At 38.3% G+C, this 576716-nt stretch overlaps 2 protein-coding genes across 2 annotated transcripts; both read right to left on the reverse strand.

Moving 5' to 3' along the window:
* Positions 1-65188: 65188 nt before the first annotated feature.
* Positions 65189-65480, reverse strand: LOC118858753 (40S ribosomal protein S21-like). Its single transcript, XM_036769367.1, has one exon. It carries the CDS (start codon positions 65438-65440, stop codon positions 65189-65191), a length of 252 nt encoding a protein of 83 aa, XP_036625262.1. The 5' UTR covers positions 65441-65480.
* A 30934-nt stretch (positions 65481-96414) lies between these two features.
* On the reverse strand, positions 96415-457806 carry PRIM2 (DNA primase subunit 2). The gene is made up of 14 exons (XM_036767629.1): positions 457701-457806; positions 455616-455778; positions 453828-453931; positions 449436-449515; positions 445860-445980; positions 395752-395847; positions 389588-389725; positions 247599-247666; positions 213528-213600; positions 211479-211664; positions 134639-134765; positions 128536-128618; positions 113208-113276; positions 96415-96875 (listed from the first exon to the last, which is right to left on the reverse strand). Exons 2-14 carry the CDS (start codon positions 455767-455769, stop codon positions 96648-96650), a joined length of 1527 nt encoding a protein of 508 aa, XP_036623524.1. The 5' UTR covers positions 455770-455778; positions 457701-457806; the 3' UTR covers positions 96415-96647.
* Between the last annotated feature and the right edge of the window lie 118910 nt (positions 457807-576716).

The following is a 576716-nucleotide window of genomic DNA, read 5'->3' on the forward strand; positions in this document are numbered from 1 at the left end:
GTGGCTCAGAGCTCTGAGAGAGAACGCTAATTTCTGAGCTTATATATCCTGTTCAGGGCCCCAAATGCCCCCACCTTACCCAGGCTGGGCGTGGAAAAGTTACCCACCTCCAATATCACATCAATACAAATCAATGACTCCCAATTGTTTCAGTGCTGAGAAATACAAAAACATCCTACTTTATCTGCCCCATCCAAACAAAGGCCAGAATCATTAAAAGTCAACAGCAAAAAGTCCCACCTTAATTACTATTACACTCTCTCCTCTGGGTTCTTGTGGTGACCCTAATCTCTCTCTCTCTCTCTCTCTCTCTCTCTCTCTCTCTCTCTCTCTCTCTTTCTCTCTCTCTCTCTCTCACACACACACACACACACACACACACACACACACACACACATATCCCTTCTCACCGTTCATATTCTTACCGCTCCTTCTCACTTTTCTTGGCTGGATCATCTTCCATGTCCTGTACCCCAAAGTTCTATCTTGAGTCCTTTTTCTCTATATATGTAAACTCTCTAGTGACCTCATCAGCTCCCGTGGGTTTAATAATCTCTATGCAGATGAATTAGGGATAACATATTCTCTTTCCTGGGCTTCTGGGCTGTATCACCATCTATATTCTACATTCCCAAATGAATTTTCCATAGCCACCTCAGACTCAACATGTTTAAGAATCCATTATCTTTCCCCTGAAACCCATCAGTCTTCTAACTTTCCTATTTTTGTCAAGAGCACCACCACCTTTCTAGTCACCCATCTTTACAATCTAAGCATCAATCTTGATTCTTCTTTATCTTTTATTCCCAATATCCATCAGTTGTCAATTCATGTAATTTCTATCTCCAAAACACCTTTAGCATCCATCCCCTTCTCACCACTTACATAACCACCAGCCCAATTCAGGTCCTCATCACCTCTCACCCAAAATATTACAATAGCCTCCTAACTGGGTTCTCTGACTTCTAACAAAGGCATTCTCAGGACTTTGCTAAATTGATCCCCTGATGACAAAACACAGGCTATTCCAGGCCCGTCCATATTCAAGGCTATTCCAATTTCATAGGATCTGCCAGCGTTTGTGATCCATCGGCACACTCTGAGAGTCCAGAGTCGTGTGTTCACTGGGATGAATAGTTAAAAGAGAACTTCCATGGACGTTGTAGGTAAATGTCTATAGCATTCAGCAATTGCATTTTATTTTTATAAGTTTCTTGAAGGCCTACTTTGTGCAACCCTCAGGGCTAGGTACTAGAGGATATAAGATTTTATTAAGATTTTGTCCCTGCTTTACTGATTAATAAGATAACAAGAAACATCATAGATGAATCTTATAAACAATAACACATAAATATGTGTTACATGAGATCGTTACTGACCAGGGTAATGAAAGAGGTAAGGCTAATTGATGGCAATATGGGAAAAGGGGCAGTTAGTTGGTGCAGTGGGTAGATTGCCAGGATGGGAGCCAGAAAATTCTTCCTCCTGAGTTTAAATGTGGCCTCAGACTCTTACTAACTGTATGACCCTGGGCAAGTCACTTAACTCTGTTTGTCTCAGTTTTCTCATCTGTAAAATGAACTGGAGAAGGAAATGGCAAACCACGTTGGTATCTTTGCCAAGAAAAACTGAGAAGAGTCATACTACTGAACAACAACATGGAATGGTAAAACAAAACAATAATAACAACAAAAAACCAAGATTTGGAGTCAGAGTAATTGGGTTCAAATCATCACTTGATCAGCAAGTCACCAAACTTCAGTAGGCCTCATTTTCCTTATTTATCAAATGAAAGGTTTGGATTATATGATCTCAGAGGTCTATCTCTAGGACTCTCAATATCTAAACTGAATTCTTTCTATTGAAAGAATAGAAGACAGAGAAGAGGTAGCATTTGAGTCAAACTCTAAAGAATGGATGAGAACCAAGCAGGAAAAGAAAGGTAGGACATTCTAGGTCCTGGAAATATCATAAGCAATGCCATACAAATAGAAAAGCAGGGTGTGTTGAGGGAAGACTAGCACCTCTGGTGCGATGGCTGCCAAGCCCTTTTCAGGGCTGCTTTCCACCTTTGGTGTCCACCTGTTTCACCCAACTCTCATCTGTGGCTCCAAGAAGCGTGTGTAGTAGCCACACTCCCATAAACCTTTTTGGCAGATGTTACCAGGTTGAGGGTAACCAAGGGATCTCAAACCCTTTGAGAAAAGCATAAGTAGTAGTCAAAAGACAAAGTCAGCTAGTGTGCCTAGAATGTCGAGTGTGTAGAGGAGACTAATATAAGACTGAAAAGGTGGAGTGATGTCACCTGGTAACTACCATCTCTTGGGCTGAAGAAGTCCACCCTAAGGGACTCTAGTCTCTATCCTGTGCTTAGTAGCTGTGGGCAAGAACATCTAACTGCCATGGGGTCCTACCCCAAGACTGTCATTATAGGTTTGAGAATCTCCTTTCTAATAATAGACTCATGATGCAGAATGAAACATATATTTTTGGATTTAGCTAATGCAGGAAGTGCTTTTTAGGAACTTATTAAATTTAAATAATACAAGGTAGAATGTGATAAATAAAAGTCATGCAAACGATATGCAGAGATGATGTTTAGATAGATCATCAAAGAAGGCCTCACAGAAACAACGACATATGGCACAGGTCCTCGTGGAATGAGTAGAATTTCTCCAGGGAGAGATGAAGAATAAGGAAGCACTTCAAGAAAGACCCAGAAGTGGGAAAAGCAGAAACTGTCTTAAAGACCAGCCAGTAGAGTTTGGTTTGCCTGGACCATAGGATACTTATAGGATACGGTTAAGAATAGGCACCAGATCTATAACGTAGGAACTCCCAGGTTAAAAGATACCATTTACCAATGCAGGTTGGCACCTTCTCTGCAATTTATAGTCTTAGAAAGCTTCCAAGAATACTAAGAGTTAGTTAAGTGACTTGCCCAGGGTCACACAGTCAGTATGGGTCAGAGGCAAGACTTAAACCCATGTTTTCCTGACTCCAAGAATAACAATCTACCGCGACTAGAGGTATCACGCAAGCAGCCTACCCACAACACTCCTTAACATGTGGTTTTCTAAGTTAATGTATAGCCCATAGGGATCTTCATGCATGATTTAGTGGACACCACCCCCTCATTTCTATTTGACTTTGACACCACAGCTCTGTACCATGATTCCTCTCAAGGCCAATGGTTGGATATAGACCTCGTCACGGAGTAGCTCACCTAGACTTCAATCACTAAGGGGGAAAAAGGTTCTTTTGGGTCTAGGAAAGCACTGCCTCTCTAAGGTACTTGAAGGGAAATATAAATGGGAAACTTAGACACTTTTTGCCTAAGCTTTTATGCTCAAAGGACCCTAGTACATAATGGAGATTACTTTCACTTCTCTTGGCTCATTTGCTCTTATCCAAAAAACTTGGAAAATTCCTAACATTAGGAGCCTGACTCCCTACAAGTAAGCCTTCAGCCCACATAAGGATTTTTTAAATGAGGAAAACAAAACTGAAACCCAAAAATCACCCAAAGTTCTATGAAAATATCAAATATGAAGCTTCCTCTTCTAATGTAGCTCCCAACACATGGTTTTGGGTGTTGCTTGCTGACTTGCTCTCTGTTACCTACCTCCTATTTTCTCTAGTGCCTTGCACTGTTTGGTTCCTCCCTCTGTAGGTACTGGTTGCTCCCATTAGAGGGCCACACTAGGGATTTCTCCATTTTGCTGAAATTAAATCAACTCAACAAGCATTTATTAAGCACCTACTGTGTACCAAGCATTGTGTACATGTATTTCTTTGTGCCAGTCTTTTGTCACCAAAGAAAAACATACTTAAGCATTCTCTTGTCTGGCAGGAGACACAGTCCTTTAGCAATGTGACACAGCTCTAGTGATACAGAGCCAGACTGAGGACATCCTTTCACAGAAGCAATTCCCTTTTACCACCACTCTTTTTAGCCCCTATCCACCCAACACCTCACCCAGGAATAGGGTCACAGAGCCGAAGAATCCTAGATCTAGTGCTAGAAGGTAGCTCAGATGTCCTCTAGTCCAACCCCATCATTTCATAGATGTGAAAATTGAGGCCTAGGAAGGTGGTGATGGTTACACAAGTCATAAGCACCAAAGGCAGGATCCAAACCCAAGTCCTGGAACTCTAGAGTGTTCTTTCTACAGTGTTAAAGGGTCTTCTCATTGTCCAGCTTCAGCAGAATTCTCATTAAAAATTCCCAGTTCAGCTCCAGGGACTATAAATCTTGAAATTCTCTCCCCTCCCAATACTTGGAAAGGGGTGACATCCACCCAAGGGAGTACTCTCCACTAATTCAGGAGCTGACAAAATACCCTGTTACCTCCATCTTCCTTCCCACTTGAACAGGGCTATTCAAATCCTCCAAATATGTCAACAACCTCCCTTAATAACCAGCCCATGCTAAGGAGGGGATGACTCTTCCAGTACTCAGCATCATGCAACAGAAAGTCTGCTGAACTTCTATTTGGAGACCTGGGTTCCAATTCAGCCTCTGTCACTTACTACTTGTGTGACCATGCATAAGTTGCTTAGCTTCAGTCACTTCATCTGTGAAATAAGAGGTTGAAACTAGATAGCTGCTTCTAGCTCCAATCCTTATCCCATGATTCTTGGGCATGCATGCATTCAAAGAAACACCATTCTGCTGAGGAGTTCAGTAGGAGATAGGGTAGGGAAAAGATGTCAGCACCTACTACATCCAGAGTAATTTCTGCTTCCAACAGGGTTAATGGGACCACAAAGCTGCCTCTGAAGTAAGTGGACAAATAAGCAAGGTCAGATGTGCTCTGGGGCCTGCCTGCATGATAAGAAAAGCAGGCCCAGGTGTGCAGATAGCAAATTCAGTTTTTGCCTGTCTCTCCACCTGACCATCACTGCTCCTCACTTTGCCAGCTAGAATACTGTGACACAATGAAAAACCCAGCCTTGGGTAGAATTGCTGGCTCTGCAATTTAAAAAACGGTAATGTGGCAAACTTCCCAGATGTTCTCTCCTCACATGTGCCTCAAGAGACAGGGCTGAGGCCAAAGGCATGGGTATGATTAAGCCACATAATGGGAGTTTTTCTGGGAAACAACCTCAGGGATCCTGTCGACATCTAGCTGTGCATTACCAAGGTACCTATCACTGCTTTTATTGAGATACTCAGATAGAGATATTATCTCAGAATGAGGTCAAGAGGAGAAAAAAAATATCTGGACAGAGAATAAAAAAAATGACTTACCTCTGCCATTATAAATAAAAAACAGAAACATAAAATATAATGTCTCAGTTCTGGATTTGTCCAGCTGGATTTGGAACTTGGCAAAGATATCATATGTTAAGCGCATGTCTTGGAGTGAAATATTTTTTAAAAGAGACATCCCAAAGAAATTTCGGTTAATAGAAACCTACGTCTACTTGTTATCAGTCTTATGAGGGAGTATCTCTCTACTTAATTATTCTTTTGTGATTAAAAAATGTATAATGGTTACTAGTAGTCCCACATTCAAAAGCAATGCAATAGTAAATATACACGAGAGCCAAAAGGAACAAGGTCTGCATCCCATCCCAGGAATAGCCTTTCAAAAAGAATGTTCCTTGTGGCTTTACAGACAACAGGAAAGGGAGGAAGGGAGATAGTGCCTGACATCATTCCGTTTTCAATAGACATTCTTCATCACCATGAGGGAAACAGTAGAAGATACACAAAATGTGCACCCAAATTAACTTTTTAATACAAATTAAAAGTTTTTGAGTAGCCAGAAATACTCCAAGGGATCGGGAGGGAGGGGAAGAGCAAGATTCCAAGATACTGTGAAGATCACAGTGTCACAGATTTCAATTTGGTAGAGACCTTAAAGGTCAAGTCCATGTTCCTCATTTTGCAGATGTGGAAACCGAGGCCCAGAGAGATTAAGTGATTTGCTCAAAGTTATAAAGGTGAAAAGGGCCTGAGGCAAGATTCAAACTCAGGTTGTTCTGACTCCAAGCCTTCTATTCAATTTACCAAGCTGCATCTCAAGGCCAGTGGGTGAGCAAAGGCCAGGCCAGAAAGATTTTATGTAGAGTGAAATCACTGTAGGAAGAATTTGCCATGTGGTAGCTTACTATTTTAACTAATTATTCTTTCTAACTAGGTACTAAACTAAGTTGCTTTTAGCTATTTCTGACTATGAGTACTGTCAGGGCTCTTAAAATTTCAGCTCCCTGGGGCCAGGTCTCTGTCACCACACCCCAGCCAAGGATCCCCTGCCTGGAGAACTTAATTGAAAGTGTTTTAATAGTACCCAAGAATCTGTGAATTACAGAAACATTGAGAATAAATAGAAATTCCTCAGGAGAGCTCAAGGTCCCTTACAAATCTCAAGTTTCACCTAACATTAACTAAGGCTCCTAGTGCTCCAAGAGTTGAAATTAACTTAAATTAATTATAAACATACGAATAATTTATTCAGTAAAATGACATTACATGCCTTCTTTTACTAGTATCAAAATTAATCCATGCTAGATTATGGGAAGAGGGCTAGGAATATCAGGCCAACAGAGAAGAGAAAACATTTGCTGTATATCCTCTCTCCTTCCTAGTCATGGTGATGAAGATAGTATAGGCCACTACAGCTAGGGTCTCTGATAACACACTCTAGAGGAAGATAGATATAATAATATGGAGGCTACCCATTAAATGCAGGCTATTCTTTTGATATGGTTCATCCAGGTCCCCTGAAGGTCTGGAACCTCCTAGTACCAGAAACCCTATTTGTCCAACCACACAGTGAGAGTCTCTGATTGCTTAAAAGTTAGACCATTTACAGGGAATTGAAGAAGTCAATGAGGTATGGCTGAGATTTGTTATTGTTCAATTGTTTCAGTCATTTCTGACTCTCCATGACCCCATTTGGGGGTTTTCTTGGCAAAGATACTGAAGTAGTTTCCCATTTCTTTCTCCAGCTCACTTTACAGATGAGGAACTGAGGCAAACAGGGTTAAGAAACTTGCCCAGGATCACACAGCTAGTAGGTTTTGGAGGCTGGATTTGAATTCTTGAAGATGAGTCTTCCTGAGATAAAAGGCTGCAGAAAAAGCCCAGGCAAATATGAAAATAACATTTGCCAGTCTGCACCTTTCTTGTAGATGCCATAGCTCCTATAACATTCCTTTGCCTTTCAACCATTTTCCCTGACTTCTTAAATGTCATTGACCTGTTCTATACCTCATCATTTCTTGATGCCCTAGACACAGCCTCGAGCCTCAATACAGGATCTATCTACTCCTTCTCTCGGCAATTCCTGTATGGACTAACAAGTCTTTTGCTTCTGTTCCTCTGGTACAGCTAATAAACTCTCCTTAAGGCTGGCTCTTCTGCTATGAATTATGGCAGCCCCTGTGGCACGGCCACGAAGCCAGGTGGCTCAGGGCAAGGGCAAACTGGAGCTGCAACTGTTTGATTACAAGCAGCTGCCATCAAGGAACAAAGTGTCCGAGAAACTTGATTGATCAAGAGTAGAAAGGGAATAACACAAGGCAAGAAACAAAGAAAAATAGACAAAAAGCAATGAAGACAATGAGACAGAATGAAAAAAGGGAACAAACTAGAAGGAGATAAGCCAGGGAATCTGTTCAGAACACTGTGGACATACATTGAATGAAGGAAATGATGAGCCAGACTCATACTGTTAATGCTGGTGTTCAGGATTAAAAATGACTTAGGAAAAAGGATTAAAAATCAAATAAAAGTTTCAAGTGGAAAAACACATCTTTTCTTAAGGGTGTAGAATATATAAAACTAATAGAAGATCTTTGGAGCCAAAGGACTTAGATTCAAATCCCAGCTCAATTATTAGTATTTGTGCAACCTTGGGCAAATCATTTAATCTTTCCAAGTTTCATTTTTTTTATCTGTAAAATGAGGGAGATGCTCTCTAAGAACCTTCTGAACTGGAAGGTTCTACAATCTTTTAGAAATAAATAATAATGAACATTGATAGAGTGTTCAGAGTTTACATATTTCCCTTGTGACAACCCAGTGACATTGGCATTGCAAGTGTTATCATACAAGTGGAAACTGAAGTTCACAAAGGCTAAGTGTTTTGCCTATATCACATAGCTCATATCAGAAGCAGGATTTGCACCCAGCTTTCTGACAATATGAACTTTGACTCTCTTTCCCATATACTACATTACCATATAAAATCATGCAAATGTACATATGTGTGTATTTAGTAGATGTTTGAGTTGATAGCTGAAAGAAATTGTTCTCAGACATGTAAGATTTGGCCTTGAGGGGAGCAGAGCCAAGATGGTGACTGGAAGACAGGGACTCACTTAAGGTCTTCCCCAATTCCCTCCAAACACCTGTGAAGAATGGCTCTGAACAAGTTCTAGAGCTACAGAACCCATGAAATAACAGAAGGAAACAAGTCTCCAGCCCGAGACAGCCGAGGTGGTCACTGGGAGGGGTCTATCACATGGTACTGGGAGCACAGCAGAGCCCAGTATGGTTCACACCAGGACCAACCATACTGGGAGTCAGGCAGAGGAGGCCTTATGGTCCTGAATCACTGAGCTGTGGCAGTTACCAGACGTCTCAACCCACAAACACCAAAGACAATGGAGCAGGTTAATGGGAAAACTTCTGGATCTGGGTGAGAGAAGTATGTGGTCTGGCCCTAGCCCCAGGAGTGGTGGAGGTGGTGTGGTAGCAGCAGCAGAAAGCTCCTGCAGCTGCTTCCAGAGCTTCAGCATCAGCTGCTTCCAGAGTCCCTGGCCCACACAATGGGAGGAATCAAGTGGCGAATCAGAGTGGGAGTGCAGGAAGCACTTTGCTAACCCAGAGGCAGGGTTCTCGTGCTTTGCCCTGCTTGGATCTGGGTCATGGTCCCGGCTGGTGCTGGTGTGGCAGAGCTTGCAGCAACTGTGCAGTAGAAGTACCTCTGAAAATAGCAGCACAAGGCCCCTAAAGCTTGGGATAAAGTACTCTCTACTCTACAAGCAGTCATACCCTAACAAAAAGTTCAAGGGTCAAGTAGTTGACTGGGAACATGGCCAGGCAGTGTAAAAGGACTCATACTATAGAATCTTTTTTTGGTGACAAAGAAAATCAAAACATACAGCTAGAAGAAGTCAACAAAGTCAAATATCCTACATCAAAAGTCTCCAAGAAAAATATGAATTAGTCTCCGGCCATGGAAGAGCTCAAAAAGAATTTGGAAAAGCAAGTAAGAGAAGTAGAGAAAAAATTGGGAAGAGAAATGAGAGTTATGCAAGAAAATCATGAAAAACAAGTCAATGACTTGCTAAAGGAGACCCAAAAAAATACTGAAGAAAATAACACCTTAAAAAATAGACTAACTCAAATGGCAAAAGAGCTCCAAAAAGCCAATGAGGAGAAGAATGCCTTGAAAGGCAGAATTAACCAAACGGAAAAGGAGGTCCAAAAGACCACTGAAGAAAATACCACCTTAAAAATTAGATTGGAGCAAGTGGAAGCTAGTGACTTTATGAGAAATCAAGAAATTATAAAACAGAACCAAAAGAATGAAAAAATGGAAGACAATGTGAAATATCTCATTGGAAAAACCACTGACTTGGAAAATAGATCCAGAAGAGATAATTTTAAAATTATTGGACTACCTGAAAGCCATGATCAAAAAAAGAACCTAGACATCATCTTTTAAGAAATTATCAAGGAAAACTGCCCTGATATTCTAGAACCAGAGGGTAAAAATAGAAATTGAAAGAATTTGAAAGAATCCACAGATCATTTTTTGAAAAAGATCTCGAAAAGAAAACTCCTAGGAATATTGTCGCCAAATTCCAGAGTTCCCAGGTCACAGAGAAAATACTGCAAGCAGCCAGAAAGAAACAATTTGAGTATTGTGGAAACACAATTAAGGGATCGAAGGGATTGGAATATGATATTCTGGAGGCCAAAGGGGCTAGGATTAAAACCAAGAATCACCTACCCAACAAAACTGAGTATAATACTCTAAGTCAAAATATGGATTTTCAATGAAATGGAGGACTTTCAAGCTTTCTCGATGAAAAGACCAGAGCTGAATAGAAAATCTGACTTTCAAATACAAGAATCAAGAGAGGTATGAAAAGGTAAACAAGAAAGAGAAATCATAAGGAACTTACTAAATTTGAACCACTTTGTTTACATTCCCACATGGAAAGATGATATTTGTAATTCACGGGACCTTTCTCAGTATTAGGGTAGTTGAAGGGAATATGCATATATGTAGACAGAGGGCACAGGTTGAGTTGAATATGAAGAGAGGATATTTTTTAAAAATAATAAAATTAAGGAGTGAGAGAGGAATATATTGGGAGAAGGAGAAAAGGAGAGATAAAATGGGGTGAATTATCTCATATAAAAGTTGCAAGAAAAAGAAGTTCTATTGAAAGGGAAGAGGGGGCAGGTGAGGGGGGAATGAGTGAATCTTGCTCTCATAGGATTTGACTTAAGGAGGCAATAATATATACACTCAGTTGGGTATCTTACCCCACAGGAAAGTAGGGGGAAGGGGATAAGAGAGGGTGATGATAGAAGGGAGGGCAGATTGGAGGAGGAGGTAATAAAAAAAAATTTGGCTTTATTCATTTCACCACTGCTAGAAAATTATCTAATGTAACTTTAATAATATGAGATGTGTATAGAATCACTCAACCTTTGAGCTTATTCAGAAATATTCTTTATATGTAGTGAACTTGCCTCCACCACTTCCAATGACAGGAAACTCACTACCACAAGGTGTCAATTAACAAACAAAATAAATTGAACTGGGCCCACGTGCTAATGGAAGATACTTCTTGGTAGCATTCAACAATATCTATACCAACTCTCTCATTTCACCTTCACTGACACACTAATGACTATATTTTTGGAAGTTTCAAACCAAGAGGTGACCATGGAACCATCAAAAAAAGGTTACATTGACAAAGAGGAGATAAAATTGTTCCAACTTACTAACAACATAATGGTTTACTTAGAAAAATCCAACCAACTGAGTTAAAGAATTAGGGACTTCAGTAAAGTAGCAAGAAATAAAAGAAAGCCATAAAAATCAACCACATTTGTATACGGCAGTAATAATATCCAAGAGGAAATAATAGAAATGGATATCCCATTCAAAATAATTATAAAATACATTAAATATCTGTGAGTCAACCTAGCAAGGCATACTCAAGACTTAAATGTATACAATTGCAAAATCCTTTTAAAATAAAGACAAATAATTGGAGATACATTCATTGCTTAAGGTTGGGCTATAGCAATATGACAAAAGTGACAATGTTACCTAAAACAGTTAATTTTTTTAATTATACCACTCTATTTACCAAAAGAGATTCTTTGCAGAGTTAAGTAGAAAAAAATCATTCAGAGGAACAGAAGGTTTAGAATTTTAAGGGAAATATTTTTTAAGGAGAGTTAAAGGGAAGTAGTACCTATAGATGACTTATAAATTAGTAATCATTACATGCTGATTTAAAAAACGGAGAAGTGGATCCATGGAACAGACTAAATACAGAAAGATAAGTAATAACTGAACTCAATAATCTAATGTTAGACAAACCAAAAACATGAATAACCTGGGGGGGAAAGTCCTTATTTGATAACTACTGGGACAAATGAAAAGGACTTTGGAATAAAATAGACTTATGTGTATACCAACAACTTAGATCACATGTCACAATAATGTCAAAGTAGATATTCCCGTTGAATATTAAAGATCAAGCCGTTTTTAAAAAATAGAAAATAACCATCAGGTATCTTTTTGAGCTATGGATAAAGGAAAACTCTTAGCCATTCTTAATGATGTTGATTGCTTGAAATTTAAAAGAATCCAAAAACAAAATCAATACAAGTAGGATGAAAATACAAATCATTGAATAGGAGAAAAAATCTTTGCATTCAATACCACAGATAAGGATTTGATATTGACAATATATATTGCTTACACAAAAAATAAAACAACAAAAGTCACCCCCCAATAAATAAGTGGTCAAGGGATATGAATAAACAATATTGTTTTAATGAAAAAGCATTTATTCATTGCTTACAATGTGCCAAATACTTGGGATAGAAACACAAAAGCAAAGACAAGCCCTATTAACCTCCAAACTATGAGAAATGTAAAGGTTTCAAAATATTAGGGACCTATCAGAAGAAATCAGCTCCTTATGGGAACAGGAAGAAGTATCCATTATCTATATAATCTGGTTTGTTGTTGGAGTTATTTTGAAGATACTTTCAGTAGGTCACTCCATAGACATTTATTAAGCACCTACTATGCTCTAGGTACTATGGCCAAAAGAAAACTATACCTATGTCCTAACCCTTTCATTGAATTATACAATTGATTATTTCATCCACCTGGAAATAGTGTCTTTAATTATTTATTTATTTTTAGTTTTCAACATTCATTTGCACAAGATTTTGAGTTAGAAATTTTATCCCCATCTCTACCCTCCCCCCACCCCAAGATGGCATCTATTCTGATTGCCCCTTTCCCCAGTCTGCTCTCCCATCTATCACCTCACTCCCTCCCCCATCCCTTTTCCCCTTATTTTACTGTAGGGCAAGATAGACTTCTATACCCCATTGTCTGTATATCTTATTTCCCAGTTGCATGTAAAAACAGTTTTTAACATTTGTTTTTAAAACTTTGAGTTCCAAATTCTCTCCCTTCGTCCCTCCCCACCTACCCTCCTTGAGAAGGCAAGCAATCCAATATAGGTTATACATGTATCATTATGCAAAATACTTCCATAATAGCCATGTTATGAAAGACTAACTATATTTCCCTCCATTCTATCCTTTCCCCCATTTATTCAATTTTCTCCTTTGACCCTGTCCCTTTTCAAAAGCGTTTGCTTCCAACTACCCCCTCCTCCAATCTGTCCTCCATTCTATCATCCCCCCCAACCCCTTCCCCCCTACTTTCCCGTAAGGTAGGATACCCAATTGAGTGTGTATGTTATTCCCTCCTTAAGCCAAATCCAATGAAAGCAAGATTAACTCATTCCCTTTCATCTCTCCCTTCTTCCCTTCCATTATAACAGCTTTCTCTTGCCTCTTTTATGTGAGATAATTTATCCCATTCTATCTCCCCCTTTCTCCTTCTCCCAATATATTCCTCTCACCTCTTAATTTTATTTTTTAGACATCATCACTTCATATTCATCTCACCCTGTGCCCTCTGTCTATATAGATGTATATTCCCTTCAACTACCCTAATACTGAGAAAGTTCTCATGAGTTACAAATATCATCCTTCTAGTTACAAATATCATCACAAATATCATCATGAATGTAAACAGTTCAACTTTAATAAGTCCCTTATGATTTCTCTTTCCTGTTTACCTCTCTGTGCTTCTCTTGATTCTTGTATTTGAAAGTCAAATTTTCTATTCAGTTCTGGTCTTTTCATCAGGAATGCTTGAAAGTCCTCTATTTAATTGAAAATTCATTTTTCCCCTGAAGAATTATACTCAGTTTTGTTGGATAGGTGATTCTTGGTTTTAATCCTAGCTCCTTTGACCTTTGGAATATCATATTCCATGCCCTTTGATGCCTTAATGTAAAAGCTGCTAGATCTTGTATTATCCTGATTATGTTTCCATAATATTCAAATTGTTTCTTTCTGACTGCTTGCAATATTTTCTCCTTGACCTGGGAACTCTGGAATTTGGCTATAATATTTCTAGGAGTTTTCTTTTTCAGATCTTTTTCAAGAGGCAATCATTGGATTATTTCCATTTCTATTTTACCCTCTGGTTCTAGAATATCAAGGCAATTTTCCCTGAAAATTTCTTAAAAGATGATGTCTAGGCTCTTTTTATGATCATGGCTTTCAGGTAGTCCAATAATTTTTAAATTATCTCTCCTGTATCTATTTTCCAGATCAGTGGTTTTTCCAATGAGACATTTCACATTGTCTGCTATTTTTTTCATTCTTTTGATTCTGTTTTATAATTTCTTGATTTCTCATAAAGTCATTAGCTTCCATTTACTCCATTTTAATTTTTAAGGAATTATTTTCTTCAGTGAGCTTTTGGATCTCCTTTTCCATTTGTCCAATTCTGTTTTTTAATGCATTCTTCTCCTCATTGGCTTTTTGGAGCTCTTTTACCATTTGACTTAGTCTATTTTTCAAGGTGATATTTTCTTCAGTTTTTTTTGGGGGGGGTCTCCTTTAGCAAGCTGTTGACTCATTTTTCATGATTTTCTTGCATCCCTCTTATTTCTTTTCTCATTTTTTCCTCTACTTCTCTTACTTGATTTTCAAAATCCTTTATGAGCTCTTCCACAGCCTGTGACCAATTCATATTTTTCCTGGAGGCTTTTGATGTAGGATCTTTGACTTTGTTATCTTCTTCTGGCTGTATGTTTTGATCTTCTTTGTCACCAAAGTAATATTCTATAGTCTGAGTCCTTTTATATTGTCTGCTCATTTTCCCAGCCAATTACTTGACTTTTGAGCTCTTTGTCAAGGTATGACTGCTTCCAGAGTGGAGTGTGCTCTGTCCCACACTTCAGGTGTATTGTGCTGCTGTTTTCCAAGCTACTTGTAGGCACCTGTAAATTTTCAGTTCTTCTGAGGTGGTATGATCCAAGTAGAGATGTTTCCTCCTTTCCTGGACTCTCTTCTGCCTTGGAACTTCTAGGAAGACTCCCTCTCCACAGCCACCACAAGCTCTGCTACACCAGCAATACTCCTCACCCCAGGACCACCACCCAGATCCAAGCAGGGCAAAGCAAGAGAATCCTGACTCAGCTCCAGCAAAGAGTTCCCTGCACTCCCACTCTGATCAGCCACTTGATTCCCCCCACCATCTGTGGGTTTGGAGCTCTGGAAGTAGCCACTGCAGCCACCTTTGCCACCCTGGGCCTGGAACTGGACCGTGCCCTTCTCTCAACCAGGTCCAATAGTTTCCCACTGACCTGCCAAGTTGTCTTTGGCATTTGTGGGTTGAGAAGTATGGAAACAGCCACAGCTCAGTGATTCAGTGCCTTTGTGATTCATTGCTCTGCCCAGTCTGCTCAGGCCTGGTCTGCCCTGAAGTGGCTCAGGCTGGACTGTGCTCGGCTCCCAGCACAGTGCGATAGACCCTTCCCAGCAACCATCCAGGCTGCTGGGCTGGGCTGGAGACTTATTTTACTCTGTCATTTTGTGAGTTCTGTAGCTCTAGAATTTCTTTAGTCATTTTTTACAGGTGTTTGGAGGGATTTAGGGGAAAGCTCAAGCAAGTCCCTGCTTTTACTCCGCAATCTTGGCTTTGCCCCCCAAACAAACAGTATTTAAAAGAAAAATTATAGAGTATTAGGAACCCTGTGACAGATTGCTTTAAGTCACTAATATTTAGAAAAATGCAAATTAAAATAATTCTGAGGTTTCACTTTACATCCAACAAAAAGGCAAAGGGAGAGGATGAAAAAAGGCAGATCTCTAATATATTATATGTAGAGTTGTAAATTGGTCTGACCATTATGGAAAACAATTTTGAATTATGCTTTTTAAGAAGTAACTAAAATAGAGAGATCCTCTGGGAAATAGGTATTTATTTCAAGAATGCTAAATAAGAAAGAAAGGTCCTAAATGCACCAAAATATTCATAGAAACCCTTTTGGTCAAAGAACTAGAAACAAAGGAGATTTATTGGAGAACTACTAAATAAATTGTGGTACAAGAATGTAATGGAATATTACTGTGTTTCAAGAAATGATGAATATGAAGGTTTCAGACATGCATGGCAAATCTTGTATAAACTAATACAAAGTGAAGCAAGCAGAGCAGGAAAACAGTATATATGACTACGAAACAATGGAAATGAAAATAACCACAACAAAAAAGACTCCACTGGTCCTAGAGAGGAATTGAGTAAATGTATCTCTCTTCTTTGAAGAGGTGCGAGGCTATAGGTATGGAATGTTGCATATATAGTATCAAACATGATTGATAGGTTAGTTGGTTTTGCTGAGCTATTTATTTTCTTTTTTTTTTTATTCTTTGATACAAGAAATGGCTTCCTGTGTAGAGGGTAGTTAAAGTTAAATTTTAAATGAAGGTGATATAAAAGAAAAGGTATCAATAAAATGTTTTAAAAGCAAATTAGAAAAGAAAAACAAGTCAGAACAATTCAGATTGTATCTCTAAAGGTTGCTCTCCATTTGGCCTATGTACCTTAAGCTTATTTATGTCAGGAATTGTGCCTTATTTTTCTTTGTATTGTTGTTCAGTAATTTTCAATCTTATCCAACTCTTCATGCCTCCATTTGGGGTTTTCTTGGCAAAGATATTGGAGTGGTTTTCCATTTTCTTCTCCAGCTTATTTTACACATGAAGAAACTGAGGCAAACAAGATCACACAGTAAGTGTCTGAGGCCAGATTTGAATTCAGGAGGATGACTCTCCCTGACTTCAGGCCCAGCCCTCTATCCACTGCACCACCTTTGTTCTTTTTATACTCCTACAAATATGTATAGTAGGCACTACTTGACAAATGTTGGCAGAATTAATGACTGAATTAGTTTATAAGGAAGCCAAGAGAATAAAAAAAGATAAAAGAAGGGTTGTGAGTTGTTACATAGACAATATGCCTGTCTCATGAGGTGAATTTCTCATTTTGAAAGATATTTAGGGAATTTTGATGTCTAGTAAATGTACATATAACAGAAATAAACAGTTAGCTCTAATATTATCTAAAAGTCGAACAGATTATGTTGTGCAGTAGTGGATTATCCCTCCATGCAGAGTCAAGGAAAGGGATAGAGGGTGAGGGCTGTCAGGTTCTACATAGAGGCTAGATGTACACTTTTTTGAAATATTGTAAAGGGAATTCTTGGTCAAGTATAGGTTGGACTAAATGGCCTTTGAGGGCCTATCTCTCAAATTCTATGACTCTGGCACTGCAGAAAGTATTCAGGACATAAAGTTTTAGCTGGACATGGGGACTAGGGTATTGTTGGTTATAAGAGAGTCAATAAGGGCGTGCATGAATTGATGAGTAAAAGTATTGTGTTTAGGTTATAAATAACATGTGGCAGTTTTCATTTCCTGTGCACTTCTACTTATTAACACATTAATAATTTTTGTGACATTTCCATGAGATAAGTAGATAAAAAAATAGAGGTGAAAAGTATAATTAACTTGCCTAAAGCCATAAAGGGAATTCCTGAACACAGGGCAGTAATCGGACTATGGTAACCCTTTCTTACTACAGTAAACACATGTTATACCAGGTGAAGTAATTCTTCTCACCTAGTAAAAGCAAAATACCAAGTACCTAGAAATGTACCCTTGCCCACATGAGGAATACAGAAGCACACCAAAGGAGGCGTGGATCACTACATTCTTAAATTAAATGCCTATTACTTGACCAGGTAAATCCATTCATGCACACAAAAACACAATCTCAATCTGGCAGCGTTAGATTACAAATATTGTGATTTTTATTGCATATCAATTGATTAAATAATTTACCTTTCTACATGATAAATTATATTCCAGATGCTACTGTATATAGTATGATGACACTGTAAAGGAAAATAATTTGGATAATCTAAAAATTGTCCCTCAATTAATGTGGCTGATATTTCAAAAAAAAATCCAGATAAAGATTTAAGGGAGAAAAGTCATCAAAGGTAATATATATGCACATATATATAATATAAATACATAAACGTGCTATATAAATAAAAGGGAAAATATAAATACTGTATGTTAAGACATATGACATGTACAACATATAAATAAGGAGGAGAGGACTCACCAAATTTTACATATGTATTTTTGTTGTTGATTCATTTCAGTAGCGTCCAACTCTCCATGACCTCATTTGGAATTTTCTTAGCAAAGATACTGGAGTGGTTTGCCATTTCCTTCTCCAGTTCATTTTATAGATGACAAAACTGAGGCAAACAGAGTTAAGTGACTAGCCACAAAGCTAGTTAGTATCTTAGACCAGATTTGAATGCAAATTTGACCCCATACCTGTCATTCTATCTACTGTACTACTTAACTACCCTTACATACATGTAGAGAGCTTAGTCTACATTAGTGAACATTCCATATTGGAAGTAAAAGAATGTGGAACATCCCACATACCTACACTTAATACAGAAAAGATACACCCTGGTGAATTTCCTTCCATGCCCATGTTTAAGCAAGTGCTTTTTTTCCATTTCTGGGTCATTGAAATCATGTGGCCACAGGATATACTCTGTGACATAATAGTGTAAAAAAGGGACAAATATGCTACCTTTTACATCAATCCTATACATTCTATCAAGTGACATTTTTCCATGTACAAATATTTTGACAGGTTACCAGATGGCTTTCAGCAGAGCTCTAAATGTACAAAAATTTTAAAATAACTGCTACTTGAAGTGCCAGCTCTTCACTTGTCATTCACTAACCTTCATATTCAAATGTGTTAAGTGTGTTGTGCCTTGCCCTGGGATTCCTGCCATTGTCAGGACTCTCCTTTGTGTTGCTCAGAGCACTGTTGACTTGACTGACCACCTTTTCAAAGCATTCCAATTTTTTATCAGTAAAAACCAATTTGCCTACAAGTCCAAGAAGAGAAAAAGCTGAAGTCACATCTTCTTGACAAGGCCCCAGAAATTCCTGCCAGCCACTTCAGCTACACTTTGAAATTAGCCATTCACCAATAGTGAACACTTTCTCATCCTCAGCCCCTCTCCAAAATTCCTCCTCTATTTTTTTTTCTTTTTCTCATTTCCTTTCTTTATATGTTGGCTTCTAAGAGGAAGCCCTTATCATTACCCTAAGTTTTTCCTTTAACATTGAGACCAGATAAATCCTACAAATTCCACAGTAAACACTTTAAGTGCCAAAGAATGCTCCTCTTCAAGAAGAGGTTGAAATACCTTGCCATTTTTTCCTAATATACTCATCTGTGTACCAGTCTAATTTTTTAAGTCTAACTAAATCCAAATTATCTCCCTCTATCCCACCCCCATCCCACCCATTGAAAAGGCAAGTAATATGATATTGATTATACATGTGAAGTCATGCAAAATACATTTCCATATTAGCCATGTTACCAAAGAAAACATACACACACACACACGGAAACCAAGATGAAGTTTTAAAAATATACCATTCTAACTTAACAGCCCACACCTTTAATCTCTAGATATCCTCTCAGCTCCTGGATTACTTTCAGGTAGCAAAATTTCTATGGAAGATAGGAGTGAAGCTGTTCATACTAGAATTTATTTCTTGGAGTCCAGTCCTCTTTTCAGGGGTAGAGGGCTAGAATTAAATCAGGAAGATCTCTCCTACCCCTGCCCCACAATTACTGTGTGTAGAACTAATCCATATCTCCAGAAGGATATTTAGGGTTAACTCGGTCAGAAAAGCACACCAAGGATAGGTTACAGATCGGTTTAGTATTTTCTTTGCATCTTTCTCATGGCATTTTTCACATTCTACTTTCTATTAGAACCATAAAGTGTGTACATCCCTTCTCTTCTCTGCCATATAAACCATAAGCTCTGAGAGGGCATTGAACATCTCTGAATTCCCTATAGCATTTAGCAGAGATCTATGAGTATAAAAACTCAATAAATGTTTTTTGAATGAATTGATGGATAAATGAAGAGTATATCACTGCAGTGGTTAGATGACTAAATGTTTATAATACTTGAAGTCAATTGAAAGCCCAGGTGTGCTGACCAACCTCAATGTGTTCCTGGGAACATAATACATCTGTATCTATCTATTAGGCTTATGATATGCCACTGAAAATAAGCCCTTGTTTTTAGTGCCCTTTTACCCATGACTCTTTGATGCAGTACCAGTAAACACTGAACCAGAGCATACTGACAAGGGATCTGGTCCTCTCTCATACCATTGTGGCAATCAGGGGATTATAGTTAAACATTAAATCAATTTAGTTAATTAATTATTAAACATTAAACATCTGTGATAAGAGTCCCTGACACATACTGGCTACGTGACCCTGAAAAAGTGTTTAATCTCCCTTTTGGTCCTAGACAACTCCCTAAAGCTATAAATTGCTGAGTCAGTGCCAATCTGCATTGGTAAAGGAAGTTTTCTCTATACCAATGAAATTACAGGTGTAGTCCAAATGGAGGTATATTTGATGCTACCCAAATACATTTTTATTATGCACACATATAGGACAGCTAGGTGGCACAGTAGGTAGAGCGCCAGACCTGGACTTAGGAAGACTCTTCCTGAGTTCAAATCTGGCCTCAGATACTTACTAGCTATGTGACCCTGGGCAAGTCACTTAACCCTCTTTGCATCAGTTTCCTCACCTATAAAATGAGCTAAAGAATAAAATGGCAAACCACTCCAGCACATTTGCCAAGAAACCCCCAAATGGGTCCACAAAGAATCAGACTCAACTGAAATGACTGAACAACAATAAAAACATATATATGTGTGTGTGTGTGTGTGTGTGTATACATACATATGTATTTATGTGCATAATGGGATATAGGATATACATAGACCCCATCAGCTTGCTTTGCTGATACATTCTCACCAAGTGGAGCACACTACAGATCTTCCACAAGAATTGTGATGATGTGGAAGGGAAATGCCTTGGAGAGACTGTGGAGTATGTTCAGACATTCTATAACTGGTTCCAGTTGGCTGTGAATTAAAGGCTCTTCATCTATAGAGCATTTTAAAAGGTCTTAGCTTAAATTACCCTCTTTGGCATCTTTCTGTTTCATTTGGTGACTCTTTCACTCACAACGTCCAGTAAGAAATTATGCTATAAGGGGGAAAAGCCTTAGGGACTTCCCTCCCTCTGGGGCCATATGCACCCCCTCCCCAGAAAGTAAGCTTGGTCATTGGCATTTTCGTTTGTTGTTTTCCATTCTACATAAAGGGAATGGAATTTCTGACCTTGGGTATTTTAGAGGTTGGTAGAGAGAACTTCAGGAATTAGAGAGTTGGAATCCAGGCCAGGTTTTGCAACTAGCATAGCATCAGTGCCCCAAGAAGCAAGGAGCCATCTTCAAGGAGAGACATTACCATAAATGAGAGTACCCTAGAATACCGAGGGGAGGTGTAGCAGCCTGACTCTGGGAAAGACAGCAAGGTATCTTGCTACATAAATATGATTCTATGCTAAACTGTCTTATCACACTCTGACAGTAGAGGAGTGATGATAGAGAGATATATGTATCTATTCTATCATATATAATTATATATCTATGAGTTTGTGTGTGTTTATTGCTTTCATAGCTTCCATAGAAAAATAGATAAATGTTTTAAATTATAGGTGATAAAAATCCTACAAAAGGATAATTTGTGGTAGAAGAGTAGGATTTTTTCCCATAAGCTTTCAGTTGTTTATAGTTTCTCTGCATTATGGAATACTATGATTCAGGCTACACTAGTTGGGGAAAAAGTAGGAAAAAGTACTCATTTTCATGCCAGTGGAGATGACTTAGATTATGAATCAATCACCATTTTGAAATGCTTCTAAAGGTAAATCAATAAAGACATTATTCCCATTTTACAGATTTCAATGCTGAAATAGTAACTGTCTAAGTGATTTTACCAGGGTGACTCAGAGAGTTAGTGAAGAAATGGAATTACAACTGGAAGGCCTCTAAATCCTAGTTGATTTCTTAGCCCACTGATCCATGTTCCTTTCCTCTTATAAGAGCTATGCATTCTGAAACCATCTCTTGAAGATCCATCAGAGGTTAATGCCTTAGAAAAACCTATCAAACTTAATGACTTTGAGAGAAACCATTTCACATTACTTTCATCAATTTCTTTTTTCTTGGTTCATGCTCTCAAAAATGTCTAACTTTTCCTAATGTCAATGTTCCCCCTGATTCCTAGCTTCATACTATTGGCAAAGATATAAACTGATATTTTACAAGCCCAAAGGAAACCCTTTGACATCTCAAACTCAACATGCTCTAAACTGAATTTATTTTTATCCCTCTTCAAACTTTTTCATCTTCCCAACCTCCTTTTTTACTGTCAAAAGCACTACCATCCTCCTAATCACCCAGGCTCACAATCTCTATGTTATTCTTCTCCCCCAAATTACATGTCCAATCTGTTGCCAAATCTTGCTGGTTTCACCTTCACAACATCTCTCACACAGTCCTGTCTTTCCACTCACACAACCAACAGCCTGGGGCAGGTCTTCACCACCTCACACCAGAATTATTGCAAATACCCTGATGATTTTTCTTCCCACCTCAAGTCTCTCCCCACTCTAGTCCACCCTCCATTCAGCTACCAAAATGATTTTCTTAAAGTGTAGGCCTGATCATGTCACTACACTATCATAAAATTTCAATGGTTCCCTATTACTTCCAGGACAAAATGCAAATGGTCTTTTTGGCTTTTAAAGCCTTTCATAACCTGGCCCCTTCCCACTTTTCCAATCTTCTTACTTTCTACTCACCCCTACTTCTATAATCAAAGCTATACTAGCCTACTTAACTCTTCCTCACACATGACAATCCTTATCCTGACCCTGTACTTTTGAGCTGGCTGGTCCCCCATTCCTACAATGTTATTCCCACCTAACCTCTACTTTGTGGCTTCCCATCTCATTCCTTCCCATCTCAACTCCAATCCCACCTTCTGCAGAGGGTCTTTCAAGGTCTGCCGAACTGCTAATATCTTCGCTCTCTCATTATCACCCTCCATTTCCAATATGTGTGTATACACACAGCTTTTTACACATTGTTTCTCTCATTAAGATCTGAGTTCCTTGATGATAGGGATCATGCTGTGGCTTTTCTTTGTATGCCCACTGCTGGGAACAGTGGCCACAATATATTAAATGCTTAATAAATGTTGCTTGATTGATGGACTATAGTACCCTGCTACTACAGGAGAGGTAAGAAATATATAATTATACCACCCACTCTCTACTCTCACCTGATTACCATTAACTACCACCTGTATTGCATCTAATAAATTTGCTATGACTGCCAGTTGTGTGACTCCCAATATCAGAAGCAACAGTGAATTCCTTAGAGAACTATTGCCTAAAATTAGTATGGTTTCTGGGGTGATTATAGCAAGTTGCCCTAGAATCTTGGGATATGAAACTGGGAAAATTCCCAAAACCATGGTGACCTCAAAGCTGTAAGTTTATGACTATTCCTGGTAGAAGCAATGGTTTACTACAGCCAAAAACTCCAGGTCATTTCCTAAAGGAAAGTTGTCATTAGAAGTGATCCGAGTTGGCAAGAGAAAGAGACATTCACTGTCTTTGGACTTCTTCAAGTTGTCTTTGAGTCTTTTTGGAGTTTTCTTCAAGAATCAAGTTACTTTGTATCCTTCAGTCCCTTCAGACTCTTCTAGCTTCCAGCTTCAAGAGGGAATATGGAAGATGCCAACACCACTTCAGGCTGCTAAAGGAAAAGACTGTAGGAAGAAATGCAAGAACTGGCAGACTCCATCACATCCCTATCCCTAGCTGGCAATATAAAGACTTTGGGGAACTTCTCATTGGATGAAATCTAAGACAATCTCTCTCGGTTGAGCCGAGTTACCTCACTCCTTCACTCTTTATTATCTGGTCTATGTTCTCCTGTGAACACCTTCTTTTATTTCTGTTTTACTACTGATTTGGATAAAGGGGTTTCTTTACTATTCTCTATGTGGGTTCATTGTGGAACTGGTGTTTGGTGAAAAGGGTTCAACCCTTGGATGTAGAGCTTGGGGATCTTCCTTCCCCCCAATAATAAAACAGTGATGAGAAATTAGCTTAAACTTCATCACATCCCCTATACTAAAAAAATACTTAAGGGATTGAATAGACATAACTCTAGCCTGGTAACCCCCTCTCTTTGAGCAGAGCAGAGTGACCTCTAGCCCCAACTTCCTGCTTCCCTTCCTGGCAGAAATTAAAGTCACCTTAGGAGAAGGGTAGAGGGAGAAGAGGTTAGGGATATCAGCTTTTCCTCCCTTCAAGTCACACAAAGGCACCTCCATGCTATATGTAGGAGGACAGACCCTTACAACGCATGGGCCTCACTACATGTAGGGCCTTCTCTATACTAATATTACACAACAAAACAAAACACAGCATATTTTAGAGTTGGAAAAAACTTAAAAATGCCCTGAGAGGGATAGAATATCTCCTCAAATATCCGCGACATCAAAGATAGAGCCTGCCCCGTCTTGAGAATGCCTTATCGTTGCAGTCACCTGGAACTGAAGTCTGATCTCCCAGACAACAGAAAGCTAACAAGTTGTGGCTATTCAAATACTAACAGGGTCCCCTGCTAGGCAGACTAGAAGATTTCTTTTCCTTAACATGCATTGAAACTGTCCCCAAGATTAAATTGGCTCAGGGGACAAAAGGCTCTGGCCACTGGTATAGCTTCTTAGTCTCTTTAGTACAAAAGAACCTGGGTGTGAAGAGCTTGGGTTTCTCCCTTAGGCTTCTAAATGGCAGGCCAGCATCATGATTAACACTGACAGAGAAGCTCTCCTTAGCGAATCAATGCTGTTTCTGTTGAATATCCTTCCCCTACTACTTCTAAGGAAACCTCCTTCTTGTGAACTGTTATACAGCCTATGAAGGTCTCATTTCATTCTAATCTTAAACCTCAAATCCATTTCAGTCTCAGCTAGGCCTTTTCTGTGACCCAAGTCTAGCCACACAATCCTAGCTGCCCAAGGAAGGGGTGAACACAGATATAAAACATGACTGCCTGGCTGACTTTCTACAAGTGAGGATGGAAGCACTGTGGGGAGAACAAAGAAATGTTCACATCAAGGAGGGATCCTGGGCATCCCGAACAATGCAGGAATGTTCTTCCCAAACCATAGAGGCTTACCAGGTCTGGGACTCTTCATAAGCAACCATATTTGCCCAAAAGATTCCACAACAAAACTAAATCTATGAACTACCAGCAATATGCTCTGCTTTTCCTCCTTTCTAAATCTCTTCCACTATATACTAGCCCCAGCCCCATGACCCTGAAATGGAATTTAGCATTGGCAGTTCAGTTCTTTGCCATGCTTTGCTCTCATCTTTTGTGCTAACCCTATCCATGGTGCTGATACGTAGTGTGCTAGAAAAGAATTCTGATATCATTATTGTGCTTTGAGGAGGGCAGGCTGCTGAGAATGATTTAAAGGGAAGAATTTTAGAGTCAAAATGTATCACAAAGAACATTGAGTCCAACATCCTCATTTTCTAGATAAAGAAATCAAAGCTTAGAGAAATAAAGTAACTTGTCCAAGGTCATATAGCTAGTTAGCAACAGAACCATGTTTAAGATCTAAATTACCTGATTCTCAATTCAGTGCTCTATTGTATTGTGCTATCCTCTTATCTGAAAGCCAGTAAATTCATTGCACTTTCTTGAAAGGCAGAGGTTATAAAAATTCCCACTCACAAGTCACAGTGCTTAGGGAGATATATATCACGATCTGAATTCCAAAATTCTACATCAAAGTATTGAAATACCATAATGCTCTTGTAATTTTCCATCCTTTTAGCAAATACTTTATTACTTACCATGGGGAAAGGAAGGGGAGAGATATAATTATACAAGTTAAGTTGTTCTTGGCTGCTGCTACTGACAGAGTAAACCAAAAATCAAAATCTTCTTTGGTTGAACCTCTGAAGGCTTGGTTAGAGCAGCTGATTGTTGTTAACATCACAGAGTACTCTTTGTTTTTATTTTATTAAAAATAGATGTACCCATGCCTCTCCAACTGCTTTGGCCAAACAAAAGTGGTTCTTATTATTGTTGCTGACAACCAAACCAGTCTGCTTAGGGGAAAGGGAAATAAGAAATAAAATAGAAGTGAACTTGTTATATTTTTGTCTTAAAATTGTGGAGCTAAAATAAATCCAGAAGGAAAACTGTGTAAGTAAATATGTTGATTAAAAAAATCACAATGCTCTTGAGAAAAAAAGTGGATTAAGAAGAGCTTCATGGTATTACAGAATTTTAGCAGACATATTTGAAAACCTCATGTTGTCATCTTATCACAAAACACTTCCAATGATAATTTTAATTTTTTGTGTTTGAGTTGCTTATTCATCACTTAATATTAAGGGTGACAATATTCTTAGGAGTCTTCTTTTTGGGATCTTTTTCAAGAGGCAATCATTGGATTCTTTCAATTTCTATTTTACCCTCTGGTTCTAGAATATCAAGGAAGTTTTCCTTTATAATTTCTTTTTGATCATGGCTTTCAGGTAGTCCAATAATTTAAAAATGATCTCTCTTGGATCTATTCTCCAGGGAGTCTACAGCTCTGTCATTCTGAACTACTATAGCATTCCCCATTGCATTGCTGATAATGTCTGAATCCAGTAGCCTGCTAAAAGTCCAAATGAGGTGAGCTTACAGGCCTGTTAATAAGACCTAAAACAGAACAGAAACTTACAGAGTTCAGACTGGGGAGGCAGTGTGTGGGACGAGTGAAGACCTCTCATAAAAGGGAACAAATTAAATAAATAGAAATAAGTAGAATAGACTTAGATATTTTCCTTTCCACAAGCTTAGCTAGTGACCGTAAGGCCCCCCCCCCCGAGGTTAAGAACAGGTCCTGTGTATTTACCTAATGGCAAGAGGCCTGGAAGAAAGAAGGGTTGAGGTGAATAAGTCAGCAACCATAAAATTCTCTGAGGATAAGCATAAGACACAGGATACTCACCCCTGTACATTGACCCCAAGATAAGAGAACCTCTGTTTGGGGAATAATGGATGGAAAGCCGAAAAGCCAGGTGCAATATAGATGTGCAGGATTAGGTAACTAACAACTAATTCCTGCCTGTCACCGATAACCGAACTGTTTGTTTAATCGTCATTGTCATTTAAGACAGATTTACTACCTTGAAATTGATAGTAGAATGAAGTAAGGATGGTGGGAGGTTTATGACTGTGGCCTGCTTGTAAAAATAACTATACTGTTTGCCCCTGGGTAGATTTATCGCGTCTAGATTGTACCCTCAAAGCTTACGTCTGCAAGCTGAGAGGAAGAAGGTTGGGAGGGGGAATTGCGATTAGGGACCTATATAAACACCCCAATTTTCTGTGTCCAGTGCGCTCTGACACTGAGAGGACCCCCAAGTCCTCTCGATGTCCGGGTGGCCCTTTCCTGCAGGATCGTAATAAATTTTCCTTTCTACTTTCACCTTGAGCCTCTGTTGTTAATTTTTGGATTCGTAAAATCCATCCCACACAGTTGGAGGTCCCACCGAGATTTAGTCCTCGCCTGGGAGGAAGCTGTCCCGCTGCGACCCCTGGGGGCAGGGTACCCACTCCGTTTTTCCGGAGGCCCTGGGGTTTCGCTGGGGGAGAGCTCTTCCTGGCAGGACAAAAGATCTCGAAGAGAGGAACTCGGAGAAAGTAGAGACGAAATAGAACGGAGCTCCTGATTGTGCTAGCGAAGATTGCAGAGACTGCAGAGACAGCTGAGGAAGCTGGGTTGCTGATCGGTCCGTAAGTGGTGTGCACACGGCCCAGGGCAATGGGGCCTTGGGTGACCGGGAGGGGACGAGAGAGGGAGAGACTAGACAATTGGTGTCTGTAGAGTTCCCTGTCCCCTGGAGTGGGGTGGACGAGAGAGGGAGAAACTAGACAGTTGGTGTCTATAGGGTCCCTGTCCCCCCGGATAAGACTTTGGGAAGTCTTGAGAAAGGAACAGTGTAAGACAGCTAATATCCCTGAAGGTAGCTCTCTGGGAGTAGGCTTAGAGATGCTGGGATAGAAAAAGAGAAAAGAAAGGAATCTGGGGATGTCTGGCAATCCCCCCTGAGCTTTTGGATTCTTTCTGTGGATTTCTCTCTGTATCTGTCTGTGTTTCTGTGTGAAGAGAGTGTGTTATCTCTAAGAGTGCAGCCCTTTCTTTCCCCTTCCTCTCTGACTGTGGCAGCAGGCAGCATCAGAGAGCGGGAGGGGGAGAAAGAGAGAGAAAAGTATTTTTAGGTGGAAAAGGGAAGTTGAAAAGGAAGTAATTAACAAAAGAAAGGTCCCTGGAAGGCTGGGGAGAAAAGGAAACAGGTTGAGAGACTGAACAGTCACTCATTAAAGAGAGTAAGAGAAGTGTCAGGAAGATATAATCTATTTGCATGGACAGTGTGAATAGAGGTTTTGAGAGTAAAAGTTTTGGAAACTTTTGGGAAGTTGTAGGAAAAGTGCTCTTTCTTTTTCCCTCTATTCCAAGTTCTGGCCAAATTTGGGGTGGAGAGAAATAAGAGAGAGTGGGAAACTTTTCCCTCAGATTTAAGGGAAATGTGTTATTCCTGATTGGATAAAGAAAGTTTTTAAGGAGTGAACACAGGAGTGAAATTCACCCAGGTGAAAGTTAGTTGTCCTGTCTCTGACCGAGCCAGGGCTGCGATAAAAGTTAGAGCAGCTAAAACCTTTTAGCAGATTCCCATCCTGGATCAGATAAGGGAAGAAAGTAATGGTAAGGAATTTGAGATTATCCTCCTCTGATTGGGAAAAAGGGGGGAGGCAAGCAGAGGAACCTCTCCTCTCAAGCCCCCAAGTTCTTGCCGCCACACAAAGGGACGTGGCCACACCTCTCTCAAATTCATGGGGCATTTTAATTTGGCTAAAGCTAATATTTAAGGTATTGATGTATTAATGTATGTATTTATATATATTAATGTATTAATATATATAAATACCAGAAGTAATTGGATTAATAATTTCTATATGTGATAATCTGAAAACGTAATTGAAGTCATCTTATTTCTAAATTGTATTTTTATAGTTCTCTTAAGCTGTAAATTTGAGAAACCCTTGTGAGGTCTAAATTTTGTCATGCATATGAATTGGTCTTTAAAAAGGGTATGATAAAAATGTGATAGTTTGAAACTGTTATATCTGGTTATGAGCAAGTAATATTACTTTTAATCTCCATGTGTTGGTAATGAGATTGATGTTTCTATAATCTGAAATTTGTTAGAATTGTATTAGGTTAAGAAGTTGGACAATTGCTATAACCTAAGAAATCCAAGTTTTGTCTTTATCTAAAAGGAAGTTCAGTTAAAATTGTTTTTTTCTATAGATCAAGTATTTATACAGGCCCTGTTTAAACAAGAATCTCCTCTTGCAATTTCAGTCAATTCAGGATACATTATAAACTGTTAAGAAATGTGATTTTATAATCTTTACAATGACTAAGAGTATTGGGCCTTAGAAATTAAAATGTTAACACTAGTGATTATGACTCCAGATTTGATTTGACCTATGTTGTTAGAAAAAAAAAAAACAATTCCTCTTATAATCTGGATGTTGTTATATTAAGAATTGAAATTGAGGTTTAACTGAAACAAAGATAAGGCTAATTTAATTGGGTATGTTCTTAACTTAAGAAACTAAGTGTCCTCCACATTGCAACATCTTTTTAACTAAGGAACTTTATAATATCTAGGAATTCTGTATAAATATTTGAGAATGAGGACATCTTCCACCAACTTAGTTAATGAATTCTAATGTTTAAGGGTTAATTTGCTTTAAGGAAAGAAAAAAAGAGATGTTATCATTTTAAAAGTTTCCAAATAATTTTCTTCAGAAAAGTTTAGTGAGTATTCTTTTTAACATCAGGATGAAAAGTATTTTTGTGATTTTAAGCAAGTTAGAGCTTACCAGTGTGTATAAGATTTAATTCCTAAAAGTGTCCCTTTCCTCCAGAATGAGTAAGCAGGGACATAAATCCATCAGCCTGTGAGGTTGGTCATTAACCTCTTTGTTTTGTATAGGAAGCTGGAATGGGATTCTAGTATAGACAGTTACGTCAGTAAGAAGTACTAATTTATGAGCTATTTTGTCTTATGGTTGAAACATAAAGGAAAGCTGAATAATGGGTTTGAGAGATTTGGAAAAGATAAATAAAGGTTTGATTGGAAATACAAAAGGCATATAAGAAGGTCTGGGGACAAATGGGAGTTATTCAAGCCCTTCCTGTCCCCTACATAGTTGTTATGTTGAGAAAATATGAGGAAGTATTTTAGAAGACAGAAAAGATATGTACATTGATTTGATAATTATTAGCTCAATGAAATTTGGGACAGTACTATCTGAAGGACATTCATTTGCTATTTAAGATTCTATGGGACTTCGATTTACTATTATTTTAAGCTCTGGTTACAGGGATAGGTGCCATAAAGCCAATAGTAGAATGACATGCACTACAGGTTGAGAACTACTCCTAAGCCCTGCTTTCAGCATCTAGTGCCTTCTGTTAAGATATATGACATTGTCCCTCTTTTCTTCCATAGCAAATTTATGTTGTCAAGAAGTTTTGTAAACAATGCTATATCTGTTAGATAATAGATAGATACTGGAATATCTCTGAGTCACTACAATGGGATGCAAGAATGAATAGCTTACAATTTTGACCTATATTTCCCCAAATAAATATCATATAGAGATAACATCCTACAAAAGGAGGAAATGATTAGACAAAGATGTAATGTGATAGATGTCTAATTAAATAGGAAAGCAAAATTTGAGAAAATTAACAGGATCAGATTGATTTCTCTAAGAATTATATACAGATGTATATTATTGGTTTATGCTTTGATAAATAGATTTTAAATTTAGATTTTTGCACAAATTGTATAAGATAATGGTAAAAGCAAGATTATTTCTCCTTTATTAAGGTATTTGTCTGATAGTTTAAAAAGGATAGATGAGCTCATTTCTAAAGATTCTTATACCAGGTACAAGGTTTAGGTAGGGATAGAAAACAACAGATGATATATATATAAACTGAAATTCTCTGAAGTTTCAAAAATGGAAAACCAAATTTGAGTGACTGTACTAAGTTATATTAAGTAAGAATTATCCAGTAATTTCAAATGATTGGGTAAATTGGTGCTCTTGTATAGTCATATGAAAGATAATATTCTTTGAAAATATTAATGGGAATAATTTAGAAGTTTGTAAAATAAAGATACAAATGTAAGGTTGAATCATTATCCCATAGATTAAGGCTGGGATTTAAAGTTACTCTGTATCTATGTGGAGTAAGGCCCTTAAATGTTTTAAGGTCATGTAAGAGCAATTGGGTATTAAGACAAATGGTGTAATTAATTACTGGAATTAAATCAGAGACATTTCCAGTTTGGGAGAAAGAATTTCAATGAGTAAGTCTCTTTAAGAGAATATTTTTGCATTGATGAATAAGTTAAATGTGGTTGTTTGAATTTGAATTCATTCCATGGTCCAAAATGTAAAGATGAAGTTAATATTTGAACCTATCATATTTATATGATTCAGTTCTTGAAGAATATCTCATTCTTTCAGATCAGGCACAGTTAGAGGAGAATAGAAGAGTCTGGGAAACTGATGCAAATGTGTTAGAACAATAACTTATAATCTTAATGGGAAGATTTTAGGAACAAGGGAGAAAATGCATGCAAGCTACTTAAGGCTCACTTTAAAGATGTTCCTTAAGAAACTGATTTTTGAAACTTGCCATTCAGAGACTTAATGGGATTGTTAACTGACTGTTTTTCTGAGTCTAACTCCAGGTGTGAATATCAAGGAAGGCTGTCTGAGCCACTGATCTATGATGCAGCAGCAGCCCTGTGAAGGACAGGCGTGGACTGCAGGTATGATTTCATGGTAAAGTTAAGAGGGCAACTGTTCAGCCTATGCTGAGGTGGGACCCTCTTGACTTGATCCCTTAGCTGAAGCTTGGCAGACTTTGAGCCTGGCTCAATGCAGCTTGCAGTTTGACGTAACTTCTACCTGGAGTTGACAGGAAACTAGACTATAAGTTCCTAATCTCTTGGTGGCAAATTTCTATAATCAGAAAGTTTTGTAAGTATAGTAACAGATTTATTAAAATAATTGATTAAGGAACATCTTAGGTTACTATAGGACTGGGACTAGTGTTCCTGTGTGTGGTCCCATATAAATTAAGGGTAGTTTATAAGGGCCTTGTATAAGGTCTTGTAGAAGTTAGGGTCTTTTAATTCTTGGAAGAAAGAAGGAGTAGATCAAGTGCTTGTGAGAATATTATTTGGTTAACATCAAGCTTGTCTAAAGTTTTGTTACAATTAGTCATGTTAAAGGAATGGTTTGTGGTTTATTTTGTAAATGTCATCAAGGAAACATGGCATGACTAAAAGGTTATAGAAATGATAACTCAAAGTTGTGTTGAGGTAACTTTTGTAGATGAATGGAAGAAGCTGGTTCCTACAAGAAGACAAGAAGAAGAAGAAGATGCTGACAGGAGACGGGTGGAACAAATACCAAGGGCCAGAGGACTTCATTGATGATGCCAGACAGCTGTATAGGAAAAGACTTTTTGAATCTTAAAGGGACAATTGCATCATTATTTTCTTTTGGGTGTCTGTATCTGTATTGATAAAGGGGACTGCCCCTTTGATTTATCAATGTGTCAATCAGTCCTTCTCGTACTTACTTAAAGGGGTAATGAGTGAACCCCAGAAAGGATCATTCAAACTTATAGACCAGCTACTTGGGCTCAAGATGGGAGCCGAGGGTGTAGAACCCCAATTTATATCCTCAATAGGCTAATTAGACTCAAGGAGAAAATACATCAAGATTAGTGTGAGAGGTCTTCATTGAGCAAATAAAAGAGGAGGGTCTGTGTGGGACGAGTGAAGACCTCTCATAAAAGGGAACAAATTAAATAAATAGAAATAAGTAGAATAGACTTAGATATTTTCCTTTCCACAAGCTTAGCTAGTGACCGTAAGGCCCCCCCCCCGAGGTTAAGAACAGGTCCTGTGTATTTACCTAATGGCAAGAGGCCTGGAAGAAAGAAGGGTTGAGGTGAATAAGTCAGCAACCATAAAATTCTCTGAGGATAAGCATAAGACACAGGATACTCACCCCTGTACATTGACCCCAAGATAAGAGAACCTCTGTTTGGGGAATAATGGATGGAAAGCCGAAAAGCCAGGTGCAATATAGATGTGCAGGATTAGGTAACTAACAACTAATTCCTGCCTGTCACCGATAACCGAACTGTTTGTTTAATCGTCATTGTCATTTAAGACAGATTTACTACCTTGAAATTGATAGTAGAATGAAGTAAGGATGGTGGGAGGTTTATGACTGTGGCCTGCTTGTAAAAATAACTATACTGTTTGCCCCTGGGTAGATTTATCGCGTCTAGATTGTACCCTCAAAGCTTACGTCTGCAAGCTGAGAGGAAGAAGGTTGGGAGGGGGAATTGCGATTAGGGACCTATATAAACACCCCAATTTTCTGTGTCCAGTGCGCTCTGACACTGAGAGGACCCCCAAGTCCTCTCGATGTCCGGGTGGCCCTTTCCTGCAGGATCGTAATAAATTTTCCTTTCTACTTTCACCTTGAGCCTCTGTTGTTAATTTTTGGATTCGTAAAATCCATCCCACACAGCAGCAAGCAGTCTTTTCCCTGGGTCAGACTACTTTAGGACCACTGAAAGCTTGCAGCTCAACAGCTGGAGCTATTCCTGAGATTGTGGAATAATCCCAGAATAAAAAAGCTAATCTCGGTGGTGGAGGGGCGGAGCCAAGATGGCGGCTGGTAAGCACGGACTAGAGTGAGCTCCGTACCCGAGTCCCTCCAAAAACCTATTAAAAATGGCTCTGAACCAATTCTAGAACGGCAGAACCCACAGAACAGCAGAGGGAAGCAGGGCTCTAGCCCAGGACAGCCTGGATGATCTCTGGGTGAGGTCTATTCCACACGGAGGTGGGAGCTGGGAGCTGGGAACGGAGTGGAGCAGAGCCCAGCCTAAGTGACGTGAACCATCCAGAACAGAAGCTGGGCGGAGGGGGCCCTAGCGCCCTGATTCAGTGAGCTGCGGCAGTTACCAGACCCCTCGACCCACAAACACCAAAGACTGCGGAGAAGGTTAGTGGGAAAAGCTGTGGGAGTGGAAGGAGTTCGTGGTTCGGCTTCCAGCCCCGGGGGCAGCGGAGGTGGGGCAGCTACAGCTGTTGTTACTTCCGGCTCCAGGCCCACCTAGTGGGAGGAATTAAGTGGCGGATCAGAGCAGGAGTGCACAGCCTGCCAGAGATCTAAGCCCAGTCTGGACTGGGGGTTCTTGGGGAAGGAGGAGTGCGGGTCTGACAGAGCTGGCACCTCCTCCCCAAAAGTGGAACATAGAACTCGTTAGTCTACAAGCAGTCATGCCCCACTGAAAAACTCAAGGGTCAAGTTAGTTGGTTGGGAATATGGCCAGGCAGCAAAAACGTGCCCAGATTCAGTCTCAGATTTTGGATTCTTTCTTTGGTGACAAAGAAGACCAAAACATACAGCCTGAAGAAGACAACAAAGTCATAGAGCCTACAACAAAAGCCTCCAAGAAAAACATGAACTGGCCCCAGGCCATAGAAGAACTCAAAAAGGATTTGGAAAAGCAAGTTAGAGAAGTAGAGGAAAAATTGGGAAGAGAAATGAGAAGGATGCGAGAAAACCATGAAAAACAAGTCAATGACTTGCTAAAGGAGACCCAAAAAAATACTGAAAAATACACTGAAGAAAACAACACCTTAAAAAACAGACTAACTCAAATGGCAAAAGAGCTCCAAAAAGCCAATGAGGAGAAGAATGCCTTGAAAGGCAGAATTAGCCAAATGGAAAAGGAGGTCCAAAAGACCACTGAAGAAAATACTACCTTAAAAATTAGATTGGAGCAAGTGGAAGCTAGTGACTTTATGAGAAATCAGGATATTATAAAACAGAACCAAAGGAATGAAAAAATGGAAGACAATGTGAAATATCTCCTTGGAAAAACCACTGACCTGGAAAATAGATCCAGGAGAGATAATTTAAAAATTATTGGACTACCTGAAAGCCATGATCAAAAAAAGAGCCTAGATACCATCTTTCAAGAAATTATCAAGGAGAACTGCCCTGATATTCTAGAGCCACAGGGCAAAATAGAAATTGAAAGAATCCATCGATCGCCTCCTCAAATAGATCCCAAAAAGAAATCTCCTAGGAATATTGTTGCCAAATTCCAGAGCTCCCAGATCAAGGAGAAAATACTGCAAGCTGCCAGAAAGAAACAATTTGAGTATTGTGGAAACCCAATCAGAATAACCCAAGATCTGGCAGCTTCTACATTAAGAGATCGAAGGGCCTGGAATGCGATATTCCGGAGGTCAATGGAGCTAGGATTAAAACCTCGAATCACCTACCCAGCAAAACTGAGTATCATGTTCCAAGGCAAAATATGGATTTTCAATAAAATAGTGGACTTTCAAGCTTTCTCAGTGAAAAGACCAGAACTGAATAGAAAATTTGACTTTCAAACACAAGAATCAAGAGAAGCATGAAAAGGTAATCAAGAAACGGAAATTGCAAGGGACTTACTAAAGTTGAACTGTTTTATTTACATTCCTACATGGAAAGATGATGTGTATGATTCATGAGACCTCAGTATTAGGGTAGTTGAAGGGAATATGCATATATATATATATATATATATATATATATATATATATATATATATATATATATATGTTTATGTATATATATAAGTGAATGTGTATGTACGTATATATCTATGTGTATATGTATGTATGTCTATGTATGTGTATATATATATATGTGTTTATATATATATATATATGTAAAAGAGAGAGAGCAGACACAGGGTGAGTTGAAGATGAAGGGAAGATATCTAAAAGAAATAAAATGAAATAAAGGGATGAGAGAGCAACATACTGAGAGAGGGAGATAGGGAGAGATAGAATGGGGTGGATTATCTCGCATAAAGGTGGCAAGAGGAAGCAGTTCTATGGGAGGAGGGGAGAGGGCAGGTGAGGGGGGAACGATTGAACCTTGCTCTCATCAGATTTGGCCTGAGGGGGAATACCATACATACTCAGTTGGGTATCTTACCCCACAGGAAAGAAGAGGGAGGAAGATAAAAAAAAAATAAAAGGCAGGGGGATGATGGAGGGGAGGGCAGATGGGAGTGGAGGTAATCAAAACAAACACTTTGGAAAGGGGACAGGGTCAAGGGAGAAAATTCAATAAAGCGGGATGGGTTGGGAAGGAGCAAAATGTAGTTAGCCTTTCACAACATGAGTATTGTGGAAGGGTTATACATAATAATACATGTGTGGCCTAGGTTGAATTGCTTGGCTTCTTAGGGAGGGTGGGTGGGAAGGGAAGAGGGGAGAGAATTTGGAACTCAAAGTTTTAAAATCAGATGTTCAAAGACAAAAAAAGTTTTTGTATGCAACTAAAAAATAAGATACACAGGCAATGGGGCGTAGAAATTTATCTTGCCCTACAAGAAACGAAGGGAAAAGGGGATGAGAGGGGAGGGGGGTGATAGAGGGGAGGGCTGACTGGGGAACAGGGCAACCAGAATATAAGCCATCTTGGAGTGGGGGGGAGGGTAGAAATGGGGAGAAAATTTGTAATTCAAACTGTTGTGAAAATCAATGCTGAAAACCAAATATGTTAAATAAATAAATTTAAATTAAAAAAAAAAGCTAATCTCTTGACAGGGACACTCAAAACACAATCCTAGAATAAGAGAATTAAGCCAAAACATATCTACAAGTACAGCCTCAAAAATACAACTTGGACATAAATTTAACTGAAATTCCTGGAAGACATGAAGCAAGTGGGTTTTTTTAAAGAGTAAAAAAAATTTATCATTGAAATGAGAGCATTAGAAGTAAAAACTTGGGGGAAATGAGAGCTATAAAAAATGAATTGGAAAAGGAATTAACATCTTGGCACAAGAATCTTGCCTTAGCAACCCAATTCCTGAACATTAGAATGGGCTAAATTAGAAGTTAATGACCCAATAAATCAAGAAAAAAATTGAAATAAAATCCATAAACTGGAAAAAAACTAAGAAAATGCAAAGTATATATCTCATATCAAAAACAACTGAACTGGAAAAACAAATGAAGGAGAAAACATTTAAGAATAACTGGACTACCTGAAAGCTATGACCAAAATTAAAGAGCCTAGGCATTTTATTTCAAAAACTAATAAAGGAAAACTGCCCAGATCTCTTAACACCAGAAGATAAAGTGGAAATAGAAATAATCCACCAGAAATGAAAACTCCCAGAAATACTAGAGTCACCAGGACAAAGAAAAAAAATTAGAAAAAAAGAATTCAAAAACCAAAGAATCACAGTTGGTATCATACTCAATTTAACAGCTACCACTATAAAAACGTGGAAAGTTTGAAATACAGTACTTCAGAGAGCAAATTATATAGGTTGACAACCAAGAATAACTTATAGTATACTCCTGTAAAGGAAAAAATAGACCTTTAATGAAATAGAAGCATTCCAAATATTCCTGATGAAAAGACCAGAGCTGGGTAGAAATTCTGAAATGCAAATACAGGAATCAAGAGAAACATAAAAAGGGAAACATGAATGAACAATCATAAGGGACTAAACAAGGATAAACTGCTTACATTCTGTAAGTTTTGCCTATGAACCCTATCACCATCAGATCTCATAAAGGGAGTTTAATTAAACAGAAAGCCTAAGAGTGGTTCTGTTACATCTTGATGATTTTAAAAGATGAATGGAAAGAAAGTGGAAGATAAATGCACTAGTTGGAGAACAGGAGTGGAAGATTATGGAAACATGTCATATAAATGGTGCATGAATAGAAGTCTATAAAAACAAGGAGGAGAGAATAGAGGAAGTAGCTGACATTTGAACTTCATTCTCATCTGAATAGGTCAGAGGACAGAAGAATATAAAGTTGGGTTGAAAAATACATTTCACTCAATGTGAAATAAGAGGCTGGGTAGATAAAAGGAAGGATTAGTCCTGAGTAAAATAGATGCTAACTAGGGATGTGCAAAAGTATTTATGACTCATTTCGAGGTGAAAAAGAATGGCAAACTGAGAGAGTCTTCATCCACTGGGAAACAGCTAAGCAAGTTATACTCTATGGGTGCAGTAGAATACAATTGTGTTCTAAGAAATGAAGGGGATGGTTTCAAAAAAGCCCTGGAGATTTGCATTACCTGGCATAGAGTGAAGTGAACAGAAGCAGGAAAATTATTTGTACAATGACAACAATATTATGAAGTCAATTTTTAAAAACTTGGGAACCCTGATCAAGGTAACAACCCCACAATTCCAAAGGACTTAGGAATAAACAAGCTACACACTTACTGATAGATAGATAATGGACTCAGCATGAAGCTCAAAAAATATTTTGTTTAGACATGGCCAGTGTGGGAATTGTTTTAATTGAGTATACAAGTTTGAAGTACCCTTCCTATCTTTCAAATTTTCTTACACTTTTCTTTTCTCCCCTCCCTCTAGGATTTAGCTGTACTAACCTACTTGGTGTTCCTCACAAATGACACTCTCACTCCCACCTGTGTGCATTTGCTCTGGCTGTGCCCCATACCTGATTGCTCCCCATCTTCTCTTCTGCCTTTTAGAATCCTAATATCCTTCAGGACTCAGATAAATGGCCACTTTGTCCTCTTTTTAATTTTTTTCTAATTAACAAAAATCTATTTTCTCTACCTCCTACATTCCTCTTCCCTTTGTGGGAAAAAGCCATCATAAAAGTATGCATAGTCAACGAAACCAAATTCCTATATTAGCCATGGCCAAAAATATGTCTCATTCTTCGTCATATTTTTCACCATCTCTCCGGCAAAGGGTGATAGTACACTTCATCATCAGCCCTTGGAAATCCTGGTTAGTCATTGCATTCATCTGAGTTCTTGAGTCTTTCAAAGTGATTTGTTTTTCACAATGTTGTTATATAAATTTTCTCCTAGTTCTGCTCGTTTCACTCTGCAAACATCTTCTCAGGTTTCACTGAAACCATTTCTTTTTCATTATTATTTCTAATGATACAACAGTATTTCATTACATTTATATGCCATAATTCACTCAGCTATTCCCAGTTAATGGGAATCCTTTAGGTTCTAGTTCTTTACCATTACAAAAAGAGCTGCTATAAATATTTTAGTACATGTGGGTAAGTTTCTTCTTTCTTTGAGCTCATCAGTGGCCACTTTCTTCAAGTGGCCTTTCCTGGTATGCTTCTAGAGCCTTCCCCTGTAAGTTACATTCCATCTACTCTGTAGGTATCTTTTACATCTTGTCTGCCCCATCAGGATGTATTACTCTTTGGCACCATTTTGGCACCATTAGCTCTTTGAGGGGAAGTCTATGTTTTTGTCTTTTTTTTTATTCAACACTTAGTGTAATGCCTAGTATGCAGGGAGTAGTTAACAAATGCTTTTTGATTGGTTGATTTCCAGGCACAATGCTAGACAATAAAGATACAAAGAAAACAAATGAGACTATACCTGCCCTTAAGGAGGTTGCATTCTTTTTGAAAAAGAATTTACCTCCCTAAAGTCCCAAAGGTTCTACTTTCCTATAGATACAAAAGCAATGACAAATTCATGTCTTGCTTCTTAATTACTTGAACTCAATAGTGAGTCAAAGACTTCAAAATACATTTTAAAAAATCTTTGATTCGTAAGTATAGGCAGACCCTCTACCAACACAAATTATGTCCATTCTACAGCTTAGCAGATGGTTGATTTTCAAGAGTTGATATGGGCAAAAAATCATCATCTTTTGGTTAAACTGCTACTGAACCTCTCTGAGCTTAGCTCATGTCATTCTTCAATATAACACCATTTCTCAGTGGGACCATACTCAAAAATGTTTTGAAACTATCAGAGTCTGCCAAGAGTTTTTGCTCAACCAACATGACCTTTTGGAAACCAGGGTCACCTCCTAACACAATGAATGGCCAGAGTAGTATTTTCCAGGAATGTGTAGTCAAAGATACCATAAGTTTGAATTAGAAGCAAAGAAATAATAAGTGTGTAAAATAAGCATGCACATGCACACTTGCAGTGCCAGTAGTGGCCACAAAGGAATATGGTTAAAAAGTCAGAAATAATTTCTTAAGGGAATAACAGAAACTATGTAACATGGGAGTAGGAAGTCTACATTTAACAGGGATTTATCTGGAATGCTCTAGATAAAATCATCCTTTGTGGAGATTAGGAAGACAGCCATGGCTCAGTGATTACTCTCTTCTTCAAGAAATGTATAGAACTGGAATTACATGTATCTATCATACATCAAATATATCAATCTAGGAATACAATTGGGGACAGGGCAATCAAGATAAAAATCATTTTTGCCTGATTGTTCCAGGAGGAAGTAGTTCTGCCTGGGACCTTGGAGGAAATAATCATACTGAATCTTGGCCAGTGTGGCTCCCTCTCCTCGTCACACACAAAAGATAATCACATATAGCAAACAAATATAATTACCAAAGCAAGCAAGATAGTAATAGGGGAAACCATATAGATTCATTTAGGCAGTAGAATACACAAAAGTTAGAGGGACCTGCAACTAGGAGCCAGATGAAAACTCAGCTAAGTGACACAGAGAGAGAGAGAGAGAGAGAGAGAGACAGAGAGAGAGAGAGACAGAGAGAGAGAGAGACAGAGAGAGAGAGAGAGAGAGAGAGAGAGAGAGAGAGAGAGAGAGAGAGCAATCTTGCCCTATGAGTCTGCCCTTAGCAATCTCTAGGGCTGCTGAGTACAAAGGAACATATTGTAGTGCTAGCTCCTCCCCACATCCCTGCAGCTACAGAAGCCTCTGGGTTTCCATTTCAAGTTCATGCCTTCCCTTTTCTCTCCCCATCCCTTTCTCCTACTCTGCCTCTCTATCATAGAAGCCTCTCAGCCAATCAAGAATTGGGTCACCCTACACACATGCAGGGCTGTCTTTCAGAGAGAACACCAAACCTATGTGGTGATAGGGCTATAACCGTATTCATCATTTTTTAAATTTAATTAAAAAGAAACAATGTTCTTAGGTAAAGGCAGATTCCAACTGACAGTTCTATTTCTAACCTTTTAAAAAGAATTTACTCAAATCTTTCTCTGTAAATTCCCCTTGTAATAAAAGTCATTTTGATGATTGTTCTCTTTTTTTCTATTTCCAAAGTCATTAGCACCATTGTTTACCCTGAGGAGAGCAGGATACAACATGAGTGACAGCCTTATTTACTGGTTACAATACAGAACTTGGCAAACAACTCCAAGATAGCCAAAGGAGATAAAGAATGCTGTTAAGAAACATTATCAAATAGTCTGGCTACGGCATGCTTGCCCTCACAGGCTGTCAACATGTGACTGAGAACTTCGGAATAACTGCATCATAATATATGGGAATGGTGTGGGGTAGAAGAAGACACAGAGGCTATTGAAGTTGGGAGGTGAAGGGACAGGGAAAAGCACTGCATAAACTCCCAGTTCACCTTTATACGCATTTCAGAATCATCAGAATCTCAGAAATCCTAGTTCATTTTTTTAAATGCCAAGTAACCATGATTTTTAAAGAGACAAATGGACTGTTGTAGTTTTCAGTGTCATTTTGACTCGTGGAAGATCTGATTTCTAACAGCACTAATAGAGATAGATGTTCATGGCATTAAAAATCATCATTGAAAGAAATTTTTATATAGCACTAGGAAGCGCCTGCGCAGTAAGTAAGCCAGGATCCTTTCACTAACACTCCCTCCGTGCTCATCTAGCTACTCTGATCTGTAAAACAGAGATAATAATAGCACCTATTATCATCCAGTCACAGGATGGTAGTGAGGATCAATGAGACAATGTATGGAAGGCATTTTGCAAACCTGAAAGTCCCATGTAAACAAGAGCTATTATTATCATCTAAGCATTTTTTTAACCACCAAATTATTGCTTTTTTTCCCCTTTAAAGTAAACATGTTGAATCAGTTCTCAAAACTCTATATTTAGCAAGCACACAACACTTTACACTTATAAGGTCATTTACAAGCATTTAGTTTCATTTTTCAGCCCTTAGATTTTTCCTGCTCAATATTCGTTCCATTGATGAACTCCTACACCACCATGCTCCAGCTCTCACCTCTATGCTGGTGTCTCCTAAATTTATATTTCTATTTTGACATCTCATTTGTACCAGTATTGTACTTTTTTTTAAATCTTTTTTTTCTTAGCAGAACTGTGAATTCATCCATATATGGAGTCTCGGATAAGGCACTCCCTCTATCAAGAACAGATAAGCATCTACTCTACAAATTATAGTTTTAAAAAATTGCTTGGAGCACTGTGAGGTTACATGATTTGCCCAGGGTCACATGTTTAAACTGTCAGGGGCAAGACTTGAACTCAGTTCCTCCTGCAACTCTATCCAACATGTCATATTCTCTCTCCAGAATTTTAATTTAATCTCTTTTTCTTGGGAGGCAGGCGTATCTTTTGTTTTCATATTACATTCACTTTGAAATACATTCCTTACCCCTACCCAACAAGCTAACCCTGCTAACAAAGATGAAAAATTTCTAGAGAAAAAGAAAAAAGCAATTCAGCAAACTAACCAAACCATTGGCCATATCTGAGAACATATATATTCCATGCCTTTAGGCACTCTCCTTTATAATTATATTTTCAGTTGTCCACGTGATACTTCCATACGGATGTTGACTTCATCTCCAGCTCATCTTGTCCAAAATGCATTGCCGTCATCTTCTCCCTACTTCCTTCACCTTAACTTAGCTTTTTGTCCATGGTACCACTGTTTTACCAGTGATAGTCAGCACTGACACTTCTTTCTTCGAGTCATATTAAACCTGTCATTTTTTTCCTTTGAAATGTCTCTCACCCTTACTGTTTATTCTCATTTCTGGAATTCTAGTCTAGACCCTTAGCTTCTCAAACTTGGGTTTTTAACAAACTTGGATTTATTTAATGCAAATATGAATTATTAGTAATTTAATAATTATTTTAATTTAATTATTTAAATTTAATAAATTTTAACATTTTCTATATGATTCTCCCCTACCCACCATCTGCATTTTGCCTAATTTCATCAGATTATTCTTTCTCACACACAACTACTTTATTACAATATTTCATAATAAGTAACCTATTGCCTATTGTGTCAAGTCTAACAGACTCTAGAGTAGCTCAGTTGAAAAAAATAATAGACTCAGAATCAGAGGATGTGGGTTTGATGCCTGGCTCTGCTACTTCATCATTATCAACAACAACCACAATAAACATTTATTAAGCACCTACTATTTTTCAGGCACTATGCTAATTAGGATACAAAAGAAAGGCAAAAACCTGCCCTCAAAGAGCTCAGATTCTAATAAGGGAGACCACACATAACTATGCACATACAAAATAAATAAATGGGAAGCAATCACAGGGGCAAGGCATTAGCAGTGGGGAACAGAGAGGGGAAGAGGAAAGAATCAGAAAGGCTTCTTGCAAAAGGTAGGATTTGAGCTAAGTCTTGAAAGAAGCAAGGGAAGCCAAGAAACAGACATGAAGAGAGAGAATATTCCAGGCATGTGGGACATTGGGTTTAAAAGCACATTATCAGAAAATGGAACATCTTGTATGAAGGACAGCAAGGAGACAATTGTCACTGCATTGTAGATCATAGAAAGGAAAGGAAAGTGTAAGAAGATTGGAAACGGTAGAAAAGAAGTTGGGACGAGCTTTAAAAGCCAAACAGAGGTTTTATAGTTGATCCTGGAGGTAATTGGAAGCCACTATAACTCATTGGGTGACAATATTTCATCTCTGTGTGACTTCAGTTAAGTCACATAATCTCTGCAAGCTTCACTTTCTTCAACTGTAACACTTGGACTTGAATACTTCCAAGTTTCCTTCCAGCCCTAAATCTAAGATCCAATAATCCTAGATTGTATTAGAAAAACTGTAATGAATTTTCTTTTTTTCTAATTCAATAGTTGAACTGTAATGAATTTTCAACGATCCCAAGCTATTTGCTGTTACAAACGCCCATTTTTAGCACTAATATTCTCCTACTGATGCTATATGGCTACAAATTATGTTATGCTATTACCTCAAAAGAATAAAAAACCACGATCACCCAATAATGTAAAGTCACATGGTATGTTTAAGTAGGCCACAGCATATTTTCATTTATGACGTGTACATGAAAAGTGGTATAAAAGATACAATCAAGGCCATTAATGACCTTATGACCTATAAGGAAGTAGGCTTGTCATATTGTGAGAGAAAAAAACAGAAATGGACAGTATGAGAGACACGCTGATATAATAATAATAATAGCATTTATATAATGTCTACTATGTGCCAGGCACTATGCTAAGCACTAACACATATTATTATTATTTTTATCCTTACAACAATTCTGAGAAGTAGGTGGTATTATTATCCTAATTTTACAATTGAGGAAACTGAGGCAAATAGAGATTAAGTGACTTGCCCATGGTCCCACAGTTAGTAAATACCTTAGTCTAGATCTGAACTCAGTCTTCCTAACCCTAATGCCCTAGCCATGAAATTTTTTTAAAAGAAAGAGAGGAAAAAAGGAAGGAAGGAAGGAAGGAAGGAAGGAAGGAAGGAAGGAAGGAAGGAAGGAAGGAAGGGAGAGAGGGAGGGAGGGAAGGAGAGAGGGAGAGAAGGAAGCAAAGTAGGAAGGAAGGTTTCTATGTATTATATTGGATATATGCTTTAGAGATGATTTATGAAAAAACAGTGAAGACTTGCAAAGGATGAGAAGACCCAGAGAACTTGAGGAGCAGCAATTTGAATTGGTGGAGAAAGACCTCACAATCTAAGGGACAGACAAGTAAGTCAAGTCAGCCACATTTATTAAGCACCCGCTATATGACAAGTACTATCCTAAGTGCAGGGGACACAAAGAAAGTCAAATATAGATAGATAGATTATAGATAGATAGATAGATAGATAGATAGATAGATAGATAGATAGATAGATAGATAGTGTGTGTCTGTGTGTGTGTGTGTGTGTGGAGCCCTGCTCTCAAGTTCACAATCTAATGGGACTATGTCTCAAGAGTTTGTGAATCAGAAAGTAGCTGGGTGTGTGGGGTGGTGGCTGGGCCTATTATTAAGGCCAGTGTCTTGGCTTTCAGCCCCATCTGCCTATTGACTGTTGACACCAATTTCTCCACAACCCCTAGCTGAGATTACCCAGAGCCCCTCTTTCTCCTTATGCAAATAACTCCACATGTACAAAATAGATACAGTGTAAATTGAAAGTAATCTCAAAGGGAAGGTACTAGCAATATAGTAACAATATTAAATGGTTGTTATGTGGTTTTGTTTACAGGAATATCTTTAATAGAGATTCAAGACCAGATCGTCACACCAGAAATTACAAAGAGGTTATCCTTAAGAAGCTAAACTTCTTGATAAAAATATATCATGCAAGGAACCAGTAGAAATTATTCAACATATCACTACAAATTACAAAAAATTGGCACCCACTAAACACCTAGCAACATAACCAAGTGGCCAGAATTATGTATCAAAAGCTAACTGACTTTCATAAGTTAATAGATGATGTCTCTAAACTATGAATACATACCTCAAAATATTCCTGAAAATTCAGCAAATAAACATACTGGAACCAGAGAATCATCAGACAAAACTGTTGCCTATAACTGCCTATATATAACATCGATCCACAACAAAATTTAAGAAGCATGTAAAGTAGTGAATAGAGAGCCATCCTTGAAGCCAGAAAGACCTGGGTTTCAATCCCACCCCTGATGCATACTGTGTTTGACCCTGGACAAGTCACTTGGAACATAAGACCTTAAGTTGCAGAGAAAGTGCTGACCTGCATTGTAGAGGAAATTTCCTCCTCTGGGAGTTCCCTATAACAATGAAATCATGGGTTCAGTCCCAACATCCTATCCCCTATTTTTAATAGATGTCACCATACCAAATATTCATAATATCTAAGCTACATGAAATGGAAAGCATTCAAAATATAGAGAACTTGAAGAAATTTAAACCACAGACACAGGATAACATACATAGCATACCCATCATCCTGTCTGTGGTTCAAGTTGTCCCAAAGATACTTCCGACATACCTTCAAAAGATGAGATTATATCCCAATACTTTTAATTCACATATAACAAAGCAGTCACTACACCCCCACTCCCATTCAGTAGTGTACAGCACAGAAAACACAAAAGAATAATACCAGGATAGCAAATTGTCCTGGAATGGTCTCTATTTGAACTCCATTGAACCAGACAAGAACAATATAATTATAATATTTCTACCCAAATTCCACTGAATAGATGAGGTTGCTGCTTGCTGTTGAAAGAAAGAAGGAAGCATTTGTTGAGCGCTTACTATGTCTAAAGAACTGTGCTAAGAGCTAGGGATACAATTAGAAGAGTTCCTGCCCTCTTCATATGATGGGGAGAATTCATAAGAAACAATTGAGCTATAAGTGAAAAGGAAAGTCTGGATGGTGCTTAGGATGCAGAAGAAAAGCAGAGAGTAATGTCTCTTTTTAAATGTTATTTTCACTGATACAATCCCATCAGTTTCTGATGTTGAAGTATTTGACAATGCCAAGGTCTTGGGTGGCAAGAATTTTCTTTTCTAGGTCTTCCACAGACGAAGCTGTGATACCTCCAGGAACAGTTGCAAGGCTTCAACTTCACAGTGGTAGCCTCCCAATTATGGCGGCAGACAGCTGGTTGGCAGGATTGCTATTTCCAAGGCATTTATGTTTAAGGTCCTGAGCCATCTTTATCACAGTCTGAGGGAAGATGGAGATCAAGGTGATGGCTTGACCTTTCTGGAAAATGCTGTCTCCTCTACCTTCCTCAGGTTACCTTGATGCTTCCACTATACTGGGATGCCTTCCTATGAGTGGCAGATGGTTGGCTCTTGATGGGGATGGCCAATGCCCTGTCTGTAAAGAGCTGCTTCCTTGGATGATGGCTGTGAGGGCTTGGGCTACAAGCAAGGTTGATGGTCTCACAGTCTCAGTTATTCTCTCTCTGCTTTCCTATAAAAACGGTCTTCTCAGATTATTTTATGTAAATAAATAAAGGGAGAGCAATAACATCTATAATAAAATAATTATGAATTTATGTTTCAAAAACTTGATGCAATGTGATTAATTAACAAACATTTGTTAAGTACCTACTAAGGGCCAAACACTGTGCCAAGAGCTGAGGATACAAATATCAATTTGAAATGGTCTCTGCTCTTGAAGAGTTTATACTCTAAGTGGGGAGGAATTACAACCTAAAATTTTTGAGAACGGGGACCATACTGCCTGCTAACTTTCGTATTATGTAAAAGTTTTGTTTATGTCATTCTCGTACCTATGGATAGAGAGATAGGGACAAATCCTATGATTTTCATGGTATAGGGAACTCCCAAATGAGGAAATTTCCTCTACTAATGCAGGTCAATTTATGGTCATAGAAAGCTGCCTGATAAAGAACTAGAAGGTTGAGTAAGTGATTTGCCCAAAGTCACATAGACAGTTTGTATCAGAGGCAAACCCTGAACCCAAGACTTCCTGCCTTTAAGGCTAGCTCTCGTATCCACTGTGCCATAATGCCTCACATAATATAAACCTAATAAATACATGGTATTTTGGGTACAAAGTGCACTAACAGCTAGTTTACCAGGAAAGGATTAATTCAGAAGCCTTTAAAAAGATTAAACTGAATGAAAATACTATGTTAGATGCTAATAAATCTTTTTGTGCTGTCTTAGGGAAACAAATATGCAGTTCCTAACTCATGGTAATAGGACATGCATTGCTTTTAGCCATTGCTTCAAATAACTAGCAGTACGTACTTATCTGGGGCAAGGAGTCTGTGGAACACTCAGAAGCTAATTAGTCTTTGGTGTATTAAACCTGAGACTTTGGTCTCCTTAGTACCATTCTCTTGCTACCCAAGCATACAGGCTACAGACTCTCTGGTACAATAATGTAGAAAAGAAAAGGTATGTTTCTTCTTGTCAAGTTGCACCTTTTTGCTGGGTTACATGAAGGCAGGTGTTAAAACAACATTTCTTTTTCAAGCCTAACACTCCCAGGGAATAGAAGTAACATCAGCCTTAGTTTCTATACTACAAGGGAATCGTTGCCACTTTTCTATTAAATATAACTTTTCCTTCAAACTATTCAAGAAGTAGTCAAAAGAATAAGGAAGACATTAAAGACAGTCTTCATTTCAATCACATCTTTGAAAATGTGCGTTAAATCAACCTTGAAAAAAAAAACAACAAAAAATTACAGAACTATCTTAAAAGATGTAAGTGTTCTGTCAATAGCCACATAGCAAAAACAAATCTCACTGTAAGGGATTCAACATTCTTTTCTAAATCGCTAAGTAGATATGGGTGACCTTAACATAAATCTATTATCAATAATATCAATATCAGAAATAAAACCAGCTTATTTTTTTACATTTTTCTTTTTTTATGGATAACTATAGTTTTAATAGAAAGCCATTTCTCACACACACACACACACACACACACACACACACACACACACTGAATCCTCTCTGCTAACAGTGAAAACAAATAAGCAAAACCAATTGATACAGAGACCACATTTGATGACATAGACCACATTCATTCTACCCGCATAAACCCCCATATCTCTACTGAGATGAGAAAAATATGTTTCAACATCTGTTCTTCCAGATGGAGATTCACCATCACAATTAATCAAAATTTAGCTGCCTTTTAGTGTTGTTTTCATTTACATTCATGGCACCTGGGGCACTCTCATACATAGGTTAGTCCTTCCCAAAAGGCACCCCACACATTCAAGGTATTTTATAGGTCCATGTCCACTCAAGACTATAGTTTACAAGACTAAGCTTACATAGAGTACAGGTATAGCATACCTAACCTGTAGTCTTTTACTAGTCTGCTGGGTGATACATCTAGGTAAAGGTAAAACCATTTAATGAAATAGCATTGTAAAAAAGTAGCTATGGAATATTCCCTCCACAAAGGTAGAAAACATTTTCCCATAGTTCTGTATTTCACAAGAGGAAGAAATGGGCATACAAAGAGATTCTGCCAGGGGGTCACACTCAGAGAGAACAAAATCCAGGGAAAGTGTCCCTCAACTAAGATTAAGTCTTTTATTTCAACTTAATTTCTCCTGCTGTAAAGTGAAAGTCTATGTCCCTATCCTCTACCTGACTTAGGATAAGAAAATCCATGGAATTCCCATTTATGTTCTCATGGGGATCCTGTGCCTCAACAATTCATTTCAGTGGGTTCTTTCAAAGAAATTCCACAGGAGCTATGCAAGTCTTAGACATCTTGGTTTCTCTTAGCCCTCAAAATCTTTTGTTCAATAACTGGATTTGGAAACTAATTTTCCCACAAACTTACTGCCCTGGTGTCTATTACTATTTTTCTTTGATATACCACAATAAATTATTGTCCTCCATCATTACCAAGCTATAACTGGAGAGGAGCTTCTATTGATAGACTAGTACCAGCTCCATATCAGAATCTTAGACATCAATCTTCTCACCTTCATAACCCATCCAGGAATAGAGCCTCAGTTATCAGGCTAGGACCTATCCCAGAAACAAATTCTCAGACACCAGGCCTTTCACTTTCAGGACCAAACCTTAGATACTAGGCTTTCAATTCCTGGTCCATGCCCAGCACCAGGACCTCAAATATCATGCATCAGCATCTACCTCATTTATCCATGTTCTGCTAATAGCTCCCAGATCATTCTGCCTGTTTTCTATAGGAGTTCAGCATGTGGCTCATAGTTGGAGGTGCGCATTTAGGGTTAGCCCTGGAGCCATTCAGGGTTAGAGTCGGAGACATTTAGGGTTAGAGTCAAAGGGTTAGAGTTGGAGGAATACTTGGAAACTTCAAAATATATGTCAATTTTAAGTTCATTAACTTCCACAATTCCCATGACCTGTACTTTTACTCCAACTCCTTCAGGGTTGGTCACTTCATGAATCTTACCATCACCCATGCTCCATGCATGATCCATTCTATCTAACCACAACCTCTTATCCTTACCAATTCCCACCCCCAATCTCTTACTCCTTCTAAACCTCCTTTGTCCTCACCATGACCTCATCACTCTACCCACCTTTTTCTATCATCCATGCTTCATCTCTTTTTGCTCCCTTCAAAATTTTAAGTCTATAGTTAATCAGCTCAAGTAAATACTATTCTAGCTAAAATCTGGTTTTGAAACTGCAGCACCAATTTTGACTTCCCACTCCCTCAATTCACTCCTGTATCTAATCAGTTGTCCTAATTTGTCATAATTCTATCTCCACAGCTTCTCTTGCTTCTATCCCCTTCTCTCCACTCACACAGCCTTTTTCCTAGGTCAGATTCTTATCATCTGAAGTCTTGACTATTGCAACAGATCTTAATTGGTCTATGCATTTCCAATCTCTTCTCTCTCCACAGAACTTCATTAAAAGTCTTCTATTAGTCTAATTCTAATAGTCTAATTCTTACCATATTCTTACCCTTCTCAAAAACTTTCAGAAGATGCTATTTGCCTCTAGTATAAAATACATATTCCTGAGCTTGGTATTTAAAAACCTTTAAGAGAAGGTTCTAACCTGCTTTTCCCAGCTTATTTTGCATTTTAGTTCATTCTCTTTCATGCATTCTACATTCCAAACAAACTGGACTATTTGTTGTTCCATCTTCCATCTTTGTACCCTTGTGCAGACTACAATAGAATGCTCTCCTCACCACCTCTGAAAATACCCAGCTTCCTTTAAGGCTCAACTCATGTGCCACCTCCAACAGGAAGCCTTTCTTGATCCACCTGATTCATCTGGTAGTTAGTGCTCTCTCTCCTATTTCTCCTTTTAAACACCTATCTACTTATCTGCTTGCATGCTTTCCCCCCAGTACAAGGCAAGCTCCTTGAGGGCATGGAGCATTTTCATTTTGTCTTTGTATTCCCCTACCTAAAAAAAATGCCTTCAACACAGCAAACATTTAATGGATGCTCATCAAATTGGCTTAGTTTGTTCTTCATTTGTCTCTCCGAATTTCTCATGTTTGTTGTTTCTTAGAACACAAGAATATTCCATTATATTTATACCATAATTTATTTAACCAGTCAGTCAAACAATCTTTATTAAGGACTTACTATGTACCAGGCTCTGTGCTAAGTACTAGAGATACAAAGAATGAAAAACACAGTCCCTGCCCTCAAACTAATGTTTGAATAGGAGAGACTAGAAATACATTAGATATGTACAGAGTAGGGAAGTTAGGTGGCACAGTGGATGGAGTGCTGGGCCTGAAGTCAGGAAAACTCATGCTGAGTTCAAATCTGATCTTAGACACTTACTAACTGTGTGACCCTGGGCAAGTCACTTAACCCTGTTTGCCTCAGTTTCCTCATCTGTAAAATGAGCTAGAGAAGAAAATAGCAAACCACTCCACTTTGCCAAGTAAAACCCAAATGGGGTCACAGAGAGTAAAACATGACTGAAAATAACTGAATAACAACAACAAAAGAGAAAGGTAATCTTAGAGAGGAAGGCATTAGTAGCTGGAGTGACCAGGAAAGACTTGATGCAAAAAGTGACACTTGAGCTGTATCTTAAATGAAGCCAGGGAAACTAAAAAGCAGAGGTGAGGTCAGGAGACAGTGATCTAGGCATGGGGAATAACCAGTGGGTGTGAAGACAAGAGATGAGTAGAGTATCGCATTTGAGGAACTGGTTGGAGGGAAATAATAGGTCTCAGGCACTAGCTATGTGACCTCGGGCAAGTCACTTAACCTCTGACTTAGTTTACTTATTTGTAAAATGTGGACAATAAAAGCACCTACCTCCCAGGGTTGCTGTGAGGGTGAAATGCAATATTTTGTAAAGCATCTGCAAACCCTAAAATATGGTATAAATGCTAAATGTGTATAGCAATAGAGCTAAATATAAATATATGCAGCTGGTGAGCATTGCAAGGCCTCACTAGGATAAAATTGGGCCCTTTGTATTTGCCAAGAACCCTTGGAAAAATTCTCCTTCGAGTCATTATTGGATCCTCTTGTTTTGGGGATCCACTGGTCAAAAATTAGGAAATTTTTTTCTCTATTTTAGGCTATAATTGCACAATCTCTTTTCCTCTCTTATAAGTCAGACCAGATGATTTCGGTTTATTTGTGCAGACTTTTGCATTTGTTGATTTGTTAAGCATTTATGTATTGATACTTGCTGTCATATGGAGGCCTAATATGAGAAGTATAGATTTTGTATTGCTAAAATGTTGGTGCCTAGCTGATAAATGGCCATATTTTAAATTTTGCATTTAACCTACATAGTCCTAGATTGCCTGTTTTTATCATGAAATCCTCAAAGACTGTAGAAGAAGGGGTCTGCTGGGCTAGAAACTCTGAGTTACCAACCTTACATGCTTAATCTTTTACCTAGGGAACCTCAATCTTGTTCTGAGTTTATTGGATCTTGTTTTCTTTTGTCTCCGCTTAAGTTTACTGGTAGTCTAATTTGTTGAATCTGGAATTCCAGTAGGACTTCAATGGATTTTATGTATGGTATAGAAATTTTGATGCACCTTGAGTAAAAAGAGACAGCTAGAAAATTTTGTCCAGATACCAGGAGGACGGCCATATGATTTGAGGGAATTATGGAAGTATTTTCACCCAGGGCATTTTGATTTCTCACTGGAAGGTGAGGGAATGACTTCCAGTTAGCCAAAGTTTTCTCATGCCTTTAGGAGAGTCCCACCAGGCTCTGGAATCACTGTAGGGATTCAGTTCTCTGAGATAGGAAACCTGATTTTCTTTTCCTTTCAGAGTTACTCCTTAATTAAATCTGCTCTGTGAATATAAGTCCAGAGCAGAAGATTCCTTAGCAGAAGAGGGAGAGGGCAAAATGTCTCAGTTCTGCACCCCATCCCCATCTTCATCCAGATCCTGTTTGCAAAGCCTAAGCCAGATCAATTTGGTTTCCTACCCCAGAGTGAGAGGGTGACTTCCAGTTAATCCAAGGTTCTAATTCTCTTTGAGGAGAGTTCTTTGTGGGACTCTGAGGGGACTTTACTTTCTGAGACAGGAAGCTGTTTTTCTTTATTATCTTCTTTATTGCCTTTGGGATAGGGAAAGGCATTTTGAGAAACAACACAGCACTTGTTAAATATTAAGCAAGCAGTAGTTTTTATAAGTTTTATAAAATTTTCTAAATTGAATCTGCATGACTAAATTTAGGGATGATTATAATTCTCACTTGGACCTGTGAGACTGTATTAGACCATGTTATATAGACGTTTTGAGGCTCTTTACTGTACTAGGGAAGCAAGTGAATGAACGCTGCTTATACCTCTCCCAGCACCCCAGAAAACTACACTGGGATGTGGTCATTGTGTTCAAAACACAACCCAGATGATCCGCCAGGAAAAGTAATTTTTTAAACCAGTGGAGAGAGCATAAACCACAGCAGCAGGGCTCTTCTATTGCACATAATCATGCCTTTCTGGAAGCAGGTCTCTTTCACTGAGGGACCGTACCAGCTGAGCATGATACACATGCTCACAAGCCCATCATTACAGTAAGAAACCTCAGAAGATGGGAAAGTGCTATCTAATGAAGAACTTTAAGTGCCAGAGGAATTTATATTTCATCCTGAAGGTAACAGGAAACCACTGGAGTTCAGTGATGATGAGGTTGGGGGTTGTGGGTAGAAAGAGGTGTTACATAGACAGATCTACACTTTAGAAAAATCACCTTGACAGCTGGAAGATGATTTGAAATAGAGAGCTAGCTGAGTCAGGGAGGCCAATGGATACCATGTTCTGTTTAGCTTACTGCCATAAAAATAAAAGTATTGCTGTGAATATTTTGGTATATATGGTATTATTCTTTCTGTCTTTGATCTTCTTGGGATAAATGACCTAAGATCACTCAATGAAAAGTAATAAACAACTCAGTGATTTTTCTCATGTAACTCCAAATTATTCTCTAAAACAGTTGGACTAATCTGCAGCTGCAACAACTACATGTAGATGTGCCTGTTTTCTCAAGACCACTCCAACACTATTTCTAAATTTCATCATCTTTGTCACATTAAAAGGCAACTTCAGATCAATGCCATCTTAACCAAAGGCAGTCAGCTTCCGAAGTAGAAAGGACTACAGGCGTTCACAAACACATTGGGCTGGAGGAGGGCATTATTTTTTAAGTATACAGCTTTCAAATAGATGTTTCTTCAGTGCTGATGAAATATCATGAACAACAGCATCTAAACTAATAACCATGCTTCCTTTTTTGTTAGATAGAATAGAGAAAAGTTCATTTTTAAAATAAACCTAAAACTTTTTACCTTTCAGTTGTGTATAAAAGTTGTAGCATTAATCTTCTGTAATCAAATTCCAAGTTTTAAAATATAGAAATTACAAGGGGTCTTAAGCATAAAAAAGCTAAGTAGAACGTCAGAAAGAGAGAAAAGTATTGGTTTGGGAGTTAGAACAACAGGATTTAAGGTCTGGTTCCAGCATTTACTCCACACAAGTCCTGGGAACATCCATGCTGTCTTTTGGCACTATAATTGAGGGTATTGGAGCTTTGCCCAAAGGCAGGAAATTTAGAGGGTACCCCCAGCACCATTCTGGATTAGGCTTCCTCAACTTCCTAGCCCCACCTCTGAGGCAACAGCAACCTCGTCACTATGCCAGGACTGATTCTTTCATTTTCATCAGTTAAAAATCTTATGGTGTCTTAAGAAGCATTTTTACTATCACATTATCATTCGCTGGAAGCATATCCTTTTATTAAAGGGATTTGTTTTGTGAAGTTTGGATTTAGTCAAAGGGTTGCACTTAAGGACCTAGAGGGTCACATGTGGCCTTGAGGCCATGTCCCACCCCTGGTATAGGGTATTCAGAAAGGACTAGCATCTCTGGTATGAGGGCTTGCTGAGCCCTTTTCAGGGCTGTTCATTCACCTTTGGTGTCCACTTGTCACCCAGCTCTCATCCATGACTCCAGGAAGCTGTAGCATGCACAGAGGTCAAACCCTGGTAAAACTGTCTCAGCAGATGGACTAAACTAGGTTGAGGGTGGTAACTGACAGGCCACAAACACATCGGTGAGTTAGGGGGGTGTCTACCACTAGCATGCAAATGAAGACTTCCACAAGTGGAATGGGTATATGAGAAAAATTCCAACAGGCACGAAGGCAGCTGAAGCAGGTGCTGTGGAGAGCTCTTAGAGTTTGGTCAGACATCAAAGATGTCAAGGTCATCCACTGCACCCAGGCTCTTGTTTGGCCACTGGACTTTGATGACTCTGGAAGAGAGAGTGAGGCTTTATGCAACTTTGCCTCACTTAAATCCAATTCATAGCAAGTCAACACATCACCCCATGATGTCACTGGCCCTCTTCGAAATGAAGAACAAAACAACAATCCTCTGCTGATATCTATATTAGGGTCACATCTTCCTTTTCATTCTCATAATCATCATCATCATCATTTGAGACTGGATATCTCCGTCTCACTCAGGTTGGAAATGAAGCAGCAGCTCACAGTCTGATCTCACTGCTGATAAGCACAGAGGTCTTGACCTGGTCCGTTCCCAACCTGGGCTGGTTCATCCCCTTCCCCACCCAGAGGCTTACCATATTAGCTGGACTTAGTGCAGACACTTGAACAGTTTAGTCTACTGCAGCTCAGAGCTCCTAAATTCAGGAGGTCCACCAGCCTGTTTCCCCAGTAGGAAGGACTGTGGGCATTCACCACCACATTGAGCTAGAGGAAGGCATATTTTTTTAAATAGATGCTTCTTCAGTTTTGATGATGTGTCATGAACAATAGCATCTATATTAATAAGCAGATGACTTTTTTAAAGTTCTTCAGTCCAAAAAATGCTTAGCTTTCAGACAAGCCAACAATTGCTGTCCTCTTTATTTTTTCCTTTCCACATCATCTTTATCCTTTGTTGGAGTTTTGTTTTGTTTTTAATCCCAGGGTCAGAAAAATCAAGGCTGAGATTCAATCAAAAGCCCAATCATTGTTAGAAAGCACAGCTGAGAGAAGGAGGTGCAGCCCAGTGAAAGAAGCTGAACACAGCAAAACAGCCTGAAAGCCCAGACCAGTACTATGTAATTTTCTTTTATAGTTTTCCCTATTTTATGTCCATATTTGTTGCAGAAAAAGTAATAATACATCCACCAGAGAACCATTTGCCTACCAAGTTTAGTACTACAGTTTCCTTACCACCTCTCCTCTCTTCTGAAAAGCCAAGAATGTTGTTTGTTTTTTGAAATAATAATAATTAACATTTACATATCACTTATTCAGTTTGCAGAATGCTTTTCCCTACAAGCCTGTAAGGTCATCAGTGCAAGTATTCTCTCCATTTTCTAGTTGAGGTTGTTGTTTGTCCTTTGCCCTGGAAAAGGACCATGACATCAGGGAGGTGATGCAGGACTTGCAAGCAAATTGGATTTAAATGAGGGAGGGTTATACAAAGTCACCATCAGCCTCACTTTCTCCTCCAGAGCCATCTGGGTCCAGTGACAAGCTATAGATCAGCACAACTGGAGACTGCCCCCTCGAATTGAGGAAACCAAGGCTGGAAGAGGGCATAGAACTTGTAAGCAGCAGAAGTAGCATTCCAACTCGGGCCCTCTGACTCGAAACCCAGTTCCCAGTCTACTTTGTAGCCATTAGGTGTCTCAACAAATCAAGTTCTGGGCCTGTAGTCAAGAAGTCCTGAGTTTAAATACGTTCTCAGGCACTTAATAGCTTTGTGACCCTGGGTGAGTCACTTAACCCTGCTTGCCTCTGTTTTCTCATCTGTAAAATTTGAATAATAATAACATTCACCTCCCATCATTGTAATAAGGTTCAAATGAAACAATATTTGTAAAAAGCTTAGCACATTACCTAGCACATTGTAAGTGGAATATTAAATTTTAGCTATTATTATTAATTAATATTACTATAGCAAATGGTCCCTAAATTGTGCTGTAGAACAGTGTAGCTTTCAGAAGATTACAGATTTAGAGTGAAAGAGACCCTTTAAATCTTAGAGGATCATAGACCTCTAGAACCAGAAGAGACCTGTAAGTCCATCTAGTCCAAGAGTTCTTAGCCTGGGTTCCACAAACTTTGAAAGATGATAACTATGATAGATAGATAGACAGATACATAGGTAGATAGATAAATACATAGATAGACAGACGGATAGATAGACGGATGGATGGATGGATAGATAGATACATAGATACATAGATGGATGGACAGACGAACAGACAGAGAGACAGATAGATACATAGATACATAGCAGATACATAGATAGACAGATAATTGTATTTCAATTTATTTTATTTCCTCTGTAATCCTGTGTATTTTATTTTATGCATTTAGAAACATTCTGAAAAGGGGTTCACCAACTTCACTAGATTGACAAGGGAGTCCATGATACACACAAAAAAAGCTAAGGATTGCTAATCTAATCTAACTTCCTTATTTTATAAAAGAGGAAACAGGCACAAACGATAAGTGACTTTCCCAAAATCAAATCAGAGATGAGATTTGACACCGAGGCCTCTGACTCCAGGATCAATATTCCTTCCTAGACTGTGGTCTAGGTCCCTCAGATTCCTCAGTTGAGGAAACTGAGGCCCAAAGAGGTTAAGCCACTTTCCCAAGGTTGCACAATTTGAACCCTTTGACTTCAAGCCCAGGAACCACTGCACGTGCTGCTTCTCTTGACTTTGGTAGTTTGGTGAGAATACGAAGCAGGTGCCTGTTCTGTCCTGAAAGCAGGATGCTGAGTTGCTACTGTATCCTCAGGAGTGACCATCCTAACTCACACTGGGGAATCTGGGTCCCCAGAGTATAGCTACTGCATCCCCTCAGGGCTCCAGGGGTAGCCCTAAGAGTTTGAGGGTGTTTTTTTCTAGTGCTACAGACTTGAGCTCTCATTCCAACATGTTCTCTTCAATAACAATTGTCATTTACAGTTAGTATCTCCTTTAAATCATTGATACCCTCCAGTGATTAGTGGCCCAGTTTCATTTGATCCAGTAATAATTAATTAGTTATTACTTAATAAAGAAGATAGAGAAAAAAATAAAAGTACAAACATTCTCCCTAATACCCAAAGTAGCTACTACAAAGCTTTCTTCCCAAATATGGCATAGTTGATGAACAAACTTGTTCCCTTGATCATAGGACCTGGTATTTCAGCTTCAGGGTCAGTCCACTCTTGGGCTAGGTCCAGGTAGCTCTTCTGGGCTGTGCTGGTTGACTAGGCTTGGTTATCTGCAAACACTGGCATGGACTTTAACTCCAGAACCTCACAAGATTGCCACCTAGTGTGTTAAATCTCTAATAGTCCTTCACATAAAGCAGGAAAGAACAGACACAACAGGGATTGAAGCAACCACAGGTTCATATGACCATGACTTCACATCACTGGTGCCACACTCAGCAACAGTAGGGACACACTGCCCTGAGGACATAGCAGGTTGTCTTCTTCACTGGGCACTAGGGAAGGAAAAGGGGTCAAGTTCTCCTTATGGGAATCTTTTAAACACATCCCAGATCCACTTGGCAACCACTCAAAAGTCAGTTTTTTCAGCACATGGTTAGGTAACTGGGAACAATTATAGAATAACTGTGAATTCTCTGAAGTCAGATGCAGAGCCCTCAACTAGTCATGTAATGACTTCATTTCTCATCATTTCCCAAACCTTCCTGCAAAATTTGACCCACAAGCAGAACACACTTAGCATGTTCTGGGGATGGAGTTCCCAGTCCCCCATTACATTAATTTCTATTGACATCATCGGAGTTTGAATCATCTCTGCTGAAGGAACCAGGCTGGTAAGAGAGGGTGGAGCAACAGAGAACCAAAGGTAGTCCCCATGGAATTGACATTCAAATATGTAGCAACCAACCAATATCGATCACTATTTATTGTTTAATTCAATACACAAGACTCTGTGAAAGATCAGACATAATTCTACCCCCAAGGGGTTTTCAGCAAATTGGAGAAAATGAATTAAATACATAGAAAGAAATCTAGGAATATACGGCAGTATGCATTAAGTGCCATGTAAAGGGTACAAATGATTAGTATTATAACACACGAAGGCATGAAGAGTTCCTTATAAGTTGCAATGGTCAGGAGAGTTACACTCATAATTTATACAGCGTTTTACAAAACTCTTCCCAATAATAATCGGAGGTTGTTAGTGAATGTATTTACATTTACAGATGAGGAAAAAGGAAAGTCAGAGAAGTGACTTCCCCACAGTCATATAGCTAGTATGTTGGAGCCAGGATTCAAATTCATGTTTCATAAATCTAAGACCTGCATTTGTGAGCTGAGTGAGTCTTGAACCATTGTTCAAGGGTAGGGTTTTAGGGATTGTAGGGTTTAGGCAGAGTAAGGAGGAAAGGAAAATCCCTTTCCTATGCTCTGGAAGCCCAAAACACCTTTTCCTGTATGTTCTAGGTTTCTGTTTACCTCTGACTCTTTTCTCACCTCCAAAGCTGTCCTTCTCTTCTAGCTTCTTGGGTTGTAAATAGCAATCCTCTTAAGTTTAATTTCTTCCCACAAATAGTTTGACAGCCCTAGACTCATATACTGTTAGAGTCATCTAGTCGGGGGCAGAGCCAAGATGGCGACTAGAAAGCAGGGACTTGCGTGAGCTTCCCCCAGGTTCCTCCAAACACTTATAAAAATGGCTCTGAACAACTTCTAGAACTGCAGAACCCACAAAATAGCAGTGAAGCAGGGCTCCAGCCCAGGACAGCCTGGATGGTCGCTGGGTAAGGCCTATCGCACTGTGCTAGGAGCAGAGTGGAGCAGAGCCCAGCATGAACTGAGCCTGGACCAACCAGACAGGAAGCTGGGCAGAACAGGCCCTAGTGCCCTGAATCAGTGACCTGTGGCAGTTACCAGACTTCTCAACCCACAAACACCAAAGACAACAGAGAAGGATAGTGGGAAAAACTGCGGGGGACAGAGTGAAAGGAGTTCCCAGGTTCGGCCACCGCCCCAGGGGCAATGGAGGTGATGCAGCTCTGAGGCTGCTTACAGAGCTACAGCTGCAGTTGCTTCTGGCCCCAGGCCCACCTGGTGGGAGGAATTAAGTGGTGGATCACAGTAGGAGTGCAGAGGCTGCTCAGATCTGAGTCGTGGTCCAGGTTGGCAGTTCTTGGAGGAGGTGGAGCTCTGGCGTGGTAGAGATTGCTATGTAGAAATAGCTCTGAAAACAACAGCACAGCCCCTCAAGCTTGGGACAAAGTACTCTCTACTCTACAAGCAGTCATACCCCAATGAAAAACTCAAGGGTCAAGTACTTGGCTGGGAACATGGCCAGGCAGCAAAATGGACGCAGATTCAGACTCAGACTTTGGAATCTTTTTTTGGTGACAAAGAAGACCAAAACATACAGCCAGAAGAAGGCACCAAAGTCAAATATCCTACATCAAAACCTCCAAGAAAATCATGAACTGGTCTCAGGACATAGAAGAGCTCAAAAAGGATTTGGAAGAGCAAGTTAGAGAAGTAGAGGAAAAATTGGGAAGAGAAATGAGAGTGATGTGAGAAAACCATGAAAAACAAGTCAATGACTTGCTAAAGGAGACCCAAAAAAATACTGAAGAAAATAACACCTTAAAAAATAGACTAACTCTTCCCCAATTGAGAAATGGTCAAAGGATATGAACAGGCAGTTTTCAGAGGAAGAAATTAAAGCTATCTACAGGCATATGGAAAAATGCTCTGGATCGCTGCTGATTAGAGAAATGCAAATCAAAACAACTCTTAGATACCACATCTCTCTTGTCAGATTGGCTAAAATAACAAATCAGGAGAATGATAAATGCTGGAAAGGATGTGGGGAAATTGGAACATTGTTGCATTGCTGGTGGAGTTGTGAGCTGATCCAGCCATTTTGGAGGGCGGTTTGGAACTATGCCCAAAGGGCTATAGAAATGTTCATACCCTTTGACCCAGCAATACCACTTCTAGGGTTGTATCCCAAAGAAATCACGCAAGCGGGAAAAGGACCCATATGTACAAGAATATTTATAGCGGCTCTCTTTGTGGTAGCCAAGAATTGGAAATCAAAGGGATGCCCATCAATTGGGGAATGGCTGAACAAACTGTGGTACATGAAGGTAATGGAATACTATTGTGCCATAAGAAATGGGGATGATGCAGTCTTCATAACAACCTGGAAAAACCTACACGACATAATGCTGAGTGAGCGGAGCAGAGACAGGAGAACGTTGTGCACAGCCACAGATATATGGATTCCGTGAGGACCAACCCTGACAAACTGCACTTTTCTCAGCAACCTAAGGGGCAAGGACAACTCCAGGGGACTCACGATGGAGAATGCTATCTTCATCGAGACAAAGAACTGCGAAGTTTGAATACAGACTGAGGCATACTACATGCTCGCCTTTTCTGCTTCTATTTTGTTTTTGTTTCTGGGTTTTTTTTTTTTTTGGTTCTGTTTCTTCTTTCTCATGATTCATTCCATTGGTCAAAATTCTTCTCCACGACTTGACTAGTGCATAAATTAATTCAATGCGAAGTTATACATGACAGTTATATGAGACTTCATGCCGTCTTGGGGAGGGAGGGGGGAGGGAGGGGAGAAAAACAGGAACTCAAAACTATGTAGAACCGTGCGTGGTAAACTAAAAATAAATAAAGAAATTTATAAAAAAAAATAGACTAACTCAAATGGCAAAAGAGCTCCAAAAAGCCAATGAGGAGAAGAATGCCTCAAAAGGCAGAATTAGCCAAGTGGAAAAGGAGGTCAAAAAGACCACTGAAGAAAATACTACCTTAAAAATTATATTGGAGCAAGTGGAAGCTAGTGACTTTATGAGAAATCAAGATATTATAAAACAGAACCAAAGGAATGAAAAAGTGGATAACAACGTGAAATATCTCATTGGAAAAACCACTGACCTGGAAAATAGATCCAGGAGAGATAATTCAAAAATTATTGGACTACCTGAAAGCCATGATCAAAAAGAGAGCCTAGATATCATCTTTCAAGAAATTGTCAAGGAGAATTGCCCTGATATTCTAGGTCCAGAGGGTAAAATAGAAATTGAAAGAATCCACAGATCACCTCCTGAAAAAGATCCCAAAAAGAAAACTCCTAGGAATATTGTCATCAAATTCCAGAGCTCCCAGATCAAGGAGAAAATACTGCAAGCAGCCAGAAAGAAACAATTTGAGTGTTGTGGAAACACAATCAGGATATCACAAGATCTAGCAGCTTCTACATTAAGGGATCGAAGGGCTTGGAGTATGATATTCTGGAGGTCAATGGAGCTAGGATTAAAACGAAGACTCACCTACCCAGCAAAACTGAGTATCATGCTCCAAGGCAAAATATGGATTTTCAAGAAAATAGAGGACTTTCAAGCTTTCTCAGTGAAAAGAGCAGAGCTGAATAGAAAATTTGACTTTCAAACACAAGAATCAAGAGAAGCATGAAAAGGTAAACAAGAAAGAGAAATCATAAGGGACTTACTAAAGTTAAACTGTTTTGTTTACATTCCTACATGGAAAGATGATGTGTATAATTCTTGAAACCTCAATATTAGAGTAGCTGAAGGGAACATTATATATATATATATATATATATATATATATATATATATATATATATATATATATATATATATATATATATATATATATATATATATACACACATGGACAGAGGGCACAGGGTGAGTTGAATATGAAGGCATGATATCTAAAAAAAATCAAATTAAGGGATAAGAGAGGAATATATTGAGAGAGGGAGAAAGGGAGAGATAGAATGGGGTAAATTATCTTGCGTAAAAGTGGCAAGAAAAAGCGGTTCTGTAGGAAGGGAAAAGGGGGCAGGTGAGGAGGAATGAGTAAATCTTGGTCTCATTGGATTTGACCTGAGGAGGGAATGCCATATACACTCAATTGGGTATCTTACTCCACAGGGAAGAAGGAGGAAGAAGATAAAAAAGTGGGGACGATAGAAGGGAGGGCAGACAGGGGGGAGGAGGTAATCAAAAACAAACACTTTCGAAAAGGGACAGGGTCAAGGGAGAAAATTCAATAAAGGGGGATAGGTTAGGAAGGAGCAAAACACAGTCTTTCATAACATGAGTATTATGGAAGGGTTTTATATAATGATACACTTGTGGCCTATGTTGAATTGCTTGCCTTCTTAGGGAGGGTTTGTGGGGAGGGAAGAGGGGAGAGAAGAGGGGAGAGAATTTGGAAATCAAAGTTTTAAAAGCAGATGTTCAAAAAAAAAGTTTTTGCATGCAACTAGGAAATAAGATATACAGGCAATGGGGCATGAAAATCTATCTTGCCCTACAAGAAAGTAAGGGAAAAAGGGATGAGGGGGAGTTGGGTGACAGAAGAGAGGGCTGACTGGGGAACGGGGCAATCAGAATATATGCCATCTTGGAGTGGGGGGTAGGGTAGAAATGGGGAAAAAATTGTAATTCCAACTCTTGTGAAAATCAGTGCTAAAAACTAAAAATATTAAATAAATAATAATTAAAAATTAAATTAAAATAAAATAAAAAGGAATCCTATTTGACTTCTGGAATGGTCACAGAGGCAACCATATAGTGAGGTCCGAAACATTTCTAGAAGATTCTACTCTGACCCCAAACTTCTAAATAAGCTATTTTGCCTTGAACAGACAAATTGAGAATTGTCATTCATCATGAATATGCTAGGTTATCAACCCAGGACCTTGTGGAGACATAGCAGACATGTTTCTCTGTATTAATATACAAGAGAGATGGACTGCATACATTGACCTTTCAAAATAATTTTTATTTTGTGAACAGAAGGTGACATCCATCCCCTAAAGAGCAAAAGCCAATAGTGGCTGCAAAAAAAAATGTCGGACAATTGCAATTAAATGTGTTTGAGATGCAGAAAGTGAAAGAACACTAATAAAGAAGGCTGGTATCCTCAAGGCTAGCAACAAACTAAAAGAAGGACTTGGAGGTCCCCAGGAATAATGTATTCACTGACAAATTTTATTTCAAAATGGCCAAGCAGCGGATCAGAATTAATGCCCTGTGTAACTCATGACTGTGCATTGAATTCCAGCAGGTTACCAAGACTTATGGGCCTTTCCCACAACCTGGTTGACTCTGGCACTCTTTATAGTATACCTGACTAACAGAATACAAATTTGATTTTCTGACCCTTGAGAAAAATACAAAGCAGTCACTTTGAGGCACTGCTCCAAATTATAGCTGGGGTTCAGCTAAGTTTCCTGTTTGGAGTGTAAAACTTGCTGACTAAGGCTATAAGAGTTGATTTATCATTACCTTTTAATGGTGTTTATCAGAATAAAATTGGTCTCTGGCTTCAACTTGGAATCTATCTGACTTTGTACAGTACCTGGCTTGGGACATTTATTCTGAATCTTATTGATACTAGCAAAAACTGACCTGGCTAATTAATGGGAGGCACACAAGTATGAATACAGCATTGATGAAAGATTACTGGGATGCAATTCACAGTCCTATCCCCCTCTGGGCAGATGTATACACACACACTTTTTCTCTCATATATACATACATGAACATACCATACCATGTTGAAAATTTAAAGCAAGAGTAGAAGACAAGGTCATAGTACAAAGGATAATAGAATATAGAGGTGGAAAGGACCTTAGAGGTCATCTTGCCCAGCCTTTTCATTTTACAAATGGGGAAACTGAGGCAATTGACTTGGCATCAGGAAGACTCCGGTTTAGATTCTGCCTCAGACATGTAGTAGCTTTTAGTGGACCATAAACTCGATGTGAGAGAGCAGTGTAGTGTGGCAGCCAGAAAAACTAATAGCACCACAGTCTTCATTGAGTGGCATAGCTTACAAAAATAAAGAGGTCGTAGTCTCACTCTGTTCTACTTTTGTCAGACCTCTTCTGGAGTGTTGTGCTCAGTTGTAGGCACCGTAGTTAATAAGATGTTGATAAAACATAGATAGTCCAAAGGAGGGCAACCAGGATGACAAAAGGTCTTTAGTTCATTTCATTTCATAGGAGGATCATGGTTACCTTGGAAAAGAAAAGTCTAACGGGGGTGCAGCTACATGGTGTAGTGAGTAGAGCACCGGCCATGGAGTCAGGAGAACCTGAGTTCAAATCTGGCCTCAAACCCTTGACACACTTACTAGGTGTGTGACCTTGGGCAAGTCACTTAACCCCAATTGCCCTGCCTTCCCCTCTCCAAAAAAAAAAAAGTCTAAGGGTGTATGTTATTTTTAAAATGAATTTTATTAATATCTTTGCTTTTTTTTCTGTTTTTCTGATTTATTAAGACATTTTTCACAAGATTTCTTCAATTAGAAGTTTTTTGAAACAATACCATCATTTTTTGCCAGTCGGAGAATAGAGTCATCAGATTCCCCCATTCTACGAATTGCTCCACAAATTGCATAGGTTTTAAACTGGCCATTGAATCTGCCTGTAACCTTGTCAACCTCGGCCACGTTCATCTGGGTGGACGCGTGGTCCTTGGCCCCGATGATCCTGTTGCTCGCAGAGCATTTCCGCAGCACGTACAGATCCACGAACTCTCCGGCGTCGTTCTGCATGTCGGAGGCTGTGGTACCGAGTGCAAACGCGAAAGCGGCGGAAGAGAAAAGGGAGGTATCTTTGCTTTTTGCAACAGCTACAATTCTGAATGTTTCCTTCTCCCCTTCTCCTCCCAGAAAACCATCTCTTATGACAAAGAAAAGACTAGGGACAGGGGAATGTAGAGGTGGAGGAACGGTTCACTAAAACTAACTAACATATCAACATTCTGACATAGTATGCAGCGTTCCAAAAGGAAGCCAGGAAGTAGGGAGAGGCGCTTTTCCATTTCTTTACTTTGGGACCAACCTGGTTATGCGCTTCTTACAGTCCTCAGTTTTGCTTGTTTTATCGTTGTTCTTTCCATCTATATCACTGCAGTCATCATGTATATTTTTCCCCTAGTTCTAATTGCGTTACTTATATTACCCCTCTCTGTCTCTGTCTCTCTCCTCTGTCTTCTCTGTTTCTGTCTCTCCCCTATCTCTGCCTCTCTGGGTCTGTCTCTCCCTGTCTTCTCTGTCTGTCTGTCTGTCTCTCTCCAACCACTCAGATTACCTTATATATTTACTTTTAGCTTTGTATGTTCTGTCTACTCCCTGTCATCCCCTCCCCACCCCGAGTAAGTTCTCTGAGGGCAGGGACTGGTATATTTCTGAATTATACTCCCAACATATACCCAGTGCCATTTATACCATAGTAGGTATTTAATGAATGTTGAATTGGATTGGCTTTTCAGGGCCCTTGTAGCAGGGGAGCAATACAAAATAAGAATGATTTCAGTCCTCCTTAAGCATACAAAGAAAGCAAAGGAACACTCAGCAGCCACCCTAAAAAAAACAATGACTTAATTAAGGGACACCTGAACCTCCATTTGGTGGTTGTAGATGGTAATCCTCAGGTAAATAAAAACCCAAGTTGCAGCCAGTCACATAATCCTAGAATTTCAGAACTGGGAAGAATCTTTGGGGATCACAGAGTCTACCCCTTGCCTGTCGTTCAGCCACTCAGTCCTTTTCATGATCCCATGGAAGCCAGTGGTGCTCTTAGCGTTTCTGGCTGCCACATTACACGGCTAGCTCCCATCAGGTCCTTCTGCCCTCTGCCATCTCTTGAAATCTGTCCACGCTCATTTTCGTTGCTTCCACGACACTATCTATCTCATCTTCTGCTGGCCCTTTCTCTTTTTGCCTTCAATATTTTTCAACATCAGAGTTTTTTCCAATGAGTTCCATTTTCTCATTATGCCTACAGGAGAAAGAAATAAAATTAATACATTGGATTTATTTAGTACTTCTCCTGGGTTATTTTTCAAGTCATTTTTCAAGTTAAATTTTGGGGCCAGAGGCTTGGTTCTCATTCCCTTTTTACCAATGGGATTGACCATCAGGATTTTCTGGGCGAAATGCAGTGCTCCAGCCTCGCCTCCCCCTCACTCCCGCACCAAGACAAATCGTACAACGGAAAATTACTGACTATAGTCATGGGAACTGGCTTTAAATTCTTCCTGTTGCTGGTACCTACTACTTATGTGTCCCTGGGCAAATTGTTTAACATCCTGGGGCCTGAGTTTCCTTAACTATAAAATGAGGCAGTTAGATTAAGTGGTCCCTTCTAGTTTCTAGATCTGGTGGTACAGTGAATAGAGTGCTGGGCCTGGAGTCAGCAAGACCTGAGTTCAAATCCAGGCCCAGATACTTACTAGTTGTGTGACCCTGAGCAAGTCGCTTAACCTCAGTTTCTATATACATAAAATGAGCTGGAGAAGGAAACAGCCAACCGTTCCCATATCTTCACCAAGAAAACCCCAAATGGGGTCACAAAGATTTGGACGTGACTGAAACGATTGAACAAGAACAAAAGCCTATATCATATGTCATATACTTGTTGGTATAATCTTAATAGCTTGGGCTTTAAGAACCCTACATGGTATATAATACAAAAAAGAGAGGGAGCTTGACATAGCAGATAGTTTGCTGAACTTGAGAGTCAAGAATACCTGGGTTCCCGTCCCTGTGTGGGGCTAGTCACTTAACTTTTAGCGTTCTTCTCTGTAAAATGAACAATTCGTACTATATGGTTTTTAAGATCCCTTCCAGTTCTAGACCTATGTTCCTAATATTACTCCATTTTCCAGATGTAGGAAACAGACACAGAGCACAGAAGTGACTTACCCAAGGTCACACAACCAGCGAATGCCGTAGCTGGGTCTGATTTCAAATCTGCTGCTCCCTTCCACTCTGAGCTAGTCTTCTTATTCCTTTAGTGAATAATCTGCACTTGAATAGTCACAGTGAGATAGTTAATTAGGCACAAGCTTGTAGATTAGCTATCAGAATGATTCTGTATTCCTCAAATGGCTTTTTCCCCGTGGAATTAAACAATACTGTCCTACTATTAACTTCTGGTACCACACAACATCCCTGAGCATATCTGTATGTACCTCTGCAAAAGGAAGTCCAATACATTGCTTAGAAACTGCGGTCCCATTTCCAGTTAACTACTGCTACATAGAGTGTCTGAAGTGTGCGTATGGGTGTCTGGTGCCAACCCAAACAACACCTTTACTTGATTCAAATCCAAATGCAGCATTTCTCTGTTCTGGGACACCTCTTGTTATCAAAGTGCCAGATACTATTGTCTTCATTTTGTAGAATGGGAACCCACAGCAAAAACGGCCTCATTGATTTCTCAAGGTCACAGAGCAATTTGGGAGACCCAGGACTGGGGCTACGATTAAAACTTGTCTCAAGGACCGTACCCACTCAATTCCATCTCTTACATGTGATAGTAATTCAAAAGCCTTGGGGTGAGGGAGGACAAGGATAGTGTAATCCTGAGAGAGAGAGAGAGAGAGAGAGAGAGAGAGAGAGAGAGAGAGAGACAGTTTTGAAATACTCAGAGTAAGTAATAACACCTTGGCTTCCTAAACCACCCCCCTTTCCGAACCCCCCATGCCTTGGGATTTAACAATGCTCTCCAAAAGTAAAATTAATTAAGGCTATCCTTGTAAAGGAGGCAGCATTATTATTCTCATTTCTCACACTGACAAAACAAGGTAGAGAAAGGTTTTCCATTCCCTGCCCAAGGTCAATAACAGAGGCAAAGCCAGAAACAGAACTCAGCTCTGTGCTCTTAACTATTATTAGACAGCTCTGTACTTTAAAAATAAAGCTAAAGTTTCTTGCCTAGAACCAGAGTAAATTCCATTTTCAGAAAGAGAATCAGAACGAAGATTAGGATATTTCTTTCTCTCTCTCTCTCTCTCTCTCTCTCTCTCTCTCTCTCTCTCTCTCTCTGTCTTTCTCATCTCACTGAGCTCCTTCTGACCTTCTCAGGTAGGATATTGTTTGCTGATTGCTAACGCAATAGATTAATATAGCACATTCCAAACTATGTTAGCTTTACCAGCACTACCTGAAAGAATCAGCCTCATAAATAAATTTGACCTACTCTTTAATACATAGGTGAGAGGAGGAGGAAGAGGATAACCTTTGAAGGATGATAACTAGGGAGAGAAAATTAGGGAGCTAAAAATGAAAAAGGAGAAAGTGAATAAAAAAGACAAGGATCTGAGCCATATATAGCCCAGAGTAAAATTCAACAGGCAAAATAAAGTACCTGGATATTCAGTAATGTACTCTGAATCCAATGTGGAGATTATTGATATCAAAGTATTTCAGAATATATAAAAACGCTACAAAAATTCCCATTAGTTTTGTTTATGCTTTTGTTGGTGTTGGGTTTTTTTTTTACATCACATTCAATTCCTTATATTACATACATCCTAAAGAGCCCTCCATCACAATGAAGAAAAACAGTTAAATAAAACCAACGAACATAATGATGACATGTTACACATGCACATTTGGCACCCATAGTCCCTCACTTAATCTGTAGAGAAGAGGAAGATAGATTTTAACATCTGTCTCTTGAAATTAATATTGGCCTCCAATAATATTTAGTATGGGAAAATTTTATAAGGTAGACAAATGTGTGGATGTTTATAAAATGCTGAATTATTTAATATTGTAAATAGAATAAACAGATCTAAAATACATTTTTAGGTTGAAAGATACTACTGCTCACTTTTTAAAAATACACAGAGGAACACTATATTGAGAAATGGCTGTTGGGAAAGGAAGATTCAAATGATAATGAAATCAGTTCTTAGGGAACAATTCATTTCTGATAGCAAGACGTGTCCTTAGTTAAATTTGGGAGTCCAAGAATGTATAGAAATATATTTAAGAAGCAATAGTCTGTAAATTATATATACACACTAGGGTAGGTATAATTTGATATCATCGAACCATGTAAGCCATGGTCAAGAAAGAAAAATGGCTGAGAATTTTAAGGGCTAAGCTATAATTTTTACCAAAAATTAAAGTAAAATTAAGCAAAATGATGAATAATGCTATTGGGCTTTGCAAATATTAATGATGACTTACCAAATTAAGTTCAGTCAGAATTGAGGCTACCAGTGGTACATGGAGATTACTAGGGTCTTTAGCACAGAGTAGACACTTAATAAATGTTTACTGAATTGAATTGAATTCCTGGGTTTGACCACAAAGAGCTGGAAATTGGATCAAGAAAAAATTAGGTATTCATTCAAAGGCCAAACTATGCTTTCCTATAAGCACCTGCCAAAAAAGATATTGTCGCTTTCTACGCCTTTAAATGCTGTCTCAACATGAAATATCATAATTTATCACCATCCTTGACCATCAATACCACCATTACCATCCTCCTCCTCATCATCGTCATTAAATTGCCAGTCTTAGCCAGGTCAATTAACATCAGAACCCTGTGTGATGCCTACATTTAAAGGGCAGGATTTGGAAGAAGATCCAGTTTTGGGGAAGGAATGGTAAGATAGTTAGGAAGAAAACCAGGAGAGAGTGAATGGTGTCCTGAGAATCTAGGGAGAAACGAATATAAAGGAGGAAAGTGTGATCAACAGTATCAAAGGCTGCAAAGAGGTCAAGGAGAATGAAATTGAGGGAAAAAAGGCCACTAGATTTAGTGATTAAGAGATCATTGGTAACTTTGGAGAAAATTATTTTGGTGGAATGGTACAGTCAGAAGCTGAATTGTAAGGGGTAAAGAGGAGAATGATAGGAGATAAAAATGGAAGTACCTATTGTAGACAGCCTTTTCAAGGAGTTTAACCAAAAGGTGAGAAGCGATATAGGACAATCATTAACAGATGGAAAGATCAAATGAGGTGTTTTTTTTTTTCAGGATGGGGGAGACATGAGCATGTTTGTAGGCAGTAGGGAATGAGCCAATAGATGACAGGTAGAAAGAAAGGTTAGCTTTGGTAAGGAATAAGCCCATCTCATCACGTGAGACATGATGAAGAAAGGAAGAAATAATGGCAAAAGGCATATATGAATGATAGGAGATGAAGAAGAGGAGAGAAGAGGGAACTTGGGGCAAATGGCCTAATTTTTTTTGGTAAAATATGAGGCAAAATTCTCAGCTAGGAGGAGAGGGGAGAGCTAAGGGAGATTGGAAGAGAGGGAAAATGGTTTGGAAGAGCTTCTTGGAGAGTGGGAGAGTGAGCTGATAACACAGGTACAGAAGGATTGCCTAGCAGCAGTGAGGGCCCAGTTGAAATTAAGTAGCATAAGTTCGAAGTGGATCGAGTCAGAATAGTTGTGTGATTTTGTTCACCTTTATTCAGTAGCACATGTCTAATATCAGTTAGAGTCGAACTCTACCTGCTGAGGGGAGAGAGTTTCATTTTTTAAATCTTTATATCTCCAACACCTGAGTAAATACTTAGTAAATGCTTATTGATTTTGCTGTTGTCTTTTTTACATGGGTATGTCTAGTTTGCCTGACTAAATCATAAATTAATTGAGGGAAGAGGACACAGTGTCTACCTCTTTTAACACCCTACAGTATATAGCACAGTGCTTGGTATAAAATAGCCATTGAATACTTGTTGAATGAATAAAACTCAGCATTGACCAGCATCTGTCTCTCCCATATTCCTCTGCTTCTCCTACTCTCTTCCTCAGTAGCCATCTGCATATCTTGCTATTCTTCATTCACCATAAACATCTACTGAATTAAATTGTGTTTGCCCATCATCGAATAGCAGGAGCTTTATGAAAATCTTTGTCAGTTTGTAAGCTTCCTTGGTTCTGTCAGCATGTAACATTCTTGGGTACATAACCTCTTCTGTCAGCTTCATCATCAGTCCCTCAGTATTGTACTGACTCTGCAAAGTGCCTCGTAATCATTTACATGTGTGCCTTGACAGGATGGCCATTAGCATAAAGCAACTCTATTGTGACTTTCTCAAGGACTTATCAAATGGTTCCCAGCCTGCAGAATCTGATGTGTCTCCACAGGCCTAAACGCATTCTAACTCAAGTTTCTAGGTCCTTTGTTTTGTTTTGAAGCATAGTGTAAAACAGACCTGCTCCTGTTCCATCCTTTTCATGAAGGAGAAGTAGGTAGAATGGGAAACCTGCCATTATATCATGGAGTCTCTTGGTGAACTTTTCCAATATTACTCGGAAGGTGAGAAACTCAGGTAAAGTTATACCACCTAAATAAAACAGAGGAGACATTTTTTACTTCACTTTTAATATTTGAATTTTCTCTTAATATTTGAAGGATCACAATGTAAAAGAGGGATGAGTCTGTTTTGTATCTTCCAAGGGGCAGAATCAAGGCCAAAGGGTGGATATTACAGGGAAGATTTCATTTCAGTATTAGAATATCACAACCAGAGCTGCATAATCACATCCTACTCCCTAGCCATCTTCTTAAGAGAACCAAAGATCATCTCTTGGAGAATTTAACCCCTATTTCAGGTGGTCATGGTTCATTTTACTCCCTGCTTCCAGGTAATCTCTCCAGTTGCCTTGCTATGGTCATCTCCTAACCCATCCCAACCCTGTTTTCAAGTTCTGGAACCATAATCAAGTCAACTTGACCATTATTCTAGTAGAAGGTGTATCATTCTATTCCTGTATAATAACATTCCTATAATTTCCCAAATCAAAATAACCCTTCCTCTATTAAAATATAAGCTCCTTGAGAGGAAATGATGTCTTGGCTTTTTAATTTATACCCAACCAGGGCTTATAAATACTTTTTTATTCATTCATCATGGAATAGGTTGCCTTAATAGGTACCGAGCTCCCCATCACTGGAGATATTTAAACAGAGAATATTATTTTTCAAAGATGACGTAGATACGTTCTTGTATTGGGTGAAGTGTTGGACTAGATAATATTTAAGATTCTCTGATACTACAGTAAAATTGTTTTAGGATTTACATCCAGCAGCACCATGGTACAATAAAAAGAGGTCTACATTTAGAATCAGAGAAACTCAGTTTTACATCTTGGCCCTGATCCTTACAATCTGTCTGATCTTGGACAAGACATTTCATTGCTCTGAGTCACATTTTCTACATGGCTAAAATGAGGGGGTTGGACTAGATGAATTCTAAGGTCACGTCTAGCTCCTAAATCTATGATCCTATCAACATATTGACCAAAGCACCTGAAAACAAGGTATACCAGCCAACAAATTAATAAGCATTTATTAAGCGCTTATGATGTACCAGGAACTAGGGATACAAATAAGAACACAAACTGTCCTTGTCCTCCAGGAACTCAGACAATACACAAATAACTACATGTAATTGAGATATACAAAGGATAAATTGGAGGCAATCTCAGAGGAAAGGTGCATTAAAATAGACTAGGAAAGGCTTCTTGTAGAAGGTAGGATTTTAGGGGAGAGAAGACTTTTATTTAGTAAAAATGTATGACCTTCAAAACCAGATTAGAGGAAATATCACATTCTATGAGATATTCTAATAAGAATTTGTTATCTAAACACAGCTAAACATTATAGTATATTTAGAATTTTTTTTGGAAGGTCTAATGGGTGAAATATTAAATATATTATACTAAATATGTTATATTTAACATAAAAACTGAGGGGTGACAATTTGGCATAATCCATAGAGTTTAGATCTCTTAGAGTCAGGATGATTAGGTGGTGCAATCAATAAAACACTGGACCAGGAATCAGGAAGACCTGAGTTTGAATCCTGCCTCAGACGCTTACTAGCTCTATGACCCTGGGCAAGTCATTTTATCTCTGCCTATGTCCATTTCCTCATCTGTATAATTGGGAGGTTGGACTCAGCAGTCTCTAAAGTATCTTCCAGCTCATCTATAAAATGAGGATAATAAGAGCACTGACCTCCAAGAATAACATTTATTAAGATAAAATAAGATTGTATTTGTAAAGAGCTTTACAGACTTCAAGTACTAGATATTTTTACCGGCTGTGTGACCCTGGACAAACCACTTACTATCTCAGTGTCCCAGACGACTAAGACTATAACTTGCAGAGAAGGTGCCCTTCTGCACTGATAGAGAGAGTTTCCTCACCAGGAATTCCCTATATCAGTGAAATTACAGGTCTAGACTTCCCCTTCCTCACCCCAAAATATTATTGAGTGAGTAAATGAATTTGTTTAACAAATGCTATATTGAAATAATACTATGTTAATGACCATCTGATCCAACCCCTTATATGGCAGGAAAGGAAAGTGAGCCTTGGGGAGGGGAAATGGTCATTCTTCAGGTTTCCAAATATCACATAAGTGGATAACTTAAGCAAGTTCCCTGGAGCAGCCAAGAGTGCTGAAACATGCTTAAGGGGTCCAATATTTATGTCAATTCTGCATACAAAGCAAAGGAAGAAAAATGAGGGTGGAAACATGGATGTGCAACAGTCCCTCACAAAATTTAATATCAGGGTTCACATAACTGGAAACAGTGTGTTGATTTATTCCCGTTGTTCTAAACCCCAGTGACCTCAGGGTTTTATTTTGTTATTCAAAGGCAGATACCACCCAAATAGTTCCTGAAAAGGGTCAGTGCTCTGGGACAGGCATGCGGAAGGAAATATTTTTTGTTCTTTTTCCATCTTCCCCAAACAATTCCCCTGCAAGGTACTGAAATAAACCTGGAGTGTTCTGTGTTTTCTCATACTTTGTGTCCTAGGGTGTTCTCAATATTTGTACCACATTCATCTTTTTTAAATGGGAGGCTTCAGGGGTAAGCAGTGACATGTTGGCTTTTTGTCCCTGTAACTCATTCTATTTCTTGCAAAATCACATAAGAAAGAGATGGAGGGGCCCTAATAGGCAATACAGGCAATACTCATAAGTAGACAAGAAGCAATTGTGCCACCCTTAGCTTCCTGAACACTCAGAGAAAGTACATCAGCCCCTCCTCCTGGCTCAAAATAGCAAAGATTGTGGAAAATGGAAACTTGGGGACAACACAAAGTCAGACTCAATTTTTATTTTATTTTTAATTCATGGAATAAAGCAAGCATTTCCATAATATGGTAAAATAAAAAAAAAAGATGATTGTACATGAAACTGCAAATCTTCTATGAACAACTTGCTATTCCTTTCAAATATACAACAAAATTATCATGTAAATTTCTTTTTTTTCTTCCCTCCCCTTCTCTCCCCCCCACCTCTCCACCCCCACCCTAGAGAAGGCTACCATTAGACACAAATAGATATGTATATATGTATTCTATACATACTTCTATTTATCAGTTCTTTCTCTGGATGCAGATAGCATCTTTCTTTACACACCATTTATAGTTAATTTGGGTATTTGTAATAAGCAAAATAACTTATTCACTCAAAGTTATTCTTAAAACAATATTGCTGTTACTGTATACAGTGTTCTCTTGGTTCTGCTCATTTCACTCTTCATCATTTGATGCAAGTCTTTCCATGTCTTTTGTAAAACCATTGAGCTCATCATTTCTTACAGCATGGTAGTATTTCATCACAATCATATACCACAACTTGTTCGGCCATTCCCCCAATTGATGGTTTTTTTTTCATTTTTCAAAGACTGTTGGGTTGTTTTTTGTGACGCGGGCAAAACATCTCAAGGAAGCTTGCCAAGCATGCATCCAAATGTCGTCCTTTATATATTAAGATGATGACAATAATAGCGACTTTATATAGAAGTTAAAGGTTTACAAAATGCTGTACATATGTTATTTCATTTGATATTCAAAACAATCATGCAAGATAGGAGCCTTTTATCTTGTTTTTATAGATGAGGAAACTAAGACTGAAAGGTTAAGCAACTCAAACAAAGTCACACACCTAAGTGCTCCAGGCAGAATTTGAATTTGGGTTTTCCTGATTCTATGTCCAACACTCTCTGTTGCATCACCTGGATGCTACCATAGGATCTTGGAGATGAAATTAAGAATAATATTAGTAATAATAACTAGCATTTACATATTGCTTTAAAGTTCACAAAGAACTTTACATACGTTGTCTCATTTGATTGTCACAACAACACTATGAGGTATGTGCAATTATTATCCTCATTTCGCAAATGAGGAAACTGAGGTTGAGAGACTTGCCCAATCTCTTGCCCAGGATCACAGCTAGTAAGTGTCTGAGACAGGATTCCAACTCAAGTGTTCTTGACTCCAAGTCCTGAGCTCTATCCACTGTACCACCCAGGTGTACTTGTTAGTGACTGATCTGTTGGCAGAGGCTGGGCTTTGAGTATTTTGTTGAGGTTTCACCCTGTGCGCCCACTCCATCCCCATAGGTGATGAAACATCTTGCTCTCTGTTTTCCTGCTGATCAATGATAGTGTTTACACAAAGACCATCTAGAAAGAAGTGGACAGTCTGGGACACAAAGCAGAGAAAAGCAAGCTAGGACAAGGGAGCCCATTGAGGAAAAGAGTAAAAACAGAGGGAAAGAACACTGGCTACGGAGCCAAAGGACATGGGTTCAGATCCTAGCTTGGATTCTTACTACCTATGTGACTTCCTCCATAAAATGAGGGGTTAGACTAAATGACATATGAGATCCTTTCCAATGCTCAGTCTGCCATATTGTGCTATAGAAATCAGGTTGTCATAATAATATGCCATTTTCATAAATGCAGTACACTTCATTTTAGATTAATAAGAAGTCAGATTGACATCGTACCTTTCCTCTTAATAGCTCAGAGATTAGTTCTGGTATATGTACACCATGGGACAAATGTAAAGTTAATCCTACTTTCTTAAATAAGAAGTCTGGGCTAGTTAGATGTGCACGGGGTGGGAGGTCAGAAGTTCTAGATGAGTCACCATAATGTGGGACTTTGGGCATGTGATTTGACTTCTTGATGCTTCATGGGAATAATCACTATTTCTTCCTACTCCCCAAAACACCATAAGGATAAATTAGGTAATGTCCTAGAATAAGAATTCGCATTTACATAAAATGCTTTTTGTAGAGCATTAGACTTGGAAGGAATTTCTTATCTAACCTAAATTCTGGAAAGGGGAAGTGATTTGTCCAAGGTCACACAGTTGGTTAGTGGCAAAATCTGCGCTTGAACCAGATCTTCTGATCCCCAGCGTGGTTCCATTATATCACTCATACAGGAATGTACTTCACTGGCTTGAGTCATTTGATCTTAGTGACCTTCAGTGACCTAGATGACATCTAAAGTACCTCCCAAATCTAAAATCCTATGATCTAAGATATGTTCCAAGCATCTAAGAGTTCAAAGCATCATTTTAATTTGCTTAGTCATCTTTGTATGCAAAGATACCAGAATGTTTTGCCGTTTCTTTCTCCAGCTCCTTTTATACATGAGGAAACTGAGGCAAACAGGGTTAAGTGACTTGTCCAAGGTCACATACCTAGCACATGTCTGAGGCTAGATTTGAACTCAGGTCTTCCTGATTGCAGACCTCACACTCCATCCACTGAGCCACCTAGCTGTCAATCATTATAATTAACTACTAATAAATCTGCAGCTGAAACATCATAAACCCAGATAAAAATATGTATATATATATATATATGTAATATACACAGATACACATTCACATACATCCACAGGAATTTCAATTACACAGGTTATAGACCCATCAATGAATAATAAAGCACTTGTTCAATGTTGTTTATCTGTTTCAGTTATGTTCAAGTCTTCATGACCTCATCTGGATTTTCTAGGCAAAGACACTGGAATAGTTTGCCGTTTCCTTCTCCATCTGATTTTACAGATGACGAAACTGAGACAAAAAAGGTTCAGTGAAGTGACTTGCCCAGGATTACACAGCTAGTAAGTGTCTGAGGCCAGATTTGAATTCAGGTCCTCATGATTCCACAGGCCCTGTGCTCTATCAACTGTGTACCTAGGGGCCCATAAAGCACTTATTCAATGCCTACCATGTGCAAAGCACTTTGCTAAGCACTGGAGATAGAAATATAAAATCAGTGATAATTTTAGCCCTCAATAACTTATATTCTGATGAGGAAAACAGCACACGTATGAGAGGTAGTCATGAGGAGGCACTTTGATCTCCAAAGTTACAGGAATAGTAAGGCCATAGAGGAATAGATTGATACACTCCATCCAGGAACAATGGCTGAGTTGATTATTGGTTTAAGAATTGGGAATGGGGGCACTGCAGGGAGGGGAAGGGGGAGATAAGGAAGGAGAGTTCAAAGGCAGTGGTGGAGGCCATTGGTGAAGACACTATGAAAGAGGTAGCCAAGAAGAAGAATAAAATGAAATATGACTGGGGTTTTCTGAAATAGCGTTCCCCTTAGGAGGCAGTTATCCATCAAGAGAGTGGGGACTCAGTTTGGAAGTTGCCCTGATGCCAACAGGTTGACAACAGGGATATGGAGGAAATTGCCAGAGAGTGATTGATTGTGATTTACAAATCTTCCGTAAAAGTGCATCAGAGGGCCTTGGAGAAAAGTGACCAAGATGAAAATATTGGAGATGTGAAGAATGGAGCCAAGGCTAAAGCAGAGCTCTTCTACTTCTAACTTAATAAATGCTTAATAAATGGATTTTTTTTTCCCTTTCACTTAGTCATTTTCCACACAGAATGTTAGAGATAGAAGGAATCTTAAAGACAAAATGAGAAAATTTAAGGACTCCTGACTGTTCCATAAACAAGACACTCCACCTCTCAGGTCCGGCATTCTCTCTGGCTGTGCCCCATCCTTGGAATGATCACCCTACTCTGCTCTGACTACTGACCTCCCTGGCTTCCTTTTAGTCCCAACTAAAACCCCACCTTCTTACAGGAAGCCTTCCCCAATTCCTTTTAATCCCAATGCCTTCCCTCTGTTAGTTTCTATTTATTCTGTATATAGCTTGCTTTGTATATTTTTGTTTGCACATTATCTCCCTCATTAGATTGTAAACTCCTTGAGGGCAGGGACTGTCTTTTACCTTCTTTGTACACCCAGTACTTGGCCCATTGCCTGCACATAGTAAGCACTGAAAAACTGTGTATTGATTGACATTAAACCAGATTAAAATTATATCTCATTTTGTCTACTTTCTTTCCCTATTAGGGTAAATAATTTAAGCCATGTTATTCTTTCAGCAATTTCATCTTGAGAGAAATATTAGATATGAAAGACTGGTTTTTTTAATATTTTCTGAGCACCCACTGCTATCCAGGAAGCCAATAGCCCAGGCAGCTAGTGGTACAGAACCATCATCTGTAACTCCCTTTCATTATTTACCTTCATTCACTCTACAATCTGGCCACGGTGAGTTTCTACACATATTATAATATGTAATGTAACATGTTATAAACATGCTAAACACATGCACGGTGTAACACATGCATACCAACATGCACAATACCTAACCTTATGCTCATGTTATAATATGCAATTATGTTACATGTTGTGTGTACACGTGTTAACATACAACATATAACACACCCATTAGAACATAAGCTTCTTGAGGGCAGAGACCATTTTTTTTTCTTTGTTTCCCTAACACTTAGCACAGTGCCTGGCAGGTAGGAAGTACTTAATAAATGGTTGCTGGTTGATCGATTGTCACAGGTATGTGAAAATGCACAATATGTTATGTTACATGTTAACATGTGCAGCACAGGTATTGTATTGTATTATACATGTTGACATATATGGGTTGCCGCATTTAATATGCCAACACATATATCTAACATTATGTCCATATATGTTGCCATACATAACACACATATAACATTCTGGGCAGAGCCAAGATGGTGGAGTAAAAGCAAGGACTCACCAGAGCTCTCCCCTAAACCCCTCCAAATGCCTGTAAAAATGACTCTAAAGAAATTCTAGAGCTACAGAACCCACAAAAAGACAGAGTGGAACAAATCTCTAGCCTAGGACAACTTGGAAGGTCAACAGGAAAGGTCAGTTGCACCAGGCTGAGAGATAAGCACAGTCCAGTACAGGCTGCACCATCACAGACTGGGCCCCAATAAACCCAGGGAAGGCCTCAGGGGACTGAATCACTGGCAGCTGTGGCAATTTCCAGATTTCTCAACCCACAAACGCCAAAGAAAACTTAGAAGGTCAGTAGAAAAGGGCTGTCCAATCTGGGTGATATAGGAGCACAGTCCTGCCCTGGCCACAGCACAGCCCTGGCCCCAGCAAGCAAGGAGTAGGCTTTGGGAGTGACTGAATCAGCAGTGGCAGGTGCTCTCAGCCCACAGACAATAAGGAGATAGAACAACTGGTCAGAGGAGATTACAGGGGTCTCTTTGCTGGCACTGAGGCAGGACTCTTGCTTTGCCCATACTTGGCTCTGGGTGGCAGTCCTGGGGCCAGAAGGAGCCCTGGCATAGCAGAGCTTGTGGCAGCAGTGGAGATGGAACTCTCCTCACAGCTCCAGGGCAAAAAAGAGTGCTTGTGGTCACTCATAGACCAGAGCACGGGACAGGAGAGGAATAAATACCTCTCCTTAGATCATACCACCTTGGAAAAACTGAAAAGTTACAGGTCCCTAGAAGTGTCTCTGAAAACAGCTGAACAAAACCCCTAAAGCTTAGAACAGTACATCCTCAATACTGGAAGCAGAGCCCTACCAAAAAGTTAAAGAGTCCTACCAAAGAGTTAAAAGGTCAAGAAATAGGCTAGGAAAATGAACAAACACTGGAAAAAAAAACAAACAATTCAGACTATAGAATCTCACTTTGATGACAAGGAAGATCAAAATACACACTCAGAAGAAGACAACAAAGTCAAAGCTCCTACATCCAAAGCCTCCAAGAAAAATATAAATTGGTTGCAGGCCATGGAAGAACTCAAAAAGGATTTAGAAAATCAAGTAAGAGAAGTAGAGGAAAAATTGGGAGGAGAAATGAAGTGATGCAAGAAAATCATGAAAAATGAGTCAACAGCTTGTAAAGGATATGCCCCCCGCCCCCCCCCAAAAAACTGAAGAAAATAACACCTTTAAAAATAGACTAGATAAAATATCAAAAGAGGTCAAAAAAATCAATAAGAAGAATGCCTTAAAAAACAGAAGTGGCCAGATGGAAAAGGAGGTCCAAAAGCTCATTGAAGAAAATCATTCCTTAAAAATTAGAATAGAGTAAATGGAAGCTAATGACTTTATGAGAAATCAAGAAATTGAAAAACAGAACCAAAAGAATGAAAAAATAGAAGATACCACTGACTTGGAAAATAGATCCAGGAGAGATAATTTAAAAACTATTGGACTATCTGAAGGCCATGATCAAAAAAGAGCCTAGACATCATCTTTCAAGAAAACTGCTCTGATATTTCAGAACCAGAGGGTAAAGTAGAAATTGAAAGCATGTACCAATCACTTCCTGAAAGAGATCCCCAAAAGAAAACTCCTAGGAATATTATAGACAAATTTCAGAGTTTCCAGGTCAAGGAGAAAATATTGCAAGCAGCCAGAAATAAACAATTCACGTATTGTGGAACCACAATGAGGATAACACAAGATTTAGCAGCTTCTACATTAAAGGATTAGAGGGAGAGTTAGAAACCCCGAGCAGTCTGAGTGGGGCAAATTTCCAAGCCGAGAGAGTCTGAAAGGCCAAAGGCACGAATCTGTAGGCTTGGAGAGTGCTCGGCATGCGGAGCTGCTCCAGACCAAAGCGGAAGCGGCTGGCCGGGAAACCCACGTGGGAGACAGGCTGGGAGAAAGCTGGGCGCCCGAAACCGGTGGAGATCCCCAGGCCTTCCAACGCAGGACAGCAGTCTGTGGAAGTGACAGGAGGCAGCCCAATGCCACTGGACAGGAAACATCAACTCCTGAGGCTTGCAGCCCAAAGGTATGAACTTCCAGGAGACATAATGGCCAGGTGAACGGCTCTAATCCCTCCCCCCCTCACCCAGAGAATTCCTTGGAAAAAAAAAAGAACGCTGCAACAGAGGAGATAGAAGTGGGGCTTCAGTGGCCAAATAGTAGAAGCTCATTAATCCCAGAGGGACACAGCCGGCAGGAGTCAACACCAGGAGCCCAAACATAATCTTGCTCCCCTAGGGGAAGTGCCCACACCAGCTCAAACAATAAAGAGCTGAGACCATTGCTGAAGAGCAACAGGGCTGGAGAGCACCCCTAGGGAAAGAGACATCAGGGAGCCAGACCCCAACCCCACACCTCAGGAAACTGAAGGCTATAATTCACAAAGACAACAACTAGACTCAAAATCCCCAGAATAAGAAAGCTGGAACAGAGAGCCCTGAGCCCCAAAGGCAGAAATTTGTTGTAAAGCCAGGAAAAGGCTAAGCAACATGAAGAACACAAAAAAACCAAGGACCATTGATTCTTTTTATGGAGACAGGCATGATGAAAATACAAATTTGGAAGAGGTCAGCAATGACACTATAGATACATCTGATACCTCAAAAGGTAGTGTGAACAGGTCTCCAGCCCAAAAAGCATTGCTGGAAGAGCTAAAGGAGGATTTTTAAAACCAAATTAGGGAGCTAAAAGAAAATATGGAAAAAAAATCCACTGATGAAATCAAGGACCTAAAGAATAAGATTGGTGAAATGGCTATGGAGATTCAGAATCTAAAGAGAGAAAATGACACCCTGAGAGGTAAAATCAACCAATTGGAAAAGGAGACTCAAAAGCAAAGTGAAAACACTAACTCATTAAAAATTAGACTTGAGCAAGTGGAAGCTAATGAATCTAGGAGGCACCAAGAAGAAGTAAAACAAAATGTAAAGAATGAAAAAATAGAAAAAAAATGTGAAATATCTGATTGGGAAAACAACTGACCTCGAAAACAGATCCAGGAGAGACAATTTAAGAGTTATTGGTATACCGGAAATCCACGATGACAAAAAGAGCCTTGACAGTATCTTCCAAGAAATCATCAAAGACAACTGGCCAGAGGTCCTAGAACCAGAGGGCAAAATAGTCATTGAAAGAATTCACCAGTCACCCCCTGAAAGATATCCCAAACTGAAAACACCAAGAAATATTATAGCCAAATTAAAGAACTACAAAGTCAAGGAGAAAATACTGCAAGCAGCCAAAAAGAAGCAATTCAAATATCGTGGAACTACAGTCAGGATCACGCAGGATCTCTCAGCTTCCACATTAAAAGACAGGAGAAATTGGAATATGATATTCCAACGGGCAAAGGAGCTGGGATTACAACCAAGGATCAACTACCCAGTAAAACTAAGCATAATTTTTCAGGCAAGGAGATAGACATTCAACGAAATAAGGGAATTCCAGACCTTCCTGATGAAAAGGCCAGAACTCAATGGAAAATTTGATCTCCAAATACAAAACTCAAGAGAGACATAAAAAGGTAAACAGGGGGAAAAACCCCCGCAAACCTTATTAATCAATAAGGGCAAATTATTTGCATCTTTATATAGGATTATATCATCTTATGTATGTTTTATATATATACACATATATATGTCAGTCTTGAGAATAGTACAGCTATTATGACAATTGAAAGGGATACACATAGATTGTGAATGCCTGTATAAAATAACTGATATAAGGATAAAAAACATAATTAAGAGATGTAAAGGGAGGGCTATGAGAGAAGAGGTAAGGAGGTAGTAGAAAAGGGTAAATTACACCAAATGAAGAGGCACAAAAACATATTATAGTAGAGGGAAAGAAGGGAGGGAGAAGGGCAGTATTTGAGCTTTACATCATCTGATCAGGTTCAAGAAGGGAATAACATACCCTGATAAGTATAGAAATCTAACTTGTCCTACAGGAAGTAGGAGGGGAAGGGGGGAAAAAAAGGGAGGGGGTTGGTGAGAAGGGAGGGGAGAAGTAACAAGTGGGAAACGGTAAGGTAAGGGAGGGGAATAAAGAGGGAGGGTAAACTGAGGAAGGCGGCGTTCAAAAGCAAAACTTTTTTGAGGAGGAGAAGGGGAAAGGGAGAAATAAAAACATAAATGGGGAAATGGGATGAAGAAAAAGACACAGATAGAAATTATAACTGTGAACATGAATGGGATGAACTCTCCCATAAAACAGAAGCAGATAGCAGAATGGATTAAAGACCATAATCCTACAATATGCTTTTTACAAGAAACACATTTGAAACATGGGGATACACACAGGGTAAAGGTAAAAGGCTGGAGTAAAATATATTGTGCCTCAGCTAAAGTAAAAAAAGCAGGTCTAGCAATCCTAATCTCAGACAAAGCAAAAGTAAAGATAGATTTAATTAAAAGAGATAAGGAAGTACACTACATCCTGCTAAAAGGCACCATAAACAATGAAGCAATATCATTGTTTAGCATTTACGCACCAAGTGGTATGGCATGCAAATTCTTAGAGGAGAGGTTAAGGGAGTTACAGGAAGAAATAGACAGCAAAACTATAATATTGGGAGACCTCAACCTCCCCCTTTCTGAACTTGATAAATCTAACCTCAAAATAAATAAGAAAGAAGTTAAGGAGGTAAACAGAATTTTAGAAAAGGCAGATATGATAGACCTCTGGAGAAAACTGAATGGGGATAAAAAGGAATATACTTTCTTCTCAGTGGTACATGGCACATACTCAAAAATTGACCATGTACTAGGGCATAAAAACCTCACAATCCAGTGCAGAAAGGCAGAAGTAGTCAAAGCATACTTTTCAGATCATGATGCAATAAGAATTATTTGTAACAAAGAACCATGGAAAAATAAGCTAAAAATTGATTGGAAACTAAATAATCTAATTCTAAAGAATGAGTGGGCCAAAGAACAAATCAGAGAAACAATTAATAACTTCATTCAAGAGAATGACAATAATGAAACAACATACCAAAACTTATGGGATGCAGCAAAAGCAGTTCTTAGGGGAAGTTTTATATCCCTAAATGCTTACATGAATAAAATAGGGAAAAAGGAGATCAATGATCTGGGCATACAGCTGAAAAAGCTAGAAAAAGAGCAAATTGAAAACCCCCAATTAAATACCAAATTAGAAATACTGAAAATCAAAGGAGAGATTAATAAAATTGAAACCAAGAAAACTATGGAATTAATAAATAAAACAAAGAGCTGGTTTTATGAAAAAAACAATAAAATTGATAAACCTTTGGTCAATTTGATTTAAAAAAAGAAAGAAGAAAATCAAATTACCAGTATCAGAAAGGAAAAGGGTGAGTTCACCTCTAATGAAGAGGAAATCAAAACAATAATTAGGAATTATTTTGCCCAATTGTATGCCCATAAATTTGATAACCTTAGAGATATGGATGAATATCTACAAAAATATAAATTGCCCAGGTTAACAATAACCCCATCTCAGAAAAAGAAATCAAGCAAGCCATCAATGAACTCCCTAGGAAAAAATCTCCAGGGCCAGATGGTTATACATGTGAATTCTATCAAACATTTAAAGAACAACTAATTCCTATACTTTGTAGACTATTTGGGAAAATAGGTGAAGAAGGAGTCCTACCAAATTCTTTTTATGACACAAATATGGTATAAATACCCAAACCAGGTAGAGTCAAAACAGAGAAAGAAAATTATAGACCAATTTCCCTAATGAATATTGATGCAAAAAATTTAAATAAAATATTAGCAAAAAGATTGCAGCAACTTGTCACGAGAATAATACACTATGACCAGGTAGGATTTATTCCAGGAATGCAAGGTTGGTTCAATACTAGGAAAACGATTAGCATAATTGACCATATCAACAACAAAACTAGCAGAAGCCATATGATCATCTCAATAGATGCAGAAAAAGCCTTTGACAAAATACAACACCCATTCCTATTAAAAACACTAGAAAGCGTAGGAATAAATGGAGCCTTCCTTAAAATTATAAATAGCATCTACCTAAAACCATCAACAAGCATTATTTGTAATGGGGATAAGCTAGACGCATTCCCAATAAGATCAGCGGTGAAACAAGGGTGTCCATTATCACCCCTACTATTCAATTTGGTACTAGAAACGTTAGCTGTAGCAATAAGAGAAGAAAAAGAAATTGAAGGAATTAGAATAGGAAAAGAAGAAGCTAAATTATCACTTTTTGCAGCTGAGATGATGATTTACTTAGAGAATCCTAGAGAATCAAGTAAAAAACTACTGAAATAACAAACAACTTTAGCAAAGTTGCAGGATATAAAATAAACCCACATAAATCCTCAGCATTCCTAGACATTACTAACAAAGCCCAACAGCAAGAGACAGAAAGAGAAATTCCACTCAAAGTTACTGTAGACACTATAAAATATTTGGGAGTCTATCTGCCAAGACAAACCAAGGGCCTATATGAACATAATTATGAAACACTCTTCACACGAATAAAGTCAGATCTAAACAAATGGAAAAATATTAGTTGCTCATGGTTAGGCCGAGCAAATATAATAAAAATGACAATTTTACCTAAATTAATCTATCTATTCAGTGCCATACCAATTGAACTACCAAAAAATTATTTTACAGAGCTGGACAAAATAATAACACAATTCATCTGGAAGAACAAGAGGTCTAGAATATCTAAGGTATTGATGAAAAGAAATGCTAGAGAAGGTGGCCTAGCCATACCAGATATTAAACTGTACTACAGAGCAGCAGTCATCAAAACTACCTGGTTCTGGCTAAGAAACAGAGTTATGGATCAGTGGAATAGGATAGGAACACAAGATGGAGACGTCAACAACTATAGCAATCTACTCTTTGATAAACCCAAAGAGGCCAGCTTCAGGGCTAATAATTCACTGTTTCACAAAAACTGTTGGGAAAATTGGAAAATGGTAGGGCAGAAACTGGGCATAGACCAATATCTTATACCATATACCAAAATAAAGTCAAAACCGGTTCATGATTTAGGAGTAAAGGCTGATACTATAAGTAACTTGGGAGAGCAAGGAACAGTTTACTTATCAGATTTATGGAAAAGAAAAGAATTCATGACCCAACAAGTGATAGAGATCATTACAAAATGCAAAATGGATAATTTTGATTATGTTAAATTGAAATGTTTTTGTACAAAAAAAGCCAGTGCAACAAAAATTAGGAGGGAAGCAGAAAATTGGGAGAAAATCTTTACAACTAGTGTCTCTGATAAAGGCTTCATTTCTAAAATATACAGGGAACTGAGCCAAATATATAGGAATACAAGTTATTCCCCAATTGAGAAATGGTCAAAGGATATGAACAGGCAGTATTCAGAGGAAGAAATTAAAGATATCTATAGGCATATGAAAAATGCTCTAAATCACTACTGATTAGAGAAATGCAAATCAAAACAACTCTTAGATACCACATCTCTCCTGTCAGATTGGCTAAAATAACAAAACAGGAAAATGATAAATGCTGGAGAGGATGTGGGAAAATTGGAACATTGTTACATTGCTGGTGGAGTTGTGAGATGATCCAGCCATTTTGGACAGCAATTTGGAACTATGCCCAAAGGGCTATAAAAATGTTCATACCCTTTGACCTAGCGATACCACTTCTAGGGTTGTATCCCAAAGAAATCACACAAGTGGGAAAAGGACCCATATGTACAAAAATATTTATAGCGGCTCTCTTTGTGGTAGCTAAGAATTGGAAATCAAAGGGATGCCCATCAATTGGGGAATGGCTGAACAAGCTGTGGTATATGAAGGTAATGGAATACTATTGTGCTATAAGAAAAGGGGATGATACGGACTTCATAACAACCTGGAAAAACCTACACGACATAATGCTGAGTGAGCGGAGCAGAGGCAGGAGAACATTGTACACAACCACAGATATATGGATTCCGTGAGGACCAACTCTGACAGACTTCGCTCTTCTCAGCAACACAAGGTGCAAGGACAACTCCAAAGGACTCACGATGGAGAGTGCTATCTATATCCAGAGAACGAAATATGAAGTTTGAATGCAGATTGTGGCACACTTCATGCTAGCCTTCCTCCCCCTTTTTTTTTTCCTTTTCTCTCTTTTGTTTTTGTTTTTGAGTTGGTTTTTTCTTTGGTCCTGTCTTTTCTTTCTCATGATTCATTTCATTGATCACAGTTCTTTTCCATAACTTGACTAGTGTGCAAATTAATCCAATGCGAAGTTATACATGGAAGCTATATGGGATTCCATGCCATCTTGGGGAAGGAGGGTGGGGAGGGACGAAAATCTGGAACTCAAAATTATGTAGAACCGAATGTTGTAAACTAAAAATAAAAAAAAAATTTAAAAAATTTTAAAAAAAGGATTAGAGGGCTTGCAATATGTTTCAGAAGTGAAAGGAGCTAGGATTAAAACCAAGAATCACCTACCCAGCAAAACTGAGTGTAATCCACAAGGGGAAAAATTGATATTCAATGATGTAGAGGAATTTAATGCATTCTTGAGAAAAAATAGCTGAATAGAAAATTTGACTTTCACATATGTAACATTCTGTTGTATATTATTACATATTATAACATACATGTGCATTTTCAAATGACTGTGAAATCGATAAATCAGCAACCATTTATTATTTCCTATGTGCCAACCACTGTGCTAAGTGCTAGGGACACAAAGCAAAAACAAAAATGGGAGGGACAACATTCTAATGGGAGGGACAACATATATAAATCAGACCAAAAAAGAAATCCAGAGTAGAAGGAAGGTGGCTTTAGATGGGAAGGCACTAGCAGCTATAAGGACTAGGAAAGCCTCTTGGAGAAAGTGGTACTTGAGCCTATTTGGGGTTTCTAAGACTCAGAGGTAAAGAGGCAGAGCATCAAAGGAGGTGAACTGTGGGAATAATCCAGGTTTGGAGTTTGGCTAGATGTGAATTGCAATAGGATAAGGTGGCACAGGATTCAAGAGGATAATGGAGGAATAAAATGGGTTCAAGCCTGGGAAGGGAGTAGTCAGACTATGTTTTAATCCCTAGGATATTACTAAGAGATGGAGGAATTGGAAGTCATAGTGAAGATGAATAGTTGGTTTAGGAGGAGTTGGGCATAAGGAGAGATGAAAAGATTATGATTAGAAGTTCAGACTTTTCTAAAATGGAAGTGGAACTCTTGTTGTGATGGCAAGGTCAAGGGTGTGACAATCTCTGAGGTGGAGTAGTAGGTCCTGGGAGGTGAATAGATTGAGGAACCAGAGTATTTGTGAAATTAGAATATTTGTGAGAATGTCAACACATATGTTGAAGTCCCCTATCATGAGGGCAGGAGTTGTGGTAGAGAGGAAGATGGGAGCCAAGTACTACACCTATTGACAAAGGAGGAAGACTCTCCTGGGTGTCAGTAGATAACAGCTTACAGAATTTATATTGGGGGATAAACCTGGATGGAATAAATCTCAAAGGAGGCAAGGTTGCTGAGTGATGGCAGTAGAGGGAGTCTGGAAGAGGTTATGAGGAGCAAGCAGTATTTCATGTCCTGGCTCTGCTTATGACTCTAAACTTTGTCGTTATGCATAGTCTGCCTTTGTACTCTAGAACTTCCCTCAGATCCTACATCCGCCTTTTCCCATTGGTGTGTTCCTCCTGAAACTTCTATTTTGAGGAAGAGCCATTGCCAACCATCCTTCGTTCCCCTACTGACCATGCTTCTGACTCTTTAGATTTCACCTGACTCACATTTCACAAGGATAGAGAGACTAGAAGTGGGCAGGAAAATGTAAATACGTGGGGAAGGAGTCCAGGCACAGTAGCAGTGAGGTCCTCTGATGAAGGCAGATCATTAAAAGGTTCAAGGTCAACCCTCTAGATTTCAGCACTACCCAACCTACCTCCTCACTTGGTCCTTGGAGGCACGCAGGAATCCTGCCTGAAGACAGGCATGAGCAGCGGTGTTTCCATCTAGGAAGCTGCTGTGTCCCAAGCAAAGTTTGGGGACAGCTTGGCAGTGCTGTGGCCCTCAGCCCACAAAGTAGGAAGCTGTGTATCTTGTCCAGAAGTCTAGCAAGAAGACAAGAGATGATTTACCTAGTTTGTCTCACCTTGCCTTACTAGCCAGGAGAAGGGCCTGGCCAAGTTATGTTCTCCAACCACTTCTAAAACCTATCCATTTGGAAGGTACTTAGCTCCATTCTTGCCTCATCAACAGTGAGCAGGTCTGGCTCTTTTGTGCCTTTTACAGGTCCTCTATTAGAAGATAAACTCCTTGAAGGCAGGGACTATTTTGCTTCTTTGTATTTTCACTGGCTAGCCCAGTGTTTCCTCAAACATGTTAACATGCAATTGCTTGATTCCCACCTCATGGTTCTTAGGATCATAGGATTTCAATTTGAGAGACCCAAGAGATGATCCTTTCTAGCTCCTTCATTATTTTAGTTTTTCCAGTAACTAGGGACTTTTCTTCTACTACCATCATACAGTGTTGCTGATTTCTTTTTGGATGGTGATCATTTTTCAGCAGTGTCTGACTCTTGGTGATCCCATTTTGGGGTTTTCTTGGCAAAGATGATGGAGCAGCTTGCCATTTCCTTCTCCATCTAATTTTACAGATGAGGAAACTGAGGCAAAGAGTTAAGTGGCTTGCCCAGGGTCACACAGCTAGTAAGTGTCTGAGGCCACATTTGAACTGAGGTCTTCCTGACTTCAGGTCCAGCATCACTGTGCCTCCTAGATGCCCTAATCTCTACAACCAGCCCCTGCTTACTAAGAGGGCCACTAGTTGAGCACACATCAGGCTTTCTCTGTTTCAAGTATTAATAGACTTAATTTCTCTCTGGGGCAATTTAGTTCTATCATCTCCATAGATATAAAAAAGCTAAGGTAATAAACAGGGAATATTAAGATTACTGGGGAAACTAATCACACTTCTAGTTCTCTGCAGTCAAAGTGACGAAGGAACAGAAAAATATGACATCAAATGCAGTTGAAAGGATTGGATTTTGGGTCGGACAATTTGGAATCAAATTGTGTTTCTGCTATTAACCTGTATGACCTGGAGAAAATCATGTGATTTTCTGGGCCTGTGTCTTCGTCTGTATAATGATGGGGTCACACTAGATGATTTCTAAGGTCACTCCTAGCGCTAATAAGTCCTAAGAAAAGTTCTATGACAATTCCAATCCTGATGATCTTCATAGCCATGGTAGAAATTTAGTTTTCATTGCTTAAAGCTAAAGCAAGTGGTAAGGCTTGGAACATTTTTGTGACACTATTAGTTTTCTTACAACACTCAAAGAGAAAGCCAATACTTGTCCTCTGTCTTAAATTAAATGTAGCATCTGTTAAATTTATTTTGTTTCTATGCTTACAGTGCAAAAGCAGAAAACAAACGGCTTCCTAAAGAAGCTTCATGGTCCTATTGTTGGCAAACGAACACCTAAAAATGTTGAGCTGAACTGGAAAATCTGTCATGCATTTATTAGAGGTCTTGTTTCACTACCTTGTCATCGACGTCCAAAAACAGTCCTGCAATCGTAGACTCAAGGGAAATACTGGGGCTTTATATCCCTACGTATTCTTTAGCCTTTGCTAAGGTTCTGCAGTGATCATTCTTAGGAAAAATAAAACACCATGGAGGAATGGATAAAGACTGCTTGTGGGAGGGAGAGCCAATCCAATAAGAGGAAATAGTATCATTTTTGGCAGGGTCTGATGGAGTCGGGAGATAATTTCCTGTGGGACACAAGATTTCCATAGAGTCACAAGGCTAATTGCCTGCAAAGCCAATTACAATGGGAAACCTTAGACTGTAGCCATGGATTGCTTGTCAAAAGTGAAGCGGATCACAAAGAAGCCTGATTTTATGCGCAAATAAACTAACTTCCCAAGTACACAATAAGTACCCTTATTTAAATTTTTTTTATTGAAGATTTAAAAAAAAATAACATTGCTGTCATTTCCCATTATCCCCTCACATAGAACCCTTCCTTATAACAAAGTACAATTAAGTAAAACAAAAGACACATTGACCACTCCTGACCTCAAATGCTTTATTCAGCACCTGTAGCCCACCACCTCTTTTTTGTGGTAGGTTTCCTAATCAATTCTCTGAAGTTGACAGGTCATTGTAACAGCAATTTAGATTTGAAGATCTTTCCCACCCATTAATAAGCCGGGTGACCTGCTTATGTCACAGGAAGCCTAAGTCCCATGTGGTGGGAGGAGATTCCTGAGAAGAAAAGGAAGTTATGTCACAGGAAATGCTAAAAGAGAAAGCTGTTACGGATGTTAATGGCCGTTGTGATCGTTAAGGGATGAGGTAATGCTGAACAGACTGTGACAGCTGTACTGCGAGTTTGTTTTTGGGAAGACCCCAGCAGGGGGTCGGAGAGGTTTTGAGATGGTGAGGCTCCGTGTTGTGATACTATGTATCGAATGCTTGCTGTTGTAATGGACTGGGTAGATGGCTTATGGGATATGGCTCTCTGGTGTCTGAATAAATGGCTTACTTCTTCTGCCTTCCACGTGGAGAGTCTCGTATGCTTTGTGATACAAAACCACATAGGCATTTTGACAATTATCATCTACATTGTTATTACTGCCTTACTGATACAGTCATTGAATTGATCTGAATAGTGTAACACTTAAGAGCACAGAGTACTGCCTGGAGGTCCTTCCCGTTCCCGTAGCTTGAAGCCACACCAGTATCTAGTTTCTTCAAACTCACTGGTTCATTATTTATGTGATGCTGAGAGAAGTCAAAGGACCACAGATCATGGAAAGGGCCTTAGAGACCATGTGAGTCCAACCCTTCCCCCCATTTTACAGATGAAAAAGCTGAGGGAGAGAAGAGCTAAATGACTTGCCTACAGTCACACAGCTAGTATCTGCTGTAGGATTTTAATCCGGATCTTACTGACGATGAGGTCGGTGTCCTATCCACTACACCATCTGCTCAAAATCAGTTCCCTTCCTCATTGTCCTTCCCATACAACAGCTGGCCAAGCATTCTATCCTCACAGGGTTCACTGGATAGCATTCTAATAATAATCATAGCTAACATCTATAAATTGTTTTAAATTTTGCGAAGTCCTTTATGCATATCACTTTAATGGAGTTTCACAACCACTTGGTGAGGTAGGTACTATTACTACCATCCCCATTTCACAGATAAGGAAAACCGGGTCTAAGAGGTTGTGATTTTTGCTAAGGGTCACAGAGCTAGAGTCTGAGGTAGGATATAAACCCCACTGCTCCATCCACCATACCACACTGCCTCATTCTATCACATTTAGATTCTAGCCCCTCTCTCCCTCTATCCTCATTTCTCCTCCCCAGCATTGGAAAGGAAGGCTGGCAAATGGCACTAATTACTCCAGTGGTTTGAGGCTTCTCAACTTTTTTCCCCCTCCTAGCTGTAAAGATGTCCTCGGATTAAGCCTTGCATTCTGAGCTGCTGTCAAACTCTCCCTTTAATGGGCACTTAAATTTAATGTCAAGCTGATGCCTGTGGAAGACCTTGATTAAATTTGCAAACAGTACGCTCTCACCAAATCTGGAACTTTAGAGTTGTCTCATCTCGCCTTTCAAGTTGAAATCCCAGAAGTTTGCTTTTCTTCTTTGCAAGGAATAACAGAAGTTTGCTTGCAAAGTCATTGAGTATCAGTAAGACAGCAGACTGTAACAAGCAAAACACCCCGCGTGCTTTTAGACAGAGAAGAAATCCCTAGGCTTCTTAAAAATTCTATATGAATTAAAGATCCTTCCCTCGCTTGGTACATATCCCCATCTCATTTAAAATCTTTAACCATTTCTTTTTATGATGCTACAATATTGTAAGGGTTCTTAAAAGTTTACTTAAAAGCTCATCAGTGTTCTTTTATGTAGATTGCAATTAACCTTTTTTTTTTAACTGTTAAGGCACAGGGAGAAAAATGACTAGGCCACAACATGAAAGACAATATGACAGGTTCTGCACTAACAATGTCATTGCTTCTACCAGCTTTAAATGTCCAGTCTAGTTTTTCTCAATTATCACACAGCCTCTCCCCGCTTGAAGAGGTTACAAAAGCACAAAAAGTTAAAAGATGTGGAAGACTCATATTCTTTTTCTTTGGCAATTGTTTGAAAGAAAGCTTCTATTTTTTTATTTTTCTTTGGGGTTCTTCTTACCATCCAATTCAAACAGGTCGGCTCACTAGGAAAACGAATCAAAATTGTCAAGATCCTCGAAGCATGAAAAATAAATTGCCTTTGCCAGCTTGAAGAAAGCAATAGAAGAGCATTAGCTTCTGTCTTCTGATATAACCCCTCCTCCCCATTCCTATATCCACTAATCAACGTTTCTTAAGATTTTTTTTGGTAATCTCCCATATGTACATAAGTAACAGAAGATCACAGACTATTACAAAACAAGTGAGTGTGCAATGCTACTAATAATGATGTGTTTTAACTAGTATTGTTTGTGAACACCAACAGAAGGCCTGAGATATGCAAGAAACATGATCCCAACTAGGGGTTCACAGTTTAAAAATAACATTCTACCAAGATATAAAATATACTAAGAAATACACCAGGCTGCAGTTTCTCCCTTCTTTTGAAGACTAGAGAACCTTCCAAACAGTTAAGTTAGGAAGAAACTGTATGACTCTGAAAAGAGGGGGAAAAATGTAAGGTTAAAATGTGGGAACAGCAGAAAAAGGGAGCTTTGTTAAATGCTGCCAGCTATGAAACAATCCACAAAAAAAGATGCCATACTGAACTGGGGCAAGATGGGTATTCTTACTATTTCCTATCTTCTATCATAACATTAGAAACTTATCTGTGAATATAGTGTATTCCCCTAGTAGGATGTAAGCTCCTTTAAGGCAGAAACTGTCTCAGTTTTGTATTGGTATCCCCAGTGCCTAGCACAGTGCCTGGCACAAGGCAAATGCTTAATGGATGCCCATTGACTGATCTAAATTTCTCTTCGAACCTTCTCAAATGTAATCCTGGAGTGGGGTAGCCCCCATAAAATATACAAACAAAACAGTTCCAAGAGATTAAGTTTAAATAACTATTGGTATAATGACATAATTTGTCACTGGAGCAGCTGGGTCACGCAGTAGATAGAGCACTGAATCTGGAGTAAGGAAGACTTGAATTCAAATGATACCTCAAACACTTAGTAGCTGCCTCGGTTTCCTCATGTGTTAAGATGAGCTGGAAAAGGAAATGGCAAACTACCCTGATGTCTTTAACAAAGAAAACCCCAAATGGGGTCCCAAAGAGTTGGACACGACTGAAAACTACCGAACGATAACAACATAATTTGTCATTACCATGGCTAGCATTTGTACAGGGCTTTAATGTTTGCAAAACATTTAACATGGTTTCTCATTTGATCCTCGCAATAACCCTGTGATATAGGAGCCATTCTTAGTGCTATTTTATAGATGAGGAAAGTGAGACTAACAAAGGGTAAGTGGCTTGCCCAGGATCACACAGCTAGTATTTGTATGAGGCAGTATTAGAACTCAGGTCTTTCTGACTCCAAGGAAGGAATGAAATTGAAACTTGGGTTCATTCCTTTGGATATTGGTGAATGACAAGTAACTGGCACGGCCTGGCCTGAGGAATACAAAAAAAGGGCAAAAAACAGCTCCTGGAGGGCAGAGTTAATGTGCAAATATATACAAAGAAAATTATATACGGTCTAAATAAGAAATAATTAACAAAGGGAAGGCACTAGAATTAAGAGGGGTTGCGAAAGGTTTCCTGTAAAAGACAGGATTTTAGCTGAGACTTAAAGGAAGCCAAGGAAGTCAATCGGTAAATGGAACTGAGGAGAAAGAGTGTTCCAGGCATGGGGGGCAGCCAGAGAAAATGCCCAGAGCCGAGAGTTGGGGAGTCTTGGTTCATGGGATATCAAGAAGGCTTATGTCACTGAATTGAAGAATATGTGGCCAGGAGTGAGTTATAGGAAGCCTGGCAGTGTAGGAAGGGGCTAAGTTACGAAGGGCTTTGAATCCTAAAAGTGATAGGTCCCTACCAACTCTAGATCTAGGATCCCATAAATCATTTCACTTCTCTGGGGCTCAGAATCCTTCTCCATAAAATGGAGGATCGGGTGGGCAGGAGTGGACTTCAAAGGTCTCTTCCATCTCTAAATATAGGCATCTGAAGTCTCATACACTTTTCATACTATACTACTTTCCAAGAAGCTTATGATTACAGCAAAACCATGTAAGCCACCAAACTTATTTGATTTTACTTAACTGTCAACAGAAGCAGGAAGCACTGGAGTACTGAATTTTAAAGGACAGAAGATGAAATTAACTTATACAAGCATCCCTTATATCTCTCCCTTTACCAACTCTTGATTCTTAGCAAATCTTAGTGAATTCTTTATCAAAGAAGAAACTGAAAATTAAAGTTGGTAAGTTTAATTACTTTACATAATGAGGCCTCAAATGAAAATAAAACTAAACCGGATTATATACAAGGTCTTTCTTTGTTTCCCTTTACCCATTCATTTACAAGTCACAGATTTATGGTACACTTGAGAGATTTTGCTGCCAATCACAGCCACTAATTAAAAAAACATGACAATCCACTCAGCAAGAGGTTTCTCCTTTTATGAAAAAAAAAAATCAAAAAAAGAGGGGACTGCCCAGATGAGAAATAATTTTGTGGATTTGGTCTGCTGTTCTCTAACGATTTCCACCCCCTCTTTTCTTGGCATTGGGCAGCTAGCAGCATGTTGGGAAGTCCCTAGAATATATCACTTTTTAAAAATGTGGCAACATCCAATCCACTGTCTTTCCCTCAGGATATTTTTTCCCTCATACACATACACGTTTCCATTTACATTTCAGTATTTATTCTGTATTAGGATGGTAGAGTGAAAAAGGAATGGTGAAAAAAAAATAGGTTAAACTAAGAGGAATTAAAAGATACTACTTTCAGGTTGTAATATGAATGAAATAACTATATCTATCCTGGAAAATGACTCTCTCCTGTTACTAATTAGTTGAGGAAGGGGGAACCTGCTAAAAAGAAGAACTGAAAACCAGGGAAGAAGGGAGATAGTCAAGTGTTATTCACTGAAGTAACCCTCCAACCCTTCCATATCCATTTCCAGTGTAGAATCTAAACATGCTGGGAGAGAAGATGATGAGTTGGCAGTTTTCTGGACACTCTGCTTGGGCTGAGGAGCTTCTGGCTGGCTGGACTCCTTCCTGACTTCTCGGCCACCACCGAGAAGCTTCTGGCTCTCCAAAAAATACTGATTAGGATGATTCAAAGAAAACATACCATCTTCAACCTGTAAAACCAAACAAAGAAACATAGTGTTCATGGGCACCAAGAAAGCCTCCAAAACCATCCTGATTTTCACTAAAGCCAAGTCAGTACTTGAAACATACTGCACCATTTGCCAGGACACATTCAGTGAGGGTGCATACAGTAGGACTTTCCCACCATCTTATTTATCTATTTTTCATTTTTCCCCTTCTGGTTTTATGGACGCATTGTGTTTTTTACATCATAAACTTTTAGAGATTGCTCTTGCTTCACGACAGGTCTCTTGTAACAAAGTAAAACAATTAAATAAAACTAAAAATACAGTAACCTCATCAGAAAATTCACACATTATTTCTCATCTGTAACACTCTCCCACCTCTCTATTAAAAAAATTAACAGAAATCTCTTTTTTCTCCCACCCAATGAAGAAAAGAAAACAAGTTTATTTTAACAAATTTAAATATTCAAGCAAAAAAGTTTACCTAATGCGTATCCACAAAAAAGTATATCTGTATCTCATTCTGCACCCAAAATCCATCACCTCTTTGTCATTGATAGCCTGCTTCATCATCAGTCCTTTGAAATCATGAATGGTCATTGTATGTTCATAGTTCTCAAATCTTTCAAAATTATCTGCTCAGTACATTCTTCCTCAGTTTATATAAGTCCTCCAAATTGTTCAGTTTTATAATATTGATGCTACAGTATAAACTGTTTTTTCTATTCACTTCACCCTACATTATTAGTTCATAAGATGTCTTTCCTTGTCTTTTTCAAATCATTTTCCTCACTTCTTATAAGGACAATAGCACATCTTTATAAACAATGATTTATAAAATTATATTAAAGAAATAACCCAAATCCTATGGAGTGGTATTAAGGGAAAGCCCTGTTTTCATAATGCTCACCTACTGTGGGTCAGGCAACTCACTTTTATTTCTAAGGTTGGCAGGTGATACTGAGTTTTGACAAAGCAACCTATCTTCATGCGATGGATCATAACCTTCTTGTGCTATCTCTAGGTGACACTTTTTAAGTCATTTTTGTAAATCTCAATATGGTTCAAGATGATCACATCAATGAGTTTTTCTTTATGCCAATCTACTCCTCAAAAAAACCAAATCTTTGTCAAATTAATGTCAGTGAATGTGGAAATAAATCTTGTTTTGACTATGAACTCCAAAGAAAACACTATATCTTCAATTCTTGGGATTGTTTATATAATATGAACAGGCATTCTAGCTTTTGAATATTCAACAATGAGCATATTTCTTCCCTTTTGTAATCCAACCAATAGCTAGAAACATATAAACACTTAAGCAGATAGGTAGCACAACTGGTGGAGTGCTGGACCTGGAGTCAGGAAGATATAAGTTCAAAACCTGCCTCAAATACTTACTAGCTGTGCGACCAGGGCATGTCACTTAACTTTTGTCTCAGTTTCCTCAACTGTAAAATGGAATAATGATAGCACCTAATTCCCAGGGTTGTTGTGAGGACCAAATGAGATAATGATCATAAAGCACTCAGCACAGTGCTTGGCACAGATGTGAGATATTACTCTTTCTTCTTCTCCCCATTTTAATTCAATTAAATACCTATAAACACCTAGGAGCAGCTGACTGGCACAGTGGGTGGAGTATTGGACCTAGGGTCAGGAAGATAAAAGCATAAATCAGACATTTAATAGCTGTGTGACTAGCTGGGCACATCACTTATCTGTCTCAGTTTCTTCATCTATAAAATGGAATAATATGAGTACCAACCTTCACCTTCCATGGTTATAGTCAGGATAAAATGTTATAAGATTTGTAAAGTGCTTTCCAAATCTTAGTGCTATATAAACACTAGCTATTATAGCTATTAATAAAAATAACCTTTAAATATTACTCATACCATTTTAACAAAAATTTCTATTAGTCAGGCTAATTATAGCTATATGCAGTCCTTAAAAATTTAGATAGCTTTATTCATTGCAAGTCAATTCTACTGTAGAGTTAGTTGTACATGTGAGAAACAATCGTTACTTAAATTGAATCCACTTTTTCCAAATGAAACCATGAAGCAGATAGAGAAAATCCCAAAGAACCTGTCAGGTACTTGAATATTATTATTATTAATATTCCTTCCTTCCCCTAGCTAATTAAGCCCAACAAGGCTAATTTTTTATCACTATTTTGTGCTCTCTTCAGGATATTAAAGTCTTCTTGAAATTAACAAGTCCTATACTAGAATATATTCATAAGGGCTTAATCAGTTCTATGACAGGTCAAAAAAGATAAATCCTCTCTTCTGACACTACTTACTTAAGCACTCAATGATTCAATCATTCTTCTGCTGATAGGTGTAGGGTTATTTCTGAGTACCTCTATCAGTGTACAGCAGAATAGTTTGGTAAAGAATGAGTCTTCTTAACAGTTGTTACTTAAACCTCCTAGAGCAAAATTCCATCTGCTACTTTGCTGTGAAATTTCTAAATGTGTCCCTAAAGTTTCTATAACCCATCTATAATAAGATTCATGAACACTAGAGGCATCAGCAACTTTTTTCATCTAACTTTTTATATATTTATGCATTATCAACTGTCTACCAGATCCCTGGAATTAGATATCGTGTGAACATCTCAAACTCAACACGTCCAAAACAGATCTTACTATCTTTTCCTAAGCTAGCTTCCATATTACTGTTGAAGACAATGTCATCCTCCCAGTCCCCCAAGTTTACGATGTCAGAATCATCCTCACCCCATGTATCTAATCCACTGCTAAATATTGTCTTTTCTACCTTGAAAACACTTGTCCTATATGTCTCCTTCTTTCTACTCTCACAGCCACAACTCTGGTGTAAGCCCTTATCATTTTCTCATTTCAACTACTGGTCTACCTGCCTCAACTATATCACCCCACTCCAAATCATCTTCCATTCTGCGGTCAAGATGGTTTTATAGGTCTATGTCATTCACATGCTCACTGGGCTTCAGAGGCTCCCTGTTACCTCCAGGACCAAATACAAACTCTTCTGCTTGACATTTAAAGCTCTTCATAAGTTGATCCCCTCCTACCTTTCCAACCTACTTACACTGTAGACCCCTTCACACACATTACAACATAGCTATACCATCTTACTTTCAATTTATTGAACAAGATAGTTCTTTTCCCATTTTTTTCACAGCTGTGTCCCATGCCTGGAATGCTCCACCTCCAAACCTCTGCCTTTGAGACTCAGCTCTTTCTGCAGGAGGCTTTTCCTAGTTCTTCCCCCTTTCCTCCCTCTCTCCCACCTGCCAGCTCTGCTAATGCTTTCCCCTTTCAGATTACCTTCATAAATAGATTGACTGTACCTAAATACTTACATGTTATATTCCATATTAGAATGTAGACTCTTTGAGAACAGAGACTACGGTTTTTTTTTGTTTTTGTGGAGTGGGGGTGAGGGGGTGACTGGCCCCCAGACCTTCGGCAAGGTACCTGGCATACAGTAAGTGCCTAATAAATATTTGTGTACAGACTAACCTGATTTCTTTGAGTCTGGAATGTTCTGTTCTTTCAGCCCTCTTCCTTCAAAACTCAGCTCCTCTCACCTTCTACAGGAGACTTTACTTTCCCTCCCCTCCCTTTACCTACCCCCATCCCCAGCTGACAGTACTGGCACCTTCCTTACCTTTCATCTACTTTGTACATATTTTGCATGTACCTAGTTATTTAGATATTAATTTTCCCATTAGAATGTAAATTCCTTGATGGCAGGACTGATTTTTGCTTTTTTTTGTATCCAGAGCATTTGGCATAGTGCCTGACCTATAGTAGGAATGTAATGAATGCTAGATGACTGACAGACATGATTTCCAAATTATTGACAGGTGGAGGTTTCAATACAAACAACTGGAATGTACCCTAACTTCTTCCATTTTGAAAGGAAGAATTTCCTGACATGGAAAGAATACCAAACTAGAAATCAGAAGACCTGGGTTCTGATCCTGGTTCTTTGCCTTACAGGGTTATTATGAAGATCAAATAAGCCTAACAAGTGTAAATACTCTGAGAACTAAAAATTATATCACAAAAATTATAGATGTTTTGTTACTATTCTGGTATCAATAGCTTCATTTAGAAGATTCTATCCAGATCCAAGTAAATTAAAAGTTTAGGGATATCTTTGTATTTCATTAGAAATCAATCAATCCAGAAGAATTTCTCAAGTGCTTACTACTGTACTGGGTCCTGGAGATACAAAGAGAAACTAATAAACAATCCCTCCTCCCAAGGAGCTTATATTCAATCAGGAGAGACTGGAACCACAGCAGGTGTCCTCCTCTATGAAGCCTTCCTTGATCATACAGAAGTAAAAGTCTATTTTCCTTCTCCTGAAATTTTCCCAGAACATTCTTGGCCTTTCTATCTTATATCCATTTGTGCACCCTGCCTCTCCCTGACTTAGAGTATAAATTTCCTGAGGGCAGGGACTATCATTTATCACTCATGGATTCCTAATACCTAGTATAATGTTTTATCCATACTAAGGGCTTCAGTAAATACTTGTTGAAATGATATGAGACTAGTTATAATTATAAAAATTGCTTTGTTTTCCTCGTTTCTGGGAGGAATCACTTTGGGAAAATTCTCAAGATCTTTTAAGCTATTAAATACTTAGTTAAGTCAACCAATACAAAAATGATGGTGATTCTTTGGAATCTAATGGAGGTGGGATAGGGCAGGGAGTTAAGGAGAAATGGGGGGACAGCATGCATAAGTGAGAGCCAAGAACAGCACCACAAGAAATTTGACAGGAAAGAGATAATTTTCACCTATGTGACTCAGATGATAAAAATCAATACACAAAAGGCTAAATTTATAAAATAGATTAATCTGGGAATAATTCACATAAGAATTAATTATGTGTTACCTATAACACAGCTAAGAACCAGGAAATGAGCTTTTTTTTTTAAAGGCCTCAGAACAATCCAAAAGAGATGACATAAAATCTCTTGTATCAAGCTCAAGCACTTTACCTTATAGGCCCTCAATCAGAGCCTGTTTACTCTCTTGTTGCACACAATTTTTACAGACTTGGTGATGTAGCATCTGAGACCACAACTAATTAGAAACAGTAAATTAGAAGACAAGTTGAGGATGCCAGAGTCAGGCACATTAACAATAGTGAAAAGTCACAGAAAACAACTGGAAAGTAAAAAAGCTATAAAACACTATGGGGGAAAGGCAGCAAGAACTAAACACACACATAGTAGTCTGGGGTCATTTAGCACCAGTGTTAACATCCCTACGAATGTTAATAACTCCTTAGAGATAATAGCAAACACAAAAATGATGTTCAGAGTCATCAAGCAGATCAGAAATGTAAACATTTAATGTGCAGGCCACATGTGGCTCACGACACTTCTGAGTGAGGCTGAACCAGGTGGAAATATAATACATGTTAAAACTAAGTCAATAGACAGCCCACAGGGATCTTTATGTGTGGATTACTGGCCCCCATTTCTAGGTGGGTTTGATACCACTGCAGTAGACTCTAAGTTCTCTGAAGGCAAAAATGTGGATAGGAAATCGACCTGTGATTGCATCAGTACAGAGATCTCCCCCATGAGGAAACTCGTTTTACCAATGCAAGCTGACACATTCTCTGCAGTGTAGTCTTAGAAAGTTGCCCAGTCCACTGAGAGATGACAAAATTCACTGAGAGTTACAGAGTCAGCATGTATCAGAGTCTTCTTGGTTCCAAGGCCAACTCTCTATCTCCTATGCCCATGGATGTCAAACTGTGCCCTGCAGAGCAGCAGAGCCCTAGGTTGCCACAAAGATCTCACAGAGGCTCTGGGGGATACTTTAGATATTTGAAATTTTCAAGGGAAACCCACCAACACTTGACAGCTCTTAGACACCACGCAAACTACCAGTTCAAGGTAGTTCGGAGTTTCAACATTATATCATGCTATACTCCTTTTGGTGATGTCATTGTATCTGAATATTTGAGATGTGTTTTATTTACTTGTATTTTCAACTATGCCAACAACCTATTGAAGTTTCTTGTTTGCAATGATCTCCTATCTTTGAGAAGGGCTTTCAGCAGTTGCTGAGATAAAAAAAACAAGTACACCAATGTGGAAATGAGAGTGGCAGTGTCCAATCTGATTCCAGGATTTGTTGTACAATGCCCAATGGGTACCCTTATCCCAATAGTAAGCAACTGCAGTTATTAAAGAATGAAATAAAAATATTATTTTTCCTTCAATTTATGTCTGTTATTTTTTAAATGTTTACTAGGTCGTTAGGACATAAACACATTTAGTTTTTTGGGGGACCTAGCTACTTAATAAACTGAACCATTAGGCATTTCTTTTGGCCTAGGGGCACCATGAACAAATTACTGAGATACTTAAGAGAGCCTTGGACTGAGAAAGTTTGGGACCAGCTGAACAATGCCCTGTTGCTTCTCCAAGGAAGAGACTATTTCATTTTTGTCTTTGTACTCTCCAAAGCCTAGCCCATAATAGAAGCTTAATAAGCTTTTTTGAACTGAATCATGATGCTGAGTCAATAAGAAAAAGTTAAATCATTTTAACGGGGTGGGAAAGTATATAATATATTTTAGGAAGATTTCCATCCACCCATCCATTAAAATAATTTTTTAAAGATTGATACTTAAAAGAGATAAATCCTCAGCTGTCCAGAAAATTCTGCTATCCAGAATAATTTATTCCCTGAAATGTTTTGGTAAGCCAAGGTGCTATTCTATAATTATATTGGACTAAAATTAAAATAACAATTTGCACCAGCTCTCAGTTTTCATTTCCATTTGTAGCAAGCAAACAAGTAATAAATACTCTAAAATGAAAAAAAAAGTTTAAAATACTGCTCCCTCAGTACACAAGCAAATAGGCTTCCGACAGGCCAGTTTATTTCCTCTACCAAGTGATTATCTTGCCAACGTTTGCTTGGCATCAACATATTTTGCACAAGATGACCTTCACACAAACACAGGTCTCATATTTCTGCCATGGCAAATGTGGTTTTTGAAGGAATGGAAGCAATTCCGTTGTACCTATGGGATCTTTGGGTTTTAATCAAGAGATTTTGCAATGACAGCTGATAATGAGGCAGCTGGTATTACAAAAAAAGCCATATGGAACTATCATAGGGCTGCAGCAAATGGTATCAATTAACTGTGGTTCATTTTCAAAACTTCTATTGAAGGGACATTTGATCACAGAGCACTCAAGAAAATAAACTTAGGGTTGTTGGTAAGGGGGAGGGATCATAAATAATTAAGAGGGTAAAGACAATCTTTTTTAAAAAAACACAATAACTTAAGAAAAATAATTAAGAGGAATACATCTGAAAATCTGTAGTGGGCCAATAAGATGAATACTTACATGTAGAAAATTTTAATTTAAATATTTCTATCCATCTTTGAGGGAGGGGTTAAACATAGACCTTTTTAATGTTTTTATTAAATTAAGATTCGATTGGGGGGAGCAGGGCAATTGGGGTTAAGTGACTTGCCCAAGGTCACACAGCTAGTACATGTGTCAATTAAGATTAGATTTTTTAAAATCCTGGAAACGGGCAATATTTTTCTCTATCACATGCAGCAATATTGGTGTAGAAAAGTATTGGACTTAAACAAAATCCTAGCTGGGTCATTTACTACATGTGTGACCTCTGGCAAGTCAAAGAACCTCTCTGGGCCTTAGTTTCTTTAGATTCAGAGGATTGGATTAGATAATTTCTAAGGATCTTTTCTAGATTAAGATCCATAAAGTCCTGTGAGGATTTCATCTCTTGGTTAAAAAAAAATTAGATTTTTATTTTTAAAATGTATTTTTTCTAAAACTAAATATAAAACTAGATAGTTCAAATTTAGCTACAATGAAAAGGAGGTGGAATTTTTGTGTGTAAGTTCTTATTCTGGACCATGTCACATATATGTATACACATATATAAATATATATATATATATATATATACATATATATATATGTTGGAGCAAGGGTTTTAATGAAATATTTGAAGAATATATGCATGCATACATATATACATAAATGAACACATATGAATGTTATTAAAAGGTGACGCAATGAGAGACAACATGGTGTAGCCAACAGAGAGCTGGCCTTGGAGCTAGGAAGACCTGGATTCGAGGCCCGACACTGGTACACACCAGATATGTGACTGTGGGCAAGTCATTTAAGCTTCCATAACCCCCAGCACACCTCTAAATCTATAAAGTGCAATGAAAACACCAATGTAAGACACATGCATTGATAGAGGGACTCTCCTCATCTCGGAGTTCCCTATACCAATAAAATCACAGGCTCAATTCCTATCTCCTTTCTCCATCCTGATATATGTATTTATTCTGTAACTACAGAGAAAATAATATACAGCTAATATTCCCCACCCCTAATAATTGGGATGAAGAAAACACAATATATTCATATCCCACAAGGCTGCCCTTGTTTTGCCATAACACTGTTAATATCTTATAACCACCTGAGAGTCATAAACTCTTTGTAACACTGTTCTATGCTAACCGTATGCAACATTGTGCTTTTGTAACCTATAATAACTAGGTGTTGTCCATAATGTCTTGTCATATCAAATTGTGTTTTTGTGGAACCCAACTAGTGACCCCAGGCAGAGCAGACCCACACGATATCAAACACAATACAAAGGAAGCTTGACAGGAAAAGGTAGTTTTAGAATCACCTATTTTGTATGTGTGTATAAGGGATTTCAAAAATATGATTTTCAAGATAGTAGAAAAGGGGGTTCCAAATTCATGGTCAACAAGAGAAAGGCCACAAAACAAACATTACTTCATGTCACAGAAAATACAAAAGCTACCGAAAAATGCTTGTTCTGCCTGGCTTAGCAGTTGCTATAATAACATTTCCAAATAGTGGATAATGGGGCCTGGGAGTTTACTAATTAGGTAATTTAATGGTTTCATAGATTATAAAGAAAAGATATTTAAGCAGAAGCAAGTTTTTGGATGGTTATTGCATTGGACACTGAGTTAGTTTTCTGACAACATCATGGAAGAGAAACCATTAATTTTACAAAACAAGATTGTCCAATCAATGAAAAAAATAACTGGCCCAGGCTGCATAACTTCAGGAAGTGAATTGCTAAATTAAGAAAACAACAATAATCATATTTCTTTCTTATTATTGCTGGTGAAGGCATATGAGAGGGAGAAAGAGGAGGGGGAGATGTGTGTATGTGTATGTAGGAATGTGTAATACATTTGCCAACTTAACACAGAAAGGTCAAATGAAAAGTCACTGAAAAAAAAATCTAGCTGAGAAACAAACAAAAAAAGCAAATGATTGAAATATGTGGGATAAGAAGGCAGCCCTAAGAGGTCAGCTGAATTTCAGATATTTAGATGTATAAATAATACATATCACAGTCTCCAGTTAAAATTGACCATTTAAAAAAATGGATATGTTTGGAATCAGTCATTTCAGCTGTGGTTAATTGTCATCTGCTGCTCTTTTTATATTAACTTTTAATCTTAGCAAGCATGAACTGGGGGAGTGAGGGATGGGGAGTTAACCCTATTCCTATTAAGACATTCTAAAATACTTATGTGCAAACCTTAATTAATCTCTATATTAAATGTTGATTACCCTACCAGATTTGTAGATATTGAAAGCCATCTTGTACAGGAAGCCTTTCTTGATCTTCCTTAATTTCTAGTGCCCTTCTTCTGTAGATTATTTCCAATTTATCCAATGCATAGTTTGTATATAGTTGTTTGCATGTTGTCTATCTCATTAGACTATGAGATCCTTGAGAACGGAAACTATCTTTTGCCTTTCTTTGTATCCTCAACACTTAGCATGGTGCCTGGCACATAGCAAACACTTAATAAATGTCTGATTATCTACATAAACTAAACATTTAATTTTGAAAATCTTAATTTTAATTAAATTCTATACTTTTTCTCCCAATGCTCTAAACTTTAGTTTAATTTTCATTTAAATAGTTTGACTAGAAGTAAAAATTTATTGAAGAAATAAGCTAAATTAAATTTACCAACAATTTTAAATAATTTATATTATCCAAAGCAACATGTTACAGCAGAAAGGGTTTAGAATCAGATAACTTGAATTCAGATTCAGTTCAGTTGGTTACTATTAAAGTGACCTTTGTTAGGTCACTTACTCTTTCTGTGCCTCAGTTTCTTCATCTATAAATAAGGTGTTAGACTATTCGCCTTCTGGGGACTCATCAAGTTCTAAGTCAAATAATCAATCAATTAACATTTATTAAGAGCCCACCACGTTCCAGGCATTGTAACAAGTGCTGGGGATACAAAAAGAAGCAAAAGACAGACTCTGTCCTCAAGGAGCTCATAGTCTGATGAAGACCACACACACACACACACACACACATATACAGGTTGAATAGGAAATGATAAAAAGAGGGAAAGCACTGCAATTAAGAGGTTATGTATGTATGTATGTATGGTTACCTGTAGAATGTGGGCTTTTAATTTGGACTTAAAGAAAGCCAGGGAGGTCAGTAGTCTGAGTGGAGGAAGGAGAGCATTCCAGGCATGGGAGACAGCCAGAAAAAAATGCCCAGAGCTGAAATAAGGAGTGTCTTATTTATAAAATAGCTAGGAAGGAGACCAATGTTTCTGGATTAAAGAGTACATGTTGGGGAGTAAGGACTAAGAAGACCAGAAAGATAGGAGGGGACTAGGTTCTGAAGGCTTTTGACCACCATAGTATTTGCTCCTGGGAGCAACAAGAAGCCACCAGGGTTTACTGCAGAAAAGTGACATGACCAGACCTGTGTTTTGGAAAAATCACTTTAGTGACTGATTGGAGAATGGACTGGAGTGGGGAGAGCTTTGAGGCAGGCAGGCCCACCAGCTGTCTGCTGCACTAATTAAAGTGTGAGGTGATGAAAGCCTGTGCTAGAATGGTGCCTGAGTCAGAAAAGAGGAAGAGGCTTCTTCAGACATGTTACAAAGCTGAAATTGGGAGGCCTTGGCAAGAGCTTGAATACTGCAGAAGAGAGACAGTGAGGAATCCAGGATGACTCCTAGGTTGCACGCTTGAGGAATCTGGAGGATGGTGTTGGCCCTCTAGAGTAATAGGGAAGGTAGGAGGCCCACCAGTTTAGGAGGAAAGATAACAAATTCTGTTTTGGACATCTTAAGTTTAAGACATCTACTAAACACCCATTTCAAGACGTCTGAAAGACAGAGATGTCGGATGGGAAATTGGCAGAGGGACTGGGGCAGGAAAAGGTATATTTGAGAATCATCAGCTTAAAGACAGTAATTAAATCCACGGGAGCTGATGAGATCTCCAAGTAAAATAGTGTAGGGGAAGAAGAGAAGAGGGCACAAGACAGAACCCTGTGGGATATCTACAGTTAGAAGGTATGATCTGGAGGAAGATTCAGCAATGGAGACAGAGAAGGAGTGGTCAGCTAGGTAGGAGGAAAACCTGGAGAGAATGGTGTCCTGACAACCTAGAGAGAAGAGAGTATGAAGGAGAGAGAAGGAAGACCGAGAAAAGGCTATTGGATTTAGGAACTAAGAGCTAATAACTTGAGAGAGAGAGAGAGAGAGAGAGAGAGAGAGAGAGCAGTTTCAGTGAAATGATAAAGTAATAAGCAAAGTTGGGAAGAGTTAAGAATAGAGTAAGAGGAAAGAAAGTGGAGGCGCCTATTGTAGATGTCCTTTTCAAGGAGTTTATCTACAAAGGGCAAAAGAGATATAGGGCAATGGTTAGCAGGGATGGAAGGATCAAGTAAGGTGGTTTTAGGGTTGTTTTTTTTGGATAGGGGAGACAGGGGCATGTTTGTAGGCAGTAAGAAATGAGCCTGCAGAGACAGAGATTGAAAATAAGTGAAAGAGTGGAGATGACAGAGGGAGCAATCTGTTTGAGGAGACAGGATGGAATGGAATCACTTGTAAAAGCAGAGGGGTTATCCTTGGTAAGGAGTAAGGCCATTTCATTATGTGAGACAGGGATGAAGGAGGAGAAAGGGCAGAAGACATTTGAGTGATAAGAGATGAGGAAGAGGAAAGAAGAACAAGCTTATGGGAAATAGCCTCATTTCTTTCTGCAAAATATGAGGCAAGATTCTCAGCTGAGAAAGTGAGAGGAAGAAGAGACATGTGAGGTTTGAAGAGTGATGAAAAGCTTTGGAAGAGCTATTGCGGAGAGTGGGATAGTAAAATCATAAAGGAGGTATAGAAAGATTGCCTAGTAGCAGTAAGTGGCCAGTTGAGGTTGAGTAACATAGTAGTAGGCCCAATCAAAATGGTTGTGTGATTTTCCCCACCTTTGTTCAGCAGCACACATAGGCACAAAGGCAGTGAATGATGGGAGTGACTGAGGCTTGCCTGGGCATAATGGGAGACAGGATAAGAGGGCTAGGGATCAAGAAAGGAAGTGTGTAGAATTGAATCGTTTCACCAACGAGTCAAGATTAGGGAGAAGATAGCGACCAGTGCAGCAAAAATGGCCTAGGAGAGAACTGAAGGGTCAACTGAAGGCATTGGAGGTCACAGTGTAGATGAAGAGTAGGGTTATGTAAGGGAAGGCAGAAGGAAAAGTGAAAAACCGATAGATTATGGTCAGATTAGGGGATTTCAAGATTCTTAAATATCAAGGTGGTACGTCTATAGGTTATAGCAAGATCAAGAATATGAACATCGTTGTGTATAGCTGAGGAGGAGCTTATAGGAAGTGAGTGGGTTGAGGAACGGCATGGTGGGGCATTGGAAGGAGAATCAATATGTGCATTGAAGTCCCCTAGTATGAGAAGCCTAGGTCTCTGAACATATTCTTGTTCAGCTAGAATCTGTTATTCTGATAGAAAGAGAAAACTATCCATTTTCAGCAAAGTAAAGTCAAGTTCTCCCAACACTATAAATTTGTCAATGGCTTCCCTACACAGACTTATTGTGATCCACGGGCTGGAGAGTTTATCAAACTGATTTATATCTAAGTAGCTGTGTTTTAGGTCCAAGCTCCCAGCATCCCTACAAAATAGAAATGTTGTAATTTATCCAACAGGATAGCCACTAACTGCCTGTAATGACATCTAAAGTACAAACGGTAAAAGTTCCTTTTTTGGATGTACCTCTACACTGGTTGAATCATCTTGGGTAAGTCACTTAAATCTCTCTAAATCTCAGTTTCTTCATCTGTAAAATGTTAATATTGAATTCAGTAAGGTTTCTTCCAGCTCCTAAATTATATACCAGTCTACATTTTGCTAGGTGGCTGTACCCATAAAAAGGGGCTACACTATCTAGGGTCCATCTGTCTCATGAAAACCACAAAACCAAAAAATGCCGGTTAGAAAGGACCTTAAAGATTATTAAGTACAACTTTCCATTCAGTGTAGGACAGATGGTAGCCCTTCTACATTATCCCTGTCAGACTGCTCTCTAGTCTATTCTGGAACAGCAAACAGGAACTATTTTTTGAGGGAGGACATTTCTAGAGAGCATTAATTGTTAAGAAGTCCTTTTGTATGTTTGAAATCTTTTCTCATAAATTTTACTCTTGATCCAATTCTTCCTTCTGGAGACATGTAACCTATTCTCTCTTCCAAAGGTCAACCCTTCAAATAGTGAAAGACAGTTAACTTGTACCCAATTAAATTTTCTCTTTCCAGACCAAAAATTCTTTATATTATATATCCTATTCCTAATATGACATGGCTTCCAGATTCATAAGCATTCTAATTTGTCCTCTTCTAAAAACACTCCAATTTGTCAGTACCCCTTGTAAAACATGGTAGCAAGAACTAACCATAAACTCTAGGTGCAATCTGCATGGCACAGAGTAGAACAGAACTATTACTTCCTTCAAAGAAGGTATTCTACTTCCATTAATGCACCTTAATATTGCACGGGGGAGGGCAGCCATATCACATTATCGACTCATATTGAGTTTGCAGTAAAATCAAGCTCCTTGAGGGCGGGACTATCTTTGGTCTCTTTTTGTATCGCCAGCATTTAGCACAGAGCCTGGCACACAGCAGGTGCTTAATAAATGTTTACTGAATTGAATGAATGATAAAGCATTTGTTGGATGTTTCCTATGTGCCAAGCACTGAGCAAAACCCTGGGAATACAAAGATTATATTCCAGTGGAGGGTGACAACAAATAAAGGGGACCTATAAAAGGAGAGACAGAAGCTTACCACAGCATGGACTGGAAATGACTGGGAAGTGATTTAGAGGTCTGGTTGTAGGCAAGATAAGTAACAGTTCTTCTATCAGAGCCCAGTGCCAGGGGCCAGAATTTGCATGAGAGGGTGTTGAGGATCTCTTGTAACCTATACTTAAGCAACTTGCAGGACTTTTCATTTATTCCTAATTAAGCTTCCTCTTGTTCAGTGAGTCCACCACTCCAGCCTGATGTAACTTCCTGGAATTCTGATTCTGCAAGCTCTAATTCTGTACCATCCATGGACTTGACAAGTGTATCTTCTGTGTCTTCAACTGGGATAATAATATTTTTGCACAAGACAGATCCTAATCAAACTCCTTATATATACCACTGGAGACCTCCTTCCAGCACAACACTGACTGATTTCAACATTCTTTGGATACAACTAGTCAGTATCTATAAATCTACCCAACTGTACTATTATCTATGAAGGAAGAAAAGAATTTATTAAGCACTTACTATGTACCCAGTACCATGTTAATTACTTTACAAATATATATTATATTACAAATATTTGATCCTCACAATAATCCTGGCAGGTAGGTGCTATTAGCCCATTTTACAGTTGAGGAAACTGAGGCAGACAGAGATTAACTGACTTGCCCAGAGTCACATAGCTAGTAAACGAAGCCAAATTTGAACTCAGGTCTTCCTGACTTCAGGTGTAAGGTTCTATCACATTTCTCTATATTAGCCACAAGGATATCACAAAGGTGCTATTAAATTCACATATATGCCAAGCATGTCTTCACTTGTAATGGCATGATCTATCTTCAGGCGGTTGAATTTATAGCAAAAGGGGACATCTCCCCCTTCTTCCCCACCTCACCCCCCAACACACATACACACACAATTTCTGTTACTGGTACTTGTTATTTGGGGCTAAATGAAATTATTCCAGCTTTTTGGAACCCTAAATTTTACTGATTAGAAACTCACTATAGATATATAGGCACCTAAGCCACCTAGCCCCTCCTATACGCTAATTCTTCACTATTCTTAAGGAAGGACAATTTCCACATGAATCTTAAGCTATTGTCTCTGACAACCAGAGGGAGCCCTTTTTTTTTTTCAGAGGGAGCTCTTTAGGAAACTATGAAATACATTTTTAGACTTTGGTCATCATTTTCATCATCATTCCTTATCTGTTAGTTAATTTTGAGAGGAAATGTTTCTTTGTTGAAATAAGCATGGAGGAAGGGAAAACACCTTAGTTTGTAGACATATGGAGTTCTACTTAAAAGTTCAAAAAGAATTTAAAATGTAGATGAAATTACAACTCTCAAGCTGAATAAACAAATTCGAGAATGGGAGCATTTAGGAGCATAAGGCCAAATTAAATTGACATCAATAATACCCATTTGTTGTTTGAACCCAGTATGATTTAGCACGGTGCCTGAACACACAGTACATGCTTAGTAAATGTCTATTGATCAACTGATTTCTGTTCTAATAAAGATAATGAAATTTTGTTGTTGATGACTATTTTAATTATATTCGTCACTAATTCTAATGAGCTTTTAAAATATATTTGTACACAATTTATAAAAAATATTTTAAAAGATAAAAAAGATCACAAAACCACTCTAAACACTAAAGAACGAAGAATTTTTAGTATGATTGTCATATGAAATATTTAGTCCTAATAAGATGTTTAACAATTATATTACCAGAGCAAAAATATTACTTCACAGAAAAGTGAATACCAAACAAGTAGAAAAAATTTGTAGTTACTGTTGTTTTTGAATTAGACCTGTGATTTCCCTGGTGTATGAAACTCTCCATGAGGAAACCCCTTTTGCCAATGCAGATCAATACTTGTTCACAACTTACAGTCTCAGGAAAGGTCTCTGGGACACTAAGTGACTTACTTAAGTCACACAGTCATGATGTCAGAGGCAAGACTTAAACCTAGGCCTCCCTGACTGTGAATCAGGTTCTTTATCCACTATATCACAGTGCCTCTCAAAGTTTAATTAACTCATAAAAATCACTGCAGTACTATCATTGTCGATGAATGCAGTTAACTCAAGTCCAGGAGTTTCTAGGATTTCTTATAACGATATGTAACAATTTATATTATATTAATAAACGTCACATAAAATTTAAATGTGTACTTACATTATGCGTTAATTCAAAAAACTTCTGGCAGGCCAACTGGTAGTGAGTGCCTTTTACATAATCCAAAATCTTGAAAAAAAAAAGAGAGACCGAGGGAGAGAGACAGAAGAATTAAAAGTTTAATCCAAAAGATAGTGACTAAGTATCAATGGCCTTTTCTCATTTCTTTAGTCTAGGCAAAAATGCAATAAACCATACAGCATGACAAATTTTTGCAATTTATATACAACAATTCTAACAACATGACAGCATTACAGAAGGGCTATTTAGGTTAGCATTACCCCTGAGATGACAAGAGATAGAGATCTTTTGACCTATCAACTGTGAATTTCAATAACTTAAACAACAAGATGAAAATGCACCCTGGTATTATATTTTTGACAGTTATTGTCAGAACATCACATTGCAACATCTCTTCCATAATTGTAGATATAAATCTAGTAATCTGAGTGGTTTGAGCATGAAGCAATCAAATATAGTATTTAGATTTTTATTTTTCACATTACCAGTTTATATAGATACAGCATAAAAAACTGCTGTGCACCCATCAGGAAAATTTAATGTAAACCCTTTAGACAAGTATCTGTAGAGGAGGAATGTTTTTACCTTCAATCAGATTTGTCCTTTTTAGAAATGAAGTTATTTCTAGTAAAGCTCTGCAAAATATGAGCATGAATGGTCTTTTCTGAACACCTATTAGGAACATCGGCCTATCTTTTGTAAATACAATTTGTTCTCCCATTGTGCTTCATGTAATCTCTTCAGTACTGCACAAACTCCCACTCTTATCAGCAGAGTGCAATGCTAGTTGAAATTTTTTAAGTTACATCACCTTTTCCCCCTACCAAATAATCAAAATATATACTCTGCCTGCTTATCAAACATGGTAAATTGCTGGAATTAAGAGATAACCTCAGGAAGGGGGGAAATAAATTCTTGGGAAATGTTAATTTCTACCCCCTATTCAAAAGGCTGACCTTTCAGTGTCCAACTGTGGAATGAACGCACTCTTAAATCCCTGCCATGCTCATTATTGGATGTAGCCTTACAGGTATTGACAGATGTATAAATAAATTACATTTGCAGAACGGATCAAATCACAGGACCCAGCCAAGAACGTGCTTAAGTGCATTGTTTTTCTGTTATAGTCCCACAGATTAAATTTCCATGTTTTATGCCATTGACAGTTAAATCCCATATAAAAAAGATGGAGGCCCATGCCAGTAAGCCTCTGAACCCAAATATGGTCATTGTCTGCACATGTGACCTGTCTCTTTTCTTGAATTCTTATAGCAGAGAATCAATTAAGAAGAAATGAAGAGATACACGAACAATAATGAAGAAAAACACAGTTGCCAAACTTTTGCCAAGCAGTACAGGCACTTCTGAGCTCATAGTCTCATCAGTGCTGTTCCTCTTGCAAACACAATGTCAAATGAAATGGTACCATGGAGATGAACCTGTCAATTCCTCCTGGCAAGTATCAATGGTGACCATAAATTAGCAAGTAGGAATCAAATTGTGAAAATCTTTATCTGTACTTCCAAACTGGAAATCTAGAGAAGCCAAAAAGGTCAAACATAAATTGGCTGAAGTAAAACTAAAATTGCAAAGAAATAGATGTAAGACCTTAACTGTAAATATGGAATTCATTCCCTAAAGCGATAACATTTGAGAGCAAATCTGGCAATATAGTTCATGAGGTTTTCCTTGTCAAGAGGGGATGTCAATGACCATGAAGGAAGAGAGACGCAGCATGGTATAACTGACATACTGTTTGCCTTGGCCTCATTAAGACCTGGGTTTGAATCCAGTCTCAGCCATTTATTAGCTATATGACCACAGCCAAGTCACTAAAGATCTGTTTTCTTCTCTGAAAAATGAGGATGATAGCAATACCAACAGTACCTACTCACAAGGATTATTGTGAGACTCAAATGGGTTAACCTATAGAAAGGGGCTTGCAAGCCTTAATGTGCCACACACACACACACACACACACACACACTATTTCAAGATTCACGACTCCATCTGTGTAGGTATTCCTGTGTGCATATTTGGCCTGCCTAATCTCATTAATTTTTATAACAAAAATAAGTGAAAGTAAATTATTATAAATAGAAACAAGAATTCATTAAAATTTTGTCTTTCTACTCCCAAGTGCTTAGCATAGTGTCTGACATATAAGAGATACTTAATAAATACTTGTTTTTTAAATTAAATTTTATTTTTTAATCAGCAAAAAAATCTGCCTTCTCTCCCACTGAGAAATAAAAACAAAATCCATTACAAACATATATTGTGAATTATGTTCGATTTAGATATATAGTATACCCATTACAAACACATATAGTACATCCATTAAAACATATACTGTGAAATATATACTAACTTTGCTACCTGATTGATGGTAGAAGAAACGCTTGCCACACTTTTCCTAAGTAGTTCACCTCTGAGCTTAAACCCTTACAACTTTCTGATGATAAGTCTCTACAAATTTAGCTAGGCCAGTCTTCAGATGATTAAAAACATAATCTGCCACTCTAACCACAGGGTAGCTTCATTTATTAGAGGGGGAAAAAATCAAATCAACAAATATTTATATAGCATCTACTACAAGTCATGTGCTGGAGATAGATACAAGGACAAAGCAAAAGAATCCCTGTCCTTGAGGAGCTTGCAATCTGGTCAGGGGAGGGAGCATGTACATTTATAAGTATATACCAAATAAATGCAAGTTAACTTTGGGGCTAACTAAATTGAAACCTGAAGGAATCAGGAAAAGACTCCTCTACAGGGTGTCCCTAAAGTCTGGACACATAGGCAAAAATTTTCAACAACATTTTATTTATTTAATTGGAATATTAACAGACCTTATCCCCCTTAACTTCTTTTTCTGGGGTATGCTAAAGGAGAAGGTGTACTCAACAAAAATCACGGATGCAGCATGCTTGATTGAACACATAAAGAGTGAATGTGCTAAAATTGATGGCAATGTGGAGTCATTGCATCGGGTTCACGTGAATCTTGCAAAGCACATCAACCTTTGCATCACAAATGATGGAAATCATATTGAAGATGATTTGTTAATATTCCAATTAAATAAAATGTTGTTGAAAATTTCATTCATTTCATTTCTTGAAAATATACATTTTTGCCTATGTGTCCAGACTTTAGGCACACGCTGTAGAAGGCAGAATTTAAGCTGAGTTTTGAGGCAAGGCAGAGAAATTCAGAGGCCATCCAGGTGAGCATTCCAGGAGATGAGAGATGGAATGTTGTATTCAAAGAGCTGCAAATAGGCCAGAGTAACTGGACCATAGAGTGAGTAAAGAAGGGTAAATCATAAGAAGGCAAGAAAGGAAGGAAGGGGCCAGGAATGAAGGCCTTTAAATGCCAAACAGGACTTTATAGGATGGATCAGTATTAAAGAGGGAATAAGAGATGACAACTCTTCAGCATATTAGACTGGTCAGTTATCTCAGGTCTTCACATAATACAGAATCTTTTAAAAAATGAGTTGTTTTTTTTTTTAATCAAGACATTCTGCTTCTTATATCATCACGGTTATCCCAAGTATCCTTACCCACTAACTTTCCCAGAGGACAGATAGGTGCTTTAATGGATAGACTGCTCGGCCTGCAGTCAGGAAGACTTATCTTTCTGAGTTCAAATCTGGCCTCAGACATTTACTGTGTGACCCTGATCAAGTCATTTAACCCTCTTTGCCTCAGTTTCCTCATCTGTAAAATGAACAAGAGAAGGAAATGGCAAACCACCCCAGCATCTTTGCCAAGAAAACTCCAAATGAGATCGTGATGAGTCAGACACGATTGAAAATGACCGAACAACAATAACCTTTCCCAAAGAGCCATCCCAAATAACACTGAAAAAGTAAAAAAAAAAATATGCAGTGTAGACCACCTGTGGACCTCCCACCTCTGTGAAGGGGTAAATTGGGGGTGTCCTTTCATAACTCTTCATTTGAGTTCTGCTTGCTCTTTATAATTTTGTTATATTCACTTTTGATTGGGGGAGCAGTGTATTCTTTCCATTTACCATGTTACACTTATTGGGCCCAACTCATTCTCCATTTTTAGTCTCTGTCTCTATGTCTTCATATACACAGTCACACAGATACGTGACGGATGAATTCAAAAGGCTGCCCATCTGAATGCATGTGACAGTCTGAACAACAAGTATTCTTCATCCACTTAGTTTTTCTTCAGGACAGGGTGGTTAGGCTGCTTTCTTTTGAGTGACTATAAATTTCATTCAAGAAAATCTAAAGCTTGATGCAAATGGCGGTACGGAATCTGTATACAAGGATGACTGGAGGACCGCACCTCATAGCGAATCCCTCTTCAATCTGGATTTTGTGTTAAATCTCACCTGTGTCACCAGCAAATACCTTTGATCCTCCCAGCAATCCTAGTAGAAGGAGGTGATACTATGATCCTCATTTTTACAGAGGAGGAAACTGATGCAAACACTTGGTTACATGATTTGTCTTGGGTCACACAGCTATAATCAGAGGGTCACCGGATAAGATTATCTTTGTCTTTCAAGAAATCTTGTATAGTTCTGAAATGACATACATAGTGGGGGCAACTAAGTGACACAACAGAAAAATCATTGGGCCTAGAGTCAGGACGACTTGAATTCAAATCTGGCCTCAGACATTTACTAGCTGTGTGTCCCAGGGCAAAGAACTCAGCCTCTGTTTGCCTCAGTTTCCTCATAGTAAAAATGGAAGTGATAATAACACCCATCTCCCAGGGTTGTTTTAAGGATCAAGTAAGAGAACAATTGTAAAGCGCTTAGCATAGTGATGAGCACATAGTAAGCATTATAAAAACGTTAGCTACTACTACTCCTAGAAACCTTGTTGAAAGAAAAATAATGAGGGGGTATTTTGCTCTATCAAACCAATTTTTTTTCTTTTTAATGGTCAACTAACAATAAGTGGAGTAGAATCTCATATATTCTACATTTTTCTAACAGTTTTACAATAATGAGTATGTGGTATACGACGGAAAATTGAGGACCCACTTGATATACATACAAGTTATTCTTAAAAATTGTAAATAAATGGAAAAGTAGGCACATAGAGGAGTAGTCATCATTCTCTTGGTTAGTTTTGGTTTTGATATAAAGATTTTTTTCTCCCACACCTTTGCTATCTTCACCTTCTTCAGGCCCTTTGAAAACTGATTCCACAATTCCTTTACATTTTTATTGACTTTATCTGACCTAACCCTGCAGATTTTCCCTTCTACCTCCTCTAAATACCTATATAGAAGTGATCTAAAGTCAGACAGTCAAAAGGCATTTATTAAGCACTTACTATGTGCCAGGCCCTGTGCATCAGGGATACAAAGAAGGGCTAAGAGTCCCTGCCTTCAAGGAATTTACAAGTACAGTAACTCGACTGTCTTTGAAAGAGAGCAGATGGTTAGAAAAAAAATCATTGAAGAAAACTGGGGGGAAAAAAGTAGATGCCCATCTACTGGGGAATGGCTAAATAAATTATGATACGTGAATTTAATGAAATATGACTGTTATGTAAGAAATAATTAATATAAATGATAAAGACACATGAGAAGATTTTTATGAACTGATACAAAGTGAAGTAAGCTGATAAGAAAAACAACATAAACGATGATTAGAACAAAGTAAATGGAAATAATAAAAACTGAATACTGTGTAATTAAAATGACCAAACTTGGGGGCCCCAAATAGACATAAGAATGCATTTATCTTCCTTCTTTGCAGAGGTGAAGGACCAGGAGTGTAAAACACTGGATATAATGTTGAACTTCATCGATGTGTTGATTAGTTTTACTAAACTACTTTCTCCCCACTCTACCCCAGCTTTCCTTTTTTACTTATTATGAGGAATGGCTCTCTGTGTGGGAGAGGGAGAGATATAATGAGAAAGTTATCAGTAGAATTTTAAAAATTTAAATCTTCATAGATCTTTTCTACCTTTTTCTGTTTTTCTTTTTCAAGCAACATCCTAAAATGCCCTCAGAATGACTATGCTTAGTTAGATTTCAAGTCAAGAAATTTTTGAAGCTGGTTTTATCTTTCACTGTTTTTCTCTCTTTTATTAGACAATACTATTTATAATTTTTCATCATCCACGGCAATATTTTACAAATAAGTTTATATTCTAAACCAGTATGGCTCTTGGCTGTCATATCTCTCCACTAAAACAGTAAGAAATTTTTGCTGAACAGGTGCTCTTTTGGTCTGCCCATAAAAGCATATATAATTGTAATCAGCATCAACATCTTTTCTTTTGTACATACCCCATTTTTCAAGATCAGTAATGTATCTAAATAGGTCAGGCTGTAGTTGTTTAATTGCACATCAAACCATCCTCATTTTTATTCTTTCTTCTAGCTTTGTACGAATTTTGAACTTTGTTCTAACAAGTTTGACAGCTCATAGACTGCTAACTCATAAATTACTTTCACAAGCCATATATTTTCTGCTAAAATATAATCATGACCAGTGCATTTCTAGTCTTTTCTTGAAGAAAGTTTCATGATGTATAGGCATCAGGCTTCTATAAAGTCTATAAGTTTCTGGCCTCTTTCATTTCTTATTCCCAAGCCATATTTTCAAACATATTTTTCACTGTCCTCACCTATTCCACCTTTGCATTGAAGTCATCATTATATGATACATAAGCACTTATTATCCTATTTTTCTTGCATTAAAAAAAGATTAACCATTTAACTTTCTCCATATCTCAGTTTCTTGTCTCTGTAGTTGATACTAAAAGGTGGTACAACCTTGGAGCAGTACTGAAACTGAACCCAGAGAAAACTCACTTTAATCCCTTGTTGGAAATACAGCTAGATTTAGAGATCACATATTTAGAGTTAGATGATACCATGGAAATCATCTGGCTCAAGCCTCTAATTTTACAGATGAGGAAACTAACCAGAAAGGATGAGTGAATTCTCCAAGGATTCACAAGTAGGCAGTAGCAGAGTTGGTATTTGAACCCAGTTCCGATGCTTCTCTAACCATTGCTCATTCCATAATAACAGATGTCCTCTTTAGGTCCATAATTTCCACTGCAATATCCCTAAGGATAATAAACCTTTCATCTCACACTCATCCTGCTGTTATGCAGGATGAATAATTTAATTTTTTAAAAATCATGTAACTGTAGGTGATGAGTACTACTATTAATGATCTTTCCACTGGAAAATGTCAGATTATTTGAAAGTCGTTTTTTTTTTAAATCTTAAGTAAAACTTAAAGTTTAAAACTTAAGTAAAATCTCATTCATAGCTGGGGCTAGCTATGACATATACCATTTGATTTATGCAGCTGTTTTTCTTCCAACCTGCTTTATCAACATTGCTTCATTAATCTTTAAATCACTATTTATCTTCATTTTGCCAAGAAGGGAAAAGAGTCCCAGAGAAATTCTATCAGTTGTTCAATGACAGGCAAAGACTTTGTGACAAAGCAAAAAAAAAATAAGCCAGGCCTCTTGAGGTCAGTTCTAATACTAACCTTCCCAGCTCTTCCTTAATACCTTCTTGAGATTCATCAAGAACAATGTACACACTTTCAACTACAACACTAAAGAAAGGGAAAGTGAATGAAGCAATCAGAATGACTATTCCTATTCCTAGGAATCAGAGGAGATGTTCTATAGGATGAAACAGATAGGAGCTTTTCTTAAAAGCAGGCACTGGTCATGAGGTAATGGAAAGTGGGAATACTATCTCCCATTGATAAGGATGACCTACCAAAGAATATCATAGCAATGTGGGGTAGATGGGATTTATATGAACATTCGGTAGGTGTCACTTAGATTTATCTTTGCCATAAAGTCTCCTTGACATAGTGTTACTTTTAAGTCTTTTAAACTGTCCATTTTGAAAGATTTCATCATTAAAAAGCATTTACCAGTTTCAGATTTAATGCGGACAATAACTGCCTGAGGATTTTACGACAGTGAACAATAGTGTTTTAACCAGCCTCACAAGAAGTGGAAAGGGCGGGCAATTTTTCAGTTTCTGGCTATGATGTCACCGTTATAATTTCTTGAAAGTATCTATTGGATCTGCTTTCACTTTTTTAAAAAATCATTAAAAGGACCAGAAAGTCAAGGTCCTTTTTAAAAAAAATATATATATATATATATATGCTGCTTCCTTTCTTCTTATGGAAAATCTAAAGGGAGAGAAAAGAAATTTTTAGAAAATGGGGCTGCAACAAATATATTTGTTGAAGACCTACTAGGTGCAAGGCACTGTAGCTACAAATACAAAAGAGAGACAGTATCAGGCTACAGGGAGCTTGACATACACCCTGTCTCACCAGTTCTTTCAGAAACTACATTAAAGAGGCTGTATACCTTGCAATAAAACACAACAATATAAAAAAAAATCTGAAAAACAAATTTTAAAAGCTTTTTAACTGGTTCACTGCAAGAGACTATTTCACCACAAAAGGAAAATGGCCAGCTGGAAATAACAGCGAAGAATATTTCCAGAATTGACTACATAGATTAAAAGAAATGGGAATAACTAAGTGTAGATTCACAGGTTCTTTTATATAACTTTGGATACTGTCAAGATTTTATGGGCACAGTTCATGTCCCAGGGCAGAGAGCTGAATCACAATGCAGGAAGACTGGAGTTCCAATAGAACCTCTGACACGTCCTAGGAATATGACCAGGAGCAAGTCACTTAATCTCTTTGCGTTTCAGTGCCTTCTTCTCTAAAAGGGAAGAAATAGTTACCAGCAATGCCTATTTCATGTGATTTTTATAAGGTTCACCTGACGTGACGTAATGTAAACAGCTTTCCAAGCTTAAAGTGCTATATTTTTCAAGAAATCATATATAAATAAAGTAATAACAAGAAAATAAAGGGTTACTGGAAAGAGGCTAAAAATTAAAGTTTCCTAAATAAGGACGTAAATTAGATGTAAATTTTACAACAGGGCAATTCAATATTTGTTACTGTAAAGCACAATATACAGGTAAATTGTAATATGCTACACAAAGTCAATTTACTCATTTATTCATTCATTCTAACAATCTATTGAGAGGCTACTACATGGCAAGGCACCATGTTGTGATAGAGTAGATAGCACATTGGGTCTGGAGTCAGGAAGACCCGAGTTCAAATCCAAGCTCAGATACTTACTATTACTCCCTGGCACATAGGAGGCCCTTAAATGTTTCTCGAATGAATGAGCAGGCTACTTAACCTCTGATTGCCTCAGTTTCCTCAACTGTAACACGCGGATAATAATAGCAGGGCTGTTGTGAGAATCAAATGAGACGTTTGTTAGAAATGCTTAGCGCAGAAGCTGACCCATTGCAGGCACCTAATGCGCGCTTCTCCCCTTCCCTTACTCCTTCTCCTTCCCCATCTGTGATCTGTCTAATCTGCTGAGGAAGGTGATACGGAGGATCGTTATCCTCATTTTAGAGTTAGTAACACTGACGTATAGAGTTTAAGTGACTTGTCTAAAGGGAAGGCAGAACTGAAATAAGAAACTAGGACAGCTGAATGTCAGTGAACCATCCATATTCACCTTTTGAATATGGATGTGGGATTGGATACTACGATCATCTATCATTGGCCACAGGGCCCTATCGTGCTTTAACACTACATTAAATTATGCATGTGACTAAACCCAAATATATGAAAAATACCCGTTATTAAATGTTTTTTGTTTGAAGGGTCAATGAAGAATTCCCACTCAATGAACAAGAACCAAATGAACAGTGTGAAAATGTCCTACAGGTATAACACCATTTACTAAGGCTTCAACTTGTTAGGAATATGACGGTAGTTCAAGCACTCTTGCTATTACCCTAGGAAATAAGTATGCGGAGCTACTCCAAAGGCCCAGAATCAGGGCATGGCTCCCAACAAGAGATGCTAATTTCATTACAGCATATATTACAATGCACAACCAGCCCCTTGCACTTGTCTGTGGATGGCAATTATTGTTGTTTATTGATCAAACTCAGTCAGGGTTTAGATGTGTTATATGTGATTAAATTCTAATCAAACCCAGGGAGGTACAGAGTGAGACAACTTAGCTATTAAAATGGCAGGGCACACAGCAAAGCTGTTAGGGCTGCCAGCTGAGGAATTTCAATGTGAAAATTTCATGTATAAGCTCTTTTGACAAGTGTGAGGATAAAATATAACGCAGATAAATAAAAAAACCTGTAAGAAAAATCTCATTCAGCTAAAGTGTAAAAACAAGTTATAGATGATTATTTCCATAGAGATTCTTTTATTGCTAATCTCTATATCTCCAATTACCAATATCTCGACCCTATACACAGACATATATTTAAAGGAGATGGGGAGGGGAGATGGTTAAAACGCAAAGGACGGAGGTCTTCTGAAGGGTCCCAATCTTTAAAAGGCCTAAAATAGGCAGGTAGATATGGTAGATCACCATATACTGATAGATTTGATTAGCTGATCAAATTCTAAAGAGTACCAAAATGATTGTTACTTCAATAGAAAAATTCCACAGAAATATGAATCGAACTATAATAAGATGACATTGAAAAGCATACTATGATGTGTGGGTGGTTGAGTACACTAAAACATTTTCTTCATGAGTCTAAAACATTTTTATTCCTTTATTTGCCAGGAGAATGTGAGCTTTCTTAGGAAAGACACGGTTTCATTTTTGTCTTTATATCACCAGTGCCTAGCACAGTCATCTCTGCCATTTTAATAGGCAAGTTGTCTTACTTTGTACCTCACTGGGTTTGATTAGAATTTAATTGCATACAACACATATAAGCAGATAGTAAATACACGTTTGTTTGAATTGAAATTTTAAAGACAACAATAAAAAAAAACAACATATTAGGTTTATAAGGCATTGAGTAGCTGGTTGCATGGTCTTAAAGAAAATAAGCAATAAAGACTGGGGAAAATAGGTGAGAGAGCAGACATGGAGAAATACATCAAAGGAAAAACACAGGTGCTGGTAGAAATCTGAGAATGAAGAAGGCAGAGTTAAAAGAAAAAAACATTCATCAGGAGAGGTGCTGAAGGTACTATTACTAAGGTATGAAGAAAAAAATCAACCTATATATTTCTTAATAAGATAATAAAGGGACCAGAACGGTGAGAAGATTGGAGAACATGAAGGAACTATGGAGATTTTTAGCCTGGAAAGGAATAAATACAGAAAAGATATTATAACTGTTTTAAAATCTATAAGGAGCTACCATGTGAAAAAGGGATGTTTATTTCTCTTTTTTAGTAATCTTGTTTTTACTGATATTTTGTTTTTAAATCATCTTCATTTCTGAATATATCTCTTCCTACTCCCCTACCTAGCAAACTATCCCTTGTAATACCCCAACTCCTCCTTGAAGGGGGAAAAAAATGTTTGATTCTACTTGTCTAAAGGCAAAACAGGACCAACGGAGAAAAGACAAATTCAGGCTTGATATAAGGAAAAACAAGTGAAATGGGCTACTGCAGAATGTAATGGGGTGCCTGTCACCAGATATCTTTAAGACAAGGCTGAGTGACCACATGTCAGGGTTACTATTGAAGGAAATTTCAGTACAAGTATGGGTTACATTGGATGATCACTGATGGTCTATCTTTGAGATTCTGTGACACTGTGCACATCAACAAAAGGCACTGAAACTTTCATATTGTCTATGTAAAAGAGGTAGTGTGTTGTCATGGGAAAAGCACTGATATGGTTCAGATTCATATAGGTTCAAATCCTGGCTCTGTCACTTTTAGCTCTGTGAAGTTGGACAAGCCCCTTAGCCTTTCTGAGATTCAATTTCCACATCTGTATATGGAGATAATAATACTTAAAATACTAACTTTCTAAGAGTTGTGAGAAAAGCACTTTGTAAGGCACGGTATTATTGTGTGAAATAATACTGTAAAGCATTATACAAGTATCCCTGTATTAATATGTGCTATTTATTTATAGGTCATATTTGTCTGATGCCATTAAGGGTCCAAACTTTTTCTTTCCAAATCTAAAGCATTTTTCTTCACACAGAATGTAAACTCTTTGAAGGCAGGAAATGCTAGATTTGTGCCTTAATGTCTCCCAGGACCTAGCACAGTGGAGGGCACAAAATGTGTTGATTGCCTACAACAAGGCAACTTTGATTTGATTCAGGGGCTCGATCAGAAAAGTGTCTCTTAGGCAGAACATACAGGACATGGCATTATCATCCAGATCTCCTCTTTGGCATATTCTATGTCCTAGCTCTGGAATAGCACTAAGTGGACCATAGGCCCAACCCATGAGCTCTTTATTGCCATCCAGAAAGGAATGGGAAGGAAATCCCAGATTGCCTCTTAGAATCATGCCTGGCCATTGGTTTCTATATTCCCTACCTCTACAACTCTGACTTTCAAAAGATGGGCAACAGAATCAAAAAGAATCTCAGAGTTATATAATCATCTACTCAAGCTCCCATTTTTCCAAGCTATAAATTCTCCCAAGATATAAATGTTGTCTCTAAAACTTATGTGTGGTATATAACCCTAAATGCCTCTGTACCTATTGCTAATTAAGTTATTCAATTAATATTTACTAAGTATTCATCACACATGTAGGCTTGATTAGCCACTGGATAGAATAGGAAAGCTTTTCTTTTTTTAAAAAAATTTTAATGGACCATGATTTCTTGGAACTTACAATCTAATTGTAGAGTTAAGAGATAACTATAATACCCTTCAGATACTCCAATGGGCCTGTGATTTAATGGATTGGGGTGGTCCTTCTGAAAATGATGCAGATCAAAATTTACTCATTCCTGCCCATCCTGTGCAACTCTTGTCCACATCCTTCTATAAGTTCTTCAATGTAGTAGGGGTCTTCCACAATTCTCGATCATAAGAGAGTATGAACATATTGCCCAGGCAGTCCATCCAATGCTCTCTTCACATGACCAGTCCATCTTCTGTTTTTGTTCATACATTTCTTTGATATCATCCTTTACTATGCTTCTCCTTTATAATTCCCTATTTGTTCACACTCACCATGAAATTTTCTACTGGAATAAGACACAATGTAAACACCACATTTTCTTCAGACCAGTTCTCTACTTACACATTGGCTCCAGGAAGTAATCAGAGTGACCCTTGACTGGGCAAATGGAAAGGAAACCCTAGCTCTGTCTGGTGCTGTTGCCTTTGAACTCTCACCAAAAACACTTGACAAATTATTAAAAGGGATATAAAAGTTATGATTTGACATCACCATCAAGGGAGGCAAAGGTGAAAATAAAAGGGGCAAATGTGGTCATGGCCAGCATGATACCATGTGGATCAAATCCAACTTCCACTGTGGCCTTGCCTGTCTCAACATACCTTCTAAGATCAGGGTTCTGATTATTTGACATAGTTCCAGCTATTTCAAATAGATAAAGAAATCTTCACCAGGAGGTTCTGACCATAAAACATCAATAAATGGTTACAGTTTTACCTTGGAAGCATTTCAGTAGTGAATTTTTTATGACTTTTAGACAATAAAATATTTAAAAGCACTCATAATGGAAAGATCTAAATGCACCCTTGTCAAAATGCTTCTACATGGACCCTTCATTCACCAATATATTCCTCTTTAGAATAGACTACAGCAGCTACCATATTTCACCTTGCAGAGAGCCTTTCACTAAAGTACTCAACAAAAGCAAAAGTATCATTGACTGATTACCCAGGAACTACATACACATCCATGTTCATTTTAGAAACTCAATTAAAACCTAGGCCTAGAGGCATGATTGGAGCCACACGGTGGCACAGTGAACAGAGCGCTGGGCTTGGAATCTACAAGGCTCCTCTTCCTGAGTTCAAATCCAGCCTCAGATACTTACTAGCTGTATGACCCTGGGCAAGTTACTTAACCCTGTTTGTCTCAGTTTTCTCATCTATAAAACGAACTGGAGAAGGAAATGGCAAACCACTCCAGTATCTTTGCCAAAAAAAGTCTAAATGGGGTCACGAAGAGTCAGGCACAACTGAAACAACACAACAGCAACAAAAGAAGTATGGTGAATGAATTGCTAAGTCACCACAAACAGGTAAGAAATGTCAATTAATGAATAAATCAGTCATCAAGCATCTACTATGCATGTTCCAAGTACAGTTTCATGTTCTGGGGATACAAGATCAAAAATTAAATAGTCCCTGCCCTAGAGGAACTTATACTCTGTAGCTAAAGAAATGTGCCGGAAGCACAGAGAGAAGAAAGGAAGAGTAAGTGCACTCTGTCATTACTATTTGTGGAGTTATTAACAAGTGTTTATTAAGCACTGAAATGGCGGGGGGAGGGGGGGTGAATGGTACAGATATTAAACATCTACACTGATCAGCCAAGTAAGAATATAAGCAACGTCCAAACAAGAGGCTGGATAGGGAAAGATGAATTATCAACCATGGATGAAACTAAATCTGAGTTGTCACTATAAAAGGCAAAGGGTCTTCTTTGGTGATTAGAATTCTAAAATAAATCCAATCCGATAAAGATACATGATAGTTTTTGGACTCCAGCTCTGACATTCACTTTGTTTTACTCCAGATTAGACTGTTATCCAATTCCCTTGACACCTCAGTCAACACAACTGCATGGAAGACAGTCTACCACATTAGTGTATTCAGGATTATTTTTCTGACAAAACAGCTTTATTTTTTTTTTTAAGTACTAGAAGATATTCACAACACTGACTTTTGCATTTCTAGGCATTCTTTTCCCTGCAAGTGTTTGTAAAGCAAAGTGTTAGATCTAATGAACTATTAACAGAATTTTAGATTAAACAGTGTGACAAGTGATGCTTATCAAAATAGTCAGTCAGCACACCCCACATTATCCTGGGTTCTGCGATATCGACAACATTAAAAAAAATTTCCCCAAGATGAAAAATGTTGTCATTAATTTTCAGCTTCATTAGCAAGCTTTAATAGACTACTCAAAAATTATTTTTTTAAGGTGGCATCAGTTCTCAATATGAAAAAATGAAGAAACAAAGTGCAAATGTGGGCTTGCATGAACACGTGCACCTACGCACACACGTTTCCAAGCCTATTTCATCACCAAGCCAAAAGGGGGATAAATACCGCCCAGCAGACTAAAGAAACAAAATTTCCAACAAGGGATTAAAACCAGAAAAATTAGTGCTTTGGCTTAATTCATCTAAAAGATAGGCAATCTGGCATTCCGCCTGACAAGTTGCACGGAATACTACTGTGAGGATATTAAATGAAACTGAAAGGAAGAGTCTGACGCCTCATTACCAAGGTCTTGGAACAGAATCTGACCTACCTGGTTTATCCCGGTTTGAGAGATCTTGGATGACTGGAGCTTCTGCTTCAACAGCTCGGGATCACTGTGGCGGAATGGGCACCCTGACAGCCAAAAACACCAGCAAGCGCACAAATGAGGCTATTTACCCAGGAGTTAGCACAATAATACACTCGAGAGACTGACTAAGCTCTTCTTAATTGTCTAACAGCTTATTAATAAAAAAGTTAATTACCCGTGTGTGCAACTGCTTTCCTCTGTTACTTTATTTTTTTTTAAATAAAGACTCCAACTGTATGGTTATCAGGGCACTGCAGGCTCAAGAGTTACATAAAGCACTACAACCCAAGTAGGCTGAGATTCCCATTTCAGGAGAGGAAAACAGTTTTAATTAGATTCTTCATTAATAAGCAAAGAGATCATCACAATATAGCTATAATCATATCCTAAATTTCTAAATTCAACCAATTATTATTTCAAAAATTTACACCAAAATGTATGCTCTGCCCCACCCCCAAATATACCATCCATCTAGCTAATTGGGAGAAGCAAATATGAGAGGATTTATACTCAAACATTTTCTGCAAAGATTACATTTATTTCCTGTATATCCAAAGCTATAACAAAACTGAGAGTTGATAGGAAATTGCTAATCGGGAGGTAAACAAGGACTACTATTACTGGTATTAGTACTAATAAGTTATTAAATTTAGTAAACAGTTGCAAATTAAGAAAACTTTTAAAGTTCATACATAAAGGATCATAGGGATCTATATTATTTCATAGGAAAAAATAAGTAAATATTTATTACATAAAAAATAAAATTAAGGCAACATAGCAGTAATAGAAGTAATTGTAAAAGTTTCAAAACTTTTAATATAATCTAAAATGAGTAAAACACTTTTAAATTATTCTATACTCTGAAAAGTGAAAGGAAAACAATGAGTTTATAACAAAAAATACAACACAAAATCTAAAAACAAATCTAAAAATATATCAGATTAAAATATATTAGACCTACTTTTGTTCTTTTGAGCTACACAGGACAAGTCTAATTCCTCTTCTAAAAGACAACCCTCTAGGTAATTGAAAGCAGGTATTATGTTTCTGCTAGTTCCTCAGTTTCCTCATTTGTAAAATGAGCTGGAAAAGGCGTTGACAAACAACTCCAGTATCTTTGCCAAGAAAACCCCAAATGGGGTCATAAAGAATTGGACATGACTAGAATGACTACACGACAATAATTAAGTTCCCCATAATTTTATTTTTCTTTTCTCGACTAAATACTGCGAATTCCTGCGTGACATGATTTTCAGACCCTTTGGTGTGGTCCGAAGGTTGTTGCTGTTGTCTGTCCTTTGTTCTCAAAAAGGACCATGACATCTGAAGTATCATGTTTAGGTAAAGTCTCTCTTGAAATGTAGTACCTTGAATTGAACCCAACTCATTAGTTATAATGAAAATTATTAAACTGGTATCTAGTTCCATATTTTTATTTGGAAGAGAGAGAGAGAGAGGAAGGTGGTTATTGCTGAAAAAACAAATAGCCCAGGACGCCACTTGCTTTTCCAAATAATCTTAATTATAAATGAGCAAGTTCAGAATAAGACCATGGGGCCAAAGGAGCCTATGAGACATATGAAAGTTTATAGACTTCGTTCTTATATTTATCATCATCCTTTTACTATTCAGGCTGGGATTTTTAGTAAGAATTCTTCTGAAATAATCAGACTGCACACTCACAAATGGATCCAGCAGAAAACAGAGTGAGATATCTAAAATCAGGCAACTCCTCGATAAGGCCGGGTCTTTTTTTTAAGAGGAAACATGCAAATAAGTGGAACGATGCTCGTAGGATATGATCATAGATAGAAAGTTGGAAGAGATCCTAGAGGTCACTCATCTTACCCCTTCATTGTACAGAGAAATCTGAAGGCTAGAAAGGTTAGATGATTTCCTCAAGTTCAAAGAGACGGTAGGTGGCAGACTGTTGTTGTTCATTCACTTTTCTGTTGTGTCTGAATCTTTGAGACCCCATTTAAAGGTTTTCTTAGCAAAGATCCCGGAGTGGTTTGCCATTTCCTTCTCAGCTCATTTTACAGATGAGGAAACTGAGGCAAAAGGGGTAAGTGACTTGCCCCGGGTCACAGGGCTATTAAGTGTCTGAGGCCAGATTTTTACTCAGGAAAATGAGTCTTCCTGACTCTAGGGCCAGTCCTGCAACACCTAGCTGCCCCAGGCACATCTAAGATTTAAATACAGGTCCTCTGGGTCCAAACCCAACCTTCTTTCCACTACACTATGCTGCCTCCCTATGCTGTCAGGACAACTAAAGCCTAGAAATAGCAAGAGACTTTTTAAAAATGCTGCAGACATCAAAAGGGAGGTTTTTGTTTTTGTTTTTTAGTTATGTTCAGAAAATGAAAAAGAAAATGATAGCCTACCACTTGGTGCAAATGATGCTATCAGACAACAGTAATGGCAGATCTACTTAATTTCTGAGTTTGCCTTCATCGTGAACAATGGTGATTAAATTGGAAAGGATCACTCATTGCTACAAGAGACCTGAAGACTATGATTTTTGAGAAAGTAGGGGGGGTTATATTCACTTTCAATGACTTCAAATATTGAAGCCCATATAAGTTACACCCAAGGGCATTGAGAAATTTTACAGATATGGTCATATGACCAATACCTATCTCTTCCCACACCTCAATCACAGAGTATAGTGGTCCGATTGTCTCTGCTACCCTCAACTGTGTATTTCTATTAACGTAGCTAATTGCATGAACTTTATTAGCAACATTGCCACAGTGAGTTAACGATTATTGAGCTTATGGTCAAATAAAATTCCCTGTGTCTTTTTTTCACATAAACTCCTTTGTAAAGGAGAGGAAGGAGGAAATAGTAATTTATATAGTGCCTACTACTGGCCAGACATTCTGTTAAGCATTTTCCAAATTTATTGTCTCATTTAATTTTAAACTTTAGACTCTGTGGAAAGTCAGATTGGTGCTAGGCTACAGTCCTGGTTTTCCAAAAGGGAGAGCAGGAGAGAGATCCTTGAAACTATAGCTCAATTAGTCTGGAAACATTCCACAATCGATTATTAAACAAATGGAGTGATTTCCTGTAAACTTTTAGGAAAAAAAAAAACCAAGGATTATAGGGATCATAGATTCAGAGCTGGAAGATACCTTGGAGGTCTTCTGGTTTAACCCCCTCCTTTTCAGATGAGAAGACTGATCAACAAGCATCATTTGTTGAGTATGATGGGCAGTGGAAATATATACAATCAGCCATGACATTTGTCCCTGTCCTCAAGGGGCTTATAGCCTAGCTAGAAAGATGGGACATGTACATACAAAAATAAACAATATGAAGCAGTACAAGTTTTTAAAAATGGGAGCACCTGAAGAATCTCACCACTTATATGGGATCAATTTTCCATCTGAACTCTCCATAGAATATCTATATTCATGGAAAAGCAGAGGAACAGAGTGTGCTACATTGGATTTAGGAAATTATAAAGTACTTTTTCAACGATCCCATGCTAATTTGCTGCAAAATACCATCTTTTTTCTATAAATGTTCTCCTGGTCTTGCAGTGTGGTTTCTTTTCATGATTCCTAAAGGGTATCATGAGATTACAAATAAGCAGTGTCAGACCAACTTCATTTTGTTTTTCAGTAAGGGACATTAGACTGATATCTGGGAAAGGTTTTAGCTATAGTGTCTCTTCAATCAATCAATCAACATTTATTAAGCACCTACTATGTGCTAAGTACTATGATAAGAACTTCATCAAGATGTCTGAGAAAGATTCTCATTCTATTCTGGTGAGTAAAATAGAAAGACATGGGCTGGATGAAAACATAATCAGATAGATTAAATGCCAGCTGAACAACTGTATCCAAAATTTTTGAAAATTAGAAAACCATAGAGTTCTCTCATGTGGCATAAATACACAGCCCTTGGTCCTGTTCTATTCATCATTTTTTATAAATGATTTAAAGGCACAGAATGCATGCTTGTCAAAATTTGTACATGATACAAAGATGAAAGACATAGCTTGCATTCTGGATGAAAGAATCGATATTCAAACACATTTTTATAGGCTAGAGTTACGCAACAAAACAAGCAAGATGAAATTTAACAGGGATAAAAAGTAGAACCATGTGAGTTTAAAGTAACTACACAATTATAGGAGAGGGAAACAAAGAAGTTTATGTGCAAAAAAAAAGACACATGGAATTTTATTTGACCACAAGCCATGAACTCACTGTGGCAATGTTGCTAATAAAGTTCATGCAATTAGCTACATTAATAGAAATATACTGTTGAGGATAGCAGAGACAATAGGACCACTATACTCTGCACTAGTCAGATCACAACTAATATGCTGGGTTCAAATCAGGGTACTACATTTCAAGAAAGACTTTATTTAAATGAAATTACCTTCAGACCAGGATGGTGAAGGATCTGAAAATGATATCATATAAGGAGCAGCTGCAGGAATTGGCAAAATTTAGTCCAGAAAAGAAAAAGATTTATGGGGAACTTAATACCTGCTTTCAAATATCTGAAGTGCTGTCATGTGGGATTATTAGGCTTGTCCCTATGTAGTTCAAAAGAGCAAAACTAAGTCTAATATATGGAAATTAAAGAGATATGGATTTCTGCTCAGGTTCAGTAAGAATTTTGTAACAATTACAGTTGCCCATAAATAGAATGGGACATCCTATAAAGTGTCTAGCTTCCTATCTCATGAGAACGGTTCAAGTAGAGCCTGAATATTTCTGAGAAGAAGCCTACTTTGAGTGGGTGATTTGGTTAGAAGACCTCTAGGTTCCATTCAAACCATGATGAAGAAGTGTTGGGAGATGACCTGTAAGGTGCCTTCCATTTCTAACATTGTCACCTTATGATTTGATGAAAACAATGGAAGTCCAAAAAGTAGAATTATGCCATCTGTCTCATTATTATACCAATTATCAAGGAATGACAAGTATGGGAGGGAGAACTGAGAGTAAATCAAAAAGTCCTCTGGCCAGTCAAAATATACGTGCCCAAGGACCTATAATATCTCCTAGGTTTTACTTTGAAAGGCCATCAGGACCTCACTTGGGGACTTTTTATTCTGACTTTGGCTTTGTTATTTGGTTCTGCATCACACAGAAGAGCAGAAGCAGGAAAGAAGCAGAAACACTGACAGCAGCAAAACAGCTGTCAATGATCATACCTGTGGGCATCACTTGTAGAGTATGCAGTTAATATTCATAAGGATGACTATAAAGAAAGTTTAAATATGTTAGACTATCATTTAGACATATAAGACTATATAGACTGTAAGGAAAGTTTAGATTATACTCTGATTAATCAGATGGTGAGTAAATTTGTAACATGCTTTACAAAGATTTCCATCAAACATGGTCAGAATAAAACCACTTGGGGTCCATAAAGGGCTTTTCAGTGGAAAAATTCACTTATGTATGTAATACTTCATTATCCAAGAGTGGAAAGTAATTTTACTCATCTCTGTGAAAAATATTTGAAACTTAAGATTAGGAAAAAAAAATCATAGATCACAAAATCTATACATGAGAGTTTCTCTTTTAAAAATTAATTTGAGGTGACTTATATTAACATTTATAAATAGGAGCCACTTAAATTTCTCAATTAATCGAGTCTTGTTAATTAGATCGCAGTCATAAGAGTAAGATGCATATTATTCCTGAGGGATGAGTCTTTCGAAAATTAAACAGCAATGCTTTCCCCGACAGTTTTAAGGCAAAGCTTTGAAAAACTTTGGTATCTGTCTTTTGAGACATCCTAGCAGACTAAGAGGAAGAGACAAAACAGCTGGTGAATAGGGAAAGAGAGCACCAAAAAGCCTAATCCTGCACAGACAGAAATACAGCTGAATGACTTTCTCTTGCCTGACCTAGTTTGGTAATAGGACAAATCAACAGAAGAGTAACAGAGCCCTCGCTTGACACTGATGAGTAATAGAAGCTACAAACCAGTTCTTGCCAGTAATGCAGGAAGCCATTACACAGTTTCGGTTTCCTGGGGAGCCCTTGAGCTCCTGTCCATTACAAACATATCAGGTATAAGCACTCACCGTGATAATCCCCTTGGCTCGGTGGATTGGTTAGTATAATCTTCATGCAGCTGAATGGTGTATAGTCTGTCCTCTTGCCTTCCTTACCATAGCTATGGCGGATGTTGTAAGCATAGCCTTTGTCGAACTGAGTGGAGAAAATGAAAAGAAGACAGTGGAATGTAAGCAGATATTGTACTAGGGATATCAGCCTCAGGCTGGATAGACCACTAGAGCAAGAAGGAAGAAAATGTCAATTAGAATGATGAGTTAATGAACAAAATGAGATTACCCAGAGCAAACAAACAATATCAAAGGATAGGTACATATCCATTTTTCTCAAGCAAACCCATGACTTCATCAGTGTAGGGAGCACCTGGTAAAGAGCTCCCTCTAACCCTGCAGATGAACTCGTGTTCAGCCACTTGGAGCATTAGAGCTGCCAGGGGAACTGAAATGTTAAGTAATTTTCCCAGGGTCAAAAAGCATTTATGTGTCAAGGATGACACTCGGACCCAAGTGTCACTGAGATTCTGAGGCTAGTTGTCTATCCTCCATGTCACAGGTGTCAAACAGTGCTGCCTTAAAATATAATTAGGAAATGTTTAACAAAATAAATTAAAATACGATAGAACATAAATAATGTTGATATGTATCATTCCATGCAAATACGAAGCCCACAGGGAACTGGGTATGCAGCTTAGTGGTCCCTGTTTCTGTGTGAGTTTGCCACCGATGCTCTTGGCTGTACTGTCTCTCTACATGTCAGAAAACTCATCGGAGTATTATTGGCCACTTGTTAAAGAGGAAACATGATATAGAGGATGAAGCACTGGATTTGGAGTCAGAAAAACCTAATTTTTAGCTATGTAATCCTGGAAAAGTCGTCTAACCTCTCTAAGCCTCAGTTTCTTTACCTGTAAGATGAAAATAATAACAGCACGTAAATGACAGAGTCATTGGGAGCAGCAAATGAGACAACGTATGTAAAGAACTTTGTGCACCTTAAAGTATTATGTAAATGAAGGTTATTATCAGCAGTAATAATAATAATGACAGTAACAACAACCTTCACGGCATCTGGTCACTCCCTGAAGTCAAGAAATACGGCACAATAGATTGATTACATCAGCATAGTTATGGTAGGCTATAGCCTGGACTCTTCTCTTCTCTCTCTAAACTATTTTACTTGGGTATCTCATCAGTTCCCCTGGATTTAATTACCATCTTCATGTTGATGATTCTCAAATCTTTCTATCCTGCCCCAGACCTCCGATTCGCTTCTCTACCTGCCTTTCTCACTTCTCAAGCTAGATGTCTACTATTCATCTTAAACTTGACACATCTAAAAGTGAACTCATTATCTTTCCTCCTAAACCCTCCCTCGCTTCCTTATCATCGCTATTACTATAGAAGGTGATGCCATCCTCCCAGTCCCTAGGGCTCACAACCAAGAAGTCATCCTGGATTCCTCATCATCTCTCATTCTCCGTCCCATATCCAATCTTTTGACTAGGCCTGCTGATTTCACCTTTGCTACATCTCTTGAATAAGCCCCCTTCTCTTCTCTGATTCTGTCACCCCTCTCGTGCAGGTCCTCATCACCTCAAGCTTGTATTACTGCAATAGCCTGCTGGTGCGTCTGCCTGCCCCAAGTCTCTCTCCACCCTAATCCGTCCTTCATTCAGCTACTGACATGGTTTTCCTAAAGTGCAGAACTGATCATGTCACCCCACTACTTAAACTCCAGGGTCTCCATACAGCTTTCAGGATAAAATTCAAAATCCCCTGCTTCACAATCAAAGTCCTTCATATCCTAGCCCCCTCCTACCTTTCTAATCTTCTTACATCTCACTCCCCAATATGTATTCTTGGATCCAATGACAATGTCCTCCTGGTTGTCCCATGAACGAGACACCCCATCTCTCAGCTCTGGGGCATTTCCTCTGGCTGTCCCTCATCCCTAGAATGCTCTCCTCCTCCACTCTAAGTACTGACCTCTCTGGTGTTCTTTAAGTCCCAACAAAAAGCCCATCTTTTACTGGAAGATTTCCCAAATACCTTAATTCTGGTGCCCCCTCTGTCAATTATTTTCTATTTATCTTGTAGATAACTTGCTTTGTGAATGTGGTCTCCCCTATTAGACTGTAAGCCCCTTGGGGACAGGGACTTTTTTGCTTCTTTCTGTATCCCCAGAACTTAGCACAATGCCTAGAACTTTATAGGCATTTAATAAACTATATTGGTTGAGATATAGTAGGCTACCTTCACTCAAAAAATTAAACTTCTTGGATTTTTAAATTTGAGAAAGCAACTGTTACTTTAAAACATTTGTACCTTTTCATTTGCACGTATCAATAAAGACGTTTGTACTCTCTTAAGAAGTGCTTAGTTTAATTGCAAACGTGTTTGGCTTACAAACCATTTGGATCCTGGAAAAAGAGATAACCCCATTATTCTGCCTTTGTCTCACAGTTCCTCAAGTCTGAAAGGCAGTGCTAGTATCAGAAATATCCAAGAAGACAGAGCAAAGGGATGCTAACTATATCTTCTAACTGCTGGTACCATTCCATTTGGTTATAGCAGTCAATACCTCACACATCTTTCTACAGAAGTTTCTCCCAATGCCATACATTCAATGCTGGTAAAAATCCTGGAGGAAATGTTTCTTCAGTGGGGGCTAAAACCTGAACTACACAACAGATACCTGAATCTGGAGGGATGGGTACCCTATATCCAAGTCCCACATCCTCATGGCAACTTCAAAAGCAATCAGAAATATCAACTGAGGGACTGAAACTTTCCATCAAGGACAGGCTCATATCCTAGCTCTGAAACTTAGTACTAGTGTGACCTTACTACACAACCTCTCTGGGTCTCATTCTTCTCATTTCTAAAACAAACAGGGGGACTAGACAAGATGATCTATAAGATCTTTTCCAACTCTAAATCTATGGTCCTATCAGCCACGACACTAACAGCATAAGAGAAATAAATGGGAAAATAAGGTTAGTTGGGGCAGCTAAGTGGAGCAATAGATAGAGTGTTGGGCCTAGAATCAGAAAGATTCATCTTCCTAAGTTCGGACACTTAATGGCTGCGTGACCCTGGGCAAGTCACTTAACCCTTTTGCCTCAGTTTCCTCATCTGTAAAATGAGCTGGAGAAGGAAATGGCAAATCACTCTAGTATCTTTGCCAAGAAACCTCCAAATGGAGTCACAAACAGTCAAGCATGACTGAAAAATGAACAAAAAGATTAGTTGATGATTTCAAAACTGTTTATAAACTACCTTTCTGAAGCACACCTTTTTGTTATGGGAGGCATATTGGAATCGCCATTTTTTTTCACTCTATTTTTCATACTTCCATCATGGGCTCCTTGTTCTTCCTATGGATACCCTGTGATTTCTAATCCTTTCAACTGCAGAATCATTAGAAACTTAAGACCCGAATATGAGCTATGAACCGAATATGAGCTATGAAGGATCTCAAAAGATCCTAATCCACATTTTGTATGAGATTTTCCTAGGTGCTAAGGAGTCAGAAGAGTAAAGTAATAAAAATGTCCAAGGGCAAAAGCTTCAAGCTTTTGACTATAGCAGTGTGTGTGAAAAAAAGATAAGGAGTTACAATTATACAATTCTTCCACAGTCGCCTTTGTTTAACTTTGATAATGAAAGCTCTGGAGAGATAAGAAGCCTGTTTTTGTTATGTATTGCATCCAACAAAATGTTTGTAAATAATATTATCATTATGAATAATAAGTGTATACACCAGTGAGGCCAGTCCTAATTTTGACATGCAAACTTTGTATAATGAAAAGAGCCAGGTTTGGATTAAGAGAGACTTGGATGAAAAGCAACGGTGGAGTCAAGATGACAGAATAGCAGGAAGAAGCACTGCCAAGCTCTCATCAAGAACTCCTCCATATAGATCAAGAAAATGCACCAGACCAGGGGTGGGGAACCTGTGGCCTCGAGGCCACATGTGGCCCTCTAGGTCCTCAAGTGAAACCCTAGAAATCCCTTAGGGATTTGTTCTGCGAACTTTGGATTCAGTTAAAGGGCTGCACTTGAAGACCTAGAGGGCCACATGTGGTCTGAAGGCCACAGGTACCCTACCCCTGAAATCATAATGAGTTGCTTTTCAAGCCCAGGTCAGCAAAAGAAGAGAGGTAGAGAGATGTGTAGACACTGAACACAGGATTTGGCCAGGAATGGCCAGGAAGAGCATTCCAGTATAAATCTAACACAAATGGGGCATATACATCTGCCTGGTACAAGAATAGGTACCAACTGATTGTTTTCAGTTGTTTACTATGCAGTTCTGAGTCACAGATCCCAGGCTATTTGTCATTCAAAGCCTTTCATAACCTATTTCCTCTCCCTCTCCAGTCTTCTTATGCTCTACACCCTCACTCACCCCCTACCAGGTACTCTTGGATCCAATGACGCTGTCCTCCTTATTGTCCCATGAACAAGACACTGTGTCACCCCTAAATATTTTCTCTGGCTGTCCCCCATACCTGAAATGCTCTCCTTTCTCATCTCCACTTCTTGGCTCCCCTGACTGGCTTCCTTCAAATCTCAATAAAAATCCCATCGTCTATAGGAAGCTCTTCTCAATCCCTTTTAATTACAAAACCTTCCCTCCATAAATTATTACTTACTTATCCTGCACATAGCTTGTTTATACACACTTGTGCACATGTTGTTTCCTCCACTGACAATCATTTAATATCAATTTAGTAACTTCAACAAGGGCCAGAGCCTGAACTGACTAACCAGAGGAAGAGACTGAACTGATTAACCAGAAGAGTCTGAACCTAACCACCTCTTTGTTCTCTGAGTAAATGCAGAAAATGCCTCTTCCTATGCCAACAAGACCAGATCAGGCTGACTTAAGAATATTCTTTCCTCTATCTATTAGCCATTAAGGATGAGATCCTTAACCCGAGACACTATCTTTAATAATGTGACTTCTTCTTTTATGGGCATATACTATGTTATGGTAATGTTAATGGTAAATTAAACACAGAAATGCTGGGTTGTAGTTTCAAGTGACCCTTGTCAACTCTCTCATCTTATTGTATTTACAACCTATTCAATTTAGAAAGTCCTTTTCCTGTATCATGGTTGAACATACATGGAGATCATAAAATTGAGTAACACAGACATGCTGACTTGTGACTGTTCTAAAAATGTATTTAAATCTTCTCATTCTTCTGTTCAGGCAGTCAGATTTTGTCTGGCTCCATACATGTATGTGTCCACTAGCTTTAAGGAAATAAATATTATGAATTTATATATCACCTAGATTGTTTGCTCTTTTAACCAAACTTTCAGGTCAACACCATTCAATTGTGAGCTTCTTGAGGATAGGGCCTATCTTTTCCTTTCTTCGAATCCCCAATATGTAGCAGTAGTGTAGGCATTTAATAAATGCTTATGACCTGACCACTTTGGTCACATTGAAAGCCTGCAAGTTGGCTTCCAGGTCACAGGGCTGACAAGATGAAGGACAAGAATTTTCTTGGATTCTTATAACCTCTCAAACCTCTCCAAAGGAGAAATTATGCATAAGAGATAAAGCAATTTCAGCTATCTCCATGGTCTAGGATATCAAGAACCCAAACAAATTAAAAACCTAATGAATTAATAACAGAAATGACTCCCCAAGATCTAATGCATTCACTCCACACCTCCTCTCCTATCATCCACTATACTCCTGGTAGCAGGGTTGCAGAAGCTGACACACACACTTACAAAAAAACCTCAACTCTATCTAACGTCCCTCCCCCTTCTTTCAGTGCTATGGAGACTTAAAGGGTGCAAATTTGCTTGGGCTGTGAAAGCAGCATGGCAGCCATCAGTGTTGTCACAGAGCTCAGACAAAAAATGGAATAACAAAGGTAATGGGTACAGGATACATGTGAGTGTGGCTGTGTGTCACCTATGCTAAGCCAGAAGGAAAGAGCTCAGTATTTGGCTGCCCCTTAAAAAGCAGTTGGGGCAGAAACTGAGGTTGCTGAGATGAAAATTTTTTAATTTTGTGTGTGTGTGTGTGTGTATGGAGGCAAATGAGGTTAAGTGACTTGCCTAGGGTCACACATCTAGTATGTGTCTAAGGCCGAATTTGAACTCAGGTCCTCCTGACTCCAGGGCCAGACCTCTATCCACTGTGCCACCTAGTTGCCCTTGTTGAGCTGTAAATTGCCTAGCATGGGAGCGAGCTGAGATGCTTTGAGCTCCAGGCACCAAGGAAAACACTACCAAATAAGAAGGGAAAATGAGCAATAGGAGAAAAGGAGGAAAAAAGGCTGATGGTACCAATGATCTCAAGAGAAAGAAAATTCAATCAAAGACCTTAGACATAAAGAGATAAACCAATAGTGAAGTTATTCAAAGCTGAAGGAAATATGGTCTCCAGATCAGGTAATAGAGTTCAGGCCTCTATGAAGAAATTTTCCAAGTAAAAGGAAAATGAATCAACACCTTAATAGACAAAGGAGCTTGTGGACTCTCAAGAGACCATGGGACTACAACAGAATGTTTCTGAGTGGTTGAAAAGAGATATTAGATTTGTGAAAACATATTGTTGACTTGACTAAGCACCCACCATGTCCAAAGCACAATGCTTCACTTTGGGGTAACAGCCCCACTACTACTTATTAAAACTATCTGCAAAGTTGCTTCCAAAAAAGTAATCAGGACCATAGAACTAAAGAATAGGAATTTTGTCACCTTTTGACTATATGCAAAGGTATGTACTAGAAAGAGCCCTGGAAACCTGGGTTCCAGTCTGAGGTCTATTACTTAACTATATATCTGATCTTAGATCATTTTTCTTACTCTCAATTTTTTAATATGTCAAATGGTTATAGTAATTCTTGCCTAGCTTGTTTCACAAAATAGTGTCACCATGAAAACCAATGAAATCAATGTATATGAAAGCAATTGAAAGTTTTAAAGAGAAATAAAAGCATAAGGCACAAATGTCATCACCACATTGCCGTATACACTAATGGAAAGAAGTCAAGAAATGAGTATTATGGAACACTGGAAAATATTACAATTTATTTTTCAGAGTATGTATCTTTAATTTACATTTGAATATGATGTTCCAGGAGTTAACTGCAAGTAAACAAATGAAGCCATATTATAAAGATTCCACACAGGAACCTGTTCCATTTACTTATTCTAATCTATCCTGAACACCTCCAGGGCCAGGAATTAACAGCTCTCTCCAGAGTTCTAAGCACCAGCCTAAACAGAATTTCCTTTTCTTAAAATTTCCCTGGGCCATGATTATGCCTTCCCAGTTTCAAGAAATACTCTGTTGTATGTAAAGTAGAAGTAAGCAGAGCATGAGAGGTCAGCAAAACAAGTAATTAGTTACAATAGAAGGATTAAACTATCTCCCTAGTCCAAAAGACTAGTTAATCAATTAATCAATAAGTTCTGTTCCAAGTATTGTGTGCAGCGATGGGGATACAAACACAGAAGCTGAATATTCCCTGATCTCATATCCTCCCAACGTGACAGACAAGAACATGCACCTACAAAGCAGATCCAGGGCTTCCTTCTTAGGATCAAGACTTCTCTGGGTGCTGAGGATAAAACTGAAACCAAGTTGTGCATATGCAATACAACTGAGTAATCCATTCAGGATAATCCACAATTACAACTGTAATGAGTTTCTGGAAAATATTATTTTGACATTTGCCTGAATTATTTACTTGGCCTGAAATCTCAAGAAGATGGGCAGCACAGTTGAATAGAGTGCTGGGCCTGGAGTGAAGAAGACTTGAATTCAAATCTGGCTTCAGACACTTACTAGCTGTGTGACCCTGGGCAACTCACATAACCACTACGCCTCAGTTTTTTCAACTGTAAAATGGTGGTGATAACACTTACTTTAAACAGCTGTTGTGACAATCAAATGAAGTAACACTTATACACTGCTTAGCATCATGTTTGACGCATAGGAGTTGCTCCATAAATGTTTCCCTTCTTCCTAAAAGCTTTACACAAGCTAAAAATCTCAATAAAGTGGAAAAATTTAGTCACAGTATTTATGGGAAATGTTCTTAACAATCTTAACTAACAATTAACAAAGTGTATTAAGTGAATAACACTATAGGCTGTATTTAAAAGGAATGTCAGCCAAATGATATCACATTTACTATTAGGTTAATAACAAAACTTCTTCGGAGGGCGGAGCCAAGATTGCAGCTGGAAAGCAGGGACTTGCCTAGGGCTCTCCCCCAGGACCCTCCAAATACCTATAAAAATGGCTCTGAACAAATTCTAGAACTGCAGAACCCACAGAAGAGCAGAGGGAAGCAGGGCTCCAGCCCAGGACAGCCTGGATGGTCACTGGGTAAGGTAAATCTCACAGAGCTGGGAACAGAGGGGAGCAGAGCCCAGCATGGGCTGCACCCAGACCAACCAGACCAGGAGCCAGGCAAACTGGCCCAAGCGCCCTGAATCACTGAGCTGTGGCAGTTACCAGACTTGGTTCGGCCACTGCCCCAGGGGTAGCGGGGGAGGTGTAGCTACAGAACTACAGCTGCAGTTACTTCTGGCCCCAGGCCAACCTGCTGGGAGGAATTAAGTGGAGGATCCCAGCAGCAGTGCAGAGCCTGCTTAGATCTGAGTCTAGCCCGGGTTGGCAGTTCTTGGGGGAGGAAGAGCACTGGTGTGGCAGAGCTTGCTGTGCAGAAATAGCTCTGAAAACAACAGCGCAGCCCCTCAAGCTTGGGACAAAGTACTCTACTCTACAAGCAGTCATACCAACCAAAAGCTCAAGGGTCAAACAGTTGGCTGGGAACATGGCCAGGCAGCGAAAACAGACTCAGATTCAGACTCAGATTTTGGAATCTTTCCTTGGTGACAAAGAAGACCAAAACATACAGCCAGAAGAAGTCAACAAAGTCAAAGAGCCTACAGCAAAAGCCTCCAAGAAAAACTGGTCTCAACCCATGGAAGAGCTCAAAAAGGAACTGGAAAAGCAAGTTAGAGAAGTAGAGGAAAAACTGGGAAGAGAAATGAGAGTGATGAGGGAAAATCATGAAAAACAAGTCAATGACTTGCTAAAGGAGACCCAAAAAAATACTGAAGAAAATAACACCTTAAAAAATAGACTAACCCAAATGGCAAAAGAGCTCCAAAAAGTCAATGAGGAGAAGAATACTGAAGAAAATAACAACTGAAAAAATAGACTAACCCAAATGGCAAAAGAGCTCCAAAAAGCCAATGAGGAGAAAAAGGCCTTGAAAGGCAGAATTAGCCAAATGGAAAAGGAGGTCCAAAAGACCACTGAAGAAAATACTACCTTAAAAATTAGATTGGAGCAAGTGGAAGCTAGTGACTTTATGAGAAATCAAAATATTATAAAACAGAACCAAAGGAATGAAAAAATGGAAGACAACGTGAAATATCTCCTTGGAAAAACCACTGACCTGGAGAATAGATCCAGGAGAGATAATTTAAAAATTATTGGACTACCTAAAAGCCATGATCAAAAAAGGGTCTAGATATCATCTTTCAAGAAGGAGAACTGCCCTGATATTCTCGAGCCACAGGGTAAAATAGAAATGGAAAGAATGCACTGATCCCCTCCTTAAAAAATCCCAAAAAGAAAACCCCTAGGAATATTGTTGCCAAACTCCAGAGCTCCCAGATCAAGGAGAAAATACTTCAAGCAGCCAGAAAGAAACAACTTGAATATTGTGGAAACACAATCAGGATAACACAAGATCTAGCACCTTCTACATTAAGGGATCGAAGGGCTTGGAATGCAATATTCTGGAGGTCAATGGAGCTAGGATTAAAACCAAGAATCACCTACCCAGCAAAACTGAGTGTCATGCTCCAAGGCAAAATATGGACTTTCAATAAAATAGGGGACTTTCAAGCTTTCTCAGTGAAAAGACCAGAGCTGAATAGAAAATCTGACTTTCAAACACAAGAATCAAGAGAAGCATGAAAAGGTAAACAAGAATGAGAAATCATAAGGGTCTTACTAAAGTTGAACTGTTTTGTTTACCTTCCTATATGGAAAGATGATGTGTATAACTCATGAGACCTCAGTATTAGGGTAGCTGAAGGAAATGAACATATATGTGTGTGTGTCTATATATATAGACAGATGGCATAGGGTGAGTTGAATATGAAGGGATGATATCTAAAAAAATAAAATCAAATTAAAGGATGAGAAAGGAATATATTGAGAGGGAGAAAGGGAGAGATAGAATGGGGTAAATTATCTCACATAAAAGTGGCAAGAAAAAGCAGTTCTGTAGGAAGGGAAGAGGGGGCAGGTGAGGAGGAATGAGTGAATCTTGCTCTCATCGGATTTGACCTGAGGAGGGAATAACACACACACTCAAGTGGGTATCTTACCCCACAGGAAAGAAGTAGGAAGGAGATAAAAACGGGCGGATGATAGATGGGAGGGCAGATAGGGGAGGAGGTAATCAAAAGCAAATACTTTTGAAAAGGGACAGGGTCAAGGAAGAAAATTGAATAAAGGGGGATAGGATAGGAAGGAGCAAAATATGGTTAGTCTTTCACAACATGAGTATTGTGGAAGGGTTTTACATAATGATATACATGTGGCCTATGTTGAATTGCTTGCTTTCTTAGGGAAGGTGGGTGGGGAGTGAAGAGGGGAGAGAATTTGGAACTCAAAGTTTTAAAAGCAGATATTAAAAAAAAAGTTTTTGCATGCAACTAGGAAATCAGATATACAGGTAATGGGGCATAGAAATCTATCTTGCCCTACAAGAAAGTAAGGGAAAAGGGGATGGGGGGAGTGGGGTGACAGGAGTGAGGGCTGACTGGGGAACGGGGAGATCAGAATATATGCCATCTTGGAGTGAGGGGGAGGGTAGAAATGGGGAGAAAATTTGTAATTCAAACTCTAATGAAAATCAATGCTGAAAACTAAAAATATTAAATAAATAACAAAACTTCTTCATGAAACAAAAGTTCACATTTTAAATAATGTTCTTTTGATGATGATGCCATATGGATGAGAGTCATGGACATGTAATATCTCTTGGTTATATCTGAGGCCACATGTTCTTCCCCAAATCTACTGCTTCTGCCCCTACGTCTTCAAAATGTCTGAGGCTAAGTTTGAAGTCAGGTCTTCCTGACTCTAGACCCTGCACTTTACCCACTGTCCTCCATTTTAGACCTCCAATTTCTATAAAATGAAGTCAAGGCTTAATGACAGTTAAAGACATTTCCAGCTCTAAAATCTACAGGAAATGATCTAATAATTTCAGGTTTCACCAATGGCAGAACCAAGACTATAATTATCTTGTGTTCTCTTCCTCCATGAAAACTTATCCAATAAGCTAACTTAAATAAGGGTAGCTAGGTGGTTCAGAAGATAGAGTGCTTGGCCTGCAGTCAGGAAGATTCATCTCCCTGAATTCAAATCTGGCCTCAGACACTTACTAGCTCTGTGACACTGGGCTAGTCACTTAACCCAGTCTGCCTCAGTTTCCTCATCTGTAAAATTATGTGGAGAAGAAAATGGCAAATCACTCCATACCTATTTTTGCCAAGAAAACCTCTAATGGGATTGCAAAGAGTCAGACAGTACTGAAAACAACTGAACAACAATATAATAAAGTATTAATGAGAACTAACAGATTAATGGGCTGGGCTACCTCTTGCAAAAAAAAAAAAAATCAACATGCTTTTTCTTCTTGTCTGTCTTCTTGGCAATCTCATCTACAGCTTCAATTAAGTAGCTCCATTCAGATGACTATTCAGATGACTCCCAAAACTAGACATGCAGCTTTGATCTCCTCACCTTCATAGTCAAATTCCCAACTGCATGCTAGATGTATCCACCTAGATATGTCACTGACACCTCACACTCAGCACAGCCAAAACTAAACTCACCAACTTTCTCCAAAAGCTGCTCCTCCTCCTAATCTAAGTCTTAGAATTACATTTGATGCTTTCCTCTCCCTTGTGCCCTGTCCAGTCCTCCCCATAGCTAATCAAGCCTTTTCAATTCCATTACATGTTTTAGCTCTGTCTCCTCCTTTACAATCCAACTACCACTACTCTCCTTCAGGACTTCATTACCTAATAACTGTATTAATTCACTTCTAGTTGGTCTTCCTGCCTTCAGTCTTCTCCCAACTCATCCAATCCATCCTGATATTCCTAATAAACAAATCTAAGTCACTCTCCGTGTTCAAAAGCCATCAGCAGCTCCCTACTGCTTAATGAATAAAGTATAATCTCCTGATCATGGCATTAAAGGCCATTCAACCTGTGGTATAGTACAAAATGTCCTTGATCCTGAGTTGAGAAGCCTGGATTCAAATGCTGCCTCTGCTACTTTCTAACTCCCTGACCAAAAGTAGGTGGTCATGTAGACTCTCCGAGTCTTGCTTTTTAAATCTGTAAAATGGAGATAATCATTCCTTTAGCGCCTTCCTAACGTTGGTGTGAGATCATACTGTAAAGTACTTCTTGATTCCAGTGATACAAATGTTAGCATCCTTCTTGCTCTTTGATGTTCTAGCCACTCTGTGTTACTCCTTTTTCCATGCGTGAAGAGGGGCTTTTGCCCTTTCTGCTCATTTCTGTCATGGTATTCATCCCAGAGCCATGTCTTTTAAAATTCTTCCTTCCAAGGCCTGGTGCAGGTACCACTGATCTTATTAAGCTTTTTCTAATCTCCCAAACTAGATTTGTGGTTGTTGCTCATCGCCTATTTCAGTCGTGTCTGACTCTTCGTGACCCCATTTGGGGTTTTCTTGGCAAATATACTGGAATGCCTTGCCATTTCCTTCTGCAGCTCATTTTACAGATGAGGAAACTGAGGCAAACAGTGACTTGCCCAGACTCATACAGCTAGTAAGTATCTTAAGCCAGATTTGAACTGAGGTCTTTTTGACTCCAGGCCTGGTGCTCTATCCACTGTGCCCCCTAGCTGTCCCCCAAACTAGAAGTGATATCTTTTTAATTTCTCACACTAGTCTATCTGTACCTCTCTTATGCTTTAATCATATTAAAAACCTGAAATGTAGCTATCCATCTATTTGCGTTTTTCATTTTACTAGAATGCAGACCCTCTGAAGAGAGGAATTGTCTCCCTGTTTTCATCTTTGTACCTCCAACATCTAGCCCTGTGCAATGCACATAGTAAGAACTCACTAAATGTTTGCTCAATTATACTGAATTGAATCACTGTATATCCAACACCATGCCACTAATTTGCCAGTAGGCAACATATTTCCATTTTAACTTGGACCTTCAATGCCTTTCCCTGAAGGAGGGACTAATGGAAATTTCAGAAACTATATGCAGCAGGCTAGTCTTTTAGCAAATTCGGCTTTATTCACAGACATGAATGTTATATTCATTGACATGATAATGAAGCAAAATTTCCTGAAATTCCAAAAAGAATCTGCCAATTTCTGAAGTGGGAAATCAGCAGTCCTCCATTCATCACAGTGGAAGCAATTTACTGAATTATGTCGTACTAGACTGAAAGACTAAATGCAAACTTTACAAAGTAGGCCGTTTAAATCCCTCCTCACTGTTAGGAAAAGATCCAGCCTAACACAAAGATCACTGAGAGACAACAGGAGCAGATGGACTGGTGGGGGATGCTCTAATTTAAGATGAGTTGGCTCGCTCTGAACAAACAGGTCTTTTGACTTCCCATGAACAAAGGAGGCAAACTGAAACATCAACTATCATGGAAAATGGTGACTGCAGACATGCGATAAAAGACCATCCACCCACATAATTATCATTGCTGCAGGGACTGCCAACCTCATGGTGGGTTTTTTTTTCCCCAGCTTATTCACAGAGCTTAGAAAAAGCACATACAAAAACATCATTTTGAAATAAGAACAACAGATATTTGCTACAGTTGACTGTTAGATGTTTCACCTCATGTATTAATTTGGGTAGGCCAGAGTTTGGGTGTCATGTTTTTGAACATGTTATTTTCCTTTGTTTCCTTACCTGACCTTTTTACCCGACAACAGTTATTTGATAGTAGCAATAAAAAGCTCCTTTTAGGGTTTCCTCTTCTATGTAAATTTTGTATTGCCTGAGTTTTAGACACGGTAACAGTTCACCTAGATACTTTGGGCAATTTATAAACTAATAAATTAATAACATGAACTGAATTTAAAGCAACCTCAATCCAATTCTAGAAGGAAAAAAAAACAAACCTTACAAATGATTCAGGCTTTAAGAAGCAGCACTGGACAAGGGAAAGATCACTGGCTCCAGAGTCGGAGGAGCTGGATTCAAATGCTGCCCACTACCAATGTGACCTTGGAGAAGTCTCTTAAGGCCTTCATTTTCTCATCTGTAAAATGAATGGATTAGACTAGATGGCCTCTGAGGTCCCTTCAGTACTAGGTCTAGGAACCTGTGATAAGGAATTGGTAATTTTCTCCATTTTTTTTCTTTAATCTAATTTTCAATTTAACCTAGTTTTTCTTTAATTTTCTTTAATCTATCTAAGACTTCAAAATTTGCATTACAATGAGTAAGGCAGGTGATTTCTTTTATTATCCCTGTAAGGAAAAGGGAAGGGAATGGAGAGACTATGGAAGATGAGATCAAGAATGAAAAACATGTATAAATCTGTCCAAGTATACAAATAGTATTATTCCAGACAATTTAAAACAAACAGCAAATGGAAAAAGAAAAACAATTCTTTGTATTGCTTTCTCAAAATCTGTCTGGCAGGATCATGCTATGAAAATTTAAAGAATTCATTTCATGCATCACCCTTTTAAAAAGACAAGTCTTCATTCTTATAACCACTATACTATTTAGACTCTGTTTACACATACATACACACACACACACACACACACTACATGTATTAACTTGAGGAAACTCAACCATTCGGCACTATAAACGGACTGAAGACTTCTAACTAATTGGAGAAGTCTACTAATAAGTCAGATGCAAAATGAGCTATTCAAGTTGCTAGAATTTACAAAATGCACAAATTACGGCCCTATTCAGATCCCTCATCATGGTATAATTGACACAACCTTCTCAAAGCAATGTAAATAGGATGCTTCAAGTACAAGATTAAGATACAAGCTTAAAGACAGGATGTCTGTGTGTCTCTCTGTCTAGCTTTGTTTGAGTGGACAGAGGCTCATTAACAGAAAGCTGGTTATAATATGGGGTGATGAATTTCTTTGGAATTACATGGCAATGCATTGCCAGATTCTAATATCTTCCAGTGAGAGTACCCACATGGACAAAAATTTGGATTTCTTTTCTTAAGTACTGATGAATATTTGGGTACTTAACCAAAAGGATGGCTTGGGAAAACTACAATCAAATCCAAATGTTACTCATACTAAATAGATTATATCTCTAATCTGGCTCAATTAACAAGTCCATAAACCAGCTCCAGGGCAGAGATTTCAAATATGCAGTAAGAATTCCTGTTCTTTCTCTGAAATAAATGTTAGCAAAGGCCAAAGTGCCCTGGGAGGTAGTCTCATTTTTAAAAATATGAAATTAACTAAATGATAAATCTAACTTGAACCTAGTCTAAAGGGTTAGCTGATCTTTCCAAATCTCAACTCATTAGTGGAAGTAAAGGAAAAACAAATTAAATTTTCTGATTTTTCTTCAGGTGTTTTACTTAATAGGGAGAGAGCATGGTATAGGCAAAGAAATCCTCGATTTAGAGTCAGGAGACCCGGGTTCAAATCCCAGCTCTGGTACTCACTACGTGATACCAGACAAATTTTTTATGTTCTCTGGGACTCAGTTTCCTAGTTGTGTTGGGATTATATGATGTCTTTGTTGCCCTAACTGTATGGTTTTGTTAAAGTTGCCTCATAAATTCCCAGTCATTGGTACAGTAGGAAAATTTAATTTGGCTAACATAATCCAGAAAAAATTTACCTAGATGAAAAAAAAGTACCCCAACCTGACAAGGGAATCAAGTCTGATTCATTATAATAAACTAGACTATAGGTATCATAGTCATTCAGTTTAAAGTGTAATTGGGAAATGTTTAATAAAATAAATGAAAATACAATACAAAACAAATAATGTTCATTTGTCTTTTTCTAGGTCAATATTCAGGCCACAGGGATGTTTCTATTTGAATTTGACAATATTGACCTAGACCATTCCGTAACAAAACAATCAAGCAAAGATATAAGACATATAAGAATAAATCTGATATTATAGGTAAGGACTGTTATTTCTTTTCCAAAGGTTACCACCAATACCTTTCTGGAGTAAGAATTCCATAATATCCACAAATAAATAGCATTCTGTCAGGGGCTAATTAAAGATTATGCATTCAGTGATGGATCAATTTCTTTCCTCACTTTCTCCTCTTTTAAACAAGGAAGAATCAGAAAGTATAAATGTAAATGTGCATGTGTATCTATTTATCTAAAGAAGTTGGTCACTGCTGACCCTATGTTAAGTATTTAAGGAAACAGAAACTTTAGGACACTGAGCTTGATACAATCTAGAAATTATTTTCAATTTGCTTAGGAACAAAAGGTTATGTGTCCACGTGTGTGTATGTGTATCTTACATCTATAAATGATTTATTTTATATTTTAGAATAAGTCAACCTGATTCACTGTTACATAATGCAAATTTTGTAGCACTGTACTGCCACACTATTAGATCCTAATGAAGCTGCCTATTTGAAGTATAAAGTAATGAGTTGTCTTGAGATTTTGTGACAAAGTTGCTTTAAAAAAAAAAACCCAAATGAAACAAAATAAAATAAAACAAATCCCTACTAGATTGCCATTTTGGCCATGAAATCAAAAGAACAATTTTTAGCTTTAAGAAGTTTCTTCTTCCTCGTACTACTCACTTCTCATCTTGACTATATCCAATCGATCTTCCAAACAAATGCCAAATTGATTGTCACTCCTCTGCTCAAGCAGTTATAGGGGCTCCCTCTTACTATTTGATCAAATGTGAACTCTTTTGTTTGGCTTTAAAGACCTCGACAATCTGGCTCCAGTCTACTTTTCCAGACTTATTGCAAATTACTCTTCTTCACACACACTCTACATTCCAGCCAAACTGGTCAGCTTGCTGTCCCCTATAAATGACATTCCATTTCTGTGCCTTTTCAGAGGCTATATTCTACGCCTGGAATGTTCTTCTTCCTAACCCCTGCCTTGTTGAATCCATTTAACTCAAACACTGCCTCCTACAGGAAATGTATCCTGATTTCTCTGGTTGCCTTCCCACTGGAAATTCTTTTGTATATATTTTATTTATACAAAATATGCACATCACTTCCCTCCCTCACCCTAAAATCTGTAAAACATAAGCTACTTGAGGGCAGAGACTGTTTTGGTTGTCTACATATCATCAATGCCTTCCATAGTACTTAGCATACAGTAGGCACTTAATAAATGCTTGTTGCATGAATTCATGAACCCAGGTCATGATGAAACAAGTTCTATAGCCGAAGGCTAGATGCATCAAGTTTCAGTAATCACTAAGTAAAAGAATGGCTCTAATCCGATGGGGTACATAGTAACCCCCATAACGTGTTTCTCTCTTTTTTCCCCTCTCTCTTTTAAGGATAAAATACTTTCTATCAGGAATTTTCAATATTGCTTTTAAGAATGACTTTAAGAGAATAAATTATTTTTGTCTATTATAAAACCCAAATTAACTATAAAGGACATATAAAGATGCTATCTGCAACCAGAGAAAGAAATGATTAATAGAAGTATGTATAGAATAATCTTATACACACACACACACACACACACACACACACCCCTTCACCCACCCCCATTTGTGTCTAATAGTAACCATCTCTAGGGCAGGAGAGGGGAGAAGGAAAAAAAAAAGGAAAAAAAGAACTTTACATGATAATTTTGTTGTATATTTGAAAGGAATGGCAAGTTGTGCATAGTAGATTTGCAGTTTCATGTGCAATCATCTTTTTTATTGTACTGTTATGGAAATGCTTGTTTTATTCCATAAATTAAAAATAAAATAAATAGAAACTAAAAAAAATATGTAATAGAGAAAATCTGAAGTTAACTCAAGGTCAACTTTAATACATAAAAGTGATTCATATCAAATCTCAAAGTACTCTTACTACTTTGCTGGTAATATAAGGGAAAATTTTGATATCTGCCTTGCACTTTTCCTCTAATATTATTAGCACTTACCTATGTAATCACCACAAATGCATTAGTTGTTACAAAAGTGCCAACAGATAAATAGCCCTAAAAATATCAGAATAGTAATTAAATAGACTTGACAGCCTAGAAACATTCAACTGCCTATTTCTTTTTTTTCTTTTTAGTGCTACTGATGCTATTCAGACATCCTAGATAACTGTTTCACACCACTGATAGGTTGCTTCATCTTGTGAATTCTGATACAGGATAAGAACTAAAGCTTCAAAAGAAAAATGTTTGGCATGCCTAGAATTTTTTACACCAACTCTAAATGAATTAGATCATTGATCATGTTTCCAGTAATATAGGAAGTAGGGTATTTCAATAAAGTGACAGCTAACTTCATGGCTTCAGGTTAACTCATTCTTCTGAAATGCAGACTGATTCATGATCACTCCAAATAGACGTGGGTTCATTGTGCCACTGTGAACTACTGAGTCAAATATACATTGGGAACATGCTAATGGAGAAAATATCACAAGGTAACCCATTAAAAAGGCCCATTTTTTCCAAAGCCATCAATATCATCCTGAAGCGTCCCTGACATTATCAAATGCCAGAATCTATTCTAAACGGCATATATATGATCTTTTATTTTGTGCTGAAGAGATCTGTTGCTAATGTAGAAAATTCCAGTAAATTCATGCTACTATGCTCTTTTTTATATTTTTAATCCAATTATATGATAACAGCACATCGCTACTCGGTACTCCAATTTAAAGAAATTTCACTTATGACAATTTTGGTATCTAATCTAAAAAAAGAATGTATTGCTGTGAAAGTCAGGTGAGAACAATAGTCTTAGAGAATAATCTGCTCACTGAATAGAAATAATTTTGATTATTTACCTCTGTGGCAAAAAAAAAAATTCTCTGAGTCCACAGATAGTTATACTTAACTATGCAAAATAAAATAACACTGCAGAATGAATAAAACTGAAAATTAGATTCTTTACCTCTGTATAAAAGTCTTTTGATAAAGAACTCAAATCACTCTGTAATCATTATCTCATTTGTCATAATATTCTTCAGGTATGTATTATTATTTTATCATTTATAATACTATTATATGTTACGTGATGATATATTTTATGTTATGTGATAAAATTATCACATTCTATTTCATCACATTATCATATATCTACAGTGACATTTATATCATTTTTCATATTTAGTGGTAGAGAAACCAAACAATAAAGAAGAGAATTCCCCAATGTCAGTTGCCAAAGTGAAATTAGAATTTGAGTCTCCTAAACACCTACCGTCTCCTGTCACTAGGTCACAACAGTCCTCAACTGTTGATGCCAAAGAGCTTGTGTTAATATACGAGAAAGGGCAAACTCAGGATTACATGTGGTTGGCAATGGGGTTGGCTCTATATTTACTTCTGGTTCCATTTTTATTTTAACAGATAAAAGCACATTTAGATACCGAAAGGATTTGATAACATTTCCCAGGTCAACTAACAGCCATTCTGGTCTGGAGGCTGGATTCTACATTGATTTTATTGTTTACTAAGCATTACTCTCTAAGTAAAAATGGCTGCAGTGACATGTTCTGGAAAGTAGAAGACCCTGTGTAGAGACAGGACATTGGGGTGATCTGGGTTCTGGGGCTGGTACCCAGAACTTCCAGAATGACAGAATTTGAGAAGTGAAAGGGGCTTCAGTGGCCATCAGATATAACCCATACACCCAAAAGAATTCCCACTATGAAAACTTACAGCAAAAGGAAATTCATTACCTCCCCAAGACAGTTTATTCTACTTTTGGCTAACTTTAAATGTTACGTTTTCCCTTGTGTTAAGCCCCCACTTGCCCCTTTTGCAAGGTCCATTATCGTTCTGCATTTTGCTACCTAGAACCAAGAAGAGCAAGCTTTATACTACTTCTATAAGAGTACTTTTCAAACGCTTTAATTTACTATCATGTTCCCCAAGGCATTTCTTCTTTGTGCTTTTTCAACTGATTCTCATAAAGCACAGCCTTGAGGTTCTTTATTACTCTGGTTACCTTCCTCTGGACAACTCTCATCTTATCAATTTTCTTCCCAAACAGTGGCACCCAGAGCTGAACATATCCAAGATGTGGTCCAGCCAGGGCAGAGTATCACAGGGCTATCAACTCCTCTCTTCTTGAAAGTTTTGCCTTCTTTAATGCAGCCCAAGATTGCAGTAGCTTTTCTAGCTGACCTAATACACTGCTGACACCACTGAGCTTCCACTAAACCCCTTGGATCTTTTTCTTACATTAACTGTTGCCTAACTATCCCAACCCTACCTTGTACTTATGAAGCTGATTTTTAAAAAAAATCTGAGTATAAATCTTTATATTTCCCATTACATTTCATTTTACCAGGTTCAACATAATATTCTAGCTCTTCAAGACCTTTTCTGGATCCCAATTTAATTACTAAATGTATTAGTTAACCCTCCACTATTCCTTGCACAAGATGCTCCATCTATCAGCCTCAGGCATGTTCACTGGCACTGTCCCATGCCGGGAAGCTACTTTCTTCTCATCTCCTCATTCCCTGTCTTCTTTCAAGTCCCAGCTAAAATTCCATCTTCTATAAAAAGGCTTTCCTGACCACCACAATGCTAGCACCTTCCCTGTGCTAATTATCTTCAATTTATCCTGTATGTTTTTCTGCATAGTTACTTTCATGTGGTCTCCTCCATTAGACTGCAAGTTCCTTGAGGGCAGAGGCTGGTTATTTTAGCCCTTCTTTGTATGCTCAGCACTTAGCACAGTGCCTGGTACATAAAAGGTGCTTAATAAATACTTATTGACTAATATACAAAGCCTTGATTAAAGTACAGGCATAGAGAGTTGTCGGTTGTTTTACAGTAACCCTATTAATACACTATAAGCAAATACCGCTCTCTCCTGTTGTTCAAAATGCAATCTGGATGGTCATGCTATATAACAGAGTTCCAATTTATAAAGTAACCCCCATATCAGAAGACAAGATGCCATTAAATAATGAACACAGCATCCTTTCAGAATGAAGAATGAACCCAGCTGCATCAAGCTGGAGCCAAGGCTTCAAGAATGAGTGAAACCTGACATTGATGAACAGCTTACAAGGAAAGGGACCAGTTACACTTTGTCCTGGAACGGTCTTGCCTCTTGAAAATGACAACTTATAGTTACTAATATCGGTGACCAGAGGATAAGCTGATACATGCATCTCAAAACAAACAACACTGCAGATCACTATCATTGGTGCCAATGCGCCCATGATAACAAGTGCCAACAAAGGAGAAAATGCAAGGTGATTCAATAATCTCTTTAAGGCAGTATTTTCCATTTTCCCAACCAAATTCCCATTTTAAATGAAGTGTTTTATCATTGTTAATGTTGTGTCAGTTCTTCTGCTAGAGATGCTTTGGGATAGTTCAATAACCAACAATGTATGGGGGAAAAATAGAAAACCTAGAAGGAGCTTAGATCATTTACATACTAGAAAGCAAGTCTCAGAACACAGCCTGAGATTTCTATTATTAACCAAATGCTAATAGGTTGAAAATAATTCTGTAAAGTCTTTCTGGAATGCTCCAGTTCCCTATATTCTACTCTTCTCTCCAGTAATAGATTTTGTAATAGTAGAGTCCAGCTTATATTCACAGTCCCTGGTATAGTGCTGTGAATATAGTAAGCACTTCCTAGGTTCACAGATTTTGAGCTGTAAGGGATCCCAAAGGCCATCTAATCCAACCCCCTCATTTTACAGATGACGAAACTGAAATTCAGAGAGAGGTTAAGTGTCTTGCCCAAGACCCCTTAGGTAGTGGCAGAGGAAATATTTGAACCTGGTCTTCCCTGACTCTAAGTCCAGCATTCTTGTCATGACATCATGCCATCCCTTAAGTCTTCTGCTAGAAGATGCCTCTTTTTTAAGTTGTTTTTTTTTTTTTTGGAGGGAGGAAGACAGGACATTTGGGGTTAAGTGACTTGTCCGAGGTCACACAGTTAGTAAATGTGTCAAGTGTCTGAGGCCACACTTGAACTTGGGTCCTCCTCACTCCAGGGCTGGTGCTACTCACTGTGCCACCTAACTGCTCCTTAGAAGATGCTTTTGGGGAGTTAAATAAGCAAAAATATATGGAAAAAGAGATAGAAAACTTAGTAGGGGCTTAGATAATCTAAAACTGGAAAACATGTCTCTGAACAGAGTTTAAGATTCCTGTTACTAACAAAAATACTGATGGGTTTAAAATGATTCCACAAATTCCCGAGATCCTTGCATTCTGCAGCATTCAACTGAATTTAACCCCAGTAACACCTTGACTCCTATTTTATTCTGATAACCAACCACTGCTTTCTCAACAAAACCTCTCAGTATCATCTTATAGCTAAGAAAGCACATAGCATGGAACACTGCACATAGGAGATAATATAATATTTGTCGAATGGACAAAACTGAGTAAAAGGAGGATGACTTTCAGGATTATACAAGATCAACAGAACAGCAAGAGGTAACGCTTTTAATTTAGTGCTCTATTCACTAGGCCGGGTATTCAAAACTCACTGCTTGCCACTCCTGATATAATAGAGCTTTTTTGTCCCATTGGACAAATATCTGATCTGTCCAATTAAAAAGGCTCTATAAAGAAAATCAGAAATTTAAATAGCAGTAATGTATCAAGACTAGTGATGTGAGCCTAGATTTTTATTACTACCCTTTGTTTTAATTTCTCATTCATTTTGCTTCATATCCTTCCTTCCTGAGCTCCTCGCCAGTAAGCTAGCCTAAGTGATACAAACTTAGAAAAAAGCAAAAATGCAATTTGACAGCTCTGAATTAGATTTATTGTTTCATACCTCCCTTTTGATTTCATCTTTTCTATTATTTACAATTTAATTAAACGAATAGAAAATACAGAATTAAATATGTGCTTCCACTACTTTTCTTGTCCACAACCCTCTAAGAAGGCATTTGTACCTTATTAAGGGGAGTAAGTCCAGGACAGTGGAAAATGCACTGGAATTGGTCAGAACTATGCAGAAGCCCTAGTCCAGACTCTATCACTATTTGTGAGATCTTCAGGAAATCATGTTACCATGATGAGTCCCAATTTTTTCTTTGTTAAAACATGGATTATTTTAGAATAATATATTATTTATTATTATATTCATTTTATTATTATAAACTATTTATATAAATTTACTTGTAGCTTATATAGCCCACAGCACTGTTTAAGGAAAAATATTCTACAAATTTCAAAATGCTACATGAATATGAATTATTCTTATTCCATAATGCAAACAGACATTGACTGATACACATGTAATTTAGTATATGTATACCTAACCTAAAAAATGGATGCGGATTTCATTTTCTCTATATAGAGGGCAAGAATTCTTAATTTTTTGTGTGACATAGTCCCCTTCAACAGTCTGGTGAAGTTTGTAGAGCCCTTCTTAAAATGTTTTTAAATATGAAAAATAAAATGCACAGAATTATAAAGAAAACAAATTATATTGAAAATGAGCTATCGAGTTTAAAAAAAAGTTTATAGAACCCAGGTTAAGAACCCCTGGTACAGAGATATGAACATAATATTACACCCATATATATATACAGAGAGATTTAGACAAAGACCTATAATACATATTTGCATACACACAAGGAATTAAAGATTCCCTCTAGATTTAACTTTGACTTAACCAATGCAGCCTTTAAAGATTCCAAAGCTTCAGCTATTTCAAAAGGCCTCACTTGAATAAGTCACAAACAGAAGACCTTCCCCCTTCCTCCTAATGAAAATGCAAATTAAATCATTTTCTTTTTCCACCTTATGCTTTAATTTACCACGCACCTACCAAGATTTAACATTAGTGGTCACTTTCTTTCGCAGTTCATAATTTACATTTAGTATTTGTGGGAAATTTTTAAATCCCCCCCCCCCAACAGAGCACTGTTGTTCCTAGCTGAAATAAGGACTCTTATTATAAATTAGTTTAGACTCCTGAAAAATTGAAATGCAAGGCAATGACAAAAAGAAGATGTGGATCACTGTATAAAAGTTAAATGTGGCACTTCATTGGTGACAACTTAGCTTACGGGATCACAAGTCTACCAGCCACTTAATATGTAGATTAATTTTCCTTAAAATCTGAAAGCTGCCTCTAAGAGCCCCATATAGCATATAAATGAGCAGCCGGGTAATTTGAAGCACAACATCACTATGTAAAATTACTGGAATAATAATATTTTGATGTGCAGTTTTAAAAACCAATTTGTCGAACGTTAATGATTTCAGACCCGAGCCGATACATTACCTTACTTGCTTTTAAATACATGAAAGCATATCCATTTGGAAACTGAAGTAGAACCAAGTAATGAGAAACTTTTCACAAAATATCCACAAGGCTAAATGGGAGTTCTATAAATGCCGAAGTATAACATATATATGGAGAAGACGGCCCGGGGCAGAGCCTTGAAGGACACCGAAGGTTGACAGGCATGACCTGTACAAATATCCAGCAAAGGACACTGCGAAGAAGCAGTTCAACAGGTAGGAGGAGAATCAGTAGAGAACAGTGCCATGAAAACCTAGAGAAGAAAGTATCAAGAAGAAGGTGACTGACAATGTCAAATGCTGCAGAGAGATCGAGAAGGAAGGCCAAGCTGAGGAGCTTGACCTTTGTGCCACAAAGAGTATGGAGCCATTCAAGACGACATGATTTTTTTCTAGGACTGTGCATTAGATTTAATTACGTGCCTATGCTGAGACTCTCAAATCTACCTTTCCTGTTCCAGTCTCTATGCTGATCTCCATCTCATACCTCCAACCACCTCTTAGACATCTTGAACTAGATGGCCAGTGTACATCTTCAACTCAACACATCCAAAACTGAACTTATAATTTTTCCCCTAAAACCCCCCTTCCTCTTACCTCCCTCCTTCTTACCATCACAGAGGGCAATACCATCCTCCCAATTCCTCAGGCTTACAACCAAGGAGTCATCCTGGATTCCTCATTATATCTCTTCTACATCTCTTCTATTCCACTATATAGCTTCCCCATATCCAATCTTTTACCTTTGCAACATTTCTTATACATGCCCCCTTCTTTCCTCTGACACTGCCACCATTCTAGTGGAGGTCCTCATGACTTCATGTCTGAAGAAGCAGGCAATAGCCTGCTGGTGGGTCTGCTTACCTCCAGTCTCTCCCTATTCCAATCAACCCTCTTTTCCTAAAGTGCAGGTCTGATCATGTCACCCCTCATACTTGATAAACTCCACTGGCTTCAAATCAAATCAAATACAAAATGCTCCATTTGGCATTCAAAGCCTTTCATAACTTAGCTCCCTCCCACCTTTCTAGTCTTCTCAAATCTTACTCCCTCCCTGCCATGTATTCTTCAATCCAGCCCCCAGCCCCTTCCTGGTTGTTTCATGAACAAGACACTCCATCTCTCAGCTCTGGGCATTTTCTCTGGCTGTCCTCCATGCTTAGAATATTCTCCTTCCTCATCTTTGGCAATAATACTTACTGATTAATTGACCTTTTCCATTCTTCATCATGTTTCAGTGACCACTGAAGGTGGACCAGCAAGTTCACTATTACAGAACCTACCGCCTTGGATCTAAGGCAAAGGCGGTGAACCTACAGCCTCAAGGCCACATGTGGCCTTCTAGGTCCTCGGGTGTGGCCTTTTGACCTAGAGGGCCACATGTGGCCTAGAGGCCGCAGGTTCCTCATCCCTGGTCTCAGGTACACACACACACATACAGAATTGAACATGGAAATACAGAATACATAAAGAAACAGGCTGACTAATTAGCCTTCACAGTTTCATACTGAATGATTCATTTTGACCAATTAATTTCTCCTCCATGGTGTTGCTTATAGATGTATAATTGCTATAGGCTGTAACAAAACTTTATCTCTTTTATTTGTTTAACCCAATCCAGACTATAAACTCTGGGACTGAATATTAAAATGGTCATTCTGGCTCCCTGAGCTGATATTCCAACAAATCCTACAATGGGATCCAATTTGGGTCCAGACATTAATCCAACTTCTATGCAGGTAAAACATAAAGGCTTGTAGATCTCTATCTCAGGTCTAGTTGAACCACAAATTAGTCTTGGATGCTGGTGATACTCTTGACTCGATACTCCATCTTCTAGTAACTGGGTCTGGCCTTGATCTTATTACCAATCCCAATCTCTTGGACCCAAAAACAGTATCAGAGGTGGTACAGTGGAAAGAGTGATAGATATGAAGTCAAAGGACTTACATTCAAATCCTGGGTTGGTCATTTACTACTTGTGTGGCCTTATACAAGTCACTTAACCTCTGTAGACTTTAGTTTCCTCATCTGAAAAATGAGTGCTTTGGACCAAGTACGTCTGAAGGTCCCTTCTAGTTCTCAAATGATAACCCAATGATCTCGTCTAGTTCCAGTAACTGGGTTTCTGTCTTGTTCCTCCATATGCCTAATTCTGCTGTCTGGAATCCTGTCTAAGTGCCTAGAACCAGATCCTTCCTTATTCCTTCCAACTCTCAAAGGGGCTTGGGTCCTCACGCTGAACTCTAATCCTTGTAACTAGATCCCTGATAATCTCAGACTTTCTTAACCAACTACCTGCCTACCTAGCACTTAGCTACAAGCTTTACCTGATGCAATGCTCAACTCATCTGCTAAGATAGCAACCTACTATCTACCATGGGACATCCCTGATGGCAACTTAACTGATTATTTGGACCTAGAGCCTACAGATAAACCTCTCAGATGCAACATCCTACTGTCCACGTTTCTTTCTAGTGAACACTGTATGGACATTCTTCCCAGATTAACTGTCTTGCCCCACTATTGGTCTAATTTTCAGATCCTAGTTAACTCTAAATTGGCATATACCAATACCAATCAAACCTTGTCTAACAAGTAGCACGTCTTCTCTGTGGCTCAAAATACTTAGCCCCACTCTGGATAGTGTGCACCTGTGACATGCTTCAGGGGCTTTCAACAAATATGAACTGAACTCCGTTAGTATGTATACAATTTCACATAAATGTAGGAAAACTCTTAGGATTCAAAAGATGCTTATCCATTCTCCTGCCACAAAAATTATTCCATAGTAGCACTTCTTAAACTGTAGTTCCTGACTCATTGGCCAACAGTAAAGGGTTTCTGAGCACAACAAGTAAAATTAATTAAAAACCAAAGGCACAAGGTGTTTCTGGCAGTGCTTGCCCCTGTTGCATCACACAATTTCACTGCAGCCTTGGTTCTGAACACAAAGCCTAAACTCTTTGCACTGTGCATGCCCTCAGGCATCAAGAATGCTTTCCTGAGTGGAAAAAGTATCAGAAGCCCTGTTCTACAGAACCATAAAACTAAGTTGTTTCATCACCTTGGCAAATGTAAACAGCTATGAGCAGTTTATTCCTAAATCAAGGTGATAAAATCCAAAAAAGTCACCTTAAAACTCATAAGAAACATTTAAGAAGAAACCCAACCCCCATCAACTCAGCTAAGCTGAATTAAATCAGTGTTGAAATGAGTAATCTTAAAATCTCCCTTCAATAAGGAATTGAACAAAAGTAAAACAGAAAAGAGTTTTTTCTTTTTCTTTTTTCTAATTGTATGTGCCATGCTCCCAAGCACAACAATGTTGGTGTCTTGTCCATTAATTAAACTTTTTTTTTAGAGGGGATGGGAAGTGACTGAGAGGGAAGCGCCATATTGGGCATTAGAGGATGACAGAAAAGAAAGAGAAGACATGGGCCCTGGTCTCTAGAAACTTACACTCTAATTGCAAAGACAAAGCAGTCGTATAGGAGTAGGCAGAGAACTACGCATAGCAGTATCTTAGAGTACAAAATTAGATAGTACAATTTCAACATGCAAGGTGACATATGTATTAACATGTTGCATATTGGAGTCAATCAAGGAAGCATTCCTCTCATAGGATGAAGAAAGAAATAGATCACAAGATCACAGATTTAGAGCTGGAAGCGGCTATTATAAGCTATTGCTTCTTTAGAAGGTGAAGCTCAGATCCGGAAAGGATAGTGGCTTGCTCAGAGTTACACAGCCAGTAAGTATCTTTCTGCCTCCAAGTCAAGTACTCTTCTTATCTGCTACACCTTTATCTACTAGATAAAAGCTTTCACCAAAGTTCTCTATTTTCATTAATCAATTGACACACATACGTAATTCTGAATTCAAGTCCAAGGATCTGTGTTCTAAGTAAATTTTTTTAAAAAAATTTAAATAAAAAATATGATCCAGAGAACATCATCAAAACAGAAGAAAAAAAAAGTGGCATCTGCAAAAGCCAGGTATTCAGGTCTAAGCAAGAAAGGCTTTCCCACTTTGGTCAAAGAGAAAGAAGTGGAAATTTTTGTTGTCCGGTCTTGTGACTTCATAGGGGTAGGGAGTTTCCAGGTGAGCTTACTACTCTGCACCTTATAATCTTAGAGAATTGCCTGGAGGCACTGACCGATTAGATGACTTGTCCAGGGTCACAGAGCCAATATAAATCAGTTAGGGCCTGGACAGAAGCCAGATCTCTATCCATGCCATGCTGCCTCTCTAATGGATGTCATCGGTCAAACCCACTGTCATCACCGACAGACTAGCCATTTGTTTTATGAATTTGTTTTTTTAATTTCTAACATGAGAAAAGAAAGCTTTCAGTATTATATTTGCTTCATGCCTATTAATGGGGCAGTAAGACTAGAAGGAAAGATGATTATTTGAGGTACTTTCTAACATGCAACAAGAAAAATGGGCACCATTCCATTATGGTTATTCGTTTAAAATGGATACATCATTAGTAATCTGGCCATTTAAGAACTGAGAATAGCAATAAAGTAAAAATGCCACTTCAACAGAAATGCCCATTTACTAAAGGAAAATGACTTACTGCAAAGAAGATAAGGATGGTGTGTTTTATGTATTTTTAATTTAGTTTCTGGATATTTTAATTCATTTGATACAGAGGAAATGGAAGGACAATGGCATGTTTTCCGTCCCTCATTCTCTTCATTATTTCTCTTTCCTTTCTCTCTATGCTAGATTTTATTCTTTGATTCATGACCCTTACATTTATTTAGTCCTTCTTTAGTCTCTGTATTTCTGACAGAATTAAGGCTTCTACGGCACCTACCTTGGGTTCCTTTTAATAAATATTTTCTATCTTATTTTAAATCTTGTCCCTCATCCTCGCCCCCAGTCCCATTTTCTGCTATGTTCTGCTATATTTCTGCTATGCTGTCTTATAAATACTAATTCCTGAAGGTGGGAGAGAGGATTTTGCCCCATAGTAGGAATTTCCATATGTCCCTGATCATATAGTTCATTATTAACCTTTGCTCTCCTCACAGTCATTTTTTTTACCCCATCTCTCCCCCAAAATCTCCTCCATGGTTTGTGTTCTCCAACTTTTTTGAGTGTCAGTTGTCCCCAAGAGCTTTGATTCCTCTTCTCCTGAGGCAAGATGAGTATTACTTACTCTAGAAGTAACCAATCCCTTTAGAGTATACAATTTTAAGGTCCCAAGTTCCCTTTCAATAATAATTCCCTTCTCTCATGGGAGCATTCATTAGGGGGGATACCTTCCCACCAATGAAACAAGGTTTTTTCTCTTTCCTTCCCCCTTTTCAAATCCCTTCCTTTGCCTCCTTGCCAATTCTCCTATAGGTTCTCTTCCTCCGGGGAGAATACAGGAATTATTTTTCCTTCATTGTTAGCCTCTGAATCAGTTAGGGAACACTGCATATTCCCCTTCTCTTTTTTCTCCCTTCTCCCTTTTTCATGTGTCCTCCTATTCTGTAATTTATTCCTGCAAAACACACACACACACACACACACACTCATTCATACACAACACACACACACACTCGTAGACATGGTGTTGTGAGATTAAGTAGATAATGTTTCAGGCCTGTTTCTTTACCATCACTTCTATTTGACTTCTGCCTTCACCTCTGTCTCTTTGTATTTATTTAGAAAGAAACCTGCTAATGGTCTCTCTATTATTATTTTGTTGGTAGTGGTTTTCATTGTTGTATTTGCTTATCTTTCTTATATATATATATATATATATATATATATATATATATATTGTATGAGGTGTTTGAAAAGTAAATAACTTCTTCAGGTCCAGTATTCTTTCGAGGAATGTTTTGAATGTTTCTTTTTTGTTGAATGTTCATCTTTTTCTATTAATGTTTAGGTTCACATTTGAAGGGTAGGTCAGCTTGGTTTGTACCAGTCAGCCCTTTTCCTCTTCAGAAAACATTATTTAGTTCTCTACTGAAGTTTTTGGTGGGTGCAAAATAGTCATCTTATTTATAGTGTTTAGGCTTTTTGATTTGTTCTTCAGAAAAACATAATCTTTAAGTTGTCTCTATACATTCTATCTTTGAGATCAATAAGTTTTGCCTATGTATCAAACATTTTATTTTAGTATTTTTGCTTTTACTTCATTTATAGAATTTCCTTCACTTCTATGTATTTGCATTCTTATAATATCTGCCACCATGAATTCAAGTTTTTCTATCTGACAATTATTTCTTCTGTTCAACCCATAAATTCTCCTTTCACAGTTCTTATTTCTCTCTTGAACCAATTGGAAAAGCATCCTTGTGGTCCCATCTCTCTTGGGAATTTAGAGGATTCTAACTCTCATTAGGTATTGTTTAATTTTCCTTTTTCTTGCACTGTTTATTCAGAAATGTCTGAACTCTTTTCAAATCTGCAAGCTATATTCCCTGCAACTGATATCTTTCCTGTTGGTTTATCTGCTTGTGTTCAATGTTTTGAACTGAGTTTTCTTCCTTCTGAGATCTCAGGCAATTTCAGTCTTTTCCTCTTATTCCCCCCTATTACTCACTTTCTGACTCCTTCCCCTTTGAGTGTTTCCCTAAGGGCCATCTCGCCTCCTCCCACACCTACATTTCACAATTCACCAGTCTGAACATCTGCCCCAAGTGATTTCTGGGAGCACAGAACTGGTCCCAGTTTAATTCTGAGTTCTCTCCCTCAGGCTTGAAAGAGGGCCACATAGCCATACACATAGCAGTCCTGGAGTACTGCTCCAGTTCCCTCTGTTCCTCAGTTCTCTGGCTTAGCTTTGATGCAGCCAAGGTACTTCAATATTACTGTCCCAGCTTGAGCAAGCTTTGGTCTTTTGGATTTCTGAGGCCTTGGGGAAAGGGACAGAGTTGAGGGGTTTTTTGGCAATACAGGTTGGCTTGTATATTCCTACTCCTTGACAATAGTATATGGTGGGAAAAAGGGTGCTGAGAGAGCATATTAGGGGCTAACATTCTCTATTGTTAGTTCATTGGATTGTTACCTCATTTGGGTTCTTCCTAGATCATGGAATTGATTTATCTCTGGTGTATAAATTTCTATTTTAGAGATGTTTGAGACATCATGAAGATTGGAGAAAATGTCTAATCCACTATCTTGCTGCTCATGTGACCCAGAAGTTTGTTTTATCTCTCACTACTTAAACCAAATAATTTTTAAAAATAAAAATAAAACTTTTAGATAAACTATCAATTTTTCTGGGGAAAATAATTTCTGCATAAATGAAATCACTATGTTAATCATTTGATTGAAAATATACACTGGTTCTACAATCTCAGAATGATGAAACTTTATACATAGTAATACAGTTTGACACTGAAAAGTTTACCAACACTGGGACTCTTATTTTCTCTTCATTAATTAATAATACAATGACCCAAAAGCTTATTAAAAAGTAACTACTTGGAATTTATAATTCAATCTTTATTTTCTCCTTTTCTAATAATATCTGCTCAAGAAATAAAAGTTTACTTTATTGTTTACAATTTGCATATAATTGCTCTAACAAATCCATTTTTTTTTTACAAAATCTGCAAAGCAAAATTGAACCAGGGTATAAAATTTTCTCCACAATAGCCCTTTTCTGCTTATGCTTCCAGATTTTGCATCCTAGTAATTTATCTTTTCTAAATAATACAATTTTATTCTTCTGAAATGTAAATGATGCACAACACACAGAACTATGCCAAAACTTGTCTGTTTAGTCATAAGTTTAGATATATTATGCATATGCAGAAAGTCAACTCAATTTTGTTAGAAGAAACACTATTTGTCTATAGAATTCTCTGCTATATGTGTCACAGAGCTCCACATTTTAATGGAATAATAAGTTGCTACTGTGAATTACTGAATATGAAATATTGTCAAGGCATTTTTGGAATTTAGCTGTCACATAGGATGAGATATGACATTTCATTTTATTTTTAAACGGGAAAATTACTATAGGTTTTTCCCAAGGTAACATGATTACAGAGAAAATATGGAAATATAATGTAACAAGTCTAAACACATAATTAATTTTATATTAAAGTATCACTTATAAGAAAAATACAAATAAAAAAACTATAAGTTTTCAACTTACACCATGCAAATTGGCATATATGACCAAAATAGAACATAGTCAATGTTAGGGGAGCTGTGGGAAGATAGGTAGAAGTATATGCCATTGGTGGAATTGTTCATTGGTAGAACAGATTCAACTATTCAGAATATCAATTTGGAAATATGGAAGAAAGATGACTAAATTGCTCCATACCAATTGAACCAAGCAATCCTACTAAAAGTCATAAATCAGAGAAGTCAAAGATGAGAGGAAAAGTCCAATAAATACCAAAACATTCATAGTGATATCCTTTGTTATAGTAAAGAACTGGAAACGAAGTGACTTACCATAAACCTGGCAATGGCTAAAAAAAATCATGCTACCGATCAATCAATAAATATTTATTAAGCACCTACTAAGTGCCAAATAATGTGATAAGTGTTAGGGATATAAAAAAGAGGCAAAATTCAGTCCTTTCATTCTAGGAGCTTACAATCTAATGCATATAAAAGTGTGACCGATAATTGTGAAGTAAGAAGTTACAAATATGATGAATTCGGAGAAACATGGAGATATCTGTACAAACTGTTGCAGAATATAATAGGCAGAACCAAAATAACAACCTGTACATGAAAGGATCAAGAAATGAAAGGAAACCAAACTTGGATTAAAGGAAAAGCTAATTAAGGTACCAGAGAAGTGAAAAATACCTCCTTGGAGAAATGAAAGATACCTCCATCTTCACAACAAAGAGGAGAGAAAATGTCTTATGTGTTGTCGGGTGAGGTCACTGTATCAGTTATTTTTGCTTAGATGTTACTTTGTCACAAGGGAAGTTTAACCTGGATAAGGTCAATGCTACAGGAATATGCTCTCAACTCCCAGAAATAATTGATATAAAGACAAAATGCATCAGTAAAACTTTTTAAAAAGTAATAAACTAAGTGAATTGATTCATTTTTTCAATTTTAATAAAAAGACCACAGAGTTGAAATACATTGCTAGGGTACATCTAGTACATCCTAGAAAGGAATGCTTTTTTTCTTTTTCATTAAAATCCTCAGAAAAATAAATTTGACAATTTCTACTATTGTACAAGAATTTGATTAACCTTGCCATTAGAAAATTCATCATAATTATAGAAAAATACTTGGAGATCACCTTAAATGATCACATAACTTAGATAAAAATTTGTCAATTAAAATGGAAAATATGACAGAATATGATTAATGTGGCAAATTAAAGTCTTCCTATGTCAAAACAATCCTTAAGAAGAAATTAGAAAAATTTATAGTCGCTGTAAGTAGGTATTTTCTATGAAGCTATGCAAAACAACAGAAGAAAAACCTAAGAGTCAATGACAGTCAACTCCTTCACATTCAGTTAACTTAGATTCTTAACATTTTCTCTGGCAAGTGTTTCTATTACCTTTCTTAAAGATGTCACTAAGGCTGAGTGGCTGCTATGATGGGCTAATGAACTGCAAAAATTGTTTCTCACGCATGTGAACTTCATTACCACAAGAAAATACCAGGCAAGCACAGCTAGAAGGGTTAACCAAATACAGATGCTGGAGAAAAGAAAGCACATAGCTTACAAGTTCATTTCATGGAATTCATAGGAAAAATTTGAATATTATACATCAAGAAAGGCATTGTCCTCCTTCTACCTTCAACCATTATTTAGGGGACCTATCTTCAAAATCAACAGAAAGGAAAAATAAATTGAGGGAAAACTATAATAGAAGGTAGCATACTGGAGGTGGAAGTGTCAACATAAATGGACTGTGTAAGTTCAAAATTTCTATAGCGATGCCTTCTAATTCTCATCTTCACAGTCCTAATAAGAATATTCTTGATTTAAACCAGCTGTACTGTTTGTAAATTAATCCTGTCAACACAAAAAAGATTGTAGAAAATTACTGCCACACTTTTCAAAAACTCCTGATACTTTTTACAGTTAGAATTCTCTTATTCTACTCGCCTTTCATTTTTTCCCATCACCAAACACAAAAAAGAGGCAAAAAAAAAAAAAAGCTCTACATTAAAAGTACTAAAAAAACACATAAGCTTCATAGGTGCAGGGATTGTTTTTCTATTGTTGTACCCCCAGAGCTTAGCACAATGCCTTACACATAGTGGGCACTCAATAAATGTTATTAGAATTGTTGGTGCTGTGGGATGCAGGACAAGGAAACTAGAACTCAGTCACAAGTCAACGAGTATGTAATTAACTGCTACAAGGTGTGAGACATTGTGCTAAGCACTGGGAAAAGATGTAGACAAAGGCCCTCCTTCTAGCATTTACCAGCTGTAAAAACTCACATGAAGGTCAGAAGAAGCCATAAAGGATATTCTCAAGGTCTTTCTGAAGAACTTTGGGGAGACATTGTGTGAGAGGGGAGACATTGGCAAAAGACTGCCCAGCATAACAACATGCCCATATCAAAGAAGGCAATGCACTCCATAAGCAAAGCAGAATTGTAGTAGCTCAAAAGAAATGTGAAATGTGCAAAATTTAGAGACATCTCCACTTCAAATGTTCATAGGGTTTATTTGTGCCCAACCTTTGGTAGAACATTCTGAGCTCATATTGATCAGGTCAGCCACAGTTAGACACACTGTACCTTGACCCCAACATAGTGATGTCACTTTGGTCCTCTTTGAGCACAAAGGACAACAACCAACTGTAAAAAAAAATAATGGGCAAGTTGTTTACCTCCCTCAAATTCAGTGTCCTTATATGTTTGATGAGGCTAATAATACTTAAATTACCCTACTTAATAGGGTTGTTGTGAGTAATATAAGTGCTTTGTAATCATAAGGAGTTACCACAGTTATGATTCCAAATATTTCATGGTCCTAACACAGGAGACCCTTTTAAAATGAGCTAAATACGGGTGAGAAAAGATATAATTATACATTCAAAATAATACAGTTTATAGGCTGTGCTCATCAACATTCTGGAAGAAATGTGTGTCATATTCAAAGACATAAAGTGTTCATTTGGTTATCAATAATTACTGTCCTGTGTGTTGTGAGAAAGAAAAATCATCTCTAATTTTTTCTTTTTTAAAATTTTATAATCAGAGGACAGATCTTAAATCTCATATTTAGTTGTATAGATTTTGTATCTTTTGTTATGATTCATTTCTAAATATTATACTTTTTCAACTCAGTTGTGTTAAAAATAATACTGAAACGGCACATGTATACTCAAAGGATGCTTTCTTCAAAACGATACTATTATTACAGCTATAACAGGGAGAGGATCCTGTAGCACTAAACAACACCTCACTTTGGATGTAGAGGGGAGAAAAGAATGGAAAAAATGGAAGCAAGACACATTAATGACTGTGGATTAGAAGTGCAGGATAAATATCTGTGTTAACCTCTCCGGCTACCCTGATATTTACTGTTATTCATAAAATCATGACTGTAGAACAGGACAAAAAGAAGCTACTTCACATATGCTTTAATGTAACCAACTATGAAGTTAAAGACAGTAAACTTTTCAAATATTTAGTGTTGAGAGTGATGTATATAAAGAAAACATACCGTTGTAACACAACTATTTTTTTTTAGATCTGAATAGATACTTAGCAACTTAGAACAAATACGGTTTTAAAAAAATCTCTTATAACATTGTACAAAAAGCCAGAGGAGAAATTGCTATGAAAAGGAAAACTCTACAGATAGGAAGCTAAACATATGCATATCTTAGAACAAATCTTTGAAAACAAGGCTGCAAAATTAAAAAAAAAAAACCTCTGAGATTCTACCTCCTGCTTCTAAGATTGGCAAAGGCGACAAGAAAGTAAAATGACAAATGCTGGAGGTGCTGTGGGAAAACAGGTACACTAATGTGCTGTTTTTGAAACGATGAACTGGTCCAGACATTCTGGAAAGCAATTTGGAACTATGTCCAAAAAGCTATTAAATGTGCATACCCTTTAACCAAGTATTACTACTACCAGGTTTATAACTCCAAGAAATAAGACAAGAGAAGAAGGACCTATATGTACGAAAATATTTACAGCTTTTCTTTCACAGTGGCAGAGAACTGGAAACTGAGGGAAAGCCCATCGTTGGGGAATGGCTGAACAAGTCACGGTAACGAGTGTGACAAAATACTATTGTGCTGTAAGAAACGATTCAGAGAAACCTCGGAAGATTTATATGACCTGATACAGAGTGAAACGGAAAGTACTACCAGGGGAACAATTTAAACAATAACAATAATATTATAAAGACAATCAACTTGAAAGACTTAGAAACTCTGATAATCACAATGGCCAACCATGATTCTGGAAGACTTACCATGAAAAATGACACTCACTTCCTGTTAAAGAAGTAACGCACTCAGAGTACAGTGAGAGATAATGGGGGGAAAGGAAGGGCACATAATCAAGGTGGGAATTTGTTTTTCTTGACTATATGTTTTTAACAGGGGTTTTGTTTTTCTTGCTTTCTCATTTGGGGAAAGGGGGAGATGAAAGAGAGAGAAGGTAGATCTTCATTTGAAAAAAATAAATAAAAATAATTTATTTTTTGATTTAAAAAACAAGCTGTAGAAATTTAGATGGGCAGAGACACAATGCCAGAAAACATGTAGGAATAGTAGAAACAATAAGGTCATAAGCAGATTTCATTGTGTTTCCATTGAAAAAATGTGATTAAGAACTCTTAAAGAAACAAATACGGAAAGAAGTTTAAAGAAGGAGGGTTTTAAGTATCCCTCAAATGTCCCCATTAACACAACTGAGATATGATTAAATATCAGAATTTAAATGAAGCATTGTCATCTGTGACTCCAGTTGGAAAGGCAACAGACTACCAGAGGAGAAAGGCAGAGGGCATTTCTCTACTCCCACATATTATAAAATAAAATATTTCAAGTCTGGCTGAAAATTTGGCCATATAGTACCAGAATAGCAGTTTGACAGCTTTCCATGGTATAAATACTGAAAGCCTTTCGAAATGAAGTAAACAATTCTTGTCTCCAAGCAACTCATACATAAAAAAACCTAAAACTCATCAAAAAGCAATAACTCAGCCTACATATGTATTTGGAAACACTAGCTACCATTTCTATACATTTTTCCTATGTGTTCAAACACACAGACAACACATGGCAGTTAGGTGGTACAGTGGATACAGTGTTTTGTCTAGAGTCTGGAAGACCTGAGTTCAAATCCAGGCTCAGATACTAGTTATATGACCCTGGGCAAGTCACTTTAACCTCTGTTTATCTCAGTTTCCTCAACTGTAAAATAACATTGTGTGAGGTAAATAAATGAAATGTAAAGACTTCACAGGGGAGGAAGTGTATAATATTCATATTTATTCATATCTATATACAGGAGTGTTTAAAAATCAAGATATAGGGAAGGGGAAGATTCTGAGACCGTGAGAGTCTGATAGCTCAGCCTCTGGGAAAGTTTACCCTGAAACTTTTTGTTCTTTCCTCTGGTTCTGGTTTAACGATTTGATCAGTAAGTATAGGGTTACTGTGACCTGCTTTCCTTTACTGTAAAAGTACCGTAAAGAATGGAGAGGGTCTCCCCCTCCCCTTATCCTATTCTCCTTCTTTAGATTTATAGATGTCACCTCACTTGTAATCATTAACTAAGGGAATGGAAGTTGGAGTTTCTGTGCCTCAATTTCCCGGTTCTTTGTCTAGCTTTCGAGCTCAGATTGTAAGCCCACCTCCCAGCCAATGGTGAGAAGGGACAGAGATGGGCAGGAATTCTCTTGTGTTAGGTATAATTATGGGTCCTAGCCCCTTGTAAAGTACCTCCCTTGCTGGATTTGTTCTAGCGGGGATGCCCAGTTCTCGAGAATTGAATAAAATTTGTTTCTGTAGATGGTTCTGAGATGGCTCTGTATTAACTTTTAATGGGTGAGGGTCTTACATCCCACACAATGTCTCCCAGGATTATTTTGAGGGTCAAATGATATATCTGTGTCTAGCATATAGTAAGTGCTATATAAATGCTTATACCCTTTTGTTCCCTAAGAAGTACAAAATTCAATAGAATCTTCACTTATGCCTGGTATTTTTTTTTAAATGTTTCATTTACTTCTTTTATTCTAAGGTAAATTTTCATTCTATGACCTTTTGTATTCTAAGTTCCTACCTGATTCCACAACTATGGCCACACTACCACTGACTCATTAGCAGCTGGAAAAGCACCCTGAGTTATTCCCATAGTAGAAACACCTTATGCATTAATTTGCTCACTCTCTCTCATAAGTAATTGTAGGTGAAGACAAGGGTAGGTAAGATTAAGGGTAAGACGAAATCTTTCTTGCTTCAAAGATATCTGGCCACTGGACCCAGATGTCTCTGGAAGAGAAGGTGAGGCTGGTGACTTTGCACAGTCCTCCCTCACTTAAATCAAAGTCAATTGCAAGTCATGTCATCACCTCCCTGATGTCATGGTCCTCTTTGAGAACAAAGGACAAAACACACAAGCAATATAAAATGTACATAATTAAATTTGGTATTTTCAGACAAAACATCTGACTTACTTGGAATAAATCAAGCAAAAGGGGAGAGCAAAAAGAAGAATTGGTCTAAATTATGCATACACATGATAAACTCCAATAATAACTGTCACTTGTAAAGAATTGCCAACCTCTAAGAACCCATTTACTTCAAGTGATATAAAGTAGTCAATCTTCCAACTTTTGCAGTGGTAACGTTCTTAGAAAATGGTGCAAAAGTCAAAAATGTGAATGCTGATACACTGAACCTAAGGCAGATAGGGGTTTAAGTAACCTCGACCACTAAAAACTGTGATTTTTCTCTAGATATTGCTGAAAATATACTTTTCTGCATGTGATTCTTTATAACAAAATATTAACTCTGATAATGTATACTTTTCCTAACACAGCTAATAAATGCAGGAGAGAGGAGAGGCAAGGGGTGGGACTGGAGGGACAGGGACAGGGATGTCAGAAGAACCAGAAGTAAAAAAGGGAAAAGGGTTACTTGCCATGTCTAATCTCCATTTGGGCTCTGTAAAAAGCATATGCCTCAGGGTGAGTCCCTGGCTCCCTCCAAGCTTGGAACTCCAGCCCAGCAGGGCTCTCCACAGGCCAGAAGTGGCATGGACTGCAGGAGAGGCAGGATGCCATTCAGCTGTGTGAGTGCTGGAGAACACGGGGGTGACCATCCTCTTATTCACCAAACTAAGCAGTTTTTCCATTTGTTTTCAATTCCCCATCTGCCCTTGATAGGAAGTATCTATAGAGGATTCACAAACACTTTTATTAGTACTCTCCTCATTTTTGCCAACATAAACTTGAGCTCATTGTGCCTCTCACTTTTTTTCCTCTACTGCTGCATACTCAAGAATGTGCAGGTGCCAACTAAAAGTGAAAATGAGGTTACTAATAAAATCACACAAATGCTAGAAGTCACGAAAGTTAAATACATGAACATTTAGGATTGATTGTCCTAAGTTCTTGACTTAACCTCAAAGTTTTTCAGAACGGTTTCTTTTTCTTTCTTTTCTTTTTTTTTTCACCCACCTAGGAATTTTACCCTACAATTTGTTCTCCTTTAAAGGAAAATAAAAATGGGAAAAAATTCTGTCTCCCCTCATTTATCTTAACTAACAAATCAAAGAGTGAGATTCTAAATAGAATCCAGAGTGAGAAGCGACTTGAAGAACCATCAAGGACAACCCATATCTGATTAAGGGTCAACAAAGTGACCATTCAGTCTTTACTTGAAGACCTCCAGTTAGGAGAAAAACAGTACCTACCAAAGCCATTCACTCCAATCCAATTATGAGTATTTCTAATTGTTATATCAAGCCCAAATATATCTCCCTTAGGCCTCTAATGAAAAGTAAACAAAAGCATCAGAAGTAAAAAAAGAAAATTATAATTTCATATTATTATTATTTTACTTCAAGTTCACTGGGTTTAATGTAATAGCTCAAGGGAAATAGTATAATACATATTTTAACATATTACAACCAAAGGATATGCTTTTTTTTTTAATGTATATATTTTCCACATATTTCCTTCAAAGAACAATCTAAACCCCTAGGCCATTTTTGCCATACCATTAAATTGTATATATTTTAAATTAATAGTTTAAACACATTCTTTGGCACCATTCAACTTAGCTCACATAACCTTGGGGTACACCAATGAGCTGATTAGTAATTTAAGGCCTGAGAAAAGAAAAGTTTCAGAGGGAAATACACAGAGGCATGATTGAGCTTAATATGCAAGTACACTAGCTAAAGGGCATAATTAAAACTACATCACTCCTTTAAATCTACATAATTATGTCCCAAAGACATTCTCATTAGTATCTTTTACTTTGCCACCAAACCAGAAAAGGCTCCTGGTCCACGAGGTGGGGAAATAAATTTAAAATATAAAAGAGCATATATTTGTCAAATGAAATGGATGCAAAATTTAATAGATGAATTTCTTTCTGAGAAGCAGTTTTTAAAAAAGCATAAGTCATTCTCATCAATCACCAGATATTATCATGTCAGAAGACCTTATACTCGAAATTTTGTCGGCAATGTAAGGGACTTGTAAGAATAACTTATTTTTGCATCCTAATAGGATAGAACAGAAGAAAGTAAGCCGAATGCAAGGAAATCTAGGTTATCTGGCATCGTATCAAGTGAAAATCTCCATCCCAGGATTTTCTTAATTGTAATACCTGTTCCTGTTTATAATAATGACCATGAAGAACTAACTCTCAAGGCCCCAACATATATTCAGAATCATTAAAGAAAATGACATTATGTCTAGAGCAATTTCTAACAGAGTATTTATTTTTGTTTTATTCAAATTCCACAAAAACTAATAATATATATAAGGTGAATAGGGAAATTCTTTCATCAAATACTAGAATATTTTAAGGGTACATGGGCAGTCTCTTCGTGGTTGTACTATAGATCACAATTTCTCTGAATCTTATACTTAAAATCGCAAAACAGCGGGGGAGTTAGGAAAGCCTTTCCCTCCCCCAAATTGGAGAGATGGCCTAGTACAATGGAAAGATCACTGGATTTAGAAGTCAGGGGGTCTGGGTGGAAATCCCACCTCTGCCACTTGTTATTATCTGTATGACTTTGGGCAAGCCACTTAATCTCTCTCTAGACTTCAATTTCCTCATTTGAAAAATTTCACAGTTGGATTACATGACTTCTAAGGTCCCTTCCATTCCAAATCTATGATCCTGTGATCCTCAAATTACAGGTATACTATTACTATAATGGTATAAGCCTTTCCAACTTGATAGCACTCACCAAAGTTCCTACTCAGCTGTCATGGCTTTTGAGTACTCTCCTCCTTTTTGAGACTTTCCTCCTCTCCCAACCCTTCATTTTACCACTTAGGCTAGGATTAGGCATTGGAAGAGACCTTCAGCGCAAGAAGTATTATATTTACCAGTATATCTGATTAATTATAAAAGCCTATGCTTTAATTGCACCAGATAAAGGCAGGTTAGTTGAATATATCCATTTTTTGGCTAAAACAGGCATAACTATTTACTATAGGTCTAAGATTCTAAGAAGAAGTAATAAGCTATTACTTCCTAATTCCACCTGGCAGCTCCCTGTTGCTATACACTTCCCTCCTACGTCAGCCTCCAAACCCTTTATCACTAGAGAGGGGGAAAAGTCACGATGTACCTGAGCCAATGAATCACTAAAATGTGACCATCCCTTCCTTTGAGTGTTGTGTGTTAAATAAGGCAAAATAACACACATGTTAATTTTTTGCAAGTCATATTTCAAATTACTTTATAGGTTTGGGTCTGTAAGAACAGTACTTAAGAGGCTATTCATTTATTCATAGGTTCATTCCCTGCTATCCAGACAAGCTGCCAAAAGATTCACAGTAGTACCTTATTTATGATCTATTGGACTTAAAAGTCAAATTTCTCAGAAAGGTGGTTAACCAAAAGATGTTAGATCACTCAATTATGCTTTTTTTTAAACACAAAAAAATTCTTTATCAAAATAGTTACATAAAAAAATTGAAGAATGAAGCAATGTCAATGAGTAAGTCTTTAAAAACAACAAATATATAGGTGAAATTAAATATTTTTCTAATTAGTCAATCAACCAAACATGGTTGGCATGCTATAAGGAATGCAAAAACAACTGTATGGCATACTTCCTCCTTCTATAAAATTACAATCTACTGGACACCAGGGGATAAACTACATACACATTTTAAGGTAAATTTTAGTTATGATAAATTCCAGGATAGTGCTTTTAGGATTTTGGAGGAAGAAATGATCATTTCTGGCTGGGAAGTCCAGACAGGTAGACTTGGTTGTGGGAAGGAAATGTATAACTCCTTAATTTTTTAAAAACACTACTTAATCGAAACTGGTTTTATCCCTAGGCTTGAGTAGCTAATTTCTTTTTGGATTATTCTCAACCTTTGTTTCAGTCAGTACGTTCTTAATAACGTTTCTGGGACTTAAGGCTCAGCTGGCATCAAATGTTCCTGAAAAGCCTGTCCTCAACTTTCTGAAAGGACCTGATATTTTTGTTTCAAGTTTCTACTAGGATGACAGATCCAAATGAGACCATGTCCTTACCATTCATGCTAGCTCCTCTGTTTTTAGCTTTCCTATCTCTATTCCTATCTAATCCCCAAGAATTCTTCAAGAAATATTAGGTAGAAAACAAAACCAATGCAAACAAGATTAGAAGGAACACAGAAAGCTGGGAAACAATTTTTAAAGCTAGTATTTCTGATAAAAGCCCCATTTCTAAAACATATGGAGAACTGAGTCAAATTTATAAGAATACAAGTCATCCCCCAATTGATAAATGGTCAAGGGAGATGAACAGGCAGTTTTCAGAGGAAGAAATTATGCTCTAAATCACTCTTGATTAGAGAAATGCAAATTAAAACAACTCTGAGGTACCACCTCACACCTATCAGATTGGCTAATACGACAGAAAAGGAAAATGATAAATGTTGGAGAAGATGTTGGGAATTTGGAAAACTAAAGCATTGCTGGTGGAGTTGTGAACTGATCCAACCATTCTGGAGAGCAATTTGGAACTATGCCCAAAGGGCTATAAAATTGTGCATAACCTTTGATCCAGCAATACCACCACTAGCTCTGTATCCAAAAGGGATCATAAAAAGGGGAAAAGAATCCAAATCTACAAAAATATTTATAGCAGTTCTTTTTGTGGTGGCAAAAATTGGAAAGTGATGTTCATCAGTTGAGGAATGGCTGAACAAGTCATGGTATATGAATGCAATGAAATACTAATGTTCCATAAGAAATGATGAGCAAGCAGACTTCAGAAAAACCTGGAAAGACTTACATGAACTGATGCTGATGAAGTAAACAGAACCAGAACACTATACACAGTAACAGCAACATTGTGCGATGATCTACTATGACAGACTTAGGTCTTTGCAGCAATGCAGTGATCCAAGATAATTCCAAGGGACTCGTGATAGAAAATGCTAACCACATCCAGAGAAAGAACCGTGGAGTCTGAATGCAGATTGAAGCATATTATTTTCACATTTTTTGGTTTTTTTTCTGTCTCATGTTTTTTCCCTTTTGTTCTGAGCCTTCTTTCGCAACATGGCTAATATGAAAATATGTTTAACATGATTGCATATGTATAATCTATATTGGATTGCTTGCTGTCTTGGGGAACAGGGAGAGAACGGAGGGAGAGAGAAAAATTTGGAGCGCAAAATTTTATAAAGATGAATGTTAAAAACTACCTTTACATGCAATTCGGGAAAAAATACTATTAATGGAAAAAAAAAAGGAATATTAGGTGGAGTAATGCAACTAGGGGCAGCTAGGTGGCACAGAGGACAGAGTGCTGGGCCTGCAGTCAGGAAGGCTCTTCTTCCTGAGTTCAAATCCGATCTCAGATACTTTACTAGCTGTGTGACCGTAGGCAAGTCACTTAAGCCTGTTTGCCTCAGTTTCCTCATCTGTAAAATGACCTGGAAAAGGAAACAGCAAACCATTCCAGCATCTTGGCCAAGAAAACTCCAAAAGGGTTCATGAAGACTAAGACACGACTAAAATAACAAAATGCAACTAGTCTGTGTAAAAATTAAGACTGACTTCTCTCCATTTGGGAGTGATTTCCCCTCTGATGGGAGAGGATTTTTTGAAATCTATAGGTGTTTTGGAAGCTCTTCTCAAATGTCACCTTCTACACAAAGCCTTTCTTGATTTCTCCAGTTATACATGCCACTCCACATCCCCAATAATTACTTTTCATTTATTTTGTTTTTAGTTTTGTGCCTACGTGGTTTCCCTTAAGTAGAATGTAAGTTCCTTGAAAGGACTGTTTTGTTTGCTCTTTGTCTTTGACTCTCCGAACCCTAAGCATGCTGCCTAAGACATATCAAGAGTTTAATAAATACTATATGAATTGAATGAAATTCCATAATAGCCTCCATAGCAAGCATTGCAATGATTTGAGGACAGATGAGTATTATAAACAGCCTTCCGAAAGAGCTGAAAGTTGCAAACCATGTTTGTCAAGATGAAACTTTCAAACAGAATTTAAATAGAAAATAAGATTATTTTAAAAATTTGGATATTGCCATAATAATATCAGTTTAAAAAATTTAAATAACCTCAAACCATAAGAAATAAACTAAAGATAAAGAAGCATAAAAATGGCATCTCCTTGTAAAATTATATTATAATAATTTGTATGTTGTTATCTTATTACAAAAGACTCATTTCAATAAGTAGGTAAATCAAGTAAGTCATTTCTATAGAAATCATTCTTTCTCTAATTCCTTAACAGAAAAATTTTGGAAACTGTTTCCCAAGGTAGGGGTCTAAACCTATCATCTGAGGACCAAGCTAGCTAAGGGGAGTACATCTCATCATCAGATTGGCCAAAGGGAGATGAATTTATCAGTCATGGCAAATATCTACAAAGACTATTGACTTTTCATAGAAGAATTTCAATCTGTGTTGGAAAAGAGGGTATCTATGTCAACAAAAGCACAGATCCTTAAAATATTGCAAAAGAATATTTACTGAGAGCAATTGTATCGAAGTGTCAAAACAAAGGCCCATTCAAACTGCAACAAGGAGCAGATAGCCACACTGGTGCAACAGGGCACATAAGAGTCATACTGCCCTCACAACAATTGAAATAGGAGAGAAAACAAAACCTAAAGGGTAGGCAGTGAGATGTACCATTTCATGGTGAACTAGGTATCAACCAAGAAACAAGAAAGAAAGTAGGAAGAATAAAAGAATGACCATACTCTACAAGATATAGAGCAAAGAGATCTTCAAAAATTAGACCAGGAAATTTTAAAAAGGCAAAAACAAAACAAACAAAGAAATAAAAGCCTTTTCCTAATTACTATGAAGGAGATTTTTATTTTCCCCCTTTATTGTGTTTTGATAAATTTGTGACATAAGTTAATATTGATATTTTCCAAATATCTCTTACAAGGGGACAGTGTAATGATTCAAATGGAAAGCAATACACATGTAACTGTGACAAAGTTTATATTTGACCGAGTCAGATGTGGATTTTCTCCTCTACAGGAAGGCGGAATGTTAGTTCCCTGTTTTATTAAAAAAGAATCACTTTTCTAAGCAATATTTAGAACAGGAGATACTAGAGTGGATTAACATCCTCATCACTGTGCAGAAAAATCTGTGTACGAATTTACGGATGGAAGATATTTAAATGGCAAAATAAATTTGAAAGCAAACACCTTTTAAGGTTATACATGATTCTGGTTAAACAACACATTTTCTACTCTCCTAGCTTTTCTATTAAATACATACTAACCATATAACTTCACTTAATTACAACTTGGGCTAACAATAATTATGTATTTCCTCTTAAAATTGCTTTATGAATATTTATCAACTGTGATAACTTTTGCTTTCTACAGCACTAGGTCCTTATACTTCAATATTTCAGAGAAATATAATTTCATTAATGCAGGCAGTCCCACAGAGGCAATGTGTGGTACAGTGAAAAGGAACTGGCTTTGGAGTAGGAGAACCTGGGTTCAAATCCTATATCTTGTCACTTACTAAATCTGTGACATTAGGCAAGTCATTTAACCTTGCAAGGCCTTAGTTTCTTCATATGTAAAATGAGAGATTTTAACTTGGCCATTTGAAAAGGCCTGTAAAATCCTTTATAGCTCCCAGGAATAAATCTAGGAATATATGGCTTTCATGAAGAGTTGTAGCCAAAAAAAAAAAAAAAAGATCATTTGTTAGGTTAATGGGAAGATCCTTCCCATCCATTAATAGGCCTATGTGACCTGCTTTTAGCCCCTGAGTCACATAAGCCTGTGGTGGAAGGAGCTTGCCAAACAGGTGGAGCCAGAAGTGTGAGTGTGAAAGAGCTGAGAGAGAAAGAGAGAGAAAGAGAGAGAGAGAGAGAGAGAGAGGGAGAGAGAGAGAGAGAGAGACAGAGAGAGAGAGAGAGAGAGAGAGAGGGAGGAGGTAGAGAGAGCAGGCAGAGCAGCTAGAATCTAAGTGAGCTTGCTTGTGGGAAGGCCTGAGGGAGGGAAGGCTTGGGGATGGCGGTGCCCCCTGCATTGGTAACATGTAAAAACTTCTTTATTACTATGATGGATTTGGCTTTCTGGTGTTTGAATAAATGTCTTGGTTTCATCTTCAGTGAAGAGCATCTGTTATATTTTGCGATTCAAACCTTGGAATATTTCTGCATATTCATAGCAGCCACTGTGGGTATTGAGTTGGTGATATATTAAAAAAAATGATCATCTGCTGACCAACTTTCTGGCCAAGAGCCTTTTCACACTCATGCTCTAGAAAAAGGTCACTTCACCCCCTGAAGGCTAAAACCATTTGTGTCTATAGTAGTAAAAATTCAACTCACCAACAGTACTTCCATTTGCAAACACTAAGTACAGCCAAGTTATTGAGAACTTCCTTGGTACAGAAGGAGGCCAGTTATCTAGATTATAACAGGCAGTTTGGTGGACAACTTATGGCGCTTATCCACCAACATAAATATAATGAATAAACAGTGCAAATGGAGAAAGGAGTGTTTCAACAATCCGGCTAACAGCTGCTGTGGGAGTGAAAAACCAACAACAACCAGCTCACAGAACCCTGCAAGCCCAGGTTCTTTTGATCTGCTTTACTAAGGAAAGCAACGTTAAGGGGTTAACAATCTTACTTTAATCCAGCATACAAATATCATTCACTTAGTTCAGGGGAAAAAGGCAGCACCCCGAACTTTGGAGCAAATACAAAAAAATTACAAACATCAACAGACAGACCAAATACAATTCATAGTTACCAACATCTGAGTTCAGCCAGGAGCTCCACAAGGGCTGGCCCGGAGTCATGCAATACTCCTGCTGTGGGTCAGAGCTCCAAAAAAAGAAAGCCAATCCCTGGTTTTATATCTTTTTCAGGGTCAAGGGTGAGTCACACATACGACTCACCCACATGACCTAAAATCGTCACAAAGAAGCCACTTAAACCCATGTGGTCTAAAAGCCTCTGATGTCACAAACATGTCACTCAAACTGATGTAAACTAGGGTTTCCCTTGAGGCAAGGAGGTCATCAAGGACTCCTAATTTAATTAAGGAAGTAAAGGCCAAACTCTTCAAGGGCACTTGGTTGAATTAAGGGTTAAGAGCCCATTTTGATTACCAATACAATGAGTGGCGCACACAATTAAACAGGGAAGAGAGTATGTTGGATTATCTCTGGAAAACAGCAAAGACTTGAAATATCTAGAAACAAAGAACTATCTTTCTAATGCGAATATGCCACCGGTGGTATTACGAAGCTGCAATTCATAGAATGCTGCAGTTTCTGGAGAACTAAACATTCATATCACTCAAGTAAATGGAGAGGCCCAAGGTTTGGTAAGTAAGCAACAACTCAAAACATGATAGATATGCCTTTAACCAAAACTGCAATGAGCAAACTACATTACATTTTGTTTTTCAAGTTATACTTTGGAATTCACTCCAAAAGACAAGCAAAACATTATTTCCTATCATTTTTTTTTCAGAAACTAAGCAAATAGTGAATTTTAGATAACCATGAAATATCAGGCAAGCATCTTTTGGTGCTGCTCTATTTTTTTAATGTATAAAACATTAGCAGAGATTAAATGTTATCATTAAAAACTCATTTAGTAGGGAAGTAGCAAGAAGCAGGGGAAAGAGAAGTAAACTTGAAGTTAGAAGACTTATGTCTGAATCCTTTTATATGTGAGCTATGTGATCCTGGGCAATTCATCCTTTCTGGGCCTCAGTTCTCCCTTTTTTAAAATGAAATGAGAGGGGAAAGTAGGATGTGGATTAGATGAGTCTAAGTCCCTTCCAGTTCTAAAACCATGATCCTGAATATTTATTGAGCGCTTGCTAAATATAATACCTTGTCCTAAGTGCTATAGGGAATACAAAGAAACATAAGAAATGGTCGATTTTCTAAAAACTTGCAGTCTAGTTGGTGAGTCAAAAAAAAATCACTCAAAAATCTATGATAAAAAGTGTAAATAACCATTCAAGACAAGAGCTGAAGAAATATCACAAGGCACTGCATGATCACTCCTGAATGAACGGTACAGAAAATAATTCCCACTGGACTTTAAAGTTCAGAAGACAAAAAGGTCACTTCAGTCGGGGCAGGCAGAAAATTCAATTCAAGTCATTTGGGTTTTACGGGACAGATATTTCCTTTGCACACCTCCCTAGGAACAAAGGAACTACTTACAGTTAGTAGTGAGTTACAAATGTACACAGCCAAAATTGTAATTAACAGTAAACGAGCTCTCACAGAACTCCACTGAACAATATTTTCACCACCCAAAGATTCCTATTGACCAGTACCTCTCCCTGATAGGAAATTTTGCTCTCTATCCATTGTATCCTACCTAATAGCATTCCTGCCAGGGACACATACTAATCATACTGTCCCTTCTTGTCACTGTCACAGAATCACGAAACCTCAGAGTTGGAAAAAATGTTAAAGGTTAGCTTTTGTTGTTGTTCAGTGGTTTCATTCATGTCTGACTCTTCATGACCCCATTTAGGGTTTTCTTGGCAAAGATAATGGAGTGGTTTGCCATTTCCTTCTCCAGCTCATTTTACAGAAGAGGAAACTGAGGCAAACAGGCTTACGTGACTTGCCTAGGGTCACACAGCTAGTAAGTGTCTGAGGCCAGATTTGAACTAAGAAAGATAAATCTTCCTAACTCCAGTCCCTGCTTTCTATCTGTTGCGCCACCTAACTGCCAAAGGTTAGCTAGTCCAACCTGTATGCAAACAGGACAAGATCCCTGACAAAATCATTTGGCCTCAGTTCAAAGGCCTTCAGTGGGGAAATGGGAAGAGGGGTGTAAGAATCTTACTCAAGACAGCCTGTTCCAACTTTGGACAGTTCCAGCAATTGAGAAGTTTTCCTTTACATTAGACTAAAATCTTTCTCTCTTCTATGTGCATTCATTGTTCTTTGTTCTGCCCTCTGAAGTTGAGAATAACTTTCATTCCTCTTCTATGTGATAGATGAATAGCTAAAGATAGCTATTATGTCCCCCCTAAATCTTATCTTCTCCAAACAAAATAATCCCCATTTTATTCAAAGGATACTCAATGGACTATCTGGTTGTTGTCCTTTGTTCCCAAAGAGACCAAAATGACATCACTAACCTTGAGTCAAGTTTCAATGTGTCTGACTGTGGCTGATCAGACCAATACAAGCTCAGAATGTTCTACCACAGGTTAGGCACAAATAGTCCATGTGAACATTTGGGATGTGTAACAACAATGTTGCTAGCAGCTGTTGTGGAGGTATAAGACCAACAACACCATCACACAGGAGGGCTGCTAGCACAACTTCTTTGATCTGCTTTTCTAAGGAAAGCAACTTTAAGGGGTTTACATCTCAGTTTAACAAAACATACATATATGTTCTGGGGGAAAAGCCAGCACCCTGAACTTCAGAGCAAATACCAACAGAAAGCACAAACAGAGAAATAACACAAATCAACAGACAGGCTTTGTCTGATCAAGACATCACATACATAGTTACCAAAAATAGAAGCACCAACACCTGGGTTTTGAAAACTGGGGGGCTCTTAACAATGGCTAACCAGAGTCTCCTCTGGCCAAACCACATGACACTCTTCCAGTGAGTGAGAGCCCCAAAACAAAACACCAACCTCAGATCTTACATACCCTTCTCAGGGTCAGAGAGCATCATAACCACGCAACTCAAAACCATGTGAACTAGGCTTTCTTGTTTCTTAAGCAAGTCAAAGACTCTTGATTCAATCAAAGAAACAAAAGACACCAAAAAACCCACTTTGCTTGCCATTATATTTGAAAGGCAAGACTCATCAAAGGTACTTGATTACCTCAGCATTCCAAAAGTGAAAACAGTAAAAAAAAAATTCTACCCTAATTACCATAACAGGGTGGATTCTCTAAATTTGGGCTTCCTTCGTTTCCTTTGAGCTATTTCAATTGTGCTTTGCTCATAGAGCACAGCACCTTCTCTGATGTGGGAAAGCCATGCTGAGCTATCCTGTGCCAGTGTCTCCCATGTCACACAACCAATTCCAAGTTGTTGAGAGAGACCTTGGGAGTGTCCTTGTATTGCTTCTTCTGGCCACCATGTGAACACTTGCCCTGTATGAGTTCTCCATAAAAGTCTTTTTGGTAAGTGTACATTTTGCATTCAAATAGCATGGCCAGCCCGTCGGAGTTGCGCTGGACAGCTTATAGAAATACCCACAATGATGACACCACAATTCCACTGACATATAAAATTATGTGGGTTAAGAATAGAGGGAAGAGAGTTCCTTCACTTTGCAGCATTTCTAATGATTACTACCTATAAGAATATCATGAAAGGAAGGGAGTAGAAGACTGGTGCAATGGAAGCATTTAGTCAGATGACAGAGTTTTGGATATATGCTCTGCCCATGACCTTAGGCAAGATATTTAAATCCTGTTGGGTCTCAATTCCTTGTCTATAGAATGAGGCATTTTAAGGTTTCTTCAGGTTCTAAATTTAGTATCTTAGATTAGCAGCCATTATGTGTCAAAATCTGTCACAAAGAAAAATGAAATAGAAAAATTCTATCAAGAATTTGACAAAACCCTTCAAACTAAGTCAACAAAAATGGACATGAGGGAAGATGGTAGAAAATATACTGTAAAATATGATGCAGGATTAAGAAAGTGAAGAGGTCAAAGGCTTATAGACTACACAGACAAATCAATTCTATATATCATGAATAATTTAGTAAGAGATTTGAATGGTACTAGATATGGTGAATACTAAATAACACACACACACAAACCGAGAAGGATTACTGATGTAGGAGTCATTTGACTCAGATTGCGAAAGATCAAAATCAACAACAAACTTTAAGAACCAGGCAGAGACAATGATAAGAAATGTAGTTACAAAAACTCCAAGCTGACATATTCAAATAAGCTACTGAGGCTGAAAAAATTGGGAATGGATACTGTCACTTTGCTACAAAAGTTTAACCAATGTAATCGCCACAACAAGGAGACTCAAAGAGCCAAAAAAACCATTTCATCCAGGGAATACTTCACTTTCCTGACAGAATCACGACAGCCAAGAACAATACCTATTTAGAATATAGAGTCATCTTTTCCTTATGGAGGATAGTAGGAGATTATAAATGATATCACTTCATAAAACAGCAAGAAGCAAAGGAGCAGAAAAACAAGTCTGCAGGAAGCTCACTGAAACTCAATTAAGCCAGATGACTCCAAGAATGGAAGAAGAAGCCCCCTCAAAAGGGCAAAAAATGAAGGACATCTTTAAACATTTTTATTTTTTAAAGTGATGACATCGAAAACACTACAACTGGGGCCCTAACATCTAAGTCCCCAGAGTGCTATATGAGGAAGTGGAGAATGTCACTAAAAAAGATAATGAGAAGAAAAATACCTAGAAGAGGCCAAGAACAGACATTCATACTGGAAATTCATATTGGAAAAAATACAATTTTGAAGTACTGAAATACAAATGGACACATGACCCTTGTACAGTTGACAGCTTTCCAAAGAAAATGCTTAGGTACTACCATAAGAACATAACAGACATACATATAAATAATGTATATATTATAGGGCAATGTAATATACGTGTGCGTGTCCAAATTATATTCATAGTATGTATGAATTACCATTCATATATATGTGTGTATATATACATGTGTGTATATATATGAATTAAAACTATCAAGATGATTTACACATATATACATATACAAATATATATTCATATATTATACTGTCATACAGATATGCAAGCATTTGATGTTCTTATAGCAGGACCTTGGGATTTTCTTTGGAAAATTATCAACCATACAAGGTTCATATGCACTTCAAAATTATATTTTTTTCCCCACATAGATTTCCTCTGTCTATACTTAGGTCTGGTATTTTTCCTGTTGTTATCTTCTTTATTTGGTGGTTTTCATTCACACACACACACACACACACACACACACACACACACACACACACACACACTCTGAAAACTACCAAGGTGATCCATTATAGAACTTCTATGTTCTAAGTCACTAATCCACTGCCAAAACCTAGGCAATTCAGTGACAGTGTGTTAAAAGAGAATTTTATCAAATCCTAAAGAAAATGCTATATATACCCTTGTAGTGTTGCTTTTGCTTTAAAAACCTATATGTTAAGGGGGGAAGAAAAGTACAATTTTGCCCAATATTTGAAAAAGTTCTTTAGTATGACACTTAATAATCCAAATGGTGTCATGATAAAATGAAGTTTTATACTGGATGATTACCATTAAACTCTCACATATTATCTCATTTCCATAATTTAAGGATCGAAAAGCAATTGGAGTAGAACACCAAAAGTAATTAGTTCTACTGAAGTTAATTTTTAAAGTGAATAGTGGGGGGGAAATAAGTAATAACACCTGCTTTATTCTAATGATAGGCTTAACCCAATACATAATTTAATCGAAAACTTGACTGGCTGGTCCCTTGGCAATTCATGAAAGCAAGGGCAACCTGCTCCAGTCAAATGTTTAAATATTAATTTTTGTTCTGTGCTACCAAGGATTGTTCTTTCAGTTTTCATGGTTTGCATGGAGATGAGAATGGAGCCCTTAACATATGCACATCTTTTATTACATACTTGGAAATACAGAAAAGAGAAATGCAACTAAATTCTTATCACAAATAACTTTAACTTACTTTGTAAGTGTTGATGGTCCTTTTAATACTCGGGCACAAAAGTATATAACTAAAGTCCAAGGATTAGGCTACCTATTTCAGAACATTCTTATTTCTCTCCCTAACCTGTTAAATGAAGTTTCGTGCCTGTTTGAAGCATGAATGAAATGATATTAAGATATTTATTTTAAAAATCCTGAATTATCAGAGAAATAACTTATCAAAGCTTTTCACTGATTCCAAACTACATTTTACAAAATATATCATCCACAGAAAAAAAAAATTCACTCAGTGGCAGGAACTAGAAAGGGATAAGTGGTTTTAATGAGTATTATTTCCATATTTTCCTTTTCAGATTGTATAATGGCTAACTTCCATTAAAACTGACAAGTAAATATTAGCTTGAAACAGTGGCTTTAGATAATTCAAATAGGAAGCATTTAAAGCAGCTTTCACAGAATCATCAGATCTTGGGTGTAGTCCAAACTCCTCATTTTTCAGATGAGGAAACTCATCTCCAAAGAGAATAGAACACTTGCCCAATGTCAACACAGGTGATAAGGAGTAGAAGTGGGGTCTGAACTCAGAGTGTCAGACTCGAAATTCAGTACTTTTTCTACTGTTATCACACTGACTCCTTTCATTATATAAAATACATGGAAATGTATGCTAAGTATTATTTGGATTGAGTGGAGAAAGCACTGGTTTTAGAGGAAGAAGGTCTAATTTCAAGTCCTAGCTCTGATGAACTAATGAACTAGGCTTCATGTTCCACTTCTTCTAAGGAGGAGTTGGGACTGGAGAATCTTTAAAGTCCCTTCTATTATATCATCCCCCAAAAGTTAAACATTATAATTTGAAAACAAAAATTATCCTCGGTTAGCACTATGCCTTAAAAAAAACCCCAATTCTTATGTCTTTTAAATAAATTTTTATAAAACCAAACAACCGCTGTCTTTTTAAACTATCAGACCATCTCAACCTAAAAGCAGTAAGATGAATCACACCATCTCTTCAACCTGCCTAAATTTAAAAGATGGCCCCTTCCTGTTTCTACAACAGTGTTAAGTCACTGCAATTGATGTTAAGATTGTTAAATATATTATTAAATCGTTGCTCAGATATGTTCTACCCGACCTGAAATGTGGAGTAATTTACAGAAATGACCCAGTTCTAACAACCTGGATTAAAGGCAAGGGGGTGCTTCATTTCGTTTCAGTTGTATGATACTTGTTCACCAATGTATTTCAGGGTTCCATAGAAACTAACACTTCACCGTTCCATAAAAATGCAAGAAAGAGGCAGTACAGAGTAATAGAAAGATTGTAACAAAACAGAAAGGGTATGGGGAGGGTAGAGTGGGAAGAGAAGAGAGTTAGCAGGAAGTGAGGGATATACATAACACCAGGAAGGTAACAAGACATATAAGAATGGTTATGCTCAAGCAATCACAGGACGATGGGTGAATATTGGAACATCTACAATCTCATCTATTATACAATTTTCCTTGTGATTTAACTTTTAGAACTGGTGAGAATTCTACGAGAAGTTTTATTTGAAGATTTTCTTTAAGATAAATAAGCCTGAAATGCCAAAAAAAAAAGATTTCACCAGCAACATAAAACTAAGATAGAATAAAGTCGTCACATGAGATCTACCGTCTTCTACTCCCAAAACACCCCCGATGGGGGATGAGTTAATGGGGAAAGAACAGAGCTTCTGATATAGTGGAAAGAATTACAAATTTGGAGTCAAGATGACCCAGGTCTGAATTCCAAATTTACTACTTACTCCCTATAGGATCTTGGGCAAATAAATTAACTTCCCTTCTCTGGGTTTCAGTTTCCTCACCTATACAGTAAGTAAGTTGGAGCAGATGGTCTCTTCCAGCTCTAAATCACACAATTCTATAAACCCAGTTTCCCATCAACCTTAATGAATACATTATCTGTGTGGCTGCTCTGATACTTTTTGATTTTACCTTACCCTCCAGCTACTTCACTCATGTACCCACATTTACCTCAGCATCCTTCAACACTGTTCCATTTACAAAATGTCATATTTTGTGCGCTCACACCCTCTCTCTCTCTCTCTCTCGCGCGCACACACACACACACACACACACACAAAATATCTTACTTATTCATTATGTTCCTCATACATATTGAACTTGCCCTTCATCAGGGATGGTAATTGAATCCACGGGAGCTGATAAGATCATCAAGTGAAGCAATACAGAAGGAGAAGAGAAAAGGGCCCAGGACAGAACTCAGAGGGACACCTATGATTAGAGGGTATGATCTAGAGGAGGATCCAACAAAGGAGACAGAGAAGCATAGGCAGGAGAAGGTCAGATAGGTAGGAGCAAAACCAGGACAGAGTGGTGTCTCAAAAACCTAGAAGAGAGTATTAAGAAAAGGTAATGGTGTCAAATTGCCAAAGTCAAAGTCTGCAAAAGGTCAAGGAGAATGAAGATGGAGAAAAGGCCCTTGGATTTTGGCAACTAAAAGATCATTAGCAATTTTGGACAGAGTAGTTTCAGTGGAATGATAAGGTCAGAAGCTAAATTATATGGAATTAAGAGAAGAGTGAGAAAAGAAAATGGAGGCACGTCGTTTAGATGTTTTTTTAGAGGAGTTTTGTTACAAAGGACAGAAGAGATAAAGGGTAATAATCAGCAGGGATGGAAGGATCAAATGAGAGGTTTTTCAGGATAGAGGAGATAAGGGGATGTTTGCAATCAGTAAGAAATAAGCTAGTAAGGACAAAGACGGAAAGGTTCAGAAAAGCCACTGTGGAGAGTGAGATAATGAGTTGATAAGAAGGTATAGTAAGATTGCCTAGCAGTAGTGAGGGCCCAGTCAAAACAGTGGTGTGATTTTCTCCACCTTCGTGTGCAGGTATGAAGGCATCTAATATAAACTCCTGATTTGCTAAATTAAGATATTAAGGCCCAAATAGATTAAATGATTTGTCCAAGGTCACACAAGGGGTAGGTATCGGATTCAACTTTCAAATTCAGATCCCCTGACTCCAAACCTAGTAATCTTTTTACACTGCTGCTTCCCTGAAATCAGGCTTCTTCTTATACAACTCCACTAAAACTGCATTCTTCATGGTAGGAATTTTTAAATTTTCAAAACCAACAGCCTTTTCTCCATATCCTCAGCTACTCTAAAGCATCTGGCATCACTGCTGACCTGCTCATCTTTGATATCTCCTACTAAGCGTCCTTGACTACATTATACTGGTTTTCTTCCTACCTCTCTAAGAGTTTCCATGGTTCCTCTTCATCTCTCTACTCCAACAACAAAGATCTTCCAAGGTTTGATCTCCAACTTCTGTTGTTCTCTCCCTCTGATCTCTCAGTCAGTCTAATGCTCTAACTATCTCATCTCTATTTCAATGGCCCTCAAATCTCTAGCTCCAGGACTATCATCTCTTCCAGACTCCAGTATAGCATTTCTACCTATCCATTGGCCTTTTGCCCTTGACTATCCTGCTGTTTCCTCAAAGCAAATCCATCAAATTCCTTTAAAACTGGCTTCCACTCACAACTTTTCTTTAATTTTTCTTTTTTTTTAAATTCCTCTTAACTTCCCATCTCTCTCTGGCACCATCATCCACCTAGTTACTGTAAAGACCTGAGAGCTAATTTTTTTTTAATCTCTCCTTCCCCTTGGCCCCACCTCCCACATTTAATCAGGTACCAAGGCCCATCAACTCTGCCTTAAATCTATTCCTTCCTTTCCATTCCTACTACCATTTAAAATCTAGTTTCTTATCACCACATACTTAGACTATAAGTATACCTAAGTATACTTATACAACATATTTAAGTAACATCTTAAATGTCCTATATCTCCAGCTCACCACCTCCCATTCCAACCAATTCTTTGCTACAGTCTTTCTATAATTCTTTTTTTCATATCGTCCTTCTCCATAAAAATGTTCAGTGGTTGTCCACAGAATAAAGTCTAATTTCCCTAGTCAGTCACCAAATGTTTTCTACAACTCAGCTCCAAAATACTTCTCCAGTATCTTCTGCTTCTTCCCTCAAGAACCCTCAACCCTAGCCTGATAGGTCCACTCACTATCCTCCCAATCTCATTCTGTGTATTCCCAAATCTGGCCTTTCTTAAAGTCATTTTCCTCAACTGCAATCAGGGCTGTGCTTAGGCCAGATCTAATTACATCGTTAAATTTTCAGGGTGAGCATAGACAAAAGCTACAAATCTGACCTTCATTTATTTTATAGTAATTACCTAGACTTATGGTATTAATAATGCATTTTAAACTTAAAAGTTTATTATGGGTACGTTCTTTTCCCCCCAAGAGCTATTCACTACATACTCGTGATTCCAGTGCTCTCCGCCCTTACTTTTTATCTATTTCAATTCTACTTGTCCTTCAAGATCCAGTTCAGGTTCTATCACAGGGCTTCTTAACTTGGCCTCCATGAACTTGAGCTTTTCAAAAATATTTTAATAACTGTATTTCATTACACTTGCTTTCCTCTGTAATCCTGTATATTTCATTTCATGCATTTAAAAACATCATTCTGAGAAGGGATCCATAAGTGCCACTGGAGTGTCAATGGGGTCCATGACACACACAAACAGGTTAAGAACCTTTGTTCTATCTCCTCTAGGAAATCTCCCTTGATAACCACAGACCACAATATTCTTCGAACTCCACTGCTAGTGGCAATGTTGTTGTTGTTGTTATGGGTCGCTGTGTTTGTGATATCACAGGTGTAGGATATTCCCAATGCCTCCTTCCATCAATAACAGAAAGGCTACAGATATTAACAATACTAGCTAGTATTTACATATTGCTTTAAGGTTTGAGAAGTACTTTACATGTTTCCTCATTTGACCAGATTCATGGCTTTCAGTCACTAAGTACGTGAAGCACTCATCTGCCATTTATTACCTAACACTTCATGTTATATTCTCTAATGTGCATATATTCTCCCTAACTCCACTGGGAGCTCCTTGAGATCAGATGCTATCCTATTCTGTTACATCCCTGAAAACACCCAGCACAGTGTCTTGAGCCTAGCAGAAGTTCAATCCCTGTTGGTTTGTTGACTTGGTGAAACACAGCACATCATACTGAAATGGGAGCAGAAAAGAAGAGAAAATAAGAGCTAGCTCATATTGACAATTCCTGTTCTTTGGACAAGCCAATAACCAGTAAAGATTTATATAAAGTTGGTGTCTAACAAATTTCCTGGTGCCAAACATATGTGAATATATATCACCAATGTCAAATTTGTATTTCCTTGGCAGACAATTTTTTTTTTTAGTAGCATAAGCCCATCTTGAGTCATGGCAATAAGCTGGATTCTGCAGGACAAAAGATAAGCTTTTTAACATTGCTAAATGTGCGTTGGCCCAATTATAACATCATGTAGTCGACCTTAAGTGCACTATCATTGGGGACAGGCATTTCAGTTGTATAAAGGGGACATGATCTATTTTGTGTTTAATTTCCAATAAGGCCAGGTCAAAGCCATCCTGAACAACAAAGCTGCAAGCAATCTGACTGAGAGGACACATTGCTTTGAATTTATTAGAAGAATTATCCAGTTCAATTTAATTCTTAAAGAAGCTGGAGGCTGAAGTGATTTAATGTCTGAGTTCTGGGCTCAAGAATATTTTGGTGGAGTGTTTTTCCATTCCTTAAATAGAGGTTTGATTAATTTTATCTCTTCCACACAGGGTGAAGTTTTTCCAGTTAGGCAGGCATGTAAATTACAATTATAATGGAGGAAAAAAAAACTGCATACAACATAACCGTGATTAATTAAATACATTTTATTTGCATAAAGCATAGGTGTACTTCAGGAGCCCAATAAATAATGGCAAAGGAACAAAAGTCTCATATATTTTAAAGAATCATTCACTAATCCAAGTAATTCTTTTGGGTAACATGATCAATAGTCAAATGAATCCCAGGGCTTACTGAATTATATTAGACCTTTAAAATTTGGCTTATTCAAATATTCCTCCCCACAGAAACATATTCCTAGGAAATCTGGAATTTGGGGCAAGTTCAACCCCACAAGAGCTATACTTCTCCACCCTCAGAGCAATGTAATGTTTTCCTTAAAATAACTACTATTTTTCTGTCACGAGGTGAAGGAGTTCACAGTTAGACTTTGTTCTCATCCTGGCTCCTCCACTATTGGCTGTAGGGCTTTAGGAACAAGAAGGAACCTCACGAAGATTCTGTTGCTTATTTGTAAAATCGATGGAGAGATGATTTTCACAGGGTTATAAGACTCAAACAAGATCATGGACATGAAAACACTATGAAAACTGAAGAGCCTTTTAAAGATCAAATATGTTATTCAGTGAGATGAGCAAGGTAAAAATCTAAGGAGAGGTCTAAGGGCAGAGAAACAAATTTTCTCAACTGATACAAAAGTCTGAACGAGGGAAAAGAAAGTGGACACCATCAATGCCAGGCTTGCTTTTTCTCCCCTCGGTGCTTTTTTTCATGATGGGTAGCTGTCTCACTACTTCAGATAATCCCAGCATCCTTTACTTCCTTTAAAACTAGATCAAGTTTCATCTCCATGAAATTTCCCTAACTAATCCCACCTCACTGATTATTCCTCTATTGCATACACTTTTCAGCACTAGTGTGTACAATGCTGTTACCTCATCATACATGATTTATAATCATTTCCTATTTTGTTCATGCACCTTTTGTCTTCCCAACTAGACCGTAATTTACCAAGCTTCACTGATATCACCCCACAGTGTCAAGTAGTATTAGGCACAAAGGAATGCATTAAATAAAACCGATAAAATTAGTCGACTGAGAGAAATCATGCTGTTTTTCAAAAATCATTAAAATTAGTAAACCCTCACATATATTTAATCAACTGTGACAACAAGGTATGTAAATTTCATGGTCAATCAAAAGACTAGAGTCTTTTGTCATTATGGTGTAGTAGTTCAGAGTGCTCGACTTGGAGTCAGGAACACCTGGGTTCAATTTTTTCCTCTGACATTTGCATGTGACCTTTAATACATTATTTAACCTCTCTCAGTTTTCTCATTTGTAAGGCCTAGATGGTCTCTGAGGTCTCTTCCATCTACAAGTCTATGATTCTATAAACTAGAGTTCATTCTTTTCAAAAAGGGACACAAATACTAAAACAATATTCTTTTAAAGTTTTGTACAGAAGAAAGTCTCGGTGCTGTGATGAGCTTTTAGTTATATCTTCTATGTGGGGTATATCTTTTATAATTTTAGTGTTAAATTTAGTGTTAGATTCTAGTGTTAAAAAGGACCTCAGAAGCCAAATATCCAATCCCTTAATTTTGCAAATGAAGAAAATGAGGTCTAGGAATGTTAAATGATTTGTTCAACTTCACACAGACGATATGTGTGAGGTGAACTTTGAATCCAGGTCCTCTGACTCTAGACCCAATGATCTCTCTCCTCTCTTCTACACTTTACATGGCTCTCCCCTATGTTCATGATGGGACTGTAAATACACTGCTGTGACAAAGAAAGCAACTTTTAATTTTGAAATTGAACTGAGAATGTGAAGAGGAAAATAGGGAAAGAGATAAATCCTGAAGGAAATTTGACTTTTATAGAAAAACTATTAAACAATTTCTAGGAAGCAGATATAAGCCTCTCCCACCCATCAAAAAAAAATTCCTGTGAAATAGCAAGGTATCTCTCTTAGAAGGACTGGGCAGCAGTTAGTTTTGAGAATTAAAATGCTAGCTGAAGAAAGAAAAGATGGCACTGGAAAAATTGATATATCAAAAAAAGAACACAATGAATATTCTTAAATTTATAATGAGCTAGGAAGCCTATCTGAAGGGGCAAGGTATAATGCTATAAGGTAAGAGAGAGAAATTGGAAAAGAAAGCAGTACAAGATTTAAACTGTGAGTGGTTAATGAGAACAAAACAAAATCTAAACTTTAGAGGAGTGAATGAGAACTACTCCTTAGAAAATGAGTTCATCTCATTAGCAATACCATCCTTACATGATGCTTGTCACCTCCGTCACAGGGCCAAGATTTCATTTTTAACTGTATTTTTTAACTCCAAGGAGGATGTGGTATGTGTGTATGAATGTTAAATAGGGTTAGCATTTTTCTTCTTATCTTCCTTTTCCACTGCCATCTGTCTACCTTTAGCATATGGGTATTTTAAAGGTCAATATTTAAGCAGTAAATTCTGTATATACACGAAGTAAAGCAAAAGTTCTATACAAATATTACTACAACTCCTGATGCTAAAAATAGTAAATATGCTATAGACAAAGTGAAATCAAAGAATCACAGAATCTCAGTTAGGAGAGACATCAGAGGCCATCTAGTTCAAGCCACATCTAAAGAATTCTCTCTTGAGATATAGGTCAAGCAGCCACTGAAGCTTTTCTTGGAGGCCTCAAGTGATTCAAACCCATGACTTCCTAGGACAGCCCATTACACTTTTGAGTAGCTTTAATTTTTAGGAAGTTTTTCCTTACATCAACACATCAAACATTTATTAAGCTCCTATGATGTTCCTGGTACTCTATTAGGACATAGGAATACAATTCAAAAGTGAAAGTCTCTATACTCCAAGAGCTAACAGGGAGTTACAACATGTTAACTAAAAAGAAAGCACAAGGTCTTCACAAAATAAACACATAGGGATAGGGAAGGAGGCACTAATAAACTGGGGATTGAGGAAAGAACTCTTGAAGGAGGTGGCATCTGAGTTTGGCCTTGAAGGGAGCCAGCTATTCATGGAGGTCAGGAGGTAGAAGTTAGTGTCATTACAACTTATACCTGTTGACCTTATGACTTGTGGGCAAAGCAGAGCAGTCAAATCCTTCCTCTACCTCTCACATATCTGAAGATGACTACAATGTCCTTCTCCTCCCCCTCAAGTCTTTTCTTCTTCAAGCCTAAACATTTCTGGCCTTCTTAAACCACACTCCACTACATGAATTTTAAAATCCATTTCCATAGGCCTACTTTTTAAAGTTCATTAGACAAAACACTTCTGCCTCCTCACCTCCATCTGTTAGTTTCTCTGGCTTCCTTCATGATTCGGTTCAAACATATAGCGGGAGACGAAGGAGGAGGCCTTTTTGCCAGAGGCCCTCCTTGATCCTTCACCCACCCATCCCTTTTCAATTACTTTCATCTATCTATCACATGAAGCTAGATATTTACTTGTTGACTCCCATATTAGAATACATACTACTTGTGAGTAGGTGCTGTGTGGTTGTTGTTTTACTTTTTAATGTTATTAGGGTTTCTTTTGTGGTTGTTGTTCACTTTTTTTGTAGCCTTGGTACTTAGCACATTGCCCGACACAGAGTTAATGCTTCATTAATGCTTCACAACCCACTAACTGACTAAGCATCTTCCTATTCCTTCAGGAGATATTCCCATGGCATGACCTGAAAGCCCTTCGCCATCCTAATAGTCCTACACAGTACTGACCATACAAATCTATCCTTGGCTTATAAATTGTCTGGCTATATAACAAATAGTAGACCTAAAAGCAAAGACAGCTAGGCAAATGCCTATGTGTTATGATTTGAAGGAGGCCAAGAAGGCCCTTCTGCTCTGAATTCCACGCTTCCCCAGGTATCATGGTCAATCAGTCAAGAAGCATGTATGATGTACATGCCAGGTACTGTGGTAGGTGGAACAGGACATGAGCATACACAAAATGTTGCAAAATAAATACAATCACCTTTCATGGGAAAGGTGCTAGCAGCTGGGTGGAATCAGAAAAGGCCTGATGTAGGAGATACCATTTGACCTGCTTTAAAGGAAGAGAGAATTTTAAAAGGCAGAGTTGAAAAAGGAGCACACCTAGGCATGAAGGAATTCCGGTGCAAAGATCAGAGATGGAATGTCACATGTGAGGATTAGCAAGAAGGTCAATGTGGTTGAATGCATGAAGCAGGGAGTGATATAAAAGAAGCCGAAATGAAGTTGTAAAGGGCTTTATATCATACAGAGAAGTTTGTATTTGATCCAACAGGATAAAATATGGAGCCTAAAATTTCACCATTAGAGGTTAATCCCTTTGAGTTCCATCCTCTTCTAAAGTTTAACTATTCATGGAAGATGTAACTAATTCACTATTAAGTCAGTAAAGTCTTACAAGGAATTCACAGGTAAGGTAACTTTACAGAATCTGGGAAGAATCCTGAGCAGCCGTAAAGTACTGAGTACCTGGGGGGAAGGAAAAAGCAAGCGACAAAGACAAATTCAAGACTATTTTATCATTTCACCTGGGGAAATATCATTTCCTTTAATCATTACCCAAGGAAGGTAATACCTGCCAGGTTCAAAAGTGTACATTTAGTGTCCAACTAGAATAAATTATAATATTTTATTCTAACTCTGGGGCATGTGACAAAGACCTTTAGGAGACTTTTAATGTCTTTATAGCCCACAATGATGTCTTACTGCCCTGAAATCATAGCACTCATATACACTACTCATTTATCAACTGATCATGTATTATACTGGCACATGGGATTGACATGGGGTGACATATTTATTGTTGTCTCATGTTGTTACTGAACTTTTCATGTGTTTGTCTATCTCTCATCTCCCCAATTAAATTGCCCTCAAAGCAAGGGCAATATTTATAATTTTTAATATCCCCACATAGCACCAAGTACAAAGTCTTGCACATAGTATGTACTCAATAAATATTTGATTAATTTAAATTTCCTAATCAGAGCCCCAACTATTTAAATATTTGGCATTTTGAATCAACTTACAAGTGCCAGGCATTAATTAATGATGATGATGAGAGCAACTAATTACCTACCTCTTGCTTAACATATTTGAATATTATTCTAACCTGTATTTGACTTTGGAAATATAGTTATGTAAATATTAGAGGTCTACATTTTGGGAGTAAGTTCTGATAGATTTTCACCAGTTTGATGGTACAGTGAGACAATGTCATTGCCTAAGATCAATAGAATGTACCCTGTTTTGTCTCGGCCAGATGTCAATGCCACTTTCTTTTATTCAACAAACAGTTTTTAGATTTCACTATGTGAAAGAGACCATGTTAGGTGATGCATGTGCTAGAATATTCCAGATAATTTAGGATTCTTACTCTAGACCCTGATTTTTTTTTTACATTTTTCATTTCCATGTGCCATCAAGCTACCATATTGGCTATCATTACACTTTATCTACATCTTCAAAATGCCGTCGGCTTTAAGTCCAAAAATTGCTCTGTTATTAACCTAAGGCATTCAGAAATTTTTTGTGCTATATTGCATCTATCTATAAGGAGAACTACCTTTGTTTTTACTTTAAATAATATCAAATTTCATGAAAGGTTTGATGATCCACAAGCAGTGGTAGGATAAGTACCTGTCAGAAGTGGGATTCCTGCATTGGAGGGATGGGAAGAGAGGAACTAGAAGAATTAGGGTTAAGACCAGTTAGTCTCTAAGTCTATGCTTTAAGTAGATTTTACTGACTGGATTTAAGAGCCCATTCATGCCTACTGCATGTTGTTCATTAATTAGTAACGTTAATTTAATAATTGTTTAATGATCAAACCAATTACGTAAGTTAAAGTAAGTTTAAGTTAAATTATTGTTACTCACATGACCTCTTTTACAACCTGCTTTGCTGAGTTTGGTCACATCAACTCTCTGCACCTTGATTTCCTTATCTATCAAATGAGAACGTTGGTCTAGATGATCATTTAGGTCCTCCCAAGTTCTAACATACTATGATTTCTTTGCTCTTTTTTTCCTAAGGATGAATTTTTTTTTTTAAATAGGCCCACATGTATCATTCTTCATCATTCTGTTCCCATTTTTATCTCGATCAGAACTTCTTAATTCCAAACTTTATGACAGTTTGGCTCATTCAATTACATTTTTAACCACGTGCCTTTCAATGATACTTGGCCAAGCTCTCATTACATCTATCAAATGAATCATTTCCCTTTCACATTCCAGACTCTAATGGGTCTTTCCTTTTCTATGTTTAATTCAGCATGAAGTATACTATAGATAGATAGATAGATAGATAGATAGATAGATAGACAGATAGACAGATATACACATATATATGTTATATATAAAATCTCTTTTGTTATTTTAGGACACCTATGATTTCAGTAGTATTGGGAATGGGTAAGGAAATTCTCTCAGATACAGTTTAACAACCATTCTTCAACTTCCAGTCTTAAAGGCAATGAAAGGTTAAGAGATTTGCAGGAATTCAGGCCTTCCAACGAGCCAACTCTCTTAACACTGTCAGCCTGCCTCTCTACATGTTTACCAAATACCATCAACAAATATGTATCTCAAAAATTGCAGTATAGAGCTAAGTGATTTTATAGTTTCGTGTTGAGGTTTCTATAAGAAAACTTAGATTTTTTTTTTTTAAAAAAAGCAGTTGTTCCTCTTGCTATCCATTTGCTTATTTCTCTGGAGAATCAATCTTTGTGCAACTAATGATGCCTGGTGAGAGTGTGTTATTTCCAAAATGACTCAGTTACTGAAGATGTGGTGACTTTCTAAGTTAATAATATTCCAATTCCCAAACTGCAACTATCATTCTGAAGAACCGTCTAATAGGCAACGGCCACTTTTTACTCCATTACACAGCCTGTCGTGATTACTTGGTACTAGTCTGATGAATCAAATGACTGATAAAAGTCATTAATGTCACATACTTAAACAAGTAGTTGCCAAAAACATTATTACTATTTAGAAGCTGCTATAAGAGAAAATGGTCATTTCTTAGACTATAATAATAATTTTGCTTAACTTGACAGTAATCACAGTAATTGATGTCTAATGACAGGCTCCTGTGATACTTACACTTTGCATGATAGTCATATTAAGATAGAATTTTTGTATTCTTTTAGGGCCCCCAAAATATACCTTCCTCAAGAAAAAAATTAGCATAACCTCAGAAGACGATAAAAACAGTATAACCAGGAAGGAAAAAAATCAGGATGCATGAATTCAATAAACACAGGTAAAAGTAAGGAGAAAAGAGATTAAAAAAATGATTAAGCAACCCATTCAGGCAGCTAGGTAGGGATAGAGCACTGCACATGGCGTCAGGAAGACCCAAGATCAAATCTGGCCTTAGATACTTATTAGCTGTGTGCCCCTGAGCAAGTCACTTAACCCTGTTTACCTCAGTTTCCTCATCTATAAAACAAGCTGGAGAAGGAAATGGCAAACCACTCTAGTATCTTGGCCAAGAAAACCCCCAATTGGGTCACGGCAAGTTGGACACAACTGAAAAATGATACAACAACAACAACGCAGCTTATTCAGGAGGGGGGAAAAGATTGCCTTATGTGAGGAGTCTGAGAAAATGAATAATTTACTTCTAGTAGCAGGGAACTTAGGGAAGATGGTGGTAATTGGGTGGTAACCCAATACTAAAGCCAGACAGTGGTATTATAACCCAATGCACTGTCCCTGTTGATTTAGGAGAAAATAGCTATATATCCACAATAAGTATATAAATAACCAGTATCTATACCAGCATACCAAGTTACTGGGAAACATCATAGGAAAAAAAAAACCTGTTGAGTACAGAGCAGTGGAAAGCTGAAGCAATAAATTAGACCTTGGCCTGACCTGCCTATATACCTCATTTACCTTGCCCTATGAGAGTGGGGGAGGGGAAGGGGGAAAAGGAGGAAAGGAGAGAAGAGGAGGATGAGAAGGAGGAGGAGGGGAGAAGAAGAGGAAGAGGAGGAGGAGGAGAAGGAGGGACAAGATGCAGTTATTTTTGTTACTGGTTTTTTGTCTTCAGTTTTTTTTAAGGGATGGATGGTGGACCTTGAGGAAGAAACATAAGGACCTGTAAATTTGGAAGTGATAATTATGAAAATGTTATATTTGGAGTTGAAGACCTGGGGTCAATTCCAAGCAACAACATTTATAGTTGTTTGACTTTGGGCAAGAATTAACCTCTTCAAGCCTCAGTTTCTTCATCTGTAAAACACTTGTATTACTTCTCACAAGGCTGTCATGAGGAAAGCCCTCATGTCAATCTCTGACAGGCTGGCATGAGAAAAGCCCTTTGTAAATTATTATTATCCTTGTAAGGGAAAGGGCCCATGTCATGGTAAAATCTAGGCTAGGAATAGGAGAGAGAGACGCTAAAGATACTGGTTACCAGCAAGGGGTCTGATGAGGTATCCAAATTTGTTGTAAATAATATCCAAGTTAAATATAGGACACGGACCCAAGTATTCCAGGCTCTAAGGCCCTATCTCTCTATTCACCATGCCATGCCATCAGACCTGCATCTGATATAAACAAGTCATATGATCATGGATAAATCACTTAACCTCTCAGTACATTAGGTAATTCTAAGACTGTAATTTGTAGAAAAGGTACTAACCTGCATTACTAGAAGGAGTTTCCTAACTGAGGAAAAGTACACCAGTAAAATTACAGGTCCAGTTCCTATTCCTAATACCCAAGCAGTTGTGGTTATAGTTCATCCTGAATGTAGTTATCAGGCAGCAAACACCATACTGACTGTTCCCCAGCCCTTTCTGAAGCTACGCTGGCTCTCAGGTAGATGACCATCTTCCAAGTGAAGGATCAGCCTATTAAGGAGGTCTCTGGCAAGAGTCTTGACAGCAGTGACTAAGAGAGACCTCCCACCTCCCCACCTACCCCCACACCATGATTGTCACAGGACAATATATTTCCTTTTCCTTTATAGAAATGGATAATAGAGGCATCCTTGAACTCCTGGGAGATAACTTCCTCTTGCCACATAACCCAGAAGATTTCAGTCAGCATTTTGTATGAGCAGTGGACCAGCTGGAATAGAATCAGCACCAGGTGCTTTGCCACATAAGAAGAGCCTAATAGCATTCAAAACCTCTTCTTCAGCTGGAAGTTCAGCTAGGGAGGCATAGATTTTTAACCTGAAATATACAGTCAGTGGCTTCAGCATTGATGGATGATGGTCTGTTGAGAACACTATGGAAGTGTTCTTCATACCTCTCCAGGATTACATCTTTGTCATTAATCAATGAGGCTCCATCAGTGCTGAGTTGTTGAGATGGACCACAGGTCTCTGGCCATAAAAAGCCTTCAGGGCAGCCCTAAATTGTTACTATCAGTGTAAAACGGAATTTCATCTGCCTTCTTACTGAGCCAAGAATCCTGTATCTCCTTGAGCTTCACTTGCACTTTATTTTTGATGGAGGTAAATGCTGCCTCCTTAGAGAGGGACAAACTGTACCGCTGGTAAGCCCTGTGGAGTTCTCATTTTTCCTTTAGCAGCATTTCATTTAGTCAAGAGGTGGAGCGTCCATTTTGTGGAACAGCATGGAATGCAGTGTCAGTTGACTGCAAACTACATTGTGGGAGGTCAGGTATAAAAAGACTAGAAATGTAGGGTGGTGCTGGGTTATGAAGAGCTTTGAACAGAGGGTTTTGTATTTAATCCTGGAGGACAGAGGTGACGTTGTCAGACCTATGCTTCAGAAGAATCACTTTAGTGGCTGAATGGAGAATGGATTGAGATGGGGGAAAGCCAAGGCAGGCGGTCTATTGCAACAGTCCAGGCATGAGGTGCTGAGGGCCTGCATTAGAATGATGGTAGCATCAGAGGAGACAAGTGGGCTTTTTCCAAGAGATATTTCAAAGGAGAAATCAACAGGCCTTGGCAACAGATTGAATATCAGAAGTAAGAGACAGTGAGGAATCCAGGATTACTTGTTGGTTATAGAATGGTGTTGCCCTCTACAGTAACGGGGGAAGAGAGAATGGAAGGGTTGAGGAGGGAAGATGATACTGATTTTACAGATAAGGACGCTGAGGTGAAATGAGATCAAATCACTTGTCCATGGTCACATACCTACTAAGTGTTAAAGCTGATACTTAAAACCATGAGTACTATCTGCAACTGCAGTGCTCTTTCCTCTAAACCACTCAGACTCTTAAAATATGCATCAATTGGCTGATGCCACACAAATTTCTATAAGCGCCTAAATGATATATGGGGAGAGGTATATGTTTATAATTACAACAGTATTTTGTCTCATAGTTTAATTTTGTAAATGTAGCATAGATTTTCAAGTAGAAGAGTTGGAGGAAGAGAAGGGAAGGGGAGGGGAGGCAGATTTGTCTAAAGTGAGAGAGGGAAAGAAAGACCCAAATCTTTTGGCGATCCTATTGTCACTGGTGGAAACTTTATAAAAGAGATAAATATTCTAGTCCTCTGCAAATGATAGAATAATGTAATTTTATCAGTATAGAATTAATCAACAAAATCTATATATGCTTTAGAACAATAATGGTTAAGTTTATTAAAAATCAGCTGTGTCTCAAAACTTGGCAGGGTATCAGTAGCAGTCTTCACCTAATAAAGGAATATATAGTATTTAACTAAAATAAGCCCAAGTTCATTAATATTTCTCTTCAGCAGACAGTCTCTAAATTTTAAAAACACTATATAAATGTAAAGGACAACTAGGTGGTTAAGAGGATAGAGTGCTGGGCCTGGAGTCAGGAAAACTCATCTTCCTGAGTTCAAATCTGGCCTCAGACATTTTACTAAGCTGTGTGATTCTGGGCAAGTCACTTAACTCTGTTTGCCTCAGTTTTCTCATCTTTAAAATGAGGGGGAAAAGGAAATGGCAAACCACTCCAGTATCTATGCCAAGAAAACCCCAAATGGGGTTACATGAAGAGTCAGACATGACTGACAAACGACTAAAAAACAACAAATATAATGGCAAACTATCATTATTATCATTTCTATTAAGATTTCCTCATTTTGAAATGCAAATTAAAACAACTCTGAGGTACCACCTCAAACCAATCAGATTGGCTAATATGACAGAAAAGGAAAATGATAAATGTTGGAGAAGATGTAGGAAAATTGGAACACTAATGCATCGCTGGTGGAGTTGTGAACTGATACAACCATTCTGGAGAGCAATGTGGAACTGTACAGAAAGGGCAATAAAACTGTGTATTCCTTTTGATCCAGCAACACCACGACTAGGTCTGTATCCCAAAGAGATAAAAAAGGGGGGGGGGGGGGTAAAAGGATACACATGTACAAAAATATTTATAGTAGCTCTTTTTGTGGGGGCCAAGAATCGGAAAATTGAGGAGATGCCCATCATTTGAAGAATGGGTGAACAAACTATGGTATATAAATGTAATGGAATATTATTGTTCTATAAGAAATGCTGAGCAGGAGGATTTCAGAAAAGACTGGAAAGACTTACATGAACCACTAAGTGAAGTGAACAGAACCAGGAGAACATTGTACACAGTAACAGCAACATCATGCAACTAGCTCTTCTCAGCAATATAATGATCCTAGACCCCCATTCCAAAAGACTCATGATGGAAAAAGCTGACCACATCCAGAGAAAGAACTATGGAGTCTGAATGCAGAATGAGGCACACTATTTTCTCTTTTTTTGTTGTTTTTTGTTTTTTCTTTTCCCTTTTGTTTGTTATTTTCTCTTTTTTTGTTGTTTTTTGTTTTTTCTTTTCCCTTTTGTTTTGGTTTTTCTTTAGCAACATGACTAATGTGAAAATGTGTCTAACACGATTGCACATGTATAACCTCTATTAGATTGCTTACAGTCTTGGGGAGGGAAAAGAGAAGGGAGAGAGGGAGAAAAATTTGGAACTCAAAATCTTACGAAAATTAATGTTGAAAACTATGTTTACATGTAATTGGAAAAAAATAAAAATACTATTAAGGAAAAAAATCCTCAGTTTACTACTTAAAAGATAATGAAACCATTGAGTTTTACTGTGTAGAAGAGCTTCGTTAAATCTAGTCATTTCTACCTTCAAGACATCTCTCAATTAGTCCCTTTCTCTCCATTCACCATCCTACTTCTGGATCTCTTCGTTTCTTGGCTGGGCCGTTGCAATAACCTCCTAATTTGCCTGTCTGGCTCAAGATTCCCTCTATCTCAATCCATCCTCCACTCAGCCACCAAAGTGATTCTCCTGAAGGACAGGACTAACCACGTCGGACCTCCCCTCCCCCAATAAACTCCAATGGCTCCCTACTACCTTCAGGATCAACTATAAAGTCATTTGTGCGGCACATAGAGCACAGCATCTGGCCCTTTCCTACCCTTGCAGTCTTCTTACAGTGGACTCCTAAGACCCAACAACTCTAGTCTACCTGCATTTCCCTTATTCTCCACTCTATCTCCCATCTCCATGTCTTTGTACACATAGTTCCCCATGCTTGGAATTCTCTTTATCCTCAACTCTACCTCTTAGCGTCCTTCAAAATGCAGCTTAAATTCCACCTTCTACAGGAGGCAATGCTAATGCCTTTTCCACCGGCTCTCAACCTTTTATGTACCTAATTATTTATATATTGTTTCCCCCACTAGAATGGACAAAAGATTCGGGGTTTCTTTTTTTCTATCTTTGTATACCTATTACACACCTTTGTACGTCTATTGCCTCCTGGTACATTTGTTGTTCAGTCACTTTTCAGTCATGTACGTTTCATGGCCCCATTTGGCTTTTTCTTGGCAGAGATACTGGACTGGTTTGCCAATTCCTTCTCCAGCTCATTTTACAGAGAAGAAAACAGGGGCAAACAGGGTTAAGGGACTTGCCCAGGGTCACACAGCTAGTAAGTGTGTGAGGCCAGATTTTGAACTCAGCAAGATGAGTCTTCCTGACTTCAGGCTTTATCCACTGCACTACCTGGCTGTCTGTCCTGGTACATAGTAAGCATTTAGTGCTTTTTGGCTGACTGACTGCAATGCTGTGTGGGGTTGTGTAGGTATGTATGACATTACACACAGTCACCATCTTCAGCAGAGTTTTCAGTATCCTGTGGCTAGTTTTTAATGGGATGATTGCTATGTTAAATATCATCTATTAAAAATGAGCCATGGGTTACTGAGAGCTACAAAAAAGTTTCTAATAGACTGAATCTGCTATATAGAGCAATAAGTCTTTCTAAATGGCACTTCTTAGCCTGTCAATCCTCTGTACTAAGAGGATTATTTTTATATAGCGTGCATCATTTAGCATAGCTCTGTTTAACTGAACAGAATTTTCACAAACCAAGCTGCCCTTAAAATCATTTCTCTGCAAAGGACATCAGAAAAAAAGAGATAGCTAAGTCCATTCAAATAAGTACATACATCTCCCCACCCTAAAGGTGGATATAACAACAGGATACCAAACAGATGGAGAAGTAACATGAGGTCAGAGAGTAGGTCAGGATTATAGTCAGGAACACATGGATTCAAGCCCTATCTCAATACACCTGATCACCATCATCTTCACCAATATGATGACAAGTCATTTGTATATGGAGCATTAAGGCTAGCCAAATGCTTTACCTGCATTATTTCATTTGATTCTCAAACGCTACAGACAGGTGCTCTTATCATCTCCATGTTACAGAGGAAGAAATGGAGGCTGAAAGAGGTTAAGGGTCAAAGAGCTAGTAAGGTGTCTGAGGTAGGATTTGAACAGGAATCTTTCTGACAAGGAAGTCCAGTGCCCTATGCCCCACTACTTTACACACCAGCTGCCTGACCATGAGCAAAGCACTTAAACTCTCAGTCTCCCTGACAACTCTCTAAGAGGATGATAAGAATTTGAAAGAATATAAGTTCCTTGATGATAGAGATTATGCCATTTTTCTCTTCATGTCTCCAGAACCTAGAAGAGTACTGGATACATGGTAAGCATTTAATAAATTCTTTTTTGAATAAACGAATGAAGTGACACACTGTGGATATGCATAAATAGAAGGGAGTTGCTGACGCTGATGAACTAACTCACAGATCCAGACCAGGAAAAAAAAAAACCCAAAATATAAAAACAACTTAACTAGCCATAAGCTTCTCATGTACCGTGTAATTTATAATGCCTACAACCAAAATAACATACTTACTGTAATCAATAACAGACTAATGAAAATATGGGCCTCTTAGATATTTACTTAGAAAACTAAAAACACTCATTGATTTCCATTTTAAAATAACTTCAAAAGAAAATTACTTTCATATCACAAAACGAAAAAAAAAATCAAATATGACATTTTTGTTCACCAGTGAAAAAGTTTCTTACATTTGCATATTTTAAAAGGAAAATTTCAAAACTAAATGCATGACAGCATTCTCGTCTTGCCAGCAAATATCTGTTTCAGGCAGTAGCCACAGTCTGACAAGCTGTGACTATTTTTAACAAATAGGTACTTTCTCTTGCTTCGGACCCTGCTCACATAAATGTATCAGATCAAAAAAAAAAAAAAATTCACCCCCAGGAATCTAAGAAGCAATGCCCCAAATTGTTTTAAAGCAAATCCCTATTATATGAACCATTCTAATCTGAAATGATTCTATGGACAATTTTCAATGTATTCTGCCTTCAGTACACACCTGGAAAAATGTCCACTGTTTTTTACACTATAAAAGGATCTGGCCTTTTTCAACTGGGTACACAGCTGCAGACATAATAAAGTCTTGGCTGTATGATTTACTTGGTAAATGTCCCATGCTCTATAAATTATCTTTCCTTGGGGGAAAAAAAAAACTTGAATTTACTCCATGCTGCAGTGCATAGAAAGGAAGGAGGAGGATGAATATATTTTCTAATTAAAACCTAATATCTGGCATTAATGGAAAAAGTACTCCATGATTACTATAGATAGGCATATAAGGAATTACTCAAGTTTGTAAAACTTAGGGTAATCAGTCTTATATTGAAATTGCTTGGCTCCAAGCTAAAGTGTTTTCTATACTAGATTGGTGGGGGGAGGGGGGGGCCGGGAGGGAGGGAACCATTGCACTCTTATTTGCTATTTTAGTTCCTAGATGTCTCATCTCCTTCTATCATTGTTTCATAAAGAATATATCTCATAGGGGAAGCTAGGTGGCACAGTGAGTAGAGCACCAGCCCTGGAGTCAGGAGGACCTGAGCTCACATCCGACCTCAGACACTTGACACATGTACTAGCTGTGTGACCTTGGGCAAGTCACTTAACCCCAATTGTCCTGCCCCTCCAAAAAAAAAAAAGAATATATGTCATATAGAATGCTCAGAGGAAAATATAACTCCCCAAAGCCAACTAGAGAATTGTAATTCCTGCTATCAACATCAAATAGCTGGAGGGAGGGAAGGAGGGAGAACTACTTTGCACAGTTCTTTTTACTTTTCATTACCGTGTTGTTTCCAAAATACATAGAGGCCTTTGTAATTTTTTCAGATATGGTGCATTTATAAATACTGAGAGGTAGCATGGTGTATACAGGGCTACATAATAACAATAATTATCATTAGCATTATAATTATTAGCATTATCTACCTACTATCGGGTTTGAAGCATTTTTAATATACTATCTGATTTGAACTATTTCCTATCTCATGATGTAGCTGATATTTTATCACAACGACTCTATGAGGTAGTTAATGTCTCCATTTTACAGATGAGGAAAGTAAGGCTAATTCCATTATGTAACCTGCCAGTAAGTGCTGAAGGCCAAATTCAGACCCAAGGTTTCCTGACTCCTCTCCACTACCCATGTTGCCTTCCCTATGTGGCATAATGGCCAGCGTGCTAGACTTGGGAGTCAGGACGACTGGAGTTCAAACCTGACCTCTTGAATTAGCTGTGTGACCACAGATACGTCACGAAATCTTTTTCAGCTCCATTTTATAGATGACTATAATAACACCTATAAAATCTACCTTACGGGGTTTCTATAAAGCTCACATAAGCTAATATAAAGTACTTTTCAAATTTGAAAGTGCTATATGAATGTCAATGATTAATGAGCTTCTTTGAACCTGAACTATAAATCTGTTGATCAATCAACAAGTATTCATTAAGCACCTACTATGAACCAGACGCCACACAAGGTTCTGGGAATATAGAACAAGAAAGAAATAGTCTCTGCCCTCCAGGCACTTCCATTCTACTAGGACAGAGGTGGGCCTTGAGGCCACATGACCCTCCAGGTCCTCAAGTGCAGCCCTTTGAATGAATCCAAACTTCACTGAACAAATCCCCTTAAAAAAAGGACTGGTTCTGTAAAATTTGTACTCAGTCAAAAGGCTGCGCCCAAGTGTAATGGCAAGCAAAGTGGGACTTTTCCCTGTTTTTTTCTTTTGGAGTGCTTCTCAGCACTAAGGCAATCAGGTGCCTTTGACTGAGTCTTGCCTTTGTTTCAACAAAAGAGTCTTTGATTGAATCAAGTCTTTGATGACCTGCTTAAGTCACAAGGAAGCCTAAGTCACATGAGTTTCAGTCACATGGTTGTGACACCCTCTGACCCTGAAGAAGTGTATATATACTCTGAGGTTAGCATTTTGCTTTGGGGGCTCACTCATTGGAAGAGCGGTCCCTTGACTTGGCCAGATGAGACTCTGGGTAGCCGTTAAGGAGCTCCCCTCTCCCCCCAATTTGAAAAACCAGATGTTGGTGCTGCTCTCTCTCTCTGTCTCTCTCTCTCTCTCTTTCTCCCCTAACTATGTATGTATTGCTATGGACAGACAGAAGCTCTGTCTGTTGATTTATGTTATTTGCTCTGTTTACATAATTTCTGCTTGTAATTTCTGTTTGTGTTTTCTCTGAAGTTCAGGGTGCTTTCTCCCCTGAACTAAGTGAATGATATATGCATGTTTAACTAAAGTGAGATTGTAAACCCCTTAAAGTTGCTTTCGTTAGAAAAGCAGATCAAAGAAGCTGTGCTAGCAGCCCTCCTGCATGCTGGTATTACTGGCCTTATAACTCCACAGCGGCTGCAACCAGAAGGCCATATGTGGCCTCAAGGCCGCAGGTTCCCCACCCCTATACTAGAAGAAACAACATGTACTCATATAAGCAAAGCACAAAATATAAAGTAATTTCATAGGGCAAGGAGATTCAATTTCAGAGATGTGAAAGATACCACTCTGGGTTTTCAGAATAAATGAAAAAATATGAACCAGGCTAGTTAAAACTTAACAGGATAAGTAAATTTCTGATTTAAAAAAAAATTACCTTGTCTGTATCCACTTTTCCTTTGATAAATTCTAGCTTCCAGAACTGCAGAGCTTGCTCCAGTGTTAAGCCAATTCCCTTCAGGAAAAGACCGTATTGCATTCGGCCACCATGTCGAAGATGATGATGTTCTCGCAAAGCTTTATGCAACTGACGCATACAAAGTGGGAATGATTTCACAGCAAGCTGTAAGGAAAATAGTTTATGGCTATGAGGCAGATTAACTATTTGACTCACAGTATTTATCTAGTGAAATTATAAATTCATTCTACTTGGAAAAACTAAGAACTAAAGAGATACATTGAAGAATCACTATGATTGAAAGATAAACAGACAGATGGACAGATAGGTAGTCATGGTTTCTAATCACAGCCACATAGAACAAAAAAAAACACCTATTATACTAGAGTAAAAGAAAATACAAAGACAATGAACATAATAATGCAGGCCAATCTCACATCTGGAGCCACTATCACTAAGCACTGTCACTCTATGTCATACTGTCCTAGTTTCAACACTCAAATCTATGCCTTTCTAATAGAGAATACAGAATTGAACAAAAAAGCAAGACAAGGATGGCATTTTTCCTGCAAATTACAAAAAAAAAAGTCTCCTTGTTTGAGCATAAAACATACACAGTCAGAAGAGCTGTCAATAAAATTAATAAAGATCCAACTCTATTCCCTTACTTTAAAGGGTTATCTTTTCCTTTCAGAAAGCAACTAGAGATGAAGGCTCAGGTCATTCATCCAGCAATGCACAACAGGCACAGACCTCAGAAAGGTGTGAGACTGATGAAAGAGCTGTTTCAGAAGATTTAAGGATGGACAAGTTAGAACAAGTTCCAACTAACTTGTGTGAGGTTGCTAATCAATTCTATTCCTATTTCTGGGAATCTGAAAAGTAAGCACTTTATTACAGTATTTGAAGGCAAAAGGTTGGATGTGAACTCTGGTTCATTTCTACAAGCATTCATAATTTTCTCTTATGTGGTTTGCCTTATTATGATTCAATTTAACTTCCTTATCACTTAAAACTCAGTATATTTTTAATTAGTGTATATGACAGGATGATAAGTCCTAGTATATTTGTTTACTAATTAATCACTCTATTACTGAGATTTCTTTCTAGCTCTTTTTCCTTTCTTTTTTGTATGGTAAGGCTAGGGATAAGGGTGTAATTCGTGGTAGATGAATGGACTGCTGCCTAGGAATAGCAGATATCCTGGAAGATTCTTAAAAAACTCATTCATTCTACCAAGAAAACTTGCTTCCTCAGGTATGAGGTACACTGAGTTTCTGAGGTCCCTTCCAGCTTCGTAACTCTAAGAAATAGTTTATGTGTCTAGAGAACTACACAGTAGCTTAAAAAAAATGTATTCTCCATTACTATAGTTTCATTCCAAGGACACATGTCTATGATTGTGGAAATTTTAATTTCTTCTTATCCAAACGTATAAAATCTTTGTTTCCATATATGAATACCATTTACCTACCCTATCTTAAGGAAATTTCACTTAAGGAATACTACTTGAATTGCTCTTTTTAATTTCTTGGTTCAGATCCATGATTTTATTACTACAAGAGACTCCTAGTAAGGAAACTCCTACTACCAATGCAGATCAACAACTGTTTGGCAATCTATAATTTTATTAAGGCACTAGGAGTAAAAAGGACTTACACAGGGTCACAAAGAGATGTGTCAAAGATTGGGATTTGAACAGTAGTCTTCCTAACTCTAAAACTAGACCTCTATCTACTCCTCCTTCTTGTATGATTTCTGATTGCAAATAGTTTTTTCCCCTCACTCTAAGGTAAAAAAGGTTACTAGGTATAAGAAATTTAATTATCTTGAATACTTTTGGGAAAAGCTTTTCTTTCTGATAAATTATTCTAAACATGTTCTTATTAAAAACTAATCCTTTTCTTAAAGAATGCCTGTATATTTTCTATATTTCCAGAACGTAGCAGAGTGGCTAGCACATAGTAGACACTCAGCAAATGCTTATTGATTGATTTACATGAAAATTCTAAAGGACATGGTACTTACAGAATCAAGCTGATCCAGTGAAATTTTTCCCATATTTCTTTGTGCACTATAATCTTGACCAACGTAGGAATGACTAAGGTAAAAAAAAACACACATGAAAATATTAAGATTTTTATCTACACTATATAGGTCGCTTCATTTAAAAATTTAAAATTCTAATTCTATAAAGGTTAAATTCAAAATTATATGATATTTCACAAAAAAACCTCAGTCTTAATAATGGCAATTAATTCACAAACCTATAAATAGTACGTACCCTTTAACATAGTGTTATCATTACTAAGCTTATGCCCTACAGTGATTAAAGTGATTTAGGAGGTAAAGGACCCAAATGCACAAAAATGTTCATAAAGCAATTTTTCTCACTGACAATCACCAGAAACAAAGCAGACACCCACCAGTTAGGAAAGGCTGAGCGAACCAGATAATAATAAATGCAAAATGGTTGGATTAAGAAAAACCTACAAAAATTGTATGAACTGATACAGAGCAAAGTGAGTAGAATCACTGATTGTAATACTGTAAAGGACAAAAACTTTGGAAAAACTTAAGAACTCCAATGAATGCAATGACCAATCTTGACTCCAGAAGACCAATGATGAAAAGTAGTTCCCACTTCTTGGTAGAGAGGTGACAGACAACAGGTACAGAATGAGCCATATATTTTCAGAGATAGCCTATGTGTAAATTTGTTTTGCCTCACTATACTCATTTATTTATCTTAAGGGAAGCTATGTAGTGCAGTGGATAGAGTATCAGGCCTGAAGTCAGGAAGACACATCTTCCTGAGTTCAAATTTGGCCTCAGTCATTTACTAGCTGTGTGACCATGGGCAAGTCATTTAACCATTTGCCTCAGTTTCCTCATCTGTAAGATAAGCTGGAGAAGGAAATGGCAAATCACTCCAGTATCTCTGCCAAGAAAAAGCCAAATGGAGTAATAAAGATCTGGACATGATTGAAAAACAAATGAACCACAACACTAATTTATTTATAAGAGATGGCTTTATTGGTAGAGGAGAGAATGTTCTACGGGAAGGAGAGGAGGACAGGTAGTGATATAATTATGCAAAAAATAAGAAAAGGGAAAACAGTCAAGTACTACCACATTAAAGTTGATACAGTACTTGGTAATTGACTATCCCCATTTAACAAATGTGAAAACTGAGGCTTAGAGAGAATAAGTAGTTTATCTAAGGTTTTTCATCTAGTGCGTAGTGGTACTAAGAGGCAAACCCAAAGTTTTTATCAAAAGCTTCTGACAAGATTCTTTCCACAATGTTGAAAATAAGAAAAAAATATATATCATGCTTGCCCAAGAAATGTGATTATCCATCCTATACATTTTAACTGATTTTGTTTATAAGTCTATATGGTTTGTTTTAATGTTGGACCTGTTAAAATATTACTTTATAAAAATGCAATTGTTTGTAATGCTAGCAAATCCCAATGGCACTTATAACAAGGGTATTTATTTTGTGATCAATCAGGTCAGGTATGTTACTAAGAAGATTTAAAGCCTCCAGAGGGCAGTAGCACATACAAGGGATAAAATATCCAAAAGCGGGGAGCAATAATTCACAAACCAATTGCATAAATAAATACATTTGCTTTGACTACATTATAGGATAGTTAGATTCAAAAAGCAGGTTGAACAGTTCAACAAGTTTTGATTCATGGAAAACATTAAGCTGGAAGGAGACCTCAAGTAGTATGTGGTCTGATTTTTCCTCTGCCTTGCTTCATTTAATATTTTTAGCAAAGATTTAGATGAAGACAAAGATGGTACCCTCTCAAAATTATAGAGGACAAGAAGTTGGGCATGGTAGCCAACGTACTGAATAACAGAATTGGAATTCAAAAAAATGTTAACAGATAGGAATGATAGGCTGTATATAAGAAGGTGACATTTAAGAGGGATGAATATAAAGTCTTGTGTTTAAGTTCAAAAGAATTATCTGGAAAAGTATCAAGAAAGAGGACATTTGTAAATTAATGTGAGACAGGCCTAGAAAATTGGGAGTCAACTAGCATGCAACAGCCATCTAAAAAAATTACTGTAATCTTTGGCTGCACTAACAGAAATATATTAAACAACAGTATTCCTTTCAGGATGGCATATTTTTAGGAGTAGGAATCTAGTAGGACTGAATTTATGATTTCATTAACAGGGTACTCCTGGATAACGAAATGCCATCCACCAGGGAATCTTCTCTGCATATGGTCTCATAGTCACCAATCTGGTGCCTACCTGGAGGCCCAGGTGGGCACTATCAGATTAGTGAGAGTTCTCCATAAATATTTCAACCTAGACTCACCAGCTGGTACTCTCTGATCATTTTAATATTATTCCCCTCTTTTTTAACCCTTTCTTTCCACCTCTAGCTCTGGAAATAGTAGTCAAGTTAACATTACTATTCTTTGAAAGAACATGTCAATCAATTGCCCTATGGCCTCCACTCCCCACCCCTGTGACTTCCCAGTCCAAAACACCCATCTCCATCTTATATATGTTGTCTTACCTTATTAAAATATAAGTTCCTTGAGAGTAAGGACTGTTTTCTTTTATTGTTTGCATTCTCAGCCTTTACCACAGTTCCTAGCACACAGGAAGCACTAAATAAATGTTCCCCTTTCCACACAGCCCCCACCCCATTCATTCCCTTAGATTTTAAGTAATTTATTTACCTCAGGTCACCCAAACAGTACGTGTCAGAGTCAGGCCTTGGACCCAAGTCTTCCCAGCTCTGATCTGGAGGTTAGCTCTCTACCTACTACACTATACCACAAAGTAACACAGACAAATTCAAGCATGTTCACCATTGGCACCAAAACCACATCACATGAAGACTGGCTAAAGGAAATGTTCAACCTGGGGAAAGACAACTTAGGGAGATGTTTGGTGGTCTTTAAATATTTCAAAGGTTTTTACAATCAAGATTTAGTTTGTATTCTGGTTGGTTGCAGAGTAGAGAACCAGGACCTATGAGTGAAAATTATAAAAAAAGAAAATTGTGGCTTAATGTAAGGAAGCACTTCTTAAAAAGTAAAAGTTTGCTGAAAATGGGACTGTCTGCTTCCAGAAGTAATGAGCTCCTTATTCCTGGAAGTATTCAAGTAAAAGCTAATAAGCCATGTGGCACAGACTCCGTAGAGGAGATCCATGCCTCAAGTAGATGGACTAGATAAAATAACTTCTAAGGTCCCTCCAACTGTGAAATTCTATAAGCAGAGAAGGACTAACCAAGGTTAGATCATATGAATTTATAGTGTACTGAGTAAATTCAATTCTGGGATTTTCTTCAGTAAAACTCAGAAGCCCAGGCCAGACAAGTCCAAAAGCATTTATTAAATTGTCTATTGTGTGCCAGGCACTGTGCTAAGTCCTGAAGATACAAAGAAAGACCAAAAAAAAAAATCCCTGATCTCAAAGAGTTCACATTCTAATTGGAAGAAAATATACAAAAAACTATGTACAAACAAAAGATATAATATATTGGAAATAATCTCAGAGAAATAATCTCAGATTATAGAGGACTGAGAAAGACTTCTTGCAAAAGGCAGGATTTTAGAAGACTTGAAGAAAACCACAGAAGCCTGAGGCAGAGATAAGGAGGGAGAAGTTCCAGGCATGGAGGACAGCCAGGATAAATGCAATCATAAATTGGAGTGTCCAGTGCCACCAAGGAGGCTAATGTCACTGAATCATAAAGTATGTGGAAGGGAGTCAAGTATAAACACATAGCAGGAACTCCAGAACACTATAAAGTCAAGGAGACTGATTTAGATGGGAATATAAGTGTGGGAGTAGAGCAGGGGTTCTTAACCTTAATTGTCATGGACCACTTTGGAATTACGGTGATTCCTTTTCAGACTGAAGTTTTTAAATGCATAAAATAAAATGCATAGGACTACAAAGGAAACAAATTATGTTGAAATAAAGATGTAAATCCCCCTTCCCTCCATTCAAATTCAAGGTCAGTTAATTCTAGGTAGGAAGGATGAATTTATACACAGGACTGTAATACTGGATGACATAATTGGGGAAGCAGGAGGTTGGGAGGTAAGTCAGAAGGATATGCCAGTGCAAAAGATGGCAGAATTCAGTCAATGAAAAAGTTAATGGAATTAACCACTGATGAAATCCCACTGTGAATGTTGGTAAGATGGAATATTAATGCAGCATTGGATACTGCTGCAAACTCTGATCCCAACAGCTGTTTCTGGACTTGAATGTTGTTATTCTTCAGTTGTGTCCAACTCCTCATAATGCTATTTCAGGTTTTCTTGGCAAAGACACAGGACTGGTTTGCCATTTCCTTCTCCAGCTCATTTTTATGAATAAGGAAACTGAGGCAAATAGGGTTAAGCAACCCGCTCAGGGTCATACAGCTAGTAAGTATCTGGGGTCAGATTTGAACTGAGGAAGTGGAGTCTTCCTAACTTCAGGCCTGATACTCTATCCACTCTAGGGCTGGTACTCTATCTACTGTGCCATCTAGCTGTCCCTTTGGGCTTGACAGTGGCCAATATATAGCTTTGATAGAAAGATAGGACTGAAGGCTTTGGCCCCTTCCTACCTTCTTACAACTTACTCCCTTAAACATATACTGTGACCCAGTGACAAAGGCCTGCCTACACTTTCTCACACATGACATACCATTGCTCTCATCTCCCAGTGTTATGTTTTTGCACTGGCTGATCCTCATGCCTAGAATGCCCCACATACGCACTTCTGTCTCTTAGTTTCCCAGTCTTCCTTCAAAATTGAGCTCACTGACTTCTCTTTTCAGATTACTTTTATAAATGCTATATATTCCACTAGAATATAGTGCTCCTTGACAGCAGGGACTGGGTTTGTGTCTTTGTCTTTCCTTGTATCCCTTAGGCTTAGCACAATGCCTGGTATATACTAAATGCTTAACAAATACCTGTTGACTAACGCAATCCTACAAACCTCACTCCCAGGTTGTGACATTAATCAAAGACCATATTTCAAAAATACTTCTTAAACATAAAATAAGCATATGATTAAACATACAAACAACTTAAAACTTTTAGGAAGTAGAAATTACAAAATTCACAAGACCTCTCTTCTTTAGAATATAACATAGCACCTTTTGTCTACGATGCAAAGTACCATTAACATTAGTGTTTCAATTATATTTCCATTAACTAGCAAGGGTCATCAAAAATGGCAGATAATTACCACAACTAAATCAAGGTCCTTGATCTGTGCCTGTGGCATAGAAGAATCAAATCGATAATCCTGATGGGTGGTGCTTTTCTTAAGCAGCATGGAACAACACTAGACTATCCACAAATAATCTCCAAAGACAGGAATACAAGGTAGACAACTAGAAATTAATACTATATTTTCTTCATTGTCCTTTTAATTTTACAGTTGACTTAAAGGAGAATCAAGTATTATCTTCATTTTACAAATGAATAAATTGAGTTGAAAAGGAAAATGACTTGTCCAAAATAACAAAGCCATATCTTTTTCCAGAACTTCTAATGCCTCACGTATTACCCATGGCTGTCAAATCAAATAAAATAACTTGAGAGGAAAAAAAATCTGAAGGAAATGATGGCACTTGGCTTTAGGAAGACTGTGAGAAACAACACCTTTCCTAAATGTGCTACATAACAGGAAATCGACATATGAAGCATAGGTATATGGTAAGGGAAAAAACGACATGACCTCAAGTCAGTAATGTGCTAATCTTAAAAAAGTACGACTGCAACTGAACAAAGAGTATATTACATAAGAAACCAACAAGTAATATTCCCACTACCCTTTGGACAGGTTTCATGCTTTTTAGTTCTCTTTAGAAAATCACATCCTTTTAAAAAAATAGAATAGAACTACAAAGAAAAGAAATGAAAAAATATAGGAATGGGTACCATATAAAATTTAAAATTAAAAACAGGTAACAAAAAAAGGTTTAAATTTCATTTCTTCCATTAAGAAAAATGGGAAGAAATGGTATCTACTTTTTATATTTTAACACAAAAACAGAAAATGGAGTTTAGACAGTTAAATTAGATGCCAAATAACAATTCCATAGCAAAGAAGTGATCTGTGAGCATTCGGGTGGGTTTTCAGTTTTGTTTTTTTTTTTGCACTTTAATGCTTTTTCATTTTTTCTTTCTAATTATTATTTATTTAATATTTTTAGTTTTCAGCATTGATTTCCACAAGAGTTTGAATTACAAATTCTCTCCCCATTCCTACCCTCCCTCCCACTCCAAAATGGCATACATTCTGACTGACCCATTCCCCAGTCAGCCCTCCCTTCTGTCACCCCACTCCCCCCTCCCCATCCCCTTTTCCTTTACTTTCTTGGAGGGCAAGATAGAGTTCTAGACCCCATTGCCTGTATATCTTATTTCCTACTTGCATGCAAAAAGATTTTTTTGGAACATCTGCTTTTAAAACTTTGAGTTCCAAATTCTCTCCCCTTCTTCCCTCCCCACCCACCCTAAGAAGGCAAGCAATTCAACATAGGCCACATGTGTATCATTATGCAAAACCCTTCCACAATACTCATGTTGTGAAACACTAACTATATTTTGCTCCTTCCTATCCTATCCCCCTTTATTCAATTTTCTCCCTTGACCCTGTCGCTTTTTGAAAGTGTTTGCTTTTGATTACCTCCTCCCCCTATCTGCCCTCCCTTCCATTATCCCCCCTTTTTAATCTCCTTCCTCCTTCTTTCCTGTGGAGTAAGATACCCAATTGAGTGTGTATGTTATTCTCTCCTCAGGTCAAATCCGCTGAGAGCAAGATTCACTCATTCCCCCTCACCTGCTCCCTCTTCCCTTCCAACAGAACTGCTTTTTCTTGACACTTTTATGCGAGATAATTCACGCTATTCTATCTCTCTCTTTCTCCCTCTCTCAGTATATTCCTCTCTCATCCTTTAATTTGATTCTATTTTTTTAGATATCATGCCTTCATATTCAACTCACCCTGTGCCGTGTGTGTGTGTGTGTGTGTGTGTGTGTGTGTGTGTGTGTGTGTGTGTGAAATATATTCCCTTCAGCTACCCAAATACTGAGGTCTCATGAATTGTACACATCATCTTTCCATGTAGGAATGTAAACAAAACAGTTCAACTTTAGTAAGTCACTTATGATTTCTCTTTCTTGTTTGCCTTTTCAAGCTTCTGTTGATTCTTGTGTTTGAAAGTCAAATTTTCTATTCAGCTCTGGTCTTTTCACTGAGAAAGCTTGAAAGTCCTCTATTTTATTGAAAATCCATATTTTGCCTTCGAGCATTATACTTAGTTTTGCTGGGTAGGTGATTCTTGGTTTTAATCCTAGCTCCATTGACCTCCGGGATATCATATTCCAAGCCCTGCGATCCCTTAATGTAGAAGCTGCAGTTCTCCTTTATAATTTCTTGAAAGATGATATCTAGGCTCTTTTTTTGATCATGGCTTTCAGGTAGTCCAATAATTTTTAAATTATCTCTCCTGGATCTATTTTCCAGGTCAGTGGTTTTTCCAATGAGATAGTTCACATTGTCTTCCATTTTTTCATTCCTTTGGTTCTGTTTTATAATATCTTGATTTCTCATAAAGTCACTAGCTTCCACTTGCTCCAATCTAATTTTTAAGGTAGTATTTTCTTCAATTGTCTTTCAGACCTTTTCCATTTGGCTAATTCTGCCTTTCAAGGCATTCTTCTCCTCACTGACTTTTTGGAGCTCTTTTGCCATTTGAGTTAGTCTATTTTTTAAGGTGTTATTTTCTTCAGTATTTTTGGGGGTCTCCTTTAGCAAGTCATTGACTTGTTTTTCATGGTTTTCTCGCATCATTCTCATTTCTCTTCCCAATTTTTCCTCCACTTCTCTCACTTGCTTTTCCAAATCCTTTTTGAACTCTTCGATGGCCTGAGACCAGTTCATGTTTATCTTGGAGGCTTTTGATGTAGGCTCTTTGACTTTTTTGACATCTTCTGGCTGTGTGTTTTGGTCTTCTTTGTCACCAAAGAAAGATTCCAAAGTCTGAGTCTGAATCTGAGACTGTTTTCACTGCCTGGCCATGTTCCCAGCCAACTGCTTGACCCTTGAGCTTTTGGTCAGGGTATGACTGCTTGTAGAGTACAGAGTACTTTGTCCCAAGCTTGAGGGGTTGTGCTGCTGTTTTCACAGCCATTTCTACATATCAAGCTCTGCCACACCAGCACTCCTCCTCCCCCAAGAACCACCAACCCGGACAGGACTCAGATCTTAAGCAGGGGCTGCACTCCCACTCTCACCTGCCACTTAATTCCTCCCACCAGGTGGGCCTGGGGCCAGAAGCAACTGCAGCTGTACCTCTGGAAGCAGCCTCAGAGATGCACCACCTCCGCTGCCCCCGGGGCAGTGGCCAACCTGGAACTCCTTTCACTTTGTCCCCGCAGCTATTCCCACTAACCTTCTCTGTTGTCTTTGGTGTTTGTGGTTTGAGAAGTCTGGTAGCTGCTACAGCTCACTGATTCAGGGCACTACGGCCTGTTCCGCCCAACTCCCAGGTCTGGTAGGTCTGGCGTGGCCCACACTGGGCTCTACTCCACTCCCAGCACGGTGAGATAGACCTTACCCAGCAACCATCCAGGCTGTCCTGGGCTGAAGCCCTGCTTCCCTCTGCTATTTTGTGGGTTCTGCAGTTCTAGAATTTGTTCAGAGCCACTTTTAAAGATGTTTGGAGGGTCCTGGGGGAAAGCTTTAGGCAAGTCCCTGCTTTCCAGCTGCCATCTTGGCTCCGCCCCTTTTCCATTTTTTAATAAGGTCACAGGGGGGTGAAGCCGAGATGACAGAGTAAAAGCAGGGACTTGCTTGAGCTCTCCCCCAAATCCCTCCAAACACCTGTAAAAAAAACAACTCTAAACAAATTCTAGAGCTACAGAACCCATGAAATGACAGAGTGAAATAAGTCTCCAGCCCAAGACAGACTGGATGGTGGCTGGGAAAGGTCTATCACACTGGGCTGGGGGTAGAGCGCAGCCCAGTATGGCCCCACTGGCACAGACCAGGCCGGAGCAGACCAGGAAGAGCAAGCCTCAGGGCATGGAATCACTGAGCTGCAGTACTTTCTAGACTTCTCAACAGACAAATGGCAAAGACAACTTAGCAGGTCAGTGGGGAAAAATCTACTGGACCAGGGTGAGAGAAAGACGCAGTCAGGCCCCAGCCCAGGGTAGTGGAGGTGCCTGCAACAGCAGCAGCTTCTGCTTCCAGAGCTCCAGGCTCACAGATGGTGGGGGGAACCAAGGGATCTCTTTGCTGGCGTTGAGGCAGGATTCTCTTGTTTTGCCCTGCTTAGATCTGGGTTGGAGTCCTGGGTGGCGGTCCTGGGGTGAGAAGGAGTACTGCTGCAGCAAAGCTTGTGGTGGCTGTGGAGAGGGAGTGCTCCTGGCAGTTACACAGCAGAAAGGAGTGCTTGAGATCACTCACAGACCAGAGTACAGGGCAGGAGAGGAGTACCATACCACCTCAGAAAAGAAGTAGCTCTGAAAACAGCAGGGCAAAACCCTGAAGCTTGGGACAGAGCACTCTCTACTCTGGAAGCAGTCATACCCTGACAAAGTGCTCAAAACTCAAGTAACTAGCTTGGAAAATGAGCAGACAGTGTAAAAAACTCAGACTATAGAATCTTACTTTGGTGACAAAGAAGATCAAAACATATAGCCAGAAGAAGACAACAAAGTCAAAGAGCCTGTATCAAAAGCCTCCAAGAAAAATATGAATTGGTCACCAGCCATGGAAGAGTTCAAAAAGGATTTGGAAAATCAAATAAGAGAAGTAGAGGAAAATTTGGGAAAAGAAATGAGAGGGATACAAGAAAATCATGAAAAATGAGTCAGCTAAAGGAGACCCCAAAAATACTGAAGAAAATAATATCTTCAAAAATAGAGTAACCCAAATGGCAAAAGAGCTCCAAAAAACCAATAAGGAGAAGAATGCCTTAAAAAACAGAATTGGCCAAATGGAAAAGGAGGTCCAAAAGCTCACTGAAGAAAATAGTTCCTTAAAAATCAGAATGGAGCAAATGGAGGCTAATGACTTCATGAGAAATCAAGAAATTATAAAACAGAACCAAAAGAATGAAAAATGTGAAATATCCCATTGGAAAAAAACACTGACATGGAAAATAGATCCAGAAGAGATAATTTAAAAATTCTTAGATTACCTCAAAGTCATGATCAAAAAAAAAAAAGACCCTAGACATCATTTTTCAAGAAATTATCAAGGAAAACTGCCCTGATTTTCTAGAACCAGAAGGGAAAATGGAAATTGAAAGACTCCACTGATCACTTCTTGAAAAAGATCTCAAAAAGAAAACTCCTAGGAATATTGTAGCCAAATTCCAGAGTTCCCAGGTTAAGGAGAAAATATTGCAAGCAGCCAGAAAGAAACAATTTGAGTATTATGGAAACACAATCAGGATAATACATTAAGGGATCAAAGGGCATGGAATATGCTATTCCAGAGATGAAAGGAGGTAGGATTAAAACCAAGAATTACCTACCCAGCAAAACTGAGTATAATACTTCAGGGGGAAAAACAGACTTTCAATGAAATAGAGGACTTTCAAGCACTCTTCATGAAAAAACCAGAGCTGAATAGAAAATTTAACTTTCAAATGCCAGAATCAAGAGAAGCATGAAAAGGTAAACAGAAAGAGAAATCATAAGGGACTCATTAAAGTTGAATTGTTTACATTCCTACATGGAAAGATGATATTTGTCACTCATGAGACCTGAGAATAAGGGTAGTTGAAGGGAATATACATATACATGTATATGTGTGTGTGTGTGTGTGTGTGTGTGTGTATAATATATACATATATTACATATATATATATATGGCACAGTGTGAATTGAATATGAAGTGATGATGTCTAAAAAATCAAATTAAGGGGTGAGAAAGGAATATATCAGGAGAAGGAGAAAGGGAGAGATAGAAAGGGGTAAATTATCTCACATAAAAGAGGCAAGAAAAAGCTATTATAATGGAAGGGAAGAGGGGGTAGGTTAAAGGGAATGACTGAACCTTACTCTCACTGGATTTAGCTTAAGGAGGGAATAACATAGATACTGAATTGGGTATCTTCCCCTACAGGAAAGTTCGGGGGGAAGGGGGTAAGAGGGGGAGATGATAGAAGGGAGAACAGATTGGGGGAGGGGTAATCACAAGCAAACACTTTTGAAAAGGGACAGGATCAAAGGAGAAAATTGAATAAAGGGGGACAGGATAGGATGGAGGGAAATATAGTTAGTCTTTCACAACATGACTATTATAGAAGTGCTTTGCATAACAATCCATGTATAACCTATATTGAATTGCTTGCCTTCTCAAGGGGGTGGGGTAGGGGGAGGGAAGAAGAGAGAGAATTTGGAACTCAAAGTTCTAAAAAAAAGTTGTTTTTACATGCAATTGGGAATCTATCTTGCCCTACAAGAAAGTAAGGGGATAAGGGCGGGGGGGGGGGGGGGGGGAGTGTGAGATAACAGAAGGGAGGGCAGACTGGGGAAAGGGCCAATCAGAATACATGCCATCTTAGGATGGAGTAGGTAAAGATGGGGAGAAAATTTGTAACTCAAAATCTTGTGGAAATGAATGATGAAAACTCAAATTTAATCAATTAATTTAAAAAAAAGTCACAGGGTCCCAGTGAAGGATGTGGGACTATCACCACACTAATCCTGAACTCAATGCTTCTCTTCATACAATTTAAAATCACATTAGCTTCTCTGGCTGCAGTGTGGCACTGTTGATTCATAATGGTTTTTGCCACCCCCACCCCCAATCTTTTTCATACAAACTGCTATCTTAACCATACCTCCTCTTCCTTGTACCAATGAAAATGATTTTTGAGCCCAAAAGTAAGAGTTTACATTTATACATATTAAATTTCATCTTCTTAGACTCTCTGCCCAACATTGTTACATGAGAATGTCTTACTAGTCTGAACTCTGCCTCTGCTCCTAACTGTATGATCTAGGACATTTCACTTTCTCGCTTTAAGTTGCCTTATTTGTAAAATGAAAGTAGTAGACTAGATCTCAAAGCTCTAAATCATATGAGCTCATGATCTCATTATCTCCTTCCAAGTCCTAAAATCCCATTATATTACTGAACACATGTTTTACAAGAGGAAATCTATATAGTAAAACAAGGAAGATAAAGGCTTGTACTCAAAAACAAAATCTACAGATCAATCAGGATAACTTAATTTAAGGTAAGGCTATCAATTCTCTAAAATATTTAAAACACCCAAAGCACAAGGCTGGGAGGCAGGAGACCTGAGTACAAATCCTAGCTCCAGTCACTCAGCAGCTAACCTTGGATAAATCATTTAATCCCCAAGAGCAAAAGTATCTTTATCTACAAAATGGGAAAATGCTTAAACTAGACAATCCCTAAGCTCCACACTTCCTCTTATATTCTATGATTACCCATATCTACCAGTAAAAATAAGGTGCATTTTCTCATAACTCTGGGATGTTCAAAGAGCAGGAAATGAAGAAATGCAGAGGGAAAGGAACAAAGGGGAGCATCACAAAAGGATAGCAAGCTTTCAAGTAAGTTCACATTAGCCAATGAAATTGGACATTTGGCTTTCACCCAGCAGTGCCAAGAGAAGTTGCTAAAAGAGATTCATAATCATTATCTAGAAAAACAGAGACACTTTTCTAGCAAACCTTGGTGTCTGCTTTATATCACACTGCCTCCAAATGAATGCAGCTGCCAGGCTAATAAGCTGTCAAAATACATTCTTATTAAAATATCTTCACAATAAAATTATAGATCCACTCAATGAATGAAAGTATGCAAATTTTTAGTTGTCATTGAGAAACCTGCTAATGTTAGTTTTATGGAAGCATACTATCAAGGAACCTTTTCTGCAGAAAACACAATTCTTAATTACTTCATGATGTATCTATTAACTCAAACAAGTCCAATTAAAAAACACCTGTCAATTATAACTTGGGGGAAGGGGGAGGAGAGACTATTCATTGCCACTTGAATTGCCTCTATGCCAGAAATATAAAGAACTCTTTTTTTTTTAAGTGGGAGATATGACTCAATGTGAATGCATGGAGCCCTTCATATCCCATTCACTACCAAAATAAAAAGCTGGATTTGCCACCATTGCCATTATTTAAAATATAGCAAGCTGATAATTTTTAATAGAAAGAAAAACTACAGATTTGAAGTACTACTAAAAGCAGAGTAAACCAATACTGGAAAACTCTCATATTCAGTTTCCTGACAAGAGGAATTCAAAAACCAAAATTTTAGAGTCAACTTTCATTTTATTAAATACCTTACCACTGCTGTGAAGGACACATCTTTCAGTGCCTCAGTTTCTTTATCCATAAAAATGGGTATTGATAGTTACTAATCTGAAATATCTCCAACCTTAGCTAATCTTTTTCTCCCCTTCGGGGATTCTCAAATGAAAGGCAGTAAAAGACTGAAAAGTTAGATCATTTGCAGAAGCTACCAAAAATATCAGAAAAATACTGAAAATAATAGAGCTGTGGTTCAGTGAGCATTCAATTACATTACAATACTGGCAAAAGATACTGAGCTGTAAAATGATACAGCATATTTCTTGCAGAAATGAAACAATTGCTGTTCTATACAGACAAATAAACATGTTCCCTACTCAGACAGGACTACATAAATGCATAAAATACAGGAAGAATCTTATTCTAAGGAATAGCATTACAACAAGAATATTTCCGCGTCCCAGTAGATGACCCATAGTAATCATTTTTTGCTCATCTAGGTTATCTAAAATTCTAGTAAACAAGAAGAAAGATGCCTTTGTCAGTCAGTTCCTTTTGTTCATTCAAGTAACAAACTTCCAGTGAGCCTCTCCTAAGTGCAAGACATTCTAAGAAGACAAGAAGTCATGACTTGTTTCCTCAAGGAACTTACAAACTAAAGAGGAAAGCTGAAAAGACACGTACACAAATAATATTATGCTCTATGTTCCTTGAGGGAAAGGACATTACCTTATTTATAGTTCTATCTTCCCACAGCATAAGACATAGTGGGTACCTAATAGATATTTAAGAAACAGTAAAAGTTAGAATGTGAATGAATGTCCCGAGAGAGAGGACTCTGAGAGTTTGGGTTAAGGATGGGATGTGGAGAATGCTCACTTCTGGCTAAATAGAACAGAGACAGGTGTGATTTTAAAAGGTCCGCAATGAGGTGAAAAAAAGACATTCTAAGATGAAAAAATAGTATGGTCAAAGATAAGACAATAAAGGTCTCTAAGCTTGAGCCCACTTTCCTCTGGAATCTGTATGGACTAGTGGGAGAGTGTGCCACAGAAACTGAGGAGGGTAGTATTTAGAAACAAGATCACTACAGGCTGCCTATTGACTTTAAAAAACACAAATTAACATTATCTATGTTGTATTTTCTTTATTTTGTTAAACATTTCCCAATCACATTTTAATCTGGTTCAGTACTTGGGAGCTCTGCTGGCCAAAAGTTTGACACCTCTGATGTACAGGACAGACTGGAAGAACTAAATAGAGGAAGCATTAGAGTGTCTGGCAGCAGAGACCAGAGTTGTTCTGCTTAAGCCCCTTCCCCCAACCCCCCAAGGAACTGCCTGTGAGTGGGTGGGTGGATTAACCTTAACATTCTCTGCAAGGTTGGAGAATTTGGACTTCTTTTCACCTTCTTAGCAACATCCACAGGATAGTGACAGCTAGCAAAAGTGTCTGCACATTAGAAAATGAGGACAAATAAGACACACTGATGAAAAAGTGGTTTCAAGACTCCACAAAGATCTAAGGAAGAAGCTATACATACCATTCCTAAAGAGAACTTCATGAAAGGATAAAAAGCATTTCAAGGAGCCTTGCACTTTCCCTTTGTAACATGTACTCTCTAAGCTCATATCTACTTTCTCCTGTCATAGAGAGGGAGTTGTACCAGAGACTTTGGAGGGGAGAGATTTTTTTTTGTCAATTTTTTCTTATTATAATCACCTCAGTAAATAACCCTTTCTATAAGCTAATTAAGTCTGTCTGACCAATTGACATCAAATTATAAACAGGGAAAGGATACTGGTATGAGCCCTGGAGTTATAACATTAAGAACATGTCCCCCAACCCCTATGGATTCCCAAGAATGAGGACAGATGTAGCAGGCACCCTCTGGGGACCCAACCTGTCAGTTCAAGTGAGGGCTGGGAAGGTAGCTCCAGAGCCTGTGGCATACTTTTAAATGTCAGTGTTTACAGAAGATAGAATTGTTTTGTTTTGTTTTTTAAATTATTAGTTATATTTTATAGGGAGAAAGAAAGGGGATAGTGGAAAAGAACAGTTAAAATGGCTAGAGCCTGAGAAATGCAAATTAAAACAACACTGAGGATTCACATCACACCCATCAGATTGTCAAAGTCAAAAAAAAAAAGAGAGAAGAAAAATGACAAACACTGGAAGAGCTATGGGGAGAAAATTTTATTAATACACTGTTAATGGAGCTGTGAATTGGTCTAGCCATTCTGAAAAGCAATTTGGAATTATACCCCAAAAGCATGTGCATATTCATTGACCCAGCAATACTATTACTAGGTATATGCCCCAAAGAGATCAAAGAAAGAGGAAAAGAATATATACATACAAAATTTATATCAGCTCTTTTATGGTGGCAAACCTGAGGGAGTGCCCATAAATTGAGGAATGGCTCAACAAGTCATGGTATATGAATGTGAGGGAATACTTTTGTCCTATAAGAAGTGACGGTGGGAATGGTTTCAGAGAAACCTGGGAAGATTTTTATGAACTGATTCAAAGTGAATTGGGCAGAACTAGGAAGACAATTTATACAACACTATTTTAAAGACAAACAACTCTAAAAGACTTAGGAATTTTGGTCAACACAATGACCAACCACGCTTCCATAAGACTCAAGCTACCAACTTCTTGAAATAGATGAGATAAGACTCATAGCACAGATTGAAACATATCCTTTCTTTGGACATGGCCAATGTGGGAATTTGTTTTGTATGACGAAACATGTTTGTTGAACAGGGGCTGTGTTTTTCTTGCTTTCTCAATTGGGGGAGATGGAAGGGCGAGGGAGGAAGCAGGGAGAGGGAGATTTTGCAGATCTGAAAATAAAATTTTAATGGGGGCCAGGGAGAAGGTGATTATAGCCTAGAGATCCTACAGTTGAAAGATGAAAAGGAAGAACTGATAAGGCCAGGAGGCTGGACAGGTTAAAGTGAGAGCACACCTAAATCAGAATGTCTGAATAGGTGCGCAACTTAAATGGTTAAGAGTAGGCTACGTGCCAACAAGGAAAAGAGATGAAAATGGATAAGTGAGTTTGAGTTTAAGTTTGTTAGGAGGAAAAAAAACAAACAAAAAACCACAAGGATGAACGTTTAAATTGTATCTCTCTCTGTAAACTATAGCCAGGTCTTCAGTTATAAGAAATGTGGTATCCTGCCATGTTTCTTGAAATAGGATTCTACATGTAACATTATTTAGTGAGAAAACAGAATCTGGCAGTTGATCATCAAATTCTTTGTAGCTGTAATGAAAGTTGCTATTTTGGTTAAATTAGTTGTTTTTAAAATAAAAAAAAAGGGATCTAGCCTACAGAACTTCAATACTAAAATAAAGTATTTCCCTTAATTGTGGTTAATTCCTTCAGTAAAACTCGTAAGCATCACCTGGAGATAAACCTTCTGGACGCTACATTCTCAGAACTTAGTTGAGTTGGTCCTCGGAAGCCAAACATGGTATCTATCAAAGGGACAACAGAAGACTTTCCAACCTGACAGAACCTTCAAGAGACTGGCATAATCTTTAAAAAGCCCAGGTTACCTCCATAGCAAGACAAGGTATCCAAGCAGGAATTCAACTGGAGTAACAGTCTAAATGACTCTTAAAACAACTATAAATCATTATCATTACTATACCATTTGTTATACACTAATATAGGGTTTTTTTTTTTAAATTCAGCCAAACAAACTCAGTAACAAAATCTTAAACTCAGAAGGAATGATAAACCCATTCCATAATATCCCTGACAAGTGGTTATCCAGTTCAAGGGACTAAGAGAAAGGCCAATGGTTAGGGAATCAGTAGATATGAATATAAATCCTATTGTATTTACTGCCTGACTGTCCTTCGTCAAGTCATTTTACTTCTCTGAGCCACAGTTTCACTGTCTAATCTCTGAGTTTCCTTCCATTTCTAAATATCATATCCCTATGACTGCCAATGAGAACTCAATACTTTTGGACAATGCCCATCTGAGGTACGGGACTGTTGTTGTTGTTGAGAGGGGAAGGCAAGGCAATTGGGGTTAAGTGACTTGCCCAAGGTAACACAGCTAGTCAAGTGTCTGAGGCCACATTTGAACTCAGGTCCTTCCTGACTCCAGGGCCAGTGCTCTACTCACTGTGCCACCTAGCTCCCCCCTACCTTTTTTATTTTCTCATTTTATGTTGTTTATTATATAGCAAGGAGTAAAAAGCTCGCTAGTTCAAAGAGAAAATTTTTTCCTAAGAAAACTAAAATCTCAGTTAATACAAAGTTGCAATGCTAACAAAATTTTAATTATTTAAAAAATAGAACAGGTAAAAAAGAAAAAAAGAAAAGTTTGTTAAAATATCAAAAAAGCAAACCCCTACCAAATTTCAAGATCATCCTAATCTAAAATCTAATTAAATCAAATTGATTTTTGAGAAAAATAAGCTGAGACAAGAAGCCATAATTAATTTTGCTTTCTGTGCTATATCAGAATTTTCTGCAAACACTATGATAGACTTCTGATTTTGACCCTCTAGTGAATATAAGAAAGATAAACTGGAGGTACATGAACTGAAACACAAGGAACATTTCTGATTTGAAAACATCCACTGAAAGGCAGCTGATGGCACAGTGGATGTAATTCTGGGCCTGGAGTCAAGGAGACATGAGTTCAAATTTGACTTCAGATACTTACTAGCTATTCGACTTTGAGCAAGTCACTTAAATTCTGTCTACCTCAGTTTCCTCAACTGTAAAATGGGGATAATAACAGCACCTACCTCCCAAGGTTGTGAGGAACAAATGGGATAATATTTGTAAAGCATTTAGCACAGCGCTGGGCACATAATCAGTACTATATAAATGCTTATTCCTTCCCCTGTCCCTCAGACTTGACTCTAGTAGAAATGATGGGAATGTGAGTCCCATTCAATACACCAGGAACATCAATATAAGCACTTAAGTACTCAACAGGAAGACAGAAACCAAGAGCTGAAAATAAAAGCAGAAATTATATGAAAGTGCACTTGTGGGTCTCACAGCAAAATAAGCTGGTTAAAAAAATCCATTCACACTGAGCTATTGACGTTTAGCAGAGGACAAACTTGGTCATTCTACTCATCATACACAACTGTCATCAAAATAATTTGTAAACCAAGAGAAAGAAACTTAACTTGGCAAGGCCGATTACTTCTCTAATCATTTTCCACTCTTCCAACTACTGACAAGGACAGGGATTTCTAGCCCCTTCCCTGCGCCCCTCCGAACCCCCTAGTAAACGATGGCAAACACTGATATCCACACAGCTAGGGAGACAGCCACAGTTCCCTTTTCAATCCATTTGCATAACTATTTCCATATTTCTGCATAACACAGACACCAATCTCATTCTTTATTTAGGCTTAAATGTGGTATGCTTTAAATTTTATTTTTTTTCTTAAATAACTCTAGGTTCTTTCTCCAGATTTCTATTGTTTCATTTCTGTACGCCCAGTGCATAGCACATACTAGGTATTTAAATGTCTTTAACAGAAGTGAAATAAATTCTTCCCAAAAATGTGACATAAAGATTTAACCTTGACCTATTTATATCCTAAGACTCAGCATTTCCTCACTAGTCCACCATTTCCTGAAGGTTTCAAGCAACATGGCAAGAAACTGAACTAAGGTAATTGCTGGCATTGAAATCTGCCTGTTGGGCAGAATAAAACTCACAAAAATCTTTGGGCATCAAATTGAAGCAGTGTATCTCATCTGTTAATGAATAGGCTGTTAGATAGATGGGAGGCATAGAATTCAATTTATTTTGATTCTATAGGCATTTACTAAACACCTACCCTGAGCAAATGTTTACATAAAATGTCAATAAATGCTTATCAACTTATTGCAAGGCACTGGACTACCCAGTGCAGGAGGCTACAAAGGCAAAAATGGTAGTAGTGTATGTGCTCAAGGAACTTACATTCTACCGAGGTTAACACATGCAGAAGTGGTAGTATTATATGGACACTTCTAAATATATATTATTACATCACGAAGTAGCAGAATTTAAAATGATTACATCATGTCATAAATAATCTAATGACAGGAAGATTTTCTGTTGCTGTTGGGATTTTTTTTTGATTTTGGTTTTTAGGGAGGGATAGTAGGAGGGTTATTATTATTATTATAATAAGATAATAACTAGCATTTACATACCAGTTACTATGTTCCAGGCACTGAGCTAAGTTCTTTACAAGTATTATGTCCACAACAACACTAGGAGGTAGATGTTATTATCCCCATTTTACAGTTTAGTAAACTGAGACAGAGCACACAAATGGTAAATGTCTGAGGCCCAATTTAAGCTCCGATCTTCCTGACTCCACACCCAGCATTCAATCTACCATAGCACTTAGCTGTCTCTGGGACATGGTGAATCTCTTATGGGGTAGGTGAAGGGAAGAAGGAGTTATTCATTCATTTAAATGCTCATATGGACCCAAAGGTAATGAATAGACAACCTGTCATTCTTTCCACTTTCAAGAATGAATGAATGGATGGATGGATGAATAGATAGATGGATGTATGTAAGTAAGCATTGAAGTGTTTACTATTTGCCAGGCACTGTGCTAAGCAAGGTATATACAAATACACACACAAAAAAATAGTCCTTGCCCCCAAGGAGCTTACATTCTAATAAACAACACAAATAGGACAGTAAGAGCCAACGGGGGTGAAATCATTTGGAAAGTTGTATATGCTGAGAGGAATCACTGGACACTTGATTGATAGACACCATTCCAGGAACGACGGTGTCGATTTCATTCATGATCCCTAAGCTAGAGGTTAGTAAAAAAGGGCTGAGGGAGAACTCATATGTCAGCATGTCATGAAGATGGGGAGAGAAAAGCATAGTGGGGTTGGGTCAGGCCAGATATTATGAACCGATGCACCAATAAGGTGCACAGTGCCCCAGGGTAGAAGCTAGAGTGATGAATCCAAGGCTGCAGGTGAACAGAGGCAGCACGTGAAAATGACCAAAGAGCAGATAACACTGAATCTTTGCCAGCCTTAATGATAAATATAGATTAAGCAGAACATACTGCAGTGAGGTCCTCTAAAGAAGGCTACTGTTTGATACAAAAGTGTTCCTACTTCTATTAACAAAGCATAATCAGGGGCCCTTGCTAAAAAAATTTTGCCCTAGAGTGAAGACTTTAAAAAACTGCTGCTGCTATATACTAAGAATAAAGCTCCATGGAGCTCTGATTGGCTCAGATGCAATCAAGCATTCCATAAGTGTCTCCATGGGGAAAGTGAAAGGATCCAGGTGAAATTGGGTGCATGAAGCTATGAAAAGATTTCTATCAAAGAGTTTTGTTCTCTGGTCTTACCAAACTGCAAAACTGTCCTTTCTCTCTTAGATTCTTTCAGGGCCCAGTCTCAGGGGAGAGGGGAAGACACGGTGATTACATGGTGATTACAGCAGGAATTTGAGGCAAAACTGGAAAGCCGCCCTCTGCTAAAGAGCAAGGAGGATAGCACTGACAGCTCCCTCAGAATTACTCTCAATTCCATTAAGATTGGCTTTCCCTCTAAATAAGCCCTACAAATTGAGAGACTGAGAAAATGTATTAGTTCAAATGGGATAACGTATGTAAAGTATCTTGCAAACCTGTTTTTTGCAAATCTTAGTTGTTGTTCAGTCTTTTTTTCCAGATGTCTCCAACTCTTCATGGCTCCGTTTGGGGTTTTATTGGCAAAGAGACTGGAGTGATTTGCCATTTCCTTTTCCAGCTCATTTTATAGATAAGGAAACTGAGGAAAAGCAGGTTAAGTGACTAGCCCAGGGTCACACAGCTAGTAAGTCTGGGGCCGCATCTGAGCTCAGGACGATAACTATTCTTGACTCCAGGCCTGGCACTCTATCCACTGAGCCATTAGTCTTTAGTTCTTGCATATTTGTATAGAAGAACAAATGCAATGGCAAGAGGGCACACATTATTGGAAAAAATGTATATAACATTGCCTTTTCCCCCAAGAATCCTTTTCCTAGGACCTTTATGCCTGAAAAACTTTACACAACTTACTCAACTGTTTTCCTGGAAAACTCAGGCCCAACCATATTTTAAGAACTGGCATAAACACAGAGACAGTGAAGGAAGAGACGGAAGTGTCACCAACAAGTTGGACGAGGGGGATGAGAGGAGAGAAATTGCACCAAGAAAATACATCCTATTTTGCACCACTTAAAAAAGCAGACATACAGCTTTCCAAATGAACTGCAATTTCCTATACCATCCTATAAAATACATGGTACGTTCCTCTATAACCTCGTCACATACAGCTGGGTGAGAGTAGCACTAATGGAAAAACAATTGCCAGAAGGAAACAAATGACTCTGTATATTAACCACACATCCTTGGCTACAGTCACAATTTTACTCACTTTGGGAGTAAAAAAATATACCAAACTATACCATTCTTTTCTTTTATACGCACACACACACACACACACACACACACACAATGTATCCCATTCAATCTAATGCATTTTCTCAGCGTGTGTGTGTGTGTGTGTGTGTGTGTGTGTGTGTGTTGGGGGGGGCGGTTATAAATTTTTTTCACAATGATGCCATGAAGACTTTTTGAAAGCCCAATTCCTGCAGTTAGGATTTGTTGGGTGTGCTGGAAATCAAGGAAGCTGGCATTACAATATATCATTTACTGCTGTGAAAGATATCACACAAAAATGCACTCTACAGCTGTCACTACTGTAATTGAAATAAGTTTCTTTTTGCTGTTAAATCCCTAGTAAATGGCACCCAACCTGCGTTAGCCCCAGTGATTTTCCCTGCTGTGATTCCAATGAGAACTCAATCAATGGTTCTCTGTTTTCAATCAAATGGAAGTTCTTTTTTCAGCAATCCTAAAGTGTATTAATTTAGGAAAACAACAACACCACAGCAGACTACCATCAGACATAGCTCAGTATAACCACCTGAATTAGGCACATAATTGGGCAAGAATTGTATAACCCCCAAGGTGCATGTAACTAATAAAATCAGGAGATTTGGGATTGTCTACCAGTTTCATGCATTTTCATTTCAAGTAATATATTCTGTCTGGAGAAGGAAATGACAAACCACTCCAGTATCTTTACCAAGAAAAACTCCAAAAAGGGGGTCACAAAGACTTGGACACGATTGAATGGCTGAACAGCAGCAATAACAACAAAATGTATTTTGTACGCTTGCTATTTCTAATTATTTTAGGGGTGGTCATACTTTCATCCCTAAGCAATTAACATTTCTCTTTTTATTGTGATTCTTCAGATATTCTATTAATCCAAGGATTCTTAACTTTTTGTGTGTGACATGGAGTCCATTGGCAGTCTGGTGAAATGTCTTCTCAAAATAGTGTTTTTAAAATACATAAATCAAAATACACAGGATTACAAAGGAAACCAATTACATCAAAATACAGTTATCAAAATATTTTTTAAAACAAGTTCATGGAACCCAGAATTCCTGAAATGCGGTGGAGGTTAATGATGTTAGAAACATCTCTATCTTTTCCTCTAAAACGTCTACACTTAACCACTTTTCAAGTATGATTTTCATGGTTACGTAAGCCTCTAATAAATGGCTATTATCACAGTGGACTTTCTACATTCCTTGATGTAAGGTCTTTGTGTATCCGATATTGACAAAAACAAATTTATACTGTAGATATTATTACTACCAGTAGCACATAGGCCTCTCTAAAAGGGAAGTATCACAGTAAGTTAGTCTAATAGAGAGGGAAGAAGAATTTAGGACAGGAAGAAAATCACCTAGCATCCGGCAGATTAATACAGGAAAAGAGCCAGCAAGCTCCAAAATGACTGACAAACAGCAGAGCACTTGGCCTTGAGCAAGCACCAGCATCAAACTTCTCGAGTGAACCTATCATCATTCCCCCTTATTCTCCTGGCCTCCAGGTGACTCACTCACAATAACTATCTCCAATCAGATCAGAAAGGGAGGTGGGGGGGGGGGGGGCGCGCAGAGGAAAAGCAGTACAAGTGAAGGAATTCCCTATGGAGGCAAACTAGTTCTTATCTCACCTAACTTGTCTTATTCTCTTTTGTCAAACCTGCTATGCAGCAATTAAAATCCAGGATGTTGTTTCCCTTCTAACAACTCTGGAGCCAGCCTACTGTCCACACACAGCGCCAGTCTAAGACTGGAAGCATGATGCGGCAGAATGAGTACTAGACTTGGAGTCACAGCAGTGGGGTTCAAATTTCACCTCTGCCACTCACTGCCTGTATGTGACACTGGGGAAGTTACATCATTTCTCTGGGGCTTGATTTCCTGATCTATAAAAAATGAAGGCATTAAACTAGATAATTTCTAAGGTCCCTTTTAAAAATCTCATGGATAAAGTCCAACTGCATACAACGAACAATAGGCAGTCTCTACCAACCTGGTTTTTCCTGAATATAAGCTTGACGGTAAGTAATGTTTCCTATTTTGTCTTTGTACCAATTATGCCCAGACCCAACATAGTGCCTTGCATATCATAGGCATTTTAATAAATATTTGTTGACTTGAGTGGTTGTGCCTCTTATCTGGAAAGTTTCCACAGTATTCTTGGGCTTAATGCAATCAAAGTCTATTGTGATCATCATCATCATCATCCTCATCCCCACTAGCATTAGTATAAGGTTTTAAAATTTGCAAAGGGCTTTAAAAATATTATTTCACAACTACCTCAGAATGTAAGTACTACTATGATGCCTATTTTACAGATGAGGAAACTGGGGCAAGCCAGAAGTTAAATGATTTGCCTAAGTGTCTAAGATGAGACCTGAACTCAGGTCTTTCTGACTCGGGGTCCAGCAGTCACCCTAAGCCACTTAGCCACCTCACTGTCTTCTGCAAACAGGAGCATGTGGAGGACTTTGCCATCTACAGCAAATCTTCTTTCTTTCCCCTTAAACTTCTTTGTTGGACATCCACGACAGAGATAAACATGCAGATGAGCCTATCTCCTCCTATTAAATGCCTCACTTGATACTACTGATCAGAGTCATTAAACAAAGTTCTCTCTGTTATTTCTATCAAGTAATTTTGTATAATCTTCATATAGTCACAAGAGGGACTTGTTGAAGAATAGCCTTATGTTTTGCTTTCCCTTCAGACCCTTCCTCAGAGCTAGATCTAGCACTGGTCTTTTGGGGGGAGATATCTTTCACCTTCTGGGCCCCCAACTAGGTAAAGCAACCTGACCTCCTGGCCTGCATCCTATCCTCCCTCTCTTTCTCCCTGGTGTAAGGTGGACCTCTGAGGGCTTCAAAAGACATAAAGTCACCATCTGCCATGAAGATGAACCTCAAGAAAGAACCTTAAATAGTCTAATCACATTTCTCCCTCAACAGAATTCTCTCCAACCAATGATACTCTGCCGGGCTTCAGTCCTCATTGGAAAGCATGCTTCCATCCTCTTAAACCCGCATCATCAGGGTGACTCTAAACCTCCAGCTACCAATGTAGAAAGCCTGTCCTTCATGCCCATGAACCCTCTCCATGAGCCTAATGTCCCACTCCAGATCTGCCTGTCCCCTTCCACTGTGCCCTCTGGTCTGCCTGCTCCATAATTTAAAGACTTCCCTTCACCTTAAACCTCTTCCTTTTCCACTCCTTCCACCTTCAGGTCTTTACCGAGGTCACCTAGTAACACTATTTCCCTTGCCACTCTTTCCAGCATGTGCTACCCTCTCTCTCAAAACCTTTTCTCAGTGGTTGCAATGGAGGAGTTGGAATACTCTTTGATCCCCTTGGCCACTGCCAAACTACATCTACCACTTGCACTAAGCAAATTCTCCTCCTTTGAGGTCTATGCTATCACCAATACAGGTCATGCTGGCTGTTACAGATCCCTTTCTCCTACTAGGATATTCTCCTCTTTCCCTCAATGAGTTCAGTCCCTGATTCACAATCTTTCTCCTCCTCATCTTCTGCCCTCATATCAGACAACTTTGACATATACTATATACATATATATAGATATAGATATTGATATTCCCTTAACTAACTTTCCAGTTCCTCAATCTATTCAATTCACATAACCTGTTCCTCCATTCCACCTCATAATTACAGAGATGGTCACACACTTATTTCATCCTGTCAGCATTTAGAATTACTCATCCATTTCCTTATTCAAGAGTTCTGAAATTCCTTTATCTAATCATGATTTTTAAAAAAATCATTCCATTTTTCCCTATGCCTTATAACCCTTAACCTTATTCTACTTCCTCACCATGACCTTCATTCTCTCCTTCTGTTCTCTCCAAGGTCATTACACCTACACTGTATACACTCTCCTCCCTTCCCTATCTTGACCTCTCAACTCTACATTATCCTCTGCTCTAGAATTCCTTGCCCCCTTGTTCTATCATCTATCATGCCTTGCCAAACACAGATCCTGGGTTACTTCCATTATCTACCTCATTTGCTTCTATTCACATTATATCGAACAGACCTGGAAGAAAACCATAAAACTGCTGTTACTACAAATTTCTGTTATCTAATCTCAACTCACTGAAGTAAGGCAAACATGGCATTCTTCCCTCCTCAGTTTGCTTTTCCATTCTCCACAGAGGCTGTTCCAAACATTCTCATCTCATCTAAAATCTCTCCTCAGGAGGGATAACTGAACAAATTATGAAGTCAGTTGAGCACCTCACTTCATACACCACTAACAAAACTGAGGCCATTCAGGCATATTCTCCCACTATCTCCTCCTTCACTCAAGTCTCAGATGAAGGGTCATTAGTCCTTCCCCTTGACAAGAAAACCCCTGCATATGCATCCTTGATCCCATACCTGTTCATCACCTCTAGCAGATTTCCCCCACTATTATTCCCAGACTATCTTCAATCTCACCTTATCTACCGGGTTCTCCTCTGCTTCCTCCAAAAATATCCACATCTGTCCTTTAAAAACCCTTACTTGATCCTACCATCCCTACTAGTCATGTCCTGTATCTCACCTCCCTTTTGTGGATACACTCTTTGAAAAAGCTCTTAGTTTCCCTGGCTTCCTTCAGGACTTAGCTTGAATCTCACCTTCTGAAGGAAACCTCTCCCAGTCGTCTTAATCTACTAATGCACTTGTCTCTAATCTTACCTTCCACCTACCATGGACACACTTTGTATGTACCTATTTTTTCATGTTGTCTCCCCTACTAAAACGTAAGCTCCTTGAGAGCAGAGACTATTTTTACCTTGATTCGTGTCCTTAGCACTTAAAACAGCATATATCACATAGCATCAGTAAGTGCTAATCGATTGATGGACTAACAAGTCAAATAGTTTTTCCCCCCACTTAAAAAAATTCTTAATTAACCAAACTTCAAAAAAAAAAATCTCTAAATACAAAGGAGAACAGAAAAAGGATTATATGTGAAAATATAAATCTCTATTACATACAACTGGCTTTTCCTAAAAAGTATATATTCAGCAAATTCCTTTCAAAGCTACTCTTGTGTTTCTTTCTGAACTTCCCTCTGTTCTCTTTTGTGTATTTTAAACAATACTTCCATGGCATACTTTTCTTTCTTTTGGGGGGGGGGTTTAGGGGGGAAGGGAGATGATTTCCCTAGCTCTCCTCTATCCCACAAACCCCAGTTTCCATTAAAAAAGGAAAACACAATCCTTCTAACAATGAAGCATATCAAATTGAGCAAAACGAACCCACACATTTCCTTTGTCTAAAAATATATGTCTAATTCTGTACCTTGCATCTATCACACAGGTTACAGGAGGTAGGGAGCATGCTTTGTCACTGAGGCCCCCGGAGTCATGGATGGTCTTTACATTGGTCAGAGTGGTGTTTTCCATCACAATGCTGTTTTTACTGTGTAAGTTGTGCTATTGGTCCTTCTCACTTCACCCTGAATCAATTCATACATGTCTTTCCAAGTACCTTTGAAATTGCCCTTTTCATCACTTCTTACAGTAATATTCCATTACACTCATATACCATAATTTGTTCAACCATTCCCCAGTTGATGGACATTCCCTTTGTTTTTTAGTTCTTAGCTACAACAGAAAGAGTTACCATAAACATCCTTCTACAAATAGGTCTTTTTCTTTTTTCTTTGATCTCTTTGGGCTATATACCTAATAATGGCATAACCGGGTCAAAGGGTATTCACAGTGTAGTGCCTTTTGAGGCATAGTTCTAAATTCAAATGCTTTTTTATAATAAAAAATAATAAACACTGAGAGATCTTGGATCATCAATTGTATAACAATGTTGTCGACTGGATTTGTGAAGGTCTTCCTGTTCTCATTAAATGTCCATTAAGTATACTCTTAATATGTCTAGAATAACTAAACTAACTCCTGATAGCTTTTTACATTTAAGATTTTAGTTGCATTAGGTATTCTATAAGGACTGCACAGATTAACAAAACAGAAGACCAAAAACAAACACCCCTCAGCCCTCCAAAAAAAACAAAGAAAAAAAAATAGGCTGCATTGACTATCCCAGAGTCAAAAGGCACTTTGAAAAATCTGTTTCTCATCCAACCTTTGCTATACAAAACAGTCAGGAAGACTAGTCCCACCATCCCCTGAAGCTATTGCCTCCTATCTCTTCCTATTTAGTGCTAAATTTCTAGAAAAAAAAAAGACTATATTTCATTCTTCCACTAATAGGGATTCATAGATTTTGAGCTGGAAGGGACCTTAGAAACCACATAGTCTAAGGCCTTCACTCTACAAATGGCAGCAGAGTTTAACTGACTTTGCCCAAGGACAGAGTAACAGGGAGGGGCCAGGTTTAAAATCCAGGTCTTCTGACTCCAGCTCTCCCCTCTTCAATGCCCATTCACTTCTTCTTCCCTAGTCATCTAGCTTCTGAACCTATCAGTTTATAGAATTGCCTTTTCAAAAGTTAGTCATACCTCTTAATTACTAAATCCAAAATACTTTTCTCCAACTTCTCATCCTCCTTGACTCTTCCCCCACCAAGACAATCTTCCTGTCTTCCCAACAATTCGGAACTTATTAGGCATATGCAGCTGATTTGTGTTATTTTTGTTATCTCTGTGGATTTGCAAACGTCCATGTTAATTCTGTCTCCTTCCTTTTAAATGGCATGTTCCCCAAGAGAAATACTAGTTTTATAACTTAAGAATAATAAAAAAAAATTCTTATTGATATAATGCTTTACAGCTTACTAGTACTGTAAGGTAACGAATGCAAGTATTAGCCCCATTTTATAAATGAGGAAACAGACTTTCCAAGAAAGTTATGTCAAACAAAGATCTTCTGACTCCAAGTACAATGCTCTTAACTCTATACTATGATGCTTCTAAATTATAAAATGTTAGGGAATAAATTACAGTGCTCTGCAAGTTTTTGTGGGAGGCATTGGGAGGGGGGAGGGAGTTAGTAAGAAGAATCTGATGGGGGTATGGACCTGTGATTTCACTGGCTTCAGATACTCCCCGATGAGGAAGCTCCCTGTACCAGAGCAGATCAGCAACCGTTCTGTAACTTGTCATCAATTTCTGTAACTTGCCAGAGGCACTGAGAGGGTTAAGTGACTTGCTCAGGGTCACCAAGCAATAGATTCTTAAAGGGAATGCTAGTGACTAACATATGCTATCCTAAAAAGGTCTGTATAATTTCTTATAAATGTGTATGTATGTGTATATATGTGTATATGACTACTAATGGAAAAGAATGCATTCTTCCTAATTTTAGTAATGTATTATAGGAATCTGAAAAGCTTTCACAATAAGCACAGAAATATGTAAATTTACATGAACTTTAAGTCAAAAAGGAAATGGTTCAAAGCACTAACAATAAGTGGAAATGAGTGGGAAGAAAGGCCCTCAGAAATAACAGGAACATAAAGATCACATTAATAAGGTTTTAGGTTCCACTAACCAGAGTTCTCACCTCCTCCAAACTGCACTGTATCACAGCATTCCTTTATGCTTATTTCAACAGGAAAACCAAGTAATTTTCTGATTTAAACTTAATGAGAGTTAATTTTTAAAATGAAAATGTTGTGGAGATTCTGGAAATACATCACACAGGTAAAACATTTTTGTTGAAATTTGTATGCAATGTTTTCTCTAGGAAAAAAATAAACATGTATACACATCAACTATGGAGACCACATAGTACAATGGACAGATAGACAGCTGGCCTTGAAGCCAGGAAGACCTAAGTTAAAGGCCTGCCTCTGATATGTACTAGGATGTGTGACCCTGGGCAAGTAATTCAACTTCTCAGTACTCAAGCTTTAGGATCTTTAGGATTACAGATTGCAGAGGAATTGCAGTTTAGGATTACAAATTGCAGAGGATGGATCTGGTGGAGGGAGTTTCCTCTCCCAGAAGTTCCCTATACCAATTAAATCACAAGTCTAGTACCTATCCCTACATATTAATCAAGTGACCCATATAGTTAGAGAAAGTAAGTTCACAAAAGCAATCACACTGATAGAAACTCAAGAAGAAGGTCTCATTATTTTTAAATAATTTGAAATGAAGTCAAAATTAATATCTGCTATAAAACTCATCATGCATTAAAATCTAATGAGTGTGATGTAACCTTTAAGTAAAGCTATACCCCACAAAATGATATCCTGACTAATGTGAGCGAGGCATTACAATCAAAGGTTATCATAACATCCCAAATACGTGCATTGAAATGTCTTCGGGCTACCCATCCTCTGCTCCATTTATTCAATGCCTCTTCCGTTTCTCTTGGACCCACTTATGGGAGGATCTGCCATAGGCTAAAGTTGGAAAAAATCCACTTCCAAATCAATTCCACAAGCATTTATTAAATATCTGTTTCTGCCAGGCATTGTGCAAGGTCTTAGGTGCCTCGAGACTCCCACATTCTATTGGTAGAAATAACATGTGCAAATAAACACAATGCACACACAAAATAATGGGAAGAAAGGGGAAGCTAGCAAATGGGATTAGGTTAGGCTTTTTGTAGGATTTCCAACTTGAGGTACATATATCACCAGGGAGTACAAGAAATGTGTCTAGGCAGAACAGAATATTTGGTAAATAATATTATCCTATTGAAATGAACTCAGGTATTTTGTTTCTTATGTGCCCATGCATGGTCAACTCTAGAATTTTCTTCCTTTCATATTAAAGGAGGCACAAAAATGCTTACAAAATGCCAAAGGGTACGAAGGGCACAAAACAAAAGGAAACTACTATCGGAGAAGGAAACACTTGTACTTGGCATGGAAGGAAGTTATGTATTCTATTAGAGGCACAGGTGGGAATAGAGCTCTTTCCAGGTATAGGGGGACACATGTGCAAAGCCCCAGAGACAGAAATAGCAGAGCCTGACACCACCTATGTAAGGAATTGAGAAAAGATGTGGGTTGGAAAGTTAGCCCTAACACAGGAGCCAGAAGTCTTGGGCTGGTAAGGACAAACCAGAATCAATGGTCAAGCGTATGGAGTGGAAAGCTAAGAACACAAGCAGAGGTGTCAAGATTAAAAACAAGCATCAATGCCAAGATCCAGAGTTCAAGGAGCGTGTGAAGATAAGTGGCCAAGGGATCGGGATGAAGATCAATACAGAAACAACAAAGAGAATCAGATTGCACAGAATTTGCCACACTAAGTTTCCTAAGAGGGCAGGCTTGGTTTTATGCACATCATACTATGTAGATCCAACAAATGAGGCAGGGTATTATACTCCTTCCTGATAAGTTCTCTCTCATTTGTGGTTCCTAGATTACATATCTGGGAATTCATGAGGCTGGCCCTACCTTCTGAGCTACAGCTGCTAGTTTCCACCACACCACCACACCACCACCACCACCAGCATTACAGTTAAAAGAAATGGCTGTCTCTTAGTGGAAGGGGGCAGATCCCCCAATGGCTCTGGTTCCATTCAGTTCTACTCTAATAGAATTACTTCCTGCTGTATTTTTGTTGTTATTTGTGGTTGTTTTGCCTAACATCATGTTTTTGTGGATCTCATTAATGACATTGGCAAGGTACACCTGTATGTACTGTATTTACATGCTACATTCTTTTTCTGCTAAGTTCTATTTTATTTTGATTCCAAAACAGTGGAAATGATGTTTGATTCCCAGTTGCTATATCAGTCTTGCATATGACGAAGTGAAATAGCCAATTAAGAAATGCAAAAAAGTAAATAGCTCATTTCCATAAAGAATAAGCAATCCACAAAATGAGGACAGAAATGTATAGGAGAAACCCCCAGAGAACTATGGAGAGTTTTGGATTTGGAGTTAGCAGATTGAGATTCAAATCCTGGTTTTGCCAGCTTACTACCTGATCTTGGTCCTCAGTTTCATGAGTAAAATGAAGGGCTTCCAAGGTTCCTTCCAGTTCTAATTCTTGCTCTTTGGATCCCATAATCAAACCACTGGTGACACATAATAGTCCCTACACTCTGATTCATAGTTCTGTGCACCCTAATTTTGAATAAGAATGCCTAATGTTTTTATAACCTGGCCAAAAAAAAAGTAAATTTTGAAGAGTTTTATTATTAAATTAAGCTTTTAATCATATATTTATGATTATTTTATGTATGTATATATGCACATATCGATGCATATACATGTATGTAACACCATATGATTGCCTCCTATCTCTTTTTTAATACTAGCTTCATGGCCATAGGAGAGGGAAAAACTAGTCACAAAATACAAAAAGCAAAATTTTCTTATCTAACTTTCCAAGTTAACATATAGAAACTATTCGTGTATACAAAGTAACTATTTCTTGACTCCTCATTTATGAACAAAATTAAATCACATCCACTTGGATAGTTCAATGCTATAGGGCACAAAAATCAAGTCAGCTTCTCCCTGGATCCTGTCATTCCCAAGTAGTAAGATAAGGATTTAATCCAATTTGTAAAGCTAAATTTGAACCAGAAGGTTAGACTTATGTGAAAAATAGTCACATATTTTAGTGTTTGCAAAATAATATACCTGGTGAAAATATCATAGATAATGAGGGTACTCTAGGCCTAGATAAATGTCTAACTACTGAAAAGTGACTTAGACAATGGAGAAATTCTCTGTATTTTATTACTTCAGTTTTCACTGGTATTTATATTGCCCAAATTAGTTTCACTGGCAAGTTTAATTAGTATGCTATTCATCATCTCTCTCTCTGATCATTAGAGTTGTGAAATAACCCTGGACAAAATACTGATCTCAGCAGTACACTACTATAAAGTCTATCCCTTGAAGATAATTTATTTAAATTACATCCTTAATGTGATTATCAATAGATTCTATGAAGTCAAATGCAATGTTTTTTGTCTAGTTGACCTGAATGCTAGTAATAACAAAAAAGTGACGTTTTTATTTTTTAAATATGGGGCAGCCAAAAGACACACTGAGTTTGAAAGTCATATCACAAGGTTACTTTGTACTACAAATGTCAAACTACACACATCACCTGCCACCCTGCCCACGGAAGTTTCTGACATAGTAATAAAATGGAAAAACGTTTAGTTTAATAATAATAAAAAAAAAAGCAGCTTCAGTTGGTGAATATTACATGTAGCATCTCGCCATGGTCGCTTAGCAACCAGTGGTGAATGAACTCCACAGAGGATGGAAACCCAAAATGAATGTACAGTATGTGCAAGTTTCAAGGACCTGAAGAGAAGTGTCAGTAGTTCATCTAAATTCCAGTTGACAATTACCCTACCCAAGTGGGGGAGGGGGAAATCCATCACAATCTAACAATAACTAAGCACTAACAGTATACGAGGACCATAAAATTGGATGAGATCCTGGTGCTGTGGGATTAACAACCTAAATTTGACAACCACTATATTGCTATGAAGGCTCTAGTTTTGCAAGGCAAAAAAATGTGACAGCATGATTTGCAAATCACACAACCTTCACAAAAATATAGTAGATGTCTTATATGCCATGGCCCCTTATGAAGAGGGATTGAGAAATACTTCAAGTCAAATCATATCCTCCTAAAACATAAAAGCTATATGTAGCAAAAATGTTTAGTCTATGAAGATGGGTATTAGTCCTGTCCTCCTAAACACAAGCATTATATAAAAAAAAAGAAAGTGACAGTGTATCTGTCATCAAGTCCAAAAGAGTACCAGGGTCTTGAGGTTGAGATAAATGTGTTATCTCCTAAATCTTTCTTAAGCCTTGGCTTCCTATTTTAGTTTAAATCAATCATCTAATTTTGCAGCTTTGATAAATTTAAAGACTATTCTACAGTGCTAGGAAATCAGGAATAACATTAAAGACTAAGGAATTAAAAGAATAAAGATTACTTAAAATTGAATGGCGACAGTAAAGGAAAAAAAAATGGATTTTGCCATCATCATGCAGCTGCCCTCTCACTCTGGACATTCCCTCTGGAGTCTTCTCATCCTGAATCATCCCACTGCCTCCCTGGTCTCTTCTCCTACCGAGTGCACCCTGCCCCCATCTCTACTTTGGGGACAGGCCTAAGTTGGACAAGCTTCATTCCCTTCCTGGTTCTCTTGGGTATTCCCCCTCCCTCCTTCAGCTCCCTTTTGAATAATGTCCCCCCCACCCCCTCCAAGAACATAAGCTCCTTGAGGGCAGGGACTATCTTTTTGCTTGTATTTGTATCTCCAGCACATAGTGTTTAATAAATGCTTGTTGTCTTGCTTTAAATTTCTGAGACTCCCCATTACTTGTGAAGTCAAAAGGTTTTAGCCCACTTCAAATAAATCTCTTTTATCAGCACAACGAGGCAGTATTTTTTATTACCTGAGGTGATTAAGAAGAGGCTGTAGTCGCTCATCAGATTGCACAGATGGCAGCGACCTTGCTGTTAACTGCAAGAAAATAAAATTTTTTATCAGAAATATTAGCAAATATAGGTAAAATCAGTGAACTTATTTCAATATCTAAATGAAAAAGCAAATATATGTGCGTATGTATAGATATACATATGTATATAAATACACACATAAATTTCTCTTTGTGAAGGAAGGAAAATCATATTTCAATAACAGGATGGAAAATAACTGACTATACCTGCAGTTACCGAGTTTTCTCATTAACTCCAAAAATAAGTAAATAAGCAAAGCTGAAAAGCTAAATAAATATACAAGTATGAATCCCAGTTTTTCAGAAATTCACAAACAGGAAGAATTTGTTTTCTAATTTGGTAAAGGGTAGGCAAATTTCTGACTGGTTAGTTCCATTCAGTTCAATTTTTTTTTAGAAAGACTTATTACATACTTACTATATTCAATACCTTGTAACTAGGTATTAGTGACAAAGATAAATCCAAAACCATTTCCTACTCTCAAGGAGTTCACATTACATTCTACTAGGGAGAAGGAAACGTATATAAGGACAATTAAATATGACATTTGAGCTGACAGCATGACATGAATTCATAACGACAGATAGCACTGCATGATGAATAGAGAGCTAGCTTTGAAGCCAGGAACACCTGGGTTCAATTCCTATCAATGACAGTTATTACAGGTTCGTTCCCTCCCTAGCTGGATTATATGAGGGTGGAGAAAGCACAAAATAAGGAGGACGAGGATCATTACAAGAGGTAGCACCTAAGGATTTTTAGAGGCAAAGGAGAGGAGAGAAAGCACTCCAAGCTGTTGAACAGGCTGCCTGTACTTGGGAGAGAAATGTGTGATAGAACACAGAGTTCGAGGAACAGTTAAGTAGGCCCGTTTGGCAGGAACACAGTATGTGAAGGGAAGCAACATGACTATGTGGAGCAAGCCTGAAATGGTAAGATGGAGGCTGTCTATGAAGAGCTTTAAATGCCAGACTGGATTTTGTGAGTACTACGTTGTAGTAAGATTTATGATGACCAAACATACAGCAGTGAAACCTAGACCCATGTTAAGAAATTTTTTTTAACTTAGAGTTAAATCAACACAAAATAGCTTCCACATGAGAAAAACAAAGAAAAAATAGCCTTTGATTTTGACAACTGTATATTCATAAGAATCTACTAAAGTTGCAAAAAGTATTTAATGTAGCCTGGTCAAATTTATTCATAATATTGAACTACAAATCACATTTAAACTACATAACAGTAATCCCCAAACTTCTTCATCCTTTGATTCTCTCAAAGTCTTTGTAACCATTCTTTTGACCCAAGATCTCCCAAAATGAAATGTGGAGCTTTATTTCCCATATGACCAAAAGGGAGAGAGATAAATAATCAGGCTTGCTGTGAGAGACAGTGTAGTGTCATGGAAAGAATGCTGAATTTGGCGTTAGAGGGAGTGGGTTGAAATCTTTCTCCTTCCACTTAGTCCCTGGGTGACTATGGGTGAGTAACTTATCTTTTCTGGGTCTGTAAATTGAATGAATTGGACTGGATGACCTCTTTGGTCTCTTCCAGCTCTAAATCTACGGTCCTGTGACCATCCATAGACAACACTAGAAATTGGCTGTTTTAGGTTTTTGTTTCCTGTGAGCAGTCTGTTTGGAAAACCAGGGTATAGGTTGTTTGGGGAAGAGCAATGCATCCTTTCCAAAAGATGGTAAAGGCAAAACAGACTTGACAGAAGTACAGGTTTGTCAAGTGTAAGGTCAGATGTCATGATCCTTCCCACCTTGCCAATCCAATCAGTGGTAAGATGGAAGCCAGTTCTAGAGGAAAGATGCTCTGGCAAGGGCGTGTCAATATGCAAAGAGACTACTCTAAGTAAGTCTCTGTGTCAATTCAGAGCACATTCCACAGGCAGAGAAGAAAAGAAGCAAGGCTCAGAGAAGGTGACACTGGCTGGGGGCATACTCAGAGAGAGGTCAGTAAACTGGTGTAGGCAAAGTGGATGAACTGAAAGAAAGAGATATCCTTAAACAGGAACTAAAGCTCTACAATAAAGAGGTGTGATCACTGGCCAGAATACAGAAGACTCTCATTACCAGGTTCAGCGACCGTAGGTCTCTCCTCAAAAGCTGATGGAATATATCAGCTAAGAGAAGACGCTAGCCAGGAAGAGTAGAAAACAATGCAAAGAACAGTAGAAAATAGACCAGAATTGATGCTAGCAAAGAACAGACACACCATGCAAACAAGACAACAGCTGTCTTCCTAGGAGTACCTGAGTCGTTTCTGGGACCTCAGTGTGATAAGACTCTTAAAGATTAGAATGAAAACAACACAGAGAAGCACATTGTGAACTCGCTGGGAGTTGGGTTCGTAGATTCTAGTATTTAGAGCTAGTAGAAGCCTTAAAGATCATAGAGTCCAGGGGTTTTGGGTTCTGTGGACTTTTAAAAAAAATTGGTAACCATATTTCAATATAAATGGTTACCTTTGGAATTCTATGTATTTTGTTTTATGCCTTTGAAAACACTGTAGTGAGAAGGGACCCAGAGCCTTTATCGGACTGCCAAAGAGGTCCATAACAAACCTCTTCTCTAGTCCAGTTCTATCATTTTACAAATGAGGACACTGAGTTCCTGAGATAGTAATACCAAGCTATGTAAAAAGATTTCTAAACAAATAACCCTGGGGTGGAGGAAATAAAATAAATATATTTATTCTCTTTATATCTAATCTTGAAATATTTATTTCTATCCTAGTCTTTCCCTTTAGAAATTAAAGTCTTTGCCAGAAGGTAGTGTTTCATTTATCGTCTTTATATCCCCAGTACTTGGCACAGTGATTGACACATAATAGGCATTTTAAAAAGCTTGTTGATTGGTCCTCACTATCACGATAACAACTTGGATTTGTTTAGATCTTTAAAGTTTACAAAGCTCTTTCCTTACAGAGATAAACTAGAGCCAGCTCTAACCAGCTTGTAAGAGCCACTGTTAAATTTTCAGTGTAACCATTTATATTTCAGAAATTGGTAATTGTTAGAAATCTAGGCTGAATTTACTGTTCTGTTAACTGTCTAGACTCAATAAAATATTAATGATGCAGATTTAAAATGTGTATGCGCACTTTTTTTTTTCCCCTGGAGAGCCTTGTTGTTAAATAGTCACCAGGATACCTCTCTAATTATAAACACTACATGAGCTCAGCAGGAGCATCACAGAAGGCTCAGGGAATGAAGTTAACCCCAGAGTGGAGGCCAGGTGACTGGAGGGCAGTGACTATGATGACAGTAATGACAGCAACAACTGGCATTTGTATAGTGCTTTAAGGCTTGTAAAGTGCTTTACAGCCATCATCTCATTTGAGCCTCATGACACTTCTGCTTTCAATTACTCTATGAGGAAAGTAGTACAAATATTTTTATTTACATGTAACAGAAAAGAAACTGAGGATGACAGATGGTAAGTGACTTGACCAAAGTAAGAGACCGTATGTAGCCAAGAGAGCATTTAAATTCTATTCCAGAGCTTTTCTGCCACACCATTCAGCAATAGCAAACTTATTCAATGTTATTTAAAATGGAAATATCACCTGCCTATATGGAGCAAGTAGCTAGATTATAAACATTATTTCAGAACCTGTCAACATAATTTCACAGCTGACTTAATTCCCATAAGCACAAAGAGTTAAAAATTACGGGATCACAGAATTAGAACTGGAAGAGACCTCAGAGGTCAACCCCCTCATAGTACAGATGGGGAAACTGAGGCCTAGAGAAATTAAATGACTTGCCCTAGGTTACAAAGGTTAAGTGGAAGGTTCAGTGACAGAGACTGGATTTGAACTCAGACACCTGACTCCAAATCCAAAGCTTTTTTCACAAAATAACAATCACAATGAATATTTTCATAGCACTTAAGGTTTGCAAAGTTATTTACATGTATTTCCTCATCAATGCATATGAGTTACCCTTAGAGACATAAATTTTCCATTGTGCATTCTCAAGAACAAATTAAACCAGTCAAATCAATATTTTAGTATGAAGTATTCCAACCTGTCTATTCTAAAATTAAACCTAGGTTAAAGTACAGCAAAAATCATTAGCTTTCCATTCATTCATTCCTCTATATGATGACAATATTTTCAACCTAAAAAACTTTCTTCAATACAACCACATATCTATTTTGTTTATTTTTTTAAATTTAATGCTACATTTGAGAGTGAAGAGAATGCCTTAAAAAATTAATCAGTCAGGAATGGAGAGAATAGAAAAGACCTGTCACAACTTACATCTGTGAAGGTGAAATAGGTTTGTGTGATGGTTTTTTTTAAATAGAAATAAAGCTTGACATGACTTATTGTTTCTTTCTTCTTATTGTCAAAAGGTCAGATGGGTCATTATGATGTCCTCCCAACATACCAAACATGTGATGGAAATCGCTATCAATACACTCTCAGAGTATGTGAGAGAGTGGGGGGTGGGAGGGGGCGAGAGTGTAGGAGGAATTACAGAGGCATAGTGATCTTTTGAAAGTTAAAAATAATATCATTTTAGAAATTGTTTCCTAAATTCCTCCTGCATTTGGTTCTTCTCTGGTGCAAATTAATAATATTAATTATAATTAATTATATTAATTAATAATAATAATTAATAATGCTAGCTTCCTTCCAAAAAAAAATAACTGTAATGGCTTTAAATGTCTCAAAGCTTTCAGTAAACAGTACTGCTCTAGATGAAACTGTACAGAACAAGTGAATTACTCCTACTTCTCTCACCCTAATGATGTGAGTTCATGATCTCACACATCTCTGACACTTTTTCTTTGTTAGTACTTTGCTAAATCTATTGCTGCACTCAAAGTAAAAGGAAAGGAAAGGCTTTCTTGAAAGCTGGGTTCTTTTACTGACCTTGATAGCAAAGTGAACGGAACAATAGCCTTGGAGTGAGGAAGATCTTGGTTCAAATGCCCTCACACACTTTGTAGATCTTGGTAGATCTAGGTAATTCTCTTAATCTCAGTTTTTTCCTCACTAAAATGAGGGGGTTGTACTCAGTAATATCGAAGATCTTAAGATTCTCAGATCTAACATTTTAGCTCTAAATTTGTGATTCTACAATTCCTAAAACATAAATAAATATCTACATTCCTTTAACCAGTGGGATATAATCTTCTTGAGGATGGGGACTGATTGTAGGGGTTTATTTTTGTGTTTGATACCCAGTATTTTGTATCCTCATATAAACGAAATCTTCTGAGTTGAATTAAATTGAACTCTCTCTTAGGAAGAACACAATTCTAACATTTCATCCTTCATTTCCCAGTCTGACTATAGTTAATAGTTCCAAGTTTTTCCGTTCAAGTTTTATTCTTCTTATTAAATTATTAGCTTCTTGAGAACAAGGAACTATGGTATTTTTCACCTCTATATCTCCAGTGGCTAGTTTCATACCTCCTAACACAGAGTAGACAATTAATGAACATTTATTGGTTTGAATCAGTTAGTCAATAAACATTTATTAAGCATCCATTATGGGTCGTGCACTGTACTAAGTCCCAAGGACACAAAGAAAGGCAAAGGGCAGTTCAATGGACTAAAAATTAAATGAAAGTTGCTTTTAGTGGCAGCAGATTGGTTGATTAGTTGGATTTTCTCTGGCGAGCAGATTTACATAATTTTGTAACATCTATGTTGGCCATATCCATGACAGTATCAAAAGAGTCTAATTTGAATGTAATACTATTATGGCAGCAAGCCTAATAAAAAGTTCATAGGTCCACAAAAAAAAAATTCTCACAAAAATATTATATGGTTTTTTAATTGATCATATATCACATTTAGCTCAAACTTTATAATGCTACCTTCCCTCCTCACCCCTCCCCGTATGGAAACCAGTCATAGATACTACATAGAAAGTTAACTGCTATAATTAAGATCAGGGAATAAAGCATTGCCACCCTAACTACTTAGCCAAGCAAGTTTTAAAAGACCATCATCTCCATCATCATTATCATCATCTTCTTTTTCTTCTTCAGCACCACCACCACTGTCACCACTAACATTTATATTGTACTTAAGATTTACTAAATGCTTTACATATATTATCTCATTTGATCCTCATGACCATACTGTATGGTAAGTCCTATTATCTCTATTTCACAAATGAGGAAACTGAAGATAAAGAGGTTCAGTGATTTACAGAGTCACACGACTAGCAATTATCAGAAGCACAATTCTGACTCAGGTCTTTCTGACTCCGAGTCCAGCTCTCTAAACACCACGCCACTGAGCTGCACAGATTACAGACAAGGTGAAACTCTGTTGGAGGGACCTAGCCACAGAATATTTATATTCATTCTCATTCTCATCTCTCTCTCTCTCTCTCTCTCTCTCTCTCTCTCTCTCTCTCTCTCTCTCTCTCTCTCTCAACAAAGATTTCACATAACACACATTCAGTTTTTGTTTGTCATTTACAAGAGACTTCAAATATTAGTGTGGTATTTTTATGTAATATTCTCCAAGACAGGCCTTTAAAAGTACGTGCAGTGATGGAGATGTATAAAAAGGAGCAACAATAAAACATTTAAAAATACACAAAAGGAAACCAAAGAGAAGTTCCAAAGGGGACTTAAACGGCATAATTTTAATAGTACCATACTGAATTTAATATAAGCTTTTAAAAATAAAACAGAAGTTCACAATTTCAACCAGAATCCTCTTTTTGGTTTTTTTTTTGTATATTAAAATGTTCATGTTTACTGATGATTAAGTTCATAATTTTTTTTTAAAAGATAAAAACAAAAATAAGTATGCTAAGCTTTCTGGTAGGGTAAAATGGAAAATGAAACTAAAATGATGGTGGAAAGCAAGGGGAAGCTTCAGGAAACCATGAATACCAATACGAATTAAACAACCAATCTAGCTGCATAGGTAAAAGAAAAACCCGGGTCCCTAGGGCAATTGCAAAGATCTAATCATCCACTTGAATCTATCAAGGAGTACAGGGGAAGAAACTAGTGTTATATATGATAAAATATAGTAATAATAGCTACCTTTTATATAACACTTTAAGATTTCCAAAATGTTTTATATGCTACCTCATTTGATCCTCAGAACAAGCCTATTAGGTGAGTATCATTATTATTATTATTATTAATTACCCTTTTACTGATGAGGAAACTAAGGCTGAGAGAGGTCAACTGACTTCATCACAAAGCTGATACATGTCTGAGACCATATTTGAACTTTCCTGAGTCCAACTCCGGCTCTCTCTCCACTGCACCATTGGTACAAGTATAATATAAACAATATAAAGAAGATAAAATCTATAGAAAATAAATATATAGTTAAACACCATATAATTGAAAATATCAATTTGGCTATTTGGGGCAATAGTGAGGAGTCTAAAATTATGAAATCATTCATAAATCTAAGTCTGTCACATTAGGCGATATTTTGTCATATAAAGTTATTTTACAATGTTTTCAGTGATCTCTTTTTAATTGTGAAGTCAGCATTGAACAACAGAATCAAAGTGAGTGCCACGCTTACATACTGCCATTTAGATACAAAATCAATCACATGTAAATGGCAAAGCTGACAATTCTAAAAATTGTCATTAATTACGTTATTTACACATTAATTACAAATAAGAAACAAATGTGCTACTACCATTTTCAAAAGTAGTTATCCTATCTTTAAGTAGTTATTCCCCCCCCAAAAAGGGCAATTTCTTTTATTATATAACCTCATATACAGTATAGATATGTGTGTGGTTATCACCTCTCCTTATATATTGTGAATTCCTGGAAAGAAGGAAGAATCTTATTCTTTTTTGTATCCTCCGCAGCACATATGACAACATTTTCCCTTATATGCAGTGGGCATTCAAGTTCGGTAATTAAGTCATACAGCATAATAATAATAGATTAGATTTTTGTAGCGTCTTAAGGTTTGCATAGCACCTCTCCCACAACTACCTTATGTAGTGTGCAATTATTTATTTCTAATGTCATAATCTATAACAATATTATAATGTAAAATATTATTGATTCTTCAGATGCGGAAACTGAGGCTAAGAGGGACTAAAGGACTTGCCCAGCACCAGACAAGTATTAAGTCAGTTATATACCACTATATACTCCACTATACCACCCAGCTTCTAGTATGCAAGGTATACCAAAAAAAGTATCGGAAGATTTGAATGTAGTGTAAAGAAAGGAAGACCACAAGAACAATGTACAAATTGAACACAACCACATTATTTAAAATAGTACAGAAAAATATCTATGTCATATACGTGGGGAAAGCGGGAGGGTAGGGGGGAGATTGAAAAAAGATTACCAAAATAGGAGCAATGAGGTAACTACTATGGTAAAGTCGTCATCTCTGGGGTAGGTGTTAATAATTGGCAAATATCAGAAACTTACAGGTACACGCAATCATTTGCAATCTCTTAAATTTTCTTGTTTAATTTCACATGCCCATTTTTCATACTTCCTTCCTTATATATTTCTTTGAATACTTAAACTTGTCAACGAAGTTAACATTTTATGTTTAAAAAGAAAAAAAAAGGGGGGTGGGGTGACACATTAACCAAAAAAGCTAATGGGAGTTAGGCTACATTTATAGAAACAAAATGTTCATAATACAGGAAATGTATAGAGTTGTTTTGCATATTATCTCTCCCATTAGACTGTAAAAGCAGACTTTTTGAGTTTTTGTTTGTTTTGTTCTGTCTTTCTTTGTGCCCCAGTGCACAGTTTTGAGGCTTCAGACGCTAGCCGTGTGACCCTGGGCAAGTCACTTAAATTCTGTTGGCCTGAGTTTCCTCAACTGTAAAATGCAGGGGTGAGGTGGGGTTAATATAGCACCTACATCCCATTTGTGATGATCAAATGAGATCACATGTATAAAGCACTCAGTAGTTCCTGACACATAATAGTTGCTTAATAAATGCTTGTTTCCTTCCTTCCTTTCACATAGTAGGTACTTAACAAATGCTTGTTGACTGCCTGAATTGGCTTTGATAATCCTGCTGCCCTGATCTGAGGATATCTGGAGTTCGGTGCTCCATGCCAGGAACACTTTTAGAAAGAATACTGACAACTTGGAACTCATTCAGAGGAAGGTGGCAGGGATATAGAAACCATGCCACATAAAAGTGGTTGAGGTAACTGGAAATGTTTAACCCAGAAAAAAAGTCAAGTGTCATGTACCTATCTTCAGATATCTGAAAAACTTATGGAAGAAGAATGACTTGTCAAATTTAGTTGACCTCTGGGAGCAGAAGTACCAGCAATGGACAAAACTTGTAGTGACAAAGATTTAATATTCATGTAAGAAAAAAATCCCCTAACAATTAGAACTATTCCAAAGTCTCTTATCTAAACTGTTCATAAAATGAAATTGCTCTATGAGGCTACTGGACACAGCATGTATAGGCAAGTACACAGGCTGGAGGGCCTACTTCGATGACTCTACTAATTCTTTTTCTCCATGACATCTTTATTCCATATTTTTATTTACTTTAGGGTTAAAAAAAACCCTCATCACGGTGCTCTGTACACAGCAGGTCCTTAATAAATATTGTTGACCCAATTGCCAAGTGACAGGTTTTCCATTACTGGGAGTCTTCAAACAGATACTGGAGGACAACTTTTTAGGAACATCTGAAAATAGGATCCCTGCTCAGTTATAGGTTGAACCAGATGTCCTCTATGCTCCTTCCCAATTCTGAGAGTCTGTGGTTATGTGACCCAGAAATGCCTGACAAGGACCCAAAGTTACAAAGTCAGGTCTGCCTAGAGCAGAAAATGTCAGCTGTAAGGTGTTGGATCCTTAAGCTAATACAGCAATCAGAAGAACTCTAATTTAACCCTTTTTTTCCTTCTCTCAAGTTAAATGAATCTCCCTTGAAGTGAAAATTGTTAGGAAAGAAACCACTTTGCCACCAGCAGAGAGGCTGAATAGTGTTTTTCAAAACCAGAGGGAAAAGGTGTTGCTAGCCTGCGGCTGTTTTATAGCAGAAGCAACACTCCCCCCACCAAAAAAAAAAAAAAAAAAAGCACTGAAGTGCATGGAGGGAAGAAAATATTTTTAATGACTTTTTTTTTTTTAAACAGAGAGGGAAAGGGAGAGATACACGCCTACAAGCGGGGTGGGGGAGAGATACATGAGAAAATACGGTAAGTGCTTCCCTGGAGTCAATAGAAATTTTGAAAACAAACGGGTCTCAATCAGTTGAAAATGAAGAACAGGAAGCCTGGCTTCACTTTCAAATAATAAATCCCTTCACTCTGAACTGCTCACCCAATGCTGGCTAAATTAAAACACATAAAAATGACAGGAAAACAATGCTTACTTGGAAAATATTGCTCAATTTTATTCTTTGGTGCTTTTACCCTCTCCCGTTCACTTCAGCCTCTGCAAAATTCAGGAGGAACTGAATGAATGACAATCTACAGTAATATTGGGATTGTACCTTAAAAACATCCAAGATGGGAAGTCAGCAAAAAGCTGAGCCCCGCTCCCCTTTCCACATGCATCAACATTTTACTACTTGAACAGACAACTGAGGACCCTCTGGTAAAGTGGTTTGGAGATCAGAGGACCTGGGTTCAAATCCCATCCCTGGCAGTTACCAGCTGGGCGACAAAAGGCAGATCTCATAACCTCTCTGGGCCTCAGTATAGTCACCTCTGAAGTGAGGGGGGCTGGAACAGATGGCTTTCAAGTCCCTTCCAGCTCTAAACCTAAGACCCATTGATCTAATAATCCTACTAACTGAACTTTCTCCCATTTCTATGAGGAAAGTATATATTTATATTTATGTGATTACAGGAGAGAAACAGCACACTATTAAAGCCAAATAGAAAGGGATGCCTGTGGGTGGCTTACTGACTTAGAAAACCACAAGTCAACATTATATCTATATTGTACAGTATTTTCATTTACTTTGTTAAACGATTCCCAATTACCTTTTAATCTGGTTAAGCTACACTTAGGAGGGGTCTTGTGGACCAACTGAGCCTGCGAGCACAAGTCTGGCATCTATGGTGAGTGGATAAAGCGCTATCCCTTGAGGGAACAGAATAAGCATTTATATAGCACCACCAACTATGCTCCAGGTACTGTGCTAAACAATTTTTACAGATTTTATCTCATTTGGTCCTCACAACAATCCTGAAGAATAGGCACTGTTATTTTCCCCATTTTTGAGGGAACTGATATAAAATAAGTTAAATGACTTGCCATGGATCACAAAACTAGCAAATGTCTGAGGTGAGATACGAACTCAGGTCTTCCTGACTCCAGGAGTAGAGCTCTATCCATCATGTCACACTTGCCTAGGAACCGGAAAGACCTGGGTTCAAGTGCTGCCTCTTATACATACTAAGTGACCCTGGGAAAGTCATTCTTCCTGTCAGTGCTCAAAAAAGCTCTCTAAGATTACAAGTTAACTAACAGGTGTTAATCTGTACTGGTAGAGGAAGTTTCCACACTGGGCATTCCCAATAACAATGAAATCATGGGTCTAATAAAATTATACAGATGATGACGATAGTCTGATTGCAATCAATCATTATAAAAACTTTCAGGGGTACTCTGCAATTCATCACTGGTGCCTAAAACAAATGAGGCAAATCATCTAAGTCCCCCAAAAGTGTTTATTTGTAATCTCAGCCACAAATTTTCAAATATATTTGTTTCAATGGACAGCTTATGTTTATGTAAACCAAATAATTTAATAGCATCAACTTCTGCTCCATCTACAAATTATTTCATATCAACAGATCTCACAGTAATGAAGAATACAGTTTTTAATGAACAAAGTCTGCTCGCCAGAACCACAGCTTCTATCACTAGACCCAAGGCAGATGTCAAATAAAATTAACTTTTACAAGCAGCTGCTGTTTTAATTTCATTGATTTTAACAACTGAAAACCGTGTCTTTCCAAACTCCATCTTCGTCTAACAGCAACTGATCCCAATTACAAATATGAACTGTGAGACTCTGCATTATATCCCTCTGGCTTCTGAAAACAAATTTGCTCCCCTGGTCCATATTTCTCACTTCCACAGGCTTGGTCAGATATGTTATCAGTAATATTAATACCTTCCGTTTGTACACTTTACTGTTGCCAAAGACCTCTCTCATTCGATATTCATTACACCAGTGGCTTCCCCTGCACAATGCCAACTACATGGAGACTGCCCTATCAGCCAAGAGTGAACAAGATAGAAGATATGTTAGATATAAAAACCCACCTTGACCTTGTCAAGCAAAAAGCATTGCTTCCATTTCAGCTCTAAACATGCTCAAGTAGTTTAATTTACACAGAATATTAAACAGCACAGAGTTAACAAGATATTTCCAGCTCAGAGGTCTGCATGATACGAAGGACTGACAGAGCAAACCTGAAAACAGCCGCAGGCAGACCAACATCCATCCCAGTGCCAACTTTTGATCACAAAACAAGTCTAGGGTGTGAGGAGCAGCTTGGGATACAAGAGCTAATTCCACCAATGTTCTGTAAGACTTAAAAATGCAAAAAGCTATTTGCAAAAATGCAGGTAATAAGATTGATGCCATGATGAATGGACATGAACCACCGGCTTTTTTTCCTTAGTACCCAATTTCTCAGATTTCAGTTCCAAATTCATGGGTTACTATAGTAGAGTGCCTTAATTAGGTTTCCCAAAAGAAAGGCCTAGCAAGTGGAATACCAGGTGCTTGACTATTTGACTGCCAAAGCTCTCAATCCCATTTTTTTGGCTTCTTACAGACTGATTAAGTGACTGACTGAATCACCAATGGTGTCAACCATTTATGCCTACCCATAAACTCAGGGCAAAGGAAGGCAATCCCTATGGAGGTCAGAGGCAGTGGATCAGCCTTTTATAGTCAAAAGAACTGTCTCAGACTTCATAATAACCTAGAAAGACCTAAGTGATCAGATACTGAGTGAGAGGAGCAGAACCAAGAGAACATTATACATAATGATAGACACAGGGTATCTGTGATGACTAACTTTGATAGACTTGGCTCTTCTCAGCAATATAAGGTTCAAAGACATCTCCAAAAGACTCATGATGGAAAAAAGCTATCCACATCCAGAGAAAGAATTACGGACTCTGAATGCAGAGTGAGGCAAACTATTTGCTCTTTTTTTTCTTCTTTTTTGGTTTTGCTTCTTCTTTCTCATGAGTCACTCCACTAGTTATAATTCTTCTTTACAACTTGACTATCGTGTAAATAAGTTTAATGCAAAGGTATATATAGAACCTATATAGGAGTACATGCTGTCCTGCGGGGGAGGAGGGAGGAGAGGGGGAGGAGAAAATTTGGAACTCAAAAACTTGTGGAACTGAGTGTTGTAAACCAAAAATAAAAAAGAAATTTAAAAAAAAAAGAACTGTCTCCCAGGATACTATTAATTATCATCCATCAATTCCACAGAGCATCCTCTATTCATTTTGTCTCCTTCCCCCAGTCTGATCCTCAGCCTTGCCCTCATCAGGAAAAGAACAGTGATTTTCAAAGACTGAAAATACATACATCTTGATAAGTTCTCTACAGACAAGTTGTTATTCAGTTGTTTTCTCAGTGGCAACTGACTCTTCATGACCCCATTTGGGTTTTTTGTTTTTTGTTGTTTTTTTTTTTTTTTGGCAAAGATATTGTAACGATTTGCCATTTCCTTCTCCAGATCATTTTACAGAGGAGGAAACTGAGGCAAACAGGGTTTAAGTGACTTGCCCAGGATCACACAGCTAGGAAGTGTCTGAGGTCACATTTTAACTCTGGAAAATTGGTCTTCCACTTCCGGGCCTAGCACTCTATCCACTGCACTGCCCAGCTGCTGCTGCTAAAGATAAGTATGTTACCATAATACATTATTTTCAGGTTTTCCTCTACAATTAAATTAGCTGTCTCATTTTTCTCACAAAGTGTGTCATCTAAAACAAGAATCACAACTAATTAAGACAGTTTATAGAACAGTTTATCACAATCTGCATTTCAGTTGAGACTTCTCAGAACCAATAAAGACAAGCTGCAGAACAATTGTCAATTTGTACTGATAACCCTGTATTTCCTTATCAGGGGTTCCCTAAACCAATGAAATGACTTCAAGTGAGGAGGACCTGGTTTAAAATTCTGTTTCAGAAACTCAATGTCAGTATGACTGTGGGCAAGTCACATAGCCCCTTATACGTCAATTTCTTCATTTGAAAATGAGGGATTAGAATCAATAGCCTTTAAGCTTCCTTCCAACTTAATATGTATGATCCTATGCCAAATCACATAGCCCTATACACTTCAAAGATCTGTAATTCCAACCATGTGCTACCATCACCCATCTACTCAGATTGCAATTACAATATAACTCAGCAAATGGTCTTTAATAATTACTATTGCCAAAATGATCATCATTCCAAGGTGAATTGAGTGATAGGCTAGTCCTGGAACAACAGACATACGATTTATCACCAATTCTGCAACTGAAGATTACCAGCTTAGAAATGATAAGAGATTGTGCACTACTAGTACAGTCTAAAAATCCAGGGTCACCTTCTCACCACAAGGAAGAGGCAGAGGGCTTTAGTTATCACTGAAAATCATTCTGAATTGTTCTAAACTTTATGAAATATACACAAAAGTTTAAAAATTCCTTATCCAAAGTTGTCTCCAATGACTTTTTTTAATTGCATATCTCTTAATCTATATGTGTTGATTTATAAATTCCCTGAATCAAATGCACTTATCTAGGTTTTCCAGTACTCTGCTGCTCTTTACGGCTGCAGCATGACGCTTAAGCAGAATGCCATCATGTGGAAATTTCTCATAAAGCTTTCTAAATATGCACATAAATTCTTCTATGTGCACTGGAGTTGCCAATTGTACATGTAGCCTTCCAGTAAATGTTTAAAAGGCTGTCCAGACAGAATCTTGGCCTTCTATATCCTTGCTGTTTATCTCTTCTAAGATTAGCACTGTCCATGATTCCCTCTAACTTCTTGCTGCATCTATCTCACATAATAAATGTCAGACATACGGACAGCCATCTTATCTGTTCAAAAAAAAAAATGTCCCATAGACCCTAACTTACAATCTTGGAAAAATCCAAGAGGAACCTAATTTGTTCTCCAAGATGATCACCATTCCTACATAAAGCTGGTAACTACTAATCTGTAACAAAATAAGGTCTTCACCAAATATTCTGAAATAAGTTGTCGACGATTCTGCAAATTCAATTTCTATCGCCAAAGTGAAAGAGGCATATGAATGCACATGTGAAAGCATATGAAAAATTCACATGTAGAAAAAATATATTTTCTTTTTCCTGTAAGAACTTTTTTTTACAGAACTGGAAATTAACACATTGAATTGCTGCTTCCTTCATTAGGCCTTTCCTTTTGCTGCCCATCTCTGTGGCTTTTCACAAGCTGTCCCTCATGGAGTATCATCATCACCACCACCACCACCACCACCATCACCATCATCACCATCATCATCATCATCACCTTCATTGATAGCATCTATACAGTGTTTTAAGGTTCACAAAGTGCTTTACAAACATTATCTCATTTTATCCTCACTACAACCCTAGGAGGTGGGTAATATTATTATTCCTATTTTATAGATCAGAAAACTGGGGCAGGCAGAGGTTAAGTGACATGCCCAGGATCATCTATCTAGTATGTATTTGAGATCACATTTGAACTCAGGTATTTCTGACCCCAGATCCGGCATTCTATCCACTGTGCCAACTAGATGTCACCTAGAATATTTAACTTCCTCATTTTTGGTCACTTTCAGCTTTACTCATGTGCTTTGTTTTTATATTAGATACATCTACAGATTGCTCTTTCATGAAATATCTCATAACAAAACAGTTTAATAAAACATAATGCAATGATCCCATCTGCATGCAATATTTCACCTCTATATCGTCCCTTACTTCTCCATTTTTAAAATGAACAGAAAGTGATTTTTCTCTCTCAACCCCCTACCTCACTGAAAAAAAGAAATTTCTTGTTTAAAAAAAATATTTAATCAAGCAAAATAAATTCCCCCAGGGCTGCATATAAATACATACATACATACATACACACACACACACACACACACATATATATATATATATATATACATACATACATACGTATAAGTGCATATATATGCATGTATATTTGTGGGTGTATGCATCTATGTCTCATTCTATACCCCAAATCCATCTCCTCTGTGCGTTATTGGTCCTCTGGAACCATGAATGCTCATTGTATTGACCCAAGTTCTTAGACCTTTTAAAAGTGTTTGTCTTTAAATTGATGTGGTCATTGTATCAGTTGTTCTCTCCTTTTGGAATCCCTAGTTTCTTTTCTTGGGTAGCTGCCACATAAGGCCTTCTGATTTCCCCTAATTATTAGTAACCCCCAGCCCAAGTACTAAAGTACTTGAAATACTTGTTCTATGGTTGTTGTTTAGTTGTTTTCGGTCAAGTCCAATTCTTCAGGGTTTTCTTGGCATGCAAGAAACCACTGGGGTGGTTTGCCATTTCCTGCCACAGCTCATTTTACAGAGGAGGAAACTGAGGCAAACAGGGTTAAATGACTTGCCCAGGGTCACACAGGTAGTAAGTGTCTGAGACCAGATCTGAGATTAGGAAGATGAGTCTTCCTCCACCGAGCCACCTAACTGCCTAACTTCACACTTATATTTGCTTATCTCTATATGTGTTGTTTTCCCCAGCAGAATTTAAACTCCTTGAAGGCAAAGACCCTTTTACTTTAAAATCAGCATCCCCAGCACCTAGCACATGCTGAATGTTGTATGTAGCAGATGCTCACTAAATCCTTGTTGGGTGGAATTGAATTGAACTGGGGAAGAGAAGGGGCAGTCTCCTCTCAAACCCATAGCCAGTATTTTTCAGAACAGAACACAATTCTTTGGGGGAAAGAGTGCAATACTTGAAGACACTAAGAGAAAATTAGCTAATCAGTTAACCAAGACATATATATGAGTACTTCCACCCACAACTGAATTCTCAAGCCATTAATTCTAGTCTATAATACCAAGACAGTGCTAACAGTTATACAGCATATTTAAGGATTCCAAATCGCTTTATGTCCTTTATTTCATTCGATCCTCACAACAATTCTGTGTGGTATGTGCTATTATTATTATTTCTATTTTCATAAACAAGTAATCTGAGGCTTAGAGGGCATAAGTGACTTGTTCGGATATAAAGCTGGTAAGTATCAAAGACAGGATCCAAACTCACAGCTTCAAGGCCAGCACTCTATGTACTAGTCCACCCAGCTGGTACGCAGCGCACCTCTAATGTGTATGCCCACAGATGCTTTTGGGAGGCATTCATCCACTTAGTTCAGCTAGTTTTCTGTCCTCTGAGACTTAATTCTCCCTGCTGCCTCACAGTGCTATGATTCTTTACTCAATGGAAGACTGCTTTTGTGGATACAGGAAATGTTTTTTAGTTAAGTGTGAAACAGCACATTATGTCTCCACATCTGACTCACAGTTTATTTCTCCATCCTGAGATCATCATTATACAGTACTATTTTTGCATTCACTCTGTTTAGCTGAGGCTTATGATGCCCTATTCTATTCACAAACAGCATCTGCCCTTTTTTCCCCTTAGAAAAGTTAGCCTATTTTATCATTTTCTTCTATTTAATTTCTTTTTCAGTCCCTCCAAAACGAGCTTCTTAAATTGATGTTTGATTGGTTTTTAACTACATCCCCATGAGTATTTATATGCCTTTTCTGTTCACATTTAAGTCTTGAAAAAGAAATGAAAATAATTTGCATTATTACAAGACATCCAGGCATCACTAAAGAAGCACAATGTCCTCTTTCCTGAAATTCAAACAGTTAACCAATCTCAATTTGGACCCAAGTATTCTCTTTTAACATCTGACTAGCTATGTGACCCTGAGGAAATCACTTAATCTCTGTCTGCCTCAGTTTCTGCAATTGTAAAAGGGGGATAATAATAGCACCTACTTTACAGGGCTGCTATGAAGATCAAACGAGATGTCTGTAAGGCACTTAGCACAGTGCCCAACACATAACAGGCACTTAATAAATACTTGTTCCCTTCCCCCTAACATCTCAAACTGGATGTCCCATAGAAATGTTAAACTCAACATGTCTAAATTTGAACTCACTATCTTTCCCCTTCCTGGGAGGTAGGTGGAATTATTATCCTTATTTTGTATACAAGGAAATTAAGACCAACCATGGTAAGTAGGGTGACACAGACAGTGTCTGGGGCCAGATTTGAACTTACATCTTTCTGACTTCAGGTACAGTGTGCCACTATCCCCTGTGCTACTAGCTCACTAACCTAGCTGACACTAGCTGAGAATTAAATTCAACTTGTTTAATAAAAGTTGACGTCTTTCCTTCTGACTCTGTAATAGATCCTCAAATAAAGGAACTGATTTCATAAGCATAGTACATATAGTCTTTGAATTAGAATTTTAGACCAAGACTAGCATCTTTCAGGTACCAGGCTATCCATACACTCCTTTCCTAACCCAGTTATTATAATTCTATTCACTTTCATCCAACAATTACTTTGTTTATCCATCTTTTCATTCCACCTCATTCACCAACCCTATTTTTTTCTTAGTACATGATGTCTTACTCTCTCTTGTCTGAATATCAAATTTTTCTTCCTTTTTTATCTTTCCTTATCTCTCATCTTTAATATTTTCCTACTTGTATTAATGTAGATATATTTATTAGGGCAACTAGGTGGTGCAGTGGATAGAGCATTGGGCTTGGAATCAGGAAGACCCAACCTTCACAAGTTCAATTTCAGCCTCAGACACTAGCTGTGTGACCCTGGGCAAGTCCCTTAACTCTGTTTCAGTTTCTCATCTGTAAAAATGAGTGAGAGAAGGAAAAGGAAAACCACTCTAGTACCTTTTGCCAAGAAAAACCCAAATGGGGTCACAACAAGTCAGACATGATTAAAAAATGACTGTGCACAACAAACAAACATACGTATATATAGAAAATGCATTATGATTCATACCCCCAAATCTAGGACTTCTCACTTGTCTGAGTCTCTTCTGGTCAAATCTAACACCAAAAAAATCTGTGATTAAGATAATTGTTTATACGTATACATTACATAAAATACCATATATTGATAAAAGTTTTAATCAGCTAAAAATAGAGGCCCATACATCTATGACCAATATTACCCACTTGCTTGAGAACAAGTAAACAACTCCTACCTATTTCCAACTAATAAAGTTTTCAGTTCCTATTATCAATGGATGGCCTTAAATATAGATAAATTATCAGCACACAAATTAATCTACCCATAAAATTGTTTCTTCCAGGATCAAACCCCGACACACACACACACACACACACACACACACACACACACTCTCTCTCAACACTAACAGATGTCATAAGCTAGCCTTACAATAAAGGGTATTACAAAACATATAGTCTAATTCCCTTATTTTGTAAGTTTGGTACTAAGTTTCACACAGGTGCAATGATAATCAGAGCTAATTGCTGGCACAGCTAGGACTCAAACCCATATCACTTGACTGTCCTTGCACCAATATTAATCCATTTTTATGTTTAAGTTCATAATTCTTTCTTGATCGGTCCTTCAGTTTTCAGCTTTTTTCTTTTTTTTTTGAGCTTCAGAGACAAAATAAATTCTATTGAAAAAAATAATTTTAAAAAGATAACAAAGATTATAAGAAGCTAGAATTTATTTAGTAGATCTGGAAAGGATTTAGGAATAAAGTAGCTGTTTCAATACTCTCCCACTCCTCTTTCCCCACCCCACCATCATTATTTTGATTTGTTTGAATTATGAACTCCCTTTTTACGGATGGCCTGGGAAATGACTAGGTCTTTTCCTGAAAGTCTTCTATCATTTGGATACCATAAACACAAACATACACCACACTGTGGACCTACACCACACTATAAACCTCAAAGCACTCGATACCAGGCTATGAGATAAAGAGACAAGGAAATATAATCAGACACAAGAGTCTCAGTACTAACATTCCCCTGGAGTATTCAAGTTAGCCTATGCATAGCCATACATCCTTCGGCATCAGCAGAGCTAGTTGAAACTTTTAAAAGACCTTGACATGCATCTGACTGATTGCTTTTCAATGACACTATTTCATACTTTCTGGTACAATCAGAAAGATCTTGTTTGATGGATAACCAGACAAGCAAAGGACAAGCTTGAGCAATGGCTATCCGTTACAACTGACATCTTCATGTTTTATTACATGGCTTGAGGAAGAGAAGAGGGGGAAAAAATAACACAAGTAATCAAATTTCCAAAAGATCTTACTGAGTTCCGAAAATTCATGATCGATATCATCTGGGACAGTTGATCTCAGAAAGGTCAAACTGTTAATTTCATTGCATTGCAGGAATTGGAAACAGTTTTCAGGTAACTATATCTTGCATGCCTTTGTTAACATTTGCTTTCTCTGACTAAAAATCATTTATGTGTATATGTGCAACCAACACATACATAGGCATATTACATTATATTAGCTGTTCAATCTACCAAAAAGAGCACTGAACAGTGAGTAAAATGATTAAGTTCCATTTCCATTCCAGTACTCACACTTAATTGACACCGCATGCAATTTGTTCTTTTTTAATAACATGTAAATTATATCAGCATAAACTAAAGGCAACACTACCAAAATATTTCGATAATGGTACAACAGCAATTAAAACATAGCTGTCATAATTGTGAAGTCTATTACTGCAATAATTATAAATCCACACTAAATCATTAAAAGGAAGTAATAAAGCTGCCTTAAGGTAATAACTGTCTTTTTTTTTAAAGCAAAAATTTCATAGTAATTTGCTAATACCACATCATAGCTTAAATGTGTGCATGGTATTTGAAGACCAATTTTCTTTGCTTTCAGGATACATATTTGATGCTTGTTCTTCCATTTCATAATAAAGCAAGTTTCTCCACAGAACCTAAACAAAGAATCCCAATGCCCAAAGTAAAGTATTATGCCCTAACAAAGCACATTTGTGCCACACAGTACAAAGTTTCCTTCACTTGGTTCCCTATTCAAAGATGCATTAACCTACTATATTCCCATGACACTCACCGGCTCATTTATTTGGGTCTTAAGAAATATGACCTCTGAAAGGAAATAGAGGGTAAAGAGCTGGCCATTTTTGCATTTCATCTGAAAATAAGGCAACAATTTTGCTCAACAACAAATTTACTGTAGTTTTATGCATCTTAACAAAACTTTGGCAATTACAAAACAAAACATCACCTCTACATCAAGCAAATACTGAACTATCTCTTGCACACTCTCATTACTTCCTTCCATTTGCTACATTTAACGACTACGAGCGTCACTCAACGCAGCATCGTCTAATTCTCAGCTCCCTTCTCTGCAATAAACTAGAAGCTCTAAGTACTGCACCTGAGACTCGCAATGATTCTCAGAGTATTGAACAATTGCTTGCTTTAGGGTATGTCTGAACTGGAGAGAAGTTATACTTTTCTCTGGTTCACAAGCAGTAATAACATGCTGTTTCCACAAATTAAAAGCTGTGAACATGAAGAAGTGCTGCTGATAATCATTTGTGTCACATGCCTACTACTAGAAAAAAAAAACATTTGTTTTATAACTTTGGCTGATGAGAGGACTTGTCTACAAAACGTATGCCACGCAGCTGAATTCAAACGTCTATTCACAGTCCAAGAACGAGAGTGGAAAGCTATACAATGAGAATGGTGAAGAAAACAGTACACCTTCAGTGAAAAGAGTAAGACAGTTGGATGACCATATCTAGTCTAAATTTTGGTAATAAAATATAAATTCTATTTTTTCATCATTAGAATGGATTTAAGATTTCATTCACCTTGACTTAAAATTGGCCTATATTGACTAGAGAGGCAGTGTCATACAGTGCAAAGAGCACATATAGGCTAGCCTAAAGGTTAATAAAACCCAGATTCATGTCCTACTTCACATACTAGCTGTATGACTCTGGACAAGTCATGTAACCTCTATGTACATTTAGGCAAATTTCTAAGATTAAAAATTTCTGAACAGTTGGTGACTATACTGGTTGAGGGACTTATCTCACCAGAAGTTCCCCGAACCAATGAAATCACCAGTTACTCCCTACCCCCATCCAAAAAAAGGAGATAAACTGCCTTTTAGTTATAAATTAAATTCTGATTGGGGTGTGGGTGTGTGTGTGTGTGTGTTTTTCCTCCTTCACTCTCAATAAGCAAAATAAACATATGACCCCAAGGGCTATGTAGTGGAAGAATGACCTGCTAAAATTTTCCCCTATGAACATACATAGGAAATGGGACTGCCCCTCCCCAAGGCCCTGGACTTCTGATTAAAGATTCACTCTATCTATCTCAATTCAGCACCAGATACAGTGAATCAGAAGCTCTCTGCTACAGAATTTGAATACTTGGCAGTTTAGTTCAAGAAGGGGCCTCAGTGTCCAGTACCTTATCTCGAGCCAGGCAATCTTCAGAATCTTCCTAAGACAATTCAAAAGAAGGGATTCAGTTTCCTGGAATGACACTGGCAGACAGTCCAGGTTTCACAGGCAAGGAGTTTTTAGTCATAAAAGCAACCTACTTGAAACTATTAGATAGTTGATTTTGGATCATTTCTAAATATAGAACTTGCCCTAAATATAACAATGACATTCAACTTCAAATCAGCAGAGGTGGAATAGGGATAGGGGATAGATCTGTGGTTTAATTAGTACAGAGAACTCCTGGGTAAGGATAACCCTCTGCCAACGAAGGTTGGAAACTTTTCTGCAACTTATAGTCTTGAGAACTACCTAGAGCATTGAGAGGTCAGACGGACAATGGGTGTCAGCAGTAGGACTTCAGGCTACTTCTTCTTGGTTTCAATTCCACCTTTTTGTCCATTAGGCCATGCTGTCTCTCACACAGGTTAAATAAACAAAATTTAATATCAAGCATGCAAAGAATGTACTCTTAAAAGTACAGAACATCTAAGAAAATGGTAGAAGGCACAGTTAGAAATAGGCAGTTTAGGTGTCCAGATATCCATGTTTCACTAGTTTCCTGGCCTTTCTTGTCCAGCTTTATTAATCACACATACATAATTTATTCTATAAAAAGAGAGCGTACTTGAAGACATTGATTCAAAACCATCAGGCATACCACGAACTACCATCAGCCGAGTGCTTGTTCCAATTAAAATTTAATACTAAACAAGCTTATTAGAAGACATTTCTTTGTAGTAGTGTCTAGGGGAATAGTCAGAACTTAACTGGTGATCTTTAAAATTGCTTTTCAGATGTGACAGTACCTGTAAAAACCAGGATATCAAGTTAAAGGGATCAGGGCTAGGCCCGCGATTTCATTGATATAGGGAACTCTCAGGTGAGGAAACTGCCTCTACCAATGTAGGCTGGAAACTTCTCAGCAATTTATAGGCTGAGAGAGTTGCCTAGAACACTGAGAAATTAAGTAGGTTGCCCCGGGGTCACATGTCCAAGCATGTGTTTTCCTTGAATGGCTTTGAGGCCAGCTCACTAACCCCTAAGTAATACTGCCTCTCTATCAAATTAGGAGAAATCAGAAATGAACCTGATCTATCCTTAGTACATAAGCTTCACAGGATAGCATTTGGCTATTCAAAAGCCTTAAGAATCAGACCAGAAGTGGTTCAAAGCACAATTTATATTTAAATTATCTCCTGAGTTCACTAGTTCCTTTACAATCCATATACCCTCATTAAGGTATTATGCAACAGTATGTTAGCTTTTCATCTCTTCATTTCACAAACTGACCTATCTTTTAAAAAAAGAAAAGAAAAAACACCTTGGATAAGGGAATTATGGGTTTATGTGACTAATAAAAAATAAACCCTTGGTTCGGGAACACGTGAAAGTGGACGAAATACTCCTTTCAGTCAAGGATGGCAATTTAAGTAATTAGAGGAATTTCCCAGCATTTATGCAAATAATGAAGAAACTGAGGCTCAGATAACTAAAATGTGTTTCCAGGTCACAAGACTGATAGGTAGTAAAACTGGAATTCAAACTTATATGCTCTATCCTGAATCGAAAGTTCTTTCCAGTGTCTGGCTACCTGTTACTATCAGTTATGGGAAAGTGCTCTGTAAACCTTAAAGCATTATATAAAAGTGAGTTTCTTTTAGTATTTCCATTAAGGCCTCTTTTTGTCCATCCATACAATATTCTGCCAAATGTTTAACATAAAAGAACAACAGTAGTGACACGTCCCAGGACCATCTCTATCTTAATGCCACTGAATATAAAGATGAGAATGAGACATAACAGTCACAGCAAAAACCGTAACAACTCCTATTTATATAGTGCTTTAAGGCTGACGAAGTATTTCATATACATTACCTCATTTGATCCTCACAGGTGCTATTATTATCATCTCCATTTAATAGATGAATAAACTGAGGCTTGAAGAGATTAGGTTACTTCTCCAGGATCACACAGCTAGTCAGGAACTAGATTTGCAGTCAGGGAACCTGGGCCACTTTGGACAAGCCACTTAAAACTTCTGGGCTTTGGTTTCCTCATTTGGAAAACAAGGGAGTTGGACTAGATGACCTCTCAAGGCCCCTTTAACAGTAAATCTATGATTCTCAGTGTCTGAGATGGGATTCTAGCCCACATCCTCCTGATTCCAAGGCTACCTCTCCATCCACCATGCTTTCCTAGGAACAGAGGGTCCAGGTGATTCAGGAAAAGAGGGGGAGGAGAAGTTCCTTCCTTTTTCTAGGCTGAAAGCAATTTAGTTTTGTCTTTGGTATCTTCCTACCTCCTTGTATTTCTACCTCTCAAGCCTTATTACCTTCATGCTAGGTCAAGTTCTCCAAAGAAACTACTCTCTTCGAGGTTACCAATGTTCTAAACGCTAACTCAATAGCCTTTTCTCAGTTCTTCCTGACCTCTCTGCACTGTTGGCCATCCCATCCTCCTGAAAAGGCTCTCTTCCCAGGCATCTGTGGTGATGCATTCTCCAGTTTCTCTGGAGACTCTTGTTCAGTGTCTTCTGCCAGTATTGCAGGTACAGTATAGAAAGAGCATTGCTCTGAAGTCGGATGATCTAAGTTCAAATTGTTCCTCTGATACTATATGGAGACCTCAGGCAAATCACTTAACCGCCGTAGGCCTCAGTCTCACCTATAAAATGAAGGGTTAGCCTAGATGGCCTCTGAGGGTCCTTCCTGATCTAGCTCTCCAAACTTATGATCATTCATGTCCTGCTCACTAAAGATGGGTGGCCCCCAGGCTCCCTACTATGCCCTCTTGCTGACTTCATTAGCTCTCATAAGCTCTCTCAATTATCATCCCTCCGCAGATGACTCCTACATCTATAAAACCAACTCTAGTCACTCTTCACTCTTCTGAACGTCAATCTCATAATTACCTACCTATTAGTCATCTCCAAGTATCTAAAACAGAACCTCTATATTTACATGTTAAGAAAAGGTCCATTTATTCTTATAATTTCTTGTGGTTGTTGTTAGTCATTATTCAGTTGTGTCTGATTCTTTGTGACCACATTTAGGGTATTCTCGGTAAAGAATAGTTTGCCATTTCCTCCTACAGTTCATTTTACAGATGAGGAAACTGGGACAAACAGGCTTAAGTGACTTGTCCAGAGTCACACAGATAGTAAGTGTCTAAGGCCACATCTGAACTCAGGTGCTCCTGACTCCAGGGCTGGAGCTCTATCCACTGTACCACCTAGCTCCCCTTTTAATTTCTAAAGTTTGTGATAAAAATGAGTGCTAAGTTTTGTTGAAATCCTGTTCAATATCTATTGATACAAATGTGTTTTTATTTATATTATTTACATGGTTGATTATATTTATACTTTTCTTTATACTGAATCATCCTGTTTCTTGGTTTAAAATCCAACCTGTGTAACCTAATATGTTGTTGTAGTCTACTTTCTAAAATTTCATTTAAAATTTTTGGGTCAATGTTCATTAGGAATATTGATCTGTAGTTCCCTTTCATTGCTGGGTTAGATGTCAAGACCATATTTGTATTGGAAAGAGTGCCTTTTTATCTTACTATAGAAAAAAAGTTTACATACTATTGTAATTAATCATTCTATCGACATTTGAAAGAACTCACTTGTAAAACTATCTAGTCCTGACATTTTTTTCAATTGGTAATTAAGTTGTGGCATTTTCAGTTTCTTTTTCTGATATTAGGTTATTTAAATAGCCTACTTCTTTAGTTAATCTGGGTATTTTGGTTTTTGTTAAGTATTCATCTACCTCCTCTAAGTAATCAATTTCATTAGCCTTTTATTATTTCCTGACAATTTAATTTCTGGTCATTTTCTTTATTTTCTCAAACTTGTGAGGACTTTTTCATTTTTGATATGAATAACTTAGTTTTCCTCTCTCTTTTAATAATCAGATTAGTTATTTTTTTAAATAAAATATCACCTAATTTTATTTATCAATTCAATGGCCTTTTTGTTTTTCATTTTACTCAATCTCATTTAATTTTCAGAATTTTACTTTGTTATTTAGGGGAGGATGTGAATTTTTCAAGTTTTTTTTAATTATATACACAATTCATTGATTTGTTCTATCTTTTATTGATTGGATTTTGATTTAGAGATATAAAACTTCCCCTTCGTACTGCTTGAGCTGGATCCCACAAGTCTCGTTATGCCGTCTCTTTGTTGTCATTTTCTTTGATGAAATTTTCTATAGTTTTTATAATGTGGTCTTTGACTCACCAGTTCTTTACAATTAGGTTATTTAGTCTCCAATTGTTTTTAGTATTTTCTTTGAGGGCCTATAGCTTTAATATGATTATTTATTTAATATTTATTTAATTTATTTAATATTATTTAATATGATTAATACTACTACTATGATTATTAGTAGTAACAACATAAGCAATACTAATAATGGCTCCCACTGATTTGGTGTTTTAAGGTTTGCAAAGTGCTTTTCATAAGTTATCTCATTTAATCCTCACAACCATCCCAGGAGGTAAGTTCTAGTACTACTGCCATTGTACAGATAAGAAAACTGAGGCTAAGAAATTATGTGATTTGCCCATGTTATATAGGGCAGCAAATGTTTCAATTTTTTTTTTGTCTTTATATCCCTAGTGTCTATCACAGTGCCTTGCATCTAGGGGATGCTTAAAAATGATTGTTCAAACTAAGTGATCTCTACTTCTGACCTCATAGGTATTCTAAAAGTTCCAAGATTTTTTTCCAAAAAGCAACAAGCCTTAGGGAAGCTGTTGTTAGCAAGGGGGAATTTATAAGCAAGTTATATATAGGCCTATATACTCTACCTCATTCTGGAATCTGGGATATTCTGACAAATCTGATTATCCAGCCATATTTCTGTAAAATACAGAACTAACACTGGAAAACAGAAGAACCTGGATTACAGTCTCAGCTTCATCACTCTGACCCTAAACAACTCACTTAAACTTTCTTTGTCCTGGTTATTTTACCTGGAAAACAGGGGTAATATCTGCTGTTACCTGAAACGCTGTAATGAAAAAAATGGGATACCACACCAGCAAGCTTTTTAAGCTTTTGAGGAAGAAAGAAGATAGAAAAATCAATACAGCACAACGATATTGAGCTAAGTTTAAAGTGATGCTGAGAGGGATCACTGGTTTTTTGAATGTGTCTAACAGGTAAATAGGGGCAAGGAGGAAGAATATAGCTTTAAAAGCACTAATTTTTTTTTACTCAATTATCTATTGAACACCTATTCAATCTGTTAACTGAATGAATGATTGGTAGTAAAGTGGTGTGTAAATTAACTGAGACAAAATAAAATAATTACCTTCACTGGCTTATACGATAATCCATTAAAGTTTTCACATCTTAATACTTTTAAGATATATGACCGCCTGTAATCATTTGTTTGGCACAAATGAGCACTGAGTTAAAAGAATCCAACATATATTGTTTAATACCTCATCATAAAGCCACACTTTTATCACACTGGAAAATTAAGCATATGAACCTTTGATGGAAAGTCAACTAAATACAAAAACAAAATTATGAAAACCAGAGATTAACAAAATTGAAAGCAAAAACTCTTCAAAGTGATAAAAACTGACCTGTTTTTTTTTCCCAAAACAATAAAAGAAGGAGCATTAGCTAATCTGATTTAGAGAGATGGGGAAGGAAAGAGGGAAGGAAAGAGAGACAAAGCCAGAGAGACAGAGAGGCAGAGACAGAGAGACAGAGACAGAGAGACAGACTCAGAAAGATAAGGAAAAAATTGCCAGTAAAAAAATTAAAAATAAGAATTTGCAAGAAATGAAAATTCAAATGAAATTAGTAAATAAGGAACTATCATGCTCACTTATAAGAAAATTAACAATTTAAATTTAATATGGATATTTACAAATTATAAAATACTCAAATTAATGGAATAAGAAATAGAGAACTTATGTAAACCAATTTCAGAAGAAAAAAAAGAACAAGCCAAAAATGAATTCCTTCCCCACCCCCCAAAAAACCCCAGAATCTAAAACCCCAGAACCTTATGGATTTATAAGCAAATTTTCTCAAACACTCAAAGAAAGTAGAGATTTGAATCGATCTAACTATTCTGGAAAGCAGTTTGGAACTACACCCCAAAATTCACTAAATAGTGTATACGGCCTTTGGCCAAATGATAGCTCTGCTAGGCCTAAAACTCGGAGATCCAAGAAAGAGAAAAGGGATCCATATATACAAGAATGTTCATAGCAGCTCTTTTGGTAAACCAAAAAAGTGGAAAACAGGGGACTGTCTACCAACTGCGACATAACTGACAACTTGTTTGTATGAATGTAATGGAATATCATTGTACTATTAACAATTTTGAAAAAGAAGGTTTCAGAGAAACAAGATATTGGTGCAAAATGAAGTGAAAAGAACCAGGAAAATAAGCTAAACAGTAACAAAATTATAAATAAAAACAACTTTGAAATATTGAAGGGCTCTGATCAATGCAATGACCCACCACAATACAAGAACATAAAGCAGGCTTCTCACCTCCTGACAGATAGGTGATAGACTCAAAATGCAGAATAAGATACATTGCAGGAATCTGTTTTGCTTGACTACGTATATTTCTTACAAGGTTGCTTGTTTCCCGCCTCCCCACTCCTGCCCAATTTTAAGGGAAAGAGATAGAGGGGGAAGAGGAATTAGCAATAAAGTTGTCAAAGGAAAAAAGAAAAGAGGGTCACTAAAATATTTTCATAAATGCCCAAGAGGGAACAGAAGGAAAGCCAGAAGAAAATGCAAATAAGCAGTAGAGCTTTGAAAGTTACATGTTGAATCTATATTATACTTAAAAGGAAAAGCAAGCTACACATAACAGAGATTCATGATTTCATGTACAATTCTCTTTTTCTGTTATACATTGTATATGGAAATTAGCATTTTATTCAGGGCTTACAAAGTACAGATTAAAAACACTATAATTTTTAAATGTTCATCTTCCTTCAAACATCTTAACCTCCCAATTCTCCACTTAGCTAAGTTCCCATGTCCTGCTCCTCTACTCTAGCTGAGCTACACACAGGGATGGTCACACCCTTGATTTTCCCATCATATCACTCACATATATTCCATTTCCATGATTAAGAATCCTCAATTTCCTTTATCCAACCAGAATCTATCAATCAATCTCACCATGCGCCACATTCCTCCTAAACCTGTTTTTTATCCTCACTATGATGATCCCTCCACTCTTCAATACTTTCCAAGTTCATCTTTCCTGCTTTGATTTCACTTTCTTCCTAACCAATCTTGAACCTCTAGTTAACTAATCAACTTTTCTACTTTCAAATCCCTTGCTTCCCTGTTATCTCACCACTCACACCTTGCCAACCCCAAACCTGGATTACTCTCACCAGTCTCGTCTTGTTTCTACCCATGTACTGATGAAAGAAGCTTGAACAAGTAAGTCAAATTACCATGCTGAATGGATCCAATAAAAATTTGTTATCTAATCTCACATTGGCCCTCATTCCTGTAATGGCAGCCACACTGGCATACCCACCCAAGATGGCTGCTGGTGCAGGTTCTTTTATCTGCTTTACTAAGAAAGACAGCTATTTCAGGGGTCAACAATCTTCTTTAATTAAACAGAAAAAATATAGTAAAGAGAAATAAAGACCAACAGACAGGGCTCTACAGCCTGAATCAAAACAATACTACTATATACACTTTATATTCACCACTGGATCGAGAGAGCCTTTACCTCTGAGCAGTCCGGGAGCTCTGAACAGATGGCCACTCAGAGTCTCGACCAGGGAATCACAAGATCCTTTTTGTAAGTAAGCTCCCAAGGCAAAAGCTCACCTCCTGGAATATACATTCTTTCAGCAAATACACTCAGAGCCAGAACCCTCCTGACTCAGTGACTAATTAGAAAAAGGTGTGTAAGCCTTGCTACAAGCAAGCAAGCTTCCCCTTAATGGGCTCCAGGCCTTATTGATGGGAGGGGAAGATCTTCTTCCTCATTAACCTTACAATTCCATACCTTCCCTTCAAATCTCCCATACCACCCCCTCAACTGACAACTTGAGCCTTCAAAATTGAGACTTTTCACCATAAACCCCATCTTTTCTCTTTCTCTTCATCTCACAACCTTTTAATATAATATCGAATTTTCTCCCCTTTACTCCAGTCTCTAATGAAGTTTCTCTTCTCATCACCAAGGTCATCTACTACATATGTCCTTGATATGCTTTTGATTCCATCCTCTCCTGTCATCTCCAGCAGACTGTCCCCACATTAATTAAGAATGCCAATCTCTCTCATACATTTGTTCTTTCCCTGCCACCACCACCTACATCTGCACCTCCTCCTCCTCCTCCTCCTCCTCCTCCTCCTCTTCCTACTACTACTACTACTACTACTACTACACCGACGATAATAGCAGCTAACATTTATGCAGTGCTTACTATGTGCCAGGTACTATATGCTAAGTGTTTTACAATTATTATTTCTTTTGATCCTCACAACAACCCTGGGGGATAGGTGCCATTTTACAGATGAAGAAACTGAGGCAAACAGAGATTAAGTGACTTACCTAGCATCACAAAGTTACTAAGAGCCTGAGGTCATATTTGAACTCAGATCTCCCTGTCTCCAGGCATAGAGTTCTACCCACCCAGGTCTCCCATACTTTTTTGTTTTTTTAAACAAAAGGCACTAAATCCTACCATACTTTGAAGTTATTATCCCATATCTCTCCTCCCTTTCCTACCAAATTCCTTTAAAAGCTGTATGCACTCATTCAATCTCCATTTCCTCCCTCACTCACCTCTCAAGCCTCTTTTGATAACTACATGCCCACAATATTTTGTAATCCTATGTACTTTATGCATTAAACATTATTTGGAGAAGGGGTCCATAAGCTTTACCAGGCTACCAAAGGGGGACTCACGACCCAAAAAAGGTTAAGAACCACTGATCTATGTAGTACTTTGACATATTGCTGAAGGCCAGTGAGGGGTCATCTCCTGACAGTTCCTTCCCAAAGTCAAATAACAAGAGTTTTTCTAGTTCTTACTTAAAAGATCTCTTTAACCTTTAATTATTTTACTGCTTTCATCTGAATCCTTTCCATATTCTACAGATCCCACATGAAGAGAGAAAATCATTGGCTTTAGAACACAAAGAATAAATGGAAGAACCATGAGATGTTGGTGTATGTGGGGGCTGAGGAATCTATTAAAAATGCGTCTCACTGCCAAAAGAAAGATAAAATATTATTTTAGCATCAAAAGAGAAGGGGGAAAATGTATTGAGATCTTGCTTTGATGGAACTACATAGGTGTTCCCTCTCCAAAGCAGATCACAGCATGAGTGAATAAAAATGTAAATAAAGAATCTAATAGAATCTAAGCCCCTTGAGGGCACAGACTGTACCAGTGTGTCCCCAGCAACCTTGTACATTTGTTGTTCAGGCATTTTAGTTGTGTCTGATTCTTCATGACTCCATATTAGGGTTTTCTTGGCAAAGATACTGGAGTGGGTTGCCATTTCTTTCTCCAGCTCATTTTGCAGATGAAAAACTGAGGCAAACAGCTAAGTGATTTACCCAGGGTCACACAGCTAGTATGTGTCTAAGTCAGATTTGAACCCATAAAAATCATTCTTTCTGATTCCAAGCTCAGGGCTCTAGTCACTGTTCCACCTACCTACCCTAACCTTGTTCATAGTAGCTGGCTAATATATGTTTGTTGAACTGAACTGAATGATGGGCAAACCAAGCATGGATATATGCATATTCCCTCCCACTTCTGTATTTCCCTTTTCAATTTCTGTGTAAACAGCTCTCATATATTAGGTCTGTGAACTTTTGTTGTATAACCATTTTGTGCAGTCATCCAAGTTAAGAACTTGATTCTAATTTTCTAATGTACTCAGGCTTTTAAATCTATAAAGCTCAGGCAAGGTCAAAATAATATTTGTGATACAAGCAATATGAAGAAAATAAATATTGACTATTAGTAAGAAATAACAAATGTATTTAGAATACCATGCTGTACTTTTAAATCAATAAGAATAAAAACTGGTACCATTTTTCATCTGACAAATCTACTTTAATTTCAAAATAATCAATTAATTTCTTAATCATCTTAGCACCCAACTAGCATATACCCCTTTATGACTACATATAAAACAAGTTTAGTTTTTCTCAGACTTCAATTCATTTAAATAGACCTGACAAAAATTACTGCAAATGGAAGAGACTCATTTAAAATTGTCCTGGTTTTCAAAGTTTTCTTAAATTACCAATATGTACACGAAAAATGTTACATGAAACCAACAATAAAGATCAATATTACTTATACTACCTAATAAAAATACTTACTAATGAAGATTAACTGCATTATCAGAGGTGCTATGTATAGTAGAGAGAATCTCAATCTTGGAATCAGAAAATTCAGATTTGGGTCCCAGAACTGTCACTGAAGCTATAGGGTTTGACCTTTCCAAATTTCAATTTCCTTATCTGAGTACAGGAGATAATAATACTCTTTACTATCTACTTCACGTAACTACTACAAGGATCAAGTAAGATAATGCATACAAAGAATTTTATAATGTTTAAAGTGTTATATGTCAACTATTATTATGATATAAATGTGACCCTGATGGCTCTGTCACTATCTGTATGTCAGTGGGCAAACAGCTTAATTTCACTGGGATTCAATTTCCTCACCTATAAAATAGAATAATACCTGCACTACTCATCTCAGAGGGGGACTAGAAGGAAAACAAGAGCTTTTGTTAGTAAACATAATAAGAACTGGTCATCGGTAATGTCTACTCCATTTTAAAAATTGCTTGCCCTCTAAATGCTTCTATTTTCCCTTCCCCTCTAAATTTCTAGCTCTCTGTCAATATCCTAGATACTCACTGGGTTAGCCCAACTCTACATAAGGGTCTCCACTATAAGACCTAAACCAAACAGAAACATTGTCAGTATAAATAATTTAAATACAGGCTTAAATGTCTGAGTGGCACATTTCCAATGTAAAACATAATGAATTTAAAAAATATATACTTTGAAAATTGCTTTGAAAGCAAAATATACAAATGAGAGTATGTGTGTATATGTACCTTTGAAATATGATATAGTCCATACTTATTCAAATATCTATTTAACTCCTCCATGCCAAAAAGATCAAAGGATCACAGAATTACAGATTTAGAGCTGGAAGGGACCTCATAGGTTATCTAGTCTAAACACTTCATTTTATAATGGAAGACTCAGGAGAGTGTTTGGCATAATCCTTGAGAACTGAAGGTCACTACCCTACCTCCATCCCTGGTTGAGGCATTGGAGAAAGACTTTAGTGGAAGGCCACCTCATGAGTATATACGAAAAACTATTTAAGTGGCTAGCATTTCATTTAGCTATTAATAACTGTTTAAAACATTTTACTGAAAGATTTTATTGTGCTTGACCCCTGAAGCTTAAAGCAAAGCAACAATGTAAAAAATAATCATTCTAAATTTTTCATTTAAACCATGAACTTGGCTAAGGAAAAAAAAAGCTGTGTAAACAAATATTCTTATATAACTGTAAAAAATGAAATATGCTATCACCCCTTTACTTAGCTTTTCATTCAATCTACAAATATTTATTAAATACCATCATGATGATGGCACCAAGAATATGCCTTGTGTTATAGAAAACCTACTTTTGAACAAGACCCACATTTTCAACCCCTTTTCCTCTCTCCTAGATAATGTTTAATTAAATGGCACTTTTGAGAGTCCAGGTATTTGTACAGGATGCCTCCCCCAACTCCATCACATTGTAAAAATCACTAACCCAGCCCCCCTCCCCAAAGAGGTAACAGTCCTAATCAAAGATATAGAATAACAGGATTCTTGACAGGGCAGCAGTCTCTAAGGAACCAGCCCTTTGTATCATCACCCTATTCTTCTAAAGGAGCATCAAGTTGTAAAATAATTCCTTTTGTGAGCTGTCCATGGTGACAAGTCACTATGGCCCCCAAATAGATTCAAAAAAGCATTACTGCTACAGGTAATAGATGCCAAAATAATCAAAGCATACACAGCTCTGAATTTTTACACAAATGATTTCATGATGGGGATTTGGTAACTAACTCTAGGTTAGACACAGGGCATTTTCACATTCATTACGATTCCCGTATAACTTGCAAATAACAGCTATTTAGTAATATTTGTTAGCAACAACACCTATGTTGAAATAAGACATGCTCTTATGCTAAACATATTTCTGGTGAGAAGAAATATTAGGACTCACCTTTGAAAAAAAAAATTATCCTGAACTGCTGTGCACTCTATAGTACTTGATGAATGCTGACTGTTCTAGAAAAACCAACTACCCAGTTAACAGTGAAAGAAAATGTCACAATGCAAATGTTATGCAGCAGGGGAACCCAAAATAAGAGATACTGTTTGCATGCTGGGAAGGATACGCTCTTTAGACAGCTGACATTTTAGTGCTGATCAATTTCATCTTCCAAAACTTTGGTTTAACCTTTTACAATGCTTCAAATCCCAACTAGTACGCAAAATTAATAAATGCAATCTTCGCCAAGCTTTTAACAGCTTATTCCAAATAACAAAGGATGCTATTATTGCACTGATGCCTCAAAAAATTTTGGCCAAATCAGGGTGATTCTCACACTTTCCACAAAGAACTAGACTAGTATAGGGTTGAAGACTACAGGTAGGAGTTACCTATTCTCTTACTTCCAAGCATTTATATATACTTCCCCATGCCTGGATTCATACCGCAAGTACAACAGACATCACAGTTTGAATATTTCTATATGGAACAATACGGAAATAAAATTAACTATGGAAAGAAATCAAATTTTGAAGTAGCTGATTGGTATTCCAAAAATATCCCAAAATAATTTTCTCATGAATCTGTGGTTCATTCAAGTGGCTATAAATGGTATTAATAGAGTTTATCAAGATCTTCAGAAGCAACAAAGTCTCATATACTAACAGGATTTTTAATTTAAATTCCAGTTAAATTAAATAGGGTAACTTGCACTGTAAAGCAGTCCTGCACAACATGTAGCCCAATGAAGAATTTCAGGCGGCCTGTGAAAAATATAGAGGATGTTTTCCTCTAAAAGTTATAATTTTGTGGTTAAAATGTAATATGACACATTAACATATCAGTGATATGTTATGTATGATAAGTGGTACTATATTGAAAAAACTCTACCTCCTTTGTTCATATAACATAAACTATTACATTTGACGTTCTAATGGGATTGTTGATTTTATTACATTCAATTTAGAAAAAGTTTAAAAAAAACAGGCAGCACCATGCTTTTTTACATATATTTTAATGTATATAATTTTTATTGTGAAAAAAATCCACTTGATAAATGGTGCCTATGTTAGGGAGACACAGAGCCTTATCACTGAGGAGCAACATGTATAAAATAGTAAAAAGAACAATGGACTACGAATCAGGAGATTCTTTCAGTCCCAGACCAAGTCTAATCTTATCCTAGCCAAAAAGGACCCCTCTCTCCTGACTTCCCTGGCTCCCAGGTCCAACTCTCTATCCACTGTGCTATCTAGCTGCCTGTTCTTTAGGTTAGCGGAGAGTCCAATCATCATAAACTTAAGAGCTGGAAGGGACCTCAGAGGTCATGTAGTACAATCCCTCTCAATTTGCAGATGAAAAACCTGAGATCCTTAGAGTTTAGGTGACTTTCTCAAAATCAGACAGATCAGAGAAGGTTTTAAGGTAAATTCATTTCCAGATGTGAAATCAGAGTCAACCAAAGGAAGACCTGCTGAACTGACTCAAAAATTAGGTCAATGAATCTGACAGCTATAGTGACTGTGCTTTAACAAACCTTTGGTCCATTGCAGGAAATATTGGTTTATATTAGGTTATCAGATAACAGTTGTTATCTTACTAAAGAATTACAATATCCTAGAACTTTCACTAATATACTGCACCAGTCAAGGCAGTAATCTATGGTTCTCAAAGACATATCCACAGAGGTCTAGTCGTGGTAGGTCCTAAGTGAGCAGAAAAAGGTTTCGAGGTCCAGAGACCAACTGTGCATCTATCACCTCAGGGTCCAGTTAGCCAAGTAGAGAAAGAGGAATCACCAGATAATTGGCCATGAATGGCTAATTAATACTTTTGGCTATACTCGTGCAGAGATTGCAATCTGTGTCCATAGAAGAAATATGCATGTCTTGAAATGTGGAAATATTACTAGTAGGAAAGATACGTCATTAGATCCCATGCTAACAGGCTTTCTCAGCTGCCCATAGAGAAACCAGAACTATAATATACTTTGCTACCAGAACTATAGGGATAGTGCATTAAAAAAATTATAACAATGACTTTCATAGGGCTAGCCCTGAAACCCAAACCTACAAAGTAAAAGCAATTACACAGAATCTAGTAATATCGTAGATGATAACTACTACATGTAAAACATGGTTGACTGAAAGAACATTCCATGGACCCAGAAAACAGGCTATGGTTATACATTTAATTACCTAGTCACCACCTAAAGGAGAATGGATTTGCACATGGATGCCCTGTTGGTACCTCTATTTCAATATGTCTAAAATTATCTTTTTAGATTATCTTTCCCCTAAATCTGCCCTTCTTGCCAACTTTCTTATTTTTAATGGTACTACCACTCTCCCAGCCACCCAGGATTGAAACTTTGGGGCTTTTTTCCTTACCCTCTACAACCAACTGTCAAGAACTGTCAATTGTATCTTGGCGAGCTCGCTCAAATCTATTCTCTCATTTTCACTCCCATTGCTCTCCCCGAATTCAGGCTTTCAATCACCTCTGCTTGAACTATTGTAATAAATTTAACTCTTAACCACTTTTAATCTCTTCACTTCCAAATCACAAAATCATCTTAATACACAAATCTGATCAGCCACTCCCCTACTCAAAAACATTCAGTACCTTCCTAATACTGCCAGAAACAAATGCAATCGCCTCAGCCTGGTACTTAGGACCTCCAGAGTCTGGCTCTAACCTGCCTTTCCACTCTTATTTTGTATTACTCCCCTTTGCATATGTTATATTGCAGCCAAATTGGCCTGCTGACTCTTCTCTGATCTCAGTCTGCTCGCTTTACCCTCTGTACATTCACAAACATGTCTCCCATGCCTAGAATGCACTCTGTCCAGATTTACTGAAATCTTTCAAGGCCCAGTTCAGGTGCCATCTCTTTCATAAATCCTTCCTTCATCTCCATCTCAACCCCAACTCAAAATGATTCCTTACCCTCAGAGCTCTTTTAGAACACATCCTTGACTTCTCCTTTGCCCTAATCACATTCTACATGGTATGAAAGATTTCAGTATATACCTTAATTCTTGCTTACCTACCCACTTATTAGACTACATGCTCGAAGAGCCAGATAACTATTTTTTTTCATCTGTTATCTGTAGCACCTAGCCCAGGGCCTTGTAGCAGTACACAAGCACTTGATGTTGCCTCCAGAATGGAATCAATCCCCAGAGATATTTTAACAGACTCAAGAAGGAAGGACCATTTCTAGTTCTACCTTCTCCCCCAAGGCACTAAAATGTTAACCAGTTTTCGGTACTATACATACTAAAGAGATGTAGAAGTGGCTTCTATACCAAGTATCTCTGAGGATTCTCAACAAAACAACATTCGCATTTAGCATAAGACCTAATGTGAGCAATTCTTGTTCCAAGGGAAAATTTAGGCTCACTGAAGCAGAAAACTAAAAGCCTTTAACACAAAACTGTAATTAATGGGTATTATAAATCATAGTGGTACATCTCTGATTTTTTGGTTTGTGCGGTGCACTGCATGGAACACACAGTAATTCAACAAAAAGTGGCCTCCTGCCTATAATTGTCTTTCTTAGAGAAAACCAATTTGATCCTGAAGAGGTGAGAAGGAATGTAGATAATTACACACACTTACACTCTAACTACCTCCAGTTCTCCAAAGCAAAAAACTAAAAATTACGTTTCCATGGTTGGGGGAGGGGTAGATTTTAATGCTACACCTTTTAATTCCAACCGAATAAGACTGTAAGGCTACTGTTCTGCATCCATCTTCGTGGTAATTATATAGTTATTTCATTAATTATTCAGAGTTTTACAAAATTTTGCTACTTATTTCTTTGGTTTCCTGCACAGGAAGAACACATAAGGCAAATTCCTTTGGTACAAAAATGAGGCATCCAGGTGGGCCTGGAGTGAGGAAGATCTGGGTTCAATCAAACGCATCCTCAGAAACTTACTAGCTTTGTGACCCTGGGAAGGTCACGTAACCTCAGTGCCTCAGTTTCTTCAACTATAAAGTGGGGATAATGATAGCACCTGCCTCCCAAGGTTGTTATGAGGATCAAATGAAATAATATTTGTAAAGTGCTTAGCACAGAGCCGGGCACCAGCCATAATTTGAAATAGCCATTTGAAGAATTAAATCCATTTTATGCACCTAAAATACACTGCTAAGAAACCTCTTGGGAATTTAATAGCTACCTGATTGAGGACTGGACCATTTCCATCCTACTGCATTCTTCATTTCCTTGTGCACCTACAGTACAGGGATCCCTTGGAGCTAATTACTAAAACACTGGAGGGAGAACCCAAGACAAAATTATGGAGTTTTTGTTCCTACCCCACCCTGTCCCCAGGTTCTCTTTTCAGTGTTCAGTTTGTCTCTCAGTGGGCCCCTTCTCCACTCCATTCAGGCACCCAGAGTCCTGAGGCCTCTCTGATGGCTCCTCCCCACCCTATAGCAAAGTCCACCAAAATCATTGCCTCCACCAAGGTAAAACTAGTCCTATGACATTCTTTCATTACTTCCAGTAAAATGTCATCAAGGAATGAAATAAAGATGGTGTAGAAACAAAAGATATTCATCATGTATGTAGAAGACATGTGTACATAAACACACACACACACACACAGGCACACACGTACACAAGATACTGCTAGTCATTAAGAGCACCCCAGGAAAGTGGGGTGCTTGATTGGCAAAGGGCTACTTTTGGTATCTTGTGGCCTCCTCCCTCAATTTTCATATCAAGCTCTTAAGCATTAAATTTTCCAATTTTATAAGCATGCAAGTCACAAAAAAAAAATCTTCCCTCATTAAAAATGCATATTTGATTTACATTCTCCTCAAAAGAAAAAAAGTTGGTATTACGACCTATTTCTTTTTCACCCCCACGACTCTTCAAAGAAGGGCAGAGCTCAGGAAAAATACTCCCCTTTCTTCTGTTCTCCTTTGCTAAATGTGGAAGATTAAACAACTCTGACTCTGGAATATGCTATACCTACTACCAAAATTTCTACTTTACCCACCCAGAACAAGCATTAATCCAAAATGAAAAATACCTTTCTTTTAGAACACTGGGGGAAGAAACCTAATCTTTCCTTTCTATTTCCTCCCGCTCCATTCCTCATCCTTGTATTTTTGCTTTTCCCCTCCCATGCTGTATCTCTCTCCCTCTTTGCTAGTGTATGTGTTCCTCTCCTCCTCCCCCCTCACCCCAGTCCCCTCCAACTTTGCTACTACCCTCGCATGCCTGCACCCATTTCTCCAACCTCTGGCTCCATCCACTGCTTTCATCTACCCATGTTCCTATTTTATGTTCCACCTTGTTATCAATCAATTAACAAGCATTTATTAAATACCAACTATGTGTCAGGCACTAGAGACACAAAGAAAAAAAAACTATTACTGTCCTCGATGAGCTTATTATATTCTATGGTGGGGAATGTGTGTGTATATACACATATACATGTACACACATACATATATGCACACATTATACACACAGAGTAAATACAAGATAATTTCAAGGAGGGGAAGGTACTCAGCTGCAGAGGTCAGAAGAGTTCTCTTCTTCCCATCTCCGCCTTCCCTACTTATCTTAGTTGTTTATTCAGAATCCTATCCTTGTTTCCCTTCCCCACGTGTTCCTGCTTCAGTTAAATCTCCATTTTTCTTTCCTATCAGCCCCTGTGTTTGCCAAACAATCTAACTTCCAAATAGCCTCCTATCAAGACACAGAATTTTTAACCTTTCAATTCAATTCAAAAAAAATTTCCTACGTACCTATTCACATATGGAAGGCACGTGCTACTATATAATACATACAAACAGTTGGTGCTCATTATTTTTCTAATAGGCAAAGGAACAGTTAGGGGATTGAAATATACAATAAAGAATCTTGCTTAGTATAAGTCCAGTTACATAAGTACATTAGACTCAAGGTCTGTGGCATTTTGAATTTAAATGCTCTGTAATAAATATTCATTCTAATTTCTTTTCCCACCTAACAGCAAGTTTAGATAAGTAGTTTTTTAAACAAAGGAGAAGACGAGTGGGGGCATTCATAATTCCAAACCTGCTAACATGGAGGGCACCTAACTTCTTAGACCCATGAAAATATCAGTAAATTAAGATTATTTACGGAGCTGGTGTAGACTTTGTGTTTTGTTGTCATTTGGTTAAAATTATTGAATGCTACTTTGCCTTGATAACTACATTCAAAGTCCACAAGAATTCCTTATATCCATGAAGTCAAATTCACTTACAGCCTGGTACCCAGGGCTTAGCAACTACTAGCTTATATTGGTCTTTCTTAAATTTGAAAGATATGAATTTAGTAAAAGCTCTACTTTCCTCACTTTGTCATATGATTTGATGCTCCTGATTTCAACCAAGCCTTTATTCCTAGTGCTTGTTTCCAGATTTAAAAATACTACTGATAGTGTGTGGGTTCTAATTCCAAAATCTTCCCCTTTGCCTACAAATATGCTTAGGGCTTCCCTACTCTCAAAAATCCTTTCCTGACATTGCTAGCCACTCTGACTATGGATCCATCCTTTTCCTTCCTGCTGTACTCATTTCCTTTAATTCAACAAAGCTTTTATTTAAGCATCTATTATGTGTAAGGCACTTCGTATAAGAGCACAGTGACAAGAGTATGGTGTGGTGATTCAAGAAAACAGATTGCTTATAGTAGTACTTGCTCTATGGTGCCTTTGTAACCCAAAGAATGATACTTGGCCACCTCAAGCCTCAGATTATATGTATAATTAAAGAGCTGGACTAGAATTTGATCTATAAGGTCCCTTCTAGCTCTAAAGGTCTTTATTGGGCATGGCAGTAGAGAGTGATCTGTCCCCTGGAGTCAACAAGTCAGTAATCATTTATCAAACACCTATTATGTGTCAGGCCCTGTGCTAAGTACTGGGGATACAAGGAAAGGAAAAAAAATGGTTCCTACAGCCAAAGAGCTCACAGTCTAATGGGACAGACAATACGCAAACAACTATGTAGGAGTAAGATATACATACAAGATAAATTGGAGGTAATCTCAGAGGGAAAGCTCTAGCATTAAGTAATCATGTTTGAGAATGCTGAAAACTTGTGCAGGGAATGAGCCAGTTAAAGAGATTTCTGTACCCCCCTAACTAGAACCCCACTGTCACTGAAGAAAAATGCTATAGGAACTTTGGATCCTGACCTGAAGCGTATACTCTGCAACCAGCTCAGGTGTTTGGGGCTGTAAAGAACTGAAAGGCCTTGGTTAAGTTTAGAAATGGTAAATAAAGAAATTATTGTTATTATTATTATTATTATTAATTGATGCCATAGGCAAAGACTTATAAATGTATACCGTTAAGAATTATGCATGCAGCTAGACCAGATGGAATTAAAACCAGTGAAAAGAAAGGTCGAAGTGTAAAGGTAGAAATAGGTGAAGACTGAGCTTGGCAGCCCCTCCAAAGCCAGAATTAGATCACAGAGAGACCCTAGGCCAAAACCACAAATATGACAGTTCTTTCCCTTATAGAAATTGCAACCTAACAGGAAGGATACAAGATATAAGCAAATAACTATACCATAAATGGAATACGAAAAGTACAGGAAGGAAGTACAAAGAACTAATCAAGATGAAAAGCGGGAAATGGTTTTGAAGTAAAAAAAATTCAGTTGGAATGGTAGTTTGACCCATGGACAGGCAGGCCTCAAGTTACTTAATTTCTCCTCACCTATAAAGTACAAAAGATGGACTAGACAATATCTACAGTCCCTTCTAATTCAGATTCTATGGTTCTATTTTAAAATCAAAGTTCTGAAAGGGAATCTGATCTATGCTGTCAACTTGAAACAAAAATGATACGGCTTGACTCATGTTAAGATTCCTTCGTGAACAGTTTTCCCTTGACTCTTGGAAAATTAATGAACACTGAATATTTGACAGAATACGTACAAGAATGAGTACAATGGAAAGCAGATAAGGGATGAAATGCTATGCACCTTAGGCCAAAACTTTTTTTAAATTATTATTAATAAATTTTGTTTCAGCATATCATACAAACCCATCAGGTTCACCTAATGAATTCTCCATAATGTATAATTCCTAAAACCAGATAAATAAAGTAGCACAGAAGAGTGACTACAACTGAATATTCATGCAACCTTACTGTCTAGCAATTTCTCATTTGTTATATAGGACTGAATGCTTTATAAACTGGTATTAATTTTACCCAATATTTTTATCCGAATTTTGCTCCCCTTTAAAGATATCTTCTTCACTTGCAGAGTTGTAATAATAGTGTATACTTTTTATTCTGCTTTGTATAACTCTGTATTACTTTAAACACGTATTCCCATATTTCTTTGAATTATTCATAATCATTATTCCTCACAGCACAGTAATATTCTATTACATTCACATACCACAAATTATTCAGCCGTTTCTTAATTACTGGGCACAATATTTGTTTCCAATTTTCTGCTATTGAAAATAATAATGCTGCAAATATTTTTCAACACATAGGTCAATTCTTACAGTGAGTGACTACCTTAGGGCATAAACCCATTAGTAGGATCACTGGGTCAAAGAGCATAAACAATTTTATCGCTTTTCATATGTGATTCCAAACCATTTTCCAAAACAAGCTCATTCACAGGTCCATGAGACCATAGCTTGGACAGGAAACATGAGATCATGGGATAGTGGAAAGCACACTGGATTTGGAGTCAGAAGACCTGAGTTTATGTTGGAAAAGCTCTTCCAGTTACGACCATTATGACACTCACCAAGTCATGAGACCACTCTAAGACTCAATTTCTTCACCTATAAAATGAAAGGGTTAAACTAGATGATTTCTGAGGTTCTTTCTAGCTCTAAATTTAAGCTCCTATGATTTCAGCTGTTAAAAACTTGAATCCTGGGGATGGAGTCAAGATGTCGGCTGGAAAGCAGGGATTTGGCTAAAGTTCTCCCCCAGGTCCCTCCAAACACCTATAAAAATGGCTCTGAACAAATTCTAGAGCTGAAGAACCCAAGAAATAACAGAGGGAAGCAGGGCTCCAACCCAGGAAAGCCTGCATGGTCACAAGGAAGGGTCTATCGCACAAAGCTGGGCCGTGCCAGAAGCAACCAGACTGGGAGCCAGGCAGAACACAGCACAGGGCCCTGAATCATTGAGCTGTGGTAGTGACCAGACTTCTCAACCCACAAACACCAAAGACAACAGAAAAGGTTAGTGGGAAAAAACTGCAGGGACAGAGTGAAAGGAGTTTGCCGTCAGCAACCGCCCCAGGGTCAGCAGACGTGGTGCAGCTCTGAGGCTGCTTACAGAGCTACAGCTACAGTTGCTTCCTGCCCCAGGCCCACCTGGTGGGAAAAATTAAGCAGCAGATAAGAGCAGGAATGCAGAGCCTGCTTGGATCTGAGTCGTGGTCCGGTTCTTGGGGAGGAGGAGCGCTGGTGTGGCAGAGCTTGATGTATAGAAATAGCTCTGAAAATAGCAGCACAGCCCCTCAAGCTTGGGACAAAGCACTCTCTACTCTACAGGCACTCATACCCTGACCAAAAGCTCAAGCGTCAAGTAGTTGGCTGGGAACATGAACTGGCAGTGAAAATGGTCTCAGACTCAGACTCAGACTTCGGAATCTTTCTTTTGTGACAAAGAAAACCAAAACATACAGTCAAAGAGCCTACATCAAAAGCCCCCAAGATAAACATGAACTGGTCTCAGGCCATCGAAGAGCTCAAAAAGGATTTGGAAAAGCAAGTGAGAGAAGTGGAGGAAAAATTGGGAAGAGAAATGAGAATGATGCAAGAAAACCATGAAAAACAAGTCAATGACTTGCGAAAGGAGACCCAAAAAAATACTGAAAAATACACTGAAGAAAACAACACCATAAAAAATAGACTAACTCAAATGGCAAAAGAGCTCCAAAAAGCCAGTGAGGAGAAGAATGCCTTGAAAGGCAGAATTAGCCAAATGGAAAAGGAGGTCCAAAAGACCAATGAAGAAAATACCACCTTAAAAATTAGATTGGAGCAAGTGGAAGCAAGTGACTTTATGAGAAATCAAGATATTATAAAACAGAACCAAGGGAATGAAAAAATGGAAGACAATGTGAACTATCTCATTGGAAAAACCACTGACCTGGAAAATAGATCCAGGAGAGATAATTTAAAAATTATTGGACTACCTGAAAGCCATGATCAAAAAAAGAGCCTAGATATCATCTTTCAAGAAATTATCAAGGAGAACTGCCCGGATATCCTAGAACCAGAGGGTAAAATATAAACTGAAATAAGCCACCAATCACCTCCTCAAAAAGATCCCAAAAAGAAAACTACTGGGAATATTGTCGCCAAATTCCAGATCTCCCAGATCAAGGAGAAAATACTGGAAGCAGCCAGAAAGAAACAATTTGAGTATTGTGGAAACACAATCAGGATAACACAAGATCTAGCACCTTCTACGTTAAGGGATCAAAGGGCTTGGAATATGATATTCTGGAGGTCAATGGAGCTAGGATTAAAACCAAGAATCACCTACCCAGCAAAACTGAGTATCATGCTCCAAGGCAAAAATATGAATTTTCAATAAAATAGAGGACTTTCAAGATTTCTCAGCGAAAAGACCAGAGCTGAATAGAAAATTTGACTTTCAAACACAAGAATCAAGAGAAGCATGAAAAGGTAAACAAGAAAGAGAAATCATAAGGGACTTACTAAAGTTGAACTGTTTTGTTTGTATTCCTACATGGAAAGATGATGTGTATGATTCGTGAGACCTCAGTATTAGGGCAGCTGAAGGGAATATACATATATATAATACATAGACAGAGGGAACAAGGTGAGTTGAATATGAAGGGATGATATCTAAAAAATAAAATCAAGTTAAGGGATGAGAGAGGAATATACTGAGAGAGGAAGAAAGGGAGCGATAGAATGGGGTAAATTATCTTGCATAAAAGTGGCAAGAAAAAGTAGTTCTGTAGGAAGGGAAGAGGGAGCAGGTGAGGGGGAATGAGTGAATCTTGCTGTCATCAGATATGACTTGAGGAAGGAATACCATACACACTCAAATGGGTATCTTAACCCACAGGAAAGAAGGAGGGAGGAGAAAAAAAAGGAAGGGACGATAGAATGGAGGGCAGATAGGAGGAGGAGTTAATCAAAAGCAAACACTTTCAAAAAGGGACAGGGTCAAGGGAGAAAACTGAATAAAGGGGGACAGGATAGGAGGGAGCAAAATATAGTTAGTCTTTCACAACATGAGTATTGTGGAATGGTTTTGCATAATGTGGCCTATGTTGAATTGCCTGCCTTTTTAGGGAGGGTAGGTGGGAAGGGAAGAGGGGAGAGAATTTGGAACTCAAAGTTTTAAAAGCAGATGTTCAAAAAAAAAAAGTTGTTTTTCCATGCAACTGGGAAATAAGACATACAGGCAATGGGGCACAGAAATCTATCTTGCCCTACAAGAAAGTAAGGGAAAAGGGGATGGCGGGGAGTGGAGTGACGGAAGGGAGGGCTGACTGGGGAATGGGTCAATCAGAATATATGCCATCTTGGAGTTGGGGGGGAGGACAGAAATGGGGAGAAAATTTGTAATTCGAAATCTTACGGAAATCAATGCTGAAAACTAAAAGTATTAAATAAAAAAAATTAAATAGAAAGAAAAAACTTGAATGAAGCAGATCAAGACAAGTTAAGAAATTTCAAAATAAAAAGTGGTATACAGCAGCCATGGTCCTAAAGGTACATTTAAATTCCTGGGTATATTTTAAATCTGCTGCTTAGTTTCACAATGTTTGTACCCCACAGAAAAGGGGGTGATAAGGCTATAAAGACAGGCTCTTCTTTTGCTGTTTCCAGTTTCACTGATGTATTTAGCCAGTGTTGCTTTTAAAAAGGCCTAAATTTTGTTTTTCACAACACTTACTTGCTTGGTGTCAATTTCTGGCAAGCCTTAAAAAAGAATGGTACGTCTGGACATGTCACCTAATGGGCAATGCAGGAGTGCTATCTAGTGGCCAACCAAATAACTGCAGGCTTTTAAACCTGTTAGACAGCCTAGTCTGTGATCTCATCAGTTGAATACACTCTTCCCCCAGGAAGCTGGAAATCTCTCCATATCTTTCCATCCAGTATGATTCTCATCTGTATCTATTTATAAATTCTTCACTGAAGATACAATGTACTGAAGGTCGTCTTCTAGTTTCTTTAATATTTAGATGGTACCAGCATATCATCCATTTGGGCTATCCATTTATTTACTGTCTTCCATTCTGTGATGGAAATACTTTATCTTCCAGCGATACATGTATCTGATAATGATTCATTTTATGCCACTTCTAGTATGCGATTCACTGTTTGTAATACAGCTTTTTAAAATTCAATTTTGTTTTATTTTCAGCTCTGAATTATCTCCTTTCTACCATTCCCTCCCCAGAAGAAAAAATAAGAAAAATAAAACCCATTACACACAAAAGAGACAGTCTTTTTGCTTCTTCCAAAATCACAGTGTTGCATTTTTCACAATCATACACACTAATAGAACACTGGTGTTAAAAGCGAGGCATTGCAGTGGGGGCAAGTAGCTTAGCTTTACTGAAAACTGCCTAGTCCTAGCCCATTTCCCAACTGAAGCTCGGCCTTCTACTCTGAAATTCTGTGCACAAAACACTGTCCATCTGACACACCTGTGCAAGACTAATTCAGTGGCCTCTCTATTTCTGCTGCATTCTACATGTCAATCTGGGAAATAATGTTTTTTAATCCAGTTTGTCTTTCCAATGTGGATGATTAAATCTATAGTATTCTACAAATTAGAGGTTGCATTGGAAGCTTAATGCATTGTGATAATATCTACAAACAGGAACAATGAAAAACTTCACTGGCCTGAAAGACCAAAATCTTGCAGTGACTTCATGACTGCCTGCATGATAGTCCCATGCTCACATCTTGAATTTTGCTTTTCTGCTAAGACTTAGGTTTCCATGGACTCAGACTTCCCAACATCCTCCCTTACACCCCATCCTGCCCCACTCTCTCTTGTCTACTTCCTTTTTCTCCAGATGCGTTTTACAAGGTCAGATAAGGAACTAAGCCTGAAATAGTAATGAAGCCCATAGCCCAGAATCACAAGGTTAGGCATGCTACTTCACCTTGTGGCAACCAATATCTAGGGGGAAAGTCAGTCAGTTAATAAGCATTTATTAAGTGACTACTTGTAGCAGCTAAAGTTCCAAGTGCTAGGGACACAAAGAAAGGCAAAAGACAGCTCCTGCTCTCAGGGAGCTCAGTCTCAAGGAGCGTGATATATATTTGCTTAGTGGGGTCCACACCTCAGAGCACAGAAAACAGGCTGTGCTAAATAATGGCACTGCCACTTTAGAGCTAGCAGGAGTCAACTGTATGTTACTAACAGATCCCGTACATTGTTCAATAAATATCCTTATCTTGTAAGTGCCATATGACCTCTCTATCTCTGATTGGATGGCTCCTCCCAGAACCTGCATTTAAGGAGGAAGCTCAAGCCACGTCTCATTCCTCCACAGATGGCACACTGGACTTCCTTTACCATGCCCCCCCACACAGTTTACCCCATTGTTTTCAGCTTCTTTTTTTATGTGTTGTCTCCCCTGATTAGAACGTTAAGTTCCATGAGGGAACTTTCCACTTGCATTTGTATTCTCAATGGCACATAGTGTTTACAAAATTCTAGCTCACTGACTGATTACTTCTCATGTAGTTATTTTAAACACCTTATAATCCATACCCACTCACTGTGTTGTCTGATCAGGATAGCCATGCCTTTCCACTGGCTCTCCCTCATACCTTGAATGCTCTCCCGCCTTCCCACCATCAACTGCCTTCCCTGGCTTCCTTCAAGACTCAACTCAAATCCCACCTTCTGCAGGAGGTTTTTCAAGGACCACCCCCCTGCCAGTGCTTTCCCTCTGCGATTACCTCACAGTTACACAGTATATATTTTGCATATACATAATTATTTACCTATTATCTTGTCTTCCCTATAAGAATGTGAGATTCTTGACAACATGAATGTGTTTTTGCATTTAATGGGTTTTCGCTTTTCTTTGAATCCTCAGAACTTAACACAGTGCCTGGCACATAGTAAACACTTAATAAATACTTGCTGACTGACTAATTGACTAACCACCAAAAAAGAATCCTTTTAACTTGATTATTTCTCCACCATGCCTCAAAAGGAAACTTCCTCATTCTCCATCAGGTGAAATGGACTATAACTCCCTGACCCTCTCAGCCAATAAATAGGATATTCCCATCTGTCTTGGAATAGCCCCCAGTCCAGTGATATAGCAGCCCAACATAGATTTGGCCTCTTCCCCCATTCACAGGTGGCCAGATCACTGGAGCCTCAGGAATGTAAACTGTGTGCGCACTGAGCCAAATCCAAACCAGTTCCTAAAATGCAACTCAAGGCTATGTCAATTATGTTTAAAAATAAGCATTCTTTGCAGAGGATTTCTTAATTAAGCTAAAAGTTTTTCTAACTTCTGATTTTCTAACAAATTTGGAGAGTGGGGAGGGGATAGTGAAATATACTTTTGCTATAGGAAAAAAAAAACATATTTACAGGCAGAGGACCAGGTATCAAATTCCAGTTCTTGTTATTTATTATCAGAGAAGCTTTAACTTACTAAGCCTCAGTTTCCTCCTAAAGGAGTTGAATCATAGATTTAGAGCTGGAAGGGGGCTTAGAGGCTCAACTTTCTCATCTTATGGATGAGGAAACTGAGGACCAGAGAAATGAGGTGACTTATCCAAAATCACAAAAGCTAAAAACTGTCTCAAGCACAATCTGAATCCAAGTCTTCCTGGCTTTGCCTCCAACGTACTATGTATTCACTATATCAGCTGCCTCTAGATCTTCTGGCTCAAAATCAAATTTTCACTTTCATGTTTTCTGTTGCAATTTCCAGAAACACAATGTAGTAGAGGTGAGATTATCATTATTCCCTAAAAATTGGAAAGTCAAACTAAAGAAGAATGCCCTTCATGTTCCTAATTCGATAAGCATTTATTAAGCTCCTACTATGTGACAGGCATGGGGGCTGGAGATACAGAGACAAAAATGAAACAAGATACCGTGAAGGAGCTTATATTTCCTGCTGAGGACACAGGGAGTGTGTGTGTGTGTGTGTGTGTGTGTGTGTGTGTGTGTGTGTGTGTGTGTGTGTGTGTGTGTGTGTGTGTTTTGGTAGTCAGGTAGCATAATGGATGGAGCACGGGTCCCAGAGTCAAGAAGATTTAAGTTTGGCCTCAGACACTTACTAGTTGTGTGACCCTGGGCAAGTCACCTGACGTCTGTGCCTCAATTCGATCACCTGTGAAAAGAGGGTACAGAGAGGATTTGGATTTGATGGCCTCTCAGGACTCTTCCAGCTTGAAATCTATGATCTTACAACTTCCTAAGATTGTTGTAAGAAAAGTAGTTTGAATAATGTAAAGTACGCTGGAGAGAGAATCTGGTTCTGTAATTAAATGTATGGGGTAGAAGTATCACGTATAAGCAAGTGGTATGGACAATTCTAAATGAGGTATGCACTCTACACTGGCAAGAAAAATAATTTCTTTAACTATATTCTATAATTTAAATGTAATAGTAATTCAGAAAGGTGACATCCCCTTAAGTACTTTGTACGGCTATGGTTCTACTGTAAATTCAAATTCATTTGGCAAATTAACATGATTGCTTCAATGTACATGAAATCAATATCTTCATTAAATGCCATCATTACTCTACTTAATGTTACAATACAAGGCCTTTCCTTATACCCCCTGCTCTCCTTGAAATTCTCTCTCTCTCTCTCTCTTTCTCCCCCCGTGCGCGCGCACACACACACACGTTATTCAGTCATTTCAGCTGTGGCTAACTCTTCATGACCTCATTTGAGATTTTCTTGGCAAAGATACTTGAGTGGTTTGCCATTTCCTTCTTCAGCTAAAGCAAACAAGGTTAAGCTACCTGCCCAGAGTCATACGGCTAGTTAAGTGTCTGAAGCCAAACTCAGATCTTCTTGACTCCAGGCCTAGCACTCCATCCATTGTGCCACAGACTGCAAAAGTAGCATAGAAGAAATGCTGATAGATGAGAGTCAAGAAGTCCTAGATTCCAATCCTGCCACAGATAATTACTAGCTATGCTACCCTGGACAAGTCATGCTCTCTCTCAGAGTTAATTTCCTCCCCTATAAAATGAGAATAATGATAGCACCTACCTCACAGACTGTTGTGAGCATTCGATGAGTAACATGTAAAATGCTTTGCAAAACTTAAAAGCATAATATAAATGCCAGCTTCATTATTAAATCAAACTCAGGTTATCCACCTTCAAGCTTCATCTTCTGAGCAGAATCGAGTGGAGCTCTCTAAAACTTGCTTTTATGCACAGCTAAGAATGAGTCCTGATTAAAAGAGTGGACAATGATTTCACTGACAGAGGGAACTCCTAGTTAGGAAAACTACCAATGCAGGTTGGCATCTTCTCTTCGACTTACAGACTTAAGAATTACTTGGAGTACTGAGAAGTTCAGGGACTTGCCCAGAGTGACACAACTAGTCTGTGAGAAAAGTGGCACTTGAAGACAGATCCTCCTTTGCATACCAGCTCACTACCCACTATGCCAGCTCTCCTATCGTTATAATGTAGATTAACACTTAACTATCAATATGATACTCGTCCACTGTCAACCTTTTCATCAATGCTCAGGTAATCAGACCATGTCAATACCACATTTTTAACATAAATGGATCACATAGATGGCTTTCATAATAATCATCATTAAACCCAAATGGGAAATTGCAACTACTAGAACTGTAATTTCCATTTCAATAGTCAGATGATAAATTTTTAAATGAATGAAAGTCACCCTTTATTTTATCTTTGTGGCTGACACAATGTTATAGGATGAGTAAGAGAACTTGGGTACAAAATTCAGAAGGTAAGTGATCCATTAAATCTCACGAAAATTTGGCACCCAGTAAAATCCCACATATAAGAATCATAAAAGGAAAGCATCTTGTAATAGAAGCCTATAACTGAAATCAAGCTCTGTCTTAGTAAACTAGAATTCTATCCTAAGTATTGGCTAATAGTGAAAGTCTGTATAATTTTAATGATAACAGAAATAAATGTAGTCTAGTCATGACAAATTCTGATTGATATTTAAATTTTAGAACCTCTTATGAATCCAAACTTCTGACAGTTATCCTGAAATATGTCCATTCTTCTTTGAGCTCTCTAGATAACCTCTTCCCAGAGAAATACACAGTTTCAAAACATGAAGATAAGCACCACCAACACTCTTTCCCCCATGGTGGTTACTTCAAACTGCCTTTCAGGTTTACAAGGAATTACATGAAAGTTCCCAGTCACTGAAAATTCTAAAAGACTGAAAAAAATAACAATCAGCCCTTGGCTTTACATACCAAATAAGGAACACACTATCAGTCTCTGGAAACTAATGGAAGACCGAATTCAAGTGAAGGCCTGGCTGCACAACAGATAACAAGAAGAAGCAGAAGATGAAGAGTGCAGCAAGGACCAGAAGGTTATCCAGAGTGGGAAGATAAAATTGTTTTCAAATATTTATAGTCGGCGATTGAAGAGATTAAGAGAAAATGAAAAACAGGACTGATAAAATGCCACAGTACTCAAATACACACAAACCTACCAACAACATTGTTTTAGAAATCAAGAGATTTTGAAAACTATTTGTCTAAAAGATTATCTATTTCTTAAGGTCAAGTTGCCAAGTTAAAATTGAAGGGTACTTTTAAGAGGTCACAGTTAACTCTACCTGCTTTGTTTCCAGACTCTTAATGTCCTGAAAATGGGCAAGCGAAACATTCCATGTATGTATGCATCTACATGAGCAAATTCAAATGAAATTTTTAGAGGGATGGAAATACAAAATGAATGTTTGAGAAAGAAAATGCCAATTCTTTAAGGGTATGTGTGTGGATGTAGGTGTTTAATAGTATGCAGGGTAGTCAAATGATATGAACAAATAATATTTAACAACGATATGTAACATTGCTTTAAACTTAATAAACGGAATATAAATCAGAACATTCCAAGGTTTCACCTCACACCCTGCAAACTGGCAAAGGTGAGAAGAGATGTAAATGGTCAATGCTGGAAGGACTCTGTTGGTGAACCTATGAATGGGTCCAAGAATTCTAGAAAACAATGTGGAGCTATATTTTAGAAAAAGTGAATAAAATGTTGATACTCTCTGACCAAGAGATACCACTCTTGGGAATATACCCCAAGGAGACCAAAGACAGAAAGAAAAGTCCCATATAAACTAAAATATTCTCAGCAACACTTTTTGTGGTAGCAAAAAAAAAGAGTAGAAATAGACATCCATCCACTGAGGAATAGTTAGTTAAACAAATTGTGGCACATGAATATCCTGGAACATTACTATGCCGTAAGAGACAACATTAAGAAATCAGAGAAGAACAGAAAGATTTACATGAACTGATGGGAGAAAATTAAGTAGAAGCGGGAAAACAATATAGACAACTATAATAATACGAATGGAAACAACAACAAAAATGATACTAAACACTATGAATAATCCAGAAGTTTGGTCTTGAAAAGGAGTTCAGAAAATGTACTTCCACAGTACCAGCAGGGCCACTAATAAGCACGCAATCTAGAAAGAGCCTCAGTTTCTTCATCTGTCAATAGATGTTATAACTACAAACTTCTTGAGAGCAGGGACTGTTTTTGCCTTTCTTTCTACCTCCAGCACTTATCACAGTGCCTGGCCCACAGCAGATGCTTCAAAAAAGGTTTTTTTTATGACTTCATTTCTTTGCAGAGGCAGGGACTACAGATGAGGATTATTACACACATAATCAAATTCCACCTACATAGTCAAGAGACACACAACACAAATTATGTGTGGGTCAGTTTTTCCGAACTTTTTTTCCTCTTTCTTTTTTCTATACTTTAAAAAAAAAAGTGATATCTTACTGTGAGGAGGAGGAATATAACAAGAAATGTAAAAACAAAAGATATCAATAACATTTTTAATGATGGGTAAGCAGGGCTCATGAATGCTATTAAACTGGATTATGAAGATTTTAAGACAGATAGAAGAACAAAAGTTATTCTCAATTTGTTTATTTAAAACATATGTACACAAGGAAACATATATATGCCTACGAATATGTAATACACATATACCTGGGTCTATCTGTGGGGAAAATGTTTAAGTTAAAAATATATATCATCTAATAAATGCAAGACTGCCTCAAAGCACATTTGCTTTCAGCTTTTTCCTTAAAATCAAGAATCAACTCCTCCCATTAATCAAATATTGAATAGTAAATTACTTGATTCTCAAGAAATCAATAAGTCAAATATTTGACTGATCCAGACACTCTGATTAGAGAATTCACATCACTAAGGTCACACCATTCTACCTGCACCTCCTTCAGTTTTCCACATTAACAGTCAATACCAGGGGTTGGCTTTTCCAAGCTTTAAATGTCACTATCTGTTCTCACTGTAATGGTGACAAATCCATAAATGTGATTCAATAGTGTTTTTATACTGAGGGTGGAAAGAATTTGCCTGCTGTGAAAATACCAATAGTTCACCTTGCATGACATTTTCCCATTGGAAAGTATTTGCTTTCACAGACTGTTCGCAGACTGAACAGCTAATGTGCCAGAAGGCATTCCTCCTCAGCAGCATAAATAGGGTTCCAGAGGGAAGCTCGGGCTCTGGATGGCCCTTCATTCTAGATGAGAAGTGAGTTAAATTGGCTCTTCATAAAAGGGAAAAATAACATTAACACAAAGTACCTATTATCAGCAACAAACTTATGGCAAGATAAGTGAGATGGTAATGATAATGAGGCCACTGTTTAACTACAAGCAGTGCAGTCTAACATGATGATTATCATTTCTACAACCAATGAGCAGCAATGTTTCACCTGACATCTTTAATTTTTTAAACAGCCATACACCCAAGGACCCAGGAATGGGATCATAGGGCTCAGAGGTAGAAGGCACCTTAGAGGTAATCTAATCCAATCCCTTCACTTTAGAGATATGAAAACTAGGGCCCACAGAAGTCAAATGTACACTAGTTCTGGAGTAGAAGACCTGGTTCCCTATCCTGCTTTTGACACTTACCATCTGTGTGACCTTGAACAAATGACAACTTCCTTGGGCTTGTTTACATATCTGTAAACTATTGGGGTTGGATTGGATGGCCTCTGAATCCCCTTCCAGCTCTCATTCTATGATGGATGGATGAGAAGGAAGAGAAAGACATGGGAGAAAATGGGAAGAGATGAAAAGGGAGGAGAGAGGAGGAAGAAAGCTAGGGAGTAAGGGAAGGAGATTCATTAAGCACATTCATATGTGCCAAGCACTGCACCAAGTGCTAGGGACAAAAATAGAAGAAGGAAAAAGAATAAGGATAAAAGATAGTCGCTGCTCTAAAGAAACTCATTCTAACTGGAAGAGATAATACATATAAAAGGAATTCTGCAACAGAACAGATGGGAAGACCCAGAAATCCAAAGGGTGCACCAGTAGGTCAGAGGAAAGTATCCAGGGATCTAGTGGGTATAGCAGCAGGACAGTACAAAGGCCCAGTGGACTTTGAGATGCAGTGGCAGGGCAGACGGTAACTTCTGTTGGTCCTCTGTATCTCTGGGTTGGTGGCTCCCAGCTCCTCAAAATGAGAATGCCCCTCAGGACTTTGAGGAGAGGCAAGGAGAAAATAGTGGGGAAGGGTGCCACCCTCTAGTGGTTAAGAATAAGGTAAGAAATAAATGAAGTTCTGTTCTTGATGGCAATTAAAACCTGAAAACTAAAAATTATTACGTAAAGGAGGCAGAATTGCAATTAGCCACAATCACCTCTAAAGCAAACTCAGCTGAGGGTCTTGGAGAAGGGCAGAGGACAGCCCAAAGACAGGACCAGTTGATCTGAGAGAAAGCCTCCCTGGGAGTCTGGTCCTTGCTCCAAAGGGATTGGGGAGGAGGCAGCCCCTAGGAAAAGGGGCACTACAGGGATGGGTGGCCAAACTGGAGCACACGAGGAATTCCAATTGAGGTTCATAAAGGAATCATGCCCATTTAATCAGCAATCTGGATAGAGTAAAATAATATTTGCCCTATGCTACTTAAGGTTCTGAAAGGGCTACTTGTTCCTGATACCAAGTGCTTCTGACAGCATCCAATATCTATCTCCAAAGCTCTCCCTTTTTAACATTTTTCTCTAGTTTAGACTGCATCAAAAAAAGAAAAAAAAGGAATGCCTAGCCCTAATTTCTCTTAACTTATTGCAGTTTCTATTAAATGGCCACCTTTTGCAAACCATCTCCAACAAAGACCGCAATCCAGTGTGTGTATCCTGACAGTGAAAGCAAGAACTTCATCACTGGCCTCTCATTCTGTCCTACCCTTTCACAAAATAGACCCATAGATAGTGAGAAGAGTGATAAATGCCAAATATTCAAAACAGCTCATCAAAATCTGAAAGTAGGGCACCTTTCCTGCATTTATTCTGGAGAGTGATAACCAGTATGATCAGGTTTCTCATCACAGTGATTTGAGTAAAGGGCTGAATGATGACCTTGGAAAGCTACAAATCTTGCTAGCCTATAAGTAAGGCTAGTTTAAAACACATTTTATTTATGTAGCACCATTTCCCAAGGAGCACAAAACACTTAACAAATCCCGTTACATTAATCCTTCCAACAGCCACAATTTAGGGAATTCCCATTGCTGAATGCAATTCTGCTCTAAAATAGCAGACAAACATGGGGCAGGCTGAAGCACATGCTGCAGAAGAGAATAGGGAAAGAAGGGGGAATCTCAAAATGCCTTTTCAAAAAAATAAAAATTAAAAAGCATCATCTGCTCCACAACACAATTCAACAGAACCCTCGGACAGGTCGGAGTCACTTTGTGCACTCCATTTTTAGGATGGGAGGTAGCCTGGAAGACTTGAAACCAGACCCTGCCTCAGATACTTCTTGCTGTACTTGGAATCATAGGATCATAGATTTAGAGTCATAGAGGTCATCTCATCAAATCCTCCCTTTTTACAAATGGGGAAACAGACCCATAGAGATTCAGGAATTTGCCAAAAGTCATACAGATAGGAAGTGACAGATGGAGAGAAGAGGAGAGGAGAGAGGGGAAAGAGAAGAGGAGAGAAGGGAAAGGGGAAGGGAGGGAAAAGGAGGGGAGGGGAGGGCATGGGATGGGATAGGACTGGACAGGAAGGACAGGAATAAAGAGACAGAAAGAGAGACTGTAAGGAGGAAGCTACACAGGGCTAGGATTTGAGCATCTCTGTGTCAGGTTTGGGAAAGAGTCTCCATTGCTTCAGTATGGACAGTTGGATCTGACTTCATTCTTTTCTCCAAGCCAGGTCTCCTGTCCCTGAGGACAGAGAAGGTTGAAACACAGGGAGGAAGTGATGATCCAGAGACTGGCTGGGGCAGTCATATATACTACTGAAAAGAACCCTGGATTTGGGGTCAGAGGACCGATGTTTGTTCAAATCATGGCTTTATTATTTACTGTCTGAGACACACGGAACATCCTTTCCAACTCCAGATCTAGTATCTAATGACTCTGTTGTGAAGAGGAAACAAGGAACACTAGTGGCATTCACGTCTCCTCACATCATTTGAGAGTTGCATTGCAACAAATAAGGTTTTTTTATGGCCTAAGTTGGATAACTAGTACCAGAACCAAGCAAAGACAAAAACTTTGGCTCTAATAGTTTAGAGTGCTATCGTTAAGGTATCCAAAATCCCATCTTACTCCTTTACAATACTACTTATTTTCCTTTGAATGTCCTTGGATTTTGCTATACAGAATATTGAGAATATCATTAACATTACAACACATTACAATTATAACATCACAATTACACTATATTAAGTCAATGACTACCACTTTTTGGGACAATGATATAGCCATTTTTTAAAGGACACAACAAACTAACCAGCAAATAGGCTATTCAATCCCTGATGAACTCTTCACTCTTGATTCCCTCTATTTCTTTAAAGTGATAGGTATTTACTTCAATTCATCATTCGAATTCCCCTTATCCCTGAGTGCTGCTTTCCAAATATTCCTGCACCTCTATGTTTCAAACTGGTTGTCAATTTAAGCCACTCTCTTAGGTCTTTAATCTACTAGATCAGCTTCTTGTACTTCCTTTTTTTTTTCTTTTTTTAAACCTTCCAGTAATAAATCTATACTACTCTATCGTACTTTAATAGTGACTTCTGGAAAAAAAATTATTTTCTATTCTGTCTGGAAATATTTTTCCACGTATTTCCCAGTATAAACTCATTATGATTGCTGCTATTCTAGTTACGTGCTAATCTGGAATTATTCAACATTCCCATCAAGGACAGTGGGCAATATTAAATTCAATCACTCAAAAGCTTTTATTAAGTACTTACCATGTGTCAGGCACTATGCTAGGTGCTAGAAATACAAATACAAAGGCTGAAATCATCCCCATTCAAAGAAGTTACATTTCATCTGGAGAAACGTGTGTGTGTGTGTGTGTGTGTGTGTGTGTGTGTACACACACATATATATGTAACAAATAAAGAATATACACTAAATACAAAGAAAATAAAGACAAAATGTTAAAGACAAAGTAATAAGGGAGTAAAGGCATTAGCAACAGGAGGGATCAAAACGAAAAGATTTCATGTAAAAGGTGAGGCTTGAAAAATATCTTGAAGGAAGAAAAGGATTCCATGAAGCAGGAGTTCTAGGCCAGAGCAAAAGTTCTGAGATTGGGACAAGGTTGCAAAGGTTCTTAAAAGCTAAAGAGAAGTTTATATTTGTTCCTGTAGGCGATGGGGAGCCACTGAAGTTCAATGAGCAGAGAAGTGACACGGTCAGATCTGTGCTTTAGAAAAATAACTTTGGTACTTTGTGGATTAGAGTGGGAAGGGCCTTGTGGCAGGGAGGCTAATTATGAAACAGCAGCAATAATCTACCCAAGAAGTGATGAGGGCCTGCACTCATTAAGATGGTGGCTGGCTCCATGAGTAGAGAAGAATCAATTATGAGAGAGATTGTGAAGGTTGAAACAGAAAGATCTAATAACTGGTTGAGTATGTGGAGTGAGGGGATTTAGGAGTCCAAGATGATTCTGAAGCTATGAACCTGAGAGAGCAGAAGAATGGTGAAATCTTCAAGATAAATAGGGAATTTTGAAAGAACGGTAGGTTTAAAGGAAAAGATAAGGAGTTCTGTTTTGGACATGTTAGGCTCAAGATGTCTCTGGGAGATCCGGTTTGAAATTTCTAATAGGCAATATAGGACTGAATGAATCTCAGGAAAGCAAGTAGGACTAGATATATAGATCTGGAAGTCATCTGATTAATGATAACAATTAAGCCCAAAGACATAGATGAAGCCGCCAAGGAAGAGGGTAGAGAGAACAGAGAAAAAAGGCCCTAGTCAGAAGCTTGGGGAGTACCCACAGAGGACATTATATGAATGAGCCAACAAAGGAGACCGAGACAAAGTAGACAGACAAACAGAAAGAGAACAAGGAGAGAACAGTGTTACAAGGGGCCAAGGGATTCAAGAGTAGATGATCCTGGAGCGTTGAAATAGTTAATAAGACTGAAATAGGTAGAAGAGAAAAGTAAAGTTAGAGCAAGGGTCATAGCCTAAGAAAGTACTGAGGGGGTGGAGGGACTGGAAGTCACAAAAAGAACAAGGGACAGGTTTTAGGAGTGCTAAGTCAAAGGGAGAAAAAGAATGTCAGTGAGTTCAAAGTAAGAAAAATTTATTAAGTGCAGGCCCCGATATGTTCAGGGGACCTCCCACCCACAGAGCACTTATAAGAGGGCTTAGACAAAAGTATGACGGGATAAGAAGGTATGGCTGGCTTGTGATCTGTACTACCGGAGGGAATACTCACCTCAAGGAGATCAGAAACACATCAAGATTTGTGTGAGGCACCATCATTGAACTGCTGTAGTAGAGAAGCAATTGGCCTTGGAAGACTTGGATTCGAGTCCCACCTTTGCTGACTATGTGACTTTGTGCAAGGTAATTAGATTGACAGTTACTTGAGAGCAGGGGCTGTTCTTGCCCCTTTTTTCTATCTCCCAAACTCTACAGTGCCTGGCACAGAAAAAGAGCTTAGCAAATGTCTGTTTACTTGACAATTTCTCAGCGGTCTTGGTATATCTCTCTAAGATTATAAGTTGCGAAGAAGGTGCTAACCTATATTGGTAGAGGGAATTTCCTCATCACAGTTTCCTTCACTGTACCAGTAAAATTACAGGTCTGATAACCATCCCTATTTATATTTTGCACATAAATTTTTCTCTGGTTTTGTATGAAAGCATTCATCTCATGCTCTGCTGTTGTGTATGCCTTCATTCAAAAGCAACATGAGGCAGGACCAACTAAACAAATCATGAATTGGAAAAGCAAATCAGGGTCCTGGTGGCGCAGGAAGACTTCCCATACTCTAAGCTTCTAAATGCTTACGTACAACATTCCATGTTTGTGCTATCTACCTGGCATGCTTCCTGAGAGCTTTGCTGCCCCAGATCACACATTCAGGAGCACAAACAAAGGAAAATTCACTTCCACATCTGCCAGGAGCTCCTATTGCCAGAACTTGTCAGAGCGAGAATGATTTAGTACTAATTGCAGCGCCCTTGACAGTCCTGAACAACCATCTTCTCGGGAAGATGGAACAGGTGAAGTCGCCGTGCCAGGGCAGATGCAGGAAGCCGCACAATCTTTTCTGACAGCTGAACAACAAGACAGTCAGTAGCAGTGCTCATCTTTCTCCTATGTCAGCAAAACCACTTACTTACAAAGATTTTTCTACGGTGCTCTGCTCAAGATCCGAATGACTCCTTCATGCATCCGTTTGAATTGCTACGTCACCTAGCTCTTCTTCCCATTCTCCTTGTCTTCTCACTCTGTCGTCCATGTAAACCCAGACTACTTTTCTCTCTCTTTAATGGATGACAGAATCGCCTAATACAGGTTTTCAAAAGGCGGCAGATGAAAAGAGGTTCTTCGTTTCCTGGACTCTTATCTACCTTCAAAGTCGTATATTTTTCTTATCTATTTCAATCAATAAAGCAGCTGACCAGAGAATCCATTGTTCGATATTATGAGCCGCTGAGTTAAGCTGAAGCATCATTCGAAAAATATTCAAAGGAAGTTGCCGAGCTTCTTAAACTATTCTTTGTCCAGAAAAACTTGATTAAGATGTAAAGGCCTTGAGGAGAGAAACTTGTTTATTTTTGCATCTACTGCATGTAGGGCAATGGTAGACAGTAGGCACTTTATAACTGCTCATTGAATTGAATTATGGAGGTATCCTTGACTATTCCTTAGGAAATTCTAGGGATAAAGAAATATGGCAGAGAGGGAGGTGATAACAAAAAAAAAAATCAAAGAAATTCTCTATAAATCAATGAGATGAGAGATTTCAGGAGCTAAACTGGAAAAGGAACTTCAAAATTAAATAAGGAAAAATTTAAACATCAGGGCAAGTACATTAGTTAGACCCATAGAATGCTCAACAAAAATACCTAAATCTGTGAACACAAAAGATACATGTTCTTTTTTAGTATGGCAAAGACTGGAATTCCAACAGATGGCAATTTTAACAGATGGCATATTTAATCTCCTGGAGAAGATTCAAAACTTAAATAGCATCGTACAATAATAACCTCCTAATGGACTATAGGAGTTAAGTACTGTCTGTGAGAGTATAAGTAGGGAAAAAATCAAATAAGAGTTTTAAAAGATTGCTTTCTACTCCAAAGAGAGCATGAAAGTAGATAGTTCAAGTTCCACCAATAGTTGTGTGTATGTGTGTGTGTGTGAGAGAGAGAGAGACAGAGACAAGACAGAGAGAGAGAGAGACAGAGAGAGACAGAGACAGAGAGCGAGCACTCTTATTTCAATGAATGGGACTTATTTGTGAGAAACCTGTATCTTTTCAGACTGGAACCCACTATACAACTTACAGAATTGGTATAGACAACTTAAAGAGATTAAGTGACTTGCCTAAGCCAAACAGCCAATTTGTGGCAGAGGCAGAATGTGAACCCAGAACAAGAACAATATTAATACACATTTATAGCACTTTAAGGTTTGCAAAGCACTTTACAACTAGAATCCCATTTGGTCTCACTAACTTCTACCATCACAAACAACTCAATCATATTTGGCATGGGCAAAGTAAACAGATGTGAAGCTGGGTTCCTACCTTTCAAGAAGCAATATATGTTTAGGAGGGCTTGCTACTTTTGTAAAAGGTGGAGGAGAGAACTGGACAACAGCATGGGAAAAACCTCTCCAGGTTCTTTTTTATTTCCATAGGACAGGTCTGGCAGCCCACTAAAAATGGGCATTCACATTCCTAAACACTACACTTTTCCTGTCATTCAAAGGCCATAAGAGGCAACAGCAGGAATGACTTAAGTATTGCCTTCCACCAGTATTACCAAATATATTTCAATAGCTCCAAATCATGGAGGGCATGACTACCATCATTATCTATACGTAGCTGAGTTCTCTCTTGACAACAGAAAACTACTCTAGACTCCATACTATTTGGGTAAATCACAAAAGGGGGAAACATTGCCCAAATGGTAGAGGTGCTGGTTGGTTTTACTAATGGGCACTTGCTACAGAGAACTCTTGGGTAAAGAAACCTTCTACCAGTGCAGGTCAGCATCTTCTCTGCAAATTCTGGAGAGTCACCTGGAGCACTGAGAGGTTCAGTGACTTGCTCATAGTCACAGAGCCAATGTGTCAGAGGTGGAGTTGTCCTGGCTCCATGGCCAGCTCTCTATGCACCAAGCCATGATGCCTCTCAAAAAAACAAAATTTTTAAAAGCAAATAGAGATAATGCTAATAAAAAAAATAAGGTAACAGAGTAACAGGTATGGAGCCAGAAAGACTCCTATTCCTGAGTTAAATATGGCTTCAGACACTAGCTATGCAACCCTAGGTAAGTCAGTTGACCCTATTTGCCTCAGTTTCCTCTTCTGTAAAATGAGCTAGAGAAGGAAATGGCAAACCACTCTGGTATCTCTGCTAAGAAAACCCCAAATGGGTCACGGAGAATAGGACACAACTGAACAACAAATGGCCATCAAAGTTGAGAGTGACAAGAGAAGGACGCCTTTCAGAAAACACCTTTAAAAAATTATTTTTGTATATCTACTATTAGTGGAACCAAATTCTATAAGCTTGGTTCTTCACATCTTACTGTTTTGATCAACTGCACTCCAAACCTAACGCTATTATAAGCAGTTTGTTTATTGTGTCTAGGGTTTGTTAGAAATCACCTATCTGATGCCCTATTTCACCAAAAAGGCCCAGGGACTCAAAGACAAAGTGACTCACTCAAGCTGGTGGCGGTAGTGAAATTCAAACCAAGCCTTCTGACCCCAAATCTTTCCAATGTACCTGGAATGTCTCAGAATTTACAAGAAATAATCACTGAATAATCGGTAACTATGTTGAACACAATAGGTCAATTCTTAAAATGCTTCATAAGAATTTTCATTTTTCCTTTATTTATAAGCCAGTAGTATTTGAGGAGACTTTTAGTTCATAGGTTTCGTTTGGCTTTCTTGCTTTAAAAATTCAAGAGTTCTGTTTTTAAGTTGACTGTATTCTATTGCAGAAGCTTTTGCAATTTTGTCAGAAACATGAAACTATTTTTTTTTAAATCAGGGAACAAACAACACATACTTTATATCTCTGCATTTTTGTCTTTTTTTCTTTGTAGAACCCCGGGACAGCTTTACAGAAGCCCTGGAATGCAATGGGGACAACTAAAGAAAAAAAGGAAGAAATACCAGAAATATAAACAATCCTGCAAACAAGGAACTTTCCTGGAAATTCAAGTAAAAACAAGTCTCATATCTTTACTTAATTCTGTCTTTGTCATTAAGTACGTATGTGTTTCCTCCGTGTAATGTAAGCTCCCGGTGGGGGGCAGGGACAACACAGTGTCTAACATATAGCAGGACCTTAATAAAAGCTTGCTGATTAATATATAATTGAAAGGAGCACAAGATTTGGACTCAGAAGACCTGGGTTTGATTTCTCACTGCTTTAATTACTATCTATGTGGCCTTGCAAAGTCATGTTACCTCTATTACAATACACTCATTATCTTTCCTCTAAAACCTTCCCCTCTTCTGAACTTTCTTATTACTGCTGAAACCTAGGCCTCATCCTCAACTCGTTCCTCTCTCACCCTGCCCCATATTCAATCAGTTTTCAAATCCAGTCAGTTCCACCTTATATCATCTCTTAGCATATGCCCCCTTCTGTCCTCTGACACTGCCATCACTCTGGGGCAAGCCCTCATCAACTCATGCCCACCTCCAGGATCAAATGTAAAATCCTCTGTTTGGTTTTTAAAGCCCTCCACAACCTGGCCCGTTCATAATATTTAGGAAGTGAGCTTCTTCTGAGGGCAGCAAACATGTATTTGTATGGTTTCCTCTGTATCCAGCTTAGTACAGTGGCTAAGACACAGTAAGTTCTTAATAAACATTTGCTGACTGACTGATTAGAATATTTATGGAACTGAATCAATCACAAAAAATGCAGAGAAGGAAACAGAAGAAACACCAAGTGCCCCATCGTAATGTCATTTCTTGTTTTATGAAGCAGTCTGAACTTAGAAAAGGCTCTGCTCATCATGGGTAACCTCCCAGGGAAAGTTACAAACACAGAATAGTATCTGACTAGAGTGCTGAGTTGCTAAAAGGTGTTCAACAGGCACCTGACTAATTCACGCAGGATGTGAGGAGGCATTAAGAAGAGAAGTGGCATTACAAATCATCTACAATGTGCATTCACACTTCAGGAACCAAACAAAATTAAGTTAGTGGTCACCGGTTTGGTTTACTGGTATTTTGAATCTAGAAACTTGTTCCCAAGAAAATATGAAAGAAACCACTAACTTACTCAATTGGCCAACATTTGGATGGAGAGGATATGAGAGAGGATTTGCACAGCCAAAGAGGCTTCCATTCTTAAAGCAAACACACACGCGCGCGCGCGCGCGCACACACACACACACATACACACAAATGCAAACACAAATGCACACATACACACACAGATTCTGTAAAATCAACTTATTTGAACAGTATTCCATGACCAGCAAGGCATTGGGTGTGAAAGGACACAAAATGCAGGTCTAAACCCCAAAGGGTTTTCAAATACAATTAATAGCTATAGGTATTAGAGTCTTACACTCTCCTTGACGGAAGGAACTGTTCCCATCCCTTTTTCTTTGCATTTCCAGACACAAACACAGAGAGTAACACACAGTGTGCTCTTATTATACAGTTCTTGGCAGATAGTGGTCACTTAGCAAACGCTTGCCAGTTGACTCATTGGTTAATCAAACTTCAAGTCCTTCATTATTCCAAAAACTATTTTGCAAGACGCATGACAAACTGCAACAAAGTGGTCCTGAACAGGTTGCTAAGCATTTGCACAGCCCCCATCTGTGTATCAAGTCATGCAATGGTGTGTTCCATTAATTTTTCAAAAGTCAGGAAATTTAAAATCAAATGAAGGTGTCAGCTTTAGCATTTCCACTTGTTGGTTTCTGGAGTGTAGAAGCATAAGTGTAAAGATACTTTAGTTGGGGAGCAGGATGTGTTTTCATTTCACAGGGTACTGTGTTCTAATTTCACTTTCAGGCTAGAGAGTTACACGCTAACAAAATTGGCATTTAATTTGTTTCAAATATAGCTGGATAAATGCTCCCCTTTACATGGCAAGTCACTGGGCAGGTCCAAGTAAAAGAAAAGAAACTTGAATTGTCTTTGCTATTCGTCTTGTCCTTCCCCAGAGTAAATCAGGTTTGGGAGTGAGTGACACATTCTGAATTATCCCATTCAATACCTAAATGAATCTGTCTCCTCCACAAAGATAGTTTCACTACAGCAGTGATACATATCCTCATTTTAATTAACCTAATGGTCTATTCACCCATCATACTTGGAGGTCTATTTCATTATCCTAAATTAACATTTTCTTTCCATTAAAGTTTCAGATAATAAAAAGACATTGCCTCCATGTGTGGTTTACAACACATTTAATCTATAGTATTCCTTTGCTTAGTGATTACAGGCTCCTAAATGCTTTTTTGAAAAGCACTTAGAAATAATAGCAGCCCTAGTGATTTATTTACTCATAAACAAGGAAGGCTATTAATAGCACAAGGAAAGGTACAATATTTCAGGACTAAAAATACCTATTCTTTAACACAATGAATTCAAAGCTTGTGATGGCTTAGACTGATTTTGGTTTAAAGGTGTTCTAACTAAACCATGTCAGCACCTCCCCCACCAAAAAAAAAGTAGGTGGGTCTTTGTTTACATAAAATAATTTATCAGCCAAGACTGACATATCTTGTCATTTCATTTGTTTTGCAATGAGAAGATTAAGTTTTTCCAAGTTGAGTCAAACAGAAGGACAACAAATGAAAGCCATTTTAATTGCTCAAAGTGAGCAGCTTCAAGGCCCTCCTTGGATTCTGGCAACTGGTTTCTAATTTCACAAGGAATTATTTGATCATAATTATGGAACACAAGAAATTCAATACCTAGGGGGAAATTGTCATCCTGTTGCATGGAAATTTACATATAGAGCACCCATTAGTGTTTACTGGAATTGCCAAGTCAATCCCTGTTGATCAAAATTAAAGCATAAACTTCAATTTGATTTAAAGGTGGCTTACAAAACAACCTATAAGAAAATCCTAACTTGATAGCTCATGAACAAGAGTTATCTTCACCTTTGTTAAACAAATGGTACATCTTAGTACTTTCCACCACTATTCTGGGTCACAGCTATCCAAAATCCATACGAAAACAATTGGAGGACTCAGAGTTTGAATGGAGAATGAATGAACAGATAAATGAATGAATGAAGTGCTTATTAATCACTACGTGCAATGTACTATCCTAAGATGTGGGGATAGAAATAGAAAACTAAAAGTCCTTGCTCTCAAGGAGCTCATATATTAATAGGGGAGATGACATACCTTGATGGTTTCACCTGCAAGCCAGCTAGGAGGATCTTAAACATCACCTACTCCAATCTCTTTCTTGTCCAATCTCAGAGAGATTATGAGTTCCTCATGGTCACTGAGGCAGTAAGTGTCAGGGGAGGGATTTGAAGCCAGGTCTCCAGGCCCAACATTGCATCTGCTTTCCCCTATGCAATTTTCAAATCTGGTTTCATATAATGGTGAAAGTGTCATAAAAAAAAAGATGGTCCGGAAGGGTTGATTTGATTTAATCTACTTTTAGTCACTCGTTACATAAACAGATATTAAGTTCCCATTATATAGAGAGAACTGCGCTACAGGTGCTAAGTGAGAAACAAGAATTAAATTATACTGTCCCTGCCCCTACCCCCAAAGGACCTCACAGTCTAGTAGAGGGGTTTCCATTAAAACCAAATCTACTTCAATTTAAATCACTAGTCAGAGAAATTTAATTTAATCCAATTTTTCTGAAGAAGCTACATTCTTGTTTGATGCAAATTTAACCCCTACTGTTCATTACCAAAAGATAAAATTTCCATTTTTATAAAGTATACACCCTACACTTTAACGCAGTAAGTGTAATTAAGGTTTTTTACGGTTACATCAGGAGACCACACAACAATTTGGTTGTTTTATTTTCCAAAGCTAAGTGAAGCATATTCTTCTAAAGTAAATGGGAGCTGAATTTAGCATCTCTTCAACAGGTAGACTGGGAAATTTTAAGATCTTCACCACATTCCATAGAACAACCAACTCCCAAAAGAGCAAACCTTGGTTCAAAGTATATGCAAAACATTTTTCAACAAAGCATGTGTGCTACTATTTTGACAGAGAACACAGGTATTTTTAAAACTTGAGTCATTTTAGTTATGAGAAATGTGTAGAGGTTATTAAATTTTTCTGCCATTTCTCTGCCTATTTTCTCAACTTAGATTTTTGTTCAAAAAGTATTTATTAAGTGCCTAATATGTATCAGGCACTGAGCTAGGAAGTGGAAACACAAATTTCCAAAAATAACAGTAATATTCCCTGCCCTCAAGAAGCTTACATGTTATGGAGGGAGGGGGAAGAGTGAGGGAGAGACTATATACACATAGATAAATAAATACAAAATTATGTAAGGAGAGAGGGCCCAGGTAAACTCCAACACCTGGGAGCAATCATGAAAGGTCTTTTGTACGAGAAAGTATTTGAGTTTGGTCTTGAAGGGGGGCAGAGGCAGAGGCGAAGGATGGGAGCACTTCAGGTTCTAGGGACACCCTATAAGCAAACACAGAAGCCAGCAGGACTTTGAGAAGGGAATGCTCTGTGCGTCTGAAAATTATACCTATTAAATGTTAAATAATGACTTCAGTGGTTTCCGACGACAATGTATGCTCTTCGAGAAAACTGAGATGCTCTTCCTGACTTTTGTGACCTTCCATATACTGCTTGCATTCTATAAATCCTACCTTATTTTTCATTACTTTCTTAATTTTGTTTGTCTGCTGAGAGAGGGTCCAGCCCTCTAATTTCATCTCAGTATGTGGAAGCTCTCCCTCTACCAGTTAAAATCAGTAATCGCTTCTAACTTAGAGTCCTGGAGAGTTGCCTACAGTGTTGGGAGATTAAGTGTCCATGGCCACACGGCCAGCATATGTCAGAGGCAAGACTTCAACCCAGGTCTTCCAATATAATTCCACTAGAAATACAATGTTCGGTTTCCAACACTAAAGTGTGAACTTACATGGGCCTGCCCACCAGACACTATTCTGTACTAAGGCCAATTCTCAATCCACTACTCTACTGCTTCTCACTCCAAGGACGACGGATGACAATGAAGAAGAAGATGACAACCCACATTTACCTAAGACTTTCAGATTTGAAAAGTACTTCAAATCCATTATTTCCTTTCACTTTCAGATGTCAAAAAGACCTGGGCCTAACTCCTGACTCTGACACATACCACTATGTGATTGCTGGCAAGTTACTCAACCTCTCAACGTCCCAGCTATCTCTCTTTAAGACTATACGTGATGGACAAGTTACCAGTGTGCATCTGCCAAATTTTTAACAACAAATAGAGACCAACTCTAGCCTAGAGTATGGAATATAGGTAAGGAACTGAGTGAAAGATACCCTAAATAAATGCAAAGCCCACTATAACCTTAAATGCAAAAGCCCACTATAACCTATCAATAAAATTACTCTCAAGTAGTTACAGAAATGAACGAATGAAAAAGCATTTATTATGTGCCAGGAACTGCACTATGCACTGGAGGTGCAAATACAGAAAGAAAACCAATACTTGCTTTCAAGGAGCCTACATTCTAATAAGGTCTAAGTGCACATATATAAACAGTAGTGACCAAGTATTTTGGATTGGTAAGTCACAGGAATGGAGAGTAGAGTCAGTAGGTAATTGAACGATGCCTCCTTTTTCAGCAATGGCAGTATAGATTTGACAACTGTTTCCAGAGCCCAGCCTAATTATGGAGAACTCTCAATAATCAGGAGCCAGAGCCCCAGGCAGAAGGCATGTCACCAAGACTTGTGGGGTTGATATAATTCCTCAAGCATAAGGACTGTTTCATTTTTTTGGTCTCTGTATCCCATTTGGAGGAAATGCTCTTTTCTAAAAAGTTTCTTTGTACCTGTGCTTTGAAAATGCTAACATTAAATAAATTAAATACTTCTCTTGCTTAAGACTACGGGGTCACTTTGTGTTTAGATTGCATCTTCCCCCCAAAAATCAAAGCACTTTTCAACTCCAATGAGCATTTCAAATATAAATGGCACATACGCTTACAACTGTATTTTAGAGTACTTCTCATAAATCAATCTAGAGCTAAGGTTGTTATGATGCAGTCAGTCAACAAACATATATTAAGCAATTTACTACATGCCAGGCAATTTTAGTGCTAATCTGTTAGTACACGTTAAAAAAAAAAAGCCATGCCCTTAGGGTAACTTACATTCTAGTATAATAGTAGAGAAAAGAATTCAAACTAGTTACTTCAATTCAACAAGCATTTTTTTGTTCAGTCGTTGTTTTGCCATTTCCTTCTCCAGCTCATTATACCGAGAAGGAAACTGAGGCAGGCACAGTTAAATGACTTGCCTGAGGTCACACAGCTACTGAGGCCAGATTTGAACTCAGGAAGATAAGTCTTCCTTATTCCAAACCCAGGGCTCTATCCCCTGTATCACCGAGCTGTATTTACTAAATACCTACTATGTGCCAAGTACTGTGCTGAATATACCTGGAACAAGAATAAAATAGTCCCTAACCTCGAGGAGTCTTCATTCTACTTGGGCAGACACAGATAAGTAATATGAAATAAATGGTCTGGTGGAAAGAACACTGGCTCTGGAATCAGAGGTCCTAGTTTCAAATCCTTTCTCTGATGTTTCCTACCTAAATGACCTTGGGCAAATCACTTAACCTCTCTGGGCCTCCGTTTTCTCACTTCAAAATAAGGGAGTTAGACTACATGGCCTCCAAAATCCACTGAAGCTCTAGATCTGTGATCCTGAGTAACCAAGAATTAGGAAGCCTAGACCCCACCTTCAATTAAGTAGCTACATGACTTTAGTTAAGGCCCTTAATTTCTCTAAGCTTACTTCCCCATCTGTAAAATGGGGGTGATTTATAAATTCCCATCCAACCCTGAAGTTCTATGATTTATTAACAATATTGATGAACCCAACAGTGTCTTCCTATGGTTTGCCTCATCCATAGGGACAGTGATAGAGACTAAGAGATGATGATTTCATTGACAGAGGGAACTTCTGGGTGAGAAAACTTCCTCTCCTCATGCAGATTAGCATGTTCTCTACAACTGAGAGAGCTGTCTACAGCACTGAGAGATCCAATGATTTGCTGAAGGTCACACAACAATATGTCCGAGCCAGGACCTGAACCCAGGATCTCCTGGCTTCAAGGCCAGATCTCTAGCCATTACAACACACTGTATTCAAATCCCATTCAGGCTACGAGTAATACCAGCAGACCTACCAGATGGTATCTTTCATGAAAACAAAGTCCCAGCACCTACCACAGTGCCCTAGTATCCAGGGGTAGGGAACTGTGGCCCTCTAGGTCCTCAAGTGTGGCCCTTTGACTGTATCCAAACTTCACAGAATAAATCCCCTTACTAAAAGGATTTGTTCTATAAAATATATATATTTGTTCTATATATTTGTTCTATAAAATTTGGTCAAAGGCCACATCCAAGAACCTAGCAGCCCGCATGTGGCCTCCAGGCCTCAGGTTCCCCATCTCTGCCCTAAACTTATTAAAGCCATTTATTTACCAGTAAGGTAAATGCCTTGCCTATGCAAGAATTCCAACTACATTTACTGATCTGGACCTGTGATTTCCTCAGAACAGAGAACTTCCTCTGGGGAAACTCCCTCTACCATTCCCCATGGACAAACGTTCCGTCACATAAAACCATTATGAATGGTGGCCCCACTGGATGTAGTTAGCACTTGGAGAAATCATATTCTCACTAAATACAGTAACCTGTCTTAATGCTATAAAGATATAAGAAGACAACTTCTCCACCAAAAAATAACAATAAAAAAATACAACATCAAAACAAAACTAGGCCTAGCACTAACAAAAGGGTACTACCCTGAGGTATATTTCATTTTGACTGCACCAAGGGAGATGAAATCATAAATATTTAATTGCTAGAATATCTAATGTGCAGAAGAAAAACCCTTGAAATGCAATTAAAATTGTAAAATATTAATTTTTGGTTTTGCTTCTCATGACCTTGACAAATGTGTCAATCAAAACGTGAAGTCATAGACCAAAATTAAAATGTTTATGAAATAAACATGCTGCTAGGAACCCAAAAAGAGAAGTTTTATAATTCTGCTGTCCTCAGAGAAGGCAAGTATATAAGTGATACCCAAACACAAAATAAAGTAAATCTTACTGTTAATCATTCATTCCAACCCAGAGAAAAATTTTATTTGAGTAACTGCTAATATTTATCAACTGTTTTAGTAATGGTAGATTTTTTTATGAAGTTCACTTCCAAACAAATTCTATTTAATTTTCAGAAATACTCTCATAGAAAAGTATGAATAACAATAATAATGATAGTAATACTTAACACTCATATAGTGCTTTAAGATTTACAAAGTGCTTTATATAGAGCATTTTCTCTTTTGAGCCTTGCAATAAATTTGTGAGACAGGTGCTATTCTTAACCCCATTTAAGAGATGAAGTTATTGAGGCTAAGAGAAGTTGAGTGGCTTACCAAGGGCCACATAGATAGTAAATGTCTGAGGCAGGACTTTCTAATTCCAAGTCCAACACAGCATCGACTAGACCAGAGTGTCAAACGTGCTCCTGAGAATGTTAAAATGTAATAGGAAAATATTTAACAAAATAAATGCAACTGTAATAAAAAATAGAAAACATTACATTTTAAAACTAGGTCAATATCAATCTACAATTCCAGAGAACTAAGAATGAAGCATACTACCCACATCTTCACAGGGAGGTAATGGATTCAAAGCGCAGAATGAGACTGACATTTTTGGGCCTGGTAAATGAGGGAAATTACTTTGCTTGACTATGCTTATTTGCTGTGAGGGCTTTTTTTTTTTCTTTTCTGATGTTCAGTTGGAGGAGGACAGTGGGAGGGAAAGAAAATAGATGCTTGCAAAATGAAAAAAAAATAATAAATTAAAAAATAAAAAACCTAAGTCAATATGTGACCCATAGGGATCCTTATGTTCAGATTAGTGGCCCCCATTTCTATCTGACTTTGACCCCACTGCGCTAGACACCTACAAGCCTATGTCTATAATGACTAGAGCCAATAACTCACTTCCAAATCTGCCTCTCAAGAGAAAATAATTGCTTGTTTATCATTTTTCAGATAGCACTTACAGTCCATGTCAGTGGGTCCCAACCTGTAGCCAAGAACCTGGGAGTTATGGCAAGGGGGGCAGCAATCCATATGTACCCATACCAAAGAGCACTGTCATTTTGATCTATATCTCCAACAAAATATCTACAACTCTCAATTTGATTTATTTTTCCATACAAAGCACACTGGAAAAGCTGGTAAATACTGTCCTATTACACTTGAATAACAATAAAAGGTAGCATGCGTTGTCTTTTCATATTAACTTCTATCCTCTCTCTCCATTTAGATTATTATTTCCTCAATAGGAGAAACTAAGTTTTATACCAAAATGACAGTATAGACTCAGAATAGGAAGGAACCAAGCTAAATGGCCATTTAATACAACTCACTCATTTTACAGATCGGGGGTGTGAGGCTGAGGTAGGTAAAATGACTTACCCAAAGTCATACAGGTAATAAATACCGGAAATGGGATATGAACGCATGTCCTCTAACTCCATAGTCAGTGTTCTTTCCCCTGCACCATACATTCTCTCAGCAAAAAGCTATAGATACCAGAAGCACTTAATGTAGTGTTGGTGAAATTCTAAGTGGTCTTTGATGGAAGGCTCTCTTTTCTGATTCCCAAATGAATTGCTAGACGATACGTTTTACAATTACATTATGAGCTTTAAAGTAGCAAAATGTTTTTACCTGCTCGATTTAAAAGTCAACGCTAAATTCCCATGTTTCATAGCCTGTCAAATTTTTGCTAACTATCTAAGCTGAAGCAAAGCCCACTGCATGTCTGCATCAAGATTTGGAAGGAACGAGGTGCTAGGTAGAGTCCATTCCATTCGAGATTGGAACAAACACAAGTATCGAAGCATGAATAATTCAACAACGACTAAGCTTTTTAAGCTTCAAACTCTACTGCTGCTGGTCCTCTGAGGAAAACCTATACTTCACAAACCTGAAGAAAAATGAAGACTGTTGTGTTTTTGCCACGCTATGAGATTTCTGTTAGATTTTTTTTTTTTGGAAGCATATTACTACCAAAGGCCCTGTACTACTATGGTATTTTCAAAGTTTAAATTTCCCTGCCCAACTCAACCCTCCTTCTTATCTTTTTATCTCTTGCCTTTTTTCCTTCTTTTGACAAGAACTGCCATCCCCACCTATTTTTCCACAGATATAAATATTGCATAGCTTATTTTTTTAAAAAAGGAAAATCTGTCTGCCTTCTTGCTCAGAGGTCTATTTTATACTGTCATTGGGAGTTATTATCATCAATTACTTAATTCAATATAAATGTGGAAGAAAGGTTGAAAACAATAATTCAAATAAGGGAAAATGGTTTTTTTTTAATTTGGGAAATGGAAATTCAGGAAAATATGTGTGTACATAAATATTCTAGTTTACTTCCTTTCTGTCATTTATTACATTTAATGGCAGAATACTTCGACTCACTGACCCTCCAAACTCAGCCCAGTTAGGAAGAAAAGGTGATGGAAGTTAAGTCCTGAAAGAAAGGAGAAAGCAATTTAATATTGGCAGCTGCTAGGTGCATCGCTTCTCATGTCCTGCCTGGGTATAGGAAGGAGCATGAGAAAACATAAACACACACACACACACACACACACACACACACACACACACACACACACACACGCTGTACAAAAATATGGAAGCTGCCACATTACCATTAGCATAAGAGTATTGACTCTTATTGAATACAAACCATCAGCATTTGTCTGGCACAGGCTATAAGGGCTGCCAGGAAATTGATGCACGAGCAATTATCTTCTCTTGGGAGGCAGCTTTGGAAGAAAGCCACAGGCTCCAGTCATTATCAATACAGGCTGCTAGGTGAAGCAGTGAATAGAACACTGGCTCTGGAGTCAGGAAGACCCGAGTTCAAATCAGCCTCAGATGCTTACTAGCTGTGTGACCCTGGGCAAGTCATTCTATTTTCTTCAGTTTTCTCAACTGCATAATGAGGATAATAACAGTATCTATCTCACAGGGTTTTTGTGAGATCGAAGGAGGTAATATTTGTATAGCATTAAGCACAGTACCTAGGACACAGTAGGTGCTGTATAAACGCTATTTGCCTTCCTCTTTCCCCCCACAGTACTAGACTTGGAATCAGGAAAACCAGAGTTGTGTGTCACATAACTAGTAGATTAGTCACTTCACATCTCTGTCTCAATTTTCACATTTTTTAAGAGAGGATACTAATATTTCTTCACACATAGATTTGTTGTATGGATTAAATCTGAAATTATATCTGCAAAATATTCTATTCCTACCATCCCTCATAGAAATTCTTAGAGTCTGAGACAGAGACATTTTGATACAGTATACTAAGCAAGGAATTTGTTGGTATGAATGAAAAGAAAATAGCCTGATTTTGAATCTATTCTATTTATTGTATACCAAGGTATTAATGGAGTTTTGCTATTTAAATGGCAGTGGAAAGAGCTTATTTTAAGATGTTACTGTAGAGATATCTATGGGTAGGGGAAAACGAGGCCTGGTGACTTCATAGAGAAAAATAAAAAAATGCTTATAGGAAGCAATTTAGTTTGGACAGCAAATAGAGTAAAAATTACATCAGTGGAATGGCATTCCAAAATGCAACCAGTCAAGAGGTGAAAGAATTTCTTGGATAATGAAATATGATTTCGTAATTTTGGGACTATTCAAAACACCATCAATACTGATATTCATGAGTATCTCCTGAGACAAGAACTTAGAGATATTTATACTTCTAGCGACTTGAGAGTAAATCAGTGATTTCTGAACATCTCAACCACCTGTCAATAAAAGAAGAGAAAACTCCTTAATCCAATAATCTGTAATTCTTACGTTCCTCTTAGGTTTCCCACCTGGGCGCTCCCCTGTCCTTCATCATGACCTCTAGAAACATCAACTCTAAAACTCACACCTATAACCTCTTGCGCTAGGGCAAGAAGCAAGGTGAAATTCTCTCCCTCTAATTGGAGAAAGGAGAAGGTGGACATCTGGAGATCTCTTTCCAGACCCCCCACCTAAGGCCAGATTTCCTCCTAGATCCCTCAGAAGAGGAGAGCTCCTATGAGATTTTCCATTTAAGGAGGGCACCCAAGGCAACTATTTCATCAACCTCTACCTAGCTACATACTTTCCCCTTCCTCCTCCCTTTTCAACTTCTTTTAATGTGTTGTCTTCTCCTGTTAGATTGTGAGCTCCTTGAAGGCAAGGGTTGTCTTTGGACTTTCTTTGAGCCCCCAGGCCTTAGCACTGTGCCTGGCACAAAGTAAATCCTTAATAAATATTTATTGATTGGCTTACTCCATTGCATAATAAATAAGGTTGCTCATGGCTGCATTCCAGGCAAGACAAGGCAATAAGCATTTATTAAGCACCTGCTGTGTGCCAGGCACTGTGCTAAGCCCTAGGGACACAAAGAAAGGCAAAAACTGACACTGTCCTCAAGGAGCTCACAATCTAATGGGAGAGACAACATGCAAACAACTATGTACAAATAAGCAATATACAGATAAACTGGAGATAACCTCAGAGAGAAAGCAATAGCATTAAGGAGGTGTAGGACAGGTGAGACTTTAGTTGAGACTTAAGGGAAGCAAGGAGGCAGAGATAAGAAGGGAATGAATTCCAGGCATGGGGGCCAACCAGCGAAAATGCACTAAGACTGTAAATGGAAAGTCTTGTGCAAAGAAAAGGAGGATCCCCGGCTGTAAAATCTGAAAGAGGCACGCTAGATGGCACAGGGGACAGAGTGACAGGCCTGAAATCAGGAAGACATCTTGCCGAGTTCAAATGTGATCTCAGACGCTTCCTAGCTTTGTGACCCCAGACGAGTCACTTAACTCTGGTTGCCTCTGTTTCCTCAAATGCAAAATACATTAAAAATGTGAAATACATAAAAAATAAACTTCTGGCTTAAAAATAGATCAGAAGTTCTCAAATACGTAAAATGAAAGCGCAGAATTATAAAACTGCATAAATAATTACATTGTAAGTATAAAAGTTTGTATGAGTCCATCCTTCATTTCCTCTCATTTAAGTGTCATACAAATGTCATACAATGTCATACAAAATTTGCTGAACTTGGAGAAAGAGGAAACCTGAGCTTGAATCCCAACTCTGACACTTAGAAGCTATATGACAAGGAGTGAGTCAATTAACCTTTCTGAGCCTCATTTTTCTCACCTATGCAGACAGTATATAGAGTCATTGTACATATCGTATGTAGAAATTAAATGAAATAATGTATGTAAAGTACTGTTCAAATCACAAAACTCTATGTAAATATTCCTTATTTATATTATCATTATAATTATTCCCCAAAAAGCTACAAAGACAGTAAAACAACTTATTGGTCTGGGGTCAATAAGCTAGAATTGAGTCAAATAAGGAAGATGAAAAGTTTATTAGGTCAAAACCCAAATAAAATAACCAAGTTACATTAGGATGCATCATAACATCTAAAGGAAAGGATTAAGTTCAAAACCAGAGAAATTATGCTCTCCAGAAAGCGATATAACCCAACCATGCTGGGTGGAAGAGAAGCAGCCCAGTGCTACAGGCTGCATGAGTCTGGATTGGTGGGAAGAATTATAGCTATAGCCCTGCTTGAGTGCATAAGGGGCAGACCTGGTGCTAGAGACATATGAAAAGAAAGACAGATTTTGGAAGACAGAGATGTTGAGAAGCCAGCTCGACCTACATGTCTGCTTTCCAAAGTCTGTCTCTCTTTCTTTGTGTCTCTAGTCAGCCCCCAAAAGAGTCTATAACCACAAGTCCTCTTTCAAAATAGGAATGAAGACTGTCTCTCTTTTCCAAAGCTTTCACACCAACTCTGCATCCAGTAATGCAGGGACCCTTCTACATTCTCCCCACTAATCCAGAACCACATTCTGCTGGTAGCAGGCAACACAGTACTGTCCCTCCTCCACCCAGCTTGTTTGGAATTTGTGTTCCAGTAAGAAAGAAACTTCCTTACTAGAAACAAACTAATGACTACATAAAAGACTTCCTTGAACTCCATTACAAAACAAAGAATGATTTGATTAAGGGAGGTAATACCTCCCTAAGATATTCATGGAGACTTGCAGTGATTTTCTTGAGTTTGGCAAAGTATACTAAGGTCAGTGGCTACATTTCCTTCGAGATTAGTATAGTTATATGGTCCATAAGAACACAATCAGCAGACTCTATAGCAGTTGTTCAAAAATCAGAATCCAACCAAACTTCATTATTAGGCTAAATATCTTACATAACCTTATCTAAATATGTTTCCTATTCCCATTACTCTTTTTCCTTGATGTAGCTAGTGCATTATGCCAGAGGCCATTGTACAGAAAGAAGAATGGATTATGGATAATGGGGAAGGGACTGCTGAAAAGTGAGACTCCATCTTCTTGGAGCAGTGATTCATTTCTAACAAAAGGCACAGGCTCAGAGTGTGGGACAGTACTCAAAGCAGCACAGCCAAGTGGGAGAAGGTGTCAAAAGCACCATAAACAATTAAGATTATTCTCAGGGGGATGAGTCTGCTGACCTTGATGGCAATCCTCTGTTAACTAGCTAGAACATGGCACAGATATTATATAAGAATAACAAGGTACTAATGCAAAGAAACATTAAGTGATAACTAGAGAGGTTCAAGGGACTGATGTGTTCTGTAGACTGAATATATGCACCTAATGTAAAATGCAGAGACTATATATGGATAGATATAGATATATAATTTTTTAAGACAGGATGATAATGGAGAACTACTGGCCAGGTTATATAAGCAATTCCACCATTTTAATGGAGTAGTAGTGAAGAACACTTTCCCTGTTATTTTTTATAATGCACCATCTTTCTCTTTATTTTTCTTGTTCTTTCCTTAAGTCAAGGCTATTTGAACAGGGCCACAAGTAAACAGTCTCGTTTGAAGCATTTTCACTTTAAGGCAGAAGAACAGCCTAAGCTGTTCATTTCCACAGGGAAAACTTTGGCCACAAAAATACAACCACTACACAGTGCAAAGAGAAGAGTGCTGTCTTTTCTATTTTTTAAAAGCATACCATCTGTTTAAAAAAAAAGTAATAGATTTTAAATAGATTACTTTAAGTGGATAAACCATTTAAAATCTTGCAAAGTTGCAAACAGATGGAAGAATGTTTGAGGTTTGTTTTTTAAATGCTGTACAAAGAAAATGAGCTTCCTCTTCTATTAATGGTAGAATCACTACAAATTAATCATTCAAAAATATTACTAAGGGTTATTTTAGGGTGGGGTTTTTTCCCTGAACTTTTCCTCCCAGATCCCTAATTTCATCAGTACAGGGAACTTCTCCTGTAGAACTTACTCCATTAATGCAAACAATGATCTGGTCCATAGGGAGATAGTTACAAATCATTTCTGAGGGTCTCATAGTTAAGAACATTCACACAATCTTTTTCTCGATCATTTTCTTTTATATAAAAATTCTACTTATTTTAAAAATTAATCTTCATAATACTGGGCTTGTTTAAAAAACATCCTGGCATCTACTCATTCCCACAGATGTAATAAATGCTTATCCATAAAAAAGATGATGATGATGATGATGACGATGACGACGATGATGGTGATGATGGTGGTGGTGATGATGATGACGATGATGATGATGATGATGATGATGATGATGATGATGATGATGATACAAAGAGACCTCAAGATTAGAACCAGTCAGGAAAAAAGCAATCAGCAGAACCAGACAAAGCAAGAGAGAAAAAACTCTAGCAAAGAGAAGACAGCAATCAAAACAAACATCTGGCAAACCCTAATGCCTCTGAAAATAAACAGAATTTTAACAAAGAAAGATTTCATAAAGGTACAGCATAGCTTTCCATTAACAACAGCTACAAAGAATCTTAAAATAGTCAACCTTTTCCTCCAGCTTCCAAACTCATTCGCATGCTAATAGAGGTTGTCCAAGAAGGAGCTTCCTAATTCTGAAAATCACATACATTTCAACAAAAGGCATAGGATCCTGTGCAATTAAAAAAATAAAAACAATCTACTGGTGAAATGTACTTCTCAAAATGCTCATCTATTTTCCTGTTCTGGCTATCGTTCAGATGCAGGCAGGTGAAGGTAAAGTTAATCTGTTTACCCCAACAACAACAAAAAGGCACTAAACCTAAAAGTTAAAAGCACAAAGCAGAAGCATATTTCATTACAGACCCTTTAAACATCAACATTCAAACCTAATGCAATCATTTTTCCCCCTCACAACTCAAAGACTCTAAGGGCTGTGTACACAGCATCCAATCTAAATCAAGTCAGTCTATATTTCACTCAGGAACACTCCCCAGTGGTCAATACTGACAATAGGAACCCAGGTCATTGCTTATAAGTTTTGTGAATCCAAAACTGACAAAATTCACATTTTTTCAAAGACAAATACGTGAAGTGGAATCTTCTTCCTCTCTGTGAATAATGACCAGCTACCCCTCTTAATGCATGACAACCTGCCAATCAAGGCTGTCTCCCAGAGTGAATTAGTACAGTAAGGACTAATAAACATGAATTCTGTTCACACCTTTCAGGAGCTCATTCAGATTGCTTCCATTTGAAATAAAGCTGCTGCTGAGGCTCTGAAAACTTAGGATACAGACCATACCCCTTTTTGGCAAAATCAGGAGAACCACCAGCACCGGGTATTAGCAGTTTTGTTCTAATGCAATGGAAAAGAAGAAGTAAAAACAAGAGAGAGAGAGAGAGAGAGAGTAAACAGAGAGTACCATAGAACATTGTCACAATCACGTTGTATAACTATAAAGTGAAGAATAAATTCACTCTACAATATGCCCAAGTAATAGTCCCTCTTATGCTTGAAACTTTCTAGTGATGAGAAATTGAGCACCTATGTAAAGGTAGAACATTGCATTTTGGGGAAGCTATGATTAGGTAAGGTTCTTCCTTATATTACTTAACCCAAATTCTGTCTCATGCTACCAATCCATTATCTTTTGGTCACTAAAGTCTATGATTCTCTCTGTCTAGTGTCTGTCTTTTCTTTCCCTGTTTCAGATTCTCCTGGAGCGATGACCTCAATCTTGGTGAAAAAGGACTGAGTTGTAACCAATGAGGCCTGGATTAGGGGATTGCTCAGAAAGACCTTTGGTTATAAGCCAAAAAACCTGTGGGAGATGCCCCCAGGGAAGCCCTTGGGTTGAGGCCAACAGGTAGGAAGTACAGGACTCACTTGGTTACAGTTAGTGAATCCTCAATGGACTAGCGGCTGGGAAGGCATCTGTGTCATAACCCACTGATCCTGTGGTTGACTGTAAGCTCCTTGAAAGTAGGGGCTATGGTTTTTGGTTTCTTGGATTGGGGGGGTGGGGTATCTTTGTATTCCCGATACCTGGCAAGTGCTTAATAAATATTTGCTAGACTGGACTGTTCATCTCCACTGGGCAGGGAGCATGAAAGGAGATGAAACTTAGGCCAATTAATTATGCTACTTGTCAGTATTTGGGGAAGAAAAAAGTTCTAGAAAAAATTAAATTTCTGTCTAATATAAGTTTAGGAATATCTGTATGGTAGATGATAACATCTATACTATCTACTATCCCTATTTGCTGTGAGGAAAATACTTTGTGTATTAACTACAATTGAAATGTAAACTATTTTATTTTCATTATTATTATTATTAAAATTCCCTATGGAATTTCCATACTCTTTGTTATAAATAATTAAGAGCCACTAAGTAGCACTTCAAAAATTAGAGAAGAAAATTACTATGGGGTAAATGTAACTTCAGATACTGGAAAGAACTATTAAGTCATAATACCAGAAAGAACTGTTAAGATGGCTTGGCCCCAGCTTGCTGGCAGGTCATTTCCTAAGCGTTTTAAGACAAATGGTTATCTCTTCTGTTCTTAAAGATCTCCAGGAACTGCGAGTCTACAACCTGTCTTAGGAATCTGTTTTAGTATTTAATCAACTTTATAGCTCTTTTATACTCTTTTCCTCCTAGCATTACATATAGGTCATGCTTCACATAAAATGGTGTTTTAATAGCATTTTTACAGCTGACTGATTCAGCTTGTGGTCCATCCTGACAACCAGATCTTTCACCTGTCATACTGGTACATTATTAGTCTTTTCTTGTTTTTTTTTTACTACATTTTACTGCAAGAGCCAGGATTTAACTCTAAAGCATATTAATAAGAAATAACCAAAGTTTAGTGCTCTTACCAAAGGGAACAATATTTAACAAAAGCTCTATTCCTTGGAAAATGAAGGATTTAACTAAGCCTTGTTCTCTAACAAAAAATGCTAGACTTTTAAAATTTAAACAATGATAAAAATACAAATATATTTTCACTTACTGATTAATTATAATCAAGGCAAAAGGTTTTCTAATTATTCATTAAATAAGCAGTTATTAATCACCTATTACTCTTAGCCTTAATTATAAGTTTAGAACAAGAGGAACAGAGCTTGACTTCCTATTCTTTTATATAAGTACCTTTTTAGCCTTCCTGTTCACTAGAAATTGAGGTCAAGGGGGAGAAGGTTAGGTTTGTGGGGGGTTTTTAAAAAGGTCACTCCTAAAATAGACAATTCTGCCTAATTTCCTCAGCATGTTTATCAGGCTCTAAGCAAACAAAAAAATACCAAAATGGAAAATACTCATGAAAATGTAAGAGTGTTTTCCCTCTTTCCATCTACTATTTTATCCTGAACTCTAAAAACTAGCAATTTTATTTTCTGTCATTTTGGGCAGGGGAAGGGGGAATTCCAAGCTGTCTCCATTACAGTAGTATTGACTTACAAGAACTAAGATGATGATGATACGAACAACTGTTTGCATTAAGGCTGCATTAAGAAAGAAAAAAAATTTCAATTCCTTGCAATTCCACACTAAAAGAATTGTTTCACTCATCCTAAAATATAGCCATCTCTTAAGTAGAATCTGATTTTCTGCACAAGTAATAGTGTTACTTTAAAACCTATACCAAGCATAGATATACACTTGATCTTAGCCAGAAGGTCAAGAAGAAGCAATATAACAAAGTGCATCTGGCTGTGGGAAAGTTTAACAAAATTCAAACCTGGGTACAGTGGAAAGAATACTTGCTTTGGAGTTAGATATTCTGTGTCAAATCTTGACTCTGCTATTTATATTAGGCAACTATTGTGATGCTGAATAAAGCATATCATCTCTCAGGGCCTCAGTTTCTTCATTTTGTAAAATGAGACTGGACTAGATGAGCCAAGGCCCCTTTCAGTTCTAAAAACTAAAATCCTATAACATGTAAATGCTTGTATTGGGAGGACTAGAGGAAAAAAGGAAGTAATTTAGATAATAAGGAAAGGCTGGAACTGGGCTACAATTCTGATAAACTACAACTTTTATATGAGAATATAATTATTGAAAATATGTGTATCAGTAATTAAGGTGGGACTTTCTTTTACTGTTTTCTCTTTTAGCACTCATTTGATCAAGTGCCCTTGAAGAGTCTGGCCTTTGTTTCTTTGATTGGATCAGGAGTCTTTGATGACTTGCTCTCCTCAAGGGAAAGCCTGCGATGCTTTTAGGCCACGTGGGTTTGAGTCATGTTGGGATGCCCTTTGGATATATAAACTCAGAGGTTGGTTTTTGACTTTTGGGGCTCTCACTCACTGGAAGAGTGGCATGGGACTCTGGGCAAGCCATTGTAACTGCCCTCCCCCCCAGCTTTGCTTACCCAGATCCATTGGTTCTTTGGTAGCTATGAATTGTGATTTGGTCTGTTTATATTGTCTCTGTTTGTAATTTGTTTGTATTTGCTCTGAAGTTCAAGGTGCTGGCTTTTCCTCCTGAACCAAGTGAATGATATTTGTATGTTGGGTTAAAGTGAGATCGTTAACCCCTTACAGTTATTTTCCTTAGTAAAGCAGATCAAAGAACTTATGCTGGCAGCTCTTGTTGCTGGTCTTGTTGGGTCTTACACCTCAACGGCTGCTGCTAGCCAAATTGTTGCTACAATATGACTAGTCAAAACCCAGGTTTTATTACACACACACACACGCACGCACGCACGCACACACGCACACACACATCCTCTCACATTTTCTTTGTTATCATGCTAAGGCACTTAGTTCAGTAATTACAAATAATTCAGTAGTTAGTAAAGTTCAGTAGTAACTAAAACAAAAGAATGTCATTCATTCCTCAGAAGATGATATACTTGATGGAATTGAGATGCATTACTGCGTCATAAAGGAGTTGTTCTTGTTGGTGGTGTTGTCTGTCCTTCGTTCTCGAAGAGGACCATGACATCAGGAAGGTGAGTTGGATACAAGAGAGGGAGAGCTGTGCAAAGTCATCATCCTCACTCCCTCCTCCAGCTCTCATTATAAAGGAGTAAAAGGTATGTAATAGGATCAGGGTTCCTTCCCCATTTCCTAGCAATAGAAATCTTGTACAGTGGTGTCCAACTCTTCATTGACACCCTTTGGGGTTTTCTTGGCAAAGATAATAGAGTGGTTTGCCATTTCCTCTTCTAGCTCATTTTACAGATGAGGAACTGAGGCTAACAAGGTTAAGTGACTTGCCTAGGAGAGCTAATAAGTATCTGAGGCCATATTTGAACTCAGGTCTTCCTAAATCCAGACCAAGCACTCTATCCACTGGGCCATCAGTTTTCCCTAATAGGCAACAAAGCTGTCCCTGGGACTTGATTGGCCCCTACCTCCCCTCATAATGTACCTTCCTGGTCATCTAAGCACATAAAAAATCCCACCCACAGGAGTTAGGGCCCCTCTCTGACTTTGTGGATCTCTGAAGACCAAGTGAGTCACCCGCTGCCCAATCAATTTTCACACAGAAATGAGGTGAGGCCAGCCAGGTCCAGAGAAGCTTAAGTGTTGCTATATCTTTGTTGCATCTCCTTGTTGTTTTAGGGTTAAGAGATCTGACACCCTGTCCTTATCATCTGTTGATTGGATCATTGCAACAGGTTTCTAACTGGTTTCCAACTGCATCACATGCTTCCCACTCTCTGATCCATCCTTCGCTCAGCTGCCAAGGTAACTTTTCTAAAGCATAGGTCTGACCATATCATCCCTATCCCTTGTTCAATAAGCTCCGACGGCTCCTTATTACCTCTGGAATCAAATAGTCTTCTGTTCAGCATTTAAAGCTCTTCATAACCTGGCCCCTTCCTACCTTCCTAGTTCACTTTTGCTCCCCTCCACACACTCTGCTATCTAGCCACATTGGCCTACTCGCCATCCCTCCTCCATGTCCCAGTTCATAGCTGTCCCCCTTACTTCAGTTCTCTGGGTCTCATCTTCACCACTCAGTTTCCTTGGCTTCCTCAAAGACTCAGCTCAAATCCCACGTTTCTATAAGAAGTCTTTTCTAGTCCCTTCTGCTCTCACCATGCTATCAGTGCCTTGTGTATACCTAATGATTTACATTGTTTTCTCACTCATTGTACAAGGCACAGTGATGGGGGCTAGGGATTCTAGAATAGAGAGATACAAAGTGAAAAATCCCTTCCTTCAGGGACCATACATCCTTCAAGCAGCTCCTCAATTTCCTTGACGCCTCACTCTCCCTCAGCCCACACAGCCAATCAATTAACAAATCATCCTTTTCTACCTCTACTTCTCTTACCTCCGACCCCCCAGTCTCTACTCCAAGGGTTCTTAACTTTTTGTATGTTTTCTTTGGCAGTCTGATGAAGACATTGGACCTCTTCTCCAAATAATATTTGTTAAACGCATAGAATAAAATACATAGGATTACAAAGGAAACCAATTATACTGAAATACAGTTATCAAAATAGGGGTGTTTTTTTTTAAAGCACATGGATCCCAGGTTAAGAACCCCTGATCAATCCATACAGCTACCACTTTAGTTCAGGCCCTTATCACCTCTTGCCTAGACTATTAGAACAGCCTCCTCATTGGTCCCCCTAGCTCCAAGTCTCTCCCCACTCTAGTCCATCTCTTCCACTTCAGCCAAAATGATTTTCCTTAAGCACAAATCTGACCATATCACCCATCTATTCAAAATCCAGTGGCTCCCTATTGCCACTGGTGTAAAGCATAAATTCCTATTTGGCTTTTAAAGCCCTTCACAAAGTAGCCCCTAACTTTCTTTCTAGTCTTACTATTATTTATTGTTACTCTCCTTCCTACATTCTACAATGTAGTGCTACTGGCCTATCTGCTGAACTTCACACTTTAGCTACCTTTCAAACGCCTTTGCACTCGACATCCTCTGTTCCTGAAAGCCAATCCCTTCTCACCTTTACCTCAGCAAACCTTTGATCTCACCAAACCTTTGACTTGCTTCAAGACTCAGCTCAGGCTGCATCTTCCACACAAAGCCTTCCCAATCTCCCCAACTGCCAGTGTCTTCCCTCCCTAAGGACTTTGCATAGCTGGATGGTTGGAGCACTAAACTTGGAATCAGGAAGACCTGAGTCAACCCTAGCCTCAGACACTTACCAGCTGGGTGACTCCGGCCAAGTCTCTCAACCTCTGTCTGCTTCAATTTCCTGATCTGCAAAACAGGGATGATAATAACACCTACCTCCCAAGGCTGTTTGCAGGAAAAACAAATGTGGTATATATAAAGAACTTTGCAAATCTTAAAGAGCTATATCAATGCTAGTTATCCTTATTAACTACCTTAAATGTATTTTTTACTTATGCACACAAGCGCGCGTGCACATGTGCATACACACACACACACACACACACACACACACACACACACATTGTCTTATATATGTACTTTTTATTTGCCCAATAGAATGTAACTTCCTTGAGAGTGATGACTATTTCATTTTTTGTATTTGTATCCCCAGAACCTAGAACAGAGCCTGGCATATGATAAACCATTAATGAATGAACTGCTATTGAACTGAATTGAAATATCACATATTATTATCCCTTTCTTTATATTTCTGAAATCAGTACAATCTAACACAATCTACTATTTACATTAGGAAACTGATGAGATTAGATCAAGAGGGGAAATTTGCTCATCACCTCAACAAGCTCTTAAACATACAGTACAATGTTTTAATTACATTTATCACTTAATCCTCCAGGCCACAATTTTGTGCTTTTTACTTTCGCCATTTGAACGCATCCTATCCCTTTATACATTATACATTTATAGAGTCCTATGTGTACTCTTTAGTCCCACGCCCTCAAAATTCTACTCCCAACTAAATGATAGGGAGCTAATCTTCGCTATTTGGTGCTAATGTTTAAATGACTACAAATAAATAAATTGTTTCATTTTCCAATTTAACAAATTTTAATGGAAGAATTCTTAAGAGAACCCAAAGTCGTTAGAATTTCAGGTACTGCCACTGAAAACGGCAGAAAGATGAAGAGGGTATTGTAGAGGAAGCAAGGAAAGGTCTTACGGCACCCCTAAAATCAAGATGTCTGAGATCCTCTACTTCAGCTCTACACAAAGCTAGCTCCAGCTGCAGCACAGAATAACAAACAGCTACTCCAACAACCCTCTTTCATCATTTGTCTCTACTTCCTCACTATCCCCTTCTTGGTCTTCCCCTCTCTGGAACCAACTCTCTTCACGAATTAAGAGTTGGAAAGATGTTATCAGCATTCCCCTGCCCTCCTCCATAGAATCAAAATCCTGCCACATCACAGTGTGTGTGTGTGTGTGTGTGTGTGTGCATGCTCGCACCTCGCTCGCGTGCTCGTACCGCGCTCAAACCTGTGTGTACTGGGAATAGAAAGGTCGCAAGAAACCTCAGTGGCCATCACCACATGAAAACATTTGAGAATTTATGTTTGACACATAGACCACCATTTATCTCACTGCTCCTTTCTTCGAAGTACTTTTTTTTTTTTACAATTTCTTATAATTTACCTTTTAATCTCCAGGACAAGATTTCTTAATCAACTTCATTCTGATTTCTGTGTTGATTTTTAAGCTCCCAAGACTTAATGGGGGGGGGGAGAGGGAATAGGGGGCGGGGAATGGTTCAGAAGGGGAAAAAAAACAAGGAAATAAGCCTAACTCTTCCTATCTATGCATATTCAATCTACTTCACAGCTGTTTTAAAATACAGCAATAAGACAATGACACTGAGGTTTACTTTACCCATCATTAACTGCTTGTTCAACTTCTTGTCAGTTATCCACCAGACTCTAGGTAATCCTCAGTGCTTTATCAAAAAAATTCAGTGCCTGTCTCACAATATTCCTCTCTACCCAAATAGCCGCCTTCTTACTTGAGGACTTTAACATACATGTATGTATCTGTGCATGTCTGTGCGTGTATGTGTGTATGTACATATATACATACATGTATGTGTGTGTGTACACATTATATTTGTATATATGCATGTATGTGTATGTCCCCTCCAACACTATAACACCTCCCAGTTCATCAACATTTTAAGTGCCCATAACATCTATCTTCACTATACCTCGGTCAAATACAGGGATGGACATACTAGAATATGTACCATTGTTTCTCAACAAATAACCAATTCTCATGGATCCAGAAGACTTAAATTCCTCTATCCAACCACAACCTCCAAACCTTCCTTCTCTTTCTCTCTCTGTCTCTCGGTCTCTGTCTGCCTCTGTCTCTGTCTGGGTCTCTCTCTGTCTCTCTCTGTCTCTCTGTCTCTCTCTGTTTCTCTCTCTCTCTCTGCCTCTTTCTTTGAAAATATATTTTTTTGTCTCCAATAGAACAACCCCTTCACCCTTCCCTGTAGCATCAATCCATCCTCCCATTCTACCCCCTCACAGCTTTGGCCCTATGGTTAAGCAGTTCAATCACATATTATCAGCTACCCATAAACCCACTGTTCCATTGTTGTATATCCAGTCATAACTTACCATACCCCTACACTGGGTTATTTCCACCATCTACCTTCTCTGATCCTACTTGTGCTGATGAGAACTTCTGAAGAAAGTCACGTGGCAATGCCTATTCTCTTACAATCTATGTTATCTAATGTCAATGAGCCCTCACTGCTGCACAGCAACCTTTTTCATTTTTCTGTGAATAACTCTCTATCACACTCTCTACAGGAGATATTCCAAAATTCCTCCTCTTTCTTTAGGTCTCTATACCACCCCCTTTCCCTTCCCTCTTTTCAAAAGACTCCTATTTTGCTAAGTAAACAAAGGAATCTGTCTTAGGCTGCTTTTTCTTCTCTTCTCCACTTCTCAAAGCCCCTCTTCATCTTTTCCTCTTCTCTCCTCCTTTAACAAATTAATAATTTCCTTCATAACATAAACAGCACCCTCTCTCAATTTATGCTCTTGATCATATCCCTCCATCTCTAGGAGCTCAATCCCTCGATAATTCCTAAAGAAAACTTCATTTGAATTTGTCATCCTTCAAATTATCATGTTATCAGTTTCTTCCCTTTCATAGCCAAACTCCTTGAAAAGGTGTCTATACTCATTGCCTCCATTTCCTTACTTCTCGTTCACTTCTCCATCCCTCGCAATCTGACTTTTGATCTGACCACTTGAATGAAATTTCTTTACTTCTCTACCAACTCTTAACTGCTGAATCCAATGGCATTTTATCAGTATTTGTTGTATAGGATCTCTTTGCAGGTTTTGACAGTCAACCAAATCTTCTTCTTGGATACTGACTTGGCTTCCATGACACTGCCCTTTCTTTTGGTTCTCTTACCTATCTGAGCAGTCACTGTGAATCCCTTTTAATGGCTCATCATCTTCCTCTCACCCACTAAATGTCAAAATTCCCTCCAAAGGGCTGCCCTGAGCCCTCTATTCTTTGTTCTTTATATTTTCTAGTGATATTATCAACTCCCATGATTTCAATGGCTATTTCTACGTAAACAACTATATCAAGTCCTAATCTCTATCTTAAATCTCTACCTGAATGCCCCACATGCATCTTAAACTTATCATGTCCCAATTAGAAATCATTATCTTTCCCCTCAAACCTAGCCTTCTTCCATATATTCCTTTTTCTGTTGAGAGATAATGAATAATGATCATCCTTCTAGTCATCTAGGTTCACAACCTTAACTCTTCCTAACCCTCCATATCCAGTTTCTAAGTCTTGTCACTTCCTCTTACCCAATCCCCATAAAATCTCCTTTATGAGGTAACATATATAAAGTAATCTTCAACTTTGCAGCACAGTATATACATCAGCTATCTGTTTTCTATATGAAGGGATGGTTGCCACATATACAGCCCCTTGTCACATCTGATCTAGACTATTTCAGTTGCTTCCTAATTGATTTCCCTACTTCAAGTCTCTCCCTTCTCTAAGCAATCATGCATACAGCTGCTAGCTGCTAAATTGAAGATTCTAAAACACAGATCTGGTTATATCACATACACCCCTCCCCTGCCCCCATAAATTTTCAAAGGTTTCCTATTGCATTGAGAACAAAATGCAAAATCCTCAGCCAGTCATTTGAGGTCCAGCATAATCTGGATCCCAAATACATTTTCAATCTTATTTTATATAGCTCCCCCCTTTCTCGCACTCTGCATTGCAGCTAAATTGGCCACATTCTATCTTTAGTTACCATGGCTTTGCATGAGCGGCTTCTCAATCTCTGAAATGTCCTCTCTCCTCTCTTGTCTCTTAGATGTTACTAACTTCCTTCAAAGCACTGCTTACATGCCAGCTTCTATATGTGGCTTTTCCTGATCTTCCCAGTTATTGGCAATTCTTTCACTTGTGAAATTACTTTATTTTCAATCTGCTTTGTACTTATTCATCTGTGTACATGTTGTATCTCCCCCTACCTCCAAACCAAGAGAAAGTAAGATCCTCGAGGGCAGCAATTATTTCATTTTTGGCATTGTACCTACATCCTTTAAAAATATGCTGGATGGAATTAAATACATAATAGTGATTATTAACATTCTCTTAGGGAAAAGCTCAATTAAAAAAATAGGCACATAAATGAATTACCTAGGAATTAAAATACATATCAATTGATAAAGTCTTAAATCAAGCCATATCCCCAATACTTTTTTAAATTGGGCTTTAATCTATTTTCTCTCCTGTCTAGATATAGCCACAAGATTTTTAAAGATTCCTTAGGAAGTAATAACTATCTGAGTTTTCCCAAACAAATTTAAATTAATTTAAAACAGCTTGAATCTTAGGGTTAATCTTAGAAGTTTCATTCTTAAGAATAAGTCTCAAACTTAAATTGTACTTGCTTCATGGAAAGCAGCATGATTTTGTATACAAATTGCCAAGAAATCAGAAATTTTACCTCCTGATCCTCGTTATTCCATTAACTCAGTATGTGACCTTGGTTAAGCCCCCAAGGGTATCACCCTTTTAATACACAGATACTATACAGAATGAATGAAATTCTTTAAAAATCACAGCACAGACAGCACATATATAAATTTGCCATTATCCAATGTGATGGTAAATTCATAGATAGTTTTCAAAGAAAGAGGATGCAATAAGTATTAAAACTAAATTGAATATAATGCAATACTTCTCTTATAGTAACCTTTGGTGATTACAAGACTCCACTCATCAGAACCTGGCTTCAAATTTTAACTCTAATCCTAACTACCTGTGTAATATTGAAAAATCCATTTAACCTAAGTCTCAGTTTCTCAATCTACAACATAGTCAGCTAGTCAGTCAACAAACATTTATTAAGCATTTACTATGTGCAAAGCACTGTAGAGCTAGAGGTGATAATGTCTAAGATCCCATTGAGCTCTAACCCTATGACCACTGAGTATCAATTATTATTGTATCACTAAATGGGGAAACATTGGAGAATCAACTTACTATCTAAATTTATATTCAAAAGTATATATTATACTTATCTTGTTTTCTTTTCCCCATTACTAGACTGCAATCTCCTTAGGATTAATTAAAATTTGTATCTCGCCCAGTTTTATACAGGGTGTTCCGAAAGTCTGGACACATAAGCAAAAATGCATATTTTCAAGAAATTAAATGACTGAAATTTTCAACAATTTTATTTGTTACTAGTTAACTAATAAATAACATCTTCAATATGATTTCTATCATTTGTGATACAAAGGTTGATGTGCTTTGCGCGACTCACATGAACTCAATGCAATAACTCAATAACTCCACATTGCTATCAATTTTAGCACATTCACTCTTAGAATATGAATAGAGGCTTTGCTTGGGCAGGAAGTCATAAGGCAAAAGGACAGGAAGGAAGACAATGTAGAACCAAGATAGGGGGTGATCTTGAAGCTCTCAGACTGGAAAATTTGCTCCTATTTAAGTTGCCTTTTTTTCTTTTAATGAAATTTCTGCTTCTTTAGTTTGGATGTCTCTGACCACCCCCTCTCCCCCAAAAAGGGGGAGGTAAAACTGATTTCACCATCTAATTAAGCACTTTGGTTCAAGACCCAGGACAAAAAGGTAAATTTTCCCTTTTTACCCACAAATCTTATCTACCTTTAACATGAACCCTTAAACCATTTTAAAGATTAGACCACTGCCTCCAAGAGTCTAGGTACCTGATGGAAGTTTCTCCCACATCTGACCTCATATGGCACCTCATGCATCTCTGCCACCTAGCCCCTGTATTTTTATTACTTGCACATTGTCAGATGGTATACAATTTTTAAAAACTCCAATCTTACATATTTAAACAGCTGGTGCCAAAAAAAAAAAAAAGGAAATGGATGGATGAACAGAAATTAAGACATATTTTAAACATTTCCAAAAACATAAATCAATTTCCCTAAGAAGAAAACCAAAACAAATCTACAAACTACCTCAGTCAGAAAATATTTAATCTCTATGCCAAACAGAAAGATATAGGAGCTTAAGGTAGCACTGACTTGGAATGCAAATTCATTCATGAGTCTTTACAAAGAAGGAGGTAGAAGATTATGAAATTATAATACTGAAATCATCAGAATAAAAAACAAAGAAAAATAGAAAATACAACTTTTTCTCACCATCAAAAACAGCATGGACACTATTTGGACTCACAAATGTGCTTATAAAGGAATAAAAATGGCACTAAAGAAAATAAAAACATGAAAGCAAATAGTATCAGGAGTGGGGAATCTCCAGCCCCAAGGCCACTTGTGGCCTTCTAGGTTTTGGGTGCAGACTTTTGACTGAGTCCAAGCTTTACAGAACAAATCATTTTTTTGAGGGTATTTGTTCTGTGAAGTTTGGATTCAGTCAAAGGACTGTACTTGAGGACCAAGAAGGTCACATGGGGCCGCAAGGCTGCTGATTCCCTGCCCCTGCACTAGATTAAGCCAACTATACACAGAAGAGATTCATACTGGAAGCAACCTAATATTTAATATTATATATTAAATATTATGTATCATCTAGCTAATATATAATATTATATATTATGTCTATAACACAACACAATAACATAATGCAATAAAAATATATGATATAATAGTATAATGTAATACATGGTAACATAATATAATGATTTCTATATTATACAAATATATTAAGATATCTTAGGTTACGTTATATTGATTATATTATATATTTATGTATAGATATGTAAAAGAAATCTCACTTTTCTTTTTATAATGTTTCATTAGTTGGTTATTTTTCTTTAAAAACTGAATACGTGGGAGCCAAGATGGCAGCTGGAAAGCAGGGAGTAGCTTAAGCTCTCCCCCAGGTCCCTCCAAACACCTGTAAAAAATGGCTCTGAACAAATTCGAGAGCTGCAGAACCCATGAAATAGCAGAGGGAATCAAGGCTCCAGCCCACGCAGCCTGGATGGTCGCTGGGAAGGGTCTATGGCACGGAGCTGGAAGCGGAGTGCAGCCCAGCATAGGGCGCCAGGACCAGCCAGACCGGGAGCCGGGCAGAACAAGCCACAGTGCCCTGAATCATTGAGCTGTGGCAGTTACCAGACTTCTCAACCCACAAACACCAAAGACAACAGAGCAGATTAGTTGAAAAACTGCTAGAACTGAGTGAGAGGAGTGTGCTGTTGGCCCCAGCCCAAGGGGCAGTGGAGGTGGTGCAGTGCTGCAGCTGCTTCCAGAACTCCAGCTGTGGTTGCTTCCTGCCCCAGGCCCACCCAGTGGGAGGAATTAAGTGGCAGATCAGAATGGGAGTGCAGAGCCTGCTTTGCCCTTCTTGGATATGGGTCACGGTCCAGGTTGGCGGTTCTTGGGGGAGGAGGAGCACTGCTATGGCAGAGCTTGCTGTGTAGAAGTAACTCTGAAAACAACAGCGCAGCCCCTCAAGCTTGGGACAAAGCATTCTCTACTCTACAAACAGGCATACCATGACAAAAAGCTCAAAGGTCAAGTAGTTGGCTGGGAACATGAACAGTCAGCGAAAATGGACTCAGACTCAGACTCAGACTCTAGAATCTTATTTTGGGTGACAAAGAATATCAAAACATACAGCCAGAAGAAGTCAACAAAGTCAAAGAGCCTACATCAAAAGCCTCCAAGAAAAATATGAACTGGTCTCAGGCCATGGAAGAGCTCAAAAAGGATTTGGAAAAGCAAGTAAGAGAGGTAGAGGAAAAACTGGGAAGAAAAATGAGAGTGATATAAGAAAACCATGAAAACAAGTCAATGACTTGCTAAAGGAGACCCAAAAAAATATTGAAGAAAATAACACCTTAAAAAAAAATTGACTAACTCAAAAGGCAAAAGAACTCCAGAAAGCCAATGAGGAGAAGAATGCCTGGAAAGGCAGAATTAGCCAAATGGAAAAGGAGGTCCAAAAGACCACTGAAGAAACTACCATCTTAAAAATTAGATTGGCACAAGTGGAAGCTAGTGACTTTATGAAAAATCAAGATATTATAAAACAGAACCAAAGGAATGAAAAAATGGAAGACAATGTGAAATATCACCACCTGGAATAGATCCAGGAGAGATAATTTAAAAATCATTGGACTACCTGAAAGCCATGATCAAAAAAGAACCCAGACATCATCTTTCAAGAAATTATCAAGGAGAACTGCCCTGATATTCTACAGCCAGAGGGTAAAATAGAAATGGAAAGAATCCACTGATCACCTCCTCAAAAAGATCCCAAAAAGAAAACTCCTAGGAATATTGTTGCCAAATTCCAGAGCTCCCAGATCAAGGAGAAAATACTGAAAGCAGTCAGAAAGAAACAATTTGAGTATTGTAGAAACACAATCAGGATAACACAAGACCTAGCAGCTTCTACATTAAGGGATCGAAGGGCTTGGAATATGATATTCCAGGGGTCAAAGAAGCTAGGATTAAAACCAAGAATCACCTACCCAGCAAAACTGAGTATCATGCTCCAAGGCAAAATGTGGATTTTCAATAAAATAGAGGAATTTCAAGCTTTCTCAATGAAAAGACCAGAACTGAATAGAAAATTTGACTTTCAAATACAAGAATCAAGAGAAGCATGAAAAGGTAAACAAGAAAGAGAAATCATAAGGAGCTTATTAAAGTTGAACTGTTTTGTTTACATTCCTACATGGAAAGATGATATTTGTAACTCATGAAACCTTTCTCAGCATTAGGGTAGTTGAAGGGAATATACATATGTATGTGTGTGTATGTATGTGTATGTGTATATATACATATATATATATATATATACACACACATACACATACATATACATATACATATATATATATAGACAGAAGGCACAGGTTGAGTTGAATATGAAGGGATGAGGTCTAAAAAATAAAATTAAGGGGTGGGAGAGGAATATATTGAGAGAGGGAGAAAGGGAGAGATAGAATGGGGTAAATTATTTCACATAAAAGTGGCAAGAAAAAGTAGTTCTGTTGAAAGGGAAGATGGGGCAGGTGAAAGGGAATGAGTGAATCTTGCTCTCATTGGATTTGACTTGAGGAGGGAATAACATACACACTCAAATGAGTATCTTACCCCACAGGAAAGTAGGGGGAAGGGGATAAAAAAGTGGGAATAATAGAAAAGAAGGCAGATGGGGTAGGAGGTAATCAAAAAGGGACTTTGAAAAGGGACAGGGTCAAGGGAGAAAACTGAATAAAGGGGGACAGGATAGGATGGAGGGAAATAGTTAGTCTTTCACAACATGAGTATTGTGGAAGTGTGGCCTATGTTGAATTGCTTGCCTTCTTAGGGAGGGTGGGTGGGAAGGAAAAAGGTGAGAGAATTTGGAACTCAAAGTTTCAAAAGCAGACGCTCAAAAAAAAAGTTGTTTTTGCATGCAACTGGGAAATAAGATATACAGGCAATGGGGCATAGAAATCTATCTTGCCCTACAAGAAAGTAAGGGGAAAGGGGGATGGGAGGGGAGTGGGGTGACAGAAGTGAGGGCTGACTGGGGAATGGGGCAATCAGAATATATTCTGTCTTGGCATGGGGGGAAGGGTAGAAATGGGGAGAAAATGTGTAACTCAAAATCTTGTGGAAATCAATGCTGAAAACTAAAAAATATTAAATAATAATAAAATGCGGAAAAAAAAAGAATAGAAATGGAAAAAAAACTGAATACTTGGAGACACTGAGTGTAAAACAATGCGCTGGGACAGTAAAGCTATTGACTAAAAGCTCTGATTTTTTTCTAGGTTCTTACTCAAAATGAGAAAGGTAAAGCCTCAGGGGAAAAGAGACAATAAGCTAAGTTCATACAGAACATGAGGAAGAAAGGAGATTCGGTTTTGCAAAATTGCAAATTTCTTTTAATGTCCCTACGACTGAAACCAAGGTCCATCTTACTAACAATAATATTCATTCGGTGATGCTGTATAGCTGCAAGTGATGGAATATTCACCTCTGAAGAATTGAAGTTGCAAGCTACCCAAAGCAGGCTGCAACACATTAGAAAAGAGGAATGATTCAGGAGAAGCCAGGTAAAGGATCTCATCTGAGAAATGTCACTTGACTGCCCAAGAAACTGCCTCTAGCAAAAAATGCAAACTCTTCAACTTGGCATTTAAAATCCTTCGCAGTTTATAATAACCAAAAATGGCCCTAGAGATATGAGGCTGCACCTCCTCCTGATTATCTGCAAAGGTGGAGGACTAGATTTTTCCAATGTGTTGGTTAGTTTGTCTTGAATTCTTTTTCTTTTTTAGTATTTGCTGTAAGAGATATATGGGAAGGGAGTGAGGGTTGAGAAATGGAAGGAAAGGGAGGGAATATACTGGGAAATGGGGGTGATTTTTTTTACATGTATCCATAAAAGTTTTATGGGGGGAAATTTTCATTTAAAATCCTTTATAATCTGACTCTAACTTACATTTCCAGACTGATTTCACATTATTCCCCTTCATACATTGTAGATTCTAGCCAACCAGCATATTTATTGTCTGAACTTGGTATTTTATCTCTTCCCTTTGTGGCTTTGCTTCCATACTGGGAAGGGGCTTCTTCCTTACCCTTGGTTCTTGGAATCCTGAGCACCCTTCAATGCTCCAGCACATGTGCCATTTCCTATGGGAAGCCACAGGTTAAGCCCAAGTCCCTAGACATCCCTGAGTTTCAGTTCCCTGATCTGCAAAATGAGGCAATCTGACTACATCATCTCTGTACTCCCTTTCAAATTTAATCTTAAGATCCTATGGAAGTACATCCGACTTTTTGGGGCACTTACAGCATAAAGTAAGATGAACCTATCTTTCCTATGGCTGTGGAAATTAAAGAAGGGCATCTGGGTGAATACAGGCAGCTACGTGGCAAAGTGGATAGAATGCCAGGCCTGGAGTCAGGAATACTCATCTTCCTGAGTTCACTTACTAGCTTTTGTGACCCTGGGCAAGTCACTTAACCCTGTTTGCCTCAAGTTTCCTGCTCTGCAAAATGAGCTGGAGAAGGAAATCGTTGCCAAGAAGACTTTAAATGGAGTCAAGAAGAGTCGGACACAACTGAAAAATGCCTAAAGTACAACAACAATTTGAGTGAGCGAGGAAACAATGAGAGATATTTTCTGTGAGGAAGATGAGCAGGGTCGGGGGGAGGGGAAAGGAAGGATTTTTTTGAGACAGGATACTTCTAAGCTATCAAAAATAGCTAATAAGCAGAATGCAAGGGGAATGGACCCCAGCAATGGCATCCATTTATCCTAATTAAGATTCGACAAAAAGAGTTTACTGCTCTGTTTGCCCAAAAGACAAAGAAGAGAGAGGGGCTGAGGCTATCCTCCAATCCTCAAAAAGAAATCATCGTTCAAAAATGTAATATAATAATTGCAAATATAATAATAACTAGCATTTATATAGGACATACTAGGTGCCAGGCACTGGGCTAAGTGTTTTACGATTATCTTATTTATCTTCACAATAATCCTGGGAGATAGGCGTTATTATTATCCTCATACTACAGATGAGGAAGCTAACTAAGGCAGAGAGAGGTTAAATGCCTTTCCAGGATCACAAAGGTATTAAGGGTCCAACAGTGGGATTTGAACTCAGGTCTTCTGACTTCAGACCTGGTGCTCTATCTACTGTTCATGCCTAGCTAGGGCCTCAAAAAAGCCAGCAAGGTGGAGAAGAGAGCAAGTCAAAAAATTCTGGAAGTGAAAGAAAGATGGAACCTTCTTACAAAAACAGAAACACAAGCAATGCAAGAATTACTAATGCATGTGGATAGACTGGAAAACAAGCAGTACACTTAAGACAGAAGTATACTTTAGACAGTTTGGGAAATTAAGATCTTAAGGTGTGTGACACAAGGACACAACTGGAGGTTCTGCCATATATATAATTTTGACAACATGGGGGGTTGGGGAGAAGGGGGAAATACAATACGATAAAGTTCTGTCCTCTCTTGTTTCTCATATGCTTCAGATTTCCCAAAGCACAAGAAAGAATTTAATCTAAGTAGAACTATCACCAATCAAGGAAGAAAGTAATATCTGAAAAGTGAGCAAATATGTCTCAATCTATACAAACCTTAAGTTTTCAGAAATCTACAAAAATGATGATAGTGACAGTAAAAGTTCAGAAAAATGAGACAGACTAGATGAAGTCAAGTGTGGCTTCAAGGCTTTGTAAACCTTAAAGACCTATATAAATGTTAGTAATTATTATTCATTAAGATGTCTTCTAGGGTTCCTTCAGGCTCTAAGTCTACTATTTCACTCTTCCATTTTTGTTTTTAGATCCTTTTCTTAACGTGAAAATTTTTCTTTGGCAATCTGATTTTGGAAAGCACATTAATTATGGAAAACATAACGCTATTTGTTTTACAATAATTTTGACAGCTCTTTGAGGTCTCAAGATTTTGTCTAATTTCCAGATAGGGGAAAATACAGAAAAGCTAAATTAATGTTAGCAGGAAAGAAGGAGCAAGGAAGAAAGAAACAGAAGGAAGGAAGGAAGGAAGGAAGGAAGGAAGGAAGGAAGGAAGGAAGGAAGGAAGGAAGGAAGGAAGGAAGGAAGGAAGGAAGGAAGGAAGGAAGGAGAGAAGGAAGGAAGGAAGTAGAAGGAAGGAAGGAAGGAAGGAAGGAAGGAAGGAAGGAAGGAAGGAAGGAAGGAAGGAAGGAAGGAAGGAAGGAAGGAAGGAAAGAAGCAAAGGGAGGGAAGAAGACAGGGAGGGAGGAAAGAATTTAAACATAAGTTCAACTAAGAATTTCTAATATATTTTCAGAATGGGTTAATTTTTAGAATTAATATACCAAACACAATCACATTATTAGCCAGTGAACTACATGATAATATATCTTAAAGTTCTTAAATCAACAAAGTAACATTAGAAATACATTAAGGGAACATAGAGCTACAATTCCCCAACTTATTTGTTATTTCCAGCAATAGACAAAAAAGTTTTTTAAAAAACCTCATCATTTCAAAATCTGGGGAAGTTGTACATCTCTAATGAGGATACTCAATGTAAAGTTTAACCTTGGATTTTAAGATGGATTTTGTTTTGTAAATGTGTGAATTCCTTACTCATCTTAAAATTACAACATTTCTTATATGAAAATGAAATTCAGCCATCTAGATAGCCATGCTGTAAAGCTTTAGAGCTCACTTTATACTTCCTTGTATATGACAGTAAAGACAACTTGGAGTTACTTTGCTGGCACAAACTAGATTTATATTTGATTCAAAAGGTAATGCCATTCTGAATCTCCATTCCATTTTGCAAAACTTCGCAGGACACTGACCTTTCTAAAAAGAAGATGAATTGGCAAAACGATGTACTCTTTGTGACTAGTGTGATTTGATTGGTATCATCTCTGCCACTACTTGTCTCTGAGAACTCTGGCCTATTCAAGTACCTCAGGATGTCTTCTTGAAATGACACTCATCATTACTCAGATTAATAACATTCGCTGGCTTCTGAAAATGATTTATCTGGTCTTTAAAGGGCTATTAAGCTTCTGTTGACCAAATGTTTCTCATGTTCCAAGAAAGTTTCCAATTTTTGACTAAAATAGCAAATATCCTTTCTATAGCTAAGTGACTGATTTAATAGGACCTTCTACAAAAAAAGGAAAAATTATATATCGATTATACTATTGATAGATAGTAAACAGGCAAAACTTCAGTCTTTAAGAGAAAAGGAAATTAAAATGCAAATAAAGAATTACAGACCAGCCCCTTAATTATAAAATATATTTAAAATATAAAATATATTTTAAAACATGTACTGTTAGCCTTTCTTATTAAAGAAAACATTAGTTCAAGATTATTGCTAAGCATGGCTGCATTTAAAATATGAGGAAAGTTGCCTATGTGCTATATGTACTTAATCTTAGGACCTAAATGTTTTCTAAGACAATACTTTTTAAATTTTACTTTGCTTTAATGGGAACACCTACTTTTTAAAATTCACAATTAAACTGCTTTAGGCAAATAAAGTCTCAAAGGTGCTTTCATGGATTCATTTTAAATTCAGTACTTGAGTTGTAACAAATTAGGTTACCAGACTAACTTTAACCAAGACATAGATAGCAATAAAAAGTGCTAAGACACCAATGTGTGTGATAATGATAAGTGTTTCTATCTATAGCTGTTCAAATTTTAGTCCAGAATGCATTCCTTCCCTACTTTTGTATTCTATTTATGGTATTAGAATTAATCAACTCAATTTTCCTTTAATGTATTTATTCTACAAAGCTAAAATTTCTCTTAAATTGCAGACTGGAATAAAAATAGCATTCCTTCCATTTAATGGTAATTTAAACTCCTCCACATGAGAGTTTTGCAAAGTTTTTCACTACTCATATAATGAAGATATTTCACAAAATTCTTTTCTTGGTTTCTCATTTACCAATAATTTTGCAATTATTTAAATTGCATTTATTTCAGATATGTGCAATAGACAATAAATGTTTCATGAATGTGTTAATCTATCATTTGGATGTAAGCATGTGTACATCTTTAAAGTCAATTTTACATTATCACTAGGATATTTAAAATCTGATTAGTTTTCCTTGACTAGACTTTCAACTTTGCTTGAGCTCATATTACTTCCAGTAATTTTTCCTGTCTCCTCCAATGTACTCTGTCCATATTATTTCCCTTACATTCCAGCCAAACTGCCTTACTTAACTTTTCCCTGAACAGCATTCCATCTCACATTCCTATGCCTTTTTCACAGACTTTCCCTCATTCCTACCTCCTCATCTCCACCTCTTGGAATCCTTATACTTGATTGTCTCCACATACTCTATATCCTGCTATACAGGCCTATTTGCTGTTCCTTAAGCAAGAGACTACCTAATCTCTATAGTTGTTAATGATCTCCTTTCTCACATTATCTTGTATTTACTTATACATGTTTCTGTATGCATGCTGTATTCTCTCCATTGACTCAGCAATCCTATAACTAGAAATATACCCCAAGAAAATGAAAGGGAAGAAGAGAAAAGGGGAGGTAGACAGGGATGCGGGAGGGGAGAGGGACAGAGGGGGGGGGCAGGGAAGACCACCTATATATACCAAAATCTTCATAGCACTTATAGCACACACACAAAAAGTAGAAACTAAGGGAGTGCCTATGATTTGGTGAATGGCAGAACAAATTAAGACATGAATGCAATGGAACACTACTGTATCACAAGAAATAATGAAAGGACAGATTTAGAGAAATTTGGGAACATTTTATAAGCTGATATACTGTGAAATGAGAACAATATACATAATAACTTTAAAAATGTAAACCAAAAAAAAGAAAGAAAAAGGAAAAGGCAGTCAATCTCTGATTAAATATAATAACCAACCTCATTCTCAGAGAAATTATAATAGAGCTCTCCTTCCTTTTCTCTCACTAGGTGGGGGGAATATACATGTGGAATGTGGTATAACATTGTCAGAGGTGATTACTATTTACTGTTCGTGTCATTTTTGCTTAAATATTTTTCTTTGTTATAAAGGAGAATTCAAGGAAGGAAAGAGAACTAGCTAAGGCATAAAGGCAAAAGAAATCAATATAATTTATTTCTAAAACCAGGGTGCAAGCTCCTTGAGGGCAAGGACTGTTTTTCATTTTGTCTCTACATCCCCAGCTCCTGGCAAAGTGCTTTGCACTTAGTAGGTACTTAATAAATAATATCGAAATGAATTAAAACTAACAGCAAGAAATACACAAGGTTAAGAAATAAAAAGGAGATTCCCCTCTGCTTAAGGGAGTTTTGTCCCCAACCATGTCCCCTCAACAGTGTACTGAGGCTCCAAGTTAACTTGAGAAGATGGTCCTTCCTATAGACAAGTCACTAAACCTCCTGGATTGATATAATAGTATTGAAAGGCACAGTACAATGGAAATGATACTAGGCTGGGAGACAGAGGACCAGAATTGGGTGTAAATCTTAGTTTTGATAATACTTACAACCTGTGTGACCAGCACAAGTCACTTATCTTCTCTGGTCCTCAGTTTCCTCAACTGTAAAATGAGGTGGGAAAGGGGGGTGGTAAAAGAGACAACCTCTAGGGTCTCTTCTCACTACAAATCTCTAATTCGATGATATTCCTCAAAAAAATAGCCAATTGCATTAAATTGCATGTGTTTTATTAAAACTTTGTATCCTCTTCTATTTCTCAGGCTATTGTTATTGCTCAGGACAATGCTCGTGACTAGACACCCAAAAATAATTGTTGGACTGAATTCAATTAATAAATCAACTTCCACTTAAGTCGACCAATGAACAAGCGTTTAATAAGCACCTATTATGGACCAGGTACTATATTTGAGGGGAAGGGGAAAAGGGAGGAGGAGGGGGAAACCGCACAAATAAAAGGCAAAACAATCCCTACCCTGAAGAAGCTTACATTTTAATAGAAGAAAGATGTACATATATAAGGTAGATTTTCAAGGTAACTTTAATAGGAAAGTCACTGATACCTGGAGGACAAGGAAAGGCTTCATACAGAAGGCAGAGCCTGAGCTACGGCATGAAGGAAATGAGGAATTTTAAGAGATGAAGATGAGGACAGAGAGTATCCCAGGTAAGAAAGAACCCTATTTATCAACTCAACTCAATGGTCACTGAAGCACCTTAGTAATGCATAAGGTACTGTGAATAAAGGAACAAAATAAAAAATCATCTCTGCATACAAAAAGCTTACATTCCAGTAAGGTGATATAAGTAAACAGATAACAATATAATTTGAGGTAAGGGGAGAGCACTAACAACTAGTCAGATCAAGAAAGTTTCCCAAAAGCAGAGGAACATGAGCTGACCTTGGATGGGTAGTATGGATTCTGATAGGAGGGAATGGGGAGAGCATTCCAGAAATAGGGCACAGTCTCAAAGGCATAAAGGTACAACGAGATGAAATGCCAAGGTTGGAACACAGCAAATAAGCTAGTCTGATTGAAACATATAATTCATGAAGAGAATTAATTTGAAATAAATCTTGAAAGGCAATCGGGAACAAAGACAATGAAGAAAAGAGAAAAATATTCTGGCAGAAATAAGGCTTAGACCAACATCTTACACCATATTCTACAACAAATTCAAAATGGATATATGACCTAAATATTAAAGACCATAGCATAAAAAAAAATCATCTGGGGCGGGAGCTGAATTCTTAACCAAACAAGAAATAATTACAAAAAGAAAACAGATCATTTTGATTATATGAAAATGAAAAGCTTTTGCACAAACAAAATTAACACACCTAGAATGAGAAGTTAAGTGGTTGCCTGGGGAAAAAATTTTTGCATCGAATATCTCTGATAAGAGTTTGATATTCCAGATATGTAGACAAGTAGTAGAAATAAATTAAGACCCAAAGCCACTGCCTAACAGATAAAGACATGAACAAACAGTTCTTAAAAGAATTGCAAAGTATTAATAACCACATGAAATAACCCTCCAAAACACTAATAAAAAATCCTTATCAAAACAACCTTGAGTTTTGGAGGGGTACTGAAAGACAGCCATACTAATGTACTATTGATGGAACTATGAATTGGTCCAACCATTTCTTTGTATCCCCATCACTTAGCAAAGTGTCTAGCACATAGGAGGTGCTTAATAAATGCTTGTTGACTTAATTTGACTTTCCCATAGTGGAATTAAATTGGGGATTATGCAAAAAAAAAAAAAAGTGACTAAAATGTCCATATCCTTTGACCTAGAGATTCCATTGCGAGGCATATCCTCCAAAAACCTCATAACAAAAGGAAATGCCTCATGAACAACAAAACACTTATAACAGCATTTTTGTGTTAGCAAAGAACTGAAAATAAATGAGATGTCCATTGACTGGGTCATGGTACATTAACTGTGCTATTAGAAATGACAAATATGATGAATTCAGAGAAGCAGAAATGACTAATATGATGAATACAGAGAAGCATGAAAAGACTCACATGAACTGATGCCAAATCAAGTAAGCTGAGCAAGGAGAGCAATATATGAAATGTGCAAAATAATTACAACAATGTTAATAGAATAACCACCAAAAAATCGTGTCATGAACTTTAAAAGGACATCTTTGGTCCCAAAAAAGAGATATTTGAGAGGACACATTACCCACCCCACACCCATCCTCCTTTGTAAAAGATCAGGGTCCACAGGTACGGAACACTGCATACAACATCAGATTTTTTTTCAATATATTGATTTTGTTATTTTTTCTTCTTCCCCTTTTCTTTTCTAAAAAATTACTGGTTACAAGGGATGGGTGGGACAATGTAAAAAGGGAAGAGGAGGAGAAAGAGAAGGGGAAGAGATGAGGGATGGGGAAGGAGAGGAGAATCCCAGCAGAGCACAAGCTATAGAAGGTCCTAACAAGGTGGGAAGTTTTCAGTACTATCTCAAGCCTCAAGCAGTGGTCTATATTTCTATCACCTGAGGCTTAGTCTAGCTAAATATGGTGAGGCTGGGGGTAGGGAAGGGTCCTTATTAAAATCCCACATCTTTGGAGTACAGAAGAGTGCTTCTCTTGGTAAAGCCAATCAGACATCTGTAGAATTTCAGTTATACAAAAATTCACAGAAAACTCTTTTTGCTCTTAAAATCACCTTAAATTCATCCTGAAGATTTAACAGATCTAACCTCAGATTATCTGACTATGATTCTTACCAGGTCCCTTGTTCTTGCTTTTAGGCTCCTACTCCCCCAGGACTGTCTATCCTAACTACTATTTAATCCAATAAAACCATCCTCCTCAATTTTGCTGGGACGCCTGTTTCACAATAAGAAGGTGTTGGATATTATCTTTTTCCCCCAGGGTTTTTTCTTGATACGAGACAGATAGAGAGTTATCAATGCCAAAACAATCTAGTCTATTATGAAACTTCTCATCACTGGTATCCAACCTCACAAAGATATAAACAAATGAGCAGGGCCCAGATCTCCTAGGTACAAAAGGACCTGACACAGGGGGAGACACACAAACTTAAACAAGGAATCACTTGAAAAAGAGATCCCAGGAAGACTCCACAAAACCCAAGTTCCTTTTAAGTACACTAACTATAAAATCATAGAGAATAAATAGTACAAAAAAAGCTGGGCACTGAAGTCGGAGGGCCTGGGCTCCACCTATGATATTTACCCCCTAAGTAACCTTGGGGAAATAAATGTAACCCTGTTAGGGTTCAGTTTATTTATAAAATCAGAAGATTAGAATAGATATCCTCTCAAGTCCCTTCCAGCAATAGATCTATGATGCTATTTTGCTCGGGGCAAGGAGCACAATGGATAAAGAGCCTTGCCTGGCGTTAGGAAGATTCATCTTCCTAGAGTTCAAATCTGGCCTCAGACACATATTAGCTGTATGACCCTGGGCAAGTCACTTAAGCCTGTTTATCTCAGTTCCTCAAATGTAAAATAAGCTGGAGAAGGAAATGGCAAACCACTCCAGTATCTTTGCCAAGAAAACCCCAAATGGAGTCACAAAGAGTCAGACACAACTGAAAAACGACTAAACAACAAAAGCTGAAAAAGTGGTTATGGTGGTATCAGAAGCAGCAATCAGATCCCCAGCATCAGGGAAATCTCTGATGTGGGAATATAGACTTCTGTGCTAACTGTTCCCTGCAGGGACAACCATCAGTTTAAGAGAATCCTATCTCCTTCTCAACCTGTCTAAGACCTGTAACCTCAGAACAAAGACAGCAGGATTTTGTTGACAGTCGCTGATTGGTGGATGTGGCATCCTCTGAAGAAATGCCATTCATTTTACAACCTGTTTAAGAACTGGCCTCCCCTTAAGCCCTAGGGTGTCTCTATTGGGTGGCTGGCCCTGTAGTCAGCTAGGGAAGTCCTAAACTGTTGACAGTGTCTCAGCTTAAGTCATTACACATTACGTTAAGCATTTTTCAGTTTGCCCTTCTACAGACAATCTTACGGGGAGTGGTATTTAAGACATCTCTCAGCTCATTGTATTAAAATGAAATTTACATACATATTTAGTTGAATAGTGATGGAAAAATAATTCTTAAAATCTATGAATAAAAGCAGAGCAAAATATGTCACTAAATATGTAATTCCCCCACAAGAAATAAATACAACAAATTATAAAGAAAAATGCTTAGGCAGATTAAGTAAAAGAAGGAGAATAAGTTTTCTGATGCATTTACAAGAAATTTCAACATGAAATGAGCAAAGGACAAAGTAATTTTTAACACACTGTAGACTGTACTGCCAAGTTATTGCCTTACTAACCTTGTATATGCATATTATAAAAATCATCCATTTATGTTACACTGAATTATTCTGGGATAACAGTGAGAATGTAAAACCTGAAATGAATTCCAAGTGACAAGTCCTTCATTAATCATCATTTTGAGACATTAATGCCACAGCATAAAGTCTTTTGCCTCACCGCCTAAAACTTAAAGCAAATGGGGGCATCCTGAAGAACCACCTGCAAAGTATAATCCTTTTTCCATCTTTTATGTGTTATCAGCACCTGTAGTGCAAATTTACTGTAAGAGGTCACCATATAAATAGAGCTCTCCTACATCTAGGATATTGGAGCTGGCTCAGCATCAGTATTCCCTGCAGCCAGTGCTGAGCGGCTTCATTTGTTTATAGGTAAATGAATTCCAAAAACAAAAAATTCTCTAGAGAAAATTAAAAGAAGTGGAATCACAACTACTGAAATATTTAGAGGCTCATAGGATCATAGATCTCGAGCTAAGAGACCTCAGAGGCCATTGAGTCCAAGCCCTTCATTTTACAAATGAGAAAACTGGGGCCTATCTCTAATTAAATGATTTGCCAAAGGTCACAAAGGTAGGAAGTGACAGAGGCAGGATTTGAATCCAGGCCCTCTGACTCTAAACCCAGTGCCCCTTCCATTGTACCACAGTGCCTTTCTATGAAATAGGAGAACCTATAAAATTAATTTAGTCACTTCTTTTAAAACAGTGTTTTACTCCTCTGCCTTGCTATTTATTCTTCACTTTAAACAAAGTTATCCATTTTGGTAGTCAGCACATTAACCCTGGCTTCTGGAAGATACCCGGGAGAAATTACTCTAAATTATTTCCTATCAAATAAACCATTATTATAAAAATGCCTGGTAGAATGTTTACCAGTGTGAGATAAGGCAAAGAGTACCAGATTAGGCTTCAGTTTCTAGGTTCCGGTCCTGCCAGATACTTATTAACCATATACTATGGGCAAATCATCTAGTTTCTCTAAGCCTTGGCTTCCTCATCTGTAAGTAGGGCACTGGGCCCGGAGGAAAAAAGACCTGAGTTCAAATCCAGCCTCAGACACATATTAGTTGTGAGATCTTGGGCAAGGCTACGTGTCTCAGCTTTCCCATCTGTAAAATGGGGGTGAAAATAGCACCTACCTCACAGAGTTTTGCAAGGATCAAATGAGGTGAAATTTATAAAGTGCTTAGCATAATGCCAGAGCACACAGTAAACACCTAATAAATGCTTGTTCCCTTCTCTGTCCTTTTCCTCCCCTAACTCATGAGATTATACAGAGAATAATCACAATGCTTGCACAGGGAAGGCATTACATCAATACACACTGAAGGAAGGAAATAAATGAAACAATGGATATAAAAGAGGTTTGTTAACTGTAAAATACTGTACAAATGTATGATATTATTATGATTAGCATTCCACATATCCTTCAAAATACAGTGCATCAAAGAAATGCTGCAAACAGAATCTACCAAGGCTTAATACAGCATAACCAGGCTCAGGATGCCAATTATTAAGTACCAAACTCTATTTCTGGAACCTGTTTCTTCTTACCTCTCCCTGGCTGATAACTAAGCAATTAGTGCTCCAACATGATTAATGTCATCAGACATCAAGACTGACAGCCAATGTCAATAAAAGCAAGAATCAACTTTGGCAGAGTGGGAACAAGCTATTAAGCCTGTATATTTTTTCGGTGCCTTATACAGGAATCCCATCTCAAAAGTCAGAAAAAGGCCAAAACTCCACTTTCACTGACCTCCTTTCTGGTCCAAGCTCTTGGAATTCCCTTTGGGAGAATCTTCAAAGATGCAAGATTACAAAAAAGCTCCTGTATTTTCTTCTTCTCCATACCATGCTCTTGGAAATGTGACAAATCACAAATCCCATGTCTACGCCTTCACACTGGCTCTCTCTGAATACGTCTTCCTGCCAGACCTAAGACCTTCACAAAATCCTCCCACAGATAAATCAACTTCAGCAAGAGTACTTTAAACAGCTATTATGTGCAGAGCATTGTGTAGGCACTAGAAGAGATGTAAAGGTTAAATGAGACACAGTACCTTCTCTGATAATGAACATAAACCAATAGGCAAATAGCATTACCCGCCCCCCCAAAAAAAAGAAGACAATAAAAAATAAGACATGATAAGTTCACAAATGAATAGCGTAAGAAAGGTCAAAATTAAGTGCTTTTTGAAGTCCAAAATAAGAAAGAGTTATCACTGACAATAATTACATCACAGAGGAGACAGCGTTTGACCTGATCCTTAAAGAATAGGGAATATTTCAACAAAGAGGAGGGGAGAATGAGAAAGAAGGCAAAGAAGAGAGGGCAGGTAAGAATACTGATAAATTCCAAAGTGTGGAAGAGGGAAAGAGGCAAAACAAGATGGACATAGCTTTCATCTCTGCGGAAGAGTAACCTAGGTCATCTATTTTGAGTGTAGGGGAGGCCTGGGCTGGGGACTTGAAGAGAAAAGAAAATGTGTGAAACATCGCTAGGGGAAAAGGGGGAATCACTGAGAAGTATGTTGGCCCAAGCTGGGGCAACAGACTATAATTTCAACAAGCATTTATTAAACACCTATTATGTGCCAAGCACTGTGCTAAGTGCTGGGAATAGAAGGAAAAATAAAACTTGCCCCTTTCTTCAAGGAGTTCGAAGTCTAATTGAAGACAAATGAAATGAAAATGAAAAAACATTCAATCAACTAAGTATAAAATAGATACAGAATAGACTAGAGATAATCTTACAGGGAAAAAATAACTTTCACACAATTGTTAACCAGGAGCAGCAGTAGGGGAACTTACATAGAAAAACAAAGAGGCATATTATCCATAGCTGAGGATGAGCTTATAGGGAATGGATAAAGGTAAAGAGAATCAGGTTTTCTAGGGTAGTAAAGGGCAGTAAAAGCCTAACAGAGAAGATGGATGGGAATGATAAGAGAACCCCATCACAATGAAAATCAAAAGCATGTTCAATGTGAGCAAGAAAATGTAAAGGATGAAGCAACAGAAAATTAGGGTTGGAGAATAGAGTCCGGGATCTTGGAAGGGTGTGACTTCTGTGATGATGGGGAGGTTTAAGGTGGGACCAGGCCTGAGTTGAGATGAAGATAAGTCACTGGAGTTGAGGAGGTTGACAAACTATGAAGTAACCAAACTATTTTTTTCCAAAAGTTCTAGCCATACAATATTATGTGTAATTCAGATAGCAGGACATAGGAATTGTGAGTTTATTCTTCCATTATACTCTGTGCTGATCAAGGCTTTATCGAAGTGCTATGTCCATATCTGGAGCTAACAACTTTTCAAGTAGGATATGGAGACCTTAGAAATAATTCTGGTATGAGTAACTAACCTGGATGGAGAAATCTGAAAATAGGATCTATGCAAGAAGAAAAAAAAATCTAAAGGAGTTAAAACTATTTCATATGTAAAAATGGTGACTAAAAAGGAATTAAGTATATAAAAGAGTAATATCTAGAAGATAGTGACCTGGTACCCTCTTTTTTTCCACAGAAAAGAAAAGCTAAAATACACATAAAAATTTTGATAAAATTCTTTTAGGCTTAATATGTGGGCTACAGATATGGATCTCTCTCTCTCTCCCTCCCTCCCTCCCCCTCCCTCCCCCCCTCCACACGCACATCTAATATATACACTACACACATGTTAGCAGTTAAAGGAAAATAATTAAAACTTAAGATAACTATTATTCAAAGCAGGTAATGAATTTATTCTTATTTCAGAGCCTAGAACAAACACAAAAATGACTTTTCTATGGCTAGAAATACTCAAATCCAAATCAATAAAAAGGATATTTTCCCCTCAATATTTCTTTAAATGATTTTATATTTTACAAGTGGTTTCTATTTTATCTACGACTTTGACTTCAACAGACCCATGTTCAAATGAGTGTCTGTAAGTATTAATTCAGCCATGTGTTCACATCTCATGTAATTTTTGTCCAAGTTCTTCATAATGCTCTATAAAGAATTTATCCAGTAAACACGCTAGGGCATGTTTCCTCCTTGGGCAAGTCACCTGACTTCTTTGGGTCCCAGTTCCTCATTTCTAAAATGAAGGGGTTGGACTAGATGGCCTGTAAGGCCCCTTCTAGCTCTAAGTCAATGATCATCTATGAGTCTTCTTAACATTCCGCAGATCCCTGGGCAACATTTTGAGTGCCTTTTTTTTTTGTTTTGGAAGGGCTGAAGGCAGGGCAATTGGGGTTAAGTGACTTGCCCAAGGTCATATGGCTAGTAATTGTGTCAAGTGTCTGAGGTCACATTTGAACTCAGGTCCTCCTGACTCCAGGGCGGGTGCTCTACTCAGTGCGCCACCTAGCTGCCCTGACACTTTGACTTTCTATTATTCTTCACACTTATTTCATAACCAGCCCATCTCCTTTGCTGGTCACCCAAAAGTGTGATTCCTCTGGGTCCCCTGTAGTTTTGATTGTTCTAAAGATTGTGATATCCATGAAGTCAAATAGAAGCAATGACAGAAATGGAGGGTGAGGAGGAAGAGACCAAAGTCTGAGCAGCAGGAAATGCTTGGGATCAACGAACATAGGGCACAATTTTCCAAGGGTGAAGCAAGACATTCTCCTCCTCCTCCTAGTGAACTATGGATACAGTTCAGTATCTATCTATAGTGTCTCTCCAATCCATACATACACGTGTAGTATGCGTCTTATGTGTCGCTGTTGTTGCTGTTTTGTCATATCTGACTCTCCAAGACCCCATGGACCACGCTGTTCATGGGGTTTTCTTGGCAAAGATGCTAGAGTGGTTTACCACTTCCTTCTCAAGTGGATTAAAACAAACAGAAGTTAAATGACTTGCCCAGGATCACACAGCTAGCAAGTGTCTGAGGCCTGATTTGAATTCTGGTCTTCCTAACTCCAAGCCCAGCGTTCTGTTGAAGTACCTCACTGACTCTATATGTAGGTATATATACACACACAAATACGTGTGTGTGTGTGTGTGTGTGTGTGTGTGTGTGTGTGTGTGTATAGATATGTATGTACGTGTGTGTGATATATAGATATATATATATATACACACACATATGTGTGTCTATAAGAGAGAGAGAGGGAGAGAAAGAGAGAGAGAGATGAAAACTTAAAGCATTAAAATTTTAAAGCTTAAAAACCCCAAATCTGGGCTAGATGGTAGGAAGAAGTAACTATCAGAAACTTTCCATGGCTATTTAGGCGTTATATATGTGGAGTCAGGATTTCAGCATTGCAGACTAAATCTCCCTTTCTGAAACGCGACCCAATCAAGCTCGGCGATCCCTGAAGCAAGCTAAGATTGTGCCACAGAGGAAAAAGGGCAGCACTGGGAGTCAGATCCAGAGCTTAGTCCCAGCTGTGCTACAGCTTAGCTCTGTGACACTGAGCAATGTGCACCATCTTGATGAGCCTCAGTTTCCTCACTGGTACGATAACAGCAACAATCCCTAGCACTTGTATAGTGTTTTAAAGTTTGCGAAGCTATTTAGATAGTCTTTCATCTGATACTGACAACAATCCCGGGAGGTAGAGGCAATAATTATCCCCATTTTACAGATGTCTACTGAGATACACAGAAATTAAGTGGTTGTAATCGCTAATAAGTGTCTGAAGTCCACCTTGAACCCAAGTCTTCCTGACCTCTATCTAATGCTCCACCTGGCCTTAATATGAAGGGATTGGCCCAAACTATCTGTGAGGTCCCTTTCCGGGCCTCACTATGCTAGACTTATCCAAAGGTCTCATATCTGGATGAGCCTGAGAAATTCAGCAAATATAGAAAACTGAAAGGAATAGATAAGACCCACCAAATTAATCTACGTGGGATGGGTCAATAATAGCATACGTGCATTTTTCAATAAACAAACAGAATTTGAAGTGGAAGGCAATTTTTAAAGCCTGTATCTCTATAGAACAAATATTAAAAACAAACATTAAAAACAAGAGCTAAAATTATAATGAGGTCTTACCTTAATTCAACATGTCACATATTCGACTCTGGATCATACGGTAAAAGGTCTACTGAGCTAAATAAAATGTAAGTTTCAAGCGACGACATCTACTCTGGGGAGTCCTTAATCTGGTGTCCACAGACCTTAGGAGCCCATGGATAGATTTCAGAGGATCCATAAGAAATGAATGGGAATGAATGAGGAAACAATATCATATTTTACACTTTCAATTATTTTAAAAAAAAAACATTTTTCAGCAAAGGAGTCTATAGGCTTTACCAGAAGTGGGCCATGACACAAACAAGGTTAAGAACTTCTGATCTACATGCTCCCAGGATGAATACCTTTCACTCAGAAGTAGTACGGTGTAGGATGAAGATCATGCTCTGCCGGTCAACCCAGACTAGTGACCTACCTGTCCATGCTCCGATACCTTTAACAGGCATGAACACGTGTGAACATGTTTCAAACATCTTCTGACTCAATCAAGCAAAGCTAGCCAGGAACATAGGAAATATATTGGGATTGGTAAAAAGAGTTGGTCCTGCCCTGTAGAGCCTGTATAAAAACAATAAGCTAGTTCGGAATTGGGCATGCCAGGGGTGAGCCAATAGGTCAGTCAACAAGCATTTATTAAGCACCTACTATGTGCCAGGCACTGTGCTAAGCACTAGGGATACAAAGAGAGGCAAAAGACAGTTCCCGCCTTCAAAGAGCTCACAATCCAATGGGGTAAACAATAAACAAACAAATACCTACAAATAAGCTATAGACAGAATGAACAGGAGATAGTTAACAGGGGAAGGCACTAGAATTAAGATGGGTTAGGAAAGGCTTCCTGTACAACGAGAGATTTTAGTTGGGACATGAAGAAAGCCAGGGAAGCCAGTAGGTAGAGATGAATAGGGAGAGAATCCAGGCATAGAGAACAGCCAGAGAAAATGCTGGCAGCTTGGAGATGGAGTCTTGTTGGTAGCCTAGCAGTTCAGCTTCAGCCAAATCCCTGACAGAGAACTGATTTGGGGGAGAATGGATAGGGGGGATGGGAAGGGAAGAAGGAGAAAAGGAATGAGCTTCTATCTTTGACCCCATCCCATTAACCAAAGTAACTGAAAAATTAGAAGATTTGTGATTTCCCATCTATAACTGTAAGAGTATCCCTGCAACAGTAGTGTCATACAGCAGTATCTACATCAGGAACAGATACAAACACTGAAGCCAAACTAGATACCTTAAAGGGAGGCAGCTTCAGGACTTGATAAGAAGCCTAGGATAAACCTATAACCATATGTAAGAAGAATTTTATGAGGATTCCACAAAGGGGATAAAAGTACTTCCAGGAGCTGTGAGTTACTCTTTTGCTGCATGACTCCTAAAAACTGAGCCCACAAAAAAAAAAATTTTTTTTTAAATTTAAAAATTCTGAGCCCACTTTCCCCAAGGGTCTATATGTACTTGTGGAGTAGGCACATTTTCCTTTTCTCTTGACACAGAACTATAAATTCCTATCCCTTAAGCCTTAAACTTCTGAATGGGTCAGGACCCACAGTGTATTAAATGATACATTAATGCTACATCAAGTACACCCTCAATGGGGGAGGGGGGGCGGGAAGGGAGGAGAGGCGCGCACGTGGCAGTGGCGGCATATTTTGTACAAATTGCTCTTACTACACCATCTTGGTAAATACAATTAAAAAAAATAACTGATATCAACTGATAATCAATTGACTAAATAATTGATATCACTCAAAAATCAGTAAGGAGTACACTAGTGGGGGCTCATGAGCTATGGTTTAGAAAATCTTACCAATCCCTCAGTGTTAAATAAGACTCTCTATGTTTAAATAACACTAAATACCTGAGTTCACAATGCAATGCAAAATCTACTCCTATGAGCACAAATCTTATAGCCTTGCCCAAAGTTACAAAGTTATCCCTTAAACTTCCTGTGAAGAAGTAGTTAACCTGTTTTCTGGGGATCCAGTCTGCTAGTTGAGAGTGAGCCATGAGCATGGGCTATTGTTAGAAGTGGAAAGTTTCTTTTAAGGGATAAGAGCAGCTGCCTCATTTTACAAATAAGGAAACGGAAGCAGTTAATAGTCCAGCCAGTACCAGGGCCGAGGTCCTCTAACTGGCAGTCAAAGGCTTCCATTATAGCTTGACATGTCAGTTAATAATGCAGGGTCACTTCTTGACAATGGTGACTTTCCCAGAACATGAAGTATCCTTCTCTTTTTCAATTCATATGTTGTCCAGAAGCCTCCTGAAATTTCTATTAAGAGGCACGGGTATGGCAGCAACGATTTCAAATATCGCAATTTCGGATAACAATCACCCACAGCAAGGGTTAACAACATTACATCAAGGAAACTGCTCTTCTTAGAAGGGGTGTGTATGTGTGTGTGTGTGTGTGTGTGTGTGTGTGCATAAGAAGAAAAACTCTAGATTTTCAATGGACTGACTTGGAGAACTCCCCCATGCCAAAATTCTATAATGTATTTATGGTTAGAAAAACAGAATATCAAGCTGGAAAAGACCTAAGAGATGGCACAGAAGTGGAAAACACACTGACCTTCAATTTGGATAATATAAGTTTGTCACTTTGGGTAAACCACTTACCTTTTCTGGGTCTCAGTTTCCTCATCGCTAAAATGAGGGGGATGGGCAAAATAACTTCAAAGATAATGTCTAGCTCTAAACAGATGACCCTATGATCATCAAATTCCATCCTTCCTTTCTCCCCCTCCACCCCGCCACTTTCCAAAGGAGAAAACTGAGACCCAGAGAGGGAATTACACAGCTATTTATTAGCACAGCCAGGCAAAGTACAATCAAATATACCAACCCAACCTGCACAAACCAAAAACTCAGAGTAACTCATTTTTAAAAAACTCTACACAGAAACAAAGATCCCTTCTACCTGACTAAAAGATCGAAAAACAAGACTTTTCATGTTTAAATGACACTAAATACCTGAGCTCACAATGTAATGCAGGATCTGTTCCCATGATCACCACAAACCAGGACCCTTTCTTACAAATACCTGATCACTTCAGAAATTAAGATGGGAGTCTTTCAATTGATTCAAGCACCTTGAATCTATACTATCAATTAAGGCGAACATTTGGGGAAAACATCTGATTCCATTTTGAGCAGATAAACTCCATCAGAACATAAAATATGAGGAGACAGACTTCAACCTGGAAAAAACAAAAGCCTTGGATGCCAGAAATTCTAACTCCCTGAATGGGCCAATTTCTCAGGTGCTAATAGAGCAAATTACTGTTTCTAAAGGGGTAGAAAGAAATACTAGAACGCAGGAAAGGAAATGTATAACCCCAAACAGCTATCACTGAAGAGCTGGCAAAAATGTAAAGCAGGGTCAAACTGTCAACAATCATCACCATAAGACTGGCGAAAAGAAAACTCCTTTAAATACACAATAAAAGCGCAGATGTTGCAAACATATTTAAATTTCCTAACACTTGCTTATGCCTTACACAATAATGCTTAATGAGCACTAAGAATGTAAGGCAAAATATTTTCCCAAGTTTTCCATAGAGGAAATGTGCTGTCTCATTAAAACAAAAGAATTTGACAGCCAGTGCAGTTATTCAAACAGACAAACTTACTTGTCTGAGAAAAACCATCTGAGGGAAATGGATGTGGGTTGGTTTCAAGATGCAGCCTTTTTTTTATTATTTAGCTATTAGATTGGGTTTGGAAAATGGAAGTGGAACTCCCAATTCATCTCTCCTGCTCCAGATTTTACCTTCATTCTTTGTTCTAGTTTGTAATGGTTTCACTGGTGGGAGGTGGGGGGAGGAGGGAGGGAAGGGAGGGAAGGGAGGGTTGGTATGCTGGGTATACCTTTTTTAAAAAATTTTCTCTTTCTGCTCTTCACTCTTCCCACTAGTCTTCTCTTGTAACCCCCATAATTTTACTCTCCTATCTACCTTTCCTCTACTTACTCTTTTCTCTTTCCTCTGCTTTTGGCCTGACAGTGACATCATCAGGACAAGTCAAAGGAACAAATGATGTTGGAAGGCTCAAAAATAAAGTATAGAAAACACTTGGCAAGTTTTATATCATTATATGTGTCCATTATTATTGTTGTTGAAGTTGCTGACAAGAATCCAAAATGGTTCTACCCACAACCAAATCCATTAGGCCTCATGGAACCACAAAAAGAACTTTAAGACATGGGTGCCTTCCCTCCAAAAGGACTTCTGGCTCCTTTACTTACTCAACAAGTAGCAACAAACTTACCAACAAGAAAACCTTAAGGAAATCCTTAATAAAATGGGCAAAGTTGCTAATTTAATATCACAAAGCATTAGTGAATTGCCACAAGTTACAAAAAGTAACAGGACTTTAGCCATTTATCAGACTTGTGCTGGACACCCTACAGAACATAATCTGCTCTCAGGAGGCTCACATACTATGGCAGTGGTACAAATAAGACTTTAATGCACAGCCAAGTCAAATACAAACAGTGACATGTGGCAGCACTGGACTTTGAAATGAGCAAGGGAATCCGGAAAAACAATGCCTCAGCAACTTAGGGCAGTGAGCCTGCATACTAAACTTAATAGCCTTCATTAGCAGCATCCACAATTTTCACCAAGTCTGGAGTTAATGCCCACCAACCAAGTCTTTAAATGGAGAAGGGGATAAAAGAAAAGGATGTTATGGGGGGGGCAAGAGGGGAGACAGAGACAGAGAGAAGAGTGAAAGGGAGGGAAGAAGAGAGGGACAAGGAGGGAGGGAGAGAGAGAGGCAAAAAGAGAGAAGGCAAGGGGAAACAAACCGCTAATGCCAAAGATTATCTAAACAGAAATATCAGTTTAAAATATATTTCATGGCAAATTAAAAAAACAAGTTATACATCTACATCTGTTAAGCACAGTATGAGTAAGCCTATAAGAATTAAATCCAGTATCTTTCAAGTTTTTCAATTATATTAATGTTTGATACAATAAAGTCCTCCACAACCATCACATAAAAATACTAGCGGCTGCTCTCAAAAGTACAACTATCAAGTTTAGAAAATAACTTAACTTCATAACAAATTAATCAGCGAGTACTTATGGATTGCACATATTCAGTCAGTCAGCCAGTCAATAAGCATTTATTAAGTGCTTACTATATGACAGGCACTGTGATGTGTGGTAAAGATACAAAGGCAAAAAATTGTCCCCAGCCCTTAAGAACTTTATATTCTAATGGGAAAGACAATATGCTAATAGCCGCGTACATTCAAGATACTTGAATGGAACATGCTGCTGTTGTTGATCATTCTCAAAGAGGACCATGACACCAGAGAGGTGATGCCATGACATGCAAGTGAATTGGATTTAAGTGAGGAAGGGCTGTGCAGAATCAGAGGGAAGGCATAGAAGAATAGGGGACAGGCCTCCTGAAAAAGGTGGAATTTGAGCTCAGTCTTAAAGGATATGAAGGAAACCAAGTAGCAGAGAAGAGGAGGAAGAGCATTCCAGGCAATAAACTTTTGATGTATGTACTATCATTATCCCCACTTTACACAGGCCAACTCAAAGGTACAGTCAAGGTTACTGGAAGGCTGAAAGGAAATAATATGTAAAGCACTTGGCAAATGTCTGTTATTGTGTTTGCCACTGTTATTACAAGGAAACAGAAATTGAATGATTTATCCAAGATGTCAGACAGGACCCTGACCAGGCTTTTGTGACTCCTAGTCCGGCACTTCATGCCTACAACATACTGCCTCTCCTATGTGCAAAGCACATCTGGGGATACAAAAATGAAAAGTGGTCCAGGTCTTCAAAAGTAAGTATGAGAAAAGGTAGAATGAGAAAAGAACAAAAGAAAGGTCCACTAAAGCACTTTAGGAAAATCTGAGGAAGGAGAGGTCACTTAAGCTGGTATGGGGGTTTGGTGCTCAGGGAGAGGGGTGAGGGAAGGCTCAGGGAAGACTATAAAGAAGAAATGTCACATGTGGTGTTTGGTCATTTCACTCACGTTCGACTCTTTACGACACCATTGGGGTTTTCTTGCAAAGATACTGGAGTGGTTTGCCATTTCCTTCTCCAGCTGATTTGGCAGAGGAGGAAACTGAGGCAAACAGGGTTAAGTGACTTGCCTGAGGTCGTACAGTAAGTGTCTTAGTCCAGATGTGAACTCAGGTCTTCCTGACTCCAGGCCTGGCTCTCTATCTACTGCACCACTGAGCACCTAAAGTACTATGTAAGAAACTGTGGGGGATATGTAAAAGGCCTAAGCTAGAGTCAGGACCCCCCAAAAAATTCATTATCTGGGATGGAGAGAAAAAACACCTAGGTAAAAAAAATGAATAACAAAACAAAGGGATGGTATTAGCAAACGAGTGGTGGGGACAATGGGGAGTTCAGAACGAATGCTAACTCCCACAGATTTATCAACTAAACACTAATGAATAACACTGATAAATCCTACTAAACTGAAACAAAAGCCATTACATATCAGTAAGCTCTTTCCTTTCACCCTGACAACGTGTTGGGCTAAAAAGGGGAAAGAAAAAGAAAGAACAAAATTTCCATTCACCTATCCAGGGTGCGTGCAGCCATGTAGATCCTAGCTAATCTATTAGAACACAATGAATTTAAATCATTCTCCTAACAGGAATTTAACCTCATCACAAATATGTAAATATTTATAGCCGGAAGCTTGCTACCTGGCAGCTCTGAAGAAAATTACTGTGTGCAATAAATGTTAAAAAGTGCTTCACAAAACATGGGAAAATATGAGGCACTGGCAGAGCTTCCAAGAAAAGTAAAATATAAGATGTCAAATACGATGACAGTAAAATTTAACAGAGACAAAGACCTGTGCAGATGTATGTGAGAAAAGATGTAGGGGTGAATCATGTAAGGAAAGAATTGAAAGTGGAAAAGGAAGAGTTTTATAGCAACTAAAACTTAGAAAAAAAAATTACCAGAAGTAGTATTATAATTATTTAAAAAAAACACATGGGAAATTTAAGGACTGGATAAAGGCTAAAAAGAGGAAAAAGACATCCTTTCCTCTATTATAAAATTAATAATTTACATTAAGTGCAAATAATTTGACAGGCGATAATGTCAAATATTTTTAAATTAATTTCATTTTGTCAAGAAAGTGGCTGACTATTCATTTAGCAAACACTATTGTCCATCTTCTCCCTAATAATTTAAAAATCACATTTATACAGTGCTTTTCAGGTTTGCAAAGCACTTTGTCTACTGAAATGCAGTTAAATGTATAGCCCTCTGAAAATGTCTATTAATATTTCTATCTTGGACAGATAGTTTAGATGGATAATAGGCTTGAATAGGATTAAACAGGAGTAAACAGATATGAATTGCATTGGAAATATTATAGTATTTTCAATGATCCCAAGCTGTTCCCTAACACAGAACTCCTTTTTAGTCCCCCTATTCTTCCAATGATGCATTTGGCTGCACATCATAGGATATCATAATCCCCAACATTGCAAGGGTCCCAAAGAGCAATGGAGAAATATGGTGAATCTAAATACGCTGTAGCATTTCACCAATGACAAAATGCACATAAGAAATTACACCAAAGATCCAGGAAATGCAGGAGGCAGGTCCATCACAGCCCCAGTGAACTGAGTGTTACAATGGCACCATGCAATGTTAAACTAGAGAAGCTCTCCAGTCCATCATTCTTCCTTGGAGGATTTATGGGAAGACACAGAGAAGAAAACACAGGATGAAAAGGTATAGATTGGTTGTGATCTGCATCACTGAAAGGAATACCCTTGTCAATGACAATCCAATAAGGTGTTAAGGATAAACATTCTGATTCTTTTCTGGGTCCTAAGAAGACTCTGTCTAATAAAAAGCACAGTCCTATAAAAAAAAATGTCAGTTGGCTATCAAAATCAGAGTAGATGTGGTAACAAGATATATACTTACTGTGCACACTCCTTTGGTTAATATAATACTTCCTATATTGCTATCTCTTCATTTACAAACTAAGTCATATAGTAAATCAAAACAACTTGATCCTACATAACAGAAATAAATCCAGTATTGCCAAATTGTCGTGGAATCTTTTTAAAAGAGAACCTTTGAAAAAGAATCAGCAGCTTTTGTTCTCACCAATCATTGTAGCTAAACTTTGTTGTAAAAGAGACTGTTTTAAATATTTTATTTCTCTTAACACACATTTTCTCTAACAAAGTCTATCCTAAGCTATGAACTGTTTCTTAGTGGCACATTCCTATAAAACCGTGTTTCTCACTCTTTATAAATATACTCATACAGTGATTGCAAAGTGGATAGGGTGCTGGGCTGGTAGTCAGGAAAACCTGAGTTTAAATCTGTCCTCAGACATTAGCTGTGTGACCTTGGGAAAGTCACTTAAACTGTTTGTCACAGGTTGCCCAAATGTAAAATGGAGATAAAACCAGTACATACCTCGCAAGGTTGTCCTGAGGATCAAATGTGATAATATTTGTATAGCACTGAGCACAGAAGAAGGCATATAGTAGGTGCTATATAAAATGTTTATTCCCTCCCTCTCACTTTCTCTTTCCTCCTTGAAAGAAGATGACAATTCTTAATTGTGCAACTGATACAATGCCGGAGCTTGTTGACTGATTAATTGGCTTACCCATGGACTGTAGTCACAGAGTCCATAGCCAGGTAGCACGCTATACTTTGCTATCACAGAAATATGTAATTTCGTCAGTGTAGTTTTTTTCTGCACCAATGCAGATTGCTGTCCCTCTCCAAATTAGAAGAGAGTTGGGGGGAGGCCCCCATGGGACTTTACATCCTGCATTCCACCTAGCGATAGTCCTCTCTGAACTAAAGAAGGTTGTTTCTTGGACAGTGGACATACAGTTTCTTACTAGGTCCATATGAATGCCTTGCCAGCATGAGTGGGAGGAAGGAAGGAGGGAAGGAAGGAAGGGAGGGAGAAGGAAGGAAGGGAGGAAGAAAGGAAGGAAGGAAGGAAGGAAGGAAGGAAGGAAGGAAGGAAGAAAGGAAGGAAAGAAGGAAGGAAGGAAGGAAGGAAGGGGGAGAGAGGGAGGGAAGGAGGAAAGAGGGAAGGAGGAAAGAGGGAAGAAGGGAGGAACAGAAGATCACCCTCCTACCATAAGTCATCAGAGTAGGAATTATTTTAAATTAATTTCCATTTCCTCCATCAATAGAAAATTCTGCTTCACTGACAAGATATTTGGACTTTCTGTCACAAAAGGTCCATATAAATTGGGTGTCATTTTTTAATCAAAATTCTTTTTTAATTTTATCTACCAAAACATAATTCTATTTAAACTTGTTCCCCTCAATTTCTCCTCTTCCCCAACATCCTTCTTCAGTCATCTGGGTACTTAATGATGCTCCCAGGCTGGTGGATCTCTTGAGTACAGGAGTTCTCAGTTGCTGAAGCTAGCAAATCTCCTGAGCTCCAAAATTAGTTCTGAGCTACAGTAGGACTAAAGTCAATCAGGCATTTACACTAAGCCAGGCACCTATAGCGAGCCTGTGGGAGCAGTGGCCACTATGTTGCCTAAGGGGGACCAAACCATACAAGGTTCAGGAAAAACAGAAGGCTAAAATTTCCATGCCCATCACCAGTGGGACGGGTCTATAAGAAGCCACTGTACTTCCAGCCTAGGCAAGATAAGGAGACCCTTTTTTCAGTCATGTCCAACTCTTCATGACTCCATGTGGGTTTTCTTGGCAAAGATACTGGAGTGTTTTGCCATTTCTTTCTCCAGCTCATTTGAATAAAAGGGGATGAGTCTTCCTGACTCCAGGCCTGGCATTCCATCTACTGTGCCACCTAGTTACCCACAGGGAGATCTAGTCTCCAAAAAAAAAAGTCAATCAGGGACAAATAATAGAAATGCCATACAACATTAAAAATAAAGTTAAATTAGATGACATGAATTTTAGAAAGACCTAGGATATGGCTTCCTACAGTGGCACTCCATAACACAGGAGTAAGAGCAATGTAGGTAGACAATAAGAGTGACCATGGGTTTAGGACTGGCAGGGAATGAATGGCAGAGGAGGAGCAGAATTCAAAGCCTGCCTAAAGTTGAACTGATCAATTAGAGGGTCAAAATTATAAAGGACAACCATATCTGGGTTAATTGATTGGGAAAACTGAAAGAGAAAGAATGCTTATGGGTCACAGTTAAGGATGAAGAATAGGAAGAATAAGAAGTAAGGCAGTGCGAGAGGTAGAGGGATAAAAGATAACAAATGAAGAGTGTAATCTCAGAGTTTAACCTATGGGATGGCATAGCTTGAAATGCTTGTGAGATCCATGATCATCCCTGCAGGTGGCTGAAGTGGGGTGAAAATGGGAAAGACTGATGAAGTAGAAGACTAGGTCTAGGTCTCCCCTGGCCCTGTGTTTTGGGGAATGAGAAAAGGAGCAAATAATACTGAAGTGGATACCTACAGAAGTAGGGATGTATCTGAAGACAGAACAGTTTCCATGAGCACCAAAATATAGAAAGTATGTGATATGCAAAGACCTCAAATGAAAGGAAGATTGTTAATACATTTGGTAATTGGGACTCAAAGTCCAGGTATAATTAATCTTCCTGCACAGGACTTCTCTTCTACCCTTTGCTCTACTGTAGTATCAGCAACATCAAACAAGAAAAAACAAAAATAATGAATGAGAAGTCAGAGAATATATAATAGTGAACCATTAATTACAAGTCTGAAAACCATTGAGGGATCCAAGGTATACAATAAACAATGAAACAAAAGAGATCACATAATTTGAGATGTCCCCCTAGAAAGGACATCAGTGATCATATGGTCTTGCACCTTCATTTTAGTTACTCAGTTCATTCATTTGTTATTCTGAGGCCAAGTCTCCCTATCTTGCCCAGGCATGGCCACTCACAAGCCTGATCCCACTGTTAATCAGCACAGGGGCTTTGACCTGAGCCAATTCATCCCACCTTGGGCATCCTGGTGGCCCTTAGATCCCAGAGACTCCCCATATTGACACTGGACTTGGATGTCCTATTGGCTTTAGCCTTACCACAGCTCAGAACTTCTGAGCTCAAGAGATCCATCGGATTTGATCTCCCTAGTAAGCAAGATGATAGGCACATGTACCACCAGGCCCAGCTCAAAGGCTTCATTTTGGAGACAAGGAAGCCAAAATCCAAAAAGTCAGGTGAGTAGTTTATAACAGCAAAAAACACAATCTTATCATTCATTCTTCTTTTAAAGAGTAAATATATTCAATTACAAAATAAACATTTACAATGTTCACATTCAATTCTGATTTTCTTTCTGAATAAGATAATGGAACCCAAAATACAAGATTAATCACATGAAAAGCAGTGTCGAAAAATAAAGAATTAGGGTTGGCAAGAACCCCAAATGGTCAGTCTAATAAGAGACATCACTCATGGAGAAGTCATGACTTATGAATTATACTCTTTTAACAATGGCACATGCATGAATTATAACTTCATATCAAGCCAAACACTTATCTTGAGGAGGCATGAACTGCATTCTCTCACAAAAACACCAATAAAATACCAAGGTTGTGACAGAACAATAAAAACCATACCTGTGGCTCATTACCGAGAGTCATGAAAAAAGGGCCCCCACTCGTGGCTGGTGAAATAAATACAGTACTATATATCAGAGGCTTTTCCTCACAAGAGATTCACCTTCCAGGAGAGTTAGTACTAAGTACAATTTCCCCCATTTATGAGACAGCAAGCAGTGTTTGGAGAAAGTCATTTATACCTTCAACAATTTAAAATACCTTGGGGAACTGCAAGTCATGACTTTTCCTCCACCCTCCATGAAATCACAATAAAATGTTCTCAAGCTTGTCAATTTATTGTACCCTTAATTCACTTTCTTATAGTAGTACTCCTCGTGTTACTTGTCTACAAAATCACATCACTACAGTTGCCCCACTGGCCAGTGAACTTTCTCATAAAGACATGAAAGTCAAGAGAATTCTGGTTACTTCTTTCTAAACCTTAATGATTTTTGGTAATGTACCAGTGAGTTCAAGGGACTTCTGAAGTAGGCTGATATGTAAATGTCAATATATCCATTTCACAGCCATATTGTACATGGGACATTTAAACTAAGAACTAATTTGTTTGGGGCAGGTTTCCCTTCTTTCTCATGTGATTTTTGAGAAATTGTCTTAACACAAATAGGACTCGTTTAACCTTATATTTTTTCTGATAATTATTCTGATTATTCTAATAATTTCCTAAACTGGAACTGGATAATTTCACACAAGATGCAACCAACACAATGGCAGCAAGACTAAGTTTTACCGTATTTAATTTTGATTCAACTCTGCTTTTCTCTTTCTCACTAAACTAAATGTTTCAGTTACCTGTGAAAGAACTGACTTTAAGAAATCTGAAACTCACCTACACATACAAAAACCATACAATCTCTTACAAATGTCCAGTCACTGTTAAAAATTACACTTTCAACACTTAATCACCCTGTAACATTTCTTGTATTTCCAAGACCCCTGCATGAAATTTTTAAATTGGAAACTGAAAAGGTGATGCATCTTTCTTTGTAGTGACTGAATAAATTTTTGCTCTATGAGAGTGGAACTGTCAAAGAACTGAATTTACAAGTACAAAAAAAGCTATTTCAGTATTCTGCTGTTTCCTAGCAACTAGAATCTACTGATATTTTCTCATCACAAGTAGGTAATGTGGATAAAATCTGTGTTTCAGTGAAGTCATGTGTCAATGAAAGCAATGCTCTTCAGTGGGGACAAAAAAACTTTGCTAAATAATTTGGCTTTGTTTTACTCCACAAGTCTTGTTCATCCAATCTAGATTTATGATTATAAAAGAGTGATTACAATTGCTAAACAGTCCAGATGATATAGTGATCATTTCTCCTCTGGGGGGAAAATTGTTTAATTTCCCCAGCAAGGGTAGACATAGAAATCGCCAGCCAGGACTGATGGCCATAGAAGAGGTTACGTGAAGATTACTCTGGAGACTTCAGTCTACGAAGGATGGAGTTGCCATTCTCAAGAACAGTGGAATTTAGAATCAAGTCTCAAGAATACCACTTCATTAGTTTGGGGGCAGGTTCTAAAACTACCTCCTTACCCAGATGCTTTTAAAAAGAGCTGTCATGAGAAGAAAGATTAGATCAGTACAGCCAACTTCCACTTAATCTTCAGCATTTTGGAAATCAAAATGGTCAAAGATGGAAAGAACCTTAGATGTCATCCACTTCAATTTCTTCCTTTTACAGCTGAAGAAATTAAAGCTGAGAGAAATTGAATCCCCCTCCTAAAGTCATGCAGCCCATTAGAGACATGGCCAAAACTAGAATGTATTCTCCCAATTTCCCTCCCCCTGGTGCTTTTTCCACTATCACCAATTATTTGGCAGGCAGATTCCTTAGAAATATTACAAGGCCACAATAATTTGCAAACAATGCTTCAGAATATTACCTAAGTTTCAATTTATGGGCAGAAGTCCCAAATACACTCTAGCATTCCGCACCTTCCACCCCCCCTCCAATCCCCACCCCCATCTTCTAAAAGCACCAGGCAGAATTTAAAACTTTATTTCATTTCCTCAGTATCTTGGGAAGAAAAGGCAAGTAGGCCCCTTTCAGTAAAATGGAAGGAGCTGAAAAGGAGACCTGAATTTCAAAGCCTACCTCTGCCACAAGTCATTGTAGCATCTGTGTGTCTCAGTTTCCCCATTTTCAAAATAAGGAGACTAGACCAGATTAATGCTCTCAAACTTAAATTTCATGTTTAAGTATGCAGCCCTCCTCTATTTGCCCTGCCTTTCCAATCTGATCTCAAATAACTCCTCTTCCCTCTAAACAAACTGAACTCTTCATGGATCCCCATCCATGCTTGATCCCATACATGCCCCACATTCTCCCAATACCACGCAACGGTGTTGCACTTCCTCCCCGCCCATACCTGGAATGCCCACTCACCCTTGATGAATTCCTACCTCTGAGACAACTCAAATGCTACCTCTTCCAACAAGCTTTCCCCAACCTAATCTCCCCAGGTAATATTAACCTTGTCTACTTGAGACAACACGCTGCTTGCATGAAGCATTGTTTACAAGGAGACAACTTTGTATTGCTTGCATGAATTTGTTGTATATCATAATTTGGCACTATGGTCATCTGTGTATGTCAGCTCTGAAATTTGATGATTCAATAATGGTGCTAACAATTGCTAAGAAACTAGAAATCATGGAAAAGCTTCAAAAGGATGAATCAGTAAAAACTCTTGCTGCCATGTGTGAAAAATGGTGAGCACACAGGTCCTGCTTATACTGACAAAAAGAAAAATCAACTGCATTCACATGTAGCCAGTCAACATTTAACAAGTTATAAACAAAGCTGTACCAAATACTTTGAGTAGGAAAATCAAGGTCCTACTTTGAAACACCTTATAATTTTACTCAGCCAACAGGCCATCAAAATAATAGCACAAACAATCTGACACTTAGGTTGGAAATATCTGCTAGGTATGAGAAAAGGGCATACAAGTGCCTGGTGGTTGGTGCACAAAATAAACTCTTCCTGGAGTGTAGAGTGATGCAGTAAGTACAGAGAGAGATATGAATGAAAGCATGAATGAGCATTAAGCACCCTACTATAAGCCAAGAACTGTGTTAAACACTAGGAATACAAATAAAAAAGACAAAGACTTGCCCTCACAGACCTTATAATCCTGAAAGGATAAAGAAAACAAATATGGAGAGGAGGATGAGTGAAGCATGGCTGGAATCAATTATAGACATAGTAGCTACCATGTTTTATTGCCATTCTCATATGGGAAAATAGGATCTTTTTTCCAATGCCTCATTAAGGTAGATTTTAGATTCTCTAGACTCTAGGTTCTCAAAGACCTCAAAGAGCCATATCCTATCTAGTTAGAAAGAGTTCCGATAATAGTCTTGGTAAGGGACTTTTATCTGTTTGGTCCAAAAACCATACTAACTATATTCAGAAATGTCCATCACCTGCGTGGTTGCAAGGTACTGACTTTTTTGGCCATAGCAACTAATTCTATCAGCCATAGTGAAATGCATCCCACACCAATAAAAATTATAGATCCTTAAAAAAATAGAATCCTACTATATTGCCTCATTATATATGTGTGTGTCCACATCCATGTCCATGTGTATACATGGGTGTGTCATGGACCCCTTTTGTTTTCTGGTAAAACATGCAGACCCCTCAGAATAATGCTATTAAATTCATAAAACAAAATGCACAGGATTACAAAGGAAACCAATTATATTGAAATACAGTTATCAAAATTTAAAAAAAAAAAAGAAAAAGAAAAAATCAAGTTCACAGACCCCAGATTGAGAACCCCTGATCTGGCTAGCTTTGCTTTCCAATAATGCAATGGTTTTAAAATGTAGCCACAACCTTCACTCAACCAGGAAATTATAGCCAACAACTTGATTAATTCAAAGAAAAAACCAAGGAATAATAGACCATATAAAAGATTAATTACAAAATCATGTGACATAGAAGCAAAGGACCTGAGATCACCCTGAAACTTACAATTGTGGATGCTATTTACTTAATGAATGGTATTCAGCAAAGCAAAACTCTTTAACGAGGAATGTGTCTTAGAAGGTGTTATAAAGGAGTATCACCACCAAACCATCTATCTATAATAGTTGGGCATTCAAAGGTAAGAAGCAGGTGAGAAATGATCTAATTAAGTTTACATTAACCTAGTTTACAAATTTAGAAATGCCAAAGCCATTGTCAAGTAGAGTCTAGATCATCCACATGAAATGGATGAAAGCAAGAAAAAGAAAATATCTTCTCAAATCTCTTAGTAGTGATGCCCTTGTTTAGAAAAATATATATACAAATGCAATGCAAAAGAATCCCTATTACATGTCAAATGCTGTGTGAGGCACTAGGTATACAAAAACAAACAAATGTAATAATCACTGTTCTCAAGGAGTTTATATGTGAATAGAGAGGACAACATGAACATACGTAGAGAATAAAATACAAGGCAGTTGGGGAGTCAGGAAAAGTGATAATGGAACACAGCAAGAGTAGAAAACTCAAAATAGGAAACCAATCCCAAAATTCAAAAATAATTCCAGAACACAGCAAAACTTCATCAATGGTGACAAATGGAGGAGGAAGCCACCTGAGTCAAAGATTATTTTTAAAAAGATGTGGGCACTGCTATCATCTCTCCTCTTGACTCTGGTCACTTTCACTCGCTATCCTCCATGCCTGGAATTTCCTCTCTCCTTGTCTCTACTTCTAGGCTTCCCTGGCTTCCTTCAAGTCCCAACTAAAATCTCATCTTCTGCAGGAAGTCCTACTCATCCCCCCTTAATGTTCTCAGATTCCCAGGGCAGCTAGGTGGAGCAGTGAGTAGAGCACCAGCCCTGGAGTCAGGAGGAACTGAGTCCAAATCCAGCCTCAAACACTTGACACAGTTACTAGCTTTGTGACCGTGGGCAAGTTACTTAACCCTGATTGCCCTGCCTTCCCCCCTCCAAAAAAAAAAAAAAAAAGGAATGCTTCAGATTCCCTCTCAGATTATCTCCAGTTTATCCTGTATATGTTCATGCATAATTATTTGCATGTTGTCTCCCCTCTTAGATGATAAAGCTCACTGAAGACAAGCACTGTTTTTTGCCTTTTTTTATATTCCCAGAACTTAGCACAGTGCCTGGCACATATTAGATGTTTAATAAATGCTAACTATTGAGAAAAGTGGTGCTTTTTTAAAAGAACATTTCTGCATTAAGAAAAAAGCATTGATGTTTAATTAACTTTATAATAAACATTTTTTTAAAAGAAATGCACAAATAATAGAGTCACTGAGCTTACCAAAAAGGCAACATACTGCAGTCATAGTGGGAGGATGACTGGAATTGAAATGTTTTACCATTAATCAATTAACAAGCATTTATTAAGTACCTACTATGTTCCAGGCACTGTGCTAAGCACTAAGGATACAAAGACAAAATTGATAAAATCTAAGTCATTAAGATATCAAGCCCTGATTCTAATGCATGTGGACTTCATCTACACAACTCACAGTTTGTTGAGTTAACAATACAAATCAGCAGACATATTCTGATGAGAATAGCAAATGACTCAAAGAATGCACGAGTGAAAAATATCTGAGGTATCTCCATATTAGATATTGCAATGTCGTTAATAATGTGGATAGAGAACTAGACCTACAGAAAGGCCTGAGTTCAAATCCTGCCTCAGACTTCTGATACTAGCTGTGTGGCCCTAGGCAAGTCACTGTCTGTCTCAGTTTCCTTATCTATAAAACGGGGCAAACAGGTGCATCTACCTTCCAAGGCTGTGGTGAGGATCAAAAGGCCTAATGTTTGTACAGCACTCTGCAAACTTTAAAACACTATAGAAATGACACTGACAATGACACTGAGGTCTGCAAATGTTCCTACAAAGTTAAAAAGAGTGCTGCATTTGGGCCTGGATTCAAACCTAGTTTTATCGTTGACTGAGCCTTTGTGATTTTAGACGAGTCATTTGACCTCTGGTAGTCTCATCTGTAAAATGAAGGAACAAACCAACCTTTCCCGCCTGATTACATATTACTCCCCTTCCCCTACTCTACAGTTTAACCAAACTGGCCTCTTCTGCTCTTCCTCAGACACAACGCTCTATTTCCATCTTCTCACCTCTGCTTCCTTAAGACTCAGCTCAGATAGCACCTTCTACATGAAACCTTTCCAGATCCCCTTCGCTCTAAGTGACTTCCCCCTAAAAACTGTTACTGTTATTCAGCCATTTTTAGATGTGCCTGACCCTTCGTGACCATATCTGGGGTTTTCTTGGCAAAGATACTGAAGCAGTCTGCCATTTCCTTCTCCAGCTCATTTTACAGAAGAGGAAACTGAGGCAAACAGGGTTTGGTGATTTGCCCAGGGTCACACAGCTAGTAAGTGTCTGAGGCCAGATTTGAACTCAGGAAGATGAGTCTTTCTGACTCTAGGCCCAGCACTCTAGCCACTGTGCCATCTAGCTGCCTCCCTCAGAAAAATTACCTTGTATCTGTTTCATAAATATTGTATATACATGTAAACTTACCGTAGGTCGGGAATTGTTTGACTTTTGTCTTTATATCCCCAGTCTAGCGTAGTGTCTGACACACAGTAAGTGCTTAATAAATTCTTGATGACTTCTTAACATCCCTTCCACCTCTAAATCCATGATTCTATGAAGATCAGATGTATGGGGCCAGGGAAAAATGTAGCCAACTCCAAGGGGTGAGGGGAGTTTCTAGGATAGAATAAAGGGGGAGGGTATTCTTCTGAGAACAGGACAGAACTTCCGCTCTAGAGAAGCTTCTCTAGACATCTAAACAACAAATTGGAATGTGATGGCAAGAGCGCTAGATTTGCCATGAGAAGGGCAGACCGTGGCCAAATCACTACAACTTCTTTGAACTTCAAGTTCCTCACATGTAAAATTAAAGGGCTAGCTAAATGATTCTTAAGGTGGCTTCTAGCTCTAAATTCTATGTTCTATGACAACCAGGAGCTAAGAGAAAAAAGCAACTTTTAGTTAGCTTAGAGCTATATGCATCATTACAGGGGCCAGACCAAGAGATAAGCCCTTTAAGGCCCAAGTTGATAATGCCTCCCAACATCCAGCATCCAACCTGAAAAACCAGGAAAGTGCCTGAGGCGATTCCTTCAGTGGCAGAGGCTTGGCTGCCAAGGGCAGCAGCGGCGGATGACAGCTTTGGGCAGTGTATTCTGGCAACAAGGCGGTGGTTAGCAGGTAGGAGGGTGGCCAGAGACCTCCAGGAGAGAAGCAGAAGCTAGGTCTACAGCCCCCCTGCGTGTATGCTGTACTCATAAGTATCTCTGGGTTTTGCACATAAACTGTGCCTCCATTCCCTCTATTCAGATGGACACTGTGCCTCAATTAGTCATTCTGACACAATCAACATCTGCAGCAGCAAAGCAGAGCAACAGAAAGAGAGGTAGCAAGGCACCTTAGGAAGAACAGCAGAAATGGAAGCAGCCCTGAAAGAAATGGGAGCAACGACCTCAGGGAGATCAGCAAAAGCACCGAGCAAAAGGCCCTCTCCAACTCCCAGGAGGCAGGAGCAATAGCAGAAAAAGCATGATGGAAGGGATAGGATATGATATCTATCACAATCCCACGTGGTTCAGTGGTTCTTCCACCCTTCTTCAGGAAGAAAGGTAGTGAAAGAAACTAAGGCGGGGGGTGGGGGGGGGACCCACATTGAGAAGCTTAGGACATTATGGTAGTTCATGCTTCAAAACCAGTAGTTCATGAGGGCTTCATTTTTCCTCTTCTCACATTCCCTTATTTCAATCAATCAATACGCATTTTTTAAGTGCCTGCTATGTTCAAGAAACTATTTGCCAGTCACTCTGCTACAGCTGGTAATACAAAATACAAAAAAAATGAGATAATCCTTGTTCTCAAGGGGCTTCTGCTCTCCTGGAAGGATACACAATTACAGTATACAAACAAATTCAATTTTAAGATGGATAAAAATCACACAGAGACTTTGGGAGGGGGAAGCAATAACAACTGGGGGTATGAGGAAGATTTTTTGGAGGAGGCAGCATTTGAACTGCTCCTCAAAGGGAGATAAGAAATTCAAAGAGGAAGAGTCAGAAAGGAAAGTATCCTCAGCATGGGGGACAGCCTGTGGAAAGGTAAAAAGGTAGGAGATAGAATTTTACATACAGGGAACTCCAAGTACATCATTTTGGCTGAAATGATGAATACATGCGGGGTGAGGAGGGGAGTAATGCTGGAAAGAGAGGTTGGAGTCAGACTGTGATGGGCTTTAAATGACAAAACAAAGAGTCTGTATTTTATCCTAAAGGCAATGGGGAGCCACTGAAGCTTCTTGAAGAGAGGAATGATACTATCAGATGATGAAACTTTCCTAATGAGGATTTTGTTGGATCTAGCTATGTATTTTAAGGTGAGGCCAGAAAGAAGGCAGGCTTGATATAACATTTCTCACGGTTACTAGTCTAGTAAAATCTATTGTTACCTCAAAATCTGTATGTGTACAAAAGGGGAGTCAATTCTTTCTCAGTAAGAAACAGAGGTTTCTGGATAGCAAATTTTCCCCAACTATTCGGTTGGGGATTGAGCAAGAAGCATGACAACGTCAGAAATCAGCTGGACATCTTTCACACAAGGCCTACTTTCATGCTACGTTAGTAGAGTGGAAAGTACAAAAGGCTGGCTTCAGAATCAGGAAGACTTGAATTCAAATGCCTCTGACACTTATTAGCTATGTGCCAATGAGCAAGTCATGTAACCTTCAGGGTCTCAGTCTCTAAGACCATAAGTTACAAAGGGTTGCAGATCTGCATTAGTAGAGAGAGGATACGCTTCCAGGAGCTCCTTATACTGATGAAATGATGGTTCAAGGCCAACAAAAAACAAATACATAAAAGGTAATACCCAGTAAAATTATTTTAATGGACAGGTAAGAACGATTACAACTAGTATATCAATTTTCTGAATGTATTTTAAATGAATTCTTCCTAAGGGCTTCAAAAGAGTGGGTTTCCTTTAGCAGGTAATCATTTCACTCACAACTCCATTCACATTACATGGTACTGTAGTTGAAAGAACCCTGGAACTCAAGAAAACATGGGTGCAAATCCTGCCTTAGACACTTTCTAGCTGTGTGACCCTTGGCAAGTCACTTAACCTCTGTCTTAAGCCTCAATTCCTTCATCTATAAAATAATAGTATATGCCTCACAGAGTTGTGGTTAGGAGCAAACGAGATAATGTCTATAAGGTTCTGTGCAAACCTTAAAGCACTATATAACTAACAATGATATTTATGTAATTTATATAATATGTAATATTATACATATATATATAAATGTTCCAAATTTGTTTTTAAAAAATTTTCTTCAACAAGGAGTGCAAAGATCAATCTTGATGTACCCCTCATTGAAGCATTATGAATTCTAACTCAATGCAGAATAAATTAATGCTACCTTACAATGTTTCCCAAAAGAAAATATACTCTTTACTCATGCGGTACTTTTCAGTTATAATATTTTGGGTTTTTTCCTAGTACATATCCATATGAGAACAAAGGCATTCATTCATATAGTTACCAAGCAAATGTAGGCAACTTAACAATTTGCTTTATTAAACATTTGTAAAGTGTTACTTGATTAGTTCATGTGAAGCTTGAAAAATTCAGAATTATCAATTTTATTGCCTATTGGCATAAGTAGCACTGCCTTGTCTATATCAACCCATTTTCCAATAACCCTGGATAAATTACTCTCTCACTGAGCTGTACTCCTGAGAAAATCCATCCCGGTCTCCAAGAAAGTGACTAGTGAGACCAGACAAAGAATTTATACATAATTCTACAGTAACAATCAATTTTTCTTTTACCACGGCTTAGAAAACCACACTACACACTGCTTCTGAAGAGGATAAGGGATTTTTTAAAAGGAGATTCAGTGCTCTTTGGAAATGAGATAACTTGATCAAGTGCCTACATGGCATATTTTTATCCAAAGCAACAAATACTTGCTCAACCACAGACTTGACTGCTGTTCTTAAAAAGAGAAAAAGGAAATCCTTTGTGAAAAGAAAAATCCTTTCTTTCTGCTATGATTTTAAGAAACGGTAGCTTATTCATCTGTCAATTATCTCCTTGGAAACTTCTCATCCTCTTCTTTGTATCTAAATGGAAAATCTACAAACATCAACTAAATTTTCTTAAAAGGATCTCTTTGAATAAAGTTTTTTACCTTGGTCTTTTCTCATGAAAGACCTCACAGATAGAATGCAAAACTAATCTCATTGTGAGATGAGAAAATCTGTGTTCTCAAAAGGCTGAAAAGACTTAGGATACAGTCATATTATAAGACACTTATGACATCTTCTTTTGATAACTCATATTTCAATTGCTCTCACACTAACTTAATGGGGGCTTTTCAAAACCTTAAAATTGGTAAAAAGTAAATCATTCTCCCTCAAAAAATCAGGTTGAGTTTTGGAAACTGTCCAGTCAAACTATGAAACTATTTTAAAAGGCAATTTCTTTCTCTTAGCTTTTTCTTACTTTTCAATATTTGTTTCAAACCTGAAGATTTAAATTGCCAACAATTTATGTACAAAAAAATTCACAACAGCTTTTCCTCAAGACAAAGAACTGGAATCTAAGAAGTGCCCATTAATTGGGGAATAGATGAAAATGTGTTATATGAACGTAATGGAATACTACTGTGCCACAAGAAATGATGAAGGGGACAGTTTTGGAGAAACTTGGGAAGATTTGTATGAAGTGATGCAGAATGAAATGAGCAGAACCAAGAGAAAAACTTATACAATGCTGAAATCATTTTTTTTTGTTTTCTTTTGGTTTTTTGGAGGAGGGAAGGCAAGACAACTGGGGTTAAGTTACTTGCCCAAGGTCACACAACTACTAAGTATCACATGTCTGAGTCTGGATTTGAACTCAGGTCCTCCTGACTCCAGAGCTGGTACTCTATTCACTGTGCCACCCAGCTGCCCCATGAAATTTTTAAAAAATAATTGAAAGACTTAAGAATCATGGTCAATTCAACAACCAACCACAATTCCAGAGGTCCCATGATGAAACATGCAATTACCTCTTGACACGGAGGACTCAGAGTACAGACTGAGACATATATGATGGACACAGCTAATGTGGAAATTAGTTTTACTGAACTATGCATTTTTGTTACAAAGGTATTGTCTTTCTTTTTCCAACAGCTGGGGAAGGACAGAAGGTAAGAGGGAGACGAAATAGATTTTTGTTAACAGAAAACATTTTTTAATTCCTAATGATCATCTATCTGCTTACCCCAGCCTGCCTATTTGTCCACATCACATCTTCAATGCCTTATTCTAGCAAAAAAATAATAATAATAATTCTCCAGCCAGCCCTACTCTTAACTCCATAGAGAAAATTTAATTCTGATAAATTACTGTAATAGTCATAGAAACCTTGGGAAAATACCTTGGGAAATATTCTAGCACTGTTTTTCCCAAGCATTGACATGGAGCAAACTTTTATTGGTCCATAAAATTTATACTAACAAAGTTCCTTACCTCTAAAAAGCCCATAACTTTTTTAAATGAAACTCCCTCTCTGCTTTTTGGTTCCATGTTGTTCTTCTAATCCTCAGTTCCCTTCTCCCCTGCCCAATAAGGTTGTGGAAGGCAAAGAATGCAACCTTAGAATATTCACATAGGTTCCACAGAATCAAAGAGCAAGAAAGGATTTCTTCATTTTGCAGATGAAGAAAAAGAGGCCAAGAGGGGGTTAACGGCTTGCCCAAGGTCACAGAGGTAGCAAATAACAATGCCAGGATATGATCCCATATCGTTTGAATTGAAATTCAATGTTCTCAAAAGAAAATGCTCCCCCTTCCCTTCTTTCAAGAGGTAGGAAACTATGGGTGTGGAACACCTATACAGTCAAACTCAGTTCACATGTTGGTTAGGTTTGCTGTAAACTGATTTTTCCCCCTTTTAATTGTCTGACCCAAGGGTAAGGGAGGAAAAGGGGACATACTAAGAAATGGAGATGATGTAAAAACGAAAGCTATTAATTTTTTTAATGCAATGTTCTTTCCACAATATTGTTTCTGTACAGAAACATTGCTCTAACACACTCTGCTTCCATCATTTAAGAATCCCCCTTCAGCTAATCTAAATCTCTTTAGCTGCAATGTAAGTCAATTTCTTATTCCTACTTTCAGTGGAAAAACAGGATGCGCCTTTTTTGACAGAGCATGAATTCCAAAAACATTTCTTTCTAAAAAACATCATTGTCAAAGGCAGAAATAACACAAAATGAATAAGGATGAATTCCAGGATACATATTCCTTCCCTATTGTGCCTCAGTGTGAAACTTCAGCATTCTCTATTCCTGAAAGTGAGGAAAGATTCTGCTTCCTGATTCTCCCACATAAGGACAGAATAAAGATGGGTACTAGAAGCCCTAGGCAGAGCCTTCTTCATTTCCAGGTGAGCCTTGCAAGGCCTGGGGGATGGGCTCTCTCAATCAGATTCTGGTCTTGGCCTGCCTTTCAGATTATCTCAGGCAGTAGTTAAGAGAGTGGCACAGTCATCTCTCCCTCACCACCACAACTAAGAGCTCAGAGTGGGCAGTGTGCTATGATGAAAAGAAAACAGATTTGGAGTCAGAAAACCTGTGTTTGATGCCACCTACATGACCTTTGGCAATGAGAGACAACATGATACAATGGAAAAGGCACTGGCTCAGGAGTCAGAGGAGCTCGTGTCAAATCCTATCTTTGGCATTTAGTACCTAAATGATTTTGTAAAATGAAAGGATTGGACTAGGTGGCCTCTGACGGCCCTTCCAGCTCTAAATCTATGCTTCCACCAATGATCTGATATAACCCCCTCATTTCACATGTGAGCACATTAAAACTAGAGAAGTAAAGTAACTTACCTCTGGTCACAAAGGTATTAGATGGCAAAACTGAAATTTGAGGGTGGAAAAATTATTAAGAAAAAAATTTTAACTAAAAATTTTATCAAGAAAAAAATTTAACTGAAAAAATGTGGCAGTGGTGGAGGTGGCAATTATATTTTAAGAGTAAGTGAAAATGGATAGACAGTCTAAGTGTTGCACTGGTAACCATTAAATAATAAAAGACCTAAGGGAAGCCTTCCAATGGGTTGAGCTGATACTCTCTTGAAGAACTGATGGAAGAACCTGGGCAAGAATCTCACAGTATGAGAAAGTGAGTGGGTTTTGATCAACACCCACATTAAGGCAATTAAATAAGCATTTTATTTAGAGTTGAATACATGCCAAGAATTATGCTAGGGATATAAAAACAAAAATGGAGTCAATCTTGCCCTGCAGAAACTTATATTCTATCAAAAGATAAAACATGTACACAGATTTCTAGTCACAAAATATATAACAATAAATATGAAATCACAGATCATCCAAGTACTGAAATAGGCAGAATGCCCGGCTTGCAAGCAAGTATTTTATTTAATTTCTTTCCATTGTCCTCCTAATTATAGATTTTACAAATCCACCTTGATTATTCAAGTATTTCATTTTTATAGGATCATCCAGTCTTTCCAAAGACTTTATCAGCATTCATAAAACTGCATGCAGATGGCCATGCTAACCTTTTCTTATATTTTATATGTGGTCATCTTATGTGCTTCATAGATTTTACAAATTTTACTGTCATTGAATTTTGCTAACTAAAAAAAATGACCACAACAAAACATGTGCCAATACCGAAAAAATATGAGAACTGGTTATTTTTTGTAAGAATTTCATCCCTGCCATTTGCTATCAAATATAAAAATAAATATAATAAATACTATAACAAATAAGCTGTCAAAATATCTACCATAAACATCATGCCCTATGCAAATAGACATCAATGCAGAAAAGTTTTTTTTTTCCTTCCAACTCCTGCCTCTTCCCGCCTCTTGTCACAAAAAAGTACCAGATATAAAAATAACTCAGTCCTTTACTCCAACACCATGTACGTCATTTACAAACATGTTTAACATAATTATATAATCTTACAGTTTGTGGCATTACAATGTAGCAACCATACCAAGGGAATTTCCTCTATAAACAATAAACATGAATCTATTAATTGAGAGTCATTCCAAATGGCTCAAAATTGTCTCATTAAGTCTAACATCACCTAGAGCTTAGCAACAGATTTAACCAAATTAATCTGCTCAATATGTGAATTGACAAAATGCCATACTGGGCGGGGTCAGCCCAATGTTCTACCTGGCTGAGTATTCTATCCTCTAATAATACCTCCAAAGAACATGTGGTGAAGAGACACGTGGGCAAAGACAACAGCAACTGTTCTAAGGAGGTTAGGGATGTTGCCTAAATAGTCAACCTTCAAGTGCTCCAAAAGGACAGCTATATTCATGACATTATCTAAAAAACTTTTTGAAACTGGATCTTCAGCTTCTGTTTGCCCTCCCTACATCCTCTATTATTGACTATCTTATAAATACTATAACACTAGAACATTCTGTTCATAGGAATCAAGATCTGGCAAGTAATCTCTGAAAACCTTTAAACTGCTCTTTAGTGATGCACTAAGGGAGAATGATATGATTTCACCGTTAAAAAAAAAAAAAAAGTCAGAAATTCGACCCTAAGGTGAATTTTGGGGTCACTGTGAAAATTCCAATGATCCAATACTACAGGCTTGAAAATCTAGACACACTTTTCTCAAAGACTGAGACCATTTCCCACTGAAAATCAAATGTCCTCACATTTATCTAGACACACATTTAGTTTCTCAACTTTTCACATGTAAAAAATAAAACATACCCATCTTCTACTTTAATATAATTTAAGAATAAACAGAACAGTATGCATATGCAAAAGAGTTCTTTTTTTAAGAAAGAACGAGATACAATTAGTTTCAAATAAATCTGTATACCACTAGTTTTATAAGAAAAGCAGTTAGTTCATTCTTAATTTATTTGTGATTTAGACTAGATGAGAAGTTGCAAAATCAAAAGTAGTTAGAGCAAAAAATACTCAAAAGGATGACAGAATCATTTTTCACAGCCAATTCTGGTTAGTTTTGCCATTACCAGGCCTTGGGCTGAAATGAAAACTGCAAAGTGAAATCTGTTTAAATGTAGTCAACAAGTGCTCATAAAGCAACTTAAAATTCTAATAAAATAAAGAAAAGAATTTGCAGTTAATATTCTGGGTACTTCAAACTATGTTTCACCTCCATCATTAATCTGTAAGTAACACTAAACAGTCAAGAAATAAATGCTTTTTAATGTTGTTGGGGTTTTTTAAAAGAATTTTTGGTTTGGGATGAAAAGGAAAGATAAAATACAATAGTACATGCCTCTTCTAAAATAAATCAGAATTTTATTTTTAAAAATAGGAACACTCTAGTGTTCTCTATAATAACATTAGAAGTAGAAGTAGTACACACAATTAACCTACAGAATAAAAGGCAAGGTCATTACACAACTATATATATTTTTAAATGGCCACCAGTTAAAGAATTGTATCTTCAGCAATTGTTTTAATTTGAACCTTTCAAACTCTTACTCATCATATTTCTTGAATGCAGCTACCTCCAATTTTCCTTGTATTATTTGTGACAGCATCAACATATACCCATTTTTACTATTAAATGAAGGACTGCTCTCTGACTTCAGCTCCAAACTGGAGGAACAAGATATTAGGAAGTACCCTATCAAAGATTGAGGTAAAACACTCAAGCTTTAAGATACATCACAACATATACTGATGTTCAGGACAAGAAAAGGAACTACAAAGAAATACGGAGGGAGGGAGGGAGGAGGAAGGGAGGGAGGGAGGAAGGAAGGAAGGAAGGAAGGAAGGAAGGAAGGAAGGAAGGAAGGAAGGAAGGAAGGAAGGAAGGGAGGGAGGGAGGGAGGGAAGGAGGAAGGAAGGAAATAAACATTTATTAAGCAACTCCTATGTGCCAGGTACTGTGCTAAGCAATTGAGATTCAACTCAAAACCATCACGAGCATAACTCTTGCTAGTACCATCACTCATTAGCCCTGTGTGCTTATCATATGCCTGTCAAGTTATAGAATGAAAACTATTTGAGATCATATCTAAGTTTTCTCCTACCCCTGGTACCCGATGGGCACTTCTACATTCACTGGCTGTTTAACTCTCTGAGGGGTGAAGTAGTTAAGACAGAGGAGAGCAGAAATCACTGCTTGGGATAAAAACTTTAACAACTGAAATACTCAAGACCAGACAGGAGAACCAGGTCACCTGAACCTCACACTTCTTTATGTGTGCAGCAGAATGGCAATATACCAGTCATGTTCCAGCTGGAGCCAGCCTTGCCCTCAAGGAGCACTGAGTTCCACAGACCAGGGGCAAGGAACCTACCCCTACCTCTACACACACACACACACACACACACACACACACACACACACACACACACACACACCCCAGCATTTTCTATTAGTTAGGACAAACAAAACTCCCAGTCACACCCTAATTGTTCCATTAAGTTATTCACCTAGGGAATTTTCTTTAGTTAATTTATTGAATACTCAATAATGGTGGACATTTTTATTCATCAAACTACAGAAACTAAAATTTAACAAAAGAATTTTTAAAATAAGACACAAAATGACATTTTTTTTTATATTAGGGTATGCTTAAACATACCTGGCACAGCCTATACACATGCCTATGACAGAACAGCAAACCCCTAGTGGATTAATTTACCACTTTACACAGGACGCTTTCTGTTTCTTCCTTACTCATATAGTCTGTCAAGCTCCCTATCAAGTTTAGTTTAAAATCTGGGATATATTTAGCAAATTATGTACCCAAAGTACAAAAAGATATCCACATAACTCTTAATTCTGTGGCAGGAGAACATCTGCAAGTTAATCTAAACCCCTTCTATTAGGGAAAACAAAATCAGTTTGGAAAAGACACAAGGATTTTGAAATTAGCAAAATTTCAACTAATATTTTAAAGAAAGGATTTATCTCAATATTTTCTTTTTTGTCCATGCCTACAGTTTAAAAAAAAAAAAAGTGAAACATCAGGAACCCACCTGGCTACAAATTCAATGAGCTACATTTTATTTCTTATTAGAAAAACTATGAAAATCTTTATAATAGACAGCAGCCTCTATTTTTTCTGCAAAGGATAAAATATGCTCATAAGCCCTTTATGTTTACTCTCACAATTTGTATAAGGTTATTCAACTTATTTGTTCATTCATTTGAAGCACCATCAACATAGGCTAGTCATCATCAGCTAAGTTTTCCTAAATGACCCAATTGCAGCACGACCTGTGTTAAATTCAAGAATAAAAAAGGACAGGAGTCATAGAGAGGGGATGAGACAAGGTTAGCTCTGAAAAAAAAAAATCAAGCAATGTACTTACTGCCAAAGCCTTGGACAGTTTGGCTCTAAAGTCATTCAAGATGATTGACACAATATCCTGATGCGGCACAAACGCAAAGCCACGCTCCAAATAGACTTTCCTTCCTCGGAACAAATCCAAAGCATCAGCAAAAGGAACCTGGGAGCAGAAAGCCAGGAAAAGCAGGTTATTGTGTAACAAGCTCAGTTTTCGTATGTGCTAAACCTAAATAAAGCTCACGTTTAGACAGTGCTTCCTTAAGAAGTAACATCCACAACAAACCAGAAGAAAAAGAAAAAGGGCAAATTCATACCGCACAAAATGGGAAAATGGCGTGGGGTAGGGGAGGAGTAATACAAATAAACCTAAGGAAATCATCTGACTATATTAAATAAAACAGTTAACATTTATATAGGGCTTAGTATGTTCCAGGCTCTGTGCTTAGCTCTTTTACAATTATTATCTCATTCGGCCCTCACAACTTTTGGGAGGTAGGTGCTATTACTATCCCTATTTTATAGATGAGGAAACTGAGGCATACAGAGACTAAGTGACTTGCCCAGGGTCACACAGCTAGTAAACGCCTGAGGCCAGATTTTAAAGCACTCTACCTACTGTACCACCTAGCTGTCCCATGTCTGCAAGTAATTGCAAGTATTTAGGGAAGATAGTAAAGTAAAGGCCTTACTTCTGTTCCATAATAATCATGACAATTATTTATTGGAAGAGATAGGGTGAAAGTCCCCAACCTGTGACTTTATCAATGACTTATGATTTCATTAATGCTGGGGATTCTCCCGCCAGAGATTCAGAATGTCAACTCATTTCGAACTCAGTCATAGAGAATTATCTGGGACACTTGGAAGTTAAGTGACTTACTTGCCCATCGTTATAAAGCCTACCTGTATCAGAGGTAGGTCTTTCTTTTTCAAGACTGACTCTATACCTATGCCACACTGGTGACTCAGCTTCTCAATAACAAAAATAATTATAAGTCCAATTACCATCATATTGCTATTAATAGAACTTTACTTTTTTATCACTTTCATAGATATTATCTCACTTGATCTTCTCATAACCTCTTACCAAAGGTATCATGAATTCCCATTTTACAGATGATGAAGGTAAGAGTCAGAGAGAATGGAAGCAACCTGCTGAACATCACACAGCTAAGTAGTAGGGCCAGGGCTGACCCTACGTCTAAGTTTTTTCTCCTACATTACCTTGCCGTGCTAAAAACTGAAATCTCTCTCTACTGACCCACAGCTCTTTAAATTTCCTACTGAGCACTGCCCCCTACTCTGTATTTCACACAGCATCAAGTGGAATGTGTACACAAAATATGTACTACCAAAAACTATCAAGATGGTACGTATGTAGCCTCCAAATCTCTCTCTTTCTCTATTCATTGTAAAATTTAAATGGTTTATCCCAACATTAGAAAATGTCAATAATGAAACAACCATTTTAGTGTTCACCTTTGCTATTAAACCAATTTTTAACCTGTTTATTGTTCTGTAACTGCCGTTGTTCAATTGTTTCGTCCTTGTACAACTCTTTGTGACATCAGTTAAGATTTTCTTGGAAAGATAATGGGTTTGCTACTTCCTTTTTCAGATCATTTTACAGATGAGGAAACTGAGGCGAACAGGGTTAAGTAACTTGCCCAGGGTCACACAGCTAGTAAGTGTCTGAGGCCAGATTTGAACCAACTTTTCCTGACTCCAGGCCCAGTGCTTCCCATTAAAGTTCTGTTGTTGTTCAGTCGTGTCTGACTCTTCATAACCCTGTTTGGGGTTTTCTAAGTTGCAAAAATAGAACTTTGGGAAGAAAGATTCTGCATGACTTATTTATTATATTATTATTATATTATTTGACTTTAAATCCTCTTAGATAAATGGACAGGAATATTATCAGAGAAAGTACAACACAAAAGGACTCAGGTGAATAAAACAAGACGAAGATTTTCTAGCGTTAGAAGGAATTTTTCTCCTTCAAAAGATGAAATGGAAAGAAGGTCCCTCCTTCTCTCTCCACTCTCCCACAAAATAAGACAAAGATCAGGCCTTCCATTTATAAATGACAAACTCAGACAAACTTCACTTGACAGATCTGAGAACTACTTTTTAACTTAGAGGTTTTAGATCTTTCAAATAAGGATAATATCGGCAAAGTACTTTGATTTCTGCTCTGGAGACCTGACCTCCTTCTCCTCTTCTCATCCCCCCCCCCAAAAAAAAAGTTTGCCTTATTTAAAACTATTGGCACATTGGACATGGGGGCCATACTTCATTTCTTAGTTTTTCTGGAGCATCCTGTAAAAAAATTTCCTGAGAAATACAAAGCTAAACCACATCAATGATTTTATATGTCTTTATCCTTAATAATGATACTTTTTAAAAGGTACATTTAGAACAGGGCTGTCCAACCTTAGATTTTTATCGAAACAATAAACAATATATTTTGATTGGCCATTTTAGTGAGAGCTCTGCAGTAGCTCGGCTTCGTTTACTAAAGAATTTATGTAAATTTCTATGCTTGTAGACAGGCCACATAAGTCACACTGGGGGCGCACGTGGGCCGCATTTTGGACAGCCCTGATTTAGAATCCAAAGGCTTGAATTAAAAGTCAATATACGTGAATAACTGGCTTTTTTATTTTAATCCAAAAAAAACTATAAAAAGCATAGTGGTTTGCTTTGTCTAAACTGAATTCAATTGTTACCTGAGCCTTCTGAAGTCTACAGGGAAAAATACTTTTGGTCCAGATCAAAATAAAAGCTGTTTGTCAGGCCTTCCAAAAATGGAGTGATACCACAGAACCAGACAATTCATTGTCTAATGTAATTTAACTAGGTTGATGCCTGATAGTAGAGCAGCTAGGTGATGCAACGGATAAAGCACTGGGCTTGGAACCAGAAAGACTCATCTTCATGAGTTCAAGTCCAGCCTCAGCCACTTATTAGCTGTGTGACGCTAGGGAAGTCACTTAACCTCAGTTCCTCATCTGTAAAATCAGCTGGATAAGGAAATGGCAAAACACTTCAGTATCTCTGCCAAGAAAAACCCAAATGGAGTCACAAAGAGTTAGACATGACTGAAAAGTGACTTAACAACAAAACCTTACAGTTACACAAAGAAATTCCTTCCCATGGCATAGAATGGAAAGAATACTAGATAAAGATATCAATTCAAGTCCCAGTTCAGCCAGAAGTAGATGATTCAAATATTATGGATCCACAGTCAGGATAATATAAGATTTAGCACTTTCTACATTAAAGAATTAGAGGGCTTAGAATATGATATTCCAAAGAGCAAAAGAGCTAAGATCATCGCCCACCCAGCAAAACTGAGCATAATCCTTTGGGGGGCGGGGGGGGGGGGAATGGACATTCAATGAAATAAAGGACTTTCAAGCATTCTTGATGAAAAGATCAGAGCTGAATAGAAAATCTAACTTTAAAATACAAGACTCAAGAGAAGCATAAAAAGGTAAACAGGAAAGAGAAATCACAAGGGATTCAATAAGGTTAACCTGTTTAAAATCTCTATATGGGAAAATGATACTTGTAACTTTTTAAAACTTTCTCATTATTAGGGCAGTTAGGAAGGAGTATCCATACAGAGCACAGGTGTGAGTTGAATATGATGAATAATTATCTAAAAAATTAAATTAAGGGGTGAGAAAAAGGAATGCACTGGGAGAAGGGGAAAGGAAAAGGTAGAATGGAGTAAATTATCTGACATAAATGAGACACCAAAGAATTTTTATGGTGGAAGGGAAGATGGGAGAGGTTGAGATTCATGAAACTTATTCTCCACAGAATTGGCTCAAAAAGCGAATAATAACATACACACTCAGTTGGGTATAGAAATCTATCTTATAATACAGGAAAGTAGGGGGGAAAGGGGATAAGAGAAGGGAGTTGTGATAGACGGGAAGGTAGATTAGAGGAGGTAGAAGTTAAAAGCAAAATACTTTTGAGAATGGACAGAGCAAAAGGAGAGACAGTAGGATAAATGGGAGGAAATAGGGTGAGGGAAATACATAGTAATCATAACTGAAAAAAAATTTACAGGAAATTTCTCTGATAAAAATCTCATTTCTCAAATATACAGAGAACTCAGTCAAATTTAGAGAAATGAGAGACATTCTTCAAGGGATAAATGGTCAAAGGATATAAATGGACAGTTTTGAGGTGAAATAGTCATAGCTATCCATAGTCATATAAAAAAATGCTCTAAATCACTATTAGAGAAATGCAAGTTAAAGCAACTCTGAGCTATTAACCCACACCTATTAGATTGGCTAATATGACAAAAAATGAAAATGACAAATGTTGGAGGGAATGTGGGAAAATTAAGACACTAATGCAAGGCTGGTGGAGGTGAGAACTGATTCAATCATTCTGTAGAGCAATCTGGAACTATGCCCAAAGGCTTATAAAAACCATGTATACCCTTTAACTCAGAAATACCACTATGGGAGTCTGTTTCCCAAAGAGATAAAAAACAAAAAGAAAAAGGACCTTTATGTAAAAAAACTATTTGTGCAGCTCTTTTAGTGGTGGCAAAGATTGGATGTCCATCAATTAGAGAATGGCTGAACAAGTTGCTGATTGCGAGTGTGATGGAATACTATTATGGAAATAATGAGCAACATGCTCTTAGAAAAACCTGGAAAGACTTAAATGAACTGATGAAAAGTGAAATGAGCAGAACCAAGAGAATATTGTACACAGTAACAGCAATACTATATGATAATCAACTATGAATGACTTAGGTATTCTCAGCAATACAACGACCCAAGACAATTCTGAAGGATTTATGATAAAAATACTACCCAGCTCCAGAGAAAGAACTGATGGAGTCTGAATTCAGATTGAAGCATACTATTTCTTTATTTATCTTGTGTTTTTTTGTCAGAGAAGAGAAGAGAAGAGAAGAGAAGAGAAGAGAAGAGAAGAGAAGAGAAGAGAAGAGAAGAGAAGAGAAGAGAAGAGAAGAGAAGAGAAGAGACGAGACCCAGAGAGTTTCACTAGTCTATGAGACACAATACCTGGCAATGGGAAGCCCTTAATGAATGCTTGTTGACTTGATTTGACTGTGTCTCTGTGGGTAGCAAGAGAGAACTGGAGAACTGACCTGAACTGGTCAGACTGCTAGGGGTGACAGCTATTTTGAGAACTGCAGCCAGAATAGGCTAAAAAGGTTTATATCTGAGAATGTGTTTCTAAGTTTGCCCAAGGGACAACAGAGAAAAAACCACAGCAAACATTTATACAGAACTTAAAGGTTTGCAAAGCGCTTTATAAATATTATCTCATTTGATCTTCACAACAATCCAAGGAGGTAGGTACTATTATTATTACTCCGATTTTACACAGGAGAAAATCAAAGCAAACAAAGGTTAGGTGACTTGTCTAGGGTCACACAGGTAGTAAATGTCTGAAGCCAGATTTGAACTCAGCTCCAACACTTAATCTACTGCCTAGCTATGTCAGTCCTCCTACACTTTTATTTAGCTTTTTTTAAATCTTTACTGTTGCTATGAAAAATGAATTGGCTAAATAAAATAATATTATAAAAACAAGACTAAGAAGGTAGGCTTCAATAACTTAAGAGGAAAAAAAAGCTAAACAGAATTCATACCATCTTGAGGTGGGGGAGAGGGTAGAGATGGGGAGAAAATTTGTAACGCAAAATCTAGTGGAAATGAATGTTGTAAAGTAAAAATAAATAAATTAATCTTAAAAAAAAGAGAGAGAGAGAGAGAGAGAAATAACTTCCAACAATTGACATACTATTCACACATCACTCCTTTGTATTCATTAAGTACTCTTGGTTAATTCTCCCCAGCAACACTGGGTCAGCTATATCCTGGTTGTTATACACGCATGTAAGTAATAAAAATGTACTTATTTTTCAGGATTCTAAAATTCTTACTTTCCCCTATGAATAAGCTCCCCCCCACCCCTGCCAATTACTGAGGTATTACTACAAAAACAAATATACTGAAAAACAAAATGAGGCATAATAGCAAATGTTAGAACCACAATCAAATTAGAATACCAATTAAGGGAAACACAACCAAAAACACTAAAGGGAAAATCATAAACTTCCCCACAACTATTCTAACTTAAGAGTTACAAAAATCCCAGGAAACATTCTAACAATTTTCTCACCTTATAAACAGCATCTAATTCATATTTGTTTCCACTTAAAGGTGCTGATGAATCAAGAATATCCTGAGAGTGGAGCTCCTTTTCTTCTTTACTAATCTGAAAGAAAACATGTATAGTACAATGTTTAAAAATGCAAAAGACCTCAATGTTAATAAAAAAAAGCCATTATTTTTTGGTGACAGGATTCTACCCTTCTGTAGAACTGAAAAATTCCCCAAACTTTCTCCATTATATATTATTAATGAAGCCATTTTTCAAAAGATGTTCCATATTTAACATGAGTTCTTGTTACTTATACCATCTTCAATGTCATCAGACGCATACCCTACAACTTCTTCTGGGCCTCATTTACCCGTTAGGAGGATGAAAATAGTACACATTGCTTTCCATATCCCCACAGGGACATTGTTAGGACAAATGAAAAAAGAAGGTAGGGAGAGTAGAAGAAGGATGGAGGGAATGAGAAACAGAGAGAAGGAGGGAAGGAGAGAGAGACAGAAACAGAGAGAGGGAGGGAGAGACAGAGAAAGAAACAGAAAGAGGGAGAGCCAGAGATAGAGAAACAGAGGGGGGAAAGAAGAGAGACAGAAAAAGAGATAGAAAACAAGGAAAGAGAGAGAGACAGACAGAGGCAGAGGGATAGGAAGAGGGAGATGAAGTAGAGCCAGAGACAGAGAAAAGAGAGAAAACTCTAATACAAAACACTGTAAATGTTGCTAATTTTCTTATTCACATTTTTTAAAACTCTAGACACTTAAAACATACACTCCTTTTTTCTCATGACTATAAATCTTCTATCTTAGAACTGCACTACCTTGTATATTTTCAAGTTGAGAGTCTGGAGACTGGGTTCAGTTTCCAACTCTGCCACTAATTCGGGCTAATATACCTTAAGCAAGTCTTCAATACTCTTCACCTCAATTATCTAACCTATATGATGTAGGGGACAAGCCAGAAGATCTCCAAGGTCATAGAACTTCTAAGTTATGAAGGCCCTCAGGCATCACTCAAGCCAGTATCTGACCAAGAATGCCCTAGACAACATAACTGACAAGTGGTCAGCTGGCCTTTGCTTGAATCCTCTCCCACGATGAGAAGGCAATCACAACTTCCTATTTTGGCCCATTCCACTTTAGGCTAAGATTTTTCACCTTTCATCACGCCTAACTTTGCCTCTTTACAATGCTGACCCACTGTTAGTCTTGTGTCCTCTGTGGCCACACAGACCAAGTCTAATCTCTCTTCCATGTGACAGCCCTTCAAAGCTTTAAGGACAGTTATCACGCTCCCCTAAGACTTCTCTTCTCTGTATCTCTTCCAGCTTTAAACAACATGATTCTACTTGCAATGCACACAAACACACACACACACACACACACACACACACACACACACACACACACACTTAATTTTCCTCCAAAGAGGAAAAAATTCCAAAAATACTGGAGCTTTTCTACGTACATAGTTCTACCCTGAATCTGCCCAATTACAAAGATTCCAATAGGCAGGTTAACACCATCTATCTAGAGATAATGCAGTGTACAACATGCGCAAAATGGGAGAAAAAAGAGGGACAGAACAATAAACATGGGTTCCACAGGAAAAGTCAAAACATGGACATTCTAATGCAGGTATGAAAATAGCAATTCCAAGTGAAGCTAAGAGAAGAAAGGATCAGATAAATGGAAAAGGGGATGAGGAGGTAGAAGTGACTGACAAACATAAAAGTGCTGTCAGCATCTACAGCAGCAAACTATTCTAAATGCCCTCCTATTTCCATGTTGATAAGTCTTACATAACATGAATACCTCTGAACACTTAACATTTTCAACACCTCTTACACCCAAGTTATAAATTCATACATCATATGTGTTGTGTTCATTTTTTTCTATGCTTAAGCATTATATGAAAGGAGATGTTAAAATAATATAAGCAAAGAATTTTAGAGCAAGGTACAAAGTTAGCTATAACTATACTTAGTTTTGGCTTATTACATATTACTTCCCTTCATGCAGCTATGATCCCCAAATTGGGCCCGCTTGCTGTTACTCATACGCAACAGGACAACAGACCTGGAGTCAGGAAGAGCTCAGTTCAAATGCAGCCTCAAGATGCTTACTAGCTATGGGACCCTGGGCAAGTCACTTTCTTGTATCTACCTCAGTTTCCTCATCTGTAAAATGGGGATTAAAAAAAATAGCACCTACTTCCAGGGTTTTTGTGAGGATAAAATGACATAATATTTCTAAAGCAATTAGCAAAACTCAAAGCATTACATAAATGCTCACTACTACCGTTATTATCCCGCATGCCTAGAACATACTCCCATCTTACTTCACAGAAAAGCACAGCTCAAATGCCGCCTGCTATGGTAAGCCTTTCCATTCCTCCACCAGCTAGTGCCTTTCATTCCCTCAAAATTACTGTTATCTATTATGTGTGTGTGTGCGTGTGTGCATGTGCGCGTGCGTGTGTGTGTGTATACATACACACTAATTACTTATACCGATACATCTTGTCGTCCCCCCACCCTTCCCCCCAAAAATAATGTTAGCTTTTTGAGGAAAAGAATTGTTTCACTTTTTTTTCTTTGTGATCCTAGTGCTTAGAAACATGCCAGGAACAGAAGAGGTGCATAATAAATGCCTTTATCCTAAAGTCAATGGGAAAGTAACTTTTTGTTCAGACAATAACACGGTCAGACATGAGGAATTCTTATGATAGCGATATTATTATATCTAGCTGTGTATTTTAAGGAAGGACAAGAAGAAAAGCAGGAGGAGGTTAGCTGCAACATTCCATGTTTATTGGTCTGGTAAAATTTATTATTTCTAGACTTGTTTACAAAAGGGGAATCGGATCTTACCTGAGAAGAAAATGCCCAACAAGGGGGGAAAAAGGTGCCAATCATTTAGCAACTATTCTGCAACTTACAGACATAAAGAATAGTCTAAGGGCACTGACAGGTAAAGTAACTTGCCCAGCATAGTAGATCCAGGATGAGACGGAGGCTAAATGTGAACCCAAATTTTCCTGTATCTCACAGGTTCAGACCTATTAAATTTCACCTTACATTTATACTAACAAAATCATGGGTGAATGTAAGCAATAAAAGCTTTACCAAATAAATTTTAGGGAGGTGAGTCTCCAGCCTAAGGTAAATTGCTATACTCTCAAATACCGTAAGTTGTAAGAGACCCTATTTCCCAAATACGGTTTTTTGTCTGCATCTTTTACAAAATGTCAGAATGCAATAAGACAGCTCTCATAAATCTTACATAAAACTGGAATAGGATAACAAGGAATACAGTGAAATTTTCTCAAAAGTGTATCTTGAAAAATAGGACAGTATAAAACCATCTATTTGGTCAAAGTTTTGCCTAGTGAAGAAAATAAGTGGATGAAAATCTCAGCACAGGGTGATTCCATGCTCAAATGCCCAAAGTAATTGAGCATAATCAAAGTCGTGTATATCATTTCTAAAGTCCACACCAATTTTTACTCTTAGAACTTAACACTAAATGTTCCAGGATTTTCAATGAGTAAAAGGTTTATCCATTCCTCAGAACTGATCCAAGCCACTCCTTCAGGCTATAATCGTTTCTCTTTTGGCTCCTTCACCTACACCCCCAGTATACAAAGATGCTCAGATCCCTGGCCATTTATTCTACAAAAATCCTTCCTTTGAATTTATATGAACTGATGTGGATTGAAGTATAAAGAATTAGGAAAATGATATATGCAATGATTACAATGAAAAAATACTACAGCAAAGGTGAACTGGAAGAGATGAGGAACTGCACCCCTTGGCTTCCTTCAGTCCCAGCTTTAAAGTACCACCTTATACAGGAAATCTTTCTGATTCCCCCTTAATCTTAGTCCCTTCCCTCTAAGTTTAACCTGTGTATATCTTGTTTGTACGTAGTTTTCACGTTGCCTCCTACATTAGACTGTTCTCTTTGAGAGCACAGACTGACTAGCCTTCCTTTCTATCTCTAGCACTTAGTACAGTGCCTGGCACATGGTAATTGCTTAATAAATGCTTGAGGACTGACTGACTTCCCCCTTTGCTTTAAAAGGCAATAAACTAATGGGCATATAATGTTGCAAATACAGTCAGACATGGTCATTATCTTTAGTTGGCTTTACCTAATTTTCTTTGCTACAAGAAAGGCTCACTAGGTGAAGGGGAAGGGGGCTGGCTGAGTGAGATATCCAGAAACGACTGGTGTAAAAACAGATATCATCAATAAAACTTTAAATAATAGTAAGGGTAATAAAATCCCTCTTTATCCTGCCATTCCTTTAAGTTATTGTATACACATTGTCTCAACTTAATCATCTACTCAATATTTAATCCCTTGCAATCTCACTTCTATACCAAAAACACCTCTTTCCAAGGTCACTAATAATGTCCATTATCACTAAATCCAATGAACTTTCTTCTCTCTGCTTCCTCCTTGACCACACTGACTGCCTCCTCTTCAACACCCTCCCTCAGCCTTTCTAACATGGTACCTTCATGGTATCTACTCCTACCTTCTCTATCTCCTTTGCAGGCCCCTAATTCTTCTCCCACATCAAAAAGATAGGCATCGCTATCTTTGACCCTCTTCTTTTCTCTCTCTGTAATTTCTTTGGTTGAGCTCATCCATTTTTGCGGTTTCAATAATTACTTTTGGCCTACAGCAGTGTGGCCAATCCCCTCCTTTCTTGATCCTCTTCTCCCTTGGCTTCCAGGTCAATGCACAGCTAGGGGGCACAGTAGAGTAAGACCTGAGTTCAAATCCTCTCTTAGACATTTTGCGTGTTATGCAAGTCTCTCTCAACCTCAGTTTCCTCATCTGTATGATGGAGATAATAATAGCAACTGTCTCACAGGGTTGTCGTGAGATTCAGTGAAGCAACATGTAAATCATTTTACAAATCTTAAAGTGCTATGTAATTCCCAATGGATAAATGGTCAAAGGATATGAACAAACAGCTCTCGAAAGAAGAACTGCAAAGTATTCATGACAACATTTTAAAAATGCTCCAAATCACTAATAATAAGAGAAATGCAAATCAAACCAACTCTAAGATTTGACTTCACACCCTGCAAAGTGGTAAAAATTACCCCAAAATGGCAACAATGTTGAATGAGTTATGGGAAGATGGGCAAACTAATGCTTTGTTGGTGGAGTTGTAAAATGGTACAACCATTTTGGAAAGCAATTTGGAATTACGCAAATTAAGTGACTAAAATGTCCATGTCTTTTGAACCCAAGTCTCTGTGCCTGGGCATGGAAGCCATCAATAAGAAAAGGATTCCCACATACTCCAAAATATTTATAGGACTATTTTTTGTGACAGCTAAGAATTGGAAACAAAGTAGATGCCCACTGACTGAGGAATGGCTAAATAAAATGTGGTATATGAGTGTAATGGAATGCCACTGCACTATAAGAAATTATGTATGTGATGAATATAGAGAAGTCAGGAAAGATGTGTGAACTGATACAGAATGAAGTTATTGTTGTTTGCCCTTCATATTTGAAGAGAACCAATGACATCATGATGTTGGGGTCAAGGTACAGCATATTTGACTACGGCTGATCAATCCAATATGAGTTCTGAAGGCTTTACCACAGGTCGGGCACAAATAGTTCATTTGAACATTTGGGATGGAGATGTCTCTAGATGTGCACATCTCACATTTTCTTTGAGCTACTGCAATCCTTCTTTGCTCAGAGAGCACAGAACCTTCTTTGATGTGGGCATGCCATGCTGGTCAGTCTGTTGCCAGTGTCTCCCGTGTCTCATAATCAATACTAAAGTTCTTCAGAAAGACCTTGAGATGGCCCTTATACCACTTCTTCTGACCTCCATGTGAGTGCTTGCCTTGTGCAAGTTCTCCATAAAATAGTCTTTTAGGTAAACAAGTGTTTGGCATTCAGACAATGTAGCCAACCCATCAGAGTTGTACTCTCTGCAGCACAGTCCAAATGACTGGTAGTTCAGCTCAAGAGAGGACCTCAGTGTCCAGTACCTTATCTTGCCCAGTGATCTTCAGAATCTTCCTAAGACAATTCAAATGGAAGAGATTCAATTTTCTGGCACAGCACTGGTAGACTGTCTAGATTTCACAGGCATACAACAGTAAAGTCACCAAAACGGTTCTGTAGACTGTATGCAGCCTAATACTTTTTCTCTACCTTTCTTATGAAACCTCACAAACATTGAGCCAGCTCTGAGAGAACATGAGTCAACCTCATCTATGCAGACATCCCTGTGTTTCAACAATCTGGCTAGCCGCTGTTGTGGGGGTGAAAGCCCAACAACGAGAACGCTACCAGCAAGCTGCAAAAGCACAGGTTCTTTTGATCTGCTTAACTAAGGAAAGCTACATTAAGGGACTGACAAGCTTACTTTAATTCAGCATACAAATATCATTCACTTAGTTCAGGGGAAAAATCCAGCACCCTGAACTTTAGAACAAAACACAAACAAATTACAAACATCAACAGACAGACCTTGTCTGATTCAAATCCCAATACATAGTTACCAGAGTTTAACAAAGTCCCAGCATCTGGGTTACAAGCTAGAGGGCTCCTAGCTACAGCTGCCCAGAGTCTCTACATCAGCACCACCATGAGTGACAGCCCTGTGCAAATGGCTCTGTCCTCTCTTCTTATAAGGCTTCAGACATCATCAAACGTCATCTGAATGACCAGAACTTAGGCTGCTATGATTGGCTCTTGAGTTAGCCCCTCCCCCTAGGACCCTGGGAGGTTCACATCCACATAGGTTAACACCTAATAGGGGTTAGAGCCTGGGGCTTAGCACTTAGTAAGACTCAAGACTCTGCATGGCTCTGGAGTTAGCGCCTCCCCTTAGCCAGCCCTACATTGGGTCCCACCCCAGTCACCAATCCACACCCACATAGGTTCCACACCTAATAGGGGTTTGGGCCTGGGGCTTAGCACCTAGTAAGGCTCAATGAAATACACTGAATTACTCAAAGGAAACAAAGGCCAACTAAGTGCTAAGAGCCCATTTTGTTTACCAACACACCCTGGGAAGTATACTGGCAAGGTGACCTTATCCACAGCTTTCAAAATTTCTCCATTTGCTGTAACCAACAATTCAAGGACGGTGTGGTACTGATGTTCAGAGAAGAGCAGCACCTCAGTTGTGAAGACTTGCCAAACCCTTTTCGGGGCTACTCACCCACCTTTGGTGTCCATCTGTCACCAACTCTCGCCTGTGGCTCCAAGAAGCTGCAGCATGCATGGCAGCCACACCCCAGTAAAACAGTCTTGACAGTCAGGCTAAACTAGGTTGAGGATAACCAATGGGCCTCAAAACCATCAGTGAGTTAAGTGGATGTCTACCCCAATCACACAAAGACATCCCCTGGTGGAATGGGCAGATGTGAGCAATTTGTTCCAAGGATCCACAAAGGCAGCAGACGCACACTCCGTAGAGCACTTAAATCTTGGTCAGACATTGAAGATGCCAAGGTCACCCGCTGCATCCTGGGCAATTTCCAATCGTCTTGATTTTTGTCTTGCCACTGGACCTCAATGGCAGAACAAAGTAAACAGAGCCAAGAAACCCATAGGCACAGGAACTACAACAATGTAAATGGAAGGAACAGTGACACACCAAAAAATCAAAAGTAAGTATAACAAAATTATAATTATAGCAGGACTGGAATGAAAAGATATGAGAAAACACCCCCAAACCACCCCTTTGTGGAGGTAGTGGTCCACAGGGATTACACACTACACATACTTTGGGACTTTCTCAAAGAATCCATCAGTTATGCTGATTTTGTTTTCCTCTATTAAAAAATCCCCACTACTTGTCATATGGGATGGCTCTAGGGAAAGGGAAGGAATGCATGGGATACTATGGTGATGTAAGAAACAGAAGACATCCATGAAAATTGTTTTAAAAAAATAAAACTAAATGAAGTACTACGTAAATAGGAGCTATTATTATTTGCCTCCTACCTTTACTACGGTTTCTTCTCCATCTTTTTGCAGGGTCTCCCAAAATTCTAACCTTGGTCATCTCTCTCTTCTCTCCCTTGATGACCTCATCCACTCTCGGGGCTTCAAGGATCACCTTCGATGTAATGAACTATAAAATCTTTATCTACACCTTTAATCCTCTCCCTGGAGTTCCAGTCCTATTTTTCCAGGGGCCTGCTACTTATTTTTACTTGGATATTTTCCCAACACTTAAAGCCCCTTCTAACGTCTTTATTTCTGCTGAAAATCTCACCATTCTCACAGTCATGTAGTCATGCGTAACCTCTGGCTCATATATGACTTCTCCTTTTCCCCCACCATTCAACTCACTGGCTCAGTCCTATTGATTCTTCTGCTACTATACTTCTCAAATCCATCCCTTCTTCTCAGTTCCCCATGGCCTAGAGAAGTATAAAGTCCTAATCCTGACATTCAAGGTCATCCACAACTCTTTCTAATTCTATGTCATAGTCTTCCCCTTCAAAAAAAATATGTTCCAAACAAACCGAACTACCTGTTCTCATCCTGCCCTTTTCCATCCCTGAGCCTCTGCTCATCTATCTGCCTCAAATGATTTCCTCTTCCTATCCCATCCCCTAAGTTAGTCTATTCAAAATTTCTTCAAGGCCCAACTCATGACCCCACTAAAAGAGATCTCTCCTTCCTCAAATTTCTCAGGGAACTTTTCCTTGAAAACTCCTCAGAAACCCCTGTCCCTTGGACCTCTCTGTCCCCCTGATTAGAGAAGGTGGAGGGTAGACCTCAAAAAGCTCCTCCAAGATGCTCTATTTGAGGAGGAAGCCAAGGACAGCCACTTCATCATTTCCTACTTGGCTGTAAGACTTCATGCCCCGGCCCAGCCTCTCTCTCCTCCCTCACCCTAGAACCCTCTCCCCCACTTTTCAGCTTCTTTTCATGTATTGTCTTCCCCCCTTAGATTATATGCTCCTTGAGGGCAGAGACTAAGCTTTTGCTTAGCACTGTGCCTGGCACAAAGTAGGCTCTTAATAAATGTTTACTGATTATTGACTGTTGACTATTGAAACTCCCCTTGAGACTTGTCTCACACTTCCTTGTCCAAGTTAATTGTGTGCATGTTCTTGTCAGTCAGCCAGTCATTAAACATTAACATTTATTAAGTGACTACTGCATACCAGGCCTTATGCTAAGCTGCTTCCATTAAATTGTGAGCTTGGATTCTGTCGAATCCTAGAGTGGATAATGGAAGGAAAGGAAAAAAAAATGGAGATAAGAAAAATAGACTGGCCAGTGGGATAGGTAGGTAGAGGTGAAGTCAGAGAAACGAAGCTTCCCTGCAACTCAAGGGCTGCCATAAGAGTAATCCTCCTCCACCGTAGACTTGCTCACAGACTTTTGCCTCAGAGGGCAAAACTGGAGGTAATATGTGGAAGCTGCCAAGCTGCAGATGTAGGTATGATATAAAGAGAAACTTCTCAGTTAGAGCTGTTTAAAAGTAGAATGGGCTGGCTGGAAGGTAATGAGTTGTCTCTCACTGAAAATCTTTGAGCAGAGGCCACTTGTTGGGAATATTGTAGCAGTGTCTCAGCCAGGTACCGATTAGACAAGATGGTCCCCGAGGCCCCTTCACACTATAAATTCTGTGACCTATCTTTGGATTTGCAGGGTCTAGCACAGTGCTTTGCATACAAATGGCCCCTAATGCTTTTTGAATTGAAGAACATTTATGATTTTCTATTATTATTTTCTTATTATTTTCAAATCTCTAAAAGGTGAGATTCTCAGACATTATATTCTGCCCCTTTTCCTCTCAAAGGGCCTAGGGAAAAAAAGAGCACATTTCATTTTCCAAGATCCCCAAATGAGGCTGCCTGCTCGCATATCTGATAGAAACTCATCATTAAAGACACAGACAAGACAAAAAGGCTTCCTGCTCTTCCAGAAGTCAATTTCATTCAGGTAAGCAGGGGCAGATGTAGTAGAATTTTTACAGCACCTGGGATCCTTTTCAAGTATCTGCTACTACTTAGATTTTTCTCCCCATCACTTATGTAAAATACCTCCCACAAAGTAAACCAATTTTTGTTAATTTGAAGGTTTGTACAGTCTTACTTATTCCAGGAAAGGTTAAATACCTTTAATCCCTACAGATAATTCATGTGCATAAATAACAACATTCTAGTTAATAATGTAATTTCTTTATGTAAAGATTAGCTAGATATAGATATGTCTATAGCTATAAATGGATATAGATATACTTCTTCTTACATGCATATTTATAAGACATAGATCATACACACACACATATATATATACATATATACATACATATATATGTGTATGTGTATATATATATGTGTGTGTGTATGTGTATATATATATGTATGTATATATGTGTGTGTGTATATATGTATGTATATGTGTATATATATGTATGTATGTGTGTGTATATATGTATGTATGTGTGTATATGTATATATATACATATATATATACATACACACACACACACACACACACACACACACACATATATATACACACACATACATATATGGCATCCCAAAAATCTTAGTGCAGCTTTAATCTACCAAAGCTTAAAGGAAAGTGGGGAAATAAGAGACAAAAATGTTAAGTGACTTTCCCATAGCCATACAACCAGTAGAATGTATTCTTTGTATCTCCTAGGCCCTGTACAGTACCTCACACATAATAGGTATATAAGAATTTATTGCTGAACTGAATGTGCATGAGATGCAGAATTCAAACCCAGGTCCCAACCAAATCTAAGCCTACCACTCCTTCCTCTGCACCACAAGGCAACATTTATTCAATGGATCTTATTATTCCTACTAAAACAGTAAAGTTTCAAAGACACTTTATCATTTCTAACTGATTTTCAACTGACAGGGGCATCTATCATCTAGGAATGGACTTAGAGTCAAAAGACAAGGGTTCATATCTTGATCTTGACACCTTGGGTAAAATCACTTAACCTTTCTGGGCCTCTGTTTCCTCACCTCTAAAATGGTGTTGGAAAAGTTCTCTAACATTCCCTTGCAGCCCCAAGTCTATGATCTCATGATTAAGGTTATTCTGGCTTCTGAACTCAATCACCTTAACATCCTACAGAAATCCTCCCTCCCCCCACATCCAATTCCCCTTAACAAAAAGATAAGATAGTATTTAAAGGAATCTTTCCGGCCAGAGCTTAGTCCTTTGTCATATAAGCAGTCATCCTCAGATTTATCTGTTGGACAAAATACGCATATATTTAGATATCAATTTTTCCTGAAGTGAGACCAAGCTGTACTAGTAGAGAAAAGTGAAATAGTTTGCACCAGAAAGTGTTCAAACCAAGAGTTAAAATATGTTATTAAATCTGAACTGATTTTTCAAATGCAGGGAAATGGAGGTTGTTAGAGAGAGATAATCAGCTATTTTTGTTTAGTATCAAATCACAAATGAGATGAAGAAAACATCTGGATATGATAAAATACATGTTCTGTAGCCTTAGGTCATTTATTTAGAAAATCACTTCAAACAGACCTATGTTATACAAAAGGTAATAATGACATTCCCTGAATGCACAATGAACATAATTTTTTTTAAGTTCACAAATTCAATTTTTAAAAAAGAATACATTCTCATTACAGTTGAGAACATAAGCTATAAGTATTTTTACCATTTCCATTCTGCATCATTATAGCATGCTTTTTTCTATTAAGTACGAACAAGACAAGAAGATATCCACACAATAGAAAAGGAGGGGAGGAAAGGAACCAAAGAAAATCACTTTCAAATTGCCCATAATTTATAAATCCCTAGGAATAAATGAACAAAAAAGCAGGAAAAGAAGATGTAATTGCCGCTGTGTGGGTGAGTGTTAATTAACTAAAACTAGTAATATTGTATGTAATTTCACTTACAAATCTTTAGCTATTTATAATCACCCAAAGTTTGAAAGAAAAGCTAGAAAATGAAAGCTAATCCAATTTCCTGACAGTCCCATTACTAGGTTAATGCCTCAGTAGCACTACCAAACTAATCAATGTAAAAGAGCTGGTTATTTTACCACCACTCTCTTTGTTGTTTTCCATAAGGCCAACACAGGTGGACATTCTGCAGACCACTAAACCCCACATCCAAGTAGGGTCCTGTCTCTCCAAAGAAAAGGAAACCTCTTCTTTAAAAATGAAGTAGTCTTTATGTACTTATAAATCCTTGCAAAGTAAATCAACCTAACAATAAGTTTTTACAGGGTAGAAAGAGAAAAGATGTTGCTTTCACATATGGGAGGAATCCCAGGGCCCAAACTGCCACAATGAGCCTGCAGTGACATAATTCCTAAAGATCTCAATGAAGTTTAGGCATATCCTGCTGTGTGAAGCCCTGTCTCAGGATGTGCACACATAAAATGACCCAAGGTCAAAGGACCTGGGTTCAAATGCCTCCTCTGCCACATCATGGAACATTAAAAAACTCACTTGGTGGCTCTAAACCTCCCTCATCCATAAAACGATAGAGCTGGAATAAGGATTAGCAAAAGCCTCTTCCTGTTCTAAAAGGTTATGCTTTTATGATTAATATGAAAAGTCAAACAACAAAAAGAAAGTCAAACAAAAACAGAAAACAAATAATAACACAAAATAGTACAGAAAATGATAAATGGCGGTACATATTTGGTATGGACAATAGATGCTATGAGTACGCTAGGAAGAATTTGTAGATAATGTCTCCAGGAGAAAATCAAACTCTTTAGCCCGGCATTAAATTAAATTAAATTCATAGTCTGATTCCAGACTACCCAGCCTTTTCTCCTACCAGCTTAAATTTACAGAAACCATTCTCCACGACTAGAAAGTATTCCTTTCCCATCTCTACCTCTCAGAATCCTTATTGTCCTTGAAGGGTCAGCTCAGGCAGATTAACTCCTTTATGAAACCTCCCCTAATCCCCCTTCTCCCCCAAGTTGTTAATGCCCTTTTCCTCTTCAAATTATCTTGTATTTACTTATCTCTACACATGGTACATGCATCCCTCCAGGAGACTATAAGCTCCTTAGGGGAAGGAACTATGTCACAGTAATCACTACTTAGTACATATTTGTTGAACTAATCCGAGTTAGAACAGAAATGAATATCTGAACAGAAACCCACCCTGTGCAAAATCCCTGACAAGCACTTGAGGACCTCCAGAAACAGGTACTCACCATCTACTGAAGCAATCTACTCTCCTATGGCAGCTAGGTGTTGCAGTGGATAAGTGCTGGGCCTGGTATCGTGAACACTAGAGTGTTCCAGCTCCAGACCCTTATTCGCTGTGTGATCCCGCCCAAGTCAATTAACTTTTACCTGCCTCATCTTTCTTCACTATAAAGTGCAGATGGCAATAATAACTCATACTCCTTAGAGTTGGGAAGATCAAATGAGATATTTGTAAAGTGCCTTGCACAGTGCCTAGCACACAGTAGGCACTTAATCAATGCTTGTTTCCATCCTATAGTACCATTCCAACTGTTATGAATACCTCTTCCCCTTTATATTAACCAGAAATCTGCCTAAATCCAACCACTAAACCTGTGTGGAAAAGTCAAAATAAATTCTCTGCACTTGAACATGATTCCTATCTTCCCAAAGAAAAGAAAAGCTCTTCTTCGAAAATCAAGTGGTCTATGCACTCTTACGGTTTCAAAATAATTCAATGCAATGAATATTTATTGAGCATCTACTGTGCTCCATCCACTCCAATTCCTATCCACTTCTGGCGCCAGCTTAAGAAAGCCTGGCACTTCTTTCAAAAGACTACTTCTTTCAAAGGCTTGAAGACATCATCTATCACATCCTGCTCCCTCAAAGTCTTCTCTTCTCCAGATGAAACATCCCCAGTTCCTTCAGCAGACACACATATGGCAAGGTACGGTCTCAGTGCTTTCATCATTCCAGGCTGCCTCCTCTAGAGACAATGTAATCTGCTGACATTCTTTTAAAAATGCAGAGCCCGGATATTAGATGTAGTCTAAGGCAGAATACACGGAAGCTATTCCCTGCGCTTCCATGAATGCATAAGAGCACATTTGCTTTCTTTTTTTTTTTAGCCACAAAATCATACCTTTGACTCAGTTGAGCTTGAGGTCCACTAAAATCCCAAGATCCTTTTCCCCCTAAATGAACTACTGACCATGACTGTCCCATCCTGTACTTGAACAGCTGAACATCTGAACCTAAATAAGAATTCAACATTTTAAGTTTAAACTTCATTTTACTTGATTCAGTCCATATTTCAGGCCTATAGGAAACTTTTGGCTCCTAAATCTGCCATGACACGTTAGCTATAACAGCCAGCTCCACCACGTCCTCTGAAAATTTGCTACTTGTTGAGACTTAAACTGGAGTGCAGAAGATAGGCGGCCCTTTGACAGGCAGGGAACAGCATTCTAGGCAGGCATTCCTGGCACCAAGCTAAGATGGGGAGAGGTTCTTGGGTAAAAGCAGACAAAGCTGACCAGAATGGAGGGTTTACGGAGAGAACATGATGGGGATTTGGGCCTGTGTCAATGTGTAGGGCTCTCTGAAGGAGGAAACTACTCCAAATGCAGCTTTTCTACCTGCTCTGCAACTTATAGCATAAAAGTTATCTGGGGCAACCAGGTGGTTAAGCAGCTTGCTCAGGGTCATAAAGCCAGCACGTATCAGAGGAAGGACTTCCTGACTTCCAGGAATGCTCTCTATTCATTGCACCATGCTGTGTGTCTCATGTATAGGAGTAAAGTGGGGTTAGAGTATTCAGTTCAACAGAAATATTACTAGGAAGATTTGGAGCAGCTAGGTCATGAAATGGACAGAACCTCAGATTTTAAGTCAGGAAGACCTGGGTTCAAATCTGGCCTTAGATACTTACTAGCTGTGTAACTCTGGGTGAAACACTTCACTTCTATCTGCTTTTCCTCATCTGTAGAATGGAAATAATAAATAGCACCTAGCTCCCATGGTTGTTTTGAGGATCAAATGAAATTTCTGTAAAGCACTTAACACAGTGCCTGGTATATAGTAGGCACTTAATAAATGCTTGCTATCTTTTTAAGAGAAAATGGTCTCTGCCCTCAAGTTTAGTATCTTCTATGGGCAAGAATATGACATATACAGAGACAAGTAATTACAAAATAATTTGAGAAGAGAGAGCACCAACTATGGCGGGGGGAGGGGATTAGCAAAGGCCCCCTATAGTTTATGCCACTGCAAAAGACCAAGCTCCATAAATTACTAACTTATATACACTGTGTAAAGCAGTATTTCCTTTAATCTTATACGTCTCTTCTCATTGTCAAAAGGATATGGAAATGATAATATATGCCATTCTGGGAACTAACCTACTCAGCTTTTTCAAAAATTATAAAGTAAATTTAGAGTTTATGAAAAATTTATGTCAGTCTGAGCCAACCTGGCAATAAACCCAAAGGCCAAATATGGGAAAAAATCAGCAATCACAGGATCACAGATATAGAGCTAAAAAGTACCTTAGTGGTCATAGAGTCCAACCTTCATTTTACAAAGCCTGAGTGACCTGCCCAGGGTCACACGATTAGTAAGTTTCTAAAGTATGAACTGAATGCAGGTCTTCCTGATTCCTACTTTAATTCAGGACTTCTTGATTTGGAGTACAGCATTATAACAATCTATTTATCAACAAGCATTTATATTAAGTGCTTACTATGTGCCATGCACACTGTGCTGGGCCCTGAAAATACAAAGAAAAAGCCCTCAAGTAGTTTACATTCGAACAGAGGAGACTATACATATATATATATATATATATATATGTATGTATGTATGTATGTATGTATATCAGAACACAGAAGATAAATATATAATAGATGAAAGGTAATCAGGCTGACTCACCACCCAAGAAATTACTATACTTCAGGCTCAACAGGGGAGTTCAAGATCTCTCCAAAGATACCACAAGGGAATTCCATGCTGAGTCAGATCCCAAGTCCCAAATTATAATAAACTCACCCCTCCTAAAACAAACCTAGAGTGACCCAGGCCCAGGAATAACCTGGGAACTAGCCATATCAGACCTCCTAATTCAGGATCAGATGCCTGGAGCTGAACAAGAAAGTAAGCAAATTTTCCAGGCTCTCTGAGCTGATGGTCCCCCCCACCCCCCACTGTTGAAATTTGCCTCATTGTGGGACATAGACCTAAAATATTAAAATACAGTTATGATTTGGCAACAGGAGAATATCTACCACTACTGAAAACTATTTCTTCTGTCTCATATCTGTGTGAGTCAACTCTGATCTATTTCTAATGATGGAAGTTTTTCAAAAATCGATTTCCATATTGATTTGTGGCATTTTCCCCAACCCATGCCCTCAGGCATGGGAAGAAACTGTAAAGGGAGGTCATATTAGTCTAAGGCAGTGACCCAAAAGAACTGTCTTCCACAGATGGCTTCCTTCATTATATTGAACCCACCCCCAAAAAACAGAGCCTCATTATTTTTCCCCTATCTTTGTTAACCAAATAAAGTCATTCTCATTGAAGAAATATGACGGCTATGAAGTCATGCAGCAAGTGAACCTAACCAACTCAACAGAACTTCAATTTCATGACAGCCAGAATGTTTGGGCAATTAAGAAAAAGATTAATGCTTATCAGCACTTATAATCTATATCTTAATTTGACATATTACCACATAATCTCCTTGTATATTAAATTTCACATCTATACATCTTGTCTTCCCAACTATACAGAAAGAACCTTAAAGGTATGAACCATATTCCACTTCTTTTTTTGGTCCTCCCTTCCCTCCTCCAGAATCTAGCATACAGGAAGTTCTCAAATTTGTACTGAATTAATGAAAGAAATGTTTGTTTTTTCTATGTTTTCACCCTGGCAATCAATTTTCCTCAAAATATATGGCATCATTTTAGTCACTAACATGACAATATAAAGTTTAATAATTCCTCTGCCCTTGTTATAAAAAAACAAATTGAAATACTCAACAAACATTTCAATGCATGACTATAATGAATGGGAACTACGCCTTACAACCAAACCTAAGATAACTTGGGGTTTATTATTTTTTTCTCCCTAGTCTCCTTAGGAAACAGGGTAGGCAAGACTAAGAAGTTGGCAACTGCTCCTTTAATTCCAAACTATTTATTCTAAGCACCCAGTTAATTGGCACGATGCCTATGTCTTCACATGGCGTTCTATTACTGAGTTTCAAATTTTCTTCTTTATGGTCTCTCCCTTATGTTATCTTCTGCAATAACCTTTTGGTGCTCAATTAAAGGCCTCCAAAATACAATCGTCTGCAAGGCTCCAACTGGCAAATGTTCTTCTGAAAAAACAAAAGCAGGCAATTTCCCTCCCCCATTTTTACAATAATAGCACAGCAGAAAATTGTCCTGCTTTACTTTTTTTTCCTGAGTTTTCAACTACATAGTACATTGACCATTTTCAGACCTTTGAAACACAAGCAGCCAACCTCCGATCTCGTGGTGATTTTACAGGCTCTAGCCCAAGACAGTTACCGAGGGCATTTAAAGTGTATAATCAAAATCTGTCTTGACTTAGCTCGCAAAGAAGTCCAAAGGCTGCTGAGGAGCCTACAGGGATCAATGGTGTTGCCATGCTCATTATAACACGTTGAGAATGAAATCAAGGGGTGGGAAAGAAAGATGCCAGAGAAAGAAAATTAATTTGCTAAAAATCCTTTCTCACAGACTGTAAAAGGAATATACAGTAAAGTTTCACCCCTAAAGAGATTTTGAAACAGATGCAAAGAGCACTAGTTTTTGGATTCGGAGGATCTTGGGCAACTCACCTAAGGCTCAGTTTCCTCTTCCATATATGAATCAGTGCATTGACCCAGCTGCTATTTAAGGAATCTTCCAGCTCTAAATCCTATGAACCCATAATCAGGCCTGGAGTTATTTGATGTCTACTTTCCTTCACATACTTTGAGTTCAGTTTGGGGCACCAAAAATTAGTCACATATAAGACACTAAGCACGGCAATGGCAGTGGTCTGAGGAGATGCCTACACAGGCACGCACACACACACTTTCCCTCTCTCTCTCTCCCCCCTCCTCCTCCTCTCAGAATATATTTATTACCAGGAAGCAAGAGCAATTTAATCGATACCATTATATTATCACATATGTGCCAAAATTTACTGGTTTGTCAGGAGATTCCATTGAGTGATCATCAGTGGCAGGAGTTGTATTCCCCCAGCTGGAATGCCCATGCCCTGTTCCATACATATCTAAATCTAACAATTCTTCAAGTACTAGCTCAGGTAGCACCAGCGCAATAAAGTGCTTCCCAATTATTATGATCTATCTCAATTTTTCTTCCCTTACCTCCAATAAAGGCAGCTAAGTGGCAAAGCGAATGGAGGAGCCCTGGGCCTGGAGTCACAAAGTCCCAAGTTCAAATCCAGCCTCAGACTATTATTAACTGTGTGACCCTAGGGAATTCACTTAACTTCTGTGTGCCTCAAGTTTCCTCATCTGTAAAATGAGGATAATCATAGCACCTCCCTTCCAAGGGATATCGTGAGGATTAAATGAGATGATATTTGTAAAGTGGCTTAGCATAGTACCTGGCACATGGTAGGCACTTAATAAGTGCTGGTTTCCCTCCTTCCTTCCAGTACAGGCAGCGTCACATAGTGGCTAGAGAACCAACTTCAAAGTCAGATTCAAGTTCTACCTGTGACCCCTAATGGCCGCATGATCCTGGGCAAAGGGTAACTTTGGGCAACAATCTGGGCAACTCTCTTAAGACTATATGTTGAAGAGGTGTCAACCAGCATTGGTAGAGGAAGTTTCCTCACCTGGAAATTCCTTGTACCAACAAAATGTTATACTTTATCTTTTACTTCCAATAGAAATTATAATCTGTTCCACACATTTTAGCATTATCTTGTATTGTTCTCTCATTGTTTTATGTGTGTCAAATCTTATTTCTCCAGCTAGAGTATGAACTCCTTGAGGGCAAGAACTGTCTTCTGCCTTTCTTGGTACCCCCACCACTTAACATAATGTCTGGCACATAGCAGGCACTAAATAAAGGTTTATGGACTGGCTGATTGATTATCTAAGTTGAGAGTTAATATAAGCTACAGTGAAGGCCCTGAGTCTCTGGTAGACAATAACATATAATGAAGAAAAGACTTTGAACCTATTAGGGACTTTGGGGAAGAGGGAGAATATCTGCAATTTTCATATACCTTGGCTGTGATTCAAGTTCTATCTCTGATACCTACTGGCTAGGTGACCCTAGGCAAGTCACTTACCATTTCAACGCTCCAGGAAACCATTTAAAACTTTAATGTTGACCTGTAGCAATAGTCTGAGCAATTCCTGTATCAATAAAATCACAGACTCTCCATCCTAAGGTTCTAAGGTCTAAGGTTCACGAATGCCTGGTGCTGGCCTCTTTTACTCAGAGGAAAATGACTTCTACAATATGGCACTATCTTGCATTAACTACATTTCTTAGTCAGCTGTTTTTGTGATGTGATCTGCTTTAGAAAATGATCCATAAAGGCCAGCTTTCCCTTCTCCTACATCTCCCCCCTGCCCCATTTTTGACTTTTCCACCTAGGATTGTTGTTTGTCCTTTGTTTTCGAAGAGGACCATGACATCAGGGAAATGATGATATGACTCGCAGTTGACTTGTATTTGAGTGAGGGAGGGCTGTGCAAGGTCACCAGCCTCCCTTTCTCCTCCAGAGCCATCTGGATCCAGTGACCTGATATTCATCAGGATGACTGGAGATGACCTGGGAGGCGATGGGAGACCCTGGCCCTTTTAGGCTCGGGCCTTTTCATGTACTCACTTAAGAGTGAGGTAACACCCATTCAGTGAATAACATCATCGGGAAAAGTATCATACTTGGAGAGAGGAAGGACTGTTATTGAAATCTCATGTATCAAATACCCAATGTATGGCCATAAACAAATACACACACACACACACACACACATGTGAGCGCACATGCTGTACCTTTGTAAAGCCTATCATTTGATACATATTGAAAAAATATTTGAATCATAAGAAAAAATTCCATTATTATAAAGGAAAAGTGGAACACCCAACTGCCAACTGGGCTAAGTGTGGCAGTAAGCCAGTTTTTCTTGGGGATTGCAGCTCTAAGTCCTTTGCCATTTTAATTGAATGGTCTCCCATTTTTTTCAGATCAGAACCTAGATGCAGAAGACACTGAGGTGTAGGCAGCCTGAATCGGTATGCCAAACCCACCTATTGTTGCTGAGGAGTTCAGTGTACATACTTCATTCTCTCTAGCTCTTCAGAGTGTCTGTCATTTATGTTGGCACCACCCTCTCCCCATCCCCATGCTAAACTGGGCCAGTCACTAGAGCACCGCAGAATACAAAAGACTGGGAAGCACTTTATTCAATAACTCTAGATTGGTCCCATTATTCTCCATGAAAATCCTGACAGTGATTTTTAGCTTATCCCAACTCCAATAACCTTATTCTTGCTCTTAGGCACCCCTTCTCTCTGAATCACTCCCTCCTAATATGTGTCCATCTACTGGATTAGACAACAAACATTTTCTCAGTTTTATAGGCCAGTGATACTCCTTTTCGGCCTCCCTAGGAAGATGAGTATCTAAACACTTTTTTTAGAAACCATTCCACTGACACGTATTTATTCAACAAACTATGTTTACTGTTTTGGTTTTTTGTTTTTATTTTGTCACCATTAAGGCTGTTAGCATCCAAGTCTAACACAGCTTCAGGCAACCAGAAGGCTGAGTGGCAAATCAAATGGTAATATATATGTTAGCAAATAGCTACTCTTTTTCAATATGGTAAACAAAATGTTCTAACAGCAGCTCCCATAAAAATTAGTTACCTAGATAAACAAAAAGCTTTTAACAAACTCTAACTATCCTTTTTCCTAGGACTTGGAAACGATTTCCTTATTCCTCAGTTCCATTCAAATGAATAAAAACAACTTCCCTTTCTCTGTCATTATCCAAATGCTGAAGACTAAGGTAGGTTGTTGGGGGAGGGTGGGGCAGAGTGGAAAGTGAAGCAGTGTGTGCATAATACAAAAACAAAAAAAAAAAAGTCTGCCATTATTCTGTAAGAACTAGTAAGATCAGCCAGCACAGGTTCACCTATCTTTAGCATCTGGAAAGGACCAAGAGCCAGCAATTCAGGGTTTCTAAGTATATTCTTCAATTAGGTCTGTTCAAATCCCTGAAGACTCGGAAAAGAGTGATCACCGGACTGTTCTATTCCCCAGCATCACAGGATCACCTGTCTGGCTATCCAACTAACTCCCAAGGGTCTAGAAGCAAAAAAAAGAGCTATGTTTAGATGTCAGGATCAAATCTGAGAAATCTGGCAAGCCTTTCTCTAGGGCAAGAGAAAGCCATAAATATTCTGACCTAATTTATTGCGTGCAGCCTCACCAACCTAGTTTGTAACAGCTAAAACATACTTAGCAATAGCTTTCTTATCTCCATTTAGTCACCTGGATCCTTTCTTATTTGTCACGTTTTCTCTCAGAATATAAGAATTGTATATTATGTAACAACATATAATTATAATATGTATATAAATTATAACACTAACAATAATCTTCTGCCACAATATAGAACTTGCTGATAAATTTATTAAAAACTCTAAAAAGAAAAAAAAATAAACTCAAGCCTACTTTTTCAAGTTGAACTCAAAAAAAAATGCTTGCTGGCATCTATTCTCAGTTCTTGAAATCTTCATTTTATACGTACTATTTGGTTACTAGATTGCAATTGGATTTTCACTACATTGCCAATAAAGACATGGAATTATTTTTGATTATCCCCTCTTCCTAAATGAGACATGATTTTTCTATCCCCTCTCTTCAAGAAATGTCCAATTGCAGTCACAACTACACCAATCACCGTAAAACCGTTAAATTCACATCAAAGCCTCAAGATTAGATAAAGTTGACAAAAAATACCGTTATGCAAATTCCAGAGGGTTCAGATGACAGCTGTGCTTAGGTGATGAAGAAAAAATATATTTCCCATTCCACGATGTCTTTCGGAGATGCTAGTTATTAAAGAACTTAATGATTTTAGAAATGTGTTTTAGCTTTATAAGGAATGCTACCTGGAAAGTGCACTAAATCTTGCCAATCTAGAGAATTCTACATTCTTAAGCATATTCCAATATTTGCTAAAGTGACATTGAGAGGGTAGGAGTGGGGTAGAAATGAACAAAGGCCATCCAGTAGATTTTTATGGAGTAAAATCAAATGAAATTCCACTAAAGAAACCTATAATGTTAGCTTCAAAGTGTGCACAATTAGGAATATTGACTCAGAACCTGTGTTTCTAGAACCAGTTTGCTAGTAATACATCTCCTAATATTGCCTGAGATATTCATCTTGTCAGGGATGATGGCCTAACTGTTAGCAGAAACCCAGTAACAATTTGCTAGATACTGCTGTCATCTGGAATCCTTGAAACAAATTCCAAGGCAACCAGTGGTTTCTAGAAGGCACATATATGACTGTTAAAGAGAAAGGAAGTCATAGACAGGGGTGGGGAACCTGCGGCCTTCAGGCTACATGTGGTCTCAAGGCTGTAGATTCCCCACTCATCCCAGAAGATAGCAATCTAACCTAGACACCAAGAAGTCCTGGGTTCAAGTCCCACCACTGGCTATATGACAGGTAAATCATTCAATCTTTCACAGTTCTAAGCAAATCTCTAAGACTGGAAGTTGCAAAGAAAGTAGTGGCTGTCATTGAGAGAGAGAGCTTCCTCACTCAAGAAGTTCCCTGATCCATTGAAACCACAGGTACAGTCTCTATCCCTACATGATTGTTAGCAGAATAGAAATTCTACTTTCTGAGGAGTTCCCCAGAATTAATTCCATCTTAATGAAGAGTCAATAAATAAAGCAAGGAATTATACTCATACTTTGCACCCTGCCAGAATTCTCCTCTCTTCTTTCCTGGAAACGAGAATCTGACTGCATTTTGCAACACAAAGTTTAAAGGCACAGTCCTTCTCTTCATCTTGTTCTGCATTCCCAAAGCCCAGCTAACACTTTCACATGTTACTGACTCCCCTCTCCCTACTCCAAGTGGGCAGTGAGGTGGCACAGTGGATGGAGCACCAGGATTAGAGTCAGAAAGAGCTGAGTTCAAATCCAGCCTCAAACGCTACCAGCTGTGTGACCCCCAAGCAAATCACTCAACCACTCTTTGCCCCAGTTTCCTCATCTGTAAAATAGAGATAATAGCACCTGCCTCGCAGGGCTGTAAGGCTCAAATGAGATAAAAACTGTAGCACAGTACCTGGCACATTGTAAGTGCCATATAAATGTTAATATTATTATTAATTATTATCCCTACTCCAAGTGAAAAAAAAAAAGAACGGGAACAAAGATCCATGCTTATCAATCCAATGGTAAAAGGGTGTTGTTAATGTCTGAAATCCTGCTAGCATATCTTATTTGGTTGATGTTCCTATACTCAAATATATCTGTGACATCATCAATTTCAATGACACTACCAATGATGCAGATCGCAATCCATCCATGTCTATCCATCCTGTGAGACTCTTTCATGTTACCACCATAAGTTTGCCACAGAAAGGCCATCCATCATACAGGAGGCCTTTTTCACTCTCTTCTGACATCACAAGGATGCCAATGGAGCTCCGGGGCAATCCATTTGTTACATGTCATCCTTACCTTGGGTAGGTGACTAGCCCACCTATAACAATCATACATTTCCTTAATGGCATCCTTTACTCTATTTCTTCAAAGTTCCTTATTTGTTATACCTAACAGCCTATTCATACATACCACATGTCTCTCTATCTATATTGGGTTATTTTTCAATTCTTCACAGACTGCTGTCTTCCATGTCTCACAACCATACATCACTGGTAGAACAGAAACATGAGCTACTATTTCTGAGAAGTTTGAGATCATTAGAGGAACTCTGCCATTTCCTAAAGACAATGCAGTCCACTGTTCCCCACCTTGTGTTTACCTAGACCAGGGGTGGGGAACCTGCAGCCTTGAGGCCACATGCCACAGTCGTCGTTTATTTTGTTTTTTTTCTACATGGCTGGCCAAAGAAAACTCTTTTCCAATTTTTACAGATTGCTTCCAAGAGGGTCTGCAACATTCCTGGATTTGACATAACCAGTATGTCCTCCACAAAAAAGGAGAAACTTATTATCCGTGGAGAATCACTATCCATTGTGAACTTGATGCTGGATCTTTTCTACTGTTGTGGTGAATAACCTTGATAAACATATTGCTCGCTATTTTATACCTCTTCTAATGTTTATGATCAAAGAGCCATGGAACAAGGGCTTCTCTATTGCTATATTTTTCAAGGCATCTTGAATTATCTTGATGTGTGGATGTGAGAGACTTTGTTAATGAGAGCCTTTAAGGTGCTGTTTTGCCTTAATCAATTTTTAAAATAAATTATAAATCTCATAGTCTTAGTTAACTGTATGGCATTTAAAATGTGGACCACTGTGGAATATCACTTGCAAAAGTCAGCCTGCTCCCTTCTAATATCTTCATTAAAGGTGCCTTCAATGTATATGGAGATGTAATAACAATTTAGATCTGAAGATCCTTCCCACCCATTAGTAGGCCATGTGACCTGCTTACGTCACAGGAAGCCTAAGTCACATGTAGTGGGAAGAGCTTGCTGAGAGGAGAAGGAAAGTGTGTCACAGGGAATGCATGCAGAGAGGGAGCAGTTAGAACTGAGGGAGAGAGCAGGTATGGTGGCTGTCCTGTGAGTGTGATTGTTGGTGGCAAGGCCCCCAGCAGCGGGGCGGAAGGCTAATGAGATGGCAAGGTTCCATGCTGTGATATTGTGTATTGAATTCTTTGCTGCTGTGATAGATTGGGCTTATTGGTTTTGGGACCTGGTTCTTTGGGGTCTGAATAAATCTACCTTCCATATGGAGAGTCTCTTCTATTTTGCCATACCAAACCACATAGGCATTTTGACAATTATCGACTATATTGTGATTATTGCCTTGCTAATACAGTATATCACTCTCATTAAAAACTGCCTGTTATCTTCCCTTTTCAGATGCCGTGTCAACCAATCCCTCAATGCTCCCTCAATTATGCTACCAACAATATGAAACTCCGATGTATGCTTCATCTAATCCAGCTGTTTTTCCTGTCTTTGTTCTTGTTATAGCCATTTGCACCTCCTCTATAGGTTCATTCGAGACTATGATATTCAAATCTAAGTGCATTGGTTCTACTGTCTTTCATGGTGAAAAGTTTACTATAACAATTTTTGCAGATCTTTTCCATCTTGCTTTATTGTCCTCTTCCATTTTCATCTTTAAATGCCCATGGGTTAACTTTGCTTATTTAGGTCTCTTGTGGAGCTTTCTTTAAACTGGTTTTACCTTTCATCGCTTATATCTGTTTTATTGAACAATGATGCTCATAAATTTCCATCATCTGACAAGATTTTACCAACAAGTTCATATTCTAAACTGGTTTTTTGCCTTTTGCTGACATTTTTCTCCATTTGGCAAGCAAGTCAAGTATGACTGACTTAGTTGGTTTTTTAGATTCTTTTAGTCTCCTTGTATAACAACTGATTTTAATGAATATAATTAAACTTGGATATGACATTATTATAATTGCTGTTAGCATCCTACTCTTCTTTCTATTACTTATTATGAGAAACTTGTTTGAATATATCAGATTGATTGTTTCAAATGTATAACACCTTCTCTTTATCACTCCTTCTTCTAGCTTTCTACTAATTTGATCTTTCTCCTGTTGTTTGTTAGTTGTTTGACTATTATACACAGACATCAGATTTAGGAATGACTGCCACATCATCAATTAGTCTTTTTCCTGTCTAACATAATCAATTTATATGATGTTATTCAGTTCTCATCATGTCAGGCACCTACTAATTTTTTTCTTGTTTCATGAGTTGTCATGGCCAAAGAATTCATTACCAATAGGCCAGCCAGCCTACTGGTGATGAGACAATATTTTTACTTAGCATAGTGCCTGGCACATAGTAGGTATGTAATAAATGCTTATTCCCTTCCCTCCTTATGCCACCTTCCCTATGCATACTCACCTATGTAGTTCCCAGAAAGCAAACTTGGTCTGTTTCCAGGACCATACTCAAAGCCATTCTAGCATAGTAGAACCTACTGAAGCATATATTCCATCAGCATAGCCTTCAAAATCTAAGCATCACCTCTAAGCCACAATGAAGACCTAAGGTAAGACTTTTCAGAAGTGTCAAGTTACTATACCATATGAAGTAACTGAATACTAATTATGTGAAGATTTTAAGACCTGAAAAGAGATGTTTTCTAGTCAGAAAACATTTATTTTTGCCATTACAGTGATAAACTTGAAAAAGTTTCAGTATCCAGGCTTGGGCTTGTATTAATAAAAGTCAGGACTTTTAAAAATTTATCAACAAACAAAATAGTATCCGCTTTTCTCTCTAAGCTTATTATCCTTCTCAATCTCCTTCAGAAAGCAGAAAGCTATATTGGCCTCACTTAGACTACTGGGTCCCACAAACTTTGGATTGACTCTATGAGTCAGTCAGCCAATAAGCATTTATTTTTGTTGTCGTTCAATTGCTTCCTATTCTTCATGACCCCATTTGGGGTTTTCTTGGCAGAGATACTGGAGTGGTTTGCCATTTCCTTCTCCACCTCATTTTACAGATAAGAAACTGAGGCAAACAGGTTTAAGTGACTTGCCCAGGGTCATGTAGCTTAATAATGTCTAAGGATAGATTTGAATTCTGGAAAATCAGTGTTCCTGATTCCAGGCCCGGCACTCTTATCTATTTGCATCACCTAGCCACTATAAACATTTATTCAACACCTACTATGTGCCAGAACTTGTGCTAAGAGCAGAAAGGGGAATACGTGTTCTCAGAACCTCACATCTAGCCTCCTAATTCTCAGATTCTGCCCCCAAAATTCCTAACTTTGGTTTTGGTATCTGGTATCTTCCCCAAGCCTCCTATCTCATACCAAATATATAAAAGTTCTTCAGTCTGTTCTTCATACAGATTTCAAGCATTTATTGAGCTAATACTAGTCTCTTATCATAACTTTAACCATAAAATCTGGAGAAAAGCCAATGAGTAAGAGAGAATCAGAGAGACAGAGAAGCCAATTAGATTGGTCTGTTGGTTCTTCTCATTTTGGTCTCCAGTCTACCGCTCTGATTCCAATTATCCCTCCATGATCTGGCTCTCCAGCTATTGACCTTGGACCTGACAGAATGGCTGCTTCCTGTTATACACTTTGGTACTCCCCCAGGAGTGATTGGTGAGCTGTCCTAGTCTCAGCTGTACCCAAGCCAGGCTGTGATACATCTGTCTGCCTGTATGCATGGGATTAGTATACATGCACAGAATTATCTGGGTCCCTTCAGGCTAGCAGAAGAGCAGAGCTAGGGAGATATAAAAATCCAAAGAACCTGAAAGCTACTGCTACATTTACTAATGATTTTGACAAGGTTCATTCACCTTTAAAATCTTCTTAATACTGAAATGAGTCATCACATTCTATACACACAGTTGGTTTCCTTGGTGAATACTATTTATAAATTATACAATTTTTTATTGTATCAGAAGCGATAAACAAACAACTTCTGGTATGTATGTGTTAAGTTTATCTCTTAATTGGTTTGACAGGTTGACTTTTTAAAAATAAAAGTCATCTTAAAAAGTTCCATTCAGACTTCTGTAGCTAACCAACATTTGCGTCTAATCAAACTAAGATCATTAGCAAATTAAAATATTTAATTAAAATTCTGCATACTTTAGACAAATTGTGCTTATGTTTGAAGGGGAGTATCAATAATATATTATTTTTTAAAAGTTTTATTGACATTTTTTGTTTTTTACATCATTTATTTCTGGCTATATCTTCACAGCTTCAACTTCAAATTGACCTTTCTCCCTTGTAACAATGAAAAATAGTTCAGGGGAAAAAAAAACTGATACAGTGACTATATCTGACAATGTAGTTAATATTTTTCCCTTGTAGTCTTTGACCTCTGCCAACAAAGATTGGTGGTGGGAGGAGGGGGGCAGGTAGAGAAAGAGAGACAGAAATCAGGAGGGAGGGGGAAATGGGAGGGAAGTGAGGGAGAAGGGGAGTGAATGTGGGAAGGAAGGAGAAGGAAGAGAGAGAAAGTGGAAAGGAAAAAAGGAAGGAGAGGGAGAGGAGGGAGAGAGAGAAAGAGAAAGGATGAAGAAAAGATGAAGGGAGAAAGGGAGAGGGAAATGAGAGAATGGGAGGGGGAGGTGGGGATACAGAGAGAGAGAAAAAGAGAGAGCAAGAATGAGAGAGAACGAGAGAGAGAGAGAGAGAGAGAGAGAGACAGACAGACAGACAGACAGACAGAGAGAATGTCTCATTATCTATTTTCTGGGACCAATAATGGATCTTCAGTTACCCATAGTTCAATTTCCTTTTAGTAACCTTCTCATTTTGGGAGTTAATGTCCTCTCGAATAAAACTAGGGGGCTGGATTAATGGCCTCTGAGGTCCCTTCCAGTTCTAACTCTATGGTCCTTTAATACTGTTGAAGTCATGTGTCCTGGTTATGTTTATTTCACTCAGCATTAGTTCATATAAATCTTCCTATGCTTCTCTGAATTCCTCATATCCATCAGTTCTTACTACATAAGAATATTCCATTATATTTATACACTATAGTTTGTAGTCATTCCCCAATCAATGAGCACCCACTTTGTTATATGTTCTTTCTTCCTACCACTACTAGGAATATTTTGATTGCATATAATTGATAAGGTCATAGATCTAGAGCCGGAAGGGCCTTGAAGGCTATCTAGTTCAACCCCCTCAGTTTACAAATGAGGAAACTGAGGCTCAAGGAGATTGAATCACTTGCCTAAGGTCACAATGGCAGTAACAGAGGCAAGATTTGAGCCTAAGTCCTTTGACTCTAGAACTAGTATTCTTTCTACTGTACTAAACTGCTTCTCCACAGGAAGAGGGGAAGGGAAAGGATAAGCATTTATATAGCACCTGCTACACTCCTGGCACTGTGCTAAGCACTTTACAAATATTCATTCTCTCATTTGATCTTCACAACAATAGTACCCATGAAGTAGGCACTATTATTATCCTCATTTTACAGTTCAGGAAACTGAGGCAAAAATACGTTTAAGGGACTTGCCCAGGATAACACAGCTAGGAAGAATCTGAAGCCACATTTGAACTCAGGTCTTCCTGATTCCAGGCCCAGTGCTTTATCCACTGAGTCACCGAGCTAACTCAAGAAACCATCTCAAGGAAGTTTATTTCTTTCTTTTACCTCCTTGAGGTATAAGTCTACTACTAGGACCTCCTTCTCTTTTCTTCAGCTCCCCCAGCGCTAGATATAACCAAGTACCAAAGATGTTCTTTAAATACCATGTAAAAATGTGAAAGACTTTAAAACTGTCAACAATAAAATGATTCCAAAGCACTGAGGATGAAGTACACTACACATCTGGCACCGAACTGATGAACACGTAGATATAGAATGGGATGCAGAATGGATGTAGAATGAGAAACACATTTTCAGATGTAAACAATGTGTGGATTTGTTTTGCTTGACAAGGTTTATTTGACACAGGAAAGGCTTAAGGTTTTACTTAGATGTTTTTGCTGTTCTTGTCTTGGCAATTGGGGTCAAGTGAATTCCCAGGGTCACACAGCTAGTAAGTGTCAAGAGTCTGAGGCTGGATGTGAACTCAGGTTCTCCCGACTCCAGGGGCCAGTGCTCTATCCACTGGGCCACCTAGCTGCCTCTTACTTAGTTTTTAATTTATAGGGAGAAGTCCAGGGAGTAAATGATAATGAAGAAGCATTTTGAAAGCATACAAAACAGAAAAGGGAGTTTGGCAAGGGTTGGGGGAACACAAAAAAGCCAGATAGTTTTGAAATTAACATATTAAACTTAACAAGCTTTTAAAGAAGGAAAACTCAAATAAAATCTGGGTAGCTTTGAAAATAATGTGAAGTATTTATTATGTAGGTTTTCTAGAAATGGAAATTTATTGTTTTGTATTGAATCCTCTCATGTTCTGCTATCTACATCGAAAGTCTTTTTAAAGTTTCTTTTCTTGCTTTGTATTTAAGTTTAAAATTAATAAAAAATTTACCAAAAAAAGGAAAGGTATTTGTAGTAGAGATTCATAGTTTTATATGTAATCGCCTTTTTTCCTCTCTTTGGATGTGGAAATGTTCATATTAACTGGTATTAAGTAAGTAAAGAATAACAAAAAATAAATAAAACTATTATTTGAAAAAGAAATTCCATATGAAAACTGAAAGTTTCATGTCCTTTTGCTACGAAGTAGTAGGAAAGATAACATTATGTTTAAAAGATTTTCCATCAAACTATTTGCTCGTGAAAAAGGTAGCCTGCCCATTTTTTTGGTTATAAAGAGAGAGAAAACACAAGGGCAGTAGAGGAGCAGAGCTGTCATTTGAACAAACCAAACTCACAGGTAATTTTTTTCCTATAAAACTACATCTTCTCACATAGAGACACTAATATGTAGATATATAGAGATTCACAAGCACAAAGATTAAGAGATGTATTTGCTGCTTTTTTAATTATTTACCACCTATTCAAAATTCCTGTTTCTTTAAGAAAAAAAAGGTCCTATTACAAAAGTAACACGAGCATACTTTAGAATTGATCATAAAAGACCAACAAACCAGTGTCATGAAGTTGAGGAGCTGGGGAAATCACATGATTGCTAATACACATAACCATAGTTTCCAAACATTCCAAGCACATTTCAAAATCACCATTCTTTTTCTTCATAATCTTATTTTTAGGGATATCCTTTGTTTTTATGTCACCTTCATTTCCAATAACCTACCAACTCAGGGAACTGTCTCTTGCAACAAAGATTTTTTAAGAGTCAGAAAAAGAAGCAGTCAAACCCAAACAACTCATCAACTGTATCTAACAGTATATATAACATCCCACACACAAAGCACTCCATCCCAACCTCTGGGGGAAAAAAAGGAGGAAGATATATTTAATGACCTTCTCTCCCAAAAGCAATCATCATATAAAGAAAAAAGGCAATAAAATTCTAGACTACACTAGACTACATTTTTCTCATGACTACAACTACCCTCTTGAAAAGTGAAAGTCAAATGAATAAATTTATCCAGTGGTCAGAAACATCATTTTGTTTGCATTACACTTTTTAAAACAGTTACTAACAAGGATCAAAATGCATTCTTAAATAGTACCTGACTCAACTGGACATTCTGGTGGCTTCTGCAAACAAATGAAGAAATCGGCAAGCAGTCCATTTTTCCCATTACTATGGGAAACAACCCCAAATCAAAATGCAGATCTGTCAGACAGTAAGTTCAAAGCACCAAAAACAACCTCTTTGATGCCTCAGCAATTAAGTAACAGAAACCCAAAAATGCTTTTAAATATTTTATCAACTAGCATTGGGTTTAACGTTACTTGTAGTGTCTCACACAACAGGCATTCAGCAAACACTGGTTGGTTGATTGCAAAAATTCAACCTTTTTTCCAAGTGTTTTTTGACTCTATGGTCTCTATTAAATACATGAGGAATTTGTAGCCCTATTTGAAACAACTAAATTTATTCCATGATAAATGAAAATACAAAAAAAAAAATACTGCTTTCTCTTACCTCTCTAATTGTACATTTGCGAGATACTGAAAGACTAACATAAAAAAGGGTACCTTAAGGCACGTGTGTGATCAACATTTGGCCTTATTCATGTGGCTTAACAAACCCTTCTAAAGACTGCTCTGCTTTTAAAGCAGAAGCAAACAATACACACACAAACACACACATACACACACGCACACACATATACCCCTTGAAAAACATGAACATCCATTCTATTCCACCTTTTTCTATATAGCATAGAGCAGTTCTACCAAAGAACTTTGGTGCCCCCTACTGAATACTTCCAGGACATCATGATCCTATCATAGCAATTCCAGCTAGGATGTACAGCCACAAGACTTTCCTGATTAAATGAGATAATATTTGCAAAGCCCTTAGCACAGTGCCTGGCACAATGCAGGCTATTTAGTAAATGTTGTCTTCCCTGGATTCCCCTGCCCCCTTCCTCCGTAAGAGTAAAATGAAAGGGAGAGAATCAAAGACTTTTATGTAACCCCAAATAAAAACACAGCACATTAAAACACTGTTTGAAATTCTATGTGTCAAGAACACACACTTGATTTTAACAAATCTATTTTAAAACAAAGCTCACGTTCATTACAAAGAGGAAAAACAAATGTAATATTCCTGTCATAGTGAAGGAGACCTGAGTTTTAGTCCAGGTTCTGCTATTTATAAACTGTGTGACCCTGGACAATCTAAACTTACAAATAAACAGCAGGTCTCTCTCCTCCACCTGAAAAGGTGAAGGGATAACAGTATGTGCATAGAAAACTAGCAAAGAAAAAAGAGAGGGTACAGCTTCATTCTAAAAAAAAAATTAACATATCTAAAATTACCACTAGCAATTTATTTAAAATGCTTTTAAAAAAAAACGACTTGCTGCATTTTAGAAGAAAAAAAGCTATTTTTAGTCAATGTTATGTTGGAAATGTTTATTTCCCCCATACCAGGTGCATTTTCAAGATCAAATACACCATACATAGTAAATCCCTATTAATAAATAAGATAATGTTCCAATGACACATTTTGTCAGAAATCTAATGACAAGCATTAAGAATGACAGAGGAAGCACAGAAATAAACTGGAGTGTCCAATAAAATGGATTAACATTAAACACTAACATCAAATTCATTTCTTTCTGTGTTTAAGGATTGTTACAACCAAAGATTCAGCACCAAGTAAATAAGCCTCCTGGCACTTATTTTGGCTATCTGACATAGCTAGGTGGCTCGGTGGATGAAACACTAGCTAGGCCAGGAGTCTAACATGCAAGTTCAGATCCGACCTCAGACACTTACTTGATGTGTGACCCTGGGCAAGTTATTTAATCTCTGTCAACATCAGTTTTCTCATCTGTTAAACGGGGATGATGATAATTAAAGTCCCTACCTCCCAGGGCTGCTGAAAGGATCGAATGAGGTAATAACATCTGTAAAGAGATTAGCACGGTGCCTGGCACATGATAGTTGCTAATAAATGCTTGTTCCCTTCCCGTCCCCGTCTCCTCAAGGAAACAGAAATATTCTACTATACAAAGTCCCTCTAGCATGACAGATCCTTCAAGAGCTTTTAAGTCTCTGGCAGTCTTTGACAACACAGCTTCTTGGAGTAGGAAGCCTTTGCACATACTGAGTGGACACCAGGTGGAAGATTATGGATGAGATATGGATAAGAGTAGCAGAGATGGGTTACAACCTGTACCACTGGACAATACACCCCCACTGACAAGATCACAGATCTGTCAAAGTAACATTAAACATATCTTCCCCAAAACATAAAAATGTGCATCTGAGCGTCCTGGGGAAGAAAAAGGACAGAACGGGGGGGGGGGGGTCAGTTTAAGTTTGGGGGCTTAGGAAAATGGATCCAACCTGGGTTCAGGCAGGCAAGAACAGAGTGAAAGCATGACAGAAGGTCCTGAAGGAGGGATACAGGTAGGAAAACAGAAGTAGGGTGTGGCAAGGCAGGCTCCTGGTCTTAGAATCAGCCAGTAACATAAAGACAAAACCACTACAATCATGAGCAATTCAATTCAACTGACCCAGCATTTATTAAATACTTTGAATACTCAGACACTAACTAGCTGTGTGACCTTGGGCTAGTCACTTAATCCTGCTTTCCTCAGTTTCCTCACCTATAAAATGAACTGGAGAAGGAAATGGCAATTTGCCAAGAAAACCCCAAACTGGGTCATGAAGAGTAGAACACAACTGAAGAACAAAAGCGAGGCTGGGGACACAAGAAAGGAAAAAAGTCCCTACCCTCAAGGAACTTAAACTCTACTGAGGGAAATAATATATACATAAATAAAGGCGAAATACAATAAGTAAATACAGATAATTGGCACAGACAAAATAATCTGTACATACAGAGAAACTTCAGAGGGGGGGACAGAGAGCAAGGAAAAAAAAAAAGCCAAATCAGGGAAAGGCCCCCCAGGAAGGGCTGTGCTTAGGAATGTGCCTGGGGAAGGAAACGCCTTCAATGGAGTATTTTAGACAGGAGCTGGACTTGTACAGGCTATTCCTGGGAACGTACACATGGACTTAAATGGTCTCTAAGGTCCATTCCAGCTCTTCAATTTAATTTTGTGACTCTGATCCACAAGATGGTTCAAAGTGTGTGTGTGTGTGTGCGCGTGTGTGTGTGTGTGTGTATACACATATGCACATGTATACACATACATACACATATACATGAATTGTTTTTCTTTAAGCAGAATAAAATATGCAGGAAAGATAATGTTTTAAAGGTAAAAGTTAATTTTTTAAGAAATGTGTGTGCATTAACAGGCAACAATTCTGTAAGGTAATTATTATAACAGCAAATGAGCAGCAGGAAGAGGTGAACCCCAGAGGTTTTTGACCCACCAAATAGCTTACCCACCAGAAAGGGCCCTCAGATCTGGTAGCCACGCTATATGACACAACCTCAGTCAACAGATCTCCACTTTGTGCTTTATGATGACAACCCAAAGGGAAATAAATTATGGAACAAAATGTACATACTCTCCTTCAAAGGATTTGATGTGCTCAACCAGGGAGACTGTCTCTTAATATCTGAGGCTTTGCCCTATTTTCCAGGGATCATGGGAGGACAGCCCTAGAGCCATATGGGTCCTCAAAAGCTACCTAATCCAACTCCTTCATTTTACAGATGAGCAAACTGAGGCACAACATGACAAACTTGGTAAGCGTCAGAAGCAGAATTTGAATGCAGATCCTCTGACTCCTCTGAGCCACACTGCCTCAGATTCTGCATTGCTGTGGGATCATTACAGATGGAGTTCTGTGAACTCGCCTAAGAAAAGAGCTACACAATAACATCTTTATTTTACTGCTTTAGTTGTTACCTTCATCCGCTTTGCTCAAAGCTCTTGTGAGTTCCGGGAGTACGTGGCCTAATTTAAGAGGATTATATTTTGTAAGGAAAGGAAGATATTAGCATATCATTTGTGTTATGAAACAATGAGCCTGCAATGAGTTAATATGAGTGGTGATGATATAAATAACATCTTTAAAAACAGGGGAAGAGTCATGTCCCAAATGTAGAGCTGAGTGCTTACCAAAAAGGCAGCATGCTGGATAGAGATCTGGACCTGCAGTCAGAAAGACTGCAATCCAGCCTCAGACACTTACCAGCTATGTGACCCCGGGCAAGTCATTTAACTTCTGCCTCACCTCATCTTTAGAATGGAGATAGTAATAACGAATAATACCAGCCATTCCACAGGAGCCAGTGATTGGATTTCCATTTATATTCTAAGGGAAACAGAACAAGGACCCTGCCTTTCTGGAATACTGGTACCTGGTATTTAGGACCCAGCCTCTATACTTCTGCAGATGATAAGGCTTGGGTGTCTAACATCTTTGTGGAGCAGGCAAAGGTGTCAAACACAAATAGAAATGGAACCCTGAAGGCCACATACTAACTTAGAAAACCACAAAATAACATTATTTCTGTTTTATTTGTATTTTCAGGTATTTGTTAATTAAATTCTCAACTACATTTTAATATGGTTTGAGACCTACTCAGGAGTTTTGAGGGCCTGAGATAGCCAGCTGACCTCAAGTCTGACACATCTGGACTGAGCAATGCCATTACTGGAAGAAGCATTCCCTATTGCTAGGGAACTACTAGGACTTTAGGGTTCCAATAAATGTTTAGTTGCACAACAGACAGAGTACCAGGTCTAGGGCCAGGAAGGTCTGAGTTAAATCCAGCCTCAGACACTTACTAGTTGTGGGACCCCAGCAAAGTCATTTAATCTCTTTACCTCAGTTTCCTCAAATGTAAAATGAGGATAAAAACAGCACCTGCCACTCAGAGCTATTGAGGATCAAATGAGATACACTCAGCACAGTGCCTGGCACATAGTGCATGTGTATGTGGGTATGTTAATTATTATTATTATCCTAAGAGAATTCAGGATCCTGCAAAGTTTAATGCTAAGCATCGAGCAGGATACAAGGTCACAGTGCTACTGGAATATAAGAACAAATCCCACCATCCGAAAGCTCTCTAGGGCTGGAAGAAGACATTCTTGATGGAGATTTTTAAGAAAATGTTAAATGATAGCCTGCCTAACCCTGCCCACTACCACCCAAAAGATCTGATGGATATTTAGCTAGACAGTAATGTGAAACATCAAAAGAAGGGGCAAACATGAAACTCAGAGGATTGGGGCAATTTGGGGGAGCAGGGGAAAGGGGTGGCAAAGAAGAAATAGCCAGATCTGGAACCTATGCAGCTAGAAGCTGGGTGGCACAAGCCTGTGTTGCCCGTAAAGAGACTAGCAAGGGCTATTATCAGTGGGAAACCTCAAGTCATCTGGTCCAGTTCTGAACTCAAGATAGGAAAGGGGAAACTGTGGATGGGTAGTAAGGAATGGGGAACGAGTCACTAGGGGTCAAACAGAAGTGGTGGAATTGGGCCTGGCTAGGGCCATATTTTCAAAGTGAGACGCCAGGTTATTTGTCTCATCAGTGCAAGTAATACCACCTCCATAGGGTTCAGAGATCTGGCCATTGCCCCTTCCCCTCATCTGGCCAAGGAGAGAAAGGCAAAGGGAAGGAGCAACAGGAAAAATATTCTGCAAAGTGATGGGCCAAGAAACATTAAAGAAAATTATCAGGACTCCAAAGTTATGCACGAGGAACTAGACAGTTCTGCCTCCAAAAACCATAAGTCAGATTTGCTCCTCTCTCCCACCATAAGGAAAAGAAAGGAAAACCAAGGCTTAAAGCTATGATAATGTCAAGGGTTGAGGACACCATAAGGACAAACGGTGTCTTAAAAAAAAGGGGGAGGCGGTAGCACCTTAGAGTTTTCAAGAGGAGAGAGGTGCCTATGATTCTCCTAAGCTATTTAGGAGCTTCAGAAAGTCACCTCAAGGCTGATCCTGGTCAGTTTGGTTGTGAAGAAGTAACCTAGAAGAGGTTATCCAGAGAACTGTGATCCTCAGATGGGTCAATGGATGCATGGAGACAAAGCTACGGAGTACGGCAAGACGTGATCTGCTTGTCGACTGCAATCAATCTGAAGAATGAGGGAGTATTATAGTCTACGACTTGATGTAACGGTGGTGTCAGGGGTTGTATGTGGGAGAACTTCAGCTGTGCACTGGGCCTGGGGGTAAGCATGACTATGTTCAGGAGAAGGGCTGTGACCTGGCCCTCCTGTAAGGGGAACAAGTCAGATCAAATTCTGCCTTTTGCAGTTTAAATGATACGGTTTCTGAGCTCTTCTCAATTCCAATTCAGAAGAAAATACCAGGTGGTAAAGGGGAAGAGCATCCTAGGTCACGGTACAATCCTGACAGCATTCAGTTTGGGGAAACACGTTTTAAAAGAACGTCAGTATGGTGATGGGATCTTGGAAAACGTATATACGAGAAACAGCTGAAAGACCATGAGGACATTCAGACTGAGGAAGAAAAGCCTCAGAGAAGACAATTAAACATGAAGAGTGTGGCCATTTGTATCGTGTAGGACATGAAAGACTTGATCACCTCAATCATAAGATCATGGGGTTCGAGCTGGAGGGCACCTTAGAGAATATCTAGGGCAAACCTCTCATTTTACTAGTGAAGAAAGTGAGACTCAGAGAGGTCCGGTGACTTCGACTAATAAGTGTTCGAGACAAGATTTCCACCCAGGTCTTCCTGACTCCACATCCATCACTCTATGCACTCTAAGCCCCTCAAATGACCCGTAAGGCCCCTTCCAAGTTTCATTCACAGAATCACTATATTAAAAGAGACCTCCAGAACAATTCAGAATCGTACTTTCAGGAAAAATCTCTGAAAGCATTCTAATTTCCGTCCCTGTCAAGAACTGTCAGGCAATTCAGTCACCTGCAGCAAGTCATCTTGGTAAGTTTATTGTTAATGTTTAATCTCCTAAATTAATGTAAAATTCAATACTACACACCTGTGTTTACACAGTCTTTTTTGATAGGCCCTGTCATCTTAAATGTCAGCATTTATTTCATTATACTTAAGTGCTATTTAAGGCCTAGTTATATTCATGTTGGGGAAATTTTACACATGCATTTAGTAAGATGCTTTGTGGCTTATAGTTCTCGTGATAAATTTTGGTATATGATTCTCTGAGAATCATTTCTTTGGTATATGATTCATATACGAATCATATCTTTGGTATATGATTCTCCAAGAACCAACTCTTTCTTTATCAGACTATCTTTTGTCAAGATTCTTCTCCATCCTCCTCTCTAAACTCCTAAGTATGAAAAACCTTTAATAAGCCCAATCCTACCTTCAAACATGCCGAAGGGCCTGATGGCTATCCTCTAAAGTTGGCAAAGAAACAAAGAAGTACTTCAAGTTCAAGGACAGCTCTGACAGGCTGATCCTAATGAGAAGCTAGATGGCACAATGGACCTGGAGTCGGATTAGACCTGAGTTCAGACACCGCCTAACTGTGTGACCCTGGGCAAGTCATTTAACCTCAGAATTCCTGTTTCTTCATCTACAAATTGAGGATAATATAGCACCTACCTCCCAGGGTAGCAATAAAGATCAAATGAGCTAATATTTCTAACACACTCCACTGACTGTAAAGTGTAGTATAAGTGCTAGCGATTGCTATTATCATTATCGATCCAACAACTCCTTCGACTGGGTCATGTGAATCATGGGTTCAGCTTGCTCGCTGGCCGTTCCCAGACGGATGACTTCCTGCAATGTCATTACGTCTCCCCGTCCCTGGTTATCATTCTGATTCCAAGGCATCAGGCCAAAGTCTTCTGCCGGGAAGCGGGGGGGGGGGGGGCGCCAGAAAGGTCTAAATTATTATCAGCTAAAGAATCAGCCCATGCATGAAAACGCTGACTACCGTTCTTAGAAGCCATAAAAGCCTTGGATGTCACAGAATTTCAGAGCTGGAAGGCATCTGAGAGTTCACAAATATTCCTCTAATTTTACAAATGAGGAAACTGAGACCAATGAGTTACACAGAGAAACAAGTCTTTCTCATCTAAAGTTGATTTCCATCTGTATTTTGAATCCCAGCCTGCAATCTGAGAGCCCTTATTCCTATATTTATATATACATACATATACATATATATATATATATATACACACCTTCTTTTTCTTCTTCTTTCAAAAGCTCTCTTCCTCCTTGTCCTATAGCTCCTCTTTTCACCTCTAAACTATGCGTGTCCTCTCAGGCTTGAGATATAGACCACGGCACCGCCATTTATAGACAAGGGCATCATCTATTTAGAGCTGAAAATTATCTCAGAGTTTACTGAATCCAAGCCCCTGACTTTACAAAGGCAGCTGGGTGGCACAGGGGATAGATAGAGTGCTGGACCCGGAGTCAGTAGGATCTGAGTTCAAATAAGGTCTCGGACACGTTACTTGCCGTGTGACGCTGGACAAGTCATGCACCTCTCTGTTCCCCGGTTTCTTCATCTGTAAAATGGAGCGAATAATAGAACCGACCCCCAGGTTTGCTGTGAGAATAAAATGAGACACCTGTAAAGCGCTCTGCAAACTCTGAAGTGCCATCTGCAGGTTAGCAATTATGACAATTATCATTATTTCTAGGTAAGGAAAATGAGACCCAGAAGCACTAAATGATTTGCCCAAGGTCACACAAGCAGGCAGGATTAGAACCCGGATCAACTGTAGGACACTAATGACTAACTCTGTTACATAATCACAACGACATGCTCAGTTGGGGTGGGATAAGCTTCAAAAGTCATTCAGAAGGATGTCACATAATAATCACAACCTTCAGGGGGCATAGAGCTTCAAACCCCACAAATCAGAGAACCTCAGAGTATATGCCTGTATCCTACAAAGAAAGGGCTTTCACTTTACACCTTGCAAAGTCTCCTTTCGCTGAGGAGCACCCCCGTCGTGAGGACTTTTAAGACACTGCCGCTGAAGACCATTTGTCATGTTGTATTTTTGCAACTACGGTCATAAATGACTAGCCCCAAATTAATCCGTCTCTCCATTTCCTCAAGCAGGGCCGCTGGTCAAGCTTTCACTGCAACATGTTTGCTCAGCGCAGCGACTAACGGTTTTACTGCTCTATAAATACTCATACATTATTTATTGAGTGGAAATGCTGCATCCTATAAATATCGCTTAGTATCAAACAACAGAGAGGCGTTACGACGAAAAGCTTATTCCAGAAAGGAAGATCAAGGTTAATCCCCCCCCCCCTGCTAGTTTAAACCAGTTGAACACTATTTAAGCGTAACCAATGTAACATGGAATAAAGGAAGGGAATGAAGCATTTATATAGCACCTACTATGCGCCAGGCATGGTGCTGAGTGCTTCAAAAGCATTACCTCATTCGGTCCTCAAAACAATCCTAGTGATGATCGGTGCTATGATGATCACTTTACAGTGGACAAAACTGAGACAAGTAGAGGGTTAAGCAACTTACCCAGGGTCACACAGCTAGGAAGTATCTGAGGCTAGATCTGAACTCGGGTCTTCCTGACTCCAGGGCCAACACTCTACCTTCGGTAGGCAATCAATCCTTTACTTCAGTTCACGCATGCCTCTTCCCCTGTTTTTAAAGATATTGTTTCCCTCGGGGCTCTATCCACTGCACCACCGGCTGGCTCTTGACGGTGAATAATAAAGTGTTGCTAGACCATGAAATTTCCCACAATGCACATAACACACTCTATCAGGTGTAGAAAGAATGCCAGAATTTGAGACAAAAGACCTGGGTCCAAATCCTATGTGACCCGGGAAGAGTTAGCTCACCTCTCTGAGCCCCAGCTCCCTCATCTGTAAAATGAGAGTCATCGCCGTCATCATCATCACCATCACCATCATCATCATCATCATGGACGGCACAGGCCTCCCCTACAGCCCTGCAAAAGTACTCTGTGAGACTCAAAACCACGTGTAAATCTGAGCTACTACATAATCGCAGAGTTGGAAAGGGCCTGGGAGGCCACCTAGTCTGAACCACACACCAACAAGAATGATTTCTACACTGTCCCCTGACAAGTGTCTTCCCAGGCCCTGCTGGAAGATCTCCAGCAAAAATAAAATTTAATTAAATTTAAAAGGTCCCTAGCGAAAGGAATCCACTGCTTTCTAAGACAGATCATTCCTCTTTTAGATAGCTCTAAAAATTAATTCTTCATTTTTATTACATTGATAATACAGCCAATGTTCAGACAGCACCTACTATGTGCAGGCGCTATTACTAAGTGCTTTACACTTATTATCTCATCTGATCCTCAACCAACCTGAGACGTAGGTGCTATTATTATTCCAATTTACATTTGAGGAAACTGAGGCAAACAGGTTTAGTGACTTGCCCAAGGTCACACGGTGAAGAAGTGTCTAAGGCCAAATTTGAACTCAAGTCTTCCTGACTCCAGGCCCACAGCTCTACGCACTGTGCCACCTAGCTGCCCCCATGACATATTTACATTTGCTAGGCATCGTAAACCTCCAAATTCTTTCTGTCTCAAAATGAGACTCAATTTATAAAGCAGGCATTATTGTTGATCCAACTACTTACAAGTCTTATCTTCCTTCCTCCCTCTTTATCTTTTTTCTTTACAGAGGAAATCTGATTCAGTCATTGATTCAAAGAATATTAATTAAATGTATACCATAGGGCGCACAAAGAAGAACAAGACACAGTGCCCACCCTAAAGGAGGCCACAGCTCACAGGACATACAGATAATCACCTGCATGATACAGCTTGAAGGATGCTGAGCGATTTCATGCTTCTAAAATATTTCTCAAACCTACATTTGTTGTTACCATGGTCACCTCCTGCCTTGAAACTTCCAAAATAATAGAGTCATTAGGACATCACTAAAGGAGAAGGGAATCAGGTATGTATGAGATGCAACTTCAGCGTTACTCTCAAATCTTCCCTGTGCCTCATGGAAACATCCAATCAAGTTGCCAAATCTTATCATCTTGTCACTTCTGTATCTACACCTCTCTCTCTCTCTCTCTCTCTCTCTCTCTCTCTCTCTCTCTCTCTCTCTCTCTCTCTCTCTCTCCTGTGCCCATCTCTCTAGTCACATGGCCAAGACCCTAGTTCAGACTTTTACGATCCCTTCCCTGTACAATTGTGCGACAGCCTCCTCACTGGTCTAGCTGGCTCAAGCCATCCAACATACGCCTGCCAAAGTGATGTTCCACAAATTAAAATGTGACCATTTCAGTCCCCTACTCCAATTCCAATAGCTCTCTACTAAGCCTAGGATCACATATCAACGGCTCTGGTTGGCATTTAAAGCCCTTCACAATCTGGCCCCAAACTAGTGCTCCAGGGTTTTTACATATCGCATTCCCCTGTCTACATTCTATGGTCTAACCAGAATGGCTTTCTTCCTGTTCCTCACACAATACATTCCTATCTCTATGCCTTTTGAACTACCTGTCCCTCCTCTCCTCTGCCTCTTACTATCCTTTGCTTCCTTCAAAACTTAGCTCAAATACAACCTTCTACAGGAAGTCTTTCCTGATCCTACCAACCCTCACCTAAAAAAAAAATTAACTTGAATTTTATTTGTATGCATATATATATGTGCATGCAAAAGAAATACCAGGCAATTTTCTGAATACATACAACATCTGTAGACATATATGGCATAATATACATACATATATATAATAAACAATACATACACATATATTGTCTCTCTCAGTGGGTCTTCAGGTCAGAAACTGTTTCATTTTTGTCTCTGTATGCAATACCAGTACAGTTCCTGGTACATAGTATATACTTAACAAATATTTGTTGAACAATTGAGATTATCTTTGATTAGTACATAAGTTTCTAATACCCCAGATTCATTGACCAGAGGAATTAAATGACACCTTGAGTCACTGAAAGTAGCTAAGCCAGGGGTTCTTAGCCCAGGGTCCAAAGGGTTCATGGATAGTTTTCATGGATTGGATTCTATAAATTTGTATGTGAAATTATTTTTAAGTTTTTCATTAACCTTTTTATTTTCATTAAACTCTAATTAAAATATAGCAGCTCCTTCAAGTGTTTAAAAATGTTATTCTCAGAAGGGATCAATACACTTTTCCAACTGCCTAAGGGGTCCACGACACATAAAAAGTTAAGAACTCCTGATCTAAAGAATCAATCAATCAACTAATTCATAAATACTCATTAAGCGCTTACTACATACCACTCACTATGCTAAGGGATTGGGAACAAAAAAAAAGAAAGACAAAAACACAACCCCTGCCCCCAAGGAATTCACAATCCAGTGGAGAGACAACATGAAAACAACCGTGCAGAAAAGATATAATATAGCATATGTCAAAGGTGATCCCAAAGAGAAAGCACTGGCAGTGATGGAGATCCAGAAAGGGTTCTTGTAGAAATCAGGATCTGAGCTGAGTCTTGAAGTAATTTGGGGAAGTTAGAAGGTGAAGGAGAGGAAGGAGAGGGTTCCAGACACAGGGCCGGGGGACAGCCACAGAATCAGGAAATGGAGTGTTAGGCACAAGGAACAGTGAGAAGGCCAGTACTGCCAGATCATAAAGTAAGTGAAGAGGAAAAAAGGGTAATAAGACTGGAAAATTAGAAAGACCCCAGGTTACACAGAGTTTTAAAAGCCAGAAAATTTTATATTTGATCCTGGAGGTAATAGAGAGCCACCCAAGTTAACTGAGTGGGAGACTAGCATGCCTGGATGACCACATAGCAAGGGTATTATCATGTGAGGTAGAAAGCTGAATGATTCCATATGTACCCCACATCATTTTAATCAGAACCGAACCTTTGACTCTGATGTCAATTATAAATCCTATGTAGGTTTAAACTACATGCGTGTACACAACACACACACATACATACACACACACTTTACTTAAGACATGCAAATACAGGGTATACAGTATAAGACTACATCCATTAATATCATATAGGAATGAAAAAAGAGAGGCAGTATAGCATAATGAATAGATGGCCAGCTCTGGAATGAGGAAGCTCTGAATTCAAGACACACCTTTATAGCCAGAGCTGTGTGGCCAGGGTCAAGTCACTTAATCTTTAAGGTCCCCAGGGAACTCTCTAAGTTACAGATTAATTGCTGATCTCTATCAGTAGAAGAAATTTCCTCTCCAGAAATTTCCCACACTAATAAAAATATATAATATATAAATATAATAATATAAATATATAATAAAATAAAAATATTAAAAATAATTAAAATCACAAATCTAGACAAAAAGATAGATAGATAGATAGATAGATAGATAGATAGATAGACGGATAAATGTATATGATAAAGTATGGGCCAGATTCAAAAAATAAGGCAGCATCTCTTTAAATAAAGCCTTTCTACAATTAAAATTAGCTATCATCTTTTTCTTTATGATATTTGCTCACATATAAAAACATTTTGAGAAACAGTCCATGCCTCCCTAATAAGATTTGAAATACAGGTATTTCTAAACTGAAATAAAAGTTAATTTGTACCAAAGCAATAACTATCCTAAAAAAAAAATTTTTAAGGAATAATACAGTATTTTTTCTACTGTCCCTGAAATGAAATTCTAAAAGACCTCAAGGCAGTTGTCAACAATTTTGAATTAGAGCAGCAGGGAAGTTCTTTGTCCATCAAGCTGACAGGCATGAAAGTCCTGACCTTTCCCTAAACATCTAAATGAATAACCATTAATACCATCTATAGCCTTGGTCATTCACCCTGTCCTGTAACATAACCAAGGTAAATCAATGAACTACACACAAAGATTCAAAATGACCCTTACTGGGAATGAATACAAATAAGATAGTCTCTATTCCACTTCCAGTCCTTCTTGGCAATTTCAGATATTAAAATCCAGACAGTTGTGTACCAACTTACAAAAAATGCAATTTTCTGTTGCTTTATGTTTCAGACTAAGATTTTTCAAGTTCGGATTCAACTATCACTGTATACAGATGCAATCGATCATGTCAGGAAAGGAAATTTTGACACAGGATAATTACACTAAAGCAGTTAGCGTCAAGAATAAAACTCAGAAGATCAGCCCTAATAACTGGGTCACAGGGACAACCACCAAATGAAATTCTGTCAGGTTTGAGAATCTAAACAAAAACAATTAAAGAAAAAACTAAGTAAAAGAAAGGTGAGGTACGGCACAGCGGCACCATCAATAGACTTGGAACTGGGTTAACAGCTAAAAGATCGGCCTCAAAGACTGGCCTCAAAAGCCTTTAAAAAAAATACACTTCCTCCCTTCTTTGCTGAGGTAGGCAACTATGGACGTGAAACATTACGTGTACTGTCAAAATGGGCTGACAGGTTGTTTAATTATGAAGAACTGCTTCCCCCCTACTTCTTTATTTTATATTCTTATTATAACAAATGGCTCCCTTGGGTCTAGGAGGGAAGAGAAATAAATGTGGATAATTAAGGAAAGATCAAAAAACAACATATATCAAAAAAAAATATTTTTAAATGAAAAATAAATGAGGCTGGATAAGATAGTCTCTAAAGCTCTAAATCTTCTAATTCTATTATTTCTTTACACTTTCTCTAAAGACAGTAAATAAAACATAATTTGCATCAGTCTGCTAAAAGTCACACACATAGTAGAAGTTCTATTTTGTCAAGAGAACAATAAAATAGAAAGTTAGATCATCTTTCCGGGAAGTGAAAAGTTAGATACAGTGATATGAAAATATTTTGGGACAGCACCAAAACTTAGTATTGCTGTTCTTATCTATGAAACAAAGGAGATGGGTTACATGATAGCTAAATTCCCTAATATTGTATGACCCTACGTAAACATCGCTGAACAGGAGACTGAAGCCTGAGGCCTACAAAAATTCTCAAGCTTCTGCTCCCTGAGAATCTCACAGATAACAGCAACACTTAACAAAGAGTAAAAGAAAAGGGAAAGTCCTGTGATGTAAACTATTTTGCCATCTGTAGTGTGTACACATTTGGAAATTTCACCAGTCTACACTGCCTTTATTACAAACACACCCATGTTCCTCTCGGGGGAAACTATATCGTGGAAGTACCCCTGAGATTAATGTGCTTTCTGTGAATTCCCTTACCAGGCAGATGCACTGGACACAGAGTAAGCCCCTGTTTGCTGAAAGGAGCCAATCAGGAGCCTGCAGTGAGCCAAAGTCTTGTTCACTCCAAGACGCCTTTGCTGGTGTCCGCTGGCTGACCTTGCTGAGTTGTGCCCCGACAAACTGGCCCAAATCAGCCTTAGGGTCAACTGTTCCCGCAAAACATCCTGCTTTTATGTCCACCTGTTCCTGGGAAAAGCTGTCCATTCTTTTCCCAACACCCCCCCTGAACCTCCCCTTTGTGGTTTTCAAGCATAAATCTTCCCTGCCTCTCCTGGGCTGTGAGTTCCTTTGCACCTTGTACTGGGAGTCTCAGCAGTAATGTCTGATTTTCCTCCTAATAAAATTTTTCTGCTTTCAACTCAGCTTGGACTCCCCTGCATTTTGAAGAGTGGGCTTCACCTGGAGACAGTCTCCACTTCCTTCAGGACATATCAGGCGTATATCATTTGATCGTCAACAACTTTGTATGGGACCTCTTGTTCTTATGTCCACCAGGAGACACAAGAAAATGACCAGTACGCGACTAGCAAAGAGGTCTCTCTTTTTTAGGCTAATACAGGTGTCTAGGGATATAAGGGCTGAGTGGCAGTAACTACTGTGGGTCATCTAAGAGCAAATACTCAAAACTTATAATGAGAGGCATGGACCCAGCCAGGGCAAGCATTCCCCAACAATGAAGAGTCTAGACCAGCTGTCCTTGTAAGCATGTGTTCACCAGTAAGACAATAGGAAAATATATCTCTAAGGAAGGAGTCTTAATGTTTTTGTGTGTCATGGGCCCCCTAGGCAGTCTGGTGAAGCCTATAGACCCCTTCCCAGAATAAGTTAGGGTTTTTTAATGTATAAAACAGATTACAAAAGAAATCAATTACAATAAAATATAGTTATCAAAATATTAAAATAAGTTTAGATCAAGAACTTCTGACCTAGAGGAACACCACCCCTAACCCACATCCAAGATTTTGTAGATTGTAAACAGTTGATTTCTCCTTTGATTTGGCAATTACTATAAAATATACAGAATTAAAATATTTTGTAAATAAGAAAATTATATTACTTTGCTTCATTAATCTGTCCTAAATCTAAAATTCATATTCATAGCAATCATCTCACAAACAGATCATGAACATGATGCATACACACTGAAACAATCAAACCCTTTGTCCACTATGCCTCTCTTCTTTTTGTAAATTTTACTCATTCTAAACTTAAATACAAAACAAGAAAAGAAAAAAAAAGAACACTGCCATATACACAGTAGAACATAAGAAAAGATTTAACAATAAATTTCCATTTCTAGAAAATCTATATAATAAATGCCACACATTGTTTTCAGTTACCCAGCTTTTTTTTGCTTCCTTGTAGGCTTTCTTTTGTTCTCTGCTATTCATTTTTTACTTTATTTTTTCCCTTCCCTGACTCCCCTCCCCTGCCCTAAAGAAGGCTACAATTAAACACAGATAGATAGATAGATACATACACATACACACACACACACACACACACACACACTCACAGAGGTATCTATAAACATAAACACACATATATATGTATATACACACATACACTCATACACATAAGACCATACTATGCATATTTCCATTTGTCATCTGTTTCTCTGAAGGTGGAGACAGCGTCTTCCTTCCTAAGTCCAAGTCTTCCCATGTTTTTCTAAATCAACCAGCTCATCATTTCCTACACCACAGCAGTATTCCAACTCAAACCTATCCTTTCTGAGAGATTGTCTATGAAAGTTTTTTTCCCAATTTTCTGCATTCCTTCTATTCTTTTATTTACACCAGAAAACTTTAATTTAAAATAACAGAAATTATCCATTTTGTACTTCAACAATGCATTCACCTTATATATATATATACTATATAATATATAGTTTAAGGTGTGATACTGCTAAATCTGCTTCCTTTGCACCTTTTTTCTCTGGTTTCTTTAAAATTCCTGACCTTTTGTTCTTTCAAATGAACTACGTTATTATTTTCCTAAGTCAGTAAGATAATTTTTAGTAACTTAATGGGGATGGCACTGAATAAATAAATGTTAGGTAAAATTGACATTTTTAAATTATATTGGTTTTCTCTACCCATGAACAATAAATATTACTTGAATTATTTAAATATGACTTTATTTGTATAAGAAGTGTTTTATGTTTATGTTCATATAGTTTCTGTGTCTGTTTTGGCAGGTATACTCTCAAGTATTTTATACTGTCCAGTTATTTTAAATGGTCTAAAACAATATTGAACAATATTGCTGACACACAGTGTAGTTTCCCTATTTTTTTCTTTTGATCAAATCTAGTTCAGCTTTAACTTTGTCTGGGATCATGATTACTACTCCTGCCTTTTATTTTATCCTTATGTGTATCTCTCATTTTTATAGCGTTTCCTGAAAACAACAAATTGTGGAATTCAAATTTTTAATCTGTTATTCATTTTGTTTTATGGGTAAATTCATCCCATTCACATTCTAAGCTATAATTACTTGTTGTGATTTTTTTCCTTCCTATTTTTCCTCTCTATCCTTCTCATCTTATTTACTCTATCCCTTCTCTGCTTTACTTCTACCCATTACCTTGCCCTCCTATTCCTTAACCTACTCACCCTTCCAAGAGTCCCTCCCTTTTCTCCCCCCACCCTATCCCCTTGCCCTCTTCTTCCTGAATGTAGAAGATTTTTATACCTTTCTAGATATATATGTTGTTCCCTTTTAAACCCATTCCTAATGAGTAAGGTTCCAGCACTACCCACCTCCCCCCTACTAGCTTCTTCTGTATCAATTTTTCCTTTTATGCCTCATTTGCATTAGATAATTACTCGATTTTTATCTCTCCCTATGGTGTTATTTTTTTAGAATCACCCCATCATACACAGCTCAGCCCAAGCCTTTCTTTCAAACTACCCAAATAACGATGACAGTCATAGGAGTGATGATAGCATTTCCACACATGAGAAGTAAACAATTTGACCTTACTAAGTCCCTTAGAATTGCTCTTTAATATTGACCTTATATTTCTCCTGGATTTTATACGTCAAATTTTCCATCAGGTTCTGCTGTTTTTGTCACAGATACCTGAAAGTCTATCAATTCACTGTGTCCATTTTTTTTCATTCAGAATTATACTTAATTTTGCTGGGTAAATTACCCTTGTTTATAATCCCAGATGCCTCTCTAAATTATAAAATCCTCTTCATTAAAGGCCCCAGTTCCAAGGCTTGGTATCCTTGGGCTCTCAAAGCCATGTAAGGTCTCTTGGGTTATTCGTTATTTGGTCATTTCAATCATGTCTGATTCTTCATGACTCCACTTGGGATTTTCTTAGCAAAAATAATGAAGCAGTTTCCCATTTCCTTGTCCAGCTCATTTTACAGATGAGAAAAGTGAGGCAAACATGGTTAAGTGACTTGCCCAAGGTCACACAGCTAGTAGGTGTCTGAGGCCAGATTTGAACTCAGGAAATGAGTCTTGCTGACTAGAGGCTTACTGTGCCACCTAGGTCTAGTTAGAGCTGGAGGATGGGCCTAGAGATAACCTGAATGTCTTACATCTGAATATGAGCCTAGGTTCAGTGAGAATAGTAACCAAGTGATGAATTTTTTTCAGCCTAGCAATTCATGATGACTGCCCCAGTTAGGTGGTGTGACTGGAGTCTATAGAAAACCTACCCACATTGATGAAATAGAAGATCCCTAATGTACTCAAGGAAGAAGCAAATCACAAATGCAGATACTAAGAAAATAAAACTATTAAAATATCCTTACAGTTTCAAACTGCAGGTGGCTATCCTTTAAGAAACCCCGGATCTTGTCAGGAGGCAGAATGCTGAATCGAAATCGAAACAGGTCCATTTCTTGCTGAATGAGCCAGCGCCTGAGATCCTCTCTGATACAGAGAAAGAGAAGTATAGGTTACGAACCCAAAGATCACAACTCTTGGCGATTTTCATGAAAGAGTATTTAAGAAGATTAACCAAACACAAACCAAGATGTTTCTAGGGAGATAACGAGCAAAAATGAGATGCATTCTTAAAAATAAAGACAATAAGCTTACCAAATATTAAAGTTTTGTTAAAAAAAAAAGAAAGAAAATTCTGAGATTCTGTAGATATAAAAAATTGATTGTTCTAAATGAGGAAAATAAAGCATTCCGGGAAAAAGAAAACTACTTTAAACCCTAATTTTGAGCATGCTCTCTTCATCCGGACTACTGAAACAGCCTGCTGATTGGTTTCCTTGCCTAAAGTATCTTGGTACTCCTCCATATTCCTTACATCCTCCAATCAGCTGTCAAACTGATCTTCCTAAAGTGCAGGTCTAACCATATTATCCCCGCCCCACCCAACCCCTTTTCAATAAACACCAGTAGCTTCCTCTTATCTCAAGGAAGAAATATAAAATCCTGTTTGGCTTTTGAAGCCCTTCATAACCCAATCCCTACCTACCTTTACTTCCATGCACATACTCTGCTATCTCTGCTATCCAGTGACACTGGCCTCTTTACTCTTCTCCTGACTCCAACTGTTTTCATTGACTGTCCCCACCCCCACTCCCATTCCATCTAAAACATTCACCTTCCTCATCTCTACCTCCTGGCTTCCCTCAAGTCTCAGCTAAAGTCCTACCTTTTGCGAGAAGCCTGTCCCTAATCTTAGCCCACTGCCTCTGGGACGACACCCAATTTATCCTACACATATCATATCTGTACATAGTTGTTTGCATGTTGCCTCACACATTAGACTGTGATTTCCTAGAAAGAAGGGGCTATTTTTTGCCATTTTTGGTCTCAAGCACTTGGCGCAGTGCCTGGCACATAGCAGGCAATAAAAAAAGCTAGCTGATTTGACTTAACTAAAATTGGGCAGGATGGGAAGGATGTGGAGGAGTTATTATTTTAAAAATTCCTAGAAAAGATATTTTACCACTTACTAAAAAACTTTAATTTAATATTTCCAAAGCTTTATGTTGTTTCTGATGGAGCAAAATTTTTAAACACCATAAGGATTATCTTTTATTTGGTTTTACTAATTACTAAATATGAAGTAAGACTGATGAACTAAATATGGTATGATTAAACAATTAGACTTCATCTCCAAACATTTAGTATAACATTCTAAAGTATATCACAAATGATACGATAAAGTTATGGGAGAGGACACCCAGAGAACAGAAGCACTGTGCCTGTTCCTATACAGTGTAAAGGGCGCTGGCTTTGTAATCGGAGGACTTGGGTTCAAATTCTGCCTCTAATTCTTATTACCTAAATACCTAAAGAGGTATTTCTCAGTAAGTCAAAAGTTTTGCCTGTAGTATTAAATTTTATAAAATCATAATATTAGGTAGGTACAGGTGTGCCTCGCTTTTTTTTAAACTAATTACAAAAAAAAAAAAGCGATCCCTTAATTTACAAAGCAAATAAATTAGGTATTAGTACTACAAAAGAATTAATCCATTTATAAAAATAATTCACCAGATAGTTACTTTAAATATTAAGCTACTCTAGGGAAAGAATGATTCAATTTACAAAAATTTGATTTTCACAGACACCCATAGTTTGAAGAAAGGCACCACAGAGTATCTTTTGAAACGAGTTCAAAACATTCAGACCACTGACTGCCACGTAAGAAGAATCTCCCAGTAATTTCCCTCACATTCATTTGTACACCTTTCTGATCATCTTCCAGCCAATCTACGAATCAAATGAAGCATGAACATGTAACAGAACATTAATATTAAAAAGAATATGCAAAAGAAAGGCAAGCTTTTTCTTCCTCTAGGTGGCACTATTGACTTAATAAAAGGTAACAGTTTTACTTTATTATAAAGTATAACCACATTTTATAAACATACTTGAGCCTATCTAAGCACTATTATAAGACAATATGAAACACAGACATATATCCCTTAAAATAAAGAAAAAGCTCATATCACATTTGAGTGACAGGGCTTTCCTTGGCATTTTTCTTAAGTATGCCAGGTTTTTTCTGTTATCAAAACTCTCCTACACTTTAAACACCCCTTTCCAATTTTTATTTTGTTCTAACCCATGATCAACATAAACCAAGAACAGACTCCACAGCAAATAGACATATAAATCCATTTAACTGTGCTAATAAAATCAGTCTCATCTACTTTACTGATGCTAAATTCTCAACCAACAAGTATTTATTAAAGATCTGTGCTTAGCATCATAAGCACCCTCCTCTTGCCTCCTCCCTAATTCTCATCTCTATCTTACCTACTTCAAACTAGCTATGACTCACCTTCACCTTCCCTCTAATCTGCTACCACCCTCAACTAAACCCCTCAAATATACCTGTAGGCGATATTTCATGTTTCAGGAGGATACCAAAAAAAGGCTATTTGGTTCAGAAATTCATTAATAATAAGCAATTATGAATCACTGACATTAGCATGATTTTGTAGCTTAAAAAAAGTGGGTAAGCAGATCACCAGGAGAGACCACCTAGAGAACAGGAGCACTATGTCTGTTCCTATACAGTCTAAAGAGCTTTGTAATCGGACAACCTGGGTTTAAATTCTGCCTCTAATGCTTATTGTTTATATCACTTTGGGCAAGTCACATAATTTCCCTGTACTTCAGTGAGTTTCCTCATCTGTAAATGGAAAGATCTGGCCAAGATGATCAGTGAGGTCCCTTTCAACTCTAGATCTATGATCCTATTATCTAGGTTCTAGTGTCACCCAGTTCTATCACTAATTAGCTCTGTAACTTTGGACAAACCGTTTAATCTTTATGGACCTCAATTTCTCTATGTGGGGCTTGGCTGAGATGCTCTCTCAGATCCCTTTTTACTCTAATTCTATTAATTTGATATTTCAGAAATCAAAGAGAAGAAACCCATAGATTAAGGGTAGAATCAAGAATCCAAAATTCTGAATCATTTTAAAATTGTGGAATGTTACTTAGAAAATTGCTATAATAGAAAACTCTATCTTAAAAAGTGCGGCACCTTGCAAAATCAACATGCCAACATTCCAAAGCCTTTCCTTGAACATGCTATGGTGTGGAATGCAAACCCCAGAGTAGAGGTGGAAGAGAGGAGCTGATAGTATGTTGGCTGCCAACTCTCTCTTGTGGAGACGGGAGCACAAGTTAGCCACGGATTCTCACAGCCAGAAAAGGCCTTGCCAGAAGTTGATCCATGTTCAGTTTGGGGCATGAATGGACCTGTAGATTATTTAACCCTGATCTAAGAAATTCTACACACAGTATAACATTTCAACCCTCATTATACCAACCTATACCCCAAGATTTCAAACTCCAATATGAACTACGCACAAATCCACGAACCAGAAATATAATCCCTGCATACTTACGACTGGCAATAAGCAAGACGCAAGATAAAATGAGATATGTGATCCCTTCTTCGTGCTTCAAATTCATCCTCTAAACTTTCCTGCAAAGCAATAACAAGCATTTAAGTTAATCAGGAAAAAAATTCAAAGGAATAAGAAAATACTGAGGCAACAGAAGACATCAAAACTTCAAAGTCCACAAGATTCATACAAGCTCTGACCAAAAAAAATATTTAGTGAATGCTAAGTAGATTTTATATTTATCCTCACATGACAGTAAACCATGGAGCAATTTAAGTGCTCCTCCCCTTCCCAAGGACACACGGCTACCCGAAGAGGCAATGCAAAGGATGCTAGATTTAAGAAGGAAGGGAAGAAAGGAAATAAGCATTATTAAACTTCCTGTATTGATGTTCAGTCATGTCTGACTCTTCCTGACCCCATTTGGGGTTTTATTGGCAAAGATACTGAAATGGTTTGCCATTTTCTTCTCTAGTTCACTTGACAGATAAGGAAACTGAGGCAACAGGGTTAAGTGACTTGCCCAGGGTCACACAGCTAGTAAGTATCTGGGGCTGGATTTGGACTCAGGCCTTCCTGACTCCAGGCCCAACACTCTATCCACTGAGCCACCGTACCATCCTAAACTCCTTGCATACTCAACACCATCCTAACACTATTTTTACAAATATTACTTCCTTTGTTCCTCTTTACTTCTATACCTATTATGTGCCAGGCACTGTGCTAAGCGCTTTACAAATATCATCTCATTCGATCCTCATAGAGATCCTCAGAGATACAAGCTGTACAGTTGGGGAAACTAAAGCAGACATAAGCTGAGTGACTTGCTATAGTCACCGAGCTAGCATTTATCTCAGGGTGTTATTAAACTCAGGTATTTCTGACTCTAGGCCCAACACTCTCTACTGCACCACTGGCAGGTGTCTCTAGAGTCTGAAGTCAAAGGACCTAGGTTTGAACCGAGACTCTGCTACTTATTACTTATGTGACAATTTTCCTGGGCCTCAGTTTCTTCATACGTAAAACAAGGGGGCTAAATTAGATGAGTCCTTCCAAGTCTAAATCTATGTTCCTATCACTCTGTGACCTGGGAAAACCTAAGTCTGGTTCAAGAAACTTGCTCTTACATGAAAGGATTCCAGGGTAACATAACTAAGGCACAAAACTCTATCATTGCCAGAGGGCCAAGGAATCTTGGCCTTTACTGATAAATAAAGCAAACCAAGTTCAGTATGGGGCAAATAACTCTCTGGAGTCAAAGAGCTTAGTTTTAAATCTCACTTCTGATGCCTATTAATCTTGAGAAAATCAAAACCTCTCTGTACTTCAGTTTCTCCACACCGTAACTTAACCTCAGAATGCCCCCAAGGAACTATCTAAAACTTTTGAAGTCACAGAAAGTTGACAATTGACTTTGTAAAGGCAAATTTCCTCACTGGAAGTTACCTATAACAATGAAATCACAGAATGTGATCCCACTACCAACTCTCCTAAAAAAAGTAAAATTAAACAAAATGGTTCGAATTTAACTGAGTATAAAATGTCACCATAAAAAAGTATTATTATTGTAAGGGAAAAGTTAAAATTTAACAACTCTGAATACTAGCTACATGGGGTAGCTAGGTAGCACAGTGGATAGAGCGCCAGGCCCAGAGTCGGGAAGACTCATCTCCCTGAGTTCAAATCTTACCTCAGACACTTACTAGCTGTGTCTGGGCAAGACGCTTAACCCTTTTTACCTCAGTTTCTTCATCTGTAAAATTGAGCCGGAGAAAGAAATGACAAACTCCTCTAGTAACTTTGCCAAGAAAACCCCCAATGGGGTCACAAAGAGTCGGCCACAACTGAAACTACAGAACAACCACAACCTACAGAGACCTCAGCTGGTCGCTACAAAGATTGAATAAGATAAAGTCTCTGCTCTCAAGGGCTTTTGATACATTAAAAAAAATTATAACATGAAAAATATATAAGAAGGGTATGTTCATAAACAAAGAGACTGCTGCTGATTTTTAGTTGGGCAGAACTTTTGAACTGACGGATATGATAGAAAGCACCTCAGGCCTAGGGAAAAGGAGCATTATTGAGACATGAAATGTATAAGAGGAACAATGAATGGCGCACTTGGCAAGAGCAAAGAACACATAGAGTGTGGAAACATAGAGTGCTGTCACATGGTGGAAGGTCTTGAATGCAAGGCTGAGAAGCATGAACCTTGTTTGAGGGAAATAGGGAGCTACTGAAAGATTCTGAACACAGAGATAACAAACAGATCTGTGCACATAGAAGATTTAGCTGGGCCTAAGTATGAAAGATGACTTGAGACAGTTGGGAAGAAGAGAACAGAGATGGACAAATCATTAGGACGTTACTGCAAGACTAGATGATGAAGAAGGGTACTAGGATGGTAACACTAGGAATAAGGAGAAGGGAATAGATGGAAAAGATATCAAAGAAGTAGAATTAATAGGATTTGAGTACTAATTGGATATGGGAGGAAAGGATCAAAATTAATACCCAGGTTTGTGAACATGAATGGAAGAGTTTAGCCAATGCATCCAACACAATTCCTCACAATCTTAGCCAAAAGAAAAATATTAAACTTTCCAAAAGGAATCCTCAATAAGAGAATTTGAAAACGGAAAAAAGTTGTACCGAAATAAATATATCGTAATAACCTTAACAGCCAATAAAGCAGTTAATGTTTATGTTACCAGCAGCTACTCAGTGATCCATCTAACACAAGTATACAGACGTATCAATCTGCCACATCAATCAACACGCACTTATAGTGCCAAGCTTTTCACTAGGCACTAGTAGGGATGGGGATATTTAAAAAAGAAACAATCTCTATGTTCTAATGCAGGAGAAAAAATACACATAATAATGCATAATATAATGCTATTTAGCATACATGTATACATTTTATACTTATATATTTTGTGCTTATATATGTATTTTAAGTATATATATTTTATACTTTATATGTATTTTTCTTTTCCATTAGAATATAGAGATTGTTTCTTTTTTCATATCGCTATTCCTATTAGTGCCTAGTGAAAAGCTTGGTGCTATAAATGCATCTTGATTTATATTGTATATACATAATAAATAAAGAAAAATACAAAATAGTTAAATAAAAGGTTGTTTGCCAAAATAGGGCACTAGCTGTTGTGGAGGGATAGAGAAAGCCTTCATATAGTAGAAGGTCTTTGAGTTGCATCTCAAAGGAAAAAAAGGATTATATGAGGCAGAAAAGGAAGTCCAATGTAAGCATGGGAAATAGCCAGAACTAAGGTACAGAGATGAAAGAAGGAATGTTGTATGTGAAGACCAAAAAAAAGAACAATTTGGCTGGATCACAAGAATATGGGAGGGGGAATAGTGTCCAATGAATCTGGAAAGAAAGGCTGAGGCCAAACTGAGAGGGGCTTGAAAACCTAAAAGGAGGGATTTGCATTTTATCTTTGAGTCAACAGGAAACCATTGGAGTTTATTGAGTAGGAAAGTAACATGGTCAGATCTACACTTAGTTTTGGAATTATTATAAGGAAATTAATTTAAGGAAAATCACCATGTCCTAGTTTGTAAGGACAGAACTGAAGCAGGGAGAAGAATTAGGAAGTTGCTGCAATAATCTAGGCAGGGGATGATAAGGACCTGAATTATGGAAGCTGAGTGAGTAGACAGAAGGGGTCAGATTCAAGAAATAGTATAAATGCTAAGATGTGGCAACTGGTTGATACGCTGAGTTTCAGATATTTCCAGAACATTCAGTTTGAAATGTCCTCTAGATTTCTGGTGATACTGGACTGAAGCTTAGTTGAGAGTTAAGGGAGTTATCTTGGTAGAGCTGATTTTTAAACCCGAGGGAGCTGAGGAAGTCACCAAGATAGGCTATAGCTACAGAAGACAAGAGAGGCCAGGACAGAGCCCTGAAGAACACATGCAGATAAGGGACGTGATGGGGATGATGAGACTGCAAATAAGATGGAGAACAAGAGGACAGACAGAAAGGAGGTGAATCAGGATAGAGTGGTTAGTATAAAGAAAATCTAGAGAGAAGAGAGTATCTAAGAAGAAAAAATAATAGTCAAATGCTTATAAACTAAAAGGATGCAAACTGAGAAAAGACCATCAGAATTCATAACTCAGATCAGTTGGGGAGAAAAGCTTCAGTTGAATGCTAAGTTGAGTAGGAAGCAAGAGGAGAAAAAGAGAAGGCAATGAGCATGGCCAGTTTCTCCCCTACAAGTTTGGCAGATAAATGTAAAAGAGACATAAGGAAAGAGTTTGAGGGGATGGTAGGATCTGGTGAAAGTTTTTAAGGATGGGGGAAGGCTTAGGTATATAATAATTTATGCAAATGAAAAGATTTTTATCTGTACTTACTCTGTAGGAAAATTTGAGTTTTCGAAGCTCACTCTCCAGCTTACTCTGGTATTGCTCAGACCCTTTCACGTAGCTCACACCAAGATTTTCAACTACTTTGAGCACTATAAAAAATCACAGCGAAAATGAGAGGGGGAGGAGGGGAAAGAAAGAAAGTAATCAAGTAATCTGGGCTTTTAAAAACTATATTAATAGGGAAAAAAATCCTTTAATTGTTTTACCTAGCCCTATTATAACTAATGGTATATATAACAGAAAAAGCAACAATCAAGTATATTTTTGGTGAGTTCATCTCCCTCCTCAAACTCATAGTAAATTCAATTCACCTCTCTACCCATTTCATGTTCTATATTTAGCATGTAGAGCTCAAACATGGTGCTACATTTTTTTTTCCCAATTAAAGAAAATCAATCCCTCTCTTCCTTTCACCTCCCCACTGAAAAAGAAAAGACAAATAAGATCCTTGTGACAAATATGCATAGTCAAGCAAAAATAACTTTCTTCACTGACCAAACCCAAAAAATATCTTAATCTGCACCCTGAATCCTTCATTTCTCAGTCAGGAGGTAGATGACGTGTTTCATCATGAGTCCTCTGGAATCATGATTGGTCATTGCACCGATCAATGTTAAGTCTTTCAAAGTTGTTTGTCCTTACAATGTTATTGTGACTGTATGAATTGTCCTCCTAGTTCTACTCTCTTCAATCTTCATAAAAGTTTCCCTAAAATTATATTCTTCACACAGTGGTACTTCATCATATTCATATTCCACAATGTATTCAGATATTCCCCAATTGATGGGTACCCCCTAAGTTTCCAGCCACCATAAAAGGAGCTACTATAAATAATCTTTATACATAAGGTCCTTTTCTTCTTTCTTTGATCTCTTTGGGGGTATAGTCCTAGTAGTATTACCCCTGGGTCAAAGAGTAAACACAATTTAATAGCTTTGGGGGCATAGTTCCAAATTGCATTCTGGAATAGGTAGACAGACTACTTCATTTTTGTGGCATCGACTAGACATGTCAGAATCAAGCACAATTTCCCATACTTACTATACCATGGGGATGAAGAAACATAGATACAAGTCATCAAAATGATTGCCATGAGGAGACCTACACTTAAAGATCAGTGGTGCTTTGAAAGTAACTTATCTCAGAAAGACTTACATGAACTGATGCAGTGAAGGGATCAGAATCGGGAGAACATTGTACAGAGTAACACCGATATTCTCAGCAAGACAATGATTCAAGACAATTCCAATGGACTCAAGACTAAAAATGCTATCCATCTCCAGAGAAAGAACCGATGGAGTCTGACTGCAGATCCAAGCATGCTATTTTTTTTACTTTCTTTATTTTTGTGTGGTTTTTTTGTCTGTTTTCTGGCACAATATGACTAATATGGAGATTTGTTTTGCATGATTGCACATAAATAAGCTGTATCAAATTGCTTACGGTCTCAAGGAGAGGAAAGGGGAAGGAGGGAGGGAGGGAGAGAATCTGAAACTCAAATTTTTTTTTAAATGTTAAAAATTGTTTTTACATGCAACTGGGAAAAAAATAAAATATTATTTAAAATTTAACAGAAAGAAAGGAAAAAAAAAAAAGAAAGTAACTTATCCATCCTTCCCAACAGTACAAACCATTTCAGAGCCTACTTCAAGTCAACAGTTGTGCTAAATTAGAATTCAGGGCTAACGTGTACCTGAATTGCAAAGAAATGAGTGATCCAAAATTACCTTAAACATTTCAGGTCTAACGGTTAGAATGTAAAGTATCACTCACATTTAAGTCTTTCGATAGCCAGAGTTTCAAACTCTGACAAAGATATGTTTTCAGAAGGAGGTTGTAGGTAGAACTGAAGGCTATGAGGATAGGAAGCAGCCCTCTGGTCACCTGCCAGATTCAGTTTCTTTCTCTTTAATCCAGAAAACTGCATCTTTGTTACCTTAAGGAAAGAAAAAAAAAAAAGATTAGCTGAAATATAGTAAGATAGCTTTCAACTTTGCCCACTTGAGGGGAGTTCCTCATTTCCACCAACATACATATTAAGAGGCAGTGTGGTATTGGTCTCAAAGTGAGGAAGATAGAGATTTTCAAATCCTATCTCTGACACATTCTCTGAGGACCTGACTTCTTTGGGTTCCACATGAATGTTCATTTCTCTTGTAATGAACCTGGTTTTTACATAAGTCTTATGATGTTGTGATTGCCTGTTGATACCTTCACACCATATTTCTTATCCATCTCCTTCTTACTATTCACACAAGCTGCCACAAGCTGGACTGAATTCAAACCCAATGAGATATTACTAGCTGTGTGACCCTGGGCAAGTCACTTAACCTCTTCCTCAGTTTCCTCAACTGTAAAATGAGGATAATAACAGCACCTACCTTCCAAGGTTGTGAGAATCAAATGAGATAATAATTGTAAAGTACTTACTATAGTGTCTGGCACATAGCAGGCACTAAGTAAATGTTGGTTATACTATCTGCCTAACAGGGTTGTTGTAAGGAAAATACACTATAAACCTTAAAGAACTACATAAATATGAGTTTATTATTAAATATGAGTACAGTGGCCAGTCAACTTCATTTTTTTCTCTTTTTTTTTTTCCAGTTCAGACCTGTGCTTTCATTAGTATGGAGAACTCTGGGTTGGAAATCTTGATCCACCTACACAGAACAGCTGTCCACTGAAAAGTTAAATATGGCTTGGCCACATGATAGATATTTTTACTTTATTTAACTAATGCTTAAGTGAACGAACAGACTTACACGTAGTTTTGACCATATATTACATTTTACAGGGATAAGCAAATACCTGGTCATGTTAAAAGTGCAATGTAAAATCTAAAAAATTAAACATGACATATGTAAAATTCAATTATAAAATAGATCACAAAAGAACATTATGGAACATGGTATATAAATTGAGAGACACAATTGTTTCTACGTTCATGCTACAACTGTATATAAATTGATAGAAACACAATCACTTCTCGCTATGTCCCAACTACAATGGCCTAGTCAATAGAGTGTCAGGTCTAAGATCGGAAAGACTCATTTTCCTGAGTTCAAATGTGGCCTCGGACACTAGCTGTGTGACCCCAGGCAAGTCATTTAACCCAATTTGCCTCATTTTCCCTATCTGTAATATAAGCTGGCGGACATGGCAAACCACTCCAGTATCTTTGCCATGAAAAACCCAAATGAGGTCAGAAAGGGTCGGACATGACTGATACCACTGACCAACAACAAAGAGATACAATAGCTTCTCATACAACTTTATTAGCCCCACGAGGAAAAACTCTAACTTATTAAAGTTTAAGTGACTCGCCTAGAGTTACACAGCTATTAAGTGTAGGAAGGTGGCGTACAAACCATGATCTTACTGGGTCTCAAGCCCATCACTCCTGGCCACATTTATTAAGCACTTACTGCAGGTGATCCAACACGGTAATACTGTGCATGCTACGGCTTTGGGCGCAAATCCCTCGGTTTTCAAGCCCTTCCCCTACTCGGACCGAAGTCCTCCTACTCTCAATTGCCCACAGAGAGTAAAGGGGGGAGGGGGACACAGGGTAGGGAAGAACCGGGCGCAGGAACGCACGCATGTCAATTTCAGTTGTCGATCTTCCCAAACTTCCCGGACCTAGAGCTCCCGGGGAAGCTAAGCATGCTGCATCCCAAGCACCACACACCCGGTCACAAGCATCTCCTTCTCCCCCAACTCTGCAACCCCGGCCACTCCTCACTTTGTCCTCCCAATACCAGCCCTGCTTCTCAGCCCAAGCCCCCGCGAGGGGAAACGGGGACCCGGCACAGAATCCGGGGCTTCATAAACCCCAGTGAAACAAAACCCACTTACAGGCTGGAAAGAGGAAACGTGTCCCAAGATCCCGACGCGAAGTTGTTACCCGCAGCAGCCCCAACTCCCCTAAAAGTGCAGGGATCCCTTCCCTCTAGAACCAGGACTCAGCCCTTCTCTAAGGCGGGAGATTTCGGATGGAGGCGGAAGTCGTCACAACTCGCGCCGGCGCCGGCCCCGCCCCTCCCGCCCGGCCCCTCTCACTCTGCGCCGGCTCCGCCTCCCGCCCGGCTCCGCTCCCTCCGCGCCGGCCCCGCCCCGCCCCAAAGTTCAAGGTCGCCCGGCTCAGTGTCTGATGCTTCTTCTGGTCCTGTATCCAGGGAAGCACGGCTCAGTCACTCCAGTTACGCGCCCATTTCTTCTGCATCTATCTAGTGTGTTCTGATTTATATATGCCGCCTCTCCCCGTCAGAATGTAAACTCTTTAAAGGAAGGAAGAGATTGTTTTTGGTTTGGAGTTTTGTTTTTATTTTTTTCTCTGGTTTCCTCACATCTCCTCTAAAATCCCACCTTCAGCACGAAGCCTTTTACAAATAAGATATTACAGGATAAATTAGAGATGCTATTAGGGAAGGGGCGCTAGCATTAAGGAGGGCGAGATTATCTGCAGTTTAGCCTAAATATATCTTATTTGTACATTGTTGTTTGCATGTTATCTCTCCCCTTAGACTGTGAGCTCTTTGGGAGCAGGGACAGCTTTTGCCTTTCTGAGTGCTTAGCACATTGCCTGGCTCATAGTGAGTGCTTAATAAATAATGATTGCTTGATTTGGTAGTGGAAACTGGGATGTGCATCTAGGTAAAGAGACTGTGAGGTGTGAGGTGTTGACCGCAGCCCCAGCACTGGTGGAGCCCTGCAGGGGTAAGAGTTTGTAGCCTGGCCAGAAATTGACACGGTGTGGGTGTATGAGCTTGAATATGTCCAACCAGAGAGAAGGAAAAGTTCATTCACCGGTCTCATTTTTTTTAAGATTCCCTAAAGTTCTTGACAGTTCTTGGAGCACTGGCTGCAGCAGAACCTTAAATATAGAGAGCAAAAGAAGAGATTCTTCCGGGCTTGGGTGTGATGACAGATACAGTGGGAAGACTGGATTTGGAATCAAAAGATCAGGGTTCAAATCCCAATCCTGGACTTGGTCAGGGGACATTTTCTACCTGTTTAACCTTGGGCAATTCATTTAACTTATGAGGGCTTCAGTTCTTCCTCTGTAAAATGAGAGAATTGGACTCGATGACTTCAAAGATACTTTCTGGGTACCTTCTAAATCAATGATCCTCCAACTTATTTGGGTTTGCTGTTACCCTTTATTCCCAGGATCCATGAACTCTGGAGGTAGAGTATCTCTTTTGATCATTTTGGTCCTCCCTTCCTTTCTCCTACCAAATCAAACTCCAGGCCCATAGCCTTTATGAAGTCCACATAGCTTGAAAATACATTCTTCATTTGCTTTGTATTTGTTTTTGTTTTTGTTTCTTTAATTAAAACCTGTTTCATATAGATATAGAGAGCTGACAAATTGGTTTATTTTGATGAATTTTTTTCCTTCTCATGCTTTGTTAGGAAGGATGGCTCACTGGGTAGGGAAAGGGAAAGAATATATTAATAAACTAAGATGATATAAAAACCAACAATGTCAATAAAATCAATTTTTAAAAAAAATAGAATCATAGAAGCAAAGGACAAGATGTAAGCAGTGCCACACAACTCTGTGAGGAAAGATCTGCAATTTTTTAAAAAACAAATTCTTTTCCCCATCGAGGAAAATGAATTTGGGTTCTAACATCATAGTCGGGAATGTGCTGTCTGAGGAAATGGAAAGAACACTAAAGAAAACAAAAATTTAAAAAAAAATAACTCTACAAGACCAAGAGTACAAAGAGGAAGTCTGTGCCGAAAGTGACACAGTTTTGAGGGTGTTAAGGATTGATTCTCAAGATATCTGAAGGAGGAGAAAATGTCAAAATGGAAAAAATAAATCTCAAACTTTATTAGTACTAAAAAAAATATGAACACTAGTAGCTTCCCAGACATGTGCTCACCTTTATAACCTATACAAACTCACGGATGAGGGAATTCATTAGAAGGAAAGAGATTAGCTTTTGCAAACAGTATTCTAAAGTAGATCACTTTTTTTTTACTATCACCCAATTAACAAAATACAAGATCGCACAGTGATTATTTTTTGATATTGTAATCAAATCCATAGAAAAGTATTTGAATCAGCAGAACAAGATATCACCTTAAATGTTCTCCTCCAACAAAGATGCTTCCTGTCTATGTGGCAAAATTATGCAAGATTCTGTGACAATATATAAAAAGGAGAACCTGTTTGGAAACCTTCTGATAATTAATAATAATCATGTTTTTGGGTTTCACACAGTACACTTTTTTATTATTGAGGGGGGTGGTGGTGGTGGTTAACACAGCAAAGATAGATAGATACATAGATAGATTTAGCTAGTAATGGAAAAATTCCATCTATTGGTACACAAAGGCATAAGGCAGAATGCATAGCCATGTGAAGAGTGGGTGTGTGGGTGTATATGCCTGTGTATCTTCTAAGAGTAAGCAGGATTAACAAAGCAGAGAAAGAAAAGATGACTCTGGACCAAGCCTTGAGGGTACACCCACAGTTTAGACTTTGTCAATTCACCATCTGACACTGTACTTTACCATGAGGACCAATGTTGTTGAGTGTGTTTTTGTCTTTTGAAACTTGTTTAGATTGTTTACAGAGATGGGGAACTATGGGTATAAAATATTGAATATGCTGTCGGACATGGTTGTTGAGCTGATTGGTTTTGATGAACATTGTCTCTCTCTCACAAACACACACATGCACGCACGCACATGCACACTTTATTGAAAGGGATGGTCTACTAGATAGCGGAAGTTTAGAGAGGACATGGGAAAAATCCAGCTTAGCTGGATCATAGAGTGTGGGAAAGGGCAGTGAGACCAAAAAGACAGATCAGGGATAAATTGTGAGAGGCTTTAAAAACTAAATAAAAGAGTTAATGATGATTAGAGGTAATAAGGAGTCACCTGAGTCTGAGTAAGGAATGGCACGATCCAATCTGTATTTGAGGAAAATCACTTTGTCATCTAAGCTGGAGTGAGGAGAAACTTGAAACAGAGAAACCAACTAGGAGACCGTTGAAATAGTCTAGACCAAGTGTGGGGAACCTGCAGCCTCGAGGCCACATGTGGCCCTCTAGGTCCTCGGATGTGACCCTTTGACTGAATCCAAACTTCACAGAACAAATCCCCTTAATAAAAGTATTTGTTCTGTAAAACTTGAACTCAAAACTTAGACTCTGGGCAAGAGGTGGTAAGGGCCTGAACTAAGATGATGGCTGTGAGAATAGAGAGAAGGCGGTAGATACGAGAGATACTGAAGAGTCATAAATGGTAAGATTTGGCAACTGACTAAGTATGTGGGATGAGGGACAGTAAAGAATCCAGGATGATGCTACAGGATGAACCTGTAGACTGGAAAAAGTATAGTGTCACTCAAAAAAATAAGGAAGTTGGGAAAAGGTATGGGTTTAGAAAAAAGATGAGTTCAGTTTGGGAAATGTTGAGTATGACATGTGTCTGGACCACCTAGTTTGACAAGTCCAATAAGCAGTTGATAACAGTGAATATCATACTAGACATGGAGTCAAGAAGACCTGGGTTCAAATCCTTCCTCAGATACTATGTGATACTGGGTAAATCATCTAACTTTTCTATGCCTCAGTTTCCTTATCTGTAAAATGAGAAGGTTGAATTCAGTGTCTAAGGTATCTAAGAGGGATCAGAGAAGGAATTTATGATCTGATAATGTGGGACCGAAGCTCAGAGAAGGGACTGGGAATGAATATATTGATCTGTGAGTCATCTTCATAAAATTTATGATAAAAAGCCATAGGTGCTGATGAGATCACCAAGAGAAAAAAGTAAAGGATAAGATATAAACATTCCATGTAGCTCTGAGTGGAAAAAATCTGCAAAGATTTTCATAAAAACTCCTCATCTTCAAGAGTGGTAGAACCACCACAGTTGGATTTGATGTCATAGTCAATGATTCATTCGCACAAGAAGGATAGTGCTTGTGTGTACAAAAATCTTAATAAACGTATATCCTTACGTATAAGATTCACCCTGATGGGATGAAGTGTAGTAGATACAAACTATGATTCATGGGATTAATCAAAACAGTCATACAAATATCGGCCAAAAAAATATTTCCCAAAAAACAACTCCTTAAATTTTTTAAGATGGGAGTCATATCCCTCAAGTATTATGTTCTCCAAGCTAAACATCCCCTTTTTCTTTAAATGGAATGATTATGGCATTATTCAAGTCTCTTTCTCTTCTGGTTATCTTCCTGTTGATGGAGGCTTGCCTTTCAAGGCCTCCCCCAAATCATGGCTCTCAGAATTAAGAACAGTATTTCAATATCCACTAAAAAGAGGATTTTAATGTGGTTTAGCCACACAAATTTCACTTGGCTCTGGTAATAGTAACCTATTCTCTGTTACAGTTGAAGTTGTTCCCCAAGTTAGGCTTTAATTATCCCCTGTACTATATTCCTCCCTGCCAGAAGACACACTTTCCCATGCTTCATGATGCAATTTATCTTACATGATTTATTTTCATTATAGAATTTTTTTCCCTTGAAATGCTCCAAAGAACTTTGTTTTAGTAGAATGTCTTCATGTAACTGAAGAAGGTGTAAATACAATTCTGTTACTAAAACAAGATCTAATTCTGAGATGACTAATCAGTTAAATCCTTTCCAAAAAGGGTTAGAAAGAAAAAAGGTCAGGAGAGAAATGCTACAACATTATGTATTATTTGGCTTATTCAGTTATGGTTTGTGTTCCATTCTGTACATTGTTGTCAGAAGGACACAGAGGGTTGTCTAGGGTATCGTGAAGAAGTGGCTCTTTCAAACCCTTCTGTATTATAAATATTCAATTTCACCAGTATCATTCAACAGGAAAGGCTACATGGGTTAATGGGAAATGTGTTAGACTTGTAGTGAGGAGTTCTGTCTAGTTCTAATCCTTCCTTAGAAACTTTTTAGTTCAGTCATTTCAATCATGTCCAGTTCTTCCTTACCCCATTTTGGGCTTTTGTTTGGCAAAGATACTGGAGTGGTTTGCTATTTTCTTCTCCAGCTCATTTTACAGAAGAGGAAATAGAGCAAACAGGATTAAGTGACTTGCCCAGGATCACACAGTCAGTAAATGTCTGAGACTGGATTTGAACTCATGAAGATGAGTCTTCCTGATCCTAAACCCAGTGTTCCATCTACTGCACCATCTCACTGCCCTTCCTCAGGACCTTACTAGTCAGTCAATAAGCATTCATTAAGTCCTTACTATGTGCCGGGCACCACATTAAGCACTGAATATATAAAGATAAGCAAAAAAACATGACTCTTCCTCTCAAGGAACTCAGTCTAATGGAGGAGACGTAAATAACTATAGAAGATACGAACGAACAGGAGGCAATTTCAGAGGGAAGGCATGAGCATTAAAGGAGATCAGGAAAGGCTTCTTGCAGAAAGTGGGATTTTAGCAGAAACCTGAAAGAAGTTAGGGAAGCTTGGAGGCAGAGGTAAGGAGGGAGAACATTTTATATATGGAAGATAGCCCCTGATAATGCACTGAATCAAGAGATAGTGTCTTGTGAGAGAAATACCAAGACCAGAGTACAAGTAGTTGGATTACAGAGTATGTAATGTAGAGGCGAATAGAATATAAGACTAGAAAGGTAGGAAGGGTTAGATTATGAAGGTCATTAAAAGCCAAAATGAAAGATTTTATGTTTAATTATGGAGATAATAGGGAGCCATTGGAATTTATTGAATAGGGGAATAACCTGATCAGACTGCTTTAAGATCACTTTGGCAGCTGAATAGAGGATAGAATGGAGTAGGGAGAAACTTGAAGGAAGGAGACTAACTAAAGGAGACTGTAATAGTCTAGGCATGAGGTGATGAGGGTCTGTACCAGGGTAGTAGTAGTGTCAGAGGAGAGAAGGAGGCATATAAAAGAGATGTTACAAAAGCAGAATTGATAAGACTTGACAACAAATTGGATATGGGGGGCAAGAGAGAGAATGAGGAGACAAGGATGACACCTAGGTTTTGAACCTGAGTAACTATGAGGATCATGATGTCCTAGATAGTGATAGAAAAGTTAGGATAAGGGGTTTAGAGGTGGAAAGATAATGAGTTCAGTTTTGGACATGTTGAATTTAAGATGTCTGTGGCACATCCAGTTTGAGATGCCCAATAGGCAGCTGGACATATGAGACTGGAGGTCAGGAGAGAGGTTAGGTATAGATAAAGAGATCTGAGAATCACTAGCATAGAGATGAAAATTGAATCCGTGGTAGCTAATGGGATCACCAAGAGAAAGAGTGTAATATCCAGTTACCTTTAGGCTCTTTAATATGGGGAAGATTTGTATTTTTAACGGCTTGAATTCATAGCAATTCTTCATTTGAAAGTGTAATTTTGAAATGGCTTGTACACATGCCCCCAGTTAAAAAGCAAAACTCTCTAACAAGGGGCTGAGTAGAGTTGGCGGTCAGCCCTATGCTAGGAAAGGTCATTCTCCTGTGAGGCTCCAATTGCATCCTCATGCTATAATCAAAGGGAAAGCAGGCAACATAAAAACAAGGAAAGCCATGGGCATTTATGAGAAATAATACTAAATCTGAAAAATGTGTTATTCAACAGATTTTTTAAAAAACACAATTAAACAGAAATAAGGTAGGGGCAGGATAGGGACCACAAATTCCTTGCAGCTGTTTTTTGTTATTGTTTTTTCATCTTAGCACATCTGTTTCTGAACTAAATTTTAAAAACACAGTCCACATTCTCCACTTGTCCATTTAGAAGTCATTTCTCATGGCATTAAAGAAAGGTAAATTAAAGATGTAGCAGACATGGACTATATTTTCCCTGCTTATAGCTCTCCCTCCTCACCTCTGTCTCCATGCTTCCCTAACTTCTTTCAAGTTTCATCTAAAATTTCACTTTCTGCAAGATGCCTTTACCCATCTCTCTTCTTGCTGAGAGTTTACCTCCAATTTACTCTGTATACATATGTCATGCTGAATGCTCTCCCTTCTCTCCTCATTCTCCTTGATAATCCAAAAACTCCATCAGTGCTCCTTGCATTAAAAACTTTCACCCTTCTGTCCAAGGGCTGATCTCTCACTAGTTTCCTTTCTTCTCAAAGTAGGAGGAACTACAAATTCCGGGGGGTTTGTGTCAAGCCAACCTCTTGGCAGAGGTTGTTACAGTAGCATAGAGGGAGAAGAAAATAGAGTCCAGGACAGAGCCATAGAGGATGGTCCTAATTAATGGGCGAGACCTGAAAGAAGATCCAGAGAAGGAGAATGGGAAGGAGTTTAGACATAAAAGGGAGGATGATAGCTGTTGGGGATAGATGGGTGGATGGATCAAGAGAGGATCATTGTTGTTGTTTGTTTATTTTTAAGAATGAGGGAGACATAGATATGTTTGTAGACAGCAAGGACATAGCCAATAGACAGGGAGAGCTTGAAGATTGGAGATTGGTGAAAGAGTGGGGATGATACAGACAGCAATTTGCTGGAATAACTATGAGCAAGACCTTCAATATCTCAGTTTTACTAGAGTTTTTTCACATTAAAGGTTAAAAGTAAGTTAGTATTAGTATGCTAAAGATAACAACTTCTTGGCATTTTATCTGAAGTTCTTTGTTTTTTGTTTTCCAGAAGCAGTCAGGGGATATTCAGAAAATGGGAACTCCATGGGTTTTATCAGCAGGATAGCTTGTCTGTATCCAAAAAGGCAGCGTTTAACTCCATCAAAAGCAAAGCGCAAGTGAAGCTTAGAGAGACGTAGGATTCTTGAGGCTCTGCAGGAACACTGATGAGAGTCAATTCTATACTGAACAGCAATAATCCCAAGTGCTTCTATGATGCCTCGGAGACTATTTATGGGCCAAAGACCTCTGTATTTCAACTACTCAGTGAAGATAGAGCCACACTGATTAGTGACAAGGACATAATCCTGGAGAGATGGGTTGAACATTTCCATGGTGTTCTTAACAGACCATCCTCAACCAATGCTGAAGCCATTGATGGTATACCTCAAGTTGTAATCTCTTCCTCTCTAGCCAAACCTCTGATTGAAGAGGAAATGCTAAATGCCAAAAGGGTCTTTTGAGTGGCAAAGTTCCTGGCACTGATTCCATCCCAGCAGAGATCTACCATGCAAGGAGTCTATTGCTCATACATGAACTCTTCCGGATTATATAGTAAGAGGAACTCAACCACCAGAAGTTTGAGGATGCCTCCATTGCCCGTCTCAGGAAAACAGGCTGCCCTTTGACAACCACTGAGGGATTTCTCTCCTAGTCACTGCTGGCAAGATCCCTGCAAGAATCCTCCTTAATTAGTTAATTAATCATCTGGAAGATGCCAGGAGCAGAATAGAGGTCTGTATACAACATCTGTTGACCTGACCAAGGCCTGTGATTATATGTGTTTTGTGGTTTGTTTTCATGATGCCATGAGTTGAAGATGAATTGGATTTTAATAAAGGAAAGCCGTGCAAAGTCACCCAGCCTCACTTTCTCCTCCAGAGTCATCTGGATCCAGTGGCTGGATATAAGTCAGGATGACTGGAGATGGCCCAGTAAGGCCTTTGATATTGTCGATTGTGAGGGCTTGTGGAAGATCATGAAGAAATTGGGTTGCCCAGAGAAGTTTGTCAGCATTGTATACCAAATTCATGATGGCATGCTCTAACAGATTCTAGATGAAGGATGATGCTCTTATGCTTTCCCAATCACCAATAGAGTGAAGTAAGGTTGGGTGTTTGCCTTCAACAAGGATGAAAACACCATCAAGATCAGCTTCTGCACTAATGATAAACTATTTGACTTGAAAAGGCTATAAACCAAGACTATAGTGGAGAGATCGTTAGTACGTGACTTTTTTGTTTGCAGATGATTGTGCACTCAATGCAGCCTCTGAGAGTAGGATCAATTCTCTGCTGCCTGTGCTAATTTTGGCCTGACAATCAACACCAAGAAAACAAAGGCCCTCCACCAGCCAGCATCACACCATCTATAGGTGGAATCATTGGTCACAACAAATGGAGAAATTTTGAATGGTGTGGATAAGTTCACTTACTTTGGCAGTACATGCTCCAGGGCTATTCACAGAGATGATGAGATCGACATAAGCATTGCCGGTTCTAGCTCAGTGTTTGGAAGGCTACAAAAGGAAGCGTGGGAGAGAAGAGGTATCAGGCTGCATACTAAACTGAAGGTCTACAGAGCCATTGTGCTGACTATATTCTTGTATACCTATGAAACGTGGACAGTCTATTAGCACCATGCCAGAAAACTGAACCACTTCCATTTGAATTGTCTCAGGAAGATCCTGAAGATCACCTGGCACAATGATGCCAAGGTCCTCCCTAGAGCTGAACTGCCAAGCATTCAAACTCTGTTATAGAGAGTGCAATTCCAATGGGCTGGCCACATATTTGAAATGCCAAATGCACACTTACCCAAAAGATTATTTTATGGAGAACTCACAAAAGGTAAGTGCTGACATGGTGGTCGGAAGAAGAGGTATAAGAACACTTTCAAGGTATCTCTGAAGAACTTTAGTATTGACTGTGAGACATGGGAAATGCAGGCACAGGATTATTCAGCATAGAGTGTCACATGAAAGAAGGTGTTGTACTGCATAAGCAAAGCAGAATCGTAGAAACACAAAGGAAAGGTGACCTGCACAAATTTAGAGCTACTTCCAATCTAAATGTCCTAACAGACCACTTGTGCCTGATCTGTGATAGCACCTTCTGAACTCAATTGGTCTTATCAGTCATAGACAAACACACTGCACCCTGACCCCAACATTGTGATGTTATTGGTCTTTTTCAAAAACAAGGGACAAACAGTTAACCAACTAAAATCCCATCTTTTATAGGAAGCCTTTCCCAGCTCCTCTTAATAATAGTGCCTTCCCTCTATTAATTATTTCCTATTTATCCTATATGTAGCTTTTTGCATATATGGCTTTGCATATTGTCTTTCCCATTAGATTGGGAACTCCCAAAGGGCAGGTGTTGTCTTTTGCCTCTTTTTGTGTCCCCAGTGCTTAGCACAGTGCCTGACATATCATAGATGCTTAACAAACATTGATTGATTGATAGTTAAATGATCTTCATGGATTGTTTTCCTTCTTCCTCATGGCTTTTGACATTTTGATCTCTAGTAAAATAATTTTATTTTTTATCTAATCTATTTTTCATCTAATCTATTTTAATCTAATTGTTTATATTTTCCAGTGATAATTAAGACTTTTCTTGATCTTTCCTTAATTACACTCGGTTTCTTTTTTATTTCATTTCATGATTTTCTTTTTCTTCTGGGGGAGAAGGACTGAATTGTGATTTCATTGGTGTCAAGAATTCCAACTGAGGACCCTCCTTCAGTCAATGGAAAGCAGAAACTATTCAACAGTTTATAGTCTTAAAAAGTTACCTGGTTCAGAAAAGAAGTTACAATACCGCACTGCAAGTATATGTCAGAGATAGAACTTGAATTCAGCTCTTCCTGACTCAAGCCTACTCTATTCACTACATCATACTGCCTTACACTTTATGATACTTTTACCAATTTTATTTCTTCCTGGAATTTTTTCCATTTGTTTATTCCTCATTTTAATATGTCTTGAGAAAATGTAGATTTATTTCTGGTGTGAATATTGGTATTGTTTCAGTATGTTTTGCTTTTTAAATCATTATATTGGCTTCTTTCAATCCCTTTCCCCCAATCATATGAGATCTGTGCTCATTTCTCTGCACATCTGTATGTGCATGTATGTGCAAAAGATCCCCTCCAGTTATAAACTAATATATGCCCCCACATATATATGTATGTGTATATGTGCACGTATACATATGCATATGTACATATATGTGTATATACATGTATATTAAATGAAATGGACCATGAGAATCTGGTACAATGTGAATTTGTTGCTGTTGTTGTTCGGTCATTTTCAGTCATATCCAACTTTTCATGAGTCTATTTGGAGTTTTCTTAGCAAAGATACTGAAGTGGTTTGCCATTTCCTTCTCCAGCTCATTTTACAGATGAGGAAACTAAACAAACACAGTTAAGTGATTTGCCAAGGGCTGCACAGCTATTAAGTGTCTAAGGCCACATTTGAACTCAAGAAGATGACCCTTCCTGACTCCAGACCCAGCACTCTATTTACTACTCCACCTAGCAGCCCCATTGTAAATTTATCCCAGGTGTTTATTTAAAAGAGTGTTAAGGAAGATGGATTTTCTGTCGTTTTTTGTTTTGTTTGCTTGCTTGCTCAATAACTTCACTGATGTAGGAAATTTCCAAAAAGAAAATTGCCACAGATGTCGATCAGCACCTACTCTGCAACTTAGAGAGTTTCCTGAGGTACAAAGGGGTTCAATGATCACCAATATGTATCAAAGATAGAACGTAAACCAAGTCCTCCTTGAGTGTGAGGTTAGCTTGCATAAAATGTAGATATTAGGGGGCAGAGCCAAGATGGCAGAGTGAAAGCAGGGACTTCCTTGAACTCTCCCCCAAACCTCTCCAAATACCTGTAAAAAGGGGGCAGCTAGGTGGTACAGTGAGTAGAGCACCAGCCCTGGAGTCAGGAAGACCTGAGTTCAAATCCAGCCTCAGACATTTGACACACTTACTAGTTGTGTGACCATGGGCAAGTCACTTAACCCCATTTGCCCTGCCTTCCCCCTGCAAAAAAAAAAAAAAGGATGCCTGTAAAAAATGACTCTAAACAAATTCTAGAACAGTAGAATGCATAAAATGACAGAGTGAAACAAATCTCCAACCCAAAACAGCCTGGAAGGCCAACAGAAAGGGCCTATCACACTGGGCTGGGAACAGAGCACAATCACTGGCAGCTGTGGTGGTTTCCAGACTTCTCAACCCACAAACGCCAAAGAGAAAGTAGAAGGTCAGTGGGGAAACTCTGTTGGACCTAGGTGAGAGAAGGATACAGTCGGGCCCCAGCCCCAGGGCGGTGGAGGTGGTGGTGGTGGTGGTTGTGGCAACAGCAGCAGTGACTGCTTCCAGAGCTCCAGGCCCACAGACAATGTGGGGAGGGGGAGGATCCAGTGGCTAATCAGAGGTAGATTGCAGGGATCTTTTTGTTGGCTCTCAGACAGGATTCTCTTGCTTTGCCCTTGCTTGAATCTGGGTTGCAGTCCTGGGTGGCAGTCCTGGGGCAAGGAGGAGCCCTGGTGTGGTGGAACTTGTGACAGTGGTAGAGAGAGAATCCTCCTCACAGTTACAAGACAGAAAAGAGTGCTTGTGGTCACTCACAAACCAGAACACAGGCCAGGAAAAGAATAAACACCTCTCCTTAGATCATACCACCTTGGAAGAACTGAGAACTTACCGGTCTCTAGAAATATCTCTAAAAACAGTTGTACAAAACCCCTGAAGCTTGGGACAGTACATGCTCCACACTGGAAGCAGAGTCCTACCTTAATAAAGAGTTAAAAAGTCAAGTAATTGGCTGGGAAAATGAGCAAAGAGTGGGAAAAAAATCAGACTATAGAATTTTACTTTGGTGACAAGGAAGATCAAAACATACAACCAGAAGAAGACAACAAAGTCAAAGCTCCTACATGCAAAGCCTCCAAGAAAAATATGAATTGGCCCCAGGCCATGGAAGAGCTCAAAAAGGATTTGGAAAAGCAAGCAAGAGAAGTAAAGGAAAAATTGGGTAGAGAAATGAGAGTTATGCAAGAAAATCATGAAAAACAAGCCAACAGCTTGCTAAAGGAGAACCCAAAAAATGCTGAAGAAATGACACCTTAAAAAATACACTAACCCAAATAGTAAAAAGAGGTCCAAAAAGCTAATGAGGAGAAGAATGCTTTAAAAAGCAGGATTGGTCAAATGGAGAAGGCAATCCAAAAACTCACTGAAGAAAATAATTCCTTAAAAATTGGAATGGAGCAAATGGAAGCTAATGACTGTATGAGAAATCAAGAAATTACAAAACAAAACCAAAAGAATGAAAAAAATAGAAGAAAATGTGAAATATCTTATTGGAAAAACAATTGACCTGGAAAATAGATCCAGGAGAGATAATTTAAAAATTATTGGACTACCTGAAAGCCATGATAAAATAAAAAGAGCTAAGACATCATCTTTCAAGAAATTAGCAAGGAAAACTGTCCTGATATTCTAGAACCAGAGGGTAAAATAGAAATTGAAAGAATCCACCTATCACCTCCTGAAAGAGACCCCAAAAGGAAAACTCTTAGGAATATTGTAGGCAAATTCCAGAGTTCCAGGTTAAGGAGAAAATATTACAAGCAGCCAGAAAGAAACAATTCAAGTATTGTGGAAACACAATCAGGATAATACAAGATTTAGCAGCTTCTATATTAAAGGATCAGAGGGCTTGGAATATGATATTCCAGAGGTCAAAGGAGCTAGGATTAAAACCAAGAATCACCTACCCAGAAAAATTGAATATAATACTTCAAGGGGAAAAATGGATATTCAATGAAATAGAGGATTTTAAAGCATTCTTAATGAAAAAATCCAGAGCTGTATAGAAAATTGGACTTTCAAATACAAGATTCAAGAGAAGCATGAAAAAGTAAACAGGAAAGAGAAATCATAAGGCACTTATTAAAGTTGAACTATTTACATTCCTACATGGAAAGATGATATTTGTAACTCATGAGACCTTTCTCAGTATTAGGGTAGTTGGAGGGAATGTGTGTGTGTGTGTGTGTGTGTGTATGTGTATATACACACACACAGAGGGCACAGGGTGAGTTGAATATGAAGGAATGATATCTAAAAAATAAAATTAAGGGGTGAGAGAGGAGTGTACTGGGAGAAAGAGAAAGGGAGAGGTAGAATGGAGTAACTTATCTCACATAAAAGAAGCAAGAAAAAGCTTTTATAGTGAGGAGAAGAGGAGGGAAATGAAAGGCAATGAATGAACTTTACTCCCATCAGATTTGGCTGAAGGAGGGAATAACATACACACTCAATTGGGTATGGAAATCTCTCTTACCCTACAGGAAAGTAGGGGGGAAAGGGATAAGAGGGGGGATGATAGAACAGAGGGCAAATAGGGAGAGGGGAGTAATCAGAAGCAAACACTATTGAGAAGGGACAAAGTCAAAGGAGAGAATAGAATAAATGGGGGGTGTGTGATAGGATGGAGGGAAATGTCTTTCACAACATGACTATTATGGAGGTGTTTTGCATGACTACATGTGTATGACCTGCATCAAATTGCTTGCCTTCTCAGTGAGGGTTGGTGGGGAGGGAGGAAGGGAGAGAATGTGGAACTCAAAGTTTTAAAAACGAATGTTGAAAATTGTTTTTACATGCAACTGGGAAAATGGGGTATAGAAATCATCTTGCCCTACAGGAAAATAGAAGGGAAGGGGATAAGAGAAGGGGGGTGGTGATAGAAAGAAGGACAGATTCTGGGAAGGGGTAATCAGAATGCATGCTGTCTTGGACGGGGGAGAAGGGAGAGATGGGAGAAAATTTGGAACTCAAAATCTTGTGGAAGTGAATGTTGAAAACTAAAACAAAAATTAATAAAAAATAAAAAAGTAGGTATTAAATTTCCTCTTGTCTTTCTGATAGTCCTGCTTCTTTTTGGTATTTGCATTATAATTTTTGAGGAAGATATTTGAGAAATAAGCTACTTTGAGACTTCCCATTCCACCATCTTCATGGTATTCCTGTGTCATTTTCCTGTAAATATTTCCTAGCTTCAGTAGAAAAGGCCCAAGTGAGCAGATGTTTCAAATTTGTAACACAAAGTCTACTCTGGAAGGATCTCCTCCTATGATCCTGAAGGGTAAAGGCCGAATATTCATACCTCCTCTTCTGACATTCTAACTGCTCTTTGGTATTGTGAAACTATTCTGAAGCATCTGGCCTGGCAAAAACAAGATTTTCTGTGTGGATGGGGAGAAGTCAACAGAGAAAAAGAAAAAAACCAAGATGGCTTGGATACTAAGTTCCCAACCTATTCCCAAATTCGGTACTCAGGCAAATAATATTCCACAGAAATCTCTCTATGTAAACACATAATCATTATTTTATTATTTTATATGGACAGGAAAACTAATTTTCGCATTGGCAATTGCAGATGTGTGCTCATGAGTGCACACACGCACACGCACGCACGCACACACACACACACACACACACACACACCCCAACCAGTGACTAGACTCTGATCAGAGGTCTCCTATTTCTGAAGTTAATCTGAATCAAACTCGAGTTCAATATTTATTACTTTGGTCTGTATTTCATCTTATGACTTTTGCTACTCTTATTAAACATTAATATAAAATGAGAATGTTACTGTGTACTTTAAAAAGCACCTAATTCAGCCCCCATGTTACTGATGACGAAACTGGGGCCCAGGAAGATTAAATGACTTGTCCAAAATCACATAGACAATTAATGGCAGAAACGAGATTAGGATTAAAACTCCCTGACTCCAAAAGCAGGGCTTTTTCCTCTACATCACATAACAGATTTCAAAACACATAGATTTCATCCATTGATGTTTTCCTAAGGTTTCCCTAAAGAAAACAAAGTTTTTTCTCTCTGCTTTTCTCATTCCTGTATGATTATCTAATTCCTCCATTCCTAAATCCAAGAAATTGACCTATTTAACTAAACTAGATTATATTTTTGCATATGCTTTAATACAGAATCATATATAAGATCTTGTTTGGCTTTTAAAAGCTTCATAATCTAGTCCCTTCCTACCTTTCCAATCTTATTACACCTTACACACAAACACCCCTCCACATACTCTAAAATGCAGCGACACCGACCTCCTCAAATGAGACACTCCATCTCCAGACTTCACAAATTTTCACTGGCTGTTCTTCATACCTGGAATTGTCTCCTCATCTCTGCCTCCTGGCTTTACTGGATTCCTTTAAATCCAACCTAAAATCTTCCCTTCTCAAGAAGCCTTTCATGGTCCACCTTAATGCTGGTACCTTCCCTCTGTCAATAATCTCTAATTTATCCTGTGTATAACTTGTTTAGACATCTAGTTCTTTTAGGTCCTTTAACATTATGTGGGCATCAGTGTAACACATATTTCACTCCCATTTAATGAGTAGCCTATCTCTTTTTTTAATCACCTAGTTCCTATGTGCTTTTTCATTTCACTGTTTTGTCCAAATGTAATCCCTAGTAATAAGCCACAACAACCATAAAACTTTAAACTGCCCTGGAGCTAGGGTTTTTTAGTTTGGGCTCTTGTGAAGCATATTTGAAAAAACACTTCAGGATAGATAGTAAGTTGGGCCAAATTAAATAGGACCCAGGCGTGTAATGGTAAATGTTTAACAATTGTCCATCCAAAAGAAAATGTACACATAACATACTTTTAATTTGAATCTGCATTATATTTTCTCCATCACTTTCTCAAGTCTCGACAATCAACAAAACAACAATTCAAGCCCTGATTTGTAATGTTTGTCAATTAAAGGCTCGCATGGAAAATTTAACATCCTTGCACAGTGGTCTTGTGCTCTGTTCCTAGGGCTCTGCTTTCCATCTTAAAAGAAATTCTAGACCTTGTGTTCCATTAGCAAAAACTTTCAAGATGATAAATTTAGAAAAGGACCTGAGAGCACATTGAGTATGATCCCCTCATTTTATAGATAAGGAATTTGAGGCCCAAGTAGCTTATGTGCCCAGAGTAACACAATTAGCAAATTGTGTTACTTACATCTTACTAGTTGTGACACAGATGTGGCATATGAACCAAGGTTTTCTTGACTCTAGGTCCAGAACTCCACTACCCTACCTCACTCATTGTCATCTCCATGCTATGATGAATTTAGTACCCAGCTCCTTTCATCAGATGAGTTAGGATTATTTTTAGGGGTCTATAAGAAATAATTTAAAAGGGGAATTTTTTTCTAATTCAGTAAAAAAAAATTTGTTAGAAAACTACTGTGCTATTAAAAACTATGAACTCAATGAATAGACTTGCATGAAATAATGAGGAGTAAAATGAGCAGAACCAAGAGAACATTGCATACAGTAATGACAATATTGTTTTAAGAACAACTTTGAGTGACGGTCATTTTGATTGTTACAAAATACCCAAATTAACTACAAAGGACATATAAAGGAAGACACTATCTGCATCTAGAGAAAGAACTGATAAATAGAAGTCATATGTAAAATGGTATATATATATATATATATATATATATATATATATATATACATACATACACACATATACAGACATACATACATATACATATATGTGTACAATGGTAGCCACCTCTAGGGTGGGGGGAGGAGAAAAAAAGGAAAAAAAGAAATTACATGATAACATTGTTATATACTTAAAAGGAATAGCAAGTTGTACATAATAGATTTGCAGTTTCATATACAATCATCTTTTTTCTGTTCTGCTATATTATGGAAATGCTTGTTCTATTTCTTAAGTTCAGAATAAAATAAATTTTAAAAAACTTGAAAGGGGGAGAATTGACCATATTCTCCTATCAATATTAATTTCTGCATTTAGTTACAATTGCCCTTTGGTTAGTGGTTTTGTGATACATGAATCCCCACATCCAAGGAAGAAAGAAGTAGTCCACACAAAACAATACTTAGATAGCATAGTACGACAGTTTCTTGAAGAATGTTCCTTAAAGAGTTCTCAAGAGGGCTGAAGTTTGGCCTAGAGTGCTAGAGATAAAACAGAAGTATTGTGGTTCCTCTAGGTCTCAGTGTGGGTCTACATGAATCATGTGGGCAATGTCGAGGCTTATAATCTCAGATCAGCAAGGGGAAGGGCTAAAGTTTTCTTGATGACTAATGAGGAGTTGTAACACCAAAATTGGGGCAGCAGAACTCTAGAGTGCTAGCACCAAAGAATGCTTACAGCTTTCCATTTTCAGACAGAAAAGGCTACATCGATGATGCATATCAGAGATGTTTTTAGCTTTCTAGTTCCCAGGAATTCTAGGGCAGCGATTAACTAGTTGGAATAGCTAATGAAACATAGGAAAACTTATCTTTTTATCTTTGTTGGGGAGGAAATAATCTATTATCTATAGGAAGTAGGGTGCACTAAAAATTACTTCATTTGAGTTGAAACGTTCAAATTGGTTGTTGTCCGTTCTCAAAGAGGACCAAAATGATATCACTGTGTTGGAATCAAGTTACAGTGTGTCAGACAGTGGCTAATCAGGCCAACATGAGTTTGGAAGGCTCTACCACAGGTTGGGCACAAATGGTCCACAGGTAGTTCAACTATTACCAAGAGGAATGGCCCTGCTATGAAATGAATCCTCCTGAACAGAGGAAGCTAAATGACCAATGAAGAGAGCGCTGGGCCTGGAGCGGAAAGACCTGAGTTAAAATCCAGCCTCAGACACTTATTAGCTGTGTCACTTTGGGCATATTATTTAATCTCTGTTTGCCTCAGCTTTCTTAACCATTAATTGGTGATAATAATGGCACCTATCTCAGGGTTGTTGTGAGGACCAAATGACATAGATAATATTTGTAAAACTCTTTGCACGGTGTCTGAGACATAGTAGGCAAATAATAAATGCTTGTTCCCTTTCTCCTCCCCTGGTCCCCTGGAAGTTTAGGTCTCATACTGGAATGAAATTAGAAATTTGTAGTCCGTTTAACAGGTAATAAAAGGAGGTTTACTTAGCCGAAGCAGAGGAGGCATATTCAGTGAGGATGCCATGTTGGCAGCTAGGTGGTACAGTGGATAGGCCTGGAATCAGGAAGACCTGAGTTCAAATCTGGCCTCATTGTGTGATCCTAGGCAAGTCACTTAATCTGTTTGCCTCAGTTTCCTCATCTGTAAAATGGGGACAGAGTTGTTGTGAGGCTCAAATGAGATAAATAATGTTTGTAAAGCCTTTAGCACGGTGCCTGGCACATAGTAAGCATTATGTGAATCTTAGATACTATTACTAAATGATGATGCTGGCAAGTCACTTAACATCTGTTTGCCTCAGTTTCTCCATCTGTAAAATGTGGATAATAACAACACCTACCTCCCAGGATTATTGTGAAAATCAAATGAGCTGATAATTGTAAGGTACTTAGCACAGTGCCTGATGCATAGTAAATGCTATATAAACGTTAGCTGTTATGATGATAATGATGATGATGATGACGATGATTAATTCAGTTGAGCACAGTTTCCTAGTATTTAGTCATGCTGCTGGCCCATGGTCAGAAGCCTCAGAGAGGGAGCTGGAGTTCTTCACAGTCTTTTAGACTCAAGCAGCCAACAAGATACATCAACAACCTGAGAGTCTAATATCTCCTAAGGAAAAGAACTAGCATAACCTTAGGAAAAACTTGCTCAGCCTACGCGGAAAGGCCCTACTAAATATTGGCTCCTGTCAGAAGTTTTAAGACTTTGCTTTAAGGAGTTACAGCTTCCCTTGATACATTTCTCACAAGCAATGCCAATTCATTTCTCTAGGAAACAATTTTCCATTTTTAAAGTCCTAAAAAGCAGACATATCCTTATATCCATTATGGAAAGAGTTATACAAACCAGACATTAAATAAGCATTGTGGCACTTTTGCAAAAACATGAGGAGGAAGTAGAATAAAATTTTGTGTAGGAAATTTACAGCTAGTTTCCACAAAATCTAATTCTTTCTGACAAAAGATAATGTATTGTTCTTAAAGTGTAAAAATGGAGTAATTATTGGCACCAATGTTTTGGCACCTTTCCTTCCCACCAGCTGCATGACTATGTAAGGAAACTGAAATCTACATTATTGAATGAATGGACAACTTTGGTTCTTGTGATCAAATTGAAAATACAATTTAATTTTTTGCTAATTAAAAAATTATTTTGACTAAAATACTGTAAACATCTTCAATTTTTTCTCCCCCAACCTTTAATTTACAGATTATACTCTTAACTTTAAACATGGCAAATTTTAACCATAGGATTAAAAGCTTTTTTGGATATAGATAGTTCAAGTGAATCTGCCAAAAGGGAAATGCTTGGCAGTATTACAATGAAGTCTAGTTGGTCTGTCTTATTTAAAATCCTAACAAGCAAGAAAAGAAAATGACCCAAAGGTCTTGAAAATATCCCTTATCTGGGATTCGTTACTCAACAAAATGCTCTTTCTGATTCAACTCTCTCAATATGTGAGATTATCTGGCCAGCTATACAAAAGGACACTGTATAGCTTTATGAAGTCATGTAGCCCATCCAAATCACACGGCCCATGGTATAGCCAGGAGGGCAGATTTGAAGATCAGGAAGGGAAGCAGAGAATAAGAATGATCAAGCACACCCATAGGACACACACATATAGGGGTATATTTGCTGACCAGCCAGAGGAGCTCATGGTAATTTGTTTGCCCAGAGAAAGGAAATGTCTTGGGCTACCCAAAGGAGACGAGACATTCAGATTTTCTTCTTTTTATCACTGTGGACATCCTTCAACACTTGGACTTCTTGGTCTTCAGGACCTTTGACTCAGGAAAGACACCTATCTTCTTTCCTTTCAGCATTGTACCTGGGTAGAGAACTCAGAGAAAGGGACAGCTCTAGCCAGCTGACACCCCTCACCGCTATTCTATCATGTCTCCATACCCGTTATGTGATCCACTTCCAGAATTCATCACTTCTTCCTCTAGCTAAGTGGTTTATAATATACACTCCCATCATAATATCACTTCTGTTTTTACACCTCATTAATCATTGTGGATGTATAGTGAAAAGAGCAATGAATTTTTAGTCAGAGGGCCTAGGTTTAAATTCAAAACTCTATTTTTTTTTCTGCCATTATGCCCTCGGGCAAGTCACTTAAGTTCTTTGGCCCTCAATTTCCTTTTCTGTTCAATGAAAGGGTATAGAAGTTCTCTAAGACCCCTTCCAGCTATAAATCCTATGACCTTCACCCAACTACTCTTCACCAAAATTATGAATTTCCTTATAGAAGTATTTTTTCTTCATATACAATGCCTTCCCACCCAGGTCTCCCTTTTTACAGGCTTATTCATTCTGAAAAAAAAAACTGTATGCCAGGGTATGCTAGAGCCAGCTCCAACTGGCTTCTGAGAGCCAATTATTAAATTTTCAATATGAGCATTTGCACCTCAGAAATTGGCAAACATTACAGATCAGGGCTTGATTGATTGCTTTGTGGATTATGACTTAAGAAAGTGACGGAGAAAGAGTTAAGGTAAATTAAATTTAACACTAGGTCAGGCATATGTTGTTACTGTTCATCCTAAGAGGACCAAGGACATACCTAACTTTTGGGAGAGTTAGTTGTTAAACATTTACCAGTGCACCACTGAATGTATCCTTCCTTCACCATATTCTATTCACATTTCACATCTCAGTGATACTTATGAAGTCGAATTTACCACTTTGCATTAAACTCTTTAGCTTACATTATTACACATATTCTCTTCTGTAAATAGACATCTGAGTCCATATATATCATTACTAACTCCATGGAAATTGTCTCTTGTAAATAACAGGGCCTCTTTGCTGCTATTCTTCCTGTGTTGTACCTATTACCATCTATGGTGATTAATAAATATAAATGGGCAATTTTCTCCCTTCTCTATTTATTTTGTTTTAACTTCTCCTTGATCTATAAGCTTCAGGGGAAATATTTTTTCCCAAACCTTGTTATATGCTCTCCATCCCTGAATGAGTCCATCATTCTTGTATCTAGTCCAGAAATGAAAGTTTCATTGTCCAACACAATTTTTTTCAACAATATGCTCATTTCCAGGCTAAGCAAGAGGGGTCTGGAAGATATCACAAATTAAATAATTAAGACTTTAAGACTAGCAAAATCAGCTAAGGAAGGATAGAACAGGGAGGCCCATAGGTCTTATCAAGAAGGGTTTACAGTACAGAAAGACAGTCACCAAGACACAGCACTAAGAAATAGGGTTGACTTCTGATTCAGAGGAAAGATTTTTTTTCCCCCATCTTGGCTCATATTGCCAACACATAATACTTTGTCATCAAAGTGCCCAGGGTCCATCAATGTGTGCCAAGTTAATCTTAAGACAATACTGAAAACTTTACAATCTTAAAATCCTATTTTCCTCCTGCTTCTCCCATGCTCCAAAGGCTTAAAGTTTCCCTATTGTCTATTACAATAAAGTTCTATAATAATAAACTCCTCAGCTTGACATTTAAGACCCATCAGTTTCTTCAACTGTAAAATGGGAATATCAGGACCTACCTCCCAGTGTTGTTGTGAGCATTAAATAAGATAATATTTGTAAAGTGTTTACAAATATTTATAAAGGCAGCACAGTGACTGCCATGTAGTAGGTGCTATATAAATACTTATTCCTTCTTTCTTTATCATCGCCTCTTCAAAATTAAGCCTTCGTCAACCTTTCTAACTATGTTGCTCTGTTTCAATAATAGGAGTAGCCAGGATTTATGTTGTGCTTTAAGGTTTCCAAAGTGCTTTTCAAATGTTACCTCACAATAATTCTAGGAGGTAGGTCCTATGATTACGTCCATTTTACAGATGAGGAAACTGAAGCTGAGGGAGGACAAGTGACTTGACAAGGGTCACACAGTTTAGTAAGTGTCCAAGGGAGGATCTAAGTTCAGGTATTCCTGACTCCAAGTCCAGCATTACCTAAGCCACTTTGCTGGCTAGGGCTGTGCAATATGGCACGGATCATGGGGCCTAGGCATAGCTAGGATACTAACTGGATCAGGGGTGAGGAACTTCACCAAGAAGTTTGGATTCAGTTAAAGGGCCACACTTGAGGACATAGAGGGCCATTTGCGGCCTCAAAGCCATAAATTCCCCACCCCTGAACTGGATGATGTTGAAACAACCCGGCTAGCAGCCACTGTGGGAGTGAAAAACCAACACAAGCCCAACAACAAGAACACTGCAAGTCCGGGTTCTTTTGATCTGCTTTACTAAGGAAAGCAATGTTAAGAGGTTAACAATCTTACTTTAATCCAACATACAAATATCATCCACTCAGCTCAGGGGGAAAAGCCAGCATCCTGAGTTTCAGAGCAAAGGCAAACAGAGCAAATAAACACGAATAAACAGACAGATTTCTGTCTGACAAAATCACAATATGCAGTTACCAGAGAAGCATCAACATCTGAGTTTTCTCCAAAGCCAGGGAGCTCATAACAACGGCTGGCCCAGAGTCACGTACCACTCCTGCTGCAGCTCAGAGCTCCAAAAGAGAAAGCCAACCTCTGGGCTTATATATGTTGTTCAGGGTCAAAGGTGAGTCACACATTTGACTCACTCACGTGACCTAAAAGCATCACAAAAATGCAACTTAAACCCACATGGTCTAAAAGCCTCTGATGTCACAAACATGTCACTCAAACCCATGTAAACTAGGCTTTCCCTTGAGGCAAGGAGGTCATCAAGAACTCCTAATTTAATCAAAGAAACAAAGGCCAAACTCTTCAAGGACACTTGGTTGAATAAATGCTAAAAGCCCATCTTGATTCCCAATACAGATGATCCAGAAGATAAAGAGTAGGTAAAGACAAATGTCCAGGCTCAATATGAGAACGAGTAAACCAGGTAGGTAAGAAAGAGACAGAGTCTCACATTTAGGTCTGGGCCAGTTGGATCAGAAAACAGAGAGGCTTGAAGGCCACTATCCCTCCTTTAACATTAAACTAAAGCAAAAATAAAAGCAATTTTGACAGGAGGCAAATAAGGCCTACCTGGCTGACTCCGCTAATCTAGAATGATGACTAATCAGTGAAATGGCAGACTAGTCATGCCGTCTCCTCTGAAGATTGATGTATTAGGTGGAGAAGTTGCTGGGCTGGGTCACTATCTCCCAGAAGCCTGCTTCTCCCCTTCATAATTTGTGTTCTTTATCTCTGCTCTGATTTCTCAGGTTTACAAGTTATACAGCAAAAAGAATTCTGGGTCTGGAATCAGAGGACCTAGGTTTGAATCCTATCCCTGTCACCTCCTACTTGTGTGACCTTGGGCAAGTGACTTAACCTCTCTGAACTTCAGTTCTGTATATGTAAAATGAGAGTGTTGGGCCTAGATAGCTTCTGAAGTCTCTTTTAGCTCTAAATCGTCGGATCTTTTTCTTACCTCTACACTTCATCCCCTGTGAATCCTGGAAGCATCTGCTTACTCTCTTAGATTATAACTTCTACCTGGCCCTTCCCCCCACTGCCAGTTTCCTTCCCTTGGGTCCTGCTAATTGCCTTATAGCCAACGGCACAAATCACTCCCTAGGGGATGGGGACTCCACTGTTTTTGTCTCACACCCAAACAAAAACAACCTGCTCTTAGATAATGGTTCCACTGCTTTTCTACGTTACCTATAAAGCTAGAGCCCCCAGAAACTGCCCTGCTTATTGCTTGTCAGGCCAGCCCCTTCTGCCCACTTGTGCCAGACAATTGCAGATCTGACCACACTGGAGGGAAATTATAAAGCCTTTCAGGTAGCAGACCAGGGGCTCTAGAAGTATTTGGTGTCAACTAATGTTACTTGCCAGTAGCACAGACTTTTTAAGCAAACACTCAATTCAATTTAACAAACATTTATTAATCACTTACTATAGAAAAGGCATAGAGAAAATATGGCACAGTGGATAAAGTGTTGGGCATGAATCAAAGACTGAGGTTCAGATCTTACCAAAGATACTTACTAGCTGTGTAACTACTTCTGGTAAGCTTTCTCCATATCTAAGAGACCCAAACCCCTCTAGCCATCTTCATGCTGAGCAGTAAGGTACATGCCCTTTCCACGGGCCTCTTTCCCCACTCCCTATCTCCTTTCTACCTCTAGCTATGAGGATAGTAATCAAATCAACATTGCCGTCCCTGGGTAGGGCCAATCAATTGCCTAGTGCTTTATTCACTACTCCCTGTGACTTCCCAGACCAAAATGCTCTTCCCCGACCACCATTCCCAATATGTATTGTCTTCACTCTATTACAAAGTAAGCTCCCAGAGAGTGGAGATTACATTGCTTTCAGTGTTTATATCCCTTGGCACTTATAACAGTGCCAGGCGCATAGTGAGTGTTTAACAAATGCTTTTTCATTATCCATTTAGCAATGGGCAAGTTATTTTACCTCTATATGGCTTCAGAGAGCTCCCTAGGATTTATCTATACTGAATTACAACCTGCACTGGGTAGGGATCTGATGTGGAGAAGGTAGTTTGCAAACAGAAATTTTCCCCACACTGTTGAAATCAAAGATCCTTCGCTTATTCAGTCAGTCAGAGAAATCCCAAAGTAGTGCAGCTAAGTGAGAAATGATGAGGACTGGGACTACCTTTCTTTTTTCTTATTTGTATCTCCAGCTCTTAGCACAGTGCCTACTACAGAGTAGGCATTTAATAAACATTTACTGACTGTTATTCTGTGATAAGGGCAGCTAGGTGGCATAGCGGATAGAGCACTAGGCTTAGAGTCAAGAAGACATTCTCATGAGTTCAAATCCAGCCTCAGATACTTACTAGCGGTGTGACTCTAGGCGGGTCACTTAACCCTGTTTGCCTCAGTTTCCTTATCTGTCCATTGAGCTGGAGAAGGAAATGACAAACCACTCCAGTTTCTTTGCCAAGAAAACCCCAAATGCGGTCACGAAGAGTCAGCTACTACTGAAAAGATTCAACGACGAAACAACGAAAATCCTTTAACAATTAGTTCAAGGCTCTGTGACAGATACTGGGAATGTAAGGGGACAAAAATGAATGGCCCACACCCTCAAGGAGCTTATATGATACTGGAGGAATGGACCACGAACACAAGCAGACAAATAAATGTATGATAATGTGAAGAAGGAGAGAGAACTCTAAAAATAGAATCAGAAAAGGCTTCACAAGAGAAGTAATAATTGAGCTAACCTTCAAAGAAATAGAAGCAGCAGAGCTGAAGAGACACTAAATTCCAGGAATGAAGGACAGTATTGCAAGAGCATGGAGATCAATGTAAGAAACAGAGTTTCCAATCTTGGGCATGGTTATTAGTGTTACCTATGTTCTTGAAAAGAAGTATTAGTTAGGTTGGAGCTAAATTGTAGATCATTTAAACCAAGAAGTTTATATTTTGGCCTAGAGGATATAGGTAATATTATTTAGTGTATACTCCTTTTATAGAATGAATTGGAGTTATTTTGGGGACCCACAGGATATTATTGAAAAGGGAATTTGATAAAAATTCTCCTGTCTGTATTATTTCTGTTTGTTTCATTCCTTGTACATAAATCTCCAGTGCCTAGGATAGTGACCACCACACAGCAGATATATAATAAATACTGGTTAATTGATTTCTTTGTGGTAATTACTTTCTATAAATGAGTGAGTTTGTGATAAACTAACCTCCATACCCAAGGAGAAAAGTAATAGGCCGCAGGTGCAGAATTTATGTATCCTAAGGTTTACTGATGGATACTCTTTGCAGCCAGCAGAGGGCTCTAGAGGACTGGAGATGAGCCGACATTTCTATGGTTTGTCTCTAATCCATTCCCTATCAAATTTTCTGTATAGTGCAAGGTTCTAAAGTCTCAGATTAGTGTGGGGGCAGAAAGTATGCCAGATCCCCAAATGGTCAGTGGGGGATTGTAACACCCCAGGTGGGAAGTAGCACCAAAGAGAGCTTGCCAGGTACCCCAGAAAGGGTCTCATCTCTGAGGCATGGCAGCAATGACTTGATTTTCTAGTTCCCAGGGATTCTAGAGCAGTGACTAACTAGATAGAGTGGTTAACTGTTCCAGGATAAAAGATAACAGTCTTTACTTGAAAGGGTTAACAACTTTCTCTTGAGATTCTACAAGTGAATACTGACCTAAATAGTGGGAGAGCAGCAAAGGGGGAGATTGGTAGAACATCAGAATTTTAATATTAAGGAGAAAAGTCCTCATCTTATCAATAGCTGTATATAGATAAAAATTCCCTAGCGAACAATATCTGTTTATCGACATTCACAAAGGAAGGATAGCACCTGCGGTTGTGAAAGTCCAAAATAGCAAACATATCCTCAAAGTTTAGTTGGCACCCATGCTGAGCTGCTGAGTTCTTTTGAGCAGGAGAGTGATATCATTTTAGGAATAGAAATTTGGCAGCTGTGTGGAGGATACCTTGCAGAAGTGAGAAATTCAAAGCAAAACGACTAACTAGGAAATGATGAAGGGCTAAATTAGGATAATGGTCCCGCAAATGAAGAGAGGGCCATGGTTGCACAGTATAGTGGCCAGGAAATGAATAATGATCCTGCAAGGGAACCCGAGTGGTCACACAAGTAGGAGGAAAACTGAAAGAACAGTGTCAAGAAAGGAAAGAGAGCAGAGAGTATTCAGGAAAAGATGGCAGTTAACTGTTACCAAAAGCTGCATAGAAATATCGCTGGATTTGAAAGATCATAGGATCATAGATCTAGAGCTAAGAGGGACTTCAGAGTCTATCTAGTCCAATCCCTTTATTTTATAGAGGAGGAAACTGAGTCCCAGAAATGTAAAGTGATTTGCCCGAGGGTACACATAGTAAAGAGCAGAGCCAAGGTTCAAGCCCAGATCTTCTGACTCTATACTCCAGAGTCAATACGCTGTTCACTATATCATGCTGGATCCCGTGAGATTGTTTATGACCTTGAGACAGAAATGTTTATGAACCTTCATCCTGGGCCACTTCTTGCAGTTTAGCAACATGGGGATAGAAGAATCTACTGGGACTGTACATTGGAGGTAAGCTTCAAGAGGAAAGGAAGAAAGCAGAATAAAGAGGGCTCAAAAATAAGCAACTGGACAATAGAACAAATGGCTGCAGGAGACACGTTGTTGCTGCTCAGTCATTCAGTCCCATCCAACTCCTTGAGACCACAGCATGTCAGGCCCTTTTACCCTCTACTGCTGAAGAAAACATTTTAGAATGGTCCTTGGGGCTGTAAGAGGATAAGGAAGAGAGCCTAAAGAAGAGGAAACTTAGAGAAAACACAATGGCAGCTATCTGTCTTCAAATTTTGAAGGCCTGACGTAGAGGAGGGATTTTTGTAGTTGTTCTTAAGAGCAGTGGGCAGAAGTTGCAGTGGGGCAAGTTTTACCTTTACATCAGGAAAAAAATTTCTTATAATTAGAATTATACAAAAGTGGAATAGGCCTTCTCAAGAGATAGTGAAAGCTTCTGTATCACTAGGAGTCTTCAAGCAGAGGTCAGATTAACATTGGTCAGGAATATCATAGGGAGGATTTTTTTTTTTAGTGCATAATCTCTGGGGTCCCTTTCAGCTCTGAGATCTTATGATTTACAGCAAAAAGAGGAAAAAAAAGAAAATAGGCAACATGTAATATGTTTCCACCCTTTCTCTGACTCTATTAAATATGACATCACTTCAAAATATCCATGATTTCCTCCATGCAGATATTTGTTTTACCAATACAGATGCTAACTGGACCATACTTTGGTTGATCTTTCTGTGTGTATATGTGTTTGAGTTGCTTTGGTCAAAAAATTCATCGCCTGACGGTCACCCTTTTGGTGATGGGCTTTTCTGAATTTAGCAGGTTGAGACTTCAATAGTAGACACACGGTCTCTCCCCAAATTCATACTCAAAGCCTCTTTAATTTGGTAGAACCTATTAGAGAAAGAACCCAGAGCCATTGTTACACCACAGTGCAACATTAGACTAGAACTTTAATGAAGAATTTTTTTTAATTTTAGGTACTAACACGTATAATTTATATCAGATTGCTTACTGTCTTGGGAAGAGGGAAGGGGAGGGGAGGGAGGGAGAAAAATTTGGAACTCAAAATCCTATAAAAAATGAATGTTGAAAACTATCTTTACATGTAATTGGAAAAAATAAAATTCTATTAAATAATTTTTAGGTGCTAAGTATTCTTCCTTTCTGGTGTTTCCTTTTCTTCCTAAAGTTTCTTTTTTCTCTTTCTAAAGTATAGGCATACTGTAGATATTGTGGAAATAATGCAATTTTGGTTCTAGACCAACACAATAAAGCAAATATCCCACAATAAAGGGAATCATGAATTTTTTTGCTTCCCAGAGCTCATAAAAGTTATGTTGGCACTATACTGTAGTCTATGAAGTGTGCAATAGTGTTATGTCTAAAAAAAATAAACATACCCTAATTTAAAAATACTTTGTTGTGGAAAAAAAGTGCTAACAATCATCTGAGCCTTCGGTGAGTCATAATCTTATTGCTAGTAGAGTGTCTTGCCTTGACGTTGATGGCTGCTGATTTAGCGGGGTGCTATTTTAACACACACATTTATTGATTAAGTTCACCTTCTGACATGGGTGCAGTTAGTGGTGCCCCAAAACAATTACAATAGATCATATCACAAATACATCATAGAGCACTAATCACAGATCATCAGAACAGATAGAATAATAATGAAAAAGCTTGCGATGTTGTGAGAATTACCAAGATGTGACGCAGAGATACGATGTGCACACATGCTGTTGGACAAATAGTGCTGACAGACTTGCTGCATGAAGGATTGCCACAAACCTTCGATTTAAAAAAAAAAAACCCACGATATCTGCAAAGTGCAATAAAATGAGGTAATCCTGTATTATAAGTAAGTCTCTGCTTATCTCCCTTCAGCCAGGTCAATAGGCCATCAGCATTTGGGTTGTAAGAGTGTTGCAGTTTGGGGTGCTGGGAACCCCAAAATGCAAGGATATAAGGGGGTCTGCCTTGAAAGAATTCCACCACTCAAACCTTCTTTCAGTCAAAATAGTGGGCTAGATTCTAAGTGAATCTGTGCGATTTGATGGGGGAAAGATTGGTATTTATATACAAGAAAAGACATTGAGAAGATCTAGATGGGATTAAGGAGTGGTAAATAGCCTGGGGTGGGCCAGGTACAGACAATGAAAGGAGTTGTCAGTGAGGCATAGTGAAAGGGCAGTTAAAAGGATTATTGAGTATCTAGCTGGGCCAGATGCCTCAGGCAAAACACCAGGGACTGGGTTGCTGAAATGTATGGGAAAATTCAGGGTCCAGATCCTATCACCCCATCAAGAGGACCCAAGGAACCAAAAAAACCTTTTCTAGTTTCTCAACATATTCCATTACTACAATCAGAGGAATTTCTTAAGCCCAAACACATGGTCCTAGAACCTCCTCCTGATACAATTGTTTACTCTAACTGTTCTTGCTCTTTAACCCTAACCCAATTAACAGTCTGGAATACAACAAAGATTGACTCATTCAATCTTGACCTCACTAAATATCTAGGAAGCAGCTTTCTAACATAGCCAGGACATATTAGGTACTTAGTAAACACATATTCACTTTCTTCATTTGTCTTTTACAATTTGTTATTTTCATGTTTTAGGTATTTTCAGTAATAATCATAAGTAGACAAAAAGGTTTTGCATTGGCCAGAAAAGAAGGCCCAAACCAGGAGTTAGTTATTTGTCCTTGGCAGATATACATAATTACACAACAAAATGGATAAGGAAGGTGGAGAGTAATGATCTTCAATTATTCTCTTAGCTTTTGTCCCTAATCAACTTCAGTTGCCTGCCACCTAGGGAGGAACTTGGAAACAAGATGGACTAGCATCCCCAGCCTACACATAGCTCCAGTGTTTGTTACTGTTGTTACTATATTTTGTCAAAGTCCCCAAAGTGCTGAGCACGAGAACCCTATTCTCTCACTAGAAGTCAAAAAGAATTTTCTAATCCTGCCAAAAAATTGCCTGAGACCACAGACTTTGAAACATCACCAGACAGAGGCAATTAAAAGAACAGTCTTAATCCTAGCCCGGGGCATTTTCACTGGTTTTTGTTGGCTACTTCTAGCTAGGCCTGGTAGTTGGTAATCTTCGCTATGGACTAAAAGAATTGTCAGCCTACTCTTGTGTGGGAGAATTTCTAGTCCCTAGGCTACGCCCTCAGCAGCAGGAGGAGTTTTTGCACTCCACTCTCCAGGTCTATATGTCTTTTATTATGTATGTTTGCCCGCAACAACAACAACAACCTGTCACTGTAACATTCTGATCTGGAGATTGAGGAGAGATAACATAAGAATTGTTGGACTATGTGAAAGTTATGATAAAAAAAATCTAGATATGATATACGATAACTCAGGTCTTCCTGATTCCAAACCCAGTACTCTATCCACTGAGCCACCTAGTTGCCTCCTATACATACGTACACATATTACATATGTGTACGTATATATACACATATGCATGTAGATGTATACATATATATGATCATAGCATCTAGAAAAGAGGTCATATTTTCCAGACTTGATGTAACACATAAATGCATGACCACTAACAAGATAATGTATGGCAAGCCTAAGAAACCATTTACCTAATTTGTTATTCACAAATTCAAATCTTTTAAATCACAAAAAGTTTTCAAATTAACAACTCATTATAACTCGGAGATATTTGTGTATTTCAACAAGATTCATAAAAACAAAACAAAATGAAAAACCTTTAAAGTTCACCAATCCTGACTGATTTTAGAAAGTTTCTATGAAAGGAAAAAGGAGGGATATGGTTATAAAAATATGAAGTCTGTCCTTTCAAGGGTACATATTAACCTGAACAAGATAAAGCTTCCTTAGCTCTGTTTGATTCCAGGTAAGAGTCCTAGATAACCTTTATTCTAGAACAGCCAATCATTCAGTAAAGTTCCACATTATTCAATAGCCAGTCTCAGAATGAGGGGAAAATTTTTCCCCAAGTGTGAAAATTTCCTGTTCAAAAAGGAAAAAGCACAATGGGGAAACTGAGTAAAGAGGATTTTACCTTCACCTACACAAGGTTGTTCGTTCAACTTTCCTAGGCATAGACATACATCTTTAGCAGATCTCAGACCACAGTCTTTTTAAGTAACATATGGCATTTCCCCAGAATGATAGATTATTGCCAGATTTTAACTGACTGGTTGATCAAGCTGAGAGAATTTTTCTTTGAGGATCAGGACAGCCAGGCTAGTTTTAACTTCACCTGAGTCCTAGGCTAAGGCCAAACACAAGCCCTTAATTTTCTGAACACTTGGAGTCCTAATCCAAGACTTTTACTATGTTTGACCTGAATCCCAGGAGACTCACCAGTTTCTTGACTTGCCTGATTTGATCCCATTGGTGAGTTCTGTCCATACTCGATACGGAGATCATGGAGACTTACTTAGTTTCCATGGTCTTTGGAAACCTTCAGTTTTACTCAGGTCAGTCATCAGGGATCCCACTTCTGACACTAAAGTTGTCAATTGAGAACAAACACCAAGACCGAAAAAGGTCTTAGTAAGAATCTTATTAATTTAGTACAGCAGAAGAGAGAGCCAGAAAAGGGTGCGGCTCCCTTCCTGAGTTTCTATGAAATTTACATTATGAAGAGTTCAAACAATGATGCCAATACATGAACTACACACACACAGTTTGCTTTACACACATATATACATACACACATACACTTATACACACATACATGTATATGTGTGCATATGTGTATGTATGTATACATATATGCATGTGTGTGTGTGTGTATGTGTATAAGCAGATAAGTGTAAACATTCTGGGGCAAAGCCAAAACACAAACTGTTGGGGAACCCAAAACACAAACTTTTGGGGGTAGATCCAAAACCTGAATGAACCCAAAACAAACACTTTGGCTTCCCTAGAGGATCTCTGAGGTTAGCATGACCTATGATTTTTCAGGTTAGACAACTTTCTAACCACATCAAGCTAGATTCAAACAATATTGACAAATAATATTTTCCCCATATTAGATGTCTTTTAGTAACTTGTCCCATATTTAAATGCTTTTTGTTAGTCAGAGTGCTTTCAATAGACTGGTGGAGGAGCCCAAATAGCTAGAAATAAGCCACGTTCAGCTTTTCTCAGCATTTCCTGGAGTAAAAGCCATAGAGTTAATGATAAGCCTTCAAGATTGAATTTGGTCTGTGTGAACTAGGGATACTCTTCTGAATCTCAGGCTACATGGCTGATAGACTGCAGTGGGGGGAGATCAAGGGACAGAAGTTCATAATAATGACAAATATATTCAAGAACAGTGAGTGGGAAAGTTATAAGACCAAAATATTGTGGCTGGAGGGGATTTTACAATTCATGATCTTGGCGACTGGCTATTTTAATAGATGATGACACTTCAGGTGTGAAAGGCTAAAATAAAGATGGAGGTCAAATGAGTTGAGGAGGATGACCTGAGAGGCCAAGGCGAAGATTGAAGTTACTTAAGATGATGACAGGAATTAGGAGGGAGGGGGAAACTGTACATCAGCTGCCGAGGTCATGAAGGAAAGTATAAGATTATTGGCTTCTTAGAGCCAAACTTGATAGCTAAGCAGTTTAGAAAATTATGATCTTCTTTCTTGGCTCCACAGGCTTACATGGTTTGTATGCTAGTTACCAGGATAAAATTTGCCCCAAAGATCTGAACAAAGGAAAAAAATTTCTGTCATTAATAAATTTTCTAAGATGCCGGTCATATTATGAAACTGATAAATTCAATTAAGACCTATTCTCTGAATTTATCTATGTTAACTAATAGTACAACAATTTGAAATTTACAATAAAATGTTGCAACATTCTATTCAAATACACAAAAATTACAGACTAATTTTGGTTCTGTGTTTTTCATTTGACTTCGTTTAGTAACAGTAGCCCTAAGTCTGGAAGTTACAATTACTGTTCTGATTTCTTTAAAAACAAAACCAAAAAAACTTCAAATTCCCTGCCTCTCTTTATGGGTGTGGGCAAGAAGCTGGTTTCCATGTTACTTATGAGTTGACCATAGCCTCACAACATATAAAAGGATAACTAGATTTACTGGCAAAAGAAAATCTATCGGGGGAAAAAATGCTATGTAGTGGTAATTGGAGAATGAGTCAGTGTCTGGGATCTAATTGTGTATGACACACAAAGTTCATTCCAACTGAGCAAATTGAATATGCTGGAAAATAAAAAAATTCAACAATGAATATATGTACTGTTATCATAAAGGTGTTTTCTAAATTAAGAATTATTCATTTTTAATTCCATTGTTTTTGCGATGTCATCGATTCTTCTAGCAACTCTAATATGAGTTACTAGTTGATAATATTTCTCCTAAAATATCTATCTAACCTAACTAATCCTCATCAGCACATTGCCCTAGGTTGTGTTAAAGCATGCATCCTTGAGCTGCATCCAATACATGGTTGAATTTCTGTTCTTGATCAAAATGAGTACTAGAAAATGATATATTGTAAAAGCCAAAGAATATTATTCTATAGCAAATAGGTGATGGCTGCTCTGGGTGAGCATCACATTAATTAATTAGCTTGAAAAAAGATTCAAAGCATTCTGACTTCTCATTATTAGTGGGATCAGATTGCTCAAGAGAGCAATTAGATATGTGGGATAGCCTTACATTTTAAATCAGGTAGAAAAGAAGTGGTAGTGGCATGTTAATCCTGAAGATTCTGCTGAGCAGCTTTTCCCAGCCTGTTTTGTACAGACATCAGTTCAAACTGATTCTTTGATTCTTGGATAGATCAGAGAAAACATCTGCAATTTTGATTTATCTGTCAGTGCAATGTTACACTATTTATAGCCATATAACACAAAGAGGAGAATACTGGTGTTACAAAGCTAGACTTCTGTGGCAAGAAGCATCTTGGGATCACTGAATGCACAACACTGTTTCACAAAGTGATCCAGCCTGTTTCCAATTCATTTTTCATGACATGCTGTAACCAGAATGGCCTTTGTTTTCTTTGAATGACTCAGCTTACCTCATTGAGCCTCTGGACACTGTGGCTTGCTCTTCCGGGGCAGGAGGCCCGGGGAGCATGCCGGGAAGCAGACAACTTCCTGTGTGATGAGTCATGGGGCTGGCTGAGGGGAGGTGTTAACCTCTACCCTAGGGGGAGGGGCCAACTCAGGAACCAATCGGCCCTGGTCATTCGGGCGGAGCTTGATGATGTCAAAAACCCTATAAGAGGGGAGAGGACAGCTTGAAGATTCTTTCCTTTTTCGGTTGGAGCCAGCGACAGTTACATCGTCAGTTACAGTTGCAGCTTCAGTTACAGACACAGACACAGCTGAGGCAGGAGCTGCCAGTAGCAGAGCTGATCTACGGGAGGAAGCTGAACAAAGACTTCAGTCCAGTGGGTAATCTTATTACCATAAAAGGGGGAAACATGATTTTGCTTTACGCAATCATGTTTCTCTGTAGCCTCCTGGTTACTCTTTCAAGGCGTACTTATTGGGCCTGGAAGCTTTCGATCAACATATCAAAATGGGGCTTCTGGTTCATGGGTTGGTTACTGTGGAGCCTAAATAAATGTTTTGATTCTTCTGCCTTCTACTTTGAGAGTTTCTTATATCCGGCGATTCCGAACCTTTCAGACATGTTTATGATCCTCTTTGAGATTATAAACTCGGCCCTCCTGATACATTTGGCGTCACGAACAGGATCGCTAGGTATAAGATCTCTATTTAGAAGCAGAACAATTTCAGAGGAAGAGATGAATATCCCAGGATGGGAGGATCCATTTTATTCCTCCCTAGCAAAAGAATTGGCTAAAAAAGCTGGACCCTGTGAAAACTGGGAACCAAGGCTACGGAGAGGAGATCCTAGGGATTTGGAAAAGTGTTTACGAGAAGTTGGGATTCAGTCAGGGGCATCACTATCTAGGCAAAGCTGGATAGTGTTATCAGCCTACCGGCTAGTATACGAAAGATTGAGATTAAGTGAAAGACATGGGGGCACTCCTACCCCACAGGAAGAAGGGGAATCTCAGATAGCAGGAGACCAAACTGACTCAAATGAGAACTTTTCTATTAATGTGGCTAAGAGCAACAGGAGACCAAAAAAGCCCAGAGTGCATTTCAACCCAGCCCAGAAAGAGCCTGATTGCCTGCTTCGTCCTAGCCATGGTGGCAGAGGAAGTGAGTGGGGAGAGAATGAGACAATGCTAGGGGTTGAGGCACAAAACACTACTGGGGTTCAGGATGTGCCTCACACAGAGAATAGGAGATGGTTAAATGATCAGACAAGGGCTCGACCCATACAAAGGAGGAAGACAGAAACCCGAGGTGAAGATTCAGTTACAAGGGAAATTCAGGAAGATTTCTCACCGCAAGAGGTCACAGATATTTTGAGTAGATTCAGCCAAAGAATAGGAGAACCATTGATATCTTGGATGGTAAGACTCAGTGATCAAGGGGCCAGTGGAATATCAGTAGATGGGACAGACTGCATGAGATTCATAGGTATCAGCCATGATCCTCTAGTTCAACAAGCTTTTAGGGAACATCATCAGCAAGGAGATGGTGATAGCAGGACTACTCTGTTGGCATTAGCCGCTGTGGGATGCAATAAGAGATATGCTACTGATTCTATGTGGCCCACTGAGCACAGACCCTGGTATTCACTTAGAGATTGTATCATGAGACTAAAGGAGGAGGTAATGAAGACTGCCATTATGACAGGAACTGCAGACAAATATTACAATGATTCAATGGAACTGCCTCATAGGAATTTAATAATTAAGACAGCTCCCCCTGCTTATAAACAACTAATTTTGAATTTATTACTTGGAGAAGTAGGGAGCCGTCTTACAACAGTGATAAATAAGATTTTACAGTTACATGACTTAGGTGACTGGGGAGGGGATAGATCTCCTCGAGAGAGAAGGGTGAATAACCAGCAAACTTGGCGCCAAAGGAGAGTAACAAGGAAAGAAATGTTTACTGCTTTATTGAGAGCAGGAGTAGGTTTTGAAATGATAGATGGAATTCCAACCAATGAATTATATAGAATGTACAGAGATAAAGGCCTTGATAACAGGAGAGATAGGGAAATCAGAACTGCTCCTGCAAATGCTACAGATGTTGAACCTTCATACCCAAGTGAATCACATGAAAGGGAATACTAGGGAACAGGCCAGGCCCCAGCCCAAGTTAAGGAAATACACAGGCTGGATTGTAGACCTCACATTAACTTGACCATATATTGGGAAAATGGGTCAAGTACGGTAACTGAGGCATTAATAGATACTGGGGCCGAGGCCACCCTTATTTATGGAAATCCAGACAAGTTCAGCCATGGAACTCCTATTACCATTACAGGACTAGGAGGGACTGAAATATCAGCCAGGCAAGTTAAATTGATGATGAAAATTGGACAGTTGCCCAAGAAAGAATATAGTGTGGTTATTGTGCCTATTCCTGAATACATCATTGGAATAGACATTTTGAAGGGTATGACCTTAAATTTACCCGAAGGGAAATACCAATTTGCTGTGAGGAAAATAGGCATTAATGCAGTCTTAGTGGGGAAAATCAAGATGGATCCAATCACTTTGCCCGAACCTTCTGAAGTAATTACTTTGAGGCAATATCGTGTGCCAGGTGGGCAAGATGAAATTGCCAACACTATAAGAGAATGTGTTGAGGCAGGAGTGTTAGTCCCTACAACTACTCAATGGAACAACCCTGTCTGGCCAGTCCGAAAGTCAGATGGAACATGGAGGATGACAGTAGATTATAGACAGCTGAACAAAGTGACTCCTCCCTTGTATGCTGCTGTCCCAGACACGGTTACTTTAATAGAGAGAATACAAAACATGAAGGGACTTGGTATGCAGTTATTGATTTGGCCAATGCCTTCTTTACGATCCCAATAGACCCCAAGCAATGGAATCAGTTTGCTTTTACTTGGCAAGGCCGACAGTATACATTTACACGCCTGCCGCAAGGATATATTCATAGCCCAACTATTTGCCACAGGATTGTAGCTGAACATTTGGATGAATTAAAGTTACCTGGTGTACAGCTTACACATTACATAGATGACATCATGATACAGGGAAAGAATATAAAGGAGGTGGAGGAGAGTTTAGCATTATTAATTGACCATATGAAAAGCAAAGGATGGGAAATCAACCCCGCAAAGGTTCAAGGGCCAGCTCAAACTGTAAAATTCTTGGGGATACAGTGGAATAGAGGACTGCGAGAAATTCTCCCACAAGCTCGACAAAAAATCCAGGATTTTCCCACCCCTACCAATAAGAAAGAGGCCCAAAAGTTCATAGGGCTGTTTGGTTATTGGAGACACCACATCCCACATTTGGGACAGATTTTAAAACCCTTGTATAAAGTCACCAGAAAGAAATATGAATTTGACTGGGGACTTGAACAAAGTAGAGCTTTTGAGGAAGCAAAGGCTGCTATTCAATTAGCTCTAGACTTATGGCCTATGCAAAATGGGCCAGTGGAGTTACAAGTGACTGTACAAGATGACTATGCAAATTGGAGTCTGTGGCAAAAACAACAAAGCCGAAGTGTACCTTTAGGCTTTTGGTCAAGGAAACTGCCCTCATCTGGAGTGCAATATACACCTTTTGAGAAGCAGCTGTTAGCTGCATATTGGGCTTTAGTAGAAACTGAGCAACTAACTCTGGGTCATGAAGTGGTATTAAGGCCTGGAATTCCAATTATGACTTGGGTAATGAGTACCCCAGCTTCTCACAGAATTGGACATGCACAAGAGGCAAGCATAATCAAATGGAAGTGGTATATTCAGAATAGGTCCAGAGCAGGCAAAAATGGAGTTTCTGCTCTACATGAATCTGTGGCGAACATTGATACTGAGAGCAATGAAAAGCCCCTTGAATCTAAGCAACAGATGGTACCATCCTTAGTGAAATGGAATAATGGATATGACGGACTAAATGAAGAACAGAAGAAACATGCTTGGTTTACTGATGGGACAGCAAAATATTTAGGACAGAAGAGACATTGGAAAGCAGTAGCCTATAACCCCTGTACAAGGAGAACTCTGGAAAGTTCTGGGATAGGTGGAAGTAGCCAATATGCTGAACTGATGGCAGTGCATCAGGCCATCAGAGCAGAGAAAGGAGGACAGTGTCATATATTTACTGACTCGTGGGCGGTAGCTAATGGATTAGCTACGTGGATGCCTATATGGAGGAATCAGAATTGGGAGATTCATGGCAAACAAGTTTGGGGTAAAGAGTTATGGGAAAATATATGGGACATGTCTTTGGTTACAGATCTGTCAGTTTTTCATGTTGATGCTCATGCAACCCTGACCACACCAGAACGTGAGTACAATGCACATGCGGATCGACTAGCAAAGATTGCTACTGAATGTATTGTCCCTACTCCGACTCCAACTGATGACCCAGCCTTAGCAAGATGGGTCCACCAGACTGCTGGCCATTTAGGGGTCCAGGCCACCCATCGATGGGCACAGGATCGAGGTATCAGTATTTCTCATGCGTTGTTAAAACAAATAACAGAGGAGTGTTGTATATGCCAATTAGAAAAAGAACGAACTCTTCCTAGGATAGTTACTGGAGAAATAGCAAGGGGAAAAGTTCCAGCCCAAATTTGGCAGATAGATTATATTGGCCCACTACCCCAGGATAAAGGATGTAAATATGTATGTACGTGTGTTGACACCTATTCCGGTGTACTAGTGGCTTGTCCTTATAAAGACGCAACTCAGAAAAACACCTGTAAAACTCTAGATATTGTAAGTTTATATTATGGAACCCCAATGCAGATTCAAAGTGACAATGGGTCACATTTCAAGGGCAAAGAAGTGAAAAGATATTGTGTGTTGAATAATATAGAATGGATATATCATATTCCATATTACCCACAAGCATCTGGGCTAATTGAAAGAATGAATGGATTGTTGAAAGAACAGCTGAGAAAATTAAGCTCAAATAATTCATATCGACATTGGAAGGATAATTTGTCTATTGCCTTACGTAATTTGAATAATAGACCCTTAGGGGGGAGTACACCTCTAGCCAGAATGATGACCCCAAATCTGCAGATCAGAGAACAGCAAACATGTGAGATCCAAAACATTGAATTTTGGACTGTGAGGGAAGATGTCCCACTACCAAGTCCAGGAACACCTGGTTCAGCAGGATATGATTTACATTGTATAGAGAATTTTAGGTTAAATAGGAAAGAGATAAGAAAAACCCCTACTGGAGTATGTATGAGAATCCCCAAGAATCATCTTGGACGGATATTACCTAAACCAGGATTAGCGGCTCAAGGAATACATGTATTGGCTGGAGTGATAGATTCTAATTATCAAAAAGAAATTGTTGTGACACTCCAGAATATGGGTAAAAAACCTGTACAATTTTGTAGAAATGATAGGATGGTTCAAGTCATTATTATCCCCTGTGAAAAAATACCCTTTGTGAAAACTGACCCTCCTCCCAAAATAACTACTAGAGGGGCAAAAGGGTCTTGCTCCATTGATAGAATAAAGTCAGGAGCTAAGGTATGGGTAAACGGAAGCCAGATGATATTCCAAAGGCTGCAGAAGTTATAGCCCATGGGAAGGACAACACTGTAACAGTTGTCTATTCAGGGGAAAATAATTACCAAATCGTACCCCTGAACCATATATTTTACCGTGAATAGGTTATAATAATAGATTCACAGACTATTCTTTTTGTCCTTTGTTTTGGCTAACCTTGTTGCTAGTTTTGTTTCCTTCAGGCTTAAGCACCCTGCACTTTCCGGTGACTGCCTAAGCATGTAGCATTCTTGGAATTCCTGCCAGCTTGTTAAAGAAATGACCTCTGGAATGGGACTTTTTGGGGGCAGGGCCATCTCTACATCCAATTTCAGCATGAAGAAGCTATGGAAAATGAGACCTTCACCCCTCACCCCAAGATTTTGAGCCCCAATCGTTCAAGGGGGGTGGAAATGATGATAGTGTTCTGTTTACTTATTTTGTGTTATCCTTGCTGTGTTGTTTTATTGTTATGATATTATTGATCCTATGTAATGGATACAAGGATTTAGGGGTGGACATTTGAATTATTAATAATTATTTTGGGGATGATTGATTGAAAAGATTATTTTGCTGGGATCTAGGGGTGGATCGCATTTGAATCGTTAACCAATGTTTGGGAATGTCACTGAATGATATGTTTTGCTTTATAATGAATGATATGTTTTAGTTTCCTTTGTAATTGGATCACAATGTATGTTCTAGGATACATGGCTGATTAGATTATGTATCCTATAACAAGGGGTGGAGTGTAACCAGAATGGCCTTTGTTTTCTTTGAATGACTCAGCTTACCTCATTGAGCCTCTGGACACTGTGGCTTGCTCTTCCGGGGCAGGAGGCCCGGGGAGCATGCCGGGAAGCAGACAACTTCCTGTGTGATGAGTCATGGGGCTGGCTGAGGGGAGGTGTTAACCTCTACCCTAGGGGGAGGGGCCAACTCAGGAACCAATCGGCCCTGGTCATTCGGGCGGAGCTTGATGATGTCAAAAACCCTATAAGAGGGGAGAGGACAGCTTGAAGATTCTTTCCTTTTTCGGTTGGAGCCAGCGACAGTTACATCGTCAGTTACAGCGACAGTTACATCGTCAGTTACAGTTGCAGCTTCAGTTACAGACACAGACACAGCTGAGGCAGGAGCTGCCAGTAGCAGAGCTGATCTACGGGAGGAAGCTGAACAAAGACTTCAGTCCAGTGGGTAATCTTATTACCATAAAAGGGGGAAACATGATTTTGCTTTACGCAATCATGTTTCTCTGTAGCCTCCTGGTTACTCTTTCAAGGCGTACTTATTGGGCCTGGAAGCTTTCGATCAACATATCAAAATGGGGCTTCTGGTTCATGGGTTGGTTACTGTGGAGCCTAAATAAATGTTTTGATTCTTCTGCCTTCTACTTTGAGAGTTTCTTATATCCGGCGGTTCCGAACCTTTCAGACATGTTTATGATCCTCTTTGAGATTATAAACTCGGCCCTCCTGATACACATGCCTGTCCAAAAGATGTATACCAATGTATTAGCTCAATGAACTGTTTCCTGATAACATGTTGTTGTTTAGTCAGTTCAGTCATGGTTGATTCTTCATGACTCCTTTCGGGGTTTCTTAGCAAAGATATTGGAGAGATTTGTCACTTCCTTCTCCAGCTCATTTCACAAATGAGGAAACTGAGGCAAACAGGGTTAAGTGACTTGCCCAGGGTGAGACAGCTAGTAAGTCTGAGGTCAGATTTGAACTCAGGTTTTCCTGACTCCAGGCCCAATGCTCTATCCTTTGAGCCACCTAGCTGCCCCAATAACATATTATAACTGCACAAAATGCAGTCTTCATCCATTATTTATGTGGATTGTTAGGCTGATTTCTTTTGAATGACTGTAGGTCTTAGTGAGGAAGCCCTGTGGTTTTCTATGATTTAGGCAAACAGCAAAAAGTCAGTAGTCAATAGCTAAACTTAATATGCTTCCAGCAGGGGCATCACTTAAGCACCTCATAAGCCTTTGTCATATCTGGAACAGCTTTACTTATGCCTCCCCAGATATGCGATGGTCTAAGGATGGTTCATTCCTGCATCCCAAATTACTTTACTTGCATGATTTCTTGGAAAATGGCCTCACTTGGGACAGATGAAATACTGGTTCCTTTGGGATAATACTGCTGCATATCAGACATGGAAACAGGAGGAAATCACTAAGTTCCATCTAATTGAGAATTGGATGGGTGGTCATTTACAAAAAATTAGGAAGTTGAAAGATGGAGTAAAAGACTTATAACCATCTCACCCCACATGCCTTCCTCCTGCATACCCCTTTGTCCCTCCTCTCCTTTTCTTTACCTTTCTTTGTCCCCTTTCCCTAGACCAAGAACCTCAAGAATCAAGAAGAACCTGACTTTCTATGTGGATGGGTTCCCATAGCTGATTGGTGTCCTTCCCCAAGCATAAATAAGGATGAAACTCCTGAAAGAGGGAAATCTCCCAGGGTTCTTTGAAGGCTCAGAGGATCCTGGTTCCTGGAATCCTGGAGAGCCAGATAGAGCAAATAGCCTCCATCAACTAGATGAGGATCTGAGATCACAAATGAAGAAAAATGTCTGGAAGGTAATTGGGACTGTCTCTGACTAATCTGTGAACTAAGCTATTACTTAAGAATAGTAACAAACAAGAAAGCTACTTTTCCCTATGACTATACTTGCTTCTTTCCTTCCAGACTACCTGGCTACCCCACCCCTGGGCCTTCAGGGCTTGGGAAGCCAGGGGGAAATTTTCCTCTACACACATACCCTACCTACCTGCTCTGGAAGTGTAGTGCCAGTCTATGTCCCTTTCTGATCTGGTGACTTGGTCAGTCTCAAAGCTCTGTTCCCCTCAGTAAGGGAGAATTCCAAGAAATCTGAGGAAGCTTTAACTAATGTATAACCCAAGGCATACTGATGTGCACTGGCTCCTCCAAAGCATCCTCTCACCAGCTGAACTAAAAAGATTACTGGACCAGGCAAGAGGAAGTGATTTTTCAGATCCTCTACATCATGAAGCTTCTTGGCTCAAGGAGAGGCACTATCCATCACCACCTGTGACATTGCAGGCAACGATGGCTTTTATAACCTACCATTAGGGACTGCTGAATACTTCCCTGGAAAGTGTTAAGGGAGAAAATGAAGATGTTCATCCTTAGGATGGGAGTCCTCCTGAGTTTCGGCTGGAGTTTGAGTCAGCCTTCAAAAAAAAGGAGGAACAAAAACGAGCCATCCAGTGGCCTGTACCCTGAGGCATATCATCACCATCTGCTACTTACTTATCACCAGCTTTGTCTCTTAAGTTATGTCGGACCTTCTCAACCAGTTTCAAGGTAAGGTAGCGGGTTGGCAAGGTTTAGGCTTAAACCAGATTGTGGCTGCAGCCGGGTAAATTTGGGAGGACCTGGAAAAGGAGAAGGAAACCAAGAAGACTAAGAATTCCTTAGGGTAGCCCAATTACAAGCCCACCAAGCCTTGGTCCAGCCAGTGGGTCTAAAGACTACCCTTAGTAGAAGAGGAAGTCAGCCAGGACTGTGCTATTACTGTAAGAGGACAGATTACTGAAAAAAAAAAATGAATGCAAAAAGAGGCTAGCCAGACAACAGCAACTTCGCCACTGAGGAGGTGCAGCTCAGTTCCCAAGTCAGTATAACTCTAACTGAAGGAGATCAGCAGTCTTGGAACCAGGATAAGTAAACATGTTGGGACGTGACTAGCTGTGCAAACTAGGGGCCACTATGTTCTGTAAGAAAAGTGGGTGGCTTTTTTGCCTTGCTTGAAGCTAGGAGTTAGGGGGTAGAATCCCTGGACGGACCTCCAGGAGTGCAGGTAGTGGCTCAGGAATTATGAGCCCTTAATGCAAATGACAAGGGCGGATTGGCAGGTGAACCCATAATAATCAAGTGTAAGGATACTGGTAATTGACCAAATGTAGAACAATACCCCTCTCCAAAGATCAAATTGAGGGTATGAAACTGGTTATTCAAGACCTAGAAAACCAAGGCATTATTAAGAAAGAGCTCTCACCCTGTAATATCCCTTTCTTGCCGGTAAGGAAATAAGGAAAGAAAGACAGAGTCAAACATTTCCTGCTTTGTACAGGACCTACCTGCAATTAACAGCTTTGTTATTCCCTTAAAAGCTATTATTCCTAACCATGACACTGTAGTAGCTATTACGTTTCCTTTTCTTTGGTTTACTGTTGTTGGTTTATGTTCAGCATTTCTTGTCCATCCATTTAGATATGCAATCTTGGTTTCTTTTTGCCTTTACCTATGGCGGGAAACAATACTCATGGACCAGAATTCCACAAGGGTTCTAAGACTCCCCGATAAGTTTTTCTCAGATTCTTAAAAAAAGACCCTAGAACTGTTTACCACATCCTATGGTACCAATTAATGTGCAATACCTGTAGTTTCAGAAACCAGAGAATCCTGTCTTCAGGATTCACTTGCTTTACTGACCTTTGCAGAACAGGGCCACAAAGCCTCAAGGTCAAAAAATTCTGGTTTGCCAACAGGAAGTCTAATGTCAGTCATGTGCTTTCTACCATAGAAAGGAAACTAATTTCCCAAAGGCATGAAACTATAAGGAAACTCTCCAGGCCCAACTCCAAGAAAGTCTCATGACAGGCACTGAGTGTTTTTTGGGTACTATAGGCAATGGGTGCTCCCTTTTTTTGAGCTGGCCAAGATGCTCAACCTTTATGTTCCATAATGAGACCCCAGATCCCCTCCAGTGAACTTAGGAGAGTATGAACAACTTTCAGACCCTGAAATAATTATTTCTTCACCTGTGTTCGCCAGACCCAACTGTAGCAAACCTTTCTATCTATTCTGTCACTAAGATCAATGGCACAGTTAGTAAAGTCTTTACTCAAAAATTGGGGGAAGACTACCAGGCAGCAGCTTATTATCCCACTCAACCGGATTTTGTAGTCCCTGGGATGGTTGGCTATTTAAGAGCAGTTGCAGCCACTGCTCTACTGGTTGAAAAGGTTCAAGGCTTCACATTGGGACAGAAGATTGTCGTAAAGGTTCCCTATGCAGTGGATAGCATATTGCAAATTCATAAGACCCAACATACATCTGTCAGAAAGCAACCCACTCATACACAAGCTCTCCTCACTACTCCAATCATTAAAATTAAAAAGTGTACTATTTTGAATCCTGCTACCCTTCTCCTGAGGAAGCTAGATGAATCAATAGATGGTGTGCTGGGCATGGAATCAGGAAGACCTGAGTTCAAATTTAACCTCAGGCACTCACTAGCTTTGTGACTCTGGGCAAGTCACTTAACCTCTGTTTGCCACTGCAGAAAGAAATGGCAAACCACTCCAACATTTTTGCCAAGGAAACCCCATACAGAGTTATGAAGAGTTGGACACAATTGAACAATACGCTTCTCTCACAGGAACTAGATGAGGTCCCTCACATTTGTTTAGAAGTTATCGATTTGGACACTAGACACAGGCCTGACCTAGAAGACATCCCTCTAAACACCCCCAACATGACTCTCCATGTGAATGGTTCATGTCAAAGGAAGGATAACCGGCCTTGTTGCTTCCTGTGCTATAAATAATGATGTGGAAGTCATTGACTCTGCAACTGTTTACCCCTCCTCAGCACAAGAGGCCAAACTTGTCATCCTCCTCAGGCTGCTGAAAGGGTAGCAGATTCCACTATAAATATCTATACTATTAGCAGGTATACGTTTGGTATTTGCTTTGCTACAGGGCAAATTTGGAAAAACAGGGCATTCCTCACTTCCTCCAGCTCTCCTGCAGCCCATGTGAAACTCATAGCCACACTATTAGAGAAAATATAGCTTCCAGCTAAGATCTCCCTCATTTACTGAAAGACCCACACCAGCTTCTCCAAAATGGAGTCTCAGGGGAATGCTAAGGAAAATGAAGTGGCCAAATTTGTCATACTGTCTCCACCACTCCCCCCCCCCCCACTCCCAAGCAGCAAGTCCTTCTCCCAAAATGGCACAAGTGTTTCCAGGCTCCCTCACTGATTTCTACACTATTATTCCTCTGGAGGAGATGGGAACCTGAAAATCAAGGGGAGAGAGGGGAACATAGCAGACATAGCAGGCCTATACAAAGACAGCAGAAGCAGACTGTTTATATCCAAATTAATAGGCTATTGGATATTCAATAATTCACATCACCTTAACCACCTTAACAAAAGGGGACTCCTAAAGCTCACAGAAAAATACCGTATAGTTGACAAGGACCAACTAAATGAAGCCATATTAACTAAATGTATCATCTATAAATAATATGGAAAGCCCCCAAAGGTGAGTTCATGGAGAACAACCCAATCCTAGCTCCCTGGGACCTGGTGGCTGATGGACTATGCAGAACTACCAACAATTGAAGGTAAGCAATACTGCCTCGTACCTGTTTGTATGACGTCAGGATGGCCAGAGGTTTTCCCCTCTGCCCAAGCAAGACACTCCTAAACCACATAGTACCCACAGTTGGGATTCCTGACCACCTGGAATCTGACCAAGGTGTTACTTCACTGCTCAAGTAGTGAAACAACTGACAGATGCCTTAGGGGTCCAGATCCACTATCATGCCCCTTATCATCCACAATCTTCTACAAAGAACGAATCCCATCCTTAAGAAAATCTTGGGAAAGATTATTAGCTCAACCTCTTTCAACTAGGTTAAGGCCCTGTCAAAACTTAGAAGCGCTCCCCACAGCAAGACTATCTATACACATTTTGGGCTAATGTTTGGCAGAAAAATGCCACTAACCATCCCTTCTCTCACCCTCCCAGACACAGGAGAGAGCTCCTCAGTGCAGGAGAAGTTTATCTGGGGGCTCCTAGAATCCATGAGAGAATCAGAAGGGTGCCTTGAAGGAAAAAAAAGAGACTTCTCTAAATCTACTGTCCATCCTTTGCCTCCAGGTGATCGGATATATGTCAAGGTCTTCAGAAGATAGGACAATCTTTCTCCAAGCTGGGAAGGACCATTCCAAGTGTTACTGATTACCGATATTACCCTTCCAGTGGCAGAGAAACCGGCAGGTCGTGCTTTCAAAGGAAGCCCCAAACCTGAGTAGAAATGTGAACATCTCTAAGCAGCCAAACTGTAAATTTCCTCAGCAGGACATAACTGACTCTTCTTCTTCTCCTCCCCTTTTTATTCTTTGTCTAAGTGGTAACATGGCTCCACATTTTGTTTTTACTTCCTCTCGCTGCTCTAGGTCTTACCAGCCATAGTTTCTCCTTTTGGAAATGGGGACCAAGGAGTTAGGAGCACCCCTGCCTGCTTAATACATAGGAGTCCTTCAAACATAATACGTCCAAAGAAATGAATGTGTCCTCCTGCTGTATTTGTGCCCAGATCCCTATTCATCAAGAGGCTTACCTTGGAGGCCCATGCCTTGGAATTGGGCGAACTACTGCTTTTTCTTCCTGAATAGGGGTAGAAGTAATCCCCAAGCCTTGCTGCAAGCCAACTGCACCCTTGAGGTCAACTATGCAGTCCTCACTAATAATTCTATCAAGGGAAACCTCAGCAAAAAGCACCCCCAACCTCATAGCCTGGTAGATAGTTCTATGGTGTTTATTTGCATGGACTATACAGAAAAGAAATAGTAGTTTTACTTGGGTCACAGAAAACAGCACCTGTTTACACTCTCTGACTCTTGATTCAAACCACCCTTCTCTTTTCCAAGGGCTTTGTCAAGTAACCCATGTATGGGGCCTGTCATCCCTTTGACTAGGGCCCAGACAGAACAGGTGGAAAGCCCACAGTGACTCCTGGTGGATCTGTGGCTTGTTGGCATATAAATGTCTACCAGCAGGATAATGGGGTTCTTGTTTTTGGGACTCCGGCTTCCCCCATTCCAGGTCCACCCATGATTGCCTTCTGCAAATGCCTCTGTGGGAGGCCCAAACGCTAGACGTTTCTGAACAGCGTTTCTGGATGATTGGGGTTCCCATATGAGGGGTTGCAAAACTTGTTAAATTACACAGACAACTTGACATGTTTATCTATAGATTCACTAACAGGAACCTCAGTGTCCTCAATGCCACCGATCTGGAGCTTTTGAAGTTCCCGCTGGTTGCCCTCTAGAATCAGACTGGGAAGGGGGAGGCAAGAGGGCTGTTGGATTATTATAGGCAGTGAACAGCTGCACATAAATCCCAGACAATTCAGAGATTATTAATCAACACATCTCTTCTATCCAGTGGACCCCTATTAAATGGGACCAAACCTTCTTGGAAGGTTCTAGTTGGAGCTGGTTGACCTCTTGGTTTCCAGGGCTAGGACAAAACATTTTCTTGTCCTCTTTACTACCTTTGTTCTTTTGGGACTTTTTGTTTGTCATTATACATAGCTTGCCCCCTTGTGTAGGTGATTGCTACAGAACCAGACCCCTCTATGAGTTGAAACTTTCCCACATAGTTTAGTGAGACTTTTTATTTAAGTCTCAAAAGGGAAAATAATTGTATTTAGCAAAGTAACCAAAGTGACTCCATTTTGTAAAGTTCCTCCATCTTGTCCCCAGTCCTCATCTACCTCAGGATGCTACCCCCTTTTATGACCTCACAGATGTTGCAACAGCCAAAGTTCTTACTAACAGATGTCACAACTTCTCCCCAAATTATGGAATGTTTTAGTTGTGTGCCTGATAACCATGAGAGAGCCTGGAGCCACCCCTGTGTATAAAAGCTCATCCCCTTGACACCATAATCATAGCCCCACATGGACTGCCTGTGCATGCACATGCTATGGGTGATTGCTATTGGCTGAACCTCATAACTTTGGTGTCTGGATTTGACCCAACAATATCATAGGAGCCCCCTCCCTCCCACTGGATCTGCAGTCTGAAAACCTGGGTTCAGATCCCGGCTCTTTTACTTATCACCTGTGTGACCTTAGGCAAGTACTTTCACTTGTCTGGTCTTCAATTTCCTCACCTGTAAAATGGAATATGGACTAGATTGTTTCTAAGATCCTTTCCAGCACTAAATCCTATGATTTTATTATTTCTGCAACAACATGCTTCACAATATCCTAACTTGGGGCAGCTAGGTGGCGCAGTGAGTAGAGCACTGGCCCTGGGGTCAGGAGGACCTGAGTTCAAATACGGCCTCAGACACTTGACACATGTACTAGCTGTGTGACCAAGTCACTTAACCCCAATTGCCCTGCCTTCTTCCCTCCAAAAAAACAAAAACAAAAACAAACAAACAAAAAAAAGAATATCCTTGCTTTAGACTGGCCAAAAAACCAGATAAACACTTACCAATGAATAAGTTAAGGAAAAATATGGTGTTTATGTTATGGAGCTAAACAATGAGAGAAATGTTTACATCTTGAGTCTTACCTCTTAACTCCTCACTATGCTTTACATAATTCTTTAGAGAGTCCAAATTCACCATGTAAATGAACCTGATGTGCAACTTACACAAAACATATAAAAATAACTTACGTGTGTGCTGGTAACAAATTGTATGGTTAAAACCATTTTGTTGATCCATTTTTAAGTTGTGCATTATTGTAGGTACAGATCTCTGTTGCCAATAAAATTCATCCTCTGTTTTTCAAAAAAGCCAGTGAATTTGTTTACTTATGTCAAAAATGTGGCTTTGCTACTCTTCCCTATAAAATATGGATTGAGTGCTTAAGCAGCAACAGTTTGCTGCTGGATAGAAAACCCATCAAAACTAGTTAAAAGACACAAAGTCAGTGTGATAAATTGGTGCGCCAAAATGAACGCATATCACTCCCCAGAAAATACTTGCTTACTAGGAAAGAAGGAAAACATAAGAAAGAAAACTACAGAGGCTGCCGAGGCAGTGCAGCCCAACCTAACACAGCCAACACCATAAATTTGTGCTGAGGAGGACTCCAGGCATCATACCACCCCAGCACTTCTGAAAATACTAAAATACCTTCATAGCAACTATCACTAAGGACATCATCAGGATGCTGAAAAATGTGAAGAAGAAAAAAAAGAGCCACAAAATGGAGACAAACGAGGTTGTTGCTCCTGCAAGAGGGGAATTCAGTGCTAAGGTCCAAAAAAATAAGTATCTAACCATCTGAGGCAGGCAATAACCAATAATTTGAGCTGTTAGCTAGTCCAGCCCAGCCACCTGATCCATATTCTGCCAAAGAAAAAAGTCAACCAAAGAGCTGAAAACAGATGGAAATAACAAATGAATTTACCATTTAGGCAGAAAATGTAGTCTGATGTATTGAACAAGAGTCAGGGAGAAATGCTTTAGACTCAATTCTTCCTCTCACTCATTGTGTGACCTGTGACAAGTCACTCAGTTTTTGGGTTCATTAGTGTACCATCTATAAAATGATGGACAGTAAACATGATTAATCAAAGGACTATGAAATAAAAAGAGTTTCTATCATGCTGCTACTAGTGATGTAAGGGCTTTTTCTTTTTTTAACAGAAGATGAATTTTATTGGCAACAGAGATCTCTACCTGCAGCATCACACAACTTAAAAATGGATCGACAAAATAGTTTTAACTGTACAAATTGTTACTAGCACATACACAAAATTTGGTGTGTTTTGTATAGGTTGCATATAAAGTTCATATTAAAAGATGAACAACATAAAAATGTTTTAAATATACATCACATCCCCAAAGGTCACCCACCCAAATCCTTCTCCCAAATCTTGTCTATACAGTTATTGGGTCTGCTGTAATTCATACAAATGTTGAATTGATATAAAGGAAATTCACAAGAACACATATATGCACAAAAAAGTGTATAGAAAAAATTGTAAATGGCTAAATATAATGGAACAATTTTTATAAGAAAAATAAAGCAGGATGCTTATCACAAAGAAAGTGCTCAATATAAAGGTTAAAAAGAAACAAACAATTGAATATGTATAGCCAAAGCACAGAATACAAGGATTAGTATGTGACATTCATATTGCAAAATCATTCTTTTCTTTATGAAAGGATTACCTTAGTGGTCTCTTCCCACTCTGAGAATTGTTGATTCTCTGTAGGACTCACAGTTCCTATAGTACATTTAATATATTCAATTTACAGACACATATGATACGTTTAAAACATTCAGCTTACAAAATTTTAATTAACTCAAACTTCAAGAACATATCTAGTCTGCAAGATTAGTTACAACAGTATTATTCTTGTAACAAATACACATAATCCAGCAAAACAAATGCCCATATTGATCATATCCGAAAATGTTATGTCCCACTCCTTATGAGTCCACCACTTCTCTGTTAAGACAAGGGGTAGTATTCTTCATCATTGATACTCTGGAATCACGATTGATCATTGGATCGATCAGTACATAAGTTTTTCAAAGTTTTTATTGTTTTCTGGTTTTTTTATGTTATTGTCATTGTTCTCCTGGTTCTGCTCACTTCTCTCTGCAACAGTTCTTACAGGTCTTATCAAGCTAGGGGACCACTCAGTGCTTCAAACCCGTTCCACACGGCTCTAATAATTGATCTATACAGGGCCCTGAGCCTTGTGCTATTTTCTCACACGGGTAGACATGTAGCAACAGGAATGAATGACTCACACCTTTTGTTCTATTTCTACCGTTGGACATTTATAAGACTGGAGGAGAAGAAAGGGGAGTTCAGGCAAAGGAGCTCTTTCCCTGCCCTCAGGTTCTCTGCTTTTCCCAAGCTGAATGATCTCCTGAGGGAGAGGTCCTAGCTATGAAGAGCTAGGTGCACAGTGAGTAGAGTGCCGGGTCTGGAGTCAGGCAGACTCTTCTTTTTGGATTCAAATGTGGCCTCAGATCCTCACTAAGCTCTGTAACCCTGGGCAAGGAACTTAACCTCGTTTGCCTCAGTTTCTTCATTTGTAAAGTGAGCTGGAGAAGGAAATAGCAAATCACTCGAGTGTCTTTGCCAAGAACCCCAAATGGATTCATGAAGAGTCAGACATGACTGAACGAGAGCAAAGAGAAAAGGTCTAGGTGAAGACTAGCAATGTTTATTGGCAGAGGTCATTTGTGTCGTGCAAACATGACATCCTTCTTCTCTGGGTTTTGAGGAGATTGCAGAAAAGAAGACTCTATGCCAGGGGGGCTGACCATCTGTGAGAACATTTGGGAATTACACAGCAAGCAGCTGGCAGTGTGAAATTAATCTGCAGAAAGAAATATGTACCCATCTTGGTGGAAGGTCTATATCGAACAGTCACCAGTTTCCACACTGTGCTGAGGTGTCCCTACAGACAACCATTTAGTGTTTAGAAGTCTTGCTGGCGCTGGAAGCAGCATACTTTCAGTAATATTAAGAACTATTCATATGGCTCCGTTCACTATGGAGGCCATAACAAATAATACTGTTGACATTAATGGGCTTCTCTTAGCTTCATATATTTGCCACATGTGGTTACAGTCACAAGAGTCTCGGTGACAGCAACTAAACACAAAAATGTTGGTGTCTTTCTTTCTAGAAGAACCACAGAACCACAAGCTCGGGAAACATTTGAGAATATCCTTAATGATACCAATATGATACTTGATCAACTGTGGGTCTGCAAAACACTGGGAAAATTAAGAGTAGCAAATCAAACTGAACATATTCAAACTTTTAATCTGTGGAATCAGGATCAAGGGTCTTGGACAGTTAATGTTACCTTGGCTCAGAAATTAGAGGTTTCAGACCTGTGTATAATCTGTCTGATTGTGCCCAGGGAAGAGCATTATACTTAGTTCTTTTGTGTCTGCTTAGAGTTTTCTTGTAGAGGGAAGATATCTCAAGCTAAGTCAATGCGTCTTCAGCGAGATCTGGTACAGCTTATACCATGTGTTGCTGAGCAACTACCTCATACATACATCACACTCCCATAGTGTACTTTTGGTCATTTAGTTGACGTAGGAATATAGCATCTATGATTCATTGCTGGTTGGAACATATACAAACACCAGCAATATGCTTAGGAATTATACCTGGTGAAGCTGCCAGATCTGGACTTGCCAGCCTCAATGCAGTAGTTCACATTATATTTGAACACCCTAATTTTCCATGGCATCTGCCACAAAGAATGTACCCTTGGGACTGGGAAAATGTGGTAATAGCCCTACACTTGTAGGGAACAATCCATACTTGTAATGTCAATGTAATACCCATAGCAGCTGTAATGAGTATGCATAGGCATTTCCAGGATTGATTGGCAAAATACAGAAAACTCTCTTCCTTCAAGACAAAACCAGAATATTAATTCAGATACTGGAAAGCAAAACTTAGTATGGCAATAAAAATGTTTGCTACCAGTCTAGGGAACACCTACATCTTAAGCATTCTTTAAGTTCCCCTAGGCAAGTTCTTCCCTCTACTGTTTCTCTCTCCATCCAGTCCCATCTGCTTCTCTCTCTACCCCGCCAAGCAATACAATATATACTTTTGCTAATCAAAGAATCAGGCACCTGATTAGCTTAGTGCTGAGAAACTTGGAAATCAGCACTTAATCTGAAAGCTGTGGGAATCCCTGTGGCCCAGAGCCTAATTGGCTCTGCCGCAGAGCTCCATGTGAGGCCTATCAATGGGCAGGGAAGATCTGATATCCCATTAATCTTACAATACTATGGATACCATGGTGATTTATCACATGTCTGTACCTGTTTTAAGAGTCTGTCTTGGGCATGTGGGTATCTTCTAGTAGAGAGGGGGGATAAAACATTGTCTGATTGTCCAGGATTTGTGGAGGATGGCCATAACTGTGGTAACAATGGATGTTATCATCAGGGGATATTTTCAGTCCCAGGAAGGGCCCAACCTACATGCAGATCATACTGAGGAGGAGTGTGCCAGCTTTGTGGCACTTATGGATCTGGTAATCATACATCTAGCAAATACAGGTCTATTTATGAACATTCAAGGACATCAAGATCCAGTGAGGCAACCTGATCAAAAAGCTGGTGACAGTGATGATGAAGATATAGGTCCTCAAGTATCAGCTAATTCCCTAGCAAAAGGCCCTCCTGCACATAAACATCTTCATCATGGAGGTGCTGATGATGAGTAGGGTGGCCTCATCTATTGCAATGGTGTTTCAACTCTTACGGTGACAGTAATTTAGCCTTAATCACCCAAATGGTCCATGGAGATAAACCACCAATTGCCTCCTATTCATACTTTGCTAAGTATTGTCGTTAAAAAAAAACCAACATTCTCTGAACATTCAGGGACATGAGATAAAAAAGAGAATAGAGGGAACAGTATGAAAATACAAGTACAATCCTGTCCCATTACCTTTCTTTCTTTATTTCCTGTGTTTTCTATAGTCTTTAATAACACCCTGAAAGATGTTACTCTTGGTGCCTAAGTACAGCCTTTATTACCCACACTTACACCCACTTCATTCCACTGGATAGGCAGCTAATTCTCACTCAATTGAAATTCTATCAACATCATTTTGGCAGGAGGTTTCGCCTTTTTTTCTCTCCCTTTCAGAAACGGACAAGGAAACAAAGTGCCAAAACTACTGGTTAAGTCAAAATCTTCACCACATTTGCATCAGAAAACTCACTCATAATTCGCAGATGAGACATTACTTGATGACACTGCACATACGCTGGAATCTTATAGCAGGAAAGTTCCAACCACAGATTACAAGCTGTAAGTCCAGTGAGTCTAAGCCACTGTTCCCAAGGGACATGTGGCTTGGAATTTCTTGGCTTCACTAAAATCTAAACTGTGATATGGTGTTTACAATTCTGCAGTAGAACTGCAGAATTTTAAGTACACATGAAACAAAGAGTGGTAGAAAACCTGTATTCCACCATGACTCTAAAAACAACTTTTCCTTTTTGTTATTGGAACTAAAAGCAAAATGCATTCCTGACATAATACAGATAAAGAATAGAACCATAGCAAGTTTAGTGAGCCAAAGTCAGAGTTATCAGGTGGGTAGAGTCATTTGGCAGGCAGATTTTAAAAACACTAAGTTTGGGCAATCTACTCAACTTGCCGAAAATACAAGACATAAAAACATGATATTATAACTTACTCTATCTGGCAGGGCAGATTTTTGCCAGAGAGCTTTGACCAGGATTTAACACAGATATGACTAGATAATTTTCAACATCAAACACCAAAAGCCAGAATCCGTACATACAATGGATTTGACCTAAATAGGGGAGGGAAATGAGTAAGTTAAAGGTAGATGGAGGGAATCCATAAAAAAATTCTAGATAAACTATAAATGCAATGTGTCTTACATGTAAAATTTTATATGCTAAATAAATATAGTATTCAAATTTAGTAGGAGCTCAAAACAGAAAGGGAGAGAGAGGGAGGAAGTGGAGAACAGAGAGAAAAAGAATTAAGGATACAAAACTGATCTAAACGAAGGGGAGGTGTGTAAGATCCCTCCTCACTCTACCCCAACCTTCTCTAAAATCCCATGCTCATCTAACTTTGCATTTTGGCCTTCTGTTCCTGGTTCATACTAGAGCTCACTCTTCTAAATTGACTGGTACTCTCCAAATTCTGGCCTTCTTACTGAATAATACACAGCTCTGATTACCTTGCCTGTAATGTGCTTACCCCTAGGCTCTTCTACAGTACTTCTCCTTGGTAGCAAACTCAACCCTGGCCCCCATATTTTCCAAAGGTGAGGAATTATGCTACAGTAGAATGAGTGTACACTTGCTGTCAGAACCTGACTTTAAATCCTAACTCTACCACTTACTGGTTTTGTGGTCTTAGACAAATCATTTAATTTATCTGAACCTCAGTTTCCATATACTTATCCTATTCTGCGAGATACTTCCTCCCACCCATCATGCTCTTAGGGAATGTTCCATCTAGACTACAATAATTATACATTTGCATTTATGCTTTCTCAGCGGTGCTCATTTCTAATTTGTGCTTTTTCACAGATAGCTAGTGTTCAAAATAGTTTAAATTATTTTCATCTAGATAGGTCTCAGTCATAACTCAGTGATTTACTTCATAATAATTTCAATCTTCCTCAAAAGGTTACTCTAAAACTACACAATTTTAGAACTCCCACAATTTAGGTGTATAAAACAGAGTCATGAAAATTAACCTTTCCTCCTCCCCCCAAGTTCATCACAACCTAATCAATTCACACAAGTGATGTATATAATATAGATCTTATTATACTCAACAATAGTAAAGACACTGAATTGCTTATTTATTTTCAGTCAATTAGTCAATAAATATTTATAAGGCGCTTACTGTGCACCAGGCACTATGCTAAGTGCTGGGGATACAAAAAAGAAGAAAAAGATAGTTCCTGCCATCAAACATCTTAATTCCTCAATGAGCTTTACAGAATGTTTGAGAGATTCCAAAGTCACCATGTAAGCCTGCCACATAGTAATCAGCTAAGTGGCACAGCCTTGAGTCCGAAAGACCTGAATTCAGTCCATCTTCAAAAACTCACTAGCTTTGTGACCTTTGGCAATTCGCTTAATCTGTCTGCCTCAGTTTCCTTCAGTGTAAAATGAGGATAATAAAAGCACCTTCCTCCCAGAGTTGTTGTGAGAATGAAATGAAGCAATATTTGTAAATCACCTAGCATAATGCCTGGCACAAAGTAGACACAAATTTTAGCACATTTAGTGCTTGTTCTTTTCCCTTCCCCTATAATAAATATTTATAGACCAAGACTATCAGGAAGTAGCATCTGTCAAAGATGACATGCTTTGCCCACATGCCAAAGAGATTACACTTGTTGCAGAGACCGTACATCACAAAAGAGTAAAAGAGAGCAAGCCAAATGGAAGCAGCATAACGATAGTACCAGAAGCTATTAATGGTCCTACAATGCTAAAGGCATGAGCCCCCACATGTGGGCATTGGCCACATGTATACCCTATATTCATGGCCTCCTTTGCTTGTGCTGTTGTCATAAATAGGCATATGCTTCTCTGTATGTTCTTTTCATGTGTCTATTTTTCTAACTAAAGGTGTGTATATTTGCAGGAGAATATGCCCCACATTAACAGAGGAAAATATTTTACAGCTAAGTAGAAAGAACAGAAGGGCACTGGGTGCCTGAAGAGACTAGAGTGCTAATAGTGCACCCCCAAAGAGGGTCAAAGATGCTGAAGATGATATTGAAAAAGGTGCTGAAATTAAAGACAAAGGTCAAAAATTGCCTCAGTGACCCTCAAAGTCACTGAGTTTATGTTTTCAAGGCACCAAAACATCAACATCAAAAGTGAAAAATTCATTCAGTTATCTGGATATTTTATCCATGAAACTATCATTTTACAAGTCAAAGCCAAAGGAAGAGAAGAATCATGATTATTTCTCTTCATCATGGGGCTATAATTCTTTTGTGTCATCAAGCCAGACTCCCAAGCATTCTAGTGGATTCACTCTGTCACCACTTCACCTTTATTTCCTAAAACACAGATTCGTTTCTGTGGGCTTTCCTCTTTCCCCTTATCCCTGATAGCATATTCTTTGGTAATTTGTGAGGGGTTACCACAAAGAAAACATTAAAAAGTACAATAACAGATAAAATGAGTTAAGTTTACAAGTTTCAAAGGCCCTTATTTGGCCCTACATATCAACTCCAGGAAACAATTCACTTTCAAACCCACTCTCGAAATTAATGCTGGATTTCTCTAATATATTTCTATGATCACATCATTCATCTGACAAACTGACTTCCCATTCAATCTTCTTTATTCTCTACTCTTTGGAGAACTCTCCCTAACATACTTACTGATAAAGAAAGCCTAGGACAGGGGACTCAACCTTTTCTTGTCTTTTCAATCTGGTAAAGTCTATGGATTCCTCACAATAATGTTTTTAAATGCATAAAATACTTTGAATTATAAATGAAATGGATTATATTGAAGTATAGTTATCAATATATTTTTTAAAGAAAATTTACTGCCCCCAGGTTAAGAAAACCTGCCCTAGAGCAAGTTTGTACACTTAATATCTTTTCTGGCTTTCAGCTACTAGCTAAAATTACATCCCTAATTTAGGATAGTGGCATGACTCCTGATGGGAGATGCTCCCAAACAGAGGGTTGAGAGACTATATTTGTTTGTTTGTTTGTTTAGAATAATTTCAAACAATTTCCTAGGATAGTCATTCATTCATTCAACAAGGATTTATTTAGCCTCTACCATGTGTAATCCACACTGAACTAGATAAAACTAAAAACAATTCCTGCCTTTAAGGAGCTTGTATTCTAATAACAATGCAGTATTAAACAGATCAGTAAGTTAAAGATAATTTGACATAGCAGAAACCACTAATAAGTAAGGGGAACAGAGAAAACTTCTTGTAGGAGGTAGCACCTGACTTGAACTTTGAAAGAAGCTAAAAATTATAAGAAGAAGAGGTGAGAAAGAAGTGCATTATAGGTATGATGAGCAGCCTGTGAGAAGGTACTGCGGAGGGAGATGCAATAATAAGTTTGGAAAAAAGCCAATAGGCCATTTTCTTAGCAATATAGAGTGCATGAAAGGAGTAATGTGAAATAAGTCTGGAAAGGTGGACTGAAGTCAGATTGTAAAAGGTTTTAAATACCCAATGAGTATACTTTTTTGTTATGCATTGTTGATATTGTAACATCTGCAATATCAACATATTTCATGTCCCTAATATGGGGACATGATCAATTCACCACAGATGCCAAACAACTGCTCTCACAATTTTGTTAACTTTTTCTTTCTTGATTTAAATGTATGTTTTGATTTGTATAGACACAGCTACAATAAATTCGCTTGTGGGAAACAGTAATAAAACTTTTACCTTAAAGCAAGCATTTGGACTTACATAGTGAAATATAATGAGATAATGCAGTTCATATTTCCTAGAATTGTAACTGAAAAATGAATTTGGTAACCAAAATTTAAACCAAGGTAATTAAAATCAGAGAGAAATATTTTTAATGTGTTGCTCAATTCAAACACTAGAAGATTCTTTTCCTGAATTGTTTCAAAATATTTCCACAATTCTTTGTGGTTGCTTAGCTACTACACCCGAGTCATTCATTTTAACACCATTTTCTTGTAAATAAATTTTGATTTGCTAATTTTTACATGAAAAAAACTGTTCTCTTTCTAAGATTCTTTTTGGTGGCTTACTAACCTGCTAATTAAATATTCTATAGAAGACTGTTATTTGTTCTACATACACATAATTAAAAGTTTACTGGCTCTTGAGAAAATATTTATATACTACTTGAAGAAATTAACTATTTTTATTCTTATTACCAGAAATATACCTTCAAGAGACATACAAAACGAAGGAAATAATTTTATTTCCTTTTTTTCCAAGAGACCAAAAATAAGTTTCTCCGCTTGCTGGAAGAAAATGTTACTCTACCCTAGACTTTGTATTCTGGGTTTCCTAGGTTGCTAATGAGATACAGCTGGAGCTGGGCAAAAGGAACTAGACCAGTTCTCTCTTGGCCCATTTCTGTTCCACTACTTCCCAATCTGCTGTTTCTCCTTGTGCCAAGGCTGGGCTCTTAGAGAGGCCCAAGAGGAGAAAGTAAATGAATTTTGTGGAGAAATGGTATACATTTGGGAGCAGGGAAGCAGAATTAAATTCACCTCACTGAGTTGGTATTAACATCTGGACTTGAAAGAGTCTATATATGCCTTTTGGAAGAGCATATAATACTCATTATTTACCATGTACTATGTATGTAACCACAGTGAGCAAGCTGACCACTTGACTGGTTTAAGTGTTTTTACTATGTAATCTGAGGGAAAGCCTGGTGAGGTGGATAAAAGATCAGCCTCAGAAGCAGAGAAAATCTGGGTTTAAGTTCTTCCACTGACGCATTCTGTCACTTTAACCTCTCAATGCCTCAGGAAACTGCCTAACAGTACAGGTTACAGGAAAGTTAGCCCTATGTATCTGTGAAGGGAGCTTCTAACTAGGACAATTATAGCTCTAGATCGCCCCAAGTCCCCAAAACTATATAGAAAAATAGAAATGGCATAGCTCTGATCAGTAAATTTTGATGTTTCTATAACATACCTAGTGTTTTATTTTTGGAGAATAGTATACTTTGCCTCTCAATGTCTGTTTTTATTTTTACCAAAGTAAAACTAGTGCACTCATTCTAACAAGGAAGACCCCCTACGTCAGGTAGACCTAGGGAAAAAAGATATTGAAACATGTTATTGTAGTACCTCCATTTTCTGTCTGTGCACCATAATACATCTTTTTTCTTCTTGCTTCACCCTTTTATCATCAAGTGAGATTAAGAAGTCAGAGTTGGTTTTCTGTTTTGGCATTTTATTCTGCTTTACACAAGCATACTCCAACACAGATTTAGAGAGTACATGCCTCACTGGCTTAGTTTATGTGCTCCAAACCATCATATTTTTTTTCTGAGTAGATGATATTAAACATCTGAGACAGTATTTGCTCAGCTTTGCACACATCATATTTCTCCTCATTATCAAAGTATAAATCTGCAACCTGTAAAATATCTGAATCTGTATAAAATACACTGACCAAATAATCCTCATTCGCAGATAGCCTTGCATGTAACATCTTCTTTCTGAACATTACTTTTAAAACTAGATATTTCACTGTGTCCTGATCATCTCAGTTGATTCTTCTATTTCACCTTGTGAAGAAGGGTTTATTTCTGATAAGGTCCTACAATTTTCCCACACAAGATTGTGTTATAGCCTCAAGTTTGTACATGAAACCCTTTCATATTGTGCCAGAAAAAAACAAGCAACAACAACCTAGTGGAAGATGAGAAGAGAAAATTAATCTCTACAGTAACCAGAAACTCCAAATAGATTTCCAAATAATGAAATTACAAAATTTTTAGTGTGCCTCTGCAGAAGTGTACCCGATCCTTACTAAATGCGCTCCCAAAGTTTTAATTCTAACGACTTCTCTCTGTGAATTAGGATTCAATCTTGTTCTCAATCAAATCCAAGGCAAGAAACAAACTTGTGGGTGAATACAATATGTGACTCTTTCTTTCAAAAACTATAATGAGAATAAAATTGTTGATTTATAAGAAACAGAAACAAATCCTACTAATACATTTCATAAACATTTTCTGATAAATATTTAACAAATTTATATTAAACATATAACTAATAAGGTTTCCTTTATGAAAAATTAACCTATTATATACACATACGTGATAAATTCTAGAATTTGTTTCCTTTCATATTAAATAGGAAGTAGGAGAAAGTTTGCTGAAAGTCAAATGGTACTAGAAAGCCGAAGAACTGGAAAAGGTTGGAAACCCCTGACCTAGTTCAATCCCAGCATTTTGCAAATAAGAAAAGATTCAAAGAGTTTACATAACTTGCTCAAGGTCATGCATGTATTAAGTAAAGTAGCAAAGCCTGGGTTCAAACCTAGGTTCCCTGACTCCAAATCCAGGGCCCTTTGTATTGCATTAGATTCAAGATTTGATTATAGATAGATGATAGATAAAAATTATATACATATATACACATTATATACATATATAATCATATATTATATACAGACACATTGTATACAAATACATATATACAGTGTACATATATATGTCCATTAAATGATTTAATACTAACACACACAAAATCTATTCTTTTATAACCCCGAAGACATTGTCCATTAACTCCAAAGAAAATTTTCTGATTTGAAGAATCAGAAACCAACATAAGTTTATCTTCTACTTTTCATGCCAAATAAGGAAATACTCCTTCTTTTTTAATCCTAACTTGTCAATAACATGCTCATTTTCCTGTGATTGATATTTGTGATCAACTTACTGTAAATGATACTGCCACATATATTGGTTTGTTATTGTGGTGCTGATGTGATCAAAGATCTTCCTCTCCCATTCAGTAGGCCTCAGGTGGAGCTAGTTAAGGGAAGATTGATTAAGAGAGGCTTGCTCGTAGGCAGGCCTACACCCATTTGCTACTACGTGCTAAGCCCCAGGCCTACACCCATTTGCTACTAGGTGCTAAGCTCTAGGCTACACAGGGTATATATATCCTGTGGGTAGCCATTAAATTCAGACTAGAGAGCTGCAGAGACCAGAAAGCTTTGAGAAAAAGACAGAGAAGACAGAACTGCAAGAGAGGATGGAGAACTGGAAGAGACAGAGAGACAGAGAGAGAACTGCAAGGGCTTTCAGAACTGCAGGAGAGGACACAGGCAAGCAGACAGTTAGGATTCATGAGTGAGTGTTTACAAGAAGGCCCTAGCAGAAGGGAAGGTTATAGGATGGCTTGGCTCTTTTCTGTGATACTGTGTTTTAATCGCCTTGCTGTTACATTGAGGTGGAGTCACTGGTTTTGGGATACAATTACTGCTATGTCAAATTGGAGTTATTGGTTCTGGGACTTGATCCTCTGGTGTCTGAATAAATGTTTTACTTCTTCTGCCTTCTATACAGAGAGTCTCTTACATTTTGTGATTCCAAACTATACAGGACATATTCATGGTCACCATCGATATCATGAAGCCTTACTGATACAGTTATATTGGTCAGTGTTTTCTTTGACTTGCTCATCTCTCCAGTTCTGTTTCCCAAATCGAGGTTTTGTGCCAGAGCCAGGCTTTTCTCCCTGCTGAATGTTTGGATGTGGTAGTCAAACCTGCTTGGTCTCACTCTGGATCCCCTGGATTCTCACTTGAACCTCTACCTTTCATATTTGCTTCACCCTAGATCTTTGAAATTCAGATGCTTGGATCTCCAGGGCCTCCTGGTACATAGCAGAACAGAATGTCAGGGACCTCAGAACCTCTGGGCTTGGGTTATCCTGATCTGAGTACTTCAAAACCATACCAGCTATCCCTACATGCCCCTTCTGGGGCTTCCTCAGATGAACCTTCTACTCCTGCTGCTTCCGTGCACAGTCTTGCCAGCTAAATGCTTCCCATTTCTGGTCAAGTTGACTCTCTCTTTGCTTGAGCAGCGCCTTTCCCTTTTACCTGTAGGTTTCCAGTCAGATTTTTTCTGATGTGAAAAATGATACTAACTATAGTTTCTCATTGTATTTCTCAATTATTATTTGGTCTGGTGCAAACTTCAGGGTTTCTGGAGTAGGTAAGTGGGAGCTGAGTGCCACCCCCCTAAACTTTTAAAGCTATTAGCACTCAACTGAATATTCACTCAGTTATTTCTGGGAGGTGACACTGGGCTCTGGATAGACTCTGCTAGAATGGAAAGCCCTATCAGGTCTCAATAGGCAAGAAAAGTTTCCAGTATGGCCCCAAGATGTACTGTGTACCTGATATCAGAAAGCTAACCAAGATAAATGCAGAGAGACACATCAACAGAAGTTAGCCGTGAGATTATGATTATTTTGGCCAGACTCAATAAGGACCTCTTCTAAGACACAAAGGTATCATAATCTATATCACTGTAGCAACCAACACTCTCGATTTATTGGGAGAGGAGAAAATCTGATTAAATTAATTCACATTAAGATGTAAGTGATTGATAAACGGTGATGCAGTTATCTCTCCTTGGAGGTATTTGCATTTTAAAAGAAGTTTGCTAAGACAAAGGAATAGACTTCTAATGTTACAATTGCTGGCAACATCCCTGAAGAAAGTGAAGAATTTCAGACAATATGTAGGAAGTGTTTAGGAATGGGACCTTCACCCCACTCATCTCTTAAATCAAAATGCTACAGGTGGCAAGTCCTAGCCTGGCAGTCTCTGTAGATAATCTAATCCAACTCAAGAAGCACTCATTAAATGTCTACTGTAGGGAAGGCATTGTGCTGAGAACCTGAGAAAAGTAATAGTCTTCCTCTTTTTAAAATGTTCATTAATATCTTTTGTTTTTACCACACAATTTCCAAATAAATCTCTCCCTCTCTCTTCCCCTCCACTCCCAAGAGAATTGTCCCTTATAGCAAAAGAAAAGAAAAAGAAATATGCACACACACACACACACACACACACACACACATTCACATTCAAATAAACTGTCCAGTATTGATGGAAACATTTCCCTTCTATGAAAGTGGTACAAGATTCTCAAAGGGAATTTTAACAGACTTCTAAGAATTTGCTCCTCTCCATGAGAATTTGCCCCATATACAAAAGCACATGAAAAATCATCTCTGAAATATTTCCTTGTGGTTATATAAGATACATTGTTATATACAATAATAGGTAAATTTATATTATTGCTTAATAATCATGTAAAGGGTTTTATACTGAATTATTTCTGCCCCTGAATAAAGATTGGACTACAACTTACTGAATAAATAGGCACATGACATATTACTAATTTTCCTCTGAGAGTTAAGAAAACACACACCCTAAGATGTCATACAAAAAGAACTTTAGAATTGTTTATACTATATTAGGAGAAAAGTTTAAACTATGATTAACTAGAATTTTTTATTCTGATTTAGTAACTATCACATTGGCTATGGAAGGCACCAAATAATTATATTTCCCAAAGGAAATCAGAATATGATTTCATGTTCTTTTTTTCAAAAAAATAAAGAGAATTTCTAGTGGTTGAATACGATACATAAAATAACTACATGTAACAGGTTAGTTTCTAATTCAATATTGAATGTGAAAATGAAAAAATAAGTTAGAAAATTAACAGAACTTAATATGACTTATATGTTGTGATAAAAATCCTACCTACATGACATTTGTCTTTGATTACAAAAACAAATTGTATTTTCAGTTGTCCATATAATTTCCATAGTTTCTATGGGTGCAAAACCTCCAAAATCTTCCTTTAATCAATTATATTTCTCATTCCTATGTAGGATATAGCTGTAACTTTCATTCCCTATGCTTGTTCTTCTATACCTTGCATTATACTTACAGATTAGGCCCTTAAAAAAATCGATCATTAAATTGAATGCCTTATCTTCCCTACTAGACCATAAGTCCTGTAAAAGAAAGGGCTATATTTTATTCTTCTATCTCCCAGAGTACCTAGCACAAAGATCTTGCTCTTAATGAGTCCTAAATAAATATTTGTTAAATGAGCTATAATACTGTATTCTTAAGGATATAACAACTTGTGTTTTAACAATGCACTTAAAATATTGATGTCAGAAACCTTAACAATGCATCTTTTTATTATACCACATAATTATAATAGCTCCAATTTTATATTATTTAACCCATTTCTGTTTGCTATTCATATTAGAATTCATCGGCAAGAATTTTTTAGTGTCAAGCTTGTAGGTCCAAATTTATGCATCAGGGGCTACTGCCAGTCATCTTGACCTTTGTCTTGCTACTAGACTCTGATAACTCTGGAGGAGAGAGGGAGACTGTCTCATTCAAATCCAATTCATGTGCATTGGTCCTCTTTGAGAGTGAAGAATGACAAACAACAAAAGCATTAACTATAATACAATCCTGAGTAGTAAGAATATTTCCAGATCTTTCCAACAATATAAACGTTGTATCAAATCTTGTGTGTGTGTGTGTGTGTGTGTGTGTGTGTGTGTGTGTTTTCATGGAACAGCAATGTAGGGGGCGAAAAAGATGTGACCATATTTCTGACTAGCCAATTTTGTACAGAAAGTAGATTTGGGGGGCGGGGGATGTCAAACAGGTTTTTTTTTACCCTTTTCCACAGATCCCATACTTAACCAAGTAACTATGACAGTGAAAGATGAACACTGAGTCAGGTAGTTTTCGTGAGTCGAGCTAGAAAATCCTGGTATATGGGTTCTTGCTAATGTTCCCTCTTTCTCCTAAGATTGCAATGTATATCTGAGCATAATAAAGCATCTGAGTAACAATCAAAAAACAAGCATTTTATTAAGTTCCCAGGATGTGCCAAACACTAAAATGCATTATGATTACAAAAACTAAAAGTGAGACAATCTTTGCTCTCTAGAAGCTTACATACCATTGGAGAGACAACATGCACATATATAAGTATAAACAGAATAATTACAAAATAAACATGAGATAATTGAATAAGTAAACTCATAGAATCCGAATTATGGAACAACAGGGCTAGAAAGGGCCTTACAGGTCATCTAATCTAGACCTTCCATTTCTTCACCTCTCCCCATTTTACAGAGGAGGAAATTGAGGAGCAGAGCAGGGATGTGACTTCAACCAATTAATAAACAATTAATAAGCACCTACTATGTGCCAGGTATGGTGTTAATCATTGAGAATGCAAAAAGAGGCAAAAGACAGTCCCTGCCCCCAAGGAGCTTACAGTCTAATGGGGGAGACAACATACAAACAAATACTTACAAAACATGCTATGTACAGGATAAATAGCAAATAATTTCTGAGAATGAGTTCATTATATTCAGCGTAACAAAAATACAGCCTCAAAGGCTCTCCTTATGCAAACATTAAAATTGTAAAAGATCGTAGGACAAATGTGACCTCAAGAGAAAACTTTATTGAATGATCCACTGAGTAACAACATAACAACTAAAAGAGGGATCCATAAGCTTACCACAGGAAATTATCAGTATGATGGAGGATAATCTGGTTAGAATTCAATAATTTCATTTTGTTTTATTAAGTGCCTATCCTCTTCTAGGCATTGAGAATACAAAGACAAAAATGAAACAAGAAACCTTGCTCTCAAGAAACTGACCTTTTAATAGGTGATCCTCCAAAAAAAAAGAATCAAAGCACAAGAAAAATTCTTTAATGGTCGCAAATTTTTCTAAATGTTCCTATTCAGAGAAACATCAAACTAACTGCTTCAAGTCCCAGAACACCAAAAGGCCTCCTCAATGAAATGCGCAGTTATTCTAAAAGGATTGGCCTAGCCATCCACAATGGAAAAACAAAGTACAAGAAAAACTCACATTGTTTCATTACCTCTGGGAAAAACTAAGGTCAGGCACAAAGTGTGCTTGAGCAGGGTCTATGGTGAATCTGGCAATTAGTGAAAAGAATCAGAAGCAGAAAGTGGTGGCTGTAACAAGTTTGATGTCATGTTTAAAACCACAAGGTCAAAGAGAAGGCTGGTAAGAGTCAATGTCCAGATATTTAAGCTGTAAAGCTAAATGCTGAGAAACAGAGACCAAGATAAGAAAAAAATGTGTAAAGATAATTTGATGTGATCAATGACTAGATTGGTGCATGCAAGTTGTAAGGCTTGCTATTTATTGGATTGCCTTGTTCTCCCAACTTATCCAAACTTCCATCATTGTCACATCTTTGGTGTTTCCTTAGCTTTGAAAGAACCTACAGGGCCCAAACTTGCCTGTATCCTTAATTGCATTAAGTTTCTGTGTTGATTCCTGCCCTCGTCAACCTCCATGGAATCCATAGGGCAGCATTCTTTCACTCAGAGATATTTCCCAAGACCTGTGACTGGTAGAAAGCCAGTGATGGAACTCTTTTACTGTTCTGGGACATATAAATGGAAAACTGACTTCTAGGACCTCTCCTCTTATCCATATCCTTTCCATCCCCACAAAGTAATGGAGACAATCCTATGGGAGTTGAGAGTTTCTTTTGTTGGGAATTCTTTCTACCTTTCAATCAGTACTGGAGAAAGGAATGAATTCAGGGGGTGGAAAGATGGGTCAGGATGTGTAATGCGGAGTAAAGACTAGTAGAACACAGGTAAATATACACAGATTAAGGAGGGGAGATAAAGGGATAGCCAGTTGGTTGTCAGTAAATTGCTGGGGTCACTACCAAAACAAAGAGAAAGGGCTTTCTTGCTCAATCTGCCAGTTTCTTGGAAGTTTGATCAATCCTAAGGATACTTATCCTCCGGTAATCCTGATCCTCGACTTTCAAAACTTTCTCTAGAGTTTAATGATCAAATACCCATTTCCTGCAGGACTTTTTGGATGTATGCAATGTATCTTGTAAGTTGTCCTGACCTATCTCCAGTTGCCTTCATGTAATCATCCATATCCATCTATATTACACATCCATGTGTAAAGAAGTGAGCAGAGGGGGAAAAAAGAGTGAAATCCACAGTCTCATGGATGGAGGTTTTTATTATGGAAGAGGGGACTGCATTGTTATAGGAGAACTCTATAGAGAACAGAAGAGCCAACCAGTCATCCTGGTGGTAGGAGATACAACAGCAGAGGTACTGCTATAGTATAACAGTTTGGGGGTGATAATGTAGAGATAACCCTTAACCTGGTGTATACTGAACGAGTTAGATCAAAACCATCCTACAAACTGGGGACCTTGATCCTATGTGAGGTGGCAATGCAAGCAGATTTCCTTGAGGAATAACTAAGCAACCTCAGGCACCATGGGAGAGGGAGTGCATAGGATGGAGTCATTTTTTTGAAGGCTGTAAACCACCACTAGTATATTCATACCTTTGTGAATCCAGGAGCTCAGTCATTAAGCCCAGAATTATTATTGCCTGTAAGTATTGAGGGATTATAAGTGGTTATAATAATCCCAATGGTTTCACTCAGGTGCATATTATATAAATTTAATAGCTAACACCACACTTGAGACGAGGCCACTAAAATTTCCATCAACAGTGTAGAAGGTTTCAAATAGTCCAGCGTGTCTATGCTACCCATTAAGCCTCACCAGAGGAGAGGCGGGAATACAAATTTGTGACCACAGATGGTACAATCCATCAAATACTGCTTCAATTCCTAATAGAGGGGTCGCTCCTGCCTATGTAGTGTGAATAGCTGGGCCTGATAATAGAGAGCCTGTGTCTGATGTCATTGATTAACTCGATCAGATCAGGGCAATTTTTCATTGCTTCCAAATTTTCTTGTCAAAATATCACTTGCATAGGTGGCAGAGCAGTATTTCATGAATTTTTTTAGCTTTCGTGATAGGACATTTGCTTGATGCTAGTTTCAGCTGGAGATATATGTTACAGAGAAATGAAAACAGTGTCGTCTTCATCTGTCCACTAGGTTGAGTTCTGGGCCCTGCTGAAGGTTGTCTGGATTTTTGTGACATAACTGTGGTATTATGCCAAGTGATGGCTCCTAGTCTGGAGTGTTGCTTTTATGACTAACAAGTATTTTTCCCAAACTGTGTAATTTTTTTCTTTAAGGGGTAGAGTGGGGAGGAGAGGGAGTTTGGGAGAGATTGCAAAAAGCTTCAGTAAAGAATATGCACAATGAAGAGACACAAAAATTCACTAAAGAAAAGAACTTCTTAAAAAGTAATATAAGTCAAATGAAAAAGGAAGCACAAAAATTCACTGAAGAAAATAATTCCTTAAAAATTAGACGGGGGCAAGCGGAAGCTAATGACTCCATAAAACATCTAGAAACAACAAAACAAAGTCAAAGGAATGAAAAAATAGATGTGAACTATCTCATTAGAAAAAGAGCTTACCTGGAAAATAGATTGAGGAGAGATAATTTTAGAATTATCTGACTACCTGGAAGTCATGATCAAAGAAAGAGCCCAGACATAATCTTTCAAGAAATTATCAAGGGAAACTGACCCTATATCTTAGATCCAGAGGATAAAATAGAAATGGAAAGAATCTACCCATCACCTCCTGAAAGAGATCCCAAAATGAAAACTCCCAGGAATATTATAGCCAAATTCCAAAGCTCTCAGGTCAAAGAGAAAATGCATTAAGCAACCAGAAAGAAACATTTCGAATATCATGGAGCCACAGTCAGGATCACACAAGATTTAGCATCTTCCACTTTAAAGGAATGGAGGGCTTGGAATGTGATATTCCAGAGGGCAAAGGAGCTAGGATTACAACCAAGAATCACCTACCCAGCAAAACTGAGTGCAATCCTTCAGGGGATTGCATTAATGAATTTATTTATTAATGAATTAATTAATGAATGAATTAAATAGAAGACTTTCAAGTATTTCTGATGAAAAGCCCAGAAATGAACAGAAAATTTACATTCAAACATAAGACTTAAGAAAAGCATAAAAAGGTAAATATGAAAGAGTAATCATAAGAGGATCAATAAAGTTAAACTGATTACGTTCCTATATGGGAAGATGAGAAATGTAACTCCTAAGACCTTTATCATTATTAGCATAATTAAAAGGAGTTTACATAAACAGAGGGCATGGGTCTGAGTCAATTATTTTGGAATAATCCCCAAAATAAATGAAGTGGTGAGAAAGAAGGATACGAAGGAAGAAGGGGCAAGGGAGGAGCAGAGTGGGAAAATTTTTCTCACATAAAAGAGGCATGTAAGGAAGAGCTTTTACAATGGAGGGGAAACTAGCAGGGAGGAAGGCAATGAACTTTACTTTCATCTAAAATGGTTTAAAAAGGGAAGAATATATATACACACTCAGTTATGTATAGAAATGTAACTTTTCCAATAGAGAAATAGGAGGGGATGGGAATAAGGGAAAGGGAGGAATGATAATAAAGGGAAGGGAAGATCAAGGAAGGTAGTGGTAAGAGGCAAAACAGATTTTTGAGAAGGGAGAAGATAAAAAGAAAGAAGGGAAGAAACAGAAAATAATGAGATGGAGGGAAATACACATTATTTCATATAATCGTATAATTGTGAATGTGAATGGGATGAGCTCACCCATAAAAAGAAACAGATAGCCAATTGGATTAGAAACCAGTGTGCAACAATATGTTGTTTACAAGAGATACACTTAAAACAGAAGGACATACACTGAGTTAAAAAGGGGCTGGAGCAGAATCTAACAAGCTTTAGCTGAAATTAAAAAAAAAGGCAAGGGCAATAATCATGATGTCAGACAAAGCAATAATAGACCTAATTGGAAGAGATAATCAAGGAAAACTACATTTTGCTAAAAAGTACTATAGACAATGTAGTTTCCCCAATTATCTCTTATATGCAGAGTACATCATGTGAAATGCCAAGCTGAATGAATCAAAAGTCAAAATTAAGGTTCTGGGAAGAAATATCAACAATTTCCGATGTGCAGATGTTAGTCTTCAAGCCAGCTTTTACATTCTCCTCTTTCGCTCTCATCAACAGGCTTCTTAATTCCTCTTCAGTTTCTTTCATCAGAGAGCTATCAGCTGCATCATGAAGAGTCTGACACAACTGAACAAAAACAACCATAAACAATGAAGTAATATCAGAAACTTTTACAGCAAGTTTCTCTGACAAAGTCTTCATTTTTCAAATATATACTGAGCATAGAACTGAGTCAAATTTATAAAAATAAGAGCCATTCCTCAATTGATAAATGGTCAAAGGATATAAACAAGTAGTTTTCAGAAGAAAAAATCAAAGCTATCTATAGTCACATAAAAAAATACTCTAACTTACTACTGATTAGAGAAATGCAAATTAAAACAACTCTGAAGTACCACCTCACAACCATCAGAAATGATGAATCCTGTAGGGGATGAGGGAAAAATAGATATACTAATGAACTGCTAGTAGAGTAGTGAATTGATCCAACTATTCTGGAGAACAATTTGGAAATATGTCCAAAGGGCAATCAAACCGTGCATACATACTCTTTGACCCAGCAATACCACTACTAGGTCTATATCCTGAAGAGAGATCAAAGAAAAATGAAAAGGACCTATATGTACAAAAATATTTATAGCAGCTTTTTTGTGGTGGCAAACAATTAGAAATTGAAGGGATGTTCATCAATTGGGGAATGGCTAAACAAGTTGTGACATACAATTGTGATAGAATACTATTGTGATATAAAAAATGACAATGGTGAAGGTTTCAGAAAAACATGGTGAGAACTACATCAACTGATTTAAATTGAAGTGAGAAGAACCAGAAAATTGTTGTGCACAGTAAAAGCAATGTTGTAATCACAATCATCTGTGCAAGACTTGGCTACTCTACTCAATACAAGGATCCAAGCCAATTCTGAAGGGGACTCATAATGAAAAAATGCTATCCACCTCCAAAGAGAGAACTGATGCTCTCTGAGTGCAAACTGAAGTATAATTTCTTCACTTTTTCTTGCTTTTGTTTTTGAAATATGCCTAATATGAAAATAGGTTTTGCATGATTTCACATATATAATTAATTTCCTATTGCTTCCCTTCTCAGTGAGTAGGGTGGCAGAAACAGAGAGAATTTAGAACTCAAAATTTTAAAAGAATGTTAAAAGTAAAACAAAAATTGAACACAAAAAGAATATGCACAATGATAAAGTACCATGGCAGGGAGGGGCAATCCCTGCTTCCATAAAATAGGTATTCATTTCCACAAAAGCAAGAGAGTCTAGAGCAGAAGAGGGAAGAAACAGAGTATATGTCAGAGCAAACCAGAAATTCATTCCAGAGAAATGCTATTCCTTTGTTGAGTGTATTTACTAAGTATTGGAACATGAGGCCCTGAGCAAATAGTGATGAATCTTAGAAAGGAGTTCTTGGAAAAGGGAGTTTCTAATTTTTTAAATTTTATTTCTATCATTGATACATCTGTTCTTTTTCATATTTTTCAATTCTCAAGCATTCTTTTTTTCATGCCCATCTTCCCCCACCCTTTTAGAGAAAGAAAGGGAGAAAGGAAGAGAGAGAGGAAGTAAAGGGAGGGAAAGGAAAGAAGGAAATACACTATTTCATTATTTTTGGTGCATAATTCTGAATTGCTTTCTAGGATAGTTGGATCCATTCACAACCCTACTAACAATGCATCAATGTGCCTGTTTTCCCAAAGCCCCTCCAACATTTGTCATTGTTTCTGGTCATCTTTGCCAATATAATGGGTGTGAGGTAGAACCTTAGAACTTCTTTAATTTACATTTCTCTCATTAGTAGTGATTTTTTTTTCATAAACTCTATATAGCCCAGTTTTGTTCCCTTGAGAACTGCCTATTAATCTTCTTAGATAATTTATCAATCAGGGAATGGCTCTTATAATTTTGAAATGGTTCTACACACACACACACACACACACACACACACACAAACACACACACACACACACACACACACACACACACCCCTAAAACTTTTATCAGAGAAACTTGCTGCAAATAATTTTCCCAGTTGTTTCCTCTTAATCTTAGCAATATTTTATGTTTGTACAAAAACTTTTTAATTTTATGTAATTAAAAATTGTAAATTTTATCTTTTGTTATCCTCTCTGTCATTTGTTTGATCATAAAATCTTCCTTTATCCATAGGTCTAATAGATAATTTCTTCCTTGCTTCCCTAATTTATTTATGATGTAACCTTTTAATCTAGGTCAAATACCCATTTGGAGCCTATCTTGATACAAGGCATAAGGCATTGGTCCAAATTTAATTTCTTCTATATTGCTTTCTAATTTTTCCAGCAGTTTTGATCAAAGAGTGAGGCCTTACTCTAGTAGCTGGGATCTTGATTTTACTGAATATTAGACTACTAGATTAATTTGCTCCTGTAGGTTGTGTACTTAATCTGTTCCACTGATCAATCTATTTTTAACTAGTGTCCATTTTTTTTGAGAATTACTTTGTAAATATAGTTTACGATCTGGTATTGCTAAACCTCCGTCCTTCCCACTTTTTTCCATTATTTCCCTTGAGATTATTGACCTTTTACGCTCCATGTGAATTTCCTTATTATTTTTTTCTATTTCCATAAAGTAATTTTTTGGTAGTTGGATTGGAATAGCACTGAATAAGTAAATCAATTTAGGTAGCATTGTCATTTTTACTATATTGATTCAGTCTGCCCACGAGCAATCATTATTTCTCCAATTATTTAGATATATCTCTAAACAGTGTCTTGTAGTTGTAATTATACGGTTCTTATGTATTATCTTGGTAGGTAGAATCCCAAATCTCTAGTTATTTCAATTATAATTTCTCTTTCCATATATTCCTCTTGGGTTTTATTAGTATTATATAGAAATGCTGATGATTTGTGTGGATTTATCTAATATCTTCCAACACCGGTAAAGTTATTGTTTTAATTAATTTTTAGTAGACACTCCAGGGTTCTTCAAATATACCATTATATTATCTGCAAAAAAAAATCATTTTGTTTCTTACTTACCTATGTTTTTCCCCCTCAATTTCTTTTTCGTGTCCTATTCCTATAGTCATCATTTCTAGTATATCAAATAAAAGTGGTGACAATGGGCATTCTTGTGTTACCACTGATAGTATTGGAAAGGATTCTAGTTTATAACCATTACACATGAATAATGGTCTTTGTTATATATGCTATTTATCACATCAAGTGTCTATTCTTATGTTTTCTAGTTTTTTAATAGAAACAGGTATTATATTTTGTGGAAAGTCTTTTTGTTGTCTAGCAATATAATGCATAATTTTTGCTATTTTTGTTATAAATGCAGTTAATTAAATTTATAGTTTCTCTAATATTAAACCAACCTTGTATTCCTGAGAAATTTATGCTTGTTTCCTTGCTCTAAAAGACTATTACTTAGGGGATAATACTAGAATAGAGAACAAAATTCTTGGAGAGGTACGAGGCAAGTTCAGATGTTTCTAGGTCTAGATCATAAATGAGGAGTCAATCATTATTTTGCTATTATTGTGGAGCCAAAAACAATCAGTACTAATCCATCTAACATTCTGAAGCATGAGTTCACTGCAGGAAATGGTGAAATTCTATGTTGTGTAAATTACATAAAACATCAAAAGTAGTCAATTTTGATATCTTCTCCCAATATTCTAAAGGCGATGATCTGAAAAAAGACATTGAATCTTTTTTCTAACTGCTCATTTACTTTATCGTATGATGAACTTTTAAATGAACTATATGTTCTTATATCAATAATTTCATTAGTCTCAGATGACAATTAAAAGGTCCATACTCACAGGATCATGAATTTATAACAAAAAGGAATAGTAGATGTTATTTAGTCCAACTGCTTCATTTTTTAGTTAAGGAAACTGAGACTTTGAGAAATGATTCACTCAGAGTTATACAGATATTGAGATTAGCCAGAATTTAAACCCAGGTCCTCTAATGACAAATCCAAGGGTCTTTTGTACCACGTTGCCTCTCTACCTGATGTTTTTCTGGTTTTGTAGAACCTTCCAGAATTTGTAGTCCATGGGCAAGGCCTTCTTGAGACTGACCAGGTCGCCTGCACAACATAATGAGAATTTTAATGAAATTGGAGGGGCGGGGGAGGGAAGGCTTTTCAGACTCTGCACTGTTTTATTTAGAAAATATTGTCACAATGAGTAAATGAAATGGTCCTAGCCTCAATCTAGTTGGAACATAAAAGAAAATAATTATTAATGAGAGTTGGAGTACAATAAGAACAACAATAGAGAAAAGGTAAACAGTTCCTAGGACTTAGGGTAGTGGGATACGGGAGAGATTGTTCCGCAAACAGAACATTACAAAGGCATCCACAAGTCAGGGAACATCTAGCTGGCATAGTGTATGAAGCACTGGGCCCGGCGTCAGGAAGATCTGAGTTCAAATACAGCCTCAGGCGCTTGCTGGCTCTGTGATCCTGGACAAGTTATTAACTCTGTTTGCTTCAGTTTTCTCATCTGTAAAATGAGCTGGAGAAGGAAATGGCAAACCACTCCGGTATCTTTGCCAAGAAAACCACAAATAAGGTCGCAAAGGCTCAGATATGACTGAACAACAAACCACAATATCAAGTCAGGAATATATTTAGATAAGGAAATTGAGACTTTGAGGAACGATACACTCAGAGTTATACTGATAATGAGTAAAGCCAGAATTTAAACCCAGGTCCTCTAATGACAAATCCAGGGGTCTTTCTGAAATATAGAACATAGAATTTTGAAGTTAGAAGTAAAATCAGAGATGATCTACTAATACAACACAGTCCTGAATAGGAAATCTTTATTATATCGCAAGAAGCAGGCATCCAGACTCTGCTTGAAGACTTCCAGTCACATGAGGCAGTTCAGTCCACTTCTGGACAGCTCTTGTTGGTTTTTCTTTATATTGAGCCAAAACCTGACTCTCACTCATTCTTTGTTCCTGTTTCTGAACTTTGGGGCTGAGCTAAAACATTCTAATCCCTCTTCCATAGAACAGCCTTCAAATACTTGAAGATAGCCATCGTGTCTCCCCTTCTCCTTGTTAACCTACCCTGTTCTGTCAATCTGTCCTCACAAGACATTGTATTCAATTCCCTCACCACCACAACTGCCCCCTTGAACATACTCTGGCTTATCAATGTCCTTCACAAAATTAGCTCACACCATAGTCCAGTTGTGATCTGACCAAAACCAAGTTAGAGCTCCTTCATTGCTTCTAGTCATTCTTAAAATCATTTTTGCTTTTTGGGCAACCCAGACACATCATGGCATGGAATTTACTAGGTCTTTAAAGTCCATCACCTTTGGTACAGGTCCTGCTATATGGTCTCGGACACTATGTCTCCATTCTGGAGGTTGGACTAGCTAAGCACCTAGAGGGGTGAGGAACCTGCAGGCTTGAAGCCACATATGGCCCTCTAGGTCCTCAAGTATGGCCCTTCGACTGAATCCAAACTTCACAGAACAAATCCCCTTAATAAAAGGATTTGTTCTGTAAAACTTGGACTCAGTCAAAAAGCCACACCCAAGGATCTAAAAGGCCACATGTGGCCTCAAGGCCCCAGGTTCCCCACCCCTGATCCTAGGCTCTCATCATCAGTCCACTGGACACTTGGCAATAAATTCTTTAGCCATGGCAACGATGAAACAAAGCAAAATACCAAGTGATTTCCCAAACTCCTACCCCTATTCCTGCAACCTGAGGTGAGCCCTGAAGAAAAACAGGAGCTTGTTTTTTATTATAGTTTAAAGCACTCTCCTGACAACAATTCTTTTGACAGCTATAGTGCATTTAGTATGATAGTCTGAGGTCCAGAGTGAAGCAGTAACCTGCTTGAGGTCACACAGAACCAGAGACTGAAAACCAGCTCCTTTGCCCAAGGGCCCAGGCACCCTTTCCCCAGTTCCCTGGACCTCTCCAGAGGACGAGGTCTTAGGCTGGAAAAGGCTGTGTGTGTGTGCGTGCGTGCGTGCGTGAGTGTGTGTGTGTTGGTGGGAGGTGGATACGTTGTTCTTTCTCTACTAGATCAGCTCTTCCCCAGCTGCCAAGCTTCAGGCAGTTTGCAGGGAGCAGTGACTGGGTGGGGCTCCCTGCCTCAGCACCCCAGACCACGCACCCCACGCTGCATTGTTGGAACCAACTGCCAAGGACTCTTTCATGTTGAGCTAGGGCCTGGGAAGAAAACTGTCTGCAAGCTTGTTGGGGGTGTGGGGGGAGTTTAGGGGGTGTGCTCTGCATGGAGCCTGGGCCACTCAGGATCCCCTACAGATTTTGTGAAGGGGACTCTGAAGAACACACCTGGGCATCAGACTTTGTTTTCTGGTTCTGTCACTCACTAGCTGTGTGACCATGGGAAAATCAATTGATCTTTCTGAACCTCAGTTTCCTTATCTGTAAACTGAAGAAGAAAGGGTAAATTAGATGATTTCGAAGGTCTCTTCCAGCTGTATTCTTATCATGCTAAAGATTATTTTGAGGAGGATGAGTAAGTGACTATTAGAATAGTGCAGGTAATACAACCTGTACGACCTTGTGCAAGTTAGTCGTCCTCCTTGGGCCTCAGTTACCTTATTTGAAAAACAAGGGGCTTGGACTTAATGGCCTTTGAGGTTCTTCCAGCTCCAGATCTACTATCTTATGATCTTATAAGATCATCACTGGAGTCAATTTAAAGAAAAAGGAGCAGAGACGCATAAACATAGCTTATGGGGGGTGGGGGTGGAGGAGAGATGCATATTTAAGGGGTAGAAGGAGGAAGAGGAACCAGCAAAGGAGAAAAGAGGCAAAACCAAGAGGACATGGGGCCAAGGATGCCAGGGAGAGGAAAATTCCAAAGAAGGGGAAGGAAGGTGGGTCATTCAATTCAGTTCAATGAGTACTTACTTGTTAAGTGTTTACTCTGAGGCAGGCTAGGTGCAAAGAACATGCAAAGATGAAAAAAATAAGAATAAGCAAAAAATGATGGAGTCAGCGACTTTGTGAATGGAGATGTATAATCAATAACCAATGTCATTTCTTTGGATATGGGGTGTGAGGGAGAGGGAAGAATCCTGGATTTCTTCAAGATTATAAACTTTGACTTGGAGGATAGTGATACTCTCAAAAGAAATAGGAAATTTTGGAGGAAGAGCAAGTTTAGTGAGGGCAGATAGTACTATTTTTGACAAATCGAGTTTTGAGATGTGAACAAGACATCCAAGCATCCATGTCTAGCAGGCAGTTGAAGGTGCAGAACTAAAGGTCAGAATCGTTAGGGACACTGATATGAATAATAATAATAATATCTAGCATTTATATTAAGCATCAAGGTTTACAAAGCACTTTACCCACGTTACCTCATTTGATCCTGGGTAGTAGGTGCTATTGTTATCCCCGTTTTACAGAGGAGAAAACTGAGAATGAGAGACATCAAGTGATTTGTCCAGGGTGGCACTGCTAATAAGGGATTGAGATAGGATACGAGCTCAGGTCTTTCTGACCACAAGTACAGCACTCTATTCACTTCACCCCCTAACTATGGAATAAATTTGAGAGTCATAGACATGAGGCTCATAACTGAACCCATGAGAGCAAATAAAATCAACAAGGGAGAGAGTGTAGAGTGAGAAGGGGGGAAAAGACCAGTTTGGAACAACTGAGCAATCTCATCTGTGAATTCTGTCAATAAACTGGGATATATTTTGTCCAAGAGAGGTGAAGTGAACTCATTAAGAACAACTAGGTGATTTCTTACAATGTCCTCAAGGAGCTCATGTTTGAATTCCTTGTTAACTATTTTCATTATAATTATTTCTCCTTCCTTTGATTATTTATTATTATTCCATACGCTGTACGCAGCAATCTTACCCCTTCTCTGATCTTCCTCTTACCTCAATGTAACATATGTGTGTGTATCAACAAAAAGTGATTCCCTCACACTTTTAAAAAATTTTCTTAGTATTCATCTTCAACATCAGCTTGTACTGAACTTTGAATTTCAAGACATCATACTTAAGGTACTTTGATATTTTTTTATGGTTATCCCTGTCCTTACTTCAATATTCTGTATTTATCTTTTTTAAAGATTGAATTAGGTCAAAGCTGCCTGACAAGTACAACTTTTCTTTCTTTTTGAAATCTTTTTTGTTTGTTTAGTTAAATTTAATTCTTAAAATCATCCTATCCCTCTACAGCCATTTTCCTCTTTGAATTTTAATTTGAGGAATTGTGGTAAAGTTTACAACACAACTATCCATTTAGATTTACATTTAACATTTGTTAGGGAATGGGAAAGAGACACCTATCACCTCTCTGGACTTTGCATAAGAGTGTGATCCTTTCCAACTTTGGCAGTTTTAATGATTAAAAGGGGATAAGGACAAAGATAAATGGGAGACTTGTGAAGGAAAAACACGAAGAAGGTAATCCACAAGGCAAAGTCTGCCTTAGTGCCTTGTTTTCCAGATGCTCATTTAGAAATGACTAACTAAAGAACTTTGAAATTAATAACTGGTTGAACTCTGAACCCACAAAGTGTTTTGTGACAAATGTCCATTACTTACGTGTTAAAGTTCTATCTTGTTCTGTCCCCCTGACCACCCTAACCCCCGCTTCTATTCAGTACAGTAAATAAGTTTATAAGTAACCAGTATATAAGTTTATAAGTAGTCAGAAGCCAGTACATAGCCAGTATATTTTATTTGATACAACAGCATTACAAGAGGTAGGCACTATTATCATCCTCATATGTGCTGAATCAGCAGAAGCCATCTAGGCTTTGTTGTCAGGGACTTTTGAAATCCCAGACAAATCTCAGACTTTCACAGTAAAAGCCAGCAGATCACCAAATGGTATTGATAATTTTGAGATGATATGGACATGTTAACTTTACATTTTTACTGACAACTTGGAGATGATTTGGATATGCTAACCCCAAGGTGGCACAGATAAGAATTAATCTGTTCTCCCCAAAATCTTATAAAAATGAAATCTCAAACTCCTGCCCCCCAGTATTCTTCCATCTCCATCAGGTCCATGCTGCCTAGTGGTCCCAACTCTAATCCATGGTTATGTGAATGATTGTCTCTGCCTCTTTCCCTCCCTATCCTCTTCATCATGCTGCCTTGCCTCACCATCCTATCTTCCACCTCCACACTATTTGCCTCAGTATCCCTTTTGCCACTTCTCTCTGTGATTTCTGTGCTGTTTGACCCTCCTTGGTGGTTATTAAAGTGTAATTACAGCTCAATTGTCCACTGCCATTGTGGGCTTTCCCAGCCAGTACCCAAAGAATAAGATGTGCCTGCCCCCATTTCGTAATTTCACAAATTATCAATTCAACTTGGTTATATCTTAAGTGGAAGAAAGAAGGATTTGGTTACATACCCTCAGCTAAAGTGAAGTTTATCACTGAGAAGACCTAGTTCTGAATCAGTAAGGGTTGGTCTAAGAAAAGACTTCAGTGCTATGTGGAAGAGAGCTCATATGGCACCTGGGAAATGGAAACCAAGTAGATTGAAAAAGCATTTACAAAACCAAGTAAAGAACCATGCCCATTCTGAAGGAAGATAGCAGGGATCCTGGCACTGAAGAGGTGAGGACCATTAGAGAAATTGCCTAGCCCAGCAGCAGAACATTTTTCCTAGTAATGACACCTGGCCTAGCAGCAGAGCAGCTGAGAAGAAACCTTGAAGAAGAGCTAGAAGCATCCTGAACATAGAACCACACATTTAGCACAAATGCTATGTTCATCAGATAACTTTCTAAGAATAGTCACTGCAAAAGAGAAGATCTGCAGTTACAGAGCTGTGAGTTGTCCTGGCAATGTGCGTTCCCTCTGTGTTACTCACTACCATCGTAATTTATGTTTACGTCCATTCTCCCCCAAGGATATTACATGTGTGAGTAGAATGCTATATAATTATTATCACTTTGCCTTTTGAGTAAATGCCTTGGTTTGTTTGCTTGTTTTTCCAATCCTGAACTTAAACATCAAAAAAGAACATTGTCATACATACAACTGAACACAAAAAGAAGGTTCTTTATGAAACTGTGAGTCTAATGGGGGCATAGTGATACCTACCTATAACCCATGACACCTGGGAAACTGAGGTTGGTTGGAGGTATTGGATTGACTGAGTTAAAGCCTATCAGGTATTTGCACTAAGAATAGCATGAATATGGTGAATCCGGGGAGCAGGAAGCCACCAGGGACCTATAGAGTAACAACCAGAGTGAAATCTGAAACAGAGGAGGTTAAAGCTCCCTTGCCCATCAGCAATGGAATTAGTCCCAGGAGAAACCACTGCACTTCCAGCCTGAATGAGAAAAGGAGATCTAGAGAAAGAAGGAAGGAAGGAAGGAAGGAAGGAAGGAAGGAAGGAAGGAAGGAAGGAAGGAGAGGAAAGAAAGGAAAGAAAGAAAGAAAGGAAGGAAGGAAAGAAAGAAAGGAAGGAAGAAAAGAAAGAAAGAAAGAAAGAGAAAGAAAGAAAGAAAGAAAGAAAGAAAGAAAGAAAGAAAGAAGGGAGGGAAGGAAGGAAGGAAGGAAGGGAAGGAAGAAAGAAGGGAGGGAAGGAAGGAAGGAAGAGAAGGAAAGAAGGAAGGAAGGAAGGAAGGAAGGAAGGAAAGGAAAGAAAAGAAAGAGAAAGAAAGAAAGAAAGAAAGAAAGAAAGAAAGAAAGAAAGAAAGGAAAGGAGAAGGATAGGAAGGAAGGAAGAGGAAGGAAGGCAAGGAAGGAAGGAAGGAAGAAGGAAAGAAGGAAGGAAAGAAAGAAGAAAGAAAGAAAGAAAGAAGGAAAGAAAGAAAGAAAGAAAGAAAGAAGGAAAGAAAGAAAGAAAGAAAGAAAGAAAGAAAGAAAGAAAGAAAGAAAGAAAGGAAGGAAGGAAGAATGAAAGGAAGGAAGGAAGAGAGAGAGAAGAAGAAACTGTGAATCTCTATTTCATATCAATTGCTTTTTAAAGAAAGTAACTTTAAGGTTTCCAGAGAATTTTACATATGTTATCTTATTTGATACTCAAAACAGCACTCTGAGGTATGTACTATTATCGTCCTCATTTTACAGATGAAGAAAGTGAGCATGTGACTAGCCCAGAATAATACAGCTAGTAAATGTCTGAGGCAGATTTCAACTTATATCTTCCTGACTCTCCAGCTGTCTTATATAAAAATATAATAAATATACATATATAATAAATTCTATACATTAACTTCAAAACTCTCCTACTTGTCTGAACTTTCATCTAAAATTCCTTCTATTCTCTTCTGTGTGTTTTTTGCTCTTTTTTTGAGGGGGGAAGGCAGGGCAATTGGTGTTAAGTGACTTGCCCAAGGTCACACAGCTAGTGTGTCAAATGTCTGAGACCACATTTGAACTCAGGTCCTCCTGACTCCAAGGCCAGTGCTCTACTCACTGCACCACCTAGCCACCCCTCTTCTGTGTCTTTTTAATAATGTTTCAATGACCTTCTTATTTTTTGTATCACTATTGTCAACCTTTCCTCCCTCTTTGAAAACCAAGAGAAAGAAAGAAAATTCCCTTGTAAAATATAAACATTGTCAATCAAAATCAATCCACACAATAGCCCTTTCAAAAAATGTACTTCTTTCTAGACTTTATGCCCCTCACCTCTCTGTCAGGAAGTGGGAAATATGCTTCATCATACATCCTCTGAAATAATGGTTAGTCATTGCATTGATCAGAATTTTCACATCTTTCAAAGTTGCTTTTCTTTACAGTATTGCTGTCCTTTTATAAATTGTTCTCCTGATTCTGCTCACTTCACTCTGCATCTGTTCAAACTGCACAGGATTCTCTGAAACCATCTCCTTCATCATTTCTTATGGTGCAATATTATCCCATTATATTCATATACCACAATTTGTTTAACCATTCTTCAATTGTATAAGAGGCAATCTAAGGCATCCCCTTAGAATCTAGTCATTTTTTTCTTAGAAAATACTTCTGTTAAGAATTAATTGAAGGATCAAAGCATATTTTTTCACTTCACTTTATTCTTTTGCACGGTATTTTTCCTTTTAATCTGTTTCTTCTTTCATAACTGCGATTAATATGGAAATATGTCTTACATGATAGCACATGTATAACCTATATCAAAATTGCCTACCATTTTCGGAAGGGGGAGGGGAGGGAGGGGATGAGAAAAATTTGGAACTCAAAATCTTATAAAAATTAATGCCAAAAATTGTCTTGACATGTAACTGCAGAAAATACTATTAAAAATAAAAGGAAAAAAGAAGGAAAAAATAAAAATAAAAAAAGAATTAATTGAAGGCCAGGTGTGGTCTCTCATGCCTGGCTACTAGAGAAGACTGAGGCTGGTGTATTGCTTGTATTGCTTAAGAGTTCTGAGCCACAGAAGGTTAAAAAGCAGATTGAGTATAGGCATTAAGTCCAATAGCCAATCTTATTAGACCCCAGGGGTGAAGGGGAACCAAACTACCTAAGGAGAGAAAAACCCACATAGGTCAGAAATGGAGCAGGGCAAAGCTCTCCTGGTTATAAACAGTGAGATTGGCCTCATAGGTGGTGACTACTTTTCCAGCCTAGATTAGGTAGGGAGACCCAGTTTCCAAAAAAAAATAGACTAAAATAAAGAGTTAATTGAATCAACCAGTTGATCTGTCAATGCGATCAGTGAGGGCTCAGAGGCTACAGTAATATGAGTGTAGCGCCTCCACACCCATATACATACACACTCTTAGAACTCTGAAACTAGTTGTAGCCATTGCCCCTGAAAACCCTAGCATGTCAGCTTGAATACAGGTTGGAGAAAGTGAGCTACCAGAGAGAGTGATTCCAGGGGTCAAGGGGAATAACTTATATACTACACTTGGAATTAGCCCCATAAACCTAAAATAATCGCATATTCAGATCAAGAAACGCATCAACAAATAATATTAGATAAACTTCAAGGATGCATGATTTCATTCCTGAGGGTTTCATTCTCTCCACTAACGCAGTTACTGTACCTTCTATAAAGGACAGCTAGGTGGTGCAGTGGACAGAACACTAGGCCTGAAGAAAGGAAGATCTGAGTTCAACTTAGCTTAAACACTTACCAGATGTGTGACCCTGGGCAAATCGCTTAACCACTATTTGCCTCAGTTTCTCATCTGTAAAATAGGGACACACTGGAGAAGGAAATGGTATCTTTGGTATCTTAAGTATGGAAATAGTATCTTCAGTATCTTTGCCAAGAAAACCCCATGGACAATGTCCATGGAGTCACATAGAGTCAACACAACTAAACAATAACAATCCCTTCTACATCTCAGCACCCACAGTCTTGGTGTACTGTTAGGATTTTTAAAATTTGTTATCTGATGACAAGCCCACTGATGATTAGCTTCTCTGTGCACATCTAGGCTGGTCCCCAGACAAAAGACACAAACTTCATTGATACTCAGAATCTTTCTAGCCTTACTGAACATTCCTGACATAGCTTCAAGAAATCAAGGCTATTTATTTATATCATGATGAAGTAATATTGTAGGCCTTAGTAGATGAAAGATATTTACTTTAATAAAACATACCTTATACCTTTCAAAAGAAAAAAGAAAAGAAAGATGTATTGTGGGGAATTAGTGCCGACCCCGGGGCTGCTCGGACCCTAGTGCTTGGCCTGTTTCCTGGGTAAAACCAGACAGGCTTAGTAGGAGTTGGAACGGTGAGGTGCCTGGAGGAAAGACTTCCGTCCCTAGCAGCCCCCCTAACAGCCCCCCCTCCTGCTCTGGTAGCCATCCTTTCTCATGCAGGCAGAGTCCATTCACCAAGGACTCACAAGCCCAGTAGAAGGAACACAGCTGGCCACTACCTAATGCTCTTGAACCAGTGCCCAACACAACAATGCTTTGATACTTTACTTACTGGAACATCTTTGATACTTTACAAGGGCATCCTGCCCTGTGGCTCACATAGCTCATACAGCTCTGATATCAACTGGCTACATGCCTGAGCCTTCCCATGCCTCCGTAGATACTGTAGGACAGCACTCCCCTTTTGTTCCCATACTCCCATGGAAACTACTTTACTACAGCCCTAGTTTTTCCCATACGCTTGTAGGAAACATAGTTTACAACAATCCAGATTCTTCCCACCAGATATTGATCTTCCCATGCTCTCATCCCCTTACCCCTTGAACACCTGCTTCTGCTTATGTAGTGCAAAACCCTATAAAACTGGATGATGTCTGCCAATAAAACAGAGTTGCATCTTCCCTGGCTCCTGCCTCATCATTGCGTACTGAGATAGGGATACTTGCTGGTCAAGGACCCCTAACAATGTATCTGTCATCAATATGTAAGTTTACTTAGATGGAAAAAACCAAGGAGAGAGCAGAGACAGTAAGATCAGTCATTGTTATTACAATATTTTAGGTATGAGATGATGAAGACCTGACTAAATCTAGAGAAAAGATTACTTAGCCAAAGCCAGAAATGAAAGGACTAGATGAGTACATTTTGCTAAGAGATGTTTTAAAAGAAAAATCAACAAACTTGGTGATCGATTTTGATATAGGCATAGGGCTTCTTAAACTTTTTTCATCACGATTGCCTTCGGTGCTTCTTAAACTGTGGGCTGCGACCCCATGTGAGATTGCAACCCATAGTTTAAGGAGCAAAGGAATGAAGAAAAGTGAAAAATAATGTAGGCTCTGTAGCATCATCACTGGGTTTGCTTTAAGTCATTTTACCATCTCTCCACAATTTCCTACAGCCCATGCTGCCCACAATCCTTCCATCCATCATCAGAATACCCAGTCTGCTGGATATCATTCACTATCAGTCACATGGCATTTCTGAAACCTGATCACCTTCCTTCCATACCCTGCTTTCCCCAGGGTTACACAGCATCACTTTGATTGTGAGTTTCCCTCATAAACATTGACTTGGAAGTAGATGGTATGAGGAAAAATTATGAAGTATTCTGAAAGCACTACCATCTAGTCACCCAGACTCATAACCCGGGTGTCATCCTCACCTTCTCCTCTATCTCACCACCCCACCATCCCATCAGTAGCCAAGTCTTATCAGAAGTCTTAACATCTCTGGCCCCCTTCTCTCTCTAACACAGTCACCACCATTTTCATTTGCATATCGTTATGCAGGCCATTTTCATCTCATACCCAGATTATTAGAGCAGCCTCCTAATTGGTCTCCTTGCCTCCACTCTAATCCATCCTCCATCCAGCTGTGAAACTGATCTTCCTAAAGCATTGGTCTGACCATATCATTCTCCTATTCAATAACCTCTACTAGTTGAACAGGGAGATATTACCTCCAAGATCAAATATAAAATCCTCCCTTTGACTTTTAAAGCCCTTCATAATCCAGTCCCTTCCCATCTTTCCATTCTTATACTTCATTCCCTTTCACATGCTGAAATCCAGTGACAATGGCTTCTTGCTGTTCCTTGAATGTCCTGACTGCATTTTCACTGACTGTCCTCCATGCCTGGAATTATCTCCATCCTCATTTCCTGTCCTCCTTGGCTTCAAGTCTCATCTAAAAATTCCCCTGCTATAATTTTGTGGCCTCCCTGTGTGAAAGTGCCTCCTCTTTATGATTGTCTCAAATTTGTCTTGTACATATCTTGTTTGCACATAGCTTTTTGCGTATTGTCTACCTCTTTAGACTGTGAGCTCTTTGACACTGGGGACTGTTTCTACCTTTCTTTGTATTGCCTGTGCTTAGTCAACAAGCTTTTATTAAGCATCTACTATGTGCTAGGCACTGTACTAATTCTTATTGACTTGACTTAGTTATACTGAAACTTTCTTTTCTTTTCTTTGATTCCTTTCCCATGATTAATCTTATCTTTTATAAGAATCAATCCAATGGAAACAATTAACACTGACCTCAGGAAGTCCTATCCTAAATAATATTTAACTTTCTCCCACACTGGACCTTGGGTTCATCATACATCCTACTTCTGCTGTTCTGGTCTATCTGCATGAAGCAAAATTTTCCATTTCTTTTCTTTTTTTAATTATGAACTTGGCAAACTAAATTTTAATGTTTCGCTTTACACAAGATAACTTGGAGATTATATATTAAGGCATAGATTAAATTTAACATGATAACAAAATCATTCTTCTTGCCCAGATCCCCTTCTGAACCTTCCTAAATAACTTTTGAACAGTTCTTATGATTGGTTCTAATACTTTAAGTTCGTCAGGACTCCTCACCTATTGTTTTAGCTGCTATTTAGGATAATTTCATTCTCCTTGAGGGAGAAATGAAGAGTGAAAAGAGTTAAGTGTTTCTGCCTTTCTTGCTGATCATCATTTTTCTATTCTCCTTGAGCAGCAATGCTGTCCCATCTCTCATCTTCCCCTACATAGCATATCTTCTCCAACACAGCAAAAAATAAATAGAACAAGAAGTCTTCACCTTTTGTTTGTCTTGGTATTCATTTCCATACTGAATTTTTGTGCTCCTGAACCTATTTTTATGGGCTCCTTCTATCCATAGTAATCCTCCAACCTCCTGTTTTGAACATTAAACTCATTCAGTTGTTAGCCATATGAACTTTGCAAGTCACTTAATCTCTTTAGTGCTCACTTTCTCTGTCGAAATAGTAGAGACAATAATAACAACTAATGAATAGTAATAATAGCTAGCATTTATATAGGGCTTTTAGGTTTGCAAAGCTTTATACATATGTTATCTCAATTAATATAATAATAGATGCTAATCTATTATCTCATTCAATCCTCTGGGATGAATACTATAGCTATTATCATCATTTTGTAGATAAGAAAAACGAGGCTTAGAAAGATTCAGTGATTTGCCCAGCTACACACAACAGTAACTGTTGATTCAAAAAGCTTTTCTTCATAGTTCCTCTCTCCTAACCCTTTACTTTTTGGCTGAAATTATTGTAAAATAAAAATATACTAGATTCAAAAATTTAATCATTCTGTATCATAATCTCCTTATACATGATTCAAGAAAAGAAATTAGCCTTTTGTTTGAGTTATGGACCAATAATATTTTTAATTTGTTATTTCATGTTCCACTTTTTAAATAGAAGGAATCAAAGCAGTACGAAATAAAACTTAATATTCTATTTAAGAATTTATGTTCCTCCTTAGCAGGGCATTCTCTACATTTGCAATAGTTCAGCCACCTAGGGGCAATTTGTTTGGACACTATGCATATGGGTTACAAGGGCTTCATTTTTCTTTTCTTTTTTTCTCTTTCCAAATGGAGTGGGAGACAGGGATAGAGTAGCCAAAATAAAATTTTAAAGTGAGTCATTGAGGCAGATTTTTTTTCAAAACAGAGAATGGAAGGAAAAAGACAATAAAGAAGCAAAGGCAAGCAGGTCAACTTGGAAAGTTAAAGGTTAAACTTATTATATACTTAAAAGAAAACAAACTACATAACAGAGATGTGTAGTTTCATGTACAATCTTCTTATTCTGTTCTCCTATGTATAGGGAAATGCCCATTTTATTTGATGTTTGTTGAATTCAACATAAAAATAAATTTTAAAAATTCCAGCATATGGCAACTATTTTTCACAAGGCATAGAACACATCTACATACATAGGAATACAAAAAGTTACTTATAGCAAGTGCATTAAATTGCAGCCTACGGAGGTTAGTTGAAGTGGGAGGGAGAAAGCTACTTTCATGTCTCAGATCATGTGAGCACACTTGGTACTTAGCTAATAATAGTAACAATTGTTATTACAAGACAGAGAAATCAAATCATAGTTGTTTGAGGAATAATTATCTATCAACACCTTGACTCTAATCCTATATCATATTATTTCTTTTACTATTTGCCTTGAAATGAACTCTACTAGGATAAGATAGGCCATAGACATTTCTAAATACACAGGATACAGTTTCATTGCTTGAGGCCACAAAGTGTAACACTATATTTATACAGTTATCATTGCTCTTTGAAATTCTGGTGATAGCTGAATATAGATTTGGAGGTCATCTGTATGAAGATGAAAACTGAACCCACAGGATCTGGTAAGGTAGCATAATAAGGAGAGAAGAGAAGAAGGTATGGGGCAGAACACTGAGTTACTCCCCTGCAAAGAGTGTAGGACATGAATGATAATCCAGCAGAGATGACTGAGTTGGGATAATTGGACAGGAGGAAGAACCCATGCAGTGTGGTGCCATAAAAATCTAGGGAAGAGGAAGAATCTACGGTGTCAAAAGCTACAGAGAATAGAAGCAAAGAACTGGAAATTGAAGGGATTCCCATCAGTTGGGGAAGGGCTGGAGAAGCTGCTATTAATGCTTTTGTACATATATGTACTTTTTCTTTTTTGTTTTCTATCTCTTTATCTTCATATTCTATTAATATTTTTGTACACATAGGTACCTTTTCTTTTTTGTTTTTTATCTCTGTATCTTCATCTTCAAGATGAAGCATGAAAGGATGAAGAATGAGAAAACGCTATTGGATTTAGCTTAACTTAGAATATCACTTCTAACCTTGGAGAAATCAGTTTCAGTTGAGTAGTAGGATCACAAGCCACATTGTCAGAATGGAGAAGTGATGTGGAGGTGCAGAGGTGGAGGCAATGAGCACAGAGAGACATTAACACAACACTTGACTGTCCTATTCAACCAGAGTTTTGTTGTCTCTCAATGTTGACATTGTTTACATTGTCGTAGATATTGTATATATATTTTTGACTTTGCTTTCTTCATTCTGCATCAGTTCATACAAACCTTCCTATTGTCCTTAAATGATTCATAATCATCATTCCTTTTTTAAATTTATTTATTTAATTTATTTAATATATTTAGTTTTCAGCATTGATTTTCACAAGAGTTTGAATTACAAGTTTTCTCCCCATTTCTACTCTCCCCCCCACTCCAAGATGGTATATATTCTGGTTGCCCCGTTCCCCATTCAGCCCTCCCTTCTGTCACCCACTCCCCTCCCATCCCCCTTTCCCTTCCTTTCTTGTAGGGCAAGATAAATTTCTATGTCCCATTGCCTGTGTGTCTTATTTCCTAGTCGCATGCAAAAACTTTTTTTGTTTTGTTTTTGAACATCTGTTTTTAAAACTTGGAGTTCCAAATTCTCTCCCTTCTTCCCTCCCCACCCACCCTCCCTAAGAAGGCAAGCAATTCAACATAGGCCACATGTGTATCATTATGTAAAACCCTTCCACAATACTCATGTTGTGAAACACTAACTATATTTTGCTCCTTCCTATCCTATCCCCCTTTATTCAGTTTTCTTCCTTGACCCTGTCCCTTTTCAAAAATGTTTGCTTTTGATTACCTCCTCCTCCTATCTGCCCTCCCTTCTATGATCCCCCCTTTTTTATCTCCTTCCTCCTTCTTTTATGTGGGGTAAGATACCCAACTGAGTGTATATGGTATTCCCTCCTCAGGTCAAATCCGATGAAAGCAAGATTCACTCATTCCCCCTCACCTACCCCCTCTTCCCTTCCTGCAGAACTGCTTTTTCTTGCCATTTTTATGTGAGATAATTTATCCCATTCTATCGCTCCCTTTCTCCCTCTCTCAATATATTCCTCTCTCATCCCTTAATTTGATTTTATTTTTTTAGATATCATCCCTTCATATTCAACTCACCCTGTGCCCTCTGTCTATATATATATATATATATATATATATATGTATGTATGTATGTATATGTATATATATACATATATATATACACATACATATATACATACACACACACATATATATATGTGTATATATATATATATGCATATTCCCTTCAGCTACCCTAATACTGAGGTCTCATGAAATCATACACATCATCTTTCCATGTAGGAATGTAAACAAAACAGTTCAACTTTAGTAAGTCCCTTGTGACTTCTTTTTCTTCTTTACCTTTTCATGCTTCTCTTGATTCTTGTGTTTGAAAGTCAAATTTTCTATTCAGCTCTGGTCTTTTCACTGAGAAAGCTTGAAAGTCCTCTATTTTATTGAAAATCCATATTTTGCCTTGGAAAATGATTCTCAGTTTTTCTGGGTAGGTGATTCTTGGTTTTAATCCCAGCTCCATTGACCTCCGGAATATCATATTCCAAGCCCTTCGATCTCTTAATGTAGAAGCTGCTAGATCTTGGGTTATTCTAATTGTGTTTCGACAGTACTCAAATTGTTTCTTTCTGGCTGCTTGCAGTATTTTCTCCTTGATCTGGGAGCTCTGAAATTTGGCTACAATATTACTTGGAGTTTTCCTTTTGGGATCTATTTGAGGAGGCAATCTGTGGATTCTTTCGATTTCTATTTTACCTCTGGCTCTAGAATATCAGGGCAGTTCTCCTTAATAATTTCTTGAAAGATGATATCTAGGCTCTTTTTTTGATCATGGCTTTCAGGAAGTCCAATAATTTTAAAATTATCTCTCCTGGATCTATTTTCCAGGTCAGTGGTTTTTCCAATGAGATATTTCACATTGTCTTCCACTTTTTCATTCCTTTGATTCTATTTTATAATATCTTGATTTCTCATCAAGTCACTAGCTTCCGCTTGCTCCAATCTAATTTTTAAGGTAGTATTTTCTTCATTGGTCTTTTGGACCTCCTTTTCCATTTGGGTAATTCTGCCTTTGCATGCATTCTTTTCCTCATTGGCTTTTTGGAGCTCTTTTGCCATTTGATTTGGTTTATTTTTTAAGGTGTTGTTTTCTTCAGTATTTTTTTCAATATTTTTTGGGGTCTCCTTTAGCAAGTCATTGACTTGTTTTTCATAGTTTTCTCACATCCTTCTCATTTCTCTTCCCAATTTTTCCTCTACTTCTCTAACTTGCTTTTCCAAATCCTTTTTGAGCTCTTCCATGGCCTGAGACCAGTTCATGTTTTTCTTGGAGGCTTTTATTGTAGGTTCTTTGACTTTGTTGACTTCTTCTGGCTGTATGTTTTGGTCTTCTTTGTCACCAAAGAAAGATTCCAAAGTCTGAGACTGAATCTGAGTGCATTTTCGCTGCCTGGCCATGTTCCCATCCAACTTACTTGACCCTTGAATTTTTTGTGGGGGCATGACTGCTTGTAGAGCAAAGAGTACTTTGTCCCAAGCTTGAGGAGATGTACTGTTATTTTCAGAGTTTTTCTATACAGTCAGCTCTACCACACCAGCACTCCTCCTTCCCCAAGAACCACCAGCCTGGACCTAACTCAGATCTTAAGCAGCCTCTGCTCTCCTGCTCTGATCCACCATTTAATTCCTCCCACCAGGTGGGCCTGGGGCCGGAAGCAACTGCAGCTCTAGTTCTGTAGCTGCACCACCTCCACTGCCCCTGGGGTGGTAGCTGAACCGGGAACTCCTTCCACTCTGTCCCAGCAGCTTTTCCCACTAACCTTCTCTGTTGTCTTTGGTGTTTGTGGGTTGAGAAGTCTGGTAACTCACTGATTCTGGGTGCTAGGGCCTGTTCCGCCCGGCTCCTGGTCTGGTTGGTCCTGCCACCGCCCTCACTGGGCTCCACTCCACTCCCCTCCACTGCTAGCTCCATGAGCAATAGACCTCACCCAGTGACCATCCAGGCTGTCCTGGGCTGGATCCCTGCTTCCCTCTGCTATTTCATGGGTTCTGCAGTTCTAGAATTTGTTCAGAGCCATTTTTATAGGTTTTTGGAGGGACTTGGCGGGGAGTCTGTAACCAGAATGGCCTTTGTTTTCTTTGAATGACTCAGCTTACCTCATTGAGCCTCTGGACACTGTGGCTTGCTCTTCCGGGGCAGGAGGCCCGGGGAGCATGCCGGGAAGCAGACAACTTCCTGTGTGATGAGTCATGGGGCTGGCTGAGGGGAGGTGTTAACCTCTACCCTAGGGGGAGGGGCCAACTCAGGAACCAATCGGCCCTGGTCATTCGGGCGGAGCTTGATGATGTCAAAAAACTCTATAAGAGGGGAGAGGACAGCTTGAAGCTCCTCTCTTTCCTTTTTCGGTTGGAGCCAGCGACAGTTACATCGTCAGTTACAGCGACAGTTACATCGTCAGTTACAGTTGCAGCTTCAGTTACAGACACAGACACAGCTGAGGCAGGAGCTGCCAGTAGCAGAGCTGATCTACGGGAGGAAGCTGAACAAAGACTTCAGGCCAGTGGGTAATCTTATTACCATCGAGGGGGAAGCATGATTTTGCTTTACGCAATCATGCTTCTCTGTAGCCTCCTGGTTACTCTTGCAAGGCGTACTTATTGGGCCTGGAAGATTTTGATCAACATATCAAAATGGGGCTTCTGGTTCATGGGTTGGTTACTGTGGAGCCTAAATAAATGTTTTGATTCTTCTGCCTTCTACTTTGAGAGTTTCTTATATCCGGCGGTTCCGAACCTTTCAGACATGTTTATGATCCTCTTTGAGATTATAAACTCGGCCCTCCTGATACATTTGGCGTCACGAACAGGATCGCTAGGTATAAGATCTCTATTTAGAAGCAGAACAATTTCAGAGGAAGAGATGAATATCCCAGGATGGGAGGATCCATTTTATTCCTCCCTAGCAAAAGAATTGGCTAAAAAAGCTGGACCCTGTGAAAACTGGGAACCAAGGCTACGGAGAGGAGATCCTAGGGATTTGGAAAAGTGTTTACGAGAAGTTGGGATTCAGTCAGGGGCATCACTATCTAGGCAAAGCTGGATAGTGTTATCAGCCTACCGGCTAGTATACGAAAGATTGAGATTAAGTGAAAGACATGGGGGCACTCCTACCCCACAGGAAGAAGGGGAATCTCAGATAGCAGAAGACCAAACTGACTCAAATGAGAACTTTTCTATTAATGTGGCTAAGAGCAACAGGAGACCAAAAAAGCCCAGAGTGCATTTCAACCCAGCCCAGAAAGAGCCTGATTGCCTGCTTCGTCCTAGCCATGGTGGCAGAGGAAGTGAGTGGGGAGAGAATGAGACAATGTTAGGGGCTGAGGCACAAAACACTACTGGGGTTCAGGATGTGCCTCACACAGAGAATAGGAGATGGTTAAATGATCAGACAAGGGCTCGACCCATACAAAGGAGGAAGACAGAAACCCGAGGTGAAGATTCAGTTACAAGGGAAATTCAGGAAGATTTCTCACCGCAAGAGGTCACAGATATTTTGAGTAGATTCAGCCAAAGAATAGGAGAACCATTGATATCTTGGATGGTAAGACTCAGTGATCAAGGGGCCGGTGGAATATCAGTAGATGGGACAGACTGCATGAGATTCATAGGTATCAGCCATGATCCTCTAGTTCAACAAGCTTTTAGGGAACATCATCAGCAAGGAGATGGTGATAGCAGGACTACTCTGTTGGCATTAGCCGCTGTGGGATGCAATAAGAGATATGCTACTGATTCTATGTGGCCCACTGAGCACAGACCCTGGTATTCACTTAGAGATTGTATCATGAGACTAAAGGAGGAGGTAATGAAGACTGCCATTATGACAGGAACTGCAGACAAATATTACAATGATTCAATGGAACTGCCTCATAGGAATTTAATAATTAGGACAGCTCCCCCTGCTTATAAACAACTAATTTTGAATTTATTACTTGGAGAAGTAGGGAGCCGTCTTACAACAGTGATAAATAAGATTTTACAGTTATATGACTTAGGTGACTGGGGAAGGGATAGATCTCCTCAAGAGAGAAGGGTGAATAACCAGCAAACTTGGCGCCAAAGGAGAGTAACAAGGAAAGAAATGTTTACTGCTTTATTGAGAGCAGGAGTAGGTTTTGAAATGATAGATGGAATTCCAACCAATGAATTATATAGAATGTACAGAGATAAAGGCCTTGATAACAGGAGAGATAGGGAAATCAGAACTGCTCCTGCAAATGCTACAGATGTTGAACCTTCATACCCAAGTGAATCACATGAAAGGGAATACTAGGGAACAGGCCAGGCCCCAGCCCAAATTAAGGAAATACGTAAGCTGGATTGCAGACCTCACATTAACTTGACCATATATTGGAAAAATGGGTCAAGTACGGTAACTGAGGCATTAATAGATACTGGGGCCGAGGCCACCCTTATTTATGGAAATCCAGACAAGTTCAGCCATGGAACTCCTATTACCATTACAGGACTAGGAGGGACTGAAATATCAGCCAGGCAAGTTAAATTGATGATGAAAATTGGACAGTTGCCCAAGAAAGAATATAGTGTGGTTATTGTGCCTATTCCTGAATACATCATTGGAATAGACATTTTGAAGGGTATGACCTTAAATTTACCCGAAGGGAAATACCAATTTGCTGTGAGGAAAATAGGCATTAATGCAGTCTTAGTGGGGAAAATCAAGATGGATCCAATCACTTTGCCCGAACCTTCTGAAGTAATTACTTTGAGGCAATATCGTGTGCCAGGTGGGCAAGATGAAATTGCCAACACTATAAGAGAATGTGTTGAGGCAGGAGTGTTAGTCCCTACAACTACTCAATGGAACAACCCTGTCTGGCCAGTCCGAAAGTCAGATGGAACATGGAGGATGACAGTAGATTATAGACAGCTGAACAAAGTGACTCCTCCCTTGTATGCTGCTGTCCCAGACACGGTTACTTTAATAGAGAGAATACAAAAACATGAAGGGACTTGGTATGCAGTTATTGATTTGGCCAATGCCTTCTTTACGATCCCAATAGACCCCAAGCAATGGAATCAGTTTGCTTTTACTTGGCAAGGCCGACAGTATACATTTACACGCCTGCCGCAAGGATATATTCATAGCCCAACTATTTGCCACAGGATTGTAGCTGAACATTTGGATGAATTAAAGTTACCTGGTGTACAGCTTACACATTACATAGATGACATCATGATACAGGGAAAGAATATAAAGGAGGTGGAGGAGAGTTTAGCATTATTAATTGACCATATGAAAAGCAAAGGATGGGAAATCAACCCCGCAAAGGTTCAAGGGCCAGCTCAAACTGTAAAATTCTTGGGGATACAGTGGAATAGAGGACTGCGAGAAATTCTCCCACAAGCTCGACAAAAAATCCAGGATTTTCCCACCCCTACCAATAAGAAAGAGGCCCAAAAGTTCATAGGGCTGTTTGGTTATTGGAGACACCACATCCCACATTTGGGACAGATTTTAAAACCCTTGTATAAAGTCACCAGAAAGAAATATGAATTTGACTGGGGACTTGAACAAAGTAGAGCTTTTGAGGAAGCAAAGGCTGCTATTCAATTAGCTCTAGACTTATGGCCTATGCAAAATGGGCCAGTGGAGTTACAAGTGACTGTACAAGATGACTATGCAAATTGGAGTCTGTGGCAAAAACAACAAAGCCGAAGTGTACCTTTAGGCTTTTGGTCAAGGAAACTGCCCTCATCTGGAGTGCAATATACACCTTTTGAGAAGCAGCTGTTAGCTGCATATTGGGCTTTAGTAGAAACTGAGCAACTAACTCTGGGTCATGAAGTGGTATTAAGGCCTGGAATTCCAATTATGACTTGGGTAATGAGTACCCCAGCTTCTCACAGAATTGGACATGCACAAGAGGCAAGCATAATCAAATGGAAGTGGTATATTCAGAATAGGTCCAGAGCAGGCAAAAATGGAGTTTCTGCTCTACATGAATCTGTGGCGAACATTGATACTGAGAGCAATGAAAAGCCCCTTGAATCTAAGCAACAGATGGTACCATCCTTAGTGAAATGGAATAATGGATATGACGGACTAAATGAAGAACAGAAGAAACATGCTTGGTTTACTGATGGGACAGCAAAATATTTAGGACAGAAGAGACATTGGAAAGCAGTAGCCTATAACCCCTGTACGAGGAGAACTCTGGAAAGTTCTGGGATAGGTGGAAGTAGCCAATATGCTGAACTGATGGCAGTGCATCAGGCCATCAGAGCAGAGAAAGGAGGACAGTGTCATATATTTACTGACTCGTGGGCGGTAGCTAATGGATTAGCTACGTGGATGCCTATATGGAAGAATCAGAATTGGGAGATTCATGGCAAACAAGTTTGGGGTAAAGAGTTATGGGAAAATATATGGGACATGTCTTTGGTTACAGATCTGTCAGTTTTTCATGTTGATGCTCATGCAACCCTGACCACACCAGAACGTGAGTACAATGCACATGCGGATCGACTAGCAAAGATTGCTACTGAATGTATTGTCCCTACTCCGACTCCAACTGATGACCCAGCCTTAGCAAGATGGGTCCACCAGACTGCTGGCCATTTAGGGGTCCAGGCCACCCATCGATGGGCACAGGATCGAGGTATCAGTATTTCTCATGCGTTGTTAAAACAAATAACAGAGGAGTGTTGTATATGCCAATTAGAAAAAGAACGAACTCTTCCTAGGATAGTTACTGGAGAAATAGCAAGGGGAAAAGTTCCAGCCCAAATTTGGCAGATAGATTATATTGGCCCACTACCCCAGGATAAAGGATGTAAATATGTATGTACGTGTGTTGACACCTATTCAGGTGTACTAGTGGCTTGTCCTTATAAAGACGCAACTCAGAAAAACACCTGTAAAACTCTAGATATTGTAAGTTTATATTATGGAACCCCAATGCAGATTCAAAGTGACAATGGGTCACATTTCAAGGGCAAAGAAGTGAAAAGATATTGTGTGTTGAATAATATAGAATGGATATATCATATTCCATATTACCCACAAGCATCTGGGCTAATTGAAAGAATGAATGGATTGTTGAAAGAACAGCTGAGAAAATTAAGCTCAAATAATTCATATCGACATTGGAAGGATAATTTGTCTATTGCCTTACGTAATTTGAATAATAGACCCTTAGGGGGGAGTACACCTCTAGCCAGAATGATGACCCCAAATCTGCAGATCAGAGAACAGCAAACATGTGAGATCCAAAACATTGAATTTTGGACTGTGAGGGAAGATGTCCCACTACCAAGTCCAGGAACACCTGGTTCAGCAGGATATGATTTACATTGTATAGAGAATTTTAGGTTAAATAGGAAAGAGATAAGAAAAACCCCTACTGGAGTATGTATGAGAATCCCCAAGAATCATCTTGGACGGATATTACCTAAACCAGGATTAGCGGCTCAAGGAATACATGTATTGGCTGGAGTGATAGATTCTAATTATCAAAAAGAAATTGTTGTGACACTCCAGAATATGGGTAAAAAACCTGTACAATTTTGTAGAAATGATAGAATGGTTCAAGTCATTATTATCCCCTGTGAAAAAATACCCTTTGTGAAAACTGACCCTCCTCCCAAAATAACTACTAGAGGGGCAAAAGGGTCTTGCTCCATTGATAGAATAAAGTCAGGAGCTAAGGTATGGGTAAAACGGAAGCCAGATGATATTCCAAAGGCTGCAGAAGTTATAGCCCATGGGAAGGACAACACTGTAACAGTTGTCTATTCAGGGGAAAATAATTACCAAATCGTACCCCTGAACCATATATTTTACCGTGAATAGGTTATAATAATAGATTCACAGACTATTCTTTTTGTCCTTTGTTTTGGCTAACCTTGTTGCTAGTTTTGTTTCCTTCAGGCTTAAGCACCCTGCACTTTCCGGTGACTGCCTAAGCATGTAGCATTCTTGGAATTCCTGCCAGCTCGTTAAAGAAATGACCTCTGGAATGGGACTTTTTGGGGGCAGGGCCATCTCTACATCCAATTTCAGCATGAAGAAGCTATGGAAAATGAGACCTTCACCCCTCACCCCAAGATTTTGAGCCCCAATCGTTCAAGGGGGGTGGAAATGATGATAGTGTTCTGTTTACTTATTTTGTGTTATCCTTGCTGTGTTGTTTTATTGTTATGATATTATTGATCCTATGTAATGGATACAAGGATTTAGGGGTGGACATTTGAATTATTAATAATTATTTTGGGGATGATTGATTGAAGAGATTATCTTGCTGGGACCTAGGGGTGGATCGCATTTGAATCGTTAACCAATGTTTGGGAATGTCACTGAATGATATGTTTTGCTTTATAATGAATGATATGTTTTAGTTTCCTTTGTAATTGGATCACAATGTATGTTCTAGGATACATGGCTGATTAGATTATGTATCCTATAACAAGGGGTGGAGTGTAACCAGAATGGCCTTTGTTTTCTTTGAATGACTCAGCTTACCTCATTGAGCCTCTGGACACTGTGGCTTGCTCTTCCGGGGCAGGAGGCCCGGGGAGCATGCCGGGAAGCAGACAACTTCCTGTGTGATGAGTCATGGGGCTGGCTGAGGGGAGGTGTTAACCTCTACCCTAGGGGGAGGGGCCAACTCAGGAACCAATCGGCCCTGGTCATTCGGGCGGAGCTTGATGATGTCAAAAAACTCTATAAGAGGGGAGAGGACAGCTTGAAGCTCCTCTCTTTCCTTTTTCGGTTGGAGCCAGCGACAGTTACATCGTCAGTTACAGCGACAGTTACATCGTCAGTTACAGTTGCAGCTTCAGTTACAGACACAGACACAGCTGAGGCAGGAGCTGCCAGTAGCAGAGCTGATCTACGGGAGGAAGCTGAACAAAGACTTCAGGCCAGTGGGTAATCTTATTACCATCGAGGGGGAAGCATGATTTTGCTTTACGCAATCATGCTTCTCTGTAGCCTCCTGGTTACTCTTGCAAGGCGTACTTATTGGGCCTGGAAGATTTTGATCAACATATCAAAATGGGGCTTCTGGTTCATGGGTTGGTTACTGTGGAGCCTAAATAAATGTTTTGATTCTTCTGCCTTCTACTTTGAGAGTTTCTTATATCCGGCGGTTCCGAACCTTTCAGACATGTTTATGATCCTCTTTGAGATTATAAACTCGGCCCTCCTGATACAGAGTCACACAAGTCCCTGCTTTCCAGCCACCGTCTTGGCTCCAACCCCGAAGCCAGGACCATAATCACCATTCTTTATGGTGCAGTAATATTCTATTATATCCATTTACCATTATTTGCTCAGCTATTTTCTATTTCTTAACCCAGATTTTGCTTCCAACTTTTTATTATTACATGTAATGCAACTACAAATATTTTTGTACATAAAAGTTTTGATAGAGCGGGAGACTGCAGTCAGGAAGACTTGAGTTCAAATCAGGCCTCAGCCACAATTTTTCATTCTTAATATTTTATTTTCCCCAATTACATGTAAAACCAATATTTATATTTGTTTTTTAAGAGTTTCAGTTCAAAATTCTCTCTCTTCTCTTGCCTCATTGTGAAGGTAATCAGTTTTATATAGGATATATACATGTGCAGTCATACAAAATATATTTCCATATTAGTCATGTTGTGAAGGAAAACACAGAACAAAACCAAAATGAAACAAGAAAAATAAAGTTTAAAAAAAGTATGCTTTGATCTGCATTCAGGATTTTTTTTTTCTGGAGCTAGACAGCATTTTTTATAATAAGTCCAGAACTGCCTTGGATCATTTTATTGCTTAGAATAGCTAAGTCATTCACAGCTGATCATCTGTACTATTACTGTGTACACTGTTCTCCTGGTTCTGCTCACTTCTGCTTACATTAGCTCATGTAAATCTTTCCAGATTTTTCTGAGAACATCCTGCTCATCATTTCTTATAACACAATAGTATTCCATCACTATCATATGCTACAACTTTGCCAGCCCTTCCCCAACTGATGGGCATCCCCTCAATTTCCAATTCTTTGCAGCACTAAAAGAGCAGCTATTAATATTTTTGTACATATAGGTACCTTTTCTTTTTTGTTTTTTATCACTTTGGGATACAGACCTAGTAGCAATATTGCTGGGTCAAAGGGTATGCATGGTTTTATTAACCTTTGGGCATAGTTCCAAATTGTTCTTCAGAATGGTTGAATTAGTTCAGAACTCTACCAAGAGTGCGTTAGTGTCTCAATTTTCCCATATGCCCTCTAACATTTGACATTTTCCTTTTCTGTCGTATTAGTCAATCTGGTAGGTGTATGGTTCCTCAGAGTTGTTTTAATTTGCAGTTCTCTAATAAACAGTGATTTAGAGCATTTTTTCACATGACTACAGATAGCTTTGAATACTATGTCTGAAAACTGCCTGCTAATATCCTCTGACCATTTATCAATTGGGGAATTTATAAATTTGACTCAGTTCTCTATATATTTGAGTAATGAGACCCTTATCAAGATACTTGCTATAAAAATTTTTCATAGTTATGATTTTATTATTTATTATTATAAATTATCATATTTCATATGATTACTAACTGTATCTCCCTCCATCCTATTTCTGCCCATTTATCCTACTCTCTTTCACCCTATTGATCCTCAAAAGTGTTTTGTTTCTGACTACTGACTCCCCCAATCTGCCTTCCCTTTTATCAGCTCCCCCCTTTCTCTTATCCCCTTCTCCTCCTATTTTATTCTAGGGTAAGATAGATTTCTGTATACAACTGAGTGGGTATGTTATTCCCTCTTTAAGCCAACTCCAATGAGAGTAAGGTTCAAGCGCTCCTGCCCACCTCTGCCTGTCCCCCTACACTGGAAAAGCTCTTTCATGCCTCTTTTATGTGAGATAATTTACCCCATTCTACCTTTTCCTTCCCCCTCCTCCCAGTGTATTCCTCTTTCCCTTATCTCACTCCTTAATTTTATTTTTTAAAGATTATTCCTGATATTCAATTCACACCTGTGCCTTCTGTCTATTTATACCCCTTCTAACTGCCCCAATGATGAGAAAGATCTTAGGAGTTACAAGTATCTTTTTCCCATGTTGGAATAGAAACAGGTTAACCTTATTGAATTCCTTATGATTTCTTTCCTGTTTACCTTTCTATGTTTCTCTTACATCTTGTATTTGAAAGTCAAATTTCGGGTTTTTTTAACTTTTTTTTTAAAAGTCAAATTTTCTATTCAGCTCTGGTCTTTTCATCAGGAATACTTAGAAGTCCTCTGTTTCATTGGTTGTCCATTTTTCCCCTGAAAGGTTATGTTCGGTTTTTCTGGGTAGGTGATTCTTGGTTGTAAACCTACCTCCTTTGCCCTCTAGAATATCACATTCCAATCCTTTTGATCCTTTAATATAGAAACTGCTAAATCTTGTGTTAGCCTGACTGTAGCTCCACAATTTTTGAAATGTTTCTTTCTAGCTGCTTGTAACATTTTCTCCTTGACCTGGAAGCTCTGGAATTTGGCTATAATATTCCTGGAAGCTTTCATTTTGCAATCTCTTTCTGGAAGTGATTAAGGAATTCTTTCAATTTCTATTTTGTTCTCTAGATCAGAGTTGTCCAAAATGCAGCCTGTGCTGCCCACAGTGCTATTTATGCGGCCTGCCTACAAGCATAGAAATTTACATAAATGCTTTAGTAAATGAAGCCCAGCTATGGCAGAGCTCTCACTAAAATGGCAAATCAAAATATATTGTCTATTGTTTCGATAAAAACCTAAGGTTGAACAGCCCTGCTCTAGATCTAGAATATCGGGGCAATTTTCCTTGATAATTTCTTGAAAGATGATGTCTTGGCTTTCAGGTAGTCCAATAATTCTTAAATTATCTATGCTGGATCTATTTTCCAGGTCACTTGTTTTCCCAATAAGACATTTCACATTTTCTTCTATTTTTTGTTCTTTTTATTTTGTTTTATTGCTTCCTGATGTCTCATGGAGTTATTAGCTTCCACTTGCCCAATTCTAATTTTTAAAGAATTATTTTCTTCAGTGAGCTTTTGTAGTTGCTTCTTCATTTGGCCAATTCCACATTTTAGGTTCTTTTCTTCAGTGAATTTTTGTACATATTTTTCTATTTATTCAATTTTGCTTTTTAAGGTGTTTTCTTCTTCAGTGAATTTTTGTGTATCTTTTACCATTTGGCCTATTTAGTTTTTTAAGCTGTTATTTTCCTCAGTATTTTTGTTCCTCCCTTATCAAGCTGGTGACTGGTTTTTTTTAGCATTTTCTTGCATCATTCTTCTTTTTTTCCCAACTTTTTTTCTACCTCTCTTATTTGATGTTTTTCTTTTGTGGCCTAAGACCAATTCACATTTTTCTTTGAGGCTTTGGATGTAGCAGTTTTGACTCTGTTGTCTTCTAGGTTTGTGTTTTGATCTTCCCTGTCACCATAGTAATTTTCTATGGTCAGGACCTTTTTTGTTGTTTGCTCATTTCTCCAACCTATTTCTTGTCTTTTAGCTTTATAGTAAAGTAGGGTTCTGCTCTTAGGGAGAAGGGGACACTGTCCCAAGCTCTAGGTTTCTTGTGCAGCTGTTTTCAGAGCTATTGTGGGGGTCCAGAAGCTTTCAGTTCTTCCAGGGTGGTATGGTACGATCTAAGGAGAGGTATGTTTACTATTCTTCTTGCATGTGCTCCTGTTTATGAGCAACCACAAGCAATCTTTTCTGCCCTAGAATTGTTACCAGGGTACCTGCTCCCTTGTGGCCACAAGTTCTGATGTGCTAGTGCTCCTTCTTACCCTGTGACTGCAACCCGGATCTGAGTATGAGTAATGCATCTAGTGCCAGCAAAGAGATTCCCATAATCTCCTTCTGATTGGTTGTCTGACCCCCTTACCTTCCTTGGGCTAAGAGCTCAAGAAGCCGTTGCTGCAGCTGCTGATTCAGTCACCCCTGAGGTCTGCTGCTGGTTTCCTGTGGTGTGGCTGAGGCTGCAGCCTGTGCTGGACTGCACTCCAGTCTGATCCCAGTGTGATAAACCTTTCTCACAAACCTTCTAAGCTTTTGGACTGGAAAATTGTTTCACCCTGTCCTTTTGTGGATTCTGTCCCTTCAGAATTTGTTTTGAGGTGTTATTTAAAGTTGTTTGGAGGGAAATTTGAAAGAGCTCAGGCGAGTCCTTGCCTTTTCTCTTCCATCTTGACTCTACCCCCCGGCATCAGATATTTATTAGCTGTGTGACTCTGGACAAGTCATTTAGCCTCTCTTTGTTTCAGTTTCCTCAACTATAAAATGGGTTAACAATAACATGTACCTCACAAATATTTTATGAGGTGCAAATCAGCTAATGTTTATAAAAAGTTTAGCACAGTGTCTGGCATATAGTGAGCACTATATAAATGCTTATTCTTTTCCCCTCCCCCCTTTCTTGCTGGCAATAACCTCCTTTTGGTACTGAGCTATAGAATCTCTGAGTCAAAGAACATGGGCAATTTAGTAACCTTTCTTGTTATGGACATATTTTAAAAGGAGATTAACAGTTATATAGCATGCTGGATAGATTGCAGAGTGGTATTTCAGCTTGCAGAATCATATACATGTATATATTCATGTGGGCATATATATATATACATACACACACACATCTTTTTCTACCCCCCCCCCAGTCCCAACTAAGTAGAAAATACCTGCAGAAAAAAAAGGAAACAATAAAATAAGGCAATGATACTTTTGCAAAGAATATAAAGAACATGAGAAATGTTGTACCAGGTCAGACTTTCAGTTTATGTAGGTTAATATAATGTCATGACAGTGGTACAGGGAGGTTTTGTAGGTAAGCAAAATCCCAGAGTTCCTTTCTAATTCATAAAACAACTACCCTCTGTGAATTTTCCTAAGCCTTTCTTAAAATCCTATTTTTTAGCCTATTCTATTCCTAGAATAATGGGTTACACATCTTTATTAGTCTCTGTGGAAAGTAGTACTTTTTTTATTTGTCCTAAAATTCTCTCTTGAGCTACTAAAAAAAAAAAGACAGTTGCATCAATTTATTGAATGTTGCAATGAATAGAATGCTTCATCTGAAGTCAGGAAGACCTGTGTTTACATCTCAGACACTAGCTGTGTGACCCTGGGCAAGTCACTTTAACCTCTCTTGGACTCAGTTTTCTCATATGCAAAATGGGAATAATAGTAGCACAGGACTGTTTTAGGATCAAATGAGTTATTTGTAAAGTGCAAACCTTAAAGCACCATATAAATCTTGGCTATCCCAGGTCAAATGACCAGCAATATGTAAGACTAGACTTTTTCTCTGCTCCTCACAACCTTTCAAACCTCTTTAAAACAAATTATTATAGTCTAGGATGCCAAGAAACCAAAGAAGATAAAAATTGCATGAACTAAAGCTTAATTTGAACTTAGTCAATACACTCTCCCCCATCACCTAGTACATTCCTGTTGGTGGTTTCCCTGAAGGGTTGATCTCACAAGCCAATCCAACCAGAAAGGAAATTCAACTAACACCAGATTATTTTATATCCACCAAAAAATGCTGAGGGATTGGAGTGTGTTCCAAAGAGCAGCAAGGTTACCTACCCTGCAAATCTAAACTTAACCATAAATGAAAAAATTTGAATGTTCAGCAATAAAGGAGCATTTGAAAAAGTTTTAGAAAGAAATCCAGACCTGAGGACATTTGCTTCTCAAACATTTCTAACAACAGAAATGCAGGAGAGAGGGCATATAAATGTAGCCGCCCAGGACAGCAGCAACCGAATGACATCAGAAAGATCATTAATAGACTGAGTGGAGGCCCAGTGGATGTGAATGTGAAAGGGCAGGCCTGAAGCATTATGAACTAAACCTCACAGCACCCCCACTACTTACATGTGAATCAATGTTCTTTGTGAGACTGAGTTATAAAATGGGAGGATGTACAGAAGGGTGAAGAAAGAGGGGAATAAAAAGGAGTGTGTGATGAGCCCTGGTCAAGTTGAGGGCTAGCAATGAGGGGAAGCTGACCCCTGTGCTTTCTCAGGCAGAGGATAGCCTTCAGGGGAGTGGGTGAAGGGGAACTGAAAAAAGGCAGGAAGGTGGTAAACCACCTAGTTGGGTGGAAGGTGTCCCTAGTGAACATTATCTTTGTGGGTCAAGAGAGATGTTCTTTAAATATCTCTCCGTGAAGGAAAATGGAGACCTTGTGCCTGATGCTTTCTGTAGGGATTTGGTACTTAGACAGACCACTCATCCTTCCTCTGGCCTAGTCAGTAGGGAGTCGGAGTGGTAGGTGTAACTCCTTTCTGTAAGAGTTGGAGGGCATGGACCCCAGAAGGAGATTTTGAAGCAAATAAGGAAAGAAGGTGACCAGGGAGTCACATAGGTGACATAAGGTGACATGGGCTGTATAATCAAGATGTGGGGAGCAGGAGTCTTGCCATGGGACAGTGTCCTCTTTAGGAATTAGCACTTTTCTGAGAGTGAAATACAATGGAAAAGGAGAGGAGGGGGCAAGCTGTACATGGCAGTGGTAGAAACTACTTAGAGAGGAGAATCCAGAATGGGCATCTCAGAAGTTTTGATTCTGTGAGGGATACAGAGAATAGAGGGACTAGACAAGCATAGGGACTATGAACCAAAGAATGAGTGTCTAGAGCAGATAGAAAAGGAGGATGAATAACAAAGACAGTGAAAGAGAGAAATCTCCTCTGAAAAGGAGTACAGAAAATGAAATTTTAAAAATTATGAATAGAACTAATTGAAAAAAGGAGAGAAAAGGGAATTCTGTTTGACTAACAGAGAAGGAAAGAAATAAGTAGAAAAAATCAATAATGCAAAATTGACATATAGATGTGGTTAAAACTAAAGTATAAGGTAGCTAAATTAGACCTCATTTTATGTATCCTTAAATGGGTCAATCTACGTTTTTTCCAACTTTAAGTTAAATAAATGACTTGTTATTAAGGGAAATAATTAGAAAGTATTAGTTATAGAAAATTCAGTCATAGGCTTAGAGATGATAGTATCTGCGTCTCTCAGTTTTACAAAGTAATACTAATTCTGTAACTGACAGTGTGAAAATATTTTGTGTTTATTATGTTTTGTATTGCCTTGCCTTACAGAATCGTACAAAAGTCCTTTTTGTCTTCCAACTCTCACAAGGATTATTAAATTCAATAAATGGGGATAAACCTATTAGAATCCCAAAGGATTGCCAAAGGATAAAATATTTTCTAGTTAGTTTGAGGGCTTTTTGCAGCTTTGTCTGTAATTAGTTCTACATCAAATAGAGCTTTCCTGTCATCCATGACAAATCTACCTGAAATTTGCCACTGCATAATATCTAGTTTGCCCTGGAACATCAAACGGTGGCTAAAGCATAACTATTGCGGTATAATCATGTCTGATCTGTTGATTAGAATAAGAAAGAAACATGAATGGAATTAATAAACTGAATGGAGATAGGTTTCTTGCTCTGAATTTTTGTCTATGGTGAGGTATGCAAATAAGATCAAATAGGAAATGAAAATGAAATAAACAATGTAAATGAGAAAATTAATAGAGAGAATTTTTTTTCATCTAAAGCAGAGGAATCTAAAAATTATCTACTGAGATATTCAGGTGCTGAAAATATTTTGAGAAGTGAATTTTTAGAGTTTCAATTTTATTCTTTTCTAATTATCTATATGTAAGAGAGAGAGTTTCCCCTCCCATTTCAATTAATGTAATCACAGAAGGCCCAGAATGTAATCACAGTGTACAGTCAGTGTTAAGGGATTTTCCTAGAATAACACGATAGCATAATCCCATTTGATAAGGTTTTAATATGAAAACAAGATATGTGTGTGTCCCTTTATGAGGTGCAAAACCTCTTTGGATCAAGAAGTGAGTAGCATGATTGACTGAGCAAAAAAGCTAACCATACTTTTGGAGGCTTTAAATAACTAGATGAATTTCATCAATTGTGGGTTGAGATATGAAGACAAGTAAAGGAAGAACCAGGTCTCTGAAAGAGAACTCCCTTGGAGACAAGTGTTTCCTGTTCCCTCCCTCTCGCTCACCACGGACCATGTCACTAAATCCACTGGACTAGTAGAAAAGACAATATATCCATCTAGAGCAGAGACACATAGCTGCAGACAGAGATGGATATGAAGATATAGTCACCCAAGAAAGAAGGCAGCTTCAAAAAGATTGATACCTCTCCCCAATAGCAAAGAAGATGCCAGGTATGGACTCAAGAAAGGAACAAACACTGAGAGCCCAGCTGAAAAATCTATGAACAAAAATATATGTACAATATATTATATTGTACGTATAAATATGAAAAATATATGTACAAAAATTGTACATGAGAGGAAACTGTGTGAGGAGGATTCTACAAAAAGAAGAAGGACTTCTGGGCAATGCTGTACCAGGAGTTGTGAGTCACTCTTTGCCGACTGCATAGGTTACATGTATGTTTCAATCCAATGTACTTTGAACCCACTCTTCCCATGGATACTATGTACATTTGTGAGAGTATACCCCAGGATTTTTGGGAAAAGGCTTTGTACGAACTCTTCTTACTATACCATTTTGACAAATCCTTTTTTCTAGAAGCTAAGTAAGTGTACTAATTGTAAAAGAAAAATAGACTCATGAGCTACAGTAGTAGGAATAGGTAACAGTAAGGTTACCTTTAGAATTTTAAGTAGTGGTTACCCCTCTATAAACTCAAACCACAACCGCAAGCGGAGCCTGAGGAGTAGTTCAAAGGGAGTACTACATATATATTACATGGTTACAAATAATGAAATACTATGATCTCATTTAAATAAAATATTATCTATGATTTACATACAAGAAATTAGTGAATGACAATATCGAGGATACGTTATCACCAAAAAAGGAAGTGGTCTAGCCATAAACTGACATTGAGAATAAGAAATGGACAGACAGAATACTATATTGGCACCTATGAAATATTAAAAGACCTAATTAAGCCCACCTGGGCATTAGCATAGACTGCACATAGAGGATTTATGAAGGGATGTTGACAAAAATCATTTAAGATGGGAGGGCATGGATGGTCTGTAATCTAAATTGTGGGAGGAGTAATTATATTAGTGAGACCACCGATTACTAGATTTTTTTAAAAAACTATCTCATTTATTATACATTTTTTAAAAATCAAGTACATCATTTAAATGAGTGCAATAGAGCTGATATATTGGTACAATACTACTTAAAAGTTATAAAAACATCCTTTTCTAAAAAATATTCCTTGCCTTAAAAATGGTTATTGTTTTTTGGGCTTTTAAAATTATATTGATTTTGGTATCAGACAGTTAGTTGACATCATTTTCTAAGTAGCCACTACATTCAATGGAGTCCACTTGATACCATGGAGAAAGACAAAGAAAGTTAAAGATATAATTTCTTCTGTAGGTGGCTCACAAAGGAAGAAAGGACAGGCACAAGTAACATATACTATGCAAACACAACGTGACCTCACAATGTAAAAATATATACAAAAATATTCCTTTTCATATCCACTCCATGACTTCATTTTTGCTATTCGCCCTCCCCTCTCTTTTCTACTAGGGCTATCAGAGAAGAACACAGCTATGCCCTTTTCCTTCTTCCTCCCTCTCCCAGGGATGAGTATATAATAGAGGCAGGTCACAGAAAGAGGAGATAGAAGTTAAGTCTGGGCAAGTGAGCGGTGTCAGAGAATAAGGCAACAAGCAGAGATCCAATTAAGTAGTCTCGTATCTTAGGAGGCAAAAGGAGAGATGGGACAATCAGTTCCAGGGATTATGATTCAGAAGGAGGAATCCATTCTCAGAACTGGAGGGAGTATTTCATGGCTACAGCCCTGGGAGAAAGATAACAAGGTACCAAGATATAGAAAAACAAGACCGGGAATCTACTACTGGGTCCAGCTGTAAAAAGGAAGTAATTTATCATGATGGATAAAGCAAAAGAAGCTGAGCTATAATTTATCAATATTTATGTGACTATGTGAATGTAAATGGAAAAAGCATAGTAACATTCAAAGTCTGGCTCTATCACATACAAGTTAAAATGTGGACTCTTCAAGAGGAAAGAATTATTATTTTTTATTTATGTATCCCAAGCACCACCTAGCACAATACCTGATACTTAGTAGGTCCTTTATAAATACTTGTTGATTGATTGATTGGGCAAATCACTTTCCCTTTCCGGGTCTGTAAGGAGCAAGATCTGACCATCCCTAAAGTTTCTTCCTACCCTAACATTTACGATTCTATTAGTGTAGTAAGCCATTACAATAAACCCCTTTCCCTGCTTCCATCCATCCACCCTCACCTTCTAGCAATAACTTCTTTCTATTCATTAAGCCCAACCTATGTATCAAATGCCTTTTTGTGCAACTACCCAGAAAGAAGTTATGTTATGTGTTGAATAAAGATGTCACAATACTCTCAATTTTTCACTGTACTTGTAAGGTTAAAAAAATATATTTTTCAAACAGGAATTTTTCTAACTTAGATATCTTGAAGTTCTACTCGTAGGATTAAAATACAAATTAACTTAAATTTGGAAGGACCTCTATATGTTGTCACCTAAAACAATAGTCTACAACAGGTAAAATTAAAGTCTTACAAGGGTAACAGGTGGTGGCGTGGGTTTTTTTTAATCAATGGAGAATTGACTTGCTAAATATGATCATTTCCTGTAATTCACACCAGAATTTAAATGTCATCATGAAAATGGATTAGAAAGTGATTATAATGACCCAATCAGAGTAATAATGACCCTTTACATAATTGGACACAGAAACTATTTCCATTAGTTAATTTCCTATAAAATTGAGTTCTAAAATAGGAGCAACTGAAAACATAATTTTTAAAATTCAAGACATTTATAAGGCACCTATTCTGTGTACAACCCTGTGCTGAACTCTTCGGAGGAGGAGGAGGAAGAGGAGGAGAAGGAGGAAAAGGAGGAGGAGAAGAAGAAGAAGGAGGAGGAGGAGGAGGAGGAGGAGGAGGAGAGAGAGAGAGAGAGAGAGAGAGAGAGAGAGAGAGAGAGAGGGAGGGAGGGAGGGAGAAAAGAAAATGACAACTAAAACTGTGTTACATCTGTTAGGACGTCCTGTATAATGCTTTAAGATTAGACAAATGATTTATTATTTGAGCCTCACAACATCCCATACTACAGGTATTATTATATCCACTTTATAGAAGCAAACTGATACACAAAGGAGTCAAGTAACCCAACCATCGTCACACATGAATCCAGCTTCTCCCAACACCAAGTCAACAGGAGCGAGGGAGGGGTGGGGGGTGCACGAGGAGGAGGGGGGGGAGATGGAGAGAGAGAGAGAGAGAGAGAGAGAGAGAGAGAGAGAGAGAGAGAGAGAGAGAAAGGGAGGGAGAGATAGAGAGGACCCCTGTCCTTATGACACTTAACACTCAAATACTATGAGATATGATATATGCATAGACACATGTAATAGAAAATTAAACATAAATACATAAGAGGTATTAACAAAGGGTTGGGCAAGGCCAAAAGAAGGAAAGCTAATTTTTGAAAGTGGTAGTTGAGGGACATGACAGGGAATGTCAGAAAAGCTTCATGGTAAATATGGCAATAATATAGTCTTCCTATTATTAAGATAAGGCTGGCAAGTCTCCAGTTTTTTCTGATTTTTTTTTCCTTTTCTTTGAGAGGCATCCTAATTCAGCCAGTTCTTAAGCAGAGAATGTAGTTATTTAGATGACTCCATCTGGAAATAGAAGCTTGAATAATGATACTACCAATTATAATTTCTCTAATTAGCAGATGATACTTTGCATAATAGAATAAAAAGCAATAACTTTCTTTTCCCTCGGGTTTTAGGCTGCTTATTTTTAACATTCATATTTTTACTGAGATTTTTGTATTGTCTATTTTTAAAGTGATAATATGTTCTCTTCGATTGTTTTAAATGTTTCCCTTTTATCCCTGGCTAACCTTCTCCTCCAGATTTGATCTCTCACTTCAATATTTTAAGAGATTATAATATAAAATATTTATTTTCCCTTATTTTAAAATTTTATACCAAGCTCCAAAAGGGAGCTCTCTACTAGTGATTCTCAAATTCTTCTATCCATTTACTCTCTGACCAAGCCCTCCCTACTCTACAAACTTCTCCTTATATTCTATGTTCAAATAGCTCAAACACTGAACTTAAATATGCTAATAAATCCACGATCTCTCTCTTTAGGGTGGATGCTACCTCCAATGAATCAGATTAGTAACTCATTGGTGTCTACTCATCCTTTGTAACTTTTGTTCATATTCTCCCATACGTTCACCACAGGAGGTCCATTCTACATGCTGGTAGTCTTCCTTGTTTTCTCCCAACATTGTGAGATTATTAGAAAACATGATCTATCCATCTGTTATCCATCAATCTCACCAGGTGACCCATCTATCTTCTTTTTTTCAATTGAGCATTTCTTTGATCACATCCTGGTTTCTTTTTCTTTTAAATTTCCCATCCAATTGTACACCTCTGGCCTTTTCCAACAATGCCCAAGGAACCTCTTCATTCTGAAAGATCACTTCAGCCCCGGAACACATACTCATCAGTACCTCCACCCCCGGGGTATTTACATTTCCGCTTCTCTGTCATTTTTTCCTTCCTGACCTTCAGCTTTTCTGAAGTCTCACTGGGACACGCTATTACAAAAGAACTTCTTAATTTTTTCATTTCCTGCAGCAGGTAGTATAAACTATTTAAACTTCATAAACTATTTTATTTTTTTCTTCTAAAAGTTTTTAAGTCATTTTTATCACTTTATTTCTAAATACATTCTTCCCCACTGACTTATCCAATGAGCCAACTCTTGTATCAAAGAAAAAAAATTAAAAATCAGTAGAATGAACCAGAGCCTGACATGCAATATTCTACTCACATAGTCTCTCACCTCTGTAGTGAAGGGAGGGAAGTGCATTTTCTCAGTGCTTCTCTGGGACCAAGTTTGCTTTTTGTAATTACTGTTCAGTTGTGGCATTTTTGTTATTATTTTTTCCCATTTATATTGCTGTAGTCATTATATATATATATCATTTTATGGTTGTGCGTATTCTATCAGTTCATATAAGCTTTTCCATGTACTTACGAGTTCTTTGTTTGTCATTTCTTAGGATCAGAAATATTACTTATTTTGTTTAGCCTGTCTCCACAAAAAGTGTTGCAATGAGTATTTTGGTGTATATGGGACTTTCTATTTTTTACTTCCCTGGAATATATACTAGTGGGATATCTATGTCAAGTGATATGGACATTTTAATCATAAGCTGCTATTATTTCCATGGATGGGGCTTTTTTTTTTGGAAAATACCTCTCTCAAGTATTGCAATATGGAATAATCAAATGTCCCATGAAATGATGTTTCATTGTTGTCTATGGACAAATGACAAAACCAACTTTGCCAATTACTTTATTTGTTTCTCCAAGAAGAACCCATGAGCCACGCTTCCATTTAACTTCAACTTCCTTCTGTTCTAACAACAATGCTGCTTGCCACTATTGTGGCTGTATAAGACCAACAACAAAAGCACACAGGAAGGCTGCCAGCATAGCTTCTCTGATCTGCTTTTCTAAGGAAAGCAACTTTAAGGGGTTAAAAATCTCACTTTAATTAAACATGCATATACCATTCACTTAGTTCAGTGGGGAAAGCCAGCACCTTGAACTTCAGAGCAAATAGAAACAGAAACTGCAAACAGAAATCATATAAATACAGCAAATAACACAAATCAGTCTATCCATAGCAATGCATAGGTACCAGAGGAGCACCAACATCTGGGTTTTTCAAAGCCAGGGGCCTCCTTCAATCAGCTACCCAGAGTCTCGTCACCAACAATCTTTCAATGAGTGTGCCCCCAAAGGCAAAACATCAACCTCGGATCTTATATATATGTCTCAGGGTCAAAGAGCATCACAACTATGCTACTCAAACTCATGTGAACTAGGCCTTCCCTTGACATAAGCAACATCATCAAAGACTCCCAATTCAATCAAAGATTCCTTAGTCCTGAGAAGCACTCCAAAACAGATGACAAAAAGTCCACTTTGCTTGCCATTACATTTGAAAGGCAAAAGTCATCAAAGGCACTTGATTACCTCAGCATCTGTCTACTTTTGTTTCTGTTGAGAATGTCAAGATTTATACAATTCGATTCCTTCAGTAGTATTCAGGAACTTTGGACTAGAATCTTACATTTATAGTATTAATAACTAAAGTTGAAAGTATAAAAACTAGCCCTCGTTTTTTATTCTATCTTTGTTGTTCTATCTTTGTCGCTGCAGAAGTGAAAAGGGACTGCACAGAATTGAGGGATATTTTATATTTTTCCTTTTTTTAAGTAGGTTACCACAACATTGATCACAATCCTTTCCATATTTAACAGGCCTTGTCCTCAAAAAACAGATAGTCTATTATCAAGACCATAAACGTACCCTCTCCAGCATGGCAGAATATTCCAGAATTTGTGCTCTGTTGGCAGAATTGAGGGCCTTTTCCATATCACAAAGAGGAATCAGAGCGACAACTGTGCAAATATTGAGCAGCATCCCACCTTTTAAAAAGACAGGGCAATGTAGCTCTTATAAACTCTTTATCTCGATGCCCACTTTCAAAGATGAATCCCTGAGCCCTATAGGTTCCAGTGGCACCCTTGAAGGTTTGAGGTGGTATTTTTTAAATGCTATAAGGCTAGAGTACTCATTCTAATGTGCTAGCCCTAATGTTAATTAGAGCCCTAGTTTCTCACAATCAACTGATATAATCACATGATTTTAGTTGTTTTTGTTATTGATATGGTCAATTATGCTAGTAGTTTTCCTAATACGGAACCAACCCTGCATTCCTGGTATAAATCCCACTGGTCATAGTGCATAATTTTTGTAATATATTGCTATAATATCTTTGATAAATACTATCAAATTTATTTTAAAATGTATTTAAGATTTTTACACCAATATTCATTAAGATAAAGTGGTGGATTAGTGGAATAGGTTAGGTACACAAGACAGAATAGTCAATGACTATAGTAATCTACTGTTTGATAAACCCAAAGACTCCAGCTTCTGGGATAAGAATGCATTTTTTGACAAAAACTGCTGGGAAAACTGGAAAATAGTATGTCAAAAACTGGGCATAGACCAATGTCTTACAATATATACCAAAATAAAGTCCAAATGGGTACACAATTTAGATATAAAGGCTGATAATATAAGCAAATTAGGAGAGAAAGGAATAGTTTACCTGTCAGATTTATGGAAAACAGAGGAATTTATGACCAAACAAGAAATAGAGAACATTATGAAATGCAAAATGGATGATTTTGATTATATTAAATTGAAAAGTTTTTGCACAAACAAAGTCAATGCAACCAAGTTTAGGAGGGAAGCAGAAAATTGGGAAAGAATTTTTACAACCAGTGTCTCTGATAAAGGTCTTATTTCTAAAATATAGAGAACTGAGTCAAATTTATACAAATACAAGTCATTCCCCAATTGATAAATGGTCAAAGGAGATGAACAGGCAGTTGTCAGAGAAAGAAATTAAAGCTATGCATAGTCATATGAAAAAATGCTCTAAATAACTATTGATTAGAGAAATGCAAATCAAAACAACTCTGAGGTACCACATCACACCTATTGACTAACATGACAAAACAGAAAAATTATAAATGCTAGAGAAGATGTGGGAAAATTGAAACACTAATTCATTGTTGGTGGAGTTGTAAACTGATACAACTATTCTAGAGAACGATTCAGAACTATGCCTAAAGGGCTATAAAAATGTGCATGCTCTTTGACTCAGCAATACCACTTCTAGGACTGTAACCCAAAGAGATCATAAAAAAGGGAAAAGGACACACATGTACAAAAATATTTATAGCAGCTTTTTTTGTGGTGGCCAAGAACTAGAAATTGAGGGGATGCCCATCAATTGGGGAATGGCTGAACAAGTTGTGGTGTGTTAATGTAATGGAATACTATTGTGCTATAAGAAATGGTAAGCAGGCAGACTTCAAAAAAGCCTGGTAAGACATATATGAACTGATGCTAAGTGAAGTGAGCAGAACCAGGAGAATATTGTACACAGTAACAGCCACATTGTGCGATGACTGACTTTGATAGACTTAGCTCTTCTCAGCAATGCAAAGGCCTAAAACAACTTCAAAAGACTAATGATGGAAAATGCCATCCACATCCAGAGAAAGAAATATGGAATCTGAATGCAGATCAAAGCATACTATTTGCCGTTTTTTGTTTTGTTTTGTTTTTTTGTTTCTCATGGTTCCTCCCATTCATTCTAATTCTTCTATACAACATGACTAATGTGAAACTATGTTTAATAAGAATGTATATGTAGAGTCTACATTGGATTGCATACCATCTTGGGGAGGGGATAGAGAAAGGAGGGGGAGAAAATTTAAAACTTATGGAAGTGAATGTTGAAAACTAAAAATAAATAAATTTATTAAAAAATATTCATTAAGGAAATTGGTCTAAAGTTTTCTTCCTTTGTTTTTGCTTTCCTTGGTGTAGTTATCACAATATTTGGGTCATAAAAGGAATTTGGTAGGACTCCTTCTTTATATATTTTTTCCAATATAGTATTGGAATTAATTGTTCCTTAAATGTTTGGTAAAATTCACTTGTAAATATATCAGGTCCCAGGGATTTTTTCTTAGGGAATTCATTTATCATGTCAAGATACTATTAGGAGACATCTTGTTTTCTAGAGCTAAGACCCAACAAGTAGGCTGTGTCCTGAGCTTGGTGTAACAATTCTTTGTGCTCACCTTCTAGAACTGATGGTCCCTGAGCTCAGGCAAACACCAACAGATTCAGACATGAAGCCCTGCTATGAATGCATTTTTTGTCACTAGACAATCTTGCCTCACTGTTGCTCTTGTGCTTCGTTGTTACTGTTGTGCCTCACTACTGTTGACACACTATAATGTTTGACTCTTTGTGTAGCCACAAGCATATAAATCAAGGTTCATCCCCACTGCCTCAGGTCCTCCCAACTAGAGGTGAGGCCCCAGCACATGTGTCTGATCTGCCTCCTTGCTTGTGAGCTGTATCCCTCACTTTGAAATTAAACTTCTGTTTGATTCCTGACTTTCCTGTCTCCAGCCTGCTCTGTTAGGCTCTTACCATCCACAGATCAGAGGCTGTTTTGGTCCTGTTGACAATGGCTTGTTCAATTTCTTTTTCTAGGATAGGATTATTTAAGTATTCTATTTCTTCTTCTGTTAATCTGGACAATTTATATTTTAGTAAATATTCATCAATTTCACCTGGATTATCAGTCTTACTGACATATATTTGGGCAAAATAGCTCTTAATAATTGCTTTAATTTTATCTCCTTTGATGGTCTACTCATCCTTTTCATTTTTGAGACTGGTAATTTGGTTTTCCTCTTTTTAAAAAATCAAATTAAGTAATGGTTTATCTATTTTGTTATTTTTTTCCAAAAATCCAGCTTTTAGTTTTATTAGTTCAATAGTTTTTTAACATTTAATTTTATTAATCTCTCCCTGATTTTCAGGATTTCTATTTTGGCATTTAACTGGGGGTTTAAAACTTGTTCTTTTTCTAGGTTGTTTTAGTTGCATGCCCAATTCATTGATCTGCTCTTTCTCTCTTTTATTGATGTGTTTAGATATCAAAAAAAATTCCCCCTAACTACTGCTTTGGCTGCATCTTATTTTATGGTTAGATTTATCTAGCTATGAGAGGGAAAAGTTGAGGTCCCCCACTGGTGTAGTTTTACTATTTTCACTTATAATTCTTGGTTGTAATCCCATCTCTTTTACCTTCTAGAATTATCATATTCCAAGCCTTTTGCTTCTTTAAGGTGGTAGCTGCTAGGTCTTGTGTGATCCTGACTGTGGCTCCACAATATTTGAATGGTTTTTTCTGGCTGCTTTAAGTATTTTCTCTTTGATCTGGGAGCGGTAGAATTTGGCAATAGTATTCCTGAGAGTTTTCATTTGCGGATCTCTTTCAGATGGTGAGTGGTGGATTCTTTCAATTTCTGTTTTACCCTCTGGTTCTAGGATGTTAGAGCAGTTTTCCTTTATAATTTCTTGAACTCTAATGTCTAAGTTTCTTTTTTATCATGGGTTTTAGGTAGTCCAATAATTCTTAAATTATCTTTTCTCAATCTATTTTCCAGATTCCCCCCCCCCAGTGCGATATTTTGCCTTTTCCTCCATTTTCCCATTCTTTTGACTTTACTTGATTGCTTCTTGGTGTCTCATGGAGTCATTCACTTCCACTTGCTCAATACTAACTTTTAAGGAATGATTTTTTTCTTTTTTTTTAATATATTTAGTTTTCAGCATTGATTTTCACAAGAGTTTGAATTACGAATTTTCTCCCCATTTCTACCCTCCCCCCCACTCCAAGATGGCGTATATTCTGGTTGCCCTGTTCCCCAGTCAGCCCTCCCTTCTGTCACCCCACTCCCCTCCCATCCCCTTTTCCCTTCCTTTCTTGTAGGGCAAGATAAATTTCTATGCCCTACGTATCTTATTTTCTAGTTGCATGCAAAAACTTTTTGTTGTTTTTGAACATCTGTTTCTAAAACTTTGAGTTCCAAATTCTCTCCCCTCTTCCCTTCCCACCCACCCTCCCTAAGAAGTCAAGCAATTCAACAAAGGCCACATGCGTATCATTATGTATAACCCTTCCACAATACTCATGTTGTGAAAGACTAACTATATTTTGCTCCTTTCTAACCTATCCCCCTTTATCCAATTTTCTCCCTTGCTCCTGTCCCTTTTTGAAAGTGTTTGTTTTTGATCACCTCCTCCCCCATCTGCCCTCCCTTCTATCATCCCCCCTTTTTTTATCTTCTTCCTCCTTCTTACCTGTGGGATAAGAAACCCAATTGAGTATGTATGGTATTCCCTCTTCAGGTCAAATCTGATGAGAGCAAGATTTACTCATTCCCCCTTACCTGCCTTCTCTTCTCTTCCTACAGAACTGCTTTTTCTTGCCACTTTTATGTGAGATAATTTACCCCATTCTATCTCTCCCTTTCTCCCTCTCTCAATATATATTCCTCTTTCATCCCTTAATTTGATTTTATTTCTTTTAGATATCTCCCCTTCATCTTCAACTCACCCTGTGCCTGCTCGCTCTCTCTCTCTCTCTCTCTCTCTCTTTCTCTCTCTCTCTCTC

Source organism: Trichosurus vulpecula, chromosome 7 (assembly GCF_011100635.1).
Source record: "Trichosurus vulpecula isolate mTriVul1 chromosome 7, mTriVul1.pri, whole genome shotgun sequence".
Classification (NCBI taxonomy): domain Eukaryota; kingdom Metazoa; phylum Chordata; class Mammalia; order Diprotodontia; family Phalangeridae; genus Trichosurus; species Trichosurus vulpecula.

Excerpts from the sequence above, each read along its gene's own strand:
- LOC118858753 (XM_036769367.1), bottom strand. The coding sequence starts at position 65,440 with ATGCAGAACGACGCCGGAGAGTTCGTGGATCTGTACGTGCTGCGGAAA.
- PRIM2 (XM_036767629.1), bottom strand. The coding sequence starts at position 455,769 with ATGCAGTTTTCTGGATTAAAGAGAAAGAAACTGAATCTGGCAGGTGAC. Across the intron at positions 134,766-211,478 it reads GAAAAGTGGATACAGACAAG|TTCGACAAAGGCTATGCTTA; the intron begins GTAATTTTTTTT and ends TTCTCCACTCAG. Across the intron at positions 96,876-113,207 it reads TTTTTGAATTAACGCATAAT|GTTGAAGATGGTATGTTTTC; the intron begins GTAAGTACACAT and ends TTGGTTTTACAG.